Below are 576,716 nucleotides of genomic sequence, written 5' to 3'. Positions count from 1 at the left end.
TTCACTGCTGTATAAATCTATTTTGTTTTTTCTTGAACATTTAAAAAAGTAATAACTTGAAGCATAAGAAGGAAGGGGGAAGAGAAGGTACAGAAAGGAGAGGGGAAATAGGGGAAGGGTACACAACCCACATTTAAATAATATGTCCAAAACTGGGCTATAGTAGTCTTGGTTGCTAGAAATATATGGCCCAATACGTAGCAGTCTGATTTAGGCAGATCAAGAGGATAATCATGGAGAAGGGCAAGCGAGGGGGAGGGTTGTAATATAACAAGCCGAATACCAAGCTCCGTAAGCGTTTATTGGAAGAGCACCTCCAGAAAATATTAAAGATGTCACCAACCTAAACACAGTTACACCAATGTAGTTTCAAATGGGCAGATCAATTAACAGGCCTTGGTGTAGTATAACCTATGAAGTTAAATTGTGTAGCTCTAAATGATTGTAGAATTTAGACTACTGATGGGCTGTTAGGTTTAGAGACTCCCACTGAAGGGGTGAGAAAATGTTTTGAAGATCAGCCAACCACAGAAGTTGAGGTTTGGTCTATCCCCAAGACTATGAGAATATAAACACCAAATGTGCCCCGTAGAGTTACCTCGGAATATCTTAGAAAGAAATTCTGACACAGGCCGACAGAGTTGTCTGCTTATCTTTACGAAACTAATTACCCAATGCCTAATACCAGTGGCAAATGCAGGATTTCTAGAGAGGGGTTTCCAAATGCTTGATTTTACAGCAAGTATGACCAGTCTATGAAGAGGGCACAATTAGCTATAATTTAGATCATACGAAGTATAGTGTATGTAATAATTCTGACATATACAGGACCAGCGATCATAGTATGCCATTATATGCAGCAGTTGGGCCATCCTGTCTGAGCTGAGTGTTTTTATTTCAGATGTGTGCTCCATTCCAGATCATTTCAGCAACTTCGGGATTCTGAGGGAACAGCAGAAGAAGCTTGTACTGTCCTGGACATATATGTACAGATTGGTCTCCTTATGTTCTGGACAGTGTATTATTATACAGTATTAATAACTGACCCAATAGATGGTCTATATCAGTGCACCCCTAACAGTGCATGTTTTCCAGATCTACTAGTTGGTGCATAAGTATATTCATTACTGGCTCACACATTTTAAAAGATCAACAGGTGGTGCTAATTATTTCATTTGTGACACTGAGGGGAGCTTAAAAACATGCCACTTTAGTATTATATAGTATTATATGATATTTATATTGTGGTCATCATGGTGTCGGCTAGGGAGGGGCGTTTTCAGGCAACCTGAAACCCCCCTGCGTTTGCCGAAGTATACAGCAATATGAAAACAGCTCATGGGAAGAAAGTTGGTATCGGTTATATAGATGGGAGAAAGGGAGTAAAGTAGTAAAACTCATAGGGGCATATCCAATTGGCCGCAAGGTTTTGCCTGCCAGTTTTGGATTACCGCAGAAAAACTCACTCCCAATACCCACAGTATCCAATTAAATAAAATGGTTGTGGGCAAAATCCGGTCTCTGTCACGCACACTCAATAAATGTTGGAAGGGGTCATACACATGACAGGGGGGTCACACACCACTGACAGGGGGTCTCACACACACCATGACAGGTGACAGGAGTCTCATACACACATAAATCACTCACACACACTGCAGAAGTTAGAGGGAAGACTTCAGCATGATGGAGAAGGAGGACAGCGCTGCCTCAAGGTGAGTAATTATTGGACTAATTCAGCAAATTGGAAACTTCCAACTGCTTAATTAGCCATTGGGACGGGAGGGGGCACAGGGGTGCAGAAGCAAGTCCCCATAAGGATTTAAGGAAAAACTAGACCTGCTCTGGATACGCTAAAAAAAAAAAATCAAAACCCTGCACCCAACTGAATACAAATAATCTTGCATCTGCATGATAAACTCCACAGGTGCAAAATTTTTGGTAAACACGCACCTATTTGGATTTGCCCCAAGGTCTGCAATACAGATAACCCCACCAGAGCACCAGGCTATAACTCTCATATCCGGAATCAAGCCATAAAGTGCCAATTTGGAGAGGTTGTTAGAGGGCAGGGTTATATACTTAACAATATTAATCATATTATCTAATGCCTTGATGGAGTCCAAAATTGCTTCAGGAGCTTCTTGGGTAATAGGGCACATTTTGTTGAGTGTCCAAAGTAAATAATTAAGTCGATATTCAGGTAATAAAGTCCTTTCCATGTCCACCCATGGTTTAGTGTTGAGAAGGAGAACCCAGTTGCCCATCTAAAATAAACTATATGGACAAAAGTATTCAGACGCCTGACCATTACACCAACAGGGACTGTAATGACATTGTATTTAAGTACATATACTTTAACATGGAGTTGGCCCCCCTTTTGCCACTATAACAGCTTTCACTCTTCCTGGATGGCTTTCCACAAGATTTTGGAGTGTTTCTGTGGGAATTTGTGCCTATTCATTCTGTAGAGCATTTATGAGGTCAGGGACTGATGTTGGACAAGAAGGCCTGGCTCACACTATCCGTTCCAGTTCATCCCAAAGGTGCTTGAAGGGGTTGAAGTCAAGACTATGTGTGGTCCAGTCAAGTTCTTCCACACCGAACTCATCAAACGATTGGGCCAAATGTAATAGGGTGAGAGTTTAGAAAATGTGAGAGTTTAACAGTAAACTCTCACACTTTTTAAATTTGTCCAATGTAATAGAGTTCGAGAACATGCAAACTTGCATGTTTTTAGACTAAAAGAACTCTCATGATTTAAACTCTCATCCAGATGTTTTCCCATTTTGAAGATAAAACTTGACTAATGTGAGAGTTTACTGATAAACTCTCACATTTTATAAACTGTCACCCTATTACATTTGGCCCCATGTCTTTATAGCCCTTGCCGTGTGCACTAGGGCACAGTCATGTTAGAATAGAAAAGGGCTTTCTCCAAACTGTTTGTCAGTATCTGCAGCTTCCAGCCTAAAGCACTTCATTAATTACTGCCTGTCTGTGTGCAGTGTCAGGTACATGCAAATTAATTCCCCTGTCTGTGCACAGCTGCCCACTGGTCTACCATTAAGGGAGACTTGCTGTTTGGGCCTTGTTCCTGTTAAATTCCAGTCAGTCCATCACTCCATGCCGGTGATAGAAGTTTTTTCGTATTTCCGGTTCCTGTCTCCTGCGTGTCGGTCGAGTTCCTGAGTCAGTCTAGCTGTGTTTCATGTGTTCCGTTTACTCCATCCAGACGGCTCCACCTGCATCCCATCCACACGTGCTGCTTGTACCATCTGGGCAGCACGGAGCGCTTCCTATCCCAGAAGCGTCTGTCACCATCCGGTGGCCAGTGTCATCCCGGCGGAACTGGTAGCAGCTCTGCATTCCAGGTGCGCAACTTAGCACACCGTCGCCAGTGTCATCCCGGTGGCACTGATAGCAGCTCTGCGCTCCAGGTACACAACCTCGCACACCGTCGCCAGTGTCATCCCGGCGGCACTGATAGCAGCTCTGCGTTCCAGGTACGCAACCTCGCACACCGTAGCCAGTGTCATCCCGGCGACACTGGTAGCCACTCTGCGTTCCAGGTGCGCAAATTAGCACACCGTCGCTCCTATGATTGTGCAATTGATCTCCTTCCCGGTGTTAAGCTTCCCAAAGGCAGACTCTGTGCTCTTTCCCTTCCTGAAAGCAAGACTATGGAAGAATATATCCAGGACGCTTTGGAGAAGGGATTAATTCGGCCTTCCAAATTGACGGTCGGAGCAGGCTTCTTTTTTGTGCAAAAGAAGGATGGCTCTCTTTGACCATGCATTGACTTTCAAGGTTTGAATAATATCATGGTGAAGAACTGTCCATTGACCTTGATTTCTGTGTTATTCGATCAGCTCCGAGGGGCCTCCATCTTCTCCAAGATAGATCTCAGAGGCGCATATAATCTGGTCTACATTAGAGAAGGTGATGAGTGGAAAACGGCCTTTAACACCCATTCCGGCCATTATGAATATCTGGTGATGCCATTTGGCCTGTCAAACGCCCCAGCTGTATTCCAGAACTTCATTAATGACGTGTTGAGGGAATATCTCGGGGTATCCGCAGTGGTCTAACTCGATGATAGCCTAATTTCTTCCAGCTCCCTTGAGGAACACTGCAAGCATGTGAGACTGGTGCTGCGTAAACTCCTGGAGAACCAGTTATATGCGAAACCTGAGAAGTGCGACTTTGAAGTTCAAGAAGTGTCGTTCCTGGGGTACATTATCTCCTCTCAAGGATTTTCAATGTATCCGAGCAAAGTCAAGGCCTTCTTAGATTGGGTTCAGCCCACCAATCTAAAAGCAGTACAGCATTTCCTTGGCTTTGCCAATTATTATAGGAGATTTGTTGATTCCTTCTCGTCCATAGTCGCGCCTATTGTGGAGCTTACCAGGAAAGGAGCGGACGTAGCTAACTGGCCAGCCACAGCTCTTCAAACTTTTGACTCCTTAAAGATTGCCTTTACCTCCGCTCCAGTTCTTCAACATCCTAATACTAACCTCCTATTTGTTGTCGAAGTAGACGCCTCAGAGATCGGCGTGGGGGCCGTACTGTCTCAGAAGGATCCTGAAGATGGCAAACTCCATCCCTTATTTTTCTCAGAAATTCGCCTCAGCAGAGAGGAATTATGATGTAGGGAATCGTGAGTTGTTGGCTATCAAGTGGGCATTTGAGGATTGGAGGCACTGGCTGGAAGGAGTGAATCATGTCATCATGGTGCTCACTGATCATAAAAATCTTTCTTATATTGAGACCGCCAAAAGGTTGAACGCCAGAAAGGCTTGGTGGGCATTATTTTTTACTCGTTTTAATTATGTCATCTCGTTTCGGCCTGGCTCCAAGAATGTTAAGGCCGATGCGCTGTCTCGCAGTTTTCATTTAACAATTCTTGTCACTCCTCTTCATCGGTGTCACCTTTTTTCTGCAACTCTGGGCTGCACCATAGAGCAAACTCCTTTGAGGCAGTTTCAGCTGGTATGCCATCCTCCACATCGGTGGCGAGGCTACGGTCGGTTTGGAAAAAAGTTCGCCAATGTCTGATGAAAGCATCCGGTCATGTCAAGATCCGGGCGGATAAACATCGAGGACCGTGCAATTTCAAAGTGGGTGATTTGGTGTGGTTGTCTTCCAAGAATATTACTATCCGTCAACAATTGCAGAAATTAGGTCCCAGATTCATTGGACCATTTAGGATTATCTCTCGTATCAATCCTGAGGCCTTCTGTCTGAAGCTGCCTGCTAACAATATGTTTCACTGCTCCTTACTCAAGCCGGTGTCCTCTTCTTTCAGGTACAGTTCCAGACGGCCAGCAAGACCTCCACCAGTCCTTGTCCAAGGATGTCAAGAGTTTGTGGTGGAGAAAATTCTGGACTCCAGATTCTCACGAGGGTCTCTTCAATTCCTGGTCCACTGGAAGTGGTATGGGCCAGAAGAACGCTCCTGGGTGCCTATGAGAACATTGAATGCTCCTGTCTTAGTAAGAACATTTTTTCAAGATTTTCCGGAAAAACCTGGAGCTAGGGTTTCCTTAACCCCTCGTCAAGGGGGCGAGGGGGGTGGGGGTACTGTCAGGATCTGCTGCTTCCAGCCTATAGCACTGCAATAATTACTGCCTATCTGTGTGCAGTAACAGGTGCATGCTAATTCCCCTGTCTGTGCACAGCTGCCCACTGGTCTATCATTAAGGGAGACTTGCTCTGTTTGGGCCTTCTTCCAGTCAGTCCATCACTCCATGCCAGTGATAGAAGTTTTTTCGTACTTCCGGTTCCTGTCTCCTGCGTGTCAGTCGAGTTCCTGAGTCAGTCTAGCTGTGTTTCGTGTGTGCCGTTTACTCCATCCAGGCGGCTCTACTTGCATCCCATCCACACATGCTGCTTGTACCATCCGGGCAGCACAGAGCGCTTCTTATCCCAGAAGCGTCTGTCACCATCCGGTGGCCAGTGTCATCCCGGCGGCACTGGTAGCAGTTCTGCATTCCAGGTGTGCAACCTCACACACCATCGCCAGTGTCATCCCGGCGGCACTGGTAGCAGCTCTGCATTCCAGGTGCGCAACTTAGCACGCCGTCGCCAGTGTCATCCCGGCTGCACTGGTAGCAGCTCTGCATTCCAGGTGCGCAACTTAGCACGCCGTCGCCAGTGTCATCCCGGCGGCACTGGTAGGTGCGTAACCTTGCACACCATCGCCAGTGTCATCCCGGCGACACTGGTAGCCACTCTGCGTTCCAGGTGCGCTATTAAGCACACCATCGCCAGGGTCATCCCGGCTTCACTGATAGCAGCCCCACGTTCTGTCGCATACCTCACCTGAGTGCCACCAGCCCAAAGGCTGCAACAGCCCTGGGGCCCCAGGTCACAATCAGCCCTCAAGGCTGCTGCAACAGCCCAAAGGCTGCTTCACGCCATCAGTCCCTTGGCCATGACTATAAAGGCCACAACCAGCCCCCAAGGCTGCTCCTACAGCCCACAGGCTGTATCACACCTCTTGCCCTCGGCACAACTAGTACAATACATTCCAGCCCTCAAGGCTGTCATCAGTTGGCTCTACATTTATACCATCGATTCCCTCCAGGAATCATAACACTGTTGCAACAAAGTTGGAAGCATAGCAAAATGTCTTGGTATGCTGAAGCATTAAGATTGCCCTTCACTGGAAATAAGGGGCCTAACCCAACCCCTGAAAAACAGTCCCATACCATTATCCCTCCTCCACCAAACTTCACACTTAGCACAATGCAGTCAGGCAGAAAACGTTCTCCTGGCATCCACCAAACCCAGACTCCCCCATCTGACTGCCAAACAGAGAAGCGTGATTCATCACTCCACAGAACACGTTTCCACTGCTCCACAGTCCAGTGTCGGTTTGCTTTACACCACTCCATCTGACGCTTGGCATTGGATGTGATGATGTGAGGCCTGCATGCAGCTGCTTGGCCATGGAAACGCATTCCCTTAAGCTCCCACTGCACAGTTTTGGTGCGTACATGCCAATGCCAGTGGAAGTTTGGTACTCTTCAGCTATAGAACCAGCAGAGCACTGGCGATTTTTACGCACCATGCGCCTTAGCAGTACTTGACCATGCTCTGTGATTTTACGTGGTCTTCCGTTTCGTGGCTGAGTTGCTGGTGTTCCTAAACACTTCCAATTTCCAATAATATCACTTACAGTTGACCATGGAATATGCAACATGAAATTTCACGAACTGTCTTATTGCAAAGGTGGCATCCTATCACAGTACCACACGCTTGAAGTCACTGAGCTCTTCAGAACGACCCATTTTGTATCACAAAAGTTTGCAAATAGAGACTGTATGACTAAGTGCTTGATTTATACACCTGTGGCAAAGGGTCTGATTAAAACACCTCAATTCAATAATTAACAGGTGTGGCCAAAATTTTTTGTCCATATAGTATATGAACAAGCAGAGTTATAAGCGGACAAATTGGGAACCTCCAGTCCATCCTGACATCTAGGATTAGTAAGGCGAGAGTAAGCCAAATAAGGGATTTTACCCTTCAATATATAATAGAGAGTGAGAACACGTGTTAAACATTTTTAGGAATAGCATAGGGGACAGTAAGGAAAAGATACCATTTTTAGTAAAGCTATCATTTTAAATGCACTTAATTGGCCCAACTATGAGAAAAACTAACATAGAAAACCCAAATATCACCACACTTGGGGCCTGATTCAGCAAGGAACGCACGCTAGCAGACACACGCACCCAGCTGCTGTGAGAATATGCTAATCAATGCATACGCATGGAGACCGCAGCACAAGAAGCAGACACCCAGCAAAACATAAAGCCGCCCACCTATGCCATGATTGACAGAGTACACATCGGGAACATCGAGTGACATTGAAGCTGCGTGTATGCTAAGACCCTGCCGCAGGACTTGAGAGATCCCTGCATGCAGAGAGGCACCCGGCTGCGTTCGGCGCTGCTGAGATTAATTTATGCATGCCCCTGTAATGGCATGTGAACGCACAGGCACACCTGCATTTGGCCGACCACCCTCCTGTCACCACCCACAAACGGCACTTCCTGTCACTCAACACCGAAGGTCTCTGTGGGCTCCCTGCGTACTCTGAGAGAGCCCTTACCGTACTCAGCAACCTGTTCGCGAACATCGGCTCATTCCATGCGTTCTCTCACTTGCGTTGCTTGCTGAATCAGGCCTTTGGTCAGCTATGTGCGACAACATCTGTTTTATAAATCTAAAACTATGGCAGAATATAGGAAAGTCGAATCACACCTAGGTCACACATTAATAGCAGCTATGTTTCATTTTAGCATATTTTTTTTCAATTCAGTCTAATTAATTACTGATGTGTAGCTGATCCTGTAAGCCGGTGCCGGGTAAAATAATTTTTTAAATTCCTCCTAGATCACATTTATAGAAATATTTTAAAATATCACTGCAACTGCTCATGCTATGATTGTAACCTATTATGACAACATAGTACCAAAACCAACATTTATATATGTCTTTAGGCCTTATACATATTGGCATCAAATTTGTACTAGCATTTATAACACTAGTAAGATATAAAATAAGGGGACTGAAAATAGTACTCACTAAGGGCCTGATTCATTACATATCGCTATTGCGATCGCAGCTGCAATTTCGCAAGCAGTTCTACTGCGAAATATGCTAGTTTGCATTTGCAAAGACAGCATAAGAACGCCCACTATCGCTATTACACATCTGTAAGACCTCGCATGCGTATACATCGGTAACATTGAGTAACATCGGACCCTCACACAGAATTACAGCAGGTCTGACCTTACTCAGAATTTGCAGTGAGTACTCAAGCTGCTTATGCCATCGCAGTGGCTAATTTATGCACATCCAGGAAACGGCGTTCAAATGGACAGGCGCGCCTGCGTTTCTCCAACCACCCGAAACACCCCCCCAAACGCTGATGTCCCATCCCTTGATCTACGATGGCTTTGTATCTACGTAAGTGATCGCAATGCTAACTCCCGCACGCACACTGGTGCATACGCATGCGCAGTATGCATCATTGGCCGATCTGCGTACGCTGTTGCAATCGCGATCCGTAATGAATCAGGCTCTAATTCCAAAGATGCAATACCCACTCATAATGATTGGGATTGTTTCAGAAGTGTTGTAAAGCATGTTTAATGGAGTATCTTAAATGCATTCAAGTAAATGGGTCAACATCTAGTTTGAAGTAAGACTGCAACTAAACAGTGGCATGTCCCATGCTATAGAGTTGAAATACAGATTTACTGGCATTTGGTTACCCAATGCATGAATAATATGACTGAATTGGTCAATGAGCACAAAGCTAAAACCATCCAGTCACATAACAGGAAGGGTTGCCCTCAGAAATTGTGGGACCCAGTACAGATGAACCAGAAAGGGTCCCCCTCACCCTACTCCGTCCTATGACTCAGTGGACACAGATGTGTAGCATGGAGCCCTCATGCCAAGAGCAAGCACACACACACCATTAGGTCCATATATATTTTGACACTGACTCTATATCTCTATTTGGCTCTATATACGCCATTCAAAATGGATTTAAAAATAATCAATGGAGATGTAATTGAAGTGCAGACTTTCAGCTTTAATTCAAGGGGTTGAACAAAAATATAACATGAAACGTTTAGGAATTGCAACCATTTTTATACACAGTCTCCTATATTCAGGGCTCAATTGTAATTATACAAATTAAAATAATCATAAATAAAATGTTAATTTTATCTTTGTTGAGATACTTTGAAGTCAATGTCTGTCTGAAGTATGGAACCCATGGACATCAGCAAATGCTGGTTTTCCTCTTTTGTTATGCTTACCAGGCCTTTACTGAAGCTGTCTTCAGTTGTTTGTTCATGGGTTTTTCTGCTCATAATTACCCATTTATCTTTCTGCCTTTAGATTTGACTTCAGAAAGTGAAATGCATCCTTGATCAGGTTGAGATCAAGATTTACTTGGTATTGCAGAATATTCCATTTCTTTCCTTAAAAAACTCATGGGTTGCTTTCGCAGTATGTTTTGGGTCATTGTTCATCTGTACTGTGAAGTGCAGTCCAATCAACTTTGCTGAATCTGAGCAGACTATATATCGCTGTACACTTCAGAATTTATCCGGCTGCTTCTATCACATCATCAATAAACACTAGTGACACAATGCCATTGGAAGCCATGTGGTGCAATATGCCTCAGATCATCAGCCATTCCAAGCCTTCTCCATACTTTTTTCTTCCCATCATTCTGGTACAGGTTGATCTTAGTTTCATCTGTTCAAAGAATCCTGTTCCAGAACTAGGATTGCTTTTTCAGATTTTTTTTTTTTTGGTAAAGTGTAATCTGGCCTTTCTATTCCTGATGCTTATGAATAAAGGTGAACCCTCTGTATTTGCTCTCATGAAACAATCTCTTTGTGGTAGGCTTGGATAATAAGATGCCTGTCTCCTGGAGAGTGCCCTTCATTTGGCTGGATGTTGTGAAGGGGTTTTTCTTTACCATGGAAAGGGACCTGCGATCATCCACCACTGTTGTCTTCCGTGGACGTACAGGCTTTTTTGTGTTGCTGAGCTCGCAAGTGCGTAATTTTTCCTCTGAATGTCCCAAACTTTTGATTTTTCTGCTACTAAAGTTCCCGTTATCTCTCTGATGCATTTTGTTTGTTTTTGCAGCCTAATGATGAACTGTTTAACTTGCATTGAGAGTTCTTTTGATTGTATGTTGTGGGTTCACAGCTACAGCTTCCAAAGGCAAATGCCACATTTGGACTCAACTCCAAACCTTTTGCCTGCTTAATTGATAAAGAAATAACAAAAAGTTGTTTCATTGACAGCCCAAACCTGTCAATGAAACAACTTTTTTGAGTGAATTAGTTTTGGCCCTTGAAAAAGAGGAGGCTACATATTAAACAACTTTAATTCGTAAAACCTAAAAGAACAAACATTGTGTCAGTGTCCAAATATATATGGACCTAACTGTATATATGCGTGTTTATACCATACACATATACTTAAAATAGAAGTATGTTACAAAATAAATGAAAACTTTTGATATATACAATAAATATGTAAAAAAAATCTACCCAACAGTTCTATATTTAAGGAACAAAGCTTTTATTTTTTTCAAATGGTCAAGTATTGATTCTTGTGAGCACTCCCTATCCAAAGAATCACTGACAACGGTAACCTTTTGAAGTGGGAATAGTCTAAATGATTTATGCTTTATTAAAGAAAAAATGTGCTTACTTGTCATCTTTAGGTTGTTATATGTGCTGAAACCCTATTTTGCCTCCGACTGACCACGCTACTTCCTATCGGCAGCCACCAGCCATAGAGATCAGAGTCAGAGTTGTGGATGGTGGTGGCAGCTGGATCAGAGACAGGGAGGGGGTCAGAGACAGGAAAGGGAGCAGCTGTCAGAGGCATGGGAATCAGAGGTCAGAGGAACACATGGGGGGTTGGAGGCAAACTTGTGGAGGGCGGACAGAGGAACATGTGAGGAAGGGGAGTCAGAGGAACACATGAATAAGGAGTGATCAGAGACAGACTTGTATTGTGGGGTCAGTGGCATACTCTGAGAGGGGCGTTAGAGGCACACTTGGGGAGGGATGGGGACAGAGGTACACTTGGGAAGCTTCTAACATTGCTTGCCTCTATAACTGTGCAAGCAACAGAGCACAGCAGGCAGGTACTATGGAAGCAGGGGGAGGAGAATAAAAAAGGAAGAGATGTGGGGGCCAGGGAATAAGCACTAGGGCCTTGATTTGCAGATGCCAGTGGTGCGACCTCCAACCCGGCTACTGAACAGCTCCCCACTGTGTCTTTTTCCTCTGTCCTTCTAAGAGAACATGCCCATGCGCGTTAACCTCCATGACAAAGGCTGTATATACTACAGAGACCCCTCATATCACCACCACTCACTATAACATAGAAGCTGCTGCTGTGGAACACACATTACAGGGAGTGCATGCCAGGCGCACCACAACTCTCAGCATACCCTGTATGCTCCTGGCTGCAACCGGATTTCTCTACAACCTGTACCTGCTGCTTATTGCTGTTAACCCTATGTTGTTCTGTACCTGCCCGTTTATAAACCACCCTCTGGTTAAGTTGATCTGCCATGAGGACTAACGTCCATTGCACACTGTCGCCACCAACCATTGTAGTGTTTGCCAATAAGAGGTGGGTAGAGTTAACTGGTATCAGATTTTCAAAGACAATAAGGGGTCTATTTATCAAATAATATTCGCAGGATAACCTATGGGCTACTAACTTCCTCCCTCTTCATCATCCCCTGGTGACGCATTAATGTGCAGTGTGCATCGGTGATCCGAACCAGAAAGAAGTATGCCAGCTTTACGCTATCACACTGCTTCCAGCTCTTCACCAGGGTGGGCTCTTATCTGAGTCCTTCTCCTGGCAAGATAATTTTGGTAAATTCACATGAAGATATTCATCTTCACTTTGTGAATTTATGTGAAAAATATTTATCACATCTGCATTAAAAATACGTATCGTGATGATACACCCCTTATAGTGTACACTGGAGCTGATTCACCATTGCACGTAAGTCCACTTCATGACTTCTCCATATATAGTGTGGGACAATTTCAAAAGTGTTGGTCCAAGAGATATAAGTGAAAAATAAATAAAACTATACACAGTGCAGACTATTGGTTCTTTGTTTGAGGACAGGTACTGAAATTGGGACTGTAAACAATATCTGGTGCTAGGTTTACCCTCAAGTTAATTCTACTCACCCCTATCATTGCAAAATGGGGTGAGCGCATAATATTTCACATCTTTATTTGTATTGTAATATTATTTCGCCTAACAGCAACCAAGCACTGCTCTGCTTTTGGACACATAGCAGGTCTGCCTATTGTTTCATAGTCTCTCACAATTTGTGATGCTTAGTTTTCATACTGTCTCTTTGCCATCCCCACATACCTTCACTTTATAAACAATTTGCACAAAATTGCTAAATGTTTTCTTGTGCTGTAAAATAGAATGACCTTATGTACAGTAAAGTGTAGTAATAGTAATAATAACATTCCCCATATGTCAGAAGGTTTTGATTAGTTTTTGTGTACTACTTAATTGCTATTAACAGGTTTATTGTGGAAGCACTCAAGCAGTGTGGTAATTAGCATCTTGGCACAGGTTAGCAAATGCTTTGCTTGCAGTTATTTAATGTTTAGGGCTGGTCTAAAAAGGGATATTCTTATCTGAGAAAGCGTACTGGCACTGATGTTATAATCAGGCATTTCATGCATCCGTACCTAACCTATCTGAAATGCTGTATTTTCTTTTTTTCTGCTGATACAAAATGGCAAAATTTTAGAAGATGCTACTGCCACCTTGAGGGAGTGCAGGGAAGGCTGCAAGTATGTAATGACACAAGAGTATTTGAGATTAAATTAGGTTATGCCCCAAGCAGGACTGGTTCTAGACTATGTGGAGTTTGGGGTGAAAATTTCCTTTGGAGTATCCCCCCTGCCCCGCACCCCTATCATGCCAAATTAACATATCAGGACAATGCTTTCTACATATCAGTTAATATGTGTAATGTGTATTATGTAATTCACTTCACAATAACCATACTGTGGTCCTCAACCATAGAAGAATGAGGAATAAAGACATGCATCTTTGGAGTATTATGGTGAGAAAGGTACACGCACTTAACGAAACAATTGGACACCAGTTGTCTCAGGTCCTGGAACCACAAGTCTTCGTAATGATACTTAACATTCATTAAGACAGTAAAGACACACTAATCCCATACTATATATACATCCCTCCTCCCAGTCCTCACCTATAATTCAAAGAAAACTGCTGGTCAGTCCTGGATCCTGGAGTGAAGATCACACACACAACAACACACTCTGTGAGTCACAGCAGTAGTCAGACTGACAATCAGTCAATTTACAAATGGTTGCTATGGGCAACATCTCCATTTCTGAAAACCTGCACTTTATTAAATATACCCTAGGAGTGGTTTGGGAAATAGAGGAAAAGGTTGGTGTTATGTGAGGTATTGTATCAGGAAAGATCCTGTCGAATTTTGCCTGCATCTAATATAGAGGTGGTCAAAGAAGCAAGCTGAAAGTGGCAAATTTGTGTCAGGTGTTGTTACTGGGTGGATATTAGAGAACCTGAAGTAGGTTTGCTTGGAAAATTAAACAGCAGTACTGTAAGATAAAATGTTGGATTTTTAGTGATGGAAGTTGAAGTGAGACTTCCTTTAGGAGCACTTTGAGGGTAGCATGTCTATTTGATGCAATATAATGGAGGTTGGATCACTGGGTACAGTGGGCCTAATTAAGAGGTGGATGCTATAGAGAAAGTACACTGAGTGATAATTGTGAAACTGTGCATGCGCAGTTATGAAGAAAGCCCTAGTGTGCATGCATGAAAATGACAGTGCAATGTCCAACAGAGCTCATTACATTCATTTAATCCATCGCACTTATGTGAACAGAGGCTTGAGAAATGTGCGTATGTGGTGGGTGTGAACCATGATATGCAAACGTGGGTTGTCATGAGCGGCTCATGAGCGTGTATAGAAAAAATTCAACATGAACACACAGTGCATAAGTTCTTACTTCAGGACATCTGAGGCACTTTACTTTAGCAGCTGAGGACTTGCTCAGAACATGATACTAATGATGACAGATCGTATGAAACATCGATAATCGGAAAACAGCGAACACTGGGCCTGATTCAGACCCGCTTACGAGCGCTAGGCGCTCGCAAGCGGGTCAATGGTGGCCCAGTGCGCATGCACGAGATCCGGATAGTGACGGGCAAACCGTCGCTCCGGGTCTCGTACCAAAGGGGCCGTGCTGTTGATGTTGAGTGACAGCACGCCCCCTTTGGTGGGCGGGCCGGGGGCGTGGCTGCCCAGACGGAGGCGTTCCCATGGGAATACCTACCGTCTGGGGCCGGCCCCACTGACATCACAAGTATGTCAGTGGGAGTGCTCTCGGCTCTGATAGAGCCAAAAGCACTCCAGGGCTTGCGGCAACGAGACCCTACCACAAGGGTCTCATCGCCCCGATTTTCACACCCTGCACCACAGTGGGCCCTGGTGCAAGCCACTGGCTAGTTCCGCCACTGAGCGAACCAATGTGTGCGATAACATTCACAATTACGTACGACATTGCTAACACATGAGAAGGGATTTGTGATACCTGGCTGTTTCAGGGTAGAGACTGGGAGGTGTCCTAAAGTGATCGCAAAAAGTGGCCACTTATCTGCGTGTTATGGGAGTGTCACACGCGTGTTTGGGAATGCTGCTGCATTCCCACTCACAAATCCACTGCTTTAGAGACCATGTTTAGTTGGATTAGAGGAGAGCAGCTAGAATAGACCATTGACTACCGTAAATGTCGATGGTGCGACCATATGTGGCATTGATGTTAGTGGGTTTACAAACTCCATTACAAATGCACATAGCCTTAAAGTATGCGTCTCAGCGCTCATACACTCCATCGCACGGTAGAACACAAAGGTGAGATCAGCATTTGTATATTCCTGCAACTGTTATTGCATGAGAGGCTGCGACTGCGGTTCTATTAACAACAATCTCTGAATCAGGCTCTCAATCTATATATACCATGTAGGCAAACATGTGTATACTTTAAAATTAATTCTTTACAATATGCTGTACGGAAACAGTACACCTATTTTGCTGACAGTTTGCTTTGCACATATTTATTGTACTTTTAAGAAGCAAAATGTTCTTCCTGAATATATTTTTTATCCAAAGTGTAAAGTTTGCTGTAAAACACTTGTATATGAGATTTATTTGCTATAATCCAGGACTTTATAAGTAAAAGGACCCCTACTGTATATTCACTGTAAAATCGGTCATTTTAGACACCCAAATAAAATATCACTAACATTTTAATACACAAAACATTGTATTGGAATGTCCCAAAATATTTTTACCGCATGTTACCATTTCATGCTGTAAATAGCTGGCAAACCTCACCTTTATAAGAGATGCTCATGGACAACACCATCATATTTAATAAATGTACACCATCCTGACATATTATCAAACAGCATAAAGGGGCCTCGGTTTACTTTGCAGCCTAAGTGTGCATAATCCTGTACAATATCAATAACACATACTTAAAGATTTTATTTTTTAAAGCAATATTAAAACATATTTTTTGAATGATCAAATAAGAATGAGACTCGCAATGCCGGTCAAGAACCCACACCAAATGCAACAAAAGGAGGAATCAGCACTACGGTTTGCATAAAGAAACAAGAGATTTCAGTGCCAAATCACCTTCTGACAACTCCTGAACTAGGTAGGACTCAAACAATAAATCAAAAATGCCATATTTCAGGCTCAAGGATCTCAAGATCCCTGTATAAATGGTGAACTGCCCATCAGGAATTTGGTTGCTGCAGCTAATACTTGGATCTGGCAAGAGGTCACAGCACAATCACTTGCAACGCCCATGCGGTGCAGTTTTAGCAGCACAAGGGGCTGGCTGCCAACTAGATCTTATTTGCCTTCGCCCAGGGATGGGATCAGCCTGGCCAGGGCTGGGGGACAATCCTCATGAGGTGGATGGCTGTGCAGACAGTCTTGTTGCCGCTGGAGGGCCAGGCTCTGGTATCCTGGCTGCAATATCCTTGAGTATTTGGCTAAGAAGTGCAGTGAGGCCTTGGACTATGGCCTCATTCTGGCTCTGGAGGAGCAAATTCTGCCTCTCCAGGAGCTCATTCTGGTGCACCAGTGATGCAGCAATCTCCAAGAGGAGGTGGCCATTGAGCTCAGAGTCAGCCGCAATCGCCCGGAGAATGGGGTCTCTGGTGGAGTGGAGCAGCACTGATGGTGGAGTTGAGGTTTGGACGGTGATAGTGCTGCTCACAAAATGAATCCTAGAAGAGTAGGACTCCTCATATGTAAAATAAAGAAAAGGAGATGAACATTATTAAATATCTTTAAAAAAATCTGAAAAAACCTCTATAAAATACGAGCCACAAAATACAGGGCTTGTGTGGTAGGTAGGTTAGAATCTATGTGGCCCACATCTACCACCTCCTGCTCTTCTATAGACCCCACTGCCATTTTTTCCACTGGGGTATACTGCAAGGACTACAAGGATAAGCCTGCATCAGTCTGACCGGAATCGGTATGTAATGCCGGCGGCTGAATGCCCGCCGAATCAAATACAGACAGCGGAAGATCGACAGTTTGAAATCCCAACGGGGGTTGGTAAGTACCTTAACCCTCCCTTAGAGGTGCGTAACCCTAACCTCCTCCCGTTGGTGCATAAACCTACCCCCCCTTCCCGCACCCTAAACCTAACCCTCGAGGTTGGTGGTGCCTAACCCTAACCCTCCCGTGGGGGCCTAACCTTAAGTCCCCCCGGGGGTTCCTAAAGCTAACCACCCCCCTCCCCCGTGGTGGTTCGGTGTGCTGGGTAATGGGATTTCGTTGTGTGGCTAATGATAGGCGTTGGGATTTCGACGCCTATCTTTAGTCCCATGTCGGGGATTTTAGTGTTGGGATTTCAGCGGTCAATATAGTGGCCGCCGGTATCCTGCCTACATCCCGTCTGACCTTCTGAAAAGATAGATGTTAAAAATATGATGAAGTATTCTATAAGTGTGTTTGTAAAAACGTATGCCAATGAACAGTTATTGTGCATCCACACGGGACGACTTAAATGAACGACGGAACAATCACTGTTGCGTCATTCATTAACAATGTACTGGCCGCTAACGATATCACTAGGTTTGATGTGCAGCACATCAAACTTGGCAACCATTGCTAGAGACAGCGGGGAGCTCGCAATCACCGGTACATACTGAACGATGTAGGCGATATGTCGTTACAAAACGGCATATCAGCCCGAGATCGCTCAAGTGTGTTCTCGGATTTACTGAACAACCTCTTAGAGCAGACAAGTCAGGGATTATATCCATTGTGATTTGAGCCCATTAGACTACTAGGAGACACAGTGGTATATTTACTAAATTGCGAGTTTTTAGAAGTGGAGTTGTTGCCCATAGCAACCAATCAGATTCTACCGATTATCTTCTAGAAGATGCTAGATAAATGATAAGTAGAATCTGATTGGTTGCTATGGGCAACAACTCAACTTCTAAAAACCCGCAATTTTATACCCCACAGAGTGAACAAAAACAGTATTTTGGTACTTACCGATAAATCAATTTCTCCGATTCCACAGGGGACACTGGAGATTATTCACTGGGTATAAACTAAACAGGTTTGTGAGTTGAGTCTAGCACTTTACATTTTTTAAGAAGAGTAGATTATTCTCCCCCTCTATAACCCTCCCAAGCCCAGTTTAGATAACAGAGCCCGAGAGGAGATGGAGAACAGAGACACAGAAGAAAGAACCACAGAGACGGCGGAACCAACTGAAAAGACAGCTGTAGGGCCGAAACATAGGAACAGAAGAAGTACCTCTACACACTGCAGAGGAGAAAATGCAGCCAAGGAAACAAAAAACCTAAGGCAGGTAGAGCAGCGCTGGGCAGGCATCCAGTGTCCCCTGTGGAATCAGAGAAATGGATTTATCGGTAAGTACCAAAATCTAATTTTCTCCTTCATCCACTAGGGGACACTGGAGCCTTTACACTGGGGACATCCCAAAGCTGACCCCTCCCGGGTGGGAAGGCACTATGGACCAGCAGAAGCCAACCACCAGAGGTTGAGATAGTGGTACCAACACAGGAACCACATCCACCGACATGGAAAGAGGAACTCAAGGAAGAACAGGAATCAGAGAAGCCATAGCCCTCAGTCAGAAACCCATGCGGGGACAATGAGAACCACCAACAAAGGGAGCGCTAGTAGCAGTCCAGCCCTAGCTGGAGATACGACCAAGTGCAAATAAAAATATCATATGCGGACAGAAGCAATACCAGAATAGACGGCCGGAGTAAAAACCCCGACCCGAATGGAAAGAGGCCTACGTAACTGGTAACCGAAGCACCCTGGAAGAAATGACGAGGAAGTCAGCCACCAGCATGGAGCTACAGCTGGCTGAGTGTAAAATCTATCCAGACTAAGAGACAGGAGAGGGACCAGATCGAGGACCAACCCTGACCCCGACCAAGCTGGATAGAAGAACAACCCTATGCAACATGTAAAAACAGGAGAACTGCCTGGAGATGGAAGAAAACCAGAACAGACCCAACCAAAGACAAAGAAATTGGATAGAGCAGCCTCCTGAAGCCTGAACAAGCCCAGGCAAGAGCAGCAGAAACTTCCAGGGGGCAAATAAAAACGGACATCCGGAAGAATAAAGATGACAAAATGATGGAGCTCACACGAAGCGAACTGAGAAGTGGCATAGCAAGAGTTTGCGCAATCGCCACCAGATACGTATACTGAAGCATACAACGAAGATAAAAACCCAGCTTTAGGGATTTGATGGTGTTCTAGCCACCCGGAAGGAAATAGGGGAAACCAATGGTACCTAACCAATTTCTCTTAGAGAAAGAACAAAAAAACAGCTGTTGAGGTAACAACCACCGGTGTTCTGCGATCAGCTCTAGAAAATTTTGAAAATACAACTCAAGGCAGATCAAACGGAGCCAGCAAACGGATGGCTCCAAAGCCAGGAGAGGTACAAATAAGAAATCAAAATTACCAGTCTGTAGGAAGTCTTGAAATATACATCCAATGTCTGTGCTACTCCTTTCAGAAGCTGAATGACAGATGTGCACAATAACACAGTATACACACAAGGTCTCTAAGCCTCCAAGTAGACAAAATTCTAGGAACTCCCTTGGAAGGGAAAACCTGGAGAACTATAGAGGACTAACCTAAACGCCAGTGAGGAATGTCCGCAACAAGACTAAATAATATGAAATTTGGTAGACCTGACATCAAAAGATCCCAGGAGAGAATAGAACACAGGACTAAGCAGTAGAAGGCACATGTGTAGACTATGTGTTACAGGGAAAAGCGCAACGCATTCCCCCACTAACACAATTATGCAGTCAAGTTTCCCGCATTAGGGGAAATCGCTGGGGTCAGCACATCCAGATGCAATGGATGAGCCTCACCCCGGGAGAACCTTTGTGATAATGGTATCTCCTATATCTACTAAAAAGGTGGAACCAGTAACCGGCCGCTGTATTACTGTCACAAGCTGGGCCAGCATTCACTGAAACTCCGCCTATCTCCTGTACATCATTCTGGGATCGGCCCGGATTGGCTCCTGCGTCCATGTCCTTCTGCTGTGAATGCTGCTCCGATGCCGGTGATAGCATTTCATGTGTTTCCGGTTCTAGCATTGTCTCCTGAATCCAGTCGAGTATCCAGTCCTCCTGCTTATCTTGTATACCTGCCGTTTGTGTCATCTGGGCCACATGGTTTGCTTACTATCTACCTGCCGTTTGTGTCATCCAAACTCCAGCGTCTCTGGGCCTGATTCAGAGACGCTCTGAAAAAGCGCTCGCTCTGAATCCGGGCATTTTTTTTTGGGAGCGGCCTCCTGGCCGCTCGCATAGCTGTGGGTTTTACCACCCACAGCTATAGCGAGCGGCCAGGTTGATGGTCGCGATGGTCAAGACCATCGCGACCATCGGGCTTGCGACGAGACCCTTGTGGAAGGTCTCATGGCCGCAAGCCCCAGAGAACTTCTGGCTCTAATAGAGCCGAAAGCTCTCCCACTGACATCACTGGTGATGTCAGTGGGGCCGCCAACCAACGGGTAGGCATTCGTTTGGGAACGCCTCCGTTTGTAAAGCCACCCCCCGGCCGTGGCTAGCAAACGGGGCGAGCTGTCAATCACCATCGACAGATCGCCCCCTTTGGTGCGAGACCCGGAGTGACGGGGCACCCGTCGCTAGCCGGGTCTCGCGCATGCGCACGACGGAGCCGGCTCCGTCGTACGCATGCTCAGTGGGAAACATCGACCCGGTTGCGAGCGCTCAGCGCTCGCGACCATGCTGAATCAGGCCCTCTGTACGCAACCCAGCGTACTCTTGCTTGTGTCAACCCGGCGGCACAGGCCGCACTTCAGCATCCTCAGTACACAAACCTATGCACTCGCGCTTGTGTCAACTCGGCGGCACAGGCCGCACTTCAGCACCGACGGCTTGGGTCAGCTTGGCTGCAAAAGTCGCAATCCAGTGTCCTTTGTACGCAGGCCAGCGTACTTCCTGCAGTCTTATGTAACAGCAGTGCCAAGGCACTTCCAGCCCTCAAGGCTGCTACCAGCCCAGAAGCCACATCTCATCTTCAGGCCCACAGGCCATAGCCGGACAAGTCACTTCCAGCCCTCAAGGCTGCTGCAGGGCCCGAAGGCCACATCATATCCTACAGGCTCACAGGCTTCAGCCACTCTAATCTTATCAGCTGTTTAAGCTGCTACACGACCACATCTAGCCAAGGTAATACCAGCCCTCAAGGCGGTTGCGGGACTATACCCTAAGTCATACCAGAGGCTTAACAATTACTCAGGGATAGGGGAAGGCCATAATGGATTAAGGATTTATGAGGATACCCTGCCAACAAAGGTATATCTGGCAGAATCAAAAAAACTTCAAGAAGAGAAGAAGTTGCTATTTAAATAGTAGGAATAAAAAATATTCAATTTATTAAAATAAATAAAACACATTTCATATATAAGAACAGTAATTAATATTGTATATTCACAATTTTAGTACCTGAATCTAATGATATTTAGCTTAATACTTCCAATGCATATATTTATAATAATTCATATATAATCTTTATACTCAGTATTTCTAGTACGTATAATTAAAGCCTTTACGCAATAATTTGTTCACGAAAATACACAATCACTTTCCAACAATTCCTAAAATGGCTTATAATTTCACAACTTATTGACTAATATATGTAACGAAGAAAAAAAGATTAAAAAGAGCATGCTTATAATTTGTTGAGAAGAAAAGGCCTTTCTTATTGAAAAAACAGTCACTTTTGTAACCATAGGCTCTCAATGTCCTTTCATCCAACTATTGTGAAGTGCAGAATTAAAAAGTAACAACTATAATACTCAACCAATAGTTGAATATATGGTATCTGTATTGTGAAGTGCAGTATTACAAAGTAACAACTACAATACTCAACCAATAGTTGGATAAAAGGACATTGAGAGCCTATGGTTACAAAAGTGACTGTTTTTCCAATAAGAAAGGCCTTTCTTCGCAACAAATTATAAGAATGCTCTTTTTAATCTTTTTTTCTTCATTACATATATTAGTCAATAAGTTATGAAAGTATAAGCCATTTTAGTAATTGTTGGAAAGTGATTGTTTATTTTTGTGAACAAATTATTGTGTTGAGGCTTTAATTATATGTACTAGAAATACTGAGTATAAAGATTGTATATGAATTATTATAAATATATGCATTGGAAATATTAAGCTAAAGATCATTAGATTCAGGTACTAAAATTCTGAATATACAATATGAATTACTGTTCTTATATATGAAATGTGTTTTATTTATTTAATTTAATAAATTGAATATTTTTTTATTCCTACTATTTAAATAGCACCTTCTTGAAGTTTTTTTGATTGTACTAATTAAAAGGGAGCAATACCCTTTAGAAGGCTGCAATTTCACTAATAACTATTGTCACCATATAGACTAGCGCCCTAATATATACTTAATTGTTTCTCTATATCTGGCAGAACCCACAAAACAGAACACCTAACTGGTAGATTACTACAAAAAAAGGGCCTTTGTCCCATCACTAATGTTAGATCGATGGATGATGTTTGTCCTAACTTTCTCATCCTCCCTGTGGAAGAGGCGGATCGGCCACGGGGAGGTTTAGTGTACCATGTTTTCCCTGTCGTGCGTAAGACCGGTAATAGTAGCTAGACGCACTGAGAATATTTGCAAAGAGAGGCTTAGCAACCCAGAATTGTATTGTCCCCCGGAGGAGGGCAGGTTGTAAGGTAATGAATTTATATAAACATATGAATATAGAAACGCCTATACAGAATGATGACCACCCACTGAGGTGCCAAACCAATAGAAGGTTCCTAGTAAGGATGAAACAAAGGACTGCTCCACATATAAATATAGAGGAAAACCTTACCTGCAATCACCTAAGAGTCACCTGGTCACTAAGAGGTTGAACTGGTCTTGTAGCAATAGGTTTCAGACCTACGTTATACAGCTCAGTGTCTGTAGTGGAGTCACTTCAGAAGGGAAAGCATTCTGTGTAGATAAACTGACAGAAGTGTTATTGCAAAACTCACTGCTGTGCCAACGGAGACATACATGGCTAATGAATATACCACACTAATGCTGTACTGAATATACTGTATATGTAGAAAACTAGGTTAGCATCCCAGGTAGAATTGAACCTGGGGCTCCACCATAATCTCTCCATGGCACTTACCTCTCCAGTGCCTCACAACTCCTGCAGGCAACTCTGCCAGGGATTTAAAGGGGTGGTCACATGACTACTGACATCACACACAAGCTTGACTTATTTCAAATTGGCAGTATTAGGGTGGGGAAAAGAAGGGGAAAGTCAATGCAAAGGAGAAAAGTGCTACCCTAAATAAATCAATATACGTAGTGAGGTCTTGGCTCTATTACGAGCAGATTAAATGGAAGGTGCTCCCTTGGGGTAAAGCAAAGTGTAATGCAAAAAAGGGAGAGACAGAACAGCACTCCAATTTGAGGCACACTTCCAACCAGAATAAAATATACCTTTATTAAATACAATTAATATATACAATCATACTGCAAATCCAAAGTAAATAATATCAAAATGAGAACAGTGTCTATCACTTAGCCTGTGGCTTCAACAGTATCATCCAATGAAATTAAGATACTGGGTAAATGATTGCCACCACTTGACACTGCCTCATGATGAAGAAAAAAGTATATAATACAAGAAAAAAAAAATATCAATAAGGATTAAACAAAATGATAAGGAAAAAAATATGGTAAGCACATACAAATGTGAGTGAAATGGTGACACAATGTGGTGCAACAAAAAACAAAATAATAATAATAATGACACAAATAATCAGTGCAAACACACAGTATTAAATGCTATCACCACAAAGCTGCTGTCCTCAATGAAATCACAATGGTTAACGGGCAGTTGAGGTGTCCCTCTCTTCTACCAGGGAGAGTAGGAGTTAATACAATGTACTCCTATATCACAATAGCATGAGAAACAGAGCTAGCTAGGTATTGGACAGGAAATGGGAGGTCCTTACCACTGTGCCAAAATAGGTGTCATGGCTAAGTAATTACCATCTCTAAAGCAGGTAAGCGGATAGTTGGATGCCCCTACTAGTACAATTAAAGTTTCATTAAAAAAATTTTAGTATACATATTTATTTTTAATATGTAATGGAGACAGATCTTTGGGACTCTTGTTGGCCATAACCAGGGACCGCAGGGTTTGCAGAGTTGCAAGTTTCTCATTACCCAGAAACCCACCACCCAGGGGCAAAACTATGCAATGTTTTTTGCCCCACTACCCTAACAGTAGGCTCTAATGTTGCATTGACCAGCCTGGAATCTGGTTATCAAGATAAGTGGTGACTGTATGCTTTTGTATTAACTTTAATACATAATATTATTGATAATAACCAGCCCAAGCTAGCTAATACAAGAATTTGTCTTGACAAAGTCTCATAGAATTACATATTATCTTGTCCAATTTTTGGATAACGCATTTATTTATTAGGCAAGTTCTAATTATTAACACTAAGCACACCCTGGTCAATTTGGATAGCATACAGGAGACACATACTGTACATTTACACCTGTTTCTCATACTCTCTAAATACAGCAGGGGTAATTAAGCAAAAGATATACTGATGCTTCATTTCACATTTCATATCATTTGTAATCATCGTTCAAGGCTTTAAGCATGCAAAATGTGCAGTGTTCTTCAGATGAGATATAACCGATGAGAAATACCATATGTATGTAAACTGAACCATGATGGAAACCCACACTCTTCCAATCTAGGCATGCTAAATCTAACAAACGTCTAGTAAAACAAATATAATCACATGAAACTTAAAGGTTATTACATTTGAGATTATGTTACATACATTTTGAAAACTGTGTAAAATGACAAAACATTACCATAGCATTTTAGTTAATTCAAAAATCTTAAGATATTTAATGGATATATAGTGAGACTCTTAGGGGTAAATTTCCTAAGAATCGAAATAGGTCGAGTTTTTTTTTTTTTAATCTCGATTTGCATCGCCTAAACTCGGGCTTGTTTTTTTTTCAGGTTTTGGAAATTTACTAAGAAGCGAGTTGAGCTGAAACTGAGTTTTCCGATGGTGAAGCAAATCAAGATTTCTCTCCCGAGTTACAAGTGAAGATGTGATTACTGATCCGAGATTGCAGTGTTTTCTCACTGCAAATCTCGCCCGAGCTAACAGCCTGCACATATCAGTGAGATATGTGCTCGCTGCTTGTGTTGTACCTGTAAAAAACTTGGTTTATTTTTTAAAGGAGGAGCTGCTCATTGGCTAAGTACACGTGGGTCCCAGCCAATGAACGGCCGCTAATGGAAGCTAATGATTGGCCGGAAGACTGAACTCATTAGCAAGACTGTAACAGCATGCTGATACATGCTGTTACAGTGTGTCCGCCCACAGAATTGAATATCTGCGGAGAACGTTGCGGTACATAAGGGTGAGTATTGGCTTTTTCTTTCAGGTTTTGAGCTCGGATACTTTACAATGACAAGGGGATGTGGACATCTGGCAGCAGGTAAGTCTGTGTGTGTATGTATGTATGTGTGTGTGTAATAAAACTTTAATTTCACGGTGTGTGTATTGTATTTTTACTAATTTCTTTACTGGTGAATTACAGGTGCCAGCAGGCCCTTAATGCCCCGCATGGTGGTACTTGTGGTTCTCTAAGTACCAGCATGCGGGGGAGGCTTGCTGGCACCTGTAGTTCGACTGGAAAGACAATTTTAGATTTTTCTAATTTTACACAACACTGACACTATCAACCCGCCACCCACCACCCAGGGGTGGCGGGGATAGCCCCGGGTTATCAGCCTAGGCCAGGGGTGCCCTGAAGAGGGATACCCCTTGATTGGAGGGGTACTCAACTCCCCAGGGATCCCTGGCCTGACTAGCGGTCAGGACTGATGCTGCGGCTGGGGGGCCCGGTGAAAGGGCTCCCATGGCTGTGGCATCAGCCCCCCGCTAGTAAGGGTCCAGGGCTGGTTTTAAATATAGGGATACACCTATACAATTTTTTTGCCCCTATAATTAAAACCATCCCTGTTCCTGCTGCCTGGTGCTGGTACCTAATTTACGGATGAATCCTATTCATTTTGTTCCCCGTAATTTTAGGTGCCAGGACAGGCTGGCAAGTCCGGGGCTGGTTAGTGTTTTGGGGGGGGGGGGGGGGAACCTCACGTCATTTTTTTCAAAAAAAGAAAAAAAAAATTAACAAGAAAAAAAATATATATATTTCTGCATGTTTCTGTAAAACTCGCTGATCAGGAGGTGAGTGTTCAAAACGTCAATTTGGCAGAGAGTTTGCGGGCATCTCTCCCAAGATTGTAATCTCGATTCTTGGTAAATTTGCGTGATGTATGTTTTGGTGAAAAGTACTTCAGAGTTTGGCCGATGGTGAGAAGATTCGAGTTTGCAAACTCGCCCGAGTTTTAAGAGTGAGATGAATGGACTCTCTCACAAACAAACCCGAGTTTGCCTTTAGTAAATTTGAGAGATGAAAAACATACCTAAAAACACCCGAGATTGTCATCTCGACCGAACTCGATTCTTAGTAAATTTACCCCTTATAGTATTGAACACGTTTGTCCCAAATGCAAGCAAGAAAAGCCGCAAGCATGAAAAGCAGATGCTCAGTTGGATGCAACTCAATATGCGTTCACCTGTACATCATTGATGTATGCATCAGGTGTAGGTCAGGAGTAAAAAGTGTGTATACTTTTGGTCCACAAAATGTAACAGCCCAATTACCCTATTTGGGGCTGATATGACTTGGAGACAAATAAAGAAAGGCAAGTCATTTTGCACCAGGACAAGCCATGTTACTATACAAGTGGTGCAAATAGTGTGTGTGTGTGTGTGTGTGTGTGGTAAATAACGACTGCTTTCGCATGTAGCATTATTTTTAAACTGCAATTTAGATTTTAGTTTGGACACGCCCATCTCAAATCTAAATCTCTCTGCACATTTTAAATCTGCCTCACCTGCAGTGTAACATGGTTTTGCCAAGGTGCAAAGTTATTACTTTTTTGCTTTGCTTCCAACTCTGAATCAGCCCCAATAAAATTATATAACAATAATTCTTGACAGTTATTAATAAGTGTGACAGTCCAAATTTAAACATCAGTCAAATAATGCAAACAGACTGCGATTTCATCCACACTTATGAATATTATTAGCTAGCGGGTTCAATCAGCAATCAGATGTGGCTAGCTAGTAATGGTGATAATCATTGTCGGCATCATTGTATCTCAATGAAACAAACTTTGCAGCACCAGGAAGAGATATGCCTGTGAACATGTCTGCCTTCAGTCTTCAGTGCATCCACACGCATACTTTCTTTCTCTTGTTTTGGTGTTTATGGGCCATATTCAATATGAGGCGAAAAGTCCGAGGTCAGACTTTTTGCCCTCATCGACGTTTTTTGCAGGGATAAAGTATCGGGTGCGTGCCCGCTTATCCCCGCATTCAATTAGGATCCGGCAAAAATGGGACCCGGCGGAAAGGTATGTAAGAGTCCTGTCAATTTTTGGGAAATCATCCTGCCACCCCCCTAAAGATGGTGTGATATGGGGGATCACTATGGGTACCCCCGATTTTGCCAGCTGAAGGTAAATCGGGTTTTTAAATAGCCGCGGCAGGTGCATAAATGCGCCTGTGAAGAAGTAGTGAAGAATAGCATTTATCTTTTTTTGGGGGGAAAAATAACTATGCCCATCAAATTTGGGGTACATGAAAATGGGTGCAAGCATATTTTTAAGTCACTAAAGTCATTTTTAAAAATTCTTCAAAAATCCACCTTCCGCTACCACCTGCAATCTAGAAAACACCTGCTGCATAATTGGGAAACCCCCCTGAATCAATTTCGCTAGTTTAAATGTTTGTTCCCCAATATTTTTTTTTTTCGCCCCCAAAATGAAAGTACATTTTTTGGGATGTCCTGAGGATTTCTTTAAACATGTTTTGACACAGAATACTTTTAGAGGACACTCCCAGGGCTGCAGGCTATTTTTTTTAAGCCTGCAGCCCAAAACTCCAAAATTGCACTTATTTTCGCCATGTATTACATGGCGAAAACTTATCCCTGTTTTTTAACAAAGGCTTTTCACACCGGCGAAAAGTCTTTGAAATTGGGGATAAATGAAACAGGCGAAAATTACGGACTTTTTGCCACATATTGAATATGGCCCTTAGTCTGCCTCCAGGACTACTTCAGTCACAATCATGTGAACACAACCTTACTGTACTCATCCAATGCTTAAAGTTATCCACTTTTCATCCCATGGGCTTTATATAGTACTTGCCTACTCTCCCTAAAATCCTCCCGAATATCGCACCCCCTCACCGTTCGCTCCCCCTTGTAAATGGGCGCTCCGGTAGAGCTGATGACGAGTTTTGCGCTGAATCACGTCATCATGGCCTCGCCATGGCTTAGCGGGGGCGTGCCAGAGATGACGTGATTGAGTAGTTATGCAACCTGTCCCACCCCTTTTCAAAGACTGTAACATCATTATTTATTGATAGTGGGACCTCACACTTATTGCCCCCCACATAATTTAATAAGGAGGTGACCAACAGGGGGTCCCGCTCAATGCGTTTCATCCCACAGTGGATTCTGGGGACTTCTTCAGGAGTAGGAACAGCTGTTGGTCACTTCCTTCTACGAGACAGATAAGCTGTTCCCATGTTTATTTTATGTACAAGTCTTTATTGTAAACTTATTAAATTATGTGTATGTTTTAAAACGTATCACACGATTGGAGGCTTTTATACCTTGTGTTTCTCTATGTGGACATGAACCACCTATGGAATTGAATGGAATCCGGTATGACCAAGAAATGTAATCTTCACTGAGCTGTAAAGACTGTGGGCCAAATGTAATAGGGTGTCAGTTTTAGTAACAGTACAAACTCGCACTTTCTCGCACTTTTAAAAAGTGCGAGTTTGTACTGAAACTCGCAAATTCAATAGCCTGCGAACTTTTCAGCTCGAGGCTACTGCATTTGCGAGTGCAGGCGAGTTTAGGACTATGTAAACTGACACCTTTTAATGCAAGTAGCATTAAAAGGTGCGAGTTTTAGAGAAGCCATCACAGATCAGTGAGATCCGTGATGGCTTCTGTGTGTGTTAAAAAAAAAAAAAACGTGCACCCCCTCCCCAAAAGCATAACCAGCCCCGGGCTTTATAAAGCCTGTTCTGGTTCTAAAAATACAGGGGCCAAAATGCGTAGGGGGTCCCTGTATATTAAGAACCAGCACAGGGATTTGTTGAGCTGGTCCTGGTTCTGGAAAATCAGGGGACAAAACGAGTAGGGGTCCCCTGAAAATTCCAGAACCAGCACCGAACTCTTTCTAGCAGGGGGATAATGCCACAGCCAGGGAAAACCTTTCACCGGTTTCCCCGGCCAAAGCATTATCCCTGACTGCTAGTCAGTCCAGGCCGGGGATCCCATACTCACCTCTCCTATGCGTCGATCACGTCCTCTTCTCCAAGTAGGCAATCCAGGGGTTAAAAAAAAAAACCGCAAAAAAACCCGATCCATACGGACTGAGCAAAGGTATGTGTGTACACATACCTTTGCTCCGCGTAAATGACCGGGGCACACGTGTGCCCCGTCAGTGAAGGGGCCGCCAGCCAATCAGGGAGCATCTCCGTCGGATCAGCTGAATGCGGCCAGCCTGTGTGTCCCATAGACGTCTATGGTGAGAAATCCCCATAGACGTCTATGGTGAGAACCGCTACATCGTAGCGGCAAGATTAATTGAGGTTAATCTTGTGGTTACATCAATGATACAATGTCGCGACATTGTATCATTGATGTAACCACAAGATTAACCTCAATTAATCTTTCACTGACGGGGCACACGTGTGCCTCGGTCATTTACGCGGAGCAAAGGTATGTGTACACACATACCTTTGCTCAGTCTGTATGGATCGGGTTTTTTTTGCGTTTTTTTCTTTTAACCCCTGGATTGCCAGTGGACATGATCGACGCATAGGAGAGATGAGTATGGATTTTTTTTTTCAGGTACACCCCTATGGATTACTTCGGATACTAGGTGAGTATGTGTGAGTGTGAGTGTGCATGTATGTTTTATTAAAATTATACTTTCACGGTGTATGTTTGTTTATTTACGTATTTCTTTAGTTGTGGAACTACAAGTGCCAGCGGGCCCGTAATGCCCCGCATGCTGGTATTTGTGGTTCTCCAAATACCAGCATGCAGGGGAGGCTTGCTTGTACTTGTGGTTCTACAACCAAAGACAATATGGAAACTTTAATTTAACACTTTACACTATCAACCCGGCACCCACCGCCCTAGGGTGCCGGGGATAGCCCCGGGCTATCAGTCTAGGCCTGGGGTGCCCTGGAGAGGGGGACCCCTTTATTGGGGGGTCCTCAACTCCCCAGGGATCCCCGGCCTGGACTGACTAGCAGTCAGGGATAATGCTTTGGCCGGGGAAACCGGTGAAAGGTTTTCCCTGGCTGTGGCATTATCCCCCTGCTAGAAAGAGTTCGGTGCTGGTTCTGGAATTTTCAGGGAACCCCTACTCGTTTTGTCCCCTGATTTTCCAGAACCAGCTCAACAAAGCTCTGTGCTGGTTCTTAATATACAGGGGCCCTCTACGCATTTTGGCCCCTGTATTTTTAAAACCAGAACAGGCTTTATAAAGCCCGGGGCTGGTTATGCTTTTGGGGAGGGGGTGCACGTCTTTTATTTTAAAACATTTAACATAAGTACACACAGAAACATGTACATATCTCATGGATATGTGCATGTTTCTGTGTTAATCTGACCTGCTCAGGATGTACTCGCTAGCCTGAAGCAGGTCTATCATTTGGGTACTTTTGGTAATCTTTTTTTTGCGAGTCTGAAACAGACACTCTATTACATTGGGCGAGTTGATTGTTTTCAATGTGAAAACATCTGGATGCGAGTTTGAGAATGGAGAGTTTTAGTAACTCTGAAAAATGCGAGTTTTAGTGAACAGACACCCTATTACATTGGAGAGTTGTGAAAAATTGCGAGTTTAGCACCAAACTCGCAATTTACCAAAACAGACTACCTATTACATTTGGCCCATACAGTTGGTACGAGGCTTTGATATTATTGGTGCTGGAATTCTATCCTATAGCACGAGTGGAGTACTTTCTCACTAATATTTATTTACTTTCTTCAGTGTGTTTAACACTATTTACATTCATATACCAGCTACACTATGTTTTGTTCTTTTTTTGTTTTCTTCTTTTGAGATACACATCATGAGGGTCGTTATGTGAGGATACTTCAGGAATCATCCTAAAGACATTGTGGACTATTATCCTTGAACTTCCTCTCTGAACATTATTATTTGATTGGTACACTGAAGGCGTCTGTCTTCCACATTTCTATTCACTATTTTACTGATGGTTTTCTGAACAGATCATCCCTGGAAAGTAATTGGCTGCCACCTTTAATAGGGAGTGTTCATTTCACTTTTATTTCTTATTCACCTAATTGTTTTATATATATGCCTGTTTGAGCTTTGTGCCCCGCTTATATTATTGACACATATATATATATATATATAAAATTTATATTTTGGGTCGCCACCATCGGAACATCACGGTTTTCCTTTTTCCCGTGGCTGCAGCCACCAGGTACACACTAGGGGGCTGAGGGGGGTTAATTTACTTTTCCCCCGTGGCTGCTAATCTCTGCAGCCGCTGGGTGGGGGGTCCTGCCGTGCTAACCGATCAGCAGTGATCGGCAGCATGGCAGACACTGGGGGTGGGTGCAGGGAAGCAGAGAGACTGGAATGTCCCTCTGAGAGCAACAGCAGCTGCGGGAAGATTCTCTTCCTGCAGCAGCCCACACTGTGCATCTGACTGGTCACATCGTTTGCGACCGGACCAGATAACAGACAGCCTGGTGTGGTCACAAACAATGCGAGCATGACAGGCAAGTGGTTAAATGTTTTATTTGATAAAGAATATATGAATATATACAGTATATTGAAACCCTCTCGATACAGTGATTATATTTTGTCTCATTTAGTATTATACGTTATACATATAAGTATTATAGTGAGAGCATAGCCTCATTTTAATCACTTACTTTATTTCTGTTCAGCATTCACCAATTCTTTAATTTTAAATATTTTGCTTTTAATTTGGCCTTCTATAACTATTTTTAAATTCTGAAATGATAAAAGTAATGTTTTAACATTGTGTGAAATCATTAGTCTCCCTGTGCATCGCTACACAAAAATAAATCTTTTCTTTCTATCTTCCTGGATTGATATGAGTTACAGTGGTAGGTCATCCATATAACAAAAATAGATAATACCAATATTTATACACTAATAACTAGCTGAATATTTTAGATATAATCCCTGGTGCAATGTAGACCAATTAGGTGCACTGATCTGTGCAGACATCAGAGGTAGTTGTTAAATATCCCAATCACAAGGGACATATGTTGTGCAACACACTAGTATAAAATAAAACTAGAAATAAATACACTTCCCTTGGAAGTAGGTCTCCACTTATCTCTTAGGAATCTTCAATTTGTGAATCATGTGAGTTATTTTCAATATATATGGAGAGATAAAAACATGGCAAACATGGTGTAATACTTCACAAACAATTTGTTTCCCAACATATGGTCAATGCATAAAGCAAATGGTAATAAATAAAATATTCAATAACTAATTGGATGGCGGTTTAACAGATGTCTGTAACATAAAAGCCTGTAGGTGGTATATACTGTAGGTGGAGGCTCTGGAACCTCACTCCAGCCTTTTCTGCAACAGAGGTCTGGATCTCCTCCAAAATGATAAAATGGTAGTACTCCAGTCTTCAGCCACCAATGCATTTCAAGAATAGTGTGACAGGAGTGGAAGGTGCTGCTATAAATACTATGGTGATCAATTGTTTGAGGGGTAAAAGGTGATACTGTTTTAAAACCACTTAAATTCATCATAAAACATAAAATGAAATAAGGGGATGATCTACTTCCAATCCTCATACAGATCATTTATACAGTATATAAAAAGTGTCATCATTATAATGTTTAATCCAGTCATCACCGTACCAGAAGTATGCAGCACGGACTTCTAGTGCGGCTAAAACATACAGTCTGTGGCTTCTGAGAATTAAATGGAATTTCAAAACTTTCAAAAACAGTTTTAGGGCTGAAGCGGGGGCATAGTCATTAGTTAAAAGTCTTAGCTTGACAATGAGGATCTACTTCTGGCATGTGGACCACAAGCTCCGCCCAGATGTGATGTCATCTTCCAGTTTCTGGGTTTCCATTGCATTATAATGAATCTATGAATAAAGTTATGTCACATGGATCCATGGGACTCCTTCCATGCTAATTCCATGTATTTATTCAGTTAAATCACAATCTTCTATATCAAGCCCATGTGTAGTTATTATAATTAATTTATATAGCACCAGCATAATGCATAACACTTTACAATGGGAAATAAATGCAGTAATAAAGTAAGACTGTGTATTAATAAAACTAGCAAAGAGGGTCTTAGATTACCGTAAAAACAAATTTTACAGATAAAAGAATAAATCTGGAAAACCTTTGGCTAAGCTGATTAAAAGAAAGAGACTGAGCTGCTATATGATTGTAATGAAAGATGATGTAACAGCCACTAGTCACACCACATCAGGAGATATATAGGCTACTTTAAAATTGGATATGTACTTATACAGCTACTCTTGCAGAGCTAGACACATGTTGTGATAATTCAAGCTTTGCAGGCTCGTTACTGCACTTTACTCAAAATGTATCCAATCCTACATATGCCGTATGGTCAGAGCAGGTGCTAGGGTGTTCGGCACACCCTGCAAACTGTTAATTTGTGCCTTCATTTAGTTAGCATTCACAGGTTTCTAATGCAGGAACAAATAGATCCATTGGTATGTTGTCTGCCTGCAAAGCATGAAGTGATAGGTTTGAATCCCAGGTAATAAATATGTGAAGTATACTCACATACTTAGAATTCACAGACTTCTGACTGCAAAGTATGTGGTGATAGCTATGATTATTAGTATTATTATTATTAGTATTTTGAAATGTGTTAAATTAAAGAGAATATGACTGAAGGTGATTAGGGTCAGAATGCAAGGTGACCCGGTAGCAGAGGGGACGGGGGAAGTGCGGATATATGATCAGATGCAGAGAGGAGATGCAGAGTCTCACAGAGCAGGAAGCTACAAGAAAGAATAGCCGGCACGGGGAAGGCTCCTCTCCAGCTCAGGGCCCTCCTCTGCATTGTGCGAGCCCTGCATAAGGCATCTTGATCTCAGGATTATGTACCATATGTCTTTTATAGAGCCAGTCCTCCAAAATATATAACTCACAAAAGCCAAACTCCCCAAATTATTTGCAGAAGAAAGTGAACCGCTAATTGCCAATGTCACGGTTCAGGAAACTAATTCCTCGTATAATAGTTTACAGCCACCAAAGACACCACTGCTGTCATTTCAATTAGGCTGACACTATATTCCTTCTCAAATTCAAAGAAAAAACCCCAAAACTTATGCCCTATTACTGAATCAAGCTTTCAAGCTCTTCGACAGAATTAGCTACAATTCTGCTTTGTTAAGAGTGGACACATGGACCAAAGCAGCTAAAACAGCCACAGGAGCTTGTGTTATGCAGCTTGTTGCAGACAATGTATTGCTTTATATTTCACTTTCTTCCTTGATGGCCAAGAATTAAGAAACTGTTCAAGTTTTCTTAACATGTGCAAAGTCTCCTAGCTATTCTTTTATATGAAGTATGTATAGACCCTACTTGTGGAAAACCAGTGGCGTCACTATGCAAGGGAGTGACGCCAATATGCAGGCTCTTTCTCATTAACTTGGAGCCGGGCACTACACTGTGATGTTATTAATTTCATGGCTTAATTTCCAATTGTTTTACTTGAGCAGAGAAGTGGTGCATGGCTTATGTCACAAAACTTACCTGGAAAGACTGAATGCTCTTACTATGTACAATTTGGAGCAGAGAAGGGAAAAGGGGGACATAATAGAAACTTTCCATTATATCAAGGGTTTTAACAAGGTACAAGAGGAAGACATTCTTCAAACGAAGAGAAGTACTAGAACACGAGGACATGCACTGAAACCGGACAGAAGTTCAGGAAAATTTGATGAAAAATCACTTCACAGAAAGGGTAGTGGATAACTGGAATAGCCTTCCATCAGAGGTGATAAAGGCTAAAAGTTAGTATACACTTCGGACAACCCAGAAATTGCATGATTACTGGTACACACTGCAGCGATTAATCAAGGATGGAACAATCACTCGTACTGTCCTTCATTAATATGCATGGCGCAGCATGCAATATCGTCAGCTTTGATATGCACGCATATTGTGCATACACACTGCACGATATGCACGATTTTATGTTCCGATTTGGCCAAATCGGAATGACATTGCTCCAGTGTGTACCCGCCATAAGACAGTAGAGCAATTAAACATGCTTGGGATAAGCATAAGGATATCCTTATGCTGGGTACACACTGGCAGATATATTGGGCGATCAATTGATCGGCCAATATATATCGGGTGCCCGTCGGCCAGTGTGTACCAGCAATATGTCTGTGAACTATGTCGTTCACAGATGTATTGCCACCAGCCAGCGGGACCCGCGGCCAGATGATGGTTGCTCAGTGTGTATGAACAACCATCATCTGCAGATATATCTGTCAGGTGTTTGCCCATCTTTACAAATAATTAAGGAATAAATAGGGTTTAGGTTACCGAAAGGTTAAAAAAGGGCAGACTAGATGCAGGGCGGTTCTAGATATTGTGGAGCTCAGGGCGAAAGTTCCCAGTTGCGCCCCACCCCCTCCTCCCCAATATTTATTTTTTTAATAGACGGCGTTCCACTTTGCGCATTCTCGGAAAGGGGGCATGGCCGATCACAATTTACTTACGGATGTGCTGAGCTTCCCCCAAGCTCTCCCCTCATGGTGAATTATTGCCATACGCAGTGATGCACCTTACACAGTAATGCCCTTTATAACACATTATGCCACACGCAGTAATGCCCTTTATAACACATTATGCAATACACAGTAATGCCCTGTATAACACATTATGCCACACACTATAATCCCCTATATAATACATCATTCCACACGCAGTAATGTCCTTCATAATACATTATGCCACATGTAGTAATGCCCTTTATAATACATTATCCCCAATTAAAATTACACCACACAGTAGTCCCTTATTTATGTTATGACACACAGTAGTGCCCCTTTTACACAACGCCCAAATTAGTGCCCATCATACACAATTCCCACAGTAGTAGTGCCCCTTTTACAATGCCCACAGCAGTGGTGCCCCTTACACAAAGCCCCAGGTAGTGGTTCCCCTTATGCAATGTCCCCTTTAGTAGTGCCCACAGTGGTAATGCCTCCATTGGTAATGCCCCATATAGTAATGCCCCCAGTAGTAGTGGCTCCAGTGGTAATGCCCCCATTGGTAATGCCATTTGTAGTGCCCCATTGGTAATGCCCCCTATAGTATTGCCCCCATTAGTAGTGCGCCCATTGATAATGCCCCCTATAGTAGTGCCCCCATTAATAGTGTCTCCAGTGGTAATGCCCCCTATAGTAGTGCCCCAGTGGATAAGCCCAGTATAGTAGTACCCCCAGTAGCAATGCCCCCAGTAGTAATGCCCATATAGTATATCCCCTATAGTAATGCCCCCAGTACTAGTGTTTCTAAAAAAAAAAAAAAATACAATTACAAAAACAAACACAATACTTGCCTTAAGCCCCGCTCTTGCGTCCGCTGCAGTCTGGTCCAACCGCTCCTTGGATCCATGGGAGAGACGTCATAACGTCTCTCCCATAGTGCTCTCTGCGGGAGCCAGAGCTCAAGAGTGAGCTCCAGCTTTCAGCTGCCACTACGGGGAAGGAGCCAGGTGCCCTCTGGTAACAAATCTCTGTGGGCACCCGGCAAATAGAGCCTCCCTGCGGCGGCTAGTGGGGAGGGGGTGTGGGAACCGGCCCAGCTTTTTTTTTTCTGGGGACTCAGCGGTGCCCTCTAGGGGCCGGTGCTCCGGGCGACTGTCCTGTTAGCCCACCCCTAGAACTGTCCCTGACTAGATGGATCAAGTGGTTTTTATCTGCAGTGAAAATCTATGTGTCTATGGGCTCTATTTACTACAATCCGCATATTGAATGCAGATTGTAGTGTGATATTACCGAGTGAATTCGCATTGCGAATTCAGGCAATATCACAGGGATTTACTACAAATCCCTTACAGGGACAAAGCTTGCGATAAAGTTCTGTCCCTGCAAATCCCCTTCGGAGCCTTATCACGGAGCCTTATATTTTCGCAAAATATACCGTGATTAAGTACCCGCACATATGCCGACCAATCGCCGCCGCTACCCCCCCCGGCGCTAAGCCCCGCCCCCTGTGCTAAGCCCCACCCCTGCCATCACAGACACACCCCCCCCTCCCTTAATAGCATTTACCTGCATGCTCTGGGCCTCCGGTGATGTTCTCCATTCCTCCGGTCAGGTGATCTCCCATACTGCACCCGATCACCTGATGACCGGGCAGCAGTGCACTATGGGAGACCAGCTGACTGGAGGGGAGTCATCACCGGAGGCCCGATCACCGGTCCCTGGAGTCAGGTAAGTAATTTTTTTTTTTTACTATTTTTTTTTTCTTTTTTTTACAGTAATCAGCTTGCGGTCTGTTTAGACCAAACAGCTGATTACTGGGACCGACTCCCAGCTCTGCTCTCCCCGTTAGAGCGAAGCAGGAGTCCAGTAACCGGGGGAGAGCCTGGATAACGCCACCCTCCAGGTGGCGTTATTATCACAGGGCTTCCCCCGATATTTTTTCACATTTTATTTTTAGTAACTCTGGTCGGATCACATTTCCCATTACAATTATGGGAAATGCGATCTGCTTTACTAAAAATAAGTGATACTTAGGGGTTGGAGTAGAATTTTACTCCAATTGCCCTGTAATAACTATAGGTGATACTAAAATAATGTGAAAAGGGTGTGAAAACACCCTTTTTCACATTATTTTTGTAAAAATAATGTTGATAAATAGAGCCCTTTGTAACATGTTATAATATCATTTGGAAAGTTTGGCCTCTTGCCTTTCCAGTTTGTTGTTGTTGTTTCCATCAATTAAAGTCTAATAGGAGCATTAATTTCCCACATCATTATAATTATTATGATTTCCTAGTTTGCTTTTACAGGGCTACGCACATGAAATCTATGCAAACATCTCTGGGAGGCAACTTCTTGTCTAATAATCTGAGTTGTTGTTTTCCATTTACTTGATTATCCCAAAACAATAAACCCTACAGCACAATCTTCCTGCCTACAGTGGGTCATTGTTTCCAACTCTAGTTCTTTACAGTGAGTATATCTGTAAAACATGCACTATCAAAAGAAAAAAATATAGAAGCGTTGTCAGCATTAAACATTTAATAAACCATCAAAACTAAATAAATCCACAATTATACAGTATAACTTAAATGAATAACACATGGACAAGTACCAACGTACTTTATAAATAATGATATTAAAACCAATTGTTGATATATATATATATATATATATAAAATAAGATTTTTTCTCAGCAACAAAGACAGTTATTAAAATATATGTGGTGAAAAGACTCTGAGGCAGATGCATCAAAGTACTTTTATGTGTCGCAGACACCGCATCCCCGGATGTATGAAGGGCACGATGTGGCTGAGGCACCAAGGGCTCCTGTGTTTATCGGTGCTTCTATCCATTGGATAGAAGCGCAGATAGATGAAGCTATGTATGAACGGTCTTTAGAAGAGCCCATAAGCAGAAAGTATATTTCCTGATTTCGCCAGGCTGGCCTGGAGCTGGCAGTCTTCCCTTACTTTTTCAAATAAACTTTGTTGTTCATAAACATATTGGTCTGTGTAGAGGAGCTGAAGAGAAGGAGGTGAAAGCCTGTATTTTCTCTGCTGCTCCGCATATTGGCCATGCATCACTAGTGTCACTCAATGACCACCAAACATGCGCCTGCAAACTCCCGCTATGCCCCCCGGGAGACTCCCCACCGGCGCATGCGCAATGAGACCTGTAGCGTAGATGACAGCTGACAGAGGGCCTGATTCAGTACGGATCACAAGTGCGATTGCGTACGCTCAAATTGCGATCACAAGGAGCACTGGCAATAGAATAGCGATCACAATGAGAACTATGAATGATAGGAGTTGATCATAGGTCCTGAATTGCTAAGTATCTCAAATAGTCTTTTCAAAGCATTCAATGTTATGTTAGTATTGATTGCTTGTTGTGCACACACACAATTAATGCTAATTGCACCTTTGATCATGCAAGTTAACTAAAATAAGCTAATGATTAAAAGATTAGTATAAAGGCCCTTTTTATTACCTTTAACAGTTTGATATATATATATATACACACACATATATATATATATATATATATATACACACACACACATATATATATATATACATATACACACACGCACACACACACACACACAGGTTGAGTCTCCCATAACCAAATCCAAAATACGGAATATTTCTAAAATCTGACTTATTTTAGCATGGCTCAGATAATGACACCTTTGATTTTTGATGGTTTAATGTACACATACTTTGTCTAAGGCACAAATTATTAAAAATATAGTATAAAATTACCTTCATGCTGTGTGTATTTACCTTCATGCTGATCATTTACTCCCATTCCTTACCAGATTTTCATTCCAACCAATCAACAAGTTGGCTGGTTGGATGTAAGTTGGTCTAGTGTGTGGCCAGCTTTACTCAGATGGCTGGTGTCCTGGTGTTATCCAACATCCCAACCAATGTTCTCTATAGTAATCCCAGCCTATGACCTTTGGCATAGCAAATGCAGCAAGGGGTGTCAGACACCTACTGCTGCATCTGCGTATTTACAATTTTAAAATATGATAACTGCCTGTGTACCTTTATTTAAATTAAGGTTTATTGTTTTTACATCATGTATAAAAAGTTGTGTGTGTAATAATGCGTTTTTTTACTGTGTGTATTATTAATACATACTCACTTCTGAGCTATACTACGTTAACATATAAGAATTACACATGATTCCAACAAATAAACTTTTTTTAAAATAAATTGAGGGCCCTCCCCATCTTCATGATGGAGTCTCCCATCGGCCGGACGTAGGTGCTCAGGAGGACCAGCTCCCCCCTGAGCACATCGTCAGCACTCTCACGTTCTGAATCTGAAATTAAACCAAAAAAATTTATAAGCATATTTCTTAACTTTATTTACAAAGGAAAACAATTGCATACATGAAAAAGTTATGCACAAGTTAAAAAAATAAATAAAACCAGTCTAATGCTGGAAACACACCTGAGATAACTGGACAATATATTGTCAGCACTGGCAAGTGTGTACTGGCTATGTGGCTGATGATACGCATTTACGCACGTTGTCATCGACATTGCCCATTGGACCTGCATGCACCCAACTTGGTGCATGCAGGTCGACACTTGGGGGTATATTATATCATAAGCACACAGATGACACTTGGGGGTATATTTACTAAAGTCCCGATTTTTAGAAATGGTAATGTTTTATCAAACATCGTCTAGAATAGAGGTGGGCAATAAGTGTCCCTCCAGCTGTTGAAGAACTACACATCCAGGAATGCCTTGCCAAAGTTTTTCTATTTGGCCATACTAAAACTGGTGCAAGGCATGCTGAGAATTGTAGTTCAGCAGCAGCTGGAGGGCCACTTATTGCCCACCCCTGGTCTAGAAGATAATAGCTACAATCAGATTTGTTGCTAGGGTCAACATCTCAACTTCTAACAACCCACACTTTGGTAAATGTACCCTTTAGTAACTGATAAGCTGTAATACCAATATCAAACACCACAAGTATCCACATTTCTTGAGAATGTTTGAATCTTGGAGATACATGAGGCACTTATAATAAAATTATAACTTGAGTAAAGAATAAGGGCCTGATTCAGAGATGTATGTTCATCCCAGGATACCTTATAACATACGTTAAGCACATGTGCAGAATTAGTCCAGCAGTCTCCCTTGTAGACCACCCAACCTGCAGCATGATTGACAAGCTGCCCCGTAGGGGCCTGCTTGTGCCCCATTCATGGAAATGGAGGTGTGATGGATCCATTTTCCATGAGTTCAACGTTTCATGACTTTCATCATTTCATGAGGTTCCTGATGAAAGTTATGAAACATTGAACTACTTCATCGGTGTGCCGGGTGATTTATTCCTGATGTATTAACCTTGTTCCAAAAATCTCTTGGGAGTGCCATCTGATATTCTGCTTATATTCTACTTACCTCCAGAGGGGCACCCAGAGTACTACAATATCGTGTCAGTGGAGTGCTGGCAGTAACTGGACTGTACACATATATATATATATAGTATACACACACACACTCACACACACACACATATATATGTACATATAAAAATTCCAATCATAGAGAAATAAACTCCAGATTATTAGGTCAACGTTTCGGAGGTCGAGCCTCCTTTTTCAAGACACTGACATACAATGAAACATTACAAACATACAAACTTAAATACCTGACAGCACAGCGTGATTCCTCCTCCCCACAAATCCAAGACGTGAGACACGCTTCCGGTGACCCACGGAGACACATTGAATAGAGGTCACCAGAAAGCTCCCCTGATGTCTGCACCAATGGTAGAGTCTGTCTATTATATACAGTATATTTACACATACAGACACATCTAGATATGCACAAATATGTACAAATAAAATGTAACATATAACACACACACACACACACACACACACACACACACACACACACACACACACACACACACACACTCTTATTATAGCTGCCAGGAATGTGTTATCACATTTGGACTACACAGTACAGCACTTCTAAGAGAATCAAAATGGCCACAGAAGATACAAAATGAAATCAGCAAAATGACATAGTCCCATCAGAAAACATAATAGCATTCAGCAGTCTGCCCGCGAAGTACGTGCGTACATTAGCAGCCACATGCATTCACATCCCACATGTGCATGCATACTTATAGTTATGCATACTCACTGCGCCGGTTGAGGGTCCGCAACCAGGCTAGGAGGTCCGGCCCACAGGTCCGATCAGCGCCTCTCCAATTGCACTATGGTGCGTCTGCACCCGATCCTGCATAAGCCGGCAATTTTACACGGTTCCCCACATATGGTGCATATGCCCCAGCCTGCGATCCATCACTTGCGAGAGAATGCGCAACTCACACTGGCTGACGCATGCGGCTCATGATGGCAATAGCGATTATTACATTGCACATACTTTATAAAGACTCTGCTGCTTTATGATTGGCTGTCTACATTAAAATGGCTGATTCATAAAAAAACCAAGAGATATGGTAAGAACTTACCTTTGTTATCTCTGTTTCTACGAAGTCCTTAGGGTCCACAGGGCTACGTTGGGGTATAGGTGAGTTGGGATCAACCGGACACCACGCAGTTAAAAATTTCTTCCTCCCAGGATGCATCAGGCCCCCCCCCTATACCCCGCCCCCAGGACAAGGCACCTTCAGTTACGTACTAAGCCATAGGCCGGATGAGGAGAAGAAAAAGAGAGAAGAAAGTCTGGCACACACAAAATTCACACTCTCACACAAAGGAGACAGAAGACTGGTGACCAGAACAACACCTTACTGAAGCACAGGGCAACAGGACGGGCACCCTGTGGACCCTAAGGACTTCGTAGAAACAGAGATAACAAAGGTAAGTTCTTACCATATCTCTTGTTTTCTACTTCAGGGTCCTTAGGGATCCACAGGGATACCTTGGGGATGTCCCAAAGCAGTACCCTTCTTGTGTCCAAACCTTCAAACATTCACTGAAAACTCACCTCTTCAGTCCAGTTTACTAATTCCCCAAATGACCCTCCTAGCCTCCATAGAATACAAACTCCGGACTCATGGATTTCTGTATGAGGCAAGTGTGGCAGTAAGTGCAGAGAATAGCTGCACTTATTCATAGACACGAGTAAGTTGTATCCAATTAAATCGACCCCTCAATCTGATTACCACCTTTCTACAAAGTTTCACACAAGATTTACATGATTTCTTTTTCTATGCTCAAATAACACTGACCCCCACATCAATATTGCTGTGTGACAGGATCACATAGCCTCTCAAAGCATGTTTTACCTTTCAAATCTGGCTGTACGAATCTGTAATATGTGGCATTTAATTTCAAGTATCAAACTTATATTGTCCAACAGATTGGATCACAGACTCATCTGAGCCTGTGTGACATGGGTGTAAAAAGATTGAACAAAACAAAACCATCTGATTTGTTTAAAGATGATTAAAAGTCCCTTAAATTACTATCTGACACTCACCATTTAAAATTCAGTTCAGCCACACCTAGATCTGGTTTCATTGCTGATCCAATCAGTTATTGCACACCAAATTCTCATATTTAGCCATGCATTGTCTATATCAGCCACATTTATCTGACATGTTGACCAATTAAGAACACAAAGACAAAATGTTATTGAATGGAGTGTAATATGACAAATGCAGTCACAATACTTATATGCATACAAATATATAAAAAAATAACTTGAATAATTTGCAGAACAGTTTCATAATAAAAATGTATGTATGTAACATATAAGCAGAAAACACACATATTTTTCGTGGAACTATTGCCGGGAAAGGCAAAAATATGGACAGAACCTCAATTGCAGATTGATCCTCTGGAGCTGGGAAATTTCTAGCTTTAGGATACCACTTGTAAATATTATTTCTGCCCATGCTTTCCCCCTTCCTTGTGAAGTCTCTACAAAAGAATGTTTGTCTTCTAATGAGCTTTAAAACAGCTTTTATGACTCCATGTTCCAAACAACTGCTATTCAGGAATTCCTATAAAAATTATATTTATCTTTTGAAACATGACAGAAATATAATAGGACATTCCCCGAACACATCATTCACTTCAGCACATTTCCATAAGAAAACATTAGGTACAATATTTAGAACAGTACTTTATTTGTATGGCTTCTTGATAGTTTTGGATTTCTTTAAAAATTTATAAAAACAGGTAAAATTATGTAATTTGGACTGTTTTTGTTACTACATTTTTTATTACCATCAATAACAGTAATTTCCAGTCAATTCTGACCACCTCACAATATCGATTTCACCGAAAGCTGCAATGAGTTGGCTGGCTTGACTAAGCGACAGATCAGCGGCACAAACACGTCAGTTTAACCACTTACCTGGCACGGTCGTATCAGGTACGACCACATCAGGCTGGGCTTTCCCTGACATGGTCATATCTGATACGACCAGTCAGAAGTGCCCACTAGGCGGCTACGGGAAGCTAATCTTCCCACAGCCGTCTATGTCAGAGGGACCTTCTGGTCCCTCTGCTTCCTCAGATTCCCCGGCAGTGTGTCCTGATCACTGCTGGCCACAGTGATTGGGCAGCCAGCGGGACCACCTTCAGACAGGCTGTTTTCAATAGAAGGAAGCAGCAGCTGCGGCTCCCGATAGCCACAGCTGCTGCCGGCATGAACCCCCTCCTGGCACAGCTTCCTGTACCTGACAGCTGGCCTGTCCACCACCTCCACCAGCTCTGTCCCAGGCCGCTCCCACCTCTTCCTTCCCGGCGCGGCTGCTGCGCTATGTCCCCGGCCGCTCCCACCCCTTCCATCCCGGAGCGACTGCTGCTCTATGACCCCGGCTGCTCCCACCCCTTCTATCTCGGAGCAGCTGCTCGGATATGGAATGTTTTCAGCATTTAGAATACCTCGGGGCACGGCGGCATAGATGGGGGTCCGGTGTCCAGTTTGCGTTGCGGGGGTTCGGCAGCGTCCATGGAAGGGTGTGGGGGTCCAGCGGTGTTCGCAACGGGGTACAAGGGGGTTCGGCAGGGGTGTGGGAGAGTTCAGTGGCGTCCACAGCTGTCAATGGCCATCATTACAGTATACCAGTTAAGTGGTTAAAAAAATATAGCACATCTATAAAACAAAGTGGCACAGCAGTGGCAGACAGGATGGCAGTTTAATAAATTATACAACACTATAGAATGTTTTCATTAATCAAGAACTAATAACATAAAAGTAAAAACCCTCTTAGAAAATATATTACCAACACACTTTCCAAAGCCGCTAATTTAGATGCTGCTAGAAATAACAAAATAGATAAATGTAGAAAATAATAATAATAATAATATGTGACCCCCCAATCAATAACCAGCCCTGGACCTGAGCCTAACCTAGTATTGAAAATAGGGGGAAAAATGGTGTAGGATTCCCATTATTTTCCAATAACCATAACCAGGCTGAACCAGCAGGGGGGACTAACGCTATAGCAGGAAGACACACAATGTGGGATCCACCTGCCATAATGTTAATAAGCCCCAAACTGTTCAACCCAGGCTGGAATCCTTCAAAAAGTTGAGACCCCCTAAAAAAACATGGGGTCCCCCTCTCTTTGGGAACATGGGTAATAGCAATTAAATAGGTAATAATATTGTTCTTTACAGGTGGACTATAGGTACCGCAGCAAGCCTGCCCCGGTATGATGGCACTTGTATAAATGTGTTTTTTTTATTAAAACACACATTACAAAAACACTCCCCCACACATCCAGATGGACTGGCCTGCTGCACAGTGTGCATAGGCCCATGGCGCAGTGTAACCAGAATGGGGAAGTGCTGATTGGCTGAAAGCGTATGGTTGCTATGGAAGCATCCTGCTCTCAGCCAATCAGAGCTTTCCCTTTCATTACTATGGCAGTGTCTGCAAATGATCTCTCATTTTGGGGTGGCAATGCTAGCAGCCTGCCTGTTGGGTTGCATCCAGTTTGTTATTTTGCCAAGACCTGTGGATCCCTACTTGGAACAAAGAGGAGCCCATCCAAGGATTTGCAAAGTATTAAATTGTTGGAAATGGGATGTTTTTTTTTTTTTTGTAATAAAGGATTACAACTTGCGGTATGTGTGTCTTGTGTGTTTATTTTAATATTTTCTTTACAGGCAGACTACAGGTGCCAGTGAGCTCTTAATGTCTGGGCATGTTGGCACTTGTTGTTCCACAAGTGCCATCATGCCGGATTAGGCTTGCTGGGACCTCTAGTCGACCTTTAAAAAACAATATTGTTAACATTTAATTACTATTACCCACTTACCTAAAGCTCAGGTGGTTGTCCCTTGGGAGGGGGACCTCATTTTGTTGGGGGTACTGTCCACCACCTCCACCAGCTCTGTCTCAATTACATTTTAAATTTTGGAAAATCCCTAACATGTCTCATGAATTGTATTTCTGTATCAACCTTTGTCCTTTATTCTTCTGTATCAACATTTTATAATGATTGTGCACTGTTTTTGTTATTAACTACTGTTTCAATAATATGAAGCTAAAAGAAATGATTGAATGTATAAAGTAGTATAAATACGCTTGATACTAAAATAATTTTATGTTTGCCTAGGTCACTATTTATACCACATCTTGAATATGGAGTAAACTTTTGGTGACTTTACAATAAAAGGGTCATAGGAGACATTGAGGGGTTAGGAAAGCAGGCAATTTCACTAATAAAGGAAATATAAAGTGATAAATAGATTAGAAAAATTAGGTTTGTTTGTCTTGGAAAAAGGCATCTGGAGGTCACCTAATCAATATATCCAAGGTCAATATAATGATTTGTCTAAAAAACATTTCATACCCTGGTCTGTGTAGGGAACATCACTTGCAAATGGCATAAAGAAGGGTTTCACTATAAGCATAGGAAATCAATCTTTAATATAAAAATGGTCAAGCTGTAGAATCCTTTACCATTGGAAATGGTAAATTATTAACGGACTAAAATTGATTTCTTACAGAAATTGTGTCTGCAGCTACAGAGTACATTATGAGAGCGCCTGTTTCAAGGGATTATTGTAATTGCCATTTGTGGGTTAGGAATTATAGAATTATTACTGCTACCTTCAATTCCTTGAAATACTCCATGGCAGCCATATCGAATGGGTCAGCTGAGTCAAAAAAAACAGACATTATGGGCAGTAATATTGGTCTGCCATGTTGTATTTAAAGAAAAGGAAATGAACAGTAATAATTCTTGAAATTTCCTCCTCAACTGCATATCAGACATAATGAGTAGAATATACCCAAGCAAAAAATGAAAGAGGATGGGTCCAATAAATCTACTCTGATAGCAGAATTGTATTTATTGAATAATTGCTTGAATGATTTTTCTTCCAAAGTCAGCATCAGCAGAAGACATCACATCCAGGAGACATTGAAGTAGATGTATGAAGCAGTGAAAAGACTGGAGAAGTGTGCCAGTGGAGAAGTTGCCCATGGCAACCAATCAGCTTTGATGTTGCATTTATCAAGTACATTCTATAAACTTCCACTAACAGTAGGAGTTCCCCAAGGTTCTGTTCTTGGACCTCTTCTTTTCTCCCTATATAAGTCCTCTTTAGGTGAACTCGTAAACTCTTTTGACCTCTAATATCATCTCTATGCTGATGATACTCAAATTTACCTTTCCACCCCTGACCTCTCCCCCTAGCTCCTTACCTGTATCTCCAACTGTCTCTCTGCTATCTCTTCATGGATGTCCCGGAGCTTTCTTAAACTTAGCATGTATAAGACTGAGCTGATCATCTTCCCACCCTCTGAAACAGACTTCCCACATCCATATACTAGACTCAGAATCAACATGTACAGACCTAAAGGGATCAGATTCTAGGAAATCAAAAACAACATTAAAATCTCAAGGTGACATAAAATTCTTTACAATTTGCTTAAAAAAATTAAAAATATGGTAATTAAATGACAATCCAGCATCCGGAAAAACACTAATGAGCTCATGTAAAGTTGCATGTAAGCATATATATTTTAACGTAAATTGCGCTAATTGGACAGTGCACAGAAACTGTTAAGCAGCATTCATATTTGGTTTTATTTTGTATTTGCGACTTACACTTAAAGAAGTGGGATGGGGGAGGCTGTGCCCCTGCTGCCCCGTATGTGTTCTGGCTGTGGCACTGAGTGGCATGGCAGGGGGTGAGATGTGTGTATAAAATACTCATCGCCCTTATGTTTGTAATGGGAGTACTCCTGTGACTGTTACTACGTGGGCTCACAGGAGGGAACTTGCTTCCAGCACTGTTATTAGCTGCAAATATTGGGCTGTTAGAAATGGTATGCCTTTTAATGTGGCAATCCTAAGTGGAGCTGTAAGTTATTTATTATCAGTTATTTATATAGTGCAAACATATTCAGAGAATCCACCACAGAGAATATTTGGCATTCACATCAGACCCTGCCCCAGTGGAGCTTAAAATCTATATTCCCTATCACACAGGTTCTCAAACTCGGTCCTCAGGATCCCAAACAGTGCATGTTTTACAGGTCTCCTCACATAATTACTAGTGAAATAGTTAACTGCACCTGTAGATCTTTTAAAATGTCAGTGAGTAATGAATACACCTGTGCACCTGCTGGGTGACCTGCAAAAAGTGAACTGTGTGGGGTCCTGAGGACCGAGTTTGAGAACCACTGCCCTATCACATGCACACACACACACAGACACTATGGTTAATTTTTGTTGGGAGCCAATTCACCTACCTGTATATTTTTGGAATGTGGGAGGAAACCAGAGCATTCACAGGAAACCCAAGCACAGGGAGAATATACAAACTCCACACAGTTAGGGCGATAATGGGAATTGAACCCACGACCTCCGTGCTGTGCTAACCATTACACCGTCTGTGCTGCCCAGTTATTATTATTAGTTATTATTAATGTAAGACATGGCAGTGAGTAATCTTATGTGTCTGTGTTGCAACCACATTTCCCTGACAGCAGCATTCTGGGTGTCCGGTCCCATAAAAATACATTTATTTTTTATTATGAGAATATGTAATGCTGGTATATTACAATGTAACTTGTCTGTGTTAGGATCCGCTACAGCGGATCATCTTGGTGGCAGGTCCCGCTGTAGTTGTCACTGGGACACTGCATCTTGTCCTGATCCATGTTCCGGCTATTGCAGGCAGCTGGATTCCAGTCTTGTCTGTGTACAGCTCTAGCTGTCTGTGTGCGGAATTCAGCTGCACACTAGTTTATCCACAAGATACAGCCCAAGCGCTGAGGGGTTGATATTTACTGAACAGATTCAATGTGGTTGTGTGGGGTAGTCAGTCCCACTCAATAAAAAGTACATGAAAGATAAAGCAACCACAGATTCTGTTAGTATAATTAAAAATCACTCAAACCAGTAGCAACAATGTATATAATAAATGAATAATATCTTTATTAAGACAAAGCAGCCAATGCTTATAAATTCAATAAGAGCAATAAAACACACATGTAAATAATGAAATTGCATGTAAATAATGGTTCCTAAAATGTATGAATATAGAGTCCCGGACTTTTGAACAACATTTGGTGAAACCCTCTGAAGAATTCCTCCATACACAAATATATTTTTTGAACTGATGTTGATTAGTTCATCATCCGGTATAAAAGTTACAAAGTAATAAATGGGTGTCGATATTACCTTCCGTATAGTTGGATCAGACCCAGATCTGAGTATATGAATACAATGTGGATGATGGTTACCGTGGCTGAAGATGGGAGACCTCCCGATCTCGACCCAGCTGACGATGGAGATGCAGAGGGGAGTGGGTGGTCGCTCTAGTGCTCCAGGTCCGGCACAGGAGGGGCAAAACAATGTACTCCGTGCTCTATGAGTGAATGGGTCGACTGACCAAGATGTACGTGCTCTACCCGGCCAGCGGGGAGACTTGGGAAGAATTGAATGACGCCGCTCTGAGGCTTCGTGTCAGGGGGAAAGGAACAGAGGGCTCTGCGTCCCGGATGGGTATGTAGGATATTCCACTGCAAGCTGATAGAATGGCTTAAAGCTTGCCAGGCACGGTGTGTAGACGTGCAGAGAGAGCCAGTGATGAGACTCCAGGAATCAAAAACCGGGTAGATGTAGCAAAATCAAGCACCAACGCGTTTCAACGTCCTTCTGACGCCTTTTTCAAGGTGAATGAGGCATTGCAAGTTTGAACAGTTTAAGTACCTTCAGCAATTAATCAGCATTAGATACATGTGAGTATAGTTAATTACTGGTTTGAGTGAAAAAGCAGTTTGATCCTATTAAAGGCACATGAATGGCTCATAGAGCAGACACTTTATAAATGCACATACATATATTTACTGATAAGAACGGAAGACATAAGAACAATAATTCTAGAGGAGAACAGGCAGAATCATTTGTGTATATATACATATACATGCAGATATGGGTGCACACCCATATACATATGTATATATACACACGTATAACGAATAAAAACAATAAGCGACAAATTGGTATGTACCTATGTGAGATCAATTCTATAAGTCTTATGTTAATAAGGATTACTTGTAAGTGTGCACAGCTCAGGTGCACACTTGCAGTCATTAGAAAAGGCTCTCTGCAGGAAATGCCTCTGATTGGATCCTGAATCGCATAAGAGAGCCAGCCCTTCATTCCACGCCGGCTATAGCATTTGTTGTGGCTTCCGGTTCTAGTGAGAGGTTATCCTTCTGTGTGTTCCAGCTCCTCGTGTTCAGTATCTGATCTCCCTTCAAGTTACATCTAAGCAGTGACTGCCGCTTCCCAACAAGTGTGATTTACCTGCAAGTGACAACAGAGCAGTGCCTGCCACACCTCTGTGTCTGTGTGGATTGCCAGCAAGTACATTTAAGCAGTGTCAGCTTTTTGTTTATTCATTCCAGCACTCTCAGCAGCTTCTATGTGTCTGTGTGGCAAATCAGCTACATAACACTCAGCTGTCTGCACTGCTATGTGCACTATCTCCAATTTACAACTCCTCAGTTTCAGTTGCAATTCATTGTCTGTATATTCAAGCAAGCAATTACCTTTTACAAGAATTCCTGATATCCCTCAGTGCATACCAGCTATTCAGGCTGCAACTAGCCAAGTGCATACCAGTCCTCAAGACTGCAACTAGCCAAGTGCATACCAGCTATTCAGGCTGCAACTAGCCAAGTGCATACCAGTCCTCAAGACTGCAACTAGCCAAGTGCATACCAACTATTAAGGCTGCAACTAGCCAAGTGCATACCAGTCCTCAAGACTGCAACTTGCCAAATACATTTCAACCCTCAAGGTCACATTTCAACTAGTAGTCATTTTGTCCTCACAATTCCTTGTCAATCGACTCTTTATCAATTGACTCTTTCAGTATCTATTATCAATTGACTCTTGATCAACCAATTCACTATACTCTCCTGAGCTTCATGTTCCTGGTATGATTCAATTGTGAATCTTCTCTGAGATTCATAACAGTCTGTAGTTTCTGGAAATAGGCAATATCAGGGAATGAAAGTAATGCTACAGGCTCAATCCAATTAAGTGAAAGTTTGAAATTTTAAGTTTGTTACATGAAACCCGCACACTTCGCACTAAAACGTTCTCCCGTGAAACGTGCAATCCAAATAGAAATTCCAATTTGTGCTACTCACGGCAAGGTTGCGCAAATTTTGTGCAAAAAAAAAAGTGGGGAAACCATCTTGGACCCTCAAAAATTGGCAACTGAGATAGCAGGACTATATAGAAGACTGTTAGTAGCCATGAGGAAAGTACTGGAGGTTCTTAAATGGGCCGACATTTGTATCTGCGATACACATCAGAATGATGTAATGAAGGTCGGGACGATCCCTCGCTCTGACCTTTATTATCTAGAACAGTGCAGCACGGCCAACCATGCACAGTTAACGACCAAATGAGCGTGCAGGTTGGCCGTACACACTGAATGCTCCATCGATATGTCGCGACCGAAAACGATATATCGGGCCAATATCGTTCCAGTGTGTATAAAATTTAAGCCTTTAAAGGGTTTCATGTTATTTCCAATTTTGTTCTAACTTTTCTAGAAATCTTGCAGCTGCTAAGTTCACCATCAAATATGAACTTTTAATAATAGAACCCTAACACTGAATACATTTTATAGGTAAAAAAAAATAAAGTGGCTTAACAAAGAATAAAATATAGATGATTTGAAATAGATACTTTTTTTCTTTGGTGCACTGCATACATTTCAGCTGAAACAGTCACTTAAAGTTTGCACCTGCAGTAAAACAGCTGCTAGGGCTGAACAGTCTGCAGCCCTTACAAGCAGGATATAAGTGCCGATTCTGCACAAAATGGCTTCCTGCTGGAAGTGGTTGCTGCTAACAGAATTCTGGACTGGCAGTCCCAGGGGGGATGAGTTTTCCTCTCTAAGCCTGCCAACCCTGTCACTGTAAAAGATTAGCAGTAACAGCTTCCAATAAGAAGCCATCACCTGGCAAACGCCTCCTCATAGGGCAGGTCTGCACATGAATACTGTGACCTGCTCCTTGCTGTGCTTGCCCTGCACCCAAGACAGGATTGGTGTCAGGGTTCAGCCTAGTATCGGCTATCTCTTACCTCCGTGCCGGCTTCCCCTGACTTCCTTGTGGTCAGACGCCTGGTGCAGTGAGGGGTGAGATGCTGAGTATTCTACCTTAGGTGCTTTTGCGGACTTCCATGGTCGGCTGTGTGTTTTGGGGATCGGAGTTCCCATCATGGGCGCCGCCATGACAGTTCCTCTCATGTGACAGTCCTCCTAACCAATGGTAGCATGATCTCAGTCAGCTGACGCTGTGCTCCAATAATCTGCTACCCCTGGGTATAAATCCGCCCCCAGAAATTCAGGAAGATGCTGTTCAACTCTGTTATTCCAAGTTCCTGTGTTACTCCCACGGTTGCTCTGTGCTAAATCCTTCAGCGTGTTGCTTCAGCCTGCTCACAGTTTCCCAGTTTCCTGTATTAGCTTCCATGCTAAACCTTACTCTGAGACTTTAGCTTTCTCACAGTCCTTCAGTTTCATGTCCCTTCCCTTTGTGTCTTTGTATATGTGCTGCTAATTCTATTGCAGCTTTCCTGTGGCTATTACCCTGTATCACTGAAGTGTCAGATTACCTGATGGTATTAATTAGCTCACAGCTGGACCCCCCAGCACATGTCTGTGTCAATCTGCTCTGTGTCTTGTCAGTGCAAATCTGCACTTGCAGTTAGCACTCTCCCAGTGTATGCCTATCTTCTCTATATGTCTTGTCTGTGCAATCTGCACCTGCATATATAATTATTCCCAGTATTTTGCCTTTGCCCAGTACCAGCATTTCTAGCTCTCCCAGTATTTGGCCTTTGCCCAGTACCAGCATTTCTAGCTCTCCCAGTATTTGGCCTTTGTCCAGTACCACATTTCTAGCTTTCCCAATATATTCCTTGAGTCCACTCTACTCTTGTATGTGCAATCCCCAGTATATGTTTGTGTTTTCCTGCATATTTAGCAAACTCCAGTACCTGCCTGTGTCCACATCTCCCTGAGCTGCTGAGCTAGTCAGCTCCTGGATTTCTTAGTGATTCTTAGTACATTCTCAGTAATCTCATGCAAGCCGGTGATCAGGATTTCTAATTGTGTTCCAGTGTATCTCCAGTGTTCTAGCAATAACTTAACGTAATATAGTTTCTGGTCTTCTGCCATTCCCAGGTACCTGTCCAGAGGGCCGTGACCTGCTCACTTGGTGCAGCAGAAAACCAAATCCCAATTGGAGGGGTCACTGGAGAAAACCACCAAGTGAGTTAGACTCCGCGCCTCTGGGCAGGTCTAGCCAAACCTGGGTTCAGCCACAATTAGGAGACCTAGCCGCAGTCACTCAGATAGTCACCTGAACCCCCCAGCTCACCGTCCTCCACAGAGGATCACTTTCACCGGATTGTGACAATTGGATACACACACAGGGCAGTGCAGGACCGCCACGGGGGTGGGGGACACAGGACCGGAGTGGGGGAGATTGCGGCAATCACGATTACCGCGACTGGCACCAGAGCTGAAATGCTGGGCTCAGTGGTGGAATTTTACGGGGTAAAATACGCCACTGGGTTAAAGTGATTTTCCAGTATTTTTATACAAGTTTGTAAAAAGTTGGAATAAATACTTTTTCCTGTCATCTGCAAGTTCAAAAACCCCTCTCCTGTCAAAACAACACCTCCACATACCTGGCTCACATCATTTAACCCATTATTGAGCTTTTTAAAGAAATTAATCTGAAAACTGACATGTCTTTACTGGCCAAATTTTGCTGGTTAAACCCCTCCAAGTGCACGATTATTCATTGGGAGGGTTGTACTAGAGGTTATGCACTGTGTCCCGACATCATTACCTTAAAATATGCAAATGCAAAGTTGTCATGTAGGCACTTTGGTAGCCCGTGTACAGGTAACAAATTAAAGAGCGAAACAAGAGCTAAAAACTAGGATCCTATTTTATTTTTCTAATGATGACAGTCTATAAATTGCTTGTGGCTTTAAGGCAGACATGTAGTATAAAATACTATGATTGTTTTATTTGGAAGAGGTACAATTACCTAGTCAGTAGGGACACATAGGAAACAATAATAATGTAATTTTTTTGTCACAGGTAGTTCTTTTTGTAATAAAAGACTTAACGCTATTGTAACACGGGGTATAGAAATGAGGACTCCAGACAGGCAGGTACTTGGTAAAGAAGTGGCTATTAATGGTAGCAGACACTGCACCTTAGCATATGTGAGGTTAGGCCTGGATACACATAGGCACATAACAGAAAATAAGCAAACAAACATAAAAATAAATTTCCCAGCAATCCTTGTGCTAATGTCTGTGAACAGTCCAGGTCCTGGCACTCTAATGCTAACCACCACCCATGGCCTATCGCCTGGCCAGTTTGTCCGGCATCAGGAGCAAGGAGCATCAGGTGTGTGGGAGTTTTAAACCCTTCCTGTGCTCCAGTGATTATTCCAGCTGGGTCTGTGTAAATGTGAAAACCTGGAATTCCACACCTCCACTGCTAATGCAGAACGCACAGGTTTCACTCCAGCCTCCCTTGGAGGGAGCTGATTCCACCAGAATGTGGGCAATTCAGGTGAGACAACCCCTCTCACCACACTATATAGTTTGATTTCAATCTGCTTCAGCAGGTTCATACAACGGGCAAAATTTACTAAGCGGTGGGTTCTAAACCCCAGCGGTTTAGTGGCAGTTTGATGGCGGGTTCTAAACCCCGGGGGTTTGGTGGCAGTTTCACTGCGGTTACTAAATGACAACAATGTTCTATTCTATTCTAAAATTTGTTTTGAAACCGGTATTGCAGTGGTTTTGCAGAAAACTGCCACCAAACCGCCGGGGTTTAGAATCCTGCCGCTTAGTAAATTTTGCCCAATGCATCCGAACTGGATTTATCTCTTTGGTGAGTGTTCTCTTGTTGATTTGAGTATTTATAAGAAACATCTAACATGGAAATAGTTTATTTATTTTAAACATACATAAAGAGGTAGACACTGTCCTCCTTCTGGGACATCACAAGTTGGAGAGAGGTTTGTTGGTCTGCTGAAAAAGTTGGTTAAGCTGGGCATACACTATACAATTATCTTGGTGATCCGCCTGATATTGGCAGATCACCTAGATATTTGCACTGTGCATTTGCGTTACTGACTGCAAAATTATCGACCTGGCCCGTTTTATAGAAAGCACCAAATGTACAGCATTGTCTGCATCTGCCAAATGCACTAAACTGCTGCATGTTGAATACCCCTACACTAAAGTATTGCCAGAATGGGAGGAAATATTTTATAGTTTGCTGTTTTAGGTTCCTATGTAATTATGGAAACTGCATGGGACCTTCAAAATTGATAAACACCATAACAAGTTAAATTAAGTCTTACATATTATAAATTCAGCATCCACTGCCTGAATCATTGATCTTTTCCGTGTCCAACTGGTATGAAAACCCAGCACACCCTCACAATACATAATTTTGTCACAAAACTACAATGGAAAGAATATAAAAGGTAGTAATAAATATGTAATCTTTTGTTGCAACACAGTTTTGATGAAAGCAGCAGTTATTTATAGCTGTGCTGACATTGTAATAGTTAATTACATATCTTAACTTGTCTTTTCAGTTGGCTCCTCCATTTATAAAAAAAAATGTCTGTGAAATCATCTACACACAAATAATTGAAAAAAAGCAAAAACAAAACAAAAAAAACTTAGAACAAAAAAAAGGAAACAGCCAACCACAAAACAGATAAATACCACCCCAGAGTGGTAACCTACTTGTGTCAGAATCAATCAAGCAAGGTGAAAAAGATAAAATTGCAGTAAAAAGCTTGCAGAGATGTTAGCTACCTTGGTAATCTGTTCCCTGCAGATTGTAATTATGAATTGTTATTTGTTGCTGATGTATAGATTTGTCATTACAAAATTAGACTGCTGACATTCTGATGAGCAGAAATACCAAGAATATATTGCCAACAGCAGTGGTTCTCAAACACGGTCCCCAAACAATTTAGGTTTTAAAAATACCCACACTTAAGCACAGATGATTTAATTTATAGCTCAGTTTGATTATACCATATGTGCACAAGTATAGATACCTTTATTATACAAGGGTTCCACAGCGCCTTACAGGGCATTAGCAATCAAGTGTTAGGTGGCCTTGTGGGGAGAAAGGAGTAAATTATAGTAAGAGTTGGAGAAGCACATGAGGTTAGAGGGCCCTGCTCGATAGAACTTACATTCTAGAGGGGCAGACAGACAGGGGTTACACAGGTTGGGTATGAGTAGGGGTCCTCCATATAATCCACAACCAACACAGGGTTCTTTATAGCGGGGGTCTAATTCTGCAACCATGATAACCTTTTAACGTGTCCCCCAGCCAAAGCATTCATCACCCCACGCTAGTCAGCCTAGGTCGGAGATCCCTGGGGAGGTGGGGACCCCCTCAATAAAGGGGTCCTCCTTCTACAGGGCACCCCATGCCTGGGCTGATAGCCCGGGGCTATCCGTATCACCCCTGGGCGGTAGGTGTTGAGTTGATAGTGTAAAAAGTGGATAAAATAATATTGTCCTTTACTGGGGTCCCAGCAAGCCTCCCCTACATGCTGGTACTTGGAGAATCACAAGTACCAACATGCGGGGCAATAAGGACCCACTGGTACCTCTTGTTCACCTACATATAAAAAAAAAAAAAAAAAAAGACAGGACACACAGACCATAGGATTAAGGCCCGATTCAGTTCCGGACGCTAAGCCGCGGACGCATGCTATGGGCGATTGTCGCCCGCCTGCATCGCAGTGCGCAAACCAGTCATTGCGATCAGGAATCGTGCGCTCTTAACACAAAGACTGAGCACTACTTTGAGTGACAGATAGTCCCGTTAGTGGGTGGTAACAGGGGAAGGTGCTTGTGAACGGGGGAGTGGTGCAGGCGTGTCTGGGTGTCAAAACTGAGTTTTATTGGTGTGCATAATTAGCATGGAAGCATCATTGTACACGTCACTTGGTGTATTTCAGCCGCTTGCAGTGATCGCAGTGCTTGGGGCAGGTTAGGGTCTACCTCAAGCGCTGCGTGCTGCTCCGATGGCCCTTGATGGTACAGATTAATCAAACACTTCCTGGAGATGACGTGTGATAAGAAAAGTGGGCGTCTTTATACCGGCGTGCGCTCACTCTGCCGTCGCTCTCTAAGACATAGAGGGCATCCTTACACCAGACAGTGCGATCGCGGAATTGGCATACCCGGCCACTTTTGGCAGCGAGAGAGTGCAGCTCAGTGTCTGGGTCTGAATCACCCCCTTAGTCTTTTATTACACATACACTCACTCACTTGCTCACACTCATACTTTGCTGCGCTACAGGCAAGGATGTAGCTTGGCATATCTGTACATGTAGTATTTTTTAGACACTGTATAAAAACAATAACAATAAGTGTGTTATTACTTTGGCAAATTTTAAATGATATAAACCAAAAGCAATTTTGCTTTATAAACATGATGCAATAAATTGAGCCTCATGTGCATACAGACATTAACAAATTATGGTTATAATGTCGTGAATGAGTAACACAATCTTTCCTCTCTTCCAGTTCACTGAAGTTTACTACGTTACTGCTGACATACATTTATTACTAAGGCTTGATATATTCAATAATGAAACTGTCCGTAACTAGGAAAAAACAGACATGTATTAATTTTACAGCTTTATGTGAACTAGTAACCATTTCCCAAAATATAACCATCAATGTCATAATGACAAGCTCTACTAAGCCTTGGATAGAGATAAAGTGGAGAGAGATAAAGTTCCAACCAATCAGCTCCTGTCATGTAAATGACAGTTATGAGCTGATTGGTTGGTACTTTCTCTCACTCCACTTTATCTCTCCCCAAGGCTTAACTACATCTACCCCTTAGTGAGACTTTTAGAAAAGTAAAAAAAGAGCATTTTTATGATATGGTTCCTATAGTAAAGAACGTTGCCATATGGTTTCTTAGATTCTCAGAGGCATACAGAGTTTTAGATTCTAACACAGGTCCTGATTCAGAGCCGGACGATCTGAAAGAGTGCTCGCTTTGAATCAGGGCATTTTTTTTTTTGTCCAGCCTCCTGGCCGCTCGCATAGCTGTGGGTGACCACCCACAGCTATAGCGAGCGGCCAGGTTGATGGTCGCGATGGTCAAGACCATCGTGACCATCGGGCTTGCGACGAGACCCTTGTGGTAGGTTCTCGTGGCCGCAAGCCCCAGAGAGATTTTGGCCCTAACAGAGCCGGAATCTCTCCACTAACATCACTCGTGATGTCAGTGGGGCCGCCCCCAAACGACAGGCGTTCTCATGGGAACGCCTCCGTTTGGGCAGCCACACCCCCGGCCCGCCCACCCAAGGGGACGAGCTGTCACTCAACATCGACACCACGCCCCCTTTGGTGCGAGACCCGAAGCGACGCATGCGCTCTGGGCCACCATCGACCCGGTTGCGAGCGCTCAGCGCTTGCGACCGGATCTGAATCAGGCCCACAGCTCCTATATATTGTTCAGTGATCTTTAGACTCTCGACTACTTGGTAATTTCCCTCCTGGCTGGTGCAAAGGTCAACCTTGTGTTTGTTCCTACATTCTGATAGCAATCTAAGGTGCCTACACTAATAGTGATATTTTACCAGATTTGGCAGATTTTGACGAATCGTGAAGACAAATCGTGTAAAATATGCCCAAATCGTGAGTGTTCACTCACGATCACAATGCGCGTCCCCGCTCGTCGTATTTCGCAACTTCAGATCTGCCATGCTGTAGGGCACATTTGCCGATGTTGTACACGATGTGGTGCTGATCGTGAATATTTTTTTACTCACAATGTAACGCACGATTCATCTCACGTCGCGTATTTCGATGGACAGGACCCTGTACACGCCCAATGGCTATCTTGTGCAGCATCGTGGATAGGAGAAGGACGCACGATTGAGCCTGCACACCCGAAGTCTGGATTTCTGCACTTTGGTGAGTATTGGTACTGTATTAATGCAACCCCACTGCCCACTAATGTAAGCCACCTACCTACCCACCAATGTGTGCCACCCACCTATAAATGCATGACCCAGCCACCACCCGCCAAAATGAGGCGGACGGTGGCTGGGTCATGCATTAACCTCCCATGTCCACCAACGTGCGCCAACCACCTACCCACCAATGTGTGCACATACCTCAGGGCTCAGACGCTCCCTCTCCACTCAGTTGCAGATAGTTCTCCTTCAAAAGAGGTATCCTGACTTCTTCAGTTACTCCTCTACACTCTCCTGGGAACGTCCTGGGCCGGCTCCTCTCACTGTGCGTGTGACGTTATACGCACATGCGTCATGATGGCTCACACGCACAACACAATGATCGGGATACAGGCGGGCGCTGGGGCTAGCACCCGGCAGCTGTCTACTTACTGACAGCTTGCCAAGACCGGGACTCAGAGAGCCCAGCGCTCAAACATTTAGAAATGCCCTTTAAGATTAAAAAATCCGCTACTGCATACAGTAGTAGTGCCCCTTATACATAATGCCACACAGTAATGCCTTGTACACATTATACCACACAGTAACGCCCTTTACAGATTATGCCACATAGTAGGACTGCCCCATATTACACATTATTCCACACAATAGTAGTGTCCCTTACACATTATGCCACACAGTAATGCCCCTTATAACATTATGCCACACAGTAATGCCCCTTAAACATTATCCCCCCCCAGCAACTCACCTCCCCAACTCTCTCCAGCAGCCTCTTGCCTTCCCCTGTGTGTCATCAGAAACCAGCAGGTATGGATTTGGGCCGGTCTGCCAGCTAACTACAGCTGGCGCACCGGCAGGCGGTGGCAGACATAGACAGACAGTGCCGGCACGATCTGATGCTGGTCGCGAGCCAATCAGAGCATGCGGACCGGCGGCAGCCAATCAGAGCTTGCGGACCGGCGGCAGCCAATCAGGAACACCACTGCTGATTGATTGCCTCGCAACCAGCAGGGTTGTCTCTCCATGTCTGCCTGCCGGTGCACCAGCTGTAAGCAGCTGGCGGGCCAGCGCGAGATCAACACCACTGCCACCCAGGCCCCCTTAGTCAGCCCTGACTGGACCGGCCCACCTTGTGTGTGTGACTGGGTGCTAGGGGAGAGGCAGGCTACAGAGGCAGCTTGGGCATCATAGCAGCCGCGGTTTGCATAAATGTTAGCAAACAGTGGGGTCCTTTTCAGGATCAATAGAATGGGGTTATAGGCGAGGACAATGTTAACAAGTAAAATCTGCAGGTGTACTTCAGGGCAGAGTTTTCAACACAGGCAACGCTGGGTATCCCAGCTAGTTAACTATATTAAGGGATTGCAACAGACATCAATAAAAAGCTATTCATATTGAGCAAGAATTCAACCAAAACATTATGAAAAGCAGACGGTCATAGGAGGACATGTTAAGAAGGGAAAAACAATGGGGAGAGGGGGTGCCAAACACAGAAACATGGATAAAAAAGAAAAACCAAACAAGAAAATAAACTTTGAGAGGCTCAAAGAATCTTAAGATGCGTACACACTGGGCGATCCCCTGTAGTGCCTACACTGAACGATGAGTCGTTCAGTTTAGGCTCCCTAATCACTGAACATGCACAATCTGTCGTTATCGACAGATTGTGCTGCATGTTCAGACGATGGACAATGTCGGAAACGACCAGTGGGAGTGCGCATCGCTGGTCGTTTCCGTCATTATAGTGCACGATTTGTGTATGATTACTGAGCGACTGCACAATTACAATGTCGTAATCATGCAATCGCTCAGTAATATCGCCAGACTATTGACTTTACAACATTGTGAGAGAGCGCGAGCGCGCGCTCTCCAGGCCTAGTTCAACATTATCAAAAATCGATAAGATTACTAGAAAAACAAGAAAATCGGATCAGTAAGTAACTTGCAAGTAACAGTAAAAATAAAAAAACATAAGAAATAAACATCGTAGGATGGCCCAAAGTATAAAGCCTATGGTAGGCATAGAATATTTCTGTATTCGATAATCATTGAAAACACATAGGGCTTGATTCAGAGATATATGCTAATGCCACCGCAGCTTCAAATTTGTTTACAGCAGCTGTGTAAAAATATGCACGTTTCGCAGCCACTCGGATTTGTGTTGAGATGCCCACCGGCGGCTTTGCAAATCCAAGCGACTGAGTACAAAGACGCAGCATCGGTTGCAGATCGGTGAGAGGCTTTCCCATATACGAAAAACATACAAAAGGTTATAACTAAACAATAAGTACTATGGGGACCCATTATTTGAAAGAGGGTAAACACTTTCTAAAATGTATGCCCCTGATTTCATGGATGCCAGGCTGGGTGGGAGATCTTCCCCCATCCATGGACTCAATGATCTTTCTGTTGTGCCAGGTGACCACACTGATCATCAGGCAATAATCTCTATGGGACTATGGGTCCCCCCCTTTAAACAAGGGTGGGGGAAATAGAGAGAATTAAAGTCCCTCCACCCATCTCAGGCAATTTATTAAAGTTTAAAGATAAAAGTGACATTGGCGTGCATGCGCTCCAACATCACTGCTACGGGACCTGTCCCGACCCCCCAGCAGTGATTAATGCACATAGGACCTTATTCAGAGTCGGTCGCAAGCGCCGATGCGCTCGTAACCAACTCCATGGTTAGTCCTGCGCACGCGCAGCGGCCGCACTGTGCGTGCGCAAGCCCCGGAGCAACAGAAAAACTGTCGCTCCGAAGCTCGCTACCAAAGGGGCGGCTGTCGATGTTGATCGACAGCTTGCCCAGTTTGGTAGGCGGGCCGGGGGGGTGGTTTCCAAAATGGAGGCGTTCCTGACGGAACGCTTGCCGTTTTGGGGGCGGCCGCACTGACATCATCAGTGATGTCAGTGGGGAGCTTCCTGCTCCATCAGAGCAGAAAGCTCCCTGGGGCTTACGAGTGCCCAGACCCAACCTTAGGGTCTGGTCATAAGCCCCGATGGTCGCGATGGTGATCACCATTGCGACCATCAACCTGGTCGGTCATTAAGCTGTGGGTGGTAATCCACAGCTTAACTAACGACCAGGAGGCCACACTTCAAAAATGAAGCGGCCACCCTCATTCAGAGAGAGCGATCACTTCTTACGACCGCCTCTGAATGAGGGCCATAGTTAGAAGGTAAATTAGTGGGGGCACTTTGCTGCAGATGACGAGTGGGACTGGTCAACTGCAGTTTTAAGGTGTATGCAGATGAGGATCAGGTCTTGTCCTCCACAGCTACTGTACAATACAGGCTACACACAAATGGGGAAATGTATAAAACCTTCCAAAGAGTAGAGAAGTTGCACATAGCAACCAATTAGATTCTACCTATCATTTTATAGGATCTACTTGATGAATGCTAGTTAGAAGCTGATTGGCTGCTATGGGCAACTATACTCCACTCTTTAGAACAGTGGGCCTGATTCAGAGCCGGACGCTATTTGCGCTCGCTCGTTCAGAAAAAGGGGCCGGCTATTTAAATTGAGCAATCGGTCTTTACGGTCTGTTGACGCCTCTATGTCTGAGCGAGCGAACGAAACATGCGCTCGCTATTTTGTAAAGATGCCCCCTGGCCGCTCGCATCCTACGTCATCTCCGCTATTTATTTGATTAATCGAGTACATCGAAAGGCGTCTGAACTGCTCGCAGTGCAATCATGCGAACAGTTCAGGCTAAGAAACAACCAAGTGACGTGGTCGATGACGCTGCTTTGTTAATTATGCACACCCTTAAAATGCCCGTTTTGACCGTTTGGCACGCCTGCGTTCGGATCTCCACTCCCCGTTTTCAAGTACCTTCCCCTGTTACCACCCACAAACGCCTCATCCTGTCACTCAAATTAGCAGGCACTCGCTATTTTGCGAGCGCTCGATTTCCGACCGCACTGACTGGTTGGCGCATGCGCATTACGACCCATACGTATGCGCAGATGTGAGAACATCGCTCAGAGCGAACGAGCGACTGCTTACGAGCGCCTCTGAATCAGGCCCAGTGTTTCACAACCTTGGTCCTCAAGGTATACTAACAGTCCAGGGGCCAAATGTAACAGGGTGAGAGTTTAGAAAGTAAACTCTCACATTGGTCGAGTTTTATCTTCAAAATAGGAAAACATCTGGATGAGAGTTTTTTTTAGTCTAAAAACATGCGGGTTTGCATGTTTTCGGACTCTATTACATTGGGCGAGTTTAAAAAGTGTGAGCGTTTACTGCTAAACTCTCACATTTTCTAAACTCTCACCCTATTACATATGGCCCTTGGACTGCTTGAGCACAGATGGTTAAATCAGTAACTGAGGTAATAAATAAGATACCTGTGCTTAAGTATGGCTATCCTTAAAACATGGACTGTGTGATGACTTGGGGTATTTAGCTCAGTAGATGGGTGTCAGTAGTGCAGTGTTTAGTGCTCAAATGAGGACCCATGCAGCTTTTCCAGGTAAAATACATGGAAATGGTACTTTAATGTCAGCATAATTAGGAAAACAAAAATAACAAAAGCCTAGCCCAATCAGGGCAACTAACTCACTTCTTCAACCCTCTCTACCGTGGGTGCAGCTAATCTGCTAACAAAGTCTCTCACAGTCTCTGTGCCTTCCCTGTATCCTCCAGGTATACAGTCGGCCCTGGCTTCCTCAGCCTGCAGCCCAGCTGCCTCAATGTCACTCAGTCTGAGAGTTTGTGGTCCCCCTTTGCCTCCTGCAAGGTCCAGACACAGGCCTCCTGGCCCCCAAAGGCTCGCTCAGCTTCACTGGGCTCTCTGCTGCCACAATCCCACATGGACTGTTTCCCACAGCAGCCTGACTGGTCTGCCTTCTCATCAGCCCACACCTGAGCTCTATTCACAAGGCAGCACTTACACAACTTTCCAGAATCCTTTTCTTCTCGGTGTGGGCGGATCTCTCCTGCCCCACACAGAATCTGCTGCTCACCAGTGCCATCTCTGGTGATACTGCCACATATCCCCCTCCCCAGCTTGAAACCCCTGGGTTCAGCGACATGGGACGAGGCATTCTCATGACGAAGTCCCTCTTCATTATTCTCAGAACCATCCACCGGATCCAAGATCATCCCAACTCCGGTCATTTCTGGGGGTAGCATCCTCCAAGTTCCGGAGGTAATTTTTCTCCTTACTTTTTTCCTAACTTTATGGTACCAATGGTGGTACTTGCTTTCTTTATGCAGTACTTGAGGCTCACCCTTGGGTACTGCAACAGGCATTAAGAACTTGAAGTAAGTTTTTCCAAAGCGACACACTTCATCTTTACTCTTGCCACTTAAACCTATTAAAGGCACATCTTGAACCTTCAGCCTTAAAGCCCTGTATTGGCTACTGGCATATTTCACCGATGGCCCCTTGAAAGAAGAGGAGCTAACATTATCATGAGAGTCACCAGCATCACAACTTCTGCACCTTGGCTTTATGTCGACCGACAACGTACTGGCACAGGTCACCCTCAGATTCCGGACTCCCGGTCCACGTAGGATACTTGAATATTTACTCCATTGATCCACATAATTTATCTCACGGCTTTGATGGTTATCTGCCACTTCATTAATGCATATATCTCTTGGATTTTCTTGTGCTCCCAATTTTTCAGCCTTGAAAGTATAATGAACAATTTCAACATGTTCCACCTGCACAGGTTGAAGTTCATTCTCCACAGAGGTCTTTATTTTCCAAATCACTTTAGCTGGACTACTTGCTTCAAGCTTTATCATGTGAGACCACTCACTTCCTCAGACAAATCCAGCAGCACTGCAAATTACATTGTGCTTGCATGAAGGCATTGTTTCACATACATGAGTATGATTCTTTAAGAGACTCCCAGAATTAACTTTCTCCAAGGTTCTGCTTTGCCCTGCAAAACTGTGTGATAGAGTCACCTTCTCACCACACTGAACACTCGGCAACAAGAGAGTCTCATCCTTTGAAGCCATCACTATCTCCATAGACTTCTGTACATCCTGTACCTTTGCTTGACAGGTCATGCGATCACTATCTGTATACGTCAGTTCTTTATCATCAACTTCAGACACAGTTTTGCCCTCTGGACCCATTGTTCTTTGGGAGGACTTCACACCCTCAGCTATCAGTGTAAGCTGGAAGTCACTGCAAGGACTCTCATCCACTTTTCCTTCACTGTCAGTTTCCCACTGAGCGTGAGTCTGCATCATTTGGAGATACTTCTCTATTACTTCACAAAACTCTTCAGCCAGAGAACTTTTCTCCAATTCACAATCTTTAAGTTTTACTTGTGTGGACACAATTAAAGTCTTTTCCTTTTAACACCAGAGCCAGATCCGCCACTTTCACTTGTGCGCACTCTGTATCACTCCGATGTCTCTGGACACCTTCTTTCAATTCTTCCACTTCCTGCTGAAGTAACACACACTTTTGCTGCAATTCCACAACATCCTGCTCTAATACGTCATTCTTTGGTAGGAGCACATCATTCTTACACTTTGCAACACATTGGAACATTTTAGCTTCCTCTAGGCGTTCAGACATAGCTGCCAATTTGAGGTCTGTCTCTTTAAGAACTTCACGGTTTTTTATTTCTTGCTGCTCAAATCCCATTTTCAAAGAGGACAATTCACTCCGTAGTTTCTTTTCAGTTTGTTCATGAACATTTCTCTCATCAGCTAATTGTTCCATTAAGTCATCAACCTTCCCAGCAAAATACGCATTACCTTCATTCAAAACTTTACGCATATTGTCAAATTCTTCCAGGCTGATATTGGGCCTGATTCAGAGCCGCTCGGAAGCGGAAGCTCGTTCGCCCCGAGCGATGTTTGCCCAACTGCGCATGCATACGGATTGTAATACGCATGCGCGAACCAGTCAGTGCGGCCGAAAATCATTTGTTCGCTAAATAGCGAATGCCTGCTATTTTGAGTGACAGAATGAGGCGTATGTGGGTGGTAACAGGGGAAGGTGCTTGAAAACGGGGAGAGGAGATCCGAACGCAGGCGTGCTTAAAGGTCAAAACGGGCGTTTTAAGGGTGTGCATAATTAATACAGCAGCGTCATTGACCACGTCACTGGGTTATTTTATAGCCAGAACTGCTCGCAAGATTGTGGTAGCAAAAACCAACCACAAGTATAGCGAGCAGTTCATAAGCTTGTCGATGTACTCGATTAATCTAATAAATAGCGGACATAACGTAGGATGCGAGCGGCCAGGGGGCATATTTTTTCAAAAAATTACCGCAAGTTTTGTTCGCTCGTTCAGACATAGAGGCGTGAACAGACCACAAAGAGCGAACGGTTCATTTGAATAGCCACCCCTATTTTCTGGACGAACGACCGCAAATAGCGTCCGGCTCTCAATCAGGCCCATAGTCCTTTCTGGACGGACCTTGCACCATACGCTGACCACAAACACTGACATCTTTATTCTGCTTTGTAAATGTCTCTTTCAATGTAATAACATTGTTTACTCCATCAATTTGAAAGGATTCACCATAGAGGATTTCAGACGGCTTTAAATCCCTTCCATGTAACCGACTTTCTTCACATTCAGACTCTAAACTCCAGCCCGGGTTTTCCATCTCTCTAGATTGAGAATGAAACGTTGTAGAATTTTTCTTTTTGTTTCCCATGATTCTTGGCACAAAAAATACACAGGAACAACTTGTTTTTGTTTTCACTGTATCACACTTTGTCTTCACAAGTATTTTTAACACAGCAAAACATTTTTCTTCATGTAGGACTACAATTACCAGGTCATGTATCAAAACAGTCTCAATAGCTTTTCAATAGGAGCCTCTGGTCCCTCAGTAGCACACCTTCACTTAATGAGCATGAGCGATTCACCAGGAAATAACCACACAATTTCTTTTAACCCTTCCAATGCCGAGGAAGTGCACATTTCTCTTCACAGACACAGTTAACTGCATAACTGGTCATTTCAATGAATTTGCAGACCTTTAAACCATGAGTTGTAGGCATGCATACAACTTTTCCACAATATACTTCAACAGAGCTTTCTTCACTCACCGTCTTGATGAGCCTTCCAACACGAAGGTGCAGTGAGCCTCCTTTTGTCCACTTACTTGCTGTAATCCATTTTTTCCCTTCACAGAGCTGTCTTGCGTAGACCTTTATGCGTAGAATTTTTATGCCCGCATTCTCCACCAAATTGTGATGACTTGGGGTATTTAGCTCAGTAGATGGGTGTCAGTGGTGCAGTGTTTAGTGCTCAAATGAGGACCCATGCAGCTTTTCCAGGTAAAATAAATGGAAATTGTACTTTAATGTCAGCATAATTAGGAAAACAAAAATAACAAACGCCTAGCCCAATCAGGGCAACTAACTCACTTCTTCAGCCCTCTCTACCGTGAGTGCAGCTAATCTGCTAACAAAGTCTCTCACAATCTCTGTGCCTTCCCTGTATCCTCCAGGTATACAGTCGGCCCTGGCTTCCTCAGCCTGCAGCCCAGCTGCCTCAATGTCACTCAGTCAGTTTGTGGTCCCCCCTTGCCTCCTGCAAGGTCCAGACACAGGCCTCCTGGCCAACAATGGCTCGCTCAGCTTCAGTGGGCTCACTGCTGCCACAATCCCACATGGGCTGTTTCCCACAGCAGCCTGACTGGTCTGCCTTCTCATCAGCCCACACCTGAGCTCTATTCACAGCACTTACACAACTTCCCAGAATCTTTTTCTTCTCGGTGTGGGCGGATCTCTCCTGCCCCACACAGAATCTGCTGCTCACCAGTGCCATCTCTGGTGATACTGCCACAACTGTTAGTGTGCCTTGAGGATCCTTGCTTTAGAAGATTGGATACATTTCTGCCCTGGGCTCCTATACAGCCATTGCAGCCTTGCAGCATCTCCTCTATCACTGTGAGCTATCCTGTTGTACTGTACCACTTTGCCTGCAGTCATAAGAGGGGCATACTGTATAACTGGAAAGGGCAATATATTTGTTTGGCCACAAGAGAAAGCTTGTAAAGGAGATAATACTTTATAGGAGGATAAGGCCTGATTCACAGCTTGACGCTATTCACATTGCTGCTGTGTCTTTGTATGCAGTGGTGATAAGAAATTATGCTAATGCCACAGGTGGCGTCTTGTCTAAATAGACGCCTTGTCTGGGCTTCTGTGATCCACTGCTGCATCCGAGGACGTGCAATGGGATCACTTGCATGAATATCGGCCATCTGAGTAACGGGGCCTATCCATTAGCAGATCTTTCTGAAAGAAAAAAGATTTATCATTTGAAAATTCCTGGGGCTGCTGTGACAGATATCTGTCCTGTACATGACAGATTTTTGCAAACGACGAACGATATTGCATGACATAATTCTGGGAGTGGATTTTTTTTAATGTTTCTATTCATTTTCATTAAAATTGTTCGTCGTTCGTTGTTTACCGCGACAGATATTTCCAATACCTGTCAGCGATAAACGATAATTGACCAACATGTTAGAGGGATAAAAGACCAAATTTGTCGGCCGCGGGAGTGCACATTTTTATCGTTCAGAGCCTATCCATTAGCAGATAAATTGAACGACTGAACGATAAATCGTTCATCATTCAAATTTATCTGCTAATGGATAGGCCCCTTATCCCTCACGTTACTCAGAATGGGCGTGAAATTCACACAGCTGTGGCCAGTGAAGAAGCAATGGAATACACTGAGACTGGCCTGCAATGGAATACAAAGAGCCTCGGTGCTCTTTGAAAGCAGGGGCAAAGCGCCTCCATTTTCAAAAATGCTCCCCGTTGTTGCACCCAAATGGCTGCAGCATGCCAATCAGGGGGGACACTGCGACTATCGTCGCTGACACTGATCAGGACTAATCCTGCGCATGCACCAATCGGCAACTATCGACAACCATATGAGTTCAAGAAAGCCCATAAGTAATAAAAGACTATGAGGGGTATTCAATATGGGAGCGAAAAGTCTGTGCTGGACTTTTCGCTCCACATCGGAGATTTTCCTGGGATAAAGTATCGGGCGCGCGCCCGCTTTATCCCAGTATTCAATATAAAAGCTACGAAAACAGCAAACTACGAAGTGGGATCTGCCTAAAAAAACTAATTTTTCCTTGAATAAATTGTAGGACCCCCCTAAAGTTGTAAAAACATGGGGGATCACTATGGGTACCCCCGTTTTAGCCTGCAAATGAAAGTCGGGGATTTAAATAGCCACAGCAGGTGTTTTTTCCGACATTGAAGAAGTGATGCAGAAGAGCACTTAGGTTATTTTTTTCGTTTTTTTAAGTGGTCGCATCAAATTTGGGGTACATGAAAATAGGTACCAGCATATTTTTAAGTCCCTAAAGTAAGTTTTAAAAAATTCTGCAACTATGCACCTGCCACTAAAAGCCTATTCTAGAATACACCTGCCGCATATTTGCAGAATAGCCCTGAACCTATTTCCCTATTTTTAAACACTTTTTTCCCATTTTTTTTTTACACTCCAATTTTTTTATTAATTTTTTGGGGTGTCCCTATTTTTTTTTAAACTTTTTTTGACAGTTATTTTTAAAATGTCATTCCGAAGGGTGCAGGCTATTTTTTTTTAAGCCTGCACCCCTAAACCCCAATTCTGCACATTTTTTCGCCACCTATTCAGTGGTGAAAAGTTATCCCCGTTTTTTTTCAAAGACTTTTGGAACCTGCGAAAAGTCTTTGAAATTGAATACAGTGTAAAACCAAAACCAGCAAAAATGACGTAATTTTTTGCGAAATTATCGCAAAAAATGACTTTTCGCTCCATATTGAATACCCCTATATGGGTCTGATTCAGAGATGGTTGCAATGGCAATGTTTGCCAGTGCGCATGTGTATATCGCAATGCGCATGCGCAGCACTTGCTTTGCGATTATGTTTGCAAAGAGGACTTACTCGCAAACTTAGAACATCCATCATGTCCACCATCCTCTGAAGCACACAACATTCCAAAGACACTTGTCAGACTAACACAATGGATTATTACACTAGTATATTGAACTCGGCATACACCAGGTCGAGCAGTCTCTACTCTCTCTTCCTTATACATACCCTGCACTTTCCCTGTGTCCCTTTTCTCTGACCTCCCACAGTGCAAGCCTTTCATGGGGAATGAGTTGGAGGACAGGGAAAGCAAGGCTGTCCAAAGTCAGAAATTCTTCTAATTAGTATGCCTGACTCGGGACAGATCTTGTAGAATTATAGATTAGTCAGAATTAAAAGTGACACAGTGACCCAAAAGGTTAAATTCAAATCTTAATAAATATTAGCTCATACTATGTATGCCACCATCTTTGCAAAATAAATACACCTTCTTAAACCTAAAAGTGTGAGTGCTCTAATCAACAGAGGGCCTATCTCATTAACACAAAATGATGTGACTGATACTACATCAAATATTATCATTTACACTGGCCGGATGTATTAAACCTTGGGGGGGTAAATTTACTTAAGGTCGGGTTTGGGTTTTTGGGAATTCCAGCCCTGGGAATTCTGAGGAATTCCAGCCCTGAGCTGACCAGTTTGGGGCAGGTTAATGTGATCGCAGGGGCATCCCACACTGTGAGTCCCCCTGCTATGACATTATATCTCCTGCTGGTTAACCCTGTTGTTGGTTTTTGGAAAATAGGGGGAACCGCACACCGGTTTTTATCCCAATTTTCCAACACCAGCACATGCTAAGAGGTCCAGGGCTGATGATGGATTTGGGGGGAGGGGGACCCTATGAATTAAAAGAAAATGTAACTCTTTATTAACATTTTAACCTAATGAAGCCTGCAAAGCTTCTGTTTCGATGGGCTTGCCCACGTTTTGTATATTTGCTGTCAATTTTGAACTGAAAGATCAAAACCAACAGCATTTAGAGCAGCAATAATTGACTGACATATATGTTTGGATTAAATTAAAGCTGAAACACAATGCAAGGTAAATTGTTGGTTTTTAGAAAGCTAAACATTGTCGATGTTTGTCGGTAACCATCGGTTTTGGATTAGAAACAAAACAGATGATTAGTAAATTTACCCCTTGGAGAGAGATAAAGTACCAACCAATCAGCTTCTAACTGCCATTTTACAGCCTGTGTTTAATAAATTAGTTATTCTAGTCCTAAATACATAGGTATGCGGATTCCAGTGGCCCTCCATGACACCATAGAAAGTAACTATCGTCCTCTTCTACATCAGTTCTTGTTATGATTCCTGGAGGGAATCAAAGGTATTAATGTAGAGCCAACTGATGATAGCCTTGAGGGCTGGAATGTATTGTACTAGTTGTGGTCAAGGGTTAAGTATTTGGTTGCAGCCGTTGAGCTGTCGATGCTACCTTGGGGCTGGTTTGCTTTGGCTAGTTGTGCCGAGGGCAAGAGGTGTGACGCAGTCTGTGGGCTGTAAGAGCAGCCTTGGGGGCTGGTTGTGGCCTTTACAGTCGTGGCCAAGGGACTGGTGATGTGGAGCAGTCTTGGGGCTGTTGGATCAGGCTTGGAGGCTGATTGTGGCTTTTACAGTGGTGGCCAAGGGACTAATGGTGTGAAGCAGCTTTTGGGCTGTTGAAGCAGCCTTAGGGGCTGATTGTGACCTGGGGCCCCAGAAATGTTGCAGCCTTTGGGCTGATGACACTCAGGTGAGGTATGCAGCAAGAACGTGGGGCTGCTACCAGTTCCGCCGGGATGAGACTGGCGATGGTGCGCTTAGCAGCGCACCTGGAACGCAGAGTTGGTACCAGTGCCGCCAGGATGACACTGACGATGGTGTGCTAATTTGCACACCTGGAACGCAGAGTGGCTACCACTGGCTCTGAGATTACACCGGCCACCGGATGGTGACAGACGCTCAGTGCTGCCCAAATGGTACAAACAGCACGTGTGGATGGGATGCAGTTGGAGCCGCCTGGGTAGAGTAAACGGCACACACGAAACACAGCTAGACTGACTCAGGAACTCGACTGACAAGCAGGTGACAGAAACCGGAAGTACGAAAAACTCTATCACCGGCATGGAGTGATGGACTGGCTGGAATTTAACAGGAACAAGGCCCAATCAGAACAAGTCTCCCTTAATTATCCTGTCTGTGCACAGCTGCACACTGGTCTATCATTAATTAGCATGCACCTGACACTGCACACAGACAGGCAGTAATTAATGCAGTGCTTTAGTCTGGAAGATCCTGACAATTCTCCAGTCTCACTAAGAGGGGCATTCATGAAAGCTTGGAGAGAGATAAGACTGTGAGAGATAAAGTACCAACCAATCGCCTCCTAACCGTCATCTTTTCAAACACAGCCTGTAAAGTGACAGTTAGGAGCAGATTGGTTGGTACTTTACCTCTCACAATTTTATCTCTCTCCAAGCATTCATGAAAACCTCCAAAAGTCGTGGATAAATTATGAAATTTCATGGCTAGGCAACATTTAAATTATGTTAATACCTTTTTTGAGCGATTCCCTATTTAACCCCCACACATCTATTTTTAAATTTTATGCGATTACCTCAAGCTTTGTATGGAGGGGTAAACGATCCAGATTGTCAAGGTATTTTTCGCTCTAAATTCAGTGGTGGTCTGGCGGCCCCGAACTTAGAATTGTACCAATATGCATGTCTCATGACCCAACTACTGGACTGGCTTTCCTCCCCTCCTAAACCCAGGGTGATTATTTAATGCTCTATTTGTAAACCCTTCCTCTTGCAAGATATTCTACGGTCTAGCCCAGCTCATAGATCCAATTTGGCCTCTAAATTACTTATCATATCTGACTCTCTTAAAGTATGAGATAAATTCATCAAACTTCTTGGGGGACTTCTCACTTCCTTCAACATATCTACATAAGCAGTGTGGTCATTACACACCAAATCAAGACAGGATTTCAACCTGACCGTTTCAGGTGTACATTCGACCTGTTGAGAACTATCTAGGCCTGTTCTTAACATATAATTTATCCCTTTAATGTACATTATGTACAATGACAAAGTATGTAATGCTAAAATATTTAAAACTTTTGTGATAATTTTGTCTTTCACATAGTTTAAGAATGCTTACTACAGATCATTACCATTTGGTATTGCTGCTCTGGATGGATGGTGCTACTTGATGGGTTAGAACGGTCTGAAGGCTTCATTTGTTTTTAGTATTTCCATTTCAGAAAGGGTGTACATTCGATCCGTTGGAGTTAACGGATTCACCTTAATAGATACACAGAACATCTACCATAGCAATCCATAAAACATCCGGCTTCCTTTGGTATGAAAAAGATAGTGATGGACCAGCTGGAAGGAGGAATGTCACTTACACTTCATCAATGCTTTCATCTTTCTCCAGAATTTTTTGCGAGCTACTATTTATTGTCATAGATAGCAGTTATATTCCCTCTATGGTCTCTGTGAGACTATAGCGACAGCACTGGCCGCTTAATCAGAGAGCAGTGCAGCTCCTTGCCAGATCAGTCATCAAGGCTACTTTGACTGTCCCGATGGCAGCTACAGGTAGCGGGATGGTTATTAGGATCCAGCAGTTACTGGGGCAATGCACTACTGGGAAATAATTACCATGAGATTCTGCCGAGTGGTGAGAGGAGCATGTGCTGAGCTCTGATTGCAGGAGCATCACATGCTCCCTGACCTGCGGAAATCAGCAGCAGCCTCATGGGCTGTGCCTTCTCTTCGCTGCCTGGTCGGGTGACTGAGACTTCTTATGACTACAGTGTTGCTCCCAGTCTGCTGTGTCTTTCCCGCCCAACACCTCTTCTCCAAGTCGGCTGTTCCTCCCTGCTCCCAGCACACATTCTCCCAGTCTGATACTCCACTGTAATTAAACACCCCACTATTTCAAACTTGACACAAATGGTCCATGGACAGATTAGGTTTGGGGGGGATTAATTGGTGACCAGGGGGCTTTACTTCACTAATTAGTGGATGAGCTTCTTCCAGTGCCTGCTCCCTCTTGTAGTGGTCCAGGGAAATGTAAAAAGCGTATTTTTCAACACAATTGTCTCACAAGTGTCTATGCACATGGAGTATCTTTCCACTTAAGTTTGTGCGCTTGTGCAGAAGCGGGAGCAGGTGCCGTCTGTAGAATCTCATCCCCAAACACACCTGAAGAGGAACGTGCATTCACTCTAATGAAGTGAACTGGAAAAAATATTATTTTGCTGATTTTTTTAGATGTGTAGTGCCTCAATAAATAAAATTAATGCAAGTGATCCCATCATGCTCTCAAAATAAAACTTTGGGCATTTATTAACAACAGTATGAACAATTTTTAGAGGGTTTTTTTTTTTTTTTTTAAAAATTGGCTTTTTGAGAAAATCTAAATTTTGATTTTTGAAAAATATAATTTTTATTGAAACATACTGCTGTATTATATATCACATGAACGTCCATAAAAAGAGGTTTAAAATGAGACCTTGCTCAACTCTCTAGCTCAATTCAGTGAGCTGCAAGTGCAATTTAAAAAACTGTTAATAGCAATTTTTTTGTTAAAAAGTGCAGTTTTAAAGGCATACAACTTCAAATCCTTTGTACTTATCAGTCTAAGATTTGAAGGGTTTCTTTACACCCATTGCAAGATTTATTATACCAAATTTATTTGAAATTAGAGAATGTAAAGTAGAATGTTGTTGATGTGATGCGGAATGACCTAGTATCTAAATTGATTCCAGACTTCGGGGTAAATTTACTAAGAATCGAGTTTGGTTGAGATGACAATCTTGGGCGAGTTTAGACATGTTTTTCATCTCGCAAATTTATGAAGGACAAACTTTAGTGGGTTTTGAAGAGAGTTTTCTGTAAAAGGACCAAATTTTTTTTATTTTAAATTTGTAGTGAGGGAAGATGGCTGTGTTTGTGAATGCTGGTGTGTTTGGTGTGTGGCTGGGACACCAAAGGCTCTACCACCAGGCTGGAAGTGAACTGGAGCAAGAAACTGAGCAGGCTGAAGAGGTTATGCAGGTATCACAGAGGCTGCGCAGGCAGCGTTTTTAGGGGGCGTTTGAACCTGAACGTATTGGTTGATACCGAGGTCATACAGAGCTCAATCATTCCAACATCTTCCATCTGTATGACCTTGTCAAACTTGACAGAGACCCTGAGACAGGCCGCTCACGCGCTGTCTCAGGACTGCATAAGCTTTTGAGTGTGTTGCACTTTTTTGCGACTGGCAACTTCCAGTCTGTCACTGGGAGGGTAGTAGGGATATCCCAGTCCACATTCTCCAGATACCTCACTCAGGTGATGGCTTCATTTCAGCCTCTGCTCTAAGCCTCAATCTGCTTCCCTAACCAAGAGTCACACTGGCATGCAGTCAAGGTAGCTTTTTATGGCATTGCAGGCATGCCAAATGTCCTTGGTGCAATAGACTACACACACATTGAGCTGAGATCACCTCGGGCCAGGGCGCACGTGTTTTTGAATCTGCACCATGCCCATTCTACAAATGTACAGGTGGTTTGTGATGCTAAAATCAAAATCATGAATGTTGTAGTCGGCTACCCTGGCTCATGTCACGATGCCTTTGTCTGTCGTCAGTCATCCCTCCATGACCAATTCGAGGCTGGTCAAACGCTGGAAGGATGGCTGTTGGATAAGTAGTTTACAATACTTATTTTTTACTGACTCCACTTTCGCTTCCAAATTCTCCAGCTGAGCGCAAGTATAATGATGCTCATAAGTCCACCAGATGTGTGATAGAACGTACTTTTGGTCTGTTAAAGTCTTGCTTCCGAATTTTATTGTATGCACCAAATAAAGTGTCAGATATTGTGCTCTGCTGCTGTCTTTTGCATAATGTGTGTTTGCAGCAGCCTTTGGACCTGATTCAGACCCGCTCGATAAGGTGTGATCGCTCGCTCTGAGCGATTTTCGACCATATGTGCATGCGTATAATTCGCAATGCACGTGCGCAAGCCATTTCGTTGCGATCTGATTTTGGTAGTTCGTAAGCCACTATCAGGTTGCTGCTTTGAGTGACAGATAGTGCCGTTTGAGGGTGGTAACAGGGGAACGTGCTTGTGAACGGGGGAGTGGATGTGCTAACGCAGGCATGTCAGGCCACCAAAACGCCATTTAAAGGGTGTGCATAATTAGCGTTATTGTACACGTCACCTGCATGTATTTCAGCCAGCACTGATCGCTGTGCTTGCGGGAGGCTAAGGCAACCCCAAGGGCTGCGAGCAGCTCCGATGGCTCACGATGGTTCTGATTAATCCTTAATTTCCCGGAGATGACATGTGTTGCGAGTGGCAAGGGGGCGTCTACAGACATTTGTGAGCGCACTTTCCCATAGCTCGCTAAAACACAGTGGGCATTCTTACGCGACGCAGTGCGAGCGTTTAATTTAAAAAGCCGGCCCCTTTTTGCCAGCGAGCGATCGCATCTTGTGAGCGGGTCTGAATGAGCTCCTTTATCTGCTGATTATGTGGATGACAGCAAGCAGGCTGCAATTTTGGAGGCATCAGGTGATAGTTGCAGCACAGAAAGTGGAAGACAGGTGAGGCAGAATCTCATTGTGGAGCACTTTTCAGGTAAGTGCCATTCCTCCCATGTTTCATGTATAGTTTGGTCCAAGCTATTTTAAATGTGTACGATACAAAGTGTAGACTGTGAAGTAGACTTTCATAGCACTTTGATGGTTTCTCATTGTGTTGGCCCTTTGAACTGCCTCATTGGTGCCTTTTTTAACAAACACTGGACATTCACGTTTTAATTTTTTTGTTGTTGTTTACATTCAATTTTTAGTGTAAAATTCCATCTTTTTGGGCTATGTTAGTTGTTTTCCTAAATTTGCAGGTGTGCTGTTTATTTAAAGTAAGCTTGCTAGTTCCCTAATTTGGGTACAATATGTGTATTTTTGAAGGACCTTGGCCAACAATTAATGTTTTTTTGGGGGGGATTTTTAATTTTTGCCCTGCTTATTTGTTATCATTATGTTAAGCATAAAAAAATTAGATTTTAAAAGAAAGAAAAATACAAATAGTTAAAATATTAAACAAATAGCCATGTTGTTTTCTGTTTCCAACACCTTTATTTATTTTTTTTGGTGCAAATTTTGATATGTATACTTAGTCCAAACAACATTGTTATTGCTTATTTAGACTTTGGGAATGTAAACAATGCACAATGAAAGGATGTTTTTACAAAAGTCACCACACACGTGAAAATGCAGGTAGAAATGTCAAAATTACCTTTTTAAACAATGTGTGGGTCGCGGCGCGTAAAAAATGCATAAACGCATTTGAATCATACACACGTGTCCTGTATTTGGCCTGGTTTAGACATCTAACATACAAACAAAATGCACCTTTACATTACAAGATACTTTAATTAGAAGCAAATTAACTTTGGCACAAACTAAGGCTGAACAAATTTGCCAATATAGGTTTTAGTTGGGCTAAACAAAATTTAAATCATAGGAGTATGTTCCAAATTCTGTACTTACATTAATCTGGTACTCCAAATCTTAATTTGTCATGTGTTGTAGACAGTTATCCCTTAGAAATAACATTTATACAAAGAACACATTGCTGTTACTACCATTTTTAACATTAGAATTATAAGGCAATATATGTGGTAATTTTTGAGGACGTGTTTATTTACATTGTAACATTATTTAATTGCAGACCTCACTTAAGGTGCATACACACGGACAGATATATCGTTACGATATAAACGATAACGATATTGTTTAATGATGTATCATCCATATCGCACCATTTGTTTGTAGCCCAAGATGAACAATGCACACTCCCGTGGACGATCAGCTATATCTTTAGTCGTCCATACTGCAAGGCCAATTTGGACGCTATCGTTATCGTTCATATCGTTCTAGAATGAACGTAATGAATGATGAACGATATAATACCACGCCCAGGGAAACTCTCAGGCGCCATTTTGAGAGTCTAGCAGAGCAGCACTGCTGCCCAGCACTCAGCCCTCTGAAGCAGGATTCCTGTAAAAAACGTAAGTAGGCTTTACTGCCAACCAATGTACCCTGTGCCTGCAATGTAGCCACTGCCCAATGTGCCCTGTGCCTGCAATGTAGCCACTGCCCACCAATGTACCTGCAATGTAGCCACTGCCCACCAATGTGCTCTGTGCCTGCAATGTAGCCATTGCCCACCAATGTGCTCTGTGCATGCAATGTAGCCACTGCCCACCAATGTGCCCTGTGCCTGCAATGTAGCCACTGCCCACCAATGTGCCCTGTGCATGCAATGTAGCCACTGCCCACCAATGTCACACACACTGGGCCTGATTCAGACCCGGTCGCTAGCAAGCATCCACTCGCTGTTGCTGATGGTCAGTAATCTGCACATGCGTATGCATTGCGCATGTGCAAACCACTCATAGCGATTGGGAAGCGAGCGGTGGCATCTTGCAACCGGGTCTGAATGAGCTTCACTGTTCATTAATGTTTAAATATGTATATATCATATGTGTTTAGGTTCACTCTGTTAATATGCACCAACCCCCCAGGTTTATAGGTCCACTCAGTTGATATGCAGCCCCCCCCCCCCCCGTATAGGTGCATATATTTAGTATTATGATTTTTTTCCCCCCTTTCTTCATTAGCAATGTCTCAACGCTCGGAATTCTGGACGGGTTTTATAGAGCTATACCAGGGCAATGAATGCCTATGGAATATGAGGAGTAAGGTATACTCTGACTGTAATCTGAAAAATAAGGCATATGAGAAAATGGTCCTGTATAGCAGAAGCCACAAGAGAGATGCTGACATACGGTGGGTCAAAAACAAGATACAGAACTTCTGTATGGTCTTCCAAAATGAGCGCAAAAAATATGTAGATGCTCAACGATCAGGAGCAGGGGCCGACGAAGTCGTCAAGCCAAGTCTTTGGTATTATGACCTCCTTAGCATTGTGTTAGAAAAAGAACCGGAGAGGCAATCAAGGAGCACCGTGGATCCTGATGAATTGGACGACAGTATAGAGGCTGATCCTGAGAGTTAAGATCGGGTATGTATATATATATATTTTTTTCCATTTTAGAAATCTGTACTTTCGTAGTGCTAGAATGTAACATTTTTTTGGGTGTTTAGATAAATACGGATATCCTTTTTTGGCTTTATTTTTCATATGTATCTTACATTTTGTATTGGCAACAAACTAAAATTTTTTTCCTTCCTAGTCCCTTAACTTGGACGTTGATGTTTGCTCTCCGGTAAGTGAGCACGCAGTGCTAGACGTGAGGGAGCTAGAGCCACCATCGCAAGCACAGTCAGGTGCAAAGAAGCGGAGGACGGCGTCAAGGGTTTCATATTCTAGTTCTGCACTGTCTAGGTCTGAGCAATTTATGAAACGAGCTTAGGGAATATTACAAACTCCCACAGATCAATTTGTTGCTTTTGGGCTAAATATAGCAAATGAAATGCGAGCTATGCAGCCAACCCAACAGCTCCATTGCAGGTGTGTGATATATGAGGCGTTAGGACGTGGTATGATTGGAAATCTGGATGATACCACGGCCATAAAACCATATATCTCACCGCAACCCACCCCACCGGCAACAAGCACTTATCTACCTCCTCCGTCGTAACCCACATTTCCTCCACAACATTCCTATTCCTATGTTCCACCGAATACTCCTGCGCCTCCTTCCTACCAACCTCCCACATCTGCAAGTAGCATGCCCTCAGCTTGGCTGAGCACTCTTCAGGGCGAAGAAGAGTTTCATAATGATTAATGTGTTTTTATAAAATTTTTCATGCTTGTTTAAACTCCAGTTATTTTACAATGATGATCATGAGTGGGTCATCTTACCATATTGTTGGCTTTTTCACTTGTACAGCCACTCTTCTTGATTTTTTTTGTTTTTGTATTTTTTGGCTAACTCCTGTGGATATGGAATGGTCCAGTCTAGGTCTGCCTTTGGGCGGTTATTAAAGCCACTTATTGGCCTGGTCATAATGTTATGACTCCCGTTCATATTTATCCAAAAAAAATATGAGAAATTTTGCCTTATAAAAGTATGCAAATTATTTCAAAAAGTTGTCTGTGATTTTTTGGCGCAATAGACACGAAATAAGTAATTGTATCAGTTTAGTTATAGATGTTAATATTTTTTAATATTAATGTAATGTATGAATTATTAATACCTGCCTTTGGATTGAGGACCAACAGATTTCCAATGTTTAGTACCAGGAAAGTGTACAAAATATACATGTCCAGGTGGCCCCACACCGCACACCCTGCACCCATAATAAACTTACCCCTCTGTAGTCCCACGTCGCTGTAAATAAATCTGTACAATTTGCGCAGTAGCCATGTTTCCGTTTGGGCAGTATAGGGCAAATGGCCGCCACAGTCATTTTCCCAGGTGACCTTTGCATGCGGTCCTGGTGTAATATAGTTAAGGGCATTATGTAGGACTAACTTAGTATGAGAAGTCCACTTTGATTAAACAATGGACATAATTTCAAACAAAATATTGCACCAGCATACTTTGATTAATGAATACATTGGTTATGTTACTTTCTAAAATATGTATATCATATTCATATAGCCATATAAACAGATTATCTAAATGCAGGTATAAGTAATGTCAGTCTAATAGTGCCTGGGGATAATCATATCACATGTAAACGGTATTTATATAGTATTCATATGACTGTGCATGGGTATGCAAATCCCATATGTTTCAGTAGGGATGGTGCTAATTTATATTCCCCTAGAGCACTTAGCAGACACCATACATTTTAACCAAACAATACATAGAATAATTTGTATTATTAATCATACAAATTATGCTATGTATTGCCATTTACATGTGATATGATAACAAACATCTTTACACATGGGCATCCTGCCATGGCACAGAGCCTTCCTCATTAAATAGGCCATGTACTGGTCCCTGACCTGTTTTGCCCCTCTTGGCTACCTCTGGAATAAGTGGTCCAGAGATAGAGGTCCACAGATCCGTTTCCAGAATAAAATCCGGACACTCCGCTGGAATTGAGGTGGGTGGCATTTGTGAAGTACTCCGCTGACGGAGCATGTTGTGAATTGCACATGATGCCAGCACGACCCAATTGATTTTATCAACTCTCAAATTTATTGGCGTGAGAAAAACGCGGAACCTATTGCTTAAAATGCCGAAAGCATTTTCCACTGTTCTCCTAGCTCTTGAGAGGCGATAATTAAAGATCCACCGTTCGGGGTTTAATGTCCTTTGCGGAAAAGGCTTCATTATATGTTCTTGGAGGGCAAAAGCCTCATCTGCAACAAACACAAATGGTAGTCCATGTTTACATTCTGCGGATGGTGGAAGATTAAGGCCATTTGCTAACAGCCGCTCATAAAAGGTAGTTTTTTTTTAAAAGTACCACCATTAGATGCACGGCCATTTTTGCCGACATCGACAAACATAAACTCCAAGTTTGCGTTTACTATAGCCATCAATACTATTGAGAAATAACCTTTATAATTATAATATAAAGACCCAGATGTGGCAGGCGGCGTGATCCTTATATGTTTTCCATCTATCGATCCGCCACAATTGGGAAAATTCCACCTATGCTCAAAAACGTCTGCTATTCCTTTCCAATCCTCCTTTGATGGTGGAAACTAGGGAAAAAATAAAAATATATATATATTTTAGATATTTGTAGTAAAAATGTTTTTATTCTATTTTAAACTTTCTAAAAGATTTATACAGGCATATTACATTTGGGTTGGATATGCCACTGCTCATAATACCAGAATACCCTAATAATTAAACCAATAAACATTCCTTATATGTTCTGCAATACAACTGTCATTTGTTTTAATGTTACTCCCAAACACCTCAGGCATAGAGCAGGATCATACACAAGCTCAGAGGTACTGCCAGGGAGAGAGATAAACAGCATTTATAGTTTTTTGCAATCTCCTGCTCAGGTCAAAACAATTTTAATACATCACATTATTTGTGCTGCCTGCTTCACATTGATGATCTGGTGAGGCAGGAGGCTTATCAGCTATAATACATGCCCCACACTGAGCAGCATATATCAAAGGTCATACATAACACAATATATATTACCTTGAAGAAGCACGGCTTGAGAGCGGTGTATATAGCCTTGCAGGTCTCCGGTATAATTAGTCCCAATGCCTGTGGTGATATTAGGGTTCCAAATTTAAGGTCCGCCAAAGATCTGCCAGTTGCTAGATAACACAAGGTAGCCACCAGCCTCTCCTCAGCAGTAATGGCCCTCCTCATACTCGTATCTTGCCTCCGGATATATGGGGACACCAGGCAAAGCAACTCTTGGAAAGTTGTGTCATCCATCCGCAAGAAGTTACGGTAGTCATCCGGGTTGTTCTCACGGATGTGCATAAGTAGTGGCATGTGGGAGAGTGAACCCCTCTGCAACAGCCAATACTTCATCCAGCATGAACTAGCACTTCTCCTCTTCTGGGCACCCTCTCTATCCGCTATTATACACCAGCAAGACTTGCTGACGAATGGGATCCATCACAATAGAAAACTAGAAACACTTTGTTCAAGACAAGGCCAAAACAAAGGCAAGCAAATTGCCAATGTTAAGTGTTCAGCAGGTAAACCTCACCAAACAAGTCACCCAGCATAAATGCAATGGATTAAAATGGCCCCCATATATTTTATCGGCCACCCCCCCTTTGAAAAGACAGCCCAGGTTTTGTTTTAAAACATCTTTGTTTTTGTTTTTAAACAATGTCGTTGATCGTTAGATATGAACGATATATCGTTCATTTTTCAGCATATCGTTCATGCATTTTTTAACAATTTCGCTTATCAAATCGCTACGTGCGTAAGCACCTTCAGAGCGACCCCTGCCACACTGTCTTGAAAGACTGCCACCTCGTGTTTGTGGTGTGCGTTGGGGTGGTGTTGCTACTGGTGTTGGTGCCTGGGAAGTGCTGCTGGACATGATGCTTGCTGCAGCTTCAGGTAAGCGGCCTAAAATTTGTGTGCCCAAACTTTGTATTATTCCAGACATATCTCTAATGGCTGAGTTTTCCACTAAATGCAGAAAATGCTCATTAGACCTATTTGCGCTTTCAGTTTGCTGTAAGTGTGAGCCCTCCAAGTGCACAATGCTCTGCCTAGATTGCTCCATAGTGTTGGCCATCCATGTAAACTCTACCCTATGAGCCATCTGGTTCTTTGTATGTCGGTGTCCTATTTTATTGATTGTTTGACTTTGAGTTATGTGTCTGCATAACAATTCAATTTGCTGCTGTTGTAATGCAAACATATCTTGCCAGTATGTTGCTTCCGGCTGGGGAGGGGGAGGTGGAGTTGGTCATAGAATGGGTGGAGTGGATGGCACAGTGGGTGTTGCAGGCATAGTTGGCGTTGGAAAGATAAGTGCTAATGTATTCTGGTCTTCATTTTCGTAGAGACCTTCATCTTCCGAAAATGTGGGTTGGGTAACTCCAGGTTAATCTGACGAAGCTATAAAGACAGACTTGTGTAAGTATAGTTTTTTTTAAGACAAAACAAGATGATAGCTCAGGCGCCAGTGGGGGTGTAAAGGTCTAACCCTCTCTGCTGGTGTTCAATGCTGCACACCTACCGGAGGCTATGCCACACTTCCAACAAGACTAAAAAACACAAAAGGTAAGTGGCGCTTATCACTCCCAGCATGGGGGAATATCTCAAAAATGTATTGGTAAAAAAGTAAACATACCAAATATTCAATATACAACACTTAATAAAACTCCCGGGAGTGGGATTATAAATAAAACTAGTAAATACACATAAGATCAATACATACACATCAGCTTGTGGTAGGTATTTCTCATGAGCAAATTAGCCACTCTAATTGTGGTCTCACTATCAGAAACAATCTCTAAATGTACCAGTTCTCTAATTTGTAGCAGCTTTGAGTGGAAACTGTGCCGTTGTTGAATATAAACATGTAGCAGTTAATGTGAAGCTGTATAGATGCTTATTCAGAACAAGTTAATCCATATTTCTGCAATCCTCCAAAGTAGGGGAAACAACAGGTAACACACGGGGAAAGCGCGTGGGGGACAGTTCTGAAAATCCCAGCGCTTCACATGATCCACCTGCAAGACTCCCCGCTCCAGCGGTCCTGTTGTGTGCTCTGTTGACGTTACTATTCCTTTCGGAGCAGTGGCCCGGCTGCTCTCTCCATGGGTCTCACTGAACTCCGCTTGCCTGAGTCTCACACTCCCGCACAGCTCAGCAGTGTCCCTTGGATTAGCCAACAGCTGTAGATAGCTATCACAAGGGAGTGAGACCAACGTCCTACTGCAGTGTACGTATTATAGGATGAGATCCTGCCACAAGTCTGATAAGCTCCGTACCCTCAACGCGTTTCTCCGCACTAGGAGGATTTTTCAAGAGGGGAAAGTGTCTGCCAGTAAGACAGATCCTTACTAAATAGGGCTGATAATCAGCATGCTCAGGTGAATATGTGGCTCTGTTATACAGAGTTTTTTTCAGAGTTTTAAAAATTTATTTCCTTTTTTTTTTAAAGTATAAAACAAACATAACATTACACCATATATGTTGATCCTGTTTATACAGTACTGGGTTGACTATTTTCAAATTTTTTATTTAAAAACAAGTGCTGATGTCCAATTAAAATCTGTTTTTGTCTGTGAAAAAATAATGTACTAACCATTGAAAATCGGATGGTTGCGGTTTACTGTTTCTTTTCCTTTTAATAATGTCTAAATATTTTTTTTTTTGTCTTAAGATTCGCAAATTGAAAAACCACAACAGGGGTATATTTTAAAAAATACACTGCTTAACCACCTTTGTTAGAATTTAAGGTTCTATAAATTTCGGGATCAAGTTTTTTAATCCACAATCAAGAACAAACCATTCAACAACAACTGTACTGTAGGCACATGACATCCAGTACTTCAACAACAACAAAATAATGCTGGATCTAGTGTGCGGGACATACAAGTCACTTGATGCCTTACAACAATTACAACAGTTATGACCTAACCACCTCAAGCAGCCAATCTTGGCAATAATTCAATCAGCTCATTTAGTCATACTTCATGAAGTTGTTGAGATTTACATGTGCTCAAAATTTATAATCTTCCCAAAAAAAAGATTCTTTGCAATTTATTTCCAGAACTATTCTTATTTTTGGCAAAAACGACAAAAATGTAAATTGTAGGAACTATGGCCCCGATTCAGAGCCGGACGCTCTGAATCAGGGCCGTCCTTCTTAATTTTTAGAGCGGCCTCCTGGCCGCTCGTATAGCTGTGGGTGACCACCCACAGCTATATCGCGAGTGGCCAGGAAGATGGTTGCGATGGTCAAGACCATCGCGACCATCGGGCTTGCGACGAGACCCTTGTGGTAGGGTCTCGTTGCCGCAAGCCTTGGAGTGCTTTCGGCTCTATCAGAGCCGAAGGCACTCCCACTGACATCACTTGTGATGTCAGTGGGGCCGGCACCAGACGGTAGGCGTTCCCATGGGAACACCTCCATCTGGGCAGGCACGCCCCCGGCACGCCCACCAAAGGGGGCGTGCTGTCACTCAACATCGACAGCACGCCCCCTTTGGTGCGAGATCCGGAGCGATGGTTTGCCCGTCGCTATCCGGGTCTCGCGCATGCGCACGACGGAGCCGGCTCCGTCGTGCGCATGCGCACTGGGCCAACATCGACCCGCTTGCGAGTGCTCAGCGCTCGCGAGCGGGTCTGAATCAGGTCCTATGTGTTGTATGGATACACAGTGAAAAGAATAACGAATAGTAACATTTTGTCTTCCAGGTCCATATATACATCACAATGCAAAATATTTCAGTATAGTGGAACTTACAAACAAATGGGAAATAGAATCCAAAAAAAGACATAACATCTTTTAAAATGCACCAAAACAAAATTTACAGAGCAACAACTGGACAAAGTCAACCCAAGGTGACCCAAAACATTTCCTAACACCTCTATTTCGTATATATGTTGATTTAAAAAAAACAAAAACTAAACACATTATATATATATATATATATATATATATATATATATATATATACATATACACACACACACACACACACACACACACACACACAATTACAGATCTTCCTAGAATAATGCAACATCCTGACATCTTGGTGGTGTTGTTGTTTGTGGTAATGGCTGTGGTGTAATGTGCCTCTTTTTAGGGGGCAGATTTGAAGGACCTACAGAGCAGCATTCACAGTATCATTATGTAATTTACCTTACGGTGTGTCTTCCAAAGACTAGTGTGCCTTAACTTGCCATCCTCCTCTGAGTCCTGCTGCTGCTGCCTTTGTGGAAGTAATGTTTTTTTGAGTTTCTTTGCTAGTATATTATAAAATAAAAATAATTTGTTTAAAAAAAAACAAAAAAACAAAAGGACCTCATTCAGAGTCTCTCGCAAGTGCTGTGCGCTCGCAAGCGGCCCGATGGTTTGCGAACGCGCATGTGCACGCTTCGTTCTGCACGTGCGCAAACTACTCTGTGCGAGCGCAGCCCGCTCGCCCAGCAAAGACAGCCCAGTGAAATGAGTGACAGGAGAGGCCGTTTGTGGGTAGTAACAGGGGCAGCACACTAATAACGGGGGAGTGGAGGTGCGAACGCAGGCGTGCCTGAGTGTTTCAACGCCGTTTTTAAGGCGTGCATAATTAACAGGCAGTGTCATAGTACACGTCACATGCTTGTTTTTTTACACTGAAGTCCTCGCAGTGCTTGAGGCAGGGCAAGGCAACCACAAGCGCTGCGATCTCTACCGATGGTGCTCGATCTACCAATGTTTTAATACACTTCCTGGAGATGACGTGTGCAAGTGGGCGCCTCAACATATGCTAATGGATGTCAGCATACACAGAGCGATCGCTTGCACAGCCAAAGCGGGTGTGCTTATGCCTTGGCGAGCGATCGCTTCCCATGGCGTCACTTTGAAAAATTTGCATACGCTGGATGCGAGCGAGCGGCCGTTTGTGAGAGACTCTGAATGAGGTCCAAAGTTATTTGCACATACTGTATGTCAGTCACTTGTGGATGAGATGAATAAACGAGTAAAAAACATGTTTATGCATGATTATTGACATTGTGCTTTAATAAAAAGGAACATGGTTAATAATGTGAGTTGGTGAGGAATGGCCATCACGTTACATAAAGAGATAATAGCATGCAGGAAAACATTGTTAAACTGCTAGCACATTTGGACAATAAAAAACAACATGTAGGAGCTAGAAAAAAAAAAACTGTCCAGAGCGTAGAAACAAACAAACAAACAAAAAAAATGGTTAACAATTGATTAAAAAAATTGGAAGATGCACACAGCTAGCACTGTAAAACCAGCTTAAACAATGCATGTGGTATTGACAATAGAATCCCACTATAAACATTGGTTGCTGTGGGCAACCACAACAAATTGAAAAAGGTTACTTTGGGACTTAAAAAAAAAAAAAAAATCTGCCCATAACAATGTGTACATACATTACCACACATGATCCATTTCACAAGCTTGGTCTAGAACACAGGAAAGTTAATATTGAAAACACGCCATTGTTACTATTGAAACCCATTCAAACACCCAAAATTATATCCCCCCCCAAAAAAACCTAGACAGAGCCAATCACAACATCAGTATTGCTGGCCATGGGTACATTTGTGTGTAACAAATTAAAGTATTTAAGCACTTTGAAATAACGCTGCCAAATACATAAAAAATGCAGTTATTTGTTATCATAATAAAATGAAAATCACTTACATGTCTGCTTAGGGGCATCTGTATCCCGCACATAACTCTTGCGCACCACTTCAGGAGGAATGAGGACTTTCAGGGGTTCCTCAATCGAAATAAATAGCCTCTTATGGGGATCCACCGCCAGTGCCCAGGCCTGACTTCATCTTATCCGCCATCTTCTCTTTAACATGTCGCTTAATGTCTGAGAAACGCTTCTTACAGTGGCTCTCATCACGTTTAGTCGGCCCCACCGCATTGACTGCATGGACAACACCAGCCCAAATGGCACTTTTACGCTGGGCAGAGGTGCGGACAGCCTGGCGCCCAAATAGCAAGTGCTGGTGCTTCATGACCTCACTTACAAGAGCCACATTCTGGTCAAATGTAAACTTAACATTTCTGCCAATTTTAGTCTTACCCCTCTGACGTGCCTCAACCTCACTCTCCTCACTAAAACTAAGACAGCTCCACAGCCTCAATCTGTCCCTGTCTCGTCTGCTCCCCAGACATCCTCCTCTCCACAATAAAACAAATAACAAAGAAAGTTAAACAAACACAAAACAAAACCTCCACCACTACCAACGCACACCACACCCACACAGATAGGACCAAATTATAACAAGAGACAAAAAAATAGACACCAACAAAAAAAACTACAAATAGGCACAAGACGAAATACACTCACCAATCAACAATCGCAAATACACACAGCCCCAAAAAATCACCTACCAACTCCTTACTGACCCTCTCTTCACTAACTCCTACCACACTCCCACGAGGTACGTACGTGACAGTGCATATTTATAGTGTGTCTGAACATTCCAACACATGTGACCTCTTCCACCAATCCAAACAAGCCAGAAAGGTGTGTTTAAAATGTTTCCGGTGTTCTCGGGCGAGTAATAGTACTTAATCACGCGCAGCCGCCAAGAATCAGAGCTCCGTCCCCACCAAAAAACTCACTTTAAACAGAAGTGAGATATCTCCCCCGAGATTCACCCAATCTCACCCAAGAAAATTCGATTTGCTTCACCATCGAAAAACTCACTTTCAGCTAAACTCACTTCTTAGTAAATTTGCAAGTTGAAAAATTAAAAACTGACCCGAGTTTAGGCGACGCAATTAGAGTTTAAAAAAAACAAAACTCGACCGAACTCGATTCTTAGTAAATTTACCCCTTAGACTTAACTTACTGGCGTACCCTGGGTATCCTGACGATGCATGACCTAAAGTGATAAGTATCATCTTAAATCCTTTTCACAGGTCCAGGAATAATACTCTATCCCTACTAACGACTTTTACAAATATTTACTTATCTGCCATTGGGTTCCTTCTAATATTGTTTATTCACAGCCTTTTCCTTCTCCTCCACCCTACATGATGTCTGGAAGATAAAGCAACCACAGATTCTGTTAGCATAAATGAGGATCACTCAAACAAGTAGAAACAATGTGTATAATAAAAATCAATAGTGTATTTATTGTAACAGAGCAACCAATGTTTTGCAAATCAATTAAAGCAATAAAAAGCACATATAAATAATGAAATTCATGAGATACATATAAATAATGAATTCATGAAATATATGAAACATAAAAACAATGTATGAGTAAAAAAGTCCAGGACTAATAAATTGGCAATTAATGATACCCTCTAAGAAACTCCTTCATAAACAGGTATTGAAGTTGAACTGATGTTACTTATTACATCATCCGGTAATAAAGTCATATGTGATGGAGATGATATTACCTTCCGTGCAGGCTGATCATACCAGTAGCTAATTACATTCACATGTATTGAATGAGGATTAATTGCTGTAGGTATTTAAACTGCTCAGACTTGAAATGTTCTATTCACCTTTAAAAAGGCGTCAGAAAGATGCTGAAACGCGTTGGTGCCTGATATCGCTGTACCTACCCGGTTTTTGGTCCCTGGACTCTCATAACCAGCTCCCTCTGTATATTTATAGACTATGCCTGAAAAACTCTGAGAGTGCCCACGCCAGCTCACAGTGCCTCCTTCCTCACATCTATCTGGAACTTGGAGCCCTCTGTCCATTCCCCGTCTGACACGGAGCCTCAGAGCGACTTCCAGAGTCTCCCCGCAAGTCGGGTCGAGCGCGTGCCTGCTGGTCAGAAAACCCATCCGTCCTTAGAGCACGGAGCTTGCTGCCCCCCCCCTCCCTGTGCTGGACCCGGTGCATTGGAGCAGCCACCCACTCCCCTCTGCATCTCCATTGTCAGCTGGGTTGAGTCCGGGAGGCCAGCCATCCCTGGTCTTGGCAATTATCATCTATACTGTGGTCAAGCATCAAGACCTGGGTGTGATCAGCCTGCACAGAAGGCATTATCATCTCCATATATGTTATTGGCCATATTCTTACAGCCACGAGAGTGGCCCTAGCCAATAGGCCTAACTCACCTCCCAAACTCAAAATTATTTCCTACGTTAAATGTAGTTATGAGAAAAAGTCAATGGGTTTTAGATATTCCTCAGGTCCTTCACATCCTTTTGTAAACTGGAGTCTCTGGTATGATTTCTATGCTATACACCACTCCACATCCAATAGACCTGTGCCTCCATAAGCTGATCAACCAAAATATCTTTCGATCTCTGTGAGCATTGAACCCTTTCGTAATGACTAGAGTGCAATGAGGTGTCATGTGTTTCTGCTCTTCCCTCTTGTCTCTCATTTCTGGTATTCTTTTCCCTTCCCTTCTCCCACTAGTTCTTCCTTATACCAGATAAAAGTTGCTAATTATTTGTGTAATGATTTTGCATGATTTGTACTGTTCTTTTTAAAAAAAAATTTTTTATCGAGTTAAAAAAAATAACAGAAGCTGATTGGTTGGTACTTTATCTCTCTAAGGTTTAATACATCTCCCTGGTTGGTACTTTATCTCTCTAAAGGTTTAATACATCTCCCCCATTGTCCTCTTAATACATTTTTAAGAGCTCCCCATATTTTTATACATCAGTTAATACTCCCAAGAGAACCAAACCTTAAAGCCTAATATTTAAATAGATTTGAACAGGTTAGAGCAGATGAAGTAGACAGTAACAAAATAGTTATATACAATCTTAATATTTATGCTAAATATATTAAAATCATGTCCTTAATACATCATCTAAAACAGCTATTTGGAATAGATAATACTTAGTTTATGAATATTCCAAGGAGTGAGAACTTAATTTTAATCCAGAATTATTTCATAGATTTTAAACCAGTCACCAACATTTTACAAACTATTATATAAGTTTCACAAATGACCAATTATTTTGGGAACCAATTCCCAGTTTACTTAATTTGACCTTCAATTAGAAGTAACAGGACTTCCTTCATATTTAAGAGATATGGCCTATCTGTTCAAAGTTCTACCAGAGTTTATTTGTTATGATAACTATGCCTGAGTTTCTATTTTCAACATTACAATATTCCCCATGACCTAGGCTAAATATTAATTATAATAAGATCACCTGATCTGCAAATATGCAGGTTCAGTTTGGAATGTCTTTGTTTTACTCTAAAGTAGAATGTCTTCAAACATTAATAGTTTATGCTATTTCAGTTCAACTGGACTACAATGTGGACTAGATTTGCTTTGCAAATATGTTTATAAGATTTTTAAATTAATTTTGTATTATATTTAAGAAACAAAGCAAACAAGGGAAAACCTACATGTCAAAACAATTACAAAACATACACTTTGTGCAGCAGTCCTTGAAATCTCTGATTAATATCTTATACCTGTTAAGGTGCCCATAAAAGCAGTCTATCCGACGGATTGGTACGATTTGGCTGCTCTATCGTACTGTGTATGGGCATATCGGACAGAGCACGCACACGTGGGGTCGTACATCGCACCCCCAAATCTTACTGCAGGTTCAGTTGATCTGGGGATGTGTTGTGTGATCCCATGCAGTGCTATGCGGGTGGAGGAGGGGGGAGCCGGCATATTGGGGCGGTCGGCCACCCGATCACACAGTGTGTGGGGACCGCCCGACGTTGGATCCCCCAAAACGGCCTTCAGACCTGCGAGCTGCCTCCAGCAGTGAGCTGGTCTGAATCAGGGCCCTAGTGTCTTAGATTTTTGTTCTGTTTCCCAAGGTTCGACACTCACTGCTGTGGTGGTTACAGACCTAAAATCTCAGTTTTGGGCTTCTATTTTCAATTTTGGATTGTACTGTAGTCATCAAAGTTGCTAGTCTCCTAGGTTAGGGACAGTGATGTCTCCTGCGCCAATTGTCTCCGGAGGAAGCAATGCTTTCAAGCAACATTCTGGAATTGCGGGTGGTATTAAACAAGTTCAGACATGCCGAGGTATTCTGGAGAGGTAGGCCCATAAAAATCCAACCAAACAAAGTAGCCTACATCAACCACCAATGAGGGATCAGGAGTTCAATGGCCATGCATGCATGCATGTTAAATGTCGATCATTTGACTGTGTTGACCATTTAGCCCTGTCAACCTAAATATATGTCTACAGAATGATGTTTGACCAAATGACCATGTCAACCTTTGTACTGTCGACATTCAAACTGTGTCGACCTTCTGCATGTCAACCTTTTTTATTGTCGACCATCAACTGGTATTCGTTAACTCTATTTTCTTTCAGAGAAAGCTGGCAACGATACTGGAAGTACAGATTTTCTTACAAGGAGTCATTCATAAACAGCCTCCATTAGAGCCTCCTGTAGCTGGCACCTTAGTCTGGTTTTCTCGGTACTCCAGAAATGTTCCTTTGAACCTCTTCAGTCTGTGGAACTTAAATTTCTGACTTGGAAAGTTTTCATCCTATTGGCCATAGTTTCTAAGTGCCATGACTCAGAGTTGGTAGCCTTATTATGCAAGTCCCCATACCTAATTCTCCATGCAGATAATGCTTTTCATGGCATGGTGAATCAGTGAAACAGCCAGTTTCGGGCTGCTGTAACCGAGCATACCAACTCCTAGGGGGAACTTTTAAAGGTCCAAAAGGTTGAGCAGTGTCCTCCATCATGGATGACTAAAGGTGCCCACACACATACCAACTTTTCATTCAATTTGCCCGATTTCGACGAATTGTAACGATGAATTAGGTAATAAAAGTACAAATCGTGAGTTAATACTCACGATCACGATGCCGATGCGCGTCCCTGCTCGTCGTTCCTCGCATCCTCTGATCTGCCGTGCTGTAGGGCAGATTAGCCAATCTGGAACACGATGGAAGCCGATCGTGAGGGTTTTTTTCCCTCATGATGAATCGTACGATTCATCGCACAATGCGTAATTTGATTGACAGCTTCCTGTGCATGCCACATCGCCATCTTGTTCAGCATTGTGTATGGAGGATGATAGATGTACTTTGGGAGCCTGCACACTGGAAGTCTTGTTTTTTTGGAAGTTTGGTGAGTATTTGTACAGTTTAAATGCAACAACACTACCACCAATATATGCTACCCCACTGCCCACCAATGTGTGCCCCCAGGTAATAAATGCATGACCCAGCCACCACCCGCCGTATTGAGGCGGGCGGTGGATGGGTCATGCATTTAAGCTCCCATTGCCCACCAATGTCTGCCCCCTTACCTAACCACGTCATGGGGCCACCTAATAATTAATTAGATAACCAATCAATTTTTTTTTAAATTAATAGACAAAAATATTTAATCAAATACATTCCAGGAAGATTATTCATATTGAAATAACATATTATATTAATAAACATGTTTAAAAATCAATTCAATACAGATAAAATAAAAATACATTTTAATTAATATAACAAAAAATAAATAAACACGTATTTTACAAAATAATCACCATACATTACATTTAAAAACACACATTATTTAAAGCTGGGGGTCTTCTACTTTTCGGTCTGCAGCTGTTGTGGAGCTACAGATCCCAGGATGATCTGCCACCCACCCTTGGGAAATAGCATGTTAAAACTGTTTTTAGGGCATCCTGGGATCTGTAGTTCTACAACAGCGACAGGCCCAAAGGTGGAAGACCCATGCTGTCAAACAAAGAAAAACATTATATTACCAAGCAATGAACACATGACATTCCTGTAAAAGAAAACACGATTAGAATACCATAACAAACCTTTAAAAACCTGTAAAAAAGAAAATATTAAAACATTAAAAATGTTAACTATAACAACATTAAATTTAACAAAACTATATACAGAAATATTTAAATGTCCTTTTTTTCCTCTTCATAGAGAATGTCCATGGATAGTGAACGTGAATTTGTTCACTCGAAAGAATGTCTGTGGAAGATCAGTTCTCGGAAGTACCACAACAAGTCGCACAAGTTGGCCGCACTAGAGGTACTTTTGGAGTATACGAAAAAAGTACATCACTGATGCAGATCCCTGAAAACTGTACAGCAAAAGATTCAAAATCTCAGGACAGTGTACATCAAAGAAAAAGAGAAGGTGGATGACTCCAAAAAATCAGGAGCGGGCACAGATGAAATATATATTCCTGCGCTGTGGTACTACCACATGATGTCATTCATCAGTGATCAATAGCCTCAAAGGGAATATATCATCTTGATGGCTGAGCGTGAGGGAGAAGAGGAAGTTGCAGAAGTCTTGGTAAGTAGTAACACAGTTTAAACCAAAATCCTAAATGTTTTTGTTGTTAAATCCCAAATGTCCAATTTAGTCAGTAGTTCACAGACAGTCCTCCTGCCATGGTACAGCACATGGTCCATGAAAGTAGGTCATGTACTCCTCCCTCACTACTTTGGCATGTGCGGTGGATGTTGAAATTGGTGGTGCAGACAGAGATGTCAAATGTTCAATGTCCTCCAGGGATCCTACATCTTCTGGTCTAGCTGGGATTGATCCTCGTTGAGTAGATTTTCTTTGCAGAAAGGTGTGCAGCACACAGCACGCCATCACGACCCAGTCTATCTTCTCCACACGTAGATTGATGGTGGTGTGGAAAATGCAGAAGCGGTTGCTCATTATTCCAAATGCAATTTCCACAAATCGCCATGCCCGGGATAGACGGTAGTTGTATATCCTCTTCTCTCTGGTCAGGCCCCTCTGTGCAAATGGCTTCATCACATGTTCATGTAATGCAAAAGCCTCGTCTGCACGAAAACGTAATTTGGGCCGTGCTTTGTCTGGTCCAGTGAGGGCAAGTTGAGGGTTTTGTTGGTGAGTCTCTGGTAGAAAGCCGTCTTTTTGAAGGACCCACCATCCGAAGCACGGCTATAATAGATTGTTTTTATTTTTTCCTATATAGACTCCCACAAAAGACCCTGATTTAGCATCTACACCGGACCTCAGTCTGCTCGGTGGTGACAGTGAGCCGGAGAATACCACACAAGTGGAAACTCCACTTCCACCTGGAGCTTCATCTTCTTCACAACTGCAAAAAAGAAAATAAAAAAACAGGGGAGAAAGGAGAACCTTACTGAACGGGAGGACAATTTTTCCCAAAATGCAGAATGGCTGCTGCAGAAACCCCCTGATGCAATAGATGATTTCACAGCTCACGTGAACAGCACATTGAGAAATATGGATACACATATCCAAAGAAATTTTCTCAGGTTAAACTACGACCTGTTGAGTCGCTGTATGAGCAAAAATGTCTCCAATTCTACATACATAGCAGACCCAATTCTATTTTCCCCTGCCCCAAATAGGTATGTCCACCCCCACCTGCCCAGTTAGATATTACTCCCCCACCAAGCACCAGCACGACCTTGTATAATGCTCTGCTGGATGCAGCGGATGAGTCGCCCCAATATACAGAGATGTAAATTTTTTCTTGCTTTTAATATCACCAAATTTTATGAATTCTAATAGGTGCTTGCTGCATGGGATAGGGTGGTGATGACGCCATTTGGACAAGGTCACTACGTACATGGCACAAGTACACTGCTGGAAGCCGTGGCCACAATGTATACTTGTGCCATGTGTGTATTGGCCTGTTCAAACTGGCGTCTGACCCACCCTATCACATACAGCCGGCTATCTATTGGGATTCATAAAGTTTGGTGATAATGTTCTTTTGTAAATTTGTTATAAAAAAGGATATTGCACACAGTTTAGTGCACACTTTCAGTTGCCTGCAGGTCAGTGCACATTGTACTAAAAGAAGACTATTTTTTGCTTTATGTTGAGTAAAAAAAAATAAAAATTTCTTTACACAAGAAACCAATGTGTGGTGTTTTTTTTTACTTACCTTGCAATACTGGTACTGTAGCACTCCGGAATGATGACGCCCAAGGACTGAGGTGAGATGAGTGTCCCAAACTTCAGGTTGTCAGGGCTCAGCCGGGGATCGGCTCCCGCTTACCGCGCCGCCGGCTTCCCCTGTCATCCTGGGTGGTCAGGCAGCTGGCGCGGCGGCGGGGGAGAAGCTGAGTATTCTCCCCGCATGCAGTGGCTTCCTGGTGGGCTGGTGTCTGGCATCGCAATTCCGGACATGGGCGCCGCCATGACAGTCGGCCCATGTGACTTCTTTCCAGGATAGGTGAGTGATCAGCTGACGCTGTGCATCTATCAAAGGGTTCCCCTGGGTATATAACTGTTCCACAGGTTCCAGGAAGTTGCCTGAACAACGGTTGTCTCCTAGCGTGCCTTAGTGAGTTCCCGGTCCAGGTTCCTAACCTTCCTTACAGCAGCAGTGCTACCATTTCTACCTGTGTGTCTCCCGTCTCTGGTGAATATCGTGCAGCATTGTATACCATCTCCACCTGTGTGCCTCCCGTCTCTGGTGAATATCGTGCAGCAGTGTATACCATCTCCACCTGTGTGCCTCCCGTCTCTGGTGAATATCGTGCAGCAGTGAATACCATCTCTACCTGTGTGCCTCCCGTCTCTGGTGAATATCCGTGCAGCAGTGTATACCATCCCTACCTGTGTGCATTCTGTCTCTGGCGATTTCTCAAGTAACCGTGAGTCTCCACTTGATATTTGATCTACGTGTCAAGGTATAGTCATTGTACGGTTAGGGTATTACTAGTGCCTATCCAGGCATCACCTCTCTGGGCCACGGGTGTTGTGTCTCTATTCCTGCAGGGCTTGGGTACCTGGTCAAAGGACCGCAACCTGCTCACGGGGTGCAGCTAAGCCCAAATCCCAATTGGGGGGGTCACTGGCGAACACCATCCTGTGTGTTCCGCACCATCCTGTGTGATTCCGCACATTTGCCCAGGTCTCGCCAACACTCAAGACCTGTGGATGAGGAGAACATATATCCAGGCCCCTCGTCTCCGCTTCCTCCCACAACTTAGGCCCTCCACGTCTTCTACTCCATTCTCTGATGTGACACAGGTCTTCAAATGACCTTCCTGTAGCCAGGTACCTCAGGGTAGCCACCAGTCTCTCTTCAGCAGTGATTGCCCTCCGCCACCTTGTGTCCTGTCTCTGGATGTGGGGGACGCCATATGCAGCAATTCCAGGAAGGTGGCGTCATCCATGCGCAGGTAGTTCCGATAGTCATCCGGGTTGTTCTCCTTGATCTCTATCAGCAGGGACATGTGAGAGCGGGTATCCCTTTGTAGAAGCCACTCCTTGGTCCAGCATGCTCTAGTCCTTCTTCGCTGGGCCCTCTTCCTAATCTCCCGGACCCCGGCTTCAGCGACCAACACTCTATACCGATAGGGATGCATCAGTAAAGAATTCAGGAACAGGATAGAATGCAGGTAGGTACCACACACTTGCAGGTAGAATAAACTTTGTAAAAGGCAAGCCAAATACAAAGAGTACAGTAGCAATGTACAGGATTCAGTAGGAATACATCTAGCCTCATCTAGTAGCAGAGCAGAATGTACACAGATTTTAAAGGGTGCCTGCATTTTATACTCCCTAGCTAGCCCCCCCATTGTTATGGCTATTTAAATTTCCCATCAATAGTCAAGAGCCTGTTTTTTTTTTTTTTTAACTCACGATTTGTTATGGCCAATCTCGCGATGCGTACGATCCGCTAGATCGTGAGATCGTAAAACAGATTGGGTGCCTTTTTTCCAAAATTGTGATTATGACAGCAAGGGAGCTCCCGTGAAAGTTCATGAGGAAATTGAACAAGAAATCTAATCGTGAGCACATCGGTATGTGTATGGGCACCTTAAGAAATTATTATTTTTGTTCTTACCATAAAATCTGTTTTTCAAGATCCAGTAGGAGGACATTGCTATCACTTGAAGAGACCAAAAACTAATTCAGATGGATAAGAAAAAATGCTTGGTATGTGGCGAGAACAATTATTAAAATAAAGTTAATCAATATAAGTTTTCCACCCGCTGGTGCTTTATCTTTCAGAATCTCCGCAAAATAATAAGGCTGACTGCATTGGTACTAGAGAATGTACAGTACCAACAAGACAACAAGGCCAGCTAGACAACAATCTACAGTTAGCTTCTTTAATCCTATTGGTAAGGGAACATTTTTGATGACAAAATTGATGTGACTGATACACTCAATTCTTGTTTGCCTTCGTTATATATGGCGGCAGTGGTTGATTTAGATGAGAAAGCTTACCATTTAGGAAACTGATTAAAGGGCTGATGCCGAGTTGGACTTTAGCCAGATTGCGTAGTATCGTAGAGTACATAAATCAGTTTTGCACATGCCTGGAAACAAGCAACATACTGTACATATATACACATTCAGATTTGCTAGCTTCTGACACTGGGGATAAAGGGGCAGTTTAATGTAGGCAGAGTGCAGTAAGTACATGTTTGCTTAATTGCGAACTGATGCAGACCCACACATACTGTAGATGCAGACGCAAGTCAAAGCTATATCAATTAGGGGTGAAACAAATAAATACTGATGGTGACAATTGCCAGCACTAGATAGCCTCTTCAGGTTGGCTGAGGTTTTTTTTTTTTACAGTTAGAAAGTTTATTTTTCCGTGCACTGGAGGGAGATGGAGAGACGCTGCTGTATTTGATAGGGTTTTTTTTTTATTTTAATTAAACATATTTCAATATCAACACAAATGTTTAAAAAATTGGGTGTACAGTAGGTGTATCAGATTTATGCCTGAAGTAATCATGGTAGATACCTGCATGCATATTGCGATCTTTGCTACTTTGAATATGAACACAACTGCATTTCTCTAGTGAACACAATTACATCTGCAAATTTGGATACAAACATATTCAAATTCATCATCAGCCCTTTGTTATGATGGCTGTTTTAAATGCCATAAGGTATATATATTTTTTCAATCTTTTTTTTATATTTTAGATAAAGCCATGGAAAATTACAATTACAATCAGCTCCGATACAGAGAATTGTTGTACATGTGTCATGTAGATAAACAGTAAGTGATCAGTCTAAAATTATACAGTATAAAGCTTATAAGTATAATAAACGAGATGCGGCCGATATCCCGACCGCAGGATGCCGGCGCTCAGAATGCTGGCGCCGGAATTTCCGGTACTTGCCAAAATCCTGGCATTTGCATCCCAACCTCTGAAATCCAGAAGGTAAGTAGCGGGGTTGGGGGGAGGGTGAGTTATGGACTAGGGGTAGGGTTAAACACTAAGATGGGAGGGTTAGGCACTAGGCGGGAGGTTAGGGTCAGGCACCTGGAAGGGAGGGTTAGAATACTGACTGACAAGTGTCGGCACTCTAACCCTGGCAGGATGCCGGCGTTGGGATTCTGACCGCTGGAATCCTGAGTGCCGGCATCCCGTACCCATCCCGTAATAAACGGTTCATAGATTTCATTTAACCCAAAAGGCAATACATAATAAAACAAGTCGGAGGATCAGTAGACAAAATAATAATATAATCAGTAGTAGTACTACAGGTTGAGTCTCCCATATCCAAATATTCCGAAATACGGAATATTCCGAAATAAAGAAGAATTTTGGCATGACTCAGATAATGAAACCTTTGATTTTTGATGGTTCAATGTACACAAACTTTCTCTAAGGCACAAATTATTAAAAATATTGTATAAAATTACCTTCAGGCTGTGTGTATAAGGTGTATATGAAACATAAATGCATTCTGTGTGTATATTGGGGTCCCATTCCCAAGATATTTCATCATGATATGCAAATATTCCAAAATACAGAATATTCCGTTATGCAAAATACCCCTGGTCCCAAGCATTTTGGATATGGGAGACTCAACCTGTAATAGTATAAGTTTACTAAACTGACAGTAATGATTAAAAGAAATTGGGGAGGGACAAGGAGGGGGGGGAAGAAAATCAGGAAATATTTATCTGTCAAAAGTTTCAAGTGTGTACAGTTTCCTAAGTTATATAAGGTTCAGTATGAAGCTATAATGTTTGATACCTGGCTGCAAGGGACGTAGTCATAAAGTCAACATTTTGACAATGTCAACATCCATAATGTCAACACCACAATGTTGACAATTATGATATCGACATTGTTGAAATGCCGGCATTGAACATGTTGGCACCCGCAGAATGTTGACATTTTCCCAATGTCGACATGCAGCATGGACCAGCAACGGAGGGGGAGGGTTAGGCCATGGAAGGGGGTGGTTAGGGTTAAAGGTTAAGATTAGCAATACTGCTGAAAGCCACGCACGATCCGGCGGAAGTCATCAGCAGGACCAAGAAGACACCTGTGAGTTGCCTGGACGGCCATACCAGGTGAGTCACCAAGGACATTTTGTCAACCTGGTCAATGTCGACAAAATATACCATACCTGGCTGTAATGCTTTAAGATTTAGTATTTGAAATTATGCTGTATGTAATAGGCATGGACAGCATGCATAGAGCCATATTCAATTAGAGGCGAAGTTTTTGCCTGTTTGATTCATTTGCCTGTTTCAGAGGCGAATTTATTCTGTGCTCGTCCCCACTTTTCGCCTAATTCAATTGCAAAACAGGTAAAAACGGAAATAGGCGAATGCGGAACAGGCGAAAAGTACTGAAAGAATTGGGGAAATCAGTCTGTACCCCAGAAAAAGATATATTAACATAGGGAATCAATATAGATGTGTACTAATATCCCTAATAAAACTATTTTGCATACTTAAGTTGTGTAAATTGCTTGCTATTAGCGTCTATGTAAAAGTGGTGAAGAATGGCATAAAGCTGTATTTTTTGGTGAAAATAAGTAGTCCTGTCAAATTTGGGGTTGCTGAAAATGGGTGCTAGCATATTTTTATGTCTGTAAAGTGAACTTTTAAAAAACTTGAAAAATCCTCCTGCTGCAGGCACCTGCAATCCCAAAAACACCTGACCCATACTTGGGGACCCCAAGAAGTCTATTTCGATACTTTTAATGTTTATCCCCCCACTTTTTAAATTTTCACCCGAAAAATGACATGTTTTTTTTGGGGTGTTCTTAGGTTTTTGTTTTTTTTTGCAGATTTGCCCTTTGGGGGGCTGTTTCTCCACGTTTGCACCCCAAAATAAAGATTTTGCATTTCTTTTCACCAGCTATTGATTGGAGAATCATTTTTGGAGAATTGTTTCCACTTAGGTGAAATTGTCCTGGACTTGAATTTGGCGAATTTTTTTTAGGCAAATTTTTCGCAAAAAAAACAGGCGAATATGGCTTTTCGCCTCTAATTGAATTCCCCTCATAGTTTTTATTTATTTTACAAATTACACATACAGTATACGCTGCCTATTTATCTTTTCACTGTTCTCTGCAGTAAATACTTTTTTTCTCTATACATATTAAGCATTTGTTGTTTCACTGCACTATAAGAAATGCTATATACAGTGTACTTTGAATATCAAGTTTTCATTGTTCCACATGTTCTAGTTAATTTTTCACTTTAATGAATTTCATGTTATCTGACCCTCTATTATTTAGGTCACAAAAAATGTCACTAGCCATATGTAAAAATCACTGCAATCATCTACTGGCCCAGCATTGTTGGTTACAGTTTTCAGTAGCCAAATGCTGAGGGAACGGTTATTAAAATGTTGCCTACCGATATGATTTCAAACATACTTTTTTTTTTTTCAATAGAAGGAAGGATGTTAGCATCTAAAAGACTCAGTAAGTATACAGATAATTACCTCAATTAGTTTTGATGGTGATTTAGGATATGCAATTAGCATAAGTGGTGTTTTGAATGTGGTCTTAGAAATGGAGAGTTAATTGTGCTGACTAACACGAGAGAAAAGGAAGTGGCGGTCTTGCACTTATTTGTAGTAGTACTACGAAATGTGGCTAATAAATAATGAGACTGTACTTGTAAAAAATAAATCATCTGCATGAATTAAAAGGGAGTGAGGGAACATTTACCTAGGACTATCCCAAAATGGTTTTGCAAGTCTCTCACAGATAGTTTGCAGTCACACAGCGTTCGAATAAGCTGTGCTTTTCCCATGCATTGTAAGAATTCTTAGTACAAAAGTAGAGCAATGTGTTAACTTTTAATGATTAGTTAAATTGAAGAAATCATCCACCAAATCTTTCCGTATGCTAACAGAGGCTTACGGGGCAGATTGTATGTCATGTGCACATGTGTTTAAGTGGCACAAAAGATTAAGTGATAGTTGTGAAGATGTTGAATGTTTCAGAAGGCCTTGCACATTAAAAATAAATGAAATGGTGGAAAAATTGGAATTGAGAAAATTGGTAGCAGAAATGGTAAACATTGACAAAGAAACTTAAGCAAGTTTTGTATCAAGATCTTAGCACAAAAGTATGTAATGTTAAGATGGTTCTAAGGCTTCTCACTGCCAAGCAGAAAGTTAATTTGTACAGACTTTTTGGAACAAATTCAAGCAGATTTGCATATTTTACCTGTGATGTAACATGGATCTGAGACAAAACACCAGTCCAGGCACTGGAAAACACCATAATCACCAAGAATGAAGAAACCACATCAAATCAAATCCAAATTCAAAGCCATGCTAATTGTTTTCTTTGATATCAAGGGTGTTATTTTGGAAGACTGGGTGCCAGAAGGTGCAACAGTGAATCAACATTACTAATAAAAATGTTCTAGCAACTTTGAAGGAAAGAAATCATAAGAAAGAGGCCATAGTTGTGAAAAAATGGTTTCATGCTCCATAAGGACAATGCACCAACCCACACAGCTCTCTCTGTCAAACATTTTTTGCCCGAGAAAAAGATTTCAGTGCTAGAACACTCTCCATACCTAGCACCGGGTGACTTCTTTCTTTTCCGTAAAGCCAAATCTGTACTCAGGGGAACCCGTTTTGCATCAGTTACTGAGGTAAAGAAGAAAACGATGGAGCTGTTGAGACACCTGACAGATAATGAGCTACAGCACGACTTTGACCAATGGAAAATAAGAATGCAGCGGTGTGCGGATGCAGAAGGGGAGTATACAGAAGGGGAACGGAGTCAAAATGTACTTAAGAAAATGAAACATAAATAGTAGCATCAGTCTTGTTATTTAATAGCCACATCTCGTCTGTAGGGAATCTGTACAGAATTATCCAAATCTATGGTTCCTGTATGTAAAAGATCCATAAATGCTGACAAAGGAATAATTTACCTTACCTATATAGAAGAAACTGAAGTTCCAATTCCCCCATTATGTTCTAAATGCTTGCAGATTGTTTTTACATTATTGCAGTTTCTAAATTATTATAAAAGGTCAATAGAGGATTCCGCACAAATACATGCTAAAGTTTTCTTTCAAATCCAGTAAAAGCTATCACGATCTGCTAATAAAGTAATCTGTATAGTGAGAGGCTGTTGCTGTACACGTTGACTCTCCATAAGCCAGAGGTGATGAAGGAACATTTTCAGCTCAGTGATTACAGAGCTGGTTTTCTCTGCACTATAGTGGTAGTATTTAAAACAACTGAAGGTATTAGTGTTCAGTGATGGCGGTGAGCGACAATATTTGTGGGTCCCAGGGACCCACCACTTTAAAAAAATGGGGTCCTACCTGACCATTTCTGGGTCCCATCATAATTTTATGCTTTAGAGCTCCCCACATGCCACCACACATCCCCACATGCCCCTAAAATGCAGATCGGATACCCCCAACAGCATCAGATATCCCCACAAGCCCCTTAAATGCATGGTTTAATGCCTCCATGATCTTTCAGGTAATATGACTTTCCACCTGTGCAGTGCCCCCAGGAGCGGTCCCCCCAGGAGAAGTCCCCCTGTGCAGTGCCCCCAGGAGAAGTCCCCCTGTGCAGTGCCCCCAGGAGAAGTCCCCCTGCGCAGTCAGTATCCCCAGGAGAGGTTCCCCTGTGCAGTGCGCAGTTCAATGAAGGTATCTGCCCCCCCTAATAGGTGTGAGTGACTTGGGCATTAGGCCCAAGCCACTAAAGGGCAAATAGGTGGGCCCTCTAGTGACCTGGGCCTAATGCCCAAGTCACACACCTATTTGGGGGGCATATACCTTCAATTGGGCCTAATGCCCCCTATGTTGCCCGGGCTTTGTGTCCGCCTAGAGACCCACAGGCCTATTGCCTGAATTTATCCCACGGGCCTAGTGCCCGACAACCCTGGTGGTCTAGGAAGGAGTGAAAAAAGACCGGTGGCCCAAGGCCGCCTACCGGTACGGTGGAGGAGGCTGCGGGGGGGAGCTTCGTTAGCTCTTTTGCTTTCCTCCCCCGCAGTCCTCTTCGGTCCTCAGCTTCAGTCTTCTGCCGCTGGCCCATCCTGGCCAGCGGCACAGCCGCTTCCTTGTTGATCGCGCCGTCTTCTGGCCTCTTGCGCGGCCGCCGGAGCAGTTGCCGTGCCGCTCTTCTCTTCGGGAGGTCTTCACTCCTCCCCTCCGCCGATGGACTGATCGTGTTCCCGCTCAGCAGCGTCTATTCAAGACGCCGCGAGTGGGCGGGGCTATGACGCGACGAGCCGCAACAGTGCCAAACCGCTGCCGCCGCTCTTGGCTTCCGGGCAGCGAGCTCCGCTCAGCTCGCGCCCGGAGCAAAGCTTCTCCCGCCGCCACTGGTGGAAGGGACCAGGCGGTCCCTTCCACCAGGTACCCGCCGCGGTGGCTTACCCGGCACTGGGAACAAACACTGTCCCAGCGCCGGGCACAGACGCTGTGCCGATGCTGGGATCAGACACTTGATCCCAGCACGGCTTTCTACAGTAGCAGCCAATGACAGTCTATCTGACTCTCATTGGCTGCTCTAACAGACAGCGTTGTGTCTGTTACTGCAGGGGGATGCGCTGTGCTGGGATTGGCCACAGCGCAGCGCGTTCCTGGGGACTTTAAAAAAGTGGGTCCCCGGTGCCCGATATGGGGTAAAATACGCGCTATAGCGCGTATTTGCGAACACTGATGTTAGACTCTCAGAAATCATTGAAGAAGCTTTAGACATTTAGTGCCATATTCATTTGCCGTCGAAAAGCCGTTATCGGCAATACTTTTTCGCCGATGATGTAATTTTCGCCGCTTTCCAGTTATCCCAGAATTCAATTGTTCTGACTTTTCGCCGGTGCGAAAAATCAATGCATCGGGACCTGCGAAAAAGTATCACCTATGAATAGGTGGTGAGAAAAAGTGCAGAATTGAGGTTTTGGGGTACATATTTCCCAAACCACCCAGCACCCCTTGGACTGTCCCCCAAAGGTAAACTGTGTTAATTTTTTTTTAAACAGTTACCCAGGACACCCCAAAAAAGTACTTTCGCTTTGGGGGCGGAAAATAATAAAGTTGGGGACAAACTTCTAAACTAGACTCAGGGGGGGTCCCCAAGTATGCCACAGGTGTTTTTTGTATTGCAGGTGGTTGCGGCAGTTGGATTTTTCACAATTTTTAAAAGTTCACATTAGCCACTTTAAAATATGCTTGCACCCATTTTCATATACCCCAAATTTGCTGGGACTATTAATTTTTCAAAAAAAAACCTTGCTAAAAGCTATTCTTCATCACTTATTCAAAGATGCTAAACAGACCATTTAAAGACCCAAAATACCTTCAGCAGGGCTATTCGGGGTACCCCTAGTGAACCCCCATGTCACAGTATCTTTAGGGAGGTGTCACTTATATATATTTCCCAATGAAAATACAGTATAAATATCATAGGTAATATAGCCTGACAGTGACACAAAAGATGTGTTGACTGTATGTGCTTTACGTGCTACACACAAATTGGATTATCCCATAATATAATAGGTACCCCCTCTAACAATCATTCACATCACCCCATGAGAAAAACTACTGATTATTTTCAAACGTAGCCATGCTAGCAGTATAATCTGAGAGTCCTTTGAATGTGCAGGCTATGACAGCGACATGCATATTTATCAGCAGTACTTCCCCCGCACCCAAACAGCTCCTGTTTCCCAGTCAAGTAATTACACTTCTTCCTTGTCAAGTTTCTGCATGCCATCTCTAATTAAAATGATTCTACAGGGATCAAAAGGCAGTGATAGGGGGTAAAGTAACACTGTTTCCAAATAGGTCTGTAACTTTATGGAAATGCAGCATACTGTATATATGTGTGCAGCTCTTATATTAACCTTGCTATAGGTAGATTAAAATATTCTATGATGATGTGTCACCAATCCCAGGTGGCTGTTGAAGTAGAATCTATACATATCCTTTAGTTTGGGAGCGATTACTGGAAGTGAGAAGTAAAATAACCTGAATGTAAGAGGTGTACGTAAAATTCCTGTCAAAGTTACTTTTTATGTGGTGATCTAATTTAATTCTATTTTCATCATTAATCTGACACCTATTAAATTGACTAGATAAGAGAGGGGGATTCTCGTTTTTTTAAAATGTCTGTGTGATTTTGAAAAGGGCTGAACAGCTCATGTACAGTAGTAGTGTATGTCTCCTTACAAAAATCTATGGCTCCTATAATGATGATGCACTTAAGTACCTTTAGTTGGCTTACATGCCATTGAAAGAAAGATACACGTTTTGAATTATTGGATAATAGGGTACATTTTAATATATAGGTAAATAGTGACTTTCTCTATTATGCAGACCTTTATATGCTACAAAAATTCATACCTATCTTTGAAACAATAGATAGTTACTTTTAATGATTGGATTTGCTGGAAGACAGGTATAATTCGGTGCCAGACTATGACATACATACATTTAAAAGGCATTACTCTATTTGCAGGGCACTGCGGAAGTTTTTAGCTGCATACATTTACACTACCACAGAAGAATCTGAAAGCAGCAGGATTCACGCAATCGTCTGTAGCTGCAGATAGCAACGCAAGTCTGATTTACTACCTTATGTTAATGCAAGAATCCATTCAACTTATGGGAGAGTTTGTTCATGTGGAAGTGGAAACCAGTGCCTCCCCTTCATTTTACCGTGGCTGCCGCAACCATCATCAATAGTATCTGCACTTGTAAAAGCCCCATGCTAGGTACAAGAGATCCAGCTGAAACAGGCTTCCATTATTTGTATGCATGACTGAGATGACGGCACATCACATTCGCTGGCATCACAAGTTTTCCCTTGCATCCCATGGGAAGAATTAAATTGTATGTGATGTGCCCTTGTATGTGATGTGCCCTTCTGGAATGGTACATTGTGTCTGCCAGCATCACAAGTTTTCCCTTGCACACCACAGAGGTGCGAGGGAAAACGAAATGGGTATGAAGTCCCGATGGCTGAATACCGACACCGGCAGCCCGAAGGGAGCGAAGATCCCGACAGGGCAGGTAAGTACCCTATCCCTAACCATCCCCCCCCATCCTCCCTTAGTGATGCCTAACACTAACCTCCCCCCCGAGGGTGCCTAACCCTAAGCCCCCCTTAACGCACCCTAAACCTAACCCTCCCCCCCCCACAGCTAACGCTAAGGGCGCCCCGGACTTACCTCTTTCGGGTTGGCGTTCTTCACGTTCCGTCGTTGGGATTAAGATAGGCATCGGTATTTCAACGCCTATCTTAAGTCCCTTGTCAGGATTCGGATGTCGATATTGAGACCGGCGGCTCATAACTACATACCAGGGAAAACTTACCATGTCGACACAACTGTAAATGGCTAAAATGTGCACATCTGGGCAGTGCGTGATGCCTGGCAGAATATCGCGTTGAATAGAATTGTCTCCTCAGAGGTACAAGGGAAAACTTGCGATGTTGGCACTACCATAACTGGCTGATATGTGTACAGCTGGGCACTGGCGCATCTTACTCCATTACCAGTCCTCTCCTTCTCCCTCTCCTCACTGTCTCTGTCAAAATAAAGTTGTACTCTCACTGGTATCAAGTTTCAAATTCTGAACTAGTGGTGATCATTGATGCACTGCCAGCGATGGTCGATGGTTTTAAACCATCGGGCACAAGCCATCATAGTGAGCCATTGATGGTTTGTGTTTTGTACATGCGCTAGACACATTTGTGTGCATCGGGCTCAGCCATCGATATTATACTATCGATGGCTGACTATTGACGATAAAAACTCTCATCATTGGCCTATCGATGGTTGCTAAACCATTTGTCAAAGTCAGATAATTGGATGGGATCGTTTATTTACAATTATTATCGGTCGACACTATCGTCCCTTGTCTATTAGCATGTGACTGGCACGCTACGGCGTGCTGGTGCGCCTTTAACACAATTACATGCGAACGCACACACATATACGCACCCACACACACGCACTTATGAAATGGTTCCTACACACTGTCTTTCATAACCAGAGTTATTTATAGTTATTAATAATAATGTAAGCTATGCCTTTTAGAGATCTAAGGTTCAGGATACAGTGGACATGTCATGTTTGATATCATACTAAATCCCTGTTTATTTGCAGACATACGTTTCTAGCGGCCAAGAGATCGCATCATGCATACACTAGTTATGGATGATAGGGAGTTATTGATTAGAATGCTATTTTCTGTATGTAGTGTTGTAACCAGTTTAAACTCGTTCTTCGGCGGGAAAACGCACAATAGAGACTGTTGGAGAACTGACCCATACCCCTGATGACACCATATGAACAGACCACTGACCAGACTGGCTTGAAGCTGGGACCAATGAAAACCTGCCAACTGTGGGCCTGATTCAGACCCGCTCGCGAGTGCTATGCGCTCGCAAGCGGGTCGATGGTGGCCCAGTGCGCATGACGGATCCGGCTTCGTCGAGCGCATGCGCGAGACCCGGATAGCGACAGGCAAACCGTCGCTCCGGGTCTTGTACCAAAAGGGTCGTGCTGTCGATGTTGAGTGACAGCGCGCCCCCTTTGGTGGGCGGGCCGGGGGCGTGGCTGCCCAGACGGAGGCGTTCCCATGGGAACGCCTACCGTCTGGGGCCGGCCCCACTAACATCACAGGTGATGTCAGTGGGAGTGCTTTCGGCTGTTAGAGCCGAAAGCACTCTGGGGCTTGCGGCAACGAGACTCTACCACAAGGGTCTCGTCGCAGGCCCGATGGTCGCGATGGTCTTGACCATCGCGTGCATCTTCATGGCCGCTTGCTATAGCTGTGGGTGGTCACCCACAGCTATGCGAGCGGCCAGGAGGCCGTTCGAAAAAAACAGAAGGCCGGCCCTGATTCAGAGCGAGCACTCTGTCATATCGTGAATCAGGCCCTGTGTCCTTTGTTTCCAATGTAAACTGAATTGTATATATACACGTGTCCTTAGTCCAGTACTCGGTCATCTTCTTTGCGACCGCAGACTTCAGGACTGAATGACTGTAGAACTGGGTCCAGTGCGCTTGCGTATCCATCGGCTGTACCTATTGTTCATTATCTTGCTTTTTACTCTAATTGTTAAACTTATATCGTGTTACCCCTTTTCACATAAAAATAACTTTTGTGCTTTGAAACCACACGATTAGACTGGAAAGCAATTCTTTCTAAAGCGACTTGCACCGCAAATTAGCATCTGAATGGCATTAATACATTGATGGTCGATGGCCAACCCCATTCTGAACCATTTCGGGCAGGTTGGAATAAACTATGTCCTGTGGATTCAGGGGCTGATTCAGTGTTTGAAGATCTGAGCATGCGCAGGATCTGTACTGCACAAGTGCAGATCTCCTTCTGCGAGCTTGCTTGCAGTGCCCAGACACCACAGCCTGATTGGCAGGCTGCGACCGATTGGGGGCAGTGTCAGGCAGCATCCCAGAAAACGGGCCCGTTTTCTGGGCGTGCTGAAGCCAGTGTCTGTGTCCTTGTGCACAGATTCACTGGCTTCAGCTGCGAGAAAATACCGGCCATCCTGAGTTACCTGAAGGTGAAGATGGCTGATGTTCACGCAGAGTGATCCGATGTTGCGTCCTCAGCAGCGGATTACAGAAGCCAGCAGGAGGCGTCAATCTGCACAAGATGCTTCCTGCGATATTAACATATTTTAGCACAGCAGCTTATTTTAGCACAGCAGTTGCATCCAAAGACGCAGCTAATGTGCTAATAGTGTACAACTTTGAATTAGGCCCTAGCACCCATATGTCAGTTAACCTTGAAAAACATCAGTAAGCTATTTGCTATTAAGAAACTATCAAAAATGGGAATTCACATTTGACTGTCTTAAATAATTCACTACAAGCTACAATCTTCTGTCATTAGCCATTTTATACTCTATTGTTGTCCAAGGAAACAAATGACCGAGGGCCTGATTCAGCAAGGAACGCACGCTAGCAGACGCATGCCTCCAGCTGCTGCGAGAACGTGCTAATCAATGCATACGCACGGAGACCGCAGCACAAGATGCAGACGCCCAGCCCCATATTAAACCACCCATCTCCCTTTACTCAAAGCCTAATCAGTATGCAAGATAGCGTAAACATCGAGAACCATCGACCACTTTTTCGTAATAGTGGTTTTACAGACCTCGCGCAGGATCTTGGCAACTTGCTGTGTGCACGGAGTTTCATCACTGTGTCCGTCGCCGCACTAGCTTAATTATGGACGCCCCTAAAACGGTGTCCCAAAGTACAAGCACGCGTGCGTTTGCACGACCGCCCCCCCCTTTCGCCACCCACAAACGGCACTTCCTGACAATCAATATCGGAAGGGGTCTACGTACACACTGTGGACCTCATTCAGAGTCGGTCAAAGCGGCCGCACGGTCGTTCGCCACCGATGTTCGCTATACTGCGCATGCGTAAAGTTCGCAATGCGCGTGCGCAAACTAGCCTCTACGATCAGAAATTTCTCTCTCCTTGAACACAGCCAGGTCGGTAGTTTGAGTGACAGATTGAGGCGTTTGTGGGTGGTAACAGGGGAAGGTGCTTGAAAACGGGGGAGTGGAAATCCGAATGCAAGCGTGCCTAATTATGCGAACGGCGTTTTATAGGAGTGCATACGGTTTATGGGAGTGCATAATTAACAAAGTAGCGTCATGGCACATGTGACATGGAAGGTTTTTACACTGACATGATCGTAGAGCTTAAGAGAGGGTATGGTCAACCTTAAGCTCTACGACCAGTGCCGATGGTTCCCGATGGTCTCGATTAATGCCCGGAGATGACGTGCAATGCGTACGAGAAGGGGGCGTATTTTTTTGTCTTCCGACCGCTTCCTCCCCTTGGTCGGCCAACTACCGTTCCGAACTTAGGGACGCAACTTGCGAGGGAATCATTTGAATATCCGGCCCCTTTTTCCGTACGACCGTGCGGCCGCTTCGACCGACTCTGAATGAGGTCCTGTGTGTAGTCTATGTACGCTTACCAGATCGCACCAGGTAGTTTGCACACACGCAGTGCGATGCTTGCGCATGTGCAGTACGAAGACATCGGCCAAGTGCATGCGTTCTCTCCTGTGCGTTCCTTGCTGAATCAGGCCTCCAATACCTTATGCTTGGGAAAGCTAACAGACATTTGCATATATAGTTGTGAAAGAAATTATTTGTGATTTTACATAATGCTATTTAGTTTTTAAGGTTGATCTACCAATAGCTAACTTATCTCTCCTTGTCCTCGGCGCCTAGAGACAAAGGGCCTGATTCAGCTCGGATCGTAGTTGCTAATACACACGCAACTGGCCGATTGTTGCGTACTACGCATGCGTATGCATTGCAGTGCACGTACGCGAACCGGCCACTGCAATCGGGACTGCGCAGACCCATCTCAGAGTGATTGACAGAAAGTGCCGTTTGTGGGTGGTGATGGAGGGGAGTGGTCGGCGAAATGCAGGGGGTTTGAACGCCGTTAAAAGGGCATGCATAAATTATACACTACGATGCCCTACATAGCGTGCGCTAAAGTTAGCAATTTATGAGTAAGGTCAGAGCTTGTGCAAGTATGCGTGAGGCTGCGATGGTACTCGATTGTACGGATGTTTTCGCAGTCTTGCTAAACATTACAGATGTGTGTATGGTAAAGTGGGCGTCCTTATATAGTGCTGCGGCAGCATAGCGATCTCAATGAATTAGCATACTATCGCAGTTGCACTGCGTGCATAATTGCAGCTGCGACCGCAATAGCGACCCTTGCTGAATCAGGCCCAAAGTCTCCTCCACCGCCCCTCATCATGTTTCTCTTAATGGAGCATACTTCAGGACTGGCAGGAGGTGGCAGTGAAGCTGTGCACAGGCAAGCAATCTGTGCAGCAGGGACATGCAGTCAGGGTAGGCAGAGCTTCCCCTGTCATACTCCTGAGATTTAATATAAAAATTATTAGAATGAGAAGAAATTTCTAACTTAGAAACATCTTCTTTGTTTATTATAATCATTTTTATAGTTAACACTCACCAGCTTTGTGGAGCTCCCGGGGACTGCAGGAAGACGAGAGATGAGGCAGCAACAGTTCAGCCTCGCTTCTGTATAGTCAGACACTGCTTGCAGAGGTGGGGGCGGGGCCACACCACGGGGAGTAAGCAGCACAGAAAGAGAGCTAATAGAGGCATGGTTCTGAGTATGGGCAACGCGCCTTGAACACTGATAGACACATTGGATGTGTCATGTGACCAGGAAGTGCATTGCAGTGTTTAGAGATCGGAGCTCAGCAGCAACAGAAGACACAGTGATACAGGTAGGAGAATCAATGGACACTGAAGCTTAATGTAGTGAGGGGAGAGGTAGAGTGAGTAGGGAATGAGACAGGCTCCCAGCACTCACACCCATCTCCATATGCGCCTCTCCAGCCATTGACCTCATCGCACGTCATGTAAATGCCCGTATATGGGAACTCTAGTGCTACAGGCAATGCGCAGGTCAAACTACAAAGCCCTCAGTTTTCTGCGCCACCCTCCCTGTCTCAGTGCGCACCCTGGTACCACCCCTGACACATTGCTTCCGTTGCCTCCAGCAGTTACGCTACTGCTAATTACTACTTCTCATTAGGTAGTAAATTTATTTTTGGTGACAGTGAGGCCCCTGAATAGTATAATTTCTAGTTAACAAAAACTCTTGGCGCCGGGACAATGGCTCCATAAAGAGGTTTGCAGCCATCACCTGCATGGGAGGAGCATGGAATCTGCTGGGGAGGAATCACAACATTCCTCTCCAGCAGCGACGCTCTCCTTAGGGATGGCCATCGATGGAGTGTCCATCGATAGACCCATCAGTGGTTACTATTGATGGCACACAAACCATCTGTGGTGTACCATTGATGGTTTGCACCCCTTCGATGGCCACTGCCGCTGGGAGATGCTGGGCTGTGGACCAATCAAAAATGGGGGGGTGGCTTATCAGGCCCTGGGTGTGGGGCTAAGCTCCATCCTGTAATGAGAAAAAAAAAATAAAAAATTAGTTAAGATCGGCCAGCCACCATCGATGTTTTGAAAACATTGATGGCTGATGGCCATCCCTAGCTCTCCCTATTTATTTAGAGTGGCTAACACTATCTGAAGATGGCATTAGCATTGGGATCAAGCCCCGAAAATAAACTGCGTCAGACCACAGTCCCCATTAAGATATAATGCAGACTGTAGCATTAGTTTTGTTTTCCTAAGGCGGGAGACATCTCTGATATTTCCAGTGCTAGACGTTTCTTAAATGGCAGCACACTTTAATCGTGCAGAAGGGATTTTGAGGAGGATAATACCTTAATAAATAATACCTTAATAAATGGGCCCTATGTTCCACCATTAGTTGAAAAAGCTGTGTGCAGAACTAGCCTTCACAATGTAAGCATTTAGTGAAAACTACTGTTTATTAACTCCATGTTGTACAGCATCAAAAATCTATTGAAGCTTGCTAACTAAATAATTATTATTGGTACTTCCTCATCTTTGCGGCCCCCTACTGGAGGCGCTGGTTACGCTACTTACGTATCTTCACTAGTCAATGAAGATACGTAAGTAGCGTAAAGATCAGCCAGTGTCCAACGTCATTCCTTACCATCCAAGTGGGCATGGAGGGGGAATATATCCTTGTAGCGAGCAAAGCGAGCCACCGTGCCGGCAGCATGTAGAGCGAAGCGAGCCCGCAAGGGGTCGAATGGTATTTTCTCACGTTTACGCTACTTACGTATCTTCACTGACTAGTGAAAATACGTAAGTAGCGTAACCAGCGCCTCCAGCAGGGGGCCGCAAAGATGAGGAAGAACCTTATTATTTTATTAGAATAATAATTATAATTCTCTGGTCCTTTATACTCAAATATTTGCTATAGAGTTGAAATTATACGAAATGTCTCAACTCCATACAGCTATGTATTTATTTTAATCATAGCAATGGCATCCACCTAATAATTAGGCAATTCAGAGCTGTGACTCTAGAAAGGAAAGAATATATACACAGCTACAAATATGCATACAATTGTAAAGAAGCAAATCAAACTATTTGATAATAAATGTATCCTGTGATAAGATGGCCAACAAATCAAAGTCCATATATATTTAACGTAGGGAAAAATATTTAAAGCCACCAGGTAAACATTAAGGTAACAACACTACGGCATCTTTAATACGACACAAACAGATTATGACTTCACCTCAGCCGAGATTGTGATGCAGTGATTCAATTTCCCGCTTTTATGATTAATGGCGGAAGCGCCGGAGGCTGACGGGTCTCAGGTGGCAGCTATGGCGGAGGCGGCATGCTCTGGTGTGGGAGGACAAGGTGAGGAGTGGGCTTTAAAGAGGTACGGAAGGCTCTGCGGGAAGAACGAGAGCAGCTCGCCACAGGACCGGGTAAGATCAGCAACTAATACTCTGCAGCAGACAAGAGACTGGAAACCGTGCGTGAGGGACCGGTGCTCCCTTGCCTCATGTATCCCAATTCATTTGTGTTTAGTTTAAGAACAAACTTTTCTGTACCAAACTACTTTAAAATGCATTATTCCTTCTGCATCCATTCGCAACATAGTACTATTATTTGCATTAGAAAAGACATAAATAAATGTGGATGACAGTGGGCTCGATTCTATTGTGAATAGCGCCGGGAATCAGCTCCCGGAGCTATTCAATGCACCGCGCTGCTAAGCCCGACTAAGGATTTCTTCTCGCACCCCTCCAGGCGTGAGGCTATTTTCTGCCCTTCACGCCTGGAAAACAGCATCGCGCTGGGAAGTTAGGTTGGGGAATGCCCTTTCTTGCTAAACAGGGTGTTTAGTTGCGAGAACGGGCATTCTCCGAGTAAACACAGCGCAGAATTGAATAGCTCTGGGAGCTATCTCCCAGCGCTATTTACATTGCGGGCAATTGAATCGAGCCCAATGAGTGATGTGCTACCATGTGGAGACATTTTCTTGTGGATGTTAACTGAACTTGTTGACCTGTACATCATATATGTATATATGTTAATTTAGCTTGGTTTTTGTCCATAAAAAGTTTCTGCATAATTTTATGTATCCCAGATATGTACCAGTGGCCAGATACAGCAAATTTCACAGAAATCACTGCAAAAGGCTTATTAGCGCTACAGATCACGGTACCCATTATTCTCTAACCCCTATGTACCAGACTCCAAAAAGTGTAGATTTTTGTAGTTTGGTTCCGTTGGTTAACGTCATCCTCAAATGGTATTAAGGGGGGTATTCTTGAAAGCTTGGAGAGAGAAAATTGTGTGATATAAAGTACCAACTGATCTGCTCCAAAAACCGGGTACACATTAGAACGATGGCCAATCGTGCAGAAGGTCAGGAAGATTTCCCTTTGCCCTGGAGCATAACAGATTGGCCGCACACACTACTCGGTTTGAGTGACGGAACGATACCTCGTTCTGTCCTTCATTAAAATGCACAACTGCACACATTGTTTGATTGGTCATGCAGCACTGACAGTCAATCAAACGATCTCGTATGTCATCTGCGAGAGCGCGCAATAGTGCATATACATTAGACGATATGCACGATTTGTTGTTTCGATATGCCAAATCGTGCTGATTTCTTTCTCGGGTACCCAGCCTACATGTCACTTTACAGACTGGGGTCTACATACTAAGCCTTGGAGTGAGCTAAAGTGGATAGAGATAAAGTACCAACCAATCAGCTCCTGTCACTTTACTGGCTGTGTTTGAAAAATGACAGTTAGGAGCCAATTGGTTGGTACTTTCTCACAGCTCTCTCCAAGCTTTCATGAATACTAACCTAACTGCTTTTTGCCTATGGAGTAGGCCAGCTCTGGTATGTGACATTAGGGCATATGTATTAAGCTGATTTTTACGTAAAATTATGCAGACTGCAGTTTCTGCATAATTTTATGTATTGCTCCTATGTACTAATAGCACAATACAGGAGATTTCACAGGTGTCCTCTTTTAAATTGAGACACCCACCTGTGCCTTCTCAAATCCGATGCATGCATCGGATCACCATGGGCAGACCATCGGACGTTCTGAGTAATCTTAGGGTTAATCAGACTGTCCAGCTACTAAGGCCAGTAAATCTGCATTTGACGACGCAGACAGACTTCACTCACCTGAAGTCTGCAGCCGCACTTTGGGCCTGATTCAGAGACGGGCGCTAATTCGATCGCAGTAGCGATTTCATACGCAGCAGCGAATATATGCTAATGTTAGCAAAGATCACCCGAGCATAAAGACGCCCACGTGCGACGACACATACCTGCGTAAATATCTGTAAAATTGATGCACATCAGCGCCCATCTTACCCTTGCTGCATGTATGACCTGCCGCATCCTTGGGAGCTCTTCTGACACGCAGAGCTGTGCATGCACTCGCAGTGGCTAATTTATGCACGCCCATGTAATGGTGTTTAAATGGACAGGCACGCCTCTGTTTTTCTGACCACTCCCTGTTACCACCCCCAAACGTTGACAACCTGTCAGTCATTTTGTGAATGGATCCTCTGTGTGTCCGTAATCACAATGCGATCGCTGTGCACGCACAGTGCGGCTTATACGCATGCTCGAAGGCAAACAATTCCTTGATCTGTGTGAAAATCTCATCAGCGTCCATCTCTGAATCAGGCCGTGTCCTATGATTCAGTGCGGCTCCTGTGCATGTGCACATCCAAAAGCATCGGCAATTTGCTGCCTATGTCGTCATTACATCCGGGTCTGAATCAGGTCCAGACAGTACAGGGGAAGGAGGAGTCTTGTTTCAATTTCAATTTCAATATCTAATTCTGTAATTCTATCAAGAGTTGAACCAGTTTGGGTCAGGACTTCAATTGTAGAAATGCATAGAAGGGGTATGTCAAATAAAGCAGTATGTACCCAGGCCTAATGAAGACTGTGTATCGGCTCAAGTTCTACTGTGGGCGGTATCTGGATGGAAGATCTACATTGTCTAGATCAGTGGTTCTCAAACTCTGTCCTCAGGACCCCCACACAGTTCATGTTTTGCAGGTCACCCAGCAGGTGCACAGGTGTAATCATTACTCACCCACATATTTTAAAAGGTCCACAGGTGGAGCTAATTATTTCACTTGATTCAGTGTGGAGACCTGGAAAACATGCACTGTTTGGGGTCCTGAGGACCGAGTTTGAGAACCTGTGGTCTAGATCACAGGTTCTCAAACTCTGTACTCAGGACCCCAAATAGTGCATGTTTTCCAGGTCTCCTCACAAGTGAAATAATTAGCTCCCATCAGTGGATCTTTTAAAATGTCAGTGAGTAATGAATACAACTGTGCACCTGTTGGGTGATTTGGAAAATGTGACCTGTGTGGGCTCCTGAAGACCGAGTTTGAGAGCCACTGGTTTAGATACAGTCAATAGATTGACACTAGATGGTCGACATGGTGAAAAGGTCGTCATGGACTTAGGTCGGCACACAAATTGTTGACACATGGTTTTTCATTTTTTTTATTTTTAGGTTTAGGCACGGCAGAGGGTTAGGCTGTGGAAGGAGATGGTTAGGGATAGGCACAAGGGGGAGAGTTAGGTGCTAAAAAGGAAGCCTTATATACTGATACAGGCCATCAGGCGTCGAAAAAGCTGTATTCTCCTTGGCGGTCTCGCTTAGGGGAATTAGCGAATATCCCTTTTTGTGAGGTCTAGTGTCGTAAGATACCGGCTACTCGCCAAATTTTTCACTAGTTCGTCCACCCGAGGTAGCGGGTATGCGTCAAACCAGGAAACCTGATTCAGACGCCTAAAGTCATTACAAAAACGTATTGCCCTGGACTCTTCAATGACCCAAAGTTGGAGCATTTCTTTCACTTCTTGCTGGACAGCTTGCCACTACGCCTCAGGAATGCAATATGGTCGCTGCTTTACAACCACCCATTCAGGTATATGTGTCATTTTCTACCAAGGTAGTGCACCTCGTAAGGGAAGAAAACACATCCCGATTGTTGCTGATCAAGACCTCTGCTACCTTTCGTTCTGCTGACAACGTGTCCGCCAGCAGGACATCCGAAGGTACAGTCAAAATAAAAAGGTGCAAAGGTACCTGAGGGATGTCGGTTTCCAGTACGCTCTTGGCGTCACCCGTATTGGGTATAACGTTCTTGAAGGTACTTTTTAATTTTCTGTACCTGGGCAAAGTGTTGCAGATCTCTCTCCTCTGGTAAAGTACCCCAGCCCAGAGTGAAATTATCTTCCTCTGATATGCATTGCCCAGTGGTTCCCTCTCTAAAGATGACTGGTCGTGCTCTTCCACTCTTCTCCACTTTATGAGGTAAGGCCTTGGAGACTACACTTGCTTTGTCTCTGATGGTCCTTTAAAAACTCAGCAAATCCTGGGAAATTGTGTTCCAATATAAGGGAGCTCAGGTCCTACCGTGGCTACCACCTCATAAGTGCGCCCCTTTATGGTGAGGCTCACTCGCACTTGGGAGATGTTTTCTGTGGAACCATGTACACCGAGTACCTCAACTAACCCTGCCATTTTCTCTAGTGGCCTGGGTAGGACAGCCTTGAAGATCAGGGTTAGCTCACTCCCTGAGTCTATAATAGCCGGTAGTTCTTGGCTATTCAGCGAAACAGACTCCCACATTAATGGGGGTCTGGAATCCAGGGGTACCATAGTATAGAAAGTTGGATATATAGCGCCTGTGCTGGCGATACCACACTTCATAGGCTCTGTTTTCTTTGAACAGTCCCGCCTTACATGACCTGGCTCTCCGCATTAATGCTAGACAACCACGGAGTCTCCAGTGATGTTTACGATTCTGAGGATTGGTGTGTATGACCCAGCGCTGCATAATCTGACCTAGAGTCCTTATGCACTGGTCGATAATTACCGTCTCCACAATCTGAGCGGAAGTGCAGACTTCCGGCTGGAGCCAACTCAGCCCCTGTCTGGCAAGTTCTGCAACCTGCTCCCACATTTGGACACCTGGTAATAGAGCCTATTTGCTGCGCTTTTCCAGCAGGAGTGAGTCCTGACCAGGCCAGAATGGCACTTTTGACTAGGTCATATTTCTCCGCATCAGCAGAGGACAAATAAGCATAGTCTTTCAGAGCCTCACCAGTGAGATGGGGACAAATCTATGAGCCCAAGTATCCAGTGGCCACTATAAGTGCTGTGCCATCCTCTCAAATATCAGTAAATAAGCTTCGGGGTCATCTGAGGTAGACCTTTTCTTTAATTGCTCAGTGCCCACCAGCTGTAACATTTGTTCCTCTGTTTATTGATGAGAGGTCAACAAATTTACTATAGTGTGAAAAACTTCCTCCATTGTTTCTTTTGGAGGCCTATGTACGAACTTAAGTGGTTTTAAATAAGTCAGTATTTACCAAAAAAAAAAATATATATATATATATATATATATTTATTTTTTCCTTTTGGCAGTGCAACAATTATCCCAGTTTAACACCGAAAAAGATAACTGCCTTTTTTTTTTCTGAGCAATGCAGTGGTTAATTGAAACTCAGCATGTGAGCCTTGCTCTGCTTAGACAGCAGGTGAATTTAATTACACAGCATGCACACACTATCTGGAGAACATACTAGCAGCATTTGACATGTCTTTAAGCACCTTTAGTGTAAAAAAAACAAAACAAAAAAAAAAGACTTTTTTTTTTTTTTCAGTACACAGATAGTGCAAGTTACAGTGTCCTTAATTTAACTGCTTTTTTTTTCCTGGTTCGCCAACCATTCTCCCATATACCGAACGTTCTGCCTAGTCAGATCCTTTGCCACGCAGGAAGCATCTGGCGTTTGCACTGCGACACTGTACCGGCCGGCCACAAATGTAACGTGGTGTAGAAATAGTTTTGTTTTGTTTTGTTTTTTTGCGGGGGGATATTGTTAAAAATTATGTTTCAACACAAACTAATATAAAGAGTGCTCCCAAAAAAAGTTTTCTTTCTTCTTCCGTACTCGATACATTGCCATACACTTTCAGATAACTTTTCAGTCTGACGGATGGTGAGTATATCCACAAACTATCCTATGTATTCGGTATACTGGAACTGACAGAGTGATAATTGCTGCTCTGTCATGGCCATAGAGAGCAGCAAGTATCGGCATGATAATTGCACTGTGTATGGCTGCCTTTAGGGACAGAAATTTGACAGCGGAAATCTGCAGAGGGGATTCCCTTATATTCAACCCACTTATATTTAGCCCTCAACTATTTGTTGTAATTTGTAAAATGTGACCAGTATGCCCACTTTGCCACATATTCTTATGCCCAAAATCTTGCTGGGCTAGAAAACTAAAGTGTCTGCCTGTTTGTCTGGGGTTCTTTAAGGAGCTTCAATTAAGGACTGCATGCTTCTTTAGGCGTAACCACCCAGGAATCTAAAAATAAAATCTCACCACTTTGGTGGATTACCTTTGAATGAATATTCCTTTTATTATAAACGGCAACATAAAATCTGCTTACAAAAGCAGTAAAATTCAGATTATGTATTACTGGTCCACCAGTATTAACAATTGCTCCAGGTCTAGTCTCAATACTCCAGCCAACTGGTCCACAGAACAACTTAATGAAAAACACGATGCTGGGGGCAACCCAGTGCATTTAGTCAGAATGCCTTATTCTGGGGCGTGGCCTCCTACCTCTGACACGGAATATATACCATAACTTTTTGACAGATGCCTCTCAATTTTCCATTTAGCAATAACGCTGCCTCCCAAAGCTATGTGGAGAACCTCATTTACAAACCCACATATTATATAATAATGTCAGGTCTGCTCTGCATAAGTTGTATAAAAATCCTTACCCAATACATAATACCCTTTATACATCTCACAGAATACCACCTGCAACTCTGTGATTTCAGCCATCTTTTTATATATTATGACCATGCTGCTTATTAATACTACAGTGCTTTGTGTTATATGTATTTCGAACATCCTATTTTGTCATAACATTTATTTAAAGATTACGGTCTGGACTGCCACAAGGTTTTGAAGAGACCCATATTGAAGTCGCGTCTCTGTAATGTCTTACTTCGGTTCATTCAATCTCGAAAACACCTTCTTGTCCAGCAACCATAAAAATTACGTTGTAGTTGAAGGTGAAATCCTGAGTGCGAGGAGATGAGGTGGCAATTAATAGCAAAGGAAATAGGGTGGGAAAGAGTGTAATTCTGAAAATTGTCCATGGCATGTACATTGAGAGCTGGTGCGTGTGACTGTGCTGGCTGCATTTCCCAGTTCACGGTTCCCACTGCTACTACAGACAAAATAACAAACCAGATGCCTGATTCCTCCTTCCCTCACAGCTCACCCTACCTCCTCCACTCACAGCTCTCCCCTATAATTCATTCCTATCTCCCACACAGCTCTCCTCCAGCTTCCTTGTGAGGTCACGTGTGAGCCGGTTGTGTGTGTGTGTGTGTATATATGGGGGCGAGCGGGCAAGACTTTGAATTCCAGAAGTGGAATTGAATAACACTAGCAAAATTCTACCCATTACCAACTTTAAACCCAGTGCGCAACTTTAAACTGCTTCTTGTAGGCTCTCTGATGACAACCTGGATTTGCCTGCAAATAAGCTATGTTTCTCTGAGGAACGGTATGGGCACCTAACCCTAACCCCGCTACACTTCCTAAACCTCCCGCCCCCACACCGCGGCTAATGCTAAGGACGCCCTGGACTTGGCTCTTCGGGCTGGCATCCTTCGGCGTTCCCGCTGTCGGGATTAAGATAGGTGTCGGTATTTCAACGCCTATCTTAAGTCCCCTGTCAGGATATAGACCGGTGGCATTTAGTTGTTGTTGTTATCCTTTTATTTATATGGCGCCACAAGTGTTCCGCAGCGCCTTACATAGTACATAGAACTAATAGGTGAACAAGAAACAAGTAACTTGCAGGACAAGGACACGATTTATATACATTGCTGCAATAGTGATTAAAGCACTCACAGTAAGCAGCCGGGAATTGGAGGTCACGTGTTAGGTGCCCTTATGGGGAGTAAAGAGTAGAAGAAAATGTAAAGAGAAGCACATGAGGGAAGAGGTCCCGTGAGAGCTTACATTCTAAAGGGGAAGGGCAGACAGGCGTGACACAGAAGGGGTAAACTGCAGTAAACTGCTTCTCGTTTCTCTGCTATCACTGCTAAAGATCATATCTCTCTCTGTTCTTCAGCCTGCAGGTTAATTCCCAAATATAATAGCCTGTGAATTTGCAGGCAGTTGCAAGATTTCTGTAATTTAGCAGCTAGATTTAAAGTGACAATTTTTAAAAAAGGCTAAACCACCCAATTACTTTTCCATGAGTAATTTTCTTGTTTGTCATGTTTATTTTGATACCTAATGTGTAATTTTCGAATGTTTTGGAGGTCATAAGGGTTAGACATGATCGTAACTCTTCTTTTTTATTTTTTTTGTTAACTTGAGCAGGTCAGAGTAAACCAGCGATGGGACATCTGACATACTTCAAGCACCACATGCGAGACCATTAATCCAATCCCCTCCCACCTCCTCCATTACCCCCTCATTGCCAACTTCCTCATCCTATCTTCCCTTTCAGGTACTATCCCCCTTCAAACACACTCTGGTCACCCCTATTCTTTAGAAACCATCATTTGACCCGTTCTCCCTTTATAAGTATTGGGGATATAGGGGCATCTGTCCTTTAGGCTTTCAAACTCAATGAGTGTGTTGTCTACAACAGACTTACTTACTTAGGCCCTCATTCAGAGCCGGACGTTCTGAGCAGAACGCTCGCTCTGAATGAGGGCCGTCCTCCATAAAAATGGAGCGTCCTCCTGGACGCTCGTATAGCTGTGGGTCACCACCCACAGCACATACGAGCGTGCAGGATGATGGTCGCGATGGCTTGACCATCGCCAGTGCGACCAGAAGCCTGTGGTCGGGTTTTTCGACCACAAGCCCTGGAGTGATTTTGGCTCTATCAGAGCCAAAATCACTCCCACTGACATCACTAGTGATGTCAGTGGGCCGGCTTCTGACGGTAGGCGTTCCCTTGGGAACGCCCCCTTCTGGGAGGCACGCCCACCAAAGGGGGCATGCTGTCAATCAACATCGACAGCACGCCCCCTTTGATCAGACACAACGAGTGAAGGAAAGTCCTTCGCTCGTCGCGTCTCGCGCATGTGCACGACGGAGCTCCCTCCGTCGTGCGCATGCTCAGTGCACACCATCGACCCACTTGCGAGCGGACAGCCGCTCGCGAGTGGGTCTGAATCAGGCCCTTACTTACTACCCACTCCCTTCTTGACCCTGTCCAATATAGTCTTTGTCCGAACCACTCAACCGTAACTGCCCTCACCAAAGTCATCAAAGACCAAGGGTCACTACTCTGTACTGATCCTTGTGGACCTCCCTGCAACATTCAGTACTGTCGACTATCCCCACAATTCTCCATTCCATTGTCCTCTGTGACACTGAATTCACACGGTACTCTTCCAGCTTGTCCAAATGTACCTTCTCTGTCTCCACTCCTGGCTCCACCTCAACTCAACTCAACCCATCCCACATCCTGTTGTTGTTCCCCAAGGCTCTGCCCTTGCCCCCTTGCACTGCACTTCTTCTTATTTTGCCAAACTCCTTTCACATTCTGACATCGCAATGTGGTCCAGGTTAACGTGTCTGGTGGCCGGGCCTTGCAAACTGCTGGAATCCACCCCTTATTGACGGCAGGTTGAGGCAATAATACAAGATTTACTAAAGATTGCATGGGGTCTTAAATTTTCTCAGGGATTGGCATAAACAGTCTGAGGAAACGGGCATGTGTCCGTATTTACACGTTCATAATGTTTATGCATACCCTATTAGCGTTCCCGCTATGCATTTTTAGCAGGACATTGTGCCCTGTCTGATTTTGCAATGCTTATGACTGTGTTGCTCTGAAACAGCCAGCTGGTTGCTGCCCCCCCTGCGTAGCCAAGTTACGGTGAAATAGTCACCGTTGGGCGAATAGATGCCGTGTGCATCTATTCCGTGCGTGCTGGGCACGACCCCTGCAGGGACGACAAGGGGATCCACTCCCCTCTTTTCCATGCCTGTCTTCATGCTAAGTGCCCTGCCGCCCTCCGGTCCTGGCGTTAACCATCTTTCCGTGTACTCTATGAAAAATTCCTAATAAATACCAGTCAAAGACACAAATAAAACTTTTCAATTATTAGAAACTGTGCCTTGAAAATCTATTACCACAAACTGCTAACAACCTTTAGCCTTCAATATTCGTTTGCCAGTGACACCCAACTCTTCCCCTGACCTCTCCTTTGCCATCCTTTCTCGTATTACCTCCTGCATGTAGGCTAGCTTCTCTATAATATCCTACCACTTTCTTGAACTGGACCTCTCTAAAACTGAAATCCTTCTTTCCGTCCTCTAAGTCACACCCCCATCCCACAGATCAATTTCCTCTGTTCCCCAAATCCAATGTCTGTGTCATCCTAGACACTGTCCTCTTTCTCTCTTCACATCCAGTCTTTCTCCTATTATTGTACTTTCCAGCATCTGCCCCTTTCTCACCCTGGAAGCCACTAAAACCTTTATCGATGCTTTTTATAATTTCTCATCTTGATCATCGTAATCTACTTCTTACTGGCCTACCTATGGGTCTGATTCAGAGATGTACACAGTTGGCATTGCTGCTATATCTTTGGATGCAACAGCAATGCTAGCATATGGTTGCAACAGGAGATGTCTTTAGGAAAAAGACGACTCCTGCCAGCATCAGCGATGCATGTGCTGCATCCACAGTAATCCCTAGCTTACTCATTGTGCAACGGAACTGCTCAGCCGGGGTCAGGTAGTCTGTGTCGGAAGACGCAGACCCTGGCTCAAGCACTTCTAGAAAACGGGGGTGATGCCCTAATTTCCACAAATGCAGGCCAACTCCACCCACTACCCAGGCCCAAACAGATAAGTCTGTCAATCAGGTTGCAGTTTTGGTAACTGCGAGAGATCTCGCAGTAGAAGACTGGGACATGCGCAGTACAGATCCTGCACGTTGGAGTCTGTGTTTGTTGTGGACCCGGGGTGGTAACAGGAGGAAACACCGGAACAGGTTTATATATTGCAGAGTTTGTATATTCTCCCTGTGCTTGCGTGGGTTTCCTCCGGGTGCTCCGGTTTCCTCCCACACTCCAAAAATATACTGGTAGGGTTAATTTGTGTTGGGAGCCAATTAACCTATGTGTATGTGTGCGCGCATGTGATAGGGAATATAGAGTGTATTCTCCACTGGGGCAGGGACTGATGTGAATGGCCAAATATTCTATGTAAAGCGCTGCGGAATATGTGTGCGCTATATAAATAACTGGTAATAAATAAATAAATGTTGGTAGACATGAACAATAAGATAAACTAAAGTTCAGTAATAAACAAACTAATATGTGGCAGGAGGGAACTGTAGTGAGTGGGAATAAACAAATATGAGGTGAATCCAGATAGACTTCCAGTAATGCTGTGAAGATGGCTGCGCAGGAATGGGTTAACTGAGGAGACAGGTTCAGGCAGGAGTGGGTCTGGTGGAAGGTGCAGGGCTGATCCCCGGCGGAGCACAAAGCAGAGCGGTGCAGGCTATGCAGTGAGCCGGAGGCTGACAAGGAGCTAGGGCAAGCATCGGAGCACAAGACTAAGGTTCAGGAGCGCAGAGAACTCTCTCTCACAGCTAATGCTGTGAACACGTTGTACTGGCAACTACAGGGCACTCCGAACACCCTTAAGTACCCAGTAACAGAATGTGATAGGCCAGAGAGAGCAGGTGACCCACAGACTATTGGCCTGCTATGTCACATGGCCAACACCAACATGGTGGCACCCAGATAGCCGTGACGCGGAGACACTACTAGACTTACCCTTGCCAGTAACGATACTGCCTTTGAACCTTATGAATACCCCTGCCTATACCTTCTAATAGCCTTCCTATAAACCTCTAAGGATGACGCTATTTTGCGTACGCAGTCATACAGTAAATAAAGACTCCAGACCTAGAACCTGTGGTTCCAAAGCACAAAGTATTATTCAAGTAAAAAGTACAGCAGTTACACACTATGATCCTCATATAATCTTAGCGCAAAGAAATTATACAGACCCAAGTACAGTTATACATACGCAGCGCTCTCTGGTGCAGATGTAAGCATCAGCAAGAATCCCCTCGTCAATCAGCATTCAGCACGAAGACCAGGAACCCAGGGTCAGAGCACACATATTTATACCCCCAGAAATAAACAACACAAGAGAGAAGTTTGTTGCTAATACCATTGGTCCTAAAGGAGAGGGCATATGTTACAAGGCATTTAACAGGTTGGTTCAAATAGACACACTCCAGCCTCTAACAACTGGTGGTGTCTGGTTTCCCGCCTCATGCAAATCCTAACAGTTGTTCATATAATGTACATTTTGTTGCTTGAAGTCTCTGTGGTCCATAAGTTGAGAATGCATGTTGCGATCTCTCCATCGATATTACCGGAATACTGTTGAGAGAGTACGCTTCAGTACAATACCAAACATGGCCTACTTATCACGTATAAAACCTTAGTTACGAAATAATCTTTATTTCATAGCCATTATAATAAATGTGCATACTTGAATCTTATACCTTAAAGCTTATGGAACCTTGTATGTGAATATGTAATGTGAGTATGTGGGGTTTGATGTAAAGACGCTAGTTAACTTGGGGCAGATTCCTGTGCATGAAGCTAATATTCAGCGTTTTCATACAGTATCTTATGCATTCGCTAATATGCGACTAGTTAACAGCGCAATTGTGCGTATTAATGTGTGTATGAGAAATGGTGAAAGATGCAATCGCATGATGCTAATAGTAATATCGCCACATGTACTAAAGTGTGAGTTTATCTAAAATGGCGCTTAGGCGGCCATTCGCAAAATGGCGTCTTGCGATCTCATTTTGAAGATGGCGTCTTGCGGCCAGTTGCAAGATGGCGTCGCTGCAATCCAATTTTAAACTGATCTTGTCTCAGCCAATTATCCAGCTTCGACAGTCCGCCCTTTGATAGCGAACAACATGCTATCACAATCTGATTGTTAAAATATAATTTAGGCTTACATTTATATACTATTTAGTGTTATTATGTGATGGCACAAGGTGATTCTTAATCCATCAATAATGTGTCTCTGAGTGGGGACATAAAACTACTATTATACGCACACCGCGGATCTTGGAAGATCATGTGAAAGGTGTGGGGATACACCAGTCCTATAAAGGCAGCCTTGAAGGGGAAATTTGAGACTTTACATTATCTGAGGTGTTTTAAAATAACATTTCAATAATACATTCTATGCATGTCTAAATATAATACATCAAATGATGGTATTTCCTAGTTCAGGGTTGTAATGCAGTTCTATATTTACCTCGGTATTCATACTGACCACCATCATAATTTCTTTCTTTCGTTTTACTCTATTTTTACATTTTCCACACTTCAACACAATAGGAACACACCGGACACACATGCCAATTATGATGACAATCAGTATAAGGATTAAGAATTTGCCGATGCTGGCGATCACTTCCTGGACCCATTCCCCTAGACCTGAGAACCATTTCACTGGGTTCAGCCATGAAATTTCACTGGGTTCAGCAGAATTTCATCCATCTTCCGGTCTATCACTTCCTTAGGGTTGCTGGTATCATTGGTGACATAGGTGCAACATTTTACTCCAAATTGGGTGGCCAAGGTTACGCAATACCCTCCAGTAACAGCAGTTAAATAATTTAACACTAGCCTGTGTTGCACCAGTTATTTCTTGTATGCTTGCAATTCTCTCCCTGTATACCTGAATGTGTCATCGTACATCTCGGTGATATTATCTATCAATTTAGCAAGTTCCTGAATATATCTAAAGTTTAATGTACCCTGAGCGATCCTGGTGGGATCCAATGCGACTAAAACTTGAAAGCCAGTTGTCTCACTAATTAACTGAGTGGCTTTATGCATGTCACCAGGTATCATATTTCTTTTGCCTCTGTGTTCATATTGCGTGTGAAGATATGGTGATGGTGTGTTTTTATGTATACTAAGCATTTCACCATGTGTGAGGGTCATAACTTCTGGGACTACTCTTCCCAGGTAACACAAACCTTCGGAACTCGGGGAGAGCCACTTATACGCTTTTCTTCCACATATAAAATATACATTATCAGGGAGAACATAAGGAATGGTATGCATCATTATCATTAAGCACATTTCCCTTGCAAACAATTCTATTTCTGGGTCTTCCATCTGGTACATGCAAGTTTATGGCTGTATTATTTTAGCACAATAACCATCTGGCACCTTACCAATAATTTCTTTGGTGGAACTCAATGCATACCGGTACCTAAAATGTCTCCCACTAGACTTATTTGAGCGTAACAGATCATGGTTTATGGACTCTTTATCAGCTCTTTGTGAGAAGGTCATCGTCTGATTATTCCCTGTCACTTCCCAACTCCCGGGTTTATTGGGGTTGGTTATGTTTAAACACAAAAGTGATCTATCTACTTGGAATTGATAGTTTGAAATGAGGTGGTTTGGATGAGAGGAATTTTCCATCCAAGGTTTTCCCTTTCTGCAATTCTAAAATTTCCGTGATATTCAGCGGAAATGGCAACAACCCTACATTATGCTGTCCCTGTGGCACATATGAACACACCCAGCAATCAGTTTGATTTAACACTTTCCCTACCATGCTATGATAATCCTCTATAGGATACCCACCCCAGTACAGGTTATATTTAGGCTGGCACCGTTGGATACAGTTCTCATCAACTAGGGACCCACAAAGCTCACAAATACAGGAATCTTCAGACGATAAACCTCCACACCGTCCCCGAGTATCTGGGATAACAGCTCTCTTAACAATAACAGTACTAAGATTGGTCAGACACTCCCCTGATTGGCATTGCACTCCTTCTCACTCCACTGCATCAGCACTGCCATCTACTCCCCTCTCCACAATCGGTCCCCCTTTACAGAAACCGGACATTCCTGAACTGACCAGGATGGTGAACACTCTAAAAGAGAATATGAAAATGCACACAGCAGGCCCGTACATTGCCACAACAAGACCAGCAAATTTCTTTTAGTTCAGGTATCTCACTACAACCTTTTCAATCCTCCCGGAACAAGCTCACGAACAACAGGTCCACGCTATCAGCCTTGTCTCCAACTCATTTCTCCACCGGTTGGTTGACCTTTTTGCAGTGAGTGGAATGGACCCAGGTATCTCCCTCAGCCACCTTCAAAGATGTAGTACTTGTCAGCAGCACCTGGTACGGACCTTCCCACCGATCAAACAACCTGAACGCAAGAAATTTCTGATCATAACATATTCTCCTGGTTCAACATCATGACCGTTAGTTTCAGGCATATCATTGGACAACAATTTCAGTTTTTGCTGCTGTTGTTTTAACTGCTTACTCATTGATATAAGATACTTTACAGTTACCTCGTTGTTACCTTTTCAAGTCTTCCTGTGGACTTATAATCAAATGAGATTGTCTACCGAACAGTATTTCAAAGGGAGACAGATTTAGAGGGCGTCTGGGAGTGGTCCTTATACTATGCAGGACCAACGGTAATGCTTCTGGCCAACCTAGTCCAGTCTCTGCCATGATTTTACTTAACTTATCTTTAATAGACCCGTTCATCCTCTCTACCTTGGCACTGGCCTGCGGTCGGTAGGGGGTGTGAAGTCGGCTATTAATACCCATCAGCTTACACATATTTTGAAAAACATCACCTGTGAAATGAGTACCCCTGTCACTCTCGATGATTTTAGAGATACCGTATCTGCATACAAATTCCTGAACTATTTTCTTGGCAGTAAACGCAGCAGTATTAGTGGCCGCTGGGTAGGCCTCAACCCAATTAGAAAATACATCAGTGCACACTAATACATACTTAAGATTCCTGCAGGGGGGTAATTGGATGAAATCAATTTGTATCACATGGAAAGGTCCATCAGTTGGTGGAATGTGGGACGCTTTGGTAGGGATCGCTTTCCCTATGTTCTTCCTCAAGCAGGTCAGACAGGGCATTGCTATCTTTTCTGCTTGTGAAGAAAAACCTGGTGCGCACCAGTATGCTCTCTCACCAGACCGTGTGCTGCCTCAGCCAGGCTGGGGTAATATGCCTTGGGGGCTACTGGCTTACCTTGTCCGTCCCTCCAGAGCCCGGAGGACTCTTACCCACATCCCTTGGACTTCCAAATGGACTTTTCCTGAATTGAACACAAATTTTGCATCTCAATTAATTGCAGCATACTAATTGTTTGGAAAGACATAGGCCCTGATTCAGAGCCGGACCTCTGACCAGAGCGCTCGCTCTGAATCAGGGCCCACCTCCATTAATATGGAGCGTCCTCCTGGACGCTAGTATAGCTGTGGGTCACCACCCACAGCATATATACGAGCGTGCAGGATGATGGTCGCGATGGTCTTGACCATCGCGACCATCGAAACTGCGAGCAGAAGCCTGCGGTTGAGTTTCTCAACCGCAAGACCAGGAGTGATTTTGGCTCTATCAGAGCCAAAATCACTCCCACTGACATCACTAGTGATGTCAGTGGGGCCGGCTTCAGACGGTAGGCGTTCCCATGGGAACGCCTCCGTCTGGCAGGCGTCCACCAAAGGGTGCGTACTGTCAGTCAACATCGACAGCACGCCCCCTTTGATGAGACACTACGAGCGAAGGAAAGTCCTTCGCTCGTCGCGTCTCGCGCATGCGCACGACGGAGCTCCCTCCGTCGTGCGCATGCGCAGTGCAGACCATCGACCCACTTGTGAGCAGACAGCCGCTCGCGAGTGGGTCTGAATGAGGGGCATAATTTTTTCAGTGGGAGAAAACAACATTTTTAACCCTGCTGCCCATTTTGAAGCTCCATCGGCTCTGTTGTTGCCCAGTGACACCGGGTCATCCTCACATGTGTGGGCTTTACACTTGATTACTGCCACCGCTTTGGGCAGTTGGATTGCTTCTAAAAGATATTTTATGTGTCGGGAATGTGCAACTGGTGTGCCTGCTGCTGTCATAAAATTTCTCAGACGCCATAGAACCCGAAATTGTGCACCACCCCGAACGCGTACCTCGAGCCAGTGTAAATGTTAGCAGATTTGCCTGCTGCCAGTTCACACGCTCTAGTTAGTACTACTAACTCTGCCACCTGGGCTGAGTGAGGAGGACCAAGAGGTTTGGCTTCTATGATGTCTGTGTCATTTACAACAGCATAACCTGTACATAATTCACCTGTGTCTGTTTGTCTATGACAACTCCCATCCATGTAAAAAGTCACATCTACATTCTCTAAAGGTGTGTCGTGTATGTCAGGTCTAGCAGCAAAGGTTTGATTCAGATATTCCATACAATTGTGTGTATCATTTTGTCCGCTGAACTCACCCTCCGCCAGCAACTCTCCTCCTTCCACCCTTTGTACATCATGTTGTACATATGGTAAATACGTTGCTGGATTCAGCGTGCTGCAACATTTAACAGTGATGTTTGCAGGTACGATTAGAGCTAGTTCCCATTTGTTAAACCTTGCCGAAGAGACGTGTCTGGTTTGAGCAGAGTTCAGCAGAGCAGATACAGCATGGGGAGTGTATACATTCATATCATTACCCAATACTACGTCCTCACTTTTACTCACCAAAAGAGCAGTAGCTGCTACTCTTCTCAAACAGGTGGGGAGTGATCTTTCCACAGTGTCCAATTGGGCACTGTAGTATGCTACGGGCCTACGGGCATCACCATGTTTTTGTGTGAGGACAACCAGCGGCTTCCGTACAATGCAAATCAAAAGGTTTTTCATAATCAGGTATTCCCAATGCAGGTGCTTTTGTCAGACTATCCTTAAGATTAAGGAAAGCCTGCTCTGATTCCTCTGTGTGTATGACACGATCGGGCTTTGAGGAATAGACCAAGTCCTGCAAAGGCAAGGCCAAAATAGAAAAACCTGGGATCCACATTCTACAGTATCCACACAGGAGGTACGAATTTGCTGTTGATTCTGCGGCAGTGTAATGTTCTGTATGGCCTGGAATCTATCATTTGTAAGATGTCTTAACCCCTGGGTTAGGCAGTGTCCCAAATATTTTACTCTGGATTGGCACGGCTGTAGTTTGTCCTTAGCCACCTTGTGTCCTGTATGCGAGAGATGAAGCAACATTCAAACATGACATAAACGAATCAGAACACAGCAATAAATCGTCCACATATTGAATTAGAACAGATCCATTTGCAGGTTGAAAGGATTGTAAACAGTCGTGCAATGCCTGGGAAAAGATACTGGGGCTGTCTATGAAACCTTGGGGCAACCGTGTCCATGTATATTGCACACCTCTGTATGTAAATGCGAATAGATACTGACAGTCAGGGTGGAGAGGCACAGACAAGAAAGCAGAACAGAGGTCAATGTCAGTGAAACGGGTTGCGTTTGGAGGGATCTGCATAAGAATGACAGCTGGATTTGGCACTACGGGGAATTGGCTCTCTACTACCTTATTAACACCTCTAAGGTCCTGTACCAGCCTATAACCCCTCCCACCACTCTTCTTCACCGGAAAGATGGGATTATTGGCTACACTAGCTGTACGAACTAAAATTCCCTGTTGCAATAATTGCTCAATTATTGGAAAAACCTCTAATTCTACCTTCTGTTTTAGTGGGTACTGGGGAATTTTTGGAGCTTGCCTACCGCCTTTTAAATTTACCATTACGGGGCTTACGTTTGCCATTAATCCAGTGTCCTGTCCATCCTTAGTCCAAAGGGAATCTGGAATTTGGGACAACATTTGATCTACCTAAGATGGATTTTCATTTAAACTCGTAGAGTGATACATTATCCTTTGGGGAGTGTCCAACATATCCCGCACCTCGTGCGCAACTTTCTCTGGGATATCTAGAAATACACCATCAGGAGTGCAATATATGACACATCCCATCTTGCATAACAAATCTCTACCCAGCAGGTTAGTAGGAGCCGCAGCAGCCAGAAGGAAAGAATGTCTGGTATACAACGGCCCAATAGTAACCTCTGTGGACTTTGTTAGAGGATAATGCTGCACTTTACCTGTTACACCCATTGTTGGTACTGTCTCATTGGTCACCTGTAAATTAACGGGAGATTTTATCACTGACCTGGTCGTCCCTGTGTCTACAAGAAAAGGATATTCAGTACCAGCTTCAACCATCAAGACCGGTTCTTCTCTAGTACTTCCCGTTAACCTGACTATCTGTAGACTACAGGTATGACCTGACCCCTAGCGTTGGCTACCATTCTCCAATAAAGTATTAACGGCCACAATTGGAGCTGGTGCTTGCTGGATATTTGCTGGTCTGTGCATATCCCTTATGGGGATATCCAGGTACTCTCCAGTTTGGGGGTCCTACCCTTTTTACTCTGCAGGTTCTACTTAAATGTCCTGGCTGGTTACAATTAAAACATATTCGTGGATCGGATGAAGACACAGGTTGTTGTGAGGTTTGAGCAGGGGGAAAAGATGGTGGATATGGAGTATAAGGGTATTGTGGGGATATGAAGTTTGTGAGTAGTGTGGGACCTGTGGTTGTGTAGGGTTAGTAGAATAGAGCTGTGTTTGCTGTTGCGTGGGATTAGTGAGGACATATTACTGTTCAGGTGTAGGTGTGTGTGTGTGTAGATGCAAGTGTGTCTGTTGGCTGTGATGTTACCGTCATTCCTTCCAGAGCTTGAATACTGACAGCCATTAGTTTTTCACTCTGGGTCTCTCTCTTCTTTGAGATGTTCATATCATGTTCTATGGCAGATTCTATGAGTGTATCTATTGTGACTCCCCTCCAGCCAGGTTGTGAGGTCTGAACCCAAGTCTTTAAGTTTTCCTTAAGACCGTCCATGAGTACCGTGACTATCATTCCCCTGTGGTGAGTGCTATCTTTAATATCCTCTAACCCAGTGTACTGGGTGATAGCCTGCAGAGCCCGGTCGCAATACTCTTCTGCAGATTCACTCTCCTTTTTGCTTTATAGTGAAAATTTTGTTCCAGTTAACTACTACCGGAAAATATATACCCAATTGAGTTACAATGCGGGAAATATTACCTTGGTTTACTTGGTCCGTTAAGGGAACGTCACCATCCAATACACAATCTGTGATGAATTTTGCCACGTCGGTATTGCGTGGTAGACAGGCCCTTAACACTACACGCCAATCTTTATTAGTTGGCTCATGAGAACTACCCAAATTCCTCAAAAATCTCTGACATTTGGCTAGTTCCTTTTTGGGATCGGGGAAATCATTTATGATGGAATTTAGTTCTGCTCTTGTCCAAGGACAATGCATTACTACTTCCCTCGTGGGCACTACACCGTTGGCATCTGCATTTCTATTCAGAACAGTTATTGTCCGAATGGGATGCAGACCGGTAGCGCTGCTACCTTTTGACCTTGTTACCTGGCTGGGGGTTTAATCTGTTGCTGCTACGTATGGTATTAACAACTTCCTCTATGGGTGCAGAGGGTGTTAGCACTTCCCTAGCTGTTACCGATGGAGATGGCGGCACCACTCGTAATTGTCGTGGTGTAGCATCTATCATTTGTACAGCATGGGAAATGGCAGACATTACAATAGGCTATTACAATAGGCTCCTCATCCACATCATTAACATTTTCTTTATAGTTGCTTAAGAGAGGGTACAAATTGCTTGTTAAATTTTTATGGGTATTTTTGATAACTGTACTTGCACCTCCATCCACATAAGGTGAGGGTGGTGCGCGTGAACTGCTGGCAATACCTTCCACAATGCTACCTTGCTGCACGTGCGTGCCATTTTGCGGCTCGCCTGCATTGCAATTCAGCGTCGCGGATGCATTTTCTGGCAATACGCTCGCAACGCGAGTTTGCGTCGTTTGCACATTTTTATGCCACGCATCCCCTTCATGCTGCCACAACTTTAAACATTCATAATATTTGACCTTTTCCTCTCGGGAGCGCATCAAACTGATGTGATCCCGGACATTATCTAATACATCTTTATCAAAACTACCAATTCTGGGAAACGGTCTAACACTCTTCATCGTCATTTTAAACCATACATCACAATACCTTATTGCATAAGTACCGTACTTCGTATGCATAATACGACGGGCCGATCCAAACGGCACTTCCATTAGCAGCACATCATTGTCTGACATCTCTATTGTTTGCATGGCTCCCATTCTGAGACAACTCCTACATTTTTCAATAAAAATTTAAACTGGTGAAAGACAGTCAAGATACTTTCACTTACCTGTGGACGATTTAAACGGCAGCGCCCACACACCTGTGAAGATTTGAAGAAGGCTACTCCACACACCCGGATAAGATTTAAGAAGGCTACTTCCACACACCTCTCTACAACAAAGACAACATGTACACCTGCTACTGTGTATAGAACGGTAAGCTGCTTACCGAGCGGCTAGCATTTAGCCCTTAAAGGTCATACGGTACCTCTAACTTTAGGGAACAAGTTACCCCTACCAACAAATACTCACTGTTACACACTTTTTTTCCTGCGCAGAAAAATACACGTTAACCCAGATATTGACAACAATTGAAAAGAATGTAAACCTCAACTGCTTTGTTTAAATACGTGGCAGCCCAACCGGAAGTACGTATACGCTATTGTGCGACCAGTCGCATACTCAATAATGCAACTACCACACAACCGTATGACAACCTTTAGCTGCGTACACAAAAGTGCGTCTTTACTGTGCGCAAAACTGCGACTCCACCGCGTGTTCAATACTGCAGCACCCCTTTAAATATTAGGTTCTATCAACAAAGGAAAACAAACTTTTTCCTCTCTTGTCCCTGGATTCTAGTCAGCGTCCGTGGCTCACACGAAAACTGGTAACGATCTCTCAGCACCGAGCGGTTGCAGGTAAACCCTGCATGTGGCCACTCCACCCTTTGGTGAGAAATTGATAACCGTAAGTGCCGTGTGAGTGGGTAAGTGATTTCACTACGAGCCCCCAACTACCGATACTGCCTTTGAACCTTTTGAATACCCCTGCCTATACCTTCTAATATCCTTCCTATAAGCCTCTAAGGATGATGCTATTTTGCGTACGCAGTCATACAGTAAATAAAGACTCCAGACCTAGAACTTGTGGTTCCAAAGCACAAAGTATTATTCAAGTAAAAAGTACAGCAGTTACACGCTATGATCCTCATATAATCTTAGCGCAAAGAAATTATACACACCCAAGTACAGTTTTACATACGCAGCGCTCTCTGGTCCAAATGTAGGCATCAGCAAGAAACTCCTCGTCAGTCAGCATTCAGCACGAAGACCAGGAACCCAGGGTCAGAGCACACATTTATACCCCCCAGAAATAACACAATAGAGAAGTTTGTTGCTAATACCATTGGTCCTAAAGGAGAGGGCATATGTTACAAGGCATTTAACAGGTTGGTTCAAATAGACACAGTCCAGCCTCTAACATCTGGTGGTCTCCGGTTTCCCGCCTCGTGCAAATCCTAACAGTTGTTCATATAATATACATTTTGTTGCTTGAAGTCTCTGTGGTCCATAAGTTGAGAATGCATGTTGCGATCTCTCCATCGATATTACCGGAATACTGTTGAGAGAGTACCCATCAGTACAATACCAAACATGGCTTACTTATCACGTATAAAACCTTAGTTACAAAATAATCTTTATTTCCTAGCAATTATAATAAATGTGCATACTTGAATCTTATACCTTAAAGCTTATGGAACCTTGTATGTGAATATGTAATGTGTGAGTATGTGGGGTTTGATGTAAAGAAGCTAGTTAACTTGGGGCAGATTCGTGTGCATGAAGCTAATATTCAGCGTTTTCATATAGGATCTTATGCATTCGCTAATATGCGACTAGTTAACAGCGCAATTGTGCGTATTAATGTGTGTATGAGAAATGGTGAAAGATGCAATCGCATGATGCTAATAGTAATATCGCCACATGTACTAAAGTGAGTTTATTTAAAATGGCGCTTAGGCGGCCATTCGCAAAATGGCGTCTTGCGATCTCATTTCCAAGATGGCGTCTTGCGGCCAGTCGCAAGATGGCGTCGCTGCAATCCATTTTTAAACTGATCTTGTCTCAGCCAATTATCCAGCTTCGACACCAGGATGGCCCAACGCTGGCAGACCTCTGCGCACACACAATTCCCGTTTTCACATGCCAGCTCCCCTGCCAGAAGGACCGTCCCACAGCCCTCACCTGTAAGGACCTCAAACCGCAAACCTCCACGCTGCGAAACCCAGTTTGCGACACTGCGCATGCGCTGATCTTCTAACATTGAAGATGTACGCAAACCATCGGATTTGCATACATCTCTGAATAAGGGACTATGTCCTGCCTCACTTTTTTTTCTTTTGCAACACACCATACATCTCCAGCATCATTCACACTCCCTCCCACCCACTTCACTCTTCCAATGATTGCTGCCTCACCAACATATTGATCACCTCCTCCCTTGCCTAACTCCAGGAATTCTTCTGTGGTGCCCCTATCCAATGGAATGGCCTTCCATGTTCCATTATACATTCAGCCAGTCTTCATACCTGTCACAATCCGGTAAAAGTGATCCTCTGTGGAGGACGGTGAGCCGGGGGGTTCTGGTGACTATCGGAGTGACCGTGGCTAGGTCTCCTATTTGCAGCCGAACCCAGGTTTGGCTAGACCTGTCCAGAGACCTGGAGTCTAACTCACTTGGTGGTTTTCTCCAGTGACCCCTCCAATTGGGATTTGGTTTTCCGCTGCACCAAGTGAGCAGGTCTCGGCCCTCTGGACAGGTACCTGGGAATGGCAGAAGACCGGAAACTATATTACGTTAAGTTATTGTTAGAACACTGGAGATACACTGGAACACAATTAGAAATCCTGATCACCGGCTTGCATGAGATTACTGAGAATGTACTAAGAATCACTAAGAAATCCAGGAGCTGACTAGCTCAGCAGTTCAGGGAGATGTGGACACAGGCAGGTACTGGAGTTGGCTAAATATGCAGGAAAACACAAACATATACTAGGGATTGCACATAAAAGAGTACAGTGGACTCAAGGAATATTTTGGGAATGCTAGAAATGTGGTACTGGACAAAGGCCAAATACTGGGAGAGCTAGAAATGCTGGTACTGGGAAAAGGCAAAATACTGGGAATAATTATATATGCAGGTGCAGATTGCACAGACAAGACATATAGAGAAGATAGGCATACACTGGGAGAGTGCTAACTGCAAGTGCAGATTTGCACTGACAAGACACAGAGCAGATTGACACAGACGTGCTGGGAGGACCAGCTGTGAGCTAATTAATACCAGCAGGTAATCTGACACTTCAGTGATACAGGGTAATAACCACAGGAAAGCTGCAATAGAATTAGCAGCACATATACAAAGACACACAGGGAAGGGACATGAAACACTGAAGTACTGTGAGAAAGCTAAAGTCTCAGAGTAAGGTTTAGCATGGAAGCTAATACAGGAAACTGGGAAACTGTGAGCAGGCTGAAGCAACACGCTGAAGGATTTAGCACAGAGCAACAGTGGGAGTAACACAGGCACTTGGAATAATGAAGTTGAACATCGTCTTCCTGGAGTTCTGGAGGCGGATTTATACCCAGGGGTAGCAGATTACTGGAGCACAGCATCAGCTGACTGAAATCATGCTACCATAGGTTAGGTGTACTGTCACATGAGAGGAACTGTCATGGCGGCACCCATGATGGGAACTCTGATCCCCAGCACACACAGCCGACCATGGAAGCTCGCAAAAAGCACCTAAGGCAGAATACTCAGCCCACATCCATCACTGCACCAGACGTCTGACCTCAAGGAAGTCAGGGGAATCCGGCAAGGAGGTGAGAGAGGCCGATCCTAGGCTGAAACCTGACAATACCTTTTTAACTGTGCCTTCAAAACTCATCTCTTCAAATTTACTTATCTCGACAATGAACAAAATCGTAAGTATCACCATCGAATGTGAATAATCAAATAAGCTGATTGGTATATTTGGGTTTTTGATCGTAAAACGTTCCTGCGATGTCCAGTCAAACACAATTCTTAGTAAATGTACCCCTAGTAATTAGGATAGATAAACAATAAAAATAAAACCGGTTTCCTCCATACTAGATGTTAGTATAAAAAGCACCTTGTGCTATCCTAATGATAGTAGCCCGGTTCCAGTCATGGAGTTGAAATGTAGAGCCCTGGGCGCTAGGGCAGGGGAATGAGAGACACAACTATAAGAAAACAACATCTGAAGAGAAGTATATCTGGGCAGCACAGACGGTGTAATGGTTAGCATTACTGCCTCACAGCACTGAGGTTGTGGGTTTGATTCCCTCTACGGCCCTAACTGTGTGGAGTTTGTATATTTTCCCTGTGCTTGCATGGGTTTCCTCCGGGTGTTCCGGTTTCCTCCCACACTCCAAAAATATACTAGTAGGTTAATTGGCTCCCAACAAAAATTAACCCTAGTTTGTATGTGTGTGTGTGTACAAGTGGTAGGGAATATAGATTGTAAGCTCCACTGGGGCAGGGACTGATGTGAATGGCCAAATATTCTCTGTAAAGCGCTTACAGAATATGTGTGCACTATATAAATAACTGGTAATAAAGAAAATAAATAATAAAGTATACTGTATATTTTTCTAAGTAATGGAGTATTTCTCGAAATAGAAAAGACAGAAAACAACTCACAAAATAGTGTAATCCTGTTCGTCATAACACGCTTATATTGTAATATATCAGCTGAGATATGGGTGATTAAAAGCGAGTATTTTATTATACAAATACCTAATTGGCTTCGAAACTGGTGAGCCATTAAAGCGAAAGACCTTTTTTAAACAGGCTCCATACTATGGGTCAATATGAATATACAGAATGTTGTATGCAATTAAGTAAAAAAGCAAAAAACATATGCACATGTGTAGTCGATATTATATAATTCCAAATGGAACAGAAACCATAATGACCAAATAAGCCCCTGTACCAGATAGGAACTGAGGGCCTGATTCAGAGCCGAACGCTCTGACCAGAGCGCTCGCTCTGAATCAGTGCCCTCCTCCCTGAAAATGGAGCGGCCTCATGGACGCTCGCATAGCTGTGGGTTACCACCCACAGCTATAGCGAGCGTCCATGATGATGGTCGACCATCGGGCTTGCGACGGAGACCCTGCGGTAGGGTCTCGCTGCCGTAAGCCCTGGAGTGATTTTGGCTGTATCAGAGCCAAAATCACTCCCACTGACATCACTACTGATGTCAGTGGGGCCGGCTGCAGACGGTAGGCGTTCCCATGGGAACGCCCCCGTCTGGCAGCCACGCCCCCGGCACGCCCACCAAAGGGGGCGTGCTGTCAATCAACATCGACAGCACGCCCCCTTTGGTGCGAGACCCGGAGCGATGGATAGCCCGTCGCTATCCGGGTCTCGCGCATGTGCACGACGGAGCTCCCTCCGTCGTGCGCATGCGCAGTGGGGCAACATCGACCCGCTTGCGAGCGGGTCTGAATGACCCCCTGAATGTCAAATGTTTTATTTGCACACAGTGTAAATCCAGATTTTTACTCTGTGTCGAACTGGTGGTGTCCTTACTGGAAACTGTTTTTTAGTCAGCTTTTATAGGTGCCAACGCATTTTGAGCCATTGCTCTTCCTCAAGGCTGTGCAGGTTATCAGTCCAGTGGGTTTTAAACAGGTCCCAAAGTGATTAAGTCGTAACCGGAAGTGATGGGCCCGCAATATAGTCTGGTACAAGCAGTGGGAGGAAGGTCTTCATGTGAGACTGCATCATGATTCTTCCACCGGAAGTGATGAAATACGTGGTTTCCAGGAAAACCAGAAGTAGTGGTGTCCTCTGTTTAAAACTTCCCCAATCTGTTATATAATACAGTTCCAGGCAAAGGGGAAGGTTGGGAATAAGTGATATTGTGCCTGTGGGTGAATCCAAGACCTGGATTGCGAATCCTCTTCGTATAAGGTGCAAATATTAATAACAATCATTATTAGGTAACCAAATGATTTTAATAAAAAATGTGTGAGTAATATCTAAAGAAATAAATAAAAAATATAAATAAACACCCCAGGTGTAAAATTAGAATATTAAAGAGGCATAAAGTAAAAAAAAAAGAATAAATGGGGGATGAAGGGATACAATATGGCAATTGTAAATTATAGATGTTTCATAAAAAAAAGTTTTAGTTTAACCACTTAGCTGACACAATTTTTTTTCCAAAAAACGCTCAGAAATTATCGGGTTGTTTTATGACTCAATTAGGTGAAGAACATCTTTTGAAAACTTATCCAACACGATTTGTAAAAAAAAAAAATTTTTTTAAACACCGCATACCATAAAATAGCAATTTTTATGGTATACTGTAATGATGGCTGCACCATCGATTGCTGATAGGCTCAACCATCAATAGAAACCATCGATTTAGGCCACAGCCACCGATGTTTCCTTGACATCGGTTTGTAAACCATCGATGGTCGGTGGCTATCCCTAAGTGGAGGCCCCGTATCGAGTCTTGATTGTACAGGACCGCCATAATAGAAATAAAATGACCTATAACATCAATGTTAAGACTAAAAATAATTTTGGATGTGCCGTGACGTCATGACATGACCTGCTGTCATGACGTCAGTGTCCAATGACTGCTGGCGTAGGAGTGGCTTTGCAGCCATTCTCTCACCAGCTCCTTCTCATCCACAGCGCTGGAGCCCCCTGCGGACGCCACTGGACCCTCCCACACCCCTGCCGGACCCCTTCACACCCCACCGCCGGACCCCTTCACACCGTGGCGCTGGCTCCCCGTTCCCTGCCAAGACCGCCGCTGATCCCCCGCAACGCAAGCCGGATCCCCATGTACCACCCCCAGACCCCCCTCTACACCGCTGGACACCCAGGTATTTTAAATCACTTCATGCTAGTTTGGACTTCACATCTCCATCTTTCCAGGTGGTCTTGACATGTTCATCCCCCATAAAATTGCAGATGTGTTTAGTGGAACAGCCATGCACTTATTTAAAATGATCTGATAACAAGTAGGTTTCGTGTCCCTTCTTTGTTTTTTTTTAAATGTTCTCCCATCCTTCTTGTTCCCTGGATGTGCGGCTTATATAGAAGAAGCCACAAGTGCATTAAATGAGATACACCAACACTAGTGGTTTGACAGGTGATTAAATATTTGATGGTATAAGTTTGTTTTCTTTTACATCAAATTGTGTGATCTTGGTGTATTTTTGTGTAATATTGTTACACATATTACAACTTCCGCACATGTGAAAACCTTTTGGTTCTTATAGGGTTTACCGTATGGAAGTCCAAGGAACTCTTGACCAATTTGTTCATTAAATGATCTGCTCATTTATAAATGAATCTTGGTTATCGGGTAACACAACTGATAAAATCCGGATACTTTTGTAGGACATGCCAGTGGCGTTTGACGACCTGTTCCAATTTGACATGATGACATCCATAGGTGTTAATGAAAGCCCATTAATTATTCTTAATTGAATTGATGGTTTTAGGAACGAGAAGATCACCTCTGTTCATATTGTCAACCGCTTTCTTCACCTCATTAATTTGTTCTGGTTTATAGCCTCTTGTGAGAAAATGTTTCCTCATCTGTGTTCTCCCCAGAAAATGTTTCCACCTGGGTGGCATCAAGAAGTGGCCGGGTGGGGGCCTTCGCAATAATAAAATGTTTAAGTCCTGTCCTAATAATGATTTAAACTTTGGGCCCTCTCACTGGCTCCAATACGGCGCATCCCCGTACAACCTACTGCCTGGCACTCCCTCCCGTCCCAATGCATCATGTCCCGTCGTCCAGAATCCTCACTAACGCGTGCTTATAGCCGGAGGACACAGATGACAGACGCACTGAGAGCCAGGGGTGTATCTAAGGGTCCGAGCGCCCCTGGCAAAGTAGCGCCCCCTATATTTTAGGAAAAACAAAAAAATTACACAGTTGCTCCCTTTCCCATCACATCTAAAAATCAGGATAGACAGATAGAAAATTAAAAGAGGCTGATACTCACTCCCTAGTTAAATAACAGCATGACCGGGTGCCTTCTGTGTGAGACCCAGTGGCTGAACTCCCGGAGACAATGGAGTCATTTTCCGCCGGGCGGCAGCCCTAAAGGGGGCACCTGGCTCCATTGTACCCAGGAGCTGCATAGAGAAGGAGCGCCGCTTATCGGCACTCCACCTCCATTGGTGTAACTACGGAGGGTGCAGGAGGTGCGGTCACACCCTCTGCACCCTCCATTGGCCGGGCGCCCGCTGAGTGTTACCAGGGGGCGCCCGGCTCCTATTCAAACCCCCGGCAGCAGCCGGAGGACAGCTCCCTCCATTTTCCGGGTCCCGCAGCGCACTGTGGGAGTGACGTCATGATAGCCCCAGAAGTTTTTCTACAAGGCAGCTGTGGCTGCATATCTGGAGGTACAGCATGGACAGTCATTCTTGACGTCCATGCTGTCTTCCCTACACCCCCACCGGTACCAGAACGCCGGTACTGATCCGGTGATGCTGGTAGGCATTTGGGGTCACAGCGGTGACCCCAGATGTTTGGGACCATGGCCGGAGTTGAGGGGGACAGCAGGTAAGCAGCGGGGTCCCGCGGTGGGTCCCCGCTGGAACATGGTCCGGAGTCCCCAGGCAGGGGGCTCCCTGGGGACTGGCTGCAGCGTGGAGCCAGGTTTCGGACCTGCGCTTCCATTACCCCCCTGGGACAGCGGACCGCAGCTGAGCGGTAGCGCTGCTGCGTCCCAGGGGTTAATTGCATGCCAGGGGAGCGCGCCTTCCCTGTACACAGCCCCCCGCTGCACACAGCCCTCTCTGCACCTGCCGATTGTCCCTGTGGCAGCGCTCCTCCCCCAGGCCAGCCTCCTCTCTGCTCCTTGGTGGCCATCTTTATGGAAGCATGGTGAACGCTGCTGGAAGCTGCTGATCGGTGGCATCATGGTCTCTGGGTCCCCCGGCATACCTCTCCTCCGTTGGAACAGGTCTGTGTATGCAGCGCTGAGTCCTACCAGGCCCTGTGTCTGCGTAGTTGAGGATCAACGCTGATAGTGCAGGGATTGATTTCTTTGCATTGAATGTGACTGCTGCTAGCGTCTGCTGCCTGTACTTTCACTTTCTACTGTCAGCCTTTTCACTGTCCCTGCTCTTCTTCTGCTAAAGCCCGTGCGGTGATTGCAGGGCGGTTCTCTCACTATACTAACGCGTATCAGTGAGAGGGGTCACATACTTGCCATCATGTCTGAAAGTGATTTTCCTCTCCAGCTTCTGTGTACTACATGTAAGTTATCTATAGGGGAGGGTAGCGCGGAGGGGCTATGTAGGCAGTGTTTTTTATTGACGCGGCCAATTACTGTAACGGCTCCGGTACAGGATCCGCCCTGGGCTTGTTTCGCTAAAGCGCTTACAACCCTAGTGGGCCAGTTAGCTCCGCAACCTGTGTTCCCTCAAATGGGATTGTCCCAGCAGTCAGTGGTGTCGTCACCCATGCAGGGGTTCCCAAGACAACTGATGGTACCCCACAGTCTCCCTATTTCCCCTCCTCAGGTCTCTCAGGAGCCTGCGTGGGTTAATTCTCTGACCAGTTCTGTGCAGCATTTGTCAGACGTGTTACAAGGGGAGTCTGTGTTGCGGCCTCACAAGCGTCCGGTGGCGTGTCTGTCCACTCCTTATGAGGATGACGGGGGGACGACCGATGATGGGGGAGATTCTGGATCTGTCAGACCAAGAACCTCTCCGTACTAAAGAGTCGGACGCTAAGTCTAAGGTTTATATACCTGGCCTTATTCGTGCAGTCCGCACAGCTTTAGTTATTCAGGATGATGAACCTCCGGTATCAAAATCCAAATATGCCTTTTTCAAATATGTTAAGGGTGACGCCACAGTGTTTCCTTTTTCAGGTCAATTGGTGGACCACTTAGAGGAAGCGTGGAAACATCCTGGCAGACGGTATCAGCCTCAAAAACGTTTAGCGGTGGCTTATGCGTTTGCGGACAATTATTTTGCTAAGTGGGAATCACCACCACAGGTGGATTCTCATGTGACATACCTGGTCCGAAGTGCCACGTTGCCCATGCCCTCAATGTCCTCCTTAAAGAATGCCACGGACCATAAGGTGGAAATCTGCCCGAAATCCGTTTATTCTCTCGCGGGGGGGCAGCCAGGCCGGCTATGGCCATTGTTGGGTAGCCAGAGCTATGGAGCGCTGGGCTGATAGTTTGGAGGCGTCTTTCGATTCCGACTGTTCGGCTGAACAGACCGAGTTGATAGGCAATCTCCGGGATTCGCCCACTTGCATTAACGAAGCGGCTTTAGATATCAGTACCCTGACTTCTCGGGTTTCTTCGGCAGCTGTGGTGGCTCGTCGCACCTTATGGTTGCGATCTTGGAAGGCGGACGCTGATTCCAAAAAGGGTTTGGAAGCTTTGCCTTTTAATGGAGAAGTCCTATTTGTCCGGATCTGGACAAAATTGTAGCCACGCTGGCGGCAGCCAAATCGGCATGTCTCCCGTCTGCTGCAGTTCCTTCCAGTTCAGGTACGTCGTCCTTTTGGCCTTTTACAGGACCCAGGGTAGGTCTAAAGCACAGTCCTTTCCCCGTCAGGCTGGCCCCAAAAAATCGTCCAAGCCCCGGAAGCAGGCCTGGAGTACCAGACTTCCGGCCCCTAAGTCAGATGACAAACCAGCGGCCTGACGGTCCGGGCCTCCCTTCGAGGGATCCCAGAGTGGGAGGCTGCCTGCTACGGTTCACCCAGTGTTGGTCGGTAACCACGACAGACAGTTGGGTTCACGTGGTGATTTCTCACGGGTATGCCCTCTCCTTTCGGCACAGGCCCCCATCCCGATTCTTCACCACGGGTCTTCCATCAGACCGGAACAAAGCCTCGGAACTGCGGAAGGTTTTGCACACTATGCTCCAGGCTGGAGTTATAGTGCCTGTTCCTTTCTCCCAGAGGGGCCGGGGTTTCTATTCCAATCTGTTTTTGGTGCAGAAACCCAATGGGTCGTACCGTCCGATCCTCAACCTAAAAGCACTCAACAAGTTCTTGCGGGTGCCGAGGTTTCGGATGGAGACCCTACGGTCCATCATTCTAGCGTTGGAACCTGGGGATTACATGGTGTCGTTGGACATACAGGACGCTTACCTGCATGTCCCTATTCTTTCGCGCCATCAACAATTCCTCAGGTTTGCAATCTGCAACGATCACTTCCAGTTCCGGGCGTTACCTTTTGGCCTGGCGACAGCACCACGTGTGTTCACCAAGGTTATGGCGGTCATGGTGGCTTCCCTGCGGCTGCAGGGAGTCTGCATGTTGCCGTACCTAGACCTTCTGTTGGTGGCAGGATCTCCGGAGCTCCTTCTACACCATTTGGATCTGAAGATTGCAGTACTGCAACGGTACGGCTGGTTGATAAACTGGCAAAAGTCCAAACTGATCCAGTCTCAGAGGATTCTGCACCTCGGAGCCTTGTTGGCACCAGTCAGCAGAGGACGGGGGAAAAGATCTCTGCCTTGCAGTTAAGGGTGCGCAGTTGTCTGCAGAGTCGCCGTGTGTCTTCACTCGGTAATGAGGTTACTGGGCTCCATGGTGTCCGTATTCGACATGGTGGAATATGCCCAGTTTCACTCCAGACCTCTGCAGCAATTGATCCTGTCCAAATGGAATGGACTGCCTCAGAGTCTCAAGTCCCAGACGATGGAGCTCACTCCGGAGGTTCGCCTGTCCCTTGCCTGGTGGTTGCAGACGACCTATCTCAACAAGGGTCGTCCGTTTTGGGTGGCGAACTGCTTCCTATTGACGACAGACGCCAGTCTTCGGGGCTGGGGAGCGGTCTCGGGTCCACACTTGTTCCAGGGCAGATGGACTGAGGCGGAAAAGGAGCTTCCGATAAACATCGTGGAACTCTGCGTCATTTCCAATGCTCTCCAGCAGGCCCATCGGGTTCTCCACGGTCATCCCGTGCAGGTCCAGTCGGACAACACCACCACCGTGGCCTACATAAATTGGCAAGGAGGAACCCGAAGTCAGGCGGCACTCGTAGAGGTGTCCCGCACCCTGATCTCGGCGTAGCACAATCTCCCGGCCATATCAGCGGTATTCATCCCGGGAGTCCTCAACTGGGAAGCCGACTTTCTCAGTCGCCAGGACGTTCATCCGGGGGAATGGTCTCTGCACCAGGACGTCTTTCAACTTCTGGTGGACAGGTGGGGTCTTCCAGAGATCGACCTCATGGCGTCACGGCACAACAACAAGTGTACGGGTCTCGCACAAGAGACGAAAAGGCGTCTCTGGTGGATGCTCTGTCCGTCCAGTGGCTGTTCCGGTTTGCCTATCTCTTTCCTCCGTTTTCCCTTCTTCCACGGGTAATCCGGAAATTCAAACAGGAAGGAGGGACGCTCCTGTTAATAGCTCCCACGTGGCCCAGACGGCACTGGTTCTCAGACCTTCAGGGTCTGTCCGTGGACATCCCTCTGCGGTTGCCGCTACGACCGGACCTATTGTCACAGGGTCCTTGTCTTCACCCGGACCTGACTCGGCTGTCTTTGACGGCGTGGCTGTTGAGACGGCCATGTTAAGGTCTAGGGGTTTTTCCAGCTCTGTAGTACGCAGTACACTGAGTGCTCGGAAACCGTCTTCTGCAAGAATATACCATCGTGTGTGGCATACGTTCTTCCAATGGTGACGACCGAGAGGTGATGCACCTCGGGAGTTCTGTCTGTCTAGAGTGCTAGCCTTCCTACAGGCGGGACTAGACCATGGGCTTCGCCTTGCTTCTTTGAAGGTGCAGGTGTCTGCCCTGTCTGTCTGGTTCCATCGTAGGATTGCTATAATCCCTGATGTGCGCACCTTTATGCAAGTTGTTCTTAGAATTCAGCCGCCATTTGTTCCACCGGTGGCGCCTTGGGATTTAGCTGTGGTCCTGAGGGCTCTCCAGGGACCGCCGTTTGAACCACTGGGGTCAGTGGATCTTAAATGGCTGACAGCTAAAACAATTTTCCTTCTGGCCATCGCTTCAGCCAGACGTGTTTCTGATTTAGGGGCTCTCTCTTGTAAACTCCCTTTCTTGATTTTTCATGGGAACAGGGCGGTGCTGCGCACTCGTCCTGATTTTCTTCCCAAAGTTGTTTCCCGTTTTCATATCAACGAGGAAATAGTTGTGCCGGCTTTTAACTCGCCTGACCTGTCGGTGGGTGAGGCCACTTTGGACGTTGTTCGGGCCTTAAGGATTTTGTTGACCGCACTTTTTCATTTAGGAAATCGGACGCCTTGTTTGTCCTCTATGGCTTCCGTAAAAAGGGTTGGCCTGCTTCAAAGCAAACTTTGGCAGCTTGGATCCGTATGGCCATTTCAGAAGCTTATCTTCATGAAGGCCTGCCGGTTCCATCCTCTGTGAGGGCTCATTCCACTAGGTCTGTGGGTCCTTCATGGGCAGCTCGACGTGGTGCCTCTGCAGTCCAGATCTGCAAGGCTGCCACGTGGTCCTCGGTCCATACATTTGTGAGGTATTACGCATTTGACACCTTTGCCTCTCAGGATGCTTCCTTCGGGCGGCGGATTCTCCTTTCAGCACAGGAGCGTCCCCACCCTTGAAGGATACTGTTTTGGGATATCCCCAAGGTATCCTGTGGATACCCTATGGACCCTGAAGTAGAAAATATGAAATGTGGTAAGAACTTACCTTTGTTATCTCTATTTCTACGAAGTCAATAGGGTTCCACAGGACTCCCGCCCTGTCGCACCTGTGCTGCAGATGGGCTTTACTCTGGTCACCGGTTTTTCCGTCTCCCTCTGGTGAGAATGTGATTCTTGGGTGTGTCCAGATCTTTTTTCTCTCTCTTCCTTCTCCTCCTCCGGCCTATGGCTTGGTACGTAACTGAGATGCCTTGGCTCGGGGGCGGGGTATAGGAGGGTAACCCTAGTGCATCCTGGGAGGCTGAAAACTTAACTCTATGGTGCCCGAAGGAAAGTCTGAGGGGAAAAGGGGGGATTGAGCGGGTTGAACAAAAGAGAACACAGTCTAAATGTGTTACCCCAACGTATCTTCATAGAAAGCACAAATATACAATAAGTAATTGCCTCCTAATAAAACAAGCCTAAAGTCATGGTAAAACAGATACGTAAACATTATGTGACCCATTAAACTTGGAGTCTTTGAACAACAGCCAGGCGAGCCAGACATCTGTGGAGTCGGTAGGATTACCATTAGAGAAAGATATAATATCCTCCATATCAATGTAATAATCTACCCTCTTAAACCAATCTTTGATGGAGGGAGGGGAGGTAGATTTCCACAAAACCGGTATGACCGCTTTAGCCGCATTGTTTAAATGCCTTAATAAAGAATTTTTGTAGGAAGCCGTGGGAAATGAGATATTTAAAAGCCAGAAACCGGGATCTCTAGGGACATCTCCTCCCAGTATTAATTTGTAACACTCAATCACATTCAACCAAAATGGGATTAGAGAAGGACAATCCCACCATATATATAGCTTGCTACCTGGAGCAGAGTTACATCTCCAACAGGTTTTTGTTACCTGTGGAAACATTTTATTTAAAATTACAGGATATCTATACCAGCGTGATATAACTTTTTATAAAGAGTTTCAAGAGTAGCTATGCAGGAGGAACTGGCAAAAGTGTTGTTAAATACTAATTCCCAATCAATGTCTTGAACTTTACCATGGAAATCTTTTTCCCAAACTTTAGTAAATACCGGGGGTAAATCAAACAGATTTGCAATAATTAATGAATGTAATGTGGATACAGTATGAGACGGTGTTTGAGAAGCTGAACATAAGGATTCAAACAAAGTGAGAGGCCTATTAAGATCAGAAAGCTTACATGAGGAGGAAATAAAATGTCGTAACTGAAGGTATTTCCAGAAATCAGACTTGGGTAAGTTCCATGATTCTTGGAGCTCAACAAACTGACGCACCCGACGAACTAACCATCTGACTTAATCTAAAATGACCCACAATCAACCAACTTTGAAAGGGCCGTGAGGAGTATCCCGGAGAGAAATCAGAGTTGCCCAGGAAGGAAGTAAGAGGGGAGATAGTGGATGAAATATGAGGAAGACGTCTCAGTTTCTTCCAGAAACATAATATGGGAGTTATAGTGGGGTGTTTAACAATTTGAAGTTTAGGAAGCTAAGGAATTATTTCTATAGCCTGAGACAGGCTACTTTCCTCCAACCTAATCCATTGTCTGGAACCCTTAGCCCGAGTCCATTCCAGAACTCGATTAAGCATGTTAGCGTGGTAATAGCTAGCGATGTGGTGAAGTTCTAAGCCACCATCATGTTTACGTCGGTATAGGATAGAATGTTTAAAACATGGTGTGGAGTTATTCCAGACAAATCTACAAAAACTATGTTCCAAATCAGTAAACCATGAAGGAGGAATGTGAATTGGAAGGGTTTGCATTAAGTATAACATTTTTGGAAGAGAATTCATTTTCACCACGTTAATCCTACCAATCAGGACAAACGTAAATTACGCCATTTAGTGTGATCATTACGTATAGCTTGTATTAATGGCGTGAAATTATTCGAAAACAATTGAGATAAGTCCTTAGTCAGATATACTCCCAAATATTTAAGTCTAGTAGGGTGCCAGACAAAAGAGAAAGATTGTTTCAAAAAATTTACCAAGGGGGCGTGGCCTGGCTGGTCTAGGGAACAGACGTGTGTCACATCAGCTCCTGCGATACCAAGTCAAATTGACCCGCTAATGACTTCCCCCTGGACTCGAGGGGTATCTACCAGCTCCAGAAGCCCACCTGAACTTGGAGAGACTAGGCTTAGCAGAGTCGGGAACCACTTTGTGATTCTGCAGACTGTGGCCTAGCTGGTCCCTCAAAGCCTGGGACTAAATTTCCCACCCAGCCCGGAGAGAAGCTTCGACACCCTGGTGTCCGCCCATCCTACATCGGACACCTCCGGAGTCTCCCTGCAGCCCCCGCGGACCCCAGCGTTGCTTTCACCTACCTTGGGTGGAGAAGAGTGGCCCCGAACTGGTCCGCCTGGACGCGATCTCCGTCTGGCCTCAGACGCGACTTCCGGCTCCTTGCTCCTGCCGCCCGGCTGCTTGCTTGGAGCCGCCGCTTCCGGACCTCCTGCTACTCACCTCTCCTTCCCAGACGTGGATGCCGGGTCCCCGCTGCCGCCGCTGCCCGGCCACCTGATTGAGGCCGCTGTCTCTGGGTCTCTCTCCCGTCTTGCCACCCGCCCTTGGTTCCGGCCCCTTGCTGCTGCTGCCCGGCTGTCTGGGTGAGGGCACTGCTCCCGGCTCCTCTGTCACGCTGCTCACTCTCGGAGGCGGCGTCGGCTCCCTGCTGGTGCCGCTCAGCTGGGGCTGCTGCTGTCGGCTCTCCTGCACCACGCCATCCTCATTTGGTCGCGGCTTCTGGCTCCTTGTTGCTGCCGCTCGGCTGGGGCTTCCGCTGACATCCCTGGCTTTGGGCAGTCTGTCTGTGGCACGTTCTGTGTTGCCCCTGTGCCCTACACACAGTTGTGAAGCTGCTGGACACAACTGAAGCTCTTGGGACAGTTGATGACGGCTGAAGGGATCCAGATGAGACGCCCCTGAGGTCCTGCTGGTTTCCTGACACCACTGGTGAGTGTTGATGCTGACCTGCCCTGGTGCTCTCAATTACTAATATCCCAACCAGCTGATCACTCCAGGGGAGTTAATTAACAGCTACTCTGCAACTCTCCCAATTCTACTTCTCCCTGACTGAAGATTTGGCGCCACCTTGTGGTACACAGTTATAACCACAATTTATACGTTTTACAAATTCTCTCTTACTATTACCAATCACTTCAGTTTACAATATTGAAGGGTTTTTGTTTTTTTTCTTGCTATACCTACCTCATATACTACTATATTAATATACGGAATCACTCGTGACTCTAATACTTCATTGAAAATGTGATATTGGCTTCCGCTATGAATACCTAGCCAGCAGCCTCGGGGGGTCTGTGCTCATTTGCAGTTCCTCCATGTGACGTCTTTTTGAATATCACATTCCGCATGCGCACTTCGCCTTCATATTATTTTATCATCTCTGAATATGGGCAAAGATAAAAAATCTGCTCAAAAGAGGGAGGACCCTCGTCCCCGAAATGACTCCTCTCAATCGGATCTGAGACCCTTCCTTCTCCCAACCCCCTCCAAAGAAGTCCCTGCACTCAATCCATCAGATTCACGTTCAAATTCTTCTAACCCGCCAAGCCCTTCCTCAGTTGAGGACTCCACCCTTTAACCTTCCTCTAAACTGGGCAGCGAGATTAAAGAAATCTTGACATACATCAAGACACTGCCTACCAAACAGGACCTACAAACTACCATCAGGCAGGAAATGGCATCTGTTAAGCGGGACTTGTCATTACTTTCAGACCGTCTCACGTCATTGGAAGAGACTCAAGAATCTACGGACACAACACTATCTAAGTTGACAGATATCATCTCATTACAGTCCGCTGAACTGCAATCTCTAAAATCCAGGGTGGATGATCTAGATAATAGAGGGAGACGAAATCATATCCGCGTCAGAGGCCTTCCCGAAGATGTCCAAACCCCTAACCTTATCGACGCCCTGACTAAAATCTTCAACGAAATCCTCGGCAATGACCCACATGATAAAATTGTTTTCGACAGAGCTCATCGGGCTTTACGTCCTCGAGGTCTCTCATCGGATAAGCCAAGGGATGTAATTTGTCGCTTGCACTATTTTTCTCAAAAGGATGAGATTATGCGTAAAGTCAGGCAATTGGAAGGTGTCGACTTCAATGGAGAGACTATTCACATATATCAAGACTTATCTTGGCATACCCTTCAGCTTCGCAGAGCCTTAAAACCGCTCACTGATGAACTCCGCAAGAGGCAGTTGAAATATCGCTGGGGCTTTCCGTTTCATCTTCAGGTTACTTTCTCCGGTAAATCACATCTTCTCCATTCCCCCTCAGATCTTCCAGCGTTCTGCTCTATGCTAGGCCTACCACCTGTTGAAACACCTGAATGGAAGGATCCTCTGGCCCAATTGGTCTTACCTCCTCGCTTAGAGAACCACTCTTCTTGGCATTCAGTTCAGCATTCCAGAAGGCGATTGAAAAATCATCCTCTTCCGCCTGAATTGGAAGACACCTGAGGTTCCTTCCTGATAGTATATTTTTGTTATAAGCTTAATGTTTTCTAATATGTTCAGGTTTATTATTATATTCATAATCTAGGAAATAATTTTTGATGTAATATTTAAATTTGTGATTTATTATAATCACACTGGCTAGGCCATTATAGTGTTGTAGGTCTCGATTATTTGTTTCTGGTTCTACATTTCGGGGATGACTGATTACCCTCCCTGTAGTTACATGTTTTCATGTTCTAATCCCAATCTTACTAACATTTTCTAGTTTATAGATATTTAGTATTCGCATTTGTCTTTTCTATTGCTAAGATGTCACTGTTTGTTTTATATTAGGGCTGCATTTGACTATGACCCCCTACCCGCTATCCATGTTACCATTTACTGAGATATTGGTTTATTATAAATTTTCCACTGTCTCAGACGCGGGAATTATATTGTTCTCGGTGTTGTATAACATTGTATCTTTTTGGTTTTTTGTTCTTTCTTTTTTGTTTTCTTCTGTTTTTCCTTTTCTCCTGTTTTTCTGCCCTTTTTTTTTCTTTCCCTCTCTTTCTCCCAGGGACCACTACCATACTTCCCTACAAATCTCCTCAAATGACTTCAGCTGCCAAGCTTATTGTTCACTCCATTAACGCTCGAGGCCTAAACATCCCTGAAAAAAGATCTAAGCTTTTACGCTCATTATGGGCAGATAAAGTCGATGTGGCTATGATTCAGGAAACCAATTTTAAATTTGGGGTTCGCTCCCCTTCCCTTCTTGACCGTCATTATCCTACGGTGTTCTTTAGTAATAGTCCTGAAGGGAAATCTAAGGGAGTTGCGATTCTTTTTTCAAAACGATTACCCATCTCCGATGTTAAAATCTCTAAGCTGATTCCAGGTAGAGTACTGCTAATTACATGTCAACTTTTCCACCAAGACTTTACATTTATTAATATATATGCCCCTAATCAGGCACAACATAATTTTTTGAGATCTGTCCTAGACCAGCTTGATTCTCGGTTAAAGGGTATTATAATTTTAGGGGGAGACCTTAACTGGACCATGGACCCTATACTTGATGTTTCTTCTAATTTCCCTCGATTCTCACGGGCTAAGTACAGACAGGTTAAACAGAGTTTCCATAATCACCAGCTGGCCGACTCCTGGAGAATTTTGCATCCCACCGGTCGTGACTATTCATTCTATTCCAACCCCCATAAGACATACTCCCGTTTGGATTATTTATTTTTGAGTCATAGACATCTCCATTTGCTCGCTGACGCCAATATCGGTCCTATCACGTGGTCGGACCATGCCCCTGTTTCTTTGACGTTGTCACTACCTGGGTTCTCTTTAGGACAATGGTCTTGGCGGCTTAACAAATCTCTATTACAAGATCCCTATTGTAAGACAGAAGTTGACACGGCTCTCTCGGACTATCTAGCTTTTAATGTCACTTCCGAAGTTTCACAGGTTACTATCTGGGAAGCTCATAAATGTGTAATTAGAGGCAAATTTATTCAACTCGGCTCCTACATTAAGAAACGGAAATCTGCACGGATCTCGACTCTACTCCAGCATATCAATCTGCTTGAGACTTCACATAAATCATCTCTATCTGGCGATATTTGTTTGAAGTTGTCAGAGGCTCGTGCGGAACTTAATAGGATACTTTCTGACGACATAAAGTTATCTTTACGGAAATGTAGGAGCCGATTTTATCAGTGGAGTAATAAGCCAGGGAAGCTCCTAGCACGGGCTTTGAGGACTCAGCGAGCATCTGGATTTATCTCAACTATTAAAGATAGTTCAGGCACATCTCACTCATTGTCATCTAAAATTGCCTCCTGTTTTCGACAATATTATTCGACCCTCTATAACCTGGCGGGTTCCTCTTCTATATCATCACCTCCTGTTTCGTCCCAAGACATATTTGACTACCTCTCCACAGCCACCTTTCCCACCTTGTCTTCTTCAGATAGAGACGCCCTAGAGCTTCCCTTCACAATGGAAGAACTCGATTCTGTCTTATCTTCTTCCCCTTCAGGTAAAAGCCCTGGCCCAGATGGTCTAACCATCGCATACTATAAAACTTTTAAGGATAAACTGGCCCCTATGCTTTTAAATGCCTTTAACACAATTTCCGCAGACTCTCAGTTTTCTAGACAATCTCTAGAAGCATATATTTCGATAATCCCTAAATCAGGCATGGACCCCTCCCTGTGTCCGAGCTACAGACCCATTTCACTCCTTAATGTTGATCTTAAATTATACGCCAAACTTATAGCCAATAGACTACATCCACTTCTCCCACAATTGGTACACAACGATCAAGTAGGGTTTGTCAGGGGCAGAGAAGCTCGTGATAATACAACTAAAATTCTCAACCTGATTCAGTTAGTGTCGCAGACAAATGTACCTTCCATTCTGCTATCAACTGACGCTGAAAAAGCGTTTGACAGGATTAGTTGGCTATTTATGAGGTCTGTTCTTGGTCACGTGGGATTGGGTCCTCTCGCTATACAGAGGATCTTAGCCCTATATGAGTCTCCATCAGCAAGAGTGAGGGTCAACGGCACCTTGTCGGATCCCTTTTTAATAAGTAATGGTACTCGGCAGGGTTGCCCATTGTCCCCGCTAATCTTTGTGCTTTGCATGGAGGCTCTGGCGAGGTCTATTCGAACCAACCCTCATATCTCAGGCGTTCAGGCTGGCGGGATAGAATATAAACTCGCATTATTTGCTGACTATCTCCTAGCTATTATCTCTCAACCGGTCACATCTTTACCGCACTTGATGTTGGAATTTGAAAAGTTTGGGAAATTATCCAATTTTAAAATTAATTTCTCGAAATCCAGTGCCCTTAATTTATCTGCCCCCTCCCCTACAATAGCGAGTTTACAAGGTTCCTTCCCATTTACCTGGCACCCGTCCCATATCACATATTTAGGGATTAAACTTACTAGAAATCTGTCACAATTATTCCAAACAAATTTTCTCCCCTTTCCTCAATCCGCTCGGATTATTCCCAATGGCACCTGAAGCAGCTTTCATGGTTAGGAAGGATTAATGTGGTGAAGATGAATACACTACCCAAACTGCTCTATGTTCTCCAGACGTTGCCAATTGCTGTTCCGGAATCTTGGTTTCGATCACTTAATTTACTGATTCGTCAATTTATTTGGTCCCGAAAGAGACCTAGAATCAGACGTGATTTACTATCACGCCCAAAACAGTTGGGTGGTCTTCAGCTCCCAGATATTAAATCCTATTATCATGCCATCCATCTAAATAGAATCCTTGAATGGACCAGAGACAGAGATATTAAACAATGGATTGCCATTGAAGGCAGCTTCATGAAACAACACCCTGAGATAGTTCCATGGTTGCCGTCTCTTCCTAAGATATCCCCTCCTCACCCAACTATCTCTCCCACCCTTTCTTTATGGAAGACTTTAAGGCTTATCCCTAACATCTCCTCACTTTTTGGCCCTCTCACTTCGTTTTTGGCTAATCCAAGGTTCCCGCCAGGTATTGACCCTTCCCATTTTACCAAATGGACCGAGGCGGGTCTCTTCAGAGTTGGTCAGCTGGTAAATGCTTCTGGCATTAAACAGTTCTCAGAGATCCGGGAGAGATGGAACATTCCTCAGTCGGATTTCTGGAAGTTTTTGCAGGTTCGCCATTTCCTTACCTCAGATAACAGGCTTACCTTAGCAAAAAAGGACCTCACTAATTTTGAGAAATTGTGTCACTCCACTATCCCCCACACACACAATATCTGCCCTTTATCAACTATTATTATCCGGTCAAGTAACTAGTATTCCACCTTGGGCTAAGGCATGGGAGAGAGATTTAAATCTAACTCTTTCTGACTCGGACTGGCAGACCATCTTTCTTAAAACCCACACTAGCTCTATTTGTATCACAGTTAGGGAAACGCAATATAAAATTTTAATGCGATGGTATCGTCACCCTGTCATATTACATTCCATGTTCCCATCAGTTCCCAATACTTGTTGGAGATGTTCTTCCACTGTGGGCTCTCTCCGACATATTTGGTGGGATTGTCCTTCACTATCAAATTTTTGGTCCGATGTTATCTCTATCTCCCAACAAATTTTAGGCTTTCCCGTTCCCACAGGCCCTGAATTTTGGTTAATTAACCATTCGTCGGTCCCATTGTCTCAGTTTAAGAAATCCCTGCTTCGCCATCTGAGTAACGCAGCTCGAGCCGTAATACCTGTACTCTGGAGATCTACCACTCCTCCTACACGTAAAGATTGGTTTTGTATGCTTGATTATTTTATGTCAATGGAAGATATTTTATATTCCTCTCTAGATAAGCCCTCTGAATTTGCCAATACCTGGTCTCCTTGGCTAGACTATAAGTCTTCAGATACATACAGGAACTATATGTCTTCCACCTCATCCACAATATAAATTATGATTCTTAGAATAACAACTATTCTTACTCTTATACACACGATAGTCCCTCCTTTTCTTCTTTCTTCTCCTCCCTTCCCTTCCCTGCTTTTCTATTCGTGTCCTTCTCTTTCTCTCTGTTTTTCTTTTTATAGTTTGTGTTATATTATATATCTGACATAGATTGTGTTATTTGTGCTATTAGCCTGATTTTTCTAAGAAAACGAATATTTAATTATTATTTGTTTCGGGTTTATCAGAGGTGAAATGTTTATATCACATGTAATTTTTTTTCTAAATATTCTAATAAAAACTGAATATACAAATTTTTTTTTACCAAGGATGGAGGTGCAGTCAAGCTCCTAGCTACAGATTTGGAGTGATTAATTTTGAAGTTGTAAAGCCTGCCAAATCTCTGAAATTCTAGTATAAGGTTTGGGAATGAGGTAGACGGATTAGTAATCAAAGCTAAAAGATCGTCAGCGAAAAGAGCTAATTTATATTCCTGGATACCTGAGATATTTGTATTTAGTCGAATGGCCCTCGCCAGAGCCTCCATACATAGGACAAATAAAAGTGGGGAGAGTGGGCACCCCTGCCTCGTGCCGTTTGATATAGCAAAAGAATCAGAAAGAGACCAGTTTACCTTGATTTTTGCTGTAGTGGTGTCATATAAAGCTAAAATTCTCTGTAGACAAGCAGGTCCCAAACCTAAATGGCGCAAAAGTCCTGACAAACTCCCAGTCAACCCTGTCGAAAGCCTTTTCTGCATCAGTCGATAAAATAATGGCCTGAGAAGAAGAGAGAGATGCTTGATGTATTAAATTGATAACTTTAGTGGTGTTGTCTCTAGCCTCACGGCCCAAGACAAAACCAACCTGGTCGTCATGAATCAATTTTGGTAAAAAAGTCTTCAACCGGTTGGCTAGGAGGTTTGCAAAAAGTTTCAAGTTAATGTTTAGTAGTGAAATAGGCCTATAACTGGGACATAAGGTGGGGTCCTTACCATCTTTAGGTATGACAGTAATATGAGCCTCCAGTGATTGTTTGGAGAAACGAGTCCTATCTGAAATTGAATTAAAGGCACGAGTCAGGAGAGGCGCCAATCTACCCTTAACCACTTGCCTGACACGGTCGTATCAGATACTACCACACCAGGCTGGGCTTTCCCTGACATGGTCGTATCTGATACGACCAGTCAGAAATGCCCACTAGGCGGCTGTGGGAAGCTAATCTGCCCGCAGCCGCCTACATCAGAGGGACCTTCTGGTCCCTCTGCAAGCGTGGCTGCCTCTCTAGCGTGTCCCGATCACTGCTGGCCACAGTGATCGGGCAGCATCGACAGCCCCCTTCCCATAGAAGCAGCAGTGCTGCTGCTGTGACCCGATCACTGTGGCCAGCAGTGATCGGGCAGCCATCTCCACCCCCTTTCAGTAAACAGCAGTAGCGGCGGCTCTGGTAGCCGCCGCTGCTGCTATGTATCTGGGCCGCCAGCGGGACACCCTCCCGCTGCGGCTCCGGAACTACAGTGATCACTATGTGATCACTGTGTGTGAAGGAGCAGCAGCCGCGGCTTTGGCTGCTGCTTCCAGGTAGCCCAGCACACTCCATCCGGCCTCAGCTCCTCCCCAATGATGCCCGATTTTTATAAGGGCCATTGTATATGTGTGTGTGTGTGTGTGTATGTATGTGTGTGTGTGTGTGTGTGTGTGTGTGTATTTATATATATATATATATGTATATGTATGTGTATATATATATAATATATATACGTGTGTGTGTGTATATATATATATATATATATATATATATATATATATATATAATTATACATACATACATACGTGTGTGGTTTGTGAACCATTGATGGTCTGCCTGAAAACAAGTGGTTTGCCATTGCTGGTGGCTATCAATGTTGCACCATCGATGGTAACCCTCAATCGATGTTTAGGAAACATCGGCAGTTGTGGTCTACCCAGATCTCGACCAATCGCTAAAGAATTGATGACTTCTAACGATGGTTGAACCATCGATGGTACAGCTGTCAATGGCCATCACTACAGTATAACATAAAAATTGCTATTTTTTTGGTATACTGTGTTTTAAAAAAATATTTTTTTCAAATAAAATAGTGATGGATTAGTTTAAAATGATGTTCTTGACCTAATTCAATCATAAAAGAAACCGACAATTTTGGAGCGGTTTTTGGAAAAAGAATTTGTCAGTTAACTGGTTAAAGGCCTTGTAATAAGCAGTTGAGAATCCGTCCGGGCCTGGGCTTTTACCAGCCGGAGAAGAGGATATCGCCCGGTCTACCTCCTCGACGAGAAAGGGCGATTCGAGAGTATCAATCTCTTCTTGAGGTAGCGTAGGATAATGGAGTGAATGTTGATAAGAGGATATTGCCTCTCAGTGAGAAGAGATGTCTGGATCTCGACTGGCATTTTTTAAATTGTAAAGCTTAGAATAATACGAACGAAAGGATTCCGCGATACGTTTAGTTTCATATTGGGACTGACCAGAATCGTCTTTTATAGCTTGAATGAATGTGACAGCACGTTGCTCCCGCAAAGTCTTAGCCAGCATCTTACCCGGTTTATTACCCCATTTGTAGAATCTGCTACGGCACTTACGGTAGGATAACTTAATTTCATCCATAGAGTCTATGAAGAGCGGACCTAGCTTCCTCCAGCTTAGAGTAATAATGTGGAGACAAGGACGCTTTGTGAGAAGTCTCTAGGGATTTAGGGCCTGATTCAGAGCCGAACGCTCTGACCAGAGCGCTCGCTCTGAATCAGTGCCCTCCTCCATGAAAATGGAGCGGCCTCCTGGCCGCTCGCATAGCTGTGGGTGACCACCCACAGCATATGCGAGCGTCCATGATGATTGTCGCGATGGTCTTGACCATCGCGCCCATCGGGCTTGCGCCGGAGACCCTGCGGTAGGGTCTCGCTGCCGCAAGCCCTGGAGTGATTTTGGCTCTATCAGAGCCAAAATCACTCCCACTTGACATCACTAGTGATGTCAGTGGGGCCGGCTTCAGACGGTAGGCGTTCCCATGGGAACGCCTCTGTCTGGCAGGCACGCCCACCAAAGGGGGCGTGCTGTCAATCAACATCGACAGCACGCCCCCTTTGGTGCGAGACCTGGAGCGATGGAGAGCCCGTCGCTCACCGGGTCTCGTGCATGGGCATGACGGAGCTCCCTCCGTCGTGCGCATGCGCAGTGGGGGAACATCGACCCGCTTGCGAGCGTCCTGCGCTCGCGAGTGGGTCTGAATGACCCCCTTAATCTCAGCGAGAAGGGCATCTCTGTTGTGTCTTCTGTCTTTTCAAATATGAACATAATTGTATACAAGTGCCCCTCAAAACTCATTTAAGCGCCTCCCAGACCGTTACCTTGGAGATGTCGTCCTGGTCATTCTGTTCAATATAAGAGTCTATAGAGGACTCGATCTGGGACTTGCAATATGCGTCTTGTAAAAGAAGATCATTAAAATGCCATGTCCACGGGATGGGTGAGCACTGCGGAAGGGAGAGTGTAAGAAAAACTGGAGCATGGTCAGACCACGTGATCGATCCTATTGAAGTGGCAGATATTAGGTGTAGATGTCGATGGCTTAAAAAAAGATAATCTATTCTAGAATAGGTATGGTGTGGGCGGGAGAAGAAGGTGAAGTCAGACTCAACCGGGTGCGCGATTCGCCAGGAGTCAGCCAATTGATGATCGTGAAGGGTGCGTCTTACTCGCCTGAGCTCCTTTCCTGGCCTATGAGATGCTTTATGAAAGTGTCACGGAGAGGGTCAAGGGGCCAATTTAAATCACCTCCAACAGTGATCCCTTCCAAAAAAGTCTCAGCTTTATCTAAGACAGAAGAAATAAAAGAAGGTTGGCCAGAATTAGGCACGTAAAGATTTAAAAAGGAAAAACGCTGACAGTATATTGTACATTTGACTAAAATACCTCTACCATCTATAAACCTATGAACAGAAATATCAGATATCGGGAGGTGTCGAGCAAACAGGATAGCAACACCTAAAGTTTTGCCAGCAGAATTATCACTAGAAAAAGTGTGTGGGTAATAGTAGTTTTTTAAGGGAGGGGCGTGACCATTCTTAAAATGCGTCTCCTGTACCAGAGCTACATCTACTTTATCAGCCCGAAAGGACCGAAGCATTTGGGATCTCTTCTCTGGAACATTTAACCCTTTGGCGTTAATAGAAACAATCCGTAATACAGATTTTATGACTAGACATATGTTTTTAATATAAAAATAGAATAGCAACTCGCAACTCGGCCTGAAATACCCAGCTAAATAGGCCGCTCTTAGGAAATGGGAGACCTGGGGAAGAGGAAAAAGAGGTAGGAAAAGTAAAAGAGAAAAAAGGGGAACAACATAATCATAAATATGAAAAACACTGTAAAATTTGTAAATATAGGAAGAAGTTTGAATATCAGAATGCTGCATCTGGACGACCAGGAGACAAAAATCTGCTCCATGTCCAGGATTTGAGGGAATGCAGCACTGAGGGGGGACGGCATTAACAGCGACCCATTAAAACGGAAAAATATATATAAATAACTCCTACTCAGGGAATCTCAAAAAGAACTATACTTTGTAGAAATTACTAATACACACAGAAAACATCGAAAGCATTACTAAAATTAATAGAGAATGTAAAAGAGTACTAAAATAAGTATCAGAAAAACAATGTATGACAATATAGGGTGAAGACCCAATTCCTTTTTGGACAAGGAAAACTGGAACAATCTCACCACTCTCTCACAGGGGCTAAACTGATCAAGTCTCTTCTGAGGACGCTGGAATGGACAAACGTCGTGTCTTCTGCTTGGAATTAGATACTGTGTGCCAACGTTCGCCAGCAGAAGGAAGGGAAGGAATCACCGGAGGGCTATGCAAGGTTTCCCACTCAGGAAGTGCCGCTGGATCTATACCCAAAGCCGTGAAAAAGGAAGGAAGATCAGCTGGAGTATGGAGAATTACATTCTTTCCGTTATGGGTTACTTGCAGGTTAAACGGAAAACCCCATCTATATCTCAAGCAATGTTTGCGAAGTTGTTCCGTAAGTGGTCTCAGAGATTTCCTTTGTTGCAAAGTATACCATGATAGGTCGGGAAACAGCTGAACTTTATCACCGTTAAAATCAATCTCTTCAAGCTGGCGAACCTTCTGTAGGATAGCTTCTTTTTGAGTATGGTAATGAAGGTGGCAGATGACATCTCAGGGTTTGTCAGTAGATAGACCTCGTGGACGGTGAGCCCGATGTGCCATATCGAACAGGATTTCGCTATGAGGATCAAGGCCAAGAATCTCTCCAAAAATCTTCGTGAGCTCATCCGTAAGATTGGGCGGAGTAACGTCTTCAGACAAGCCTCTTACTCTGATGTTGTTGCGTCTGCCATGGTTGTCTAAGTCGTCCATACGTGATTTAAGAGAACGAATCTCTGAATGTTGTTGAGAAAGAATATCTGTAACTTGGAGTAAAGCATCAGCAGACCCATCTCTATGATCTTCCAGACTATCAATCCTTGTCGCCAATTCAGCCATGTCCGATTGAATGGTAGCCACCTCCTGTGTAGTAGAATAGTAGACTGAAGCTTGGTTTCCAGAGACTGAAAATCTTGTTTCGTGGGCAGTGATCTGACGTGAGAGAGAATTTCACTGATCTCGTCACGGAAGGTAGAGGCAGAAGAGCTGGAAGTGTGCGGAATCCCCGGTGACATCCTTTCTGGAGAGGAAGAGATAGTAGGGGAGGCTGGTGCAGAGGTTTCGCCTGTGGCAGATGTGCCAGTGGGCTTTAGAAACTGCCTCAGATCCTGATGAGAGCCGTTATCCGTTCTATTGCCAGCTTCCGACTTGGACCTTTTGTTTCTAATCCTTCCCCATTCTGCTTTTATTAAATGAAATACGTGCGTGTCATGAAAGATCAATTAATGATAATTCCCATTGATAGAGTCGATCTAGAGAAGAGTTGGGTCACTGCCAGGTACCATCCCTCCTATGGGCCTAGGCAGCCATCAGGAACGTCGTCACATCATATCAGAGAGCAGGACTGGGCGTAGTTTTGTAACACGGGAGAAAAGGAAGACCCGTACTAGTTGTCCACGGTCTTCAAATCATCTGTATATATGGATGTAACTAATATAGAGAACACTTGGAGTGAAATATAATGGGTGCAAAGTGGCACTGTTGAAAAGGTATATCGGAAAGCTGCTTCTTGTAATAATTCTAATATATATAAATGCAGAAAGGAGGAGCAATGTGTCCACTCAGTCACTGTATCATTATTATAATATATATGCAAAAAGAAAAGGAGCAGTGTGTCCACACAATCACTATATAATTATAATATAGATGCAAAAAGGAGGGGCAGTGTGTTCATACAGTTATTGTAGTAGAGATGGAAGTATTCCGTGAGATATCTAGGGTCTGTAACAGGGAGGTGGGCACATATGAAGAGTGGTCTCCAATTCAATTTTGTAGTCCAGACCTTAGTAGTGACGATCTTGGTCTAATATATGGCTGTCACCAGGGGGGGTTGCAGAGCTTCCAGGAGGAGGCAGTCAGCTGGCCCAGCAGGGAGCCCGGGCCACCAGAGGTGAGCGTCGCCGGCGGGAGGATCTGCAGGGGGGCAGGAGGCGATGTGCCCGCAAACCACAGCAACTCAGCCGAAGGTAGCTAGGAGCAGGCAGCGGGAGACCCAGAGCGCAGGGCGCGAAGGCGTCAGGCGCCAGCTGCAGCACTTGGCGAGGGAGGAGGATGGTGATGCGGCTGTGAGCTCCTGCGGCGTCCATCCGCGGCCGCGAGCAGGGAAGCCGGTCACCTCGTCGGCGGCACAGGTCCAGTCACTGATGCCGCTGCAGGTAAGGTGTGCGGGGAGGCTGAAGTGCGGGTGGTTAATGGCGTCGGGAGGCTCCTAGGGCAGGCCTCTAGGATGGGATAGCGGGTTGAGACGCCGTCAGGGAGCCCCACAGATGTTCTCAACAGGACCCCTATGTTCTCAGTGGGGGCACTGGGTAGTAAATGTTGGTGGATCTGTCCCCCCAAATCAGCAGGGAAATCTACTGGGGAATGCTGGATGCGGAGCTCTGTAAAAAGCATCCACAATCTTAGGCCACCAAGCCAAGGCATTTAATGACCCTAATACTTATGTTCCCTTATATATTAGAATTATTTTTTTTCTGCTGACCCTATTTATTTATTATTTTTTTAAACCAGTGCATTAATACAATAAAAACGGGTAAGGGCCAGTAGGTAACCTAGTGGATCCATAAAATAAAGAGAACTCATAATACATATTACGAATATGTAGGGGTCATGATAAAGATTTATAATGAATAAGGGCCCGCCCCATTCTAAATACTACATTTTAGTGATACCAGGGACATACATTTTACAGTGGCACTGTGAAGGGGAGAGGACTGGATTACAATTAAACTGAAAAGATTCTAATGTTTAGTACACACTGGATGATGTGTACCAGGACGATATGTCGGGCCGAACTATCGTACCACTGGTACACAGAGTGATGTTATGGACAACCACTCGTTCCGTTCTTCATTAACATGGATGGGGCCACTTGAGATATTTGTCAGGTTTGATGTGCAGCACATCAAACCTGACGACGTTGCATGCGACTGCAGGAGCGCGTATATTGTGCATACACACTGCATGATATGTCATTACGATTTTTCGAAATCGTAACAACATTGCTCCAGTGTGTACCTAGCATGACAATAAGCAGCAACTAGTAACAGCCATCATGCAAAACAATCACAAGTATTTAACTTTAGTGCAACTATACCATTAAGTCCAGGGACCCCACATTTTGGGGAGGAGTTCCTCAGGATGCTTGTAAGTGATTGTGGGAGGAGTTTTTTTTTTTTTTTTCAAGAAGCAGCTATTTGACAAGTTGCAGCACTTATATTATGTTGGAAAAATGTTTAAGTATGTTTTGGGTCAGTCCCTGAGAAGTATTTATTTAGGGATGTGTAGAACCTGTAGATTGAAGACTTGGAAGGCGAGAGAGATGACCTCCCTCCAGAATGGCTGAACTTTGGGGCAGCTCTACCAGATGTGCAAACAAGACCCAAGTTGAGCGCAATTCTAGATAGATGCTGTGAATCCTGGTGAGAACATATTACCAGCAATATAGCAAAATTTAGGATCTTTTTTTTTTTTTTTTTCTTTTTAATGAAGACCTTAATAGAAGATTAGTCAACCACCTGCAAGATGTTAGCCCAGTCTTACTGGTCAAGCTATTACCCCAAGCTGGATTTCCATTTAGGGCCTGATTCTGAGTTGAAGCTAGTAAAAAATGTCAGCAATCGCCGTAAAATGCAGAGGCAGACTACGTATGTGCTACACCACACATATACACCTTCACAGAATACACAAGAGCAGACAGTCCGTTCTGTGTATTGACTGTTTGCTCTGTCTGTGAAATATGGATAACTGAGTGACTGCCATGTGGTGCATGTATAAGAACGTCTCATGGAAAAATGTTGTAGGCATGTTGCCAGACCTTCATGCTTGTTTTACATGTGTATAGAGAAGGTATGCTTTTTTCTTTGAAGGTGTTTATAACACTCTGGTGTTTATAACACACTGCTCTTAAAGGACTACCCATAGCCAGTTCTTTACAACAAGCCAATATCTTAATTATGAGCTACATAGTGATACTGCTGACTACACATCACACGGAGACAGTGATACACTTTTAAGATAGTTAAATTCGATGGACTGATTTGTTGGTGATAAAGAAAAGGAGAAACATCCACTAGTTTCCATTCTATGAGGAATGTGAACTTACTGTGACTGTTCATTTCTTGTTTTACACTGCATCAGTGGAGGAGAAACCTTTTGTATATAGTTGCATGTTTTACTTGAAGTGTGGAGCATCACCTTGGTCTATTCTTCCAAAGGCTGTGGTTGTGTATTTGGAGGCCCACATCGTTTGTTGCCTGAAGTGTATTGTTACAGGGGATGAAACATGGGAGCATCATGTGACACCGAAGACTAAGCAAGCATCCAAGACATGGAAACACACTTCGTACCCCAACTCACACACATGAGTTGTTGTATCGTTACCAATGGGAGGAGCTAGACCATCCTCCCTACAGCCCTGACCTGGCTCCAAGTGATTTCCATATTTTTGAACCATGGAAGAAACATCTGGGTGAAAGACGATTCGCAACCAACTGTGAGGTTCAGTAAGCTGTCATGTCCTGGTTTCAGGCGCTTGCCATTGATTTCTCCTATGCCGGGATACATGCCTTCGTGTACCGTTAGTCCCCATACTTGGCTAAGCATTTATTCTATGTGGGAAAATCTGCACCAAAGCCGTACCAGAAGTTCTGCATTTTGTCCCAACCTTTTTACCATAAAATAAACATTTTCCCTCCATTTTTACCTGCTCGGGGCTACGCACTAAAAGTTAGTCTGAGAAAGCGGCAGGAGTTTGGATTTGGAGTGCATGTGCGAGTTCCCTCTGAGAACAGCTTGCAGAAATCAACCCGCACCTAATTGGATTGACTTCTTAGAGTGCTAGGTAGTTAAAATTATTTTTTTGTTGTGAAGCAATTCGTATAGCATATTGATACATGGTGCAAATCACTATTATTGGACCTGTCTTTTGCCTTTTGACACAGACTGCATACTTTTTCCTCAATGTTGCGTCTTACTTGCTTATAGCATCTTATTTAGCTTAGTGTACTAGGTACTTAAGATTAGTATTTTGGGGCGGTTAAGTTGCAAAATCTGTGTCTCTAAACTGAGTTATCTTGTGCGATTAGAGTACACATCTATATGCCAACACTTTGTGTCTGACTCAGAATAAGACTCTTTTAGGGGTATTCAATATGGGAGCGAAAACCTCATTTTTGCGTTAATATCGCACTTATGAAGTCATTATCGCAGGTTTTAGTTTTACACCGTATTCAATTTCAAAGACTTTTCGCAGGTTCGAAAAGTCTTTGTTAAAAAACGGGGATAACTTTTCACCATTGAATAGGTGTCGAAAAAAATGCTGAATTGGGGTTTAGGGGTGCAGGCTTAAAAAAAAATAGCCTGCACCCCTGGGAATGACATTTAAAAAAGTACTGTGTCAAAAAAAGTAAAAAAAAAAAAATATTGACACCCCAAAAAATTAATTTAAAAATTGGGGTGAAAAAAAAAATTGGGAAAAAATTGTTTAACAATAGGGAAATAGGTTCACGGCTATTCTGCAAGTATGCGGCAGGTGTTTTCTAGAATAGATTTATAGCGGCAGGTGCACAATTGTAGAATTTTTAAAAACTTACTTTAGGGACATCAAAATATGCTAGTACCCATTTTCATGTACCCCAAATTTGATGGGACCACTTAAAAAAATGAAAAAAATAACCTAAGTGCTCTTCTGCATCACTTCTTCAATGTCGGGAAAAAACACCTGCTGCACTAGCTGAGCAATATTTATCGAAATTAGGGATGCCCAAGACCACTGGCTGCAAGTTATCATTAAAGGATGCATGCTTGAATTTCATCACTATTTTTGAATCTAAGGGGTATATTTACTAAAGTGACTTTTTAGAAGTGGTGATGTTGTCCATAGCAACCAATCAGATTCTACTTTACATTTAACTAGCACCTTCTAGACGATAATAGCTAGAATCTGATTGGTTGCTGTGGGCAACATCTCCACTTCTAAAAACTCTTACTTTAGCAAATATACCCCTAAGAAATCCAAAAGTGATAATCTTATGCAGAAAATTTGAAAGAGATACAGTAAACATGGGAGGACATGCATTTTGATCTAAGTAATTGGATCAGTACAAGAAATGTACACTTTTTCAGATTTTTGATCTGACTTAATATGAGAAATGAGACTGGGTAATTAGTGCTGAATATCCCTCCACATTTTTGGGGAGCATGATTCAAAAGTTGCAATTAAGTTCTGTAAACGCAACTGTCCAATGTTTTAGGAATAGATTATTATTTTTTTTTAGATTTGTTTCTCATACTGCTAGAGGCTGAGTGAAAGCTCGTATTTTTTTATTCAGATAATACTTTGAGAGCCTGAAGTTGCCCACACACCAAGCTACTGTTGCTACCCTGCACTTTTAGCTGGGCGCTGCACCCACCCTGTACGGAAATGCACACTGCCCATGCTGTAAATCATGAATTGAGAGCAGACACATTCTGACTGAGTGCGAGGGTTATGCCACAGGGAATTTTTGACCATTAGGGGGTGGAAGTTAATGCTGCTGGGGTCTATTGCCACTGGGGGATCTAGTGTTCCAGCCAGGCTGTTTTAGCGGCATGCAGCGCCCTGCCTGTTTTTAAAGGGCCACAATGCACCCTACCCTTTTAGCGGTGCCCCGCTAAAACAGTCTGCCCTCTGCCTTTGCCACCCGTGGGCCGCAGTGTCCCGTGGGTGGGAAAAGCTGTGGTGACCAATCACCGCCTGGTGAATAGATGCTGTGAGCATGAGCACGGCATCTTTTTACCGTGAGGAGAGAGCTTGGGAGAAGCCCAGCACCTCCAAGTGCTGGGCACGTGCCCAAGTGTGACAAATTAGGGGCGTGTCATAAGGACACGCCCAATTTCTGGAGCGTGCAGTCTGTGTCCTGTCTGCTGGCTAGCGGGAACACTAAAATCCCTATTGCCACTAGCAAGTGGGTGGTAATGTTACACTAGAGGCCTATAAACACGAGAGGGCGCGCGACACCCCCTAGGCTTATTTGGAACCAATAAAATAACCAATCAAATTTGAATGCAATGCAGGATAGTAGAAGAGAATCAGCGATTCCATTCAGTGAATCACTGAACTGTGCGGCAAGCTCTAAACATTGAAAACAATGAGGAATCGATAATACGCTGCTTAAAAGTAAAATAAACTGTTTTTCGTTTCTTTATTCCCCTCTTTTAAAGTACTTACTAGTGAAACTTAGGCTAAAATGTAATGCACGTTTCTGCCAACATGCGTTCTTAAGAGTTCCGGCGAATGGTGTGGCCACCACGTTTGTCTGACATGAACCCAGTTAAGCATTTATGGGATGTGGTGAAGAGGTCCATTCACACACAAGATCCTGCACCTACAAATAGGGAGCTATGGAAAGCTATCCAGACTGTATAGTTAAACATCTCTCCAGAGGTTTTCAGTCACTTGTGGAATAGATACCTAGTCGAGTTGCTGCACTTCGCCGGGGTAGCGGGGATTCTATATGATACTAGGCATCTATCCCATGACTTTTTGCATTTCAGTGTACCTTAAAACTGCCGATTGATGAGTCCCACTCGTCATCCACAGCAAAGTGCTAAAAGAAAAATATCCTTTTTCCCACAAGCGCTAATCACTGATGAGCAGTCCTGCGTAGCAATGGGGCCGGTCCTAGGGCAGTATGCTGACGTCCATGTAAATGAGGGGTATCTTAAGTCCATATTTCCCACATCTTGTGCCACATATTAAAAATGGTCCCTTTTTTAATGCAGTGGGTTCTCTATTTCAAACAATGGTAAGCCTTGTTGAGCTACCACACTATTCTTTCTACTCAAAGTGTTTTAAATCAAGATGGTGTAAATTTTAAAAAAATAAATAAATAAATTATATATATATATATATATATATATATATATATATATATATATATATATATATATATATATATATATATAAAACATTTTTTTTTTCATTTTAAGTATAGATTTTATTTTTTTCAAAACCCACAGTTAGAATCCTGCTTTTTGCTATTTTGCAAGTGAATTATTGGTGAAACAAGAACAACCTAGTATTTCGCTATGTTTATGAATAGAAAAAAAAATAGTTTGCTTTTGATTCACTTTCTTGAAATCTCAAAACAAATTTGTGTGGGTACTGCATAAAAAAGATCAATGATATTAATGTTATAATGTGACAAACACAAACATCAAAAAATTACCTTGGCACAGGGATGAGAGAACCAATGCAAGTGTTAATCAGCGGAGTAGAGACAGGAATAAAAGTTGAGACCCTGGAAGGGTCCTTTCACTTCTTTGTGGAGCTAGTATTCATTTTTGTTTTTAAATCTAGCATTAGTTACTTTCCTGGTGTGACCAAAACACTGGAAAGGGTGTCAAGGGGAGATATATATGCCCCATGTTTTTAGCTTCTGTCTAGTAGATAGAAGCAGATTAGCAGCCTTGATAATCAGACCACCTGTGAGATGCTGATAAAGGGTGTATCAGTCTCTGCAGTCAGTCTCACTTCCTGGGGAACATGGGCCTGTTGAGAGTCACTGTGATTACGGAATGTAAGTGCTGACTTAAAGATTTTTGTTTTCTGAGAGAGACATTCGGTCCCTCCACTCAGAGGGAATCTTTTATTTTTTTTTTTTAGTTAGAACCGGACGGGTTTTACTTTAATGTTTTTTTGTTTTTCTGCTGATAATTAAAACAATCTGTGACTACTTGTACCAATGCCCTGGACTGGGGGTTTGGTCAATATCCCGACGGCAGGGATTCCGGCAGTCAGAATGCCGGTGCCGGAATCCTGACACCTGTCAGAATCCCAGTGCCGGCATCCAAACCGCTGGAATCCCGAAAATATGTAGCCGAATTAAATGTAGGAACTTCGGGGTTAGGCACTAAAGGGGGAGGGTTAGGTTTTGTGTGCTGGGAGGTTAGGTTCAGGCATCGGGGAGGGCTAGGATACCTACCGACAGGATTAGGATACCGAGAACCTGTCGGGATTCTGATCACTGGGGTCCTGAGCGCCTGCGTCCTGTACCAATCCCCTGGACTGGTGTACCACTTCTTCGTTGCTGCAAGACAAGTGCAACCATTAACCTCAGGAAATGGTACCCTTAGCCTGATCTTGCCACACTGGTTAAACCAGAGCTATGCCCATTAGAACATCTCCCAAGAAAGTTCTTTGCTACATTAGGGTAGCGAGTACATTATTTGCAACATCTATTCAAATCTGCTGACCAGGTTCAAATTAAGAGCATGGTGGCTCGTCATATGGAGTGTGCTCCAAACATGTTACTTAATGTCTGCTTCACCTTTAGAAGGAAAGCATGCTGGAAGCTGCAACACTGCGTTTTACAGGCACAGCCTGCAGTATGGTGCCCTAAAGAAGCAATGGTAATTCCTATCAAGAGGTGTGATTCAGAAACTCACAGAACTTAAGCACATCAGCTACCTAAGGAAGAGGTAGATTGTTTCCTGTGTCTTTGAGACAGCAGTCCAGTTAAAAAACCTATGCATTTTGGCCTTGTAGAGCATGACCATCAAGAAATCTGCATTGACTACTGAACAATGCAACCTTCAACAGATCCATTGCGTGGCAGAATTTCAACATTGCTGCATTATAAACAAGGGATACAAGTTGGTTTTAAGTGAAACTGTATTTGTAAAATTTCAGACCATTTCCTGTACAAGTGAAAGCTTTACAAATCACTTTACACACACCCATAACAAAAGCAGGTAATTTCTGCAGTACCTGTCACCGAAAGAGGCATCCGCTTCTCTTCCTGGTAGAAAAACAGGAGGTTTTCAAACCGCTCTCGACTTAAGCAATTTGTGCAGAGACAAACTTTATATATGAAATCAAGGATCTATATTCTCAATGTAATTTAGAAAAAGGAAATATCCTGATGTCAATAAGCTTAAATGACACATATCTACATGTTCCAATGACACCACAACACCATAGTTTTGTCTTTTGTCTGGACCAGCATGTCCAATTCATGTGCCTGTCATTTGGACTCCCAGGGTCTCGCAGTACCTTCTACAATGTATTAATAATTCTGATGGATGCATTCAGGATGCAGGGTATAGCAGCATTGCACTATTTGAACAACATCCTTCTGACTCATCTCTTTTCTACAGAGAATTGGTTGGATTAGAAGTAATTGGAACAAAAATAAACACAGAGCAGGACAAAACTTCAGTGTCTGAAGAGATACCTCTAAAACTTGTCAATGGCCAACTTCTTTAGGACAGTAGGCCTGATTCAGACCCGCTCGCAAGCGGGTCGATGTTGGCCCAGTGCGCATGCGCGAGACCCGGATAGCGACGGGCAAGCCATTGCTCCGGGTCTCGCTACAAAGGGGGTGTGCTGTCGATGTTGAGTGACAGCACGCCCCCTTTGGTGGGTGTGCCGGGGGCATGGCTGCCCAGATGGAGGCGTTCCCATGGGAACGCCTACCGTCTAGGGCCGGCCCACTGACATCACAAGTGATGTCAGTGGGTGGACTTCTTGCTCTGTAAGAGCAAGAAGTCCACTGGGACTTGCGGCAATGAGACCCTACCACAAGGGTCTCGTCGCAAGTCCGATGGTCACGATGGTCTTGACCATCGCGACCATCATCCTGACCGCTCGCACTAGCTGTGGGTGGTCACAGAAGTAGAAGGAATGGGTGCTCTTAACAAAGGCCCTCATTCAGAGCCACTCGCTATTTGCGGTCGTTCGTTCTAAAACAAGGGGTGGCTATTCAAATGAACTGTTCGCTGTTTGCGGTCTGTTCACGAGCGAACAAAACTTGCGTTCGTTTTTTGGAAAAATACGCCCCCTGGCCGCTCGCATCCTACGTCATGTCCGCTATTTATTAGATTAATCGAGTACATCGACAAGGGTATGAACTGCTCGCTATTCTTGGGGTTGGTGTTTGCTACCACAATTTTGCGAGCAGTTCTGACTATAAAATAACCCAGTGACGTAGTCAATGACGCTGCTGTTTTAAATATGCACACCCATAAAACGCCCGTTTTGACCTTTAAGCACGCCTGCGTTCTGATTTCCACTCCCCATTTTCAAGCACCTTCCCCTGTTACCACCCACATACGCCTCTTTCTGTCACTCAAAATAGCAGGCATTCGCTGTTTTGCGAGCACATGAATTTCGGCCGCACTGACTGGTTAGCGCATGCGTATAACGATCCGTACGCATGCGCAGTTGGGCTAACATCGCTCGGAACGAACGAGCGGCCGATAATTATCGATATTATCGATAATTATAGGTAGTTTGGTTTCTGTATCTTATATAAACAGTTCGGCGTATATTTGCAGACATTCAAGGTCCAATATAACGAAATACCCGTGTGATGAAAGTACCAGATACATAGTGCAGCCTGATTAGATACAACGTGGCAGCTGGGGAGTAGATACATTACAGAGAACATTGTTATGTCCAACGATCGATACATTTATTACATTTGTATGAACCAACCCCAATATTGAGTAAGAAGCATTCCGGTTAGTTACAGATTATATTGTGGGATTTCTGAGAATAAATATCGTCACGCAACCTGGTATATAACAACTCTAATAAAATAAGTATATGATCTATTTTGCTTGAATGTTCTGATGATACGCATATACTGTAATAGAATACTTACAACCTAAACTACCTAACAGAGAAATATATGTGGTTTACAAGAATATATAATTAATTTGAATTGCTGGAACAATGAATGATACGGTGTTCATGATAGGCAATTTATGAAGCCAATATTAACATGGATTAACATCTGTGAATTTCAAATGTGTAGTAACGTATGACAATATATGTCATCATTTACAAACTATTAAATTATTGATTCTTTACAAATTGGTAGAGGAATTAATATTGAATCATATACCATGGATCCGTTATAATTTATATAACGATTAACGTAATTAGATATCCCTTACAGGGTTACGTCCAATGACATATGTTCCCATATGATTGGATTAGTGATCCAATAATAGGATATAAATTCCTCCCAGATTGTGAGCATATCTATGCTGCCACCCAACTCATACATCGGAACATATATATAATATACATTAAAATATAACCAGTGTCTAGTGGAATTTTAATTATTCCACACTTTTCTGTTTCTTTCTGTCATTTCATTTGTTTGTATTACAGTTACTGAATGTGTATGTGTGTGTATAACAAGTTTTAAATATTTCGCTTTTGATGTTATAATATTTTAATGGGATTCATTAAACGTTAATTTTTATTTTCATACCAGTGCGCCATTTAAGACAACTTTCTTTTCCTTCTTTTTGATTTGATGAATTACTCGTTGGTTGTCATTCGGCAGCACCCCCAGTACTAAATAACATGGATTCATGAATAGTAACATTTGGGGGTTTACTCCACATATTAATGATATGACTGGTGCAGTGTTCTATTTTCTTTTTTGAATAAGATAATTCAAGTAAAAGATATGTCCACCATGTACATTTATAAGCACACTGTAAACTCGCTTTACCCTCTATGAAAGGTAGCAAAAGCAATGGGTGCTTACAAGAGATCCACCACATCCTACAACCACCTGCCAGGCTGAGCAAATTATTGCTGTTTGTTCCCTGTTCTTGTTTATAGAAAATAAATGTGGTTCTCTGTTTTTTTTTTTTATTAATTTTTTTATTCATTTGACTATTTTAAAAACAACGTGAAGATTATAGAATACAAGGAGATACTAATTATATTGCCAAACAATGAAAACAACTGAGAAATATCGAATCCTGGGTACACATTAGAAATAAGTAATGTATGTCGGAACGATCCCTCGTTCCGTCCTTCTTTAACATGCTTGGAGCCGCAAGCAATATCGTCAGGTTTGATGTGCAGCACGTTAAACCTGACAACATCGTATGGGAGCGTGCATATCATGCGCATACACTAAACGAGATGCTACGATTTGGCCAAATCGGAACGACATTGTTTCTGTGTGTGCTCAGCTTTAGCTAATTGCATTTTCTGGTACTACTTGTTGTCCATATTTTGCACTTCCCTAGTTGAATATATGGCATTTATCAAGTTATGGTGAAAGTGGTATAGAGGAAATGGCAAAAATTTGTAATGAACATGAAAACCCAGAAATGTAAAAAAAAAATTATATAAATATAATCAAAATATGTGTAATTACTGAAGAATTTACACTTCATATAAATGATGTGTGGGTTGCTTTCCAATTCATACAAGGAAGCATTGGACTGATGTTTTGACCTGCAGCAGATCTGGGCAACACTAAACAATCTAGTTTACCTTCACAAATCATATCTGAAAATTTCAGTTTTAGGGTTTTAACGTCTGTCTAAATCTTTTATCTGTTTAAGGTGTTTGAGTCAAATGAAGAATCTGGTAGCATCACCCTTAGTATCTTAAATACAGGTCAATTTTTCATCTCCCAAGGACATACACTACTGGTAAGAAAGCTCAGTACAAGCACTGCCTGTGTATTTTTCTTCTGTCTCTATTTTCCTGTTTTGTGTCCTTCATTATGAAATCCACCAAGGTGACTTTCAAATGATCTATGTGTGTGTTTTGTCTCTCTCTTTGCTAGTTATAATGCTGCTCTATTGAAATACTATGTAAACTCATTAATATAATACATTGATTCAATACAGATATGCATGAATGGAAATAAATTAAAGAAAAAAGGTTAGAGACTTGTAATAGATCAATATTGCTATAAAGTATTCCTTATAGCCACATGCAGAGTATTTGAGACTGCTTTCCACCACATCTATAGCCATATGTTTCATTCATCATGAGCGTGTGGTGTTTGCTTCACATTTCAAGAAATACAATTCAAGAATAGGGGCATTTAAATATTTTATGTTGTGGGGCATTTTTTATAAGGCATATGTTGAGCATAATGAAAATCAACTGGTATATAGTTTGTAAAAATAGTTAACCATGTTTAGTAAGAAATTCAGGTGTTTTTTTCCTACGGTTACACATAACCATAGGGCAAATCCTAGATAACCCATTTGCTTAATTATTGTGGTATAAATCAGTTTGCCTTTTTAGCACGATTTTAGTTGCATCAAAACCCACAACATTTGCAAAATCTCTTTCTCCTCAGACCTAATAAAGCCTTTTTGTCTTGTTCAACTAGTGAGCATAGACAGAGAGTCCCAGTTGTTACACTAAATGTATCCCTTCTGAACTACCCAAACAACTTCTTTCTTTGGCTGGGTTCTATACCGCATAAGTATCACACATTCTATTTGACTTCCATGTTGAATAGCTCACCATTACGTGTTCAACACATCTTTCATCCACAGCATTATAGTGTATTATACATGTTAACAAACCATACTATTAATCCATCCTTTCTCTTAGTTATCAAACATACAGTAAGACCGCACAAAAATAAATTGGAGATCATATATTTAGTGTATATATGTATAATGCTTAGAGGCATGATATTATAAAACATTACCTTAAATCCCAGTAATGTGCTACCCCATTCAGTTACTACTGTCAGTTTTAATTTATTTCTGTGTTGCTTTATCCTTTGTGTGTACATACTGTAAATGGTATGCAGTCGGGAAGCCGGCGGACGTAATCCCGACGGCCGGCTTCCCGACTGCTTTATCCCGGCGAGGGTTAAACGACAGACGTCTAAATCTAGACAGCCGCGGGGAGGGAAGGGCTAGGTTTAGGGCTCCTGGGGGGGACTTAGGGTTAGGCACCCCCCCCGGGAGGTTAGGGTTAGGCATGGGGAGGGAGGGTTAGGGTTAGGCACCCCCGGGGGGTATTTAGGGTTAGGCACCCCCCCGGGGGTCTTGTGTTTAGGTGGCGGGGAAGGGGGGGTTAGGGTTAGGCATTTAGAGGGGGGATTAGGGTCAGGCACTGGGGGGAAGGTTAGGGTTAGGCACCCCTAAGGAGGGTTAGGGGGGGAGGTTAGGTTAGTAAATACTTACCTGAGGACGATCGGGATTTTCACCCATGTCGGGCAGCCGCTGTCTGGATTTGAACTTGCGTCCGGCGGTAATTCATACAGATTCCCAGTAAATGCCAAGGATCCTTTTAACCTCTTTACTGTTAATGACACAAGCGACTCATACTAAGGGGTTGGATACGGGATCCTGGCGGTCGGGATGCCGGCGGTCAGAGTACCAACAGCGGCATCCCCACAGTCAGTATCGCGATGTATGCAAGTTAAGTACCCTAATCCTAACCTTCCCCTCCTGCAACCTAAGTGGGCTCGGGATTGTGACCGCCGGCATCCCGAATGCCAGGTCGCCGACTACATTCCGTACTAAGGACTGCAAGGGTTCAAATGAAGGGAACTTTCCTAAAATCTCCTCCCCCTTACAGTGTAGGTTGCTTGTACCCAAGAGGGAGGGCATCATGACCTTATATCATGACCAAGAGGGAGTATCCTCATTTGGAAGATGAGAGGCCCTTAGTGATTGTCTGGTGATTTCCAGACAATATTCACCTGAACTGCAGAAATCATAATAGATCTGGCACTTAGGGCCCCAAAAGAATGAAGCTTAATACCAGCAGCATGTTTCACTTAGTATCACTGTGATACAAATGAAAATGCCACTACTATTTATCAATACTTACCCCTCTGGCGAGGTCCAGTGAAGTCATCCTCATCTGTGAGGTCCTCTGCTCAGCTGCTGGCAGCCTAAATCTGCCAGCAACAGGCTTCTGTGCAATCGGCGTTCCGTCTGCGCATGTGCATGGTACTGTAACCTAGCAGTGCCTGGAAGGCTTTGCTGTCGGCATGTAAAGATGGCGAGAGCGATGAAGTAACAAACAGTGGTAATCTTAGCTTACCGCTGTTTGTTGAATACAGAATGGATGACATAACCCCAATCACTAAAGGGGTTATGCTTCATTGTTAAGTGGGGCCCTGAATATGTATTATTTTCCCCATTTGGGCACCTATACACTGTATACTACTGTAAGCGTTATGAAGTGTATTGCACCTGAATTTGGGATGTGGAATAGCAAAGCAAACTCACACACAGTAAATTAATTAAATAATCCTAATAAGAAAATCTGATAAATGTAGAGTAGAGGAGGTCTCTAGATTTATAAATACACTAGCTGATGTACCCAGTTTCACCTGGGTAGACCTTAGATATTATAATTTCCTTTATACCATCTTAAGTTATATGCTTGTTTATTTTATGCCTTTGGTGTAAAGGAGCATGCTAGTATCAAGATTAACGGGTCTAAATACTAAGCCTTGAATGGAGATAAAGTGGACGAAGATAAAGTACCAACCAGCTCCTAACTGTCCTTTTTCAAACACATCCTGTGACATGGCAGTTAGGACCTGATTGGCTGGTACTTTATCTCAAGGCTTAGTAAATAGACCCTAAGTCTAAATCACGAAAATTAACTTGAACAGTTGCCCAGCCACCACCAGTTTGCATAAACCACCATTAGTAAAGGGTTGGAACATGTCAAGGAGGTACTCAGCAGAGCTGGTGTAGCTGGCCTCCTTGCTGTCATGGGACATGATGGAGCACTCCTCCCAGTTTTCCACCACCTGCCTCACAATTAGTTCATGCAGCTTCCTAGCCATTACCTGGTGTGATACATGAGATAGGGGAGAGACTGGAACAGACAGGCTCCATCCCCTGTGATGTAGACAATGGTGTGAGGCGGAATTGGTATGAAATACAGATGGACGATCATTAAAATCCCGACAGGGGAACGGTAAGTAATGTTCCCCTGTCCTATTTACCCCCTAACCCTACTCTCCTGCACCCTTATACTAACCCTCCCTACCCCGCACCCTAACCCTCCCGGTAAGTGCCAAAACCTAACCCTCCCCTCTTAGTGCCTAACCCTAACCCCCCCTGGTGGTGCATGAAAATAACTCTCCCCCCCCTCCCCCCGTCCAGAGCCTAAACCTAACCTTTCCCCTCCCGCAGCCGAACGCTAACTCTCCTCGGGGCGCCTAGTCTTCACCCCCCCCCCCTCTCCGCGGCTGATACTTACCTTTCCCCGCTGTCCTTACAATTGGGATGCGTCTGCATGTCGGGATTCTGGCGCCGGTGTTGTCTCGGCGATCGGGATTCCGGTTCCGGCAGACTGCATCCCGCTAGTCGGAATCCTAACTGCATCCCTGTGAGGCACCATCTCCCCTTTAACATTCAAAAACTCAATTGCCATGTTCGGAGAGATGAAAAATACAAATACAAAGCAAGTGAAGTATCCAAATGGAAAAAAAAACCTAGTCAAAGTGTTAAGTCCTTAGCAGTGGCAACTCCAGAGGTAGGGCTGTAGCACAGTCCAATATTCAAATAGGGATCCACACCAACTATCACCCCAAATGCTGCCAAACATCACTGGCAGTTGGTGTGGCTCCCCCTATTTGAATACTGGACAGCGCTGCATCCCCACCTCTGAAGCCGCCACTCCATTCAGGCAAAGAGCTTACAGTCCCACAGGACTTTGGACATTGTTGCTTTGTCATCCAATCACCACGGTCGAGAGGAAACATTTTCTCACTTTTCACCCCCTTAACCACTTGCCTGGCATGGTCGTATCAGATACGACCATACCAGATTGGGCTTTCCCTGACATGGTCATATCTGATACGACCAGTCAGGAAAGCTCTGTGGGCGGCTGGAAAATAAGTTTCTAGCAGCCGCCAATCACAGAGGGACCTCCTGGTCCCTCTGCACACTGTCCCTCCCCGTGGGCCGGCCGATCACTTCTAGCAGTGATCAGACAGCCCAACGAAGGCACACCCACCCCCGACAGCAGCCCGCGGCTGCTGACAGGGCAGAGAAGGCAGTGCTGATAGCGCTGTCCTTCCCTCCCTTCCCCTTCTGGAGAGCAGCCGCTGACAGGGCAGAGAAGGCAGCGCTGATAGCGCTGTCCTTCTCTTCCACCTCCGGAGAGCAGCAGCCCAGCGGCTACTGGCAGGGCAGAGAAGGCATCGCTGATAGCGCTGTCCTTCTCTCCCTCCTCCGGAGCCAGCAGCAGCCCGGCGGCTGATAGCAGAGCAGAGCAGCCGCCGGGCAGAGAAGGACACCCCGCTAGTAGCAGCCCGGCGGCTGCAAACTGGACAGAACAGCCGCTGGGCAGAGAAGGACAGCGCTGTCCTTCTCTCTCCACCCCCGCTAGTAGCAGCCCGGCGGCTGCAAACTAGACAGAGCAGCCGCCGGGCAATTAGAAGGTAGCTCTTTCAGCGCTGACCTTTTCTCTGCCCCCTCCTTGTCCCAATGCCTATTAGCGGCTCCCCAGCGGCTGCAAACAGTAGAGGGAGCAGCCACTGGCCAAAGAGCCAACCCCTCCTCTCCACCCCCATTTTTGCAAGCCCCACCCCATGTATAAGAAGCAAACCCCTATATATATGTGTGTGTATATGTGTGTGTATGTATATGTGTGTATATATATATATATATATATATATATATATATATATATATATATATATATATTATAAAGTGTGTGTGTATATATGTGTATGTATATATATATATATATATATACAGTCAGGTCCATAAATATTGGGACATTGACAAACTAAACAATCCTAAATCTAACTTTCACTTTTTAATACTTTGTTGCAAATCCTTTGCAGGCAATTATAGCCTGAAGTCTGGAATGCATAGACATCACCAGACGCTGGGTTTCATCCCTGGTGATGCTCTGCCAGGCCTCTACTGCAAATGTCTTCAGTTCCTGCTTGTTCTTGGGGCATTTCCCTTCAGTTTTGTCTTCATCAAGTGAAATGCATGCTCAATCGGATTCAGGTCAGGGGATTAACTTGGCCATTGCCTAACATTCCACTTTTTAGCCTTAAAAAACTCTTTGGTTGCTTTTGCAGTATGCTTTGGTCATTGTCCATCTGCACTGTGAAGCGCCGTCCAATGAGCTCTGAAGCATTTGACTGAATATGAGCATATAATATTGCCCGAAACACTTAAGAATTCATTCTGCTGCTTTTGTCAGCAGTCACATCATCAATAAATACAAGGGAACCAGTTCCATTGGCATCCATACATGCCCACGCCATGACACTACCACCACCATGCTTCACTGATGAGGTGGTATGTTTTGGATCATGAGCAGTTCCATTCCTTCTCCATACTCTTCTCGTCCCATCACTCTGGTACAAGTTGATCTTTGTCTCATAGGAAGTTGTTCCAGAACTGTAATGGCTTTTTTAGATGTTGTTTAGCAAACTCTAATCTGGTCTTCCTGTTTTTGTGACTCACCAATGGTTTACATCTTGTGGTGAACCCTCTATATTCACTCTTGTGACGTCTTCTCTTGATTGTTGACTTTGACACATATACACCTACCTCCTGGAGAGTGTTCTTGATTTGGCCAACTGTTGTGAAGGGGTTTTTCTTCACCAGGAAAATAATTCTTCTGTCATACACCACAGTTGTTTTCCATGGTCTTCAGGGTCTTTTGGTGTTGCTGAGCTCTCCGGTGCGTTCTTTCTTTTTAAGAATGTTCCAAACAGTTGATTTGGCCACACCTAAAGTTTTTGCTATCTCTCTGATGGGTTTGTTTTGATTTTTCAGCCTAATGATGACTTGCTTCACTGATAGTGACAGCTCTTTGGATCTCATATTGAGAGTCGACAGCAACTGATTCCAAATGCAAATGTCACACCTAGAATCAACTCCAGACCTTTTACCTGCTTAATTGATAATGAAATAATGAGGGAATAGCCCACACCTGTCCATGAAATAGCTTTTGAGTTGATAGTCCCATTACTTTTGGCCCCTTAAAAAGTGGAAGGCACATAAAGAAACCGTTCACCTGATTTGGATGTAATTATCCTCAAATTAAATCTGAAAGTCTGCAGTTAAAGCACATCTTGTTTGTTTCATTTCAAAGCCATTGTGGTGGTGAATAGAGGCCAAAATATGAAAATTCTGTCAATTCCCAATATTTATGCACCTGACTATGTATGTATGTATATATATATATATATATATATATATATATATATATATACACACACACACACACACGTGTGATCTACACACATGGATATATACATATACTGTGTATATACAGTATATATATGTGTATGCGCGCATACACATATATACTGTATATACACAGTATATGTATATATCCATGTGTGGAGATCACACGTGTGTGTGTGTGTGTGTGTATAATATATATATATATATATATATATATATATATAATGTGTGTGTATGTATGTATATGTGTGTGTGTGTGTGGAGCCCCCCAACCGATGTCAAATAATCGATTGTTTCTATCGATGGCTGAACCAATCGGCCGTTGATGGTACAGCTGTCAATGACCAGAACTACAGTATACCATAAAAATTTTAAATTTTTATGGTGTTTATTTCAACAAATTTTTTTTTTATTTATTTTAGTTTTAAAAATATGTTCTTGACCTAATTCAATCATAAAAAAAAACGACAATTTCGGAGCGGTTTTTGGGAAAATTTTTTTTGTCAGTTAAGGGGTTAAATTTTAAAAGAATCCCTGCTTGATGGGTGCTTACGTCATGGCAGAATTATAATTTCATGTTTCTAGGTCCAGGGGTTTGGGTGGGGCATTGATGAGTCAGTCAGGAAGGACATTGCACAGAAGGAGGAAACATTTTAGCCCTTTTCACCCCCTTTAGGAGTCAAATTTTGAAAAGTCTTTGCTTAGTGGGTGTTTACGTCATGGAAGGCATATGCTCCCCGATTCTCATGTTTCTAGTTTCAGGGGTTTGGGCTGGATGTTGATATAATGTATAAAAAAAAGTCTAATGTTGAATAGTGGGCAGCGGAAACATTTTTGGGGCCCGATCCAATTATGCACGATGCACTCGCTGGTGCGAATCATCAAGACAACGGGCGTGCTTGACGGCAGCCTGAATTCGCTCAAAACTGTTTGCAGCCCCATAGGGCTGTGTACAAAATTGAGCGAGTTTAGCCTAAAAGAGGGGTGCGAGATGCAGTGCTGTTGGCAGCATTTGAACGCCGTGGCAACGGCAAAACTCATCCGATTTGTACCCCTCGCGGCTAATTGGATTGCCCCCTTGATCTTCTATCTTCTGTAATCAGTATATGCTGATGTGCGGGTGTAACCATCGTAACTGTTGCTGCTTAATTGACATTGGTCAAGCAATATACTTCATGTGATTCACTGTTGGTCATGTGAGTGTAGAAGCATAGTGTATTGCGATCACCATGGTTACTTGGTAGCTGCATTAGCATATACTGAATTCATAGGTTTGAAATAAGGTCCTACTTAAAAAAATATATAGTAACTCTATAGGTGCCTACAAACTAGACTATTTTTTGCACGATTTATCCGATTCTGACGCATCGGAGCGCCAAATCATGTAGTGTCCAACGATAACGATGCCAATGCGCAGTCCCGCTGGTTATTTTTCGGATCCTCAGATCTGTTAATGCACTACAAAACAGTCTATATAGAATCCCAGTGTATCATATAATAAGGATGTCTTTAGTTATGTCCAAAGAAAAGTATTATAGGGTGGATGTTCATGGACAGTCCCAGAATGTTAATCACGTTATGGCTGTAGAATGGGTGTTCTAATAATAAATGATGATGGTACAATATAATACATTGCACAGTATCAGGAACTAGGTAAACACTATTATGCAGGATAGGTAGGAAAGTGTGTAATTACCAAATGCTGCAGTTTGCTTCCTGCTGGTTGTCCTAGTCCCGTTGCTTGCAGATGTGATGGTGAGGGTTAATATTACGTGCAGGTAAGTGGTGCTATACTTATTAGAAATGGACACTATGGACTTATGTCCACAACACTTTTATTATGTACAGAATGGTAATCAGTGACCCATCACTGTCCTGCATTCTAAAAAAGAGCATGCATATCAATACTCTTATTCAAGTCTTTGTTAAAAGTCCAATAGTATGATTAAATCGTTTAGATAGTATGTACGATAGGAGGAATGTTCCAACGCGTGTCATCCGGTTCTGGACTTTTTCATGGGTCAAGGGATTCTATATGGACTGTTTTTGGAGTGCATTAAGAACACCCTTCCTACAGACTAAAAGTCGGGACTATCCATTGACATACAGCAAGGAGCTTTCCACAGATGTCATTCAACTACTTTAAAAATATAGATTCATATTAGTGAGAGAATTTGAGCAGGACTACACTCACAGAAATTAACAGGAGTGCCCCAGAGTGCACCGCATTTCTCTTATATATTTGTACTGAATAAGAGGCATGGATACCTCTATTTGTGGAGCAGCTAGGGACACTACCCATAAGAGCAAGAGCGCTGTACTCTAATTACGTTAGTATCCTCAGATCTTACCTACATGCAGTAAGATCTGGCAATCTTGTTAACGAGCTGCCCAATGCAGTGTAGCATAGAGACTTTTTCTCATTCGCATTGCAGACACAGCAAAACACCACTCAATCTGTACCAGTGATGCCGGGCTGCGACATTAATCGTACAGGAATGAGTTCTAGATATGTACAAAGTTGCAGATGAAGCACAACAGAACTTGGCATGAAAAAAAGCCACTGAATCATAGCACTTCATATACAGATTCAGACTCATTTGCAGATATACAAAAGTCACATATCAAATTATTTAGTGCAGTCTAATTAGTCGGTTTTGTCACATAGGATTGTATAATTTGTGTGAAAAACACTTGGCGCAAACCGTTGCACAAGACCTAGCGCGCCAAGAAGGGCTGTTTTGCACAACTGCGGCATTAGTGTATGAGATCACATCTGTAAATGGGAAAAGAAAGCGTAGAGTAAAATTAAAGTAAGGTGAAGGAAAAAATAGGGAAGTTGAGGGCAGGGAGGTGTGTGAAAATCTTGTGACTGGACAGTTGCTAGGATTTCACCAGACTCCTCCCTTCATGTCACTCCTCATATAATCGCATAATACAATTGAGCTCTGCAGCTTTATTCAGATCATCAGGGTAAATGGTGTTGAGTCGGTACATTTAGTGTATTGTCTTGTCCACAGTTACTAAGGAGTAAAAACCTTGGGGTGGTTTATTGTGTTTAATTGCAGCACATCCATTATTATACATTTTATATACATTGTTCATATATTTAAAATTTTAATACATTGTATTCATCTTCGTACCAGCGCTTTCAATGCACCTTTTTACTTTGTCCACATACAGTGCTGGTTATGTGTTCCAGACCCAGTAGTTTCAAATATTCTGGAATACCAGTACGACAAACTGTAAAATGTATAGTGATTAGCCACTTTATTCTGAATATGTCTACTCTGCGTCTGGAATCTTTTCTTCAGGGGGCAGGTGGTTTTGTCCACATAATATCTTGGTCAATCACAGCATAATAGGTACACTACAAATCGTGAGTCTCTTGATAAATTGATGTCAATTGTGACTTGAGGATTTGATAAAGAAGTGTATATTACAAGGGGATGCGGTCAATATCCCGGCAAATTGGATGCTGGAGCTTAGAATACTGGCGCCAGAATCTTGACACCGGCATCCCAAAGGTAAGTAGCGGGGTTAGGGGGAGGGTTAGGCACAAAGGGGGAGGGTTAGGTTTAGGCACTAGGTGGGGAGGTAAGGTTTAGGGAGAGGGGTAGGGTTAGGATACCTACCGACAAATGTCGGTATTGTAACTCTGTCGGAATGCCAGCGTCGGGATTTTGACCACCAGGATCCCGAGCGCCAGCATCCCGTACCCAACCCATGTACAAGTGATTCATCGTTTTTGTTTACACATTTATAGAAATGTGCAGTACTTGCCTACTCTCCCATGATGGCCAGGAGCCTCCCAAAAATCCGGTGCTGCTCCCAGCCCCCCGCAAGAGTAGTCAAGTCTCCTGGAAAGACAATCTGCCCCCCAACCCCGCACCTGGTAGCACCCACTAGCTAGCGATAGTGGGTGGTCCGGGGGGGGGGGGAAATGATGCGATTTGCGCTGAATTGCGTCATCGTAGCCCAGTCCCCTGCTTTACTATCTGCCTTGTAAAGTGGGCCGCGATGAAGCCCCCGCACCGCCCACTTAAGCCGCCCCCTGCTCCATTGTCTTGACTGCCCCCTACCAGAGAGTGCTGCCAGAAAGTCGGTAAGTATGATATACTGGTCTTTCTATTAGCCAATTCCCAATGAAAGCGTTCCTAAGGGTAAATTTACTAAAGTGAGAGTTTTTAGAAGTGCGTTTTAGAAGAGATGTTGCCCATAGCAACCAATCAGATTCTAGCTATTATCTTCTAGAAGGTGCTAGTTAAATGTTAAGTAGAATCTGGTTGCTATAGGCAACATCTCTTCTAAAACTCACTTCTAAAAACTCTCACTTTAGTAAATTTACCCCCTAGTCTCTCTGATTTTTAATTAGCTTGTATATAATGGTAGGAAATGTTACTTTTCAAAAATTATATTCTTAATCTGATGTGAACATCTGTAGAAAAAATTGCTATTGAATCTACACCTGAGAACTTATTAACTTTTACTCACAGAAATTAGATCTGTTTGATGGAGACGTGAGTCTTCCAATGCTTTTTTAATCAGTGGTTCTTAATATGGTCTATATTTAAAATGTCCAATTATCTTTTCTGTCTGTATATCAAATGAGTCTATTGTGGAACAATTCTTTCTTACCCTGCAAAGTTGTTCCTTTATCATATTTACAGAAGCCATTGAATACAAATATCCTTCTGTAAATAGTTATTAGAATACACAGATTTGCAAAAAATTTAGGTATTGATGTTATTGTCAACTACGGTAAGAGTCACATCTAGGAAATTAACTGTAGACCTGTCAAATGTGTAAGTGAAAGATAAATTGTGAGAATTGGAATTTAAATAGCAAAGGAAAGTGTGATGTCAAGGAGTCCATCACAAATGATAAATAAATCTTCTATATGGCACCCATTGAATACCACAATTGCCACAAAGGGCGCTTCCCCCACACCCCACAGAGGTTGGCATAACTTGTGACAATGTAAAAGAAAATGTGAATCAGTAGTCCTCCTTCCATTGCTCCATGGTCCACTTTTGACACTCACATGCCTATTGTAGGCGCTTTTGGCAGAGGACCGAGTTCAGCATGGGCACTTTGACTGGCCTGAGGCTGCGCTTGTGTGTATTGACACCTTTCTATCCTAGTCAGCATTAACTTTTTCAGCAATTTTGTGCTACAGTAGCTCTTCTGTGGGATTGGTCCAGACTGGCTAGCCTTCACTCTGCATGCTCATTAATAAGGCTTGGGTGCCCATGACCCTGTCGTTTACAGGTTGTCCTTCCTTGGACCAGTTTTGGAAGGTACTAACCACTGCATACCAGGAATATCCCACAAGACCTGCAGTTTTGCAGATGCTCTGACCCATTCGTCAAGCCATAACAAATTTGGCCCTTGTCAGTCTCTCAGATCCTTAAGCTTGCCCATTTTTAATGTTTCCAACACATCAACTTCAAGAATTGACACTTCACTTGCTGACTAGTATATCCCACACCTTGACAGGTGCCATTGTAATGAAATCAATGCTCTTCACTTCACCTGTCAGTGATTTTAGTGTTATGGTTGATTGGTGTATATGCCCAACACACCACTAATTTGCAGTTAAATATACTCCTCTAGTGAATTTCGTTGATGAGACCTGTCTAGTTAGAACCGAAATTAAGAGCAAACACTGCATGTAATATATAAATCACAATCCAATACTACATGCTCCCTTTTGTTGACAAGTGGAGCTTCTGTCTTTTTAGACATGTAGGGAGCGATCTTGCTACTGTATCCAATTGGGAACTGTAGTACTGGTCTGCTAGCTACTCTGCTATTCTCTTTTAAAGCCCCTGCTGCACAACCAGCAGCTTCAGTACGGTAAAAAACAAATGGTTTTTCATTATCTGGTATGCTCAATGCAAGTGCTTATGTCAGACTTTTTATGAGGTCAAGGAAAGCCAGTTCTGTATTCCCACTGTGTTGAACATACTCGTTTTGAGAGAGAAACTAACTCCTGTAGTGGTAATGACATAATTGTGAATGTCCGTACCAGCAGCCATGGACAGTACCCTGATTCCAAACACTCAGCAGGTCACTGATTGCTGGCTTTCCCAAACCTAATTCTCAACAGATCCCAGCTAGACTCTGCCTAAGGCTAGAGATTACATGACACCTCTGTCAGGTGTTACTACTAACCTCCAGGGAGAGAAGAGACCAGGTTCTCCGTCTGCACGGGGATATTTCCTGGCCTCTTTTGGACATCTGCGATGGCCGGTCTGCAGGACCTCATAGTCGCTCAGCCGGCCAAAGATCACGCAGATGATCAGCTTGGATCATTAATGCATGCAGAAGGCATGCGTTCTCCTGCTGCATTAACTTAATAGCAAGGGGGTGGGGAGGTGATGGCGACGACCTCAGTTTTCAAAACAGAGGCGTATCTTCGCTGTTGGGGAGGAGGCAAGAGGCCAGCATCTGTGTCTGCGATGGCCGGCCTGCCTGTCCACATGGTGACTCAGCCAGCCAAGGATCACGCAGATGATCCGATGCTGCGTCTGTGTATACTCTGATACACTCGCTGTCTGGTTTTGAGCTCCAGGTTTATTGTATCTACTCCATGTATCTCATTGAACGCTACGCACTGTTCCCACAGTGCTAACAGATCTGAGCCTCTCATTACACATTACGCGCTGTTACCCCGGTGCCAACACATTTGTGTAGATCATTGCACGCTATGCGCTGTTCCCACTGTGCCAACACCTTTGTGCATCTTATTGAACTGTTCCCACAGTGCCAACATATTTGTGCCTCATTGCATATTGTGCTCTTTTCCTACAGTGCCAACACCTTTGTGCCTCTCATTGCACGCTATGTGCTGTTCCCACAGTTCCAACGCATTTGTGTATTTTATTGCGTGCTGTTCCCACAGTGCAAACAGCTCTGTGCACCTTATTGCGCTGTACAAACAGTGCAAATTTATCCGTGTACTGTATTGCACGCTACTAAGCTACCACCTCTTGCAGTAATGAAACTATACCCCTTTCAGTGTGCTCCCCCGTAGAAGCAAAATCAAAAGTCTTTACAGTGAATCTCAGAATCAAGTTCCAACAGTCCTCACAAAATCTACGAAACCTGTGTATATCTGCTGTTTGTTCTGAGTCAGTGTAATGTCTTGTATAACCTATTTCCAGTCCAGTGTCAAAATTCTTGATCCCTGAGTGAAACAATGGGGTCTATGTACTAAGCCTTGTGGAGAGAGAAAGTGGATGGAGATAAAGCACCAATCAGCTCCTAACTGTCATTTTCCAAACACAGCCTGTAAAGGGACAGTCAGGAGCTGGTTGGTTGGTACTTTATCTCTCTCCAAGGCTTAGTACATACAGCCCAATGTCCTGAGGATTGGACCATTGTTTGTCATGGCTGTAGTTTGTCCTTAAAAACCGGTCTTGTTTCTGAGAGGTGAGAAAACATTTGTTCAGTGTCTGTTATCGTTCAAATCGTGCATTTTATCGTATCATGTGTACGCACCATTAGATATGACAGAGAATCACAAAAGTAAATCATCCATATATCATACACGGTTCTCATTTGTTTCTATATTCCCCCACACCAGTGTAGGTAGACCTTTTATCTAGCACTTTACAAAACTATTCCAGTGTTCTCCCCACAAAATTTTTCCAGCCGGTTGGTCATCAAGAAGTAGCCGAGTGGGGGCCTTTGCAATAATAAAATGTTTTAAACCATAACCTTCTAATGATCTGAAATAACATTTTATATATAAAGTCTCCTCTTCTTATTAGATGCTCAGTCATCTGATTATGAAAAAACTGCAAAGTCTGTAGGTTCTGGTCCTTTTTTATACAGCTCCCAGATACTGTCCCCACTTGCAGGCTCCCAAAGTGCAGGGTGGTAGGCTGTTTCTTGCCGGGTGGTGCACCCGCCAAAAACAGCCTGGGGAGAACACTGTATTCCTCTGCCCCTCACTTTCCTTTTGCCTAGTAAAAAAAAAATCTTGTGCCAATCAAAAACCACAGGAAAAGAAGAAGCTGGTAGCACATTAGTATTTGCTACTCCAAGGTGTGCGTTTTTAATAACGGCAGTTATACTCACACATGAGGGGATACGTGTACTTCTTCCCCAAATCTGTAATAAATTTCTCACTTATAACCAAATCTTTCCTAGAGTCAGGGAATTCTGCAATTAGAGAGGGCAGCTCAGACCTACCTCAGGGGCAATATATATTTATGTGTCTAACAGCTGCCACTCCATCCCTATCCAGTATCCAATTAGGAACCGCAGTAGTATGCACTGGATGTAACCCAACATGATTAACACTCATTTGAATCCGCACTAAAAGTTCAGTTTACCGAAAAGCCCCCCCCCCCCATCCTCAGTCATTTTTAAAACTTGCGCGATCGCTGCTGTTAGGGAGGAGCCAAGCTTGCGACTACCTTTTTGAATTTTATCCTGTATTAACTGTGAATACAGACATTTATTTTGGTGGTACTTTTACCATTATAAGGTGGGTGCTTGTGCAACTACTTTTTCCCAATTACATTTAATTCTGATCTTCATTTTTACCCTGCCACAACTCTAAGTATTCACTACAAAGATGCAGTTTACATGAATTTATCCTACATGTTTTTTCAGTTTTTCAATATATCTTTATCAAATGTGTCATCAAGGGGAAAGGTCTCTCACACTCTTTGGTACATTATTTACTAACTTTTCTCAAAACTTTGTTGCATTCACACTATATTTAGTGTCCTTTATATGTAGTGCCACACTAATCGGCAAGTTACTAGACCCTGACTATTATCGTCCCTAACAACATAGTATAGCATAGTCTATTTTCCGAACATATCAGTTTGTACTTAAGCATCTCCTCTCATGTCTACTTGAGTCCCATCGTCTGTATTCCAAGTCTTTCAAGTAGTGTTTGAACTGGAGGGTAGGTCAGATGATACCTATTTCCTTTACCTCATACTATTTATACAAGCGCAAAGCGCACGTCTGAAGAGCTGACCGTTTCTCAAGCGACTTTACCTCACTCTTTATTGATGGCATCCTTTATTCAGAATCAGTATGTAATATCTGTGGCTGTTTAGCCACCGGTTCAAATCCCGACATGAGAAGCCCGACAGCAGGAGATTCCAACGCCGGCTGGTAAATACCCTAACCCTCCCCTGCTACAAGCTCCCAGCAGTGCCAGATTAAACCCTGTGGAGGCCCCTAGGCAGTCGAAATCACGGGGCACCATTTGCAAATTATCTCCTAATACGTTTTTAATTTTACCAACCAACAATTTTAATAAACCGTAAACAAACTGATAGCTGACCAGAAGATGAGCTTTTAAGAGGCAAACTGTAATGTGAATCTGATGTCTATGGTTTATGTACTTTAAGTTGTTAATGGATACATTACATTAACACAGTATTTTCTCTAAAGAGTCTTCAATGTAAAGTTTGTTTCTTTGAGTTGTTCCACTTTTTCTATCTTTTGGAAACCATTTGAGAAAGCTTGATTTGTAATTTTGTTTCAAGATCAAATCAATGTTATTTTGTTCCTTTGCGGGACCCATAGGCCAGTGCTTACTCTGCCTATTTTGTAATCCGTAGCTGTCTGATCAGGTTAGCGTGGTTCCAAAACGCACAAGATTTATTCACAACAAAAGTAATTTGAACATATCACAAATAAAATGTGCATGCACAGCTAGTACCAGCATACGGCTTCAAATAAGAAAGCACTGTGGGCCCCATTCAGCGTGCTGCTGAACGCAGATTCCCGATAGTCTGCAATGTGTGCGTGTGCAGGACCCATTCTGCGCCTGTGTAGAATGGGTCCTGCGTGATCGGACGCAGAGTGGCAGCAGCCTGTCAGTGATTGAGAGTCTGCTGCCATTTGTGGGCGACAACGGCCTCAGTTTTCCAAAACGGAGGCTTGTTGCCACCACTGGGTTGAGGGGGAGAGAGAGGGAAGAGGCCAGGATTTCCGTCGGCAGGGGGAGATTTCCTGGCCTCTTTTGCATATCTGCGATGGCCGTTCTGTAGGACCCCATGGTCACTCAGCCGGCCAATGCTTTGGATCATTAATGCATGCAGGAGGCATGACTCCTCCTTTTGCATTGACATAAAAGCAAGGACAGAATTGAAAAGCTGCTTGCTTTTCAATTCCATCCAGTGCTGAATCACCCCCTGTGTTCCCAAAACATTGAAGGTCCATTTATACATGGCAAGCAATAGAGGAGGTACCTCCCAAACAAAGTACACTGGTCCCTGCAAAGTATGTCACAGATAAAGACCTCATAATAACACAACGTTGTACAAACTTCAACTGCCTTTATGGGTCTTTGTAACCTCATGCTTGTCATTGTTGTATCCATGGGCTCGATTCAATTCCGCGCGATGCTGAATAGCCCTGGGAGGGAGCTCCCAGAGCTATTCAATTCACCACCTACGTTTGGTCCGACAATTGCCAGTTAAGTCGGAGAATGCAGTTTTTCGCAACTTAACCTAGGTGTTTATTCGCGAGAACAGTCATTCTCTGACTAAAGCAGGAAAGCAGCCACGCGGACGGCACTTTAGTTTAATTTCTCTTCACACCCTCAGAGGGGTGTGAGAAGAAATCCTTTAGTCGGACCAAACAGCGCAGTGAATTGAATAGCTTCAGGAGCTCCCTCCCTGGGCTATTCAGCAGGACAAAATGCATTGGAACTGTTCTGGACCTTTCCTCTTCTACTATACTACATTGGACTCTACATGATACTTTACTGGACATATGTTGATCAGATAAGCTTTAGATCTTATTTCTAAATGTATGTGCAATATGTGTTTATAGTTTAATAAATTTTTGTGAACGTGCGACCATATTACATCGTATTACCATATAGTATATTTATCTCCCTATCGATGACCTTGGGAGTACTCTAAATGTGGCATATCGGATAAGAGATACTGTGGTCTTCTCATTTAAAGAAACTGGTATGAATATTTGATTTTGTGGTACAACCTATTCCATATGTCAGTGATACACCAATCAGGGAGTTGTTGAGGCTGTCTAGGAATCACTTTTCCCTTTTCGCTCTATGAAGCAAGTTTTTTGGATGGGCACAATATCCTATATTTGCCACTCAGGCAGTTTTTGAGCACTTGGTTGCTTTTTTTTTCACTTATATTAGTTTTACACTATATTTTATTTTTATTTTTTTGTAACTCAACTAGGGATTTCAGTCCCAAAATTATTTAAAGATTGCTGGGCTACGATCCCGAGAGCCTCTGATTAATTTTGGGATTAAGAAAGCAAATGCAACGAAAAATTTTAAAACAGCCCAAATCTCTACACTGAAAATAGTTGACTAGGCTGATGATGTAATGCAAACTGCAATATTGTAAAAAAATGTTGTTGTTTTTTTAATTTACTGAAAGTACGACCTTAGAAAAAGGGTGTTCTGGGTCTCATCGCTAAACTGGCTTTGAATTTTTTTACTGCTATACTCGTTTGCAGAGAAAGTACGTTCTTGCTCTACGCTAGTGGATGGAATAGACAGTAGGGACTGGTATACCAGTTCCAAATGGTGGCCTTGTTTACCTCCCCCCTCGAATAGTGGCATATATGTATTTATTTTTGCTGCTATTCCAGCTAATTGCATTTCTAGCTGTCCTGGTTAAATTGCTTTTTCAGTTTCAAGATCAAACATTTACTTTCAAATACAGCACACCTGTGTCTTGGGATGATTCAAGTCCGACCCTTCATGAGGTATTTTTTTTGCTGTTCCTCCTTCTTAACCTCTAGTACAGTTGTGTCTGCTTACTTTGTGCATATTGCTAGCCTCTCAATGTTTTCTATTTGCTTCCTTATTATTGTTTGACTAGATAGAGAGAATAAATGAGAAATGTTAACTTTAGAATAGTCATATATGGGATTCTGCAAGTAATTTAAGACTCCTGAAATGACTACTTTGCATTTTTTACCTATTTGTTATTTATGGAATTATTATTATCCTTTATTTATATGGCGCCACACGGGTTCTGCATCGCTTCACAAAGTACATAAACAAATGAGCAAACAAGAAAATAGCGACTTACAGTACAAAAGAATGTGGGACAAGGACCTAATTTATAAACATTGCTGTAATAGCAATCACTCAAAAGCAGCAGGGCATCACCAACCAAGTGCAGTAGATGATCATATGAGTGAGGGAAGGGGGCCCTGTTTGTGAGATCTTGCATTCTAAAGGGGAGAGGCACAGGGGTGACACAGATGGGGTAGACAGTGAGGAAGAAGCATGGAGTAGTAGGTTAGGATGAGAGCTGGAAGGCTTTGATGAAATAGTGGGTCTTGAAAGGACGTTTGAAGATTTGTGGAGAGTCTGAGAGGGAGAGCATTCCAGAGTTAGGGAGCAGCATGGGAAAAATCTTGGAGGCGGGAGTGGGAAGAAGTAATCAGTTAGCAAGAGAGGCGGCATGCATTTGTTGAGCTAAGTTGGCGAGCAGGAGTGTGAAGTGAGATGAGATCAGAGATGTAAATAGAAGAGGATTGTGTGAGGGGCTTTGTCAGTGAGTGTAAGAATCTTGAATTGGGTTCTAAAGGGGAAGGGGAGCCAGTGTAGGACTTGTAGGAGAGGGGAGGCAGATGTAGAACGTTTGAAGCGGAAGATAAGCCGAGCAGCAGCATTGAGGACAGATTGGAGTGGAGAGAGGTGGGAGTCAGGGAGGTCAGATAAGAGGAGGTTGCAATAGTCCAATCTGGAGATGACCAGTGAGTCTATGAGGGTCTTAGTTGCCTCCGGGGTGAGAGAGGGCCTGATCCTGGAAATATTTTTGAGATGGAAGCGGCAGGACTGTGAGAGATACTGAATGTATGGTTTGAATGAGAGGAGTCAAGGATAACTCCAAGACAGCGCACTTGGGGGCTAGAGGAGATAGTTGTGCCGTTAATAGATAATGAAATTGTGGGCAGTGAGGTTATTCGGGAGGGTGGGAAGATAATTAGCTCAGTCTTAGACATATTAAGTTTAAGAAAGCGCTGAGACTTCCAGGAAAAGATAGCAGAGAGGCAGCTGGAGATACGAGTGAGGAGAGAGGGGGAGATGTCGAGGGATGAAAGGTAGATCTGAGTATCATCAGCAAGCAGATGATATTGGAGGCCAAAAGAGTTGACAAGTTCACCTAAAGAACATGTATAGAGGGAGAATAGGAGAGGTCCAAGAACCTTGGGGAACATCTACCATTAGTGAAACGGGAGGTAAGAAGAGACATGAGAGGAGACAGAGAAGGAACGGTCAGAGAGGTAGGAGTACAGCCAGGAGAGGGCAGTATTGCATAGTCCAAGCAAGTGAAGGAAAGGGTGGTCTACAGTGTCATAAGCAGCAGAGAGGTCAAGGAGAATCAGCAGAGAGCTGTAGCCCTTAGATTTGGCCGCAAGGAGGTCATTGCTGAAATTTCGTAAGGGCAATTTCCGTGGAGTGGTGAGAACGGAAGTCAGACTGAAATGGGTCAAGCAGGGAGTGGGAGGACAGAAAGGTGGTAAGGTGGTTGTAGACAACACACTTGGAGACAAAAGGGAGGAGAGAGATGGGTCGGTAGTTGGAGAGTGTGTTAGGATCAAGGGTAAGTTGTTGTTTTTTTAAGAATGGGAGAGACTAGAACATATTTGAATGCAGAAAGGACAGTGCCAGAGGAAAGAGAGAGATTGAGGATTTGGGCAAGATGGGAACAGGCAAGGGGAGAAAGGTAGTGGAGGAGGTGGGAAGGGATAGGGTCAAAGGGGGAGGTGGAAGGAAGGGAGGATCGGATCAGGGCCATGTCTTCCTCTCCAGATACAGGGGAGAAGGATGTCAGAGTTGGTAAGATGGATGGGGAGGGGTGGTCAGGGAAAGGGGGGAGAGGAGTGCTGAGGGTCTGTTGGGATATAATGTCCTGAAGTATGGAGTCAAGTTTGGATAAAAGTAAAGTAGGTAGCAAAGTCAATGGCAGAGAGCAAGGAGGGGAGGCAAGAAGGGGATGGGCAGAGGAGGGAGTTGAAAGTGGAGAGACGCCGGGGATTTGAGGAATGGGAGGACATGAGGTTTTTGAAATCTGACTGTTTAGAGAGGGAAAGGGCAGCACTGTAGCATGAGAGGATAAATTTGAAATTGAGGAAATCTGCCGTAGTGCGTGATTTTCTCCATTGACGCCTGGCAGTTCATGAACACTTTTGCAGGTATCTGCTGCATACGGAAAGCCAGGGTTTGAGGTGTGGATCTGCGGGGGTGAGTAGTGATCGCCAGAGCAACAGTCAAGAGCAGGAGTAAGGGAGGCATTGTATAGGGAAGTGAACTGTTCAGGGCAGGAGAGAGAAAGGACAGGGGAGAGAAGTGATTCAAGCAGGGAGGAAAAAGCAACAGTGTCAGTAGCTTCAATTTTATGCTTAGTAATAGTAGACTTAGAAGGTAGAGGAGAACAGGCAGAGAGGGATAAGTTAAAAGAGAGAAGGTGATGGTCACAGAGGGGGAATGGGGAATTGAAGTAATCAGAAATATCACAACGGTGAGTAAAGACCAGGTCAAGTGAGTGCCCACTCACATGGGAGGGTGTGGTGGTCCATAGGGAGAGACTAAATGAAGATATGAGGGTAAAGAGTATTCTGTGGGAATGTCAATTTAATTAATAAAATCACCTAGGATAATGGAGGGAAGGTTAGAGGAGAGAAAGTGAGGGAGCCAGGAAGCGAAATTGTCAAGGAATTTGGAGGGAGGGCCAGGAGGACGGTAAATGACAGCTACACGGAGGTGTACTTGGTTGGAAGAGGCGTATAGCATGAACTTCAAATGTAGAGAATGTAAGGGATGGTTCTGAGGGTATGAGTAACTGGGTGATAGGACCCCAACACCACCACCATGGCGACCCCCAGGGCTGGGGGTGTGGGAGAAGGCGAGGCCCCAGAGAAGAGCTGCAGGAGAAGTGGTGTCAGAGGGTGAAATACAAGTTTCAGTAATGGCTAGGAGGAGTTGGAGATGAGATGGGTGGGGACCAGTTTATTACAGACTGAGTTTTGTGGGGGAGATGTGAATGAGATTCTCAGGGTTGCTGTAGCGTGGAGGTGAGATTAATTTTGGGGGCCGAGATAAATAGAGTGTAGTGATCGTGCGGGCACTAGTGCTAGGAGGAGAACCTTTTGAAGGTGGGCTGGGAGGGAGTTTAATGAGATGTGGATGGCATGAAACATTGTTTACAAAAGTAGATTTGTTTCTGTATTTGAGACATGAGAAACTTTACCTTTTTGACAAGTTCTTTTATGATTTGCTCATCAGATACTGTATGTGAGAAATATTTATTTCAGTCGAGGCTGAAGGTACAGTAAAAACCCATGTCCATATCTTTAGCTGCAATTTCACCTGCTGATTCAGCTGTGTCAGACTCTTCATCACCAACATCATTATCTATATTAGCCAGTTACATGATGATAATCATCATCGTCGTTTATGCAAGAGGAATGATCAGCCATTGTTATTAATAAAGAGGGCTTTGTAGATTGTAATTGTTCAGTAGCACTTTTTTTTATTTTTTTGTTAGAGAACATCACATACTGTAAGTCAAAGACCGTGCACTAGACACAACTGGTGTTCAGCTACAACTTTTCAAACCCGTAATATTACATTTGAACTACAAAATTATTATAATATTCTTATCTTTTATTAGCAGTAGAGGTGCATTTATCAAATGCAACAGAAAATCCCCCCACGCCCACCATTTTAAAATTACTTAATATCTGGATGGCTTTTGGTTTCATTTTCAGGGCATAATTTACCACTCTTTCATATGGTAGTTGGGTGGAAAGTAAATCAACATACCTTTTAGCAATCAATGGGGGCGAGTCAATTCAATACGAATTGTATAGGTCCGGGAGTGAGCTCCCGCAGCTATTCAATTCAGTGCGCTGTGTGGTCGAAGACTGCCGGTTCTCGCACCTTAATAAGGGTGCTAAGGCGCATTAACCAGCATTCTTTGACCAAAGTTCCAGGCGCGCGGCTGTTAGCGCAGCGCTAAGCAGAAAAACAGCTGCGCGCCTGCCACTTTGGTCGGATTTCTCCTCACATCCCCAGGCGGGTGCAAGAAAAAATACTTAGCGCAGCCAAACAGCGCGGTGTATTGAACAGCTTCAGGAGCTCCCTTCCGCGGCTATTCTACATTGCGTGTTATTGAATCGCCCCCAATAATTGCCTTAAATTCTGTGATGTACAAAAAATGTTGAACGCCAGTCCGTCTAAAGCTGTAATTCGCACTAAAGTTGCATCTAGTGTTGTATTTTTATTTCATAGGTGGTTGACCTATAATTTGAACTTGGTATGACCATGGTCTCTTTTGGTCATACTTTTATTTTGTGTTTGGCAGTTAAACGTGTATGCAAACATTTTGTAGAACCGGCCAAAGTTTTTAAATTCGCTCTGCACGTGTTGCATTTAGCTGTTTGTCAACACTCACCAAGTCCACCAATAAAATACCACAGTTGTACTACTGCTGCACTTTCATGTGCAGTCTGCAAGAACAAAGTTTGTTTCAATATTTTTCTATTATTACAGTCTGTAGGTATATGAATGGCGTTACTATGATACCAGAGAGGTAGTTTAATATCTTACTTTTTATATCAATTTGCTGCTATTAAAGTGCGTAGACATTGTGTATGTACACTACCGTTCAAAAGTTTGGGGTCACTTAGCGCTTTTCTTTAAAAAATAAGGACATTTTATTTTCTTTCAATGAAGATAACATTAAATTAATCAGAAATACACTCTATGCATTGTTAACGTGGTAAATGACTATACTAGCTGCAAACGTCTAGTTTTTAAAGGAATATACATAGGTGCACAACTGTGCAAGACAAGTACATTAGAGTCTCTAATTTGAGAAATAGATGCCTCACAAGTCCTCAACTGGCAGCTTCATTAAATGGTACTCAAAAAAACGCCAGTGTCAACGTCTACAGTGAAGAGGTGACTCCGTGATGCTGGCCTTCTAGTCAGAGTGGCCAAGAAAAATCCATATCTGAGACTGGCCAATAAAAGGAAAATATTAATATGGGAAAAAGAACACAGACATTGGACAGAGGAAGATTGGAAAAAAGTGTGTTATGGACAGATTAATTGAAGTTTGAGGTTTTTGGATCACACAGAAGAACATTTGTGAGACGTAGAACAAGTGAAAAGATGCTGGAAGAGTGCCTGACGCCATCTGTCAAGCATGGTGGATGTAATGTGATGGTCTGGGGCTGCTTTGGTGCTGGTAAAGTGGGAGATTTGTACAAGGTAAAAGGGATTTTGAATAACAAAGGCTATCACTCCATTTTGCAACGCCATGCCATACCCTGTGGACAGCGCTTGATTGGAGCCAATTTCCTCCTCCAACAGGACAATGATCCAAAGCACACCTCTAAATTATGTAAGAACTGTGTAGGGAAGAAGCAGGCAACTGGTATTCTGTGTGTAATGGAGTGGCCAGCGCAGTCACCAGATCTCAACCCCATTGAGCTGTTGTGGGAGCAGCTTGATTTATGGTACGCAAGAAGTGCCCATCAAGCCAATTCAACTTGTGGGAGGTGCTTCAGGAAGCCTGGGGTGAAATTTCTTCAGATTACCTCAACAAATGAACAGCTAGAATGCCAAAGGTCTGCAATGCTGTAATTGCTGCAAAAGGAGCATTCTTTGAAGAAAGCAAAGTTTGAAGGACAAATTTTCTAACCTTGCCAATGACTTGACTATATGTTCTTTCATTTTGCAACTCATTTGGTATATAAGTCAGTTTTCATGTAAAACACGAAATTGTCTGTATGACCCCAGACTTTTGAACGGTAGTGTATGTGTGTGTGCGCGTATATGTATATATATATATATATATATATATATACTCTTAGTTTTCTCATATAAACTGTATTTCTGCTGTATGTATACCCAAATGATGGCTGCCTATTGCTAACTAGTCTGTCCCCACACAAAATGGTGGAGGAGCAGATTGGTGGCCACTATAGGATATTGTTTACATCGATTAGATGACCGCTGTATGTTTAGCCGACGGCCGCCATACACAAGATGGCCGTGACTGCTAATATGCACGGCCGCCATTCACAAGATGGCCGCGGCAGCCACTAATATTAAAAAGATGATCGCCGCATATTTAACAGACGGCCGCCATCCATAAGATGGCCGCGTCTGTATACTTCCGCCCTCCAGTAAGACCCGGAAGTGCCAGCCCGCACTTCCGTTCCGAGCGGCAAGGTACTTCTAGGGATACCAGCCGCACTAACCGACCCACTTGGAGCCACATACGTCCGCTGTGCTAAACGGCGCTTGTGGATCTTCTCTTGTTAGCCCATACTTTTTGTTTTAATGAGTGACGCGGATATGATGTCACCAAAATGGCCACCGCATAATGCGCATGCGCGGACGACGTGCCTTAAACGCTCTGGCACAAATCTTAATTGCCTCTACAGTAGATGGTATATAAAGGGTTGCTCCAGGACACTGATGTTACCCCTGAGGAAGTCCAGAGAAACGAAACGCATTGGGTCTGTTTCTCCTAAACCCCCATAAGTGGACTGTTACCTGCTACTATACCAAACGATAAGCGTTTACTACTTTTTTTGATTTTAAGTTGTTGGTTTTACTCTGTTGTTGTGCTGTATGTTTGGTCCTAATTAAAATATTTACGGAGATTTTCCCTTTCCGGTCTGAGGTCTTCTAATTGTTGTTATGAAGCCAGACTGGTATTGATTGCGACCTGAAGCACAGAGGAGTGACATCATATATGCATTGAATAACGCATAATTTGGTATGCAGATATTTGTACGTCCAGTGGTGTTTCTAATTGTTACATAAAATACTACACCATATATGTTTTGTTAATGGTCAAAAATTTGCAAGCCAAAATTTAAGGTTATCACAAAGGTGCATTCCTTGGAAACTTGGAAAGTGGTATCGGTTCAAGTTACCTGACCATTGAAGTACTGCCTGACTATCAGATAAGCTTTTGATTGTTTACTTTTTGGTACACACATTATTTATTCATTTGAGCACTGATTCATTTGTGTCTAAAATACTACACTATTAGGCGCACGTTTCATTATTATTTTTCTATATATATTAAATATGTATGTGTGTGTGTGTGTGTGTGTGTGTATATATATATATATATATATATTTATTTATACTTAGGGGTGTGCACCGGCTACTTGTGTTTTGGGTTCTGGATTGGTTTTACCAAAACCACCCTTCCGGGTTTTGTGTTTTGGATCTGTATTTTTTAGGAAAAAAGCACAAAAGCAGCTAAAATTACAGAATTAGTTTTTTTATTTTGTTCCTACGCTATTATTAACCTCAATAACATTCATTTCCAGTCTATTCTGACCACCTCACACTATTGTTTTTAGACCAAAAGGTTGCACCGAGGTAGCTGGATGACTATGACACAAGTGGGCTGCACAAACACGTGGCACTGCAGTGGCAGACAGGATGGCAGTTTGAAAAACTAGGCCCCAAAGGCGCTGCGCAGTGACTTATCGTGTCACCCATCGACTCAGGAGAGAGATGGGCGCCGCCGAAGCTGATAGGATGCTGTTCGTGGGGAACTTAGATTCCAGGGCCACCGAGGAGATCCTGTTCGAGGTGTTTCTGCAGGCTGGTCCTGCAATTAACGTTAAAATTCCAAGGGACAAGGATGGAAAGTCGAAACTATTTGCTTTTGTCAATTTCAAACATGAGGAGTCTGTTCCCTATGGAATGTGTTTGTTAAATGGAATCAAACTGTTTGGGAGGCCGCTGAAAATTAAATTCAGATCAGGAAGCAGCCATGGCAACGCAGAAGCAAATAGCGCAGCCTACTCGCCACAAGGAAATGGCAGTCTTACTGGAAACGGGCCATCGACACATGACCACAGGCATGATGGCAAAGGGGAGTTCACAAAATACTCTGAATTTTCACCTTCTGTTCCAAACTATCAGAGATCTTACTCTTCTCCGGACAATCTTCAAAGTCAAGCAATGATGAATAACTTATATTGGTCGGAAACCCCTCATGGATCCAGCACAGCAACGATGGCCCAACCCAGTTACTCGCCATCACATTATCCGCCTCACCAAAGTCAGTACAGTCACGGATCCGATCATTCTCCCCCACACAGATATGATTCCTCTTCCAGCCACCGATCCAGTAGAAGCCATAGCTCTCATCCTTATCAAAAGGAGAGTTACCACAGTAGCAGAGAGATGCATACTACAGAGGAGGTCAGGAGGAACACTGGTGGCACTGATGGCTGGATTCCAAACCAGAAAAAAGAGCCTAGGTGGCATTCATCTCGCCACTAATCTGTCACTGTCACGTCTACTTTTTACTGGCTCTCTGTTTGGCCAGAAGTCTCTCTTTTACTTTTACGCAAAAAAAATCCCTTTCCTTGAGCTGTTAGGTGTCCTCTAAAGGACCAGAGAATAAAGCTGCAAAATATTATTCTAGTATTATGTAGAGATGGTTGTTATATTCTCATATTAATTGTTTTTATGGCTCACATTGTGGAGGATTTAAACGAGGGTTTTTTTGTTTTTATTTAATCAAAGCAAGAAAATACTTTTTAGTAGAAAACTTAATGTAAAGAGAAAAATATACCTTGTTTTAGAAGAACAGCACATGTCCTATTCTCCAGCAAATGACGAAAAGTCATATTAAATTAAATCTACAACTACACGCATTAAAGGCATGCTATATGTGAGCTGAAAGGGCCTCACCAGTTCCTAGTGAATGGATGTGCTGAAAGTAGGTTCCACCCACACATTCACTACCTGTATTGCGCATAGGTATTTGATCCACCTTAGTGCTTACACAATATGAGCGATCTATTCCAAATATCTGCCCAAATCACTAATCAAAGGACAGCAGTCGGTGAAATGCTGAATTCCAAAATTATTTGTATGAGCGTACCCCTACAGCAGACATGGCACCCGCTGTAAAAATATGTATGAGCGTACTCCTAAAGCAGACAGGGCACCCCCTGGACAACACAGCACTACAGCCAGCCAGCCCCTATGGACAGGACAACAGCCAGTCAATTATGGACAAGGACACAGTAGCCAGCCAGCCCAGCTTTTCACACTGGGGTGGGTGAAGAGAGCAACCCTGAAGGACAGAGCACCCCCTGGACAACACAGCACTACAGCCAGCCAGCCCCTATGGACAGGACAACAGCCAGCCCCTATATGGACAAGGACAACATATATGGAATAAGGACAACAGTAGCCAGCCATCCCCTATGTATTGTATATGGACAACAGTAGCCAGCCCCTATGGTCAGCAACAGCTCCAAGCTCCCTCCCTCCCTCCCTCTTCACAGTAGCCAGCCAGCAGTACTTTATTAATTTTTATTTTTATAACTAAGTCTAAAACACAACACTGAGCTCCCAGCTCCCTAACTTTGCACACTCCACAGCCGGAATGAAAAATGGCGGCGATCATGAGACCTTTACAGAATCCAAAACCCGCATGAATCCGACAGCAGGATGATGTTTTGCCTAGATTTCAGATCCAAGCCAAGCGGAAAAACCCGAGCCTGACTCTGGGCCTGATTCAGACCCGCTCGCGAGCGCTGAGCGCTCGCAAGCGGGTCGATGTTGCCCAAGTGCGCATGCGCACGATGGAGGCGGCTCCGTCGTGTGCATGCGCAAGACCCGAATAACGACGGCCAAGCCGGGGGGGGGGGGGTGTGTTTCAGATTTCAGACTACCGAACCCTCTCATCCCTAATATAAATAAATATATGTGTGTGTGTGTGTGTGTGTGTGTGTATATGTGTGTGTGTGTATGTGTATATGTATGTGTATATGTATGTATATATATATATATAGTGTTCCTTCTAGCTCCGGCGGGAGGTAGGGTGCCGGAGCTAGAGAGGGCATGCGCGCGCGCGTCCGAGAAGGGGGCGCGGTCATCAGAGAAGGGGGCGTGTCTATAAGACGCGTCCCCTTTTCGTCACTCTTGGGGGCGTGCCCGGCACTTACGGACACGCCGGGCAGCCCCCAAGCCCTGCAGACAGGGAGAATAGATGCCGGGCGCATGCGCCCGGCGTCTATTCTCCGGCGGTGACCGGGTCACCGCATGTTTCTCCACCCGCGGGACACTGCGTCCCGCGGGTGAGAACGGCTCCCGCAGGCTTGTGAGGGCAGGGCGCTTTTTGCCCTCCTCCTGGAGGGCAGGGTGTTTTTTGCCCTCCAGAAGGAGGGCAGGGCGCCGCGCCCCGCTAAAACAGCCTAGCGGGAACGCTATATAGATATAGAGATAGATATAGATATAGATAGATATTAAAATATATAAATATTTAGGGGTGTGCAGCGGCTACTTGTGTTTTGGATCTGGATCTGGATTGGTTTTGCCAAAACCACCCTTCCGGGTTTTGTGTTTTAGATCTGTATTTTTTAGGATAAAAGCAGCTAAAACCACAGAATTTGTTTTTGGTTTTTTTGTTCCTACACTATTATTAACCTCAATAACATTCATTTCCAGGCTGTTCTGACCACCTCACACTATTGTTTTTAGACCAAAAGGTTGCACCGAGGTAGCTGGATGACTATGCTAAGTGACACAAGTGGGTTGCACAAACATGTGGCACTGCAGTGGCAGACAGGATGGCAGTTTGAAAAACTAGGCCCCAAAGGCTCTGCGCAGTGACTTATCGTGTCACCCATCGACTCAGGAGAGTCCCACAGGTGGCACTCTGGGCTAATCAATAAGATGATGCTTAATGCGACATAGGATGCAACGTTTCAACGCTTTTATTAGCGTTTTGTCAAGCAAAATATAAACAGTACAGTGACTTTCCAAAGCTTAAATAACAGGCAGCCCTCGTGTGAGCCCGGCGTCACTCACCGCTTCCGGTGTCGAAAAACTACCGGAGCAGGAAGTCCCCAGTTGCCATAGTGATAAATCAACACAACAACAAACAAGAAATACATACATTTAAAACAGTGGTGCATAACAGTGTGTGTGTACACAGGCAATACTGTGTTGACCTAATATAAAACAGGTCCTATAATAGAATAATTTGATCGATAGCAACATTAAACAACTGTGGGAAACTAACGCTGTTGTGCAATCGAGTGTATACAGTTGAAGGCATATTCAATAGATCACGCAGCGAATGGACGAACACTGCATACGAATTACTAGTTACCATATCAATAAGGCCCAATATCCAACAAATGTTGTGATGACTAAATAAACAATACCATTGGGACTAATTACAAGAAGCACTGGAGCTCCAGTCACTTGGAGATAAAGTATCCAATTTGATAATCCAATGTGTTTTCTACCTGTTATAATTTACGTGAACGATCCCCACCCCCTGCTAATGGTGGCACATGATCGATGATTCTATAGTGTAAGGAAGAAAGAATGTTTTTGCATGGCAAAATGTTTTGCCACAGGCTACTCACTCGTGCCTGTGGTCAAGGCCATACGTATGGCTTAGCGATGCTGCTCCACACACTTTCTCAATGTGCACTCAGTCTTCCCTATATAAACTTTTGAACACGGGCAGGTAATAGCAGAGATGATAAACCTGCTGGTACAGGACAGATGGTATCGTATATTATATTTTGCCCCAGTGTACGGATGACAAAACACAGATCCTGTTTGTGGGGATCTGCACGTGATACAGTTGGGACATCTAAAACAGCCCAACTTGGGGGAACCCAAAAATTACCTATTCTGTTTTTTACCAAGTTGTGTAACGTCGTTACGCACTAAGTAGTACCTCAAATTTTTACCCCTACGCTAGCAAGACATTAATTTGGAATTATGAAGGGGTTTGAGGTCCTTATCTGAAGTGTTGGTAGGCCACAATGACTTAGCTTGATGGCTAATGGTGGTACTCATGTGGTTGTATTGATTGACCCACATATGTCTTTTAGTCAGATGATCTTCTTTATTCTTTCTCACAAATAATTGTTATGGGGAAATGTTAATAGCTTTTGACCTGGCTTTATCTAACTCACAAGCCAAATAACCCCTCTGCAAGAATTTAATTTATACTATACATAGTATCCAACTGTCGCAAACCTTCATCACGATCCCTGGCAATTCTAAGGGTACGTAAAAATTGTGAAAAAGGTAATGCGTGCTTGAGAGGTGCGGGATGTGCACTACTGGCTAATAGAAAGTTATTTCTGTCAGTAGGTTTTACATATAGTGAAGGAAACAACCAACCCTCATTTTTTGTCAATGTCACATCTAACAAATTGACACTCTAAGGCCCTCATTCAGAGCCGTACGCTCTGAATGAGGGTCGGGCTCCATTTTCATGGAGCGTCCTCCTGGACGCTCGTATAGCTGTGGGTCACCACCCACAGGCTATACGAGCATGCATTGCGAATTTGCGAGCCGGAGCCTGCGGTTGAGGTTTTCAACCGCAAGCTCCGGAGTGATTTTGGCTCTATCAGAGCCAAAATCACTCCCACTGACATCACTAGTGATGTCAGTGGGCCGGCTTCTGACGGGAGGCGTTCCCGTGGGAACGCCCCCGGCAGGGAGGCACGCCCCCGGCACGCCCACCAAAGGGGGCGTGCTGTCAATCAACATTGACAGCGCGCCCCCTTTGATCGGACACAACGAGCGAAGGACTTTCCTTCGCTCGTCGCGTCTGGCGCATGCGCACGACGGAGCTCCCTCCGTCGTGCGCATGCTCAGTCCATAACATCGACCCACTTGCGAGCGGACAGCCGCTCGCGAGTGGGTCTGAATCAGGCCCTAAGTCCATAGAATGCACCAAGGCATCCAAGAAGGTTGATTCCAGCTGAAATAAAGAGCCCCTTGTCGCAATAATTGGCAACCCTGGCGGCCTAATGGTATCCATATGTAATTTAGGAATCCTATAAAGAAGCGGCCTGATAGGGAAATCAACTCAAGGGCTCTTTTAATAGCAGCCGAGATCAAACCCACTGAATGCGCAATAGAGATTAATGTATCAAATTCTTTCTTGAAGGTTATTGTAGGGTCCTGGACCAACTTTTTGTATGTTGCAGTGTCAGTAAGCTGTTTCTCCGCTTCGAGCTTGTAATCCTGAAGGTTAAACACGACAATAGCTCCCCCCTTATCCGCTTGGCGGAACACTACGTCATCGTATGTGGGCAAGTTTCTTTAAGGCAGACTGTTCAGCTTTAGTTCAATTCCAAAAACTTGGTTTTCTAATGTTGGGGTCGTCACAAATGGTTTTATCCAGCAGACGTGTAAACGTTTTCAAAGAGCATTATTTCTTACAGGGTCAAAAGCTGACCTTCCTTGTAGCTTCTGAGGGTGTATAGGTACAATAGATGGAATAGACATTTTGTCAGCAAAAAATTATTTAATTTGAATACTCTTGTTGACCATATAAGACTCCAACTTCCACTGTAAATTGTCAAATGGGACTGTTGGGACAAAGGAAAGGCCATTCCTCTAAACCGATAATTCATCAGGTGTCAAAATTCTATCTGAGAGGTTAAAGACTTTGTCCTGCGTCCCCTCGGTGGCCTTCCTCTGCCTCTTGTTCTGTTGGCCTCTGTGGGTACACGTGGGCCTGGACCTAAAAAACGGTCCCTAGTGCGATTGCCCACTGGTGAATGTCCCCGACCTCTAGATTTTTGTGTGTTGATAGGATCTGTGTCACTTTCTGTAGTAGCTTTATCCTCAGAGGTGTCAAATTTGGACCTATACAAAGTGCGTCGAAACAAAGGGCGTCTGTCAGTTTTGGAATAGGCAGCTGTGAGCCAATGATAGACCCGCTGTTGTTCGTAGTCAAGGTCTACCTTTTTTTTCTTTTTTCACTCTTGAACTTTAGAAGGTCATTTTTATTTGCCTCCAATTGTGCGTTCAATTTAGTTATCCAGTCGCATTTTGTCATTCGCCAAAGTAATCAAGCTTGTTGCTTCAACGGTTTTAATTTTACCTTTAGTAAGGGTAATTTTCCCTTTTTGACTCAATTACCAACAGTAATAAATTGAAAGAACATTTGAGGATTGAGGTCCACCTTTTACAGAACTCATTCTTGTAATGGCCGATGGTTGGTGCATTCTTTAAAGATAAAAAGTTCCTTAGGGGGTTTAGAATAAAGTAGTTGGATAATGTAAGTCCATGATAAAAATAATCTACTTCCCTTTTCCTTAAGCGTAACAAATCATTGAAAAGATCTTGTGGTGATGCAGCAGATGCATGATCGGACAAAACGTCATTGAAAAGTATAGCTTCCGCTTCAGTCTCTGAGAAGCGGAATGTTGCCCCTTGTTCTAATACAATGCGCTGATGCCCACCTTCAGCGTTATCCGATGCCATTAGAATCACCTATAGCAGGTTGTAAACCCAATGTCTAACATCAAAGATTATGCTGCCAAAACTCCTCTATCATCAACAGCTGTATCCACCAAGCATACACATAACCACTGTTATGCAACAGAGAATCATTTCAGCTGAATAAAATAAAAAAGTGGCTGTGAGAGCTCCGCTATGTAGATAGCCTGCCCACAATGTCCAAGGTGCCATGATAAACAGACTGACAGTGATATATACTACTATGTGTAGTCAGACCGCAATGCATACAAATCCACGATCCGACACTCGTAGGATAATATAAATTCTGTGTCCGGTGCCATCCACAGCAAATCTCTACACGAGATAGCTGTAATACATAGTCCCACAGGCGACACTCAGGGCTAATCAATAAGATGATGCTTAATGTGGCGTAAGTTCCCAAAGTTGTAGAATTACCTCCAGGTCCGGACCTTCATATAACTTTTGGAACTTATTCTGATTTAAGATTTTTTTCTATTTTGACAACAAATACCTACAATTGAATGGACGTGCGATGGAGTCCAGTGTGGCCCCATCGTACGCGAATATCTACAGTATATGTTTATGGTGGAAAGTGATATCATCGTTAGTGATCCTGAGCTAGCCAGGAGAATAGCATTTTACACGAGATATATAGATGATCTCTTAGTGTTTGGAAAGGGCCGTGCGATGATCTTGTTGCCATTATAGATAAACATAACTGTAGAGAGAGCCCTGTTAAACTAATATATATCTGTAGTGATAGGTCTGTGAATTTTTTTGGACGTCAATATTTGTATACATGAAGGGACTATCTCAACCATTCTCTACTCTAAAAAAACTGATAGAAACAACTTATTACACCATCAAAGTTGTCATCCCAAACCTTTTATTGTAGGCCTTCCATATTCACAATTGCTCAGAATAAAGCGATATACATCTGATCCAGTGAAAGCACAATCTCAAATGAATGATGATTAGAAAATTTATGGAAAGAGGTTATGAAGAAAAATCTCTGCATGACACCAAAATGAAAGTTATGGGTTTAAATAGAGCAGAGTTATTATATCAAAAGTTGAATAAAGCCAAACCTAAATTTATACCCTGGGCCAATAAGTATACTGAAGCTAGTGGCCATAGTAATATGATTTCTAAAAAATATTGGCCTATTATCCAGACTGTTGGGGATTTGAAGTTGTGCGATACTAAGATTGTCATGCTACACTAGGAGGTCGTAACCTTCGAGACATACTTGTTAAAACCTATGTATCGTATAAATGTTATAAACCTACCGATAGAAAGCTTGGGTGTATTAGGTGTACCTGTATGACATGCTGATATATACTTCCAGGAGATTATTTCCATCATCCATTGTCCGGAAATAAATATTTGATTAGGCCTACGTTAACATGTAACAGTAATTGTCTTATACCAGATTATATGCCCATGCGGATTGTCCTATATTGGCAAAACGGAACGGCCATTTAAAGATAGAATGGCTTCCCATCGTTCGGCTATTAGGGCCGCGTTAAAGTCTGGTATGAGTGAACAACCATTACCTAGACACTTCGCAACAGCCCCTCATTCGCTAGATTCATTGAAATATCGCATGATAGAATATATTCCCCCCTAAAGCCTGAGGAAATGCTACTTAGATGTGAGACTCGCTGGATACATCGTTTGGGCACCCTTGTTCCCAAGGGACTGAACGAGCAATTAGGACTTGGTTGTTTCATTTAGTTTATTTTCTAATCTGTGTAGTATATTTGTCATTCGGATCTGGTATGTAGATGCACAGAGTTAGTAGATTACATAATATGTTGCGGTTGCTATACATTGTTTATTTGGCACAGAAGTTACTTCTTGGAAGATACGTTGTGAGATTATAACTGTACCATATAATATGTTATAATTAGTAACTTTTGTTCATAGATTAGATAGTAATTGATTATTTTATTATAGATCTTTACATGAGACAAATAGCTATTATATTAAATACATCAGGTTTATGTTTGTTTGTATTGTCAGATTCTCCTGTTACTATTCATACTGTGGATATTAGAGTAGTCTGTAGTTTTTACTACCTGTTGCATTCTATTATAGCTGGTGATGGGTGGACTGTGGGCCTGATTCAGACCCGCTCTCGAGTGCTGTGCGCTCGCAAGAGGGTCGATGGAGGCCCAGTGCGCTTGCGCATGACAGAGCCGGCTTCGTCGTGTGCAGGCGCAAGACCCGGATAGCGACGGGCAAACCGTCGCTCCGGGTCTCGTACCAAAGGAGGCGTGCTGTCGATGTTGAGTGACAGCACGCCCCCTTTGGTGGGTGGGCTGGGGGAGTGGCTACCATCTGGGGCCTGTCCCACTGACATCACAAGTGATGTCAGTGGGAGTGCTTTCGGCTCTGTTAGAGCCGAAAGCACTCAAGGGCTTGCGGCAATGAGACCCTACCACACGGGTCTCGTCGCAAGCCCGATGGTCGCAATGGTCTTGACCATCGCGACCATCTTCCTGGCCGCTTGCTATAGCTGTGGGTGGTCACCCACAGCTATGCGAGCGGCAAGGAGGCCGCTCTAAAAAAACAGAAGGCCGGCTCTGATTCAGAGCGAGCGCTCTGTCAGAGCATCTGGCTCTGAATCAGGCCCCGTGTCATCACTGCGAGTCTTGCAGTGATGACATCAAGCGGTGTCTGATCTGGGAGGGAGGTTCCACTCTGGCAGTCAGCATGCTTTCACTGGGTGTAACACACACATATAAAGTAAGCTGTTCATTGTATTCACTTAATCCTGATGAAAATGACTAAATAAATGGCATTGAAACGTTGATTCACCTGGTGCTGCTGGTTTGATAACTCCTTATTCCTTTGTCTGGAGTGCCACACCAAGAGGGGTGTGTGTGTTTGTATAATATATATATATATATATATATATATATATATATATATATATATATGTATATAATCTCAAACACGACATATGATAAATCCAATTTCAAATCTTTAATGGGTGCCCAATAACACCAACGTTTCAGGGCCGCGCAGGACCCTTTTCTCAAGGCTCGCACCACACAAAAATACACACAATAAAGATTGTGAGTATTTTTGTCATATATTAGGAGGAAAGTCCAGGAGCAGAGCATTTTATACCTGATGGAAGGGGTCATGTTGGAGGGTCTGTGTGTGTTGTATGTAGTTGTGACTGTATGTGTAACAGTGTGTGATTTTATGACTGCATGCATGTGTATAAGTGGGATGTAGTTAGCAGACCTGCGGACTGCATGCCGCCAGTCTAAATCTCAACGGTGCATGCTTGACGCAGGATTTAAGATGGGCGTTTTAAATAGACGCCTGTTTTAATCCTGATGCCGGAATCCAGATAGACTGCATCCTGAATGAGGTAAGTCCGGGGCGTCTTTGGTGTTAGCTTTAGGCAACATAGCGGGGTTAGGGTCAGGTTGTTTTTGGTTTTTTTGGGGGGGGGAGGGTTAGGATTAGGCACCCTAAAGGGGGGGTTAGGGTTAGGCACTAACGGGAAGGGTTAGGGTTACGCTACAAGAAGGAAGGGTTAGTGAGAGAAGGGGGGAGGCTCAGTGTACTTGCCCGACCATCAGGATGCCGCTGTCAGTATTTTGACAGACATCCCTACTGACTGTATTACATACTGATTCCGTATAAGTGTATGACTATGTATGTATGCATAGTCCCCAACTATCACGATTTTAATGGGACAGTCCTGTTTTTCAAGTGCCCCTCTCTCCTGCTTTGTCCTGCGGTGAGGAAAGCTAGGGAGGAACCGCTCTCACCTGCTGTGCACGTAAGGGAGGTGACAGCCGAGCAGATGGAGAAGCGATATACACGCACCTTGCGTGACATGAATTGGGGGCATGATTTTTTGATCATGCTCCCTTTTCATGTACACACTGAAGGCTAGCGCAGTAGAACCAGATTCCTGCGTCCCAAATTTTGCTCTTTAGGGCCCCCCAGTCATAAGTGCACCGGTCCCTCCAAAGCCTTAATCTAGCTCTATTAACAGAGCATGATTTCCAGATCATCTAGCTGGAGCACAGGTGTGTTAATTGACTAACACAATAGATCTGTAGATGGTACTAATTATTTCTGACGAACCTTGAAAACATGCACTATTAAGGGCCCCATACACGGTGCGATATGCACCTTGCAATGCGATGACCGATCCGATGGCCGACATATCAGGCGGTCCCCACACATGGAGCGATTGGGGGGCCGACCACCCGATATGCCGGAACCCCCCTCCCCCACCCACGTAGCACTGCATGGGATCGTACATCGCTCCCCCAGATCAACTGAACATGCGATGTACTATCCCACGGGAGCACGTACTGGCTGATATGGATCATACCCACACACGGAACGATATAGCAGCAATATCGTTCCAATCCGTCGGATCAGCTGCTATATCGCACCGTGTGTGGGGGCCTTTAGGGTTCTATGAGGATCGAGTTTGAGAAACACTGTTCTAATGCTCCAGGAGAGTACAAATCTCAAAATAAAACACACAGGACCTTCTGCCTGAATATTGCAGCCATAAAACTTACATCTTTACTGTAAGCAAATTTGAAACCATATCTTTATACATTGAGGTCGGTATAGCCGCTTTTTAAAGGATTAAAACTACACACACACAATAAATGAGTATTTGATAAGGATTGCTGTATGTGCATTAATTAGTACATGAACAAGTAGTAATCTTCTGATGCATGCAAATAAGTTGAAAAATAAAAACCACAGGGTCAGTGAAGTAGTGAGAAAATAAATAGGCACAAATTTAAAATTTACTACTAAAACTGTAAATGTGGCAGTTTACGTAATTTTTTTGTAAAAATTTACATCTGAGATTTAATGTGACTTTACTATGCCAGTAATCTTCACACCAGTAGTTTGACCTGCATGACATTCATTAAAATGTACAGCTCTTCCACTCTCATGCCTATTCTTAATTCATGTTTAATGCGCTAAAGTGATTCAGCCAACATAGAACTTACTGCATGGACATGTAAAATAATGAATATAAGCCATGTTTAATTAAATCATGCATGAATATTTTTGCCTTGTACAATGATATATAATATATGAAACTTTAGGACACATGACTCCACCTGCTCAAATCCTTGAAATAAAGCTAAAAAGTGCAACTAACTGTGCACCATGGCAAAACATTGTTGCACTCAGATGGGGGTACATTTAAAATGTACAGAGCGATTTAGATTTGAGAGGAGTATGTGTGTAAAATCAAAGCTAAATTGCTGTGTAAAAATAAAGCTCCTCAGTTTTTTCGGCTACATGCACAATCTGCCAGTATTGACCACGTATAAAAAAAATAATAAATGTATTTGCACCCCTTGCGTTGCAACATGGTTTATCCAGGTGCAAAGTTACTTACTTTTTACTTTACTCCCACCTCAGAATCAGACCTATAGCAGTATTAATTTTTTTTTGTCAAATATGTGAATTTTGCAGTATTTTATTATACTTATTAAAAATATCCTAAAAAAAATTAACCAATTTTAAAAAACTTTGGAAACGGCAGAGAAATTAGTAATAGAATTTAAGATTTTTTTTTGACCGAAAACTGTTTTTATATTTGTATAGCAGAAAAAAGGGGAGATGCAGGTGCATACTATAAGCCCCCCTTTTTTTCCTTTTATTTATATTTGTACCAATATGCAGATCTGCCCAGCTACATTGTTGTACATAGTGCAGCGAATCGCATGGCGTGAGACGGACTCCTGCGATCGGAGCCACGCATTTGCATCTCCATAGGATATGATGGGAGACACACTCCCGCGATCGGGGATATGCTTTTGCGTCTCCATAGCCTTGAATGGTGATGCACTCCCGCAATCGAGGACGCACAATAGCATGGCGCATAGCGCGATTCGCGGACACGTTTGTTCTGCGATCAGCCACAATGAACGTGGGTGCATCTGTATTTGAGACTATGGGAGGAATTCAATTAGACGTGCTATTTTACCACAAGCTAATTGATACCCCGAGCTAAGTCAATTAGCCCTGAAGCTCAAACTTATCAGGGGTCATGGCCTAATAGCAGCAGCTGTGGCCATGCCCCCTGGAAAAGAAAAACCCAAGCATTAGCAGCACTGTGCGGGCTGAGGTGTTGGGTGCGATCAGGGTGATCGGTCCCTCACACACCCGAACAGGGAGAGGAGTCTACCTGGTCCCACTGCAGCCCAGCATACAGCAACATGTGCCGGGCTGCTGACAGGTAATGCTGGCAGCTAGGGGGTGCGGATGGCAGCGATGTCGGACCCGGGGCCCCTCCAACAAGTCTGGGTAATTCCCTCCCTCTCCATGGCCCTGCTTATCGGACATTTATTTCAGGAGCTCAGCAGGCTCCTTGCCCGATAACTGTCTGTTTCTGGGCAGGCGCTGGCGTTAACAAATAGGATCTGTTCACCTATCCTAAGACGTGATGTAATTGAATTGCCTGAAGGCGAAGATTATGGCTAAAAAAAAAAAAAATTTGTTGATCCATTTTTGTGTCAACTTTTAACCCTGTTGACCTTCTGTACCTGTCGACCTTTTGTCCCTGTCTAAATATTGTCTGTCTAACATCTGGTGTCTATCTAGACATTGTCTATCTAATTACTGTCTATCTCTTATACCACACCCAGAAATGGGTGCCAGGGAAATGGGAAATGGATATGTCTGCAGAATGGAACGGTGAGAAGAATTTTCATCAGGACAGTGCTGTTATAAGCATGGAAACATTGACTCATTAAGAGCAGTGTTTGCTGTATACTTTATGCGTGGAGCGTCGCACCTCATGGAAACTAATATATATATATATATATAAATATATATACACTGTGTGTGTGTGTATATATATATATATATATGCATATATATATAAAAAAAAATTATTTTTTTTTTGCAGTTCAGCAGGATTCACTCACCAGGGTTTCTTATTGTAGAAAAAGATAACCTTACTTTATTAGATCACATCAATAGTGTCATAGTCGACGTTTCGACCGTCAAAGAGCGGCCTTTCTCACGACACCACCCGTGCAGAGGACAAGAACAGGCGTACAACTCTAGCCCCACTTGAGCTCCTTTAAACTTTAGTAACTCTGCGGCTCCCACCTTTGAGTACAATGGAGGAGCCGTTCATTGGCTGACCGCTCTCAGCCAATGAACGCACAGACATGGAGCTTCAAAGGATGAAGCCGCGTCTGTGCACTTCATTCGGGAAGGAGTAATCATTCTGTTAGACTGATTACTCCTTAATGCGATGGGCGGGTTTTCGTTTTATTATTTAACCCATGGATGCCTACTGGAGAAAGGGATCACTGGACGTAATATAGGTGAGTATTGTGTGAGTGTGTATATGTACGTATGTATTAAAGTTATACTTTGTAAGGTGTGTGTGTTTCTTGCAACATTTCTTTACAGGTGAACTAGAAGTCCCAGTGGGCCCTTAATGCCCCGCACGCTGGTACTTGTGGTTGTCCAAGTACCAGCATGCAGGGGAGGCTTGCTGGGACCTGCAGTTCTACTGGAAAGACCATGTTTATTTTTAGCAATTTTTACACAACAACTACACAGTCAACCCACCACCCACCGCCCAGGGGTGGCGGGGATAGCCCTGGGCTATCAGCCCAGGCTATGGGTGCCCTGGAGAGGGAGACCCCTTTTTTTTTGAAGTGGTCTCCAACTCCACAGGGATCCCTGGCCTGGGCTGACTAACAGTCAGGGCTGATGCTGTGATGCTGCGGCTGGGGGGCCGGTGATAGGGCTCCCCTGGCTGTGGCATCAGTCCCCTGTTAGAAAGGGTCCAGGGCTGGTTCTGGATCTTACAGGGGAACCCTACACAGTTTTTCCCTGTAAATCCAGGACCAGCCCTGCTTCCCATAGCCCAGTGCTGGTTGTACTAAGTACAGGGCGACCCTACTTCATTTTTTCCCTGTACTTAGTCAACCAGAACTGTCTTTCAGCAGTCGGGGCTGGCTCTGATTTAGGGGGGACCTCATGGTTTGTTTGTTTTTTTTTTTATGTAACTATTTACACACTTTTAACAGCCAGATACATACAGGCATCTCACTGATATCTGCATGTATCTGTGTGACAACGAACTGCTCATGCTGAAAGTGAAAGCATGAAGCAGTTTGTGTGTCGGGGATTTGCAGTTCGTTTTGAAGGGTGATTTGCCGTTCGATTTGGACATGAACATGTCAAATCGAATTGCAAATCACTCTTCAAAACCGACTCAAATCAAATTTTTTTTTGCCCAAATCGACCTTCAAAACGAATATTAGTAAATTTGGCAAAGTCACTGGTTTTCAAACATTCGATTTGAGTCGATTTGAAAAGTACTAAATCACTCCTCAAATCGACCTGCAAATCGACCAATAGTAAATTTACCCCTTGAACTCTGAACAATATTAGATGCTGCTTATGTGAACAGCACTTAGTTATTGTAGCTAATTTACATGTGTGTTACTTCAGTGAAAATTTCATTTATGTTGGATACATTAAATGCTGTGATTATGCACTACTATTACAAGCAATAAGCTCAGTATATGATATATAATTCCGCTAGATCCTTACTTGTAATTGTTACATAGTAATATATTAAACAGTTCCTTATATAGTATACAAACTATTGGAGCAATGCTGTATTCATATATATATCATTTCAAACAATATAGCTATTATGCAGATAAGACAAATCAACTAATCTGACCAAAAATACAACAAGCAAGTTAGTAATTTGTTCATTAAAAGAAAATTTCAGTGTGCTAACTGATTACATTAAATATCATATAGAATTAAGAACTTTATCAGAATTTAAATATACCCATTCCCTGAACTGATAACATTTTAGTGCCTACAAATACATTCTTAGAAGTTAACTCTTTATTCAGAAGCTGCATAAATAGTGCGGTGTTATCTGAATAAACCATATACAAATGGGCACCATATAAAAAAAGGAAAAAAAAAACAAAACTATTTCAACATAGTTTAGATATATGGACATTATTAGTGTTGAATTGCTGTGTAATCTATAGAGCAATGTTTTATGCCATCAGCATGTGATGTATTAAGCACAGTACAAACATATAGGGCCATATCCAATTAGCCCCGAACACTGTTCGGGCGCTAATTGATCCCTGCGATCGGCGAAAAATGGGGATTTTTTGCCAATAATCCCCGATTTTCGCTGATATTTTTTTATCCCTATCCTATTAATTTGAGCAAATTAATGGGATAGTTCGCCCGTTAACACGTAGGAGCCGCGATAAGCTCGCGGCCCTATGTTTTCTCGCCTTTTTTGGGGCGAAAAAACGTCACTTATCGTGGTGCAAAAAGTTTTTGTAAAAATACGGGGATAGGTTTTCTCCAGCCCTTAGCTGGCGAAAAAAAAGTGCAGAATTGGGGTTTAGGGGTGGAGGCTTAAAAAAAATTGCCTGCACCCCTGGGAATGGCCCCTAAAAATAATGTATGTCAAAAAAAGGTAAAAAAAAGAAATAAATTATTGGGACTCCCCCCCCAAAATGTTTTTCAAATTTTGGGGTTAAAAAAAAAAAAAGAGGGAACACACATCTAAAATAAATCCAGAGGAGTTCCCAAGTATGCGGCAGGTGTTTTCGTCATTGCAGGTAGTAGCAGCATGTGCATTTTTGAAGAATTTTTAAAAATCAGTTTAGGGACTTAAAAATATGCTTGCACCCATTTTCATGTACCCCAAATTTGATGGGCATAGTTATTTTTCCCCAAAAAATGTGCTAAATGCTCTTCTGCATCACCTTTTTCAAAGTCGCATTTATGCACCTTCCGTGGCTATTTAAAAACCTGACTTCCATTCAGCATACAAAAACAGGGAATTTCTGCAATTCACATGCTAACACTGCATAGTAATCCCCCATGCCTGGACATCTTTAGTGGAGTCCAAGGATGATTTCCCAAAAATTCACGTTTTTTTTCGCCGCTCCAAGTTTCGCCTGGTCCCATTTTTGCGTCCTTTAAAATTGAATATGGGGAATATCGGGCATGCACGCGATACTTTTCTGCCTGGAAAACAAGCAAAGGAGGCGAAAAGTCCAGACTTTTCTCCTCAAATTGAATACGGGCCATAGTTGATTATGGAAGAAATCAGCAGAGAAGTTGATAATGTGTAATAATATATTTAGGTAACTCGTTTGCATATTTCTTAAAGAGTTTCAATCAAAAGTAGCCAATAATTTTGTAGAGGGTAATGTGGAAGCCTGAATCAGAAAATTATGCAGAGCCGGATAAAGTAGAAGATTAGAGCACACATATGGTAATAAAAGAAGCTTAAAAATGTATTTTGCTTAGAAATCTTCTTTTAGCTGAGATAAAGTTCCAATAATTTAGCCCAAATACTACAAAGTAGGGCTTGCATGTTGACTGGTTGTGCATTTCTTCATTAAAAAAAATGTATAAAGCTCTATTATAGCCCACCCTTTTATGCATTATACTGTATAATGCATAAGGGGTGTGATGCATTTTGTCAACATTCATCATGTCGACATGCTTGCAATATCAATATTGACAAAGTAGACATGCCGCATGTCGACATGATTAGAATGTCAAAAAATATCCCTGGTGTTATAATGGTGACTTTCCTGGTTCAGCAATGAAGACTGGCAGCAGATAGAGTGGCACTTGTTGCAGTAAGTATCCCTAACCCTCCCCCTAGTGCTTAACTAACTTTCCCATCTGCAGCCTGAGCCTAAGGCTGCATACACACGTAAAGATTTTCTGTCCAACCATCCAACTAGTTGATTGTTTGGAATGAAAATCTGGTAAGGTGTGAAAGCAAATAACAATCAGCAATTTGTTCCCAAACGCCAGAAAATGGACTAAAACTGTTGTTTGAACAAATTGTTTATATCTAACATTTAACAAACTTATCTGATGACCATTTTCATCAGTTTTCTGGCATTTAGGAGCAAATTGCTGATCATCAGTTACTCCCATACCTTACCAGATTTTCATTCCAACCAATCAACTAGTTGGATGGTTGGACAGAAAATCTTTACGTGTGTACCCAGCTTAACCCTCCATCTCTGGTCCATGCAGAATTTCCGCATTTCACATGCTAACACTGCGAGCATGTTGATATTGCAAACATGTTGACATTCTGCCCACACCAACAAGTTTAATTTCGACATTTGAACAATGTTGATATCATAACCGTCATCATTTTAATGCCAACATTATGACTGTCGAAATTTTTACTACTACCACTTACTGTTATCACTGCTGAGAAGCTATGGACTTTTAATTGGTTACTGGTAAGAATCACACTATATATTTTGTATATAATACATATATACAGTGGTGATTGAAAGTTTGTAAACCCTTCAGAATTTTCTATATTTCTGCTGAAATTTGGCCTAAAACTACCTCAGATTTTCACACAAGTCCTAAAACTAGATAAAGAGAACCAAATCAAACAAATGAGACCAAAAAATTACATATGGTCATTTTTTTTTTTTTTTAGGAAAATTATCCAATATCACATCTGTGAGTGTCAAAAGTGTGAACCTTTAGACTTGGCAGATATTTTGAAGGTGAAATTAGAGTTGGGTATTTTCAATCTATGGAATGACAATCTGATGTGAGTGGATAATCTGTTTTTTTAAAAGTACAGGGATCTATAAAATTCTGATGTTCATAACATGTTTGTGGAAGTGTATCGTGCCACGAACAAAGGAGATTTCTGAGGACATCAGAAGAAGAGTTGTTGATGCTCATCAGGCTGGAAAAGGTTACAAAACCATCTCTTAAGAGTTTGGACTCCACCAATCAACAGTCAGACAGATTGTGTACAAATGGAGGAAATTCCAGACTATTATTAGCCTACCCAGGAGTGGCTGGCCAACAAAGATCATTTCAAGAGCAAGGCATCTAAAGGTGCTTATCCATTAGGCGACCTGAAAGTTTGAACATCTAGCGTTCAGACCTTCAGGTCACCGAGGTGCGGGCACCGCACTGAACGTCATTCAGTGAAGGAGCCCGACCTCCTATCCCTGAACCTGATGAGCGTCGTCAGGTTGATGGACATGTTGAGTAGACAGTCGGGGATGGCAAGGACCCAGCGTGTACGCGCATCGCTGGTCCTTGCCGGCTATCCATTACCGACTTTGTGAACAATGTGACCAAAACCTCCTGTGTTTGGTCGGATTGTTCACAAAGTCGGGTAATGGATAGGCCGATTACTAGTTTGCAAGGTCACAAAGGAGCTCAAGGTAACCTGTAAGCAACTGAAGGCCTTTCTTGCATTAGCTAATGTTCATGAGTCTACCATCAGGAGGACACTGAACAACAATGGGGTGCATAGCAGGATTGCAAGGAAAAAGCCGCTGCTCTCCAAAAAGAACATTGCTGCTCGTCAGAAGTTTGCCAATGTTTTGTGGACAGATGAGTCCAAATTAGAGCTTTTTGGTTTAAATGAGAAGCGGTATGTTTGGAGAAAGGAGAACACTGCATTCCAGCATAAAAACATACCATCTGTAAAACACTGTGGTGGTGGTATCATGGTTTGGGCCTGTTTTGCTGCATCTGGCCAGGATGACTTGCCATCATTGATGGGACAATGAATTCTGAATTATACCAGAATACTCTAAAGGAAAATGTTAGGACATCTGTCCATGAGCTGCATCTCAAGAGAATGTGGGTCATGCAGCAAGACAACGACCCAAAGCACACAAGTCATTCAACCAAAGAGTAGTTAAAGAAGAATACATTTAAAATTTTGGAATGGCCAAGTCAAAGTCCTGACCTTAATCCAATCGAAATGCAGTGGAAGAACCAAAAGCGAACAGTTCATGGGAGGAAACCCACCAACATAACAGTTATGCTTTGTACGGAGGAATGGGGTAAAATTCCTCCAAGCCGATGTACAGGTCTAATCAACAATTACTGGAAACATTTAGAAGCAGTTATTGCTGCATAGGGGGGTCATACCAGATTCTGAAAGCAAAGGTCCGCATACTTTTGCCATTGGATCATTTTTCTCAATAAAAAAAATGAGCACGTCTATTTTTTTTTTTATTTGTCTCATTTGTTTGATTTCGTTCTCTTTATCTAGTTTTAGGACTTATGTGAAAATCTGAGGTAGTTTTAGGACAAATGTCAGCAGAAATATAGAAAATTCTGAAGGGTTCACAAACTTTCAAACACAACTGTTTAATATATACAGTGTCATAGGCGCCCAAGGTCATTATTGCATGTGGAGAGCGAAGGCTAGCCTGCCTGGTCCGATCCCAAAGAAGAGCTACTGTAGCACAAATTGCTGAAAATGTTATTACTATAGAATGGTGTCAGAACACACCATACATTGCATCTTGCTGCGTATAGGGATGTATACTGCAGACCAGTCAGAGTACCCATGCTCGCACCTGTCAATCACCAATAGCATCTACAATGGGCACATGAGCGTCAGAATTGGACCAAGGAGCAATGGAATAAGATGGCCTGGTCTGATGAATCACATTTTCTTTTACATTTTTACCTGGACAGCCAGGTGTGTGTGTATCTTTTATCAGGGGAAGAGATGGTACAAGGAATGCACTATGAGAAGAAGGCAAGCCGGCGGAGGCAGCGTGATGCTCTAGGCAATGTTCTGTTGGGAAACCTTGGTTCCTGGCATTCATGTTGTTGTTACTTTGACACGTACCACCAACCTAAACAGACCAAGTACACCCCTCATGGCAACGGTATTCCCTGATATCAGTGGCCTCTTTCAGTAGGATAATGTGACCTGCCACACTGCAAACATTTTTCGGGAATGGTTTGAGGAACATGAAAAAAGTTCAAGGTGCCAGCCTCCAATTTTCCCAGATTTTGAGCTGATCAAGCATCTGTATGATGTGCAGGAAAAATAAGTCTGAGCCATAGAAGCCCCACCTTGCAACTTGCAGGTCTTAAAGGATCTGCTGCTAACATCTTTATGCCAGAAACCACAGGACACATTCAGAGGTTTTGTGGAGTCCATGCCTTGATGCTGTTTTGGCCGAACAATGGGGACCTACATTATGTTAGGTAGGTAGTTTTAATGGTGGTATTGGTGAGCAACTGAATTTGTGCTGTGATCAGGGGTGGATTGGGCAACCTGCTGGGCCGGACCTGACCAAACCCCCCCACACCTTACCCCCTTTGCCACCCCGTGGGATAATTCATAGCTGCCGCGATTGGAGCGCTCCTATCAGGCAGCGTTCAGAGCTTCTGCACAGAAGCCCATTACAGAGGCGGTATAACCAAGTGGTGCAGCTGGTCTACAGTGAACTAAAGCAAATGACGGGGGCCGGCAGCCAGGACAGCCATAGCACACATATGTTGGGCCATCTGACATGGCCTCACAGTGGCTGCTGGGCCCCTCCCCAGGGACCAGCTAACCTACCATAGGGCTCAGAGTAGGCTGTGTGTATCAGCCCTCCTCTTAGTTCTCCAGTCACTGCTGTGCTGTGCTCACTGGACTGCCTGTGCCGTACTGCTGCCTACACAGCCCTTACCACTTTGTCCTGGCTCCCTGCTCTGTACAGAATCAAGAAAGCCAGGTAATGTACCATGAAGTTGCTGTTTGTGCTGAAGGTAATATGGGGGAGTGGGCTGTCTGTGCATACTGCAGTGTAATATGGGGATGCTATGTGTACTATGGGGGATGTGCATACTGCAGTGTAATATGGAGGTGCTAGATGTACTATGGGGAGGTGGCTGTGTAACCTGGAATGTATTATGGGGTGGTGTATAGGGGAGGAGTGGATTGTGTACATTGGAATGTAATATGGGTTGCTGTATGGGGGAGTGGTGTGCTGTGTATGCTGGAATGGAATATGTGGGTGCTGTGTGTAGTGAGAGGTAGCATGGGGGAGAGGTAGGCTGTGTATATTAGAATGTAATATGAGAGCTAGTTTGGGGGAGGGGTGGGCTGTGTGTAGTCACTCTCTTATTACAGATCCAGAAGGAGCACAGGAGGTAAGGGGCGTCTGGCACTGCTGTTCTGACTGCATCACACAGAAGTGACACGGTCTGATTCAGAGATGGACGCAATGCTGATGTTTACACAGTTGAGCAATTATCGTTGATCTGTGCATGCATCACAGTATTGCGCACGCACAGTGATTCATTAGCGATGACAGTTGTGAGGACTAAGGCCCGTATTCAATTTGAGGCGAAATGCCGGAATCAGCAAGACGTAATTTTGGCAGGCGGAAAAGTATCGCCGTATTCAATTTGAAAGACTTACCGCCTAAGCGGAAAGTCAATTCAATGTAATAGGCCGAAAAGTTTCGCCTATGAATAGCAGGCGGAAAAAAGTGCAGAATTGGGGTTTTGGGGTGCAAAGTTGCGGGAACCCCTGCAGCCTTCAGACAGTCCCCCCAAAGGAAAACTGTGTAAAAAAATAACTAAAAAAAAGCCACTTAAGAACACCCCCCCAAAAAAAAAAAATCACTTTTATTTTTGGGGCCAAAAAAAAAAAATGTTGGGGGACAAAGTTAAAAACTAGCGAACTAGACTCTGGGGGGGTCCCCAAGTATGCCCCATGTGTTTTTTTCATTGCAGGGGCTTGCGGCAGGTGGATTTTAACTTAACTTTAGAATATGCTGGCCCCCATTTTCAAGTACCCCAAATTTTTCTGCAAAAAAACCCTCCATAATACTATTCTGCACCACTTATACAAAAACGCTATTTAGCAGCTATTGAGGCAGATTAAAAACACCAAATACCTTCAGCAAGCCAAATCGGGGGTAACCATAGCTAACCCCCATGTCAGAGCATCTTTTGGGGGGGTGTCAGGCTGATTTCCCCAAATCTGACATGACTTTCCGCTTGTTTAAGTTTCGACAGGTCCCGTTTTCGCGTACTTTAAAATTGAATACAGTGATACGCGGGCACGCGTGCAATACTTTTCCGCCTGCAAAACACCTGATGTAGGCGAAAAGTCAGAGAGGCGGAAAAGTATCGCGGGTCTGCACAAATTGAATACGGGCCTTAATCTCAAAGTGATTCACAGGCAGATGGAGAGAGAGGTTAACTCTCTCATGTGGGGGAGGTAACGGGGAATGGCGGTAAAAACTCAGGAGTGATGCAGCTGTTTTGGGGGCATGTTTCAGCATGCGATTACATACTCAATGAGAACCAGTGGCCACGCTGCACGACCGTAGGGCTACTCAGAACTTCGAAAATCGACTGATCTGTGACCGACGCAGCATCTACGTTTGCAGCCACTGGGATTTGCAAAGCCGCCAGACTGCGGCTCAATAAAAATTCAGTCAATAGCATATTTTCACGCAGTATCTGATTACACATTCACAGCTGCATTAGCATACATCTCAGAATCAGGGCCACAGGCAGGAAAAATCTCCAGGGTAGCTTTGCACACTCACATAAATTAAATTCAACATATAGTATGGGTGCTTTTTATCCACCAAGGTAAATTTCGCAGCACATGTGCAAGCTAAATGATATATATAAAAGGATATATTTCAATACACAATACCTTTTATCTTGCTCTGAAAATTAAGCAGCACCTCGAATCTGAAGCCCTGTTAGTGGGCCCCAACAAACAACATATAATAAAAAAAGATTTTAGGGTGCAAAATTAAAACCTATCTTTGACACTCCATTAGTCAGAAAAATCTTAATGAGGTGAAATGTCTTTCTTTGATATATTCTGGTTCCTTTAAGAGAAGTTTCTTGTGTAGTTCGGAAGATGCCCCTTACGTGGGTGAGTTGTAATTTCCTGAAATTAGACCCTCTCACCAAAACATCACTCGAAACATGGCCCCTTGTTAGTAGAATATTAGTTTGTTTATTCTTGATAAAAAGTTGGTTTCAATGTATAAAAATTGTTTCTTACATCAAATAAAAATGGTTACCGATATCCAACGCCTTGCTGGGGTAGATGTATTTATGCCATCACCTCTATGGGTGTGAGCTCAATGGTAAGACCCTTACTGTTGGCGGATGGATTACGGCACCAAAAACAAACCCTACGTGTTTCGTCCCTAGCATGGGACTTCTTAAGGGGTATAATCAATAATTGGTAAACGATAAATTGGAAAAATGCCATTACCTCTGAAAAGATTCTCCTGTGTGCACATTTGTTGGGGATCGAAAACCACTATTGGAAAACTATTCTTTGCATGAATTTGTAGAGTATTTCTCTCAATCTGATATACAGTAATTTTTGGCCACATTTGGAACACAGGGCCTGATTCAGACCCACTCGCGAGCGCTCGCAAGCGGGTCGATGTTGGCCCAGTGTGCATGCGCATGAGGGAGCCGGCTCCGTCGTGCGCATACGCGAGACCCGGATAGCGACGGCCAAGCTACAAAGGGGGCGTGCTGTCGATGGTGAGTGACATGGCTGGCCAGACGGAGGCGTTCCCATGGGAACACCTACCGTCTGGGGCCGGCCCACTGACATCACTTGTGATGTTAGTGGGAGTGCTCTCGGCTCTGATAGAGCCGAAAGCACTCCAGGGCTTGCTGCAGACGAGACCCTACCACAAGGGTCTCATCGCAAGCCCGATGGTCGCGATGGTCTTGACCATTGTGACCATCTTTTTGGCCGCTCGCTATAGCTGTGGGTGGTCACCTACAGCTATGCGAGCGGCCAGGAGGCTGCTAAAAAAAAACAGGGATGACCCTGATTCAGAGCGAGCACTCTGTCAGAGCGTCCGGCTCTGAATCAGGCCCACCGTTCCCCTTACGAATTCGTGCAATATTTGTCCAATTTATCTAGCACCAGTTATAATTTTTGGTAAGTGCTTGATATATATATTTTATGGTATAAAGATGCACAGCACTCAATCATTTGTAGTAAATATGTTTATTAGGCTTAAATTATAGCCAAAGGTATCAGCAACATTTCGGGCATAGCTCTGCCCTCTATCAAGTGATTTTGTCTGTGCAGCTCCTTACCTCTGGAACCTTCTCACTATCAGACTGCTCTCTACAAAGCTTCTAACAGCCTTTCAAGACCCACTTCTTCATCAAAGCCATCCAGCTCTCAACCTAACTCACTGGTCCGTGCTCACTGTCTTCTCCATTTCTGTCACCACTGTCTGCCAGTCCCCTTTAGAATGTAAGCTCTCTCATGCAGGACCCTCCTCCCTCATATGCTTTTCCTTCCACTACTTATACTATCATCTACTGCTCCATAACTCTTGGTTTCTGCCGCCCTGCTGCTAACTTGAGTTTTGACTGCTCATGCAACAATGTTTATAAACCATGTTCTTGTCCTGCAATGTTTTGTACTGTGTCATATGTTTCTTGTCTTGCTCATTCTGTTTATGTACTTTGTATGGCACTGTGGACCCTTTGTGGCACCATATAAATAAAGGATTATATATACATCATAAGGAGCTGGCCAGGCTGAGTCGTGATGGTGTTCCAATCGTCACCCTCTATGGATCCTGCACTCGGATCGGAGATGTCTGCAGGAGGTGTCTATTTCCTACAGAGACCTGCTGCATTTAGATTTAGTTGTATAGTATTTCACAGCTGCTTTCTTGCAGCTATGCAATACCGTCCACATCTGAATCAAGCCCAGAGTTCCTTGCTAACTACACAGTCTCCAGCACAAATATAGTTGAGAAAATTGTGACTTTGTTGAAATAAAGAACCATCTCAGATGTGCCTGTAGGATGAGTTGCCATGAAATCTGCCCTCCTAATCTCAAATCATCCTTTCCAGAATTCCCTACGGATGATATTTTGAAATCCTATAGAAAAATCAGGGGTGTATCTAGGGGTCCAAGCGCCCCTTGCAAAATAAGAGACTGGCGCCCCCCTGCTTCATATTCTAAATAGAGACAGTCAAAGTCGTATGTGTGTCTTTAAGCATGTGTGCATATTCATTATGGGCTATAGCATACAATGAGAAATATAATTATATATATATATATTTCTCTTGCTCTCAGCTCGGGCTGAGAGGGCCGCTATGTCTGGAGTTCCAGCTCCCAGGGACATATGAAATGGTGAGGAGGGATCACTAAGCCAGGGTATGTGTAGGTGCGGGCAAGAAGCAAGTAACTGTGGGTATTTGGGGTACTTCTTGTATAACTGGTGGGCCCAGGAACGTTTATGACCGCATATATAAATTAGGTCTATGGGGATATCTTTTTCAAATGAGACATTTTTCCATTAATGTGAACCAGCACTTGGCAAAGGAACATGAATCATCTTTGTCATCATTACACAGAGCATCACACTGCAAACACTGTCAGCTCCTCAGGCAGCTCTCCAAGGTATGAAGCAAAAATGGCAGAACTGTCACTATACAATTAAAATTTGCATCTGTGACTAAGGGGCCCACTTATTCTATATTTGCGGCTATATCCCCCAAAACGCCGGTTTTCAAGGGTTAACCACAAATATTAAGTTTCCCCCTGAAGATGGCATTGGCCGCTGTAACCTATGGGCTACACTGCACATTTTAGCTGGCGGTTCCGGGGAAACCCTTACCAGCCACGGTGGCTGTGCATTTGCAGACAGTGGGACTGTGTTTTCGCAGCATCCCCGATAGCACTCTGAGGAGCCCGTGTCGCAGCATGTGCCGGATGATACACCCAGGTGCTATGATCGCATATTGCAATGCAATCAGGGGCGGTAATGTAATGCCCAGATCGCATTGCGATCATTAATAAATAGGGGCCCTAAACATCTCTAATATGGATTTTGAAATTAGTGGTTTTATTTTGTAAACATGGTTAAGGGTTAAAGACCATCTTACCCTGTTTCTTGGCTACCCTAGTCAGGTTGTGCTATATACTATAAGTTACTAGCACTGCACATTCATCATCTGGGCAGATCTGCATAACAGCCCCGCAAAGATCCTCAAACTCTGCCCCTTTTCATAAGCCCCACCCCTTCAAGGTCCACGATTCTGTGTTTTTATTGCTTGAATAAAAATGCCCCCTGCCTATGTCAGTCCCCCAGAGCTTGTCATCAAAGTGACCTGGAGCAAGAGCTCTGGAGGCTGACAAAGGAAGTGAGCACGCATGTGGTTCTCTTGTCCACTGATGTGGAGAAGGCATTTGATAGAATAGATTGGTGCTTCATGAAAGGTCTTTTCGTGCCCTTGGACCTGGGTCCAAACTGTCTCCCTTATATAGTTGACTTATACTGTGCTCCTTCTGCGCGAGTGTGTATTAATGGAGCTCTCTCGGACCCCTTTCCTATTTGGAATGGCACTCACCAGAAATGTCAATTATTCCCTCAAAAAAATAGTTCTCTGCTTGGAAGCCCTGGTAAGGGTGATTCGGGCAAACAGTGACATTAAAGGGGTCCAGGTAGGGAATTCCGAGCATAAATTGGCATTAATTCAAGGTGTCTCCAGATTATTCTGGTCACTTGCATCCCCTTTCCTTGATTCACCTCAGTACATTTGGTGGCATTCCTATCCTCCCCTTTTCCCTCCCTACTCGCTTTTTCCCTTTCTAACTTTCTTCAACTCTATGTTCTTAATATCTTATTTTTGTCAACAAAGAGGGTTTCATATTATGCAAACCCACCCTGACTCAAGATTTCAAATTAAGGGAATCAAATTATCGAGCTGTAAATACACTAATTAAAAAGTGTTGCTTCCCCAGAGAAGTCTAAAAAGATGTAGTTTGCTACATCATGTTCGTCAGGAATCGTCCTTGGTGATGGCACTGTGCTGCTCTTTCCTAGTGGGGGTTCCATCCTGGAGGTTCCCAGGAGAGTGTGCTGTTGACGGGCTCCCAACATGGTGATGGTCTCACGGGCCCAGAGCTCCGGTGGCATTCCCGCCAGATCTGGACACTGGGTGCCGCCATGTCCCGGTCAGCTGACCGCTAATCCCCCCCAATGGCAACCAGGCTAATGTCGACCTGACCGTACTGGCCAATCACCGTGTGACCCAGGGTATAAATACCATTTACTGACAGCATTCTGTGCTTGAGCTTTGTCACTGTTAGACGGCCAAGGCTCCAGCTCTCTGGTTAACTTTCTACTGTTCACTTGTGTATTCCAGTGGTGATCCCACTCTCGCTCCAGTTTGTGCTAAAGTCCGGTCCCACTCTGGCTCCAGCTTGTGCTATAGTCCAGTCCCAGTTTGTGCTACAGTCCAGTCCCAGTCTGGCTCCAGTTTGTGCTATAGTCCAGTCCCAATCTAGCTCCAGTGTGTGCTACAGTCCAGTCCCAATTCAGCCCCAGTCTGTGCCACGGGAATAGGTATGAAATACCGCCGGCAGGCCGACATCAGCAGAGTTCCGAGCGCGGAAGCCCAACAGCGCTGGAAATCCCGATCGTGAATAGGTGAGTATCTACTAACCTAACCCCCCCACCCTAACCCTTCGGGAAGTCGGGAAGCCGGCTACCGGTATTTAGGCAGTCTGCTTCCCGATTGTTTCCCGTGCCACGCTCCGGTGACGGTTCGGCTCCATTTTGTGCTATAGTCCAGTTCCAATCCGGTCCCTGTTTGTGCCACTGTCTGGTTCTAGTCTGATAGTCTATTCCCATTGCACCTTTCTCTCAGTACTGTCTTGCTGCATAGCATTTATTACCGCTTACACCTAAGAGGAAGAGTTACATACGTCCTTCTCTACTCCAAACCTCTCGAATTATCTGTTCACTGGTATCTAGGTCTCTCCCAGGAAATCCAGACCCCCTCCCCCCCCGTCCTAACAATGTACAGAAGTGAACCATTTTTGCACATAGCCAGTTCATATGTAATCATCAGCATAAAACAATTTTAAACAATGTAGTAAATTTTTCCATTGTTAAGTACAGTTCCTGATTTCATGTCTACATCCGAATCCTGACAAGGGACTTTAGATAGGAGTCGAAATACTGATGCCTATCTAAATCCTGATGCCGGAGTGGGGTTAGGTTTTGGGGGGGCACCCAAAGGGGGGAGGGTTAAGGTTAGACACCCCCTGGGGGAGGTTACAGTTAGGCACCCCCCCGGGAGGGTAAGGTTTAGGGAGTGGTAAGGGGGGGGCTAGGGTTAGGCACCCCCGGGGGGAGGTTAGGGTTAGCCACTATGGGGGGGGGGATTAGGGTTAGGCACCACTTATGGGGGGAGAGGGGTAGGTATAGGCTACTTACCTGCCCTGTCGGAATCTTATCTCTTCGGGCTGCCGGCGTAGGGACATGAACCAGCGGCTGAACCACTGGGACTTCATACCCATTCCCTGCATATGACTAAGATGTTTCTAGTCCTGGAAATGTAATATGTTTATGCATAGGCAAACGCAGCACACACATGACCACAGTAGAAATAGTAATATAATAGAATTTTGCTAGTGCTGCATGTCCTCCTCAGTGTCACAAATGAAATAATTAGCACCACCTGTGGATTTTCTAATATGTATCAGACAGTAATAAATAACCTGTGCACCAACTAGGAGATCTGGAAAACATGAACTATTACTTATGCACTGCTATAGAGCCCAGGTCAGTGCTAGGTTCTTCTGCTGCTCCTCCAGGCTCCCGGACTTGCTCCAATAGTCTGGAATGGTGCCCACATCTAAAATAAAACCACTCAGCTCAGGCAGGATGGCCCTAGTGTCGCATCTAATTGCTTACTGTGATTGCTGGTCCTCTATATGGTGGAGTTAAGACACACAATACACTTTGATGCATATTAAAGCTGGTTGAGTACTAATTCTGCCCTCTTCATGGACTGGCCACACTTGCTCTAAAATCAAGCATTTGGAAACCCCCCTGTAGAAATCCTGCATTTGCCACTGTTATGGGCATTTATTTTTGTAACAATGGATGACTATAAGCAATTGCAAATCATGGTTTACATTCAACTATTAGTTTCTGATTACAGATCATGATTACAAAGTCCTCCTTTTTGCTATATATTTCTGTGGTTTTCTCTCGGGGAAAACACTGGATTGATGTATGTAGATGAGAAGACACTGTTCTAGAATGCTCTCTGGCACAATTTTATCTGGGACACTTCTTTTAGTAATATGTCACTCATTCTAATTCCTCTATAAATTAGTGGCAGTGCATTTGGAGATTTAAGCATTATTTTGTGGTTAAGAGATGGGCTTTAAAATGAGTTCAGTATTAAAAAACTAAATCACATTAAAGGGTCCATTTGAAAATGCTTTAGTAGTACATCAGGCCATCTGCTTAGAAAAAAAGAACAGATTAATGTCAATGTCTCAACATTATGTAAACATGACAACTTCAGTCTTTACAACATAAATGATTCTGTAAGTAACGTTTGATTGCAGTTACATTTATCTGTAGAAGAGAAAAAGAGCAATACAAAACATAATAGTGTAGTATTTAAAAGAAAAATATTGCAATACATAAAGTGGCAATAAAATGTTGATGTTTCACTGGTCCAGAAGGGTGAGTCTATTGCGTCTTTCAAGCTGGGCATGAACTTTCTCTGAAATGAATGATAATATTGTGCAATATTTTCTAAAGGTGGGGGATAGATATGAAATATATATATATATATTTCATATTGCAAAATTCTGCACTCCAAAAGCATAAAAGATCACAGCCTCCCGGGTGCCCTGCACGTAGATAACGTACAAATAGAAGAAAGTGGCGTGAATCTCTGTGTTGAACAAATATACACGGGTCTCACACTTGAGCTTCAATGCTGCAGTTTATATTAAACCTGACAAAGGTTTGCTAATATAAACAAAAAAAAAAATCAGCTCCCTCCAAGGTAGAGGAAAACAAGACTAGCACATTCTGCACCTGCAGTAGAAGTTTGGAATTCCGGGGTTTCTGGGCTGCACGGCTGAAACTGGAAATAGAGAATTCCGGGTTTTCCTGGTCGCCCAGAGCCAGCAGGAAGTCAGCAGCACAGGAATGGTTTAAAACTCTTAACACACCTGATGCTCTTTGCCCTGATGCTGTCTAGTGGCCAGGTAGTAGGATTAAGTGTCTGTTGTGCCAGGGTCCAAGGGCTGGGAGAGCATGGCCAATTGTGGCTGCAAGCCACTGCTGACTGCTAAGCACAAGGAGTGCTGGAACTGTTTATGTTTGTTTGCTTATTTTCTGTTATGTGTCTGTGTGTGTCCAGGCCTATGCTCACATATGCTAAAGTGCAGTGTCTACTGCCATTAAAAGACACTGCTTTACTGAATACCTGCCTGTCTATCTGTCTGATTACTGATTTCTACACTCTGTGTTGCATTATATATATATATATATATATATATATAGTGTGTGTGTATATATACACCTTGCCAACTAGGTCTTCTCTTACCACATTGTCCACTACCTGTTCCACAGGTATTTCAGACAGAGCACCAGCCTCTGGATTCTGTGTGGCATACACCACAGGGAGGCTGCGTGTTTTCCCTAGTCTACTGCGCACAGTTCAGTGATCCCAATCTTCACCACATGGGCTGGGTCTCCGGCCACACTGGACTATTGTGTTTTTTACTTTTTATAGTGGTTACACCTGAGCTCTGTGATTGAGAGGAGTCTACCATTTTGTCAGCTTCACAGTGTGAAGCTGTTTGGGATGCAGAACAATTACAATGGGTGGAGCAATTTATACACTGACTACAATAACAGTTACATTTGTTGTTAATATATATATATTTCTATAGGTCCATCCCCAGTAGCTCCACTCACAGTCCCTGAACCTATTTTTCCAGAAATATAGCCCTGTGTTTATTAGGGACCCTAGTGTGTGTGTGTGTGTATGTGTATGTGTATATATGTATATATATATATATCTATCCTTGTATATATTTATATAAGAGAATAGAACGGTCACTGCACTCACAGCTTCCAATAGTTAGCTCGGCCTGGTGCTCTCATTTAGAAGGAAGCAATCCCCAACATTAGAAGCAGCAGCATGTGGCACTCAGGACACTGGATACACTTGACAACAGCTGGTAGAAAGTATCAACGTTTCAATATATTAGTCATATTTTCATCAGGATATACAGACAAGCAAAACATGTCTATCCCCTTACACCAAGAGCGAAGTCCACGTGTGGAGCCTGCCGGCATCTGGGCTCACAATAGTGACTTCAGTCACTATCATGTGACCCAACCACCTCTATTGCACAAATTAATACATAGAAACAGTATAACTAACAAAGAACTACTGCTTACTAACAATGGAGAACAACTAAATATTCGCCTTTTTTGTGTCATATTACTGCTAACAATAATTAGCTGCTCTATATAATACATATCTTAAGATATATTATCTCTTTAAGGGTATTTAAATCCACATATTAAATACACAAATTATGCTACCTAAATATAAAGCATGAAGATTTACAGCTGTTCTAAAATATGAGAATTACCAAAAAATATATTAAGATATTTTCATAAAAAAATTGTAATTCCAGTGTTTTATTTAGTCCATATGGCGCTAGGGCATTACGTTTTTGGATTCAATGTGATTCACATTGAAGTAATTTTGTCTCCATGTTGCCTCCTCTAGCTAATAGGGAAATGTGATCAATGATTCTACACTTCAATGCAGAAAAGTTATGTGGGGCTTTACAGAAATTATGTGCTACTCGCTATTGCTAATCCGTAATGCTGCTCGTATGGCTGAGCAATGTAGCGCCATTCTTTCTTTAAATTGGCTGGTGCTTTTATCCACATATATTAATCCACATGGGCAATAGTATAAATTACAAATTTTTACACGTTAAAAAATGTCTGGTATAAAAGGGCTTTCCTCAATATGGATGGTAAAAAAACTTTATGGATAAAATACCTCACAATTCAGATAATGTTGGTCATACTATGAATATGAAAGAAAGCAGTGAAAATTAAGTCCAAAGAGCATTCTAAGAAAATGAAAGATACATTTATAGACATGGACAAGGTGGGAAAAGGCTGCAAAATAATATCCAAGTGATTGGTTATCTCAGTGAGTACTTTTGGATCAATTCTGGAGGAAATTAAAGCTGCATCATACCACCCAAGCAATTCCTAGACAAGGTCATCCCTTAAAACTCAGCATCAGGTGAAGCACAGGTAGGCCAACTATCACTTTGAAGGAAAGCTACAGAGTTCCATGGCTGACTGAGCTACAGAGTTCCATGGCTGAAGGTGCAACAGTCATCCATATCAAAGAGCTGCGTACAAATGGAAAGAAAGGTGGCTAGAAGAAAGCCATTAATAATGAAATACCACATCAAAGTTTGTTAGAAAATATCAGAGAGGCAGCTAAGATTACAGTAGAATTTCTTTTGCATCTAATGGCAGCAGGAGGTCTTTGAATGGTCTGTGAGGTGACCGAAGTCGACAGACAGTAATGTGTTCACTTATATGAGATGCTGCTTATGACTTTTAATATTTTTACACTGGTGACAAAAAATGAATAAATTTTTTGCTTTTTATATTTGAGAGTGCCCTAATTCTGGATTATAATATGGATAGCTGCAGTTGTTATGCTGGAGGATTTTAGGAAGCATTTTTCAATAGAAGAGTGCATTTTTAAAAATTTTTATATATAGAATATGATATACTCTAAATATATATATAGATGGCATTCCTGCTAGGCTGTTTCAGCAGGGCGTTGTGCCCTGCCCAATTTTAAAGTACTAAAATGCACCCTACTCTTTTGAAGTGTCCCTGCTGATAACATGTTGACCACGGTGGGCTCGCGGCCCTCCGTCTCCTGCTGTGCCGCTGTTGTATGTTTTGGGGATAGTGCGCCTGTCCCGCTGTCCTACACGTGGGCCGCAGTGTGGATGAACACACTCTCACCACTGGATGAATAAATAACACTTGTTCACACTGCATGGAGAGCTTGGGGGTAGTCCAGCATCTCTATGAGTGCTGACAACGCTCCCTAGAGTTGATGTAAAGGGGGCATGCCATGTGACCACACCCTCTTTTTGGAATTGTGCGTGCAGATGTGTTCTCTCTCCTAATAGACCCTAGAGCGAACAATATATATATCTGAAAAAACATATGGAGGCGCTCCATAGTGCATAAAAGTATGTTATATTCAAACATGGTAAAAGAATCCAATCAAGCTTCACATGACATTTGCTCGTACCAATGTTAAAAACGGGGAGGACTGGTTACCACATGGAGTAGAATAAACCAACCGGGCAATGCACCAATCATCCTCCAGGATACAGGCAGGAGACCATGACCCACGCTGCTGACTTCCACAGAAGGACGCAAAGTGCCGTGACCAACGTGGATCACAGGAGCTGGGGACGACTCTGGATGGGACGGAGTTGCGTCACTAGGCCACACTATTGCGTTTTGTCAATGGACTTAGTCAAAGGGCTGGTCTAGGTCACGATAATGGGCAGTATGTACGTGTCAAGCCGCCAATCAGCATGCAGACAGCGGGTTTATTATCAGGAACAATTCACGCCTCCTTATCATGCTTTCAGCTTCAAATGGAGCTTAGGCAGCAAGAGCACGCCATCATGCTTACAAGACTAATATGAACATCTATAGAAGCATAAAAATATAGGTAAAAATGCTGCAATATATATCAAAAATACAATCTGTTGTAATGTGTATTGTAAGTGTAATATATATAGACTGACGTGTACCAAATATAATACAATATATATAATAAAACGTCATAAACCAGAGTCTACTACTGAATCAGTATGATCATACATCTATGGGTAAGTGCATAATTGTTAACATACATATTGAAAAAGACTAATAAGAGTACATACTGAGAATTTGTAATTGTTTACATTATACAGTACCTGGCAAAAGTATTCCCCCCCTTTGCATTTTTATATGTTTTGTTGCCTCACAACCTGGAATTAAAATGGATTGTTTGAAGGTGTGCATCATTTCATTCACAGAACATGCCTACAACTGTGAAGTTGTGTTTTTTTTATATTGTGAATTAAACAACATTTAGGACAACATAACAGAAAACTTCAGTGTGCATAACTATTCACCCCCCTAAAGTCAGTACTTTGTCGAGCCACCTTTTGCGGCAAAATTACAGCTGTAAGTCGCTTTGGATAAGTCTCTATGAGCTTGCCACATCTTACCACTGGGATTTTTGCCCATTCCTTAAAGCAAAACTGCCTCAGCTCTTTCATGTTGGATGGTTTCCGCTTGTGAACAGCAATCTTCATGTCTGACCACAGATTCTCAATTGGATTGAGTTCTGGGCTTTGACTAGGCCATTCCAACACATTTAAATGTTTCCCCTTAAAGCACTCAAGTTTTGCTTTAGCAGTATGCTTCGGGTCATTGTCCTGCTAGAAGGTGAACCTCCGTCCTAGTCTCAAATCACAGGCAGACTGAACCAGGTTTTACTTCCATCTTTCCCTCGACTCAAATCAGTTTCCCAGTCCCTGCTGCTGAAAAACATCCCCACAGCATGATGCTGCCACCACCATGTTTAATTGTGGGGATGGTGTTCTTGGGGTGATGGGATGTGTTGGGTTTGCACCAGACACAGCGTTTTCCTACGTGGCCAAAAAGTTCAATTGTAGTCTCATCTGACCAGAGCACTTTCCTCCATACATTTGGGTAGTCGCCCACATGCCATTAGACAAACTCAAATCATGTCTTCTTATTTTTATCACTAAGTAATGGCTTTTATCTGCCCACTCTTAAGTAAAGCCCAGCTCTATGGAGTGTACGGCTTATTGTGGTCACATGCACAGATACACCAGTCTCTGCTGTGGAACTCTGCAGCTCCTTCAGGGTTACCTATGGTCTCTGTGCTGCCTCTCTGATTAATGCCCTCCTTGTCCGGTCTGTGAGTTTTGGTGGACGGCCCTCTCTTGGCAGGTTTGTTGTGGTACCATGTTCTTTCCATTTGATGATGATGGATTTAATGGTGCTTAGGGGGATCATCAAAGATTTGGATATTTTTTTTATAACCCAACTTGTATAGGAAAATTCCCCAAAGATATCTCCTGTCTTGAAACTTCTCTCCCCCCTCCTTTGTCTGCTCTGCTAACTGTGGAACCAGTAAACACCAGTTCTCAAACACACACACTTGATCAAAGAATAGAGATTGCTTCTCCCCCCCCCCCCCCCCCCCCGTTTCCTGGGTCAAGTTACAGCCAGAGTCTTATAAGTGAATGAACAAAGACTGTGAGGACACATGTGCTAAGACTGCAGGCTGAACAACATCATTAGCCTTGGCGAGCCACGGCCTTACTGTTTTAATTGTAGTTTTATACTAGGATACAGTGGTGAAAGGGTTAATCTGTAGGCTAAATATTTGGTAGAAAAGCAAAGGATAGATAACAAGTACACAGAAGGAAGTGTTACTAGTGTGTTATTATTGCAATTATTTTCTAGAAATTTGGACAGATAAGCTTTCGCCTGAATACTAAAAAAAAAAAAAAAATCACAATTTAAGTGAACCTAGAAATATTTAAAAATTCCTAGATACTTGGTTATTTCTTTGTCACAAATTTAAAGAGGTTTTCTGCACGCAGCAAGTTAAGTCTCTGACTTAAGGGGATCAGCTTTACTACGGTGAGAAATAACGCAGATCACAGAAACAATGAGCTCTGCAAATGAACATGAACGTATGGATTTTATTACTATTGGCACATTGAACAAAAACAGTACATTTAACTCTGTAATACCCAACAAATACACCTCAGCTGAGATGCTTTGGAACACACTGCTAGAGCAGGTTTTTACACATGATAATTTATGTATAAATAAGCGCAGTGTGGTCAATAAAAAAAAAAAACGTTTGCAGATGTTAGCCAAACTGGTACATGCATTTCAGGATACAATTTGGAAACCAGAACATGCTGAGATGTTGGCGAATAACAAAAAGATAAGTGATGCAAATTCTCATTGCCAGTGCTGTATTGAAAAAGTGAAAAAGGTGTGTACCCTAGAATCACAATTACAAGAGAAAGATTTGAACAATATTGATAGAGGAATGCAAATTTGTATGCTCGAATCTCAATTGTTGGAAAAATTTATATTATGCGGATGTTGATAAAGAATTAGCAATACTATATACAGATATTAATGAATTCAAAGATAAAGCAGCATCCAATGAAGCTTTAATTGCAGAGTTAAAGAATAATTTAACAATAAAACCCAAATGATAACAAATATGCACAAAACTATAAATTATTTATCTAATATGGTGTCTAGAAAACAAGTCTGTGTAACTGAAAATAGAGACAGTGAGATGGGAAACATGAGATATACTATGCCCATACCCTCAGGGGTGACCCCAGGTACCATGTAGCACGTACACTAAGTTATTCCCCATCACCCATTGGGAGTGGATCTAATGCTCATACACATGTTGATGACCCTGTTTTTGGACTCAGCAATGGATGGCAAACGGTACAGTCTGTCCTATTCTCCAAACAGGTCAGAGTAATGGAACTGGATTGCACACTCCCCATAGAAGTTATAGCATGGAGAAGACGCAATTCCTGTTAAAAATTCGTAAGGAAATCCCAGCATAGACCCATTTACCTCTTGTGATATTTTTGAGGGACACTGAAACATTTAATGTTGCCCCAGAATATTGCATGGAGTTGTTTAAATTATGGTTACCCACTCACCTTAACCATAGGTATGCCGCCACTGGGAAGACTACTCCCAAAAATGGTATATTTCATGATAAAAAGAGACTTTCTGCTCTCATGAAATTGGTAATAGGTCATTGGGAAGTAATCCCAGATATTCTATCTAACTTTAAACCCATCATACATGATGAGCCTTTGTCTCTATGTGGTAGGTTTGGAGCTATGTATAGAAGGGTGACAAAAGATCACAGCACGGAAGTACCACAAGGCATGATACGCATGTTTGTGGAATGATTTACGTACATTTACACAGCAATTTGCTTAAGTGTGGCAAAAGAATCAACGCTTGCAGATGCATCGATGGTTATAGAAGAATACAGGCAAGATTTATTGAAAAACAAAAGATCACTGAAAATCAGGGACCATGTTGTGGTAAATGGCAGATCACAAGATGGCCGATACACAACTTATGATAACACATACAGGCAAACACATCTTACTCCTACAGCTACACCTCAGAAGAAATGGGGTAAGGTTCGTTGCCATGTATGTTTAAAGTACGGACATATACAATGTAATTGTCCACAAGGAGCACACAGAGAGTATGTAAACAACCTGGGCAATAATAATGGATTCAAAGAGAAGCCTTATTATAATAGACAGGTAGAAGACCCAACTTATGTTAACCCACATACACAAATGGAGCCCATAGACCAGATGCAAAAATGCATTTCACTGGTAGGTATGCACACAGGACAAGTAGAAGAACCGACCCATGTGCAACCACATACATAGGGACCTCTACAAAAACAAATACAGAAATGCCTAGAGTATGTAAATAACTACACAGTACAAAAGGCAACGATAGCAGTTCGCACATCAGATGTCCCTACTGCAAGTCTGGTGTAACTAGATTGATGGTTAGGGGTCCCTAAGGATCTGACTCCAATATGTGATCTTATATTGGATTCCTCAGGGAGACCCCATATAATGGCCAGAATAAAAAAAACAAGTTATTGAAATTCATGCTTGACACTGGAGCAGAAATTTCAATCACCAATTACTCTGGTTCTGATAACATCATTGGAACTGATGTCACAGAATGGGTGGATCTTAGATTTAGTGAATTGCATGTTATGGAGAGGCCAGAGAAACTCAAAGGTCTGTGTGATAAAGCAACATCACCTAGGACCACCCATAAATGGAATTGATGACACTGCTAATATGGTAGTACACAAATGGCCAGAGATCTCTCACAATAGAGACCTTGAACCAATTGTGTACCAATAACCAGAACTATAGGCCCAAGGAAAAAATTACTGGAAAGATTGTTGGTGTCCAAGTGGACATACAAGGTCCAGATCCACCACCTCAACGTCAATATCGTTTTCCCCCTGAAGCCATGGAATCAGTTATAGAAGCTGTGACTGATTTAGAGTCAAGGGGGGTGGTCATAAAGGGGAATTCCAAGTGCAATAATCCTCTATGGCCTGTTAAAAAGAAAGAGACAAATACCTGGAGCCTTGCCATTGATCTCAGAGTTTTGAATAAGTACACCCCAATGTCAGCACAAGTGGTAGCAGAAACACCAGACTAAATGGCAAAAGCCAAGTATTCTCTACCATTGATGTAGCCAATGGTTTCTTCTCAATATCATTGACAGAAGACTGCAGTTACAAATTTGCATTCACTGTGCAAGATACACAATACATGTTTTGTGCATTACCCAAAGGATTATACAGTAGCCCCACATATATTCATCAGGCACTAGAAAAAGTGTTGAGTGTGTTTTCACAACTAGATTGCCTTTTGCAATATGTGGATTTACATACAGAAACTATGGAGGAGAACTTAACTGTTCTACAGGAATTGTTAGGCCTCCTTTTTCATGCAGGGCTCAAAATGAGTCCTCGTAATGCAAACCTGGCTAGATCAAAGGTCATATTCCTAGGAGTTAAGATTTGTCATGGGACAAAAGGTATAATGGCTGCCCATATTGAAGCGATGGTCAAGTTTCCCAGGCCTGGCATTCTACAAGACTTACGCAAGTTCTTGGGGGTTGCAAACTTCATGAGGGAGTTCATAGAGGATTTTGCAACAAGAGCAAAGCCCCTTTATGAACTGCTAACAGGTGGGGAACCTTCATTAAAAGACTGGGCGGAAGCACAAGTGGCATTTTCTACTCTGAAAAGAGATATTTCCTCTGCCCCAGTGCTAGCCACTCCACACCCAGAAGGTGAAATGGCCATCCAGGCCCATGCTGGCCCAGAGTCTATATCAGCGGTCCTGCTACAACAAGTAGGATCTGTGAGTAGACCACTATGGTATTTCTCAAGACTCCTTTCACCAGGTTTTGATGAGTGTGCAAAGCAACTTGCAGCTATTCATTATGCTGTCAAAGTGACTGAGCATATTGTAGGGTTCAGGCAGCTCAATGTACAAACACCACACTCCATTAACCCTACCACTCTGGGACATGCTTCCTGGAGTCTCTCAACAGAGGTTTGGGAGGTGGATAAAGGACCTCAGTGGATGGAATATCAAAATCTGTTACAAGGCTAAGTATGTCCTTTCCCAGTTGTTAAACACAACTGGAACAGAGCATGATTGTGGACACGTAACACATTCCTTTACAATACCATTCTTCAGACAAGTAATGCACCCTGATGACAGAATCATTTTTGTTGATGGATCACGCTTTCATCTGGATGGGTCATATGTGACAGGATATGTGGTCTTGGATGAGACCACAGGAACTTAGACTCTGGTTAGACTCCCAGGTCACCCGTCAGCCCAACATGCTGAAATGGAGGCAGTGAAGGAAGCACTCTTCCTCCATCCCCCAGGGAGATGTACTATATATAGTGACAGCTCATATGTAGTGCGGTTTCGTGGACAGCCAGAATAAACCTCTGGCACATGTTTCAGTTTTAAAGAAACTTTGGGAATGGGGTAAGACCCATCCTGATAATGCAGCTATCATCAAAGTGCCTGCATACCAAAAAGGGAGCGATCCCCTAATCTTGAGTAACAATGCAGCGGATGAAGTAGCAAAAATGGCAGCAATATCTGGGATCTTTCGGGATCCGGATGCTGAAACTTTGCCCTCAGTCCAGGTGGCAGTATGTAGAAAAGTCCTTGTAGAAGGACCGGTGTCATTTGAAGAGGAACAGGCAAAAGACTGTTCTTATGACTCACAGAATTTCACCACAAGATCCCTGGTCTATCAGACAGGGTATACTGTGCCACTCACCAGGAGAAGGATTAGAACCTCTCTCTGCAGTACCCTCACACCTTCAAGTGGAACTGACAAGGCTCAATCATCAGCTCTTTGGACATCCTGGCCGGGATAAACTTTCCTCTCTTTTAAAGAGCAAATTATACTAGTCAGGAATGTTCAAAACAATACAAAATGTCACCCAACAGAATTTGGTGTGTGCCCAAATCAACCCTCGGGCACCAGCTCTTAAGCCAGTGTTACAGCATGTGCCTCCTGCAGAGGGGCCCTGGTCAACCTTACAAATAGACTTTATAGGACCACTGTCAGCTGGCAGCCGAAATTGTCATTATGCCTTGGTAGTAGTTGTGTTCTCAAAGTGGGTACGAGCCATGGGAAGCCGACGGACGTAATCCCGACTGCCGCATTCCTGACTGCTTAATCCTGGAAAGGCACTAATGATGCATCGAAATCCCAATGCCTGTCATTAGACCTATGCCAGGAGCCTGACACTCGGCTTACCGATCATTGACAGCCACGGGGGGAGGGTTAGGTCTGGGCGGTTAGGGTTAGGCAAGGGGGAGGGAGGGGGAGGCATCCCCGGGGGAGGTTAGGGTTATGCACCCCCTGAGGGACTTAGGTTTAGGCAGCGGGGAAGGGGCGTTAGGCACCACTAAGGGAGGGTTAAGGGGGGAATTAGGTTAGTACTTACCTTAGGGACGATCGGGATTTCCTCCTATGTTGGGCAGCCACTGTCGGGATTTGACCATACTGATTCCGAAGCCATTCCTACAACGAATGACTCAGTGGCCACTACAGCACGGGTTCTATTGGAACAGATTTTGTCACGCTGGGGTATCCCTAAGATCATAGAATCTGATCGAGGGACCCATTTCACTGGCAAGGGCATGAAAGCCCTTTGTGAGCTTCTGGACATAAAGCAGCGCTTCCATGTTTCTTATCATCCCCAATCGGCAGGGATTATGAATCGGACCATCAAGGCCCGGTTAGCCAAGGCACTGTTACAGAAGGGCTCTTCTTGGGCAACAGCCTTACCCGCAATACTCATGGGTATTAGGGCTATGGAAGCATTCACCACAGGGATCACTCCGTTTGAGCTCATGACAGGGCTGGTGCCACTGCGGGAATTCATGCCAGTATGCCTGAATTTTTAAAGCAGCAAGCATGTTAAAGGCTAAACCGCTGGTTTGGTCTTTAACATGCTTGTTGCTTTGAAAATATGGGCATACTCGCAGGTATTCCCGCAGCGGCGCTGGCTCGCAGACTACTACATTTAGTCCTTAGATTGGACTAGGAAGGGTCTTCCTAAGTCAGTGGACTGAACACATGCTTGTGACTTAGCATTCCAGTCATTGAAGGGGGCTCTGGTACCAACTCCAGTGCTGATAATGCAAATTCATGACCAGGATATTATGGTACAAAAGAATGCATCACTGCACGGACTAGGAGCAGTACTGAACCAGGAGGGGCCACATGGACAAGAGCACCCTGGGGCCTGTTTGAGCAGAATACTGCTGTGGTGGGAGGTGGGTTTTGTCATAATTGGAATGAAGTGGTTGGCAATTGTGTGTGTACTGGATCAACCTGAGCCTACACAGTGGTAACTAACCAACTTCCATTTGAGTGGGGGAAACTGACAGACTTATGGTGGAGCCATGGACTTCAGGTTTACTATTTAGACAATGTTTACCAACAAGTAAAGGCCCACTGTGATATGTACAAACTGTCTAGACTAGAGGTAAAGCCTCCCAGGTAGCTTGCTTTAACCCAAAGTGACTGTTGCACCAGGAGCCAAGTCATTGGGACATGGCCCAGTGGTGGGGTGAGTGTGGCCAGAGATCTGGCCTGCATGGCCAAGATGGCAAACCCGATGGTTTGCATACAACTCTATAGGTGACTGCATGCGCAATATCTGTACTGCACATGTGCCAATCAGTGCCCGAATGCCACAACCTGATTGACAGTCTGCAGCCCCTTGGGGCAGAGTACGGTCGGCCTCAAACAGCATCCTAGAAAATGGAGGTGTCTGCCCCATTTTTATGGGCATGCTGAAGCCAGTGGCTGCGTTTACGTATGCAACTTCACTGGTTTTAGCTACATGAAAACAGGCCATCCTGAGTAACCTGAAGGTTACTCAGTTAACCATTGGCAACGCAGTGTTATCCGATGCAGCAGTGGATAACAGGAGCCGATGAGAAGAGCTAATGCCTCCTAAGGCATTAGCATATTTTAGCATTGGTGCTTCATCCAAACGTGCAGCAGCGATGTTAAAAGCATACAACTTTGAATCAGCCCCTATCCTTGTTGGAAGGAGTGCACTCCTGCACTGCCTCTTCCCAGTCCCCTGACTAAGTAGACTGATTCGTCTGTCACTAAGACCTGCTGGAGTCAGACAGGCCTGACCTCTGAAATGTGCTACTATGCATGAGCGGCATCGCCGCACATCTTTACTCTCTGGCAATCCATGGGGATGGTCGGCCCCAGAATACTCACCATACAGAGCCGCAATACCAAACTACAAGTGCACTGTATCACTAACATAGTGTATGGGGCACCAGTGCTACTACAAATCGCCAGTGTATTTACCACAATCATGCCCAGCAACACCCAAAAGCTCCAGGCTATCATTACTTACATTCTATGCATACCGCTGTTACACCTGTGAAATCCTTGTGTCATATGCTACTTGTTCTACCTCATTTAATAAATCTAAGAACTGATTAAGCTGTCCAACGTGTGGACTAACCGCTACCATTATCAAAAACTGCGTTACATATTTAACATCACATTTACCTTGGCCAAAGTGCATTATACCCTACTTTAAATTTTTCATTTCACATTGATAGCCACATAAACCCTAACAGCTTGTGTCACCCAGTACACTATCACCGCTTACTATGCTAAGAAATTATGGGCCCAGCAGCCACGTGCTAACACACATCATCCCCAGACTAAATATTTCTCAAACCACCGGACTAATGCAAGTGGGATTCGTGCCAATGCTGTCACAAGCCAGATACCCTTGATGTGGAACACGCTTAAACCAAGTTCAGCAAAGCTGCAGTTGACATGGAACACACATAATCATCCCCAGACTAAACATTTCTCTAACCACCAGATTAATGCAAGTGGGATCTGTGCCAATGCTGTCACAAGCCAGATACCCTTGAATTGGAACACGCTGAAACCAAGATCAGCAAAGCTGGAGATGACATGGAATAAGAGGAGCTCGAACAGACCCTTAGGGGTAAATTTACTAAAGTGAGAGTTTTTAGAAGGGAGTTTAAAAAGTGATGTTGCCCATAGCAACCAGTCAGATTCTGGCTATTATCTTCCAGAAGGTGCTAGCTAAATGTTAAGTAGAATCTAATTGGTTGCTATGGGCAACATAACTTTTGAAACTCACGTCTAAAAACTCTTACTTTAGTAAATTTACCCCTTATTCTCATGTATGATAGAAATGAACAGTGCAGGGATCAGCATGAGGTTTAGGAAGCTGGAAAGTGTTGAAATCTATGCTACATAGAAGTTTGCCATAGAAATTCAGTTAAAATGTAAGATGTTATGGAAGGTCACTAGTAACCTAGGTGATGATGCAAATTTTTAAGATGTAGATAGAGCTATGGGGACAATTGGTCTATCAGTGGAATCTATTCACAAGAAACAACCGAGTATGATATATGGGTAACTCTGCAAATGGCTTATGATAATAAAGGCTTAATCAGGAGAATTAATCTGAGGCACATGTATGCAGCAAAGCTCAGTGCGTGTAAGATCATGACGTAATACATAGGCAGAATGTTATCCATCTCGGCAATTGACTTCAATTGGCATCACAATAGTGTCGCAGCGAGCCGAACACCGGTACACACTTACCGGGTCCAGCAGCACTGGTCTGTGGCAGGGCAGTGGGTGGGGAGTCCCCGGTGCCTGCTGCTAGATGCTTCCTCCAGTATGGTGCAGGCGCCCGTGGCTGCCTATGGGCACGCGCTCTGAACTGGCCATACACGCCTCCTGGTGATGTCACAGAAAGCACCTAAATTCAAGCCCTGCCTATATAAGAAAGTCCCTGGGAGCACTCCAGTGCCAGAGTATAGGCTCCATTACCTTACTCCAGCATTTATGTGTACTTGCTGTCCGTTCCAGACCTTGGCTTCATTCCTGTCCGATTTTAGTCTGATCCCTGGTACTGCATTTGACAATCTGGTTCTGACCTTGGCCATCCTCCGTGACCTGCATAAGTCTGCTCCCTGGTACCGTCTTGTTCATTGGTCTTGACCCGACTTGTTGACTACGCTGAAAGTCTTCCCCTGCTCCATTCAGAGTTCACCAGCACCTGTATAGGGGAACCTATTCTGAGGGCCATGACCTGTGTGTCGAATGCAGCCAAGTCCATACCTTCTTGCGAGGGTCCCTGGTGAAAACATTAGACTCCACGCTTCAGAAATAGGTCTCGAAATTCCCCAAATACTGGTTGCATTCATTACCTGACAGTTGCGACAAATAGATAATAAAGAGGTTGTGATGTTAATGCTACAAAATCTTATATTAATTACAAATTTGTTCAATGAGGTGCTACAGCTGTGAGATCATGTACAATACACCAATCTGAGTCTCAAAGAAAAAGTGGAGCAATCTCCCACTTTATTTAGATGGAAGATTAATTTCTTACTCTAGGATGTTAAATGTTCCAATGATTTCCACCTGGGTCAGGATTCCTTTAGTATTAGAGTGTGTTGGGGATCCTTTTCTTTTTCTTAATATAAGCTTTCAGGTGATTGAGATCTAGTTTGTCATTGGATATTCGTAGTATAGGGATACTAGAACTCAAATACAAAAGAGGACCATAGTGCAACACTTCGCAATATATCAAAGGGTTTAATCAGTCAATTGCACTCACATGTAACATAGTAATAAAAGCATATCACCACATAGATGTGAAGGTTCCTTTGGCAAATCTCAGATGGTATATTATTATTATTATTATCCTTTATTTATATGGCGCCACAAGGGTTCCGCAGCGCCTTACATAGTACATAAACATAGTGCACAAACATAGTACATAGACAGTTGAGCAGAACAAGAAAACAGTGTCATACAGTTTAAGACAATGCAATACAAGTACATGGTATATAAACACTGCTGCAACAGAAGCAGGATGGCAAAAGTCACGGGTTAGGTGCTTTTGAGTATAGAGCAGATAATATAAGTAAAGAAAGGATAAGCACAAGAGGAAAGAGGGCCCTGCTCGTGAGAGCTTACATTCTAGAGGGGATGGGCAAACAGACAGGGGTGACACGGATGGGGTAGACAGTGAGCATGGGACAGAGGGTTAGGATGACAGATGGGTGGATTCCTATTTTACAGTATGTGTGGAAGTCATTTGAATTAAGATTTATGCCACTGACATTCTACTTTAAGAGGCAGTTTTTGTAGGTGTCTGTGGAAAGCCATGGCTGTTATATCAGTTTACGTGAAGTCTGACGGGTAGCTGAAGCCACTTCATGAAGGGCTATTTAGAGAGTTTGGTTAACGTATAAACCAGCAGTCTCAGGTAAATGTAGAAATTGGTAAAAGTAGTTATTGTAAAGAGATGTTCAGATGTAAAATAATAAGTTGTGATCAAGTGTGAATTCTATAAGGCACATTTATTGATTTGGAGGGTGATTGGAGACATGTGAGGTTTGCAGGATATTTATTCCATAGTATATCCGCTGTCCGTGTGTGGGGCCTGGATTTGGTGATATGTCACCAGATAATAAAAGCAGAAGAATGGAGAAGTAGATATAGTTGTAGGTGTGTAAAAATTTTTTATAGTGACACAATGAGGCTGTAATAGTCAATTTTTGATGAAAAGAATTCTCATTAGTTTTTAGAGGAGGTGAGTGACTCAATAGAGCGGCAGTGTGCCCAGAGAGGGGAGATGCAGGGAGAGTCAGGGATGTTATATCCTTAGAGAAAATACAAAGGAGGGAGTTGAAAAAAAGAAATGTGTAGTACATGGTGAGTTTTAGGTTTGTTTTTTTTAGACAAATTTGAAAGTAATGGTATCTTAATCTGAAATTACCTTCGATGTTGGTCAATGTTTGTTCAACTGTTTGATTAACTGTTATGTAATCACACTTTGTGCATTTAACGCTTGGTGTTTTTAACCCCAGCTGCAAACAGCCCCAGCTGCCCCTAGACTGAATATAAGGAGTGGTATCCCTTGATTAAGACAGGCTACAACTGACTCAATTGGCTTGCTGATCAAAGGAGATAACTTGCTCTGAGTTGGAGCAAAAACCAGGCCAGATATATACCATAAACTATGCTTCACTGACCAATACAGACTATACAGGAAGAGAAAAAAAAAAAAAAAAATCTATGCAAGAGATACAGTCACATACATTTGAATCCACACACGATTGCAAGCATGAGGTTCTATGCAGAATATCGGTGCAATAAGCAAGATGAGACAGTCACATACATTTGAATCCACACACGATTGCAAGCATGAGGTTCTATGCAGAATATCGGTGCAATAAGCAAGATGAGACAGTCACATACCTGAGGGATGAAATGAAATAAACATGATTAGTCCATATTCATGCAGGATAAATGTTTGATTAACTGTTATGTAATCACACTTTGTGCATTTAACACTTGGTGTTTTTAACCCCAGCTGCAAACAGCCCCAGCTGCCCCTAGACTGAATATAAGGCGTGGTATCCCTTGATTAAGACAGGCTACAACTGACTCAATTGGCTTGCTGATCAAAGGAGATAACTTGCTCTGAGTTGGAGCAAAAACCAGGCCAGATATATACCATAAACTATGCTTCACTGACCAATACAGACTATACAGGAAGAGAAAAAAAAAATCTATGCAAGAGATACAGTCACATACATTTGAATCCACACACGATTGCAAGCATGAGGTTCTATGCAGAATATCGGTGCAATAAGCAAGATGAGACAGTCACATACATTTGAATCCACACACGATTGCAAGCATGAGGTTCTAAGCAGAATATCGGTGCAATAAGCAAGATGAGACAGTCACATACATTTGAATCCACACACGATTGCAAGCATAAGGTTCTATGCAGAATATCGGTGCAATAAGCAAGATGAGACAGTCACATACATTTGAATCCACACACGATTGCAAGCATGAGGTTCTATGCAGAATATCGGTGCAATAAGCAAGATGAGACAGTCACATACATTTGAATCCACACACGATTGCAAGCATGAGGTTCTATGCAGAATATCGGTGCAATAAGCAAGATGAGACAGTCACATACATTTGAATCCACACACGATTGCAAGCATAAGGTTCTATGCAGAATATCGGTGCAATAAGCAAGATGAGACAGTCACATACCTGAGGGATGAAATGAAATAAACAGATGATTAGTCCATATTCATGCAGGATAAATGTTTGATTAACTGTTATGTAATCACACTTTGTGCATTTAACACTTGGTGTTTTTAACCCCAGCTGCAAACAGCCCCAGCTGCCCCTAGACTGAATATAAGGAGTGGTATCCCTTGATTAAGACAGGCTACAACTGACTTCACTTCCCAGATGGTGAATCTAGTGATGCTCCGCTAAACTCTTCAAGGAAACTTGTATTGATGGCATCAATACAGGTTACCTTGAAGAGTTTAGCAAAGCATCAAAAGACCACACACCTACTGTTGTCTAAAAGTTCAAAGCACAGATAGTCTAAGGTCAGATTTTTCAAGTGTCACACAAGTTGGGACATAAGGCCTTAGATAGCAGATTAAATGTATCAAGCAGTGCCTCATCATTTAAATGTGAAAGCAGGAATGAGTTAACTTTAAATGAAGCAGATGCTGGTACATGGACTCAGGATTCACAAGGTATTTCAGCTGTACTGAAAATCGGTTCAAGTCATTAAAGTTGTGTGAGTGAAACACCGAAGTATAGGAGACAAGGTTCTAAATGGCACTAAAGTTGGGACAATTACACTATGTTTAAGAGTGAGAGACAAGGAAGTTGTCACTGACCTGGAAGACATACTTTTTGTGCCTAATGTAGGAATTAAATTGCCATGATTGTTCTTGAAAGGAGATGATACAGAGACCAATTTGGAAAGGGTCAGTGTATTGTGTACAATCAAAGATGGATATTGCTGCAGCAACCCAGTACCAACAACTATATGCCTTAGACACTGGAGTGTCGTGCAATGGTTTCTGATGAATCTATCCAATCAGTGGAACTGTGGCACAGGCAGTTGGGACATCTAGGCTATGACAATGTACAGAGGCTTTCCAGTGGTATGGTAATTGGGATGTCAAGGACAGTTTTGAAAGACCATTATGTAAGAGCTCTGTGATGGGCAAACAAACACATGACACCTTTCCTAAATTTGCATCTAGAGCACAAATGCCATTGGCATTAGTGCATACTGACATGTGTGGACCAATGGAGGTTGAATCAAAGAGTGGAAGGCATAACTTCATGAAACTCATTGACAATGCTTCAAAGATGACATTCTTATTTCCTAAGAATATGAAAAGATATATAAATGTGCTCAGAAACCCCTATATGTCTGTATAAATCAAAGTAGAGGGATGTGTATTCACTATTTATTTCTAAATATCAAACAAAATGAGTAAAATATTCGTGTTAGGAATAGGGTGAAAAGTATATATACAGCCTAAAAGGTATGTCTCCACTTTGTATATATAGGAATTGTCCACAGGAATGTTAATAGTCACTTTGGGTATTAATTTGCTCCCCTTTGACAGGAGAACCAGAATTGACAGGTATTCCTGAAATCTCTCAGTATATGGAACTGGAGATGGGTAGTGATGTTATATCAATCCAAATATTGAGTATGTCATATGAAAATGTGGTCACACTCACATGTGGCGTCCCGCTTGGTGACGTGTACCCAGAGTGATAGGGGGTAGGAAAAAATTGTTGCCCGGGAAGGTCTACCAGGGGCAGATAGTATGGCTGTGGAGTGATGGGGCAGCATTTTCCCGACTGAGAGACCCACGCCGAGCGCACACGCCGGCAGCCACCTGATTGAACAGACTGCCCCCATCAGCGTGCACCAGCGCAGGTTGCTGTAGTCCTGGGGGGAGAGGTGCCGGTTAAGGCTCCAGGGAACCAGAGACCTTGCAACCCTTCCCAAACGCAGAGACTCACCTTGCCCTCACTGTTGCAGTGTACCGATTCTGCCCCTCACTGGCCTGTGTTGCTTGTGGTCCTCTTCCTCGCCTGCTGGATACTTCCGGGTCCCATGATCAAAAGTCAGCTGGTGTCCGGGTGTGTACCAGCAAGTTGTGGTGGCGCAATGTAGAATCTCCGAATTGGAGGCAAGTTCTTCATGGTGCTGCTGATTGCTAACGCGTTTCAACCCACATGGGGTCTTCTTCTGAGCAGTAATGCATAGGTCATGTTAGGTATTTCCTAAGAAACAAAAGCAAAGTAACAAGATCGAAGTGTATGAGAATCTTGTAGAAAACCAACCCGCTCAGAAACTGCACATTCTAAGATTTCATAATGGAGGAGAATAAAGAGGTAACTAAGTATCTGAAAGAAAATGGTGTACAACATCTGTTAAATATTGCCTATACACCTGAACAAAATGGCATCTGTGAAAGTACAAATAGAACAATAGTTGAGAAAACATGAGCAATGCTGCATGATCCAAATCTTGACAAGAAATTTTGGGCTGAAGTAGTGAAAACAGCTATTTACCTTAAATATTGATCACCTACAGTGGAAGTCAACACCATTAGAGGCATGGACTGGTAACAAGCCAAATATCAACCATCTACTTGTATTTGAAATAGAGCTTACGCTCACGTAAACAAGAAGAAAAAACACAAGCTTGATTAAGTGTCCATTGAGTGCATCATGCTAGGATACTATAATCAAAACAAAGGTTACAGTCTTTGGAACCCTATCAACAGAAAACTCTTACTGTCATGGGAAATTTTTTTTTACAAGACTACTTCAGTTAGTATTAACAGGAGAATTGTACAGCCATAGGGACCTGTGTCGCTGGATATGCCTTTAACTGAAAGTGTGTCAGACAGTGAAATAACAAAAGTAAACAACCATTTGGGGAACAGAGTTTCAAGATTAGCAACAGGAGAAACCTCCAAGAACGTTTAGTGAGGAGTTTGCCGGACATGTCCGCTGTGTACTTCAGACACTTCATGATCCTAAAACAAGCTCTGATGTGCGTGGTTGGAAGACTACTATATGTCTTGAACATGAGTGTCCAAGAAGTGTGAGCATTCCATGATTGGAAAGAGTGGAAGTCTACTAAAGGCCTTGAATTCCAGCATGAGTGTCCAAGAAGTGTGAAAGTATCAAATACTGTGTACTCAACTCCAAAGGGAGAAAGTGGAAGAATACCTACAGTTACTTACCACGACTAAGTGTCATTTGAATTTGTCCAGTTCAGTGAGGGCCATCAACCTCCACTTTATCAGGGGCTTGATGGAGAATGTTTTAGTTAGTACAGTTTATGTATCCAGTGAAATGTTGATCAAAAGTCTGATTTTCCATGCTCAGAGTCTTTTCTTGCATGAATGTGGTCTGGAACATATTTGAATTGTTGATGCTTTATGTGTTGATTGTTTATGCCTAACCCTCAATGTTTTCCATTATTTATTTATTTATTTATTACCAGTTATTTATATAGCGCACACATATTCCGCAGCGCTTTACAGAGAATATCTTACCATCCACATCAGTCCCTGCCCCGGTGGAGCTTACAATCTATATTCCCTACCACATGCACATTACAGGAGAGACGTCAGATGTTATATGATGCTCATTGGGTCCTGTGATGATGGCAGGGTGTTAGGAGTGCGCTCCTGCGCTGCCTCCTTCCAGTACCCTCACAAAGTAGACTGACTTGGCGGTTAATTACACCTGCCGTAGTCAGACAGGCCTATTCTCTGACATGCACTGCTGCGCGTAAGCAGTGCCTCCACACTTCTTTACTCTCTGGTGTTCATTGGAGACAGTTGAAACCACAGCATACAGGGCTGCAATACCAAAGATCAAGTACACTATATCACCTAGTGTATAGGGCACCAGTGATACCATCCGCTAGTGTATTTAACGCAATCACACCCAGCGCACTACAATGCCCAGCAACACCCTAAGGTCCAGGCTGCTGTTACTGATATATTTACTGATACACCTGTGATATCCCTGTCTTATGTTACTTGTTCTATCTAATTCAATAAGTCTAAGAACTGGTTAAGCTGTAGCACATATGAACTAATCGCCACCAGCATCAACAACTGCGTTACATATTTAACACCACATGTACCTTGGCCAAAGTGTATTATAACCTGATTTCGTTTTCTGATTTAAGGACTACTGCTTCCAGTAGTCCTCATTTTATATTGATAGCCACATTAACCCAAACTGGTTGTGCCACCAAGTACGCCAACACTGCTTACTCTACTAATAATCCTGAGATCCCCAAAGGCCTACATTAATTTAAAACACTTTCTTTGCAGGTCATTCCAGGGAGTATTCTGTATTGTGGAGTTTTCTAAGAAGGTGTTCAGGAAATAGATAATCATGTGCTAACTCAAATTGTGTTTAAGGCTAACTGGTTTGGGTCATAGATATATGAAAGGAGAAATGCAATAAACCAATGCCTGTGAAATGTGAGTTGTATTCATATTTTTTAGAGACTGTTGTCTGATTTGTGCAATCAGGGCATACTTACCCCTGTGGTATTTTGTGTTAGACCTGGATAAAAGGGGACCTGCGAGCCTTGAGAGTGTATCCTCCAAATATCATAGAGGATTTAGATTTCTGAAGAATATCTGTATGCTGTGATTGTCCAAAGCACCTTCGGCAAGGGACTTGTCTTTCTAAAGACATTCAGCAATGAACATCTTGCCTTAAGATGCTTGTGTTCTGTGACCACCTAAATAGTGTAAAATGCTGTTATGTTCCCTGGCTGTTCTGAATTGAGCCCTCTCCAAGCTACTCAGTCCAGTGTAAAACTTTTGGGAATTAGCCAACATACCCAAGAGGTGTTGCTGCAGTGTAAAAAAAATAGGTGATAGAGATGGCGCTGCACACTGACTTCTGCCTACTCTCTCCAACATACCTATCCCAATAGGTCCAAAAGTGAATAACAGAAAATGGATGTGGGATTGAGTGAGGGCGCTGTCTGTGTGTGAAGTCAAGGGATATCAGAAGGAGAATACTTATCTAGCAAATATAAGATTATTTTCTTCCTTTTGCCACCAGCGTTGTTATAGGTCGTCTTCCTTAGAGGTCGTCCGTCAGGATAATTCCGTATATATGGGAATAACTGATACGAAAAGAACGGAATGTGTAGATTCTTCTAACAGATAGTATAGATGAAAAAAAGCTAACCCTTCAGAAATGTACTATATGGGAGTTGGTGTCTACTATCCCAATGTGCCTCTATTTTAAGGTATGAGGACTATACATGTGAAAATGTGTTACAAAACACTTAATGTGTATTAAAAACCCTCCCGTAGGGATAAGATAGCCTAGGTTGTGCACCTGGCCCACCTCCGTTGGTATGTTGCAAGATGTGTATAGGTTGTTTTCAAACTCCAAGTCTGTACTAAAAAATGCTTTCGTAATGGTAGAACAGCCTAGATTACACACCTGACTTACATAAGTAAGGCGTGTTACCAGATGCATAAGGATTTCTTTAATACAGATATTAGCGGTACTTCGTCTATTTTTTGACAGTTCACACACCTGACTTACACACGTGCGGTGGGCTAGGAAGCATAGAAAGATTTCTTTCAATCAGACAGTTGTTCAGTTGAAATCAATCTGATCTATTAAACGTATTTATAGTGGATGCGTACCCATACTCACACTTTCTGGTGCATAATGAAACTCATCAAGGTATCTTTTCAAAAAACCTTCCAAAAATGCCTCAAATAAAATGGGTAGGTATTTATTTTGTAATACACGTAACAAAAAATATATATAGTTGCTGCAGTGTGTCCACACATAAGCAGAGGTAGGCTAATACAGGTGTCGGTGGTAGGAGACTGTGGAATAAGCGGTTCCTACTGCCGGTATAGGAGCCTGGTGGTGGTAGCTACTTACATGCCCACTACACAGTGGAAGGTGTCGTAACAGGTTACTGATGGCGAGAGACGATCCCTAGGAGTGGTGAAGTTAGTATGCCCTTAAGATTACTTAGTGACGTTTAACCACCCTCTATTCTATCAGTTTCAAAAATCTGTGATTGCCTCACAGAGCGAGGTCATCCGGTATGTTCAACTAATATGTGGCTGATAATCGATCAATTGTTTGTGTACCTCAAATGAATAACTAATCTCAATGAGCTTTCCTGGAAGATCTACAGCAACAGACCATATCAAAATACATTGCAGTTCTATGCATTTCAACATATACATAAAATCCACCAATGGTATAATAATCTTTAGGCAATGATTTATTCTGAATCAATATTAAATGCCCATACATGAAACAAGTATTAAAAATGCTTATCTTGGGTCCATAGAATGTAAAGTTCCAAGTATTTTTTCCTTTGGCTACAAGTCTACAAAGGACACCTCCAGAAAGTGGTATCCAAATTATACTGTAGGTCCCAAATACATATACATACAAATTTCAGGCTATCTGGGCTGGTCCCTTTAAAGTGGTAGCAGGTAGAGGCAGTGTAAATTATGTGGTGCTTTGGTAGAAGGTTAAACAACACATTAAATGGCTCAAGGCCTATGTAATGTCAAAGTGTGCAGGACACCGGCACGCACTTACCATGTCCGGCAGTGCTAGACAGCGGACGGGGAGTCCCGGCACCCACTGCTGTGTAGTTCTCCTCCTGGCATCATGGTGTGGGCAGCCATGGCTCCTCTGGGGGCGCGCGTGCACCAACCTAAGTAAAATTAAAAAGGGACCAGACCCTCCCATTGTGATGTCACAGGAGGCACCTAATTCAAGTCCCTGTCTATAGAAGGACAGGTACTTAGCTTGGTATTCCCATTTTGACCTTGGCTTTCCTCTGTGCCCTGCATAGGTCTGCTCCCTGGTACCGTCTTCTCCGTTCTGTTCTGACAGCGCTTGTTGACTAACAAAGTTCCTTGTGGGGATCCCTGGTGAATACCGCAAGCACGTTAGACTCTGCACCTCAGTAATAGGTCTTGCCAATCCCAAAATACACGTTAGTATCCACTACTCATCCATGAGTTGCGAAATGTAAATAGAGAGGTAGTGGTGGTAACAATTTGCTGTCCGCCCATGGACGATCCTGAAACATGTTCTTTTTGGCCACTGCCAACATATAGGATAAGAGTAGAAGTACTGCCCATTGGCACACAGCTGGAGCACATACAGTGACAAATGATGTATGTGACAAATGAGGTACAAAGTGCCTACTTCACCAGCAAACCAGAGTGCACCACTGTGGTAGTCCATCATGTTGACAGCGGTGAGGCCTAGTCCATTAAGCAACCCTCTTACAGGGTGGGCCCCAAGGTGATGAACATGATATATAAGAATATTGAGGAGATGCTGGAATTAGAATTTCTTGTACCATTCTGTAGCCTATGGGCATTTCGTGCTGTGTTAGAAGAAGGATAAGAGTACCCACTTATATATGGACAGCATGAAATTGGTGACTGTAATTAATTCTTGCCCCAGGGCGCAACTAGATAGGCTAGGAGCTGTTTGTTTTGTATTCATCTTGTGCCTTAGTAAAGTATATTGGCAGATACCCCATACTAAGGAAGCTCAAGAGTGCTCGAGCGACCTTTCTGCACATGGATTGTCACCTGCTGACCGGGATTTAGGACTTTGCTCAAGTCTATCTAAACAACATAGAAATTTCCAGCGGGACCTGGAAAGAGCACCTAGAACATGTGATAGAGAGTCTTGCAGTAATATTCAGGACAGGAATGCTGACCCAACTAGACAAAAGGCAGATGGTGATGGCCAATGTGTTATACCTGGGAAATTGGGTTGGTAGAGGTATTATCTGGTTGACACTATTTCAAAATAACCTCAACCCACTAACCATAGGCAAGTACAAACTTTCTTAGGGACTGCTCAGGACCAGGGCCGCCATCAGGGGTGGACTGTCGGGACTACTGTCCCGGGCCCGGACACTCCGACAAAAAAGGGGGCCCAGCTGGCTCCTACCAACTGCCCGCCGCCACTGCTACTTTGGATGAATGGAGCCACCTAACCCACCCCTGCTTCCTGGTCCCCAAGGGAGCCTGCCGCCCGCTGCGAACGAGGTGCCTGTCCGCCCCTGCTGCCGATGTATCTTTATTGTACATCGGCAGAAGAGGCAGACAGGCCTCCCGTTCATGGCAGGAGCTGGGCTCCTTATCCGGCGCGTGACATCATTACGTCACCGCACTCTAATGAAGAAGAGAGGAGCCACGCCATCACCAGCCTGACCCTGGACCAAAGGCCCGGGGTAATATTTAGATGCTGCCTAGCTGGGGGCTGCAAGAACACTGCGCAGGGCTGGAGAGAATATATAATATATATATATTATTATGTACTGTATGTATATATTGTATGTACTGTATGTATATATTGTATGTACTGTATGTATATATATATATATGTATGTACTGTATGTATATATAATGTGTGTATAGATATACTGTATATATACTGTGTGTGTATGTATATGTATGTTAATATATACTGTGTGTGTCCCAGGCAATTTCTGATGGCAGCCCTGCTCAGGACTATTGGAAATGTGTACCCTATTATACCATCGTCAAACCATTGACTGACCTAACCACTAAAACATTTACTAAATAGATTCAATGTTTGGAAGATTGTGAAAGGACGTTTCAGCAGCTCAAAGAGGTACCGTCCAGTCAAAAAATATTAGCAGCCCCAGAGTTCTGATGACGATTCAAACTGCAGACTGATGCATCAGCATATTTTAAACCACAAATGTATTCTAAGAGCTATAAACCTTGTTATCATACTAACATAAAATAAAGACACTGAGACGTGGATTTGGCAGATAACTTGATGGCGATTTATTGGAGCAATAATAATTATTATTTATTTATTATTTATTTAAGGATGTATGGTGGCAAAGAAAGGACGGCCAGAAATCAGCCAAATCTGCTATGCCCACACACAAACAACAAAAGACATAGCAGGCGTAGATCGCCCAGAGTGCATACACATAACCATGTAAATCAGATCATCAACAAAAGGTAACGCTAACCCCCTTCTTGACTTCCCACCCGTTTAGGTGGTGATACTGCCCCCCGTTTGGTTGGTACAGCCAACTACCAGTCAACGAAGGGAGCGCCCTTAAATCATAATTGCACCCGGACTGGTGACCTGCCGTTCTTTCCCACCACAGCAAGGTTCTGCTTATAAAACCGCTGCACCACCACCATACCAAGTACTACTCCAATAACACCAACTCCTCAAAAAGATCCCCAATAAACAATGACAAACCCTCCTCTGTTAAATGAACTCCATCAGGTCTATACAAATAACTTAATCGAAATTGAATGTTCTTATGGTAAATAACATGGCCATAATTGGCCATCACAAATTTGGCAACTGCAAAATTAAGTTTCTTCCTAGCTTCGTCAATAGCAGGAAAACTCCTAACCCCACGCCAGACCTGATGAGGTACAATGCAAGACCAAATTAATTAACACAAGGGCCAAGCCAATAGCACCCTCGCCAAATCATTGACAATATCAACTCGTAATTCTACAGTGGACCTCTGCCCTAAGTCGTTGCCTCCTAAATGAGCCTACCAAAAAGCCTTGCATACTCTAACAGTCTAGGACAAAAGGAATGCCATCTCATACCTCTGAAACCTATCCAATGGACCCTAGCTGAATATTAAAAAATTGGAGCTTGATCTGAACTCATAAACCTAGCAACCCAGAAAATATATGAGTGGCCTATAACCCAAATGTCCTGCACATCAAAGAGCAATCCTAAAGGTGGAGGAAAGCAGTAAATAAAAAATTAGTAGTTGTCATAAAACAATACAATTTTATGGTGTATTAGTGGGATCTTATAGAACATAAGTGAGTATCTGCCAAAAAGAAAAATTTCTATTGGTTGCCGACTTTACTATTTAAAGTGGCTAAGACAAACAAAAGACACAAAGGGGAAGAATGGGTGGGGGGGAATTGGGAAAAAACAGGTGAACTCGGCAAGAGGTAAAATAAAAACCTGCTGAGGGATGGACTATGACCTAATTAAATGATTGAGAATAGCCGAATTTAATCCGTCAGTTCAGGTAACAATTGTTGAATCCCTCAAGACTCCCATTGCCAGCAATGGCGAGTAGCTAATCCCGAGTAGGACAGACGGGGGTAACAGACAAGACAGGACAGTACATGAGACCAGACAAGCATAAAATATAAACGTAACCAGAACAGACTATGAAATGACTTTAAACAAAGGGCCTTAACGCCTAGGTCGAATGTAACCTTTATAACTATCCAATTTTCAACGTCCTAGGGCATTAATTTCTGATGCCGAGAAACCCGCAGCTGCTCCGATCTGAAACCAGTGTGTACCAAAATCTTGAGGCGGGAGGCTTAAAACTGATACACACCTCTTCGCTTACCAAATACCAGTTTGGTTGGTTTTTGAAGTCCTGTCCATATGCATGAGCCATGAACCAGGAACATCTGGCCGCAATAACTCATATCGCATAGTTAGTGCCACGGAGCTGATCCGTTCGTCCCTAGACGGACCCAACGAGATCCACGTCTGGTCGGTCTTCGACCGCCGAATCCTACAGAGAACAGACCTCTCACTGACCAGGATATCTGAGCGGAGCATGGCGGCATCAACCCATTTGGATGATGCCACCAGCTCCGATACCCTCAAGCTGCTGTGAAAAGCCTCCGAAAACGCCACTTGAATCAGGACCACCTTGTATGCAGTAAGAGCCACTCCGTGAACCACCCCTAATTCTGCCGGAAGCAGATACCCGGAGACCCGTGCCCAACCCTTTAAAGCCTTCACAATCAGAAAACTTTTAGTAAAGTCAGGTTGGACCTTCAATTTACAATAAAATGCAATGCCCGCCAAAGAGCGCACAACAGAAGCCCTGTATCTGCCAGCCAAACGGAGACTCCAAATAAAAGAAGGCATCGAATGATGCTGACTCTTACCTGCCTGTTTGCTGCTACGGGAATAATCTTCCCATTCATTCCATGCCTACCGATATGCTCGCAACATGGAGGGGGCTAGAGACTGCTCTGCTAAGCCCTCCATGCCGGCTCGATCACCTGCCAAACATAAGAGGGGCAAAGCACAGTGTCAGCACCAGGGGCCACAGATCGGAATCTAGCCCACTGGAAATGTGATAACGCATTGGCTATCTCATTCTCCACCCCAGGAACGTGTCTTGCCTTAAACATAATGTTACAGCGCAAACATGTGAGCACAGCTGCGCTAGCAAGCGCAAAACCAGCAGGGAAGCCGCGCGTTGCTGATTGATCGCATGGACCACGCCCAGGTTGTCACACCTGATAATGATGCTGCGATTGCGTAACCATTCCCCCCAGATTTCCAAGGAAACCATTATGGTAAAGAGTTTGAGAAGGAGCAAGTCCTAAGTCAATCCCTTTCCCACCAATTCTTCCGGCCAACGCACCAGGAGCCATCAAGGTAACATCCGAACCCCGTGGCGCCTGCTGCGTCGGTGAACAGCTGCAGCTGCAAATTGTCAGTGGCTGGAGACATCCACAACCGAACGCCATTAAAATCCCAAAGAAACGAGACCCAGTCGAGAGGTCCCGCTTAATCTCTGAGGATAAACATAGCAAATGTCTCAATTTAGTGACACCAGCTGTGGCCCTTTCCAATTTACGCGAAAAACTCTGCCCATTGGAATCATTTTAGAGGCCCAGGAGGGATTGCGCCTGCCGTAGGGTAATTCTACTGGAAGCCGTGCACTCCGCTATGGCATTACGCCTTGACGGGCTTATCGAGAGGAATGTGACAAGAACCCGCCGAGGTACAGATCTCGATACCCAGGAATGACAAGCAAGAGGAAGGGCCCTCCGTTTTGTCCGCAGCAACGGGAACTCCAAAATGAAAAAACAGCGCTTGTAAAGAAAACAAAAGATAACTGCATCTGCCTGAACCGGAAGGGCCGACACACAGAAAGTCATCGAGATAGTGGGCTATCCCATGACCACCGCAAAAAAAAAAATTCCACGCACCAGTGTAGGAAGGTGTTAAAACGCTTGAAAAATGCACAGGACACAGAACACCCCATAGACAAGCATTTGTCTATGTAATATCCGTTGTCCAAGCGAAAACCCATAAACCGGAATGACTCTGGGTGCAAGGGAAGCAGACGAAAAGCTGACTCAACATCTATCTTAGCCATCAGTGCGCCCGGACCATAACACCTCATGACGTCCAAAGCATCGTCAGAAGACTGGTACACCACCGAGGAAACCTCAACTGGTATGGCATAATTTACTGACGAGCCTGGCGTATAAGACAGATGTTGAATGAGCTTGTATTTTCCTGGAATTTTCTTGCGAACCACGCCCACCGGGGAAACAATAAGATCCCTAAAGGGGGCTCTGCAAAAGGCCCTGCCATGCGCCTGACACTAACCTCGCCAGCCACTTTTCCCCTAAGAATGTGAGGCAATTCAAAGGCAGACTTCAAATTTCTAGGCGAACCTGTGACGACATCCCTGCAAATAGGTAAATGAAAACCAAAACTGAAGCCTTCTAACGAAAATTTTGCGTCCTGCCGAACCGGGTACCAACTCAATCATTTTGCTATTGCTGTGACACGTACAGGGGATGGAGCTTTGCTTAGCACTTGTGCCTTTTGCTGGCTGTGCAGGCTGCTGCTGGGTACCCACCTTGAAACACTTGGCAACTGGGTGGTTGCCACTAAATCGCAAGCAGAGGTGACGAAAATGACATTTTCGTCCCTGCGTACAGGTGGAATTATTAAAGGCGAAGCATTTTCCCCCAGACGCCTGCTGTTGGCCCTGACGAATTGAACTAGCTGCTTTTGCTCACGTTGTACCCCTCATAGGCAGGACGCAAAGGCTGCGTGACCTCCAGCAATGTATATTTGCGAAGTAGGAGCATAGCTGAGAATGGAGCTTCCCGGTGATAGCTGCTTGGGGCAGTCATTGCAATAATAAGCTGTGCACCATGTATAAATTCACTGTAGCACATGTATTCTGTTAATTTAAATGCTCAGAATACAGTATATAATACAATCTCCTCAATTGACTGACAATGATTCAAAGGAGATAAAAGCTAGATCCTAGGTGCTATACATAAATAAAGATGTGCCAAAGCAGCTACTCCTTAATGTCAGATAGCACATCACTAAAGCATTCTATTCCCCCAATGGGACCTCAATGCCCAGCATAAAAACTGCCACTGTTTGCTGCAACTGTTTTCTACCATTAAGAGGGCATAATCAGCACTTAGACCAGCTATAATATATATCATACGAATGTACTGAATGAAATAATTCTGGCATATACAGGACCAGCAAACACAGTAAGCAATTATTTGTAAAAGTAGAGCCATCCTGTCTGAGCTGAATCTTTTTATTCCATATGTTGGCTCCATTACAGATCATTTGAGCAAGTTGGGGAATCTGGGGGAGGGCAGAAAAAGAAACTGTGCACAGCCCTGGACATAGATGTACAGATTGGTCCCCTTATGTACTGGATGGTGTATTATCCAGTATTAATAATTGATCCAATAGGTGGTCTATATCAGTGCACCCCGAACAGTGCATGTTTTCCAGATCTCCTAGTTGGTGCACAACAATATTCATTACTGGCTTTTTAACTTTTTCTACTGGCTGACACATTTTAAAAGATCAACAGGGACTGTAGTGTTAGTTATTTCATTTGTGACACTGGGGGGATCCTAAAAAACATGCAACTTTAGTATTATATTCTATTTCCATTGTAGTCATCATGGTGTGGGCTGAGGGGGGGGTTCAGGCAAGGCACTCATAAACCCAGGGCCGGATTAAGGTCTGTGGGGGCCCCTGGGCAACAACACACTTGTGGGGGCCTCTATGTAACTGCTATATATATATATATATATACACATACATACATACATACATACATACACACACACACACACACACAGTATATCTGTATATATAACCACACACGCACTCATATATAGGTGTTGGTGTGTATATACACACATATATACATGTACTGTGTGTATATATATATCTATATAAGCACACTATATACATTATTTTATATATATATATAAGCACACACACACATATATATACCTTGACAAAGGTCCATGCACAGGACCGAAACGTCGGATTTTGATATGCTGTAAAATTTTTACTGAGATGTAATAAAGAAATGTTTTTAAGAAGACTGGTGAGTGCTACCCCCCCCTTTTTTTCTACTTTTGCATGAAGAGGATTATTGTGATCCCATATGGGTCTGTCACCCTAGCAATTTATTATTGAAGACGAGAGTGTGGACCTATTTGAACTATATATATATATATATATATATATTATATATATATATATATATATATAAAATTAACTTCATATTCCAGTAATTCTACATTTTAAAGCAAATGTAATAAACACAAATATATATATATATACACACCGTATATATATATACACACACACATACAGTATATATGGCTATATATACATTATATATAGCCATATATACTGTGTATGTACACACACAGTGTATATATATATATATATAGATATACACACACACACATTATGTGTGTGTGTGTATACACACAGTATATATATCTATATAATGTATATATAGCCATATATACTGTATGTGTGTATATATATATATATATATATATATATATACACACACACACACACATATATACACACACTAAGGGCTACAGTACCTGCCTGTCAGCGCTCTGCACCACTGAGGTGCACCATGAGGACCTGAGTCAAGTCGACTCAACTCTTCTTTATGTTGGAGTCTCGGCTCCCCCTCTGACTGTCAGCCACCGAGGAACTTCCTACAGTCAGAGCCTCGCGAGATGATGACATCAAATCTCGCGAGACTCTGACTGTAGGAGGCTCCTCGGCGACTGCTGTTAAGGAACAGCTGAGCCGCTGACAAGAACAATAGCGGCGCCGGCGAAAGCTAAATGCTGTCAGTAGCAGCGGCGACTATGGGCATGTGTGGGGGCCCCTTATGTGTGGGGGCCCCAGGACGACCGCCCCCTTCACCCTCCCTATAATCCGGCCCTGCATAAACCCCTCCTGCATTTGCCTATGGTGCTGGCCACTGCAGCCACAAAGATGATATTGACCAGGGGCATTAAGGACTGAAGGGAAGCACCCCTCCCCCGCACTGGCACACCTTCCACAAAGCTGCAGCAGCCTGAGGGGGGATAGAACTATCAATAGGGGAACCACACCTGTAGCCCCTAATAACATGGGGGCACTGTTGAGCCAGGGACCAGGGTCTGGGGAGGCTCATTACTAGGCAGGGCATAGCTACACCCACCCCCAGCAGAACAAGAAACCAGAAAAGACAGTGATTGAGGACAGAAAGGAAAAGTAAAATAAATGATATGAAGTAAATGAAAAGAATGACTAAAAACTATAAGGAACAGGAGGAGAGAATAAGAGAAGAAGGAGAAGCACTAAGAGAGATTTATTAAGGAAAATGACAACTGACAAAATGCACTGCCCTGTCCTGGAGGAATCTGGAACAAAGAGGCTTTGGCCCACACTTCTAGCCCTTTATATAATGTTCCTGTTACAAACCCGCCCCTGCTTGCCATAGGCAAACTCCAACAAGTAATTTGCATACATGCCTGCCCCCATCCTAGAGGTTTAAAACATCTATTTTCTATGTAATCTTTCGGTTTCTCTATTACTAACTAGTTGATGTGCCCGATTTCACCTCGGTAGACCTTAGATATTTACTGTTTCCATTTCCATCTAACTGCTCCAATAAACACATTAATCCTTTACTTCTATAGTAATACATCCCTCACTGCTATAGTAAGACATCACCCTCCCTCACCTGTGTATTAACACATTCCACTCCCTCACCTCTGAAGGAACACAGGGCCTGATTCAGAGCCGGGCGCTATTTGCGAACGGTCGTTCAGAAAAAGGGGCCGGCTATTTAAATTGAGCGCTCGCTCTTTGCGATCTGTTGACGCCTCTATGTCTGAGCGAGTGAACGAAATATGCGCTCGCTATTTTGTAAAGACGCCCCCTGGCCGCTCGCATTCTATGTCATCTCCGCTATTTATTTGATTAATCGAGTACATCGAAAGGCATCTGAACTGCTCGCAGTGCTTGTGGTTGGATTTTCCTACCGCAATCATGCGAACAGTTCAGGCTAAGAAACAACCAAGTGACGTGGGCGATGACGCTGCTTTGTTAATTATGCACACCCTTAAAATGCCCGTTTTGACACGCCTGCGTTCGGATCTCCACTCCCCATTTTCAAGCACCTTCCCCTGTTACCACCCACAAACGCCTCATTCTGTCACTCAAATTAGCAGGCATTCGCTATTTTGAGAGCACACAATTTCCGACCGCTATGACTGGTTCGCGCATGCGTATTACAACCCATACGCATGCGCAGTTGTGCGAACATCGCTCGGAGCGAACGAGTGGCCGCTTACGAGCGGCTCTGAATAAAGGCCCACATTTCTCTCCTTTGCCGGTGTTACTTGTAACTAGGGGTGAGCGGGTTCGGATTTCTGAAATCCGAACCCCCCCGAGCCCCCCCGATCCGAGGCCGATCCGAGTCAGGCTAGACTTTTCCCGCCTGACTCGGATCTGAAATCGAGGCAAAACGTCATCATCCCGCCTTCCGGATCTCGCGGGTTTTGGATCTTATATAAGGTACCCGCGACGGCGCCATTTTCTCACTCGGCTGTGGACAGTGAAGAGGGAGGGTGGGAGTTAGGGCTGGCTGGGCTGTGTAGTGTAGTGTAGTGCAGAGTAGTGTTGTGCTGTGCTGCTGTTGTCCATAGGGGCTGTGTCCACTACTTCAAAGTCCATAGGGGCTGGCTGTGTTGTGCTGTGCTGCTGTTGTTAATAGGGGCTGTGTCCACTACTTCAAAGTCCATAGGGGCTGGCTGGACTGTGTTGTGCAGTCAGTTGTCCATAGGGGCTGTGTCCACTCCAAAGTCCTGTGCAGTGTCCCAGTCCTAAAGGGGTGCTGTAGTGTTGTACAGGGGGTGCTCTATCCGTCAGGGGTGCTCCCCCCAAGAGCTATAAAAAAAAATATTTTTTCTGTGTTTGTGAATTGTGTGCGCAGTAGCCGCACGTGCATCAACAAAGTAGTGCCAAGCGTGCGCCTGTGTCATAAGTAAAGGGCCGGCTGGCTTGACCGTTAAAGGGTGCTGTAACCCCCGAAGTACACTCCAAACCAAATAAAAAAATATTTTCTGTGTTTGTGAATTGTGTGTGCAGTAGCCGCACGTGCATCAACAAAGTAGTGCCAAGCGTGCGCCTGTGTCATAAGTAAAGGGCCGGCTGGCTTGACCGTTAAAGGGTGCTGTAACCCCCAAAGTACACTCCAGTCCAAACCAAATAAAAAAATATTTTCTGTGTTTGTGAATTGTGTGCGCAGTAGCCGCACGTGCATCAACAAAGTAGTGCCAAGTGTGCGCCTGTGTCATAAGTAAAGGGCCGGCTGGCTTGACCGTTAAAGGGTGCTGTAACCCCCAAAGTACACTCCAGTCCAAACCAAATAATAAAATATTTTCTGTGTTTGTGAATTGTGTGCGCAGTAGCCGCACGTGCATCAACAAAGTAGTGCCAAGCGTGCGCCTGTGTCATAAGTAAAGGGCCGGCTGGCTTGACCGTTAAAGGGTGCTGTAACCCCCAAAGTACACTCAAAACCAAATAAAAAAATATTTTCTGTGTTTGTGAATTGTGTGCACTGTGGCTGCACGTGCATCAACAAAGGAGCAGTGCCAAGCGTGTGCCTGTGTCCCATAAGTAAAGAGCCGGCTGGCTCATTTATTCTGTGTTTGTGTGCGCCTTAGCCGCACGTATATATCAATATAACATAAATGGAGGACCAAACTTTCTCCGATAAAAATAAAATAGGGAAAGATCAAGAACCACTTCCTCCTAGTGCTGTTGCTGCTGCTGGGAGTTGTTCATCATCCCAGAGAGGAAGTAGGAACATCACTACTTTTACTAAACAATTGACCCTCCAACAGTCCCTAACGATGAGGATGAAGTACGACAGCAGTCATCCTGAAGCAAAACGTATAACTGAGGCCTTGACTGCTATGTTGGTGTTAGACGTGCGTCCGGTATCCACCATTAGTGCAGTGGGATTTAGACAATTGATGGAGGTAGTGTGTCCCCGGTCCCAAATCCCGTCTAGATTCCACCTGCATCCTCTAAGCAGCAGCGACAAGCGTGCGTCTGTCTGTTAAAGGGTGGTGTAACCCTCAATGTGCTCCAAAAAATAAAAAACTATTTTTTTTATGTGTTTGTGACTTGTGTGCGATGTAGCCGCACGTGCATCAACACAGTAGCAGTGCCAAGCGTGCGCCTGTGTCATAAGTCAAGGGCCGGTTTGGACATCTGGTCCGGACTGAAGGACGTGCCAACAATTTCTGACAAGTCTACTGTCACTGCATATGATACTGTCCTCAAAGCAGCAGTGACAAGCGTGCGTCTGTCTGTTAAAGGGTGGTGTAACCCTCAAAGTGTGCTCCACAAACAATAAAAATATTCTTCTTTTTTTTTCTGTCTTTGTGAATTGTGTGGGCTGTAGCCGCACTTGCATCCTCAAAGCAGCAGCGACAAGCGTGCGTCTGTCTGTTAAAGGGTGGTGTAACCCTCAAAGTGCTCCAAAAAATGAAAAACTTTTTTTTATGTGTTTGTGACTTGTGTGCTATGTAGCCGCACATGCATCCTTAAAGCAGCAACGACAAGCGTGCGTCTGTCTGTTAAAGGATTACATCGGTGACAGCATCCAAGTAGGCATGTCAGACAGTCCGTACCTGTACTGGCAGGAAAAAGAAGCAATTTGGAGGTCCCTGTACAAACTGGCTCTATTTTATCTGAGTTGCCCCCCCTCCAGTGTGTACTCCGAAAGAGTGTTTAGTGCAGCCGGGAACCTTGTCAGCGAAAGGCGTAGGAGGTTGCTTCCACAAAATGTGGAGAAGATGATGTTCATAAAATGAATTATCAACTCTTCCAGGGAGACCAGCCTCCAGAATGTACAGAGGGACCTGTGGTTGTGGATTCCAGCAGGGACGAATTAATACTCTGTGAGGATGAGGATGTACACAACACTGAAGAGGGTGAGGAATCGGTGGATGAGGAGAATGAGGACGACATCTTGCCTCCGTAGAGCCAGTTTGTGCAGGGACAGATTAATTGCCAGTGTGGCAGACCCTGGCGCTGAAATGTTTGGTTTGTTAAAGTGTGCATGTCCTGTTTATACAACATAAGGGTGGGTGGGAGGGCCCAAGGACAATTCCATCTTGCACCTTTTTTTTTTCTTTGAATTATGTACTGTTTGGGGCCTAGTTTTTCAAACTGCCATCCTGTCTGCCACTGCAGTGTCACTCCTAGATGGACCACGTGTTTGTGCCGCCCACTCTGCCCACTCGTATCTCTTAGCATAGTCATCCAGCTACCTCGGTGCAACCTTTTGGATATAAAAACACTATTGTGAGGTGTTCAGAATAGACTGGAAATGAGTGTAAATTAAGGTTATTGAGGTTAATAATAGCATAGGAGCAGAAAAACACAAATTCTGTGATTTTAGCTGTTTTTATGCTTTTTTTTTAAAAAAAATACAGATCCAAAACCCAGAACCCAAAACACGGAAGGGTGGTTTTGGCAAAACCAATCCAGATCCAAAACACGAAGAAAGATCCAGATCCAAAACCAAAACACAAAACACGAAAAGTGGCCGGTGCACACCACTACTTGTAACACATTCAACATTCTCCTCCCTCACCTGTATAGAAACACTATACCTCCCTCACACCTGTAGTAACTGATTACCCTAGATGATGTGGTACAGTTTGACAAACATTTTATCTTATAATTCTTGGAATTACTGTAATTATAGAAGCATTTGTATGCACATATTAAAATTCTCACAACTGTGGGATCCAAAACTTTTAGGGTCTGATTCTGAGTTGGGAGCAAAGCTGAAAAGGGCAGATGTAAAATGTGCAGCCATTTAGATTTGGGAGAGGAGTGTCCAAGTGTGTACCCATATCCTTTCTGTGTTTCAGGTGCTTGGTGTGTGATATATAAATAAAATTACTATTTTTTTTATTGAAACTTTTGTGTTCGCATTTAATTCAAATAGAAAATGGTAAAAAGATATGTTGTAGATGTGGCTGTAGGACATCTGACCATGTATGCCATTAATTGTGGCTGTGCTAATATACCTCTGTCAGAACTGGGCAAGAAAATCTATATCTTCCAAACTTTACATTTCATTTGATAGCTTCCCACTACGGCCCTGAGTGGCGTTTGTATATTCTCCCCTGTGCTTGGTGGGTTTCCTCTGGGTAATCTGGTTTTCTCCCACACTCCAAAAATATGCTGGTAGGTTAAATGGCTCTCAGCAAAATTAACCCTTGTGTGTACATATAGTAGGCAATATAAATTGTAAGCTCCACTGGGGCAGGGACTGATGTGAATGACCAAATATTCTCTGTAAAGCGCTGCAGAATTTATGTGCGCTACATAAATAACTGGTAATAAATAAATAATGTATAGCTAGATCTAAATGTATGTATGTGTTGAAGTATATTGTGGCAAATGTCAGCAATGCAGATATTTATATAATTTTGTGTGTATATTTTATTTCACATTGCAGAATACAGTCATTGTTATTTGCCTGATAATATATAAATGATTCCAATACATCCAAATACACTCGGGGCCTGATTCAGAACAGGACAGAATTACATAGCTGCACACAACAGCTTGCAATTCTGTCCTTGCAATTACGGTAATGCAGCAGGAGGCATCACATACATAAGCTATCCTACCCAATTGCATCACCTCTATACAGCCCACACATAATTAACTTTACATATTTTTTTCTTTCACCACCAAAGCTAGGTACACACCTATACAACCATCAGGCCGTTCTTTCGATTTAGAGCCATTCGATAGATATTGAAAGCGTGTGTACGCACATTCGATCATGATTTGTCAGAAGAAAACTGGTCGAATCGGAGGACCGCAGCTTCTGTGCAGTTTAAGTTTCATACGATTCGACGGCCTGGTCGGACCAGAAGTGCTGTGTGTATGCACCTTCGACCATTCTTGCGACCGTTCTTACGATTGTACACCAAACCAGTGCGTGCATAAATAAACTCAGTTCAGGAAGCATTCTGTGAGTCACGCTCCTCTTCATGAAAATATTCGCCATTTTTTTGTTTGGTCTGCACTGCTGCATATATCCTTTTACCTTTGCCCCACCACCAATACTGCAAAACTTGGCTTGCTGGTGTGTTTAGTTCCACAACTTGCTGGAGTGTGTAGTAATGCAATTTATAGTGGACACAAGCATACATCCTTTACCTTATAACCTTTACCCGCCATAAACTGTACACTCCATATTGGTATCAACTAAATCAGGGCTTTTTTGGCATGTCGCAGCACAACATCACCCTGATATAATTAGCCATCTATTTACCTGTATAAAAAAAACACCAGTTTTGTCCAAAGAAAGTTTTTATTTATATTTAGGAATAATACACAATGTTTTGTATTTTACGAGCATTTGCAAACATAGTACTCCATTTATGATTCCGCAAACATGTAGTGGTGTGTGTCGGTAATGCGGTCCCATGGCAGTGGCGCATCAGATGTCAACATCCCGTTCTGTTTGTATGTGATGCGTCGCTGCCATGGTTCCATATGTCTGACATACAACAGTATATGTTTGTAGGCCCAGATATTTGCACTTTGAAGCAGCTGGTGCATAAACTGAATTTTACAGAGAAATTATACAAAAATTGCACACCCCAAAAAACTCCGCCCAAATAACCATAATGTAAACTTATTACTCCACTCTGAACACATATCAAAAATCCCTACATAATTTAAAAAAAAAAAGTTATATTCAGACATTGCTCTTGTCACGAAACCCTTGCAATATTTTGTCATAGAGATAATATGCATGCGTAAAGTATTGTCTATTTCAATAACTTTTTGGGAAAGAACTAATTTTTTCTCCTAAATGTTTAAGATGGTCTTGAAACTGTGCCATTTAATGTTGATTTCGTCGCTGGAACTGTCAGGTAAGTAAATGTCTGCTTTCTTCTTGCCCCCTTCTACACTTTCATCAGAGATTACTATGGTATCAAATGGGAGTCATAAAATTAATATTCGCAATATACAGTACAATACTAATGACACTTTCTGGCTTCCACTTGACTGGCGGCCTCCTATGCGCACCTTGGACACTGCTGGTAATCACTTTACACTCATTGCCCCCTGATGTGTTAACTTCTGTGATGTGGATGATATCACCTATAATGGAAACCAGAAATTGATATATCCACCTTAATATACAGGTAGGACATATATGTTCTAATAAAATTAGTGTTGTGCAATTCTGTATTTACCTTCTTGTGGTTCTTGCTATATCTCTCAACAGCTACTGGAATCTCGGTTGATGCTTGTTATAGAAGATTTGTGTTTTTCACAAATTTTTATGCTCTGAAATGATAGTGAAATTATAAACCAGTAAAGTCACCAAAAACATACCAGCTTTTGAAAACTTAAAGGATGATATACTCACTTTTTTATGTTCACATGAATTCTGTGTAGTTTAATGTGCTCCTTGTGCTTCAGGTCCGACCACCTTTTCTGTATCTGGTATTTATTTTTTTTCCCAAATTTTTCTTTAATCATTTGAATGAGTTGTCGCATTATTAATTATTTTCTGTAACTGGTATAGGTAATTTCTTCTAAAACAGTCATAATCCTGCTGGTCGAGTATTTTGACCATCAGCTGCATTTCACTGGATGACATTGCCTTTGCTCGTATTTTTCTTCTCTTTTCTTCACACCCCTCTTCCACCTCCATGGCACTATCAGCAACACTTGGCAGATTTATTACATTCTCCTCTCCTTCCATGTTCTTTTGCCCCTCACCAGACATCATGGCTTCTCAGTGTCTTGTCGTTGCTCAACATCGATGATGAGCATGGGCCTTGGGTGGGGTTTCTCTCCATGGCACCATCAGCGACACTTGGCAGATTTATTACATTCTCCTCTCCTTCCATGTTCTTTTGCCCCTCACCAGACATCATGGCTTCTCAGTGTCTTGTCGTTGCTCAACATCGATGATGAGCATGGGCCTTGGGTGGGGTTTCTCTCCATGGCACCATCAGCGACACTTGGCAGATTTATTAAATTCTCCTCTCCTTCCATATTCTTTTGCCCCTCACCAGACATCATGGCTCCTCAGTGTCTTGTTGTTGCTCAACATCGATGACGAGCATGGGCCTTGGGCGGAGTTTCTCTCAAAGCGGACCAATCACGGGACATAGATGTTAACAAACAAAGATGTAGTCGTTATTCTAATCCTGAGCCTGGGGGATTATTACAGTTTTCAGCGAGAATTCTGATATTTTATACAGTTTTTTATGCTACATTTTCTACTAGTGATTTCTGTGGTGAGATTGGATATATAAATATATAAATATATATATATATATATATATCCAATCTCCAAAGTAGAGGTGGAAAGGCACTCAGAGACGTAAATAACTTCAAGCAACTACAGTGATGTAGTCAACGTTTCGGAGAGAACCTCCTTTATCAAGACTGTATAGTAAATGTAAAAAACGAACATACATTTAATAACCTGTACCCAGACACTTCAAGGATTTTCAACACAATTTATCTACCATCAGATACAAAATGATTGATTATGTGCCCCCTAATCCTAGGGGAGGTGATCGAGATCGTACTCTGCTGCAAAAAGAGGCACAATGGATCCACAGATTGCAAACAGTACAACCCAGGGGATTGAATGAAACCCTTTTGCTTTCATGTTTTCTGTGATGTTAATGTAGTCTTGTGATCTCTCTGCTGACACCGTATGGTGCTATGTGTATAGGCACTTTATATCAGTGACTGACACTGCCGTTGATCTACCATAGCTATACCATGATTTACCTGTTTCTTATGGCATATTGGTCTAACTAAGCTGGATGTTATACTTTATATGCATTTCATTTTATGCTAGTATTATTATTACTCTATTTAGGGTCATCTCGCTCAAGGGTGTTATACTGATGCATTTGAGATACACGTTTGTTGTTTACATTCCTGCTCTGGATTTGCACGGCGCTTTGCCGTGCTACATAGCGTTGTTGTTTATATGTTACATTGGTGATGGTTCATTCACTACAGTCACTGTCTAACCACTCACCTACAGGGAGTCCCCGGCTGTTCTGAGTCTGAGTCGCATGTGTGACGTCAGCGGGATTCAGCCGTCGGTTGGAATTGCTTGCACATGTCACGAGGGTGGTAAGCTAAGTTATTAAATGTATGTTCGTTTTTTACATTTACTATACAGTCTTGATAAAGGAGGTTCTCTCCGAAACGTTGACTACATCACTGTAGTTGCTTGAAGTTATTTACATCTCTGAGTGCCTTTCCACCTCTACTTTGGATACACATATTTTTGGTTGTGGCACCGGAGCCATACTCACGGAGTGTTGTATAAGAGTGCCGGTCTAATATTGTGTAATTATATTTATATATATATATATATATATATATATATATATATATATATATATATATATATATATATACATACATACACATACACACATATATACACACACACACTTTTGTTTCAACTAAACTATTGTTTATAATTTTCTGCGTATATTCATATCCATGTATTTTGCTGTACATCAATTTTTTGTATATATTCTACCATTCAAATGTTTGGGGTCACTAAGAAATTTCCTTATTTTTGAAAGAAAAGCACTGTTTTTGTCAATGAAGATAACATTAAATTAATCAGAAATGCACTCTACATTGTTAATGTGGTAAATGACTAAACTAGCTGCAAACATCTGGTTTTTAAAGGAATATCTACATAGGTGTATAGAGGTCCATTTCCAGCAACCATCACTCCAGTGTTCTAATGGTACATTGTGTTTGCTAAGCGCATTAGAAGACTAATGGATGATTTGAAAACCCTTGTGCAATTATGTTAGCACAGCTGAAAACGGGTTTGCTTGTTAGAGAAGCTATAAAACTGGCCTTCTTTTGAGCTAGTTGAGTATCTGGAGCATCACATTTGTGGGTTTGATTATGGCCAAATGGCCAGAAAATAGAGAACTTTCATGTGAAACTTGACAGTCTATTCTTGTTCTTGGCAATTTCATGCATGAATAGCCTTAATTTCTAAGAAACTGAACATTTCCTACAACGCTGTGTACTACTCCCTTCAGAGAACAGCACAAATAGGCACTAACCAGAGTAGAAAGAGAAGTGGGAGGCCCCGGTGCACAACTGTGTAAGAAGACCAGTACATTAGAGTCTCTAGTTTGAGAAATAGATGCCTCACAAGTCCTCAACTGGCACCTTCATTAAATGGTACCCGCAAAACGCCAGTGTCAACGTCTACAGTGAAGAGGTGACTCCGTGAAGCTGGCCTTCTAGGCAGAGTGGCAAAGAAAAAGCCATATCTGAGACTGGCCAATAAAAGGAAAAGATTAATATGGGCAAAAGAACACCAACATTGGACAGAGGAAGATTGGAAAAAAGGGTTATGGGCAGACAAATCAAAGTTTGAGGTGTTTGGATAACACAGAACAACATTTGTGTGATGCAGAACAAGTGAAAAGATGCTGGAAGAGTGCCTGATGCCATCCTTCAAGCATGGTGGAGGTAATGTGATGGTCTGGGGCGGCTTTGGTGCTGGTACAGTGGGAGATTTATACAAGGTAAAAGGGATTTTGAATAAGGAAGGCTATCACTCCATTTTGCAACACCATGCCATACCCTGTAGACAGCACTTGATTGGAGCTAATTTCCTCCTCCAACAGGACAATGACCCAAAGCACACCTCCAAATTATTCAAGAACTATTTAGGGAAGGAGTAGGCAGCTGGTATTCTGTCTGTAATGAAGTGGCCAGCGCAGTCACCAGATCTCAATCCCATTGAGCTGTTGTGGGAGCAGCTTGACTGTATGGTACACAAGAAGTGCCCATCAAGCCAATCCAACTTGTGGGAGGTGCTTCAGGAAGCATGGGATGAAATTTCTTCAGATTACCTCAACAAATTAACAGCTAGAATGCCAAAGGTCTGCAATGCTGTAATTGCTTTCATCAAAGAATGCTCCTTTTGCAGCAAAGTTTGAAGGACAAAATTATTATTTTAAAATAAAAATCATTATTTCTAACCTTGCCAATGTCTTGACTATATGTTCTATTAATTTTGCAACTCATTTGATAAATAAAAGTCAGTTTTCATGTAAAACACAAAATTGTCTGGGTGACCTTAAACTTTTGAATGGTAGTGTACATATACATACACACATGTCATATACATATATATCTCAATATAAAAGATACCAGAAGGCGCAAATATTAACAAAAAATACTATTAAAATTTATCAAACTTAAAATTGAATAGAGTACTCAAATGTCCATAAGAGAGAAATTGCATATATTCATCTGCATATATAAGGAGTTTTATCCATGTTGATGACCATTTGTCTGTAGTGGAGTCAATCTTGTGGCTGTTTATTTCTTCAGAGATGTCAATAGGAGGTCAAGAATATTCTAAAACAAACCCTTTCACCAAATAAGCACCCGAAAAATGGCCAAACATTAGTTGATATCCAAATTCTTTTCCAAAAGGTTTTTATTAAAAAACACTAGTACAAATAGTAAAATCTGCTTACAATGGTTACACAGTGTTCAAACATCCATTGTCACAGCAAGAGGGCATGATGTTTATTCTACCTTCACCTTTACATGTGTTAGTTCTTATTGGCAGTTTACTTCCTTAGAGTACATGGGCTGTCACCATAACAACCAGTATCCGACGCATTTCATCCGTTAGGACTTCTTTAGGGGTAAATATCTTAAAATAGAAATCATAATATACAAGTTCACATAAAAGTTCACAATATTGATTCGGTGTGAGATCTAAAATTATATTCGGTGAGGGTTTGTATAATGTTACGGGACAAATAATTACATACCCATAGTGGAAGTGTATCCCAATCACGGAGGGTTCAGATAGGATTTCAGATGGACAATTTATAAGAAAAATATCCAGAGATGGCAAGAGGTCCTTCCCCATAAAGAACGCTAAATTAAAACTTTAATAGACCTTGAGAAATAGCGTTAATTGTCAATAACGCACCCGTCCCCAGCATGCAACAGGGAAGTTCACGTGTCTTATGGGAAATCTTCCCCGTATCCTAGCAACTGCTTGTTTGTGATCCATTTTGGGAAATAGCCTCTGTCTCTCATCCCCGTTCGGAGAGTCATCACGTTCCGACGTGCTGCCACTTCCGTCTGCCAGTAGTTGTTCAACACTAGCTGCATTTCTACCTGGAAGTCTTTGTAACCAAGGTGGAATGCAAGCTACTATATGCGTTCCACCTGCAGACAGAGACAGCACCCGGATTTAATCCTCTGTGGTAACTTTTTAAATAGACATTCAATTTAGTGTACTAGCTTCGAGACCTTTAAATTATATAACCATATTGAGTTACATACCCATATTAACATATAACCCCATAATAGTGATATCTAAACATTCTACTATATATATTTATTTCAGGAATCTTCCATAATAACCTCTAGTTTTACAATCAAGTGCATACAAATATTTTACTGAACAAAATTCCAACAATCATATTTATAATTAAATTTATAGAAAAGATATATCAATATCATTAAGACCATTAGGGGCAAGGGACTTAAGGGTGTAAATCCAATAAGTCTCTCTTTTAGAGAGAATTAATTCTTTATTCCCGCCCCTAGGGTTGCTTTTTATACATTCTAAAATGGTAAAAGATAAATCCTTAACATCAGAATTGTGAGTCTCAGCAAAATGTCTAGGTAAACTATGGGATTTTATGTTGTTTTTGATGGTGTGTCATTGCTCCTTAATGCGAATCTTCACACTTTTTTGTTTTCCCTACATAGATTAAGTTACAACTGCATGTGATTTTATATACCACATATTCTGAGTTACAAATCACAATCTCTTTTAGGGCATAGGTGGTATTATCCTCATTCTTCCAATTAAAACTTTTTTTATCCATTTACTTGCAACAGATGCATCGGTTGCAAGGGCAGCAACCAACTCTTTTACCCAGAAAGGTACTAGTAGTAGGTTTAACTGATGGTTGTTTCATTTCTGGTTTCAATCTACTTGGTGCCAGCATACTTTTCAGATTGCTAGCTCTTCTGAAAACCAAATTAGGTCTCTTTGGTAGATGAGGATGGGTCCTTTAAGACGATACCCCAATGTTGATCCAATGTTTTTCTAATTAAATGACTCTCGGTTATATTGGGTTATAAATGGTCTACTGGACATTTTTTTATCTATTGAGGGCTCAGATTTATATGCAAGTAGTTCTTCTCTATTTTTAGTGGATGCCTTAAGTCTTGCTTCATCAATTTACAGAACATTATATCTTTCTATGAATCTATCTCTAAGGACCAAAGATTGTTTCCAATAATCTTCAAAGGTACTACAGTTTTTAATTTAATCTTACAAATTGTGCAAAAGGAATATTATTGATCCATGATGGATAATGATAAATATATTTGAAGGGTAGTAATATTGATTGTTTTAACAAGATAGTCTGTCAGGAAATAGAGAAGATTGTACAAATAGGCAATTTTAATAGATAACTAAATTTAAAGAAAAAATAAATTGAAGCCTTAAGATCTCTGAAAGGAGATAAAGACCTGATTATTAAACCTGTGGATAAGGGTGGAGGGCTGGTCCTTATGAAAAAAGAAAATTATATAAACGAGATACATAAACAGTTAAATGATGGAAATACTTATAAAAAATTAAAAAGCGATCCAACAATAAAAATTGGTCAAGCATTAATGGAATTGAACGTGAAGGCTTTAGAGAAGGGAGTTGTTTCTAAAAGTGAATGACTTTAATAAACAAAATCCATCCATCCCTACTATATATATTCTCCCTAAAATTCATAAGGACCCCCTCCACCCCGCAGGTCGTTCAATTATATCAGGATGTATCAGTCTGACTAGTAACCTTTCAGCTATGATAGACTTCTACCTCCAACCCCTTGTACAAACTACAAAAGCCTATCTAAAAGATACAGGTGCCATGATATGTAAAATTTCGGTATATAAATGGCAACAAGGTGACTTTTTATAAATAGCAGATTTGAGTACTTTGTACACCATTATTGAATTGAAGACAGGGATAGAAGCTGTATCCTATTTTTTAATGGAGGTGGGCCCTGATTCAGAGCGAGCGCTCTGGTCAGAGCGTCCGGCTCTGAATCAGGGCCTAAATGCTTTAGGTACTGGTTATTATGGTGACAGCCCATGGACTTTAAGGGAGTAAACTGCAAATAAGAACTACGACCTGTAAAGGTGAAGGCAGGATAAACATCCCCTCTTTCCTGTGACAATGGATGTTTGAACACTATGTAACCACTGTAAGCAGATTTTACTATTTGTATTAGTGTTTTAATAAAAAACCTTTTAGAATTGAATTTGGATATCAACTAATGACGGGTGTTATTTGGTGAAAGGGTTTGATTTAGAATATTCTGGACCTTCTAGCGACATCTCTGGAGAAATAAACAGCCACAAGATTGTCTTCACTACAAACAAATGGTCTTCAACATGGATAAAACTCCTTATATATGCAGATGAATATATGCAATTTCTCTCTTATGGACATTTCAGTACTCTATTCAATTTTAAGTTTGATAAATTTTAATAGTATTTTTTGTTAATATTTGTGCCCTCTGGTATCTTTTATATTGGTACTAATAGTTGGTTTCTACTATCAGGGAGTCTACTGAGAGGTGCAGCATTAAGATTTAGCGCAAGAGAAAGGCATTATATATATATATGATAAAGGCAAAAGGCGCCTCCTAGTGCATTAAATTTGGATTTTCCTAGTGTCATATAAATTCTATAGACTCCAAACATACTATATATAAAGCCCAGAGCTGTAATTTATTCCGGCTCTGGGACCTGTATGGTTTGCTGCTGTCCCCTCTGGCTCAGATAAGCTTTTTTTGCACTGATTAAAACTCTGTGCACATTCTTTTATGTACGCTTAACTTATATTGTTTTTGTTGAATAAATCACTTTTTGTAACCATATTGCACTATATATTGTTTTATTTTGTATATCTACACTTCTTGTGAAAGTCCCTGGGAAGACCATTGGAGCTGCCATTTGATTCCAGGATTAATCACTATTGCAAGTGCTTTTAGCCCAAAGGTATGCCCTGGGTTATAAATGGTACTTCTAGAGTCTATAGAATTTATATGACACTATGAAATTCTAAATTGAATGCACTAGGAGGTGCCTTTTGCATTTATTTTATCACATAAACTTCACTTATTGGGATATAGGAATTGGCCTGTGGAAGCCACTGGAAGTTCCAGGAAAAAAAGGCACGAAGCCTCCACTAATCAACATTTCAGTTCTATTATAAGAATTTTCATCAGACAACAAACATGAACACATACTTAAATACCCTTCACCACTTACCCCAAAGTGCAGACAAACCTCCGGCTGACTCCCGCTTGCGCTGTACCGGACCCCCCATCGCAGCCACATGACGTCAGCACCATGAGACTGGTAGCTGTGATACAGATATAAAAACTCCATGGATTAACCCTTTCTCAATACCATAAAGATAAATTAATACCAAGGGGCTTTAGAATAAAAAATCAACCCACAATTGGTCACAACAATAAAGAATTTTGTCGTCAATGGTGCCTGATTTTAAATCAGTGCAGTTTTGACTTGATGATATTAGTCATACAACAAGCCAATATGGATATTGAGAGCATCAAAAAAGATATAACAATATGTGAAACTAATGGGACTGAAACACTGTCGAAAGATACCAGTACAGACTGGTTGGTTAAATTGAGCGAGAACATCACTAATTTCAAAACAGATTTACTGAGTTTTAAAAAGAACAAATATAGAAAAGTGAGGGATGACTACAAAGAACTCCAGGTATACCCGTGGTTATTAAATCAAAGCTCTAGGAGAGTTTGGAGAGGTGGCCAGTATAATAGGAAAAGGGTTAATACAGCTTTTTCTGACCTAGATCACATAACTCAATGAGTGATTCGGATCACTTCTCCTCTAGGGGCCCTTTTTTAGGGGAGAGAGCCTATATGCAGAGCAAAAACAACCCACAAAAAGAGGGGCAACAGGAGATAGTAATATTTAATTTATCTAGTCACAGTCTGACGGAAGCAGAACAAACTGTTCTATCAAAAGGCTAATCCTTTGTCCAGACTCATAGACAAACAGAGTTTAAATGGGAAACTGAATTTTACCAATTTCAGAGACAACTTAGGTTAAAAGATCATTTTAAACAAACAATCTATGATTGCTAGTCATAAAACTAATAATACACCTTTCAAACCTAAAAGTTTATTTGATCCTCCATCAAATAATGCCTCTATAGAAACATTCTGTAGACTGGTTAAAAGGGATATACTGCCAGCCATTAAACATCAAAATAAATGTTACCAAAATCTAAAGAAGTGTGAGATGGATGCAATTAAATCTTTAAAAAAAAATCCCGATATCATCATTCGCCCCGCCGATAAAGGCGGGGGTATTGTAATATTAAACAAGGTGGATTATATTAATGAAGCATTAAGCCAATTGGCTGACACTTCTTGTTATAAGAAACTAGCTTTTTATCCAACTGGCACCTATAAACGTGAAATTGATGCCATTATCCAACTTGGTTTTAATAATAATTGGTTGGATGAACGTATGGTAAAGTTTCTGATTCAAGATCACCCAATTATTCCCCATTTTTATACACTACCAAAAATACATAAGTCTCCTGTTACACCTCCAGGTAGGCCCATAATCTCCTCTCAGGGCTCCCTTGGTCAGTCTTTGTCTCAATTCTGCGACTTTCATCTACAATCTGTTGTGCAGAAAACACCATACTACCTTAAAGACACCACAGATTTTTTGCTCAAATTGAAACAATTCGAGAATCCACCAAAAGACTGTTTACTGGTATCTATGGATGTGTCAAGTCTCTATACCAATATAAAACATAAGAAGGGTTTGGAGGTGGTAAGGCGGGCGATCACTGGTAATACATGTTATAATGGACCTCCGGTTGACATTTTGTTATTATTAATGGAAGTTATTTTGCATAAAAATTACTTTTTATTTAACAACACTTTCTATTTACAACTTAAAGGGACGGCCATGGGGTCTAATATGGCCCCGGCTTATGCCAATTTATACATGTATATTTTTGAGACCACCCATATTACCGCTGACCCCACTTTTTCTAAATTTATTGCATGTTACTTTCATTTTATTGATGATTTGTTTTTGATTTGGAAGGGTAGTCCAGTGGAATTAGAAACCCTCATTGATGGTCTCAATCAGAAAGAAGCTTTGATTCAGTTCACACATAAATGGAGTTTTACCACCATATTGAATTTCTGGATGTTTTGGTCTCCATAACTGACAATAAATTGAAGACCTCATTGTTCAGGAAATTAACTGATCAGAACACCCTCCTATGCGCCAATAGCTTTCACCCTCCTGCTCTTAAAAGGGGTCTTCCTTATTCACAACTGCTGAGGGTTGTAAGGATTACCTCCCACAGCGATGATCTCCCGTCGGCACTTCAGAAAATGGGACAGAAATTTATACAGAGAGGATATGACAGACGTGAAGTTAATGAAGCAATTGACAAATGCTTGGCTCTCAAATGGGAGGAACTTTTAACTGCTAAACCTAAAAAAGAGGTGGCAGATAGGATGTTATTCCCTACTACTTATTCATTATCTTCTGGCTTTATCCGTAAAACAATACTAAAGTATTGGTACATCTTGCAGACCGATCCAATCATTGGGAATGATTGCATTCATCCCCCGATGTTCTGCTACAGGAGAAGCTGCAATTTAAAGGAACATCTTGTCTACTCTGATATTAGCCCAGGGGTCAGCACTAACTAATTGGTTGTCCTCACAAATTGGGGCACACAAATGCGCTAAATGCGTGAACTGTCGTTACTTATTGACTGGAGACAAATTTTGCCATCCCATTACAGGCAGGACATTTTATTTGAAACATCGAATGACATGCGAGTCCAAATATGTTGTGTATGTGATTGTATGCCCATGCAACAAATTATATGTGGGCAAAACTATCCGCATGTTAAAGGAAAGAATTGGCATGCGTAGGTGTTCTATAAAAAAGGCCACAAATAGTATTGACACCAGCACACCACCTGTGGCCAAACACTTTACTACTTGTGGACATATGATTAAAGATTTCAGATTTATGCCAGTGGACCATATACCACCCTCACGTAAAGGGGGCGATAGACATCGTCTATTGTTACAACTTGAATGTGAATGGATATATAAACTAAATGCGATGTCCCCGGCTGGCCTCAATGAGGAACTACTATTTACCTCATTTATTTGAATGATAATCCTTTATCTAGCCCGATTCATGTTGCTTACTGAATTTTTCCATGTTTGAATGCTCTGTGTAACTATTTTGTGCTACTATTTTGGTTATCATGAATTCAACATGTGCCTAGGAAGCACTTATTTAGAACATTGGTGATGTTCTCATTATAATATATTGGCTTGGTTATGCTGTCGCTCTATTTACAATTAACCTCTATTACTCTATGTTTATTTTTATTTATTCTCTTTGTGTTTATCGATGTATATATTGTTGTCCCCAGACATATGATACGGGCATCCACTTGTTATCTAGAATAGTATTAACTTAGATAAGTTGACATAATTAGCAATTGACTCTGATGTCTGAAATTATATAATGCGCTAATGTCTTTAATAATATGAATTAACTTATTTATAATAAGATAATATTTAGATATGATCTGTACATCGTAGATACGATCGATATTGGGGAAGAGTACTTTCTGTTATTTGCTTAGTATGATGTCTGTCTATGTTTGTGTATGTGCTGTTGTCTTGACTACTGGTTAACTCCCCCCTGAGTGAGCCTAGACACTCCCCTTGCTCCTGTTGCAGGCTATGCTGGGCTCCGTCTGACCAGATGTTGACAAGCGGTGATCCCATTGCGTCACTTCCGGTTCAGCTGAACTTTCAGTGAGTCCTCTGGGAACAATGGTGTGAATATGAGTTCCTGGTGGGTGATTATTTCCGGTGATGGCACCTGACGACCGCGCGCGCACAGACAGGTGAGTACAATGTTTATTGATTACCTGTGCTATATTAAGCCTTACCACATAGAGTATTGCTAAGGCTGACCCTTGAAAAAGGCTATATGTGCCGAAACGGCCCTTCGGGATGGCCGGTTATTACCTTCAATACACTGTTTGTAGTCTCCAGTTATGGATGAGTACTAATTCCTGTTTACTCATGATGGCTTTTTATGCGCTTTTTCTATTAAATTAAACATGTTCTATTGAAATATCTATCTATGGTGGTGTGCTGGTTCCTTTAGTTTATCCTGTTTGGTAAACTTTTGGTTCTGTTGCTGGACTTATCATAACCTGGCACCCACACGATTCATCTTTTTTAAAACGGTGTGTGACCTGATATTTGGAGATAATACACACACACACACATTATATATATATATATATATATATATATATATATATATAATAAAGGCAAAAGGCGCCTCCTAGTGAATTAAATTTTGATTTTCCTAGTGTCATATAAATTCTATAGACTCCAAACGTACTATATATAAAGCCCAGAGCTGTAATTTACTCCGGCTCTGGGACCTGTATGGCTTGCTGCTGTCCCCTCTGGCTCAGATAAGCTTCTTTTGCACTGATTAAAACTCTGTGCACATTCTTTTATGTACGCTTAACTTATATTGTTTTTGTTAAATAAATCACTTTTCTTTAACCATATTGCACTATATATTGTTTTATTTTGTATATCTACACTTCTTGTGAAAGTCCCTGGGAAGACCATTGGAGCTGCCATTTGATTCCAGGATTAATCACTATTGCAAGTGCTTTTAGCCCAAAGGTATGCCCTGGGTTATAAATGGTACTTCTAGAGTCTATAGAATTTATATGACACTATGAAATTCTAAATTGAATGCACTAGGAGGTGCCTTTTGCATTTATTTTATCACATAAACTTCACTTATTGGGATATAGGAATTGGCCTGTGGAAGCCACTGGAAGTTCCAGGAAAAAAAGGCACGAAGCCTCCACTAATCAACGTTTCAGTTCTATTATAAGAATTTTCATCAGACAACAAACATGAACACATACTTAAATACCCTTCACCACTTACCCCAAAGTGCAGACAAACCTCCGGCTGACTCCCGCTTGCGCTGTACCGGACCCCCATCGCAGCCACATGACGTCAGCACCATGAGACTGGTTGCTCTGATACAGATATAAAAAAAGCACATTGTGAAAACCACATACATAGACATTAATGTGCAACATGTAATATATATAACACTCTGCTGATGGAACTCACTACATACAGATATAAGTAAGGCCTATCTAATAGATCCTAAATGTAAATAAAACCCTGTATCCACACATATGAAAACCTGATAATCTACAGTAAGAATCTAAATACAGCAACTGGGACGTGGGTATTATAACAAACAGAATCTCCAGGAAAACAGTGTAGACCAGCTTACTCATACTATAAGTAGGAGTCTAGCCCCGGTCATACAAATAAATGTAAACTCTATCTGACCCCTGAAGCACAACAAAATAAATTTTTCCAATGAACCTATGGGAACAAAGCTTATGGGTAAATAAAAAAGCTTATATCTATTGAATCAATTATAGAAAACAATTAAATATACATTACTCGTTAAGCCCCTTCGGGCTCAAGGTATCAAGTTCATAAATCCCACAAGCCTCCTTCTGCAACAGTAGTTTAGACCTGTCCCCTCCACAACGACTTTCTGGTACACAATCCACAGGTGGGTTCACATACATCTATCTTCCATGCGCTACAAGTCATGCCACACATAACGCGGGAGCTCCATGTGCCTCAGTAGTGCTGATCGTCTTCCGTGTGATGTTTTACATACAAATGCATCTTATTCAAACAGTGATGCAAAAATCTGGCACATGCAGCTTATGCTGATTAAAATGATATGCTGCATGCCTATGTTCTCTGTGCATATGCGGGTGTATCTGCATGTGAAATGCTACGTTACAGTGTCAGTGGCTGTAACACTAATGTACCATATATTTTATTACTGTTTTGTTCCCAACTGTAAGGAACAGTGGAATATGCTAGCGATATATGACTAAATTTTAATTAAAAAATACATAATCCTCTTCAAAGTTCTAAGTGTTATGGATTTAGAGGTGCTCTTCTGCATAACACTGTTGCAACACATACTGTAGTTCAGGCGTGGCCGGACTTTTGTGATCTGGGATCTACTTTTTGTTCACTTAGTTAGTGGTGATCTACCAACGTAAATGGGCCTGATTCAAAGGTGGATACTATGCCAATGTTTGCGCTGTTGAGCAATTTATTTTTGTTACTGCCAAATCTCCAAACTGGTAATCGCAGTTACCTATGGGATCACTGGCATTAGAAATGGTGACTGGATATTTTTGCAGATGTAAATCCTTAAGAAATGGCAACTGTGCATACATACAGTCCACCTCTGAATCAGACTCACAGGCACAATGCTTAACACAAGCGCAATGATTTAGTTTTCCCATCAGCTCTCACATACATAAAATACAGTAGTATTAAATTAAAAAGACAAGCACATAAGATAAGACATAACAAAAAATACATCCAGTCATTTTGAGGTGTACAGAGTTACAACAAATCTGCAATCTCTTACATTCCCCCATGCCATAAATTTGTAATAAACTGTAATTATCTCCACTGCTTAATATAAGGGATTGTCTTATTTAAAAAATAAACCAGTCAGTCACTCAGTGTGTGCAACGGGGAGCCAGTACTTGGGGTGGCATGGTACAACAGCAGTAGGAGGATGTGTCCTGGCAGCATAACCCTACAGCCCCTTTACCATTCATATGACATAATCTCTCCCCACACACTACCTCTGGGAGCATTCTCCTCTGACCTCTCACATTAACCAGGTGTATTCTCCCGCAGAACTGCTCACTGGATGTTATTTATTTTTATTTACCATTTTCTGTAAACTGTAGAGACCAATGTGTGAATATTACAGTAGTTAATTAGATATCTGAACAATCTTGCCTGGCCCAAACAATAATTCCATATCAAATTCACTTAGATCAAATTTCCTTCCCATTGTAGTGACAATGTTTGCCTTATTTTTTGAATTGGCTCACTGTCAAATGATTGGCTGATTAGATTATCATATCCTAAAAATTTTGTTTTTAAGATCACATTAAAAATAATCTGGCATTACTGATAACTAGAGATGAGTGGTTCAGTTTTGACTGTTCTTTTCACCGAATTAGTGCAAGTTCGGTTTAGTTATAGTAGGATTTATTTTTATTGGCTATACAAAACACGTGAGAGACAGAAAAAATATGATGCCGTTTTTTAAATCCGAACATAGCCGAGTAAACCCAAACTGCTCATAATAACATAGGTCTGTGATGGAAAAATTGTTTGAAAAATATTCACGCTTTTCATAGATTTTTGGGTGCGGTTTTCAATAACAATACAAGAAAAAAATCCATCATATACTATTTTTCCACAGGATCAAAATGTAATTTTGCTATCCATTAATTTGTCTATTCTTATATGTAAACATTTTTAATCTTAACTTCTTTTAGTACTGTTGTTGTTGGAGAGCAAGCAATTAGGATAAACAAAGTACCTATGCTTTTTGTGAGAATGGTACAGGGCTGAAATTAAAATCTGAATGCAAAAAATATTTTCTGGAACATTTTGGTTGATCCCAAAAAAGCCTCACTCCCCATTCTTCACTTCAAGCTGAAACTAATGAAGCAATTTGTAAAAACTCTCAAAAGAATGAGAGTGATTTAAGTACAGTACAGTAGTTTCGGGGATGGTCAGATGCCAAATTAAATAAAGCATTTTTGTTGGACCAGACATTTGAAAACTGCTTTCAGACAATGGCGACGATTCAACTGTTTTAGCCATGGCTATTTCTTTTGGGTTTCCAAAGGAGCAATTAAATGGTTACTCCATTTGAGAGTGAAAAGCCGTGGCTGCACACATTTCTGCTCGTAACCTCCTGGGGAGACTAGAAAACATTTGCAATTAGTTGGCTGTTTGGGTGCCCAAAGCAGGACTTTAGACTGGGTTAGCTGCTATACGCAGTGTTAAACCCTAGGCTTTTGGGCGTGCAAACGCAGCACTGGCTCCCGAGCGGAGCAATTAAATAGCTCTATTAGGCACCCAATGTGTTTGGATGCCCAAAAAACACTTGAATCACCCTCAATGAGTTTGAAAAAAAATATGGAAATTGTTGAAAGAGGCTTGGTATGCTTTTAAAGAAGTTGTAAAGAAGTTCTTGGGGAACTTCAAAGATCTCAACTATAAGCATGTAGTGGAAAACATGCTAGAAAAATACAAAGCATTAGGTTGTTTGATGAGCTTGAAAGTGCACTTCTGAACAATCACGTGGAATACTTTCCTAGAAATCTTGTAGCTATTAGTTAGTAGCAAGGAGATAGAGTTCACAAAGGCATAGAGGAGATTGAATGACGATACCAGAGAAGAGGGAACGTCAACATGATGGGAGACTACTTTTGAATGCTGCACAGAGAAGATTCTCAAGCAGTGTATAGAAAAGTAGTAATGAAAGCTTGAAGCTAAAATAAGGCAGTATAAGGACTTGTAAATGTAGGCAACATTGTAAAATTATAATTTGGTGTATTTTTTGTACATCAGAATGTTTTTAAACTTTTGGTAAAAAAAAATTAACATTAGACCAGAATAAATATGAACAGGCTATTTTCCCAATTCAGGATACTAAATACCTTTTGGAATTACAGTATATAGAAATATTAGGAACCTATAGATGCGCAATAAACTGAAGATATGCAGCTCAGATACTCAACAATAAAGTAAGTTATACACCTGTAACTTGATCATATGAAAAAATAAAAAGTATTTGAAGAGTAACTCCAAGCGCTCCCCCCCAGAAAGATGTATGATATATGTTTTCTGTATGGGTCTCTGTGAGGTTCTGGTTTTGTTGTGGACCCGGGGTGGTAATAGGAGCAGACACTGAAGCAGGTTTAAAAGTAAATGTGGAGTTTTTAATGAGTGGCTTAACAGAATGTCTTAAAACAGAAAGTCCGGCTATAGCACTAAAGTGCACTTGGGAGCTGTAGTGAGGCAAATAGGAAAAAGTCCAGTTAGTGACAGGCAATGGAAAATGTCCAGGTAGTGACTGGTTAATAGAAAATGTCCAGGTAGTGGCAGACAAGGAGAACTGTCCAGATGGTGACCGATTAATGAAGAATGCAGACTGAGGAAGAAATATCCAGCAGAGTACTCAGGTACTCAGGCAAGGGAAAGGTAATGGAGGATGCAGGGTAGTCCAGCGGGGTTGGAGCAGAAAAGCAGGCAGGCAGCATTTCACAGGTAACAGGTGGTGATCACAGGGAACTCTCTCTCAGCTATGCTGAGAAACACATTGCACTGGCAATGAAGTGAGGCTCTGAACCTCCCTAAATACCAAGTGCTGCACCGTGACTGGCCAGAGAGAGCATGTGACAAACCAGGATTGGGCGAGCAAATCACATGGCCTGAGGCAAGATGGCGGCACCCATGCCAAACAGAACAGAAGCACTGCCAGGCCTCACCAGCCCAATGTGACAGCATGCCCGCGCAGAGCCATGCACAGCCAATGCCCCTTGCCACACACCAATACCACCGCCAGACACCCCCCGCCACAGCGACCTCACAGGTAACACCCGTTGACCACCATGCCGAGAAACCCTGGTCATGACAGTACCCCCCCTTATGAGTGGCCTCAGGACACTCACCAGGTCTTCCAGGATGAGCAGAGTAAAATTTCCTGATGAGTGCGGGAGCATGGATGTCTCAGGCATTGGTCCAACAGCGCTCCACTGGGCCGTAACCCCTCTAATTTAGGAGATACTGCAGTCGTCCCCTGTGGATACGAGAATCCAGGACCTGGGAGACCTCATACTCCATGCCTCTCTCAGTCTGGATGTGGGGGGGAGGGGGGGGGGGGACAGGAAGGACCTTACGAAATTTGTTCAAGATTAGGGATTTCGGGAGGGAGATGTGGAATGAGTTAGGAATTTCTAGGTAAGCGGGCAACTGAAGGCGATACGCCACAGGGTTGATGATTTCTGTGATGGAGAAGGTTCAGATGAACTGGGGAGCAAATTTCATCAAAGGTACTCTAATGCGGAGGTTCCAGGTGGACAACCAGGCTTGGTCTCCAACTTGCATGCAAGGTACCTTCCTACATCTCCTATCTGCCTGAAGTTTGAAGCGAGAGGACGACTTCTCCAAATCAATACGTACTTGTGACCAATTAGATGCAAATCTTCGGATGGTATCCTCCATGGCTGGCACATCAAAGACAGGCAGCCTTCGGAATTCAGGAATCAGAGGATGAAGACCGTAGATGATCAGAAATGGGGTTTGATTAGTAGAGGAGTGGTAGGAGGCATTATGTGCAAATTCCGCCCATGGTAGCAACTCAGACCAATTGTCTTGGGATGATGACATGAAGATCCTTAGGAAGGTCTCAAGGTCTTGATTGACCCTCTCTGTGGATCCATTGCTTTGAGGGTGATAGGCCGTGGCATAGTTCAACTTTACTTGTAGAACAGAACATAGGGCTCTCCAGAATTTTTCCACAAATTGCGTACCACGATCAGAAATTATTTTGGTAGGAAGTCCATGGAGGCGGAATATGTGCTGGATGAACAGATGAGCCAAGTCAGAAGCAGTAGTCAGTTTCCTTAGAGGTACATAATGGACCATCTTCGAAAATCGGTCTACCACAACCCAGTGGTGTAACCCTGAGAGTTCGGTAAATCAGTTAAAGTCCATGGAGAGATGCGTCCATGGACGTGATGGAATAGGCAGGGGCAACAATTCGCCAGTTGGGGTTTGATGCGAAGACTTATGCTGAGCACATGAGGAAATAAACTCTAGCACATCAGCCTTCATGGATGGCCACCAGTAACTTCTTTTTAAAAGTTCCAGAGATTTTCCGAGTACCAGAGTGACCTGCAAAGCGAGAGGTATGAGCTCAGGTGAGGAGCTGCTTCCTTAACTCCAGGGCCACAAAAGGTCTTCCCAGTAGGGGGTTGTATTTGTATGGTGGCAAACACTCTTGACTCCAGCACAGGGGCACTATGTAGGGTCTCCGAATTGTCATTACAGAGGAGAGATCTAGACAGAGCATCCACTTTTTGATTAAGAGCTCCGGATCAGAAAGGTCAGGGTGAACTCGAAACGAGCAAAGAAGATGGTCCATCGGGCCAGACGAGGACTTACACACTGGATATTTTTGAGAAAGAGGAGGTTCTGATGGTCAGTGAAGACAGTGAAGGGAAATTTGGCCCCTTCCAGTAAGTATCTCCACTCCTTCAGCGCCAACTTCACTGCCAAGAGTTCTTGTTCACCTATGGCATAGTTCCTTTTGGCAGGAGAGAACTTTTTGGAGAAAAACCCACAGGGATGAACTTGGTTGTCTTCATAACGCTGAGATAAAACTGCTCCCACTGCTTCTGATGAGGCATCCACCTCTAATAAGAAAGGTCTATCCAGGTCCGGTTGTCTTAGGACAGGAGCTGTGATAAAGGCTTGTTTCAGAAGCTGGAAGGCTGTCTCTGTTTCGGGTGACCATAGGGCAGGATTGGCAACTTTACTGGTCAGGGCCATAATGGGAGCCATCAGTGATTAGAATCCTTTGATAAAATGTCTATAATAGTTAGCAAATCCGAGTAGTCTCTGGATGGCTTTCAAGGTTTGAGGTCGGGACCAATCCAGGATCACCTGTACTTTCTTGGGATCCATTTCTAGGCTGGAGCCAGAGATGACATAACTGAGAAATGGTACACTGGGTACACTAAAGACACATTTCTCCAGCTTACAGTAGAGGTGTTTTTCCCTCAGACGAGACAGCACCTCCTTCACATGTTTATGATGTTCCTCTGGAGAAGATGAGAAAATCAATATATTGTCCAGATAGACAACAACAGACACATACAATCAGTTCCGGAAAATTTCATTGACAAAGCCCTGAAAGACAGCAGGGGCATTGCACAAGCCGAAAGGCATCACAAGGTATTCAAAATGTCCATCTCTAGTATTAAAAGCGGTCTTCCACTAGTCACCTGAGCGAACACGAATGAGGTTGTAGGCCCCTCTAAGATCTAACTTGGAGAATATGATGGACCCCTTGACTCTGTCAAATAACTCTGATTAGTGGAAGCGGATATCGATTCTTGACAGTTATATCATTCAAGCCTCGATAGTCTGTACAAGGTCTTAAGCCACTGTCCTTTTTGGCAACGAAGAAGAACCCAGCTCCGACAGGAGAGGTGGAGGGGTGAATAAATCCTTTCTCCAAATTCTCCTGAATGTATTCAGACATAGCTTTGGTCTCCGGTAAGGACAGATGATAGGTGCAACCACGAGGCAGCATCTTGTCTGGCAATAGATCAATTGGACAATCCCACTCTCTATGAGGCAGTAAGACATTTGCTTGTTGTTCAGAGAAGACATCAGTAAACATTTGATACTCCTTAGGAATTGATGGAGATATTACTGAAGCTGTTTTCCTTAAAGGTCGTATCTTGGGAAGACAGGATTTCTGACAGTCAGCTCCCCATGAAAGAATTTGCATAGAACACCAGTCTATCCTAGGATTGTGCAGGCGTAACCAGGATAGTCCTAAAATGACGTCTTGAGACGCCTCAGGTATCACTAAGAACTTTAAAGACTCAGAATGGAGTGCTCCGATACAGACTAGTACTGGTTGAGTCTCGTTGGTGACGACTCCATTAGCCAGAAGCCGACCATCTACGGCAGTCAAGGAAATTGCATGATGGAGGGCTGAACAAGGAATCTGTAGTTTGTCCTCTAAGCTGGAGGTTATAACATTTCCGGCTGCTCCAGAATCTAGTAGAGCAGGTTTAGGCTTGATATCTATAGCTAAAGTTATGATGAAATCTTTATTTTTTGAGGATGGACTCATTACTCCTAACTTTATGTCCCCAGTGTCAGTTAGGAACGGGCGTTTCCCAACTTGCGGGAACAGGAGGACACCAGGTGACCCGAATCTCCACAGTATAGGCAGAGGTTTTTAAATATCCTTCTCTGACGTTCCTCTTTGGAGAGATGGGTATGGTTCACCTGCATAGGCTCTTCGTCCATAGGAGGAGGGGCTGGGCGGGTAGGCAAGGGAAGGGCAGAAGACCTTTGCCTGTCAGACCGATGCTTTTCAGTCTGACATTCTCTGAAGCATAGGTCGATCTTATTACAGAGCGAAATCATGTCATTTTGGTTAGTAGGGAGCTCACGGGTGACCAGATCATCTTTTAGTCGGTCCGAAAGTCCATGCCAAAATGCTAAGGTGAGGGCTACCTCGTTCCACTTGAGTTCTGATGACAAAATTTGAAACTGTACGGCATATTGGCTGACGGGATGGATTCATTGTCTCAGAGTCATGATACCGGACGATGCTGATACAGTACGTGCAGGTTCGTCAAAAATCCTCCTGAATGATGACTCAAATCCTGCAAAGTTATCGAGCAGAGGATATGAATGCTCCCAGAGTGGGGAAGCCCAATCCAAGGCTGAGCCGGACAGCAGGGAGATGATGTAAGCCACTTTGGTTCTTGCAGTGGGAAAATTATCAGGCTGTAAGGTGAAATGTATATCGCACTGATTCAGTAATCCATGACAGAGCTTAGGGTTGCCGTTGAACTTGCTTGGCATAGGGAGATGTAAGCGGGGAGATACCCTGCTTCCTGTATTCCCGGACATTGAAGCGGGTGTAGTTGCTGGTACCCCAGAGGTGGATAAGGAGATTTGCAGATTATCCTGTCATTTAGACATTTCTTGCAGAAACTGAGCCATTTGGTGCTGCATGGTTTCCAGGTTTTCCAGACGGCCAGCAATGCACCAAAATAAATCTACTCCAGACTTTTGTTGTGTACCCAGGGTGGTAATAGGAGCAGACACTGAAGCAGGTTTAAAAGTAAATGTGGAGTTTTTAATGAGTGGCTTTACAGACATGAATGTGGTAAAACAGAAAGTTCGGGTATAGCACTAAAGTGCACTTGGGAGCTGCAGTGAGGCAAATATGAAAAAGTCCAGTTAGTGATAGGCAATGGAAAATGTCCAGGTAGTGACTGGTTAATAGAAAATGTCCAGGTAGTGGCAGACAAGGGGAACTGTCCAGGTGGTGACTGATTAATGAAGAATGCAGACTGAGGAAGAAATATCCAGCAGAGTGTCAGTGGAGGCAAGGTGCAGGGTACTCAGGTACTCAGGCAAGGGAAAGGTAATGGAGGATGCAGGGTAGTCCAGCGGGGTTGGAGCAGACAAGCAGGCAGGCAGGTAGCGTTTCACAGGTAACAGGTGGTGAGCACAGGGAACTCTCAGCTATGCTGAGAAACATGTTGCACTGGCAATGAAGTGAGGCTCTGAACCTCCCTAAATACCAAGTGCTATACCGTGACTGGCCAGAGAGCATGTGACAAACCAGGATTGGGCGAGCAAATCACATGGCTGGAGGCAAGATGGCGGTGCCCATGCCAAATGGAACGGAAGCACTGCCAGGCCTCACCAGCCCAATGTGACAGCATGCCCGCGCAGAGCCACGCACAGCCAATGCCCCTCGCCACACACCAGTACCACCGCCAGACGCCCCCCGCCACAGTGACCTCACAGGTAATACCTGTCGACCACCATGCCGAGAAACCCTGGTCGTGACAGTCTCATATTATTCAAATTATATTTCATTGGAGGGAAAATTTATTTTGAGAAAGCAGAACAAACATTGAAAACAAGTAGCAAATTCATTGAACATCAACAGTTCACTGCAATATATGTTGTGCAAATGCAATGTAAACAATTGCCATAGCATTACAAAGTGCAAACATAGTGCAGAAAAAAATGTGCAAACATCAACTGTAAACATAGTTCCCCCGGTCTCATACCCTTTTGGGCTGGTGGTGTGAGTAAACACTTGATGGAATGTCCTCACGGAGATAGGCAGTTTAAACTGCACACCGCCAAGCATTGCCTTAATCATCTGGTATGAAGTCTAATAAAGTCTAATAAAGGGGTCCGTTCATAGCAGCATGGTACTGTACTGGCACAACGCGTTTCAGATGTCTCCAAGTGTCTTTTTTCAAGTGCAGAATACCATGTTGTTAATTCTGCTGCTTTTAAGCAAATGAACTGGAAATTAGAGTCACTCATTTCCTGTGTGGCTTCCCGTGGTTTGCGTTTCACCGCGGGAGTATGCCCGGAAGTGATGTCAATATGCGTTCCACTACAGACGGCTGAAAACCAGAAGTTGTCATTTTCATATGCCCGCATCAAAGACAACCAGCTAGAGGATGTGGTTGCTACTCACTAGCGGTTCTATCGCAGTAGTCAACCCAGACATAACACCAAATGGTCCGAAACTGAAGTCGTCATCTCTGTGTCCCCGCATAGGAAACAAACAACCAGAAGATGTCATCACCACTCGCCAGTGCTGTAGTGCATTTCTTTTCAGTTGTTTTTTTATGGTAGGGGCACTTTGGAGTTACTGCTTAAATTTTTTTTTTTTTTAAATGGAAAATAAATAATATGTATTGAACACTTTTATGCTGGCAAGAAAGCATATTCTGTTCCTTATATGGCTGGAATGCAAACTAGTATGTGGTAGAATGCCACTTAGGAAATGCACTACAGCACTGACGAGTGGTGATGACATCTTCCGTTTGTTTGTTTCCGACGTGGGGACACAGATAAGCGACTTCTGATTTCGGACCATTTGGTGATATTTCCAGATTGACTCCTGCGATAGAACCGCTAGTGAGTAGTGACAACATCCTCTAGCTGGTTGTCTTTGATACGGGAACATGAAAATTACAGCTTCTGGTTCTTGTCCATCTGTAGTGGACATATTTGTTAATATTTGGTGGAACAGCACTTAAAATGGCCAGTGGATACTTGGGTTGTTAAGCTAGCTCCATATCTTACTGGTGAGGCTCAGAAAGCATATGCTGATCTATCCTCTGCTGATGCGGAGAAATAGGACTACGTTAAAAGTGCCATTGTGGCCCAGTCAGGTCTCACTCCTTCTGGGAAAGCACAGCGCTTCCACAAATGGAGGCCGTATTAACAGAGATCCCAATTCGGAAGCAGGTGGCAGAACTTACCAGACAGGGGCGAAGTTGGCTCCAGCCAGAAGACCGCACTGCCCCTCAGATTGTAGAGATGTGATTATTGACCAGTGTATAAGAACCCAAGGACGGAATATGCAGCGCTGGGTCATACACGCTGGTCCTAAGAATTTAGAGAAATTAATTACAGTATTGGAGCAGTATGATACCACAGGAAATATGACAGACATGCCAGAAAACAAACCAGGGAATGGGCAACCTATTAAGATGGCACCCCATTGGCCTGTGACCCCAACTGTCACCCCTCCTCAAGGAAACACCACTGGAGATGCCAGGGTCATTTGCTATGAGTGTGGGGAGCCAGGTCATGTAAGGCAGGACTGTCCCAGAAAGACAGCCTATAGAGTGTGGGGTTCCTAGTATGGGCACTACATACCCCACTTTTTGCACGATGGTACACCTGGATTCCAGACCCCCATTAATGTGGGAAACTGTGTTACGGAATGGCTGAGAACTCCAGACTATCATAGACTCAGGGAGTAAGCTAACCCTGATCTCAGAGGCTGTCCTGCCCAGGACAGTGGAAAAGGTGTCAGGGTTACTTGATGTACTCTGCATTCATGGATCCACAGAAAACTTCTCCCAGGTGTGAGTGAGCCTCACCATAAAGAGGCACACTCATGAGGTGATCGCCGCAGTTGGTCCCTCGCTCCCCTATCATATTGGGAAGCAATTTCACAGGATTTGTTGAGCTCTCTAAGGAACCACAGAGACAACGCCACTGTAAAGTCTCCAAGGCCCTACCTCGTGAAAGGGAGAAGAGTAGAAAAGCATGGCCAGTCCTCTTTGGAGAGGGAACCTCTGCACAATTAATATCAGAGGAAAGAAAACCGCAACACTTTGCCCGGTTACAGCCAGACAAAAATATTGCAGAGAAGTTATATCCAATACAGATGTTGCCATGGATGTCCTGGAAACCGTCACCCTTCAGGTTCCTGGGGACTGCTCTAGTTCACCTGGTCCTACAGAAGTTCTGCTGGCAGACACCTTGTCAGCAGAACAAAAAGAAGCGGAAGCCTAATTTGCAATAATCAGGATGTGTTTTCTTCCCTACCAGGGCGCACTGCCTTAATAGAGCACAAGATAAATACACCTGAAGGAGTGGTTGTAAAGCAGTGACCTTATTGCATCCCTGAGGCATGGTGGCAAGCAGTCCAGCAAGAGGTGAAAGATGCTCCAACTTGGGATCATTGAGGAGTCCAGAAGTAACTGGTCAAGTCCTATTGTGTCGGTCCCCAAGCCATCAGGAGCCATACGTTTCTGCAATGATTTTAGGCAGCTGAATCAGGTTTCCAGGTTTGACACATACCCGCTACCAAGGGTGGACAGATTAGTTGAAAAGTTGGCGAGTAGCCAGTATCTTACGACCCTGGACCTCACAAAAGGAATATTGGCAAATTCCCCTAAATGAGACCACAAAGGAGAAGACCCCCTTCTCGATCCCTGATCGCCTGTATCAATATAAAATGCTCCCTTTTTTCCTACATGGGGCACCAGTGACATTTCAACCTGCCACACCAGGGGTACGTTATAGCCTAACTATACGACATTGTCATCTATACATAAAATTGGGATGAACACTTCCCAAGTCCAAGAAATGCTAAACAGATTAAGACAGCACAGGGTTTATGGCTAATCCAGCCAAGTGTACCATTGGACTTTGAGGCCAATTATTTAGGGTATGTGGTTAGCAATGAACAAGTGAAGCCCCACCTGCAGAAAGTGGAGGCAATTCAATCCTGGTAAAGACCCTCCACCAAGAAACAGCTTAGAACTTTCCTTGGGTTGGTAGGCCATTACCATCGATTAATTTTGCATCCAGAGCATTATCCCTGACAGAGACCCTTAAGAAGACTCAACCGGGAAAAATTATCTGGACCAATACAATTGAAGCAGCCTTGGAAGATATGAGGACGGCTCTGTGTTCCAAACCTTTTCTGCAGGCACCTGATTTCCAGAAAGTCTTTGTCCTGCAAACCAATGCCTCTACAACTTGGGAGCGGTTTTGTCACAGTCCATTATGGGAGAAGAAAAGCCGATCCTCTACTTAAGTAGAAAATTGTTGCCACGTGAAACAAAGTATGCTGTAGTCCATAAAGTGGGCAGTCGAAGCCCTAAAGTATTATCTCCTGGGATGCACCTTGACAAAGAGGTCAACCCCAGGGTTACGCTTTGGTTCTTGACCCTCCAACAATACAAATTTGTCATACAGCATTGGTCTGGGGTTCAGCATAAAAATGCGGAAGCGTCCTAAAATTTTGAAAAAGCTGAATGGTCTCGACTGTCGCAAAGGGAAAAGTCCATTTTCCCAAGCTTGGTAAGCCAAAAGGGGGGGGATTGGTGTGGTGAGAGGGGTGGTCTCTCACCTAAATGGCCCACATTCTGGTGGGATTGGCTCCCTCCAAGAGAGAGGAAAACTTGAACAGCACATTCTGCAGCTACAGGAGAAGTTTGGAACTCCGGGTTTTCTGGGCTGCGTGGCTCAAAGTGGAAATATGGAACACTTCCCTCCATGTCACCTCATCACACCTCCATCCACATCTCGTTAATCTCCCTCCCTACCCACCACCTAAAGTTTACTTTCCCAGCACAATCTCTCCACTCTATTCATCTCGGTCCCTAAAATTAATTTCACATACTCATTACAGCAATCCTGATAATCTCATTCACATCTCCCCCACAAACACTGTCCCTTTCTCCTGTGCCCTCTGGAATGCCAGATCGGTCTATAATAAACTGGTTCCCACCCATGACCTTTTCATCTCCAACAACTTGCACCTCCTAGCCATTACTGAACCTGGCTTTCACCCTCTGACACCACTTCTCCTGCAGCTCTCTTCTGGGGGCCTCACCTTCTCCCACACAACCAGGCCTGGGGTCGCCATGGTGGTGTTGGGGTCCTTCTATCCCCTGGTTACTCCTACCAAATCATACCCTTTGAACCATCCCTTACATTCTCTACATTTGAGGTTCATGCTATATGCCTCTTCCAACCAGTACACCTGCGAGTAGCTGTCATTTACCGTCCCCCTGGCCCTCTCTCCAAATTCCTTGACAACTTTGCCTCCTGGCTCTTTCACTTTCTCTCCTCAGCCTTTCCCTGCATTATCTTAGGTGACTTCAATATTCCACTTGATATCCCCACTGAATCCTCAGCTTCCAAACTCCTTACACTCACATCTTCATTTGGTCTGTCCCAATTCACCTCCTCACCCTCCCATATGAGTGGGCATTTGCTTGATCTGGTCTTCACTCACTGTTGTGATATTTCTGATTACTCCCTGCTCCCCCTCTCTGACCATCACCTTCTCTCTTTTAACTTATCCCTCTCTCCTTCCCCTCCTCTACCTCCTAAGGCCACAATCACTAAGCATAACATTGAGTCTATCGACAGTTTCTTTTTCTTCCCTGCTCGACTCACTTCTCTCCCCTATACTCTTTCTCTCCTGCCCTGAACAAGCTGCTTCCCTATACAATTCCTCCCTTACTTCTGCTCTTGACTTGGGCCTGATTCAGCATTTGCCTGACTACCCCCCACAAACGGCACTTCCTGTCAATCACTGTGCTCCGGGTTTGCGTAGCCTCTGCAAACGCAGTTCCCATCGCAGCTAGTTCACGCACGCGCAATGTGATGCATACGCATGTGCAGTACACAACGATCGGCCAGTTGTGTGCGTCTGCATCCGTGCATTCCTTGCTGAATCACACCTCAACCCTGGCATTCTAGATGCACCAGATACCTGCAAAAGTGTTCAGCAGCAGTGGAGAAGATCACGCTGTAAGGCAGATTTTCTCCATTTCAAATTTATGCTCTCATCCTACAGTGCTGCCATTTCCCTCTCTAAACAATCATATTACAACAGTCTTACCACCTCTCTTTCCTCCAACTCCCTCCTTGACCCTTTTCAGTCTGGCTTCCGTTTTCTCCAGTCCACTGAAACTGCCCTCACAAAAGTCATCAATGACCTCCTTGCTGCCAAATACAAAGGCCACTACTCTCTGCTCATTCTCCTTGACCTCTCTGCTGCTTTCGACACTATTGACAACCCTCTCCTGCTGCAAATCCTTCACTCCCTTGGTCTATGTGGTACTGCCCTCTCCTGGCTGTCCTCCTACCTCTCTGACCTCTTTCTCCTCTCATGACTCCTCTTCCCTCCCTCATCCTCTTACAGTAGGTATTCCCCAAAGTTCTGTTCTTGGACCACTCCTATTCTCCCTCAATACATCCTTTCTAGGTGTACTCATCAACTCTATTGACCTCCATTATCATCTCTATTCTGACGATACTCAGATCTACCTTTCCTCCCCTGACCTCTCCCCCTCTCTCCTCACTCGTATCTCCAACTGTCTCTCTGCTATATCTTCCTGGATGTCCCAGTGATTTCTTAAACTTAATATGTCTAAGACTGAAATGATCATTGTCACGGACCGCTGTGACCTTACACCGTTACCTCTGCGCGTGGAGTTATTAACTCCGGTATCTGCCACCAGCAGGAGACCAATTTAACGCTAAAGCATAAGGCAAGCTTCTGCTCTCACCTGTACACCCAAATTATCAATATTTAAACATAGGTAACATGCCAAACATGAGGTGTTTGGGTCATAAAAACACAGATTCCAAGAACTAAAATTAGTTTAGTTTAATTCAAGAAATATCTTCAAAGCTTATGTACAAAAATTACAATGGATATAAGGATGTTACAAAAAGTCACAAACACAGTTAATCACAATTTCAAGTAAACCGAAGAAAAATAATAAAATGGGAGAAAACAGACCATTCAGATCGCGATGGATTGAACCGCTTTGGAATGAGGCCTTCGCAATGACTAATTCAGGTGCCCTGTTTCTTGTTGACAGCCTCAAGCAGAGAATCACACCTTCTGACCAGTGAGCCTGTATTTTATCCCTGTGCGCCCAGCTATTTCCCCCTCACCCAGCCAGCATTAGCAGGGTATGCTGGTTCTAATAGTGCAAGTTGGAGTTCCCAGGGGTGACTCCCAGGTAAGCTGGCTCTCAATTCGGATGCATTTATGTATGTGCCTTTATCATGAGGCCTTACGTTTGCGTATATACTCGAGTATAAGCAGAGTTTTTCAGCACAAAAAATGTGCTGAAAAAGTACCCCCTCGGCTTATACTCGAGTCAAGTGTAGCGCTGACCGGACGGAGTTCGGTCAGCGCTACACACTGCCAAACACACAGCCGCCGGAGCCGGCAGCTGTGTGTTTGGTGTAATCTGTCAGACTCTCAGCGGCTGCTGCTGCTCCCACTGCGGGAGCCATCTTCCGGCTCCCGCAGTGGGTGATGGGAGACACGTCATCATGACGACGTCTCTCCCATGCAAAAGCGGCCGGAGGAGCGGACAGCGGCGGGACCAGGAGCGGGAGTTTCAGGTAAGTGATCTTTTTTTTTTATTCTTGTCACGTCTCTCTCTACTGGGGGGGGGGCTACAGGGGGCGATTACTACAGGGGGCGATTACTACAGGGGGCACTAAAAGGGGGGGATTACCACTGGGGGAACTACCAGTGGGCGATTACCACTGGGGGAACTACCAGGGGGGGATTACTACAGGGGGGATTACTACAGGGGGCACTACCAGGAGGGATTACTACTGGGGGCACAACCAGGGGGAATTACTACTGGGGGCACTACCAACTGCTACCATATCCCACACTAGGCTTATACTCGAGTCAATGTTTTCCCAGTTTTTTGTGGTAAAAGTAGGTACCTCGGCTTATATGCTGGTCGTCTTATACTCGATTATATACGGTAGTTACTTTTCACATCACCTTTTTATGTTTGTTTATTATTCATGTAATTTTTCACATATATTTTAACCCCTTAACACTTAGTAATTACTTGCACACTTCTATACTTTACACTGCACTGTCACTCTTTTTCCATTTTTTGTGTGATGCCCTGGGGGGGTCCTGGGCTGGACGTTATTTTGGGGTGCTCTGTGCCGCGGACGTGAACCATTTAGTGTAGGGACTGCTAGTGACAGAGAAGCCTTGATGAGGCCTAGCAGCATCCCATGTATTTGCAAATGCATGCAACTAATATCTCTGAAATTCTATTACCATATAGTGTTCATATATTGTTGCTAGTATAATTCAGTGTGCTGAGGAACAATAGGGGGTTAAACCCCCCTCTCTTTTCTCCAGGGGTTATAGACCTGGCCCTCTGGTGCTATGAACAGACCATAAACTTTGTGTTCAATACCCACAACCACAGATTTTAACAGTTGACCAAGTTTTATGATGCTGTGGGAAGGAAAGCCCTTCTAACTTTCATCCCAGCTTCAAATGACACCTCACATTAGACTTTAGCATGCCATTATACAGATACACCTTCCTACAGAGAGACACATACAGTATATATTGACATTATATGCTGTATCAGGCCCCAGTTCTTCAAGAAAAAATTGACTTTTTCATCACACCTCTGTCCGTAAAACAGGCATGGGAGCATTGGCTTTGCATGCCATAGACTGCCATGCCGTGTTCTGACAGCTGTCAGTACCCTGCATGGATGGGCTGCTGTCTTCTCCCTGACAAGACAGACCATCGCAGTTCCCATGCTGGGATCCCTTTCTGAGCTGGATGGAGAAGTTGTGCTGCTGGAGCAACAAACTCCATCGGAACAACTTGCCGTTGTCACCAGAGACGCGATTAAGCCAGCTTAATGGATTGTGGTCCGTTATTACTGTGAAAGCATGTCCATACAGATAGGACTGCAGTTTCTGAAGGACCCAGTCTATGCGAAGGCACTCGTTTTCAATGGTTGCATATGCTACCTCACGAGGAAGCAGTTTCCGGCTTAAAAACATAATGGGGTGTTCCCCACCTTGGTCATCAACCTGACTGAGCACAGCCCCCAGCCCAAAGTTAGATGTGTCCGTTTGCACTAGGAACCTGCTTCAAAAGTCAGGTGCCTGCAGCACTGGTTCTTCAGACAGGGCTGTTTTCAACTGGCGAAAGGCTTGTTCATAAGCCTCGGTCCAGTTTACTAATTGGGGAAGCTTCTTTTTTGTGAGATCCATCAGAGGCTTCGCAATTGTGCTGTACTGCAGCACAAACTTGCGATAGTACCCCGCGGTCCCCAAAAAAGACATGACCTGTTTTTTGGTGGTAGGGGTAGGCCAGGAAGCAATTGCTTCCACCTTCCCTGGTTCTGGGCATATGTTACGACCCCTACCTTGTGCCCCAAGTACTGTACCTGCCTCATACCCAGCTGGCACTTCTGTTTTAATGGTCAGGCCGGCCCCAGTGATCTGTTTCAATGCATCATCCAAATGGATCAAGTGGTCCTCCCAGGTCTGACTGAACACCACAATGTCATCCAGATAAGCGACCACTTGGCCCTCCCGGCCCTCCAGCAGGTGATTAACCAGGCGCTGGAATGAGACTGGGGCATTTTTCATCCCAAAGGACATGACTAAAAATTCATACAGCCCATATGGGGTGATAAAGGTAGACTGCTCACGTGCCTCAGGTGACAAAGGGATCTGCCAGTAACCTCCAGGTTGAGATCCATAATGGTGATGTATCGTGCCGAGGCCAGCTGACTTAACAGGTCATTCATCCTGGGCATGGGATATGCATCAAATACTGTGGCCTCATTTAACCTGTAGTCCACACAGAACCGTGTGCCCCCACACTTCTTTGGGACCAGCACTACGGGCGTTGCCCATGAACTACTGGACTTCTGTATTACCCCTAGGTGCAGCATTTCATCCACTTTCCGCCTCATTGCCTGTTACACCTCTAAAGTGCTTCTGTATGCTGGCTGTCTAAGTGGGGTTTGGTTCTCTGTCTACATGATGTGTGACTAGGTGTGTCTTCCCTGGCCTTCCTGTGAAAAAGGTCTGGTAGGGGCGCGTCGTGTCAGACAGCTGACTTTGCTGCACCTCGGTTAACTCCTCCCCATACTGGGCATCTGTTAGGGTACCATCTGACGCTGCATCGGCAGTGAGGTCCAAAAGTGGGTCCGGTCACGGTTCCTCTTCCAGGAGGCTGCAAACTGCTAGCACGCATGGGTCCTTGTCGTGGTAGGCCTTGAGCATATTTATATTATAGACACTATGGGCTAAATTTGCTAAGATTCGAGATAGGTCAAGATGACCATCTCGGGTGATTAATTCATTTTTTTCCTGCTTGCAAATTTACTAAAGGTAAAGTCGGGTGAGTTAGGGAGAGATTTCTCTCATCTCACTTGTAAAACTCGGGTGAGATAGCAATCTCGAATGAAATCACCATCGGGCAAATCGGAAGTACTTTTCACCTAAAACCTACATCTCTCAAATTTATCAAGAATCGGGATGACAAGCTCGGCTAAGATGGGAGCAAACTCTCTATCAAAATCACTTTTCAAACTCTCAACCCCCTGAGCTGCGAGATGGTCAGAAACATACACAAATCATTGTGATTTCTGTATGTTTCTTTCTGTAAATGGTAAAAATAGGGTTAATTTATTTTTAAAAAAATGACGTGAGGTCCCCCCCCAAAACACTAACCAGCCCCGGACTTGCCAGCTAGTCCTGGTTCTTAACATTACAGGGGGAAAAAAGTGTAGGGTTCCACTGTAATTTAAGAACCAGCAGCAGGGACAGAGCTTATTTTAAATATACAGTAAAAAAAAATTGATGTGAGGTACCCGTATATTTAAAACCAGCCCTGGACCCTTTCTAATGGGGGAATGATGCCACAGCCAGGGGTGCCTTTTCACCGGGCCCCCCACCCGCAGCATCATCCCATACCATTTGTCAGCCCAGGCCAGGGATCCCTGGGGAGTTGGGGACCCCCCCAATAAAGGGGTCACCCTCTCCAGGGCAACCCTGGCCTAGGCTGATAGCCCAGGGCTATCCCTGCCACCTCTGGGCAGTGGGTTGATTGTGTCTGTGTATTGTGTAAAAATTAGAATATTTCACATTGTCTATACAATGAAACTACAGGTCCCAGCAAGCCTCCCCCACATGCTGGTACTTGCAGAACCACAAGTACCAGCATGCGGGGCATTAAGGGCTTAATGGTACCTGTAGTTCACCTGTAAATAAAACACAACACACACCGTCAAAATAAAATGTTATTACATACATATGAGGGTTGTTCAAAAAGTAATGCCTAAATGCTCAGAACTCAAATTTTATTATAGATACAGATTTTAAAATTTGCAGTAAAATACTTTGAAGTCTTAGTAACAGAATGACTCTACTAAAAAAATTCACCATCTGCCCTCAAACATTTTCTCCACCTCTCAACCCAAGCTGTGAATCTACTTTGGAAAAATTCCAGTGGTTGGTGTTTGACCCAGGAAAGTGTGGCATTTTTAACAACCTCTATGTCTTCAAAATGTTGACCATGGTAACAGTTTTTGAGAGGGTCAAACAGATGAAAGTCAGAAGGGGGCAAATCAGGACTGTATGGTGGATGTGGCATCATTGCCCACCCCATTTTGGCAATGGCCGCAGATGTTGCCATCGAAGTGTGAGGTCTGGCATTGTCGTGGTGTAAGATGACATTTGGCAGTCGAATTGTTGACTTTTTTTTGCTAATGGCTTCTTTCAGCTTCTTAAGTGTAATAATGTATCGATCACTGTTGATTGATTGGTTTTGTTCCAAGTAATCGATGAGAATAACACCTCGGCAATCCCAAAAGAATGTGGCCATGACTTTGTTTACGGAACGCTGTGATTTAAACTTTTTTGGCCTAGGTGAACTTAGGTGTTTCCATTGCTTTGATTGGGCCTTTGTTCCTGGGTCATAAAGGAATACCCAGGTCTCATCTCCTGTAATGACATTTTCCAAAAACGTCTCAGGGTTGGCTTCAAAGTTGGTCAAAAGGTCATTGCACACTTCCACCCTCTGGGCCTTATGATCCCTGGTTAATTGCTTTGGAACCCATTTAGCACACACTTTACGATATCCCAAATAATTGATTAGTGACTTTACAGTGCCATGGCTACATTCAAGTTCATCACTGATATCTCTGATGGTCACACAATGGTCTTTCTGAATCATGGCATCGACTTTGTGTCAGTTCTCTGCTGTCACTGCAGTTGATGGTCTGCCACCATGAGGTTTGTTGCACACGGACTATTCTCCCAATTGAAAACGCTTCATCCACCTTCCGACATTGCTATAGTCAATTGTACGCTCACCATACACTTTTTTCAGTCTTCTGTGGATTTCTGTAGCACTGCAGCCTCCTTTTTCCAGAAATTCAATGACGGCTCTTTGTTTCATCTTGGATTCCATGGTATTTCTTGGACTACCTAAACAAAACTACATATATAGGGCCTGATCCAGAGCCGGACGCTATTTGCGCTCGCTTGTTCAGAAAAAGGGGCTGGCTATTTAAATTGAGCGCTCGCTCTTTGCGGTCTGTTGACGCCTCTATGTCTGAGCGAGCAAACGAAATATGCGCTCGCTATTTTGTAAACACGCCTCCTGGCCGTTTGCATCATACGTCATCTCCGCTATTTATTAGATTAATCGAGTACATCGAAAGGAGTCTGAACTGCTCGCAGTGCTTGTGGTTGGATTTTCTTACCGCAATCATGCGAACAGTTCAGGCTAAGAGACAATCAAGTGACGTGGCCGATGACGCTGCTTTGTTAATTATGCACACCCTTAAAACGCCCGTTTTGACCGTTTGGCACGCCTGCGTTCAGATCTCCACACCCCGTTTTCAAGCACCCTACCCTGTTACCACCCACAAACGCCTCATCCTGTCACTCAAATTAGCAGGCACTCGCTATTTTGCAAATACACGATTTCCGACCGCACTGACTGGTTGGCGCATGCGCATTACGACCCATACGCATGCGCAGATGTGCGAACATCACTCGGAGCGAACGAGCGGCCGCTTACGAGCGGCTCTGAATCAGAGCCATAGTTAGCAGACATATTAAATTACAAACTGACAAAGTTTCAAATAAATGTTGCATATTATTTCAGAGTTATAAGCATTTAGGCATGACTTTTTGAACAACTCTCGTACATACACACACATACATACATACATACATACTCACCTGGTACCAGATGTTCAAGTCCTCTTGTCAACGTACAGTATCCAATGGAATTACCTGTAAAAAAAGCTCCAATACTCATCTTTTGTCCCCCCGATGTTCTCCGCAGTAATCCAGAGGGACCCGGCTACTCTGTATCAACACGCATCAGCATGTTGATACAGTAACAATAATGAGAACTCAGGGCTTGAGCTCTCATTATTGCTGTGACGTCAGCCAAGTAGCGGCTGCTTACATTAGCGGACGCTCATTGGCTGGGACCCATGTGGCCAATGAGCAGCTCCTCCACGTGGGTCCCGGCCAATGAGCGTCCGCTAATGTTAGCCGCCGCTTATTGGCTGGCGGCCCAGGATTAATGTCAACTCTTTCCCACGAGCTGTCATTAGCGTGCTGTAACAGCATGCAGAAACATGTTGTTACAGTGTATCCGGAGCTCGTATTGGATTTCTGCGGAGAACATCATGGGAAATAAAGGTGAGTATTGGATCTTTTTTTAACAGGTAATTTGTTTGGATACTTTACGTTGACAAGGGATCGGGAACATCTGGAAACAGGTGAGTATGTGTAAGTGTGTTTATGGATGCAATAAAGCTTTATTTTCACGGTGCGTTTTATTAACCATTTCTTTACAGGTGAACTACAGGTACCAGTGGGCCCTTAATGCCCCGCATGCTGGTACTTGTGTTTCTCCAAGTACCAGCATGCGGGGGAGGCTGGCTGGGAACTGTAGTTCCACTGTAAAGACAATGATGAAAATTCTACACCTAAGACTACCAAACCGCCACCCACTGCCCAGGGGTGGCGGGGATAGCCCTGGGCTATCAGCCCAGGCCAGGGGTGCCCTAGAGAGGGGGATCCCTTTGTTGGAGGGGTCCCCAGGGATCCCTGGGCTGACTAGCAGTCAGGGCTGATGCTGCGGCTGGGGGTCCGGGCATCAGCCCCCCATTAGAAAGGGTCCAGGGCTGGTTTTAAATATACGGGGTACCTCATAACAATTTTTTTCTCCGTATATTTAAAACCAGCTCTGTCCCTGCTGCCTGGTGCTGGTTCTTAAATTACAGTGGAACCCAACACATTTTTTTCCCTGTAATGTTATGAACGAGGACTGGCTGGCAAGTCCAGGGCTGGTTAGTGATTTGGAGGGGGACCTCACGTAATTTTTTTGTTACAATTAACCCGTTTATTACAGGCACAACACAAGCAGCTTACACATATCTCACTGATATGTGCAGGCTGTTTTCTGGGGAAAGTGGTGCTGAGAGAAATCACTGCAATCTCGGGTGATATAACTCACTCGAGCTTGCTTTAAAATCACCCGAGAATCTCGATCTACAAACACCAATCGGCAAACTTGTTTTTCTACAAATCGCCTGTTGGTAAATGTGGTATAAAAAAAAGTGGAAAAAAAAAAAAATCACCCGAGTTCAGGCGAGTTATGCCGAGATGAATCACTTTGAAAATCAGGTCAATCCCAATTCTTTGTAAATTTACCCCTATGTCTCTTTCCACCCTCTCCTCTGGCAATGGCATAGTTCACATCCTTTATGCGCTGGACTACCATGTACGGTCCTTCCCATGCAGCCTGCAGTTTGAAATGCCTCGTCGGAATCAATACCAGAACCTTCTGCCCCACCTCAAATACATGCTCCCTGGCATTATGGTCATACCAGTGCTTCTGCCTGGCTTGCGCAGCCTTAAGATTGCTCTGGGCCAACCCCATCAAGGTCTGTAGCTTTTCCCTAACCTGCATGACATAATGCACAACAGATGTCTCAGGGTTGGCTAGTTTCCCTTCCCAGCCTGCTCAGATCAAATCCAAGGGACCGCGCATTTTGTGTCCATACAGGAGTTCGAAGGGTGAGAAGCCAGTGGATTCCTGCGGTACCTCGTGGTATGCAAAGAGGAGTGCGGCAGGAATTGCTCCCAGTCTCTTCCCTGGGACTCCACAAATGTATGGAGCATTTGCTTCAGGGTGCTGTCAAACCTCTCCACAAGTCCATTCCCAGCCGGGTGATAAGGCGAGATGATCAGGTGATCCAACTGCATCCTTTTGTACAGGCTCTGCATGAGGCTGGACATGAACTGCGGGCCCCGGTCGGTCAGCATCTCCTTCGGGAACCCTACCTGGGAGAAGATGGTGATAAGGGCATCCGCTTATGGCATCTGCCCTAATGGAGGAGAGAGCTACAGCCTCCGGGTACCGGGTGGCGTAGTCTACTACAGTCAGGATGTATTCTTTCCCTGAGCTGCTAGGAATTGCAAAGGGCCCTACAATGTCTACGGCCACCTGCTCAAATGGTTTGGCAATAATGGGAAGGGGAATAAGGGGGGCTTTCCCTTCATCCCCAAACTTCCCCACTAACTGACAGGTATGGCAGGACCTATAGTAGCTTGGTATGTCCTGCAGCATGCCTTGCCAGTATAACTTGGGCGTCAGGCGTGCTCACGCCAAGGTGCCCTGCTAGGGGTATTTCGTGCGCTACCCTAAGATGACTCTCGCGGTAAGTTTGGGGTATTATCAACTGTCGCTCTGTAACTTGCCCTGGGATGGTACCAGGGACAGAGCGCTCCCTGTACAAGCAACCATTCTCCCAGTACAGTCTGTGTTTGTGTTTTGCTTTGTCAGGCTCATCAGCTTCTTCTCTGAGGGGGAGTAGGTTGAGGTTAATCCTGAGTTCTGCCTGAAATGCTAGACTCTCTAAGGCAGTCATTCCCAACCTCAGTCCTTAAGGCACACTAACAGTCCTGGTTTTAGTGATTGCCATGCTGCAGCACAGATGGTTAAATCAAATTAACTGGGATACTAATTAAGTCACCTGTGCTCAAGTATGGCTATCCTTAAAACCAGGACTGTTAGTGTGCCTTGAGGACCGTGGTTGGGAACCCCTGCTCTAAGGCAATCTCATTGTGTGGTTGGAGTACATCCTGTGTGTGTGTGTGACCTGCTCTCACAGGGGGATCAGGGGGGGGGGGTCACAGCTGCAGCATGTCCTACTTCTCCCTTTAAATGTTTGGTCTGAGACTGTGTAGTGACCATACACACATGTATGGCAGCATCCTCATCAGACATATCAGAAATGTACAGAGGTTTCCCCTGATCCCTCCCACGCAGAGGCACATTATTCCCACCAGTGATGCACGCATTAGCAGAATTATCTTCTACAGTGGAACAATATATTATCAGCATTATCAACGTTAATGCGACCTGGTGTATTCTCACTGGATACCTGCCAATAAACATGAGCATTTTCAACATTACATGAAATCACTGCCCCCTTCTCACACATGGGGTTAGTGGGAGAAACTGGTAACATTTCAGTAGAGTCATCAGGTTCAGTCACATAGGTGGCCCGCATGCGGCCCAGGTCTGTACCCAACAATACATTTGCAGGCAAATGGGGAAACACACCCACCTCCCGGAAACCCCTGTCCACCCCCCAGTCCAGGGTCATGGCTACTTTGGAGTGTGTTCCCCCAACACTGCGTACAGCAATTGTCTTTCCAGGAATAAAGATTTCCAGGTCCTTTAACGTGGGGTATACCAAAGTCAAATCAGCCCCAGTATCCCTTAGCCCCACAGTTACCTGCTCTCCTACGACCACGGTTTGCAGGTTCTCACTGGCACCCTCCTGCGATCCTCATGCATACAAAACTGCAGGTATGGGTTTCATTGGTGAGGCCCCTGCAGGAGATGGGGTCATCTTATTCTTTACCAGACAACTGGCACTGAGGTGCCCGGGATCACCACATACGTAACACCAGTGGCCCGTGGCCCAAACCGGTTTTCCCCCCACCCACTTTACTGGTGCTGAAACAGGCACCGCAGATGCATGGACAGGCGATGGGACAGCTCCTCCAGGTCGCTTCTCCTTCCAGGCAGGTTGCCCTGGCGATCCCCAACATTTCTTTGCGGTGGTGTTCCGGGTAGCAGCGTACTTATCGCCGTCTTGGGTTCGCGATCCAGGACCCACTCCTGGATTTCTGCTGGGCATAGGGAGATGAACTGCTCCTGCAGAATGAGGTCCTTTAACGCCTCAAAGTCTGTCACCTGCACTCCTTCCAGCCATTGTTGCAGGAAGGTTGTTAGCTGTGCGGACAGTCCTGCAAAAGTATCAGAGGCACTACTTGTTAGACCTCTAAACTACTGCCTGTAAGCTTCCAGGGTGATGTTAAATCGTGCCAACAATGCCTTCTTGATTTCAGCATAATTCCCATCCATCTCACGCGGAAGGTCGGCGAATGCATCTAGCGCTCGCCCTCTTAGGCCAGGGGTTAAGCAACTGGCCCACAGCTTCAAGTCCAATTGAAATTGACAGCAATTCTTTTCAAAAGTTCTGAAAAAGGTGTCCAGTTCACCCTCATTTTCCATCACTGGAAATTGATCTCGACGTGCTCGATGGACATTTGCGTCACTGGTTACAGGCTGATGGGCGAGCTTAGCTAACTCCAACTTGAGCCTGCGATCAGCCTTCTTTTCTTCTCGGTCCATGGCAGCTTTGCGTTCTGCAGGTCCCTGGCAACCACTTCCAGGTTCTTTGCGGCCTTACGCTCTGCAGCCTCTGTAGTATGGAACCTCTCCACAAGCTGCAGTACCATTGTCGGGTCAGGCTCTTTCACATACTTTGACTGCTGATACCGATCCATGGCAGAGTCCCCACTGGAGGAGTACGAGCTACGACGAGTGGGCCCGTACCATCCAGTGTCAACTTCCCCCCTCCACAACAGACCTGGAATCCGACTGACCCCCTCCAGCTACTTGCCTCTGGTCCGCATCTTTGAGGGCTTGAATCGCTCATTTGTCTGATTCTCAGTGATCATACCCCACTCCACACAGTTCCACAAGCTCTTCCTTCTTGAGCTTTCTGTAGTTCACGGGCATGATTCGTAAAAAAATAAATAAAAAGAACAGGGGAGGGGAACAAAAATTGCTTTCACTGTGTGACTTTTTACTAATGTAAGCTTTGAGTTTTGGAATCTGGTGAAATTGGGTTCCTCCCTCAGGGTATTCCCTTTTTCGCTTAAGCTTTTATAAAAATAAAACAATTTTTATCCCACCGCTGCTAACCAATTGTCACGGACCGCCGTGAGGACTCTTCCCAGATACGACAATCTGAGAGTCACCGCCGTGACCTTACACCGGTACCTCAGCACGTGAAGTTATTAACTCCGGTATCTGCCACCAGCAGGAGACCAATTTAACGCTAAAGCGTAAGGCAAGCTTCTGCTCTCACCTGTACACACAAATTATCAATATTTAAACATAGGTAACATGCCAAACATGAGGCGTTTGGGTCATAAAAACACAGATTCCAAGAACTAATATTAGTTTAGTTTCATTTAAGAAATATCTTCAAAGCTTATGTACAAAAATGTCAAACAATATAAGGATGTTATCAAAAGTCACAAACAGTTAATCACAATTTCAAGTAAACCAAAGAAAATAATAAAATGGGAGAAAATAGACCATTCAGATCACAATGAATTGAACAGCTTTAGGATGAGGCCTTCCAAATGACAAATTCAGGTGCCCTCTGTCTTGTCGACAGCCTCAAGCAGAGAATCATACCTTCTGACCAGTGAGCCTGTATTTTATCCCTGTGTGCCCAGCTATAACCCTCCCCACAGAGAGTGGGTGATTGGCTCACCCAAACTATTTGAAGTTGTGGGACAGCAAACTGATACCGCTTATACAGGTCAAAGTAAGGTCCTTTTTATGCCCAGCTGCACATCCTGACTCCAGGGTTGATAGACCTGGCCCCCTGGCGCTATGAACAGACCTTGCACTTTGTGTTCAATACCCACAACCACAGATTATAACAGTTGACCAAGTTTTATGATGCTATGGGAAGGAAAGCCCTTCTAACATTCATCCCAGCTTCAAAGAATTACACTAAGGGTTTTGACACCTCACATTAGCATGACATTATACGGATACACCTTCCTACAGAGAGACACATATATACTGACATATTCTGTAACAGGCCCCACTTCTTTAACAAAAAAATTGACTTTTTCATCACAATCATCTTCCCACCCTCCCACATAACTTCCCACTATTTCTCTATCAATTGATGGCACAACTATCTCCTCTAGCCCCAATGTGCGCTGTCTTGGAGTCATCCTGGACTCCTCCCTCTCCTTCAAACCACATATCCAGAACCTCTCACAGTCCTGTCATTTCCATCTTAAAAATATTTCCAGGATAAGACCCTTTCTCACCCAGGATGCTACTAAGACTCTAATACACTCACTGGTCATCTCCAGATTGGACTACTGTAACCTCCTCCTTTTTGGCCTACCCAACTCCCATCTCTTTCCTCTACAGTCTGTCCTCAATGCTGCCGCTCGAGTCATCTTTCTCTCCAAATGCTCTACATCTGCCTCGCCTTTCCTACAAGCCCTCCACTGGCTCCCCTTCAGAACCCAATTCAAGGTTCCCACACTCGCTTACAAAGCCCTCACACATTCCTCTCCCACTTACATCTCTGACCTCATCTCGCTTCACTTACCTGCTCACCCTCTTCGTTCAACAAATGCACACCGCCTCTCATGCGTACTGATTACTTCCTCCCACCTCCAAGATTTTGCCCGTGCTGCTCCCCACCTTTGGAACTCTCTCCCTCTCCCCATCAGACTCTCCACAATTCTTAAAACGGGCTCTCAAGACCCACTACTTCATCAAAGCCTTCCAGCTCTCATCCTAACCCGCTACTCCATGCTCCCTCTGTTCACGGTTAGTCACTTTTTTGGTTATGTAGTTTGTAAGGCGCTGCAGAACACTTGTGGTGCCATATAAACGTTTAGAATAACAACAACAACAACAATAAATTCCGGATTTTTCAGGTCGCCCTGAGCCAGCAGGAAATCAGCAGCAGAGTAAGAGTTTAAAACTCTCATTCACCTAGTATTCCACGCACTGATACCTGTAAGAGGCCAGTTAGTAGAGGAAGTGACTGTAGTGCCAAAGACCAAGGGCTATGCCGGCAGAGCATTGCGATTGTGGCTGTAGGTCACTGCATTGGACTAATTGCTAAGCATGGGAAGTGCTGTGAACTTTCATGTTCATTTACTTATTTTCTATATGCACCTGTGTAACCTGGCCTAGGCCTAAGTACTGTATGCTGTTCTTCAGTGTCTGCTGCCAGTAAAAAGACACTGTATTCACCTGAAATCTGCCTACTGAGTCCTTATTTCAAGTACCTGTTATACATATTGTAAAACAGGTACTTGATATGACCCATCGAGTCTGTCTGGGATTACATGAAGAGACAAAAGGATTTGAGCAAGCCTACATCCACGGATCTGTGGTTAGTTCTCCAAGATGTTTGGAACAACCTCTCTGACAAATTTCTTTAAAAACTGTGTGCAAGTGTACCTTGAAGAATTGATGCTGCTTTGAAGGCAAAGGGTGGTCACACCAAATATTGATTTGATTTAGATTTCTCTTCGGTTTTGAAAGCATTCTTACTTTGCAGCATTTTTCCACATCTACCTAAAACGTTTGCACAGTATTGGGTGTAATATATACAATATATATATATATATATATATATATATATATTATGGTTTGTTATTATGGTGAGTGAAGAGCCACTGTGATTTCTATTTAAACAATGTGGTCACATACCACGTTGCACCCTAAATCTAGGAATAGGGAGTTCTGCGGATTAGTGCTTTTAGTTTATTTGATTACGTTTTTTAATTAATCATTTTGTGATCACATTTTCTATGCACCCCTTTTAACCTGTTTAATCTAGCTTATGTCAGCTGTTTTCCTTTGTGCTTTGCAACAGGTATGCTAGGTGACTGTCACACCGTTAAAAGCAAAGTTGCTGTGAGCTTTAAATCAGATAGCATACCTTGAGTTTAACACTAACGTGATAGCTATTTCCATGTTATAATTCTGAGCAATAGAGTAGGCAGTAAAATGGGCTCCTTTGACGGGGGCTCCAAGTTTAAATGCATTCATGAACCAAAACCCCATTTTTTATTATTATTGTTATTTATTATGGTGAGTGGAGAGCCCCTGTGATTTCTATTTAAACAATGTGGCCACATACATTGTTGCACCCAAAATCTAAGAATGGTGAGTGCCGTAGTGCCGTGAATTAGTGCCCTATATTATATATATTATTTATTACCAGTTATTTATATAGCGCACACATATTCCGCAGCGCTGTACAGAGAATATCTTACCATTCACATCAGTCCCTACCCCAGTGGAGCTTACAAATCTATGTTCCCCATCACATGCGCACACACATACACACTATGGTCAATTTTGTTGGGAGCCAATTAACCTACCAGTATATATATATATGTGCGTGTGTGTATAGCATTCCCACTAGGCTGTTTTAGCATGGCGCCTCATCATAACCTGATTTTAAACTGTGATAATGCGCCCTGTCTTTTTGGAGACTCCCCGCTAACTTCAGCAGGTTGGCAGCACACATATTCACCCTGCTGCTGCCAGTATTTTAGTTTCACCTCCTGTCTGAAAGTGGAGGAGTCGGTGTTCCATAGCCAGCAGCACAAGGATGGACTCCTGCTTTCTGCGCCCTGCTCTGACGACAGGGGTGCTTGGTTTTGCCAATGAAGTGCACTTTACTGGTCCGGCGAAGACTGTGTTAGAGAGGGGGAGAGGTGAAGGTGGGACTGCTGGTCTGGGGCAGTGCTTGTTCCCCTCCTGCATCAGGGGAAGTGAGGGAGGAGAATGGCAGCCATCACGCTGGCCCAGAGCTTAAATGGAGGCTGAGAGGTAAGGCTGAGTATAGGAGAATGGGGCCTGGTGCCCGGGGAGATGGGCAGTGATATCACTGCAGGCTCGGCTTTAGCGAGTTCAGGCTCCGTGTAACACTTTGCAGCCGCCTCCCAACTAAGTAAGAGTGTGACAGTGTCATGTCCACAACAAAAGTGAGGAGTAGGTGTTTGAATACGGCTCCTTTCCAGATGTTGCTGAGCAGATAATACATCAGTGCAATAGCAAATGTGAGATTAATTCGTTATTTTATTATTTTCCATCCAGGGGATGTTTATTACCAGTTATTTATATAGCGCACACATATTCCGCAGCGCTGTACAGAGAATATGTTTATAAGAGTTTATAAGTTTAGAAAATGTGAGAGAAAACTCAAATTTTTAAACCCAGCCAATGAAATAAAGTCACAGAACATGCAAACTCGCATGTTTTTCAGCCTCAAAAAACTCTCAACATTTAAACTCTCATCCAGGTGTTTCCTGTTTTGAAAATACAACTCGATCAATGCATTAGTCTGACAGTTTTACTCAGAGCCGGCCCTAGGCATAGGCATTCTAAGCAAATGCCTAGGGCGACTGGAATGCCTAGGGGCATTCGGCTCTGCAGCTTCCCCTGCCCTCCGGAGCTCAGCTGTTCATTCTCAGTCATGTAAACTGCCCGCATCCTTTGCATCAGCCAAAGGATGTTCCGCAGGGGCTGCTGGGAAATGTAGTTCCTTTAACCTCTGTGGACAGTCTTACAGTGGTGGAAAGGACTACGTTTCCCAGCAGCCCCTGCTGGGTGGCTGTGTATTCGGGGGCAGGAGCCGAGCCAGTGGCTTGAATACCAGCCCCGGGGGATCTGATTCAATGTGTATCTGATGATCTGTCACCATACAGCCACATGCTTCTCATGCTGCAGCAGTACAGTGGGACTAACACCCAGCCAGTCACATGGTTGTGATATCACCAAGGTTCTTTGCTCACTTCGTTCTAGCTGCTCATCTACCCTGATGGTAAGTACTAACTACAGTAACTCCCCAGCAGCGCTGCTATTTCCCCCTGTTGATAAATAATGTTGTGTGTATATGCATGTGCTGAGGCTACATGTGTGGGTGTATGTATTTTACGTATGCGAGTTGAGCCTACATATGTGTCTATGTTTGTTTACTGAGACTGCATGGTGTGTGCATGTGTGCTGATATTGTGTGCATGTGTGCTGAGACTGCATGGTGTGTGCAAGTATGCTGATACTGTGTGCCGAGACTGCATGGTGTGTGCATGTATGCTGAGACTGCATGGTGTGTGCATGTGTGCTGATATTGTGTGCATGTGTGCTGAGACTGCATGGTGTGTGCATGTGTGCTGAGACTGCATGGTGTGTGCATGTATGCTGATACTGTGTGCATGTGTGCCGAGACTGCATGGTGTGTGCATGTGTGCTGAGACTGCATGGTGTGTGCATGTGTGCTGAGACTGCATGGTGTGTGCATGTGTGCTGAGACTGGGCCTGATTCAGACCCGGTCGCAAGCGCTGAGCGCTCGCAACCGGGTCGATGTTTGCCCACTGGGCATGCGCACGACGGAGCCGGCTCCTTCTCGCGCATACGTGAGACCCGGCTAGCGACGGGTGCTCCGTCGCTCCAGGTCTCGCACCAAAGGGAGCGAGCTGTAGATGGTGATTGACAGCAACCCCGTTTGGTAGGCGTGGCCGGGGGGGGTGGCTTCACAAACAGAGGCGTTCCCAAGCGAATGCCTATCATTTGTGGGCGGCCCCATTGCAGGCTTGCCTACCCTCCCGATTTGGCAGGGAGCCTCCCGATTTTCGGGTGCCGCTCCCGGCCCCCCGGAAAGGCAGGCAAGCCTCCCGGCATCCGGCAACCCTCCCCACCACCCCCAAGAATAAACGAAAAAACCCCGCAGCAGGGGGGCCGGTGACGCAATTCGCGTTGAATCGCGTCATCGTGGCCCCGCCCCCTTGGTTCACAATGCCAAAAATAATGGCATTGTGAAGAGGGGGCGGGGCTATGATGACGCGAGCACGCAGCTCCACCCCCGGCTCCGCCCCCAAAAGTGACATCATGGCCGGGCACGCCCCCCGCTGTTAGCTGACAATCAGCTCCCTCCCGGAAGGAGGGAACTGATTGTCGGCAAGTATGCCCCATTGACATCACAAGTCATGTCAGTGGGAGAGCTTCCGGCTCTATTAGAGCCAGAAGCTCTCTGGGGCTTACGGCCACGAGACCCTACCGCAAGGGTCTCATCACAAGCCTGATGGTCGCAATGGTCTTGACCATCGCGACCATCATCCTGGCCGCTCGCAATAGCTGTGGGTGGCACAAAAAAAAAAAATGCCCTGTCTGCAGGGGCTTACCTGTGCCCCTTTTGTACGGACATGGGCTTCCCTGTGCCCGTCTGTGTGGGTATGGCATCACCCTAATTGTGCATCTGTCTGTGTGATCATGTGCTTACCTTTGTGTGCCCATCTTTACAGACATGGGTCTATCTGTGCCCCTGTCCGTGAGGGTATAGGCGTACCTGTGTCCTTGTCTGTGCAGGCATGTGGTTACCTGTATGTGCACCGGTCTGTGGCCGTTTTGTTAATCTTTTGTATTGTATTTTGGGGACACATTTTGACAGATTTATATTAGGGATTCCAGTAAGAGAACATTGTTTCATCTACACCAGTTATGTCAACCTTGTGGGCCGCATGCAGCCCCTATTGCATGTTTTTGCAGCCCGCTTTAGCTATACTTAAGAAAGTGCAATGCAGCCCGCCAGGTGTGCTCCGGCTGCCGCTAACGGAGCTCAACTCTGATCGGACAGCATTCACTGTCCTGCATATGCGCACTATGGCAGAGATGGGAAAGTGTCCTCTGCACGTGCAACGCTGCCTTGGCTGTTCCAATTCTGCAGCCCGCCACATTCCGCGCCCTCAGTGTGTGCCAGCTGGAAGAGACGGCTGTGTATGATTAGGACTCACTCAAAGTTCTCACACTCGCTTACAAAGCCCTCACACACTCCTCTCCCATTTACATCTCTGACCTCATCTCCCTTCACTTTTTTGGTTATATACTGTGTAAGGTGCTGCGGAACACTTGTGGCGCCATATAAATAAAGGATGATAATAATTAGGAAGATGGTAAACTAGAAGGGGGGACACACGGAGCAAGAGGGGACACAGAGGGCATGTGAATAACAGCTCTCAGCTCACAATGATATGTGAATGATATGTGGTGCTATTATTATATAGGGGAGAGGGAACCAGCATGTTCTGCACTGTAGGAGGGGACCATACAGTGATATATGAGGGGAAATAACGCAGCTTTTTTCTTTTCTTGCAGTCCGCACACTCTTAGACCTTGAACATTCGTCCCAGTTGGGATTTTGAGTTTGACATGCCTGATCTACACCTTTCTGTTCACTATTACCCCCTTCTAACCAAGCCTTTCTCCACTAGCCTCGACCTTCATCCCCTCCGATACCCATATGATAAATTTGTCACCGTTTGCTCCACCCACCTATTAATACCATAATACACCCCTCACCCATATATCTTCCTCAGACATTTCCATCTCTCTTTCACAGCACAGGCACTACTATGGTGGTAAAAGGGGCCCCAATTGTCCCTCCCCAGATCCGCCACTGTTCCTACTAATTCTGCTCCTTCTCCTAGTTGCCAGCAATCCAGCCACAACTCCCCAATTTCAGCATCCCCTTTCTTGTGCACTATTTGGAATGTTAGATCTGTCTTTAAGAATCTGGCCTCTATTCATAATTTTTTTTATCTTTAATGTCCTAAAGTTATCATCCACACTTCTCCAGTTGATGACTACACCTACTTAATGGCTGGCCACAACACATTCAGAAGGTCCCTTCCATTGCATTTTCCTCGTGGGCCCTTCACGCCCCAGTCCAACACTGTATACAAATAAATAAATATATATATATATATATATTTATATCCATATAGATGTTTACATGTGTGTATGGTGGGGTGTCGGCATCGGCAAGTGCATACACATTTGCCAGTGCCGACAGCGATGAACCAACGGCGGGAGCCATGCTGCATTCGGCAGCATGGCCCTCGCTAACGATGCCGCTTGTCGGGCCTGCATGAAGGTCCTACAGGCAATGTTGCGCGGGAGTGCGCATCATCAGCGACATAGTGGGTACACACTAGACCATGTGCCCAGTATGTCATCCGACCCGCCGGATAGGATGTCATATTGTCTAATATGTACCCGGCTTAAGATTGGTGGTGGGATTATTTGCTAGGGGGCACCAGTCAAAATTTTGCCTAGGGCACCAAATTGGCTAGGGCCAGCTCTGGTTTTACTGCTACACTCTCACATTTTCTAAACTCTCGCCCTATTACATTTGGCCCCAAGTGTTTGTTTCCTGTGTTCTCCTTGTATATCTTACCTATGTGAGGTTACACTGGGCCCACATTATGCTGTTGGTTGGGTGTTTATGGCTCATGTTTTTATTCATTCAACCATTATCTGTCTAAGTTTCTGTTGTATGAATGATGGAGTGCCATGAGGAGATTCCTCTTTTCTGGCGCACGTACAGGTGTGCCCTCCTCCGTGATCAGCACCCTGCCCTAAATAAAATCCTAGAGTGAACACTAACATATATATATTATGTGTGTATGGTTTTTCTTCTAGGAATGTGTTTTTGTAAAATTCAGTAAAATGCACATAAAATATTTGGCCTGATTCATTATGGATCACTATTGCAACTGCGATTATGCACGCAGTCTCACTGCGAAAATATGCTAATGCAGGACGCCCACTTTACCTTACACACATCCGTAATACTTTGCAAGTCTACCAAACTATTGAGTACCATCACAGCCTCACGCACACTTGCACAAGGTCATACCTTATTCAGAAATTGCTAACCTCATTGCACACAGTGAAAGCCTAAGCTGCGTATGGCATCGCAGTGGCTAATTTCTGCACGCCCTTGTAACTGCATTCAAACGCAATGGCACGCCTGCGTTTCACCGACCCCCGTCACCACCCCCAAACGGTCACTTTCTGTCAATCACTCTGTGATGGGTCTGCGTAGTGACTGCGATCACAGTCCGATCGCAGTGAAGTCTTCGAGCACTGCAATGCATACGCATGCGCAGAACACAACAATCTGGCAATTGCATACGTAAATGCAGTTGCGATCGGTAATGAATCAGGCCCATTGACAATGTGAGATACATTTGTGACTCGATTCTTAGACGACAATTAAATAAACAATATATTTGCTATTTTTAGTGTTAAGTTACTAGTCACATTGCCGCTACAGTTACCCTTCAGGCAGGATTCCATGTTATTGTCAACCCCATACTGCCAGTACACTTATTCACAAAGCTATGCTGTGTCACAGAAAAGCAGCATTGTGCTGATTTTTGTTCACAGAGAAAGATAAAAAAAAGCAACACGCACCTCCTTTGTCTCCCCCTAGTTGTAAAAGATCAAGCTTTGCTACAGCAATGTTACTGCTTTAGAAATCCTCAGAAATAAAGGTGTACGTGAGCAGCATTCATATCAAGGGAGATGGCAGGAAACTTAGGCTCTGCTCTCCCAAATTGCTTTGTGTTGTCATTAAAAACATGCTATGCTTTATTTCATTGGCTGGAACGGTCTGCATGAGAAGGTTCACTTTCATGTAATTAAAATAAAAAGGACACCACCCTCCATTCTGAATTTATATTTTAATCCATTGACCTGAATAACATGGTAATTTCAGCTACTAAATGATTGCCTTGGAATATCAACAAGCATATTTTTTTTAAATGTACCATCTGATATGCTGTGGATTTTGTGCATGCGGCATACATTTACGTCCTGCATTTATAATCCAGGCATGCACCAGTTATCCACAGTTACCGAGAACAGCCTCAGATCATGGAAAAGTGGCTAGGTACCAATTACAGTGGTTCCCGCCCTGTGATCACTTGGTTGATCACTGGTCATTCAAAGGGCTTGATTCTGTCGGACGCAGTGGACCAATGTTTTTCATCTGAGTTGCACCGCGCATGCGTCCTGATTTTGTTTGTACAGAGTCGAAGAACAAATTTAATGCATGGTAGCAGAAATGTAAGGGGTGTTCCTGGATGGTGACTGGAAAGTAACAGGGTAACTAAAAACTAGATGCATTGAGATGTTGCAAGTGTGTCACTGAAAGTGGTTGCTTTCAGGAGGCCATACTGAGACAGAGAAACTGTACCTGCCATAGGACTGGTGCAAGTCAGTAATGCTACGTCTATAGATGCTGCGAGTGGGCATCTCGGTTTTTGCACATTCAAAAGTGTGGATGTATACCATGAAAAGGCTTTGTAGTGACATTAGCATAAAGTTGCAGATGCAACTGCAGCAAAAGATGCAAAGGTGGCCATGTAACCAACTGACAATCAGGCCCAAAGTGAGTAATTGCATAGAAGTGTTTTGGAAACATTGACTTTACAGTACCTCTATCTCTTTGCTCATTCCTTTTACCTGAGCAAAAAGAGAGAGACTGGCACTTCCCCAACAAAATCCTTTCCCTACATTTGTTTGCCCCACTTGTATATTTATTTATTTTCAATAGGTTGGGCTTAGCATGTAAAGGTAGATAGGTATAATATAAAAAAGTATGTTAACATTTAGAGCTAGGTGTTATGGCGCAGGGCCTCTGGGTCAGCTTACCTTGTTCATGTGGCATCCTGGTGTGTCCTGTGGTCCTCTGTGCATGCCATATCTCCTGGACATCCCTGTGTATGTCATTTCCTTCATTGCCTCTATTTCCGGCTTGGCTGTGTGATGAGGCCCAACTCAGTATGGGTGCAGCCATCTTGACTCTCATCAGGTGATAACTCCTGTACTTATCTGGTTCATGCATTACTCCACGTGATCACTGCAGCCTATCTGCTCCCAGGGCAGCCTAATCAGTTCCTGCTAGATCCTAGTTGGAGAAATGATCTCTCTGAGGTTGCAACCATGTGTCTGCTTTTGCAGCGCTGGACTGCTCCAATGTTGCCATCCACATGGGCATAGAGGGGGAATATATTTTTGTAGCGAGCACCGTGCCCGAAGCATGGCGAGCGTAGCGAGCCCGCGAGGGGACACCTTTGGCCCCCCATTTGGATCCTTGCCCCTCCCCCTTTGATCACATGGGTGTGACATCAGAGGTCCTTTGCAGCACCCAATTCTAGACCTAACCATATTTAATCCCTACCTGTTAATTAGCTCACCACCAGATCAACAAGTCATTGCTAATTATCTGGTTCCTCATCTGAGGTATCCACCTGTGTTCCTTGTGTGTTAGTACTGCTGGATTTCTCTCTGCTTTCTGCAGCTACTCAGTGCTTTCTAGTATCGGTGCTGCTGTAACCTTCATCTCACCAAGTTACAGTGATACGTAGTGACTCCTGTGCCTGCATCATAGTGCTTCTGTGAGACTCACTACTAATTGAGCTTTCCACCTGCAGAGCTTCATCTAATCTAATCACCTGGTGCTACAGCCTGCTACCTGTCAGACCTGTAGTGTGTCTTATACCAGGTCCAGCCTGGTTAATCCTGCTTCCAGCTCTGGCCTGCTCTGCTGCACTACTGCTCCCAGCAATACCAGTCCCAGCCTGGTTTGTCCTGCTTCCAGCATTGACTTACTCGCTGGTCCCAGCCCGGCATTCAGCATCGCCAGTTCCAGCCGGGCATCATGCATAACCAGTCCCAGCCTGGCATCAAGCATAACTGGTTCCAGCCCCGTCAGAGGCATTGCTGGTCCCTCCCTTGCATCCAGCATCACCAGTCCCAGCCTGGCTTCCCGCATAACTAGTCTCAGCCCCATTAGAGGCATTGCCGGTCCTAGCCCGGCATCCATATTGTCTGACAGGACCCAGCACTACCAGTCCTGTCACCTCCTGGTTCCAGTCCGGATTCAATGCCAATCCCAGTTCGGTCATCTCCTGGTTCCAGTCCAGCTCTGATTCAGTTCCCAGTCCAGTCATCTTCCAATTCCAGTCCGGCTCCAATCCTGTCCCCAGGCTGGTCATCTTCTGGTTTCAGTCCGGTCGATCAAATAAAGGACTTCCATATTCACTCTACAGTTCAAGCATCACATACACAGTAATCACTCATGTCAGATCCATCATTACTGCCCAGTGGTACCAGTGCCCAGACAAACAAAACCCTGAATCCTGACACTAAGATTGGAATCAGTAGTATGATTAGTGTTTTAAAGCAAAACTAAAATAAAAAGTTTACAGGCTTCTTACTGCTGAAGAGGCATATACACTCACGTATAGTGCTATACTACAGCCACTGGCACTTTTGAAGACTTAGGGGTAAATTTACTAAGAATCATGTCTGGTCGAGTTGTCAGTCACAGGTGTGTTTGGCCATTTTTTACCACTCGCAAATTTAAGCAAACAGGTGAGAAATCATTAAAAACTCTGCAAACCACATTTGAAAACAAAAATATAAATAAATACACCATTGGCCAAACTCTCAGATACTTTTCATAGACAGGGATATACCACGGGAATTTACCAAGAATCGTGATTATAATCATGGGCATAATTTTAGCAAACTCGGTCAAAAAATGGAAGTTTTAAATAGACTACCTCCTGAGCTGCGTGTTTAGCAGAAACATACACAGACCAGTGTGATCCGTGTTTGTTTCTGAATATAAATAAACAAAAAAAGTAAAAAAGAAATGACGTGGGGTTCCCCCCAAAAGCATAACCAGCCCCAAGCTCTGGGTGCCAGTCCTAGTTCTAAAAATACGGGGGACAAAATGTGTAGTGGTCCCCCATATTTTGTGAACCAGCACAGGGCTCTGTGAGCTGGTCCTGGTATAAAAATATGGGGAAAAAATTGCGTGAGTTTCCCCGTATTTTTAACACCATCACTGGGCTCAAACTATTTGGAGTGTAATGCCACAGCCAGGGGACCCTTTCACTGGGTCCCCTGGCCAAAGCATTACTACCCCAAACTTTTGCCACTCTCCTGGGCACCGCAGACCTGGGCAGAAGCCCGGGGCTCTTCCCTGCACCCCTGGCCGGTGGGTGCAGGGGTAATAGTGATAATATTTAATGTGTACTATTGTTTTTTTATAGTGGGTCTACAGGTGCCAGCTTGTCTGCCCTTTGGCACTTGTGGAACTACAAGCACCAGCAGGCAGCCGGCACCGGTACCTCCACTGTAATAAAAATAGTAAAAATATTATGGGACACACACCGTGCAAAGTATAAGTTTATTACATCTAAATATACACATTCTATACTCATCTTAACTCCGGCGATCATTCCCTTTCTCCAGTAGAAATGCACGATTATCCCTAAAAAAAAATCAATTACTCTTCTCTAGTAGATTCACAGATAAACAAAAAAATAAACCAACTTACCTGGACCAGGTCCGACATTGAAGAGATGTATGTATTTCCACATACATCTCTTCCCTGGCAAATGACAGAAACCTGGGTTCTGTTACTTGCAGGGCCACCAACCTGACTGGCTGTGAGCAGCTTGGCTGTCTATCAACAGGAGCAGCTGGATATACCTTAATTCTGCTCCTGACTATGGGCATGAGCTAAAAAGTGGAATGTTATGCAATGGCCAAGTCAATCCCCTGACCTGAATCCGATTGAGCATGCATTTCACTTGATGAAGACAAAACTGAAGGGAAAATGCCCCAAGAACAAGCAGGAACTGAAGACATTTGCAGTAGAGGCCTGGCAGAGCATCACCAGGGATGAAACCCAGCGTCTGGTGATGTCTATGCGTTTCAGACTTCAGGCTGTAATTGCCTGCAAAGGATTTGCAACAAAGTATTAAAAAGTTAAAGTTAGATTTAGGATTGTTTAGTTTGTCCCATTACTTTTGGCCCCTTAAAAAGTGGGAGGCACATATAGAAACCGTTGTAATTTCCTACACCGTTCACCTGATTTGGATGTAATTACCCTCAAATTAAATCTGAAAGTCTGCAGTTAAATCACATCTTGTTTGTTTCATTTCAAAGCCATTGTGGTGGTGAATAGAGGCCAAAATATGAAAATTCTGTCAATGTCCCAATATTTATGCACCTGACTGTATATATATACATATATATATATATATATATATATATATATTGCTGATTCAAAGTTTGTTGAGCTCACACTTACCAGACTTACAACATTCAGCCCCAGCACAGCAGCCCTGCTCCTCGTCTCTGCATAGGAAGAGGAGTTAAGGGCAGGAGAGAGCAGACCAGGGGGCGAGTCCATCCACACCTGTAAACAGCACACATCAGCGCTGACAGGCAGCTCAGGGTGGACGCGAGTTGGAGAGGAGAGAGACCAAGCACTGGCAGTGATGAGTGCAGGGCCGGGAGCTTACTGAGTGACAGAGGCGGCTACTGCTGGTTAGACCCGCGGCTTGTGCTGGTTAGACCCGCAGCTGCCACAGAGACATCCACACCCTTAATATTTTATCAAAACAGATGTAGCGGCACCCTCCAGTGGCTGGCGCCCTTAGGCAGCTACTGGCCCTGCATGCAGCATATAGCTATAGGGCATGACCTGTCCTACCACCTCTGTGGTGGGCCCATCCTCTTGACACATTGCATTATTGCCTGGCTGTTTGGGAACCTTGTCATAATCTAAGAATATCCAATGCAGAGTAGGAAAAAGTGTTATGTTCGTCATTACAAATGAAATTACCTTTTTCTTCTGCATATCATCCTCAGTCAAATGGACAAACCGAAAGAGTGAACCAGGATTTGGAGACCTTCTTGAGAATGATTATTTCCTCTTCTCAAGATGACTGGATGGATTTTTTGCCTTGGGCTGAGTTTGCCCATAATTTTCACTATTCGTCTGCTACAGGTGTAAGTCCCTTTTTCGCCAACTGTGGCCGGCATCCTCGAGTTCCTGAGCTTCAATCAGTTCCTACAGTGGACGTTCCGGCAGCCAACGCTACTCTCCAACATTTTTCCGGAATTTGGAGACAGGTACATAAGTGTCTTAGGAAAGCCTCTCATAATTATAAACTTTTTGCTGATAGAAAACGATCAGCTGTTCCTAAATATTCTGTCGGTGATCGTGTCTGGTTGACCACTAGAAATCACTAGAATTTTGGGCCTTTCCGTATTGTAAAAATTATCAATCCAGTGGCATGTAAGTTACAGTTACCTCCAACTATGCGTGTACCTAACTCCTTTCATGTCTCCTTGCTTAGACCATTGATTCTTAATCGGTTTCATGACAGCTTGCCTAAAGTACCTCCTATAACAACTTCTCGAGGAGTGGAGTTTGAGATTGATAAGATGCTGGATTCACGTAAGCATCAAAATCAGTTGCAATATCTGGTAGACTGGAAGGGCTACGGCCCGGAGGAGAGATCTTGGATTAAAGACTCTGATGTCCATGCTCCTAAATTGATACGTAATTTTCATGCTAAATTTCCTATTAAACCTGGTGGGTGTTCGGAGATCACCCAAAAAGGGGGGCGGGGTACTGTCAGGACTTTGACTATTTCAGTACATAAAGATAAACTACACTTGCCGAGGTTCCATTGTGGTCATTGGAGGATCTATCCTGGTTACTGGCGTTCATCACATGCAGTGTGCAGAGAGTTAAAGTGCTCATCTGTTTCTTAGATGTCGTCAGGTTGTTGGATTCCTTGATTGCTTATTATTCCAAACCTGATTCTATTTGGGTCACATGTTCTGAACTTCCTATGGATCACAGACCTCTAGTATAAATCCTGTTGCTAACTATGCCTCATTGTCTGTGCAACGTTACTTTCAGGTCCTCAGGTCTTCCTTGGACTCCTGCCAGATCCCCGCTGTGCCTGGTGTATGCTGTGGACCTCGCTACATTCCTGCTCGTGTTCCGGTTCAAGTTCTGATACAGGTTATCAGCTGCACTACAGAGCTCAGCATTGTCATTGTCTTTCCGTTGTTATCCTTCTCTATTACTGCTATTCCATTCTACGCTACACTATTTGGTTTACTTGTTATAATTGACTCATACGGACACTGGGGTTACTTCTTCTACAGTTGTCAGATGCACTGTTACAGTCTATCCTCATCGGAACCCCATCACATCACAGGGCTCAACCCTGCTCTGGATCTTCATTACGCCGCAGGGCTCAACCCTGCTCCGGACCTTCATCCTGCCACAGGGCTCAACCCTGCTCCGGACCTCCATTCCGCCGCAGGGCTCAACCCTGCTCCAGACCTTCATCCTGCTGCAGGGCTCAACTCGGCTTCGGACCTTCATTACGTTGCAGGGCTCAACCCTGCTACTGACCCTCATCACGTCTCAGGCCTCAACCATGTTCCGGACCCTCATCACGTCTCAGGTCTCAACCCTGTTCGGGACCCTCATCACATCTCAGGGCTCAACCCTGTTCCGGATCTTCATTATGTCTCAGGGCTTAACCTCGTTCCAGATCTTGTTACATCTCAGGGCTCAACCCTGTTCCAGACCTCCGTCGCAATACAGGGCTCAACCCTGTTATTGACCTCCATTCTATCCTGAGGCCTTAGCCTTGTGTCGGACTCGAGGTTTCACCCCACACCAGTTCAGTGTGTACTTCAAACTTTGTTTCTCACAGGGGCATACCCCTGCACCTGTTAGTGCATTTCATGAACTTTGTGTTATTGAGATTTAATGTGGAACTTTGCCATACAGTTTTTGTTCTTGAATAAATTCTATTTACTTTTATTTCATGCTAGTGATATTTAATGAAAAGGTCATTCCTAAAACCACCTCAGTTCATACTACCTAGTAAGGCTGACTCTTCCCAGGAGTCTCAAGTGTCTGTAGCTGTGACACATGTACTGAGGGGGTTGTGTTATGATTGCTGCCGCAAGTAGCATCAACCAATAGGCTGATCAGTTTGCAGCCATGAATTTGTTTTTCCTATTCATGCAAGAGAAAGATTATTCTATGGCATCCGGGGAACTATGGCCCTCATTCAGAGCCGTATGCTCTGAGCAGAGCGCACGCTCTGAATGAGGGCCGGCCTCCATGAAAATGGAGCGTCCTCCTGGACGCTCGTATAGCTGTGGGTCACCACCCACAGGCTATACGAGCGTGCAGTTTGATGGCCGCGATGGTCTTGACCATCGCGACCATCGAAACTGCGAGCCGGAGCCTGCGGTTGAGGTTTTCAACCGCAAGCTCCGGAGTGATTTTGGCTCTATCAGAGCCAAAATCACTCCCACTGACATCACTAGTGATGTCAGTGGGCCGGCTTCTGATGGGAGGCGTTCCCATGGGAACGCCCCCGTCAGGGAGGCACGCCCCCGGCACGCCTACCAAAGGGGGCGTGCTGTCAATCAACATCGACAGCACGCCCCCTTTGATCAGACACAACGAGCGAAGGACTTTCCTTCACTCGTCGCGTCTGGCGCATGCGCACGACGGAGCTCCCTCCATCGTGCGCATGCTCAGTCCAGAACATCGACCCACTTGCGAGCGGACAGCCGCTCGCGAGTGGGTCTGAATCAGGCCCTATGTCTGGTTCCCTGTTGTAGTACCAAAATGATGTCACAGATCTCTGTGCATTGTGTGGTGGTGCTCTTGCAAAGGAGAAACTAATAAAACCAATATGGGGGGGTGAAATCAATATAAATTAATTTGGCGATGTGGGGGTTATTACTGGTATGAGGAGCTAATGGCTATGATGGGGGATATATAGTATAGCGGAACTTATTGTACTGCTATAGCTCTCCTGCATCACCTGTTATTGAGGCGAAGCAGGAAGCAATAACTCTGATATGTATTAACATCTCTGCCACCAGAGTTTCCGCATGCGCGGGATCTCACAAACATCACAAGATCTTGTGTACAGCCTGATGAGACCTCCAGGGATGCTGCCCAGCCATCGCAAGTATGTACACATACCGGCAGGTCATCATGTCAATATGTGAAAAAACAAAAAGCCACAAAAGTGTGCTCATCATTTTTTAATAACTTCTGGATGATTTTCTGCCGCTATACAAGCAAAATTGTTAGAGGTGTAGAGAAAAGGTTTTTTATTCTACAGTATCTACTTTCATACATACCAAGGTTTGTTGTAAGTGTCAAATAGGTCTAGTTATAGTGCATTTGGCACTTACCACCTCTTCTTACATCTCCCCCCATGTGAGAAGAGGGAAACAATATGGAACACTTGTCCAGTACAACACAGTATTGAACTGACACTGACATAATATATATAAAATATATAAATGTACTTATTAATAAACAAATATCTGAATATGCCTCCAATACATCAAAATTGCATTAAATCCATGTTAAGTAAATGTGTGTGACCCAACTTTAATATCCTAATTAGGTACTGTTTAAGAAACTGAAAAGCTGTTTCACTTGAACCGATGGCATCCCAAAAACATAGTGAAATATTACAGTCACTGGCACTTTGAAGCATAAGGGGTAAATTTACTAAGAATCATGTCTGGCCCGAGACATGATTCTTAGTAAATTTAAACACTAACAGTGTCACTGAAACACTCAAATTTAATAAGATCGTGTTTTGCTGAATCGTGTTTTTGGATGATGTACTGTATATGTTTATCCCTATGTCTGACCACAGCCAAACACACCCGAACATGCAGCCTGCACTTATCAGTGAGATATGTGCAGGCTGCATATGTGTTTTGTGTAAAAAATAGAAAACAAATTCTCCCCCAAAAGCATAGCCAGCATGAGATTTCCCGTATTTTTAAAACCAGCACCAGGCTCAAACTAGTCGGTGTGTAATGCCACAGCCAGGAGACCCTTTCACTGAGTCCCCTGGCCAAAACATTAACATTCCAAACTAGTCAGCCCAGGCTGGGGCTCCCAGGGGAGGTGACGCCCCCCCCAATAAATGGTTTTCCCCGCTCCTGAGCACCTCAGGTCTGGGCTGAAGCACGGAGCTCTTCCTTGCACCCCTGGCCAGTGGGTGCAGGGGTAATAGTGATATTTAATGGGTACTATTGTTTTCTAAAGTGGGACTACAGGTGCCAGCATGCCTGCCCTTTGGCACTTGTGGAACCACAAGTGCCAGCAGGTGTCCGGCACTGGTACCTCCTCTGTAAAACAAATTAGTAAAAAATCGGCAGGACACACATACCATGCAAAGTATAAGTTTATTACACCAAAACACACACATACTATACACACCTTGGGCCTGATTCAGAGACGGATGCTCTGAAAGAGCGCTCGCTCTGAATCAGGGCGTTTTTTGTTTTGTTTTTGGAGTGGCCTCCTGGCCTCTCGCATAGCTGTGGGTGACCACCCACAGCAATAGCGAGCGGCCAGGTTGATGGTCGCGGTGGTCAAGACCATCGCGACCATCGGGCTTGCGATATGACCCTTGTGGTAGGGTCTCGTGGCCGCAAGCCCCAGAGAGCTTTTCGGCTGTAACAGAGCCGGAAGCTCTCCCAGTGACATCACTGGTGATGTCAGTGGGGCTGCCCCCAAACGGCAAGCGTTCCTTTGGGAATGCTCTGTTTGGCCGGCCACCCCCCCAGCCCGCCCACCAAACGGGGAGAGCTGTCACTCACCATTGACAGCTCGCCCCCTTTGGTGCGAGACCCGGAGCGACGGAGCACCCGTCGCTAGCCGAGTCTCGCGCATGCGAACGACGGAGCCGGCTCCGTCCTGCGCATGCCCAGTGGGCAAACATCGACCCAGTTGCGAGCGCTCAGTGCTTGCGACCGGATCTGAATCAGGCCCCTTGTCCCTAGTGATCGGTCCCCTTCTCCAGTAGAAATCCACAATTATCCCTTAAAAAAGCTCTACTCCTATGCCTTTCAGTGTGTGTACTTCATACTGAAGAAATCTTATTCTTAGTAATCCGTAAGGCTACTAGTCAACTTATCCTGAGTTTACTATGGCTTTGCCTGCACTTTCTGCAACAGGACTGGTCTGGGTTTCAAATCCTGAAATCCTGTCATGGTCCTCCTGTTCAGGATGTATTCAGCAAACATTCTGCAGAGGTTTTGCATCCACATAGTGACTGGGACTGTCCTATTGACCTTGTCCCTGGGAAAACACTTCCCAGAGGCAGAGTGTATCCTCTCTCACTGCTAAAGAGCCATTGGTTAAGGCCAGTGAGGGCCGCTCCTGGAACTGGTCTGAGTGCCATAGAACACTAGGCTTGGATAAGTACAGGGCCTGGTGTGGTCTGAGTCAGAAATATGGAATACTGAGTCCTTGGATTTTGGTTCTCGATGGAATCCTGGTGTACTGAGAACCAGTCCAGTAGTGATGACTTGAGAATCTGGTAGCTAAGCAGACCGGTACCCAAGGTACTGGAGGTGGTGTGGGAGTCTATGGCTCTGAAGTTAAGTACTGATCTGTTAGCGGTGGAACTGGACACTTGGTTGATACTGATAGAATTGGACACTGGACTGGGACCAGTGGAACTGTTGCAGGACACTAGACTGGTACCAGTAGATCTGGACACTGGGCTGGAACCAGTGGAACTGGAGCTGGACACTCAGCTGGTACTGATGGATCTGGAAACTGGGCTGGAGCCAGTGGAACTGGAGCTGGACACAGACTGGTACCGGTGGATTTGGACACTGGGCCGGGACCAGTGGGAGAGATTGCTGTGGATTGGCTGAATTTCCTGAGGTGTTCTGAATCCAGGATCCCATTGGTAGGGCAGTAGTCAGCTGACCTAGGAGAAGATGGCACTGCCCATGGTCTGGAGCTGGTGGGAACTCCCACATGGGGGCCACCAGGACCAGCCACATTTACTGTACAATGCAGGAGCTGCCAGGTAGATGGAGGGGCAGCAGTAGCAGTGGAGAGCAGCCGGTGAATTCTCACACAGTGCAGAGAAGACTTGACAGCGCCCAGATAGGTAAGTGCAGGGGTCTGAGACTTGGGTCTCCGACTTGGGTCTCCGGAGGATGGCATGACATTCTGGATTCTTCTTTGTCAAGAGAAAAGATAGAGGATTGTGCCACTGCATTGACTACAGGGGACTGTTACACAGCTATGTTGTCTGCCTTGACATCATCTTGATTTTTTTATATTTATCACCCAGATCAGGCTTATGGAGTAGGTTCTCACTCATTAAAGCCAAAATCAACTCTACTGCAAGCTAGAGAAATGGTTCTTTGAATAAAAAAAATAACCTTCCTGGATTATATCATCTCCGGTACAAGTCTACAAATGGACCCTGAGAAAATTCAAGCAACAATCATATGGCCTTAGCCCACCAATCTCTGCAGCGATTTTTAGATTTAACTAATTACTATTGTAAATTCATTCAGAACTATTCCACTCTGATTGCTCTCCTTAACCAAAAAAGCCACTGCTAACCCTCAAGAGTGGTCAAAGGAAGCACTATCTGTTTTTCCATCATTCATCTCACTCACATCTCACCACTTTCCAAGCATTCATCTCACTCCTATTCTTAATCAACCAGAGGTAAATCGTCCATTCTATTTGGAAGTCAATGTAACTTCAGTAGGAGTAGGCACTGTTCTTTTTCAAAGAGTTTCAGACAGCAAATTCCATCCGTGTTTTTCTCTCCAAAACATTCTTGCCTACAGAAAGAAACTACACTATAAGTGACAAAGAACTGCTGCTATGCACCTAGCATTGGAAGAATCAAGGTATCTATTAGAAAAAGCCCATTTCCTTGTTACCATTTACACCAAACACAAGAATGTATTATATCTGCTAAATGCTTGAATCCTATACAGGATCACTGATCTTTGTTCTTCTCTCAATTTTGATTTACACATCTCTTTTTGACCTTACGGCTCTTGGACACCGGGGAGTTTGTTAGACTCCATGCCTCTGGGTGGTCTTGTCACCACAAGAGATTGTTCAGCATTTGCAAACTCACTGTGTCATGATAGAATGGTCTTGATAATCTCACCCCCAAATAACCCCCCATTTTTATGGAGGAAAGGTAATTAATTAAAAACAGGTGGACCCCATGGGGAATAGTCCCAAAATTTGCAATCGCCTCTGCTCATAGGTCTTTAATTTTCATTATCAATTTTTTACTTATTAAACTCTACTCAAAACGTAATTATTGGTATTCATTTTTTTTCGCTGAGTCAGATATCATACGCATTTCTGCAGTATTTATTCTTCTACCATCCTCCTTTTTTGTCCAGTGTCGTACAGTTATGTTTGCAACTGTGTTTTAACTTGAGAAAACATACATTTAAAGCATAGTAAGGGTCAACTTCAAAAAGGCAGCGGAAACTACAGTTTGTGACATCATGCTCCTATTTTTATGTGAATCCACCATTTACAGAGAACTGGGCAGACTGGGGTGTTACTGAATGCAAGATAGGTACACTTGATGTAATGTGATAAAGACTGCATAGTTTGAATTTCCGGGGATGGGCAATGAGTCTTTGCAATCCTTTTAACCCTATATTTTATTTTTCCCTAGTTTCTATAGTAAAGCTAATGTATTCTTCATTTATATAGTGCGGTTCACGCAATGGTCGACAGATGTTTAAACATTTACAAATATTCTACTACATATCATATGTAATGTTTTTTTTGGCATATTCTCTATTATAATCTTCAAATCATCATAGGTTTACTTATTAGTAAATATTCATTACATTTTCTTAAAAAATAACGTTTATTATTTACTTATATTTGCCTAATCTGTACCTTTACAGTGAAATGTTGAAAAATATTTCTATAAATTAAAAAAAAAGTGCAAAAAACAAGATGACAAAATGGACCATGAATCTGATTGCCTGGTTACATTAATGGAAAACTGAAATGTAGCAAAGGCCTGCTTTGCAGAGAGGTGTTAATAAGTGTTCTTAAACTTAGTATGGGCACCCAGTCAATTCCCTTTCAAGCATGACACTTTTATTCCCAGTTGTAGTCACAGCTGTAAAATTTAGTCCGTATATGAATAGAAAGACAAGCAGGGACAAGACCACCCTTAAAATAATATGCCTATTAATTACTTGGTGTGATGATAGTGGGGTTGTTCTGCAAAGTATCAACACCTCAAGTAGATTGGCTGTACGTCATTAACTTAATCATGCAGTGGGATAAATAAGTGTCACATGCCAAAGAATGCTATCTCACATCCTGTGCCTTGTGTGTATCATCTGCACCTCATTATATATTTTTACAAGCTGCATTCACAACTAGCAACTTCTGATCTAAAATGTGCTGTTACCAATGCAAAACACATCCCCTTATTATCATGACAGGGAAATACGAAATGTTTGCAGGACTGACGTATCTCTGAAACACCAGTATTGGTAAGGAGTAAGATAAATGTAATTTCTATAGCAATAATTGCTGAGAGAATGGTTAACTTGCATGTGGATGTCTTCCATAAATTGCGTTCTAAAAATGTGTTTAAATCATTGACACTCCTTTCAGACTGGTGGCCCGACCTGGCTTATTACCGGGTCGATGATGTTACCATCGTTACATGCTGAGCCGGCGCTTGGAGATGAGATAATCTCCAAGCACCGGCTCCTCCTATGCTGTGAACAAGACCCTGGTCACATTGACCCTGGGTACCCATTCACACTGCACCGCGAGCCGGTTGAACCCATGTTCAACCCTGCTTGTTACCCGGGTTGAAATGCCCTTTCACACTGAGTAATATCCCGGGTTGCTGCACGTTTACATGAAATAACCCAAATTATTGCAGGCAGTGTGAAAGGGGCATTAATTAATCAATACTTAACGTGTATGTCACTAATATTACTATACTGTAACTAAAATTAATGGTAATAATTTTCCTTTGCCTCTTCTTATTTTGTCATGTTTTTGTGCTCCTTATACTGCAGTAAAAATATGAGAAAAGAAAAAAAAGGAAAATGGCCCATGTGAAAGGGGTACCATTAATTATTCTTAAAGTATAGTAATATTAGTGACCTACACGTTACGTATAGTAAGGTTAGTTTGATGCATTAAAATGAAGTCTGTAATAGAACTAGTAAAAAATTACTCAATAGTTTAAAAGTACTAGATATTTTGAAAGTTTTCAGTTGTTCATATCTAGGGTTACCCATGAAAAAGGCAACTTGTGACCAGGGGCGTAACTAGACCTAGGGGGCCCCATAGCAAAATTTTCATGGGCACCCCTAGGTCAATAGCCTCCTCATCAACACGCCCCCCCCCTCCCCAATTCCCCCTCTTCGACTTACCTCTGCTCCATGGTCGCGTCCTCCTTCAACAGTGTGCTGCAGAGGGCAGGCACATCTCCTCTCCCAGTCGGCTCCATCGCTCTTCCCTGACTGATGCTGGGAGGAGCCATGCTGAACCTGCTGAGATATCTCCGGATCATGGCACACCTCCTCCCAGCATCAGCCAGTGAGGAGAGGCGGAGCCAACCGGGAGAACATATGTGCCTACGCAGCCTATCACACTGCTGATGGAGGACGCGACCATGGCTGACCTGGCACCATAGGTGAAGGGGGTGGGCCGGGCCCCAGAGGTGGCCTAGGCCCCATAGCAGCAGCACCATCTGCACCTACCGTAGTTACGCCAGTGCTTATGACTAATGTGTTCACTAAGGGCCTGGTTCAGGGATGTACGCTGATGTATCGTAGCTGCGATCCTGTACACAGCTGCTGTGGATACTGTATGTAGCTGCTGTGCGAATATATGCAAGCTTGCGGCTTTGCAAATCCTAGTTGCAGATCATTAGATTATCTGTCTTCTGAGTAACCCTATGGTCACATAGAATGGGCGCAGGAAGTGAGAATTTTTTATTACGTAAGGGATCGCAGATGCAGGCTGAGACATGCCTTAAAAATAGTCGCAACACGCCTGCGTTTTTTGCCGCCACTTCCCTGTTACCTCCCCCAAACGTTCCCTGCCTGTCAATCACACTCGAGTAAAGCGTTGCTGTGAGTAACTACTGTACTGTACATTGACACATGCGCAGTGTGACTTAAAAGCATGTGCAGGTTAATGATAATTGCTTAACCGCGTAAATATTGGCATAGTGTACATCTCTGAATTAGGCCCTAAGACACATAAGGGCAAAATACAATGCTGCAAAAAATGAAATTGTGTAATGTTTCTTGCCTATTTTTGCATAATTCTACCTTGTTACATAGGAAATGATATGTAGTCATGTGACCGGCGGCCACAAGGCTGCGGGTCAGAATCCTGACGGCAGAATGCCGGCTAGGGATTTTTAGACAGTTGTTGAAATGCCGACGCCTGTCATAATCCCAACGCCGGAATCCAGGACGACGCGGGCCCGAACGAGGTAAGTACGGTGCGCCCGTCCTCTTAGCCGCGGGAGGGGGGGGTTAGGTTTAGGGCACCCTGTGGGGGACTTAGAGTTAGGCATCCCCTGGGAGGGTTAGGGATAGGCTAAGGGAAGGGGGCTAAGGTTAGGCACCCCCAGGGGGAGGTTAGGGTTAGGCAACTACCCGGGAGGGTTAGGTTTAAGCTGCGGGGAGGGGGGGGTTAGGTTTAGGCACCCCTGGAAAGGAGGTTAGGCACCCCTAAAGGACGGTTAGGGGGGGAGAGGGGAGGGTTAGGGTACTTACCTCACGCTGCCGGGATATCCTCCTGTCGGGCTCACAGAGTCAGGATTTGAACCGGTGGCTAAACAACCGCCGGTATTACAATCCCATTCTGTGGGAAACACATGGATTAGAGTATCATTATGATAAAATGGTTTGGCACTGAAATATGTCTGACAATGTATTCCCATGAAAAAAATCAGGTTTCTTGTTATAAAGAAACCTGAGTGAGTGCATTTTGACAAGTTTTTCTGAATTATCATATGGACTCTTTCCACTTTTTCTTGAAAAATTTAATTTTTCGGTTTGGGGCTGGAGTAGACTGTCTGAGGAAGTTGACTGTTGAGCCGCAAAAACATGTTGATTACGTGTGAAGGAAAAGAAAGGGCTAAAAAAAAAAAAAAAATGACATGGGCCCCCTTAAAAGCATAACCAGCCTCGGGCTTTGAGCAGTTCTGGTTCCTAAAATTCGGGGGAGAAAAAAATGAGTAGGGTTCCCCAATATTTTAGAAACCAACACTGGGCTCTCAGAGCCAGTCCTGGTTTTAAAAATAGGGTGGGGAAGGCGTATTTTTAAAACCAGCACCAGACAAAAACCAAAAGATATACACACCTGGCTGGTGGACCGTGAGAACCCAGCACCAGACAAAAAAACCACAAGACACACACACCTGGATGGCGGATCATAAGAATTTGCATCTTCTTTCATTCCGCGTTGTACAGGTATATTGTATGTGATAACATATATCTATACTTGTCCGAGCTGGTTCGGGTCACTCGTTTGTTTGTTTTGCCAAGACCCATTGGACACTGGTGGCGAAGGGGACAGAATCTACGCCAGGAGGTAATCCATTGGATTTCACCTGGAGAAGGGGATGTGAACATCCGGCAGTAGGTAAGTATGTGTGTGTTAGGTATGTAATAAAATTGTAAACTCTATGGTGTGTGTCTTATGGTTTTTTGACAATTTTTTTTACAGTGGGGGTACGGGTGCCGGCTGCCTGATGGTACTTGTAGTTCCACAAGTGCCAAAGGGCAGGCACGCTGGCACCTGTAGTTCCACTGTAAAAAACAATAGTTTACATTATAATTTCCCTACTATTACCCCTGCACCCACCAGCCAGGCATGCAGGGAAGAGCCCTGGGCTTCAGTGTAAGCCTGGGGTGCTCAGGAGAGGGGGAGCCTTTTATTGGTGGGGTCCCCACCTCTCCTGAGATCCCCGGCTTGCACTGACTTGCTTGGGGTGTTAATGCTTTGGCTGCGGAGATCCAGTGAAGGGGTCCCCTGGCTGTGGCATTACACCCCGGCTAGAAATGAGTCCAGTACTGATTTTAAAAATGGGGGGAACCCCAGAATTTTTTCCCCCTATTTTTAAAACCAGGACTGGCTCTGGGAGCCCACTGCTGGTTTCTAAAATACGGGGCAAACCCTATTCGCTTTTTCCCCCATATTTTAGGAACCAGAACTGGCTCAGGAGCTCAGGGTTGGTTATGCTTTTGGGGGTGCCCACATCTTTTTTTTTAATTTAACCATTTACACACTGTAAAACAACACAAGCAGCCTGCACATATTTCACTGATATGTGCAGGCTGCTTGTTCGGGAGGGAAACATGGACAGGAACGATCAAATACACCATCGGAAAACACGATCATGACAAACATGGGAGCTAGGTAAATACCCGATTTTATTTTAAATAAAAACTCCAGATTTTGATTGTTCCTATCTGTGTTTAAAAACGGATCAACTCGGGACCAACACGAATCTTAGTAAATTTAAGTCTTCCACTCATCTAAGCAGGATTGAAGGTTTTGAATTGAAATAAACATGGGAGGAGATTAAGACATGAGGTGTTTCTCTATGTATTGTCTCTTTAATGTGTTGGAGTTGTTTACCCTTTAAGATTAAGAATATTAGTTGTGGTTTTCTCCTGTCTTATAGGATTGTTAGGGGAGGAGTTTGTAGAGTCTTAGCTGATGGTAGGCAGATTTAGTACCTCACTGATGTGGTTCACGCTCCCTAGTTCTCTGTTGTGTGTGAATTTACTGTATTGTTTCAGCTCACTCAAATAAAGATCACGAGCAAAAAAAATGTGTAATTTTACCAATGGGATTCCCGTATAATAGGCTTTATTTTAAGAAGCCACAGCACTGTGCCTGTAGTCGCAGCATAAAAAAACACAGTATTTAAAAAAAAAACATTTGGTTTAAACCAAGGTGGTTTAAACCAGCCAACCCTATTTGATTCAATGCAAATCGCGTCATCAAACCTCCTGGCATCCCACTTCAGTCGGCAAGTGGGCAGCACTGGAAGATGGGCAAACTCTGGGAGGTCGGGAGAGCCCCCCTAAATTCATAACTCTTCTGGAAGAGTTGGCAAGTATGGTATTACCATGCTGAGAATTGTAGTGCCAGTTAGGAAAAAGGAAATACAGGTGCAAATGGTAATCACCTTAGCACATATTTGGACAACATGTTGGAAAATACACTTCAGATGGAACACTGCAAATGACTCAAATAACGTTTAGTTGAGAAATTTTACAGGATGGATATTCTTTTTAGCAATACAGCTGATGAATTAGTGAAAAAGATAGTTGTTGCTCCTTTATCTTCAACTTCATATCCACATATGGTGGGAAAACAGATTTAGGGGTCTATTTACTAAGCAGTGTTAGGAGACAGAGTGAAAAGTGATAAGGTGCCAGCCAATCAGCTGAGTAGACCACTACATTAATTCACTTACTAAGCATTGCCACCCAATTCTCGTCAGCCAGAACTACTGGTATACTACATATTACAAATGCAAACATAAAGCTTTTGCATGGAGGTACATACCAAAGCAGAAAGTGAGTATGAAGAAATGTACAGTAGGTGCCCTGTTGACAAGTAAATGCACAAAATCAGGCATTTTGTGAGGATACTAGTCTTATATTTAGATCGCTTTGTCCATTCAGCCTCTCTGGTCTGCCGATGGCAGATTTATGTGCTAACTGAGGGTACCCTGATTTCTCTGTAAATTCAGAATTACTTAGGCAAACAAATGGAAAGATACAAATGTACGTAGTGTATTATTATGTACTAGTAAATAAAAGGGCTCTGCATCTGCCTGGGTCACCCTAGCCACCCCGTCCCCTCAGCAGCTCTCCATTTCCGCACATTTTCGTCCCCCCATCCCCGCTCCCTCTGGACCCGTAATACTTACCACTCCCATTCCCGGTCCTTATCTCTCCTGACGGTGCGGCATGTGCAAAGGGCACACAGTTGAAGCTGGGGCTGGCTCACCGCGCACATTAGGTATGACGTGCATGATTGCCACAGCCACAAATAGGTCATTATGCAAACATGTGTGAGGACCTAATTTAGCTCAGGGTCTAAATTAACAAACCACACATATATAGACAGGTAACAAAAGCCAGTAAGTTCACCACACAGAGGTTCTGATTCTGAGCTGGTTAGATCACTTAATATGGACGCAGATGGCGAGTTGTTGTATTAAATGCTTGCGCAGAAGCAAATTTACACATTTTTGCATATATTTATCCTATTCTGAGTCGGATGTAACTCGACTGGATCTGTCTTTCCATAAAATAGGGCATTTCAGGCAGTGAACTGGGCAGTGGCAAAGTGATCACACATAACTACCCTGACTTGTAGGAATGTCATAGGAGCTTCATGGGAGTGTCATGGGCATTTATGGTACAGCACTGTGGAATTCATCATGCATAGGGGAAATTGGAGCCTGTTTTGAGGTATCTCTTGCACCTAACATGGGGCAGTTGCAAAGCAGATACTAATAGTGACTGTTGTGGCAGATGGCGTAAATGAATGGTTTCTGCTTGCACTCACAAGAACCGCACATTAGTTGAATGGAGTTCAATATGGTTTCTCGCATTCTCTTAAGGTACTATGTCTGGGTTCCGCAGCTGCCCTCAACTACAGTCACATTGATTGCTACTCAGAAACAGCCCCATAGAGCCTACAAACAAACATACTCTAAAGCTGCAATAATCACTATTCCTCTGTAGCGATTTCCCAGCCTCTGAGTCACACCATCTCACTTCTCTGTCTGCCGGGCAAGCTCAATATCCTTTTGGCAATCCCCCATGCTGATGTGTAAAATAAATATTCTTACTGGTAATGAGAAGGTCATGTTTCGCAATGTATAATTTTTTTTGTTGATGTTTTTCAGCCCATGTGATGATCACATGGTAGCAACATGGAACCTTTTGTGATATTTGCCACATTTGTGGCCATTCATGACTGACCCTGTGTAAGTCTATCGCCAAAGGATAGCACCTCTTCTAATGGGTCTCTGGATGACTTTGTGCCCTGATAACCCCACTATAGGTGAAAATAGCTGAGGAAGTTGGATAATCTAGCTAAAGAACCCACCTAGAGACATTTACAGTAAGAATACATAATAAAACACTTCAAATACCTGTAATTAGTATGCTAATATAAGGCATTTGATACTGTCCTGGGTGAGGGAAGTTGACAGATGCCATAGATCTTTATTAGATCATGTAAGGTACTCTTCTCCCAACATACTTGTATTGAAGATTTTGTGGGAAGTTAACATAAGTTTTAAAAATAATACTACCAATGTACAATATTTATTGTAACTCTATCTGTGAAATCAGTTTATCTTTTTGTTTTTTTAAAGGTTTAATTTCCTTTTATGCTTTATTTTCAGGAGGGTTTCTCTCTCATATCTGCAAAAACGTGGCTGAAGGCTGGAAAGAAGTCTGATTGCCTTCTCTTTGGTTCCAAAGCAAAGGTAAGCTATTCATGTAAATTAATATTAAATTTTGAAACTTTGCAACTCCAGACAGTAAATATAATAAAGTATGCAAAAAAAAGACAAAAAACACATATATAAAAGAAAATAGAAAATGTTCATATGACGTTAACAGAGTTGCATACATAAAACAGATTATGAGGATGGCCATGCTCAGTAGAGATTACAGTCTAATGCTATTGAAAACGCTTGATTACATTTTGTATTCCATTTTGTTGGAATGTTGTGATTTAAAATATACAACACACTGAATATTTGTTATTACACAATATTGTAAAAGAAGCCATTAAAAACCTTTTAAACTACAGTACCAGTCAAAAGTTTGGACACCTTCTCATTCAATGGTTTTTGTTTATTTAAATTATTTTCAACATAGTAGATTAATACTGAAGACATCAAAACTGTTCAAGAACACATATGGAATTATGTTGTAAACAAAAAAGTGTTAAACAAATTAAAATATATGTTTTATAGTTTAGATTCCTCAAAGTAGCCCCCTTTTGCTTGGATGACAGCTTTGCACACTCTTTGCATTCTCTCAATCAGCTTCATGAGGTAGTCGCCTGGAATGGTTTTGAATTAACAGGTGTGCTTTGTCAAGAGTCAATCTGTGGAATTACTTGCCTTCTTAATGTGTTTGAGACCATCAGATGTGTTGTGCAGAGGTAGGGTTAGTACACAGTGGACACCACTATTTGACTACTGTTGTAATCCATATTATGGCACCAACCACTCAACTCAGTAAAGAGAAACGACAGTCAATCATTACTTTGAGACATGAAGGTCAGACGATACATAAAATTTCAAGAACTATCCTCAAGTGCAGTTGCAAAAACCATCAAACACTATGATGAAACTGGCTCTCATGAGGACTGCCCCAGGAAAGGAAGACCAAGAGTTTCCTCTGCTGCAGAGGATAACTGCATTAGAGTTACCAGCCTCAGAAACCACTACTTAACAGCACCTCAGATTAGAGACCACGTAAAGTCTTCACAGAGTTCAAGTAACAGACAAATCATCAACTGTTAAGAGAAGACTGCGTGAATCAGGCCTTCATGGTCGTATTGCTGCGAAGAAGCCACTACTGAGGATGAACAACAAGAAGAAGAGAATTGTTTGGGCCAAGAACCACAAGGAATGGACATTAGACCAGTGTAAATATGTACTTTGGTCTGATGTCCAAATTTGAGATTTTTGGTTCCAACCACCATGTCTTTGTGAGATGCAGAGAAGGTGAGTGGATGGTTTTTGCATGTGTGGTTCCCACTGTGAAGCATGGAGGAGGAGGTGTGATGGTGTGGGGGTGCTTTGCTGGTGACACTGTTGGTGACTTATTAAAAACTTCAAGGCACACTTAATTAGCATGGCTACCACAGCATTCTGCAGTGCCATGCCATACCATCTGGTTTGCGCTTACTGGGACCATTTGATGACCCCAAACACACCTCCAGGCAATGTAAGAGCTACTTGACCAAGAATGAAAGTGATGGGGTGCTGCGTCAGATGACCTGGCCTCCATAATAACCCGACCTAAACCTAACTGAGCTGGTTTGGGATGAGTTGGACCGCAGAGTGAAGGAAAAGCAGCCAACAAGTGCTCAGCACCTCTGGGAACTCCTTCCAGACTGTTGGAAAACCATTCCAGGAGACTACCTCATGAAGCTGATTGAGAGAATGCCAAGAGTGAGAGAATGCCAAGAGTGTGCAACGCTGTCATCAAGCAAAAGGGGGCTACTTTGAGGAATCTAAAATATAAAAATATTTTGATTTGTTTACACCATAATTCCATATGTGTTCTTTCATACTTTTGATGTCTTCACTATTAATCTACTATGTTGAAAATAATTGAAATAAACAAATCCCATTGAATGAGAAGGTGTGTCCAAACTTTTGACTGGTACTGTATAGTTACAATTAAACACACTTTTATAGCTCTAAATTAAAATGCCATTAAATTATATTTACTTCTACTTTTAGCATTTCCTCTAATTTCCAGTTCACTTGATCATGTGATAGTCCTATGATCTAAAACATAGTTGCAGTTATATAAAGTGGACCTCATTTGGAGTGTAACTCGGGAAGCTACATTGGAGATATACTAGGTGGTGTTGTTTCGTTAATTGTAACTTTGTATTGTATGATCTTTTTCCTACTACATGTTATGTTGTGAAGTTTTAAATGTACTGGTCATAAAAAGTATATCACACAACTTACTTGAACAGAGAAGCATATTCTACAGCCGATTGGGTATATTAGGACATATTGCAAGTTATGTTTTTCTTGTGATATTAGATTATTAGTTGGCCCCACACAGATCAATAGAATGTTAATTCCACTCTGGAGCCTGAGAGAGGGTCTGGTGTAGTTCATTAGAATGTATATCATTCAGTATGTCCTATGACCAAGAAAACCAATTAACTGAACGGGGATTCATAAACCAAGCCTTTCCTCTAGAGCTGCATATAAATTATGTAATGATGCATGCCTCCAAACACAGAAGGGTGTAAACACTCAGTTGTCTGCCTACAAGGTTATGCAGACTTCAAACAGGATCAAAGTCTCACCATATTTTATTTGATTTTGATGTAAAATTTATATTTATAAGATAACAAGGAGTTCCCAAAATCATAGAAATATACCTGAGATTAGTGTGCTAGTTAGGTTTGATTTGAGAGTCACTAGGATGCATGGTGTGGGAGAAATGATGTATCTAACCAATTGCACATCACAGCAATGTCTTATTTACATTCATTTGATAGCTTAAATAATAGAGATTAATGTGAACATACAATATGTCATGCAGCTATCCCACAGGGGACATTGTGTACATTTATTTGTACTTATGTTAAAACTTCTGTGGGCAGTCCCAGCACATAATAGGCTGTGTGTTATATTCTGTAAGTTTTTTCTTTCAATTTGAAATTGCAACACATTTGTCTATGTAATCTGTAACCCATTTTCATTATATCATTTCTGAAACTAAGCATCGTACTTCTTTTTATAAATAAACAAGCATAAAGCTTTAGACCAACAAGCGCTCACCAGCAATCCACTATATGTCACTGTACACAGTTAAAATATATGCATGTCACAATATCCCACATCAGTCAGTGATGAACCATTATTAGATAAATGAGATATAAGAATTAAAGATAACTGGTCATTCATGAACATAAAATGATGTTTTAATTGTAAATATAATTCAGACAGAGCAATCAGAATGTACACTAAAAAAATTAGTTTAAACTGAGCAAAATAAATATAGTAAAATATGTAGTATCCACAGTGAATACACAACAAATGAAAATCACCTAAAATGAATTAAACTATCGCAATCCACTTCCCTAGTGGAGCTGATCCTAATATGCTATGCAGTATATCAATAAATAGTAATGCAATGAACAGATGTACATGTGTGACACATAAGGAAGGGAAGGAATGTGGACAAGTGAAAATAATACAGTTGTATCTATATCCACAGAGGGGGTGTTGAAATTATCTAATCGATATACAGAAAAAGATTAATAAAATGGTCGATTCTAATAGTGAAAAAAAAAGGAAGAGGGAAATGGTCGACCATGTATCTTAAAATAAATGTTTTACTTGTACTAAGTTCTGGATGCACCAAGTAGAAAAAATTCCAGTCATTGGACAGATAGTATTAAGATCAAGAATAGCAGTTTCATATGTAAAGTTGGATGATGGACCATAAACTTGAAAAGTATACACTGTGGTTATCCATTAATCTTGATGTACCATGGATTGGCCGTGTCCTGTATACATCCTATTGGGCTGAATGGTAAGTATAGTAGGCAATGCAATTTCAGTCTTGAGAGGCACCTTACTGTAGATGGCCTAGTCTGTGGGGTAGGGATAGGGGTACCCTGGCTCTGCAGTAGCCAAGGCCCGCACAAACTGCTGCACTGTTGTCTGGATGAGTGCTGGAGGTTCCCCGGTAGGAGCACAACTACACAGCCTATGACAGACGAGCGGGGGCAAATCACTCACACCCGCCCTGGGATGGTGAACCCGCCGACGGTGAGGTGAGCGCCCTGGCTCGCTGTGTCCCCCGTAGCGTGAGGCTGACAGGTGCGCCTGACTCCGCTGCGGCCGAGGGTGCAAGACTCAGCGGCAGCGGGGCAGGTACACAACCGCCGGTCACCTGGAGATGGAAGGGGGATGTTCTTACCGGCTGGGACAATCGTTGGCGTCGCTGACAGGGATCCTCAACAGCTGTCTCCGGCAGCTCGTGGCAGTATGCGTGCGTCGCAAGGAAGCTTCCTTAATCCCGATTTCCACAAGAGTAGATGAACATTGGATGGTCAGTGTGCCGACGGTTACGGCCTTTTTCAAGGATCGTACTTCTTTTGTAAATAAAATATTCCTTTATTAGTCTATTTTCACGTATGCTACAGAACCCAGCCTTTGAGAAAGCTATTAGATTGCCAAGATTATGTTATAACTATTATTGATTGCTAGAAGCAGGCAGAGACCAAACTAACTTCATGGTAGTTTATGTCCTGAGCCTGCACATTTCTGATCATGTTTGGGAGCCTGTGGACCTTTGTAATTACCACAGGTGTTGGCAGAAGAGAGGTGTAGCGTATAGGGTGATAGAATATTCATTGTGAATATTATATTCAGCTCTGCTCTCCCTGCATCCTGATGTGGTGAACTGCACAATTGCAGCCCTGACACTAGTGTGATACAGTCAAGGTGATTCAAATTACTGCCTCTGACCATAGTCAGAGTGCAAACTCAGGGATACCTTCTGGGGTCCCTGACACAGATCATAAGCCCAGACATAACATATTTCTTACTCAAAATGTGTGTCTTATTTACATAAATACAACAACTGGTAAAGAGAAAACTACATTTCGAGATTACACTGATCAATTTGATGTGCAACATTTGTACATTTGTGCATGGATAAGACTTAATATGTATGCAAGGAACTTTGATGCAGTTGCTGCGGCTTTTTTCCACACCTTGTTTTGTTGTGCTTCATCTGCAACTTTGTAATGATTTAAAACTTATTGCTGGTAAAGTCACAACCCAGCATCTCTAGTGCACTTTGAGTGGTGTTTTGCTGCATGCAAATTTAAAAGAAAAAAAATGGTATGCTGCACCTCTCGGTGCGGTTCAATCATGCCAAGTGTCTTGTGCCATGTGGTGAATTGACACTAGGGGGTAAATTTACTAAGAATCGAGTCTGGGAGAGTTTGCTCTTTTTTCAACTCTATTAGCTTCACCAAAACTCGGGTGATTTGAAGCTCCTGAGACTCGCAAATTTACAAAGAAGGGAGTTTAGCTGAGAGTGCGATGGCCAATGGTGAAGCAGAACGAGATTTCTCCCCCGAATAGCAGGTTTTGCAGGAGATGACTCACCAGAGATTGCAGTGTCTTCTCTCTGCAAAACTCTCCCAAACAAGCAGCATGCACATATCAGTGAGATATGTGTAAGCTGCTTGTGTTGTATCTGTAAAAAAATGGGTTAAAAGTTTAAAGAAAAAAATTACATTGGGCCCCCTCCTCCTAAAGCTTAACCAGCCCCAGGCTTGCCAGCCTGTCCTGGTTTCTAAAATTACAGGGAACAAAATGTGTAGGGTTCCACCATAATTTAGAAACCAACACCAGGCTGCAGGGCCAGTCCGGGTTTTAAAGATAGGGGGGAAAAAAAATTGCATAGGGCTCCCCCTATATTTAAAACCAGCACCAGACCCAAAATGGTTGGGCTGTAATGCCACAGCCCAGAGACCCTTTCACCGGGGCCCCGGGGCCAAAGCATTATCAGGCCAAGTCAGGGATCTCAGGGGAGGTCTTTATTTAACTATTTATTTTACAGTGGGGGTACAGATGACACCCATCTGCTGGCACTTGTAGTTCCACAAGTGCCAAAGGGCAGGCATGCTGGCACCTGTAGTCCCACTGTAAAATACAATAGTTTACTTAAATTCCCCCACTTTATTATCGCCGTACCCAACACTCCAGGGGTGCAGGGAAGAGCCCCGGGCTTCAGACCAAACCTGGAGTTAAGGGAGAGGGGGGATCCTTTTTTTGGGGGGTCCCCACGTCCCCTGAGATCCCTGGCTTGGCCTGACCGGTTTGGGCTGATAATGCTTTGGCCCCGGAGCCCCGGTGAAAGGGTCTCCGGGCTGTGGCATTACAGCCTGGCCGTTTTGGGTCTGGTGCTGGTTTTAAATATAGGGGGGACCCTATGCAATTTTTTCCTCCCTATATTTAAAACCAGGACTGGCCCTGCAGCCTGGTGTTGGTTTCTAAATTACGGTGGAACCCTACACATTTTGTTCCCCGTAATTTTAGAAACCAGGACAGGTTGGCAAACCTGGGGCTGGTTAGGCTTTTGGGGGGACCCTATGTCATTTTTTTCAGATATTTACATTTATTTTCTATCTTTACAGGCAGAAACATACATGGATCACAACGATCTGTGTATGTTTCTGCCAAACTCTCAGATCACAGGCAGGTGTATTTTTTTTTCACGAGTTTTTACAGGAGAGTTTTCCCATCTCATGAGAGTTTAGAAACTCTCTGCTTGGCAAATTCCAAAATCCTATCTTCACCAGTGAAATGGTTCTTGAGTTTTGCCGATGGTGAATTGAAGAGTGTTTGCTAACTTTCCAGTATTTTCCTGTAGCAAAGGAGATCTCTCTCCCAAGTTTGACATTAGTAAATTTGAGAGTGGGAAAAATGCTCAAACTCTCCAGAGTTTGCAAACTCTCCCAAACTCTCAGCTTAGTTAATTTACCCCTAGGTGTTTGAGGATACATCTGTACAAGCAGTCTTTCAAGTGATGCAAATTATGTGTGCACTATGGCCCTGCTTCAGAGCCAGACGCTCTGACAGAGCGCTTGTTCTGAATCAGGGTGTCTTTTTTTTTATCTATGGAGCGGCCTCCTGGCCGCTCGCATTGCTGTGGGTTACCACCCACAGCTAATGCGAGCAGCCAGGATGATGGTCGCGATGGTCAAGACCATCGCGACCATCGGGCTTGCAATGAGACCCTTGTGGTAGGGTCTCGTGGCCGCAAGCCCCAGAGATGTCAGTGGGGCCGCCCCCAGACGGTAGGCGTTCTCATGGGAACGTCTCCGTCTGGGCAGCCACCCCCTCGGCCCGCCCACCAAAGGGGGCGTGCTGTCACTCAACCCGCTATCCGGGCCTCGCGTATGCGCACGACGAGCCGGCTCCGTCGTGTGCATGCGCTCTGGGCCACCATCAACCCGGTTGCGAGCGCTCAGCACTTGCGACCGGGTCTGAATCAGTCCCTATATACATAACTGTTAATAAATAAAATACATATGTAGAGTGTATATGAGTAAAACTCTGCATTCCAAAGGAAAATAAAGAAAAATAAATTGGCAAATCAGACCTTAAATTAGCAGTGGCTAAACTAAATAATGACAATTTTCAGCTTTATATATTTAAAGTAGAGATGACTTATAGGAGGTTATTACTACAAATAGTTTAGAGGTTAATAATGAAGAACTGGATAAGAAAGACGAACAGGCACTAGCAACCATAAGTTTATTAAGTTGAAGATGGCCAGCTAATTCACATATTACATGAAACTACCACAATTGTGGAATGCATTACAAAAGCTGCTTGAAATATACACAGCATGAGAAATCACCTTCACCTAATCGCATATTTAATTGGACTGTGCATTTATATTATTATTGGAACGTATTTCACTATTTATCAATTCTGTTTTTCATGTGCAATACATTGGAGGAATAATTACATCATCACTTAAAGTTGAGCAGAACGCTTTTATTTGCCATACATATACTGTACTACACTTTATCCAAGTGGTTAACCAGTTTATTGTGTAAAGGTCTAGCAGGAAGGTGTTTCTTGCAAAGTGTTGACCTTCATCTGTATTAGGTGAGCAGTATTCCATTGCAACATAGTCATGTCTGAGGGTTGGTTTGGGCTGGAACAGGCGTGGGAGGTTGAAGAGGAGACTTGGGAGGTGCTAATAAACCTTGAGCTAGGACTTGTATTGCTGTGAGGAGGTAGAGAAGCTGCAGAGGATGATGGCCCCGAAGTCGAGAACAAGAATGGAATGTTTTTATTAAACCGCAGAATGGAATGAAAACTGGTGATAAAACTGAATGAATGAGCAGAATCGAATTGGGACTGATGATGCGGATTGAGAGCTGGATCACTTTGAGACCGATGATGATTTGAAGAACTTGATGGATTTGGATCCGATGTTAAAGAATTGATTAACTTAATAGGTATGAGACCAATGTTGAAGAATTGAAGAACTTAATTGATATGAGTCCGATGTTGATGAATTGATGAACTTGATCAGTTGGGACCGATGTTGATGAATTGAAGAACTTAATTAATATGAGTCCATTGTTGGAAGCATCGGATGAGACCGATGGTTGGAGGTATCGGCTGGAACCGATTGTGGATGTAAGAATAAGTCTCAGTGGTAAAAACAACACTGGTATGCAAGATGGTATAGGAGACTTGTTTACCAAATATAGGAACTGTATATAACAGACTGCGACTGTTCAGAGTACCTGGGAGCTCAGCACTGAGCTGTAACTTCTGCAAGAAGCGAAGTTGTACTGGCAGCAGAGGCCAGTCTGAAAATGGAATTTATAGGGGAGGATCACCAGGAATTGGATGCTGTGATCAGCTGGTCTGGGAGCAGCACTCTGAGTGGAGGAAGAGCGTCAGGTAACAGAGTCCAAAATGGATGCCCCCATACTGTTGTTTAAGAGAGAACTCTGGCATGCAGCCTGTGTGCCATCATGATGGGAAGACACGCTGTGAGCAAGAGTCTGCGGAGAGCCATCTCCATGCTCAGTAACAGGACACTGAGTAGACCGGGCAGGAGCAGCACAGACAGACCTCAGCACCAGCTGGGAGCGATGTGCAGCTTGAGCGGACGTCTGTGCTGTCCTGGACAGGCACCGGAGTGGTAAGAAAGTGGTTTTAATAATCTGGAGCGTGACATACACACTGTAAACATATTGTAAATTTACTACACTGTATTTTTCTCTCTCTTCGTTTTTGGGATAATTTGCACCTGAGGAGAGATTTGTTGTATTGTATCCTTTGGGGACTGGAGGATCTCCGCATTCCCTGTTTCCTAGCTGTTTTCTTGATTCATGAGGGGTTTAGTGCCAGCCCTTTAGTTGACCCTATTTTTGAACTATAAACAGTAAAGTGTTTCTAAAGAGAAAACTATACCAAATGAGACATAGGAAAGGATTGGACATGTGGTACAATATAAATAGATGGCTATAGACAGATTAACTCCAGTAAATTGGTGAAGATATAAAGTGTAACTAGGTGATAGCCATACTTCTGTACAGTCTACATGACACATACAGTGCACTGATTATTAACAGCCTGGAAACAAGAGCAGAAGTGTCATTAATACTATACTTTGTGAAGAACAATAAACCCTAGCATAGAAAGTAATTTCTGCATAAGAACATGGAAAGTGACACCAAAATGAGACAATAAAAGAACAATAATCACTAGGAGCTTGAGTATGATGTCCACATAAAGAAAAGGCAATATAAGTGTGGAAAATAGTCCACATAGGAACTTATATCTACGTTCCCCCTTGTGCAATTACTTACAAGACAATGGAGGGCTAAATGCCTGTAAAATAATACCCCTTTTACACCAAACAAATAACCCGGGTTATTGCCAGGTCGATCCGGGTTGAGGCTCTGTGTGAACGGCTCCCAAAATAATAACCCAGGTCAATTTACCAGGCAATCTTACTCGGGTTGAGAGCAGGGTTGAAAATGGGTTGTTCCCGGGTCATGAGGCAGTGTAAACGGGTGCTACCCTGCTTATTTGACCCGGCTAGCTCTGAATGATGCTGATTGGAGCTTCTGGGGCACTGGCAGATGATGTAATTTGTCAGTGCCCTGCATAGAGAGACTCACACAAAGCCATCGCTTGCCTGCCTAACTTCCTGCACCACAGCAGCCTGACCAGCAGCCACAAAAGCAGGCAGGCACACAGCCTGCCACAGCCAGAACTGCAGCCTGCACCACAGCCTGACCAGCAGCCACATATGCAGGCTGATACACAGCCTGCCACAGCCAGAACAGCAACCTGTAGCAATGCTGTAATCAGTCCCAACCCCTCTCTTTTGTTGCCTTTTGTGACCATCTTTGTCAGACCTTAAAGCAGACCATTTTTAATGACTTCTATAGAGAGAAGCAGGGATTACCCGGGTTCAGTGTAAATGGGGCAAACCCGGGAATAACCCGGGTCGAGTAGCAGTGTAAACGGGGTCTGAAGCCGAGTTCAACCCGGGATTGACCAGTGTTCAAATTCCAGGGTCGGACCCGGGATTTTGGTGTAAAAGGGGTATATCTTTAAAAAAAAAACGAATCCTTCTCCCTAATTTCCCCAGTCTTTTCACCTGTATGATGTTGCTGTGCAGAGTCTTTATAGGTAGGCAGGAATCTTGTATTGTTCTTGAGTTGAGTGTATAATGGTGCGAACACACGTAGCAATTTAAAAGGACGATTTGAACAATAACGATATCGTTACCTTTCAAATTGTTCTTTTAAATGGTCTCTGCCAACTTACCTTTGACCAGCAATGTGCAGCCATGTATGAACGACAGCGATATCGTCCATTGGCCGTGCATGCCAGTCAACTTACTCGATTAGATCTTGGCAGCTTGTGGACGATGAACAAATCATAATTGGGAAACAGTCTGGCAATTTTGTGTGCCTCTGAAGCTTTTATGTTGTTTGGAATGCATTTGGTAATATCCTTCTCTGCCAAAGTGGAACATGGAGATGCAAAACAGTTCCCCTTAAAAATATATGAATATAGCTATATTTTCCTCACTGTGCAGCACTACAGAGCTCTGTAGTACCTTATAAGTCAGCAATAATAATTGATACATATTTATTTATTAACAGTTTCTTATATAGCACAGCATATTCCGTTGCGCTTTACAATTGGAAACATAAATAGAACAAAACTGGGTAATAACACACAGATATATAGGTAGGAAGGCCCTGCTCTTAAGCTTACAATCTATGAATAGGTAATATTTTTCATAGTAGTATAGCCTATGGTAATAGTTTCAGTAATAGGGACATCTGTGTGTATTCACACCTGCTCTGCTTTTGATCGGTGTATAAACTACTTTGAAAAAAAAGCACCTGCATAATACTTCTTTTAGGACACGAATTTGAAATAGATAGCCCCATCCACATATCCATTTACTGCCTAGCTGTAATCCGCTGTAATTGTTTGAAGACTGAAAAGCTCATTGAAAATCAACTGGAATTGTTCGATAATGAGAGATGCTATGTGTTAAAGGTAGATACTTGACCCAAAGTCTCATCTGGCTCAGCGTGTATCCTCTGTTTTTTTTTTTCCCTATGTCAGTCTGCGCAACACTTCCTATTTACAAAGCGCAAATAGCACAGGAAGATGAGAAGATTGCAGAATACAGGAAAATTTCAATCACAGGCATGTTTCATCCTAAATTCTGTTGTAACACATTGCTTTTATAACACCCTACATAGCTTTCTTGATTTATATTTGAGGAATTTTCAAGTGCGTAAATCCATAATTGTCATTTTAAACACAACTAAATGCATTTATGTTAAAAAAATAAAAGAAAATGTAAGACAAATGCGATCGGAAAAATTAGGCTTCTGTAGAAGATGAAAAATGTAATCTACAATTCTGCACATCAAACAAGAACCCACTCTGAAGTACAGTGCAATTAAAACTGTAAATCTATCCCAGATGGGAACTTAAATCTTTTAACAACAATACAAAGCTCGCAAAAGAAAGATAATGCCGCAACTTCAGAATCTATTACTATTAGTTTTTTACTTAGCGGTTACTCATTACATTTACCACAACTGCTGCACACAGATCGTTAAAAGGACTAGATCCAGATCCCATTTCAGGTAAGTGGCAGCTTTCTACAAAAACATACCATCAGTGGCCACTTTATTAGGTACACCTTTCTAGCACTGGCTAGGACTCTTCTTTGCCCCCAGAATAATTTTAATTATTTATGGCATTGATTTAACAAGGTGCTGGAAATATTCATTATAGATTATGGTTCATGTCGACGTGACAGAATCACACAGTTGCTGAAATATGTTGACTACACATTCATGCTGCAAATCTCTCATTCCACTACATCCACAATGTGCTTTATTGGCTTGAGATTTGGTGGCTGTAGAGACCATTGGAGAACACCGAACTCATTGTCAGGTTCTTGGAACCAACTTGACATGATGTGGGCTTTATGGCATCGTCCATTATCCTGCTGGAGGTAGCCGTTAGAGGATGGGTATACTGGCCAAAAAGGGATGCACATAGTCTACAATACTACTTATACTGCTTTTATACCTAAATTCCAGGTCTGACCCGGAGGTTTGAACAGCGTTCCAATCCGGATCAGACCTGGATTTTCCCCCGGCGCCAATCCAGTATATTCCTGAGTTGGCACTGTTCACACCGGAGCCGGGTCTGCAGCGACCAGGCTTTTCCAGTGTTGAAGTGGACGCTTGGAGATGACATCTCTAAGCGCCACTGAAGCAGGCCAATTGGCAGGCATGCGGCACAATCCAGATCACCGTGACCCGGATCGCGCCGTTTACACTGCAGGATTTCACAGGTTATTCCCGTATTACACCCTGCAAATTACCTGGGTTGGATTGCTGGGTCACTCCACCCGGGAATCCAACCCTGTCCCCTTTTACACCAAGGAGCTACCTGGGTCAACCCTGCAATAACCCGGGTTTTAGCCCTGGTGTAAAAGGGGTATTAGTCAGGGTTTAGCATTTACACAATGCTGAGTTGATATTAAAGGGCATGATGTCTGTCAAAAAAACATTCCCTACACCAGAGGTTCCCAAACTCGGTCCTCAAGGCACCCTAACAGTCCAGGTTTTAAGGATATCCATGCTTGACCACAGTTGTCTTAATTAATACCTCAGTCAATTTGATTTAACCACCTGTGCTCAGCCATGGATATATTTAAAACCTGAACTGTCGGGGTGCCTTGAGGATAGTGTTTGGGAACCTCTGCCCTACACAACCAGCCTAAACTGTTGACAGAAGACATGATAAATCCATGAATTAATGCCAAATTTTATAAATTCATCATTAAACACAGCAAAATAAATTATTAACAATATGGTATGTAACAAGTAGAGATAAAATGCAATGTTATCTCTCCAATAACATATGTTGCCTTTTATACCATCCTGGTAGATCTATAGATTTATTTCTTTTGCCACTATGGGTCGTATTCAATTGCCGGCGAAAAGCCATTTTTGGCGATAAAGTTTCACCGGTGACGTCATTTCGCCAGGTGAGAACTTATCCCCGTATTAAATTCCAAAGACTTTTTGCCGGTGCGTAAAGTCTGCGCTTTGTAACCAGCGGAAAAGATTCGCCTATGAATAGGGGTCGGAAAAAGTGCAGAATTGTGGTGCACACCTAGTTCTCCTTCTGCTCCTCTTCTCAACCACCCAGCAAAAAAATGTTTCAAAAACTTTAGAACACCCCAAAAAAGTACTTTCGTTTTGGGGGCAAAAAATCCAAAGTTGGGGGACAAAGTTAAAAACTAGCAAAATAGACTTCAGGGGGTCCCCCAAGTATAACCAAGCTGTTTTTTGGATTGCAGGTGCTTGCTGAAGGTGCGTTTTTTTAAAAACCACACTTTACCGATTTTTAACCATGCTAGCACCCATTTTCATGAACCCCAAATTTGCTGGGACTGCTTATTTTTGCAAAAAAAACCTGCTAAATGCTATTCTTCACCACTTGTGCAAAGACGCTAAATAGCAGCTATTGAGAGCATTTCAGCACAAAGAATACCTTCAGCTGGGCTATTCGGGGGTATCCGTAGTGATCCCCCATGTCAGTGCATCTTTTGGGGGGTGTCAGGCTGATTTCCCCAAATCTGACAGCACTTTTCACCTGTTTGAGTTTTGCCAGGATGCGTTTTCGCGTCCTTTGCAATTGAATAGGGCGAAAAGCGGGGACGAGCTTGATACTTTTCCGGAGGCAAAACCAGCAATGACGGTGGAAAGTGCACTATGCGAAAATCTGGGGCAATTGAATACGGCACTATATATGTTGTTTAATGCCACTATATGTTTTTTATTATTAGTGGTGTTTGAGTATCCTCTTACTTATGAACAGGTTGAAGATGACAACTGTTAAGATTTCATATATCCTTTATCTAGAGTCATTCAACACAGTAATGAGTTTAAACCATATCTATAACTGCAGTCTAACACACATTACTTTTTTATCAGGGCCTTATTTGTAACAATTACTTACTTTAGCTAATATGTAGCATGTGTATATATTCTTACACATTCAGGTTGAGCTTGAGGGATTAGTGGTCTTTGATACACATCTGAGTTGAGCTCAATATTATCAGGTATATAGGTTACTTTGCAATTTAGCTGGATCTTTTGTGAAGAATTGCAGTTTTTATTTTATCCAAGTTACCAACAAAACTGTGTGCATTAGTGACCATCCAAATTGACTTCACGTGTTCATACAAGTAATCATTCTATCCTGTTCATATATACACCTTTTAATAAGTTAAGAGATGGTGTAGTTTATTTAGCCAGACATATTATAGAAAAGAGGCAGATCCATTCTCACTTTAAAGTATGTACAGTACATACAGTAGTATAACAGCTACATAACTGGCCTTTTTATTTAAAAGTAATAAACACCCTTTTGGCAAATGACATACATCAATACCCAATGCAGCTAAAACTTAACATTAACTTATCTAAAATAAACACACGGCAATGTGGCATTAAAACTGGTCGGTCTTTTTATTTAAAATATCAATAAGGAACTATATATACATTATATATACAGAAAGAGACAGGCAGCCATCAGGGCCAATATCTACAATCAGATGACAACAAAATACTTGCAGGGCCAATAGCCCATCTCACAGATAAGTACAGAGGTCACCAAATACCCAGCCAGTAACCCAAGGCCCAGTTAGGAAACCTTGGTAGGGCAATCGGTCTAAAGGTACAGGGGAGCAAACCTATTAAACAATATCACTGGCCCCTATGCTGCAGTTATTTCCCGCCATGCAAGGCAGCAACCAGGAGCCAAGCTCGCCACCATAACAAGTAAACCTAACTGACACTAAAACCTAACAAATACCCTCAAGGAAAAAAACACTAAAGGGAAACCTTCTCAGAAGGGTGACTACCAACAGCCTAAATATAGGGGCAGCGACCACACCTGCAGGGTCAATGGCCCTTTACAATAACATGTAACTAGGATCTCTACAACCACACTGACAGGGTAAATTGCCCTTCCCAATGGCCAGTAAAGAGGGAACCCACACTAGCAGGGCCAATTGCTCTTCTCAACAGCAAGTAATAGGGTCAAAACAACCCATACCAAAACACCACATAACATTAGCTGGTGGCCACATAAGGTTGAAACCAGCCTACCCACAGCCTTGACTAAGGAATGCTCTATGAACTAAAGTTGGCGTACTTCCCAAGGTCCTCTTGCAACATCCCAACAGAATTATGGAAAACAAAGTCACTACACAGGGAGGGTGAAAATACCTGCCAGGAGTGCCACAGCCAATCAATCTTCATGGTTCAGGGCAAAATCACTCGAGGCCCCCGCCGCTAACTGTGATGAGCCGCGGGATGCTCCCAAGTTAATTTAGAACATGCCAATGCAAAAAACAACAAAGAAACCCAGACAGCAAATGGGATAGCTGAAATAAACAGCGGACTTTTGGCATCCCAAGGCCATGATCACAGATTATAGAGGCTCAAGGGGGATCAAACATAGTTGCCCACCACCGGAAACAAGGGGGGCAGCACATTATCTTAAGTAACACCTGAGTGACAACTTACAACACTGGAACCGAATAGAATGTTGAAAGACCCAACCGAACAAAAAAACGTGACCAGGGAACCATCAAGATGCATTAACCAAGGGCACGATTCTATTCAACACAAAGTGAATAGCGCCGGGAATCAGCTCCCAGAGCTATTCAATTCATTTGCGCTGCTAAGCCTGACTAAGGATTTCTTCTCGCATCCCTCCAGCACATTATCATAAACCAGTGATGCTTGTACCTAGACACCACGCTAACTGTAAACCAAGAGTTAAAACTGGGCCCAACATATTTGCAGAGGATTCACCTCCGAAGCTGGCCTCAGAAGACGAGAAGACAACTCGTCAGTTTGAACACCAAACAGGCCACCGTGGTCAGCGTCTGAAAAACAGAAAACGGAAGAGACACCCCTGGAACCAAGAGCCGAAACCTTAGGGACAAGATCAAAAAACATGACTAGTAGTGGGTGCAGCAACAGAGAAGAAGCAGTAGAGTGAATGACAGCTAAACCAGAAACCCCCTCCAAAACACACAACCCACTAACCTACAACTTCCCACATGAAGGGAGCCAGGGCACCCACAACAGAAACAGGCAGGCGGGCAATGGTAGCAGGAGCTGGGGTGTAGCCAGCTGTGGAGATACCCCTGACAGTGACCATGAATAGGACCCACTAGCTAAAAGGAACAGGGGACACCAGGGACTGTCCTCGTCCCTCACTCCTGGAGTACCACCATCACCTTAATGCCACTGGTGCTGAGATCCCAGCATAATGGGATGACCCCACATTCTGCCCACCTGAGCCTCCAGGGGGCACTGGGGACAGAAACACCCTCAAGGGAGCCCGCATGTCATGGAATTCCGGGCTGCAACCAATACCGCAAATTCCAATAGGTGACAGATACCAGTCGCCAAGGAAAATAAGAGAATATGGCCCTCATTCAGAGGCGGTCAGAGGATGCAAGCGGTCGCTCAGAAACTGGGCGGCCGCTTGCATCCTGACCGGCCGCCTCTTTTGTGGTCGTTAGGCTGTGGGTTAACACCCACAGCTCTAACGACCGCTCGGGTGATGGTCGCGATGGTCAGAGGGTAGGGTCTCACTTGTCGTAAGCCCCGGAACATCGACAGCTCGCCCCCTTTGAAAAGAGACCCGCTACGACCGGCGCTGTCGGTCGTAGCGGGTCTCACGCATGCGCACGAGGGAGCCGGCTCCCTCGTGCGCATGCTCACTGGCAAAACATCGAGGCGGCCGTGCGGTCGTAGACCGTACGGCCGCCTCTGAATAAGGTCCTATATGTAGTCCCAAAGCGGAAGGGGCCCATGCATGAAATGAGCACATAGGTACCATGTAACTAAAATACCCGCTCTATGAGGAAAGGGTTATAGAGGACAGGCTGTGTTATCAGTTCAAGGAAATATTGACATCGCTAAAGGCAATAGACACACAATGGCCCAAATACAGAAACAATACTGGTAGGAGATGTTGATTAATGCACAAAGCAGCCTAACTACGGGAACTATGGCCTTCATTCAGAGGCGGGCGTACGGTCTACGACCGCACGGCCACCTCGATGTTTGTCAAGTGCGCATGCGCACGAGGGAGCTGGCTCCTTCGTGCACATGCGTGAGACCCGCTACGACCGACAGCGCCGGTCGTAGCGGGTCTCTTTCCAAAGGGGGCGAGCTGTCGATGTTGATTGACAGCTCGCCCCGTTTGGAAGGCGGGCCGGGGGGGTGGCAGCCCAAATGGAGGCGTTCCCATGGGAACGCCTACCATTTGGGGGAAGGCCCCACTGACATCACTAGTGATGTCAGTGGAGAGCTTCCGGCTCTGACAGAGCCAGAAGCTCTCCGGGGCTTACGACAAGTGAGACCCTACCCTAGGGTCTCGTCGTAAGCCGCGATGGTCGCGATTGGTCTATGACCATCGCGACCATCACCCTAGCGGTCGTTAGAACTGTGGGTGTAAACCCACAGCCTAACGACCGAAGCAGAGGCGGCCGGTCAGGATGCAAGCGGCCGCCCAGTTTCTGAGCGACCGCTTGCATCCTCCGACCGCCTCTGAATGAGGCCCTATGTCTCACACAGTAGGTATCATCATTCCTGATATTATAGACACAAATGAACAATAGAGACTACCCCCACAGAAAAATGGGGCTGTGTTGGTATATATAAATGAATCAAAATACACACACTATATAATACATCAATACATTCCTGTTTGAATGAGAGAGGTTATTTTCTTGTCCTTCCCTTGTAACAATGATGGTCCACTCTGTTCCAGTGAAGTCATATAAAAGAAATTACACAAATAAAGAAATCCAATGTGTAGTAATCCTTAGTATATGGAATTAACTCCAACATATAACCAAGTTCAGTCCAATGTAACATGTTCCGTCCTCACAGGTGACCTATACTCCTGGTTCCCTCGGCCGGCCGCATGTTATGACATCATGGTGTCACTGGTGACTGGCCACCCTTTACTTCCCACCAGCCGCAGCGCATGGGCATTCTGTGGCTAGCAATTGATCTGGATGGATCGCTCCTTCCCAGATCCAGCCACATATTGACAGTTTGATAGACTTCATTGCCTGTGCTCCCTGTCCTATTGGTACATTAATTCAGTGCATTTCTTGTTTGTTTACCCTTATTATTTGTTACTGTGCATGTACATGTAACACCCCTTTCCCATGTGTAACTATGGGAAAGGTGTTTTTATTAGAACAACAGTTCTCATCATTATATATTCTATGCAGTGCCTCTGCTTTAGTATGAATCACGTAGCGTCTTTCTTGGGTAATGTCCAGGAAATCTACTAGATGGAGACCATTGGCGGCTCCTACCCTGTTAGATGAGGGGGGCTGACCCCTAAATGTGTCTATCCTGAGTAGGGAGCCCCCATTATTCCAAAACAAATGTCTAGAGGCAAAAGAGCTTTTCTACCAAAAATAAGTAATTTAGATGAGTATCTTTTTGACTCATTTTTACTGCAATTGTATGCATGTACCAACTGGCTGATGTGCCTACTCCAGTGCGAAAATTCTCCCGAATTTATAATTCACTGGTATTTCGCCATTTGATGTTTTGACAGTGCCTTACAGCTTTAAAATATATAGCTACATTTTTCTGTTATCGTGTATGTATTTTTTTGTGTGTTTATGATCCTATCATGTTTTAAATACCAGAATAAAAGTTACATTTGAATATATATTTTTTTTCTGACTGAGTGCCCCACAACAGAGTACTTTTCTTCCTTTCCAATATAAAGGGGTATACTCTTTATTTAAGTTATGTGACAAACTAAAACATTGGAGTTCCTGTAATATAATTTTATCTGGTTGTGAAAACTAGATATTGGCATTCCCAGGAATCTAAAAACAGTAACAAATATGTCTTATCTGTAGTTCAGGAGGCTCTTTTTTTTAAGCATTACAAGATCAAGAAGTACAGTCATTAGCATTACTTAAAAGCCCTTATCACCTTTTAATAGTATTCCTGTTTGATACTGACGTGGTTCTGACATGGTGCAGGCTTTAATGAAATGGTGCCTGGGCTTATGTATGATTTTATGAAATAGTAGTCTCTTAGTTAAGAGGAAAAAAACTACAACATAATACTTGTTTTAATTCAGCAACATTTTGTTGGTGCAAAAATGATTTCTAATGGAAAATTACCCCAATTTTGAAATCTATTACTATATTCTGTGTATCCCCTTTTTAGAAATTTAGTTACTGTACCCCCTAGTCTAATATTGTACGCATTAAACCTGAAAATGTCCATTCAGTGGTAATGTTCATTCACTGGGCGTTTAAAAATATATTTTTTTTTATATATACACCCCAGGCTGGAAAGAGGAACTGCACGAGTTGTTACATGTGAAGGGTGCTAGACTGAAGACATATATATATATATATATATATATATATATACACACACACACATATATATATATAATTTATATATATGTATATAGTACACAGACATATAGGTGACACGCAGGCAGTCAAAGGAAATAAGGAGTCTCCGCAAGTAAGGTCAACGTTTCAATTCCATGTAAGAATTTTCATCAGGTCAAATGATACAAAAATATAAACTTACCTATATACCCTTCACCAACACCCAGTTGTGCAGTTCAGCCCCCGCCTCTCCAACTGACCAGTGCCAGCGCCGTCCTGAAGCTACATCACAGCCGCTAGACATAATCAGCGAGAGGCCGGTTGCTGGGAGACAAACATAAACATAACACATCTGTAACTAGGAAAACCGGATCAAACAATATAATGTGGCATAAAACTGACTTTCCGCGAATACATTGACTCAGTAAGGAAGTTCTATCTAATACAGTTAGCATACAAGGCACCTAGAAGTGTAAATAAAACTAAAAAAGTTACTCCTACTGTTAAGCCATATACACGATACACACTAGAAAGACAATTAAATAGAGAGAAGGCAACAAGATACTGGCTGCTATGCTAAATTCATAATCTATTTTATTCGCTGTCCCTGCGGGTACCTCTATATTGGAAAAAATATGTGCCAATTTAGAGAACGGATGGCGCTGCATAGGAGTGCTATACGCCCAGCCCTTGAAGGTAAAACCATGGATCAGCCTGTAGCAAAATATTTTCGGAATGTGAGACTTAGCATATGTACACTACAATATAAAATGATTGATCTAGTACCGGAGGAACCATTGTGGAGGTGACAGATCTAAACAATTTTTACAGAAGGAGGCTCGGTGGATACATGAGCTGGACACAGTGGTTTTAAATGATCAATGCTTATTGAATGGCTTTCTATGAATCTTTAATTAAGTGCTATTTCTTTATAACTTTTGATGTTCCAGTTCTAGGTGCATAGTGTCACGGACCGCCGGCCGATCTCTCCAGATACGCCAATCTGAGAATCTCCGCCCGTGACTTATACCGGTTACCTGAGCATGTAGGGTTAAATAAACATGCCACCAGCAAAGGGATGCTTTAGTTTTAAATACAGTGTAAGCCTTTGCTCTTACCTGCTATACAATTATGCACGCTTAGTAAAAATAGGTAACATGGGCAAAATGAGGCCTTGGGTCATAAAAACAGCTCCAGAAATTAGAATTAATGTTTTAATTCAAGAATATCTTCAAAGCTTAGTTACAAAAAGTTACAAGATTATAATACTATTAAATAAAAAGTTGCATACAAATTACTTACAATTTCAGAAATAAAATAAAAGGGAATAAACAAACCACATTATCTGTAAGTGGTGTGAGACGAGGCAGTCTCAGTGACTAACTCCAGATCACTCTGTACCTCACGATAGCCTCTCAGAATGAACAACTAACTATAGTTGAATCACATATTTATGCTGCTCTCTAGCATTTCCCCCCAAACCCCCCTCCCTGAGGTGATTTTAACCCTTGTCAGCTCAGACAGTGTATTGTCACTGTAGTTGGGGCACCAGGGTCGCTCTGTCATTTGTGCAGGGGTACTTAATTATCTTTCAGCCCTTTCTGAAGTTTGAGAAGTGGGCTTCGGTCAATAAACGTGCACACAGATTAAGTGGTTAAACATACACCTCTGGAGCCTGACTGTAACACAGGTTTCTTTGTCACTAGAGCAGGGTTTAGGTCACTGCTCACTCCCTAGCTTGTTTGAAGCACATAGGTTAGGAGAGAAATTCGACACCTTGTTGGTCGGTCTGTCTCTCATTGGCCTGTAAGCCTGACCCCCTGTAGGGTTATAACCAGACCCCCGTCTTTGATCCCTGACCATACATAGAACACAGAGCTCTTAATGACTGCTTATCAATGGCCTGGCTAGATCACACAAACATTTTTCTTTATGCCCTAAACAACCATACAGTTTTATGGCTGGCCCAGGAAGACAGACCTTCCTATGACCTTATTTGCTCATCTTCAAAAGGGGAATTAGTTCAGAGGAATTTTGTCACCTATCCACATACAAAGGACATTACATATAAAGTAAAATAAAAAGGCAAGTTACATGTTTATACCAATAACATATCCTGCGCAGTTATGCCCATGCGAACGCAAAATACGCATTTTCGCTACACAAAGCAGCCAGTATCTTATTGCAGTCTCTCTATTTAATAGTCTTTCTAGTGTGCATCTTATATGGCTTAAAAGTAGCTTTTTTAGTTTTATTTACACTTCTAGGTGCCTTGTATGCTTACTGTATTAGATAGAACTTCCTTGAGTCAGTGTTTTCGCGGAGGGTCCGTTTTATGCCACATTGTATTGTTTGATCCAGGTTTCCTAGTTAGACATGTTATGTTTATGCTTGTCTTCCAGCAACCAGCCTCCCGCTGATGACGTCATGCGGCTATATATATAGATAAGTTTATATTTTTGTATCATTTGTCCTGATGAAAATTCTTACATGGAACAAAAATGGTTCACCTTGACTTGCGGAGACTCTGTGTCCTTATTTCCTTTGAGCGCCTGAGTGCCACCTATATTTCTGTGTACTATTGTATAGTTGGAGATAGGCACCGGCCACATTTGCAGTTATTTAGGTTATAATGCAGTGTATTTGTATTTTATATATATATATATATATATATATATATATATATATACATACACATATACACACACGTATACATATACACACACTCTCTCACACACATACACATATATACATACATGAATACATACATTTAAAACACCACGTTAGTGCAAAAAAAAAACCCTCAGAGTATACAGGTATATAACTCACAATGCCAAGCATCACTCGGTTGGCGTCCCCAGCGATTGGCATCCAGCCCTGCAGCTCGGGACCAAGTCCTGGGGGTAGTGGCTCATTTCACCCGGTCCCACATGGTGCCCCAGGTACTGTACCACTTATATCCCCATTTGGCACTTGTCTGCCCTGATGGTCAGACCTGCCCACCGAATCCTTTCTAACACCAGCCCCACATGCCTCAGGTGATCTTCCCAAGTTCAGCTAAAGGTGGGGATGTCATCCAAGTAGGTCTGAGCAAAATCTCTGCACCCCTTTAGCATGTCATCGACAATGCTCTGGAAGGTGGCTGGTGCATTCTTCATCCCAAAAGGCATGGTCTTGAACTCTAACAGGCCAAATGAGGTGATGAAGGCAGATCACTCTTGAGCCTCGGAGGCAATTGGTATCTGCCAATACACCTTGCTCAAGTCAAAAATGAGGATGTATTTTGCTCCTTCCAACTCGTCTAACAATGCATAAATGCAGGGTAAGGGATAGGTATCAGATTTGGTTACCTCATTCAACCGGCGGCAATCTATGCAAAACCACATTGTACGGTCCTTCTTGGGAACCAACACAATGGAGGCCGCCCAGGGACTGTTGGAGCATGTAATTATGCCTAGCACTAACATCTCCTGCACCTAATTGTTGATAATCCCGTTGTGCCTCTGGTGAGACCAGATATGCAGGTTGCTGAATCAGCTTGTGCTCACCAGTGTCTATGTGGTGTGCATGCAAGGTAGTCAGACTGGGCTTCCTACTGAACTGGGCCTCAAAGGACCGCAACACTAACTCAAGCTGCTTCCTCTTGTGGTTGCAAAGTATCTTGCTCCAGCTTACTTTCTCTACACCACCCTCACCTCTGGCATCCACAAGAAAGTCTGGAAATGAATCATTTCCTGGTTCCTCCATCGGTAAGCAGCATGCTGGTATGCCTTCAACATATACACATGGTAGGTACGCTGTCTCCTACCATCGCTGTCAAATGACACTACATAGGTGATGTCACTTAGGTGTTTTGAGACCATGTACAGTCCAACCCAGGCAGCCTGGAGCTTGCTCTGGTGTGTGGGCACCAAAAGCAGCACCTTCTGCTCTACTTCAAAGACCCTGGCATGTGCACCCTGATCAAACCATAAGGTTTTTGCTTGGTCTGCACTATCGCAAGATTCGCTTGCGCAAGCCCCGTGAGTTTCTTCTAACCAATCTCTGAGCTTCAACACATACTCTACCACAGATGCATCCCGGTGAGTCAGCTCCCATTCGCAAGACTCACGGAACAGGTTGAGGGGTCCACAGACTCTGCGGCCATATAGTAACTGAAAGCAAGAAACCAGTGGACTCCTGTAGCACCACCCAATATGCAAACAGGAGGTGCGGCAGGTAAGGGGCCTCACTCCGCACCTTGCCCAGAGACACTGGACCAGATCACTCATGAACTGCGTCCCTTGATTAGTTAGCATCTCACTGGGGAACCCTACTCTGCTAAATATGCCTAGCAGTGCATCTGCTATCTTTTCCGCAGTGATGGCGGACAGAGCTACAGCCTCTGGATACCGGGTGGCATAATCCATAATGGTGAGGTTGTATCTTTTCCCTGATCTACTGGGCACAGGCAGTGGACCTATTATGTCCACGACCACTCATTGAAAAGGTTCCCCAACTATTGGCAAGGACCTAAGGAGAGCCCAACACTGGGGCATCCAAGCCGCTGGCACACCTCACAGGACTTACAGTAGACCTAGATGTCATCCTACATTTCAGGCCAGAAAAAGTTCTGTGTCAGGCGCCTCAGTGTTCGGTCCCTCCCCGGGTGTCCAGCAAAAGAGATTTTGTGCGCCACTGACAGTGGTGATGGAAAGCTCCCGGGAACCACCAGTTGTACTTGCTCTTACTTTACTTGTACTTGTTCCTTAACTGGCCTGTCCCTTTCTACCTTTCCTACCTGGTACAGTAACCCTTTCCGCTAAGTCACACTCCCCTCCTCCATTCTAGAAAGGTTGCTGCCAGCTTGGCGCCTCATGCCTTCCAAGGATGGGTCAGAGAGCTGAGCCTCCCTAAACTAGGTCTAGGTTGGTATTACTAGGGTTAGGCTGGTCAAGGTCAGTCAAAGGGAGGTCAGTGTGGTCACTCATACTCACTGCCGGCAAACCACTAGCAGGAGCATCACTGGGCACCCCCATAGGATCCAACAGGCCAGAGACAACATCCTCTGCATTGCTAGGGGATGTAGGCATACCAGAGACAAAAGGCATGCTGGGTAGATTTTCCTCTGGGCTGGTTGATGCTGTGGTTGGCAGCTGTCTAGCCACTAGGGTTATTTCCTCTGGGCTGTGTTGGGATCGATGAGGATTGTAGTCAGGCCACTTGACTCCAGATGAGGTGTTTGTGAAGGCAGTAATGATTCTACCACAAAGATCATTACCCAGGACTACATCATTTGAAAGGCCATCCATGAAAGCAACATCTCTCAACTCTTGGCCAGCTCCCCAGTCCAGGCAGACTCTCGCCATAGGTACCTCTCGCTCCAGTTCATCTGCCATGGTCACATTGGTAGTTCGATCCTGCAGTACTGGAGCAAGGTCAATAAGATGGGGGCTCACTGCAGTGATTGAAGCCCCCAAGTCTCTCAGGCTGTCTCCCTGTAGGGGCCCCATTTAGACCGGCTGCAGATGCCACCACATATTTGGTGGTGACCTCTTGGTCATGCAGGTGACTTTCTCCGCAGAGTCTGCCTGCTGCTCACCACACTCCATAGGACTGACTGGAGTGGGCACAGTCTCTTTGGATTAGACAAGCGAGCCAGGCTCCAGCACTCAGATTTGGGGCATGAGTCTGGAGTGCTTGGGGTGTAGGACAGTTCATCCTTAGATGTCTGATTTTCCCACAGCTGTAGAACTTCTTGTCCAGTCAGGGCCCTGGTGGTCTCTGATTATTTGCAGGGACAGGACGGGGTGGTTGCTGGCCAAGAGCACTCGGGTTGGAGGATGTTTGCTTTGGGGGCGATGAGCAGAAAAGGGGTGTCCCCCTGGTTGTACAGTCCTTTGGGGTTGGCTGCTGATTGGGCACTTCTGCCCTTGTGGCCAATCAGCCACATACTTGTCCGCTATGCAAACTTTATGCATACTGATTGGAGTACTGCAGTTGGCAAAGGTTCTCGGGGTACCACAGATGGTGGTGCCCACTCGCCATGCCACATCTGGATGATGAGCATGCGTTCCTGTTCCGATGTCCTTTTTCTACACTTACACTAGCAAAGCCATTAGGTTATCTGTTCCGCCACCCCCTGGGACATTGGGATTCCTGCCCTGCTTGAAAATGTTGGGAAACATAACTGGTGTGAGAGGGGGTGGGGCTTGTAGTTCATCACCAGATTTTGAGGGTTGTCCACTAATAGGTCATCCTCATGGGGGCTGCCACTATCAATGCTTCCCACCTCCAACTGGTGTGACTCCTCCAATCTTATGAGCACCCCCATCATGTCACTTTTGGTTGCATTGTAAGGGATTTCAGTGCCCTTTACTTGGCACACCATTTCAAGATCGCCCTTGGACGTTCTGCTGTAGTCTATCATCCTGCGTGTTCTCCTGAACTGCAGTTACTCCTTTCTTGAGTAACTCGGCTACTCCAATCGGGTGACCAAAAAGCCGCCTGGGATTATCCCACTGCTATTCCACCAATATCTGTGACCGGATGACCTCGCCTTGCAAGGTGAACACAGATTAGTTTTCAATCCCACGGGATCTTGGGGTATTAGGGATTCCCTCTTACCATCAGTAACTGCCTACTGCACCGTGGACAGTTCATGCACTGCCACCACCAAACTCCTACCATGTGTGTTTCAAACCGCTTCTTACGTACACCCATGCTCCTACCACTGGTACCTGGAATCTCCACTGCTGCGTATGCATTGACAAGCTGCGGCCACACGTTCTGATTGGTGTTGGCTGATACCCACTGATCCCTTGCAATTGACCAGGCTTTGCACAGTAGCTGGCAGAGGGCTTGAGCTTGGAGACACTGGCTCAATCCATAACAGCCGGAGAATGGAATAGCATTTGGCGCAATTCGGTTGTCGCAGGATTCAGATGTAGTATTGTTAAGGCAAGGTGTTTATTGCTCAAATAGTCTTAAAGACACACAAACTAGGCTTGGAGGCCTTCTTTTATGTCACTCCAATACACATTACCACAGGAGGTAAGTCCGCCCTGTGGTTTTTACCCAATCAAATTAGGTGCATGCGCCTTACATGCCCAAGGCATGCTCAGTGGACAGTGGGGAGTGGTCACTCCTCTGTGTCCACCCACTGGGCTCGTCCCCGCCCAGGCTCTGTCATATCTGGGATGAAAAAAATTCCCTCCGAAATGTACTTCCAGGAATCTGCTGTGGGACCAAACCTGCCATCTCTAGCCTGAATCTGAGCTCTAGAGGTGGGCAACTAAGATCCCCAGGCAGGCTTTCTGGCCACAGAGGGAAAGCTCTTTGCAGCTCCCTTAAAATAAAATGTTGGCTGCATTGGCCAGCTCCCCATGCACCTCCTCATATCACTTTCAGGCATGACGCTTCATAGAAGGGCAGTTTATTTCTCTGGAAGGGGCTGGAGGTTCCACAGCTGATAGAGCATTCTGGATCACCGGGTATTCCAGAGAAATCAAAGGTAAGTGCACTTTACTTTAAATTATACATTTAAAATACATAGAGTTTAAATATATTTTCACACACTGTAAAAATTAGACAGTTTGAGCCTGTGCACTGCATTCAGGCATATATACCAATGCGCTGCAGTGTTTTACAGAAATATATATTTCATACATTTTATTTGTAACCAGGTAAACAGCCCTGCAGTGCTGGGATACTAGGAGCCGAACTCCCAGTCCTCCAGCATAGGGCACTCAGCTCTGCAGCCTGGGACCATGCCCTGGCTGCAGCAGCTGTTCCTTTACCCTTCCCCTGGTGCAACACACCGGGCATTAACATTCTACCATGCTGCACTGTGGAGCTGGGATGTCGGGAGCTAGGCTCCCTGTTCCCAGCGGTCGGCATCCAGCCCTGCATCCCTTGACAAAGTGCAGGCTTTAGTGGCTCCTTTAACCTGGTCCCCTGATGCAGCGCACCGGGGGTTAACATGCCTCATTGCCAGAGATGGTTTGGAGTAGCAGCACTTATATACAGTACCCCGGGGCAGTGCACCAGGGGGTTAACTAGCCACAGCCGCTAGAGATGGTCTGAGGCTGCGGCTCTTATATACAGTACCCTGGGGCAGCGCATCGGGAATTAACACTCCCCATTGCCGCAGCGGGTCTAAAGTACATATGTACATATGGCGCCTAGCGCCGATAGAATCTGCAAATTAGGCGTCGCAGCACAGGGGTTAACTCCTTCAGTGCTGTAGCCACCATTAACCATGTGAGGGGGCAGGAGCTGGCATCGGGACTGGGGACCCGGTCACAGTTAAATTCATTGAGTCCTCAAGGGGCTATCATATCCAGGCTATAAATCAATCTTGCTTCAAGCATAAAATAGGGCTGAATCATGATCACCCCCTCTCTCAGACAGGGGGACCCATTCAATCATGTAACAGACAGTAGAAACCTGGTGACTAGCTTTCAAAAATTGTGCTGCCACTGGCTTGTCCGATTCGCCATTAACTATGCCAACCTAATAGATGATCTGCGTTATGCCATCCATTCACGGAAAGGTGCATGCCATCTTACCCACATATAGTAGCCCACATGGGCACTTGAGGATATAGACGAAATGGTCCATCTGGCCGTTAGGCGATGTTTGATGATGATTTTACATTCAATGTGAGGAAGCGTGAAATATTTACCAGGATAAATGCACTGCATGTTGTGCAACCCAGACACCTATAGCAGCCATTCTGAAAGCCAGTTGGTTGAGTATTGTTCATTTAACTGCTTGTTCATCCTATATAATAGGTCTTTGAGATTAGGACCCCATCTCACACTTAGGAGTGGTGGTAGTCGACTCAGCCCAGGCCTTTCAGGTTTGGGTCAGTTTCAAATAGGGGCCAGTGCTTCTTGATATCTTTTTTTATATTTTTACTTGACCCTAAAATTTGCCACACTTGACCCCCTGGATCAATCTGTTCCCCTGCGTCCGTTCTCTGCTCTGTGGATTATGATAGTAATTTTGCCCTGGTGAGGCACTTATATATGTTAGCCTTGTAACCTCACTTCTTCAGTTTGCATTTCAGCTAATTCAGCTTCTGAATTATTCTGCAGTACCCTCAAGAACTGCGATAATGGAAGACTGCTCTTAAGTGTGTCTGGATGATGGCTGGTTGAGTGGAGTAGCGTATTCTGGTCCATGGGTGCACAGTAAAGCATAGAAGCTAGCTGTGTGCCCTTTTTGAAAAACATGACATCCAGAAAATTAATACTCAAGTCACTAATATCTGCTGTTAGGTTGACTGGATTCTCCATATTGTTGAGGTAATGAACCATCTCATGAAAAGCCGCCTCAGTGCTTCCCCAAATGATGAAGAGGTTATCGATGAAACATTTGTTATAGATAATGTCTTTTGCAAACCTGGAAAAAATCTGTTTAGTCTCATAATTATCCATATAAATGTTCACATAGGCGGGGGCTAAATGACTATTATATACAATTAGCAGGGGCCCATGGCTGTCCCTGCCACTTGTATAGAATAGTCATCTTGATCTAAAAAAATGGTTACACTTAAGACCCTTTATTAGCAACAATAGTATAAACACAATGGGTGGACCTGAGTAGGGACCCCTCAAAAGGGAATCTCGTACAAGAGGATACATTTGAACCATAATGGTGACTTCCAGTTACCGTGGACCGGAAGTGCCATTATATAGGTTGCTCCTTATGTCCCCTTTAGGTTTTGAGTAGGCTGCTACTTTGGGGACCATGTCTCGAGTCTGTGGGTAACATATTTAATTTGTATGTGGACTTTTTAAGTGGTTTATTTTTTTTTCTAATACAGGAAGTGAGCACTGACGTCATGTCTGGTCAGTGACCATGTGGTTCAACATCGTGTGACCTGATGGGGATATTTAGGTAACTGCAGTGCACTAGGGTGGGGTTTGTATGTCCTGTACTTTGGTGGTAGCTCTGTCCAGAGGAAGGCCATTATTTGGCCAAAACGTCAACCTAACATGCTGTAATGAGGTATATAGTCTGAAAGCAGTAATCCTGACATTTCTGCTGCCACCTTGTTTGATCAATGGGGTCAGTGGATAAAGGGTGAGAGAGTGTCAGAGTGTGCAGAATGGAAAATATAAGTGCTGCTTCTACTGTCCACCAAACCGGCTGAAATCAATCACTGATATCTGAAACATTGCAGGGATTGCTTTGCCGGGTGCTAGGTGAGAGAGCAAAGAGAATAAAAGTGTTATGAAAGTGAGGGTAATTAAGTCTGGATAGAGTCTGGTGATGGCTTTGAGGGCTGATTCGCCTGGAATAGTGGTGGCCTGTCCGGTAAGTTTTAGATCAGGGGTGGGGAACCTTTTTTCTGTCGAAGGCCATTTTGATATATAGAACATTATTCGTGGGCCTGGTGCAGGCCATGCCCCTCCGTGTGACATCACACTGGGCAGGGCCATAATCGCTGGTGATTACAGCAATGCCCGGAGCATCCTCAGGATTCTCAGGGGAGCTGTTAGGATGTTTCAGACGGTCACACCGCTGCCCTAAGGACACTCCAGGTGGCACTGGTGCATAGATTCTGGCGGCAGTGTGCAATTCTAGGCACCCTACTAGCCAGATGAGGTTAGCAGAAAAAAGCTCAGAGGGCAGACCAATATGATTCCAAGGGCCTTATACGGCCCCCAGGCAGGAGGTTCCCCATCCCTGTTTTATATGCAGCCTTTGGGCTGTGTAGTAGCCTGGATGGCTGGAATGCCTCGACTTGCTGCTGCCTGAGGGCCAAGGATAAGATGCAGCCTTTTGGGCTGGAATGCCTTGGCCAGCTGCAGCCTGAGGGCCGAGGGTGAGATGCAGCCTTTGGGCTGTGTGGCAGCCTTGAGAGCTGGTTAGCTGCGGCCTGAGGGCCGAGGAAGAGATGTAGCCTTTGGTGAAGCAGCCTTGAGGGCTGATTGGCCTTGGCTAGTTGTGGCCTGGGGGCCAAAGATGAGATGCAGCCTTTGGGCTGGTGAAGCAGCCTTGAGGGCTGATTGGCCTTGGCTAGTTGTGGCCTGGGGCCAAAGGTGAGATGCAGCCTTTGGGCTGGTGAGTTTCCAATGGAGTGTACACACTGACTTGACGAGATTTACCAGTGTCACTGGGTTGACACTGGCGGTGGTGCGCCGGATGGCACACTATGGATGCTGAGTTGCTACCAGCGCCGCTGTGTTGACACTGGCTTCGGTGCTCCAGATGATGCACTTTGGATGCAGAGTTGCTACCAGTGCCGCCGGGTTGACACTGGCGTCGATGCACTGTATTGCACAGTAGGGATGCAGGGATGTGACCAGTGTCACCAGGTTGACAAGCTGCCTGACGCTGACCTGCACCCGTGATGGTAGTGCACTCCTAACTGCTGAGATGACACACGCGGCTGTGGCTGGGGTACACATCGTGCTGCCTCGATGACACAAGCAGCACACGGCAGATGAAATCCAAAGCATGCCACCTGGATGGAGCAAATGACAGAGAAATAACACAACAGACTGGACTCTGGAACTCGACTATAGAACAGGAGACTGACACAACCGGAAGCATGAGTAACTATCACCGGCATGGAGTGAAGGGCTGGCTGGGATTTAACAGAAACAGAGACCAACCAGAGCAAACTTCCCTTAACGACAGACTAATGTGCAGCTGGGCTGTGCACAGAAAGGAGAATCAATTAGTGTGCACCGGACACTGCACACAGACAGGCAGTATTTAGTGCAGTGTCTTAGTAGCAACTAAGGCGGAAAACTGCAAACAATATGATCTGCTTAACTGCAGATCCTAACAGAACCCCCTACCCTTGACAAGGGGTTAAGGAACCCCTAAACCCTGGTTTATCTGGAAAGTCCAAGAAGAATGTTCTCTTCAGGGCAGGAGCATGCAATAACCTTTCCGGAATCCAGGAGCGCTCCTCCAGTCCATATCCCTTCCAGTGTACAAGAAACTGGAGATGTCCATGAGAAAATCTGGAGTCCAAGATCTTCTCCACAACAAACTCCTGGCGCCCCTGGACGAGTACTGATGGAGGGCTGATTGGATGCCTAGGAGTAAACCTGGAGGAAGAGAACACTGGCTTTAGAAGAGAGCAATGAAATGTTTTGTTCATTTTAAGAGTCCTTGGTAACTTAAGCTGTATGGCTACGGGATTAATTTGAGTTATGATGCGAAAAGGCCCAATGAATTTAGGCCCCAGTTTCTGTGATCTCTAACGCCAGTTTATGTTCTTGGTGGACAGCCAAACCAAGTCCCCCACTTTCAGACTGCAAGGCCTACGGTATCTGTCTGCCAAAAGCTTGGAACGACTAGATGCCTGCAGAAGGGACTGATGTACTTTCTTCCAAACCCGCCAAAACTTGGAAACTGATGAAGAGGAAGGAGTTGTGGTTGATGAAGTCTCAAACGAATTACTCCTAGGACAGATCCTGAGATTGCAGAAAAACGGGGATACTAAAGAAGTGGAATTGCAGCAGTTGTTATAGGCAACTCAGCAAATGGCAACAGAGATACTCAATTGTTCTGGCATTTGGCAGCAAAGCTACGGAGATACTGTTCCAGTTACTAATTGACTCACTCTGTCTGCCCATTAGACTGCGGATGATACCCTGTCAGGCTGACAGTGATGCCCAGATCAGCACAAAAAAACTCCACAATCTGGCAATGAATTGGGTACCCCAGTCAGAGACAATGTCCACAGGAAGACCATGTGCCCTAAAAACATGCAGAACAAACAGAACCGCCAGTTCTTGTGCGGAGGGTAACTTGCCGAGAGGAATGAACTGTACCATCTTGGAGAATCTGTTGACAATGGTCCAGACAACCATACAGCGAGAAGACGACGGAAGGTCCACCACAAAGTCCATTGCAATATGTGTCTACGGTATCAGAGGAGTTGACAAAAGGACACAACAGCCCAGCAGGAGAGGAACGGAGAGTCTTGTTCTGAGAACAGACGTCACAAGGTGCCACGAACTCATGAACATCACGGGACATGGATTGCCACCAAACAGAGCATGAAAGAAGTTCAAGAGTCTTGGCGACGAGTGGAACTCCTCAAGGACTGTCTTGCGGGACCTTTCCGGAACAAACAATCCTCTGTGCATTTCTGAAAGAGCTTCAGCCCGACACTGTCTGAGAGAACCTGCCAAGGTCCTAGTCAAATCCAAAAAGATCAGAGTGGAAGGGATGATGGTCTCCTCTTCTTCCAAAGGACAATGATCTACCAGAATACTGTGAGACAGTGCGTCTGCCTTCACGTTCTTAGACCCAGGCCGAAAAGAGATGGTGAAATTGAAATGGGTGAAGAACAAGGCCCATCGTGCTTGTCTGGCATTTATTTAATCTTTTGGTGGACTCTATATACGCCAGGTTTTTATGATCAGTCAACACCGACACATGTGTCTCCAATCCTCGAATGCCCACTTGATAGCCAGAAGCTCTCGGTTGCCCACATCATAATTTCTCTCTGCAGCTTGAAACTTCCGAGAGAAGAAGGCACAAGGTTGTAATTTATTGTCCTTCACATCCCTTTGGGAAAGAATGGCCCCAACTCCAACTTCAGAAGCTTCCACCTCTACCATGAAAGGAAGGTCAGGATTGGGATGATGGAGAACCGGAGAACTCACGAAGGCCACCTTGAGATGATTGAATACCTGCAGGGCTTTGGCAGACCAATTACCAACATCCGCCCCTTTCTTGGTCAAATCCACGAAAGGAGAGACAATAGTGAAGGACTTAATGAAGCGGTAATAGTTTGAGAACCCGAGGAACCGCTGTATGGCTTTCAGGGATATGGGTGGTTCCCAATCTAGAACTGCCTTCACCTTACTCGTGTCCATGGAGAACCCTCGAGAGGAAATTATATAATCCAAGGAGGAGATTTTTTTCCACTTTAAATTCGCACTTCTCCAGCTTTGCATATAGGTTCTCCAATAATCTTCGCAACACCTGCTTCACATGCTGTCGATGTTGTTCCAAGGACTTGGAGTAGATGAGAATGTAATCCAAGTACACCACAGCGAAGACCCCCAGGAAATCTCTCAGGACCTCATTAATAAAGTCTTGGAAGACAGCAGGGGCATTGGACAAACTGAAAGGCATCACCAAGTACTCGAAATGCCCCTTGTGAGTGTTGAAAGCCATCTTCCACTCGTCCCCCTTGCGGATGCGGATGAGATTGTAAGCTCCATGCAAGTCAATCGAAATGATAGATGCCTCTCGTAATTGGTCGAATAGGACAGAAATCAAGGGCAACGGGTAGGTATTCTTCACCGTTATCTTGTTGAGTTCTCAAAAATCAATGCAAGGCCGGAGGGACCCATCTTTTTCCTGAACAAAAAGAAACCGGCCCCTACTGGAGACTTGGATGGCCGAATGAATCCCTTCTCTAGAGCATCCTCAATGAGCATCCTCAATGTATTCCTTCATAGCTCTACTTTCCAGGACTGACAAGGCATACAGCCTACCCTTAGGAAGTCTGGCATCAGGAAACAAGTCAGTGGCACAATCGAAGGGGCATTGAGGTGTTAAAACATCCGCTTTTTTTTTTTTTAGAGAAAACCTCCGCCAGATCACGATACGGAGTAGGAATCTTAGGAGTGTCTGCTGACACGACTGCAGCAAGACGAACTGGATATGGCAAACATTGATCAAAACAAGGAGAACCCCACTGGAGAATCTCCCCAGTTTGCCATTGGATAACTGGGTTATGCTTCTTTAGCCAGGGTAAGCCCAACACCACAGGAGCCATAGTACATTGGAGGAGTAGAAAAGAAAGCTCTTCTTCATGCAGTGCCCCCACAGTCAATTGTATAGGCAGTGTTTGAAAAGAAATTGGCACTGAAGAAAGGCTCTTTCCATCAAGACCAACGACAGAAACCGTGTTATCTAGCGGTCTAGGAGATAATCCCAAGGTCTCGAAGAATGCTTGGTCCATGAAATTTTCTGCGGCCCCACTGTCGATAAAGGCAGAGACAGAGTCCTGGCCGTCTGAAGATTTGAGCGAGGTGGGGAAGAGTACTGAATTCCTTGGAGAGATGGATGCAAGGCCTAGATGCAACTCTGCACAAACATCTAGACCTTGTTTTTTCTCAACTTGATAGGACTGTCTTGAGCCATATATCCTTTACCCCCGCAGTACAAACATAGACCTAACATGCGCCTCCTCCTTTTCTCTTCAGCAGGAAGACAGAAGACCCCCAACTGTATCAGTTCCCCCAGTTCTGCTGAAGGCACACAAACTGCTGTGGTAGATCTTTTTCCAGCCTGTGCTCCCAGAGACGTCGGTCTATACGAATAGACAAACCCTTGAGGTCATCCAGGGTGTTCATGGTGGGGTGTTGGACTAAGACATCATTGATCTGGTCCGATAACCCTCATCGGAACTGACTCCATAGCGCAGGATCATTCCATCCCAAGTCCAGAGCCCACATCTTCCACTGCCCAGTTCTCCTGCTTCAGGGAGCAAAGGCTAGCCTCGGCCAAAGCTGCCCTATCTGGGTCATCATATAGCAGTCCTAAGTCAGAGAAGAAGTTGCCCACCGTCTGGAGTGCAGCTGAAGTGAGGGGAAGGCAGAATGCCCAAGTCTGCGGGTTCCCCTACAGGAGCGAAATAATAATGCTGCCTTGTTGAACCTTGGAGCCTGAGGAGTGAGGCCTGAAATAAAGTTTGCAACTTTCTATAAAGTTAAGAAAGTCCTTGCAACTCCCAGAAAAACGGTCAGGCGTTAAGCTTTGGCTCGTGAACCATAGGATAAACGGATGCCTTTCCTCAGCTTTAACTGAGAGTTCCTGTACTTTTTGGTTTAGTACCTGGATCTTGGCTGCCAGAATTTGTGCCCGATTTTGGCAGGCCTCCATGACTTATTCAGTGATAGTCTCTCTTTTATGGCTGGTGATAATGTTAGGAAAGTGAGGGTAATTAAGTCTGGATAGAGTCTTGTGATGGCCTTGAGGGCTGATTCGCCTGGACTAGTGGTGGCCTGTGGGGTTAGTTTTAGATGCAGCCTTTGGGCTGTGTAGCAGCCTGGAGGGCTGGAATGCTTTGGCTTGCTGCAGCCTGAGGAGATGCAGCCTTTTGTTCTGTGTAGCAGCCTTAAGGGCCTGGAGGGCTGGAATGCCTTGGCTAGCTGTGGCCTGAGGGCCGAGGGTGAGATGCAGCCTTTGGGCTGTGTGGCAGCCTTGAGGGCTGGTTAGCTGCAGCCTAAGGAAGAGATGTAGTCTTTGGTCTGGTGAAGCAGCCTTGAGGGCTGATTGGCCTTGGCTAGTTATGGCCTGGGGGGCCAAAAATGAGATGCACCCTTTGGGCTGGTGGAGCAGCCTTGAGGGCTGATTAACCTTGGCTAGTTGTGGCCTGGGGGCAAAACGGAGATGCAGCCTTTGGGCTGGGGAGTTTCCAATGGAGTGTGCACACTGACTTAACAAGATTTACCAGTGTCGCCGGGTTGACACTGGCGGTGGTGCGCCGGATGGTGCACTTTGGATGCTGAGTTGCTACCAGCGCTGCTGGGTTGACACTGGCGTCGGTGCCCCAGATGACACACTTTGGATGCAGAGTTGCTACCAGTGCCGCCGGGTTGACACCGGCGTCGATGCGCTGGATTGCACAGTAGGGATGCAAACAGTGTCACCAGATTGACACAAGCCGTCTGATGCTGACCTGCACCTGGGATGGTAGTGCACTCCTAACCCCTGAGACAACACACGCAGCTGTGGCTGGGGTGCACACCGTACTGCCTCGATGACACAAGCAGCACACGGCAGATGAAATGCAGAGTGTGCCGCCTGGATGGAGCAAGCGGCAGAGAGATAACACAACAGACTGGACTCTGGAACTCGACTGTAGAACAGGAGACTGACACAACCGGAAAGCACGAGTAACTATCACCGGCATAGAGTGAAGGGCTGGCTGGAATTTAACAGAAACAGGGCCCAACCAGACCAAGCCTCCCTTAACGACAGATTAATGTGCAGCTGGGCTGTGAACAGAGAGGAGAATCAACTAGTGTGCACCTGATACTGCACACAGACAGGCAGTAATTAGTGCAGTGTCTCAGTAGCAACTAAGGCTGAAAACTGCAAACAATATGATCTGCTTAACTGCAAATCCTAACAAAATGATACCCGTACTATTCAGACTATATTTTTTTCTCTTTGACCTTATACTTACATATGTGGTACCTGATATTGAAGCACACTATCATTTACTCTGCTTTATTCTGGTTTGTATTAACTGGATAGGTTTATATGAAGTATATTATAGTCTGCTTTATTTTACTGGCAAATCTATCACTGAATTTCCTAAAATCTTGATAGGGGTATGTAATAGTGACAGAGAATGGTGTATGAAAAGGCAGAGGGGTCTATTTACTAAGCAGTGTTAGGAGACAGAGTGAAAAGTGATAAGGAAGTGATAAGGTGCCAGCCAATCAGCTCCCAACTGTCATCTCAAAGGCTGTGTTTGAAAAATGACAGTTGGGAGTTGATTGGCTAGCACCTTATCACTTCCTTATCACTTTTCACTCAGTCTCCTAACACTGCTTAGTAAATAGACCCCAAAATCTTTAAAAACCATAGCACTGCTTATAATTAATGATATACCTGTATACATGCGGCGTTGGTCATATACTACACATTGGAAAATGATGAAGCTGTAAGTGTGGAATATTCTATACCATATTTTATTTTGTGGATCAATCCCTGAATATATGTGGCACTGCTCAGTTACTATATGCTGTAAAAATGGTTAAGATGTATTAGTAGAAAATATCTTATTTTATATTGGGTGTATGTGAATATATAAGATGTTAAGAGCATCCATGTTACACCGAGACTGTTTTTACCTGATCCAAAATATTTTCAATATATGATATGCTATCAGATGTCACTGTGTCTGTGTGAACATAAACAATTTAGCACGTGTTCACCATTAGAAATATTTAGCCTATGTAAATATATTGCATTAACCTAATTTTTAAACCCATACTAAAGAGGACTTAACCAGGTCAGAATTTTCAGGGATGCCTCCTAGTGGCTGCTCCATAATATTGACCTTTTCAATGTAGTTTAATAAAAGTTTGATTTTAAGTCTTAATGTATAAGCAAAAGAGTGCCTCTAAAAGATCTTACTTGCGGGAACTCACCTGTAATCTTGCCTACATTTTACTTTGGGGAGCACCACCAACACACAGGAAATAAATTGATTAAACATATTTATTAGCTATAGTTGGTCTATATTCAATGCTATTTCAGTTGTCCTGTGCAGGGCTCTTTCCTTCTCCCCTATATACACGTGTGTGTGTGTATATGTAGCATAATAAATGGGAGCAAATCCTGCAAAACTATAGAAGACACAAGTGCAACATTCGTGATGCAGCCATAATTATTTCACAATAATTATACATTGACACACCACCTACAATATTATAGCTGAACTTGGGTTAGTTGGGATTATTTCTGTAACCAAATACAGATAGGAGGGGAGTGTGTTGTGTGGCCAGTTTTAGAAAACAAAAAGATAGTGTAGAGCAATTAATGCGAACACTTGCACACTGTGTAAAATCACAGCCACATCGTGGCTGGTTTTGAGCAACATAGACTATGCTATTATCCACTATAAAACATAAATCAAGTAACAGAACAGACAAGAAGAGAACATTTAATTTATATTTATATGTCAGCAGCATCCTCAAGAGACTCATTTGTCTCCTCCACTGGCCCCACCAATAATTAGGACCTGTGCTTTCTCTACTGACCCTACCTTCTCATCCTGGACCTGTGCACATAGAGACCCAATGAAACTATAAAAGGATGGTTATATCATCATTATTTCCTTATACTGTGCCTTAGTTTATTTTAAAGCAACTCACTCTTTATTTAATAAATCTTTCCCCACTTAGTCCTTTCACCACATGAAATAACATAAAGGTTCTCTGTATAATATTTACTATATCAAAATAGGATCACAGAGTACTTACATAAACCTGCTACAAATTACTACAAAACTATATATTCAATTACACATATAAAATATAGTTTATATAAATATGTATTTTCTAATTGTTCAATGTAAGCAATGTAATATAATAAGATACTTATGCCCTTGGAGTTTATAGGCCTTTGAAGCTCTTCAGAAGTCCAAACAAATGTGTGTGTTCAGAGTCTGTTACTTCTCTTTTCTGGATATTAAGTGTAACTTGACTCTCAGGGAGTGGGGGAAGTAATCTCTATACAAAAGATGATCTTGATCAAGTGTATGTATGCAGCTAGGTCTTTTGATGCGTTAAATGAAAACAAGCAAGGTAGGTTTCTACTCACAAATGGTTAAGAATAGGTATTTGAAATGACCAGTATTTGTGAGGACCATACCACCTTAAATGGTGAATAATAGAATTCTCCTGTAACAAGTCCCCCTGATGGCAGTTGCCTTTTCTTAACAGATAAACAGACATATGTATACAGTATGTCACCATTTTAGTGTGTGTATCTACATCTGACCAAAGAAGGTGAATTATGACAATGTCCTATTTACAGTTCACAGTGAGTAGTAATGAAAGGATTGAGAAGCAGCATTTCTCTCCTACGCCATAGGTAGATGGAACAAAAACTTTTTTTTTTTCTTCATGCAAGGGCAAAAAAAAAATCTTATGTAAGTAGCAGGCCCTTTCCTAATATCCCTCAACATTTGAAACTAAAGGCTTATAGTTGATCATTTGATATCTTCTTAGCCAAATGAGGTGAGGGCACTGCTGGGGTGTAGTCATATTTGGACTGTCTAGTTTGGGTTATCTGTGGCCCAGTCCTTCCGATCTGTGTTCCATCTGATCATCTTAGGGTCCATGCAGTCATCTGCCAGAAATAATATCTGTCTACAGCTGGGCCTCATCAGCATCTAAGTAGGAAATAAGAAGAGATCAGTACTTTTGAATGTCTTTCCTCCCCAATCTGAAGCCTTCTCTTCCATCCAATCCACCTGCAGCCTTTAGATATCTTTTTCTCCCTTCCAGTGATCAATGCATCAATTGGTGAGTAGATCATGTAACCTACTGAACTCTATTGAGTGGAAACAACACATGTGGTTTTCACCTGATCAAGATGTACCCAGAATACCTTGCACCTCCTTTGAGATTATTTTTTTGTTGTCAATGGTCTTTTTACTTTTAGCATAGTATAACCCATGATTTCAAGAACTTGAGATAGCCCTTCCCAGTTTGCATCCCAAGGACCTGCCTTACGGAATGTTTTGACCATAATAAATTTACCCACAGAAGGCATGGTTGTCTCTCCCTGTAGATAGGGTTTGTGCAGTCGTATTGCTGCAAATGATAGTAATTTCTTTCAAGTTATCTTGTACCTGTTGTAGGAACACATCTCTGGCAATGGCATCTTGAATGGAATTTGACAGTTGAGGTTCGTTAGGGAAGCAAAGTGGAATTTTGTGACCCATCATGAGTTCAAATGGAGTGATCCCTGTAGAGGAAGCTTCAGTTGCCCGAATACCCATGAGAATTGCTGGCAGAGCAGTGACCCATGAAAAACCCTTTTCCAGCAATGCTTTGGCCAAAATTAATTGGTTAGTTCATCCGTTCCATTATCCCAGCTGACTGGGGATGATAAGGTACATGGAATCTTTGTTTTGTGTCCAATAGTTCACAAAGTGCTTTCAAGACGTTGCCAGTAAAGTGCGTTCCCTATTCCGCTATTTTTTTCCCATAGGACGCATGCAGTTGTGGCAGCAGAGTCATTCACCGTCGGGCTGACTTCTACCCATTTTGAAAAAACATCTACGACTACCAATGCATACCGATAATTGCGGCTGCCGGCTGGTAGTGGTTCTATGAAATCAAATTTGTAAAGCAGCCCATGGCCCTTCTGCAGGAGGCACACACTTTAATATTTGTTTGAGGGCTGGTGCTCTATGATTTATTTAAGCGCACACAAGAAATTTGTTTTTGACATGCCTGGTCAGTATAACTTATCATCTTTTAAAAGTGATAGACGTTTATCCTGGTCAAGGTGTCCTAGAAGCTGATGGTTGAGTCTGGTCAGCTCTACTTGGACATGTGCAGGAATGGCTCGCAGGGGTTCTGAGTCTACATTACTTCCATAACAGAGTATGCCCTGTTTGATTGACCAGAGGCCCTGTGGTGTATGAGGAATAAGGAGAGGATCCTTTGCTTTTTGCTCTTCAAATGAGGGTGGCCCTTCCTGCAGGGTTTTGTTATGGATAACCACATTGAAATAAGCTAATATCTTAGCATCTGGGTCATGGAAAGTCCCAGTTACTGCTGCCAATTTAGCAGCTTCATCTGCAGAGTTGTTTCCCAAAACCAAGGGATCATTGCCCTTTTGATGGACAGGGACTCGAATGACTGCTGCCTCACTAGGATACATCATTACCCATTCCCATAATTGCTTAAGCACTGAAACATGTGCCAGGGGTTTATTCTGGCTATTTACAATCCTGGCCTCCACAATGTCTCCAGGTGCAGAGTAAGAGACCAAATTACATATGCACTGTTGCTGTATATAGTATGTGGTCCTGGAGGTTGAAGAAGTAGTGCTACCTTTACCACCTCCAATTCAACCCTTTGTGCTGACAAGTGCCAGGTAGTCTAACAAGACTCTGAAGACCTGTAGTCTCATCCAAAACTGCTTAACATGTCACATATGACCCATCAGTGTGTGACAGGGACCCATCAACAAAGATGACGGTCATCTGGATATGTGGTCTGTCTGAAAAGGTGGCTAGGTTCAGTGAATGAAATTTGCCCACAGTCATGTTTTGTTCCTGCTGTGTTCAGTAGTTGAGACAAAACATATTTGCCTTTGTGGCTTATGGTAAGGTTACTTCCATGCTTCAATACAGACAACCATTATACCTTTTGTCCCATAAGAGATCTTAACCACAAGGAATATGACCTCTGACCTAGCCAGGTTTGCCTTATGATGGCTCAATTTGAGCCCTGCATGAAAAAGGAGGCCTATTAATTCCTGTACAAGAGATAAGTGCTCCTCCATAGTTTCTGTATGGAGGAGTAGATCTTCCGCATATTGCAACAAGCAATCTGGTCGTAAAAACACACTCAGCACCTCTGCTAGTGTCTGATGAAAATATGTGGGACTGCTGTGAAATCATTAGGAAAATACACAAAACATGTATTGTGTATTTTGCACAGTAAATGCAAATTTGTAACGGCAGTCTTCTGTTAATGATATTGAGAAAAACCATTGGCTACATTAATGGTAGAGAATACTTGGCTTTGACCATTTATTCTTGCCATTATGTCTGGTGTTTCTGCAACCACTTGTGCCAACATTGGTATACTAGGTATACTATTCAAAGTCTGAGATCAATGGTAAGATACCAGGTATTTGTCTTTCTTTTTAACAGGCCATAGAGGATTATTGCACTTGGAATTTCCCTTTATGACCACCTCCCTTTACTCTAAATCAGTCACAGCTTCTATAACTGATTCTATGGCTTCAGCGAGGAAACTATATTGACGTTGTGGTGGTGGATCTTGACTTTGTATGTCCACTTGGACATCAACTATCTTTCCACATATTTTTTTTCCCTTGGGCACATAGTTCTGGGTATTGGCACACAATTGGTTCAAGGTCTTTATTGTGAGAGGTCTCTGGCCATTTGTGTACTACCGTATTAGCAGTGTCATCAATTGCATGGTGGTCCTAAGTGATGTTGCTTTAACACGCAGAGGTTTGAATTTCTCTGGCCTTTTCAATATCACTAAATCTAAGATCCACCGATTCTGTGTCATTACATCAGGTCCAAATATGTTATTAGAGCCAGAGTAATACCACATTGGGATTTTTAATGTGAGGTCATTGCTGATTTGTAAAGTGACTGTCAATTCTATGGGTTCTCATCCCCTCTTGATGAGCAAATCCAATCATCACAGATTGAGGGCTGTCTGGCTGTAAATCATGTTCAACATTAGTGACTGAAATTTATATGAGGTCTCCCTGAGGAATCCAATATGAGATCACATATTGGTGTCAGAACCTTAGGGACCCCTAACATCTATCTAGTTGCACCAGACATCCAGTAGGGACATCTGTTGTGTGAACTGCTATCACTGCCTTTTGTTACTGTGCAGTTGTTCACATGCTCTAGGCATTTCTGAGTTTGGTTTTGTAGAGATCCCGATGTATGTGACTGTACATGGGTCGGTTCTTCTACTTATCCTGTGTGTGTATGCAGCTGTGCAACACATTTTTGCATCTGGTCTTTGTGCTGCATCTGTGTTTGAGTATGTGGGTTAACATAAGTTGGGTCTTCTACCTGTCTGTTATAAGGCTTCTTTTTGAATCTGCAAATAAAAAGTATAGTGGTCGCTCACATCAGCTTAATGATATTGCACAGGTGCTTGTAAGGGCAGGGTTTACTCTGAACCACAGAAAAAAAGGATATTCCCTCCAGCACAATGCAACAATATCAGCAGAAATACTTGAATCCTACATGATAATAGAAATTCAGATATAAGTTGCATACATTTGCAAATATATAATTAATTCCCGGGCCAGCGTCAAGGCTCCTCTATACTGGCGTCCCTAACATTCAGGGGTTCACGTCTGAGGTGCAGGGCACCTGTACATGGGTCGGTTCTTCTACTTGTCCTGTGTGAGTACTCACCAGTGCAACACATTTTTGCATCTGGTCTTTGTGCTGCATCTGTGTTTTAGTATGTGGGTTAACATAAGTTGGGTCTTCTACCTGTCTGTTATAATAAGGCTTCTTTTTGAATCTATTATTATTGCCCAGGTTGTTTACATACTCTCTGTGTGTCCCTTCTGGACAATTACAACTCACATTACTTCTTTTCTCCTGTGATGGAGCAGTAGGAGTAAGATGCGTTTGCCTGTGTTACCATAAGTTGTGTATCGGCCAACAGTGATCTGCCATTTACCACAACATGGTCTCTGGTCTTTAGTGATCTTTTGTTTTCCAATAAATATTGCCTGTATTCTTCTATAACCATCACTGCATCTGCAAGCATTGATTATTTTGCCACACTTAAGCGAATTGCTGTGTCAATGTACGCAAGTCTTTCAACAAACATGCGTATCATGCCTTTTGGGACTTTTAGTTAGTCGAATAATTTACAGGTAACTTTTGCACATTATTTTCATGTTTTTGTAATTTCACATATCAATATCACATAATACAATATATCCACACAATGAATGAATTAATTATTCACTAACAAACATTTTACAATATAATCCAGATGATTGATTATTTAGTATATAATTATTTTACAATGAGGTTTTTTTTTATAGAACTATTGTGTATACACTTTTGAACATACAATGATATTGTTTAGACTATTTTTCATATACATTAAGAATTCATATTTCTAACACACCAGTCTCCAGTAATTCACTTAATGTCCCGAAAAATGTCACTTTATAATAGCACATCACACAATTTATTATTCACAAATACTAATTCATTTTGTATATTCAACAAGTTAATCTAAACACGATTAATACATTAATACACAAGGCTCCAGCTGGACCCCTGCCTCACCCACCACATTTACTGGTAAATGAAAGTCTAAGCAGGATGCCACTCTAGCACTGGAACACCCCAGACTGTGCATCCACAAAGCCAGCCAGGCTACCCCCACCTTGGAACTATTCAAACCCCCCCTCACCAACAGGGTATGGACTTTTCCCCTTGGACTGTAATGGGCTTCCCACAGTTCTGAGCCCAGGAGGGACTTGTACAAGTACTTCAAGCACTGTGGGCCTGATTCAGACCTGCTCACAAGCACATAGCGCTCGCAAGCGGGTCAATGGCTGGGCAGTGCGCATGCCACTGCGCATGCACAAGCCCCGCAGTGAGCGAGAAATTACTCGCTCCGGGGCTCACAACAAAACCAGGCAGCTGTCGATGTTGATTGACAGCTCGCCCCGTTTTGTAGGTGGGGAGGGGGGGTGGCTGACCAAACGGAGGCGTTCCTGTGGGCGGCCCTACTGACATCACTCGTAAAATATAAATATACTCTGACATGAAATTACCACAAAGAGGAAAACAGAAAAAACCTATGAGCCAAGACACAAAGTCATATAAACTAAGCCTGCAGTGGTATGAAACAAAGGGGAAACAACTGCAACCCCACACAAATAAAGAAAAAAGAATACCATGCCGGTAGATATTGTAATGAAGTAAAAATATATATATTTAATGACCAGTATAGAGATGTAAAACTATACACATGGATACCAAAAATAGGTATGAGTAAATATATGAGTAAATATAAATACAATAATCTATATCAATAGGTATGCATATACATTGATAAGAAAAAAAAAAATAGGAACAATGATATTAAAGCATAAAAATAATGAATGGATAAATATAAATGTTAATAAAAATCAGAAGTGTGTTGTAATCCAGAGAGTAAAATAGAATTCAAAAGACTAACGTAGTCAATTGCAACAAATGTGAACAGTTGCCACAACTTGTGGATAATATTTGTAAAATGGCAACAGTGAGTTCACCGTACCAAAATGTAGTATCCATTAAATGTCCTAATTTGCTGGATAACCTGGAGCTTATAGAAAAATAGGCATGTGCCATTGTACCTCAATGTGGTTATATAATTCCCCATCAGGTGCCACAGGAGTGGGTCAGCGGAATAGGCAGGAGTGGTGCCGACCAGCATGTAGATCTCAAGCCGCTGGTAACAGTCCGGCAATAATGGCTCTCTGCTTGGCTCACACATGCAGGAAGCCACCCACGTAGGAAGGTGCTGGGGAGGTTTTGGTGAGCTAGCATATGTCCAATAAGCGCGGCCACGTCTTAAGAAGAGTTCCTCACGCCAGTAGTCAGGGTGGCAGGCACTGGATACAAACATGTTGCAGGGTATCCAGTAACAGTACAAGACAATGGGCAGCAACACATTCTATCCCGATCCTGGGACTTTTTCAAGCTGAATGCCCATGATGAAAAAGTTCCTCTTTATATAGGGAATCTTATGAATCAAATCAATCTTTAATTGACAGTCATTAGATGCAGGTTTGCAAATTAAGGAAAACCTCATAAAAAGCATTCTTAATACATGTAATGATAAAACACATAGCAGAAAGCACTAAAAAAAAATCACATCATTGATATCATATAATTAATAATGAAAAAGAAAAACATGTGTTACGACAAAAAAGCGAATTTAATAACTAAAAGCACAACATGAATGAATGACATATCAAAATGATGTCACTCAACATAAAATCTTAGTCTGAAAATTAATTGGTAGGCATGTTTGGTCACTCTATTTATGAAGCAATGTGTAAACAAAATGTTAGCACCAGAATCCATTATATTGAAAACTTATGTTCTTTATTACATAAAATGAAATCAAATAAATCCTATTAACTATAGAACAATACTCGTCCCATAATGGTGCGTGCTCATATTCCAAGGAAACAATATAAAAGGAATAGATTGAATTGATTTATATAAAATTAAATAAAATAGATGAATATCTTAATGTGATGAACCACAATAATATGATCCAGAGATGACTAAAATTGAAAAAACAATAAAACATCTAGATGGTTACAAGGACCAAAAAAAGATAATATAAGTAATTAGTTACAATGTGTGTATCTCTATATTTTGAAGGAGACAAAAAAAAAGACTAGCACCGTAGGTGAGGGGAGGAGGGTTGAGGATAGAGAAAACCAGACCAGTGGAAGGGAAAAAGGAGAAATGGAGGAAGAGCATAAGGAAAAAGAGTGGGCATCTGGCAAGATGAAGGAGGTGGGTGGGGGACGTCGTGTGCCATCCAGTGACCAGGCTGTACATCTGGATGACAGACGGCGACCACCATCCACATCCCAGACTAATCAATATATTCCAAGGCTTCATTAAGCCCATCTGGAGCCAAAGTCTGGAGCTTGAATATCCATTCGGATTCAGCTCTACAGTTTCCTGAAGCGATCACCTCCTCTAGGAGTGTAATTGTTGGTATCTAAGGTTGAATACATGATAGGTAAATAGTGTTTGGTATTGTACTGATCTACACTTTCTCAACAGCTTTCCGGTATCATCGGGGTGAAGATCGCAACATGCATTCTCAACTTATGGACCGTAGAGAGTTAAAACACCTAAATGTACATTGTAAAATGTTAGCAGCTTAGTTATGCATGCAGGGGGGAATAAGGAGACAACAAGCTTTTGGAGGCTGATTTGTGTCCATTTGAAGTGACCTGTTTAGCATTTGTATCACACTGTTGGGGTAGGAGTTTCAAGGTGGGGTTTGGGAGGCCCTTTTCACAGGTGAGGGGAGGAGTATGGCATTCTGAGAACACACAGACTGGCAGACACACTTGGAGCAGGGAATTGGAGGAGAGAGGTTCTCTCTCTCACAAGACAACCAAAAGAATGGGACTCTGTACCCCGGGAACATGGCTAAGTATATTGTTGTTAAACTGTACAGTAGTTAGTCTATTTGGGTATCTGTAGTGAGTTTTGTGTTAACCTGTTATTAGCTTATCTAGATTGTATGTAATAAGTTTGTAGTTTGGTAAGGGAATTCATAAGTCGGTGTTAGCATACAGTGGATGATATAATTGATCTAGTCTGTAATGTTATCTACACTGTAGTGTACAATAGTCTGTTCATACTGGTTGTTTTAGCAGCATGCAGGAAAGGGATTGATTATGGAGTTTTTGTAATATTTGTAATGATTGATGCTAGTTGATATAATTGTTTGAGATCCTCTGGTGAGCTGTGTTAGGGCTTCCCATGTGCTTGAACAATAGCACTGCTTGGGAGAGATAGGCTTAGTATGTGTTGTATACTCATGAATATAATCATAGGCTGGTATCAGTGTTATATTATGGAAGTTTAATTAATAATAGCTTTGAATGGTACAAGTAATAATCGTGTGTAAGATAGACACTGCAGTTTTTGTTAAAGATGGCTACCAGCAAGTGGGTTAGACAATGGCATTACATGTGATACTCCCTCCCCCCCATTGAAACATGTGCTTGATTCATGGAAGTTATGAATTAATAGTCTTGTTATTATAGTTATAATTCTACCCAGTTTTGGTGTTGTATAGGTCAAATAGGTTGTTGTAGTTATTATAATTGTGATCATTAATGGATATAATGATTTACAGAGTTACAACTTAATGTGAGTTTTCTTATTTTCAAAATGGAGTTTGTCTAGAGACCATGCAGTTTGGACAATAGGGCATGTATCATCATCCCCCCCCCCCCGCACACACACACACACCCTCACCAGCCATCTTGGACATGTGCTCTCAGCAGACATTTATATCTCTCATTGTATTTTGATCTCTTTCTCTCCCTCTCTCTTTGTATGGTTGTATTATCTCTCTCTCTCCCTCCCTCTCTTTTTGTATGGTAGTATTATGTCTCTTCCTCTCTCTTTGTATGGTTGTATTATCTCTCTCTCTCTCTCTCTCTCTCTCTCTCTCTCCCTCATTGTTTGAAGTTTAATCACTGTTTTTTTGTATATGTAATAACTGTACCTTGGGTCTGTATAATTTCTTTGCGCTAAATTGTCTTTAGATCACAGCGTGTAACCTACGGTTTTATTTTGAATAATATACTTTGTGCTTTGGAAACACATGTTCAAGGTCTGAAGGCTTTTATTTTACTGTATGACTGCGTACGCAAATAGCGTCAATTTTAGAAGGTATAGGCAGGTTTAGAAGGTATAGGAAGGATTGTACCAGATGTTTCATTACATTACAACAAACTATAGTTGGTAGCACCCCTCCTATCCATAAGAAGGCAGTTATAGACAATTACTCTTGGAGGGTATATCAGACTAGTGCGGTTGCTTTTTCTTTTTCATCCTCAAAGATAACAATTCTTTCAGAAGATGGAGGAATCATATGGAAACAAAAATGGTAAACTGCCTAAAAGAATTTAATATTCCTGGGTCTTGTTTATTTATAGCCTCAGCTTCCACAGTACTTAGTTTGGGGAAATATCATTCATAAGGCTACATAAGAGAACATAAAGTAGACAATAAATTGTGAAAAAATTGGACACAATGACAAAAAGTCACAATTAAATCTCAATTTGCAGAAGGATAGCAGACATTTTTTAATTCCTTCATCATGTTCTTGTCAACACAAGCACAAAGTTATAAGCCAGTTGTTAGGGCAATATTTTTTTTAAATGAAGTGGTTCTAGGCTTCTCATAAAAACATCTTAACCTGTAACATGCTCATGGGTATTAGCATCCCCCATGGACGTCAAGCTCAAAGCAGTAAGGTCTTATTGTCTCTTTGGAAATTGCAAAGTAGCTGAAATGCACAGAACTTGGTAGGAGGTAACCAGTAGAAGGTAACTCCAGAGTTATGTATATTGTTCACATATAGAATTTCGGCACTCAAAGTTCAGTGGCTGGCAGCGGCTAAGGGTAAAGTCCAGCAATAGGCTAGGGTTATGGGCAGGCAGCTATGAAGAGAAATGTTCAGTAAGCAAGACAATGTCAGGGGCAGGCAGTGATCAAGACAAAGTCAAGTACATAGGTTGAGAATAGGGGCAGGCAGTGGTCATAATTAGAATCTAGAGCCAGACAATGAACAGAGGTTTAGGGCAGGAGACAGAAGATGAGGGACATAGCCCAGGTCACCACAAGAAAGTGCTCACAGAAAAACATAGGAACAGCACACTAGTTAAGAACAATCATCAGCAAAGTTGTACAACCAAAACAGCCCAATAAATAATAAAGTCTGAAGAGCCAATAGGATAATGTCTGGATAACCAGCCAACTGATCACATCACCTACATGCCTTCTAACAAAGCAGCAGCAAACATCTATAAAGAAATGTATATCTGTCTCTAAGATCCATGAGGGTGGGGAAGGAGGCTACAATATGCAGACAGCTGTTGCCAAGTCATGGCCCTGGGTGCAGCGGTGCCGACCACCGATCATGACACCAGGGTGACAGCATTTTTGCGAGTTTGGTGGGACCACATTCAAACCACCTTTTCATTATATACAGGAGGAAAGTAAGGCTAAAGTATTCAAAATGACTATTGTTTAAAACAATCTCCATGGAATCCCGTGTCTGCAAAATCAAGCCATCATCAATCACACTCTACCCAGAAGGAATATCTTGGTGAAATCCTGATTTCTATACTATCCAGTGAATCTGAAGGCAATTGCAGAACATTTTAAAACTCTATTAAAAGAAAAAGTAATTGCTCCCTTTCCCATGAACAGAAGGACATGGGTTTCACTACAAAATTTTTCAGATAGAAAAGTATTCAAACGGTTCTCAATCTGAGGCAACTCAATCAATTAAATGACATTCCTGTTGTAACTAGTACAGACATGAACACATTTGTTGGTACCCTTACAGCTCATTGAAAGAATGCTTCATTTCACCTGAAAAAACTGTTGAAATGTAAAGCTATTCTCTCATATATACCTGCATGCCTTCGGTATGTTATAGAATAAAGCAAAGAAATTGTGAAGAGAGATAAATTATTGTTTATTCTCCAAAGATATTCCAAAACAGCAAATGACAGACTTGTTGGTACCACTTAGAAAAGATAATAAATAATTGGATTACAGTGATATGTCAAACTCATTTTTTTAAATTGATTTAGAATTGCACGGCTTCAAACTTTTAAATCAGTCATTCTGGATATTTAAATGAAGAATAGTAGTCAGTCTGTTAACATTGTGTGCACCGCAATAAACATGGGCCAGAAAAAGCAAACTAGAGAGTTTTCTGAGATCAGTAAGAAAATTATAGATGAGCATGTTAAAAGGTAAAGACCAAGCAGCTTGAGGTTCCTGTGACTACAGTTGCAAATATTAAAACCTCTCTGGAGGCAGCCACAAGAGGAAAATTGCCTGCAGATTAAACAGAAAAATATTGAGAATTGTAGAAAAGAGATACAAACTGCATATCTCCCAGCATTCAGTGGGAACGGTCCTGTTTTTCTGAGACTGTCCCACGATAGGAGGTAGTTGGGAGGAGCACACACTTCTGCTCTGCATAGCGGAGCAGCGGGAGAATAGATGTCGTGTGCATGCGCACGGCATCTATTCACAGTGTAGGGGGAGACTGAGGGCAGCCCAGCATCTCGGAGTGCTGGACATGCCCCCACAGTGACGTGAATGGGGATTCTGCGAGGCTCCGTCCCCTATTTGCATGCATCTTCGCTGAGCGCAAAGTCCCGCATCCAGGAATAGAAAGGTTGTGAGGTATAAAGCTGAGCTCCAAGTCAAGGTATGTCAGTGTCTGATTGCACATCCAATGCTTTGATAGCGACAGTATGCTCCATGGAAGATGATCCAAGAAGACTCCAGTTTTGAAAAAGCAACATAAGCACCTGCAAATACTCTGCCATCAATCTTTAGACAAATAAAATGTAAACAGTGGCATAGGTCTCCTATGATAGTGCAGGGTATGTAGTCAGGAACCAGGCGCCGTTGGGATCCTCATCTGTCGCACTTCCAGCGTCGGTATTTCATCCGCTGGACTTATGGTGCATACACACCATCAGAGAGGTCAGATGAACAATTAAATGATTTTACCAACGATTTGAACGACTTTAGACTGTATTAAAATGAATGGAATTGTTCAAATCTGACTGCAAACACGTCAGATATTGTTATCAGACAAGCGGGGACGCGTATTGTTCATCGTTGCAGGCTAACGTCAGATTTTCTTTCAGATATGAACGATTTTTAAAATAGTTATCATTCAGATCTGACAGAAAATCTGACCGTGTGTATGCAGCATTAGGTCCGGCGGTATGTCATACCGATTCCATAGTGCAGAATATAACTATGGTGAGAGGAATACTTCCGTTGGGAGGTCTTCTTACTCATTTGATAAATCCCAGAATCAATGCTGATATAAGAAAAAGGCATTCTCAATGTGAAATATAAGAGACGCACCCTTGATCTAAAGGTCCACTTAAGAAACCTGTATATTGCGCTTACGGTACCCTTTCACTTGCATAAATAAGGTACATGTGTTACGCCGAGTATGATGATCTCCCGATATTGAAAGAAAAATAAAGGAAGGGAAGTGTTCTTCTCACTTATACCCCTTTCACACATAAGCCAAAAATCCAGGTGTTTGTATGTGAACCTGCATCGACCTAGGTCTGGCATATGTGTGAAAAGATTCAACTTGCAACCCAGGTCAACAACCTGGCTAAAGTCTGAATGGTGTCTTAATTAGCCAGGTCATGCCTAAAAGAAAGTGTTTGGCCCGGGACAATAGCGCTTTGAGGTGACATCTCCAAGCACCCGCTGAATGCCAGAAGATCCGGGTCCACCGTGAATAACCCGGATCGTCACCCTTGTGTGAAAGGGGTAGCCCGGCTTCAACCTGTGCTCAGTGTCCCAGTCTGAATCGGGATTTTATATCTCAAAGGGGTATTATATTTTATTTCGTTATATTCAGAAGCTTTGGGCCATTATTTATTCATTATATTTGTTTTTCTTCAGAAATCTGTTTTCTGCATCCAACACAATGTATATATATTTACGGAAATTATATTTATGGAAAATAGAAAAATATATTTTATCAGTTTCTGAGCCTGTTTACATGTGGTATTGGTATATTAGGTTCTTTGTATAATATATATACACACACACACTCTTGTAGGGAAAACCAAAAGGTAAATTACAATAAACAGCACTTACTGTGGCTTAGCAGCACCACCAACTGCACGTTCAGAGGAAATGCCTTTTTTATATAGCGGTTCTCAAGTCGGCTCTGGAGAATCCGCTACAAGCCATAGTTAATTAATTCTGTGCTCATACCAAAACAGCTGCATAACAGCTGGCTTTAATAACTAGATCCAGCAATACGTAGTCTGGTGATCACAGAGACTTGCCCATTGCCAAGCTAACTAAAACATAATGCTGTGTTACATTAATTCTAGCACTGTGCAGTCTCTGTGATCATCATGCTATGTGTTGCAGAGAGCCACAGACAGCAGGAACATGATCCTGAACTCTGATAAGACATCAACAGGAATGAGTTTACTGTGATCCCCCAGCCTATGAATATAAAGCTCAAATACTGTGAGAGAAGCTCTGATTATACATTTATTTTTGGAAGTGAACACCTCACATTGTATACTTCCGAAACATGACACGGTTTTGGTGTGTGAACAAATATACTAGTACAGTGAAAGGATTTTCTGACCTTATTTCTGCTACTTGTGTTGAGCAAATATTGCTACCGATCAGATTTTAAGATATTCATTATATACCAAAGCCAGAAAAACTGTTTAGAGAGACTGGATTATGGATTACAGAGATTGGATGTTGAAAAGCACCACGTTTAGGTTTGTTTTTAATAAATGAGTTTCTTAATGAAAAAAAAAAAAAGACATAGCTCAGCAGTTAAAATAATCTATTATTATATAATCTGTAACAGCATCTGCCTAGCGCAAGCGCAGTTCGAGCCAAAGGGAGGACCCACCCAGCACTCAGCAGCTGCCTGAAGCCACGACACAGCCTCACTTCTCAGTCCAGCACTGTACGCATGTACAAGAATGTTTCCTCCTGTCAGCGCCCAAAGATGGGGGTGTGGGGGGCTGGATATTAGAGACAGACGCGGAGGAGTACTGATATGAGACATGGTTTTTTTAGGGGGGAGTAGGGACAGAAATTAAATAGATGGGTGGAAAGTGAAGAGATGAGACTGATGGGGGACATTGATGAGGGGAAACAGATGAAAGACAGGGAATGGAGCAGAGGGGGGGATTGAGATGAGAGACTGTGGGGAGGTGGAAAGAAATTCTAAGGAGTGGGATTAAAGAGAAAAAAAACAACAACTCTGTAACCAGGAACAATAACTAGCAAATGACATATCCAAAATACTTTTCCATGAATAAATATTTATGGGTTACTTCAAAACCCAGGGCCTGATTCATTATGGAGCGCAACTGCAACAGCGTGCGCAGTTGGTTGATTGTGTACTGCGCATACATCGCAGTGCATGTGTAAAGGCTACACTGTGATCGCGCTGCAATTACGCAAAGCACAGTAAGTCATTGCAGAGTGAGTGACAGGCAGTCAGCGTTTGGGGGAGTGGTTGGAGAACTGCAGACGTGCCTGTCTGTTTGAACGCCGTTACAAGGGCGTGCATAATTTAGACAGTGCGACGGCATACGTAGCTTGAGTACTTACTGCGTGCATCGAGTTTACCAATTTCTAAGTAAGGTCAGGACTGCTGTAATAGGGGCAGTCGGTACTCAATGTTTCCGATGTGTACACAGGCTGCAAGGTATTACGGATGTGAGATAGCGGTAGTGGGAGGCAGTGGGCATCTATATGCTAGCATTGCGATAACATTCATTAGCATATTTTTGCAGCAGACCTGTGTGCGATTACGGCGCTGCGATTGCAATAGCGATCCGTAATGAATCAGGCCCCCAGTTTTAATCCCAGTGTCAGTCCCTCAGGGCTAAGTAGGAATCACTTATCTTGTTGCCCAGGCAACAAAGCCTAAACAGTAAACTGAACACTGGCGTGTAAACCTGTATGTGCTATTTTAAAATAATAGTTACCCTTTCTTTAGAAATGGGGAAGCTTTTTTTAACTTGTCATTCCAGTCTGCTGTAGCATACATTGCAACTCAATACTTTGCTACGTTTAGCTGAGTGTTTTTGGTCATTATCCTGTGTGTACCTGTGCCTGAGAAAAAGCTTTCTGACACTGGGTAGTATGTTTCGCTCCAGACATTTAGTCTTTAGATTACATTGTGCCCTGCTGATTCAAGGCACCCCATGCCAGACACAGCACAACAGCACCAAAACATAGCCAAGCTTCCTCCATGTTTCATAGTAGATATGAAAAAATGCTCCAGTTTTAAAACATCTGGCCAAAGGACAGAAGCATTGTGGCTTGTCAGAATGTGTTTTAAAAAATTCTAGCTTGTTTTTTTTTTTAATGGAGTCCTCATAGGTCTTCTTCCATGGAGCCTATTGTACCTTAAAAACATTGAATAGTGAGATCAGACACAGACGTACCTTGATCTTAGAGTTCAGCTTGCATCTCTTTGGAAATTTTCCTTGGCTCTTTTTGTACCATTCTCACTATCCTTCTGTTTAATCTGGGGCAATTTCCTCTTGCAGGTGCATCCACGGAGGTTGCCTACAGTACCATGGCATTTAAACTTTTAAATATTTGCAACTGTGGTCACAGGAACATTATCCATTAATAAATAATCCAAATATTTATTATCTTTTATAAGAGGTACAAACAAATCTGTCCAGGCCATTTTACAATATGTTTGGAGAATAAGCTATAATTTATGTTCAGTTTCTTTGCTTTATTCTATGACATAGCAAAGAAATGCAAGTATACACATCAGCCATAACATTGAAACCACCTGCTTAATATTGCACTGGGCCCCTTGTGCCACCAAAACAGCACTGATCCGTCGAGGCATGGACTCCACTAGTCCTCTGAAGGTGTCCTGTGCTATCTGTCACCAAAGCCTTAGCAGAAGATCCTTTAAGTCCTGTAAATTGCAAGGTGGGGCCTCCATGGCTTAGACTTGTTTTTCCAGCACATTCCAAAGATGCTCAATCGGATATCTGGGGACTTTACAAGCCAAGTCAACACCTTGAACTCTTTCATGTTCCTCAAAGCATTCTTGAACAATTTTTTTGCAGTGCAGCAGGGCACATTATCCTGCTGAGATAGGCTACTGCCATCAGAAGGGATGTACTTGATCTGCAACAATGTTCAGGTAGGTAGCACATGTCAAAATAACATTCACATGAATGCCAGGAACCAAGGTTTTCCAATAGAACATTGCCCGGAGCTAACACTGCCTCCGCCGGTTTGCCTTCTTACCATAGTATCCTGATGCAATCTCCAAGTAAATAACGCACACACACTCGGCTTCCACATGATGTGTATGAAAATGTGATTAATCAGACCAGGCCACTGCTCGATTGGTTCAGTTGCCGCTTACGTCCACATTGTAAGCGCCAGTGGACAGGGGTCAGCATGAGCACTCTAACCGGTCTGTGGCAAGTTGAAATGCACAGTGTTCGGACACCTTTCTATCTCAGCCAGCATTAACTATTTTAGGTACAGCAGAGCTCTTTTGTGGCATCAGACCAGACAGGCTAGCCTTCCCTTCCCACGCATATCAATAAGTCTTGGGCATCCATGACCCTGTCGCCAGTTCTTCCTTTTTGGAGATGCTCTGACCCAGTCTTCTAGCTATCATGTAGGGAAATTTAGCAGCTATTAATACCTGGGTTAGTTGTGTTTATAAATAAAGTGGTTGAAAAGTTACAGCCAGAAAACAGCTTTGAAAAGGTTTGCTATGTTTTTGTGCAGGGCATTGATATCTATCAACCAATAAGGTGCAACTATCAGCTGACCAGAGTGTCAGCAAACATATTTACACCACACGTGTGTTATTTTTGACATATCTGAACTGCATTCACGTGTCATAAGCAATGAAGTCTCTGACCTGGGTTGGAAAAGAAAAAAGTTTGGGTATTCGTGATTGTTAAAGAGATGTATTCTGGAGTACAAATTGCTGATAGGATCTGCTGTAGCATTTTTACTGTTGTCAGGATACTGACCAAAACAGGCATTTCTGAGAATATGCATTTATTTGAAAACTAATGTATTGCTTTTTGTTTTATTCTCGTATGACTCTCTCAGGATAGTCATAAAAGCACCCAGAATACACAGAAAACGCTCTAAAACAGCGTTTCTCAAACTCCGTCCTCATGGTTTTCAAGGTATCCTCAGGAATAATTAGTGCCACTTGTAGATCTATTGTGTTAGTCAATTAGTACACCTGTGCCCCAAGCTAGATGATCTGGAAAACATGCACTGTTAGGGTTGCATGAGAACCAGGTTTGAGACAATGCTCTAAATATATAACGTGCACTTGCAAGCTGCCTCAATTTGCCATCTAAAGTACAGAAAAGCATGTTGCGCTAGCAACACATTAATTTTGACCACCACTGTATATATTTGTAACAGTGCTTACATTTTCCATCTGCATTAAAAACAAAATGTTGTTACCGCTGTACTTAACAGAATACATGTTAAAATTAGGCCCAGCAGCCAAAGAAATACAGAACGCCTATTAATGTATTATACTGAACACTATACTACAAATTATCTTAAGGTTTACCTTCTCATAAGGAGAAATTTGGTTGATTTTGTAATAAATCTTTCATGGTTATAATAGAACAAGACGCATCATGTCTGATTCAATTAAGCACCAAAGCCACCGAAACAGCTTTTGCTGGTTACCTCACTGAAGCCTAATATGGCTTGCAGCCTATGGTGATGTAAGCAGAATCAGCCTACCACACCTGGCTCTTATAAGCGCAATGGAAGCTGCCAAAGGCAGGTCACATGTAATTGAACCCAGCCCATAGTGACAGCATATCATACCACCCTTAACAGGATTCAATATTTAGCTTGTAGAGCCAACCTCCATTTTTGTCATTACAGTCAGTAGGTGCTCATTTTGTGATGTTAGTGTTTGGCTGCGTTTTTTATTTCTAACGTAACTTCATGAATCAATAGAGAACATATACTTTGTGTTCCTACAAGTAAAAAAAATGTATCTGAGTTTGTGTATTTCTTTCATGTAGGATGAGTCGCGCATGTTCCGAGTGCAATTCATCGGAGAGTCCAAGCTGAAAGCACAGGAAAACTGTGAGAGTTGTTTTCAGAAGCTTCACTATTACTTGAGAGAACAGGTGGTACTCTAATTATAGCAGACAGTGATACTGCCAATTGAATGTAAGACTTGTGAATGTACAGTATATAAAGTTTATTTTCTATGCTTATATTTTAGATTGAGCCCTCTCAAACATTCCCAGAGGAAAGGGTTCACGTGGCACAGGTCGCCCAGGTAATCATAATTTCCCAATAGATTATGCAATATCACGTTTTTCCTGGATCATATGACACTATTTTTTGCTAGCATATCCTAACAGGCCAGTTAGTCATTTTGTGAGCTGAAAATATTAATAAGCAGATACCCCATCAATAGGCTCCATGCTCATAAATAGAATAGTAGACATTGCATTTCTCTGGTATAGGCTTAATTAAGTGCTTAAAATAGAAGAATAGACTATTTGTAGTTGACAAGCTCATGCTATCTAACCCTTATAATGCACCGGAAATATATTTTAGTTTTTGAAAATGCACAACAACCCATTGCTAAACGGTGCATAAAATAAAACATACAGCCATGAAATCTCCAAAGTCAAACATTAGCAGGAGAAGGGGTCATATGGAAGAGTTAGGTGACTTGGAGTGTGGCATCCCATGACAGTGCCATACTCCAACACGTACATTACTACCCTGAGACAGCTGCCTAATCAACTCTAAAAGATTGTTACTGTGTAGTGGAAACATTTAGGATCAACATCGCTACTGCCAGAGAGTTCAGATTTATTTCAAATAACCAATTACATTAGACTTGGGAAACTGTATTGAACATGAATAGCATGACCAAGCAATATTTTGCATTCTTATTTTGTTTATTTGCAGTCTATGTTAAACCATCAGGGGAACGACCTAGGCACTTCCGATCAGTATCCTGCCCTAGGTGTAGCAGAGCTTGGGCCCTTTCTCAAACTATGTCTCCTAGACAAGGACTTCCCAGCATTCGTTGAGGCAGTTGAAAAGGAATTAAAAAAACTTACACAGAAGTGACTGTTTTAAGAAAGAAATAAAGCACAAAAGTAAAACTCTTGTTTTATCACTTTATGTTTTATCAAGTGTATTTGCCACACACATTATTACACTTCAATTGCACAATCCATGGGCTCATGCAACTAGAACATTCCCCCACCCCTTTGCCCAGTAAAAAGATATTACAGCTCCGATATACTGACACATTTACATCTAGTTGCATAGAAAAGAACCATGCTTTAAAGAACAATGTAAAAATCTTTTAAATAACCCAAATTAAAAACACAAATCCCCTCAAAACAAAGAAAATATATATATATTATAACTTATAAAAGATTGCCTGCATGAATGTACATTTGGACTTAACAGTGCAAAAAGGATTTAAGAATATACATGATTGAACCAATGTTCACTTATAAAGCATCCCATTATATGCATTTAATCTCAACTGTCTAAAGTAGCAGGGCTTTTAATTTATTTGTACTAACAAAACAATCAGTTCTCCCCCCCCCCTTATACCAAGAGTTCTGCAAATGGTCACCTATCACGTTTATATTCGATATTAACCTTCCCTAATAAAGTCTTAAAGATAATAATCTGCAGCTAAACAGCTCTTTCGTGCATTATTTTCAAACCTGCTTCTGTGCAAAGTACTGGACATTTTGGGAAGGAAAGGATGATATTACAGTACAAAAAAATGCAGTGTAAACACATATATTAGGAAATCAATAATTGTTGTGCCACGCAGTAATCTTCAGGAGTCAGGCTTGTATCTTGAGTTTAGTATTTGAAATCAGTCCAGTGGAATCCCTCCTCTCTATCAGAGAAAACCTTTCATACAGCCAAAATACTGGTCGAATGGCGATTCAACTGACCATCTGTCACGTGGCCGCTATAGCATGCAAAAAACAAAATACAGACCAAAAGAACATGCATGCATGGACCTGTTCAAACCCTCACTAACCCATTTGGAAGGCTTATATTTTTCTATATATATATATATCATGTGAATTTCAAAAAAAAAAAAAGCCACAGCACACAAAGCTGCATATACACTCTATTGTCGAAGCTCCTTAATACCCCATCAGTTTTAGTCGCCTTGGAGGCTATATAAGGCATGCTTTTAAGAAATAGTTTTGTACCCTCGCTCACATGAGAGAGAAGAAATGAAAAGAAAACACGCACACAAAAGAAAAGGAATTTTGAAGAAATCTGAAGGTCGACTTCAGCAATGAATATTTGTAGTGGTCTGGCAAAATCCGTGACTGCCTATTATGGGTAAGAGAAGATAAAAGGACAACATTAGACAAATACATCATACATGGATGTACAATAGGGAACAAAGCACAGGGAGTGTTATTCACCATCATTGGATTTAAGGTGAAACTTTGCACTGAACCATTGCAACTAGCACTGATCTGTGCCATTTAAACAAAGGCAATTATTATTGGTTAATGTAGTTTACTGCAAATCTGTGACCTAGTAACCTAAATGAAAAATTAGAGTTATGGTATAACATACCTCAGTTAACTCTCTTTCTTTGAGGTCCATACGGTCCACAGGATCACCTTGGGGGTATGTAGTTGGAGTGATCCATTGCACCAAACAGCTTTGAAGCTCAGAGAATGCACTGGTTCTCCTCCCTATATACCCCAGCCACAGGCATTCAGTTTGTAAACAAGCCTAACGGCAAGAGACGGCAGTGGAGAAGGAAGTACAATGTACCCAAGAAACACTCAAAATATGAAGAGGGAATCAGTGATACAAAAAATATGAGATATGGTAAGAACTTACCTTTGTTATCTCTATTTCTACGAAGTCCATAGGGTTCCACAGGTTACCCTGGGGTATAGGTGATGACGTCAGGCATCGGGCACCATAGAGTTAAGTTTTCAGCCTCCCAGGATGCACTAGGGTCCCCCTCCTATACCCCGCCCCCCGAGCCAAGGCATCTCAGTTACGTACCAAGCCATAGGCCGGAGGAGGAGAAGGAAGAGAGAGAAAAAAGATCTGGACACACACAAGAATCACATTCTCACCAGAGGGAGACGGAAAAACCGGTGACCAGAGTAAAGCCCATCTGCAGCACAGGTGCGACAGGGCGGGAGTCCTGTGGAACCCTATGGACTTCGTAGAAAGAGAGATAACAAAGCTAAGTTCTTACCATATCTCATTTTCTACATCATGGTCCATAGGGTATCCACAGGATACCTTGGGGATGTCCCAAAGCAGTATCTTTCAAGGGTGGGGACGCTCCTGTGCTGAAAGGAGAATCCGCCGCCCGAAGGAAGCATCCTGAGAGGCAAAGGTGTCAAACGCGCAATACCTCACAAAGGTATGGACAGAGGACCACGTGGCAGCCTTGCAGATCTAGACTGCAGAGGCACCACGTCAAGCTGCCCACGAAGGACCCACAGACCTAGTGGAATGAGCCCTCACAGAGGATGGAACCGGAAGGCCTTCATGAAGATAAGCTTCTGAAATTGCCATACGAATCCAACCTGCCAAAGTTTGCTTTGAAGCAGGCCAACCCTTTTTACGGAAGCCATAGAGGACAAACAAGGCGTCCGACTTCCGAAACGAGGAAGTGCGGTCAACATAAATCCTTAAGGCCCGCACAACATCCAAAGTGGCCTTTCACCCACGGAAAGGTCGGGTGAGTTAAAAGCCGGCACAACGATTTTCCTGAGACAGTAGGTCCGGTCGTAGCGGCAACCGCAGAGGACTGTCCACGGACAGACCCTGAAGGTCTGAGAACCAGTGCCGCCTGGGCCACGCGGAAGCTATCAACAGGAGCGTCCCTCCTTCCTGTTTGAATTTCCGGATTACCCGTGGAAGGGAAAACGGAGGAAAGAGATAAGCAAACCGAAACGTCCATTGGACGGACAGAGCATCCACCAGAGACGCCTTTTCGTCTCTTGTGCGAGACCCGTACACCGGCAACTTGTTGTTGTGCCGTGACGCCATGAGGTCGATCTCTGGAAGACCCCACCTGTCCACCAGAAGTTGAAAGACGTCCTGGTGCAGAGACCACTCCCCCGGATGAACATCCTGGCGACTGAGAAAGTCCGCCTCCCAGTTGAGAACTCCCGGGATGAATACTGCTGATATGGCCGGGAGATTGCGCTCCGCCCAGACCAGGATGCGGGACACCTCTACGAGTGCCGCCCGACTTCGGGTTCCTCCTTGCCGATTTATGTAGGCCACAGTGGTGGCGTTGTCTGACTGGACCTGCACGGGGTGACCTTGGAGAACCCGCTGTGCCTGCTGGAGAGCATTGAAAACGGCACGGAATTCCAAGATGTTTATCGGAAGCTCCTTTTCCGCCCTGGAACAAGTGTGGACCCGTGACCACTCCCCAGCACCGAAGGCTAGCGTCCGTTGTCAATAGGACCCAGTTCGCCACCCAAAACGGACGACCCTTGTTGAGATGGGTCGTCTGCAACCACCAGGCAAGGGACAGGCGAACCTCCGGAGTGAGCTCCATGGTCTGGGACTTGAGACTCTGAGGCAGTCCATTCCATTTGGACAGGATCAATTGCTGCAGAGGTCTGTAGTGAAACTGGGCATATTCCAATATGTCGAATACTGACACCATGGAGCCCAGTAACCTCATCGCCGAGTGTAGAGAAACACGGCGACTCTGCAGACAACTGCGCACCCTCAACTGCAAGGCAGAGATCTTTTCTCCCGTCACAAAGATCCGCTGCTGACTGGAGTCCAACAAGGCTCCGAGGTGCAGAATCCTCTGAGACGGGATCAGGGTGGACTTTTGCCAGCTTATCAACCAGCCGTGCCGTTGCAGTACTGCAATCGTCAGATCCAAGTGGCGTAGAAGGAGCTCTGGAGACCCTGCTACCAACCAAAGGTCATCTAGGTACGGCAACATGCGGACTCCCTGCAGCCGCAGGAACGCCGCCATGACCGCCATAACCTTGGTGAACACCCGTGGTGCTGTCACCAGGCCAAAAGGTAACGCCCGGAACTGAAAGTGATCGTTGCGGATTGCAAACCTGAGGAACTGTTGGTGACACAAAAGAATAGGGACATGCAGGTAAGCATCCTGTATGTCCAACAACACCATGTAATCCCCAGGTTCCAGCGCCAGAATGATGGACCGTAGGGTCTCCATCCGAAACCGCGGCACCCGCAAGGACTTGTTGAGTGCCTTGAGGTTGAGAATCGGACGGTACGACCCATTGGGTTTCTGCACCAAAAATAGATTGGAATAGAAACCCTGGCCCCTCTGGGAGAATGGAACAGGCACTATAACTCCAGCCTGGAGCATAGTGTGCAAAACCTTCCGCAGTTCCCTGGCTTTGTTCTGGTCTAAGGGAAGACCCGTGGTGAAGAATCGGGATGGGGGCCTGTGCTGAAAGGAGAGGGCATACCCGTGAGAAACCACCTTGTGAACCCAAGTGTCTGTCGTAGTTGCCGACCAATACTGGGCGAACTGCAGTAGGCGGCCTCCCACTTTGGGATCCCCCAAAGGGAGGCCCGGACCATCAGGCCGCAGGCTTGTCATCAGCCTTAGGGGCCGGACGTCTGGTACTCCAGGCCTGTTTCCTGGGCTTGGCCGATTTCTTGGGCCAGCCTGTCGGGGAAAGGACTGTGCTTTAGGCCTACCCTGGGCACTCTTAGGCCGAAAGGACGATGTACCCGAACTGGAAGGGACCGCAGCAGACGGGAGACATGCAGACTTGGCTGCCGCCAGCGTGGCCACAATTTTGTCCAGATCCAGACCAAAGAGGACTTCTCCATTAAAGGACAAAGCTTCCAATCCCTTTTTGGAATCAACGTCCGCCTTCCAGGATCGCAACCATAAGGTGCGACGAGCAGCAACAGCTGCCGAAGAAATCCGAGATGTGAGGGTACTAATATCCAAGCCCGCTTCATTGATGTAAGTGGCAGAATCTCGAAGGTTGCCTACCAACTCCGACTGTTCAGCTGAACAATCGGAATCCAAAGACGCCTCCAAACTATCAGCCCAGCGCTCCATAGCTCTGGCTACCCAACATGCGGCCATAGCCGGTTCGGACGCCCCCCCCCGCGAGGGAATAAATGGACTTTAGGCAGATCTCCACCTTACAGTCCGTAGCATCCTTCAAGGAGGACATGGAGGGCATGGGCAATGTGGCACTTCGGACTAGGTGTGTCACATGAGAATCCACCTGAGGAGGGGATTCCCACTTAGAAAAATAATTGTCCGCAAACGGATAAGCCACCGCTAAACGTCTTTGAGGCTGATACCGTTTACCAGGATGTTTCCACGCCTCCTCTAAATGGTCTACTAACTGACCCGAAAGAGGAAACACTGTGGCGTCACCCTTAATATCTTTGAAAAAGGCATATTTGGACTTTGACACCGGAGGATCATCATCCTCAATAACTAAAGCTGCGCGGACTGCACGAATAAAGCCAGGAATATAAACCTTAGACTTAGCGTCCGACTCTTTAGTACGGAGAGGTCCTTGGTCAGAAAGATCCAGAATCTCCCCATCATCGGACGTCATGTCGTCATCCTCATAAGGAGCGGACAGAGACGCCACCGGCCACTTGTGAGGCCGCAACGCAGACTCCCCTTGTAACACGTCCTACAAATGCTGTACAGAACTTGTTAGTGAATTTACCCACGCAGGCTCCTCAGAGACCTGAGGAGGGGAAATAGAGAGACTGTGGGGTACCATCAGTTGTCTCGGGAAACCCTGCATGGGTGACGACTCCACTGACTGCTGGGACAATCCCATCTGTGAGAACGCAGGTTGCGGAGCTAACTGGCCCACTAGGGTTGTAAGCGCTTTGGCAAAACAAGCCCAGGGCAGTTCCTGTACCGGAGCAGTGACAGTAATTGGTCACGCCAATAAAAAACACTGTCGACATAGCCCCTCCGCGTTACCTTCCCCCTCCGCTATAGGTACCTTGCACGTAGTACACAGAAGCTGGAAAGGAAAATCATGATGGTAAGTATGTGACCCCTCTCTCTGATACTCTTAGTATAGTGGGAGAACCACCCTGCAATCACCGCACCGCAAGGGCTTTAGCAGAAGAGGAGCAGGGACAGTGAAATGGCCGACAGTAGAAAGTGAAAGTACAGGCAGCAGACACTAGCAGCAGTCACATACAATGCAAAGAAATCAATCCCTGCACTATCAGCGCTGATCCTCAACTACGCAGACAGAGCCTGGTAGGACACAGCGCTGCATACACAGACTTGTTCCAACGGAGGAGAGGTATGCCGGGGGACCCAGACCACGATGCCTCTGATCAGCAGCTTCCAGCAGCGTTCACCATGCTTCAGTAAAGATGGCCACCGAGGAGCAGAGAGGAGGCCCGCCTGGGGAAGGAGCGCTGCCACAGGGCCAATCGGCAGGTGCAGAGAGGGCAGCGAGGGAGGCGCCGTTTGTGTACAGGGAAGGCGCGCTCCCCTGGCATGCAATTAACCCCTGGGACGCTGCAGCGCTACCGCTCAGCTGCGGTCCGCTGTCCCAGGGGGGTAGTGGAAGCGCAGGTTGATTACCTGGCTCCACGCTGCAGCCAGTCCCCAGGGAGCCCCCTGCCTGGGGACTCTGGACCATGTTTCAGCGGGGACCCATCCGCGGGACCACGCTGCTTACCTGCTGCCCCCTTGAATCCGGCCATGGTCTGTGACCCCAGATGCTTACCAGCATCCCCGGATCAGTACCGGCGGGGGTGTAGGGAAGACAGCATGGACGTCAGTAGTGACTGTCCATGCTGTACTTCCAGATGGGCAGCCACAGCTGCCTTGAAGAAAACTTCAGGGGCTATCCTTAGCCCCCCTCTAAACAGGTGCTCCGACTCCAAGCTGGGCACCAACAAAACTGAGATGCCTTGGCTCGGGGCGGGGTATAGGAGGGGGACCATAGTGCATCCTGGGAGGCTGAAAACTTAACTCTATGGTGCTCGATGCCATCACCTATACCCCAAGGTATCCTGTGGATACCCTATGGACCCTGATGTAGACAAAAGCAAAGAACAGATCCCAACTGAGGCCAGGTGCATCAGGGTGGGTGCCCTGTGGACCCTCTATGGACCTTGAAGAAAAAGTTAACTGAGGTATGTTATACCATAACTGTAAATTTTCTTCTTCAGGGTCCATAGGGTCCACAGGATCTACCTTGGGGACGTCCTAAAGCAGTTCCCTTAAGGGTGGGGACGCTCCTGAGCAGAGAGGAGAATCCGCCATCCAAAGGAAGCATCCTGGGAGGCAAAAGTATCAAATGCATAAAATTGGACGGAAGACCAAGTGGCTGCATTGCACAGCTGTTCAGCCGAGGCGCCATGTCTAACCGCTCACGATGGTCCCACAGACAGAGTAGAATGTGCTGTCACCTTGTTTGAGACAGGGAGATCAGCCTGTGTATAGACCTAAGAAATAGTCATACGCAACCAGCGAGCCAAAGTCTGTTTGTTAGCTGGCCACCCTCATTTGTGAAGCCCATATAACACAGAGCGCATCTGATTTCCTGATGGAGCTGGTACGATCCACGTAGATACATAGGGCACGAACCACATCCAGGGAAGCTTCACCCTTAGAAAGGTCTGAAGACTGAAAGGCCGGGACTACAATTTCTTCATTAATATGAAAACAGGATATCACCTTTGGAAGGTAACCTGCTCTAGTACGAACAGCTCTATTTTGATGAAAAATCAAATATGGGGAGCGACATGACAGTGCTTCCAAATCAGAAACTCTGAGAGCTGAGGAAATAGTGAGGAGAAAAAGCATCTTCGCTGTCAACCATCTAAGGTCCACCTTATCCAAGGGCTCAAAAAGGAGAAGCTTGCAATGCCCTGAAAACCAAAGAAATTCCTTGCCCTCAGCAACGTTTGGATCACAGAAATAGAGAAAACTTTGGCCTTTAAGAAGGAAGCCTGAAGAGCCATGCCGTCAAAGCCAGCCGAGGTAAACCCGGATATAGGCAGGGTACCTGTACTAGTAAATCCAGTCGTAGAGGCAGTGGAAGTGGACTGTCTATGGATAGACATGTCAGATCGATGAACCAATGCCTCCTGGGCCAGGCAGCGGCTATTAGTATTATCCTGCCGCTCCTCCTGCTTGAACTTTGATGACCCTTGGAAAGAGGGAGATTGAAGGTAACAGGTATGCCATCCTGAAGTCCCATCTCACTGCCAGAGCATCCACGAAGGTGGCTGAGGGGTCCCTAGTTCTGGACCCGTACCTGGGACCTTGTGGTTGTGACGTGACACCCTGTGGGCTTATCGTCCGACTTGGAAGCAGGACGCTTGGTTGACCAGGATTTCTTGGTCTGCTGTCTCCTGTGGGAATAATCCTGTCTATAGGAAGACTGTCCCTTTGCAATACTCTGTGGGCGAAAGGACCGAGCTGATGATTGCCTATACTTAGGGGTAGTCGTAGATGGCAACCCTGCAGATTTAGTTGTCACCAGAGAAGACACTGTCATCCAGCTCTGGTCCAAACAGTACTTCCCCACAAAAGGCAAAGATTCCAGGGCTCTCTCGGAACCTGTTTTCACCTTCCAGGTTTTTAGCCAAAGGGTTCTTCGAGCTGCAACTGAAGCTGGCGATACCCTAGAAGTGAAGATATCTGCGTCAATGACCACTTCCCATTATATATATATATATATATATAGAGATATAGAGAGAGAGAGAGAGAGAGAGAGAGAGAGAGAGAGAGAGAGAGAGAGAGAGAGAGATATATATATATCTGCTTCTCACATCTGACAGAGAGAAGACAGCTGTTCTCTGGTTGCATTAGGCGTGTTATCCTCCAGAGACTTCGTCCATTCTTCCACAGCCTTGGCTACCCAGGCTACAGCCATAGCTGGCCTGGTAATAGCTCCAGATAATGAAAACACTGCTGCAGGAATGGGTAACGTAGAGCTCTTCATCAATCTAGTCACATGAGCATCTACTGATGGAGGAACTTCCAATTTGCTACATTCACCCTGAGCAAAGGGATATGGAGAGGATAAATTCCTTGTAGTATGGAAATGCTTATTTGGAGTAGACCATGCTTCATACATGATTCCTCAGTTGCTCAGACTGAGGAAAATAAATCTCTAGCCACCTTCTGCCGCCTAAAGGCCGGACAGATCTAACCGCTCTCACAGGAGGGGGGACATCCACGGAAGAATGGTGGTCTTCCACTAAGCAAGATCCTGAACTCTAAGTATCAGAGTGCGATGAGGAGGTGGAGTCAGAATCCTGAGGCAACATCTGGAGAGAACCTCTCATGCCCCTGGTCTATTAGTCTACAGCACCTCCTGAGGGGCTATAGATGGCAGCATACTCTGACTACAGTGAGCAGAAGAATCAAACCAACAGGAATTCATGGGGGACATATACATAGGATGCAAATGCTGTGGGTACCCCATAGCAGGAGGCAATATTGTTGCAGGAGCACGCGACGCTGCGGTCCACCAAATTCGACAACACCTGAGACCAAGAGGCCACCCAGGGTGGTTCTTGTGCTGGTGTACAAGATAGAAAAGGTGACTGTTTACAGCAGACACTACACAACCCATCTTGAACAAAATCCTGCTCAGACAGGCCTGCAAAACAGGATTTACATGATTTCAGCACAGGAAGCTCATCCTTCTCTCCTTTAGACATAGCAATGTGTAACAGGTATAAGGTATAGAGTACAAATGCAATGTGACTTTATATGAAAAACCCCACACACCTTCAGAGGGATGAGGAGAAACACAGTGATAGATATCTCTGACAGTTTTGAAAAGGCAGTATAACAACAGCAGTTAGCATCACAGTCACATACAATGCATAAATATAATGAAATGCTAATGCAAATGGACTCTGAATCAACTGACCAGCCCCCTCAGGGGTATTGGTTGGAAATAGAGTGCTATATACCTGACCCAAGGGAGAGGTATACAGAGAGGTAGACCTAACCTCTAAGACAAACAGCTTTCAGCAGTACACCCAAGATGGACTGTGAGCGTCTCACACACGAGGTGATCAGAAGTAGCAAACCAGATGCGGGAATCCGCAACCGGAAGTTGCGTCTGGGTTGGGGGAGGAGCGCCTATCTCCCCTAAGCTGCGATTTTGACGGCACGGGTACACTAGTCTCACAGTAGTAGATGCTCCTAGTGCGTCTACTACCCGTCCCCAGCGACAGATGATATGGCCACTGCCGTCTTAGTGAGGACATGTTAAACGAGACCTTTACCCACAGCTGCCTCCGATGTGTCTCCTACATCGGAGGCCTGGACTGCTTTGCGCACAATTCCCACGAGGAATCATCTTGCCTGCCATCTCCGTGAGTCTGATCGCAATCCGGACACCAGCGATGCAGCTAGCTGAGCCACGCTGAGGGCCGCCGAAATCCTCAGGGAATATAGCGGTACTGGCATTTCGGCATTGGCGAAGGTAGTATATGCGTCGTAATCGGCGCCTAATACTGCTAAACTCAGAAGTTCAAAAAACTAAGGTAAATCAAAAAAGGAAAAGCCTGGGACTGCCTAAGCAGTCCCGCTGTTAAAACGGTGCGTCTGGATACTTGCCGCGCACCAAACAAAAAAACTGAATGCCTGTGGCTGGGAGAGGGGTATATAGGGAGGAGGACCAGTGCATGCTGGGAACGTCAAAGCTGTAAGCTGTTTGATGCAATGGATCACTCCAACTACATACCCCCAAGGTAGATGACCCTGAAGAAGAAATTAACAGTTATGGTAGACTTACCTAGATAACGCCTTTCCTTCGAGGCTCACAGGGATACCATGGGGACATTATGGTTGGAGAGATCCAGGCACCAAACAGTTAAAGCTTCAGCTCCCAGGATGCCTTGTTCCCCTAGGAGAACTACTTTATGACAGGGCTTGACAAATCCCAGGGACCAGGTCGCCATGCTACCAGATTTTGCAGTGAGGGAGTAAGCAGATCCTCATCAACTCCTGCAGAGATTCGTGCCTATACTATTGCGACGTTCATTTCATGCACAGGAGTGCATGTGCTGAGTGTTGTCTGCGGTTACTGCTGTGCCTGTGTCCGTCCCATCCTGCGCTGACTCCTCTTCTCCATTCCAGCCTGTGCTGACTACTCTCCATCCTGGCCTGCTCTGACCCATGCTGTCTGTCTCAGTCTACGCTGATCCTCCTGTACGTCCCGGCTGTCTATGGTCTTCTATCTCTGGCTGCATAGAGCTCTCCGGTAAAAGGATCTATGCGTGGCCAAGGATTACGGAGCAGCTTCAGAGGGATAGTGGTGTGACCACGAGGGGAGGGGGTTCTGTTGTAATTTTTGGCGCCATTGTTTTATATGAATTGTGGTCTGTTATTACTGGAGGGTGGAGCAGAGGAGCTGTGCAGAGCAGTGAGGGGGCCTCCATGTTACTATATCCATTCAACAGACGATTTTGTGGACTAGTATAGTGTGTATAACAGTTGCATAACACACAGAGCTGTGCTCCTCAATCACGCCTGTAATTTTTTTGGGGGGACAGTGATTTGGCTCCTACACTTTCATCCTGGCTCCTAGATTTTAGAAAAAATTGTCAAGCCTTGCTTTAGGACATCCCCATGGTATCCCTGTGGATCTCTATGGACCCTGAAGAACAAAATTAGAGTTATGGTAGACTTACCTAGATAACTCCTTTTCTTCGAGGTCCATAGGGTCCACAGGGCACCCCCACCCTGATGCACCTGACTGCATGGGTAATTTTTTCTTTCGGTCACAGATTCCCTCATCTTGTGTAGATTGCTCTTCCTTCTCCTGTCTTGAGGCTTGTTAACAAAACTGAATGCATGTGGCTAGGGGCAGGGTATATATGGAGAAGGACCCAAGACATCCTGGGAGCTGTAGTTTTAACTGTTTGGTTCCTGGATCTCTCCAACCATAATATCCCCCTGTGGATCCCTATGGACCCTGAAGAAGAAATAAGCAATACTCTGTGTTGAGTTACTTGTTCAATCAGTAGCCTTATGTTAGTTCTTAATTCCCTTATTGCTAATTATATACACAAAATACATATATACCCACATATACATACTACGTATACATGTGATAAGGTGTGGAACAAAACTATTGGTTCCTGTTGTACCCACACATCGAAACACTTTCTAGGTTATAAAAAGGAAAAAAATAATAAACTCTATATGCCCCAGTTACTCTTTGCATTAGAACACTGCCAATTCTGCAATTTATTGTTGCTTGGCCCCTATAGGCACAATTCACTATATGCACAACCAGGGCTTGGGAGACTGCAAAAAGAAAAAATAATTTAAGCGGTTTACTGAATGGGTGCTACAAGGAATCTCTGCTGTAAATAGAGATCAGATTAGACGATAATTGTGCATCTCCTATTAAAATGCAACACTGGAACATTATCTGCTGATTCGGGTAACCAGGACACAATCTAATATCATTTTTATTTGCAATACCATTTACACCTTTATTTAGCAGAAAGCTGCTTTGCCTTAGCTACTTTCTTAAAAACTTGCATAACGAGAGTTTACATTCAAGCTTTTCTGGTCTTTTGTTTTCGGTCTTCTTTCTGGAGTTCGCCTTTAAAGTTCCACATTACCACACAGTGGGAAGAATTCAATTGAACCTAATAGCGCTGGGAATGAGTGCCTGGAGCTATTCAATTGGCCGCATCACGCCCGGCACTTAAGTAGGGAGATGCAGTTTACCGCCCCAAATGCCAGGAGTTTAGTCACAGTAAACAGCTTTTTCCGTCGTAAGTGCCAGACGCGTTGCTGTTAGCGTATGCAGTGAGCCCAAAACTAGAAAAGCGGCACTAGTTTAGTCAGATTTCTGCTCGCACCTCAGCAGGACGTAATCAGAAATCCTCTAGTTGCGGGTTTACAGCGTGGCCTATTGAGAATCTCTGGGCACTTATTCCCATAACATTTCAACATTACATTTAAGTAAATGCCCCCAATGTTATGATCCTCAAAAAGCAATAAAAATGTAGTTTATTTATAACAACGTTACAAAGCCCTCTCAGTAAGACTTAATTACTGTACAAGAATCAATACAGTCTTTACTTACAGAGTTTATTTAGTTTGTGTTTCTTTGTCTTAAATTTTTATCTTTGTGGTTGTTTGTAGAGTTACTTTTCCTGAAAGGAAAATAAAAAAAATAAAAACAGTAAATTAAACTATTTTTTAATATCACTGCATAGCTTTATTAATAATTCTTTTTTCTTGACTAACATTAAATCAGATAGGTGCGGTAAAACAGCAATCCAGTATCTGTAAACATGGGAGTTGTAAACAATATATACCTTTTCAACTATAAGAGGGATGAGGCGACATGAGGATATTGTGGGGAGACAAAGTTAAAGTTAGAGGGGTACTGTGCAATGCCAGACCTAAAGAGCGAAAGTTTAAGCACCTGAAAAAAGGGCAATAAAACCCCAAATCAAACAGGAAATAAAGCCCCAAGTGAAATATTACAGTGATCTATTAATGGGAGTCACACGGCCATAGAGGAAAAAAAAAAAACGCAAAATGACATTAGATGCTAGTGAGACACCCCATTGTTTATCTGACTTATAGCAAAAGGGGGGCGGAGGTATTTCCAAGAGCCAGGTAGGTGGCATTTTACGGAACTAAAGCTAGCCACACAACTACAGATTATTTTTCCAACTAGTTGAAACGAAAAGCTGGTAATATATCATTCTAGGGTGGGCAGAGGGGCAGGGCGGCTATTACAGTAGGGCACTCCTCTGCACGCACCCAAAAAAGGAGCGTGGTCACTAGAAAAGGGTTGTGGCCTTGAGACTCACCCCATTTTCTTCACTGTGGAGGGCATGCCCGGCAGACCCAAAACTATCCTTGCACTGTGAATAGATGCCGTGCACATGTGCCCAGCATCTATTCACTCGCTGGTGATTGTACCACCTCAACTTTCCCCCTGAGGGACACTGCAGCCTGTGGGTGGGGACGGCTATTTCAGCGGGGCGCATTTAGTTTACTTAAAATCGGGCAGGGTTCAACGCCTCGCTCAAACAGCCTAGTGGGAACACTATGTATGGGAGCAAATGGCAATCAGCCGTTTGCTCCCAATGCTGCAAGGACAACATTTGTCTGAATGACTGTTTTTCAGCATTTGGGAGCAAATGGCCAATTGTCATTTGCTCCTATACAGTACTAGATTTTTGGTCCAGCCAGTTGTTGACTGACTGGACAAGCTGGAAGACAAGTGCATCTGTAGGAGTTACCTTCACTTTCAAATTCCAGGCTGAGCATCCTGGGGTATAATGGGACAGGAGTGGCGTCTTATTTTCTTAATCTATGGTGATCACGATATAAGATCTCATTGTTTTGTTTATTAAGTGGAGGCGTTATTGCTGAAATGACAATTTTGTATGGAGTTCTTAGCTCATGTAAAGCTGGGTACACACTACACAATATGTTGTGCAATCATGGTAACTGCGACCACTCTGCACGGCCATGGTGTAGTGTTAACTTCCAATCTGTCGTTTAAACACAGTGGTCATTGCATTGTCCCATCTGATGTGCTGCATGTCAGAGGGACAATGCAGGACGGTAACGTTCCCAGTACATGCTATATTGTGTCAACGTGTTGCTAATCATGTATTGTGTACGCAAAAATATATTGTTGCATCGTATCAGACTGTCCAGTCTTTTAATTATGTATGAAGTTTAAGATATTTGCTACCATCATAATGCATGGGGAGTCGGTAACAGAAATGTCAACCTACAGAAGTTTAGCATATATAAAGCATACATGACCTTCTAAATAGATACTGGCTGGATAAGGTATTCAATACAAATCAGCCCCCATAAGTGATATCTGGGGTTCTCTTTTGTCCCGATTTGACTTCTGAAATGTCAGTAGGTATGCAGTAATTATTATGTAAAAGTCCATCATCACCATCCATTGTGTAAAATACATATTGATAACCCTGTTAAATGTATGTTAGCCTTCATTCTAGCACCCTACACCTGTCACAACCCATGCAGTTCCTGTTTCCTGCCTGGAGAGTCACTCTCTGCTGCTTCTAGCACACTATGTTCTGTATAATATAAGTTTGTTGCCTCAGCTGAGTGTGCTAGAAGCACCAGAGCAGAGAGCAGCACCATAGGAGGGGGGTGTGTGCTCGAAGCTCATATACATAATTGTATGAAGCTCACTCACATCATAAGGTTTTCACATGAACCAGGAATTGGATTCAACGCTTGGTGGCCATCTCATATTTTTATTTATGGTTTTTGAGGGGTGGTGACCTCGAGTTTGGCCCTTGCAGTTGTTAGAAGACCAGCAGGGTATACGATACTTATTTATAGGAAAGAGGAACTGCATAGGTTGTGACAGGTGCAGGGTATCCTGCAAAAAATAGTTAAGATCTGTCAATTCTCAAAATGGATCTGGTGAGATACAATTTAAATGTCACATTGTCTTCAAATCGCCAAGCTATTTAGTTACTCTTCTGTATGAAACAATGAATCTGCAATATGTTCTTCTGCCTCCATATTTTAAAAATCTATACTGCACAATGCATGCATACTGTGATTTGAGTCATATTATATTATATATATATATATATATATATATATATATATATATACACACACACATATACACACACACACACACACACACACGTGTTGTCTGTAAAAGCTTTGTCTCACAAATTATTAACCTTTATTCCAAAGCTAGCAGATAAAGCGACATCTAGTGTAATGAAACTTGTACTTCATGGACATGCTGCTCTTGATTCTCATCCCCCACCTTCTAATGTAATTAATTCAGCAAATAAACACCATCATATTGCTTCGCTCCAAACTTTAACCAACTTGATTAGCAATGGATAACAGTGGCAGTCACCTTAAAAAAAATAAAAAAATTATATATAGGCTGTTTTCTGCGGGCGCATTGCCAGGCAGAAACAGCCTGCCGCCCGGCACTTCTCCACACCGACCCCCGCTGTGGAACGCTGGCCTCTGAAGTGACCGGAGGCTAAAGAACACTCCGATCGCTTCAGAGGCCAGTGATGCACTGCGCAGGTGACGTCATAACGCGACTTGAGGAGCCTTCCCCGCGCCTGCTGGATCTAGTTAGATCCAGTCAGCGCAAGGCAGCGGCCATGGCCATCAAGTAAAGGTAAGTGCTGGGCTAAGGCCAGGACCAGTCTGGGGGCACTAATTAAGTCTGGGGGCAGTGCATAAAAGGCCAGCCTGGGGGCACTGCATAAGAGGCCAGCCTGGAGGCACTGCATAAGGGACACTATTAAACCTGGGAGCACTGCATAAGGGGCCAGCCTGGGGGCACTACATAAGGGCAAAGTTAAACTACAGGGTGCAATGCATAAAGGGGAAAGGTAAAGGGGTAAAGGGGGCACTGCATAATGGGCACTTTTGACTGAGAGCCAGTGGGGGAGCAGCCTGAGACCGGTCAGGCTGGATTGGTAAGGGAGATACCCCTTTTCCCAGTGCGCGCATAATTGCGAAGGCCCCCACCCGGCTAATAAATATATAGCTTTACTAAAGGGGTAAAGGGGGCAGCCTTGCTACTGAGGGAGCAAGGCTGCTACTCTAGGAGACACAAAGACACAATCTTTGGAATTAAACTGGCCCACGATGAGCCTTGGCACTTTTGAACGCAGTATGGTAGCCTTTTGAGGGAATGGAGAAGTTTAGATTTGCTTTGTGTTTGTTAAGTTATTGAGTCTAGTAAACAGCTTTTCTTCCCAAAATCTCATATTTACAATGACACAAAAAGAAAACATGCTGTTAGCCTAGGTACTGCAAGTAAAACTCATTAAAGATTTGGTACTCGTATATAACATTTAATTATGCATGGAGAAATCTTACTGCATGGGTTACATGTTGGCAGCATATTTTAATTTACCTAGTATTGAAACAATTTGACTCATTTTACATCTAAGTGCAAAATGCTTCCAGGTGATGAGTGCAAAGATTAAACTGTGTGTGGACTTGTGTATACAAATAGTTTACTTACATTGGTCCAGCTGGTTCATCATCTTCAGCAAGCATCCGAAAGTTGGTAAAGGGGAGAAGATACGAAAAGAGAGCAACAGTTAGTAGTATAACATAAGACTTACAGTACACCTGCCATGACTGCTGCTTACTCAGTTGAGCGCTTCAGTCACTTGAAACGTTAAGCAGTTTGCCATTATTGTTATTATAAATGGTTGGTTATGTTCTTTAAGATGAAGCTCAAGTCTGATATCGGCCATGAAGAACTGCAACTTTAGTGGACAGATTGTTGTGATTTACTGAAACCATCTTGTCCCCTAGTTCCAGTGTTTCACTGAAAAAATTTAATGACAAGACAAACCCAACATTTCAGTTGTAAAATCCTGCTGGTTGTTTTCTTACAGTGGGGTGTGTCACTGATGACAGGTCCTCCATTACCCAGGCACTAGTCTGAAGTCTACATAAAAACTTTCTGGATATTGAACTATTTTTAGAAGTTAGGTTTCTTCCTAGCACTATAATCAGAACTGGGTAAATAACAAGTAGTACGATAACAGCCCACTGTCTCTTGTCCCGCCAGACTTCAGCTACTTGACGTCAGGCCACTTAGACCCGCACAGGTGGAGGAATACATTTTTATGTAATGGCCAAATTGACTACTTCTATTTCCTTTTACCAGAATGAGCTACATTTCATTGCTTACAATTAGTTTGAATGCCTTGAGATGTTTCCTACCGACATTTCAGTTTTTAAGATTTGGGAAATTTTCACTGAAGTCTTTAAGAAAAATTTACAGCAGGATTCTACAAGGAGACTAGTGCACATGAAGCAAAAAGATGGAAATAAGGTACAGTCTCTGAAACGAGTACTGGCGCCTGCATGAGCACAAACAGGGAGTAATATGATTACATGATCCCTATTACTTCCCCTCTACCTGCTGATAACATATGGACAAAATCAACAGGGAGCCAAAAGAATAAAAAATATTTCAAGGAAAAGAAATTACAAAAATAAATAGAGATAGTTCAAAGCAAGTATAATAAGAAATAAAACTGCACAAACAGTCAACAAGCCTTTGTCCACAGACACTGGGTAAATTGGCAAAATGCATTTTGAAATGGACAGAAAAGTCAGACTGGGGAGGGCTACAACGTGCTATTAATGCACAGGAGAGCTACATTTACACAGAAGGCCTGAGACACACCAACCAATTCCCTACACATACACACGCACGCACAAATGCAAAATCAAACCAGTCACTAGCAGGAAAATGTATTTCTTCCAGTAAGTCTCAAGGGACTGCAAAGGGTTAGAAACGATACATATAGAACACATTCGCTTGTAAATGGTACTGTATCACCCACCAATTATTTATTTTGCATTTTCCTTACAACCTACAATGCCATTTATGAGTAGTGTTCACTGTAGGTCCGGCGCCAGGCTGGGCACCGGACCCAGAGAAAGGGCACGTCCCCCTTTTTGTCACTCTTGGGGGCGTGCCCGGCAGCCCCCAGGGGCTGCGGTCACTGTGAACATGCTTCCGGCATCCCTTCACCAGCGGTGACCGCTGCGCCACCTTTTCCCCCACCCGCGGGACACTGTGGCCTGCGGGAGGGGACAGAACCTGCAGGCTGTTTCAGCTAGGCGCCTCGTGGGAGGGCATGGTGCTTTCTGCCCTTTAGAAATAGGGCAGGGCACAGCGCCCCTCTGAAACAGCCTAGCGGGAAAACTATATGAGGCTTTATATTTTTCCATGAAGCGGCACTAGACCAGCAATAGTTTACACTGGTTTAAAAAGAAAGGGGAAAATGTTATCGATCAACCATGTGCAACTTTCACATGTAAAAGATTATAGACTAAGGAGGGAATTCAATTAGACCCGTTAATTTAACAGGTGTGAAAAACAAGATTTTGTTACTGATAAATTCCTCTCTCTGATTTGATAGGGGACACTGGGGTATAGCCGGTGCTGAGTGGCAGCTGGCACTTTACATTTTTTGACGTGTGACTAGCTCCTCCCCCTCTATACTCCCTTACAAGCCCAGTCTTAAAAAACAGTGCCAGAGGGGAGCTGAGAATAAGATAAACGGAAGAGGAGGCGGTGAAGCAAGTACACAGAACATATGAAAAACGTTGAAATAACAATAACACAACCAGAGACATCAAACCGTTCTAACAGTCATAACATAACATGACCACAACCCTGGCGGGAAGGAACAGCGTAGAGAGGGCGTCCAGTGTCCCCTATGGAATCGGAGAAAGGGATTTATCGGTAAGCACCAAAATCCTGTTTTCTCCTTAATAAACTAGGGGGACACTTGAGGGACGTCCCAGAGCTCCCAACATGGGCGGGAGAGCACTGAACCCTGCAAAACAAACCGACCAAACTGCGCAGCAGAGGCCGCAAACGTGTCAAATCTATAAAAACGAACAAAGGTATGCCGGCCAGACCAAGTAGCCGCTCGGCAAAGTAACTCCATGGACACCCCGCGAGCAGCTGGACACGAGTAACCCACAGAGCGAGTAGAATGCGCTGTAATGGAAGACGGAGGCTCCTTAGATGAGGCCATATACGCCTGTCTGATGGTCAGACAAATCCAGCGGGCCAAAGATTGTATAGAAGCTGGCCAACCAGGACGAGCAGCATAATACAAAACAAATAGTGTGTCTGCTTTACGTATGGCTGCAGTCCTTTCCACATAAATACCAAGAGCCCTAACAACATCCAAGGATCTTGAAGAAGGTGAATCCTATGGAAGAACCGGTACCACAATAGGTTGATTGATGTGGAAAGCCGAAACCACCTTTGGAAGAAAGTCTATTCTAGTATGGAGTTCCGCTCTATCTTCATGAAATACCAAGTATGGAGGACGACCGGATAGATCTCCCAGTTCCGACACCCTCCTGGTTGAGACCAGTGCATGTGTTACCTTCCACAAAAGGTGTTTTAACTGCACCGGCTCCAAAGGTTCGAACAGAGGAGACTGTAAAAAGGAAAGTACGAGATCCAAATCCCATGGAGCAGGAGGAGGAATAAAGGGAGGTTGTAACCGAATCACACCTTGTAGAAAAGTCTGTACCTCCGGTATCAAGGCCAACTTCTTCTGAAAGAAAACTGTCAGAGCTGAAATTTTAACTTTCAGAGAACCCAACCTCAGACCAGCTGCGAAACCTGCTTGCAGAAAAAGCAGAAGACTGGCTAGGTTGAATACTGTTAAGAGGAGCCACTCTACGTTCACACCATGAAACATGTGTCTTCCAAATACGGTGGTAATGTTTAGAAGTAACTTCCTTTCTAGCTCTAAGCATAGTAGGGATTACCCTGGTTAGGACCCCTTTACGTCTCAGGATGACCCTTTCAACAGCCACGTCGTCAAACGTTGCCGCTTTACGTCTGGATAGACTAAAGGACCTTGTAGTAAGAGATCTTCTCTCAGAGGAAGTGGCCACGGATCGTCAATCAGTAGAAGTTGAAGGTTGGAATACAAAGCTCTGCGAGGCCAATCCGGAGCTACCAATAGAACCTTGGCCTTCTCCCTTTTGATGCGTTGTAGAATCCGAGGGAGAAGAGGAAACAGAGACGGAGTTGACAGTGCGTCCACTGCCACTGGGTCTGAGAGCAGTAGAGAGGCAGTTGATGATTTTGTCTGGATGCCATGAGGTCGACTTGTGGAAAACCCCACCATTGGACCAGCTGCTGAAAAACCTGCAGTGCCCATTCCCCTGGATGCACGTCCTGCCGGCTGAGGTAGTCTGCCTCCCAATTTTTCTACGCCTGAAATGAAGATTGCCGAGATTGCCATTGCTAACCTTTCCGCCCAGGTTAGTATCCAGCTTACTTCTCTCATAGCTGGCCGACTTCTGGTGCCACCTTGTCTGTTTATGTACGCCACTGTGCTGCATTGTCTGACTGGACCCTGACTGCTCGGTCCCACAGCAGGTAATCTGCTATCTGAATCGCTTAGAACACTGGGCCTGATTCAGAGCCGGACGCTTTTTAAGAATGCTCGCTCTGAATCAGGGTGTCCCTGTTTTTTTTTGTTTGAAGACGGCCAGGTGATTGCTACGAGACCCTTGTGGTAGGGTCTCGTTCCCGTAAGCCCCAGTGAGCTTTCGGCTCTAATAGAGCCGAAAACTCTATTAGAGTGGGGCCACCCCCAAACGGCAGGCGTTCCTTCGGGAACGCCTCCGTTTGGCCAGCCACGCCCCTGCCCGCCTCCAAAACGGGGCAAGCTGTCAAACACAATCGACAGCTGACCTGCTTTGGTGCGAGACCCGTAGCGACGGAGCTGGCGCGCGCAGTGGGGGACCATCGACCCGCTTGCGAGAGGGTCTGAATCAGACCCACTGCCCGCAATTCTAAAATGTTTATCAGGAGACATGTTTCCTGTGCTGTCCAGCGGCCTTGGAAGTGATGTTCCGGAATCACAGCCCCCCATCCTCTCAGACTCGCGTCTGTGGTGAGAAGAGTCCAATCCCACACTCCAAATCTCTTTCCCTTCAGTAGGTGTACTGAGTTCAACCACCAGAAAAGGGTTATCTGAGTTCTGGGACTTAACCTTACTCGTTGGTGAAGGAAAAGATGAGATCCTGTCTACTGAGATAGGTGGTCTAGCAGAAACGGCCTTGAGTGAAAGCGTCCATAAGGAATGGCCTCGAATGCCGCAACCATCTTCCCCAGAAGGCGAAATGCAAACATGCACCGATACCAGTCGATGTCGAAGGACCGTCCTCACCATCTCCTGAATGGAAGTTGCTTTTTCCTGAGGAAGAAACTCACTGACATAAGGAGTCCTTGATCATTCCCAAAAATTGTAGCCTCTGCGTAGGTTGCAGATCAGACTTGGGAAAATTCAGGATCCACCCATGACGATTGAGAAGGCTGAGAGTCGCTGTGATGTTCTGCAGTAATTGGTCCCTGGAATGGGTCTTCAGCAGAACATTGTCCAGGTAAGTAATAATAGCCATGACCTTTGTGAATACCCTGGGGGGCTGATAAGCCGAAGGGTAAGGCCTGAAACTGGAAATGTGAGTTCCAAACTGCAAATCTCAGAAACGCCTGGTGAGGCGGCCAGGTAGGGATGTGAAGGTAGGAGTCCTTGATATCTAGAGATACCATAAATTCACCTTCCTCTAGGCCCGCAATCAGCGGCCGAAGGGACTCGATCTTGAAAACTCTTAGGTATTGATTGAGATCCTTCAAGTTCAGAATAGGTCTGACCAAACAGTCTGACTTAGGAACTACAAAAAGACTGGAGTAAAAACCTTGTCCAGTCTGATGTCTGGGAAGGTGGATCACTCCTGTTGTTGGAAACTGGCAACCCTGTGGTAAAAAACCGAGGAGGAGGCTGAAACTGAAAGTCGAGCTTGTATCCAGAGTGATGAGATCTCTGACCCATGCGTTCGTACAAGATTCCATCCATACTTCTTTGAAGTCGCACTCAGACTCTGGGGTCCCCCAGGTGAGAGGGGAGTTAGTCATGCACTAGGCTTGGTAGTGAACTTAACCTCCTGTTGAGTAGAGGTTGTTGTTGCGGCTCTGCCCCGACCTCTGGAACCACGGGGTTGATGTCCTCCTCTGAAGCGGCCACGTGAAAGTCCCGGGGCACGAAAGGACCGAAACGAGGGTCCATAGTAAGATCTTCTAGGGGGAGGAGCCGCAGAAGGAATATAAGCGGATTTACCTCCTGTAGCTTGAGAAATTCAATTATCTAGCTCCGCTCCAAATAATACACTTCCCGTGAATGGAAGTGCTTCCACAGCTTTCTTTGATTCTGCGTCCGCCTGCAAATGTTTAAGTCACAGCGCCCTACGTGCTGAAATCACCAGAGCTGAGGTTCTGGAGTCAATATTGCAAACATCTTTGGACGCTTCTACAAGGTAAGCCGCAGCTTCACCTATATGCTCTGCTAACGGAATAAGTTCCTCCACCAGCAGTTGATTTCTCATTCGGTAAGCCAATTGTTTTTCTTAAAGCTCAATCGCTTTGTTAGTCCAGCAGCTTACAATCGCAGGACGCAGGGTCACCCCTGCAGCTGTGTAAATGGACTTTAGAGTGTTTTCCAATCTCCTGTCACATGTGTCTTTCAAAGACGTGGCCCCAGGAACTGGAAGCGTAGTCTTCTTAGACAGCCACGATACTGATTGATCTACTGTAAGGGGGGTTTCACAAGATTTTCTGTTATCTGCTGGAAAAGGATAAAAGGGTAATAACCGTCGGGACATCTGAAATTTTTTATCCGGATATTCCCAAGCTGACGTTAAGAGAATCCAGCTCTTCCGAGACCGGAAAACCAATAGCCTATCTTTGTTTCTTTAGAAAGAAAGACTGTCAAGCAGGACCTTTGTCTTCCTCTTGTATCTGCAATACCTGTCAGATTGCAGAAATAAAAGCCTCTATCCCCTTGGATACTTGCTCAGACGCCTCCTGGATTTCTTTAGGCGAATTTGGAGCATATTTGCCTTCTTCCAAATCTGGCATATCCTCCTCCTCCGGTTGGAGGACTGAAGGTAACTCTTTTTTGAGAGGAGAGGATCCCGTTGTAGTACGGGAGAGAGTCATGGCTTTTGAAATCCCCTCCATGGATATTGCCAAGGACCTTGCCCATGCTGGATCCTCTAGAGCCGCTGACCTGGAAGCCTCTCTTTCTTTGCGAGAAGCCTCCAGCTCCGCAGAAAGAGAACATAACGGATGCATAAAATCTTAAATAAAGTTGGAAAATGTCCAGACCACTGCGCACAGCTGCCCAAATGTTTCTACACACTCATATGAAGATCACCCACTTCAAAAAATACAAACAGACATAAAATAGAGAGAAGTAGATATACAATAGGGTGCTTCACAAAAATAGATAGTAATAGCCAACAGTTAATACAATTAATACATTCCTTTTGTAGACGTAGATATCTTGTGCTGTAGTTTAAGGGTTCACATATGTATCTTCTCCTCGTTATGGACGATATGGCATATGAAACAAATGAGAAACTGCTATATCAGTCACCAATACTCATATATAGAATTTGAAAAGTGGAAACAGGGTGTGTGGAACAGAGTGTATAGAGCACCCCTCCACATAAACAGTGCGTACCCCACTCACAAGAAAGAGTGACTATTGATTCCTCAAAAGGTATCTTTTAGCTCTCCAATCACCCAAAAGCGTGGTTCACCAATAGTATGATCTGCGTACCATGACTCACTTATAGTGATAACAATGGAAACTTCAAAAGGTATCTTTGCATGCAACAATGGCGTACCCCAACTCACTCTAACAGACAGAATCCTCGCATCAAGGTTTCTTTTCCTAGTATGGAATATTTGCACTATCTGTCCTTAGGTCATAATGTCGTTTCCAAAAAATGTATATCTCAAAATTAGGGATGAAAAAAATCCAAAAAAGGATATGTTTATTCAAAGAAGGAACAACAGCGTCCAATCACATAAAAAACACAAAAAAGACTTGAAGGATTCCTGTGACCGTATTTTTACGCATTCTACCTACTGACGGTATGTGGATGAGAGTTTGAACTGTACTTTCCACAAGGCTGAAACAAAATTCTTTTCCTGCAAGTATTTTTAAATTGTTTGTCCAAAATGTAACTAAACAGTCTTGCTGCTGAAAAAATAGACTGACGTATGTTTGTTAGTGTTTTTTATGTGATTGGACGCTATTGTTCCTTCTTTGAATAAACATATCCTTTTTTGGATTTTTTTCATCCCTGATGTTGAGATATACATTTTCTGGAAACTACATTATGATCTAAGGACAGATAGTGCAAATATTCCATACTAGGAAAAGAAACCTTGATGTGAGGATTCTGTTAGAGTTGGGGTACGCCATTGTTGCATGCAAAGATAACAATGGAATCTTCAAAAGGTATCACTATAAGTGAGTCATGGTACGCAGATCATACTATTGGTGAACCACGTTTTTGGGTGATTGGAGAGCTAAAAGATACCTTTTGAGGAATCAATAGTCACTCTTTCTTGTGAGTGGGGTACGCACTGTTTATGTGGAGGGGTGCTCTATACACTCTGTTCCACACATCCTGTTTCCACTTTTCAAATTCTATATATGAGTATTGGTGACTGATACAGCGGTTTCTCATTTTTTTCATATGCCATATCGTTCATAACGAGAAGATACATGTGAACCCTTAAACTACAGCACAAGATCTGTACGACTACAAAAGGAATGTATTCATTGTATTAACTGTTGGCTATTACTATCTATTTTTGTGAAGCGCCCTATTGTATACCTACTTCTCTCTATAACATAACGGATGTAACCTGCGTCCAAGACGGTTGTTCTGACATCCCTGCAGACTGCTCAGTATTGCATTTGTCACACAAACGGGAGTTAGATGAGTGCCCTTGTGTAAACTTATCTGCACACTTTTTGCAGGTAAATAATTTGAGATGATTTTGATCTGCCAGTTATGCTACATACAGACCTCACACAAACATAAAAGTGTAGTGAAAAGGGTCAGAAGAAGAAACGGAGATACAGAGAGACAGGAGAAAGCCACACTTGCCCTAAAAGTGCTCCTAGCAGGGCAAGAAAACGCAAGGCATAGAAGGAAATAACCACTGATAATCAAGTAGTTACTAACCTGCCTTAAATGCTCTCCTGACCAGCCTAAACCCCACTGTTTACTTACAGTCCAGGTTAGGTTACCAGTTTCCAGCAGCAGTGTATTCTGATATGCAGCAGACGCCAATTCTACCTGTAATGGCCGCCAGCACACTTCCAGATAAGCGCTGGGGTCGCCGCTGGGAGGAAGAAGCAGGGCTCCGGAGCTAAACTCTACCACCCCCCACTATGGCGCCTATTTAAAATATATGTACGCTTACACTTGGCTGCCCCGCTAATCGGGGCAGCTCTGCTGCGTTATATACCGCCTATGTAGGGTTAACCTGGCTACCCCACTAGTCGGGGAGCCAGGTATTACTCTCAGAGCTGTCCACTGCGGCAGTAATGACTGCTGGGGGTCCGCTATGTGCGCTGCAAGCAGCGGCACCCCCTATATAGAGATGGAGGTCTCTGTAGTCGAGGACCCCAGGCGAAGTGCATGCACTTGCGAGCAGGTCCCCCACAGCAGCTTCCGCGATTCAGACAGGCAGTGCAGCTACTGCCTGTCTGTCCTCAAATCTCTTGAGTGCAGCAGCGCTCTTGATATACTAAACCCTGAGGAGGAGTTTAATACACGTCCAGCTCCCCTTGGGCACAAACTAAGACTGGACTTGTAGGGGGGGTATAGAGGGAGAGGAGCTAGTCACGCTTCAAAAAAAATTTGAAGTGCCAGCTTCCACTCAGCACCGTCTATACCCCACTGTCTTGAAGCCTCCAGTGTCCCCTAGTGGATGAAGGAGAAAAAGGTGGTAGCCTCGGGCTTTGACGCCCAGGGCTATTCAAATAGGGCCCCTTTTTCACAAGAGACACTTAAATTAATGTGTTAACTAGTGTTAACACATATGATCCGACCCGAAAAAAACCCCATTAAGTGCTAATTGAATAGCCCAGGGGGATCAATTAGCCTGTGGTAAACTACCACCGCTAATTGAATTTCCCCCCTAAATTAAAATGTTTCTATCAGCCCCCTTTTTTGAACAGGGGTTAATTCACTGGACCCTTACATTTTGCAGATGACTAAATTACAAACAACCACCCAATTTGCACCAGTGTACACGCCAATAGTTATGTTGGGACTTTGAAAAGTAATTATGTCAGCAACAGGACATTGCACTTGTGAACCTATTGTGTGTGTGTGTATAATATATATACATACACACACACACACACAGATAGCAGGTCCTTTTTAGTGTGTAATCTTTAAAACCCTCTTATAAACAAACTGTAATTTCAACTATTTAGGGCGGTATCTAATTAGTACCGAATATGATTCGGGCGCTAATGGATCCCCGAGGCTATCCAAATAGCCCTGAAGTCCGGCACAATGCCGGCATTTCTTGGGGATTTTTTTTTTTTCGGGACCTGATGTGTCCTGAAAGATATTCCCCGAAAAGTGCCGTGTTATCACAGATCCTATGTGGTTTCGGACGAATTATCCTATTTGTTCACCCGAGACAAATAGGCTAAGGTGAACAAAAATTGTCCCCCCCCAAAAAAATGGGGATTATCGACAAAAAAAAAAATCCCTGTTTTTCGCCCCCCAAAATATAATAGGGGCTAAATGGATATGGCCCCTATAATGGATGATTGCTAAGAAAGTATTAATTTTAGCCATATTTTGTGTTGAATTTTTTTTGTTTTTTGTTTTTTTATAGAAAACAAATTAAAGGGAATCTTAGTACCTGTACTGTCAAAGACTTACCTCACTCTTCCTGTAATCTTTATACAGTGAAAAGATACACAATTACTTTATTATTGATCTAAACTCCGTGAACCCAGAATAAAGATTTAATATATATTATACTCCTAAAAACTGTGGTAAAACAGTTGATTTGTAAATCTGTGGCCACCATGTAATAAGTTGATATGAAATGCATACAGAATGTGACAGTCTGTTACTCACCATGTAAAAATGCCTATAATACCTCTTTTCCACCAAAAACCCAGGTCCGACCTGGGTTTTTGGACATGGTTCCAACCCTGATCAGACCCATTTACACTGCACCTTTCATCTGGGTTACTCCCAGGTCAGCCCTGTTCACACTGAACTCAGGTCTGCCTTGCTAAACCTGTGAGGTCATTAAAAGTGGGAGGTGACTGCTCCACAGCCACCAATCAGCTCATTTTAGGCATGATCCAGGTCAGATAACCCGGGTTGCACCGTTTACACTGCACCATTACCCGGGTCTATCCTGGGTCCAACCCTGGTAGCTACCTGGGTTGCATTGCAGGGTCACTTGACCCAGGTTATTTTTCAGGGACCCATTTACACTGAGCTGCGACCTGGGTAGACACAGCAAAAACCCAGGTTTTTGCTCTGGTGTAAAAGGGTAATTACATACAAAAGGTTATCACATATACATGTGCCAGAATATGTCAATGGACAAGATAATACTGTATCAGTTGGAGCACCATGATGAAAACTATTTCAGTTTAAAAAAAATATTGTCTGTAAAAGCTTTGTCTCACTAAATTATTAACCTTTATTCCAATGCTAGCAGATAAAGCGACATCTAGTGTAATGAAACTTGTACTTTATGGACATGCTGCTCTTGATTCAAGAACTCATCCCCCACCTTCTAATGTAATTAATTCAGCAAATTAACACCATCATGTTGATTAGCTCCAAACTTTAACCAACTTGCTTAGCAATGGATATCAGTGGCATTTAGCTTAAAAAAAATTTTTTATTATAATTATATATCTTTTTTTTTACAAATCACCCCAACCACAGGTAATGTTATCAGTATGTGCTTTTTCAGCAGAGGAGTCATTTTCAATGACTTAATATGACACTTGCTCCTACAGTTGAAAGTCCTCAAATAACATGAGGACTAGAGCTGCCTTTGTGTAATGCTATACTATTGATAAACACCATTCTAGACCCAGTACCATAACAAGAACAGAACAGGCCATGATCCTCTCTAATATAAGAAACATTAGGAAGGAGAATGAATTACTAAATTCTGTTTATAAACAAAAGCAGAGGGAAAACAAACAAGAAACCAAAACAAACTGAATTAGTTGTGAAAGTGAATGAGAGAAAACTCCAAGTGTTAACATCATGGGCTTGAGCAATCCCAACAACGGAAGTGAGATTAGACAAACTGGAAAAGCATGCAGAACTCGCACTTACCACCATAATATTTAGGGTTTGATGCAATTGAAGGGGGAAAAAAAAAAAGTCACAGTAACCGAAAAGTATCATTAGAGAAGCTGCCTCCCTGGATACCCCCTCCCAACCAACAAAGAAAAATATAATTAAAATAAAACCCTTTGGGAGAAAAGAAACAGAGTGGCCGGTCCAATCTGTGCTGCTGAGAAAGGAGGCAAGCAAAATGTGAAGCGGATAGAAAGCAATGGTGAAAGGAAGGGAAGGTTTATAGAGGCAGTGCCCATTCTGACCAGCAGGATACACCCAATTCCCACTAAAAATGAACCTTTCAATGACAGCAATAACCGCAGTGCATCATGCTGGAAACTTACATTTGAAGGAAGAATCCCAACTCACACATACCCATGCACACACAATATCTTTCTACAAGTATGAAATCTGAATAGCTCAGGCCTCTGGTTAACAATTAAACAGCAAAATGACTAGCCCATACCTGACCACGCTTATTAATGGGGAACCAAGAATACTATAATAAGTGGGAATAAACAAAAATTCATACTATTTTAGATGTACTCTCAAATTCCACCCTTAAATAGCTATGGCTAGTTTTATTCAAGAAATATATAATCAATATTGCATTGACCCAAATATGGTTGGAAAATGCAATGCATTGATCTAACCCCTTGTCCACTACGTTGAGGTGTATTATAAGCATATATATACACTTGGGTTTAATTTACAAAGCTTAAAAAAGAAAAAAAAAAAGAAAAAAAATCTTGATTGTTCCATATACATTGCAATAGGTAATACAAAGGTTGTTCCATAGTAAATGTTTGCTTAAAGTCAATGCTGTTTAAATATCTTGCCACCTTGCTGACGAGTTTTTACAGATCTTTTGACCAATATAAACCAGAAAGGAAGAATCATTTAGCGAGCCATGACCAATTTCTATTTGCGGTGGCCTATTATGATGAAGGAGCACTTTAAAGCAGCATAGCTCCATCCAACTAACATGGCAGCTCAAGCAGGACATTACGGCAGAGTTGTTTCAAAACCAAAGCATCTATTTATGTTAAGGAAGAGCATGGAACAGGTCAACTAAAACCTATTCAAGAAGCATGGGGGTAACTAGATCTGACAACGAGGAGCAAAGCTGAGCCAGAGAGAACAAAGTTCAGGCCATGCTGGAGAGTATGAAATGCACTGCTGAATTACTGAGATGCAAACATGTTTAACAAACTAGAAAGCTACCATTAATAGTGTTTACATGATGCTGATCTCTATGCACTATCAGACAGTATGAGCTGTACACAAAATAAAATCCTCTGCTATTCCAGTATTTACAAATGTGTGTAGAAAAGTTCAGTGCAATCTGCAGAGATGGCATGTTCCATTCCTCAAAGTTGTATTACCATGCAGTCTTTTCAACAGTGTGTTTCATGCCCACAGCAAGATGGCACCATGGCTCAGACGTGTTTCATACAAACCTCAGAACATAGAAAACACATGACATATATGGCGTTCCTGTAGAAATGTTTAGCTTCAGAGAATACAGCATATATAGGGCTTACACTTACCAGATATACCGGGAAAGGGGAAAAAATTTGAGTGACATTGTTAATTGTAAAAACCCAAAAAAACCAAAGGGTAAAAAAGCAGCTTTTTAAATGATTTTATCGCATTCCAGCACAACTAAACTGAATATTAATGCTTTTAGCTTAGTCCAAATACCCTGCTGTTCAGCATTTATAGCTGGGGAAAACAAACACTTGAGACAATATATGTACATATTAAAAAACAACAATAATAATAATTAGGACCACCACTTTAGTATGCAAATCCAGCCAAATATGCACTTACTAATATCCAATATATTAAAGTATAGTTTAATTATGACAAATGGTCACATAATGTTTGATCTTTCTCAATTCTGTAGTAGATAATACATTCTACGTGAACTAAGTCAAAACTACAGAATCACACATTGTTGTTGGCATTATGTAAAAAGAATGTTACTTCACCCCATGTGGAAAAGGAATACAACATTACTGCTAATTCCCTTGGAATGTGTGTTATTTGGGGACTGCTGGCTAGAATGGATGGTTAAATATGTACCGGTACTCTAAATTAATTGATCCATCCGTTTTATATAAAACCTCTATATAAAATGGAAATTTGATTTTCTCTATATTATCTTTACATTTATCCATCCATGATTAAACGCTGGACCTTGGTTTGAGGCTTTATGGAAGCAATTCATGATTCAGGAGACCTAGGTATTTCCTGCCTTCCTGATGCACTGTGATATACTAGAAGATAGCACATTACAATGAAAATGAGCATTCCAAATGTACAGTTCAATATAGCACAATGCAGTTTATTTAGCAGGAAAGCTGAATGAAAAGGAAAATTATAACCATTGTATTTTTTTTTTCTTTTGGTGGTGGGGGGGTGGATTAAAACAGTTGGGTCATGGGTGGAGATTCCCTTCTAAGAGGCACTATATACAGAGAGGAAAATGTCTGAAGGGGTGCATCTAATAGCCTGTAAGTCACCGGCAACTGCAAAATTTCTGAAATTTAGCCGTTGTTTGTAAGTACGTTTTAGATGGTGCAGCTAACCTGGTTTAGCCTTTTTTTTTAAAATTGCCGATTTAAATAGCGGATAAATAGCTGAAATCTCACAGGCTATACTGCTAAATGTTAGAAGTAAATGAGAAATAAAATAGATCTATAACTATTATGGCACTCTTGCTACCAATAAGTCTTTTAGAAAGCAAAATAAGTCAAGGAGTGGTGGTTGAAAACAAAAGAACTTAAAATGTTTGAGAAATAGTGTGTTGAGCTGCTGCAGTTATCAGGGGCCTTACTGTAACATCTACTTTTCCTTTTATACCTTTTGGTGCCATTTAACGTTAAATTTAATTATAGGTTCCTTAAATACAAGTTACTTACCTATTTTTTTTTTTTTTAATAAACCTCAAATTTGTTAACAAACCTAAAAAAATGTGCTGCCATGCACAGTAGCATGCGTTACACTACTTACAGCAACTAAGGGCTGAACTCTGGTGCTATTCTGGCTATATATTGGCGCAGCACAACTCGAAAACCTGCTGATATTCAGTACACATCTATGATAGAAACTGCTGCTTTTGCTGGTAATTTCATTAGGGGCCCCAGCAGGGCCGGCCCGTGCCCAATTTTTTAGGTAAGCGAATATTTTTTTCAGTGCCCCCAGGAGTACTGTTGCGTGCACCGAAGGCATGCGACCTAAAATAGATAATGGCGTGGTCTCGTGGGAAAAGCCGTACACATACCTAAAGCATGTTCATATATAAAGTGCTCGAAGTGGGAATTTTGAATTGGAGGAGGTATGGAAGAGTTATGGTCGTACTTATGCACCGGACAAAAGCGACGTGGCCACTGAAAAGGACACGCCCCCTCTTCCTAAGTGTAGTGTACCACACTAAGGTACCCCTCATACACAATATGCCACACAATAGTAGTGCCCCTTATAACACAGTAGTTCATGCAGTAGTAGTGCCCCTTATACATTATGCCACAGAGTAATGCCCCTTACACATTATAGTATAATTTATCACTACAAAATGTACTAGGCACTAAGGATATTTCTGACAGCTGCGTTACATAGCCCACAACTAATTATTGCTGCTGTATGTTGCCATATGTTATATGTTGTCATGTGTTTGTTATAGATGGTAGTGCTGCTGATTAAGCAAGGCTTCGTAAACAAGCATTACCATATATAACAAACACAGAGTATCCCAACATACAGTAGCAATAATTAGCTGGTGACTGCATGGGAAGGGCATGGAGAGCCATATGTGGCCACAGGGTCGCCCCTTGCCCTTCACTGGTTGAAACAGTCTCCATGTTTTTAAGTAGTTAATTAATTGGCTGTGTTGGCATTATTAGCAGGTATTTAGGGTGTTTTTGTAAGAAGTCAGCAGCGTGCAATAATCAGTGACCAGAGACCCAGCGTGTGTGCACTAAATTACCCCTCCTGCCCGTCACTGGCCTAAAGAACCGGCTTGCACCCCCATCCGGCAGACTCAACAAACACCCCCAATCCCCCACCGCACTCACATCGGCTGCCCTCGTGCTACAATCAACAGCAGCCGCACGTGCACCTCACCTCCTAGATTCTCGGCTCAGAAGAGTCGAGGAGCCTGCATGGTGACTCACTGTACCTTTAACAGTTCTGTTTCGTTTCAACATCTTTATAATTACATGTCGAACAAAACTATTTACATGAAGCAAACTGCGCTTTCTGCCTCATTGTGCTTCAGACCTACCATGATCAATCTACACATTAAGGGGTCAATCCAATTAGGTGTGAATTGCGAGTTGCTATTTTCTCTTCGAATTCGCACAGCGAATTCATTCTGCAAACCAATTAGCAACTCGCACTGAACCAGTGAGACTGAATTCTCATTTTTCCATTCGCAACTCCCTGAGGGTGAGAGATGGAAAGGGACATCTTTATTTTAAAGGTTAAAATGTCGGGACACTGCTGAACCCCTTGGACACTTAATGACAATTAGGCAATTGGAAGTTTCCAATTGGCTTAATTAGTCCAATAATTACATGTCATTTTGGGGGTTAAAAAAAAAAAAGTCCTCAAATTACCCCCAAATCAACTTTTTCATTAGTTTAGGAACCCCATTATAATTACAATATTTTTTTTAATTTTAAAAATATTTTTAATATTTATTTATTTTTTAACAAATTTTCAAGGTGCCCTCAAAGTACCCCAGATTCACCTTTATCCGTTTTTCGTTTAATTCGTTTGAGATTAAACGAAAAGTTTGCGGTTTATTTTATTTTTGCATTTTAAAAACAAGCACAAATCAGCCATTTGACACCATTTAAAAACCTACAGTACCTTCCTAATGCCCACAAACAGCCTTCTATAGGGCCCTGCTAACAAAATTATACATTTTGGGGGGTCCAGGATGGTCTCACCCACTTTTTTTTTATCCACTTCTCTCACATCTCATTTGGCAGTCAATTCGCAAATTTGTCTAATTTTGCATTAAAACAGGGCTAGTATCAAATAACTTTTAAGCCTTCTATTAGTTAAATTCTATTACAGCTGAAAAGTCTGGTCATTTTGCTTAGCAATATCAGATAAAAATATAACATATGATTTATTGTAAGGGGTCAATCCTATTAGCCACGAATCCATCGCAGGTGCGATTCAGCATGGCAATAGCCGTGCTTTACGGCAGCCTGAATTAGCTCAAAACGGCTTGCAGCCCCATAGGGTGTGAGCGGGGCCGCGTGGGGTTTGAGATGCAGTGCCGTTGCCAGCGTTTTAACACCTCGCCAATGGCAACTCGCACCCTTCGCAGCTAATTAGATTGACCCCTAAGTGTGAGCGTTAATTTTTTTAGCCTTGAAACCTAAATACTGGTCCTAGATTTGTCCATTTAGCTTTATATATTATCCTCTAATATATTATTATATATAAACACTTTATTCTTCTCGATCCAGTGAGAAGAAGTTGTGCTTTGGTCTAGAGGTAAATTGGCCAACTGAGGAGACCAAACTTAGGGCCCGATTGAGACCCGCTCACTAGGCTGCATTCGCACGTAGCCTGCCGATGTTTGCAATGTGCGCATGCGTATAAGTCGCAGTGCGAGAACTAGACCATGCGATCGGGAAGCGCTCACTTGCTGGGGTGTGGTGATGCGAACGCAGGCGTGTCTTATCGTCTTAACGCCGTTTCAGAGGCGTGCATAATTAAGACGCATCGTCATAGTACACGTCACATGATTGAATTACACACTGAAGCACAGGCAGTGATTGCGGTGGGGTATGGTCAGCCGGAACTGCTGCATATGGGGCCGATGTTACTGATTGTTGCATACTCTTCCTGGAGATGAGGTGGGAAAGTGGGCATCTAAATACACACCGCGATCGCACACCAAGAGATAGTGGGCGTGCTAATGTCTTGCCGTGCAATCGCAGGATTTGCATACTTTGGCTGCGTGAGAAAGCATCTAGCGAGCGGGTCTGAATCGGACCCTTAGACCACTACCATATAACAAAACACTAAAATAATGGATCATTCGTTCTATGGTCTTGCAGTTAGCACCTTATAGAGAAAGTCTAAAATAAAAAAAATAAAAAAAAACACTTCACCTATCAGTTTTCCATTTGTTTTTTTTCCCTTCTATACTCTTCAGCTCAACACAGATATTAAAGTACACTTTTGAAGCAAATGTCCATTGTGCTCTTACCATCTGGCACCTCATCTGGCCTTTTGCGCTTCTCATACACAATAATGATGACCGCTAGGATGACGATCTCTGCCACAATCCCAAGGAAGGGCCATACTGGAGCCAAGTGACTGCGTACACGCAGAATGATACTGCTACTTATAAAGCCAACAGAATTGGTAGCATTGCACTGGTAAACGCCAGGGTCTTTGGAAATGTCTAGGTTTATGATTCTCAACTCCGTGTAGTTATCCTCGTTAGTAATGAAGATGCGGCCGCTTTCGTTATTTGGTTCCTGCAGAGTGAACAAAAACACCCTGCATTTAGGCACCAATAAAAGTTAAGAGGAATCAATAGGCCAAGTTCAATTTGCATTAAAGTGTTCTTCCTACACTCACAGCCCACAAGTTGTTTGATGCTATTTGTAAAGTTAAACTTTAAAAAAACAAAACCGCTTTCTGAAAATGCAGAATTGTGCTCCCACAAGCTCCCAATAAGGGAGTGCAAAACGCCGATTGTAGAGACAAAAATTTAAGTGTATCATTTATAATACAATGATTTGGAAACTGGCCAGCCCAAAATTACGTTTCCGTGGAGCTGCAATTTACTGAAGAACAACATAACTCACAGCTTAAAGCAAAATTTTTGTAAAAAAAAAGGCAACACATACACCAAGCAGAGTACGGCAGAGACCAGAGGAGTTTCATATCTCCATGGCAACATGACCATGTTCCTAGTTTTATAGGCGGAAGTATAGCTGTCACGATTACCATATAATCTGAAACCAATGACCTGATTGCACATTATTATTGTTAGGTACAGCAGACAGACAATTTAACTGCCTCCACAAACAAGTGATCTTTACATAGGCGCCCAGCGACCCAGCACTTCCAACCCAGACGGAGAGTGGTGCAGTCAGCACCGCTGTACAATGAGCACCAGGAACGCACCAGGAACACACCAGGGAAAGTTGATGTTTGTTTCACTCTGAAAGAGTGCAAAATCAACCCATACAAATGGGGTAACATTCATATAGTCAGACCTGTAGCTATTCAGGTAGAAAACGTGTGAAAATCCCTTAATTTCCATTTTTTGCGCAACTAAGTAAAATGTGTATTCTAAAGAAACCAATGGCATCTTCTGAAATAAGCATCAAATAAAAAAATACACATTTCACTGTAATAAGTTGTTGAACAAAATGCTTCACAATGAAAGCGAATTGACATAAAGTGAGGTTCAGAATTATTTATTTATTTCCAAAATAGGAAGGTTTAAAAACACCCATTTGATAACAGCCTCGTTCATATGGCATCCAAATACTGCATGCATAAATGCTCGTATGTACTTTTCGCCCTTTGATATGAATTATGGATTTGTGGAGGTCTACTCCCTGACCTGCACCTAATGAAAGTAGAGGTTTAGTGAATTTAGTAACATAGGAGAGCACTGTTGACTTTTCGTTTAAGCATTAAACCTTCATTTGACATCAATGTGTTTTGGAAATACTTCAAGTGAGGCCAATTTGCTGTTTTGTATGACAAACCGCCTACATCGCTCAGTGTGTACCGGCAATTGCACGCTCCTACGGTCGCTAGGTTTGATGTCCTGCACATGAAACCTGACGACATCGATAACGACATATGGGAAGTTAAAGGTCAGAACAGTGATTGTTCCGTCGTTCTTTAACTCGTTCAAGTGTGGATAAACAATCCCGGTTCAAGGGCAATTCTTCTGATCTCGGAACGAATGCCCATCGCTCCAGTGTATACCCGGCTTATTATAGTATTAAGTTTGCATTCCATGTGAGTGAATTTCTACATAGTCAGAGGGATGTGGTGAATGGTTCATATTTTATCACTTCAAGGGAAGTCATCTGCATACCTAAAGACCGTGCTCAAAGTGAGCAGGTATACAACAGTATGACCGTCACTTCTCGCAAACTCCCAAATTTGACGGTCAACTGGTCTTCAATGTAGAAGGGGGGTGCAAAAAGAAGTCCTTAGCCCGCCCAAACAGAACGGTGTATTGAATAGCTTCGGGAGCTCCCTCCCGCGGCTATTCAACATTGCGTTGAATTGAATCGCCCCAATGTGTGAACTTTGCAACATTGATGTAGAACTTCACAAGTCTCCCTACTGGCAGTGCGTTTACATCTTGTAGGACTAAGGGCTGTATTCAAATAGAGGCAAAAAGCCGCTTTCCGCGAAAAAGTATTGCGGATAGCGTCATTTCGCCAGGCGAAAACTATTCGCTGTATTCAATTACAAAGAGTTTTTGCGTCCGCGAAAACGCAATGCAATGTAATAGGTGAGAAAGTGTTGCCTATGAATAGGTGGTGAAAAAAGTGCAGAATTGCGGTTTTGGGGTACAAACGACTTGAAACCACTCAGCACCCTTGGGACAGCTCCCCAAAGCATAACCGTCAAAAAAAAAAAGAGGAACACCCCAAAAAAGGACTTTGAAAATGGGGCAAAAAGGTGCAAAGTGGGGGTACAAACTTGTAAACTAGCGAAATACACTTTTGGGGGGTTCTGCAATTATGGGGGAGGTGTTTTTTTTTCTATTGCAGGTGCTTGCTGATGGTGCGTTTTTTTTAAAACTTCACTTTTGCGAGTTAAAACTATGCTTGTACCCATTTTCATGTACCCCAATTTGACAGGACTACTTATTTTCTTAAAAAGAAAAAAAAAAAACTGCTTAATGCTATTCTTCACCACTTGTTCAAAGATGCTAATTAGAGGGAATTGACAGCATTTAAGTACCCCAAATAGCTTCAGTAGGGCTATTCGGGGATATCGATATTCATCCCCAATGTTAGTGCATCTTTTGGGGATTGTCAGGCTGATTTCCCCATTTTTGACAGCACTTTTCGCCTGTTTGAGTTTCGCCGGGATGTGTTCTCGCATCCTTTGGAATTGAAGGCGGCAAATAGCCTGGGCGCACCCGATAACTTTCCGCGGCCAAAACACGCGATGTAGGTGAAAAGTGCAGCAGGCAAAACCTTTCCGACTTTTCGCGGCTAATTGAATACGGCTCTAAGTTATAGCTAAGAGCCTGACTTGACTGTGTGTGGAGAGTAAAATGCACTGGAGCTTTATGTAAAAAGTTCACACATGGTGGCTTCTACATTGAAGACCAATTGACTGCCAAATTTGTGAATTCCTTCATATACCTCATTGAGTGAGGAGGGGAGGATGTAAACATAGCAAAAAGATGAGCTGATTGAACACCAAGGACATTCCCAGTCAGCGCTCTGAAGCGAGCAACTGCTAATATACAATCATCAGGGATCATCTGGTCTCTGCTCAAAATCCAACTCATCACTACTGAGTTAGTGCATCTCTGAGAGCTTACTAAACCGTTTGTCTGCACTTTTTCCTCTCCCAGTTGAAGACACTACAAGTAGACCACCTCTCTGGCTCCTCTTTGCGAAGTGCAGTCTCTGCTAACTATTCTTCCATCCAATGTTTCCGATTGTGGCTCAGCCTGTCCGGGATTTCCCAAAGATCCAGGAGGCCTTGCCAAGTGGTAGAAATTGCATTGCAAGCACGTCTTTTTTTAGTTTCTTCCTGGTAGCATGTCCCATGTGTGCCCCATGTATATGGGACATGAAAGAGGTAGTGGGCATAGAGGATAGCACTTAATAGATCTTTGTATTCTACTAATTAATGCTGGAAAGCATCTAAAACTGGGGATAAAATAAATGTAAACCAATCAAATTACCTAAAGCTCAGGGGCTATGAATGCCCTGAAATAACATTCACTTCAGTTTCAATGACTATACCCACACTTCTAAATTTCCACTTTGACCACTGAGTAAAGAACACATTAATTTATCAGTTTTGAATAGTCAGTAAGCAATAATGGCCTACAATCGTTTTTTGTACTTACTATTAGTTCATTATCAACCACCTTATGCCAAATCCAATCTGGGTGAGGGTATCCTACACATTTACAATATAAAAGTGCATCTTGTCCTTCATTCTTGTTTTCACTCTTTTTGTGTCCGGTGATTTCTGGAACAGCTGAAAAACAAAGTGATGTTGGTGACAGGCAAGCTAGGCATTTTGCCCTAACAACTGTTTGCCAAATGGTTCTGTGGCCCAGTGGCGGAACTCCCGCAGACAATGGAGTCATTTGCCGCCGGGCTCCAGCCCTTAAGGGGGCACCTGGCTCCATTGTCCCCCGGGCCATTCCGGGCACTGCTATGGAGATGGAGCGCCGCTGATCGGCGCTCCACCTCCAGCGGCGTCCATATGGGGGGTGCGGTCGCACCCCCTATTTGCCGAGCGCCCGCTGAGTGTGTTACCAGCGGGCGCCTGGCTCCTCCTTTCCCCCCGGCGGTAACCAGAGGAAGGGAGTTCACTCCTGAGCTCCGCTTCCAGGTTCCGCAATGCACTATGGGAGTGACGTCATGACGTCACTCCCATAGTTCCGAGGAGCGGGTGCCGGGGACGGAAGGCAGCAGCACTGGAGCGGGTTTCAGGTAAGTATTGTTTTTTTTTTGTATGTGTGCGTGCTCGCGGGGGGCTCACTACAGGGGGCATTATTGGGGGCTCACTACAGGGGGCATTACTGGGGGCTCACTACAGGGGGCATTACTGGGGGCTCACTAAAGGGGGCTTTCTACAGGGGGCACTACAGGGAGTTTACTACTGGGGCCTTACTACTGGGGCACTGCAAAGGGGGACCACTACTGGAGGTACTGCATAGGGGGACCACTACTGGGGGGGCACTACATAGACGGCTCCTCTACAGAGGGCACTGCACAGGGGGACCACTACTGAAGGAACTGCATAGGGGGGCGGCAGCTGGGGCTGGCATAGGTGTTGGGGGGGGTGGTACATTTTAATTTGAGTTGGGGGGCACCAACATTCATCTTGCCTCCGGGCACCTGGGATGAAGTTACGCCACTGCTGTGACCTAAGCAAAAACTGACCTCTTGGCTTCTCCTTGCTCAAGTTTAAATGTAGTAGTTTATTAACCCTTTACTGAGCTGTAAAATGTGGTATATATTGCAATTGACATTGTAATAAGAAGAAAAAAAAAAACTTTCAGAGTAGACGCAGAATAGGCCTTTCTGCTTTTAAACTTAGATTATTGCATAGTTATGTTTACCATACTCACTGGTGCACCCTGCAGATAATGTACTTGTTACAGTCTACATATGAAATCAAAACTATAGTTTGCAGGGATAACCACTGTAGTCAGTCACTCATGTGTATTACATTTGTAGGAAAAAGGCAGATCACAGATCTAATTACAACTCAGTCACTGACAACTATTTGCACTATTCTGACATTAAATATAAAAGTAAACAACCAGCTATTGCCTTCTGACTGATCTCTTACCTTTCACCTCAATGGTAGCATTGACAGGTGGAGAACTGGAGAAGTTAAATACGCACAAATACTCTCCAGAATCATCAGCTTTTGGTTTTGGAAGCCTATAACCAAAACATGGGTAACAAGATTAGAAGAAAGATGCATTAGGATGAATAGGATCACAACTCAGTTTATAAGAAAGCAGAAATTTGCTATGATAAATTAACATTAAAAGAGAGCTATCACTTATTCCTGCCCTAAGTGTGCCTCCCTAAGAGCTGACCGCTGACCTCTTCCATTGCCTATGAGACCGTTTTACTAATTAATTGCTTCTGGATGTGGTTTGGAAATTTGCTAATGAATTCCTGGTATATATGTTATCGCTCACCCCTGAGTGGACTGTGTTCAGTATTAAGCTATTGGGGTCAAAGGAAACTAGAAATCTTACTTTAGCAGACTCGGCTGCTGCCAGGAATGGTATCCTTGATGCATGAATCCAGAGTGCTGTTCCTCCTCCTCTGTCATTGTTCCAACAGAAATTAATTTCACATTGGGCCCGATTCAGAGACGGGCACCAATACGATCACAGCTGCGGTTTTGTACGCATCATAGCTGTGAAAACATGCTAAAGGCTGCAAAGCTTATCCGAGCCCACTGCTGCTTTTTCATATGCGTACGTCGCTTAAGTGTGTAAAGATCGGTAACATTGACGCACATTGAGTAGCCACTTGGAGCTCTCCTGACACACACAGCTGCGTAGAAGATCGCACGGGCTAATTTTTGCACACCCATGAAACGGCATTCAAATGGACATACGCGCCTGCGTTTTTCAGACCACCCCCGTCACCACCAAACGCTGACAGCCGGTCACTCACTTTGCAATGGATGCCTCTGTGCATCCGTAATCGCAATGCGAATGCTGCACATGCACTGTACGGCTTATACACATGCGCAATGGCAAACAGTTGCTCATCTGCATTTGTAATTTCCATTGCATCTAGCTCGGAGTCAGGCCAATAATTCAAATGGATTGAATTGAGCCGTCTCTCAAAAAAAAAAATCGATCACACAAGGAATTTTTTGTTTTGATGCTTGGGAGAGCTTTATTGCCGATATTAAGGAACAGATCTGGATTGTTTTAGAAATCCCTTTGGTATGAGACCCATATTTACAAGGATGACCCACCTATCTCTCTATAGTTGTTATTCCCTACCTTTCCTCCTCTCAGGGTGGCTTTCGGGCTTTCCCCGTTTGGGTTAAAAATTATATATAGATTTTTTTTATTAATGAATGCCGAATGTTCTTCTATTTAGGTTTTTCAGCAGTTCTTAGATCGTACCCACAGTCCACTTTCTTTTATTCCATGCTTTGAATAATACGATTATACATCTTAGCTGATAAATATATATATAAAAAAACATAAAATAACAGGATAACACAAAATCCTGCGCCACAGAGTGATCCACCCATAGGAACACCAAACAAAATAAAAAAAAAGTGGATGAGCTGGTACTTTAAATGTAAGTCAGACTGACTCTACATAAGGTCTTGCACAACCTCAACTTAAACAAACATATGTATTTGGAACTAGACAGCACTGAAATACTTTAAGGGGGCAATTCAATTGTTTTTTAAGAAGCAGTAATTAAATGGCTTGTCACGACCATTAGACTGTGTTTAGAAGCATAAAATGGCTAAACTCCTCTAAAGTCCTGGTTAGGGCGCCGAAACAAAACCAGGACTTATCGTAGATTTCTGCTTGCCACCTCAGGAGGGTACAAGCCGAAATGCCGGCTCCCATAGTGTTCAAACAAAGCAACAATTGAAATGCTCCGCCGGGTGCCCATTGGTCAGACCTGCCCACAAAAACAAATTGTAGTTGTTTTTTTTAATACTATAAAAACAAATTAAATATTTAAAGAAAATTGTTTTTCTTCAGTTTCATGTGTTGTCAATTATGTTGGAATGACTGAAGCTAGTTACCATCCCGCTTCTCACCGGCTATAACGGAAAGAACAGGAGCAACTTACCTCCTTAAGTATTCTACTTGTACATGAGAGGGCTGATTTGGTCACGGACACAAAAGGTGAGTTTTTGCATATAGTGCATGAACAGACGCAAATTTACACATCTCTCCATATGGCCATTCTATTCTGAGTGTATGAAAAGCTCGGTACGATTCTGAGTCATGCGTACAGGGAGGGGAAGCCTGTTTCAGTAATCTCTCCTGCATCTATCATGGGGCTGGTGCAAATGCAGATACTGACAACTGTTGCAGTGGCTGGCGTAAAATCAATGGGCAGCACGGGTTTCAGCTTGCACTCGCACAAACATCTGCATTAGCTGAATGGATACTCGCAGTAGTATAAGGTATGAAATCAGGCTACCGTGGCTGCCCGCAACTACAGCTACTTTGCATGCAACTCAAGATCAGCCCCTAACTTCACAATTTGCAACCAGCCCCAATATTGTGCACCCCAGCATACAATTTTGCAGCAAGGCCTCACTAGGAGCAAGCAGCGTATGGGTGTGAGCACGTCAGTAAGTAGGATAAAGCTAGGAAAAGGATATCTGAATATGCAGTTGGTCAAGTCTGCAAGAGGAAGGCAGCTATTGGCACTGTTGCTAATCATTATTGCTACATGTTGCTGTGGAAATAGAAGCATTTCCTTACATTAACATTTATTATTCTCTGTAAAAGCTCTGCAGAATGTGTGCGCTATATAACTTCATAAAAATAAATCCATCACTAGTGTTTATATGCCATGCCATAGACAAATATATCCAAGTATGTAATCTAAATGTGTTAACAAATTGATATATGTAAAATGAACTATATAAAACTGTGAAAGGTATATGTATTAGCACATATCGGAATAGGAAAATGTTCAGACTCTTATGATTTGGCCGTTGCTTGGATACTGTAAAATTTAAGGGCAGAGAACATCAATAAGAACAAAAAAAGTACCCAAATCCAGTTCTTACCCTGACCGGTTTACCTAAAAGATTCCCAGATTTCTATCACTGTGTGAATGCTGTACACCGCACTGCAGTGGCAGCACTTATAGTAGTTATGTGTACCGATTAGCGTCATGTTCAACTTTCTCCTAGCGGCACAGTAGTGCCAAAATTCCCGCAAGTGTGCTGCAGTAGACGCAGTCAATTTGTGATCCAGACACCTCTTTCTGGGCTGAGATTTGTAGTTCAGTGATTTCATAAAGCACCCTTTAAACTCCACTGCTTATTTCTAAGGCATGCCATCACTGAGTGCCGTGTATCACTGCAGAAATTGCCGCTAGGCGCTTGCAGAACAATGGGCACGGCACAAGTAATCACACGGGCAATATTACTACAGTGCTGTATACTGTATGTAAAGACACTGTTTACACTGTGCAGAACTGAATGCGACTGACCCCGTCAGGGCTTACTGTAGGCTACTATTGTATTCTGTAGTGCCATATCCATACACTGCTGTATTATTTAGCACTGTAGTTTTAAGAAGTGGAGCATAGGCCACCCAGCGGTGAAGCTGTGTATTGCATGCCATGGATACTGTCAAGTCTCACTGCGCTATTTTCATGCCACAACACACACACACACTAACTGACTGGATGACTGACTCATCCGCGCCCACCCCAAACCTAGAACCATGAAAATCGGGGTGTATATTCCCTCCATTACGTAGGTGGCCACTAAAAAGGGATTTTTCGAAATTAAGACTCCTGAGGGGCTGAAAAGGGCTAAAATGTTTTCTTGTGCAATGTCCTGACTGACTGAATTCTGAACTGTGCTGCAGCCAACTGTCATTCCAAGTGCTGCCAAACATCACTGCCAGTTGTTGTGGCTCCTCTATTTGAATAGTGAGGGAAGGGAATGTGTTACTATAGGTGTGAGTGAAGGTAATGTGTTACTACAGGTGTGAGGGAGGGATTGTATTTCTACACAGGTGAGGGAGGGGAATGTTGAATGTGTTACAACATGGGTGAGGGAGGGAAATTGTTACTACAGGGGTGAGGGATATGGAATGTGTTCTACACAGGTAAGGAAGAGTAATGTCTTACTATAGCAGTGAGGGAGGGGATGCATTGCTATAGAGGTGAAGGATTAATGTGTTATTGGAGTGGTAAGGTCTACCCGGGTACATCAGCAAGTGTGTATGTGTGTCCCCTGGACCTAAAATCCGGGAGTATATGCCTTCCATGACGTAGGTACCCACTAAGCAGGGATTTTTCTAAAGTTGTCTTTTAATGGGCTAAAAAGAGCTAAAATGTTTTCTCCCCCTGTGCAATGTCCTGACTGACCGACTCATCATGGCTGAAGCACAGTTCAATATTCAAACATCAACTGTCACCCCAAGTGCTGCAAAACATCACTGGCAATCGATGTGGCTCCCCTATTTGAATAGAGAGGGAGGGGGAATGCGTAGCGGCACGGGCGAGGGAGGGGGAATGCGTAGCGGCACGGGCGAGGGAGGGGGAATGCGTAGCGGCACGGGCGAGGGAGGGGGAATGCGGCACGGGCGAGGGAGGGGGAATGCGGCACGGGCGAGGGAGGGGGAATGCGGCACGGGCGAGGGAGGGGGAATGCGGCACGGGCGAGGGAGGGGGAATGCGGCACGGGCGAGGGAGGGGGAATGCGGCACGGGCGAGGGAGGGGGAATGCGGCACGGGCGAGGGAGGGGGAATGCGGCACGGGCGAGGGAGGGGGAATGCGGCACGGGCGAGGGAGGGGGAATGCGGCACGGGCGAGGGACTGCGGCACGGGCGAGGGAGGGGGAATGCGGTCGTACACAAATGAGGGAGGGGAATGCGGTCGTACACAAATGAGGGAGGGGAATGCGGTCGTACACAAATTTTGGAGAGTTGTGAAGATCATGCTTTAAAATCAGACACTGGAGTTGCCAATTTTCCTAGGCATTAAGTAGCCAAGAATACAGTATGGCTAAGTAATCAAGATCTCAAAAAAGCCAATCAAAGCATCCAGAGCTCTTTACTGTATATATCTTAAAACATAGCACACTGGGCAGGAACAGCATTATTCAAAGACAAGGAAAATTTATGGTAATAATTCTTATGATATATGATGCACAATTTGCAGTGAATTATCAGATGTAAGATACAAGAGCCTGTCTTCTGGAGACTGCTCTACATAATGTGACTATTCTGTGGAATTGGATGATGGTAGTCACAAAGGTTAACAGAGATAAATATGTAACATATTTAGATGAAGTGCTATTTTTTAAGCCTCAGATTGCTGGTCCAGCACCAAATCATATTCTTTATGGTCAATGTAATGTAAATATGTGGACAAACAGAAGCGTAAACCTGTCCACCACCACATAACTGACCCTAAGGATGACAGGTAAGCACAATTTACTTCAATTTATATTTATATTTGTTTCTGAATTTCTCAACAACAAACTTTTGCTTAGGGGTGTTGTGAAAACAAGTTTGGGAACCACTGAGCTAGATACACACTACACGATGATGTGTGTACCCAGTGACTGTGTGATGCGATGTAACGATACATCACTTGCACCTGTACACACTTTATGATCCGGTGTATGCCGGCGTGATGTGTCGTTACATGCTGCATGTAACAAGAACGGGTCGTTCATTACATTGTCCCATATGCTGTGCAGGAGAGCAGATGGCACAATGTGATGAATGACCCTTGTGAATGCACAAATGGATGTATTCACTGCATGATCCACAAAATATATTGTTCCAATCCGCAACGGAATAATATATCGTACTACGGATCATATAGTGTGTACCCAACTTTACTTCTGCTGCAGCACAGGAGAAACAGAGGTCAAATAAAATGGACCTGTACGTTCTTTTGTGCAATAAAATTCAAGGGGCACGATTCTATTCAACGCGATGTAAATAGCGCCGGGAGTGAGCTCCCGGAGCTATTCAATAAACCGCGCTGCCAAGTCTGACTAATGATTTCTTCTCTCATCCCTCCAGGGATGAGAGAAGAAATCCGACAAAAAGTCCCGGTGCGAGGCCGTTTTTTGCCCTTCGCGCCTGGAAAACAGCCTCGCGCCAGGAAGTTAGGTCGGGGAATGCCAGTTATCTCGCCTAAACACCCTGTTTAAGGCGCGAGAACGAGCCTTCCCCGACCTAACATCGCGATGAATTGAATAGCTCCGGGGAGCTATCTCCCGGCGCTATTTACATCGCGTTGAATAGAATCGTGCCCAAGGATTCAGAGCTGTCTAGAAATATCTTGCTATTGTGAAGTGGCCAGCACAGCAAAGCACACAGTCTTTTACCATCTTTATCGTGGGCGAATAAACTGATTTATTTAGCTTTGATACGGTAACCGTTCCCTTTTAAACTGATCCATATAGGGGGTGAATCAATTGTTTGTAGCTCCCATCTGAACTGCACAGGAGCTATGCAATTGTTAATGCGACCAGCTCAGAGGCTGCACTTTTAGCAGATTTCTACTCGCACCATCCTAATCCAATTAGGTGAGTTTTCAAACTGTATCATGAAATCGCGCATGAATACACGCTCCTGAGAAATGCAAGATCCAATTAGAAATGCCAATTTACGCTACTCATGGTGAGGGTGTGCAAATTTGGTAAAAAAAGTGAACTGGCAGAAGCCATCCTGGACCCCAAAAAACTGGCAACTGAGATAGCAGGACCTGGTCATAAGGAAAGTCCTGGTTTTTTTTTTTATAAAAGGAGTCAAATGACTGATTCTTACATCTTTTAAGAATACTAAAAAAAAATAAAAAAAAAATAAAGCTAATATTTTTCATTTAAGCACAAATGAATTAAACCTAAAATGCATAAAAAAAAGTTGTAAAAAAAAAAAAAAAAAAAAAAGGTGGGTCGTTTGAGACTAACTTTTTTTTCCCATATTTAAAAAAATTTAAAACACAAAATGAGTTCATTTTAAATACTTTTATTAATTTTGGGATGCTTAAACTAAATTGGAGTCATTTTTGGCCATTATTATTTTACAGTATACAGCCATGTTCTTGGATGGTTGGGAGAAGTTGCTCTTGGAGGATGTTTTGGTACCATTCTTTATTCATGGCTGTGTTCTTAGGCAAAATTGTGAGTGAGCCCACTCCCTTGGCTGAGAAGCAACCCCACACATGAATGGTCTCAGGATGCTTTACTGTTGGCTTTCTGTTGTGTCATTCTCAAAACTTTTGGCCATGGCTGTACATGTAAATAGGCCCATACACCAGCTACAAATCGGCGCGATACTGCTATTCGGAGATGCCGAGTTGCAGGATCGGTGAAATCTAACATGTTGGATTCCACAGATTTGCTGATCATGATCAAAATATGATCGTCATTAGCAAATCAGTGGGTGGTGATCTTCTGGTGGATCGTGAAACATCAATGGCCGCTGGTCGGCATTCCCGACCGGTGGATCGGCGTTTCCGATTCCATCGCAGAACTCGGCAATCTGGCTATTGGTCAAATTAAGCTAATTGAAAACTAATAACTGCCAAATTAGTCATTAGGGGTGGTGTCCAAGGGGTTTTGAAGCACTTCCTGACATTTTTACCTTAACATAAAAATTTTCCATACCTTTTCACCTGGCTCAGGATGGTGCGCACAAAAAATGTGAATTTTCCCTAGAAAAGCAATGCGAGTTTGGAATTGGATTGCAACTGCACCTCGCAGTACGAGTATGCAGTGAAAACTGCTTGCACAAGTCAACTCGCATTTAATTGGATTGACGCCTAAGTTTTCTATAAATATAGTTTTTCTCTCTGCAAGATTTATACATCAGGCCTCATGTCAAAATATTTTGTCCTCAAATATCTATTACCCTCACTTAATTATTTTATCTTTCAAAAACAAACACATGCAAACTGCTTTAGTAAATATAAAGGGCACTGTGGTATTTAAGAATGATTGCTCAAGGGTATCATTCTTCTAAGTCCTGTATGTCTTAGTTCACGTAGTAATTGGCCCCTTACTTCAGCTCCGTGCTAGTGCTGGTGGTAGTCTTCTGAGTGCCTGCAATCTCCACACCATTCTTGGTCCAATAGGTGCTCTGAACTGGCCCAAGGTTTCCGCCATTTTGGGTGAGATTGCACTGCAACAAAATAGGACCAATGTCTTTCTTTATAGTAATATCTTCACTGGCATTGATTCTTGGCTCTGAAAGAACAAAGTTTCAGTTTAGATGGTTGATTAATACAATCTTAAGACATAACTTTTTTTTTTCTATAAACATATTGGTGTTTCAATATTGTAGAAGACCACTTCAAAATGGGACTGTTTTTCAGTTTTGTTTTCAGGAGAAAAAAAAAAAAAGTTACAGGTAAAGACACTGACAGACAAATAATGGAGACACAAAAGGTCAAAATACAATATGGAACAAGTAAAATGCTGTCCCATCAACCATGCCAATACAAATAACATGAATGCAGAGCAGCAGGCTTTAAATTGAAGTGAACTGCAAAATATATATATTAGCATTAAAGTTATATGAACACCGCAACCTCTGTTTGACAATCTCTCTCTCCGCCCCCCCACCCCCCGAAAAAAAACCAACATGATTACTTTTAGTTTGCAGTCTACTACAATTAATTATCAGCAATCAATTGGGGCAATTCTGCATTTTGCAGAGGACTGTGTTAGAAAAAAATCTGCAATGCATGGGGTTTACAGATCGCAGATTCCGACTAAAAAAATGAAAATCACCAGAATCAGACCCTCTTTCTCACTGGATGCTACAAAGATCCTCATCCACTCACTGGTCATCTCCAGATTGGACTATGTATCCTCATCCTATCTGGCCAACCTGACTCCCACCTCTCTCCACTCTAATCTGTCCTAAACGCTGCCAAGCTCACCTTCCTCTCCAAACGCAGTACATCTGCCTCCCCTTTCCTACAAGCCCTACACTGGCTCCCCTTCACAACCCAATTCAAGCTTCTCACTCTCTCTAATAAAGCCCTCGCCCAATCCTCTCCTACTTACATCTCTGACCTTACATCCCTTCACACTTCCGCCCACCCACTTCGCTCCACAAATGTATGCTACTTTTCCTACCAACTGATTACTTACCGCCACCTCGAAGATGTTGCCCATGTAGCTCCTTAACATTGGAACTCTCTCGCTCTCCCCTCCTCTCTAGAAAACTTCAAATGGGATCTCAAGAGCCACTTCTTTATCAAAGCCATTCAGGTCTCATCCTAACCCATTGCCCCATGATCCTTGCTCACCGTCTCCCTTATCTGTACCAGCCCTGTCTGCTCCACCCCTTTGCAATGTAAGCTCACAAGCAGGGCCTTCTTCCCTCATGTGCTTTTCATTCCATTATTTATCAGGGTTCGCAAAACACGCGCTATAGCACGTTTTTACGCGCTACAGGAACTTTGGGACCTGTTTTATTAAACTGAGCGGGTTCTACAGGACCTGCTCAGTTTGTCCTGTGTAGCGCTGCAGCATCCAATCACCGCCGCCGGCACATTCTCTTGACTACAACTCTCAGAACTCCTGTTGCTTGCGGCTCCCCCTCCATGTCCGCATTCTGCAGCGTGCTGTTCCGCCCGCTCCTCTCAGAGTCTAGACTCTTGTCACTCTTCTCTTCCTCCTATTCCTCCCCTGTGCTCCCGGCTCACTCAGCCACACTCCGGTCCCTCTCCCACACTGTGCTGCCGCCGCAGCCACTCTGCTTTCACTGCACCTCAGTGGGGATCTCTGACTCGAGGAAGGGGGAGGGGTGTCTGTGGGGATGTCGGACCCAGGCGAGGAAATTGTTGGCTGTAGGCGGGAGAGGTATTGGCCGCGGTGCAAAACACTTCAGACCTGTTGGTGCTGCACAAACAGGTGAACACTGTGCTGGTGGAGAGAAGCAACCTCTGTCCCTGGTGTTACTCACTGGCCAGCTGTGTGGCCCTTCCCCTAGTATTATTACTGGCAGCCTGTGCGCCCCTGCCCCCCACTAATCCTGACTCTGCATGCCTTCACTATCCCAAACTCTTTGCAGCCCCCACCTTACCCCCAAGCACCGCCTGTCCCTAACCTCCTCCTTACACCCGGCACTGCCTGTCCCTAACCTCCTCCTTACCCCCAAACACCTCCTGTCCCTAACATCCTCCTTACCCCCAAATACTGCCCCAGCTATCTACTCTTGTACCCTCCCTACACCCAGCAGTCCCTAACCTCTTCCTTGCCACCAGTACTGCCCCAGCTATCTACACTTGCCCCCCCTTCCTACACCCAGCACTGCCATTCCCTAACCTCCTCCTTACCCCCAGGGCTGCCCCAGCTGCTATCTATCCTTACCCCCTCCCTACCCTTAGTACTGCCTGACTCTAACCTCTTCCTTACCCCAGTACTGCCATAGCTGCAATCCACCCATGCCCCCTTACTACCCCCACCACTACCTTCCCCTAGCACTGTCACAATTACAGTCTGCACTTATCCCTCCCTGCCCCTAGCTCTGCCCACCCTAACTCCCTATCTAGCCCCAGCTTTACCACAACTTCTCCATGCCTTTACCCAGCTCTACCTCTACTGCTTATTGTCCTTAACCTCCTCTATCCCAACTGCTAACTGCCCCCAGCTCTGTCCAAACTGCTGCCTGCCCTCACCCCCATAAAATGTAATGGAAAGTGTGGGGTTCCTGGGACCCACATTTTTTTTCGCTCACCGTGAACACTGATTTATACTATCTACTACACACTGCCTACTTTGGTACAAACCCTTGATTTCTGCTGCTTACTTGAGTATTATGACCGTTGATGCAGCAATGATTATAAACTATGTCCTTGTAATGCAATGTTTTGTACTTGTTTTTTTGTCTTGCTCTCTATTTATGTACTTTGTAATGTGCTGCAGAGCCATACATGCATACACAATCAATAAAAAATAAAGAATGGCAATGCCCCATTCTCGTTATTTAGCACCATAAGACTACAATAAGACTTTTTAGTAAACTTTCTTTGTTATGGTCTGAAGTTAACAAATGCACCTACATTTATTTTTAAAGGATTTATTGTATGGGATAGAATAATGCATTACAAGGGAAGGGATATTGATGTTGGGGTGCTTCAGCATTCAAAATATTTAATGCAATTATATGAAAGTCAGTAGATCTAAAGTCAATGTTAATCCACTTGAGGCAATTTACATTTTCTACCACCCTAAAGCTGGGGACATATTAAACGATTTGCTAACGATGCAATATCGTTAACAATTTCCCCTGAACTCCTGGACAAACAATATAGTGTATACACATAGTGCAATATTACCAACGACCACACAATATGTCGTTCATCGTTAACGATTTCCAAATGGTTACAATCAATGGCAAAACAGCAAGTGACCATTGATGGTAACCAACAATGCAATGGATGACCATCGATTGTTTCACCAACCGATGGTCATCCCTGTTCTTGACTGACTGGCTCATGGGCCAATCAGAATCAGGGTGCTGGGCTTCGTGGGTGACAGGGGCAGAGCTATGCTCCGTGTCCCGGCACCTTGTAAAAAAAAAAAAAAAAAAAAAATTCAAATATGCTGTTCCATCGATGGAGGGAAACCATCTGATTCTCCCCATCGATGGTAAACACATTTGACATCAGCCATAAACCATCAATTATGAATAATCGATGGCCATGCCTACCGCCGGGTGTGCACAAAGGAGGGGGGCTGGGAGCTCAGTATTCCAGACGGCTGCTCTTTTGTCTGCAGATGCCGGGTATGCACAAAGGAGGAGTGTCCACGGCGTCTGCTCTTCTGTCTGCAACCGCCGGGTGTGGACAGAGGAGGGGGGCCAGGCGCTGAAAGTTCCCGGTGTCTGCTCTTCTGTCTGCAGCCGCCGGGTGGGAAGGGAGGGGCGCCGGGCTGGCTGATCACTGTGATCAGCAGGCACTGGGGGGAGGATCAAAGCTGCAGAGTGGCCAGGGGGGCTGCAGGGAGTTTCTGATGCGACCATGCCAGGTTTATATGAAACATACATCATGTATGTACACAAACTTTATATGAGCCACAATATTATTGAAAATATTGTATAAGATTACCTGCAGGCTCTGTGTATAAGGTGGCACAAAGAAATACATTCTGTGTTTAGATTTGGGACCCATTCCCAAGATATTTCATTATGGTATACAAATATTCCAAAATATGGAATATTCTGAAATCCAAAATACCCCTGGTCCCAAGCATTTTGGATATGGGAGACTCAACCTGTACCAATAGCTTCTTAGGTTTATCTGGATGATCACATCAATAGTAGTTTGTCAAGAGCCCATACACACTGCTAGTTATTCCAAAACAAGTGACCCGAAAGCCTGATCACCAAATACGACCATTGTCCACACAAGTGTCTCTAATTAAACAGATCTACCCACAAGCAGGTGCCTTTAGAAAATGTAACCTATAGGTGACATTCTAAATTACAGTGGTCGAATACTTCACAAAACCAGTACTATATGGAGTCTACATGTGCCATACTGAAGAGTAGGTAGGTAGTGTACTTAATAGACAGAACCTACAGGTGGTGCACTTAATATATAAAGCATACATGTGATGTATTTAGGATGGAGTCTACACGTGTTTTACTTAATAGAGCCTACATGTGCTTTACTTGGTATTTAATTCCCGACCCATAGAATCCATCTACTATGTCATGTGCTGCCAGAGATCACCGTAATTCCCGGTGCACATTTTGGTTACTTGCGGTAGTGATGGAATCTTAAGTTTCCCTGTGCATCTCTATGGGGTGCAGGGTAAAACTTGCGATGGCGGTGGACATTTTACTTGCCAAAAAACATGGTGTCTGCTGGTCTATCTCCTCTCTGCATCCTCAGTTGCTGTGTGTCTGAGTGAGGGGCCCAAATATGTGCAGTCAGTAACACTGAATAACCCGGGTCAGTTGTAAAGATTGTAAAAGCCATTTAATGAATAATTGGTAGTACACGAATATACCCCTCAAATGGAGATTGCAATTAAAGTATAAATCAAATCATTCAAGGATGGGTGTGAGGACCCAACGCGTTTCTTCCCTCTTGGGGACTTTTTCAAGGGCAAATGGTTGCTGTATTGCTCCTGCAGTCTTTTATTCAGTGAGTCTAATCACCACTTAGTCACGGAGTGCGGTGTCGAGTCGCACTTCCAGGTTTCATGTGGTGCGCATGCGCAGTTAGCGCTCATGCTATGCGTGTCACAGCGTCTGTTCTCAACTAGTTGCAGACATCAGAAAGCCTTGTATTAGCTATGCAGTCTGGGTGTTGTCTCCAATTAGACATGCAATAAGACCTATTAGACGTTAGTCTCATTTGCATATCCGAATACCACAGAACGCTTTATTCTCTATATTTAGCTTACTTAATAGATAGACTGTATGCTTTACTAAATAGATTGGGGGAGTTTCAATTGTTTTAGCTCACCTTATCCACCGTCTGAAGTGATGGGAGATCGGGTTGCGATATGTAATTGATTATTGTGCACACCAGCATACCGAGCATGTTGCACATAAATAGACATGGTTTAGCCACGTAAAACTGCTAAACCATTCTAAAGTTTGGGCGCCCAAAGCGCCGACTTATCGCACGTGGGAGCTGCTAGCAGAAATGTGTGCTCCCGTGACTATACGCACCCGAACAGAGCAACAATTTAATTGCTCTGTTGGGCACCCGGAACCATCAACCGCAAGTGAAAAACAATTGAATTCCCCCCCCCCCCCCATTATTAGCCTATATGAGCTACACTTATAAATCGAATTCACCAACCATTACTCCATATTAACGTGAAAGGAAAGCTAATTACATATTCTGAGTATGCTAGAAACTTTTAGGAGAGCTCCATGCAACATTTCAGCACAGATACCCAAGGCATGGTTATTTTATTTGGGAAGGTAATTGTTTTGGGAGAACAAGATGTTACATAACCTTTAATTCATGACTTGTCAGTTCTAGTTTGCACTAAAAAAAGAAGATAAAACACACCCAGTAACAATGGGCATGGAAAACAAGTCAGTCACAGCAAGGCTAAAAGACAGACATTTTCAGTCGGATTGTGCCACTTCTGAAAACTCAGACCCTGTAACATAATCCCCAAAGAGTGGCGAGGATTCCATGAGAACAGTGCCAGCAGCTACATAATTTTCACTAAAAAGTGTATATTAAGTTTAATTCAAGTCAAGTATCATCTGTGATAGTAATTAAGGATAATTAATCCAAAACTAAAAAGTTGAATACAGCTGTCTGAAGCTAATATACAAGCATCAAGGAGTGTTGGTTTGCCTATGTTCCAATGTCAGTACAGAATACAGTTCTACCCCTTTTCTTGCTCATTTCACATCTTCAAAATAACCCGGGTTATTGCAGTGTTGAGGCGGCTCGACCCAGGTCGAGGTGGAGTCTAAAAGCACCACTTTGGAATAACCCGGGTCGATCAACCCGGTATTTCAAACCGGGTTATAAGCAGTGTTAAACACGGGTCGGACTCGGGTCTATGTGCACTTCAAAAAAAAGTGTCTGACCCGGATTATTCAACCTGGGACTTAGGGAAAAGTGCTGATTGGCTGCTTTTTGCATGCCTTGATGATGTCAGCAGCCTGAGCCCTGCCAGCAGACTACACAGAGAAAGAGTGAGCTCTTTTTGACACCTCATCCATTTAAAATAACATCCATGGAGTTTTGGAAAAGGGCCAACCCGGATCGAAAGTGGAGTGTGAAAGGGTTTGACCCAGGTCGGACCCGGGTTCAATATCCCTGGTCGACCTGGGTTTGAAATGTGAAAGGGGTCATTACACTGCTGCGATAACCCAGGTTATTGCTGGGTCTACCCAAGTCGAAGCTCAGTGTAAAAGGGTGCCTGAAAAATAAACCCGGGTCAAGTGACCCAGCAATCCAACCCAGGTAGCTACTAGGGTCAGACCCAGGATGGACCTGGATAATGGTGCAGTGTAAATGGCGCAACACGGGTTATGCGACCTGGGTCACGCCTAAAATGAGCTGATTGGTGGTTGTGGAGCAGCCACCTCCCACTTTTTATGACCTCACAAGTTTAGCAGGGCAGACTCGGGTTCAGTGTGAACGGTGCTGATCTGAGAATAACCCAGATTGATGGTGCTGTGTAAACGGTGTCTGACCTGGGTTGGAACCATGTGAAAACCCAGGTCGGACACAGGTTTTTGGTGGAAAGGAAGTATAACACTAGACAACCACCTCCATTTTCTAAGAGGACAAATATAGAGATTATTTTTCTGTATAGTATATGTGTTGAAAGACTTCAAGGTAATCCTTATGTAATTCATTTAATGTAATTTGTTTTATCTTACAGCAGCTTGTTTTACTGTAGCCATTTTAAATAAAACTATTAATCTGCGGCTCTGGTCTCAAATAGTCCAGTATATGGGGAATATAGAAATGGAAGAGGGTGGGTTTTACGTACACTTTGTGGAAATTATCTTTTACTATAGCATAATTAAACTATGATCTATTATAACAATATCAATTTAAACAGTCCAAGGGAGTTAGTCATGTTTGTTTCCCATAGAGTTAAGCTGGGTATAATCTACAAGATTCTAATGACCAGAACGATTCAGGCCGACCAAAATTATCCTGAAAACGGATGATATAGACTACAGGTTCTCAAACTCAGTCCTCAGGACCCCAAACAGTGCATGTTTTCCATGTCTCCTCACAGAATCATAAGTGAAATAATTAACTCCACCTGTAGATCTTTTAAAATGTGTGTCAGTGAGTAATGAATACACCTGTGCAGCTGCCGGGAGACCTGGAAACTGAACTGTGTGGGGTCCTGAGGACAGAGATTGAGAACCTCTGATATAGACCGCACAGACTGCCCACTAAACCTTTAGTTCCTTTTTATTCCAAATCATCTTCTTTCCGTAAGGGAATGCCAAGTAGCTGACATCGACTGAGGTATGTACATACTGCACTTTCTGAACAATACCAATACGGCCCAAATGACATAGGGCAAATCATCACAGCTTCACCCATGCCAAATCATCACAGCTTCCAACCCGACCGTCTCAGATTTTCATGAAATTTGGTAGGGTGATAGATGGCATAAAGTAACTTTCATATGTAAAATTTTAGCCCTCAGTGATATACGGTGTTCATGCTACAGGGTTGCAAATATGACAAGGTCGAGTAAAACGAACCATAACTTTGCTTCTACTGTGGTAGAACTTTCATGTTGGTCTTGTTTTGAAGCCAGAGTTTTCATAAAAAAAGTTTTATATTTAAATAGTGACTTTTACATTTCAAGGTCACATGATGTGAGCTTTGATATCTTAAAAAAAAAAATTATGTACATAAAGTGTGTTATACTCTTAAATACAAACTCTCTATGGTATAAGTTTCAATTTGGGAAGTCTTTGGGAACAGGAGGAAAAAAAAATATTAAGTACGGTAATTGAACCCATCTTGCACTAACTATGCAACTGGCAAGTTCAGACTTGTCTTCTAGTGTCTCTCTCCGCGTTCTAGGGATGTCCATCAGTGGGTTACCATCATCCCTATCTGTCAGATATAGCCATGTCAGGACAAGAATCACAGTATGTACTCAGCTCAAACGAGATCTGGGCTGGTCTGGATAGAGCTACAATCCAAACCTTGCATTGTCAAACAAGGAAACAAAGCAGACTAAAGCAACACAGTTTAGAAAATATATATTAATTATAATATATATATTTCCATAAATTGAAAAACATGTTCATATGTTAAGGGCGGCTCAAATATTTACTCTATACAGGTGGATCAGACAGACTATAAAAGCAGTATTTTGCCAAGCAGGTGCCAAAGTGACCTCGTGACCGTAACTCTAATGTAATTACCTTTATGTTCCTCAGAAAGTTGATCAATGCAAGTAATACATTATGAAAAGTAATATACACTTCTCCAAATGTATTATGTGGGTTTAGAGCCAAGAGACTGTATGTGGTCATGTATAAAAAGGTACACTTAGATTATGAATGCTGAGGGCTTTTTATACTTTGCATACTAAGGGGGAAAATAAAAAAATTTTGGGGTGCCTGATCTTGCACCTAAAGTGACCGGGAGCTATTCAATTGTTTATGCTAATGGACTCGAGTGCCGAGGGTGCCTATTATTTCTGCTAGCGCCCTCTTGAGGGGGTGAGCAGAAATCCGCAAAAAGTCTGGCTTTTGGGTGCCCAAACTACCATTTGGGCAGCGTGCTCATCACTTTGCATGGGGTAAGCAGATTTACACGTCTAAACCCGGTACATTTGGCAGCTATAAGTAATGGGCATCCATGGCACTCTCTCCCATCAGCAAAACAATTGACATCAGGCACCCATTATTTATGGGCGCAAGAAATTGAATCCCCTCCTAAGTCATTGTGCATTACGCAGCGGCCACTAACCATATTCTTCAGGATATATAGTTTGAAATTAAAAAGATGGCTTCTGAATCTATGGGCAAACATTCTTTCATACTGTGCATGCCAGTATAATCCCAAACTAAAAACCTTTGTTCGAACAAAAAAAAAAAAAAACAGAATAGCAGACAAGGAAAAAGATATCTAAGATAATCATTGTGTTGGTGTGTATGTTGTAACTTGGTAGTCCTCCAAAATTAGAGACATGACAAAAGAAAGAAAGCTGCCTTTACAAGGGTATCCTGAAAATTCTGTGTGTACGTACACAAAGCATGTTGTGGAGAAGCTGCATTTTATTGAACCAATTCAGGCACTAGCCTGAACCTCAGTTCTCACCATGCAAGGAGTGCTGGTTTGGTGCAGGATGTAAGCGTAGAATGAGCCACTAAAATACAGAACAAGCTGCTTAATATTCTAGCCACAATCTTCATGCAGCGTACGCCATTCAGAGGTAGCTTTCACCTTTCTACAAGGCATGAGAGGAGGGAATACAATCTGTCGCATTACAACGAGGAGAGGGGCGGGAGAAGGTTAGCAGTGCTTTCAATCAGTTTACAGACAAACATTTAGCTTGTAATAACAAGAGGCGAAAAATAGTCTTATCTCTTCACTTTGATCAGCAAAGCATTAATAAAAGTACTGCAATTGTGATATGGAAAAAAAAAAAAAGACCTATGCTCCTAAAGACAATATATCAAATAAGTCTGCTTCAATACACAGTTCTATATGGGATGTAGTCTGCATCCCGACAGTCAGGACGCAGACGGTCACAATACAGACAGCGTCATCCCGACTGTCAGAACACCAAAAGTTTGCAGAGGTAAGTATTAGGGTTAGGCTGCGGGAGGGGAGGGTTATAGTACTTACCTAAATCTGTCAGGATTTTGACTATCGGGATGCCGCTGTCTGTATTCTGATCGTCGGCATCCTGACTGTCGGGATCCCGTACCCAACCCTTCTATAATACCCCTTTCAGACATACCGAGAATCCCGGGAATGTGGCCTGCCTCAGCCAAATTCCCGGGTTGCCACGTATGTCAAAGGTACCTACCCGGCAACACGTTCGCGGGTAGCAGACCCTTCAATCGACCAGGGAATTACCCTGCTTATGTCTGAATGGTGCTACCCGGGAATTTACTCCCGGGCTGCACCAAGCAGCTTTTACATTGAGTTGGCAGCTCAGGACGCTCAGCGCTGCTGCTCATCAATCCCCGCGCCGGTGGCTGTGTACAGAGAACCCCAGCCAGACATCGGGGACCCAGCGCCGGCGGGCTCTCTGCCACAGCGGGCCGCCCGCACTCCCGCTGGACCACCAGGGCAGATATAATTAATTATTATTAAGATAAAATGGCTGCAGTGATTAGTCGGCTGCCTGCTGCATGATGATGACATAATCAGCAGCAGCTGGAGAGGGGATAGGCTAGGAAGGGCAGAGGAGAGGCAGGTAATAATAAAAACTAAAAAACCCGGCTTATGTCTGAAAGGGGTCTACCTGGGAATTCCTGGGTAAAGGCTGTATTGTGAAACGGGGGTCTTGACCAAATACCCGGGAATTTGCACAGGAGAAATTCCCGGGTCTGAGCAAGAATTTCCCGGGTTGTATGTGTGAAAGGGGTACAAGTCACTATCTTCTGCACAAGGACCACAAAGTTAAAAGCTTTAAAGAAAATGTAAGAATACTTATCTTTTTAAAAAGGCTGATATATTGCTGCAAGGTGCCAACATAGCATTGAAGGTATGTGTCAGACAGAAAATATTACATTCAAACTACCAGAATATGAAAATGCAAACAAGCCTGAAGTAGTTATTAATTATATCCTCTAATAACCCTAATAATCCGGCAAGAATTTTACAGGATTACAGATATCCAAAACAATCATAACTGATAATACTGCCAATGGAGACCCAATATTAAAAACAGAAAAAAAATAAGAAAAAGCAGTTTAAATACTATACAGACTCTTCTCACTCACAAAAATATGAGACACAGTGGAACGGATTTTCTGTTACTGGAATGGAAAATCTGAAGAGCTGTATCGCAGGATAAAAGAGAAATTAGTTAGGACCAAAAGGTGAGTCAATTAAACAAAAAAATAAAAGACAATGCACACACAAAAAAACAAAAAAGTTAGAATGGAACCTGCAAAATGACATGCGTATATATACATAAACAAATATTTGGAGTCTGTGTGCCACAGTATTAAGATTCCCCTCTTCTGCAATTCCTAGGATGAAAAAAAAATAAGCAGCAGCAATTGAAGGAAGCTTCTAAGGACTACGCATGGTGGAAGAACCGAAGGATCAAAAAGACGAGACAACAAGATGGTTTACCAAGGATCTCAGGTGGTGGGTTGGTGAGGGAAGTGGGGCACATACAGTTTCACTAGAGCTCATCTAGCTACTACAAATCCACTACGATACGGGAGGAGGGTGGACTCACTCTGAAGGACGCTTACGGTGGCCTGGGCTCTGATCCACGTTATAGCTGGGTTTTGTCGTAGTTCATTCCGTCGGGGGTCGTTGCTTGCCCGGCACTCATATGTGCCAGAATCCTCCAGGGTCAGACTAGTTATTCTCAGCACACTCACACAATTTGTGCCACAGGCTGTGTTAATGGTGACCCGGTGTTTCCTCTCACTTTCCCAAAGCTGTTTGAAAGACTCAACCCGGTTGACTTCAGCATACCACCATTGGATCTCCGGTGTGGGGATCCCAGCCACATCACAGTATAGTTCAAAGGCATCCCCTGTTAGTTTAGTTTCTGACATAGGCGACTTGACAAACCCAGCTATGGTTAGAGGGGTTAGCGGAGAGGCAGTGATAGGCCAGTGGGAAGAAAAGAACAAGGTGTAGAAAGAAAAAGAAAAGGAAATAAGAATGCAGATAACGGAAAAGATAAAATAGAAGAAAAGACAATTTTGCCTATGATAGATTGCTTTTTTTTTTAGCATGATTGGCAAGTAAAAAAAAATAAAAAAACAAACAAAAAAAAAGGCCAAACACTTATTCCAGCATAAAAAAAACAGTTACAGTGTAGCTATTTCTTTCAGATTTTACACAAATCCCTGTCTAATAATCAATTGCTATATTTTTTTTTAAGTTAAGTTTTCAAGTTATTTATTTACTTCATACTGCATTAAAATGTTCAGGTTTTTAAAGCAAGACAATGATACAGTGCATAGCTATATTTCAGAGTAATCTATTTGTAAGGATGGTCCAGGCTAGTGTCCTTAACGACCTTCAAAACAGGTTCGGATAACCTTAAGGTGGTTAACAGTACTGCGTTGGCTTTTGCGGAAATTATGATTGTTTAAACAAATATAGTTTATGGCATGTACTTTAAATCCACTCTTAGGTTTGTTTGAACAATAACATGTATAAAAAAATAAATAAAAAAAGAGCATTTCTCCAATTGACAACTGTTATTTATTTGTTCAGGAATACACATCTGTGTTAACTAATATACATAGTAAACTTAAAATGACATCTCACTGTGCATCCTAAAGTGTGATAACGGCAAAAACTGCAGCCATTATGCAATAACATTTGTACTAAAATATGGGATTTATCATGTTTAACACTAAAATAAATGTATTTGTGGGAAATTTTCGAAACACTATACTTTTTATAATTTAAAACATGTAACACATCTTTGCTGGTTCTATGCTTAAGAGTAGATAACAAAAGTACCTGTAAAGGTTTCATAACAGATTTAAAAAAAATAAAAAAATAGAGGTCATGTGAGGCAAGAAATTAAAATGTACTGTCACATTTAAACCATCAGAATATCCACACAATCATTCTCCTTGTGCTTCTTTTGGAATATTATTATTAAAGCAACGCAAACGCTTAGTAGCTAATGAACAGCAGCCTCCTCCATTATCTAGCACTGACTTTCCTAGCAGTGACTTCCCACAGTAAGACCTCCCATTCCTGATCATCCACCCTGCATTGCAGCATTCTCTGCAGATGCCTGCCACCTTCCCTACATTAGTTGTGCATACACGAACAACCTTACTGATGCCTTGATTGCTGAGCTGTAATCTGCTAATGAACGGCTGGCACAAGAGAGAGTGATCACGCACGACACTTATTTAGCAGAGAACGGCCCCGACACACATAAAAACAACAATTATATTAACACTGCACAACACAGACACACAAGCGAACATTTTTACAGAGATTAATGTGCCAAGAATGTCAATTAAAAAGCGGGTGTGCCACATCTTACACTGCCAATACAACCCAAATCTGTAACTACTGAAATGCCAGTTAAGCTCTTCTTGCAGAGAAGACTAACAGACTGAAGCATGTAAAAAATAATAATACTCAAACATATGATCTATCCACCAACACAGACTACCTGTTTAGTTCATATTCCAACTTTATATTTAGAGAATTTCTGTGGGCAGCTATAGAGATGATTAGCTTGTCAAAGCCCCAGGTTGCTGTAGCAACCATCCTGACTATTGCTCAAGGTGGCCCAATTTTTCTATTTACTCAATTTTCACAACAAATTTATTATAAAAAAATATATATATATATATATATATATATATATATATATATATATATATATATATATACACAAAATGTGGTAATGTTCACACGTCATGTGTACTATGTTAAAAATAAGGCTGTTTGTACAATCGCCCGCTACTTAAGCTGGGAACACACCTATACAATCACACATTCGATGTGACTGATCGATCGACAATGCTCCGGTTCGGAAGTGCCAATCACAGACCCGATACGCGCGTACACACATGTACAATCCAATGTGCGACCTTCGATCCCGCACGGCCCAAATATCGCAAGCAAATTATTGTACCAGCGTACACATTTTCCCGGTATCAGGTTGGGCTCATAGTGGGTGTACCTAAAATGAACATAGTGGGCGGACTGCAATTGATTCCTGCCCCCATCGTGCCCGACGGAGCTATTCAATTCTTGCTCCTGTCGGGCACGATCAGCTGACGGCGCTACATTTCAGCTCGCAGCCCCAGGGGGATGAGCTGAAATGTGTGAAAAATGACATGGTTGGGCGCCCAAACACCACTTTTCGCGATCGCGCCCAGCACTTTGGTCGGGTTTAGCAGCTTTACGTGGCTAAACCCGACCACTTTGGGCGCGATCAGCACGAAAATCTGGAACAATTGCATAGCGGCCCGCGATCACCTGTCACTTTAGACGGGAAATGCGGGCCGCGAAAACAATTGAATTCCGCCCTATGTGTGATTATGAGACCAAAACAAGCCTACATGAACAATTTCAGAGCTATTACGTCCGTTCATTTATAAACTAGCTACTGTAGCTTTAGGACAGAACATTTGTTCGTCTTTGTCATTCTCCAACATGAGTTTGATTTTGAGTAAAAGGAAGGCTCGAGCTTGTATTCTTGCAGACAAATACAAGGCTAATTCTATGAAGGTGATCATGTTTGGCATCGACATGCCATAAAGCCCTGATTTTAGTTGATACCAATATGGAGCATACAATATGTGGTGGGGTAAAGGTTTTAAGGTAAAGGAAGGACATATGCTTGTGTCCACTATCAACTGCAGCACTACACAGCCCAGCAAGTTGTGGAACTACACTGTCCAGCAAGCCAAGCCTTGCAGTATAGATGGTGGGGTAAAGGTTTTAAAGGTAAAGGAAGGATGTATGCTTGAGTCCACTATCAGTGGTGGGGTAAAGGGGAAAAAAAAAAAAATGGAGAATATGTATATGAAGAGGAGCGTGGCACACAGAATTCTTCCTGAACTTACGGAGTTTAATTATGCACGCCTAGAGAGGCAGCCCCATGTTTGGTGTACAATCTCAAGAACAATGGAAGGTGCATACACACAGCAATGAAAATTAAACTGCCCAGAAGATATGATCCTCCGATTCGACAAAACAGGATCGAACGTGCGTACACACTCTTTCAATATCGAACAAACAGATATAAAATCTAAATAACGGGCCAACGATTGTATAGGTGTGTACCCAGCTTTAGCAAAGTTTTACTTAAATCATGCAGAAAAACGTTTCAGCATGATTTAAGTATCCCTGCTATGCAGGAATGTGTCAATGTAGAAGATAATATGAGATATGGTAAGAACTTACCCTTGTTATCTCTATTTCTACGAAGTCCATAGGGTTCCACAGGATACCTTGGGGTATAGGTGTGACGTCAGTCGCAGGGCACCAAAGAGTTAAGCTTTCAGCCTCCCAGGATGCACTGGGTCCCCCTCCTATACCCCGCCCCCGAGCCAAGGCACCTCAGTTAGTTACCAAGCCATAGGCCGGAGGAGGAGAAGGAAGAGAGAGAACAAAGATCTGGACACATACAAGAATCACATTCTCACCAGAGGGAGACGGAAAACCGGTGACCAGAGCAAAGCCCATCTGCAGCACAGGTGCGACAGGGCGGGAGTCCTGTGGAACCCTATGGACTTCGTAAAAATAGAGATAACAAGGGTAAGTTCTTACCATATCTCATATTTTCTACTTCAGGGTCCATAGGGTATCCATAGGATACCTTGGGGATGTCCCAAAGCAGTATCCTTTAAGGGTGGACACGCTCCTGTGCTGAAAGGAGAATCCGCCGCCCGAAGGAAGCATCCTGAGAGGCGAAGGTGTCAAACCTGTAATACCTCACGAAGGTATGGACAGAGGACCACGTAGCAGCCTTGCAGATCTGGACTGCAGAGGCACCACGTCGAGCTGCCCACGAAGGACCCACAGACCTAGTGGAATGAGCCTTCACAGAAGGAGGAACCGGCAGGCCTTCATGAAGATAAGCTTCAGAAATAGCCATACGGATCCAGGCTGCCAAAGTTTGCTTTGAAGCAGGCCAACCCTTTTTACGGAAGCCATAGAGGACAAACAAAGCGTCCGACTTCCTAAACGAAGAAGTTCGGTCAACATAAGTCTTTAAGGCCCGCACAACATCCAAAGAGGCCTCACCCACGGAAAGACCCGGTGAGTTAAAGGCCGGAACAACGATTTCCTCGTTAACATGAAACTGGGAAACAACTTTGGGAAGAAACTCGGGCCGAGTGCGTAGCACTGCCCTGTTCCCATGAAAAACCAAGAAAGGGGGTCTACAAGAAAGAGCCCCTAACTCAGAAACACGTCTGGCCGAAGCAATAGCCAGAAGGAAAACAGTCTTAGCTGTTAGCCATTTAAGATCCACTGAGCCCAGTGGTTCAAACGGCGGTCCTTGGAGAGCCCTCAGGACCACAGCCAAATCCCAAGGCGCCACAGGTGGAACAAAGGGCGGCTGAATGCGGACAACACCTTGCATAAAGGTGCGCACATCCGGGATTGTAGCAATCCTACGGTGAAACCAGACAGACAGGGCCGAAACCTGTACCTTCAAAGAAGCAAGGCGAAGCCCATGATCTAGTCCCGCTTGCAGGAAGGCGAGAATCCGAGACAGACGAAACTCCCGCGGTGCATAACCTCTCGGTCGACACCACTGAAAGAACGTATGCCACACGCGATGGTATATCCTCGCGGAAGACGGTTTCCGAGCTCGCAACATGGTACGCACCACAGAGCTGGAAAACCCCCGGGACCTCAGCATGGCCGTCTCAACAGCCACGCCGTCAAAGACAGCAGAGTCAGGTCCGGGTGACGACAAGGACCCTGAGACAAGAGGTCCGGTCGTAGCGGCAACCGCAGAGAACTGTCCACGGACAGACCCTGAAGGTCTGAGAACCAGTGCCGTCTGGGCCACGCGGGAGCTATCAACAGGAGCGTCCCTCCTTCCTGTTTGAATTTCCGGATTACCCGTGGAAGAAGGGAGAACGGAGGGAACAGATATGCGAACCGGAACGTCCACCGGACGGACAGAGCATCCACCAGAGACGCGCCTTCGTCTCTTGTGCAACTTGTTGTTGTGCTGGGACGCCATGAGGTCGATCTCTGGAAGACCCCATCAGTCCACCATTAGTTAAAAAACGTCCGGGTGCAGGGACCATTCCCCTGGATGAACGTCCTGGCGACTTAGAAAGTCCGCCTCCCAATTGAGCACTCCCGGGATGAAGACCGCTGATATGGCCGGAAGATTGCGCTCCGCCCAAACCAGGATCCGAGACACCTCTACGAGAGCCGCCCGGCTTCGGGTTCCTCCTTGCCTGTTTATGTAGGCCACGGTGGTAGCGTTGTCAGACTGGACCTGTACCGGGTGACCCTGGAGAAACCGATGTGCCTGCTGGAGAGCATTGAAGACCGCACGGAGTTCCAAGATATTGATTGGAAGCTCCGCTTCTGTCGGAGTCCACCTGCCCTGGAACAGATGTGGACCCGAAACTGCTCCCCAGCCCCGAAGACTGGCGTCCGTTGTCAACAGGACCCAATTTGGAATCCAGAACGGACGTCCCTCGCTGAGGTGGGTCGTCTGTAACCATCAAGCAAGGGACAGGCGAACCTCCGGGGTGAACACAATCGACTGCGACTTCAGAGACTGAGGCAGCCCGTTCCACTTTGACAGGATCAGGTGCTGCAGAGGTCTGGAGTGAAACTGGGCAAATTCCACCATGTCGAACACCGACACCATGGAGCCCAGTAACCTCATCGCCGAGTGTAGAGACACCTGGCGGCTGTGCAGACAACTGCGCACCCGACTGCAAAGCAGAGATCTTTTCCTCCGTCATGAAGATCTTTTGCTGTCCCGAGTCCAATAAGGCTCCAAGATGCAGAATCCTCCGAGACGGGATTAGAGTGGACTTCTGCCAGTTGATTAGCCAGCCGTGCCGTTGCAGCAGGGCAATGGTCAGGTCTAAGAGGCGTAACAGGAGCTCTGGAGATCCCGCCACCAATAACAGGTCGTCCAAGTACGGCAACATGCGGACTCCCTGCAGCCGCAGAGAAGCCGCCATGACCGCCATCACCTTGGTGAAGACATGTGGTGCTGTCGCCAGGCCAAAAGGTAACGCCCGAAACTGGAAGTGGTCGCTGCGGATTGCAAACCTGAGGAACTGTTGATGGCGCAAAAGAATAGGGACATGCAGGTAAGCGTCCTGTATGTCCAATGACACCATGTAGTCCCCCGGTTCCAGCGCCAGAATGATGGACCGTAGGGTCTCCATCCGAAACTTCGGTACCCGCAAAGACTTGTTGAGTGCTTTGAGGTTGAGAATCGGACGATACGACCCATTGGGTTTCTGTACCAAAAAAAGATTTGAATAGAAACCCTGGCCCCTCTGGGAGAATGGAACAGGCACTATAACTCCAGCCTGGAGCATAGTGTGCAATACCTTCCGCAGCTCCGTAGCCTTGTTCCGGTCTGATGGTAGACCCGTGGTGAAGAATCGAGCCGGGGGTCTGTGCCGGAAGGAGAGGGCGTACCCGTGGGAAACCACCTCCAGAACCCAAGTGTCTGTCGTAGTGACCGACCAACACTGGGCGAACTGCAGCAGGTGGCCTCCCACCCTGGGATCCCCCAAAGGGAGGCCCGGACCGTCAGGCCGCAGGCTTGTCATCTGGCTTGGGGGCCGGACGTCTGGTACTCCATGCCTGCTTCCGGGGCTTGACCGATTTCCTAGGGCCAGCCTGACGAGGAAACGACTGTGGTTTGGGCCTGCCCTGGGCCCTAGATGACCGAAAGGACGATGGTCCAGAACCAGAAGGAGCAGCGGCCGACGGGAGACAAGCAGATTTGGCTGCCGCCAGCGTGGCCACAATCTTATCCAGATCCGGACCGAAGAGAACTTCTCCGGTAAACGGCAAGGCTTCCAGACCCTTCTTGGAATCTGCGTCCGCCTTCCAGGATCGCAGCCACATGGTGCGACGAGCAGCTACCGCTGCTGAAGAAATTCTAGACACCAGAGAACTAATGTCTAGAGCCGCCTCGTTGATGTAAGTGGCCGAATCACGGAGATTGCCAATCAACGCCGCCTGTTCGGCCGGACAGTCGGAATCAAAAGAAGCCTCTAATGAATCCGCCCAGCGCTCCATCGCTCTGGCAACCCAGCAAATGGCCATAGCCGGCCGTGCTGCCCCCCCCGCAAGGGAATAAGCGGACTTCAGGCAGATTTCCACCTTGCGGTCCGTAGCATCCTTAAGGGAGGACATGGATGGCATCGGCAATGTGGCACTACGGACAAGACGGGTCACGTGAGAATCCACCTGTGGAGGGGATTCCCACTTAGCAAAATAATTATCCGCGAACGGATAAGCCACCGCCAGGCGTCTCTGCGGCTGGTATCTTTTGCCAGGCTGTTTCCACGCCTCCTCTAATTGGTCCACCAACTGACCCGAAAGAGGAAAGCCTGTGGCATCGCCCTTCACATCTTTGAAAAAGGCATATTTAGACTTAGCCGCTGGGAGAACTTCGTCCTCAATCACCAAGGCTGTGCGGACCGCCCGAATAAGTCCAGGAATATATACTTTGGACTTAGCATCAGCGTCCTTAGTATGGAGAGGTTCCTGATCGTAAGGATCCAGAATCTCCCCATCATCAGACGTCCCTTCGTCATCCTCATAAGGAGCGGACAGAGACGCCACCGGCCGTTTATGAGGCAGCATCACAGACTCCCCTTGCAATACATCCGACAAGTGCTGTACAGAACTCGTCAGGGAGTTAACCCACGCTGGCTCCTGAGAAACCGGGAGCGGGGAAATAGGGAGACTGTGGGGTACCACCAATTGTTGTGGGAAACCCTGCATGGGTGACGACACCACAGACTGCTGGGACAAACCCATCGGAGTAAACGCGGGCTGCGGAGCTAACTGGCCCACTAAAGCTGTTAGCGCCTGAGCGAAACAAGCCCAGGGCGGCTCCTGTACCGGTGCTGTAACCGTAAGAGGCCGCGCCATGGACAAACAGTGCCGGCAAAGGCCCTCCGCGCTACCCTCCCCCTCCGCTAACGGTACTTTACACGTGGTACACTGTAGCCGGAGGGGAAAATCACTTTCAGACATGATGGCACCACGTATGTGACCCCTCTCACCAATTATATATTAAATAGGCGAGAGACCACCCTGCAGCACCGCACCGCAAGGGCTTAGCAGAAAGAACAGGGACAGTAATAAAGCTGACAGTTTAGAGAAGAAAAGTTACAGGCAGCGCTAGCACAGTCACATACAATGCAAAGAAAATCAATTCCTGCACTAACAGCGCTGATCACTCAACTACACAGACACAGGGCCTGGTAGGACACAGCGCTGCATACACAGACCTGACCACAGCGGAGGAGAGGTATGTGGGGGGACCCAGACCACGATGCTTCCGTCCAGTGCTTCCAGCAGCGTTCACCATGCGTTGGAGAAGATGGCCGCCGAGGAGCAGAGAGGAGGCTGGCCTGGGGGAGGAGCGCTGACACAGGGCCAGTGCAGAGAGGGCTGTGTGCAGCGGGGGAGGCGCCGGCTGTGAGACAGGGAAGGCGCGCTCCCCTGGCATGCATTTAACCCCTGGGACGCCGCAGCGCTACCGCTCTGCTGCGGTCCGCTGTCCCAGGGGGTAGTGGAAGCGCAGGTTGGTCGCCTGGCTCCACGCTGCAGCCAGTCCCCAGGGAGCCCCCTGCCTGGGGACTTAGGACCATGTGATCAGCGGGGACCCACCGCGGGACCCCGCTGCTTACCTCTGTCCCCCTTGAATCCGGCCATGGTCCGGACCATCTGGGGTCACCGCTAGCTGTGACCCCAGACGCCCACCAGCAACCCCGGATCAGTACCGGCGTTCTGGTACCGGCGGGGTGTAGGGAAGACAGCATGGACGTCAGGACTGACTGTCCATGCTGTTCATCCAGATGTGCAGCCACAGCTGCATGAAGAAAAAGCTTCAGGGGCTCTTCTAGCCCCCACTCCAACAGGTGCACCCGACTCCGGCCGGGCACCAAACTAAATTGAGGTGCCTTGGCTCGGGGGCGGGGTATAGGAGGGGGACCCAGTGCATCCTGGGAGGCTGAAAGCTTAACTCTTTGGTGCCCTGCGACTGACGTCACACCTATACCCCAAGGTATCCTGTGGATACCCTATGGACCCTGAAGTAGAAAACGCAATTGTTTTCTCTGTTAAAGCCAGACTCCTACTACAACGCACTGTAGAGAGCACACCATTGCGCTCTACAGCTCTTCACATTTATTGCTATTCAGGTATCAGGAAAACTGTAAAAAAATAAATAAATAAATCCTCAAAGACTTACCTTCTATAACGCCATCTGAGAATGGCATTATACAAGCAAAACCCTTATTACTGCGGAAAAACGCAGGGGCAGTTGGACATTGTCCAATTAGTCCCTGCAGCCAGCTGAAGCTCCGCCTACCCTCTGCCCCTCATTCGGTAATTATATGGCTTTGCAAAAGTGTGTGAGTGTGTATATATATATATATATGTGTGTGTCTGTATACATATATAATCGATCTAATTATCCACACACAAACACAAAACGGCGGCAGCACTCTGGTATATAAAGCACACTGGCTCAACGTTCTGATGCTTTATTGCATTACCTTCAACCAATTTCACGATGAGGTATGGTATAATTACTTTTCCTCACAGTGGTCTTTATTTACATTAGGCACAACTTAAGCTAGAAATCCTTCACCTGGTGTTCTGTGATTAAATCAAAGTGGAAATTTATTAAAAAAACAAAAAACTCTTTGCTAAGCTCACATTGCAAACCCTGATCAATCACCGATTTAAAAACCCTGATGTTTTGGAGTTTGCCTCACTGCCAGATAGTAAAATATAAGTCCAGGTCAGATGGCTTAAGTGACTTGATTCTCTTACTGAGGCTCAGAGTCAAAGCCATGCTCTTAGCATGCAAAAAGTTAATAAAAGATTGTGGATTTCTGGCAGCCAGCTGGACCATGGATAATACCCTGCGTTTCACTTTCCAACCTTTGAATCCGTGCCAACTAAACAGTGAAGCCAGCACCTTGTCTGTCCTTGAGAGAAAAGAAGGGGTTTATGGGGTGATTTTAAAATCGTTAATCTGTAAATCCAACAAAACATTTGTTAATTTTCACATGCTCTCTGTAAACTGTGCAATAAGCTTTCAATGGCCGATTTGTGTTGCATATGTAATGATACCAAGATGTGCAGCGATGCTGAACAGCAGACAGTTACTGTACACCTGACAGCACTCTATTGAGCACCACTATGGGGTGCGAGGTAAAACTTGCGATACGAATGGACACGATGTGGCATTCCAGAAGGCATTGTATTTAAATGAATAGTCCCCATAGAGAAAGCCATGGACACTAGTAAAAGGTCACCATTATAGATATCACCAAATGGGCGATGTGGTTGTCATCTGCTCAGATTTACCAGCAGTCCCTAATAACATCTGAACAATCAGGACTGACAATCTCTTTGGAACCATACACACTGCAATTTTTTAACTGCAGCATGGAAAGGAAACTTCAGACTAAAAACATGAAAAGCCACAACATGACCTAAAGCTGCGAACACGCTGTACAATGATCGGACCGAACAGCTGTTTTTCGTCTGTGGGTCCTATTATTGTGTGTATACAGCACCCTGGGCCAATTATCGCTTTAATCGACTCATCTGATTTGGACTACTACATGACATTTTCCAGTAACGATGAGCTGATATTGTGCACATTTTGTAGTGTGTACACAGATCGGTCCAACATAGTTCCTTTAAAAACACCACTTTAACGATCTTTACGGGAATTTATCATTCAGATAGGAATAAATGAATAGTGTACACTGGACATATGATGTTCTCATTTTGAATCAACTTTTTTTCCCTTTCATATGGCCTGTGGGTTAATACTGCAAATATATTCAGTCTTTTGCACAGAGGAAGAACTACAACCAAGTTGAACATATTTACCTATTCAAGGGCATCATCAAAACATTTATCATCCTACCCTATTTTAGCATTCATCCACACTAGGAGACTGGAAAATTAGTGCGACACTGGGCCTGATTCAGCACGGATCGCAACGCTGCGTTTGTACGCACCCGACCATTGTAAAATTATGTAAATGAATGCGATCGCACTGCCGCAGCAGCACAATATGCAGACACCCAGCACTACAAAAAGCCGACCCGTACACCTTACTTACATCCGCATTAGTTAGCAAGACATCGAAAACAGCGGTAACATCAAGAACCATCGAACCCATACGCACAGTTGTGGCTGACCTGACCCTCACTCAAACTGCTAAGCTTCCTGTACCAAATGAGTACTCAGGCTGCACATGCCGTCACTGTGGCTAATTTATGCACGCCTCTGTAATGGCATTCAAACGCATAGGCACGCCTGTTTCTCTGACCACCCCCCATCACCACCCCCAAATGGTCACTTGCTGTCAATCACTCGGCTATTCCTCTGCGTGCTCACTGCTTGCATATGAAGATTACAAACATCGTCTGGGTGCGTTGCGATCCATGCTGAATCAGGCCCACTGTCAGCTCCATTTCCCATACCCCCCTTATTCCTCTCTGCATCAAACATACCACATTAAGAGATGTGGCTTCCACAGAGAACTGTGCTTCTGCTTCATTCCACTAATATAATTAGATTTCAAAGTCCCTATGCCAATACAAACAACTTTGGGTCTTTCACATCTAATTACACTGCAATCCATCTCTGATGTATGGGGGCCTTTAGTAGCTCTCGAGGACGGCTACCCCTGGTCTGGATCCTAATCTTTTAAGCTCTAGTCCAGTGTGTACACATAAGGCCCCCATTCATCAGCAATCGATTGCTGCAATTATGCAATTTGCAATCGATTGTGTATAAAAATCTGCAGTGTATGGGCTTCACAGATCGCAGATTGCAACCAAAAAGTGATTGGAATTGTTAAATCAGATTGTCCAACATGTTGGATTTCACAGACCGATTGGGGCTGTAAATTGCTAGTGTATGGCCATGATCAGCAGATTTGCAGACCGTTACCAGTAAAATGATGGGCCTTTCAAGATTGTCCGATCTGTGTTTTCTGCAAACGATCTGCAAATCACTGAAAAAGATCTGTAATGTATGGGCGCAGATTGCTCGATTGGGAAATCCTAAGATCGGGCAATAAATCTTCAAATTGTTCAATTGTGGTTTTCAGATTGCTGATGTATGGGGGCCTTTAAGAAGGAAAGTAATTCCAGATTGACTCTTGACAAGGCACACCTGTAAATTCAAAACCATTCCAGGAGACCTCATGAAGCTGATTGAGAGAATGCCAAGAGTGTGCAAAGCTGTCATCCAAGCAAAAGGGGGCTACTCTGAGGAATCTAAAATATAAAACATAGTTTGATTTGTTTAACACTTTTTTGTTTATAACATAATTCCATAGTTTCGATGTCTTCAGAATTAATCTATGTTGAAAATAATTTAAATAAACAAAAACCATTGAATGAGAAGGTATGTCCAAACTTTTGACTGATTTTTATATCTAGATATATATACATATATATACATATATATATATATATATATATATATACATACATACATATACTTTGTTTAGACCGGCACTCCGGAAACCATTTCTATAAATACTTGGGTGCCCTCCCCGGGAAATATGTTATCTCCAAATCCAGCTGAAAACAACGGACGGCACTCCTCGGCTTTCTTATTCAATCACCACCAAATCTGGTTTTAGTTGCCAATGTTTAATACATTTTGCGTCATGTCCCTGATGAAAAATGTATTAAACATTTGAAACGTTGGCAACTAAAACCAGATTTGGTGATGTTTGAATAAGAAAGCCGAGGAGTGCCGCCTGTTGTTTTCAGATAGATAGATAGATAGATATATATATATATATATATAATCTATCTATCTATCTATCTGAAAACAACAGGCGGCACTCCTCGGCTTTCTTATTCAAACATCACCAAATCTGGTTTTAGTTGCCAACGTTTCAAATGTTTAATACATTTTTCATCAGGGACATGACGCAAAATGTATTAAACATTGGCAACTAAAACCAGATTTGGTGGTGATTGAATAAGAAAGCCGAGGAGTGCCGCCTGTTGTTTTCAGATAGATAGATAGATAGATATATATATATATATACACACATACATACACATACATACACACACACAGTCAGGGTCATAATATTGGGACATTGACAGAATTTTCGTATTTTGGCCTCTATTCACCACCACAATGGCTTTGAAATGGAACAAACAAGATGTGCTTTAACTGCAGACTTTCAGATTTAATTTGAGGGTAATTACATCCAAATTAGGTGAACGGTATAGGAATCACAACGGTTTCTATATGTGCCTCCCACTTTTTAAGGGGCCAAAAGTAACGGGACTATCAACTCAAAAGCTATTTCATGGAAAGCTGTGAGCTATTCCCTCGTTATTTCATTATCAATTAAGCAGGTAAAAGGTCTGGAGTTGATTCTAGGTGTGACATTTGCATTTGGAATCAGTTGCTGTCAACTCTCAATATGAGATCCAAAGAGCTGTCACTATCAGTGAAGCAAGCCATCATTAGGCTGAAAAATCAAAACAAACCCATCAGAAAGATAGCAAAAACAGTAGGTGTGGCCAAATCAACTGTTTGGAACATTCTTAAAAAGAAAGAACGCACCGGATAGCTCAGCAACACCAAAAGACCCGGAAGACCACGGAAAACAACTGTGGTGGATGACAGAAGAATTATTTCCCTGGTGAAGAAAAACCCCTTCACAACAGTTGGCCAAATCAAGAACACTCTCCAGGAGGTAGGTGTATATGTGTCAAAGTCAACAATCAAGAGAAGACTTCACAAGAGTGAATATAGGAGGGTTCACCACAAGATGCAAACCATTGGTGGGCCACAAAAACAGGAAGACCAAATGAGAGTTTGCCAAACAACATCTAAAAAAGCCATTACAGTTCTGGAACAACATCCTATGGACAGATGAGACAAAGGTCAACTTGCACCAGAGTGATGGGAAGAGAAGAGTATGGAGAAGGAAAGGAACTGCTCATGATCCAAAACATACCACCTCATCAGTGAAGCATGGTGGTGGTAGTGTCATGGCGTGGGCAGGTATGGCTGCCAATGGAACTGGTTCCCTTGTATTTATTGATGATGTGACTGCTGACAAAAGAAGCAGAATGAATTCTGAAGTGTTTCGGGCAATATTATATGCTCATATTCAGTCAAATGCTTCAGAACTCATTGGACGGCGCTTCACAGTGCAGATGGACAATGACTCGAAGTATACTGCAAAAGCAACCAAAGAGTTTTTAAGGCTAAAAAGTGGAATGTTATGCAATGGCCAAGTCAATCCCCTGACCTGAATCCGATTGAGCATGCATTTCACTTGATGAAGACAAAACTGAAGGGAAAATGCCCCAAGAACAAGCAGAAACTGAAGATATTTGCAGTAGAGGCCTGGCAGAGCATCACCAGGGATGAACCCAGCGTCTGGTGATGTCTATATATAAAAAAAACACATTCAGCTCTGTACTTATCACTGTAAACTATGGTCCACTATTACAAGCCATATAAGACCAACTAAAAAGCCCATCCATGGATAGATGAGAAAGGCACAGCTTTTGAAAGGTTTTTAAAAGATAGTCATAACTGTAAGGCTTCTTAGAAAAAAGCATCTTGGGTCACTGTATTGCCTGATTCAAAGTACATTTTTAAAAATCCCACCACTTAAAACAACATATTAACCCATGCATCATCAGTGGCATTACCCGTCAGATCTGCATGCAGGTCCGACAGGCGATCTAGTCAGCGGAGGCCATGCTCCCGCTGTAGTTTTATCGATGTGTCGACGCACTTGCCGATGACAGTAATCGGCGATACTTTCCCGCAGATCTCGGCTTTTCGCTTCTAATTGAATACGGGCCTTAAGTGGTTCTAGTTGGACTTAACAGCGCTGTGAATTGAATAGCTCCAAGAACTCCTTCCCAGGGCTATTCAGCATCGCACTGAATTGAATCGCCCCCATTGGCGGTGCTAAAAATGCATCTGAAAACAGGTGTACTTACACTTCCATCCAAACCTGCGTAGCCTGCAATTCTGTTTAAATATCTGAACACTGCCTGCATGCAAATGCCCTATTACAGCCCATTTACGCCACTTGAGTCGCAAGTAGGGAAGCCAATGAATTGTGTAGCATCACTTGTACTTGCATACACTAGGCTCTGGAGCATGCTCAGTCCAAAAACACATGAGATGTGCTCAGCAAACTGATGTGCATTCAATGCTGCATCACCCTCAATGTGTAAATACATGTAGCTTCAGCAGCTTATTTTTCACGTTGGAAATCTTCAGTACACCCATGGATTCAGAGGTTTTTTTTTCACTACACATATGCTGAGGAGATGGACATGGGGGGCAATTCAATTGTTCTTTGGGAGCCTGTTTGTCATGGATGGGCAACGGAGTTATTCAATTGTTGCGCCTATCTAGTGTGAGTGCCGCAAATATCGTGCTGGTCACACCCAAATGTTTAAAGAACTGTGTAGCGCGCCCAACAGCCGACTTTTCTCAAATTTCTGCTCGCCAACTCAAAGCGGTGCAAGCAGAAATCTGGGTGCCCATTCGGAGCAACAGTTGAATAGCGCCCCAAATAATTGAATTCCCCCATAATGTCTGTATGCGACAGTCTAGTTGCCACTTAAACCAAATGTGCAAATTGCTGTGAATATTTTGCTGTCTGTCATGTACTTGGCCTCTTCCACCCCTTTGACTCAGAAAACAAATTAGATGCCAAAGGTCTGGCATTTGTCTGAGTTCATGGCAGATTTTAAAGTAAGTTTCTTATTTATACCTGAAAACCATTCCTCTTAACCTCTTCCTTATTCCCCTCATCAGATTTCTATTTAATCTAATCTCAAAACCACAATTATATTTTCATAAAAAGAAAAAAAGTTTAAGAGATGGATAGATCAGAATATTCATAATGCAGGGATTTTACAGGCTTCTAGATTGTTAACATTTCTATATGCAACATTTAAGCTTCACTATAGAGCCATTGTTTTTTGTCTTCTCTGTAAAATACTGTGTACATAACATAATGGTAAGAGACATTTGATTTCAATGTGGGGGTAATATAAAGTCAATAGACTGGCAACTGAGTCTAGAGCAGGGGTGACCAGACTTTTGGACTCTGATCTACTTTTAAAACTAATGGGGGGTATCCACTACAAGATCTGAAAACGACTGCACGATTACAACATTGTAATCGTGCAGTCGTTTGTCAGTCGTGTAATGTGCCTGCACTGAATGAGCAGACGTTCAGTGCAGGGTCATCCATCATCTGGAAACATGCTGAGCCTGACGATATCGTCAGGTTGACCAGCATGTTTGCACGATGATAGATGTCTAAAAGACCAGATTTTCAAACAATTTTCAAACGATGTTCGAACGATTTTATCGTTATCGTTCAACTTTATCGTCTAGTGGATACCCCCCATTAGGGGTCTGTTTACTAAGCAGTGTTAGGAGACAGAGTGAAAAATTATAAGGAAGTGATAAGGTGCCAGACAAATCAGCTCCCACCTGCCATCTCACAGGCTGTTTGAAAAATGACAGTTGGGAGCGGATTGGCTGGCACCTTATCACTTTTCACTCTGTCTCCTAACACTGCTTAGTACATAGACCCCTAAATACCTTTGGTGATCTACAGAGTTCGAAAAAGGGGGCGGTTTATGCAAAAAAGGGGGCGTGACCTCACAGCAAGGGAAGAGTGGTCTGTCTTGCCAAAATCACACATAGTATCCCCAATTCAAATTACTCCACACAGCAGCACAATCTTATTCACATTACACCACATACTAGTGTCCCTTATTCACGATACGACACACAGTAGTACCCCCTTATGCAACGCCCTCTCCAGTAGTGCCTCTTATGCAATGCCCCCAGTAGTTCTGCCCATTATGCAATGGCCCCTGCATTAGAGGCCATTATGCAATGCCCCAGTAGTCCCCCTTATACAGTGCCCCTTATGCAATGTCCCCTGTAGTTGCGCCCATTATGCAATGCCTCCTGTATTAGAGCCCATTATGCTATTCCCCCAGTAGTCTCCCTTATACAGTACCCCCCAGTACTGCCTCTTATACAGTGCCCATTATGCAATGTCCCCAGTAGTAGTGCCCCCTGTAGAGCAGATTATGCAATACTCCCTGTATTAGAGCCGATTATGCAATGCCCCCATTTTAGAGCCCCTTTATGCAATTCACCCAGTAGTGCCCCTTATACAGTGCCCCTTATACAGTGCCCCCAGTAGTAGTGCCCCCTGTATTAGAGCCGATTATGCAATACTCCCTGTATTTGAGATTATGCAATGCCCCCATTTTAGAGCCCCTTTATGCAATTCACCCAGTAGTCCCCCTTATACAGTGCCCCTTATACAATGCCCCCAGTAGTGCCCCTTATACAATGCCCCCAGTAGTAGTGCCCCCTGTAGTTGTGTCAATTATCCAGTTTCCCCTGTAATTGTGCCCCTGTAATTGTCCCGTTTTAGGGCCCCTTATGCAGTGCCCCTTATGCAGAGCCCCCTCCAATATTTACCTGTCTTCACGCTGGTCAGTGCTCCAGCTTCACTCCGGCGTAGATGCTGCCTGTGCCTGCTGCTGACTGGATCCAGCAGGCTGCTCACATGTTGGGTTACGCAGGTGATGTCATGACGTCACCCGCGCATTGCATCACTGGGAACGCTGGCCTCTGCAGCGATCAGAGGCTTCTTTAGTCTCTGATCGCTTCAGAGACCAGCGTTCACAGTTTCTGCAGCAAGTTGGTTGCGACCTACCAGCGGGAGCTCCGCGAGCTACTGGTAGATCGAGATCGACCTTTTGGTCGGCCCTGGTCTAGAGGTATAGTATTTCTTGGTCTGTCTTTTAATAATGTTTAGGGCAGGTTCAGAAAATTCAAAGGCACAGGCAAAAGGGAGACAATTTCTTAGTTCATAGGGCGGAATTCAATTGTTTTAGCTAGCCCGATCTCCCGTCTAAAGTGATGGGAGTATGCGGGGCGCTATTCAATGAATGAATGCAGATTGTCGTGCTGATTGCGCCCATAGAGGTCAGGTTTAGCTGCATAGAACGGCTACTCCTGACCAAAGTACTGGGCACGATCGCGAAAAGTGCCGTTTGGGCGCCCATTTCAGCAAAAATGGTGCACCGACAGCTGATCGCGCCTGACAGGAGCAACAATTGAATAGCTCCGCTGGGCACGAAGGGGGCTGGAAACAATTGAATTCTGCCCATATATGGATAGCAAAACAAGGTTTTATTATTTCATATGCACAATTAGGTTAAGAATATCAGGTAATTCTTCATTTGTCTATTTTCTTCCTTCCCCACACAAATATTATCCTTCGCCTAACCATATTTGTGGGAGTTCCACACATTTAAGTGATTTCATATCCACTGATAAAGGTAGCGGTAACATTTGATTAAGGGCCCAATTTAGAGGTCAGTTGCAGCAGAAACTAGGTTCAAAGACCCACTGCCAACTGATACTTTTGATGTCTAAAGGCCAACTGGCATCACATACTCCATATCGGGCCACAAAGGGCAAGAATTATCTGATCCAAATAATATTAATAACAAAAACACTACTAAAAAAAAATCAAAAAGCCGCAGGACTTACCGCGGGCTACTAACTACCAGGTTAAGAGCCTGTAGCTATTCAACTACTGTTCATGGTAAACCCAGAGGGTGCACTTAATGCAGATTTCTGTTTACACTTCAGGGGGCTGTGAATAGAAATCTGCACAAAGTGCACCCTCTGGGCTTAATGTGCGCGGTAATTGCATTACTCCGAGTACTTAACCCGGAATCCATGCACATAAGGCATGGGTATTACCACAGAGTATAATTAAATAGCCCTGGGCACTTAACTTGAGAGCTAAAAGCCCCCCAAATAAGTCCCACAGCTAATTGTATTTCCCATGGTCTGGAAGCTATATGTGTGGACTTACCAGTTGCTTCCTACTACTACCCCAATAATTATAAATTGTATGCAAACATTTTAATGTATTAAAGTTATGTTTATGTCAGTTATTTTACTGTAATTTTATTTATGGTTTTTAAATGTTTTCCTGCTTTGTAGACGTACAGAAGCCATATTCTGCATTTTCAGATGCAGAGGCGTTCTCGACGGCCATTCTGGGTAAGCTTAGATATACTCGTATGGCCCGATGGATGCGTCTGTGGTGGGTTTTAGGAATAATATGGGGCAATTCAACTGTTTGTGTGTATTGTAAAGGCCCCAATACACGGTGCGATATGCAATCCGATGGCCAAAATATCGGGCGGTCCCCACACACGGTGCGATCAGGTGGCCGATCGCCCGATATGCCGGCACTCCCCTCCCCCACCCGCATAACACAGCATGGGATCGTACATCGCATCCCCAGATCAAGTGAACACGCATTAAGATCTGGAGGTGCGATGTACGACCCCACGGGAGCACGCACTGACTGATATCATGCCCGTACACGGTACGATATAGCAGTGATATACCAATCCGTCGGATCGGCTATATCGCACTGTGGCCTTAACTTCTGTCTAAAGAGTCAGGGAGCTATTAATTTTTATTTGTGCTACCAATTGAATTGCCATCTTAGCACGAGAAAGGCACCGTCGTGGGTGTTAAGTGCAGCCTTGAGGCTGGTCACACAAAACAATTGAATAGCTCCCTGGGCTCTTTAGATGGGAGTTACAATACACACAATTATTGAATCACACCCATAGTATTGTTTATTTTAAATATTAAAAATTGCTAAATAGAAGTGGAAGGGGGCAGATTTCATTGGCATGCCAACTTTACTTTTCATATGACCAACACAGTACTGCATAAATTGAAAGAAAGCAGCCATTAGTATGTGTTGTAAGTGTGGTTTTATTTAATGCTCCAATAATCTGAACTATACAAAATGCCAGCGCCGGACCTAGAGTGAACACTTGATAGCTGGGGCTGCCTCCTTTATGAGCGGTATAAGGAACTGCTCCCCCATTTGCTGCTAGAAGAGACTTCAATCTTCTGTGAAGGTTTTTCACTAGATTTTGGAACACGGCTGCCGGGATTCGCAACCAGCCACAACAGCTTTAGTGAGGCCAGGCACTGAAGCTTAGCTTAAAGACTTCCAAATCATCCTGTAGCTGTTCATGGGTTGAAGACAAGGCTCTGCTGTCCAACATCAAGCTCCTTAAAACATTTTTTGATGGATCTCACAGTTTGATGCTGAAACAGGAAAGGGACTCCCCTCAAACTGTTGACACCAAGTTCAAGAAAACAATTCTCTAGAGTGTCAATGTATTCCTTTACTGGAACTAAGGGGCCCTATCCAAACCATGAAAAACAGTCCAAGACCATTATTCATTCTCCTTCAAACTTTTATGATACGATTTTAAGCAGGAAACATTTTCTTAGCATCCACCAAACCCATATTAGTCAGTCAGAATGTCAGGTGGTGAAGTGTGATTTATCACTAAAGAGATCGCATTTCCACTGGTCCAGAGGGCCTGATTCAGACCAGCTCACGAGCGCTGAGTGCTCGCAAGTGGGTCGATGTTGCCCAAGTGCGCATGCGCACGAGGGAGTCGGCTCCGTCGTGCGCGAGACCCGAATAACTACGGCCAAGCCGTCGTTATGTGTCTCGCAGGAAAGGGGGCGTGCTGTCGATGTTGATTGACAGCACGCCCCCTTTGGTGGGCGTGCCGAGGGCATGGCTGCCCAGACGGAGGCGTTCCCATGGGAACACCTACAGTCTGGAGCCGGCCCCACTGACATCACTAGTGATGTCAGTGGGAGTGCTTTTGGCTCTGATAGACCATCATTTTGGCCGCTTGCTATAGATGTGGGTGGTCACCCACAGCTATGCGAGCGGCCAGGAGGCAGCTCCAAAAAGGAGCAGGGACGGCCCTGATTCAGAGCGAGCGCTCTGTCAGAGCTTCCGGCTCTGAATCAGGGCCAGAGTCCAATGGCGGTGAACTTATACAACTGAAGCTCATATTTGCATAGCACACGGTGATCTCAGGAAACCCAATCTGTGAAGCTTCCAATGAACAGTTCTTGTGTTGGCATTGCCTCCAGAGGCAATTTGGAATTCAGTACTGCAATAGAGTACAGACGATTTTTATAATGTCATGTACAGGTGGAACCAAGCATGCTCTTACAAAATCTGTACCTTCTGCTCCTCTGCCATCAGGCTGACTCGTAGTATCCTCCTCTGACAGGCCAATGTCGAACTCACTTTTATAGTGGCAGGTAGGAGGGATGCTCATGATCTTTTATACCTGTGGACATGTGACTGCTGATGTCAGGTCTGACACCAATTGGCCACACTTATTTGGTCTCTCTCTGACACCAAGTATTAGGTTTTGACACCTAGGGGTAAATTTACTAAAGTGAGTTTTTAGAAGTGAGTTTTATAAGAGATGTTGCCCATAGCAGTTCTCGCTATTCTGTGTGGCAGCCTATCAAGCTAGGAACCTGGAAAGGGGATCACAGCCTGTGTACCGAGGGGCATCAAAGTGCAAACTCCATGGTGAAAATCACCAAAAATTAAAACTAGGGGCCTGATTCAGAGCTGAACGCTCTGACCAGAGTGCTCGCTCTGAATCAGGGCCCTCCTCCATGGAAATGGAGCGGCCTCCTGGACGCTCGTATAGCTGTGGGTGACCACCCACAGCTATAGCGAGCGTCCATCGGGCTTGCGACGGAGACCCTGCGATAGGGTCTCGCTGCCGCAAGCCCTGGAGTGATTTTGGCTCTATCAGAGCCAAAATCACTCCCACTGACATCACTAGTGATGTCAGTGGGGCCGGCTTCAGACGGTAGGCGTTCCCATGGGAACGCCTCCGTCTGGCAGGCACGCCCCCGGCACGCCCACCAAAGGGGGCGTGCTGTCAATCAACATCGACAGCACGCCCCCTTTGGTGTGAGACCCGGTGCGATGGAAAGCTTGTCGCTCCCTGGGTCTCGCGCATGACGTAGCTCCCTCCGTCGTGCGCATGCGCAGTGGGGAACATCGACCCGCTTGCGAGCGTACTGCCGCTCGCGAGCGGGTCTGAATGACCCCCTAAATTCTACACAAAAAAAGAAAATCAGGACATATGCACTACACCAACTGGTAGCCCCGTTCTGTGACCTACTGCTTTTCTGCTAAGATGTTCACTGGCAAATCTGCATTTGATTCTTGCCATACCCATCCTGTCCTGCTGTGCTCCTAGGTGTAAGAAACCTATTCCTGTCTTACCCTCCCATCCTGCAGAGGGTTCAGTACTAAGGCACTCCAACTTATCCTTTTGTTGCAGTCTTCACATCAGCAGTTCCCAGCTGCCAGTATTTCCTCACCTCTTCTGCTGGTTAATCTCACTGGGGGGGGAATGAAATTCAGTGCGCTGTTGATAGCGGAAGGAGGGAGCTCCTGCCGCTATTCAATTTAGCGCACTGTTTAGTCCCACAGAAGTCAGAGAATGCTGGTTTTTGCGACTTAACCTGGGTGTCTGATTTCTCATCGCATCCTCTGGAGGGTGCGAGAAGAAATCGTTTAGACTCCCTAATAGCAGCCATCAACAACGCTCTGAATTGAATTCACCTAGCGTTCGTGCACAAGGGTGTTAAGGCGCGGTAACCGGCATTCTCTGACTAAAATGCCTGGCACGCGGCTGTTACCGTTGCGCTGTGTAGAAAAATAGTCACGCACCTGGAACTTTGGATTTCTCTTCGAATCACCAGGAGGGTGCGAGAAGATATCCTTAGCGCGCCCAAACAGCGCGGTGTATTGAATAGCTTCGGGAGTCCGTCCAGTCGCTATTCAATAGCACGTTGAATTGAATTCCCCCCTAAGTGATCTCTTCATGAAAAGCACGGAGTTAATGAAATTAGAGATGGAATATTGTATAAAGTATAGCAGATAAAAAGGTGCGAAGAGTAAAGGTGGGTACACACTATAGCGATATATCGGCAGATCGAGTGATCTGCAGTTATATCTGCAAATTATGGTCATTCATATACACTGAACGACCATCATCTGCATGCTGCAGCAGGTCGGGCCGGCCTGGGGGCAGGTACGGGGCTTGCCCCCTGCGCAGCTGCCGCTGTGTGTGTACGGGATGATCGCCCATGCACACTTACCAATGGACAGATATGTCTGCAGATTTATCTGTTCATCAGCTCTGCAGCACTGCCAATGCGATGTCTGAACAACGTCCTTCACAGACATTGTCTGTACACACTAGCCGACTGGGACACGATATATTGGTCGATCAATTGAGAAGCCAGTGTGTACCCAGCATTACCGTTAATATGAAAGGTTGGGCCTGATTGAAATAAAGTGAACTTTATACCATAAGACAATTGTCAGAAATACTAAGGGTTTGCTCCAATAATTATTTTGCATACTATATACACAAACACAATAATTGACCTATGGAAAACAGGCCAATGTAAACATGAATAGTTTGTAGATTACAAGAGAGAGAAAGAACACAAAGGCTAGTCACACACACACACACACACACATTTTGTCTGTCCAAAGAAGAAAAACAACTTTTTTTTCCCAGATGAATGGACGGATGACTTCTGATATCTGTGTTTGTGAAAGCATGCATAAAGTTATGTGAGGCACTAAGACTAAGTACTGGATATGACACGTCACAACAGCCGCCCTAGTCAATGGTTATCACGGTTGTAACACGGCAACCATGATGTGTTCATGTCGTGTGAAAGCGCTAATGTATTAGTCACTTCCACTGAAATTAAACAATGGAATAAAAAAAATAAAAAAATCGGTGTGTGAGAAATAGCCCTAACTTTTTGTATGAACTGTCCAGCCTTAGTTCTTTATGAATGCTCATGTGTACAATGAGTTCTTACTTCATACAGATCAATCACCTCCCTTCTTCACGAGTTGCTTCCAATTTGTCCTTACAGAATGCAGGAAGTAACAAATGAGCGAAAGTTAAAAAATTTATGAAAAAATAAAAAAGGCTGCTGGCCTCCAAGAAGCACATTCTTAAGCATTAGTATTCAGTGACTAATTCAAAATCTGATCCACATGTGCCCTTTGTTTTCCTGAGAGAAGATAGGTAAAACATGCTTTGTCAGGTGCAGAGAATACTGATCTATAGCAATACTTCCTAAAGACCCCCATACATCTGCGAAGGATCGCTGCGATGTAGCGATCCTGCAACCCGGCATTGCAGGATCGCTGAAATCCAACATGTTGGATTTTACAGATATGCCGATCACGATCAAAATATGATCGCGATTGGCAGATCGGTGAAATTGAACATGCAGAATTTCATCGATTCTGCGATGAAACATCGATGGCCGCCGGTCGGCATCTCCGACCGGCGTTTCAGACAAGAGCGCAGGATCGCGCAATCCGCCAGCAGATGTATGGGGGCCTTAATATGACCTATTCAGTCTGGAGTTACATTGATTGCCTTTCATATCCATAGTTATAACCATTTCATACATACATGAAAATCCCCGTTTTTTTCACGTGCATCGACCCTGGGATATTGGTACAGGATCAGGCTAAGACCAGGGAATTTCCCGAATCTTAAGTCTGAGAGGGGTATTAGAATGCTCTCTCGATGTTTGAATGAGTTTCCTCCCACAGTCCAATGAATATACTGAGAGATTGATTGCTTTCTGAGAAAATTAACCTTAGTGTATGCTTGTGTGGTATAGCATTTAGACTATAAGCTCCACTTGGTCAGTAGACTGATTTTATTAACGGTAAAGTGCTGTTAATATGTTGCCTGTATATAAAGTATAAAAATAAAATTTAACAACCCATCTTCTATGCCAATATTACATGTAGGTGCAAAACCTGGAATGAACTGCTGCAGCCAGACTCATGCTTCCATTGTATAGGACAAAGAAAAGCTAATTGGTACCCCATTGCCGAGGCTCAGTGCAGATGTTACACCTAAATAGAATAAATGAACCTCGTTTTTGTGACTAATTAATAAATCAGAATTTGTAAACTAATATGGAATGCCTCTGGCATTTACCTTATAAACACATTTTCATTTTGCCTCAAGCCACAATCAGGAACATCCCTCCCAGGGATCCCTTGGATCTTAAATCACAGCAATCACTGTGACCTTGGCAGGAAAGACCTTGGAGCTGAAGCAGCAGTGATGCTCTCATGAGAAGGAACAATAAGCCACTCTGACATCTCAAATTATTCATTAGATATTAAAAAGCATAGAAACGTTGTGGTTAATATGCAAATTTGCAGACTTTAAATGAAAGAGTTACCATCACCCTCCATTAACAAATGGAGATACTAAGAGAATATTTGAATACTGCATGAAATGGAAAGGCTGTCTCGTGAAATGTATGTATTCTAGGTCAAATACTGCTCTTATTCCATTAAGACACTTGATAAACGCATCCATTACAGATAATGGGAAGTAAAAACAAATGGGTGTGATAATATCAATGTGACCATTCATTAAATAATGTAAAAGAGGAATTGCTGTGTCTAATGTTTATCCAGTGCCGTATGCCATCTTCATTGTACTTGTGGGAATGAGTGAAATCCACATAACCGATATCGGGCTAGATTGTAAAGGTATGGACGATAAGAAGTATTATGAAACTAACATGTCACCCTTTGCAAGCTCTCTCCAATTCGCTAAATCTCACCGTCTCTGAGGAAAGGAGTGCAATTTTGATAGGAATGTTAATTGTGACAAATATAGCTCTGTAATTGTAATTTAAAAATGACTCACCAATTTAATTCCCATATAATCATGGCTATAAATTCTCTATTTTAGGCACTAACTGAAAACATTTACACTATGACCCAGATTGAACAAATCTAACCCTAGTGTATTGGACTACTCTTGTTGCAATTAATGGCTCTGATCTAAAAACTCATCAAGACATACATACAGTATAACAGTCAGGTTTATAATGTTGCCATTTAGATCAACTATTCATTACAGGAGTAGACCCTGTCAACCTTGAATCCACTATTTGCATTTTAGGAAGAGTCAAATTAGTTTTCACACATTTCTATACAAAAACAAATTCCTCAGCAGTTTCTGTATGAAACTGTAATTTTAGACAGGAATACAATATTAGGGGGCGATTCAATACAGTGCAATGTTGAATGTCATCGGGAAGGAGTTCCTGGAGCTATTCAATTGTGCCCCACCACATCCTGCACTTAAGTCGGGAGATGCAAGTTATGGCACCTAAACAATAGATGTTCAGGTCACGATCCGATATTGTGTCCGATTTCTCCCCCTGCAGTTATGGGCATGATTTGGTGTAAAAACTATCCAAATTGACCCACGATCTATCGTGCATCCTATTCCGGTGCATTGTGATAAGATTTTCAGATCTTGCCTGCAGCAGGCAAGATCTGAAGATGAGATGTACGACCAGCGGGTATGCGCATTGGTATCGTAATCATGAGTAGAGACTCACGATTAGGACATATTTTACACGATCTGTCGTCCAGATGCGTCGGAATCGGGCTGATCGTGTAAAATATTGCCTAGTGTGTGGGCACCTTTAAGCCGGGTGTTTAGTCGTGGAAACTTGCATTCTCCAACTTAAATGCCGGCTGTGATGTGGTTACCACACTCACCAAGCCTAAAACCTCAGGAGGGCGCAAGCAGAAATCCTCTATTCATGGTTTATAGCGCAGACAATTGAATAACTCCGGGAATTCATTACCAGCAATATTCAACATCGCAGTGAATTGAATCGCCCCCTTAAAGCGCACATCCACTACCCGATTAAACAGAGCGATTGAACGATAACGACATCGCCATCGTTCCATCATTTGTTAATCGGGCACAAATCGGGCAGCTTAATGTCAAAAACGACCAGCGATGCGCGCTCCCGATGGTAATTTTTCACATCTATCATCGCCCGAACATGCTGGTCAATCTGCCGATAACAACAGATTGGCCATGTTCGGGGATGAGGGAGGGTGCCTACACTGAACGACTGATCGCTTAGTGTAGGTACAGCACAGATTGTGAAACAACTGCACGATTACAATGTTGTAATCGTGCAGTCGTTTCACAGTCTGCTAGTGGACGTGCCCTTTTAGTGTCTGAAGGGAGAAACAATTTGGAAGTGAGTAGATATATACTATTATGATGTCGACACCCTATGAGCAAGTGTTAAATAACTCAGTGTACGGGAATAAAATAAACTCAACTGCAGATAAGCACTGTCCTGGACTTTTTGGGCTCTAAGGACTCCTTCCAGAACCACTGTCAGTCTTCAGGGTATATTTACTGAAAAGCATTTTTTTTCAAAGCAATCGATTCTTGGCAGCTTTATTGGCTGGAAAAAAGGGGAAATAGTAATACAAGCACAATCAGGCTTGATTCACATCCATTACCAATTGCCCTTTTAAATTCAGCCCTCCAAGCTGAGGCTTTGAAAAAATAAAAAAAAGATCTTTAGTAGATACACACAAGTGTCTCACACAGGGTTCTAGATGGGAAAAAAAAAGTGTCCTATTTACCTATTAGTTGAAAAAAGGCTTAATAAATAATTCCTGACTCGCATCAGGTTTGTAAACACATTAATATTTTATACTGATTGCTTTTGATCTTCAAGATACACGAGGAAAGTACATTTTACCATGCTGAAAACTAAATACCTCATGCTCAGAAAAACCCTTAACTTGCCAGAAGGGATTGTATGTACCCTGTAGATCAAGGAAGAGAAGAAAAAAATAAAAGATTTGCATAAGTCTCCACATTAGGCAGTTCCTTCACTCTTGGCTATGTATTGTTAATGGCCAGATAACATGCCATGCTAACATATGGAGACTACGCAACAGTTAACCCTCACAAGCTCCTAGTGTTTCATTACACTGGTGCATGTAATATAAATCAATATACACACCCCTGGTAATTGAATCCTTGGCAGATACCAGTGCATGTGGAAAAAAAAAAATAATCTATGAATGTTCTGTAGAAACACACACACACACACACACACACACACACACACACACACACACACACACACACACACACCTCCTTCATAATGGATGCATTGGCAAATATTATGTAAGAAAAATATCAGTGTTCAGTAGACTTTGGCAAATTTATAATAAGCACACGTAACAGATTGCAATGGTGACAGAATACAGAAAGGCTAGTTTGCACAGTTAGACACAGACGGCTTAATCAATTTAATTGTAAAAGAACAGGAGCGAGCAAAAAGGCCACAAAACAATTGTCATACATGGATGTTAACAAGACATAGCCACTGGTGACTCGCTGAGGTGGAACTTGAAGTCACAATTGGCTAAACTAGATAGACAAGTTGCAAATAATAAATGTACAAGCACAGCATGAATCGCTGTGTACACACTTTGAAGATAAGTGTCCCAACAATACACATGACAATTGACTGCAGATATTGCTAAACATATATTGCTCTGCAATTAACACATACTGCAAAACTGAACCTGCTAATCTTTAGGCTGCATACACACGTAAAGATTTTCTGTCCAACCATCCAACTAGTTGATTGGTTGGAATGAAAATCTGGTAAGGTATGGGAGTAATTGATGATCAGTAATTTGCTCCTAAATGCCAGAAAACAGATGAAAATGGTCATCAGACAAGTCTGTTAAATGTTTGATCTAAACAATTTGTTCAAACAACAGTTTCTGTCCATTTTCTGGCGTTTGGGAGCAAATTGCTGATTGTCATTTGTTTTCATACCTTACCAGATTTTCATTCCAACCAATCAACTAGTTGGATGGTTGGACAGAAAATCTTTAGGTGTGTACCCAGCTTAAGACAGAAAATAGTTTTGCTCTGTACATATGAATACTATAGTCTCTTGAAATCTGTGATAGCATTGCCTATGGTAAAGTACGAGGTTAAATATTAGTGGTTAATGTTTTCATGGCAGCACTTTGAAAGAGATGTGATAAATATGTTCTTGCCACAGTACCACATCCCTTGTGCACCCAAAAAGGGTAACCATGTCAGTCTACATGGCGGATCGGTCACCCATCATTGCCCCCTGCAAGTACATACACATCATGTGTATAGACTCCTGCACTCACCCTTCCTCCATTACTACACCTGCTCATTCCTATATGGACATATATAGAAGCGATCTAAGAGCTCCTACATAAACGCTCTGCGCTGCGACATGACTGCCTCGTAGCTCCAACCTCACCTTCCGCTCCCCCCGCCTCAGCGCCGCACACCATACACACACCCAGCTTACCGTTCTGAGCGCCGGTGGCAGGTCCCGGGAGGAGGCCGCAGGAGACTAGCATCAGCCCTAGCAGGAGGGCTGCAGGCAGGGGACGGAGGTCGCAGCGGTCCATGTGCGCACTGAGAGGGGAGACACAGCCAGGGGCTCAGTGTCCAATCTCTCGGGCCTGGAATCCGGTATCCGCCGCTACCCCTCGGTCTACTCCCGCAGCAAGCAGGCAGCCACTGAATCTCGCGAGAGTCGCCTGTGTCGTGTATGGGCAGCTGAGGGCGGAGCCCGGTGCATCAATCCGCCGGAAGAAAGCGGCACCGCCTCATAGCCAACCTCGCTTTTCGCTGCTGGTGGTGAAAGGTGATAGGGATGGCGACTGGCGCTATCGATGGTCGATGGTCGATGGCCATCTTTAGGTAGTGCTGGGTGTGTGGGGGAACTCGGTGCTGATTGCATGGAAGAGATAGTGATGGTTTTGTCTTCCTCTGGTTGTACATCAGCAACCTCCACACTGCTCAGTGTGTGTCCCCAGTAATAGCCCCCCCTATTCAGTGCCCCCACTCCAGTAGTAGTCCCCCCTATGCAGTACACCTCCCCCCTCCCCCTCTCCAGCAGTGGCAGACAAGGACACACACACACACACAAAAAAAACCTCACCATCCCTAGTAACGCCATTGCTGTGAGACGTGTTCAGGTTAGAAGAGTGTGGTGCACACCCTGCACACGTTTCAATTACTTAACCTGAGACTGTAGATACCAATATACTGGTCATTTATTTGGAAATGTGGCATTGTCTTTCAAGGGATGAGATGTCCATGGATATTTGCACACAAGCTGTCTAAAGCTGGCTACTCACTATAACATCCATCTGTTGTACAATGTATCTAAAGATATATATATATTTATATACACGCATCTGTGCGCATCGGGCTGTCCCGATGCAAAGCATGCGTCCTATTTACTCTTTACCAGGCAACAGACGACTAGATTGTCACATAATAATTTCAAACGATCACATCCAATTATTTGACTTCGGCAGTAGCTTTACATTACACCAAATATCTCTATGAGAAATAGCCCTTGCCTCTTGGTTAAGTCTAGACTGTACAGGGCTGATGGCCCTGTGACGTCACGCCCACGTGACTTGGCCTGAAAGGGGGAGGGGCGGGGATGGTAACAGGGGACCAAAAGTGTCCCCTCGCGGGCTCGCCACGCTTCGGGCACGGTGGCTCGCTGCGCTCGCCACAAATATATATTCCCCCTCTATGCCCTAGTGGATGGTAACGCAGGAGCGGTCCAGCCTCCTGCAGCGGTCACGTGGTGTCTACGTCACAGAGGTCCTTTCTCCAACTTGGAAATAGCAGCAACCCTTGCCTCTTAATTCCCTTAAGGTATCCTGCGGGTATAGCTGCATTCTACAATCGTGTCAATAAGTTTACAGCCTGCTGACTGCATGAAGGATATATTTACCTATTCCTGCATTACCTACCCTTAGTAATTAAACAATGTGGGCCAAATGTAATAAGGTGAGAGTTTAGAAAATGTGAGAGTTTAGCAGTAAATCTCTCGCACTAATACATTGATCGAGTTGTATTTTTGAAATAGGAAACACCTGGATGAGAGTTTAAATCTTCAGAGTTTCTTGAGTCTGAAAAACAAGTGAGTTTGCCTGTTCTGTGACTTTATTACATTGGCTGAGTTTAAAAATGTGACAGTTTTCTCACAAATTTTCTAAACTCTCACCCTAAAACATTTGGCCCTTGATGTCTGATTTGTGTCATAATAATATAACAAGATGAACATTATGAATGGCTAAATATAATCACATTTAAATTGTCTTTATAGACTCCATCTTATCTTCCATATGAAGTTAGACAATAAATGTGACTTTTGCCCTACATATCCTAGGTATCGGTGTAAGGCAAGAACGTCTTTGCATTTATTAATATTTCTTATACACATTTACATGATAATCTAGTTTAAATTGTTATGTGTTTATCCTTGACATTTTAGCTTATATTTAATTGGTTGTGAACACTGGGCCTGATTCAGACCTGGTCGCTCTGACAGAGCATTCGCTCTGAATCAGGGCCGGATTTTTTTATTTTTAGAACGGCCTCCTGGCCGCTCGCATAGCTGTGGGTGACCACCCACAGCTACAGCGAGTGGCCATGATGATGAGTGCGATGGACAAGACCATCGGGCTTGCGACGAGACCCTTGTGGAGAGCCGGAATCTCTCCACTGACTTCACTCGTGATGTCAGTGTGGACGCCCCCAAACGACAGGCGTTCTCATGGGAATGTCGCCATTTGGGCAGCCACCCCCGGGCCCGCCCACCAAAGGGGGCGAGCTGTCACTCAACATCGACAGCTCGCCCCCTTTGTTGCGAGACCCGGAGCGACGGAGTGCCTGTTGCTAGCCGGGTCTCGCGCATGCGCACGATGGAGCCGGCTCCGTCGTGCACATGCGCTGTGGGCCACCATCGACCCAGTTGCGAGCGCTCAGCGCTCGCAACTGGGTCTGAATCAGGCCCACTGTCCAAGAGAAATTGGTACTAAGCCAGAAAGTTAAAATCAAGAAGAATGAGGATTCTAGGGTCAATTAAGGATCAATGCAAATGTTAATAATGTAGATGATCAGAAGCTATGGATGATTAGATATAATCATTATATGAGTGACATTTAGCTAAATGTATTTATTATATAATGTTAACAAGCAGATCTATAATCTTTTCTGAATGTAACTATTGTAAATGTTATTGTTAGCACACAGGTGTCTGATAAGGGGATGTACTCAGCATCCCGGCAAGCGGGATTTCGATGGTCTAAATACCGGCGTTGGAATCCCAACAGTGTCGGGATCCTTGCTCCAGTATAGGTAAATATTGGGGGTTAAGGGAGAGTTAGGGTTAGGCACTAGGGGGAGGTTAGGGTTAGGCACTAAGGGGGGACGACTTAGGGTGCAGGGAGGGGGAGGTTATTTGTAGGCACTAGGGGGAGGTTAGGTTTAGGCATCGAGGAGGGAGGGCTAGTGGTAGTATACTTACCTACTGGTGTCGGGATTCTGACTGTCAGGATACCTCTGTTGGGATTCTGACCAGCAGCATCCCGACAGCCGGGAATCCATACCCAACCCCTGATAATGACTTTCTCAAAGATGCTAATATTCAAGGTTTAGAAATAATTGGAGTTGGCACTAAGGAGAGATCACAGTATATGTGATGACCATTTTCAAGAAAAATGAACGCTAAAAACCTAATCATAGACAGGTTGCTTTACATAATGAATCTTTCTCCTGTAAGGACTGGTATCTGTAGAATTCACGGAATTGGAGTGATGTGCTATTGCTATGAATAATTATGAATATGTATTACGTATTATGTTTTAGTCTAGTTAGTTTGAGGTGAATAAATATCAGAGAGTTGAAATATGTTAGGAATTTCTGATTGAAAACCTCTGAGAATGCGTTACCTTTAAGTGCTGTGACACACAGAAGGGCATGCATGCATGTTGTTTATTATTAGAATTATTTTATGAATACTTGAAGTAAAACTTTTAAATTCTTCAATTCTCACTGTGCGGGCATTCAGTTATTAATACTTTAATAACATTACCCATTTTCTACTTCAGGGTCCATAGGGTATCCACAGGATACCTTGGGGTATAGGTGTGACGTCAGTCGCAGGGCACCAAAGAGTTAAGCTTTCAGCCTCCCAGGATTAACTAGGTCCCCCTCCTATACCCCGCCCCCGGGCCAAGGCACCTCAGTTTAGTTTGGTGCCCAGCCGGAGTCGGGTGCACCTGTTGGAGTGGGGGCTAGAAGAGCCCCTGAAGCTTTTTCTTCATGCAGCTGTGGCTGCACATCTGGATGAACAGCATGGACAGTCAGTCCTGACGTCCATGCTGTCTTCCCTACACCCCGCCGGTACCAGAACGCCGGTACTGATCCGGGGATGCTGGTGGGCGTCTGGGGTCACAGCTAGCGGTGACCCCAGATGCTCCGGACCATGGCCGGATTCAAGGGGGACAGAGGTAAGCAGCGGGGTCCCGCGGTGGGTCCCCGCTGTTCACATGGTCCTAAGTCCCCAGGCAGGGAGCTCCCTGGGGACTGGCTGCAGCGTGGAGCCAGGCGACCAACCTGCGCTTCCACTACCCCCTGGGACAGCGGACCGCAGCAGAGCGGTAGCGCTGCGGCATCCCAGGGGTTAAATGCATGCCAGGGGAGCGCGCCTTCCCTGTCTCACAGCCGGCGCCTCCCCCGCTGCACACAGCCCTCTCTGCACTGTGCTGACTGGTCCTGTGTCAGCGCTCCTCCCCCAGGCCAGCTTCTCTCTGCTCCTCGGCGGCCATCTTCTTCTGGACGCATGGTGAACGCTGCTGGAAGCGCTGGACGGAAGCATCGTGGTCTGGGTCCCCCCGCATACCTCTCCTCCGCTGTGGTCAGGTCTGTGTATGCAGCGCTGTGTCCTACCAGGCCCTGTGTCTGTGTAGTTGAGTGACCAGCGCAGGAATTGATTTTCTTTGCATTGTATGTGACTGTGCTAGCGCTGCTGCCTGTAACTTTATCTTCTCAAAACTGTCAGCTTTATTACTGTCCCTGTTCTTTCTGCTAAAGCCCTTGCAGTGCGGTGCTGCAGGGTGGTCTCTCGCCTATTTAATACTTAATTGGTGAGAGAGGTCACATACGTGGTGCCATCATGTCTGAAAGTGATTTTCCCCTCCGGCTACAGTGTACCACGTGCAAAGTACCGTTAGCGGAGGGGGAGGGTAGCGCGGAGGGCCTTTGCCGGCAGTGTTTGTCCATGGCGCGGCCTATTACGGTTACAGCACCGGTACAGGAGCCGCCCTGGGCTTGTTTTGCTCAGGCGTTAACAGCTTTAGTGGGCCAGTTAGCTCCGCAGCCGCGTTTACTCCGATGGGTTTGTCCCAGCAGTCTGTGGTGTCGTCACCCATGCAGGGGTTCCCACTACAATTGGTGGTACCCCACAGTCTCCCTATTTCCCCGCTCCCGGGTTCTCAGGAGCCAGCGTGGGTTAACTCCCTGACGAGTTCTGTACAGCACTTGTCGGATGTGTTGCAAGGAGAGTCTGTGATGCGGCCTCATAAAAGGCCGGTGGCGTCTCTGTCCGCTCCTTATGAGGATGACGAAGGGACGTCTGATGATGGGGAGATTCTGGATCCTTACGATCAGGAACCTCTCCATACTAAGGACGCTGATGCTAAGTCCAAAGTATATATTCCTGGACTTATTCGGGCGGTCCGCACAGCCTTGGTGATTGAGGACGAAGTTCCCCCAGCGGCTAAATCTAAGTATGCCTTTTTCAAAGATGTGAAGGGCGATGCCACAGTCTTTCCTCTTTCGGGTCAGTTGGTGGACCATTTAGAGGAGGCGTGGAAACAACCTGGCAAAAGATACCAGCCGCAGAGACTCCTGGCGGTGGCTTATCTGTTCACGGATAATTATTTTGCTAAGTGGGAATCCCCTCCACAGGTGGATTCTCACATGACCCGTCTTGTCCGTAGTGCCACATTGCCGATGCCATCCATGTCCTCCCTTAAGGATGCTACGGACTGCAAGGTAGAAATCTGCCTGAAGTCCGCTTATTCCCTTGCAGGGGGGGCAGCACGGCCGGCTATGGCCATTTGCTGGGTTGCCAGAGCGATGGAGCGCTGGGCGGATTCATTAGAGGCTTCTTTTGAATCCGAATGTCCGGCCGAACAGGCGGAGTTGATTGGCAATCTCCGTGATTCGGCCACCTACATCAACGAGGCGGCTCTAGACATTAGTACTCTGGTGTCTAGAATTTCTTCAGCAGCGGTAGCTGCTCGTCGCACCTTGTGGCTGCGATCCTGGAAGGCGGATGCAGATTCCAAGAAAGGTCTGGAAGCGTTTCCGTTTACCGGAGAAGTTCTCTTCGGTCCGGATCTGGATAAGATTGTGGCCACGCTGGCGGCAGCCAAATCTGCTTGTCTCCCGTCGGCCGCTGCTCCTTCTGGTTCTGGACCATCGTCCTTTCGGTCATCTAGGGCCCAGGGCAGGCCCAAACCACAGTCGTTTCCTCGACAGGCTGGCCCAAAGAAATCGGTCACGCCCCGGAAGCAGGCATGGAGTACCAGACGTCCGGCCCCCAAGCCAGATGACAAGCCTGCGGCCTGACGGTCCGGGCCTCCCTTTGGGGGATCCCAGGGTGGGAGGCCGCCTGCTACAGTTCGCCCAGTGTTGGACGACCACTACGACAGACACTTGGGTTCTGGAGGTGGTTTCCCACGGATACGCCCTCTCCTTCCGGCACAGACCCCCGGCTCGATTCTTCACCACGGGTCTACCATCAGACCGGAACAAGGCTACGGAGCTGCGGAAGGTATTGCACACTATGCTCCAGGCTGGAGTTATAGTGCCTGTTCCATTCTCCCAGAGGGGCCAGGGTTTCTATTCAAATCTATTTTTGGTACAGAAACCCAATGGGTCATATCGTCCGATTCTCAACCTCAAAGCACTCAACAAGTCTTTGCGGGTCCCGAAGTTTCGGATGGAGACCCTACGGTCCATCATTCTGGCGCTGGAACCTGGGGACTACATGGTGTCATTGGACATACAGGACACTTACCTGCATGTCCCTATTCTTTTGCGCCATCAACAGTTCCTCCGCAGCGACCACTTCCAGTTTCGGGCGTTACCTTGGCTTGGCGACAGCACCACGTGTTTTCACCAAGGTGATGGCGGCTTCTCTGCAGCTGCAGGGAGTCCGCATGTTGCCGTACTTGGACGACCTGTTATTGGTGGCAGGATCTCCAGAGCTCCTGTTACACCACTTGGACCTGGCCATTGCGCTGCTGCAACGGCACGGCTGGCTAATCAACTGGCAGAAGTCCACTCTAATCCCGTCTCGGAGGATTCTGCATCTTGGAGCCTTATTGGACTCGGGACAGCAAATGATCTTCGTGACGGAGGACAAGATCTCTGCTTTACAGTCAAGGGTGCGCAGTTGTCTGCACAGCCGCCGGGTGTCCTTACACTCGGCGATGAGGTTACTGGGCTCCATGGTGTCGGTGTTCGACATGGTGGAATACGCCCAGTTTCACTCCAGACCTCTGCAGCACCTGATCCTGTCCAAATGGAACGGGCTGCCTCAGTCTCTGAAGTCCCAGACGATTGTGCTCACCCCGGAGGTTCGCCTGTCCCTTGCGTGGTGGTTAAAGACGACCCACCTCAACAGGGGATGTCCGTTCTGGGTTCCAAATTGGGTCCTGTTGACAACGGACGCCAGTCTTGGGGGCTGGGGAGCAGTTTCGGGTCCACACTTGTTCCAGGGCAGGTGGACGCCGACAGAAGCGGAGCTTCCAATAAATATCTTGGAACTCCGTGCGGTCTTCAATGCTCTCCAGCAGGCACATCGGTTTCTCCAGGGTCACCCGGTGCAGGTCCAGTTGGACAACGCTACCACCGTGGCCTACATAAACAGGCAAGGAGGAACTCGCAGTCGTGCGGCTCTCGTAGAGGTCTCTCGGATCCTGGTTTGGGCGGAGCGCAATCTTCCGGCCATATCAGCGGTCTTCATCCCGGGAGTGCTAAATTGGGAGGCGGACTTTCTAAGTCGCCAGGACGTTCATCCGGGGGAATGGTCCGTGCACCCGGACGTTTTTCAACTACTTGTGGACAGGTGGGGTCTTCCAGAAATCGACCTCATGGCGTCCCGGCACAACAACAAGTTGCCGGTGTACGGGTCTCGCACAAGAGACGAAGGGGCGTCTCTGGTGGATGCTCTGTCCGTCCGGTGGACGTTCCGGTTCGCATACCTGTTCCCTCCGGTCTCCCTTCTTCCACGGGTAATCCGGAAATTCAAACAGAAAGGAGGGACGCTCCTGTTGATAGCTCCCGCGTGGCCCAGACGGCACTGGTTCTCAGACCTTCAGGGTCTGTCCGTGGACAGTCCTCTGCGGTTGCCGCTACGACCGGACCTTCTGTCTCAGGGTCCTTGCCTTCACCCGGACCTGACTCGGCTGTCTTTGACGGCGTGGCTGTTGAGACGGCCATGCTGAGGTCCCGTGGGTTTTCCAGCTCTGTGGTGCTTACCATGTTACGAGCTCGGAAACCGTCTTCCGCGAGGATATACCATCGCGTGTGGCATACGTTCTTCCAGTGGTGTCGACCGAGAGGTTATGCACCGCGGGAGTTTCGTCTGGCTCGGATTCTCGCCTTCCTGCAAGCGGGACTAGATCATGGGCTTCGCCTTGCTTCTTTGAAGGTACAGGTTTCGGCCCTATCTGTCTGGTTTCACCGTAGGATTGCTACAATCCCGGATGTGCGCACCTTTATGCAAGGTGTTCTCCGTATTCAGCCGCCCTTTGTTCCACCTGTGGCGCCTTGGGATTTGGCTGTGGTCCTGAGGGCTCTCCAAGGACCGCCGTTTGAACCACTGGACTCAGTGGATATTAAATGGCTAACAGCTAAGACTGTTTTCCTTCTGGCCATTGCTTCGGCCAGACGTGTTTCTGAGTTAGGGGCTCTTTCTTGTAGACCCCCTTTCTTGGTTTTTCACGGGAACAGGGCAGTGCTCCGCACTCGGCCCGAGTTTGTTCCCAAAGTTGTTTCCCAGTTTCATGTTAACGAGGAAATCGTTGTTCCGGCCTTTAACTCACCGGGTCTTTCCGTGGGTGAGGCCTCTTTGGATGTTGTGCAGGCCTTAAGGACTTATGTTGACCGCACTTCTTCGTTTAGGAAGTCGGACGCTTTGTTTGTCCTCTATGGCTTCCGTAAAAAGGGTTGGCCTGCTTCAAAGCAAACTTTGGCAGCCTGGATCCATATGGCTATTTCTGAAGCTTATCTTCATGAAGGCCTACCGGTCCCTCCTTCTCTGAAGGCTCATTCCACTAGGTCTGTGGGTCCTTCGTGGGCAGCTCGACGTGGTGCCTCGGCAGTTCAGATCTGCAAGGCTGCTACGTGGTCTTCTGTCCATACCTTCGTGAGGTATTACAGGTTTGACACCTTCGCCTCTCAGGATGCTTCCTTCGGGCGGCGGATTCTCCTTTCTGCACAGGAGCGTCCCCACCCTTAAAGGATACTGCTTTGGGACATCCCCAAGGTATCCTGTGGATACCCTATGGACCCTGAAGTAGAAAATATGAGATATGGTAAGAACTTACCCTTGTTATCTCTACTTCTACGAAGTCCATAGGGTTCCACAGGACTCCCGCCCTGTCGCACCTGTGCTGCAGATGGGCTTTGCTCTGGTCACCGGTTTTCCGTCTCCCTCTGGTGAGAATGTGATTCTTGTATGTGTCCAGATCTTTGTTCTCTCTCTTCCTTCTCCTCCTCCGGCCTATGGCTTGGTAACTAACTGAGGTGCCTTGGCCCAGGGGCGGGGTATAGGAGGGGGACCTAGTGCATCCTGGGAGGCTGAAAGCTTAACTCTTTGGTGCCCTGCGACTGACGTCACACCTATACCCCAAGGTATCCTGTGGAACCCTATGGACTTTGTAGAAATAGAGATAACAAGGGTAAGTTCTTACCATATCTCATATTATTGAGGTCCATTTGAGAGAATACCTATGGATTTGGGGCCTGATTCAGACCCACTCGCGAGCGGCTGTCCGCTCGCAAGTGGGTCGATGTTATGCACTGAGCATGCGCACGACGGAGGGAGCTCCGTCATGCGCATGCGCCAGACGCGACGAGTGAAGGAAAGTCCTTCGCTCGTTGTTTCTGATCAAAGGGGGCGTGCTGTCGATGTTGATTGACAGCACGCCCCCTTTGGTGGGCGTGCCGGGGGTGTGCCTCCCTGACTGGGGCGTTCCCAAGGGAACGCCTCCCGTCAGAAGCCGGCCCACTGACATCACTAGTGATGTCAGTGGGAGTGATTTTGGCTCTGATAGAGCCAAAATCACTCCGGAGCTTGCGGTTGAAAACCTCAACCGCATGCTCCGGCTCGCAGTTTCGATGGTCACGACCATCGCAGCCATCAAAATGCCCGCTCGTATAGGCTGTGGGTGGTGACCCACAGCTATACGAGCGTCCAGGAGGACGCTCCATTTTCTTGGAGGGCGGCCCTCATTCAGAGCGTGCGGCTCTGAATGAGGGCCTTGGTTTGATCTCTAATAAAGTCTGCTCGGGGTCATCAGTATATTTTGGTGGTAATGGATTATGCTACCAGATACCCGAAGCGATGCCATTGTGCAATACTTCAACAAAGACATTTGCTGGGTAACTAGTACATGTGTTTATCAGAGTGGCTATAGCTAAGCAAATCCTAACTAATCATGATACCCCATTTATATCAAGAATCATGAAAGAGTTGTGCCACTCAGCTAAGGACCTTCAGGTATCACCCTCAGACTGATGTTTTAGTGGAAAGGTTTAACAAATCTCTAAAATATAGTCTAAAGCAGTGGTTCTCAAACTCGGTCCTCAGGACCCTACACAGTTCACTTTTTGCAGGTCACCCAGCAGGTGCACAGGTGTATTTATTACTCACTGACACGTTTTAAAAGATCCACAGGTGCAGCTAATTATTTCACTAGTAATTATGTGAGGAGACCTGCAAAACATGCACTGTTTGGGGGTCCTGAGGACCGAGTTTGAGAACCTGTGGTCTAAAGAAAAAGATGGGAAAGATTGGGATTATTTATTACCTTATTTATTGCTGACCATTAGAGAGGTTCCACAGTCTTCCATGGATTTCTTGCCTTTTGGTTTGCTGTATGAGGACATATCCGAGGGGATTGCTGGATATTGCAAAGGAGATATTGAAGGGGCCACCCAGCCCTTTTAAACGGTTATTGAGCATGTTTCTCAGATGTACAGTAGTGGTGCCGATAGTGAGAGATCATTTGCACAGACCCAACAGGGAAAAGAAAGCCAGAACAGATCTACTATGTAAATCTTATAAAACCTTGTAGATAGAGTAGCTATATCGGCCACTCCAGTAACTGTAGCACCTTTGCTTCCTAAGCCCTATAGAATACCAGAAGCCCAAAAGGAATTGTTGGCTAAAGAAAAAAAAAAAGCTTATGCTTCTGCAATGATTTCCGTACATTGAATTGTTTGTTGCCTACCCAATGCCTTGTGTGGATGAACTTAATGATATTCAGGGAGCAGCACGGTACTTAACCACTCTAGACTTGAAAGATCATTGGCAAGTGCTGATGACAGACAAGGCAAAAGAAAAAGCAGCTTTTTCAGCACCAATAAAATATGTTGCCATTTGAGTTACATGGGCACCTGCCACCTTTCAGAGGATGATGGAAAACATTCTAAAGCCTCATAGACAGTATGCTGCAGTTTATCTTGATGATTGTGTCTCTTCCAGGGTAAAAGCAGTGTTGGACTCGATCCATGAAGCAGAATTGACAGCCAACCCAAGAAAGTTGCTTAGGGATGGAAAAGATGAAGTATCTTGGATACACCATAGGCATATGTTTGATAAAGCCCCAATTTACTAAAATTGAGGCAATACCTTAGCAGTGGTAACCGGCAGGTCTGCCCCTGTCTTCTTGTGATAGAACCGCTTGCCTCTCAGATCAGATCCCACCGGATATATGGGGGTGCAGGTGGGGAGGCACTCACTCCAAGCTCTTTCTTTTTGCAAATGATATCCTGCTTTCCCTAACTTAGCCACTGATTTCCCTGCCCAAGCTTTTTGCTGTTCTGTGGTCCTACAGTGCCATTTCTAAATACAAGATTAACTACTCAAAATCAGAAGCCATGCTGCTCCAATCACTGAGACCCTTAAGGCTGATTTCAAATTCAAATGGCAACCCAATCAGATTCGATACTAAGGGATCTATCTCACCTCCTTCTATGATCTCCTCTTACGTGAGAACTTCCCACCTCTTTTCTTCAAAATGCAGGCTGACTTGACCTCCTATAATCGCCTCATCATCTCCTGGCTGGGCAGGATCATATAAGTTAAAATGAATATTATACCTAAGCGGCTCTACCTGTTTCAAACAGTCCCTGTAGCTGTACTGTCCCTGTAGCTGTACCTGCCACCCTCCTCTCCTTTGTGACATCCAAAAAGCTCTGGACCATTTATCTGGAATTTTATCTCTGCTAATGTTTTGAAAAGACCGGTTGATGCAGGTGGTAGGGGTCTCCCAGACATTAAACTTTATTACCTAGTTTCCCACTTCTTGCAAATTGTTACCTTCTTTTCACTCACATGGTCCACTTCCTGGCTAGACCTATGTTACCCTTCATGACCAGATCCCCATATGTGATTTACCCCCTGCAAAACGCCCTATCACCTCTAAACTGCTTCCTACCCTAAAATGTAACCTCTCTCTGGGATCGGCACTCACTAAATTAAACCTTACCTCCCCAATCCCCCCCTTGACTTCCATTTGGTCCAAGTCTTCCACCAAGAGAGCGTATTCGTGGTCCAAGGTTGGCCTTAAATTCCCTATGGATTTTTCCAGACAGGGTCAATGGATGTCCTTGTCGAAACTTCAACAGGAATCCCCATTCCAAATACTAAGCCCCTTCAAATTTTTCCATTACTGTCACTTCTTGCCCTCCCATACCTCTGCAAACATTGTCCCCTAACTAAAGGCCTGATCTCCCAACTTTATTCTGTTGCCCTCCCCGAGGCTGAATGGGAACAGGATTTTGGGACCCCGTCAAAATCCTGTCATTACACCTATGCCGGGAGCCCGACACCCGGCTTACCAATCGAAGGTAAGTGGGGGCGCGGACAGCCGCGGGGGGGTGGGGGGTTAGGTTAGGGGCTCCCAGCGGAGGGTTAGGCTGGGTGAAGGGAGGGTTAGGTACCCCCCTGGAAGACTTAGGGTTAGGCTTCGGGGAAGGGGAGGTTAGGTTTAGGCACTTAGAGGGGGGTTAGGCACTTAGGGGGAGGGATAGGGTTAGGCACCCCTAAAGGAGGGTTAGAGGGTAAAAATAGGTTAGTTAATACTTACCTTTCTAGCTTCGGGATCTTCACCCCTGCCGGGCTCCCACTGTTGGGATTAGTAAATCACACTGATTCCCTCCCTACAGACTGGTCTGCAATTTCTCATTCTATCTTTTCTTGTGGTCATCCCCTCCCTCCTCCCCCTCTCCCTCCCCTTCTCCCTCCCTGCACTCATTCCCCTTATAATAGTCTGTGTTACGATTGTTGTTTCCTAAGTTTTTATTCGCATCAAAATTTGGTCACCTGTGTCTAATACTAATATTTACCCGGTTATCTTTATTTTCAGTTTGGACCTGATCACGCTGTGACATTTGCTATTTGCCATATTTGTTTGCCGCTGTATGTAACACAGCCTTAAAGTTTATCTTTCTATTTTTGACTGACCACTCAAAATAAAGAATTCTAAAATAAAAAAATTGGGCAATACAAAATTTGACACGACCCCTGAATTCGAAGTAGGTTAGACCTTTCTTAGGAATCACAGGGCAATATAGATAAATGTATACCCAATTATGCCACAATTGCTGTCCCTTTGACTGACCTTACCAATGGTAAACAGTCAGTTATGGCCAGGGGCGTATCTAGAGAGGAGGGGCCCCTTGTGCATGCTCCGACACGGACCCCCTCCTCTCTTTCCGGCGGCCGGCAGCGCATTGAGCTGTGCGCGGCCAGCTCCGGTGTTATAGACTCTGGGCACTAGAGTGCGCCCAGAGTCTATAGAGTATGCACATGTCACCGGGTAAATGGCCGCAGCGGCCATTTTCCCTGTACTGCGCATGCGCAAACGATGGGAAAATGGCTGCGGCGGCCATTTTCCTGTAGTTTTTAGAGTGCCGGACCCCCGCTCCGACGTGGTACTCCGGAGAAGTAAGTATGCTATGGCTGCAGGGTGTGCGGTATATAGATATGCCCCTGTTTATGGCCAAGTAGAATCCTGAGGCAGAAAGGGCTTTTCAAGCCTTAAAGGTAGTTTTGTGCACCAAACCAGATTTGATTACACTTTGTCAGGTCACTGGGGTTTTGTGAACTCAGATCAGAAACTGAAGGGTCAGCCTGGGTTTTAGGAGAATGAAGGAAGCTAGGAGGCCTGATGAGACTCCTCATGTTGTAGACGACCAAGTACCTGGGTTTGCGGCATATGTGAGGGAGTACTATAGGACCCACATACAGGGTCTCATTCAGACCCGGTCGAAAGCGCAGATGGCAACCGGGTCGATGGTTAGGCCTGCGCACGTGCAGCGGCCGCACTGCGCGAGCGCAAGCCCCGGAGCGAGAGAGAAACTCTCATTCCGGAGCTCGCTACCAAAGGGGCGTTGATCGACAGCTCGTCCCGTTTGGTAGGCGGGTCGGGGGGGGGGGTGGCTGAACAAATGGAGGCATGTCAAAACGCATGCCGTTTGTGGGCGGCCGCACTGACATCATCAATGATGTCAGTGGGGAGATTCCTGCTCGATCAGAGCAGGAAGCTTCCTGGGGCTTGCGGTTGACGAGATCGAACCTTAGGGTCTTGTCGCAAGCCCCGATGGTCGCGATGATCTTGACCATCGCGACCATCACCCTGGCCGCTAGCTAAGCTGTGGGTGGTAACCCACAGCTTAGCTAGCGACCAGGAGGCCGCACTTAAAAAAAAAGAAGCGCCTACCCTCATTCAGAGAGAGCGATCGCTTCTTGCGACCGCCTCTGAATGAGGGCCACCGTCCCGTATGGATGCTGGAACTGGTATAGCAACACCTTGTAGAGTGGATGTTGATATTTGCAGGAAAGGAAGCTCCACTCAGTGTAGTAATACAGTTTTTGAGAAGTGGAATACACCACACTGGGGCCCAGATTTATCAGCGAGTGATATTCTTGTTATTAGTCGTTACGAGTCTTCAATGGTGCTCCAACCAATCAGCTCCTAACTGTTATGTGTTTGAAAAATGACAGAAGCTGATTGGTTGGTTGGAGCACCATTTAAGACTCGTAATATGTGATAACAAGAATATCACTTGTTGATAAATCTGGCCCTGACTCTTAACTAGATGAGTGCACAGTGAGGAATGGATACTGGTATTTGCAGAATGAAGTGCATTGCGTAGAATGGATACTGGTACTTTCGGACTGAAGTGCACGATGTAGAATAGATGCTGGTACTTGCAGACTGAAGTGCACTGCTTAAAATGGACGCTGGTACTTGAAGACTGAAGTGCACTTGCAAAATGGATGCTGGTACATTCAGACTGAGCAGTAGGAACACAACTAAAACAAGAACACCCTGGGGAATAATGTCTGGGAGCCAGTAACAGGTCACAGGAGTGAAGTTGTTCTGGCACCAGTCTACTCACCGAAACAGCCTTAAGCAGTGCGCCCTATGCCCTGATAGGCTCCTTGGGACAGCTGATCCTAGGGCGGCTTCTGATTGGTGATCAGACATTAAGCTCATAGGTATCAAGCTGGTGGCACTCATGCACCGCCGATGTGATCCTAGAGTTATGCCAACCACCCGGCCGATTGGCAGATACCAGACTCAGGCATGTATTTGGCCTCCAAGGCCAGGAAGCAGCAGCGCTGTGTCAGGTAACGAGGCTTAGAAGCCCAATGTGTGACACCTGAAAATGAATTTGTCATGCAGGCAGATGCATCAGATGTAGGGATAGGTGCTGTGTTGTCTCAAAGCAAAGATGGTGAAAAGCATCCTCTTATTTATTTAAGTAGGAAATTGAATATTCATGAGAGAAATTATACCATTGTTGAAAAAGAAGCATTAGAAATTAAGTAGGCATTAGAAACAGTAAGGATATATGTAACAAAGTAACAAGATGTAGTCATAATCCCGGCGTGCGGGATGCCAGCACTCAGAATGCCGGTGCCGGAATCCCAACACCAGTCAGAATCTCGGCGCCAACATCCCGATGGTAAGTAGTGGGGTTAGGGGGAGGGCTAGGGTTAGGCACTAGGGGGGTGTCAGTTTAGGCTGCGGGGGAGGTTTGGTTTAGGCACTGGGTGGGAGGGGTAGGGTTAGGATACCTACCAACAGGTGTCGGTATCCTAACCTTTTCAGGATGTCGTCTGGATTCTGACCGCCGGCATCCCAAACCCAACCCAAAGTAACAGTGCAAATATGTGCAAGCAGCAAATTTAAACAAACAATATGAGAATAATATGAGAACGGTGTGAGATGTAATAAAAGGTATTTATTTCAAAGGAATTAAAAGTGTTCAAATATTAAAAATTAGCACACATTATAAACTAATCTTATAAATTATACCTCTGACGAAGCCGTGTAAGCACAGGGAAATGCATTAGACTGCTGCGTCTTGAGCTACATTCAAGTACAAGCTGTGGAGGAGCTTTCCACAATCCGTGATATTTGCCGCACGGACACTACCCGACTCCATCAAAAGTGTTTGCATGGATATTTTCATTGTAAAAGAATCTACAGGATTGACAAAAGTGGACTGCACAAGCTGCAGAGTGAATTCCTATTCAGTTCTACATCGCCTGCATCACTCACGGACTCGCATTTCTGCAAAATGAATTAAGGGGACTGCACCAAGCTGCAGAGAACAAACGTACAGTACATTGCCCACATCCACTTGGACTATCAGATGTGAATATGGTAAAAAAAACATCTTTTTACAAAGAACTTAAAATGACAAAAAAGCTTTATTATACACAGCTTATTTCAGCTCACGTTGGGACTCATAGAAAGTGTCTTTTATTTAAATGTATCCACTACACAAATAATGCAACTTTTAAAATGTTATAATGTCTGCTAATTTTTTATATTTAGACACTTTTAATTCCTTTGAAATAAATACCTTTTATTATATCTCACATGGTTCTTTTCATACTATTATTTATGTAAATTTGCTGCTTGCACATATTTGCACTGTTACTTTGTTACATATATCTGTACAGTGTACTGGATGACTCCCTATATACCAGCTGCAATAGTGTGCAAATAGACACAAAATATATAAGATAATATATGTTACTATACGCTGTTTATTTGTATTGTGTATATAAACGTTGTTAGTTATTTCACACCCAGGTGACTCCTGACAGCGTGTCATGACCTGGCCCTTGAGATTTCCAATCGGGACTGGGAGTTGGGGGGGCCAGATGGGGAGGCAGCAGTAGACGAGGAGGAAGTATATATGAGTTCCTCATCGGCTAATTCCAGGTGTTGACGAGACCTGACCAGAGGCGCGGGGTCTAACTCATTGGTGGTTTTCACCAATGACCCCTCCAAGCCGGATAAGGTCGTGGCCCCCTGGTCAGGGACCCAGAAATTAGCGACAGGAAGACGACTGAGTGGGCAGGAATTCACACTAGAGAATATCGGTAATAACCGATGTTGAGTATCACTGGAGAATATCAGTGAGAACCGATGTAGAAGAACTCTGGAAAATATCGATAGTGACCAATGTTGGGTCACACTGGAGAATGTTGGTAGTGACCGATGCTGATAACACTGGAGATTATGGGTAGTGATCAATGCTGGCAACACTGTAGAATTTCAGTAATGACCGATGTAGCACACTGGAGAATATAGGTAGTGACCAATGCTGGTAACATTGGACAATTTCAGTAATGACCGATGTAGCACACTGGAGAATATCGATAGTGACCGATGCTAGAAACACTGGAGAATATTGGTAGTGACCAATGCTGGAAACACTGGAGAATATCGGTAGTGACCGATGCTGGAAACACTGGAGAATATTGGTAGTGACAGATGCTGGAAACACTGGAGAATATCGGTAGTGACCGATTCTGAAAGCACTGGAGAAAATCGGTAGTGACAGATGCTGGAAACACTGGAGAATATTGGTAGTGACCGATGCTGGAAACACTGGAGAATATCGGTATTGACCGATGCTGGAAACACTGGAGAATATCGATAGAAGTATCACATATCAGCGGTGACTGATGAGAAGTACACTAGAGAATATCAGCAGAGACTGATGAGAAGCACACTAGAGCAGGGGTGGGGAAACTTTCATCTGCCGAGGGCCATTTTGATATATATAACACTATTTGTGGGCCCGGCGCAGGCTACTCCCCCTCCATATGATGTCACATAGGGACGGGGCAACAATTGCCGGTAATACTGCAATGCCCGGAGCATCCTGAGGATGCTCCGGGGAGCTGTAAGGGCAGCAGTGTGACTGTCTGAAGCGTCCTAAGGATGGTCCAGGTGGCACTGCTCCATAGATTCTGGTTATAGGGTGCCATTCTAGGCACCCTGCTAGCCAGATGAGACTAGCAGAAAAAATCTCTGAGGGCCAGACCAAATTATTCCGGGGGCCTTATACAGCCCCAGGGCCTGAGGTTCCCCATCCCTGCACTAGAGATTTACAGCAGTCCATTGAAAGAACTCAGGAGAATGGATACTGGAACAGCACATCAGCGAAGCAACAACTGACAATGGAGAAGTTGTTAAGACAACTTCCTGTTCCTGGAGTCCTGCTTTACACTATACCCTTAGGTAGCTGGTCATTGGACGAGAGAGTCAGCTGAGAGACCGCAGGGCTACCATTGGAGGAAAGTCTGGTCAGGTGAGAAAGACAACATGCCTGTACCCTTGACTGCAGCTGTGGGAACTCTGGGCCTGATTCAGACACGGTCGCAAGCGCTCGCAACTGGGTCAATGGTGGCCCAGAGCGCATGCGCATGATGGAACCGGCTCCGTCATGCGCATGCGTGAGACCCGGATAGCGATGGGCAATCCGTCGCTCCAGGTCTCGTACCAAAGGGGGCGTGCTGTCGATGTTGAGTGACAGCACGCCCCCTTTGGTGGGAGGGCCGGGGGAGTGGCTGCCCAAACTGAGGCGTTTCCATGTGAACGCCTCCTTTTGGGGGCGGCCCCACTGACATCACGAGTGATGTCAGTGAGAGAGATTTCAGCTCTGTTAGAGCCGAAATCTCTCTGGGGCTTGCAGCAACGAGACCCTACCACAAGGGTCTCGTTGGAAGCCCGATGGTCGCGATGGTCTTGACCATCGCGAACATCTTCCTGGCTGTGGGTGGTTCTAAAAAAAAAATAGCCCGGCCCTGATTCAGAGCGAGCGCTCTGTCAGAGCATCCGGGTCTGAATCAGGGCCTCTGTAATGAAGAATTGCATGGGAGGTCTTCACCAGGCCCTGCAGAGAATACTCAGCACATCACCCGCTGCTGCACTTGGCGTCTGACCACACGACTGATCAGGAGAAGTCGGAGCCGTGGTGAGTAACGGCCAATCACAAGCCGAATCCTGACACAGCACCAGTGTTGTCTTTATTAGAAACAGTAAGGTGCACCTTTTGGGGCAAAATTTAAGATTAATTACGGATCTCGCTCCCTTGAAGTGGATGACTGAGAATAAAGAGACAAATTGGAGATTAGATGGTTCTTGGCAATGCAAAATGTTAAGATTCCAGTAGAGCATAGGCCAGGAAGCCAACTGGCCAATGCAGATGCAGTGTGTAGTGTTTAGGGACTACAGGTGTTCTGCCCCACAGGTTGAAACAGGAGGGCGGTATATGTGACAATAACACTGGTAAAGTTGTCAAGGGGAGATACAGTCAGGTCCATAAATATTGGGACATTGACAGAATTTTCAGATTTTGGCCTCTATTCACCAACACAATGGCTTTGAAATGAAACAAACAAGATGTGCTTTAACTGCAGACTTTCAGATTTAATTTGAGGGTAATTACATCCAAATCGGGTGAACGGTGTAGGAATTACAACAGTTTCAATATGTGCCTCCCACTTTTTAAGGGGCCAAAAGTAATGGGACTATCAACTCAAAAGCTATTTCATGGAGAGGTGTGGGCTATTCCCTCGTTATTTCATTATCAATTTAGCAGGTAAAAGGTCTGGAGTTGATTCTAGGAGTGACATTTGCATTTGGAATCAGTTGCTGTCAACTCTCAATATGAGATCCAAAGAGCTGTCACTATCAGTGAAGCAAGCCATCATTAGGCTGAAAAATCAAAACAAACCCATCAGAGAGATAGCAAAAACATTAGGTGTGGCCAAATCAACTGTTTGGAACATTCTTAAAAAGAAAGAATGCACCGGAGAGCTCAGCAACACCAAAAGACCCGGAAGACCACGGAAAACAACTGTTGTGTATGACAAAATAATTATTTCCCTGGTGAAGAAAAACCCCTTCACAACAGTTGGCCAAAGCAAGAACACTCTCCAGGAGGTAGATGTATATGTGTCAAAGTCAACAATCAAGAGAAGACTTCACAAGAGTGAATATAGAGGGTTCACCACAAGATGCAAACCATTGGTGAGCCACAAAAACAGGAAGACCAGATTAGAGTTTGCCAAACAACATCTAAAAAAGCCATTACAGTTCTGGAACAACATCCTATTGACAGATGAGACAAAGATCAACTTGTACCAGAGTAATGGGAAGAGAAGGAAAGGAACTGCTCATTATCCAAAACATACCACCTCATCAGTGAAGCATGGTGGTGGTAGTGTCATGGCGTGGGCATTTATGGCTGCCAATGGAACTGGTTCCCTTGTATTTATTGATGATGTGACTGCTGACAAAAGCAGCAGAATGAATTCTGAAGTGTTTCGGGCAATATTATATGCTCATATTCAGTCAAATGCTTCAGAAGTCATTGGACAGCGCTTCACAGTGCAGATGGACAATGACCCGAAGCATACTGCAAAAGCAACCAAAGAGTTTTTTTAAGGCTAAAAAGTGGAATGTTATGCAATGGCCAAGTCAATTCCCTGACCTGAATCCGATTGAGCATGCATTTCACTTGATGAAGACAAAACTGAAGGGAAAATGCCCCAAGAACAAGCAGGAACTGAAGACATTTGCAGTAGAGGCCTGGCAGAGCATCACCAGGGATGAAACCCAGCGTCTGGTGATGTCTATGCGTTCCAGACTTCAAGCTCTAATTGCCTGCAAAGGATTTGCTACAAAGTATTAAAAAGTGAAAGTTAGATTTAGGATTGTTTAGTTTGTCCCATTACTTTTGGCCCCTTAAAAAGTGGGAGGCACATATAGAAACCGTTGTAATTCCTACACCGTTCACCTGATTTGGATGTAATTACCCTCAAATTAAATCTGAAAGTCTGCAGTTAAATCACATCTTGTTTGTTTCATTTCAAAGCCATTGTGGTGGTGAATAGAGGCTAAAATATGAAAATTCTGTCAATGTCCCAATATTTATACACCAGACTGTATATATGCCCCAGGTTTTCAGCTTATGTCTGGTAGACAGAAGCTGACTAGCAGCCTTCATTACCACCTATGAGAGCTTGAATAAGGGTGTGTTAGTCTTTGTAATCAGTATCTAACTGCCTGGGAAACAGGTCAGAGGCCTGTTGAGAGACTTTGTGATTACAGAATGTAAATGCTGTGCTAAAAACTTCTATTTTGTGAGAGGGATGTTGGGTCCCTCCACTCAGAGAGGGAATAATTTTGTTTAGTTATTGCCAGACAGGCCAGGATTTATGTTTTGTTTATTTTTATACTGCTAATAAAAATGTGAATATTTTTTTCCAAGGCCCTGGACTGGTATACTACTACTTGGCTGCTAAATGAAAAGTGCAACCATGTACCCCAGAGGATTGCACCCATAGTGTGATATTGTCACTTTAAATAATATATATATATATGTAAACAGTACTTGCTCGGATGCCCTCAGCTGTAGGTATGTAGTGATATGTAGTCTACAGGTTAAGTGGACATCACCAACTTATTTATTAAATACAAAGTCCTGTGAGAGTGCTGCCCAATATATATATATATATATATAAAATAAGCGAGAAAGCGTGTCTGTTAGTCCATCTATTTGTCCTTTATGCACGGTCATGGTTTTGGACCTAGCTCCACCAAATTTGGCATGGTAGTGTAGATTGACCAGGATTAGGGCCCTCATTCAGAGCCGTACGCTCTGAGCAGAGCGCACGCTCTGAATGAGGGCCGCCCTCCATAATTATGGAGCGTCCTCCTGGACGCTCGTATAGCTGTGGGTCACCACCCACAGCCTATACGAGCGTGCAGTTTGATGGTCGTGACCATCGCGACCATCGAAGCTGCGAGCCGGAGCCTGCAGTTGAGTTTTTCAACTGCAAGGCCCGAAGTGATTTTGGCTCTATCAGAGCCAAAATCACTCCCACTGACATCACTAGTGATGTCAGTGGGCCGGCTTCTGACGGTAGGCGTTCCCTTGGGAACGCCCCCGTCAGGGAGGCACGCCCCCAGCACGCCCACCAAAGGGGGCGTGCTGTCAATCAACATCGACAGCACGCCCCCTTTGATCAGACACAACGAGCGAAGGAAAGTCCTTCGCTCATCACGTCTGGCGCATGCGCACGACGGAGCTCCCGCCGTCGTGCGCATGCGCAGTGCACAACATCGACCCACTTGCGAGCGGACAGCCGCTCGCGAGTGGGTCTGAATCAGGGCCTAGGTTTTTGCCTAGGTTTAGACTTCATCAGGGCCACACACTTTCACACAATCCCTAAAAATGGGGACACTCTTAAATTACACAGATTCTGGGGCTGGCTCCAGTGGAAATTGGGAGTCTGCCAATGTGAGAAAGCTACAAAAGTAACCTTTTAACCTCCATCTGAGCAAACTTGATGATTCATTCTAGTTCATATTAAATCCAGGGCATCTGTGTTTGCATGCAAGGGTATAACTAGAACTTTGTGGGCTACATAGCAAGATCTTAAAAGGGCTCCCCCAGAGGTAAAAAAAACCCCATACATTTGCCCCCACACAGAGGGTCTCATTCAGACCCAGTCGTTAGATGCAAGTGGTCGCACTGATTGAGGGTGGCCGCTTGCATCTTGAAGTGCGGCCTCCTGGTCGTTAGCTAAGCTGTGGGTTACCACCCACAGCTTAGCGACCGACCAGGGTGATGGTCGCGATGGTGAGGACCATCGCGGCTTGCGACGAGACCCTAAGGTTGGGTCTCGGCACTCGCAAGCCCCAGGGAGCTTCCTGCTCTGATCAAGCAGGATGCTCTCCACTGACATCATTGCTGATGTCAGTGGGGCCGCCCCCAAATGGCAAGCATTCTGTCGGGAACACCTCCGTTTGGCTGGCCACCCCCCCGGCCCGCCTTCCAAACGGGGCGAGCTGTCAATCAACATCGACAGTTCGCCCCCTTTGGTGCGAGACCTGGAACGACGGAGCGGCCGTCGCTAGCCGGGTCTCGCGCATGCACACGTCGGAGCCAGCTCCGACATGCGCATGCCCAGTGGGCAAACCGACCTGGTTGCAAGCGCTCAGTGCTTGCGACCGGGTCTGAATGAGGCCCAGAGTCCATTCATGTTATTCCACACATACCCAATTCATGTTATGCCACACAGAGCCAATTCAGGTTATACCACACAGGAGTACCCCTTATATATATTATCCCATGCAGTAGTAGTGCCTCTTATACAGTATGCCATACAGAAATGCCCCTTACACTACACAGTAATGCCTCTTACACATTATACCACACAGTAATGCCCTTTACAGATTATGCCACATAGTAGAAGTGCCCCATACAACACATTCCACACAACAGTAGTGCCACTTACACATTATGCCCACTTCCAGCAACCAACCTCTCTGTGTCCCTCCAGCAGCCTCTCACCTCCCCCGTGTGCCATCAGCAGCCAGCAGGTGTGGATTTGGGTCTGGGTTCCCAGATAATTACAGCTGGTACAGCGGCAGACATGGACAGACAGAACCGGCGCAATTTCAGGCACTTTTCTTGGAAGATGCAATTCCAACAAATTACTCTGTCATCCACAACCATAGATTGAACCACAGGGGTGGGAGAGTGGCCATCTGCTTTAAAAAAAACACTTACATTTATGGTCCTCCCAATGGAAATTACTAGCTCATTTGAGTGCATCGCTGCCCAGAGTTATACAGGTTTAGGTTTCAGAGCACTTGTGATGTCAGTGGGGCTGGCCCCAGATGGTAGGCATTCCCATGGGAACGCCTCCGTCTGGGCAGCCATGCCTCCGGGCTGCCCACCAAAGGGGGCGTGCTGTCACTCGACATTGACAGCACGCCCCCTTTGGTACGAGACCTGGAGCGACGGCTTGCCCGTCGCTATCCGGGTCTCGCACATACTACGACGGACCCGGCTCCGTCGTGCGCATGCGCACTGGGCCACCATCAGCCTGCTTGCGAGCGAATAGCACTCCCGAGCAGGTCTGAATCAGGCCCTCTTTTACTGGACTAGTTCTGGAGCATCAAAGATGGCTCATACTTGGGAATTTCAATGCATGAGTTGAATGATCAGCTTTTGCAACTTGGCCAAGACCTCCTGTGCATAATGAATGCTTTGGGCCTCACGCAAGTTATCCCTTCTGCTACACATAAAAGTGGTCAAACTCTTGATCTTGTCTTCCAGATTGGATTAGAAGTCTCAGACCTAAAATTAAAACCCAGTTGCGTGGTCAAACCACCACTCGATTTGGTTCATAGTCGCCTCAAAATAAAACTTTGTGATAGTCAACCCCTCAAAATAAAACTTTGCTTGTGTGTTTGACAAGGTATCGTCCAATGAGAGGTATGACTTCCCAGTCACTTGCAGCAAATCTGGATGTCTATGCAGTTTTTGGTGCCTGTGAAGATCTTTGTTCCCTAGTCTGTTACTATAATAATACTGTGATGGCTGCAATGGATATTATCGCCCCTGTGCATATATGACCCTGCATACCACACTGTCAAGCTCCTTGGTTTGACAACAGTGTTAGCAAGCTCAAGAAAAGGGGTTGTAGACTTAGAAGACAGGAGGAAGACTAACCTGGTAGAAGATAAGATAAAGATAATTAAGCATATTGAAGAATATCAATCCACAATCACCCATAAGAAAACAGATTTCTTGTCAAATGAGATAACAGCAGCAAAACATAGGTCAGCTCAGCTTTTCTGTAGAGTGGAGATGCTTTGCAACCAGTATGCCTGCAGTCTGATGAAACCCTTTCCCAGTCAAAATGCAATGAGTTTACAAACTTCTTTGCAGATAAAGTATCCCCATATGGACAGGAACCCCCACAGTGCTATCAAAGGAGTGTCAAGTTTCCAAGCCTGCCAATGTAAGACACCTGTCTTCATTGGCCAGTTTTGACCCAATGGATGTAAAAGACATTGCTAAAATGTTATCCGAATGGTGTGTCCCACTACCTGTGATCTGGAACCTGTCTTAGCCAAGCTTCTAATAGGGTGCATGGACATAATTGGCCCTCTATTTGCAAAAATAGTTCAGTGCTCTTTGCAGACAGGCATATTTCCTGCACCACTAAAGGAAGCAATTGTTAGACCTCTCCTTAAAATATAATTTAGATCCAGACTGCAAGACCAACTACAGACTGGTGTGAAACCTTTCTTTTCAAAGAAAGGTTATCGACAAAGTGATCGCAACTCAACTGAAAACCCACCTGTCAACCCATGATATATATGATCCATTCCAGTCAGGATTCAGGAAAAGATATAACACTGAAACAACCCTGGTATGAGGTGACTGTTCAATCTTAGGGCCTGATTCAGACCCGCTCGCTAGATGCGTTCGCACGCAGCCAAAGTATGCAAATCCCGCGATCGTACGGCAAGGCATTAGCATGCCCACTATGTCTTGGCATGCAATTGTGGTGTGTATTTAGACGCCCACCAGCCTGTCTTAAGATGCCCACTTTCCCTTAGTGATACACATCATCTCCAGGAAGTGTATGCAACAATCAGTTACACTGAGTAACATCGGATCCATACGCAGCACTTGTGGCTGACCATACCCCACCGCAAGCACTGCGAGTGCTTCAGTATGTAATTCAGCCATGTGATGTGTATTATGACGCTGCGTCTTAATTATGCACGCCTCTGAAACGGCGTGAAGACACTCGGACACGCCTGCATTTGCACCACCACACCCCCGCTTACATCAACCATACCCTGTCACCACCCACAAATGACTCATCCTGTCACTCATTCTAGCGAGGCATCTATGTGCAGCGTGCGAACGCTTACCGATCGCATGGACTAGTTTGCGCACTGCGTCTTTTACGCATGCGCACATTGCAAACATCGGCAGGCTATGTGCGAACGCACCTTGTGAGCGTGTCTGAATCGGGCCCTTAGTCCTTCTGGATCTCTCTGCAACATTTGATACCGTGGACCATGGGATTCTCATTAAGTGAAATTCAATAAACAAGACTGCTCTGTTGTCTCACCACGTATGCGGCTCCCTCACCTGGATAACTCTTATTTATTTGATCATTACTGTTTTAAATTGTTACCTGAACTTGGGGACGCTCGGTTCAGTTGAACTATTGAGACTTTACGTACAGGAGCTGACGTTTGAGTTTACAGTGTGGCTGCTATTTGCAAGTGGCCCGACGTTCTGCGCATGCGCGAACTACACACTGCGATCTCATCCCTCTCGCTCACCCACTAAAGGCAGCCTAGGGTAATGAGTGACAGGAGAGGCCATTTGTGGGTGGTAACAGGGGCAGGACACTAATAATGGGGGGTTGGAGATGCGAACGCAGGCGTGCCTGAGTGTTTCAACGCCGTTTTAGAGGCATGCATAATTAACAGGCAGCGTCATAGTACACGTCACTTGCCCTTTTTTTACACTTATTTCCTCGCAATGCTTGCGGTAGGGTAAAGCTACCTCAAGCACTGTGTTCACATCTGATGGTGCTCGATGTACCAATGTTTTAATACACTTCCTGGAGATGACGTGGTGCTGGTGGGCGGCTCTGTCTGTGCGATTGGGCGTATGCATATACAAAGTGGGCGCTCGCTAAGACATGGTGGGCGTGCTTATGCCTTGACGAGCGTTCGTTTCCCGTGGTGTCACTTTGACAAATTTGCATATGCATCCAGCGTGCGTACGCAGATAGCGAATGGGTCTGAATCAGGCCCTAAGCCTATAATATTCATTATCATAATAAGAGGGTCTCTACCTACTGTGAACATAGGGCCTGATTTAGATCCGGATGCTCTGACCAGAGCGCTCGCTCTGAATCAGGGCCCTCCTACCTAAAAATGGAGCGGCCTCCAGTCCGCTCGTATAGCTGTGGGTGGCCACCCACAGCTTATGCGAGCGGCCAAAAAGATGGTCATCGGGCTTGCCACCACGTAGTCTGTTAGTGGTCAGAATCCTAGTGAGGCCTCACCTTGTGTGCATATACAATCCTGGTCCCGTTGCGTCCTGCCTAGGTGTCCCCCGCTGCCCTTCTAATACCACCGATGGTAGGGCCGTATTCCGGTAACTGCCGCTCGTGCAGTTACAGGCTTGGTCCCCACAGAGTCCGTATACCAGGTCCCGTGCAGCTCTGCGGTCTCGCGAGAGCTCGCGGGCTGTAGGGGAATCATGTGGCTCCGGACTACTGTGCGCTCAACTCGCCGTATGTGAGGAGACTGAGGCAGGTAGAGAGGGGGGGGGGAACTGACCTGGGTCACAGTGGATGGTGGTGCTTGGTAGAGTTGATGCAGTAGTACTCCGGTGCTCCTACGCGTGTCGGCTAACAGCCTTCCTTAGGGAGTGATGGTCAGCGCCATCTTGGAGGTGGAATTTGAAGTGTTTTGGGCGGGCTCAGTCTGCGATACATGCCCACGTCATAGTATAAACAAAATGTTGCCATAGTTACTGAGCACGATCGTTGGATAAAAAACCAACAGAGGGGAAGGGGGGGGGAAATGTGTATATCCTGATGTATACAATGCAGGGAGAGGAGGAAAAACCATATATCAATACATGGTGGTCCTGATTGTGTAGTGATTGGTTACATAGCTACACACATAGAGGGGTATTGTTAATCAATTGAAAAAATTAAATAAATGTTTATGCATCATGGGAGGTTGTATATATTAATGGGATACATGAGTATTATGGTTAATACTGTGCAATTGGATAAAAATGTACCATTGAAAACAATACCACGCTGTACTATAGACCATGAGGGAGGAGGATACATGTATCCTATTGTACTCAGAAAGGGTACATGTATGTGACCTCACCGATGATATGTATAGGTTCAGTCATCTAGCCTGTTATGATAGCTTTTATTTTGTTGTCTAGGTTAAGTCCATATGGGGTTAGAGTCTTGAGTTCTATAATCCATTTCAATTCTTCTTTGTTAATACGTTTATCGTAGTTGCCTCCTCTCCAGTTCTTTTTGACTAGCTTACTCCCTATGAAGCGTATACCTGTTGGATCCTGGTTATGTTTATCTTTAAAGTGCTTGGATAGACTATGGGATTCCAGTCCCTTTTTAATATTCCTAATATGTTCTGCTATTCTGACCTTTAGTTTTCTTGTTGTCCTTCCTACGTATTGTTCTCCACAATGACATGTGACGAGATAGATTACCCCCATGCTGTTACAGGTGAGGTGTTCTTTGATGTTATAGATTTTCTGTCTCTGATTCGATCTGAAGTTACATATTTTCTTAGTGGATTGTGGGTTGAGTTTACAGAATTGGCATGTTCCACAGTAGTAAAAACCTGAGTCTAATGTGTTACCCAGAAGTGTCTTTTGAAAGGCTACTTTACTCTTCACATGGTTTTGTACCAGTTTTTGTCTCAGATCTGGTGCTCTTCTGAAGATCAACTGTGGTTTTGGTGAGAGAATGTCATTAAGGGTTTCATCTTCAAGAAGAATGTGCCAATGTCTACGTAGAATATTGTTCAGACGTTTGTGATCTTTACTATACTGGGTGATAAATGGATTGTTGGGTTTCTTCTGTGTGGTGGACCTATCTTTATATGTCAGCAAGGATTCTCTATTATTTAGTTCTACTTGTTCAAACGCATGCTGTACTGCCTCTTCTTTATAGCCCTTGTCTATAAATTGTTGTTTCATCATTTCCCCCTGTTTCTGATAGTCTGATAGTTGGCTACAGTTCCTCCTGACTCTTTTGAACTGGCCTAAGGGGATATTCCCCAGCCAATTGGGATGATGTCCGCTGTTTGATAGTATGTAACTATTGACATCTACTGTCTTCTGGTAAGTCCTTGTGCCAATCTGATCATGTTGTATGTATATCGTTATATCTAGGAAGTTAACTTCCGTTTTACTGTAATGGGTAGTGAAATTGAGATTGTTGGTATTTTGGTTTATGTAATTGAGAAATTGATTCAATTTACTTTCTTCACCCTGCCAGACGAACAGCACGTCGTCTATGTAACGGCGCCAAAGGACCAGGTTTGCCCCGAATTCATGCCCTGACCAGATGTTAAGGTCCTCCCACCTGCTGAGAAACAGGTTTGCATAACTCGGTGCAAACCTGGTCCCCATAGCCGTCCCTGTGTCTTGTTTGTAATATGATCCTTCAAACCAAAAGTAATTATGCTTGAGTATGAACATAATACAGTCAGTTATGAACTCAACCTGTTTCTCATCCATCTCTGGATCTTGTTCTAAAAAATGTTTAACTGCTTGTGTCCCCTGCTGGTGGTCGATAACGGTGTAAAGTGAAGTTATGTCGCTTGTGCATAACCAATAATCTGCTTGCCAGTTGAAAGTCTGTAGACTTTTCAGGATATCAGTTGTATCTCTAATGTGGGATTTCTGTTTTTGTACGTAGGTCTGTAGGAATGAGTCTATGTATTTAGACAGGTTACTGGTGAAAGAGTCTATGCCTGATATAATTGGGCGACCAGGTGGTTTCGTAATATTTTTGTGAATTTTGGGTAAGTAGTATATGACTGGAACAACTGGGTGCTGGTTGTCTAGATACTTGTGTTCTTTGTCTGTGATGATTCCTTGATCATGACCTTCCTTTAGAAGTTTGCGGAGTTGGTTTTGGTAATGTCCAGTAGGGTCTGCTGGTAGGGGGCTATATGTACAGGTATCATTCACTATTCTTTTGCATACTGTAATATAATCCTGTTGATCTAGTAAAACTACTCCCCCTCCCTTGTCTGCTGGTTTTATCACTAGATGGTTGTTATTGCAGAGATCTTTCAGTGCTTTCCTTTCCTTGGTGTTAAGGTTCATAGTTTTAGGTTTGAATTTTATATCCAACTTGTCGATGTCCTTGCTTACTAATTTTTCAAAAGTCTCTATCAGAGATCCTTTCATGTGTGTAGGATAGAAGGTGGAGGGTGGTCTCAGATCAGTGTGTTTGAACTTACTTGACGGTGGATCCATGCGTAAACATGGATTCTTACTGAAATATTTAGCTAGTGTAAGTTTCCTTGTGAAACGATGCAAATCTAGATAAGTCTCAAATTTGTCCAGGCCTATTGTTGGGGCAAACTTTAGGCCCTTATCCAGTAAAGTAATATGTTCCTTCTCTAATACTGTACTGCTGAGATTGAAAATACCTAGTCCTATGCTACTGTTCTTAGTTGTTCCTATTGATCTTTGTTTTTTTGATGTTTTGCCCTTCCCTCCTCTACATCCCCTTCTACCTCGTTTAGTTTCCTTTTGTTTTGTGGTGTCTGTGTCAGTTCGCAGGCTCGGACGCCTGCTTCCAGATCTAAAAAATGCGTCCCCCATGTTTGTATTGGAATGATGTCTTTATCTAAAACTTCTGTTTCCCTTGTATGGGTAGAGTTTAATTCTCTGTCTATGTCTTTGGTACGAATAGTAACTCCAAAATCAATAGATTGTCTTGCTAATTGATCATATTCTAAATCTTCACAGATGCTATATGTGGAGAAACTGGTATCATTGGTTGTGTCTTGGTTGTGTTCCTGATCCTTATCTTTGTTTGTTCTCTGGTGTATGCCACTGGTATTTGCATGCGTGCAGTGTATTTTTGTCATATATTGTTGGTAGGTTAGATGTAATTTTTTATAGATCGGGGTCCCTAATCTGTTTGCTAACAGAAGAGGGTTTGCTGTATTGTGGTTATTGGTATTGCTTTTTGTCTTAGATATAAGTTTATTTTTGTGATCTATGGCCTGTTTCTTCCCTACTTTATCCCGAATGATTTTTGAGGTTTTAATTAATATCAACTCTTCCTCATGTTTTCTGAGTCTGTTTTGTGTTAAATTCTCTAGATGTATGAACTCTTTATCTGTTTTGTACTGGTCTAGTTGTTCATAGAGGGTGTTAATATCTCTTTCAAGGGTTTTTAATTTATTGTTGTGTGTATCTATGATGAGTTCAATTAATTGCTTTGAGCAATCTTTAATTATAATGTCCCATTTGGACAGAAAGGTAGGGTCATCAGTGTTGTAAGCAGGTGTTTTCTTGATTTGTAATCCCTTTGGTACCAAGTTGTTACTTAGGTACCAATCTAATGTCTTATTTGTCCACCAAATCTTGGTCTCTCTACTGATTAATTTCTCTAAAGCGAGAAAAGTATCACAGAACTTGTTAGTGTTTATTTGTAGGTCTGTGCTGTTGCTGATCTCTAGAAATACTCTCTCTGCCCTAGTGGCTCTGTCTTCTCTAATGTCTAATAGACCCATTAAGTAGGGAGCAGCTGCCAATACAAAAAGGGGGAGATTAATATGGCAATAGATAGATATAATCGGCGCTCGCTCCTTCTTATGGGAATATGAATAAGCAAGGTGCTGCAGACCCAATATTAGACTACCCAAGTCTAAAACAACCAATAGTAACTACAGATGAGCCATGTGTGTAAACACACATGTATCATGACGGGACTGCGCTCCGTAAATGGTGTGAAATATTGTGTGAAATAACTGAGTCTTTAAATCTCTAATAGACTTGTTGTATTTATTTAAATTTATTCAAAATCTCTTAATCCCAGGTGTGATGGATCTGGGTGAGATGACTCAATAAGGGGATAATGTCTAAAATTGAGTAAAAATAAGAGAGTGGGGGGAGGGGGAGGGTTTAACACCAATTGGATTGATCAGTTCTATATGTGTAGCTCAGTTATGGCAAAATAGTGGTACAGAGGGAGGGCGTCCCACACCCCACTGTACCTATCAGAAAAAAATATAGTCAAATGGAAATAGTCAGTTGGTGATCACTGTCTAAGTCAAACAGACCTCCACGTAGTCTGTTAGTGGTCAGAATCCTAGTGAGGCCTCACCTTGTGTGCATATACAATCCTGGTCCCGTTGCGTCCTGCCTAGGTGTCCCCCGCTGCCCTTCTAATACCACCGATGGTAGGGCCGTATTCCGGTAACTGCCGCTCGTGCAGTTACAGGCTTGGTCCCCACAGAGTCCGTATACCAGGTCCCGTGCAGCTCCGCGGTCTCGTGAGAGCTCGCGGGCTGTAGGGGAATCACGTGGCTCCGGATTACTGTGCGCTCGACTCGCCGTATGTGAGGAGACTGAGGCACGTAGAGAGGGGGGGGGAACTGACCTGGGTCACAGTGGATGGTGGTGCTTGGTAGAGTTGATGCAGTAGTACTCCGGTGCTCCTACGCGTGTCGGCTAACAGCCTTCCTTAGGGAGTGATGGTCAGCGCCATCTTGGAGGTGGAATTTGAAGTGTTTTGGGCGGGCTCAGTCTGGATACATGCCCACGTCATAGTATAAACAAAATGTTGCCATAGTTACTGAGCACGATCGTTGGATAAAAAACCAACAGAGGGGAAGGGGGGGGGAAATGTGTATATCCTGATGTATACAATGCAGGGAGAGGAGGAAAAACCATATATCAATACATGGTGGTCCTGATTGTGTAGTGATTGGTTACATAGCTACACACATAGAGGGGTATTGTTAATCAATTGAAAAAATTAAATAAATGTTTATGCATCATGGGAGGTTGTATATATTAATGGGATACATGAGTATTATGGTTAATACTGTGCAATTGGATAAAAATGTACCATTGAAAATAATACCACGCTGTACTATAGACCATGAGGGAGGAGGATACATGTATCCTATTGTACTCAGAAAGGGTACATGTATGTGACCTCACCGATGATATGTATAGGTTCAGTCATCTAGCCTGTTATGATAGCTTTTATTTCGTTGTCTAGGTTAAGTCCATATGGGGTTAGAGTCTTGAGTTCTATAATCCATTTCAATTCTTCTTTGTTAATACGTTTATCGTAGTTGCCTCCTCTCCAGTTCTTTTTGACTAGCTTAATCCCTATGAAGCGTATACCTGTTGGATCCTGGTTATGTTTATCTTTAAAGTGCTTGATAGACTATGGGATTCCAGTCCCTTTTTAATATTCCTAATATGTTCTGCTATTCTGACCTTTAGTTTTCTTGTTGTCCTTCCTACGTATTGTTCTCCACAATGACATGTGACGAGATAGATTACCCCCATGCTGTTACAGGTGAGGTGTTCTTTGATGTTATAGATTTTCTGTCTCTGATTCGATCTGAAGTTACATATTTTCTTAGTGGATTGTGGGTTGAGTTTACAGAATTGGCATGTTCCACAGTAGTAAAAACCTGAGTCTAATGTGTTACCCAGAAGTGTCTTTTGAAAGGCTACTTTACTCTTCACATGGTTGTGTACCAGTTTTTGTCTCAGATCTGGTGCTCTTCTGAAGATCAACTGTGGTTTTGGTGAGAGAATGTCATTAAGGGTTTCATCTTCAAGAAGAATGTGCCAATGTCTACGTAGAATATTGTTCAGACGTTTGTGATCTTTACTATACTGGGTGATAAATGGATTGTTGGGTTTCTTCTGTGTGGTGGACCTATCTTTATATGTCAGCAAGGATTCTCTATTATTTAGTTCTACTTGTTCAAACGCATGCTGTACTGCCTCTTCTTTATAGCCCTTGTCTATAAATTGTTGTTTCATCATTTCCCCCTGTTTCTGATAGTCTGATAGTTGGCTACAGTTCCTCCTGACTCTTTTGAACTGGCCTAAGGGGATATTCCCCAGCCAATTGGGATGATGTCCGCTGTTTGATAGTATGTAACTATTGACATCTACTGTCTTCTGGTAAGTCCTTGTGCCAATCTGATCATGTTGTATGTATATCGTTATATCTAGGAAGTTAACTTCCGTTTTACTGTAATGGGTAGTGAAATTGAGATTGTTGGTATTTTGGTTTATGTAATTGAGAAATTGATTCAATTTACTTTCTTCACCCTGCCAGACGAACAGCACGTCGTCTATGTAACAACGCCAAAGGACCAGGTTTGCCCCGAATTCATGCCCTGACCAGATGTTAAGGTCCTCCCACCTGCTGAGAAACAGGTTTGCATAACTCGGTGCAAACCTGGTCCCCATAGCCGTCCCTTTGTCTTGTTTGTAATATGATCCTTCAAACCAAAAGTAATTATGCTTGAGTATGAACATAATACAGTCAGTTATGAACTCAACCTGTTTCTCATCCATCTCTGGATCTTGTTCTAAAAAATGTTTAACTGCTTGTGTCCCCTGCTGGTGGTCGATAACGGTGTAAAGTGAAGTTATGTCGCTTGTGCATAACCAATAATCTGCTTGCCAGTTGAAAGTCTGTAGACTTTTCAGGATATCAGTTGTATCTCTAATGTGGGATTTCTGTTTTTGTACGTAGGTCTGTAGGAATGAGTATGTATTTAGACAGGTTACTGGTCAAAGAGTCTATGCCTGATATAATTGGGCGACCAGGTGGTTTCGTAATATTTTTGTGAATTTTGGGTAAGTAGTATATGACTGGAACAACCGGGTGCTGGTTGTCTAGATACTTGTGTTCTTTGTCTGTGATGATTCCTTGATCATGACCTTCCTTTAGAAGTTTGCGGAGTTGGTTTTGGTAATGTCCAGTAGGGTCTGCTGGTAGGGGGCTATATGTACAGGTATCATTCACTATTCTTTTGCATTCTGTAATATAATCCTGTTGATCTAGTAAAACTACTCCCCCTCCCTTGTCTGCTGGTTTTATCACTAGATGGTTGTTATTGCAGAGATCTTTCAGTGCTTTCCTTTCCTTGGTGTTAAGGTTCATAGTTTTAGGTTTGAATTTTATATCCAACTTGTCGATGTCCTTGCTTACTAATTTTTCAAAAGTCTCTATCAGAGATCCTTTCATGTGTGTAGGATAGAAGGTGGAGGGTGGTCTCAGATCAGTGTGTTTGAACTTACTTGACGGTGGATCCATGCGTAAACATGGATTCTTACTGAAATATTTAGCTAGTGTAAGTTTCCTTGTGAAACGATGCAAATCTAGATAAGTCTCAAATTTGTCCAGGCCTATTGTTGGGGCAAACTTTAGGCCCTTATCCAGTAAAGTAATATGTTCCTTCTCTAATACTGTACTGCTGAGATTGAAAATACCTAGTCCTATGCTACTGTTCTTAGTTGTTCCTATTGATCTTTGTTTTTTTGATGTTTTGCCCTTCCCTCCTCTACATCCCCTTCTACCTCGTTTAGTTTCCTTTTGTTTTGTGGTGTCTGTGTCAGTTCGCAGGCTCGGACGCCTGCTTCCAGATCTAAAAAATGCGTCCCCCATGTTTGTATTGGAATGATGTCTTTATCTAAAACTTCTGTTTCCCTTGTATGGGTAGAGTTTAATTCTCTGTCTATGTCTTTGGTACGAATAGTAACTCCAAAATCAATAGATTGTCTTGCTAATTGATCATATTCTAAATCTTCACAGATGCTATATGTGGAGAAACTGGTATCATTGGTTGTGTCTTGGTTGTGTTCCTGATCCTTATCTTTGTTTGTTCTCTGGTGTATGCCACTGGTATTTGCATGCGTGCAGTGTATTTTTGTCATATATTGTTGGTAGGTTAGATGTAATTTTTTATAGATCGGGGTCCCTAATCTGTTTGCTAACAGAAGAGGGTTTGCTGTATTGTGGTTATTGGTATTGCTTTTTGTCTTAGATATAAGTTTATTTTTGTGATCTATGGCCTGTTTCTTCCCTACTTTATCCCGAATGATTTTTGAGGTTTTAATTAATATCAACTCTTCCTCATGTTTTCTGAGTCTGTTTTGTGTTAAATTCTCTAGATGTATGAACTCTTTATCTGTTTTGTACTGGTCTAGTTGTTCATAGAGGGTGTTAATATCTCTTTCAAGGGTTTTTAATTTATTGTTGTGTGTATCTATGATGAGTTCAATTAATTGCTTTGAGCAATCTTTAATTATAATGTCCCATTTGGACAGAAAGGTAGGGTCATCAGTGTTGTAAGCAGGTGTTTTCTTGATTTGTAATCCCTTTGGTACCAAGTTGTTACTTAGGTACCAATCTAATGTCTTATTTGTCCACCAAATCTTGGTCTCTCTACTGATTAATTTCTCTAAAGCGAGAAAAGTATCACAGAACTTGTTAGTGTTTATTTGTAGGTCTGTGCTGTTGCTGATCTCTAGAAATACTCTCTCTGCCCTAGTGGCTCTGTCTTCTCTAATGTCTAATAGACCCATTAAGTAGGGAGCAGCTGCCAATACAAAAAGGGGGAGATTAATATGGCAATAGATAGATATAATCGGCGCTCGCTCCTTCTTATGGGAATATGAATAAGCAAGGTGCTGCAGACCCAATATTAGACTACCCAAGTCTAAAACAACCAATAGTAACTACAGATGAGCCATGTGTGTAAACACACATGTATCATGACGGGACTGCGCTCCGTAAATGGTGTGAAATATTGTGTGAAATAACTGAGTCTTTAAATCTCTAATAGACTTGTTGTATTTATTTAAATTTATTCAAAATCTCTTAATCCCAGGTGTGATGGATCTGGGTGAGATGACTCAATAAGGGGATAATGTCTAAAATTGAGTAAAAATAAGAGAGTGGGGGGAGGGGGAGGGTTTAACACCAATTGGATTGATCAGTTCTATATGTGTAGCTCAGTTATGGCAAAATAGTGGTACAGAGGGAGGGCGTCCCACACCCCACTGTACCTATCAGAAAAAAATATAGTCAAATGGAAATAGTCAGTTGGTGATCACTGTCTAAGTCAAACAGACCTCCACGTAGTCTGTTAGTGGTCAGAATCCTAGTGAGGCCTCACCTTGTGTGCATATACAATCCTGGTCCCGTTGCGTCCTGCCTAGGTGTCCCCCGCTGCCCTTCTAATACCACCGATGGTAGGGCCGTATTCCGGTAACTGCCGCTCGTGCAGTTACAGGCTTGGTCCCCACAGAGTCCGTATACCAGGTCCCGTGCAGCTCCGCGGTCTCGTGAGAGCTCGCGGGCTGTAGGGGAATCACGTGGCTCCGGATTACTGTGCGCTCGACTCGCCGTATGTGAGGAGACTGAGGCAGGTAGAGAGGGGGGGGGAACTGACCTGGGTCACAGTGGATGGTGGTGCTTGGTAGAGTTGATGCAGTAGTACTCCGGTGCTCCTACGCGTGTCGGCTAACAGCCTTCCTTAGGGAGTGATGGTCAGCGCCATCTTGGAGGTGGAATTTGAAGTGTTTTGGGCGGGCTCAGTCTGGATACATGCCCACGTCATAGTATAAACAAAATGTTGCCATAGTTACTGAGCACGATCGTTGGATAAAAAACCAACAGAGGGGAAGGGGGGGGGAAATGTGTATATCCTGATGTATACAATGCAGGGAGAGGAGGAAAAACCATATATCAATACATGGTGGTCCTGATTGTGTAGTGATTGGTTACATAGCTACACACATAGAGGGGTATTGTTAATCAATTGAAAAAATTAAATAAATGTTTATGCATCATGGGAGGTTGTATATATTAATGGGATACATGAGTATTATGGTTAATACTGTGCAATTGGATAAAAATGTACCATTGAAAATAATACCACGCTGTACTATAGACCATGAGGGAGGAGGATACATGTATCCTATTGTACTCAGAAAGGGTACATGTATGTGACCTCACCGATGATATGTATAGGTTCAGTCATCTAGCCTGTTATGATAGCTTTTATTTCGTTGTCTAGGTTAAGTCCATATGGGGTTAGAGTCTTGAGTTCTATAATCCATTTCAATTCTTCTTTGTTAATACGTTTATCGTAGTTGCCTCCTCTCCAGTTCTTTTTGACTAGCTTAATCCCTATGAAGCGTATACCTGTTGGATCCTGGTTATGTTTATCTTTAAAGTGCTTGATAGACTATGGGATTCCAGTCCCTTTTTAATATTCCTAATATGTTCTGCTATTCTGACCTTTAGTTTTCTTGTTGTCCTTCCTACGTATTGTTCTCCACAATGACATGTGACGAGATAGATTACCCCCATGCTGTTACAGGTGAGGTGTTCTTTGATGTTATAGATTTTCTGTCTCTGATTCGATCTGAAGTTACATATTTTCTTAGTGGATTGTGGGTTGAGTTTACAGAATTGGCATGTTCCACAGTAGTAAAAACCTGAGTCTAATGTGTTACCCAGAAGTGTCTTTTGAAAGGCTACTTTACTCTTCACATGGTTGTGTACCAGTTTTTGTCTCAGATCTGGTGCTCTTCTGAAGATCAACTGTGGTTTTGGTGAGAGAATGTCATTAAGGGTTTCATCTTCAAGAAGAATGTGCCAATGTCTACGTAGAATATTGTTCAGACGTTTGTGATCTTTACTATACTGGGTGATAAATGGATTGTTGGGTTTCTTCTGTGTGGTGGACCTATCTTTATATGTCAGCAAGGATTCTCTATTATTTAGTTCTACTTGTTCAAACGCATGCTGTACTGCCTCTTCTTTATAGCCCTTGTCTATAAATTGTTGTTTCATCATTTCCCCCTGTTTCTGATAGTCTGATAGTTGGCTACAGTTCCTCCTGACTCTTTTGAACTGGCCTAAGGGGATATTCCCCAGCCAATTGGGATGATGTCCGCTGTTTGATAGTATGTAACTATTGACATCTACTGTCTTCTGGTAAGTCCTTGTGCCAATCTGATCATGTTGTATGTATATCGTTATATCTAGGAAGTTAACTTCCGTTTTACTGTAATGGGTAGTGAAATTGAGATTGTTGGTATTTTGGTTTATGTAATTGAGAAATTGATTCAATTTACTTTCTTCACCCTGCCAGACGAACAGCACGTCGTCTATGTAACAACGCCAAAGGACCAGGTTTGCCCCGAATTCATGCCCTGACCAGATGTTAAGGTCCTCCCACCTGCTGAGAAACAGGTTCGCATAACTCGGTGCAAACCTGGTCCCCATAGCCGTCCCTGTGTCTTGTTTGTAATATGATCCTTCAAACCAAAAGTAATTATGCTTGAGTATGAACATAATACAGTCAGTTATGAACTCAACCTGTTTCTCATCCATCTCTGGATCTTGTTCTAAAAAATGTTTAACTGCTTGTGTCCCCTGCTGGTGGTCGATAACGGTGTAAAGTGAAGTTATGTCGCTTGTGCATAACCAATAATCTGCTTGCCAGTTGAAAGTCTGTAGACTTTTCAGGATATCAGTTGTATCTCTAATGTGGGATTTCTGTTTTTGTACGTAGGTCTGTAGGAATGAGTCTATGTATTTAGACAGGTTACTGGTCAAAGAGTCTATGCCTGATATAATTGGGCGACCAGGTGGTTTCGTAATATTTTTGTGAATTTTGGGTAAGTAGTATATGACTGGAACAACCAGGTGCTGGTTGTCTAGATACTTGTGTTCTTTGTCTGTGATGATTCCTTGATCATGACCTTCCTTTAGAAGTTTGCGGAGTTGGTTTTGGTAATGTCCAGTAGGGTCTGCTGGTAGGGGGCTATATGTACAGGTATCATTCACTATTCTTTTGCATTCTGTAATATAATCCTGTTGATCTAGTAAAACTACTCCCCCTCCCTTGTCTGCTGGTTTTATCACTAGATGGTTGTTATTGCAGAGATCTTTCAGTGCTTTCCTTTCCTTGGTGTTAAGGTTCATAGTTTTAGGTTTGAATTTTATATCCAACTTGTCGATGTCCTTGCTTACTAATTTTTCAAAAGTCTCTATCAGAGATCCTTTCATGTGTGTAGGATAGAAGGTGGAGGGTGGTCTCAGATCAGTGTGTTTGAACTTACTTGACGGTGGATCGGTGCGTAAACATGGATTCTTACTGAAATATTTAGCTAGTGTAAGTTTCCTTGTGAAACGATGCAAATCTAGATAAGTCTCAAATTTGTTCAGGCCTATTGTTGGGGCAAACTTTAGGCCCTTATCCAGTAAAGTAATATGTTCCTTCTCTAATACTGTACTGCTGAGATTGAAAATACCTAGTCCTATGCTACTGTTCTTAGTTGTTCCTATTGATCTTTGTTTTTTTGATGTTTTGCCCTTCCCTCCTCTACATCCCCTTCTACCTCATTTAGTTTCCTTTTGTTTTGTGGTGTCTGTGTCAGTTCGCAGGCTCGGACGCCTGCTTCCAGATCTAAAAAATGCGTCCCCCATGTTTGTATTGGAATGATGTCTTTATCTAAAACTTCTGTTTCCCTTGTATGGGTAGAGTTTAATTCTCTGTCTATGTCTTTGGTACGAATAGTAACTCCAAAATCAATAGATTGTCTTGCTAATTGATCATATTCTAAATCTTCACAGATGCTATATGTGGAGAAACTGGTATCATTGGTTGTGTCTTGGTTGTGTTCCTGATCCTTATCTTTGTTTGTTCTCTGGTGTATGCCACTGGTATTTGCATGCGTGCAGTGTATTTTTGTCATATATTGTTGGTAGGTTAGATGTAATTTTTTATAGATCGGGGTCCCTAATCTGTTTGCTAACAGAAGAGGGTTTGCTGTATTGTGGTTATTGGTATTGCTTTTTGTCTTAGATATAAGTTTATTTTTGTGATCTATGGCCTGTTTCTTCCCTACTTTATCCCGAATGATTTTTGAGGTTTTAATTAATATCAACTCTTCCTCATGTTTTCTGAGTCTGTTTTGTGTTAAATTCTCTAGATGTATGAACTCTTTATCTGTTTTGTACTGGTCTAGTTGTTCATAGAGGATGTTAATATCTCTTTCAAGGGTTTTTAATTTATTGTTGTGTGTATCTATGATGAGTTCAATTAATTGCTTTGAGCAATCTTTAATTATAATGTCCCATTTGGACAGAAAGGTAGGGTCATCAGTGTTGTAAGCAGGTGTTTTCTTGATTTGTAATCCCTTTGGTACCAAGTTGTTACTTAGGTACCAATCTAATGTCTTATTTGTCCACCAAATCTTGGTCTCTCTACTGATTAATTTCTCTAAAGCGAGAAAAGTATCACAGAACTTGTTAGTGTTTATTTGTAGGTCTGTGCTGTTGCTGATCTCTAGAAATACTCTCTCTGCCCTAGTGGCTCTGTCTTCTCTAATGTCTAATAGACCCATTAAGTAGGGAGCAGCTGCCAATACAAAAAGGGGGAGATTAATATGGCAATAGATAGATATAATCGGCGCTCGCTCCTTCTTATGGGAATATGAATAAGCAAGGTGCTGCAGACCCAATATTAGACTACCCAAGTCTAAAACAACCAATAGTAACTACAGATGAGCCATGTGTGTAAACACACATGTATCATGACGGGACTGCGCTCCGTAAATGGTGTGAAATATTGTGTGAAATAACTGAGTCTTTAAATCTCTAATAGACTTGTTTTGGTTATTTAAATTTATTCAAAATCTCTTAATCCCAGGTGTGATGGATCTGGGTGAGATGACTCAATAAGGGGATAATGTCTAAAATTGAGTAAAAATAAGAGAGTGGGGGGAGGGGGAGGGTTTAACACCAATTGGATTGATCAGTTCTATATGTATAGCTCAGTTATGGCAAAATAGTGGTACAGAGGGAGGGCGTCCCACACCCCACTGTACCTATCAGAAAAAAATATAGTCAAATGGAAATAGGCAGTTGGTGATCACTGTCTAAGTCAAACAGACCTCCACGTAGTCTGTTAGTGGTCAGAATCCTAGTGAGGCCTCACCTTGTGTGCATATACAATCCTGGTCCCGTTGCGTCCTGCCTAGGTGTCCCCCGCTGCCCTTCTAATACCACCGATGGTAGGGCCGTATTCCGGTAACTGCCGCTCGTGCAGTTACAGGCTTGGTCCCCACAGAGTCCGTATACCAGGTCCCGTGCAGCTCCGCGGTCTCGTGAGAGCTCGCGGGCTGTAGGGGAATCACGTGGCTCCGGATTACTGTGCGCTCGACTCGCCGTATGTGAGGAGACTGAGGCAGGTAGAGAGGGGGGAACTGACCTGGGTCACAGTGGATGGTGGTGCTTGGTAGAGTTGATGCAGTAGTACTCCGGTGCTCCTACGCGTGTCGGCTAACAGCCTTCCTTAGGGAGTGATGGTCAGCGCCATCTTGGAGGTGGAATTTGAAGTGTTTTGGGCGGGCTCAGTCTGGATACATGCCCACGTCATAGTATAAACAAAATGTTGCCATAGTTACTGAGCACGATCGTTGGATAAAAAACCAACAGAGGGGAAGGGGGGGGGAATGTGTATATCCTGATGTATACAATGCAGGGAGAGGAGGAAAAACCATATATCAATACATGGTGGTCCTGATTGTGTAGTGATTGGTTACATAGCTACACACATAGAGGGGTATTGTTAATCAATTGAAAAAATTAAATAAATGTTTATGCATCATGGGAGGTTGTATATATTAATGGGATACATGAGTATTATGGTTAATACTGTGCAATTGGATAAAAATGTACCATTGAAAATAATACCACGCTGTACTATAGACCATGAGGGAGGAGGATACATGTATCCTATTGTACTCAGAAAGGGTACATGTATGTGACCTCACCGATGATATGTATAGGTTCAGTCATCTAGCCTGTTATGATAGCTTTTATTTCGTTGTCTAGGTTAAGTCCATATGGGGTTAGAGTCTTGAGTTCTATAATCCATTTCAATTCTTCTTTGTTACTACGTTTATCGTAGTTGCCTCCTCTCCAGTTCTTTTTGACTAGCTTAATCCCTATGAAGCGTATACCTGTTGGATCCTGGTTATGTTTATCTTTAAAGTGCTTGATAGACTATGGGATTCCAGTCCCTTTTTAATATTCCTAATATGTTCTGCTATTCTGACCTTTAGTTTTCTTGTTGTCCTTCCTACGTATTGTTCTCCACAATGACATGTGACGAGATAGATTACCCCCATGCTGTTACAGGTGAGGTGTTCTTTGATGTTATAGATTTTCTGTCTCTGATTCGATCTGAAGTTACATATTTTCTTAGTGGATTGTGGGTTGAGTTTACAGAATTGGCATGTTCCACAGCAGTAAAAACCTGAGTCTAATGTGTTACCCAGAAGTGTCTTTTGAAAGGCTACTTTACTCTTCACATGGTTGTGTACCAGTTTTTGTCTCAGATCTGGTGCTCTTCTGAAGATCAACTGTGGTTTTGGTGAGAGAATGTCATTAAGGGTTTCATCTTCAAGAAGAATGTGCCAATGTCTACGTAGAATATTGTTCAGACGTTTGTGATCTTTACTATACTGGGTGATAAATGGATTGTTGGGTTTCTTCTGTGTGGTGGACCTATCTTTATATGTCAGCAAGGATTCTCTATTATTTAGTTCTACTTGTTCAAACGCATGCTATACTGCCTCTTCTTTATAGCCCTTGTCTATAAATTGTTGTTTCATCATTTCCCCCTGTTTCTGATAGTCTGATAGTTGGCTACAGTTCCTCCTGACTCTTTTGAACTGGCCTAAGGGGATATTCCCCAGCCAATTGGGATGATGTCCGCTGTTTGATAGTATGTAACTATTGACATCTACTGTCTTCTGGTAAGTCCTTGTGCCAATCTGATCATGTTGTATGTATATCGTTATATCTAGGAAGTTAACTTCCGTTTTACTGTAATGGGTAGTGAAATTGAGATTGTTGGTATTTTGGTTTATGTAATTGAGAAATTGATTCAATTTACTTTCTTCACCCTGCCAGACGAACAGCACGTCGTCTATGTAACAACGCCAAAGGACCAGGTTTGCCCCGAATTCATGCCCTGACCAGATGTTAAGGTCCTCCCACCTGCTGAGAAACAGGTTCGCATAACTCGGTGCAAACCTGGTCCCCATAGCCGTCCCTGTGTCTTGTTTGTAATATGATCCTTCAAACCAAAAGTAATTATGCTTGAGTATGAACATAATACAGTCAGTTATGAACTCAACCTGTTTCTCATCCATCTCTGGATCTTGTTCTAAAAAATGTTTAACTGCTTGTGTCCCCTGCTGGTGGTCGATAACGGTGTAAAGTGAAGTTATGTCGCTTGTGCATAACCAATAATCTGCTTGCCAGTTGAAAGTCTGTAGACTTTTCAGGATATCAGTTGTATCTCTAATGTGGGATTTCTGTTTTTGTACGTAGGTCTGTAGGAATGAGTCTATGTATTTAGACAGGTTACTGGTCAAAGAGTCTATGCCTGATATAATTGGGCGACCAGGTGGTTTCGTAATATTTTTGTGAATTTTGGGTAAGTAGTATATGACTGGAACAACCAGGTGCTGGTTGTCTAGATACTTGTGTTCTTTGTCTGTGATGATTCCTTGATCATGACCTTCCTTTAGAAGTTTGCGGAGTTGGTTTTTGGTAATGTCCAGTAGGGTCTGCTGGTAGGGGGCTATATGTACAGGTATCATTCACTATTCTTTTGCATTCTGTAATATAATCCTGTTGATCTAGTAAAACTACTCCCCCTCCCTTGTCTGCTGGTTTTATCACTAGATGGTTGTTATTGCAGAGATCTTTCAGTGCTTTCCTTTCCTTGGTGTTAAGGTTCATAGTTTTAGGTTTGAATTTTATATCCAACTTGTCGATGTCCTTGCTTACTAATTTTTCAAAACTCTCTATCAGAGATCCTTTCATGTGTGTAGGATAGAAGGTGGAGGGTGGTCTCAGATCAGTGTGTTTGAACTTACTTGACGGTGGATCGGTGCGTAAACATGGATTCTTACTGAATTAGATATAAGTTTATTTTTGTGATCTATGGCCTGTTTCTTCCCTACTTTATCCCGAATGATTTTTGAGGTTTTAATTAATATCAACTCTTCCTCATGTTTTCTGAGTCTGTTTTGTGTTAAATTCTCTAGATGTATGAACTCTTTATCTGTTTTGTACTGGTCTAGTTGTTCATAGAGGGTGTTAATATCTCTTTCAAGGGTTTTTAATTTATTGTTGTGTGTATCTATGATGAGTTCAATTAATTGCTTTTAGCAATCTTTAATTATAATGTCCCATTTGGACAGAAAGGTAGGGTCATCAGTGTTGTAAGCAGGTGTTTTCTTGATTTGTAATCCCTTTGGTACCAAGTTGTTACTTAGGTACCAATCTAATGTCTTATTTGTCCACCAAATCTTGGTCTCTCTACTGATTAAGGGCCTGATTCAGACCCACTCGCGAGCGGCTGTACGCTCGCAAGTGGGTCGATGGTCTGCACTGAGCATGCGCACGACGGAGGGAGCTCCGTCGTGCGCATGCGCCAGAGACGACGAGCGAAGGACTTTCCTTCGCTCGTTGTGTCCGATCAAAGGGGGCGTGCTGTCAATGTTGATTGACAGCACGCCCCCTTTGGTGGGCGTGCCGGGGGTGTGCCTCCCTGACGGGGCGTTCCCACGGGAACGCCTCCCGTCAGAAGCCGGCCCACTGACATCACTAGTGATGTCAGTGGGAGTGATTTTGGCTCTGATAGAGCCAAAATCACTCCGGAGCTTGCGGTTGAAAACCTCAACCGCAGGCTCCGGCTCGCAATTTCGATGGTCGCGATGGTCACGACCATCGCGGCCATCAAAATGCACGCTCGTATAGCCTGTGGGTGGTGACCCACAGCTATACGAGCGTCCAGGAGGACGCTCCATGAAAAAGGAGCCCGGCCCTCATGCAGAGCGTGCGCTCTGCTCAGAGCGTACGGCTCTGAATGAGGGCCTAATTTCTCTAAAGCGAGAAAAGTATCACAGAACTTGTTAGTGTTTATTTGTAGGTCTGTGCTGTAGCTGATCTCTAGAAATACTCTCTCTGCCCTAGTGGCTCTGTCTTCTCTAATGTCTAATAGACCCCCCTTCCCCTCTGTTGGTTTTTTATCCAACGATCGTGCTCAGTAACTATGGCAACATTTTGTTTATACTATGACGTGGGCATGTATCTCAGACTGAGCCCGACCAAAACACTTCAAATTCCACCTCCAAGATGGTGCTGACCATCACTCCCTAAGGAAGGCTGTTAGCCGACACGCGTAGGAGCACCGGAGTACTACTGCATCAACTCTACCAAGCACCGCCATCCACTGTGACCCAGGTCAGTCCCCCCCCCCTCTCTACCTGCCTCAGTCTCCTCACATACGGCGAGTCGAGCGCACAGTAGTCCGGAGCCACGTGATTCCCCTACAGCCCGCGAGCTCTCGCGAGACCGCGGAGCTGCACTGGACCTGGTATACGGACTCTGTGGGGACCAAGCCTGTAACTGCACGAGCGGCAGTTACCGGAATACGGCCCTACCATCGGTGGTATTAGAAGGGCAGCGGGGGACACCTAGGCAGGATGCAACGGGACTAGGATTGTATATGCACACAAGGTGAGGCCTCACTAGGATTCTGACCACTAACAGACTACGTGGTGATCTGTTTGACTTAGACAGTGATCACCAACTGACTATTTCCATTTGACTATATTTTTTTCTGATAGGTACAGTGGGGTGTGGGACGCCCTCCCTCTGTACCACTATTTTGCCATAACTGAGCTATACATATAGAACTGGTCAATCCAATTGGTGTTAATCCCTCCCCCTCCCCCCACTCTCTTATTTTTACTAAATTTTAGACATTATCCCCTTATTGAGTCATCTCACCCATATCCATCACACCTGGGATTAAGAGATTTTGAATAAATTTAAATAAATACAACAAGTCTATTAGAGATTTAAAGACTCAGTTATTTCACACAATATTTCACACCATTTACGGAGCGCAGTCCCGTCATGATACAGATGTTGAGTGACAGCTTGCCCCCTTTGGTGGGTGGGCCGGGGGAGTGGCTGCCCAAACGGAGGCGTTCCCATGTGAACGCCTCCGTTTGGGGGCGGCCCCACTGACATCACGAGTGATGTCAGTGGGAGAGATTTCGGCTCTGTGAGAGCCGAAATCTCTCTGGGGCTTGCGGCAACGAGACCCTACCACAAGGGTCTCGTCGCAAGCCCGATGGTCTTGACCATCATGACCATCTTTCTGGCTGCTCGCTATAGCTGTGGGTGGTAACCCACAGCTATGCCAGCGGCCAGGAGGCCGCACAAAAAAAACACCCTGATTCAGAGCGAGCGCTCTGTCAGAGCGTCCGGCTCTGAATCAGAGCCAGAGTGCATGAATCCCTTTTATTTAAGATAGCTGCAGTGTCCTGTCTTGGAAAGCACCATACCTCACTATCTCCTACCCGATTCTGATTAAGCACCTGAAAAATTTTTGTGGACTGCATGGCACAGTCCTTAGCTGGTTCAAATAATTTCGGCAGGTCACTGATAGTTTCTTCTGGAGTATACTCATCATCACCAATATCAAAGTCATGTGGTGTTTCACAGGGTTCTGTACTCTGTGGTGTATCTAGGGGGGGTCAAGCAGGGTTTGTGCTCTGGGTACCATCGGACTGGCGGCAAGGGGGGATGCCACCGGCCACGGTCCAGGACACTGGTCTCCGTGCGGTCCCGCACTACACAAACACCGCCACCGGCTCGTACACTCATACTACCTGGCAGCAATGTGTTTTGTTTTGGAAGCTAATGAGAGTCAGATGGAGGAGCAGTGGGAGCAGGAGTGGGGATTCAGGTAAGTTAGTTTTTTGTGTGTCTTTGGCACTGCTGAGGGGGCACTACTGGAGGCATTGCATAGGGGGACTACTACTGGGGGCACTATCAAAGGGGCACTGTATAGGGGGGACCACTACTGGGGGCACTGCATAGGGAGGGCACTACTAAGGGCATTATATAAGGGGCACTGCATAAGGGGGACCACTACTGGGAGCACTGCAGAAGGGGGGCCGCTACTGTGGGCATTGTATAGGGGGGTCCACTACTGGGGGCACTGCATAGGGGGGATCACTACTGGGGCACTGCGTAGGGGAACCCCTACTGGGGGCATTGTATAAGGGGCGCTACTGGGAGCACTGCATAGGGGGGACTACTGGGGGCACTGCATAGGGGGACCACTACTAGCGGCACTGTATAAGGGGCATTACTGGGGACACTGTATAAGTGGTACTACTGAGGGCACTGTATAAGTAGCACTACTGGGGGCACTGTATAAGGGTGCATTGTTGGGGGCACTGTATAAGTGGCACTACTATAGGGGGCACTGCATTAGGGACATTGCAAAAGGGGCACTACTACTTGGGGCATTAAGGTGCATATAGATTGGAAATGTTCCCAGAGTAACGAGAAACGGTGGTGTGTCATGCCATGCATTTTCCAGTGGCCACTCCCCTTATGGCATGTGGCCATGCCCACTTTTTCAGCCTTCGGCGAGTGCATCTACTTGTGAGGGGGGGGCTCCATTTTTTTTTTACTTGCCCTGGGCTCCAAATACCCTAGTTACACCACTGTCTATACTATCTGCCATGCTTTTTGCAGCATATATGCTACCACTGGGTGAAAAAATCAGGTGACATGGCCTGGTCTATCACTGCTATGCAGATTATACACAATTATACCCGTCCCTTGCTCTGGGTACTGAGAACCCAATAACAACCTTAAATTGCTGTCTAGCTGAGCTGCAGGAGATGATTAAACAGGTCCTCATGATAGCTCACCATCAAAGGACAAGACTACACAGGTTCAGAATTACAAAACACAGAACATCTTGGTGTTGTCCTTGATAATAGTTTAATATTTAGACATCAGTTATCAGCCACAATCAAATCATTATTTTTTCATCTGAGGAACATAGCCAGAATCAAGCACTTAGGGGGTCATTCAGACCCACTCGCGAGCGGCATTATGCTCGCAAGTGGGTCGATGATCCCCACTGCGCATGCGCACGACGGAGGGAGCTCCGTCGTGCGCATGCGCGAGACCCAGCGAGCGAAGGACTTTCCATCGCTCCGGGTCTCGCACCAAAGGGGGCGTGCTGTCAATGTTGATTGACAGCACGCCCCCTTTGGTGGGCGTGCCGGGGGCATGCCTGCCAGACGGAGGCGTTCCTATGGGAACGCCTACCGTCTGAAGCCGGCCCCACTGACATCACTAGTGATGTCAGTGGGAGTGATTTTGGCTCTGATAGAGCCAAAATCACTCCTGGCCTTGCGGTTGAGAAACCCGACCACAGGGTTTCACTCGCAAGTCCGATGGTCAAGACCATCGTGACCATCTTGTTGGACGCTCGTATATGCTGTGGGTGGTGACCCACAGCTATACGAGCGTCCAGGAGGACGCTCCATTTTACTGGAGGTGGGCCCTGATTCAGAGCGAGCGCTCTGGTCAGAGCGTCCGGCTCTGAATCAGGGCCTTAATTTCCACAGGAGATCTGCCTAAAGTCATATATGCATTTATATCATCACGCCTAGACTACTGCAATACCCTCTACCTTGGCCTCCCACAAAACAATTGTACCACTTGCAGCTGATACAAACTGCATCTGCCAGGCTATTAACCAACCAGCTCCATTCCAGCCACATAACACCCATTCTCTACACCATTCACTGGCTGCCTTAAGATGTAGAATCTGTTTCAAAATTGGCTTAATGACTCAAAGCTCTACCTAACCAGGACCCAAGGTACCTAAAGCAGCTTCTGATTCCTTACTGCCCCACTTGCTTTCTGTGGTCTGTAGATGAAGGACTATTAGCAGTACCTAGAATCTCCCTGAATTCATTTGGGGGTTCCCCCCTCCCCCCAGAAGAATCTCCCTGAATTATTGGAACATGCATACCCAAACTGTTTGATTGGCTTCCACTCTAGAATTCTTCAAAAATAGACTCAGGACTCACCTGTTTACTCACGCATTTCACTAATGTCCCTTCACTAATATTTTCTCTTTGCTGTTAATCTTATTTTGTGTTTTAAATGCAAATATAAAGGACTTCGAGTTCTATTAGGAGATAAGTGCTATATAAATAACATTATTATTATATTATTATTATTGTATCATGTGCTCACTAATTACCTAGTTGTCTGTGCAGAGCAGGTGCACTCACGCCTTTGATTAGGAATTGCTTTCTCCAGGAATTGGTACTGATTGGACCCTGCTTCTGTTAAATTTCAGCCAGCCCTTCACTCCATGCCGGTTATACTGTCTGACAACCAGTGTATATGCATGTCTCTCTGAAGTCTGAACTTTTGCTGGTCTCCCCAAGTTCCACAGTTCCAGTATCCTGTACCTGTCAGCATTTGTTCAGTGGCATTTCTATACTACATGTCCTGTCAAACTGAGTGTCAGTATTCAGCTGTTCAACCTGCTGTACTCTCTATCCAGTTGCTTTTACCTTGTGTTCTGGCTGCATCTGTGTTCACCTTCCTGCCATCTGATTCCTGCATCCCGGCTGTCTTGGCCGCACCTCAGCCCGCAGGCTGCTTCCTAGCCAAGTACTACCCGGCTATCAAAACCGCACCTCGGCTGTCTAAGCTGCACCTCAGCCCGCAGGCTGATTTCAGCCAAGTATTACCCGGCTCTCAAAGCCGCATCTCAACCCAAAGGCTGCAACTCAGCAGAGTGTCACCCGGCTCTCAAAACCGCATCACGGCTGTCTAAACCTCCCCACGGCCTCAAGGTCACATCTAGTACCTTGTACCTATTTTGTTGTGTCCGCCTAGTGTCACGGCCAGGGTATTTCAGCATGGCGCTAGGCGAGTGTTACCTGTGAGGTCATTGTGGCGCGGGCTGTCTGGTGGCGGAGCTGGTGTCTGGCGGGGGGCTTTGGCTGCGCGTGTTGTTGTGCGGGCCTGTTGTCACTCTGCGCTGGTAAGGCCTGGCGGCGTCTCCATTCCGTTTGGCATGGGCGCCGCCATCTTGCCTTCTGGCCATGTGATGCGGCTGGCCAATCCTGGTGAGTCACATGTTCCCTCCGGCCAGTAACAGCACGGCATGGGGTATTTAGGAAGGGTCAGTGCCTTCCTTCTTTGCAAGTGCAACGTGTATCTCAGCCTAGCTGAGAGGGAGTTCTCTGTGCTTTCCTGTTCCTGTGAATTCGCTGTCTGCCAGTCTGCCTGTCAGCTCCTAGCTCCCACTGGACTACCCCGCTTCCTCCATCACCCTTGTCCATACCTGAGTGCCTGAGCCTGCTGACATCCTGCACTTCAGTTCACTACCTGTATACCTGGCTTGTTTATTTTCAGTTTCACTACCTGCACACCTGGACGGCTCTAATTGTTTCTACTTGGACATTAACCCTTTTACTCCCACCACAGAACTCTTGTGCACATTTATATATTCCTGGACTTTTATTTACTGCCATTATATGTCTACTCAAGTACTTATTAAAAATCCTAGTTTTACTTTCAAATCTGCTTCTGTGATCGCTCCTGCTACCACCCCGGGTCCACAAACAACCCAGAACATCACACCTAGATCTTGTCTGTTTTTCTGTCAGTCTTGTCATAGTCTATTCTTGTCTTGCCCAGTCCTGTCTCGTCTGTAATCTTGGTACATCTCAGTCCAGGTCACTCCTGCCCTGCAGCAATTAGTATTGTCGTGCCACTCATTGCCTGACTACTCAGTTGCTCCTCAGTCTCTGACATACCTATGACCATATTGTTCTGTGTAGTGCTATCCTCCCACAGCCACACTCCAGCTAGTCCATGAAGTGGAAGGACTGCCACCCATCATCTTGTCTAGCCCTCAGTCAGCATTCCTGCAGTCTCTCGTGGGTTGTGTAAGCCTCTACTGCTGGAGGCATAAATCCAGGTGGCCACCTAAGTACCGGTGTGTAAATAAATCACTAAGGGCACAGTGGGTGGCTTTTATTGGTGGAAGATCCTCTTCCTGGCTCTAGAGGTCTTACACAACCATGCGAGAACCGTAACAGGCACCTGCACATGTGCAGGACCCATTCTGTGCATGTGCAGAACAGGTTGGGTATGGGATCCCGGCGATCGGGATGCCACCAGTCAGAATACTGTCAGTGGCATCCCGACAGTCAGAATCCCGACACCCTTAGATAAGTAAGCTAAGACTAACCCCTAAACCTAACCCTCCTTACCTGGTGCCTAACTCTAACCCCCTCCTAGTGCTTAACCCTCCCCCTAGTGTCTAACACTAACCCCTGAAACTTACCTTCGGGATGCCAGTGGTCGGAATTCTGGAGCCGGGATCCCAGCACCAGCATTTCGACCATCGGCATCCTGCATGCCTGAATGCTGACTACATCCCATGAAGAACAGGTCCTGCATCATTGCATGCAGTGACCCCTTAGCTGCAGCCTGATTGGCAGGCTGCAGCTGTTTGAGGAGGGGGTGATGATGGTGCCAGCCTCCATTCCCGAAAACGGGGGCGTGTCATCCCCATTTGTCTGGGATTTACAAGGCCAGAAGATGCAGACTTACTGGCCTCGGCTACAGACCTGCGAGAGCCAATCTGCATAACCTCAGGGTTCCCAGGTGGCTGATTGTATTGCAGATGATCCGATGGTTGTGTCTTAGGATGCAGCACACGGATCTGCAATGCTGTCAGTAGACACCTGCTGCGTCCAAAGACACAGCATTGATGCTAACTGCAGCCATCTCTGAATAAGGTATAATCTGTTCTACTTCCTGAAAATGTCCTTTTTATTTTGAATTGTTATACAGCTACTGTCTGTCTCTGGCCAATTATTAGGGTATGCAATTGGGAAGCCGGCGCACGGAAGCCCGACAGCCGGCTTACCAACTGGTTTATCCCGGCGAGGATTAATTGACAGGCGTCTAATCATAGCGCCTGTCATTTTCCCGATGCCGGGAGAGACCAGCGCCCAGCATCCTGATCAAAGTAATGCCGGGCGCCACTGCGGACAGCCGCGGAGGGGGGAGGGTTAGGGTTAGGCACCCCCAGGGAGGACTTAGGGTCAGGCACCCCCCCCCCCCCCCCGAGAGGACTTAGGTTTAGGCGGCGGGGAAGGGGGATTAGGTTTAGGCACTTAGAGGGGGGATAAGGGTTAGGCACTGAGGGGAAGGTTAGGGTTAGGCACCCCTAAGGAGAGTTAGGGTTAGGGGGGTTAGGTTAGTTCATACTTACCTGCAGACGATAAGGATTTTCAGCCATGTCGGCCTGCCGCTGCCGAGATTTGAAACGTATGTATTCCATTGCTAGTACCAATAAAAATCTTACAGTAAATGCTTCACTAATAAGACACCAATAGCATACTTTAAGAGAGGAAAGAACAGTTGGGACTTTGTGGTCAGATGTGATGGGTATGGAGAGAAGGGATATATACAAACATCCAAGAAAAAAACTGGCTTATATAGGTGCACCAGATGCGCTACTTCTAGGTATTAGAAAACAGGGAGCTTGTTTCACCACCCACGTAGTGGTAGAATGTTATATACCATGTAGTAACACGTTCAACTAAGTATGTTATCTACATTATAACTTGTCCTCGTCCTTGCTGGGCATAAAATGTTGGTAAAACCAACAATTGAAAGAAAGGATGGCACTACACTGGTCTTCCATTCAAGTGGCTATTGAAGGAAAACTGGTGACAAAACATTTCAAAGCAGTAATACTTAGTCTAATCTCCCTTAGGTATAAAATCATTGACCATATACCGGAATCGCATCATGGTGGCAAAATATCAAAATTGTTAGTCAAAAAGGAATCAAGTTGGATACTTAAATTGGACACTTTGTACTACAAAAGAACTTTAACCACTTAACTGGCAACATTGCATGTGATGCGATCACAGCCAGCAGTGCTTAAGATGGCAAGATTGCATCACATGCGCCCGTGCCGCCCCGCTGTGTCTTCCGGCTTTACAAGATGAGATCTGTTCTCCACAAGTACAGAAAAGATCTCCTCTGACTCCCTGGGCCGCCGACATCACTTCCGGAAATGTGCCCCAGAATGCCGTGCGAACAGCACAACGGGGCGCATGCGCCGGGGATCCCATTGCGAGGAGGGCAACTTAGTTCCTCTCCAAGCACTATTTGGCTGATCTGTGCAAGAGCAGAGATCAGCTGCACCAGGGGACACACACGCTCTGCTGTGCTCTGCATGTGAAGGAACGGCGGTATATGCCTATAGGGTTTGGTTGGTGGGTGGAGGGATTTAGCATCAGTGCGGGGTGTATTATAAAGATATACAAGGCTAGAGGGAGGAGGTGGTAAAATAATAAAGAAAAATTACATTGTTCATTGGGTAGGAGGAGGAGGTTCAGATTTTTTTTTTTTACTACTAAGGGTGTGCAGAAGGTACTATTATTAGGATTATTAGGATTTATGACCAATAGTCTATTGCCAATTTGGGTGAAAGTTATTTTATATTTTATTAATTTCAGGGGTGGGGAAGTGGGGGGTGCAAATCATCCCTAGATGTATTTTTTCTTAAATGAAATATTTAGATATATTATTAAAAAATACTTTTTAAACTTTATTTAATAATAATAAAAAAAACTATTTCTGAGCGGTTTTGTGGGGGAAAAAAATAATCAGTTAAGTGGTTAATGAGAAGAATATGTACAGCCATGGCCAATAGTTTTGAGAATGACTCAAGTATTGGTTTTCACAAAGTTTGCTGCTTCATTGATTTTAGACCTTTTTGTCAGATGTTACTATGGTATACTGAAGTAAAATTCCAAGCATTTCATAAGTGTCAAAGGCTTTTATTGACAATTACGTAAAGTTTATGCAAAGAGTCAATATTTGCAGTGTTGACCCTTCAATTCAAGACCTCTGCAATTCGCCCTGGCATGCTGTCAATCAACTTCTGGGCCACATACTGACTGATGGCCGCCCATTCTTGCCTTATCAATGGTTGGAGTTTGTCAGAATTTGTGAGTTTTGTTTGTCCACCCGCCTACTGAGGATTGACCACAAGTTCTCAATGGGATTAAGGTCTGGGGAGTTTCCTGGCCATGGACCCAAAATGTCAATGTTTTGTTCCCTGAGCCACTTAGTTATCACTTTTGCCTTATGGCAAGATGCTCCATCATGCTGGAATAGGCACTGTTCGTCACCAAACTGTTCTTGGATGGTTGGGAGAAGTTGCTCTTGGAGTATGCTTTGGTACCATTCTTTATTCATGGCTGTGTTCTTAGGCAAAATTGTGAGTGAGCCCACTCCCTTGGCTCAGAAGCAACCCCACACATGAATGGTCTCAGGATGCTTTACTGTTGGCATGACACAGGATTGATGGTAGCGCTCACCTTTCCTTCTCCAGACAAGCATATTTCCAGATGCCCCAAACAATCTGAAAGGGGATTCATCAGAGAAAATAACTTTACCGTAGTCCTCAGCAGTCCAATTCCTGTACCTTTTGCAGAATATATGTCTGTCCCTGATGTATTTCCTGGAGAGAAGTGGTTTCTTTGCTGCCCTTCTGCATTGTGATTCCCCCATTTTAACATGTCTATTACATCTCTAGATAGATAGATAGAGCAATAGCTACAAGTACATACAGAAATGTCCTTGCACGCTAAACAGCCCTTCTAGTCGCGCCATGCCATGGCTTGACTTGGTAGCGGCGAGCGTCTTTCGTGCAACTTTTTACCTTCAAATGTGTCTTATTCGCATAGTGATGCTAATAGCACAAGCAGCTTCTGCTGATTAAAATGATTTGCAGCATGCCTATGGTCTGTGAGTGATAGCGGGTGTAACCGCATATGAAATGCTACATTACTGTGTCAGCGGCTGTAACACTGTAACATAGCATTTCGCATGCAGATACACCCACAGTTGCACACAGAACATAGGCATGGTTGCATATCATTTTAATCAGCAGAAGCTGCTTGTGCTAACTATTTGCATCACTATGCGAATAAGACGCATTTCAAAGTAAAAAGTCGCACAAACAGACGCTCGGTGCTACCGAGTCACGCGGAGCTCCCGCGTTATGTGTGGCGTGACACACACACACATAGATATATACAGCACACACTCCAGTTACCACCCACCTCACAGCACCACATACTGCCCCTTTCACTGCCCGCCTCACAGAACAGCACATCTCTCCCCTCTCAGCACAGCAAAACTGGCCTCATCCAGTACCCCTTATGCAGAACAGCATCCCTGGCCTCTTTCTGCACCCCTTTCCTAGCACAGCACTTCTGGCCTCATTATGCACCCCTTAACCAGCACAGCACCCCTCATCCAACACAGCACCCCTGGCCTCATTATGCACACCTCTTCCAACACAACACCCATCATCCATCAGAGCATCCCGGGCCTCATTAATTATGCACCCCTTTCCCAGCACAGTCAGCACCCCTCATTCAGCACAGCACCCCTGGCCTCATTAATTATGCTCCCCTTTCCCATCACAGCACCCCGGGCATCATTCAGTACCCCTTTCCAGCACAGCAGCCCTGGTCTCATCCAGCACCCATTATTCAGGACAGCTCTCACTCTCTTCAGGGCCAGGGAGGTAGTCGCGTCCACCCCTACTTGTTTTTTCAGCTCCTGGACTGTCCATGGTGGGTGCTGGGCCCTCCCATGGCCATTTTACTTTCTGCAGCCCAGTGACGGAACTAGTGAGTGGTGGGTCCAGGTGCAGAGAGAGTCACAGTGAGCAGCATATAATATAGAGAGCATCGCAGTGAGCCCCATGTAATACAGAGGGCGTTGCAATGAGCGCCATATAATGCAGATGCACCATATAATGCAGAGAGTGTCGCAGTGAATGCCATATAATATAGAGAGCATTGCAATGAGTGCCATATAATGCAGAGAGCGTTGCAGTGAGCGCCATATATAGAGAGCGTCGTAGTGAGCGCCATATGAAGGAGAGAGCGTTGCAGTGAGCACCATATAATGCAGAGGCGCCATATGATGAAGAGCATAGCTGTGAGCGCCATATAATATGGAGAGCGTCGCAGTGAGTGCCAAATAAGCAGAGAGCATTGCAGTGAGCGCCATATAACGCAGAGAACATCATTGACCCACATATAAGTTATAATACAGATAATATGAATACAGCCCTCACACACATTATTATTATTATCATTTATTTATATGGCACCACAAATGTACCACAGCGCCCTACAAAGTACTTGCAGAACAATACAATACAGGACCAGGACATGGATAATATATATTGCTACATTAGCGACCATAACACCCAGATAAGCAACAGAGCATAAGCAACCAAGTGTTAGGTGCCCTAGTGGTAAGTAAGAAGTAGATGAAACTAAAGTAGGGAGAAGCACAACAGGGTAGAGGGTCCTGCTCGTAAGAGCTTACACATACAAATTAATACAGCACCCCACCACAGACAGTATTAAAACACACTCCAAACCCCCCCTGTATCAAAAAAATACAAATACACCCCTCCCCATTGCATACAGATACCAGCCCCCTAGATGACACTGGCACTTACCTGTCCAGGAAGAGGATCTGTATGGTACCTGTTGGGCTCGAAGGCACTGAAAAGGAGAGGAGAGACTGTGACACAAGGCTAGACTGGAGAGGAAGGGGCAGCTCTCAGGGCTATGGGGTGGGGTCTCGGGCAGGGAAACGAGGGTGACTGTAGAATAGACAGAGAGGAGGGTGCGGAAACTTTGGGGAAGGGGCTGGGGGTTTCAGGCAGTCTAGTGACAGCCTGGTCAGGTACAGCGAAGATAAGAAGGGAAGAGCCCCCCTCTGGCTAGACCCCCTCCTTCTTTGGTGCGGCCTGCGGCCGGCCGGCATAGAGTACCGTAATAATGAGGCAGTTTGATTATTAGTTCTGCTCATCATTGCTGCGGGCCCTGGTGCAATGCACCAGCTGCACTGCCAATAGATCCGCTGCCACAGCCCCCAAACTGCGGGATGCCCCTAAGGCAATCAAAATGCCCTAGGCATTTGCCTAGAATGCCTAGGGCCAGCTCTGGTTATTATTATTTATTTATATGGTGCCACAAGTGTTCCGCAGCGCCTTACAAAGTGCATAACCAAAAAAGCGACTAACAGTGCAATACAAATACAATGGAGGACAAGGACAGGTATAATATACATTGCTACATTGGTGACCATAACACCCAAATAAGCAACAGAGAATAAGCAACCAAGTGTTTGGTGCGGCCTGCGGCCGGCCGGCATAGAGTACCGTAATAATGAGGCAGTTTGATTATTAGTTCTGCTCATCATTGCTGCGGGCCCTGGTGCAATGCACCAGCTGCACTGCCAATAGATCCGCTGCCACAGCCCCCAAACTGCGGGATGCCCCTAAGGCAATCAAAATGCCCTAGGCATTTGCCTAGAATGCCTAGGGCCAGCTCTGGTTATTATTATTTATTTATATGGTGCCACAAGTGTTCCGCAGCGCCTTACAAAGTGCATAACCAAAAAAGCGACTAACAGTGCAATACAAATACAATGGAGGACAAGGACAGGTATAATATACATTGCTACATTGGTGACCATAACACCCAAATAAGCAACAGAGAATAAGCAACCAAGTGTTAGGTGCCCTAGTAGAGAGTAAGAAGTAGATGAAAATAAAGTAAAGACAAGCACAAGAGGGTAGAGGGCCCTGCTCGCAAGAGCTTACATTCTAAAAGGGAGGTGGAGACAAACAGGCGTGACACAGATGGGGTAGACGAGGAGGGAGCATGGAGTATCGGGTTAGGATGAGAGCTGGAAGGCTTTGATGAAGTAGTGGATTTTGAGAGCCCTTTTGAAGGATTGCAGAGAGGTGGAGAGTCTGATGGGGAGAGGGAGAGAGTTCCAAAGGTGGGGAGCAGCATGGGCAAAATCATGGAGGTGGGGGTGTGAGGAAGTAATCAGTTGGCATGAGAGGTGGTGTGCATTTGTTGAACAAAGAGGGCAGGCAGGAGAGTGAAGCAAGATGAGGTCGGAGATGTGAGTGGGAGAGGAATGTGTGAGGGCTTTGTAAGCGAGTGTGAGAACCTTGAATTGGGTTCTGAAGGGGAAGGGGAGCCAGTGGAGGGCTTGTAGGAGAGGAGAGGCAGATGTAGAGCATTTGGAGAGAAAGATAAGCAAGCGGCAGCATTGAGTACAGACTGGAGAGGAGAGAGATGGGAGTTGGGTAGGCCAGAAAAAGAGGAGGTTACAGTAGTCCAATCTGGAGATGACCAGTGAGTGTATTAGGGTCTTAGTAGCATCCTTGGTGAGATAGGGTCTGATCCTGGAAATATTTTTAAGATGGAAACGACAGGACTGTGAGAGGTTCTGGATATGTGGTTTGAAGGAGAGGGATGAGTCCAGGATGACTCCAAAACAGCGCACTTTGGGGCTAGAGGAGATAGTTGTGCCATCAATTGATAGAGAAATAGTGGGAAGTGAGGTTATGTGGGAGGGTGGGAAGATGATCATCTCAGTCTTAGACATATTAAGTTTAAGAAATCGCTGGGACATCCAGGAAGATATAGCAGAGAGACAGTTGGAGACACGAGTGAGGAGAGAGGGGGAGAGGTCAGGGGAGGAAAGGTAGACCTGAGTATCATCAGCATAGAGATGATAATGGAGGTCAAAAGAGCTGATGAGTTCACCTAGAGAGGACGTATAGAGGGAGAAAAGGAGTGGTCTGAGAACAGAACCTTGGGGAACACCTACTGTAAGAGTATGTGGGGGGGAAGAGGAGTCATGAGAGGAGACAGAGAAGGATTGGTCGGAGAGGTAGGAGGACAGCCAGGAGAGGGCAATGTCACGTAGACCAAGGGTGTGAAGGATTTGCAGCAGGAGAGGTTGGTCAACAGTGCTGAAAGCAGCAGAGAGGTCAAGGAGAATGAGCAGAGAGTAGTAGCCTTTGGATTTGGCAGCAAGGAGGTTGTTGCTGACTTTTGTGAGGGCAGTTTCAGTGGAGTGGAGAGAACGGAAGCCAGACTGAAAAGGGTCAAGGAGGGAGTTGGAGGAAAGAAAGGTGGTAAGACGGTTGAAAACAATACGCTCAAGGAGTTTGGAGGCAAAAGGGAGGAGAGAGATGGGCCGGTAGTTGGCGAGAGTGTTAGGATTAAGGGTAGGTTTTTAAGAATGGGGGAGACAAGGGCATGTTTGAATGCAGAAGGGACAGTGCCAGATGAGAGGGAGAGGTTATTGTTACTACATGACAATGAGTAGGTTATTGCTACTGCATGGCAAAGAGTAAGTTATTGTTACTGTATGGCAATGAGTAGGTTATTGTTATTGCATGGCAATGAGTAGGTTATTGTTATTGCATGGCAATGAGTAGGTTATTGTTACTGTATGCAATGAGTAGGTTATTACTGCATGGCAATGAGTGGGTTATTGTTACTGTATGGGAATGAGTAGGTTATCACTGTATGGCAATGAGTAGGTTATTGTTACTTCATGGCTATGAGAAGGATATTGTTACTGTATAGCAATGAGTAGGTTATTACTGCATGGCAATGAGTAGGTTATTACTGTATGGTAATGAGTGGGTTATTGTTACTGTATGGCACAAGTTCTCAAACTCAGTCCTCAGGACCCAACACAGTGCATGTTTTCCAGGTCTCTTCACAGAGTCAAAAGTGAAATAATTATAACCACCTATGGATGTTTTAAAATGTGTCAGTGAGTAATGACTACACCTGTTCACCTGCTGGGTGACCTGGAAAACGTGACCTGTGTGGGATCCTGAGGACCGAGTTTGATAACCACTGCTGTATGGGAATGAGTAGGTTATTACTGTATGGCAATGAGTAGGTTATTGTTACTGAAAAGCAATGAGTAGGTTATTACTGTATGGCAATGAGTAGGTTATTACTGTATGGCAATGAGTAGGTTATTGTTACTGTATAGCAATGAGTAGGTTATTACTGTATGGCAATAAGTAGGTTATTACTGTATGGCAATGAGTAGGTTATTGTTACTGTATAGCAATGAGTAGATTATTACTGTATGGCAATGAGTAGATTATTACTGTATGGCAATGAGTAGGTTATTACTGCATGGTAATGAGTAGGTTATTGCTACTGTATGGCAATGAGTAGGTTATTACTGTATGGCAAGGAATCAGTATGAATGACCGCTGGCCAGGTTATTACAGCATGGCTATGAGTAGGTTATTACTGTATGGCAATGAGTAGGTTATTGCTACTGTATGGCAATGAGTAGGTTATTACTGCATGGTAATGAGTAGGTTATTGTTACTGTATGGCAATGAGTAGGTTATGACGAAGCCGGATAATTGGCTGAGACAGGATCGGTTTAAAATGAAATCTGCACAACGCCATTTTGCAAATGGCAATGAGACGCCATTTTGCGACTGGCCGCCCAGCGCCATTTTTAGTGAATCTCGCCCATTATAATTACATACGGCGATGCTATTATTTAGCGTCGTGCGATACCCACGCAATAGAAAGAAGTTAAAAGTCCTCATCATATAAATACAGACAGTCACTAAAACATATAAAATGATCAACCCTGCAAAACATGTACCATGGTGTACTCCACAAACACGTAGTCGCACAGCGCTAACTAGCGTCTTTTCTTAATTCCCCAATGCTTACACACTGCACACAAAGTGTAATATTCAAGGTTTATTCAGTAATTATTAATGTTGTGAAATAAAGGTTATTTGATATCTAAGGTTTAGTACATGGTAAGCAGACCGTGTTTGGTGTTGTATTGATCCACTGTGTCTCAACAGATTTCCGGTATCATCGGTGAGAAGATCGCAACATGCGTCTGCAAACTATGGACTATAGAGAGTTAAAACATTAAAATGTACTCTGTAATGTTATCAGCTTAGATTAGCATGCAGCGGGAAAAAGGATACAAAGGGCTGTTGGAGGCTGTATGTGTCCATTCAAATTGACCTATGAACTATACTGTAACAGAAGAACCAGGAAGACGAACCAATGGAATCATGCCAAACTGTTCTATTGTATTGCCTATCCCTGTAAGAGTATATATGTGGGCTCTCTAGACTTGGATGCCAGTCTTCTTGCTGTGCTGTTGACGGAGGTTTCTATACTGATGCTGGTATCTGGGTCCAGAGCGCGTGCGTATGTAACAACTGTACCTTGGGTCTGTATGATTTATATGCGCTAATTGTCTTTAGATTACAGCGTGTAACCATCTGTTTTTATATTGAATAATAACTTTTTGTGCTTTGGAACCACACTCAAAGTCTGAAAGCATTTATTTCTTGTGCGACTCATTGCGCTAAATAGCGACAATTATTAGAAGGTATAGGCAGGATATTAGAAGGTATGGACAGGATTGCATAGAGGTTTTAAATAGGTATCCATAGTTATTACTGTATGGCAAGGAATCAGTATGAATGACCGCTGGCCGGGTTATTACTGTATCGCAATGCGTAGGTTATTACTGTATGGCAAGGAATCAGTATGAATGACCGCTGGCCAGGTTATTACAGCATGGTTATGAGTAGGTTATTAATGTATGGCAATGAGTAGGTTATTGTTACTGTATAGCAATGAGTAGGTTATTGTTACTGTATGGCAATGAGTGCTGTATTATAATATTATCTGAATTGTATACTAGTCACAGGGAAACGGACTTTGAATTGTGTACTTTTCACCATGGATTTGTGTCTATATTGTACACTAGTTTCAAGGTCACTGTGCTGTAAAGTGTGGGGTCCCTTGATTTCAGAGCATACTTGCATGCTTTATGGACTTCTTTGGGAGATCCAAGTAGCAAGTGTGGGAGGCTTATGTGTGATTGGCATCATCATGGCCCTGAACCCGATAGGCAATGTTGTGAATAGATTTTACAAAAAATGGGAGAATTACCTGGTAATCCTTCCTATTTCCTTACAAACTACTATAAGCAGAGTCTTTGAAAGTACAAACTGGTTCCTTCTACGAGTTAATAAATCCCTATTCCCATGACCTTTCTCCTGGATTTATGTGTGTAATCTTTATTTTTGGTATTATACACCTTGTGTTTTGAATGTTTAGAGCAGTGTTTCCCAACCTCGGTCCCCAAGGCACACTAACAGTCCAGGTTTTAGTGATGTCCATGCTTGAGTACAGATGGTTAAATCAAAATAACTGAGGTAATATTTATGACACCTGTGCTCATGTATGGCTAATCTTAAAACCTGGACTGTTAAACTGCATACACATGTAAAGATTATCTGTCAAACCAACCAACTAGTTGATTGGTTGGAATGAAAATCTGGTAAGGTATGAAAGCAAATGACAATCAGCAATTTTCTCCTAAATGCCAGAAAACAGATGAAAATGGACGTTCAGACAAGTTTGTTAAATGTTTGATCTAAACAATTTGTTCAAACAACAGTTTTTGTCCATTTTCTGGCATTAGGGAGAAAATTGCTGATTGTCATTTGTTTTCATACCTTACTGGATTTCATTCCAACCTATCAACTAGTTGGTTGGTTTGACTGATAATCTTTACATGTGTATGCAGCTTTAGTGTGCCTTGAGGACCGTGGTTGGGAACCCCTGTTTTAGAGGATAAGAACGTCACCTTTCGTGTACTACTTTCTCTCCCTTTATTTGTGTTCTACTTTTCTAACTTGGACTTCCCATCCCCCACACACACACCTACATTATTTATCTTTCTATATGTCATGATGTGTAAAATTTGTACCCTTATATATCTTTAGTCCAGTAATGTTAATCTTGTATGTTAATTTTATTTTTATTGCTCCTGTTTTCTCTAAAGGACATGCCGTGACATTCTCATTTGTATCACTTTTGTTTGTGGTGTATTACTGAAATGCTTTCCAAAAAAAAAAATCAGTCCTTCGTACATTGATACAAAATTTGAAGAACTTCATGTATTTCTCACACATTGGCTATTCAAGCTTAGAAAAGGTTAATCAAGGCGTTTACATGTTTCTTTTCTGCAGTCTTTGTTGAACACTCAGCATATCCATCCTGTGACTCACAGATGTGGTCACTGTCTCTTCCTGCCTCATGGAAATCCGCTAGTTACCCTCATAACATTTAAATAAAAGGGTCAGTTAAGACTGTGGGACACAGCCCTTATATGCTGGGTGTTCTTTATATACACTGGACATCTCAGCTGTGTATGAGATGCTTGCAATAAATATCATTGCCTAAAGGTCAATCTTATATTTATATATTGACAGAAATATCTGTGGTTAAGACAATAGAGGTCATTTACATAGTGCAAAAACGGATTTAGGTTCACTGTGCACCTTGTTTTCATAACATTGCATACATTTCAGCCAAGGAGCAAACATTTGTGGAACAAGAGAAGTTGGCAGGGTGAGGGTGTTCTTTGGATAGTACAGAGTAGAAGCATTAGTGTGCCTAGCTTTATGGAACAGAGTGGAAGCAAGCATGGTTATTGAAATTAATTGAAGCAATGCTGAGGGCCCATTATAAGAAATGTTCCTTGCTGTGCAATGGGGGCCATTTCCATCCTGCAAAAATAATTTTATATTTGTTAAGACTAAGAGTTGACAGACTTCAGGTCTTGACCTATTCTATAAATGGGATGCATGTTTTTTCTTGGCTGTAACAAGAGGTGTGCAGGGGGACCGAGAGTGAGTGTGCAGGGCATCGAGAGTGGGTGAAGAGGGTGATTCTACTTACCTGGGGCTTGCTGGAGAGGCCTGGCGGGGGCCTGGGTCAGTAGCACATTGAGCAGGGGAAGAGACTGCTGCTGCTGCTGCTCAGTGGCAGCAGCCTCCCTCCGCATCTGAACAAACTCTGCTGTCTGCTGGGCTGTGGAGGGTTTAGGGAGGCTCATTCAGCAGCCTACTCTCTCTCCCTCCAAGTGTTACGGGGGTGTGATTTCTCCCCCACTCACCCACAGAAGTGGGGTCAAACCCATGCCCCTTCCCAGCGTATTGTACTTTTTGTAAAAAAAAATTGTGAGGGGATGTTGCGCACATCTTTAATTTGACCACACCTCCCAGTACCTGGACCCGTCACTACTCTTGACGGCCCTGGGAGTGGGTGACTGGTGCAGTCTCCTGGGTCGCAAGTCCAAAGGGTCTCATGGTCGCTGTGGTAAACACTTTACCTACAAAGGAACCCCACTACATAGACAGGAGCACAGCATGTCCATAGGACACACCTGCCACCTAACTTACAGCTCCAGTGCTCCCCCAGCTCTCTTTTATGATTCAATGACATCACATGAGCTGCGGACGATAGGCGAAGAGTGTCAGCCTATGGCTATGGGACCAGCTATGACATTGTGTGCATTTTGGCAGAGAAGAGCATTTCCAGGCCCAGTCAAAGCAATGTAATATTAATCCCCAAAATTACCACACGCCATAAATAAGAGTCAGATTTTCCCTCGCTCTCTTGATTAATTTAAGCCATAAATGAGATTAAACCGAGCACCATTTCAGGATAAAAAATGATTGTATTGAAAGGAGTGGTAATAAAGTTGAGATGGGTGCATTTAAATATGATGTTTATACTATTGCACAGTGTAGTTTTTGATAGTTGTCTGTGCACTTATACTGTATAGTCTGCACAGGCCATTTCTGAGTGAGGAGGAGGCATGCAGCATGATTCTGGGTGGACCAATAATATGCAAAGGTGCATTTTGTTGTGTGTATAAAGTTTGTTACTGACCTCCACTGTATTCTATAAAACATTCGTCTAATAATATACACTTTGTTGTTGAAATCAGACATTCCATTTATTAACAAATCACACATACTGTATATGAGTCACTTAGCAGTCTGTGGGACGAGATGACTAAGCCATCCTTATTGTGTATGTGTGTTTATGTGTGTGTATCTATTGTGATAGGATCACTGGTAAAGTGGTCTGTGGCAGGTACATTGGTCCCAGATTCCTGTCTTATGTGTTCTAAACTCCCAGGAGAAAGTCTGCACTGTAGCAGGCTTGAGTTTCGGCTTTTTGAAAAGCCGGTTTGGGACCTGGGGGTTGTGGGTGAGAGGAGAGGGAGGGCTCCACCCACGGCCACTCCAGGTTTTGGTTCTCGCAGCCTGGTAACAGGCGTGTTAGGGTTTCCACCTGAGAGTGCCCAATATAAGCCTAGTGTGTTGAGGGCTCATTGTCTCACCTGGGAGAGCAGACAGGGAGTTTGCTCAGAGACACTTGGAAAACCTATCTGTGAGTACTGTGCTGTGCTTTGTTGCTGGCGAGGGCATTAGGCCCTGCCAGGTTCTGGTAGTGAGGGAACTACCTGTGAAGTTAGTGCCCCGACAGGGCTAGGATTTACGTTTGTTTTCTTTGTGTTATTTCTGACATTGTACAATAAAGACTGGCGCCGACCAGCTTGTACTTGCATCCAGACTGGTGTGCTGCTTCCCTGCTGCTGTGTGTGTGTGTAAGGAAGGAGTCCTCTACCCAGGAGAGGGACCCCCTAACCTAACTGTGTCACACTATATATATATATATATATATATCAATCCACGGCACTCGACCATCTGGGGTGCCCTTGGTATGTGACCACACTATCTACATAAAAAATATCATACAAACTCGGCACTCACATGCTTTTCAAACTGCAACTCCTTTGAACATAGGGAATGTTGGTTCCAAAATATTGCAATAATTTGTTCAGCTGGCCACCGCTTCACGGTCATTCCCATCTAGCCAGTCCCTACACTACATATATATACTGCATAAATAGATATATATACATACATTATATATATATATATATATATATATGTATAAAGGTGTGTGTTGGATAAATAGAGATAAGACGGCGCCAATCACAACTAAAAAATCCCCCTAAATCTACACCTGTATAAATATATATATATATACAGTATATATATATATATATATATATATGTGTGTGATAATACCAAATATGTAGATGTTTATATAAAAATTTTATAGCCCTCCCTCAGTAACTGGGTGTCAGCTAAAACAGTGTAAGAAGCAAAAGAGTATTGCTGCGGTTAAATTGACTGGGTGTACTGTTACAAGCGACTGTCTAGTTTCTATTACAGAGTGAAAAAAACCCTTATGGGGATTATGAAAGTGCAATTATATAAAATGAAAATAGCAAATATGTCACAAGACGTAGTTAATAAGATCTGACTTCTTCAAGGGGTCTTAAACGGATGAAATGCGTTACTGTATTAGCTTACTTAGTGACTTTAATAAATCTTTTTATACACAATTTATCACTCTGTACATTCATTTACTGTATTGTTCACTTAGCACATCTGCACAGTATATTATTAATATATCAGATCTTATTCACTACGTCTTGTGACATATTTGCTATTTTCATTTTATATAATTGCACTTTCATAATCCCCATAAGGATTTTTTTCACTCTGTAATAGAAAGTAGACAGTCACTTGAAACAGTACACCCAGTCAATATATATGTGTATATGTATATGTGTATATGATATGATAACATGGGGCACTAATGTATACACCGACACCGCCAGCACCCAGCACTGAGGACACTGCCAGCACCCCCGCACTGTTGCCCCACGTACTGAGGACGTCGTCAGCAACCCCACACTGCCAACAACGCCGGCACCTCCGCATTGAGGACACCGCCAGCACCCGGCACTGCCGACACTGCTCGCATTGAGGACACCACCGGCGCCCCCGCACTCCCCACATACTGAGGATACCGGCAGCAACCCACACTGCCGGCACTCCCACACTGAGGACACCACCAGCACCCCCGTACTGCCAACACTGTCGTCGCGCGTACCCTGAGAACACCGCTGGCATCCCGACACTCCCCACATACTGAGGACACCGTCAGCAAACCCAAACTGCCGGCGCTTCCACACTGAGGACACCACTGGCACCACTGCACTGCCGACACTGTTGGCACACATGCACTGAGGACACCACCAGCACCCCCGTACTGCCAACACTGTCATCGCACATGCCTTGAGGACACCGCTGGCATCCCGACACTCCCCACATACTGAGGACACCGTCAGCAAACCCAAACTGCCAGCACTTCCACACTGAGGACACCACTGGCACCACCGCACTGCCGACACTGTCGGCACACATGCACTGAGGACATCGCCGGCACCCTGCACTGCTTCCCCGCGTACTGAGGACGCTGTCAGCAACCTCGCACTGCCGCCACTCCCACACTGAGGGCACCCCCTGCACTGTTGACACTGTCAGCTCCCCTGCACTGAGGACATCGCTGCACCCCAATCTGTTGACACTGCCGGCACCCTGCACTGAGGATACTGCCAGCACCCCCAGTCTGCCAACACTGCTGGCACCCCCGAATGGAGGACACCACTGGCACTCTCGCATTGGGGACACCGCCAGCACTGGAAATGAGTGGAAATTAATGTTATTGAGGTTACTAATACTGTAGAAACAAAAATAAGTCTAAATTATGTGATTTTAGCAGTTTTTATAAATTTTTCAGAAAAAATCCAAAACCAAAACACGCAAGGGCGGTTTTGGCAAAACCAAATTCAGATCCAAAACATGAAGGAGATACAGATCCAAAACCAAAACACGGGGGTCGGCGCACATCTCTAGTGCTATTATCATGTAGCATTAGGGACACCAGTACAGAGAGGCCTTGATGTGGCCTGGTGCTTAACCATGTATTTGCAAATATATGCAACAAAGATCTCTGAATTATTATTATCATATAGTATTCAAGTCTTTTTGATTTTTTTCTGCAGTGTGCTGGAGGGGAATATTTTAATTTTTTTCTTTTTTTATAGAAGCTACAAACATGTTTTCCTTTTGTGGACAAACTTAGATAATGTTGTGGAATGGAATGAGCTAAACTAGTGGGATTACTTGCAATATAATAAACATTGCAACATAAACTTTTTGATCATGTCACAATGTTTATCATCGCTAGTATTGTAAAATTTGTTGATTGCATGTACTGGATTGTAGAACGCTGGGTTAATTTTGATTCACATACACAGTTATCCCACAGGTACCATCACTCACATTTACATCATTTGAAGTACATACTATTAGGACTGTCACCCCTTTCTCTCTGCACATTGCTGCTATCTATTGCCCACCTGGACCACCCAATCAATTTCTGGAACATTTTTCTGCCTGGTTTCGTCACTTCCTATCCTCAGACATCTTCACCATCATCATAGGTGATTTCAATATCCCGATTGGCAGTTCACAATCTCCTCATGCCGCCAAACTTCTCTCTTTAACATCCTCTCTTGGCCTCTCCCAATGGACTGAATCCTATACTCATCATAATGGCCACTGCCTTGATCTTGTATTTACCAGACTATGCTCAGTTTCTGATTTCACTAATTCTCCTTTCCCTCTCTCAGATCATAACCTTATAACCTGCACACTCTCCTCCATTATGTTAACCTCAATGTCAATCAAATCAACCAAGCCTCCTGTCACAATCCGGTGAAAGTGATCCTCTGTGGAGGACGGTGAGCCGGGGGGTTCAGGTGACTATCGGAGTGACTGTGGCTAGGTCTCCTATTTGCGGCTGAACCCAGGATTGGCTAGACCTGCCCAGAGGCGCGGAGTCTAACTCACTTGGTTGTTTTCTCCAGTGACCCCTCCAATTGGGATTTTTTTTTCCGCTGCACCAAGTGAGCAGGTCGCGGCCCTCTGGACAGGTACCTGGGAATGGCAGAAGACCGGAAACTATATTACGTTAAGTTATTGCTAGAACACTGGAGATACACTGGAACACAATTAGAAATCCTGATCACTGGCTTGCATGAGATTACTGAGGATGTACTAAGAATCACTAAGAAATCCAGGAGCTGACTAGCTCAGCAGCTCAGGGAGATGTGGACACAGGCAGGTACTGGAGTTTGCTAAATATGCAGGAAAACACAAACATATACTGGGGATTGCACATACAAGAGTAGAGTGGACTCAAGGAATATATTGGGAATGCTAGAAATGTGGTACTGGACAAAGGCCAAATACTGGGAGAGCTAGAAATGCTGGTACTGGGCAAAGGCAAAATACTGGGAATAATTATATATGCAAGTGCAGATTGCACAGACAAGACATATAGAGAAGATAGGCATACACTGGGAGAGTGCTAACTGCAAGTGCAGATTTGCACTGACAAGACACAGAGCAGACTGACACAGACATGTGCTGGGAGGACCAGCTGTGAGCTAATTAATACCAGCAGATAATCTGACACTTCAGTGATATAGGGTAATAGCCACAGGAAAGCTGCAATAAAATTAGCAGCACATATACAAAGACACACAGGGAAGGGACATGAAACACTGAAGTACTGTGAGAAAGCTAAAGTCTCAGAGTAAGGTTTAGCATGGAAGCTAATACAGGAAACTGGGAAACTGTGAGCAGGCTGAAGCAACACGCTGAAGGATTTAGCACAGAGCAACAGTGGGAGTAACACAGGCACTTGGAATAACGAAGTTGAACAGCAACTTCCTGGAGTTCTGGAGGCGGATTTATACCCAGGGGTAGCAGATTACTGGAGCACAGCATCAGATGACTGAAATCATGCTACCATAGGTTAGGAGCGCTGTCACATGAGAGGAACTGTCATGGCGGCGCCCCATGATGGGAACTCTGATCCCCAGCACATACAGCCGACCATGGAAGCTCGCAAAAAGCACCTAAGGCAGAATACTCAGACACGTATATGGTTTATCTATATTACATTTATATATAATTTTTAATATTGCACATATAGACTACAATAGATAATATATTTTATTAAATTTTTGACACCAGTACTATTCTTCCACACCAATAATCACTTTTTGTTCATTATCACTTTATTGTTTAATTTGTTTTCATGCACGTTCTTACATCATTTTTTATTTTATATTTATTTTCACCAGTCCTATCATATTATTATTTTACTTACTGACAATGACACTCTCTATCAAGGGTTAACACGTTTTATCATATCTAATATGTTCTCTTAGGGGAGACCTTAACACCTATTGTAGTTTATAATTGCAATAGCATGTTTTATCTTTATTCTTTCTTTTTCTTTTTCTTCCTTTTCTCTTCCTTTTTCTTTTCTTTTCTTTTCAATTGAAAGGAATTTTTAGTAGATACTGTTAGCGTATTACCGCTTAACCGGCTCACTCTCTCTATCCCTTAGGAAATAATAGACGTTTCCCTTTCACTTTCTTTGTCTCTGTAAAGGTATGATACCTGGTGGATTATGATTGGCCGTCTGCCTTGTCTATTTTGACATAGCAGGCATTGACAGGTCAATCGTTATTCACTCTATCCCTGAAGTGATTACAATGTTAACCGGACGGTACTTGGCCGGCTGCTCTGACGATTTTGACACAGCAGCTTCTGATAGGCCGAAGTCCGTATATGAACCTGGATATTTTTGATCCGCCCACACAGCTGTCCTCTCCGTGAACAAGCCGTTGGCGAAACGCGCGTCGGCAGACAGGAAGGGTGCCCGTGGCTGCGCAGCACGGGACCCGACTACTATCAGTTGGTATTTAGTTATGTGTCTTTCCTTTATGTCTAATTGTGTGACCTTTATTTGATATATCACCATGTCTTTAATTCTGTAAACTGGTATGGATAATCTTTCCATCCTTTAACACTTATCGGGGGATGTATTCTACTTTAATACCACATGCGCTTTAAACTAAATGAAGTTTTTGTTGTACTGCTGCTCCGAGTACATACCTATAAAGAAATCCTCAATTCTGTATTCTCTAGGGAAGTCATATTAATGTCCTGACATGTGGACACACCTCTATATATGATCTCTATAGAGGATCGCGACTTTGCTAATGTTTGCAACTTATAGCATTTATTACATTTACACCAATGTATGCATGGCTTAGCAATTTGCTATATATATATAAGTGCTTATAAGACCAGTGATATGATATTTGGATATACCTCTATATATGATTTCTATAGAGGATCATGATTTTGTTGTTGTCTGCTACTTATGGCGTTTTCCAAGTTTACACCAATGTTTGTAAGGGTTAATGTCTCCCTTTTATATAAAAGTTCTCACAAGACAGCATTAAGGGAATTTACACTAGGATACCTTTCCCTGTGAGAACATATGAGGATTGAGATTTTGTTACATTACAAGTTGTTACATTATCCAGCAGACACACGAGATTTGCCTGCTACAGTGTTTCCCTCACTAATAAGTGATCCATTGAAGTGAATACCTTGTGGAAGCACTTAATATCACCAGACAAAGAGTGTCTTATGGATATTAGTACTATACCCATATTATTAGCACACGCAACATTCAAACTTTGGATGTGCATTTTACTTTAATGGATATTTGTCGATCTATTGATTGTGTTAACAAAATTACTATATATTTATACTATATTCAATATTTACTCAATAGCAGCTATAATTATTTAGTCTAATACTTTGTATCACTCTGACTGATTAGGTACAATCTCAGACTAATACTTCTCTCATCAGTTGTCTGATGCCGAGAGCATGACATCAGAAAGCAGAAAGGAACATCTGAGTAACGTATCACTTACTCTTTATTTTCAGAGGGTATAACTGTCCCCCCATGTCACACCTCTCATCAATGGCCTTGGACTAAATGAGTAGTGGTAGAACTGGGAGAATCGGTTCTTTTTCCCTCGCTTTTCTGATATTTCTTCTTTATTTGGTTGATACAAATCTGTTATTACGATTTTGCACATAATGTAATATATTGACATCTTCGGATGGTCAATAAATATTCTCACACTATTTTATTTTTCTTATTGAGTGGTGACTAGCTCAGATAATCGGTCCTTTCACTGCACGTCCTATGCACAAGTAAGACGTCCGGGGATTTGAGACTTATTCTGAGAAATGTACCATTCACTCTTTATATTCAAAGGGTCAACGCATGTCATCAGCTCTTATGTTCTCACAGATGACCTAGGCCAGGTGGGAGCTATTTGAGTTATTGGCAGCAATCTTGTTGTCTCCTGACTATTTTTGTTATTTCATCTTGAGGTTATCAAGGAATGCTATGTGATGCTTCTATATTTTGAATACTGACTGTATATACCATTATGACATTATGATTGGTTTTGACATGGTATGAATGTTATTCCACTTGATATTTCGCCAGGTGCTGATTTAACAAATCTATATACTCTATCAACTTTGAATTGTTAGAAATCAGAGCTTATTGCTCTGCTCATGCAGCTATTTGCTCTTCATTGGTAATTGATTATATATCCAGAAGGAGTTGTTCATCCTATCTTAAATGTATGTATGTACCCAATATATGTGTATGTCTAGTTATATTTAGTGGTATATCATAAGCATTTTTCTATTTACATGTGTCCACAATACTTTCTTTAGTAGCTTGTGTAGGGCTTGCATTTTATGTATTTTTGTTACTGATTAAAAGTTACGTATTAATCTTTGTATAATACCCAAGAGTGCTCACAACACAGAGTTTTTCTTTTTCTGCTTGTACTCCAGAATACTCAGCCCCACATCCATCACTGCACCAGACGTCTGACCGCAAGGAAGTCAGGGGAAGCCGGCAAGGAGGTGAGAGAGGCCGATCCTAGGCTGAACCCTGACAGTACCCCCTCCTTTTAGGGTGGGCACCGAACACCCATAAAGGCTCAACTGGAACTCCTCAGAAAGACACAAAAAATATACTTGAAAAACACAGGAAACTCGAAAATCCGACTTGAAAACATCAAAAAAAATAAAATAAATCTTGCTTGAAGACACAATAAGAACTGGGTTCCAGCAGACTAGAAAAAATAACTTTTCAGATATCCTCCCAACTTTCGTATCTGTTTTTAGAGACTGGAAGTACAGGAATTCTACATAAGGAGGCTTGTTCAAGAAGTAACTGTTTGCTGAAATAAATGTCCACCAATTCAAAAAATGTATCCTCATTAATGACTTTGACCCCCAAATCTTTTGCTTTTGCTCGCCTGGATCTCCCACCATCACGGCCCAAAATAAGATAATTGATTTTACTTCTGAGTTTCTCAAAAACTTTGCCTCCATAAATTTCTACTAAAGATTTGGCTTCATTATTCTCAACAGATTCTAACTCCCGAGATCACAAAAGACAAGTCCTTCAGGCAATTATCTGTTCCCAAAAAATTTTGCTCAGAGATAAGGGCCCTCATTCAGAGCCGTACGCTCTGAGCAGAGCGCACGCTCTGAATGAGGGCCGGGCTCCATGAAAATGGAGCGTTCTTCTGGACGCTCATATAGCTGTGGGTCACCACCCACAGGCTATACGAGCGTGCATTTTGATGGCCGCGATGGTTGAGACCATCGCGACCATCGAAATTGCGAGCCGGAGCCTGCGGTTGAGGTTTTCAACCGCAAGCTCCGGAGTGATTTTGGCTCTAAGAGCCAAAATCACTCCCACTGACATCACTAGTGATGTCAGTGGGCCGGCTTTTGACGGGAGGCGTTCCCGTGGGAACGCCCCTGTCAGGGAGGCACGCCCCCGGCACGCCTACCAAAGGGGGCGTGCTGTCAATCAACATTGACAGCACGCCCCCTTTGATCGGACACAACGAGCGAAGGACTTTCCTTCGCTCGTCGCGTCTGGCGCATGCGCACGACGGAGCTCCCTCCGTCGTGCGCATGCTCAGTCCAGAACATCGACCCACTTGCGAGCGGACAGCCGCTCGCGAGTGGGTCTGAACCAGGCCCTAGGTCTTTAGTTGAAGAACTGGTTTTATCCACAGAGGAAGGTAGGAGAACTGGTTGTGAGCATGAAATTTCTTTGGTCTTTGATTTAGGGCTTTTCCCTTTTGGAATTGAAAATACCTCAGACACTTTAGATGAGCATACTGGAATGGACAAAACACAGTTAGGAGTGGACATAGAATAATACTGGAGATCCATCGGAGATGTAATTGGCATTAATTGATGTTCTTTATCTGCACCAGAATTAAAAATTTGTTATTCTCAGGGATTATATGGTCAGTACCTACTACGTCATTGGACGAAGAATACATTAATTCAAACAATTGGTCCTCGTCGGTGACCTTGACACCAAGATTTTCTGCCACTTTCCGTTTAGATTTATCACCGTTGGGGCTCATGATGAGGTAATTGGTTTCTTTACTAAGATTTTCCACAACTCTACCTCCAACTGCCTCAACTAGAGGCTTGAGTCCTTTATTCCCCAGAAGCCCAGGGACCTCTGAGATCACAAAAGTCAAAATTTTCAAGTGGTTATCAATCTCCTGGGAAGTCTGTTCAAAAACGCTAGACTCCGATTCAAAAGAGCGTGAGGCTTGTGAAGATCCCCTGAACACAGGAACAGAAGAATTTATAACTGGGATGGACAAATTAGCGGAAGTTGTTCTTTGAAGTATACTACTCGAAATCCCCTCCTGGGGAATGACACTGGGAACCCCATCCTGGAGTGAGACACTTGAAGTTCCCTCCAGGGGAATAACACCACGAACCCCATCTTGGGGCATTACACTGGGAACCCCATCCTGGGGTAAGACACTTGAATTCCCCTCCTGGGGTATAACACTGGGAACCCCATCTTGGGATGAGGCACTTGAATTCCCCTCCTGGGGTATAACACTGGGAACCCCATCTTGGGATGAGGCACTTGAAATCCCCTCCTGGGGTTTAACACTGGGAATCCCATCTTGGGATGAGGCACTTGAAATCCCCTCCTGGGGTATAACACTGGAAATCCCATCTTGAGGTATAACACTTGGAACCCCATCCTGGGGTAACACTTGAGGTCCCATCTTGAAGAATAGCACTTGAAATTCCCCCTTGGGGCACAACACTGGGAACCCCATCCTGGGGTGAGACACTTGAAATCCCCTCCTGGGGTGAGGAAACTGAAACCCCCTCTTGGGGTGCGAGGCTTGAAACCCCCTCCTGGGGTGAAGAACTTGAAATAAGGACTTTCTCTTGAAACATAACACTTGAAATCCCCTCCTGGGGTATAACACTGGAAACCCCATTCTGGGGTAGGATACTTGGACCCTTGTCCTGGGGTGAAGAACTTGAAACAAGAACTTTCTCTTGAAACGTAACACTGGAAATCCCCTCCTGGTGTATTACACTGGGAACCCCATCCTGGGGTGAGACACTTGAAGTCCCCTCTAGGGGAAGGACACTAGGAACCCTCTCTCTGGGTAAGAGGCTTGAAACCCCCTCCTGGGGTAAAGAACTTGAAATGAGGATTTCCTCTTGGGGCGTGACACTTGAAATCCCTTCTTGGGGTATAACACTAGAAACACCCTCCTGGGGGATAGCATTTGAGGCCCCTTCCTGGGAAACAAGATTTGAAACCTTCTTTTGGGGTGAGAGACTCAAGGCCCCCTCCTGGAGTACAGAACTTGACACTCCCTGTGGGAGTATGGGACCTAAAACCCCCTTCTGGGGAAGCTGACTTGGCTTTTCCTTTCAGGGTACGCAATATGAAACCCCCTTTTGGGATGCAAGAACACAGACTTCCTCCTGGGGTGAGTGGCTCAGAACCCCCTCTTGAGGTATGGAACTTGAGACCCTTTCTTGGGGAGTAACACTTGAAATTACGGTCCGCTCCTGGGGCATAACACTCGAAATGAAGGCCTCCCCTTGAGGCATGAAACTCGAAATGAAGGCCCTCTCCTGGGGCGTGAAACTCAAAACGAAGGCCTCCTCTTGAGGCATGTAACTCGAAACGAAGGCCCCCTCCTGGGGCATGAAACTCGAAACGAAGACCCCTCCCTGGGGCGTGAAACTTGAAATGAAAGACCCTCTTGGGGTACAACACTTGTAACCTCCTTCTGGGGTGAGAGATTTGAAACCCCCTCCTGGGGCATGAAACTTGAAATGAAGGCCCCCTCCTGGGCGTGGAACTTGAGACCCCCTCTTGGGGTGCGAGACTTGAGACCCCCTGCTGGGGTGCGAGACTTGAGACCCCCTGCTGGGGTGCAAGACTTGAGACCCTCTGCTGGGGTAAGGAAGTTGAAACCCCTCCTGGGGCTACAGACTGGAGTCCCGTATTGGGAAAAGCAGAATCCGGACTGGGACCGGAACAGGCAGAATCTGGGCCGTGACCAGTAGAAGTGGAATGAGTAGTGTCCCTGACTTTAGAAGGTTGAAATATCCTCCCAATATTTCTTAGATGAGGGTTGAAGCATCTTGTAGCAGGGCCCCAATCGAAAACTTGAACTTTCTTTTGCTTAGTGGACATCACCTCCTTATCTGTAACTGAAGAAACGGGAATCACTGATGGATGATGGGGAGAACTGAAAACGCAGACATTAGGAGTCACACACTTGTCACCACTTCTCAGTGGGCGCAGAGTACAGTCCTTAAGAAAGTGATCGTCATTACCGCAATATAAACACAGATGCAGTTCCCGGCGTCGCTGATGTTCAACCTCAGTAAGTTTAGGGCGCAGATAACTTTGATGCTTTACTTTAGTTTGCTTGGAAAAGCTGTTAGTCAAGTCAGGAGTAGCACTAGAAAGCTTGGAAATAACTTGAAAAATTTTGAGATGGAGATTTTGTAGTTGTTCTAGAAGCCAGTAGAAACTCTTGAAAGGTTCAGGGTCACGAATAAATTGGGGAACCAGAGGACACTTGAGAGGTTCACTAGCTTGCACAGAAAATTTTTCATCTGTAGGGGTAATTGAAACTTCGGAACGAAACTGTGGAGAATTCACTGGTGGAACTTGCGGTGTGTCTGGGGACAAAGCAGCTAGAACTGAATGAATAACCGTCATTTGACTAGAGAGTTCTTGCAGCTGCTGTCTGACGGATTGCAAAGCTGTCTCCTGTGCAGACACACGAAAGAGTAAATCCTGAAAACCTGCTTCAACCTGGAACCCGGCAGCTTGCATATTAGGCTGTTCAAACTGTCACAATCCGGTGAAAGTGATCCTCTGTGGAGGATGGTGACTATCGGAGTGACTGTGGCTAGGTCTCCTATCTGCGGCCGAACCCAGGTTTGGCTAGACCTGCCCAGAGGCGCGTAGTCTAACTCACTTGGTGGTTTTCTCCAGTGACCCCTCCAATTGGGATTTGGTTTTCTGCTGCACCAAGTGAGCAGGTCGCGGCCCTCTGGACAGGTACCTGGGAATGGCAGAAGACCGGAAACTATATTACGTTAAGTTATTGCTAGAACCCTGGAGATACACTGGAACACAATTAGAAATCCTGATCACCGGCTTGCATGAGATTACTGAGGATGTACTAAGAATCACTAAGAAATCCAGGAGCTGACTAGCTCAGCAGCTCAGGGAGATGTGGACACAGGCAGGTACTGGAGTTTGCTAAATATGCAGGAAAACACAAACATATACTGGGGATTGCACATACAAGAGTAGAGTGGACTCAAGGAATATATTGGGAATGCTAGAAAATGTGGTACTGGACAAAGGCCAAATACTGGGAGAGCTAGAAATGCTGGTACTGGGCAAAGGCAAAATACTGGGAATAATTATATATGCAGGTGCAGATTGCACAGACAAGACATATAGAGAAGATAGGCATACACTGGGAGAGTGCTAACTGCAAGTGCAGATTTGCACTGACAAGACACAGAGCAGACTGACACAGACATGTGCTGGGAGGACCAGCTGTGAGCTAATTAATACCAGCAGGTAATCTGACACTTCAGTGATACAGGGTAATAGCCACAGGAAAGCTGCAATAAAATTAGCAGCACATATACAAAGACACACAGGGAAGGGACATGAAACACTGAAGTACTGTGAGAAAGCTAAAATCTCAGAGTAAGGTTTAGCATGGAAGCTAATACAGGAAACTGGGAAACTGTGAGCAGGCTGAAGCAACACGCTGAAGGATTTAGCACAGAGCAACAGTGGGAGTAACACAGGCACTTGGAATAACGAAGTTGAACAGCAACTTCCTGGAGTTCTGGAGGCAGATTTATACCCAGGGGTAGCAGATTACTGGAGCACAGCATCAGCTGACTGAAATCATGCTACCATAGGTTAGGAGTACTGTCACATGAGAGGAACTGTCATGGCGGCGCCCATGATGGGAACTCCGATCCCCAGCACACACAGCCGACCATGGAAGCTCGCAAAAAGCACCTAAGGCAGAATACTCAGCCCCACATCCATCACTGCACCAGACGTCTGACCGCAAGGAAGTCAGGGGAAGCCAGCAAGGAGGTGAGAGAGGCCGATCCTAGGCTGAACCCTGACACCTCCTCAAACCTGCAGAGATATTAATGCTATTAATTTTCAACAACTAGCCACCTCTCTGCAACAATTACTCTTTCCAATTTCTAAGTTCACTTCTCCTGAGACTGCTGTATCACACTTGAACCAGACCCTAGAACTAGCCCTTGATGAAGTAGCTCCAGCTACCCATCACACGCCATGTAGACTTAGACATCAACCGTGGCATTCCAAATTGACAAGATATCTACAAAAACTGTCACGTAAAGTAGAACGTCAGTGGCGAAAGTCTCATACTCCAAGTGACTTCCTCACATATAAGACTATCTACCAATCGTAATGCACTTGATACTGCCAAACAGACATATTTCTAATCTGTCATCTATGCCCAAGCCTCTAACCCTAAGCAAATTTTTAATACATTTAAATCACTTCTTACCCCTTCGTCACCCAACCCACCTGCTACTATCAGTGCACAAGATCTTGCTTCCTATTTCATGGACAAGATTGATAATATCCAAAATGAAGTGGTACGCTCTTCCTCAGCCAGGGACCTGCTCAATTCCCTGCCTGAACCCAGTGGCATGTTCTCATCATTTGACCCCACTAATGAAGATGAAGTATCTACACTCTTCTCATCCTCCTACTCTACTACCTCTCCTCTTGATCCTATACCCTCACAAATCAGTAAAGCTCTGTCTCCTGTGCGCATCCCACAATTTCTGACCCTAACTCTCAAATTACTGTTCTATCTCCCAATTCCCTTGCCCCTCCAAGCTACTAGAGAGACTAGCCTACACATGCCTCACACACTTTCTTAACACCCACAACTTATTGGACCCACTTCAGTCAGGCTTTCGTTCCCAACATTCCACAGAGACAGTACTGACTAAGGTAGTAAATGATCTGGTCACTGCCAAGGCTAAAGGCCATTACTCACTTCTAATTCTTCTAGATCTCTCTGCTGTCTTTGACACTGTTGACCACTCTCTTCTCATACAAACACTATAATCCCTAGATCTTCAAGACACAGCCCTTTCTTGGATCTCATCCTACCTGTCTAATAGTTCTTCCACTGTTTGCTTTTCTGATTCTACCTTCACTTCGCTACCTCTATAAGTTGGAGTACCGCAAGGCTCAGTCTTGAGTCCTCTGCTTTTCTCAATCTATACCACCTCTCTTGGCAAACTAATCAGCTCTTTTGGTTTTCAGTATCATCTATACGTGGACAATATTCAAATCTACCTATCCTCCCCAGATTTGTCACCATCTGTGCTGGGCCATGTCACGGAATGCCTCTCTGCCATTTCATCTTGGATGGCATCTCGCCACCTCAAACCTAACATATACAAAACAGAATTAATTATATTTCCACCGGCCAATAACAGTTACCAACCTGATCTCTCGATCACTATTGATAACTCGACAATCCACCCTGCCCCACAAGCTCGCTTCGTAGGTGTCATACTTTACTCTGAACTGTCTTTTGTTCCCCACATTCAATCTGTCTCTAAATCCTGTTACATACATCTAAAAAACATAGCCAAAATTCAACCATATCTTACACAAGACACTGCAAAAACTCTAATACATGCACTCATTATTTCCTGCATTGACTATTGCAATAGTCTCCTTACTGGTCTTTCCAAAAATAAACCGTTGCCACTACAATCCATTTTGAATGTAGCTGCGAGGCTGATCTTCCTCGCCAAACGTTCATTGTCTGCTGATCCACTCTATCAGTCTCTCCATTGGCTGCCGGTCTTCTACTGTATTCAATATAAAATATTTACACTCACACATAAAGCTATTAACCAAACCACACCAACATACATCTCTTCACTTATCTCAAAATATCTTCCAATCCGACATCTCCTCTCTGCACAAGATCTGCGTCTCTCCTCCTTACGCATTACTTGTTCCCATGCAAAGTTACAGGACTTTTTTCTGGCTTCACCCACCCTGTGGAATGCCCTCCCACGCACAATAAGACTTTCCACTAGTTTCCAAACATTCAAGTATTGTCTGAAAACTCACCTCTTCAGACAAGCTTATCAGATTCCAGAACCGCCCACATAACCTTTTATAGCTCCCTATCTAACTCCCTTCTTATAGTAAACACCTATCACATCTTCTCTTTCTTCAATTTAACATCCTCCTAACCCTAGGCCAACTTTACAGTGTGACTGGATCATACAGCCCACCAAGAACATCTGCAATCGGACTGGACCAATTTGCAATATGTAGCACCTATCCTTGTGTATCAACACCTATTTCCCTATAGTTTGTAAGCTTGTGAGCAGGGCTCTCTTACCTTTATATTTGTCTTTAACAACCCAGTCTTGTTCTATCAATGTTGATTCAAATTGTAAAGTGCAACGGAATATGCTGCACTATATAAGAAAATGTTAATAAATAACAATGTTAATAATAAATAATGGCAGAGGAGGGGGGCTGGAGAGGAGGATATCACAGTACCTATAAAACTCAATGTGATGTTCTATTGCCTCACTACTCACGACATCATGTGCCATCTGACTGTGATTGCCATGGTAAGCCATGACATTCTGTAGATTTATAAATCAATAATAACAGCTTTAAAATAACAGAGCACTTAGAGATAGTGAACATTAAGATTTTAGTCTGCTACAGAGATATAAATAAACACACACAGTGCGTGCCAGTGCATTTCGACGCCACTGCAGCCTGAGGTCTAATAGCGTACGTGGAAGTTAGCAATTTCTGAGTAAGGTCAGAGCTTGTGCAAGAGTACTCGATTGTACCGATGGTTTCGCAGTCTTGCTAAACATTACAGATGTGTGTAAGGTAAGGCGGGCGTCCTTGTGTAGTGCAGCCGCGGCATTGACATCTCAATGGATTAGCATACTATTGTAGTTGAACTGCGTGCGTAATCGCTATTGCATTCGCAGTTGCATTCTGTAGTGAATCAGGACCATAGTGTGATAATATTATATAGTATAAAGTAACAGTGTATTAATAAAGCTAAAGATTCCTATACAAATGTCATAATGGTAAAGCTTTTGTTTTTCACTGATTAAAATTATTTTTTGCTACTAAATCTTCCAATGTCCTGTATCTATACAAAACTTAATTAGTTGGTTTACTTACACAACACTCTTTTTTACAAATATTTATTTATTGAAATATGTATGCTGAATCCATGCAGTTTGACAGCGGGTTCTGTTCTATTCTAAACCCCGGCGGAACTGCACAGCATCTTATGAGGTACTAAATACAAATCAGTGAGCCATATGGCAGCTGAACAAAGAGACTAAGGGCAAAATTTACTAAGCGGCAGTTTCTATTATATTCTAAACCCCGGCGGTTTGGTGGTGGGTTCTATTCTGTTCTAAACCCCGGGGATTTGGTGGCGGTTTTGCAGCGGTTTCTAAATGACTGCCCTGTTCTCAGGGGCTGGCTGGCAACTTTTAGCCTGGGGGGCAAATGCATGCAGGCGGCCCTGGCAGAGGAGTAGCGTGTAGCCAGGCTGCCCGAAGAACGTGCGTGCTATGGCGCCGCCCCCCCTCAAGTGTTTCAGGGAGGAGGCGGGTCCATATGGGATTAATGTAAGGTAAAAATAAAGATTAGGGGCAGCCCCCTGTCGTAGTGCCCATATGCAGTGCCCCCGTGTGCCACAGGAGATAACACCCTTATGCAGGCCTCCAGTAGTGCCCCCAGTAGTGATCCTCCCCTATGCAGTGCCCCTTGTGCCCCCAGTAGTGGTCCCCCCTGTTCAGTGCCCCTTGTGCCCCCAGTAGTAAGCCCCTTATATAGTGCCCCCAATAGTGGTACCCCCTATGCAGTGCCCCCAGTAGCAGTCCACCCCCCCATGCAGTACCCCCAATAGTGGTAACCCTTATGCAATGTCCCTTAAATAGTGTCCCCAGTTGTAGTCTCCCCCCTATGCAGTACCCCCAGTATTGCCCTTTATATAGAGCCCCCAGCAGTGGTCCCTCGCAGTGCCCCTAGTAGTAGTCCCCTCCCTTTGTAGTGCCCCCAGTAGTAGTAGTCCCCCCCTTGTAGTGCCCCCAGTAGTAGTAGTCCCCCCCCTTGTAGTGCCCCCAGTAGTAATCCACCCCCCTGGTAGTGCCCCCAGTAGTAAACCCCCCCTGGTAGTGCCACCATAGAAATCCCCCCTGGTAGTGCCCCCATAGTAATCCCTCCCCCTGGTAGTGCCCCCATAGTAATCCCCCCCTTGGTAGTGCCCCCAGTAGAGAGAGACTTAATAAAAAAAAAAACACCTGAAACTCCCGCTCCTGGTCCCGACGCTTCCAACGGCTCCTCTGGCCGCTTTGCATTATGGGAGAGACGTCGTCATGACGACGTCTCTCCCATTACCCACTGCAGGAGCCGGAAGATGGCTCCCGCAGTGGGAGCAGCAGCAGCCAATGAGAGTCTGACAGACTCTCAGCGGCTGCTGATTACAGCAAACACACAGCTGCCGGCTCCGGTCAGCGCTACACACGTGGTGCAGTCTGTGTCACAGTGACACAGACTGCACCGGCCCGCGGCCCGCATGACGCTGCGGCCCGGGGGGCACATGGCACCCTGCCCCCCGGCCCAGCCCGCCACTGCCTGTTCTATTCTATTCTAAAATGTGGTTTGATGGCAGGTTTGCAGTGGTTTTGGCCTCAGTAAATCTGCAGATAGCAAAACTGCCACCAAACCACAGTCAAAACACATTTTAGAATAGAATAGAACAGGTCTGTCATTTAGAAACTGCTGCAAAACCGCCACCAAACCGCCGGGGTTTAGAATATAATAGAAACCGCCGCTTAGTAAATTTTGCCCTTAGTCTCTTTGTTCAGCTGCCATATGGCTCACTGATTTGTATTTAGTACCTCATAAGATGCTGTGCAGTTCCAATAGCTGATGCACACAGGGCTGGCGCTGTCCCAATCCTGTTTCTTACCTTGTGTGGAGCATAACCGGGGTGACATTGTTTCCTGGGGAGTGGGTGCTCGTCTGTGACATCATAGCCAAGAGCTGCACTCTCTGCACATTACAGACATTGGTAGCTTCACAGGAAAAGCACTGCTGGCTGATACCACTGTTCCATGTTTTTAATGTTCTTGAGGTCCATCAAGAAATTTCAGCTGCTGGCACTCCATAATTATGGCCATATTCAATTAGACGCGAAAAGCCGAGATCCGCGGAAAAGTATTGCCGAACTCGACTTTTCGTGTGGAGGAAAACTTATCTCCGTATTCAATTCCAGCCGCTTTTCGCGTACGCAGAAAGTCAATGCAATGTAATAGGCAAAAAAGATTTGCCTCTGAATAGCAGGTGAAAAAAACTGCAACATTTTTATTTTGGGGTGCAAAGCTGGGGAAACCACTCAGAACCTTTGGGACAGCCCCCCAAAGGACAACTGTGTCAAAAAATCCTGAAAAAAATGTAAGAACACCCCAAAAAAAGTGGGGGGACAAGCACAAAAACTAGCAAAATAGACTTTTTGGGGGTCTGCAAGGGTGGGTCAGGTGTTTTATTGATTGCAGGTGCTTGCAACAGGTGCGTTTTAGGTGCTAGCACCCATTTTCAAGTACCCCAAATTTGACAGGACTATCTATTTTCCTGAAAAAATACTGCTTAATGCCATTCTTCACCACTTTTATAAGGACGCTAATAGCAAGCAATTGTCAAAACTTAAGTACCCAAAATAGCTTTTTAGGGCTATTAGTAGTCATCTATATTGATCCCCAATGTTAGTGCATCTTTTTGGGGAGTTCAGGCTGTTTTCCCCATTTCTGACAGCACTTTCCACCTGTTTCACATTCGCCTGGTCTGTTTTCGTGTGGTGTGGAATTGAATACGGCAAATAGCGGGGGCGCGCACGATAACTTTCCGTGTCCAAAATACGCGATGTCGGTGGAAAGTCCGGCATGCAAAACTTTATCGCGGGTGCGAAACTAACTGAATACGGCCCTTAGTTGGAGTTGCAATGATAATAAAGACACGCAGGGCCTTATTCAGAGGAGGACGCCGAACCGCAGGCAGCAGCATCTATTGGTGGTGCCAACATGATATGCCACCCATTTCTTGTCACCTGGGAACATTCCTTTCCATTCTGTATACACCTTACTTATATGGTAGTTTCTCACAACGTGGAACCTCCGAGGAAATGTATCCTCACTGGGAAGACGGTGTCTTCAATCGGTATTCCCTATTCATGTAGGTCACATCGTCCGGAAGATGCCTGTTTGTGTAGGAATATTAAGATGGTCATCATCATCCCGCTGCGTCTCTCAGCCACACAATCTCCCCCTGCGTCGTCTCTCAGCCAGGGCCGGTTCTATACCATATGGAGCTCAGGGCAAAAGTTCTCTTTAGCGACCCCCCCACCCCCAAAACAAACAAAAATGAGAAAAATGTAATAGGGTGTTGTTCTGCGCTCCTGAAAAGGGGGCGTGGCTTTGTGACATGCTCCCTGTTCATCACTCAAGGGGGCATGCCCAACAGAAAGTGGCTGCGCTGCTGCTCCATCTGTCATGCCCAGCATCACAAACATTCTGGGAGGGATTGGGAAGAGCAGCACAGTTTGTTAATATGGCACCGTAGGAGTTTGTACGTAATGCATTGTACTTTTATACACATTAAGCCACACTGTAGTAGTGCCCTTTTATAACACATTATTTTCCACAGTAATGCACCTTACAGATTATGCCACACAGTAATGCCCCTTACACATTATTCTACAGAGTAGTACCCCTTACACATTATGCCACACACAGTAATGCCCCTTACACATTATGCGGACCAGATACTGCACACTTGCTTTTTGGACACAAATAAATGTTTTAGGAGCAGACCAGATACTGTACACTTTCTTTTTTGACAAAAATATATTTTTTAAGAACTGACCAGATTCTGCCCCACTTGCTATCTAGACACAGATGGCAGCATTGCCCATACTGCCTCACTTGCTGGCTGGACTGATAGACAGCTCCGATACTGCCCCACTTCCTGGCGAAACAGAAGTCCCCCCAGTAACAAACACATGGCTGCTAAAATGCAGAGGGGGTCATTCAGACCCGCTCGCGAGCGCAGGACGCTCGCAAGCGGGTCAATGTTACCCCACTG

General features: G+C 43.9%; 2 protein-coding genes, 1 non-coding gene and 1 pseudogene across 4 annotated transcripts; 2 read left to right on the top strand and 2 right to left on the bottom strand.

The window, feature by feature from the left end:
- Nucleotides 1-19,975: 19,975 nt before the first annotated feature.
- LOC148540467 (U1 spliceosomal RNA) lies at nt 19,976-20,133 on the bottom strand. The gene has a single exon (XR_015869832.1). It is a non-coding gene; the product is annotated as a U1 spliceosomal RNA (small nuclear RNA).
- A 95,024-nt stretch (nt 20,134-115,157) lies between these two features.
- Nucleotides 115,158-401,277, top strand: REC114 (REC114 meiotic recombination protein). The gene is made up of 6 exons (XM_088446220.1): nt 115,158-115,280; nt 176,545-176,634; nt 342,655-342,738; nt 400,190-400,297; nt 400,396-400,452; nt 401,097-401,277. Exons 1-6 carry the CDS (start codon nt 115,173-115,175, stop codon nt 401,259-401,261), a joined length of 612 nt encoding a protein of 203 aa, XP_088302346.1. The 5' UTR covers nt 115,158-115,172; the 3' UTR covers nt 401,262-401,277.
- Nucleotides 202,679-203,455, top strand: LOC148540466 (RNA-binding protein 7 pseudogene; annotated as a pseudogene).
- A 20-nt stretch (nt 401,278-401,297) lies between the features above and the next one.
- NPTN (neuroplastin) lies at nt 401,298-491,339 on the bottom strand. 2 transcript variants are annotated; one of them, XR_015869735.1, is made up of 10 exons: nt 490,978-491,339; nt 461,294-461,641; nt 449,443-449,626; nt 441,511-441,605; nt 440,051-440,184; nt 436,181-436,454; nt 418,193-418,214; nt 414,254-414,323; nt 412,842-413,125; nt 401,298-402,509 (listed from the first exon to the last, which is right to left on the bottom strand). XR_015869735.1 is itself a non-coding variant. In XM_088446219.1 (9 exons), the coding sequence occupies exons 1-8, from the start codon at nt 491,078-491,080 to the stop codon at nt 414,263-414,265; spliced, it is 1,221 nt and encodes a 406-aa protein (XP_088302345.1). In that variant the 5' UTR covers nt 491,081-491,333; the 3' UTR covers nt 401,298-402,509; nt 414,254-414,262. The 2 variants fall into 2 exon arrangements, 1 of the variants encoding a protein (XP_088302345.1); XM_088446219.1 differs by lacking the exon at nt 412,842-413,125 and having other exon boundaries at nt 490,978-491,333.
- Between the last annotated feature and the right edge of the window lie 85,377 nt (nt 491,340-576,716).

This window comes from Taudactylus pleione, unplaced genomic scaffold (genome assembly GCF_031769625.1).
Source record: "Taudactylus pleione unplaced genomic scaffold, aTauple2 ptg000019l, whole genome shotgun sequence".
Classification (NCBI taxonomy): Eukaryota; Metazoa; Chordata; class Amphibia; order Anura; family Myobatrachidae; genus Taudactylus; species Taudactylus pleione.
Note: the sequence above shows the minus strand (reverse complement) of the source record. Positions and strands in the feature narration are given on the sequence as shown.

Coding starts and splice junctions, on each gene's coding strand:
- REC114 (XM_088446220.1), top strand. CDS start 115,173: ATGGCGGAGGCGGCATGCTCTGGTGTGGGAGGACAAGGTGAGGAGTGG. Junction 115,281..176,544: donor GCAGCTCGCCACAGGACCGG/GTAAGATCAGCA, acceptor TATCTGTTTAAG/GTGTTTGAGTCAAATGAAGA. Junction 400,298..400,395: donor ACTATTACTTGAGAGAACAG/GTGGTACTCTAA, acceptor CTTATATTTTAG/ATTGAGCCCTCTCAAACATT.
- NPTN (XM_088446219.1), bottom strand. CDS start 491,080: ATGGACCGCTGCGACCTCCGTCCCCTGCCTGCAGCCCTCCTGCTAGGG. Junction 441,606..449,442: donor AGCACTAGCACGGAGCTGAA/GTAAGGGGCCAA, acceptor TTTTGGTTATAG/GCTTCCAAAACCAAAAGCTG. Junction 414,324..418,192: donor GATGAACCAGCTGGACCAAT/GTAAGTAAACTA, acceptor TTTTCCTTTCAG/GAAAAGTAACTCTACAAACA.